We start from the raw sequence: 464,377 nt of genomic DNA on the forward strand, positions 1-464,377 counted from the left end.
CTACTTGAAGTTGCTCATTGCAGGGGGTTGGAGTAGATGCCCGTTGAAGGTCCCTTCCAACCCAAACCATTCCGTGATTCTGTGAAGGGCAAAATCCCAGCCCTCTCTGTTCATTGCCCAGGGAGGTTGTGAGTGCTCCATCCTTGGCGGTGTTCAAGGCCAGGTTGGATGAAGCCTTGGGTGGGATGGTTTAGTGTGAGGTGTCCCTGCCCATGGCAGGGGGGCTGGAACTAGATGGTCTTGAGGTCCTTTCCAACCCTAACTATTCTATGATTCTATACACCAGCACCTTTCCTTGCTGTTCCTTTCCTTGCTGTTCTTTCCCATAGCTGCTTACTCTAGCAGAAAAGGGACATTTGTTTGCTATCTGATAAGGAGCCTGAGTTTTTTTCTCTCTTTCCAAGCCTCATCTGTGTTTGAACCTGTTGGTGTGGAAGGAGAGACGACGACTTCAAATTACAGTATCAGCATTTTCTTTAATGCCTGTGTTGCCAACCTCCCGCTGTCTGTGTTAGAGCAGGTTTAACAGTTAACACACACCACTGGAAGCCGGTGTTCCTGTGCTCGGCATAAATTTCCTCTGGGAGTTTGGACATGTCTCCTAACGACGGCCCCTGTTGTCCTGCCTGTAACAGGGGTAGCGCTGCAGACAAGCAGAAATTCATTCATATTCTATGAACTACTTAAGAGATCCTCAAGAAAAAGAGCTCATGCAGATAGAGATCCATTATAATCAGATGCTCTTTCAGCTGAAATGAGCCTAAAAATGATAAATAATAAATCCCTGTGGCAAATTTACAAGTAATTATGGAAACTGGTAACTGAGCAAAATGATGGAGCGAAATATGCCCAGTACCGTTGAGGTGGGCACAGGATTTTGCTGCTTTTGGAAACGCGAGGTACCTGGACCAAAAGGGGTGGGATAAGGTGGGTCCCTGTGTAGTGGGGTTGTTGGTAAGGATGCAGGAAGGCACCTGAGCTCCTTAAGCATTCCTTCCCGGTATTTACTGAGGAGCTGCAATGTGTTCCTGTCAGATGATGCTCATTTCATTCTAACAATAACTCGAGAGGATGTTCAACAGTGACTGCTAAAATTAGATGCCTGGAAATCAGGGCTGGATAATTGTTGTGGAAGAGCTGGTATGGGGATTCTGCATCCAGGAGACAGGGAGAGGCTTTGAAACAAAGCTCCGCTGCGCTGGGAGAAAGGTAGTGCAGAGGCATGCTTTCAGAGCGAAACAAAGGTGCTCCAGGTCTTCCTGCCTACCTTCATTTCAAGGCAAAGCTATAAAATGGCTGATCCTGGGGTTCACTCGTAAGTCATTCAGAATGTTGTAATATGGTAGTTCAGACAATGGCTTTAAGCTAAAAAGGGGGGAGATTTAGATGAGACATTAGGAATAAATTCTTCCCTGTGAGGGTGGTGAGGCGCTGGCACAGGTTGCCCAGAGGAGCTGTGGCTGCCCCATCCCTGGCAGTGTTCAAGGCCAGGCTGGATGGGGCTTGGAGCAACCTGCCCTAGAGGAAGGTGTCCTTGCCCATGGCAGGGGTTGGAACTGGGTGAGCTTTAAGGTCCCTTCCAACCCAACCCATTCTGAGTCTATGATCATTGCATTGTTTAAGGTGGGTTTATCAAAAGGAGAGCTGATCAAAGGAAGCAGATACAGATTCCTTGGATGCACCGCAAGCTGGCTAAGGAAATTAACACTGCTCATTCAATGAATTCCCTTTCTGTAAACTATAAGTAATTCTAATAAATAAAAGACAAATCGCACAAGTCACAGCTGCCCGTTGCCCACCGCAGGCCACAGTGCCTGTTTCAGTGTGCAAAGGTAGCATCTACTAAGTGAGGGTCCCTCCATCACATCAGGAAGTAGCTTAGAAGAGGGTTTGCTAACAACCTGGACATGGGCCCCGGGCCGCGGGGCTCAGTGCTAGCCCAAGGTCCACCAGCATGGTTGCCGAGCAAGGATCCTTGTGCTGTGCAGCTGTGTTTGGCAGTGGCCTGGTGGGACATGGTCACTAAATGATAGTGCTTGCTGGGGAGCATTTGGATCGTATTGCAATGATTGATAAACCCAGACTGAGTTTGCAGAAGAGCTCCCGGGTGAGGTTAGTGTGACTGCTAAGGCTGTGTCTTACACTGGCACTGACAAGCTGCCCCAGGGGCTTTGAGCCCGGAAGGGGAGGAAGAAGCCCTGATTCCTGCCTCACTGGGAAGCTGCCCTCTTCTGCAGACTTTGCTGCTGGTCTGTTACCGACTATAGGAGTTTGGGGAGGGCGGCCTGAGCATCCCTCTGGATGACAGGAGAGGGAGGGAGAGATCTGCATGCTTCCTTTATGTTTTTATACAGGAAATCACAAAGTCATAGAATAATGTTGGTTGGAAGAAACCCCTGGAGGTCCAAGACATAGGTCTTGCCCAAAGGTCAGTCAAGTTCATGTAACTGTAGCATCTGCAGCATGAGCTCGCGACTGAAATCCATGCTGGAATGCCAACAACTTCAACACGTCCTGCAAGGTGAGAGGTGACCCGTAGCCTCCTGTGCTTGCCCTCAGCCCCGTTTCCTTCCCTGCACAGGCTGGGACTGGTTGTCACTTGCGGCTGTTTTCACTGGGGTATGGGGAACAAAAACTGCGATGCGCTCACTTAACGTTGATTTAAACACGATCTGCGGTTTGTGGTTGTTCTCAGTTTGCCTGAAGTGTGGTCATTTCTGTCCCAGCACATCCAGTGCTGGCTCCTGCGGCTCCGCATGAGCTGGGACCAGTTCAGCAAAGAGCTTCCGGTATGGTTCAGGGGCTGGAGTGGGGAGGGAAGAGGGATGGCAGACAGGGAAATGACTGTAAGAGCTCGTGTTTGTTGGCAAGAAGAAAGCACAACTAATCGCTTTCTAGAAGCAAGGAACAAAGATCCGACTTTCCTAAGTCTTTCCTCCCAGTCGGTGTTGTAACGCGCCCTGGTGCTTGGGAGTTGAGGCCAGGCAACCCCAGCCTTACCTGTGTGTTAAGGGACTTGCTGCAATTAGTTATTTCTGAAGCCTTCCTAAATGCCAAGTCCTGATCCAGAAGCTTCCAGTGATCCATGCTGGGCAGCCCTATTGATATAACCTCAACTGGGGTTGAGGTTGTATCAATACAAACCATCAATATAACTATTATATCAATAAGCCATTGACCGTCCTGGGTGCTCTCTGTTCTCCCTGGACTTGCACTGACCCAAACCCAAACCTGCAACCCTTGGGTGCTGCTCCCCTTCCCTCTGCTGGCTGATGGACACAGCCCAACCAACCAAGTCCTCATCCATGCGGCCAGCGCACCCTCATGGCTTCTCCCATGTGGAGCTGAAGGCTTGTCTGAGCCCCATGACTGGGGAGGCAAAGAGCACTGGAGTCAAAGCCAGAGGATTTCTGCTTATGGGAAGAGGTCATTGTCTTCTGCCGGTCTCCTGATGTGCAGTGGCCGTCACCCCATGACCAGACCCCTGGACTCAGCCTTCTTGCATGGAGAGGCCGCTCCACGTTTGGCTGCTGCTCCCAGTGCCGGGGACAGGATGCGCGGAGCCGACGCCGGGAGCAGCTGTCCCGGTTTGTGGAAACTCTCTTGCCTTTTTAAGGCCACGCCGAGTGCTGTGCTCTAACTTTAGCACAAAGGTATGGTTGACTCGGCTTCCTTTATTAATGGATGGGTATAAATATATCTGCTCCCGGTGCCTGCCTTGTTCTTCCATGTGTAAACACCGAGCTCTGTCCCAGCTCCTTCTGATGGTGAGTTCCCCATCCTCCGAACCACGAAGCACCTTTTTGTGCGTGAGGAGGAAGCGCCCAAGCCCGAAGTCACTTTGGTTTTCATAGCGCCGGGGCTCTCCAGCCAAACTCAGCTCAGAAATCACCCATTGCACAGAGCTCTGCAGCAACAGCAGGTCCGGCAGGTTTATGCTTCTATTGCAGCAGCCTCCGCACTCATCTGCAGCCTCAGAGCACTGCAGCCCTCTCCTGTTCTTGAGAGGATGTTGCCCGTCCTCCCCATTGGGAGGCTGGGAAACCTGAGAACACTGGGGCTTTACTTCTTTGGTCAGAGCATCCTGGTTCTGCTGCCTCTGCTCCAAGAGATGCTGCTCCCTTGAAACAGCTCCTGCTTTTGGCCCTGCACGGCTCACATTGGCGAGATGCTACTGGCTTCGGTCCCTGTGCTTCCACTGAGGATGGAGGCAGGTCTCCTCCCAGTGAAGGGTGGATGCAGACGCTGGTGCCCTGAGCATGAGAGGCTTGGGAGGGCTTTTGTCTCACCCCAGCACCATCATGGGCAAGGCACCAGGGGTTTGCTGCCTGCTCCCATGTCGCGCTTGGCTATGGAGAAAGGAAAAGGGAAAACAGGCGCAATCCCGTGCCGTGGTGGTAGGAGGTTTCATACCTGCATCCTGGTGGGCTGAATGGAAAGCTTGGGAGGCAAAACCAAATGTTCAGGGTTGGGGAAAAGCCAGTGGCTGCTGAGCTTGCCTTGGAGGGTGAGGAAGGGTCACGGCTGTGACCCGGGCATAATGCACTGATTTCTCCTCCACAGGCCAGCAATGGGGCTTATGGTGTAGGAGTGCAACTGACCCACGCTTTCTTGCCACTAGTGCTGTGGCATGAGTGCAACTGAGCCAAGGTCCAGAGAGACAAGTGTAACGCGCTGCTTAGGGTCAAACTGGGAGAGATTCAGCCCCGAAGGCAAGAGATGACAGCTAATGCTGCAGCCAACTCATCCCTGGTTGAGATCTAGGTCCTGCTGTGGCTGAGGGCTGTTGTGTGTGGTGGGGAGGCCAGGCAGAGCCCAGCTCTGCAGTTTGGGTCACTGAGTGGCTGTGCAAAACAGCAAATCAGCCCCGGGCTCTCGCATAGCTTTGACCTGACAGGAGCGAATACCTGGGCTAACCACAGGGGTGGTGAAACACGCCAGTCCCACAGGCTTGCCAGCGATGGTGAATACTACCTGCAACACGCAGCCAGGACCTGTCCACCCCAGCGTAAGTACCAGGGGTCTTTCTGCTGAGCAGCATGGATGCTGGCGAGTCAACAATCCCCACCGTCCTCAGCGAGCTGTGGGCTATGGTGAAACGTGTCCTCACCACCAGCCAGTGTCTTCTGGCTAAACCCCACTCGTGGGAGCGGTGCCCATCCAAGGCCCCCCCGGCGATGGCCTGGGGTGCTCAGAGCCACAGCAGGGAGGTGTCTCAGAAAACCCACTGTCCCTTGCAGGCCACGACCTGCTCCCCTGGCAGGGAACCGGCGGGTTTCTCTCGGTGGTGATGAATCCCTGTGCGGTGCGCAGGGAGCTGTGTTCGCCAGGTTTCCTTGGCCACGTGTTTAAGTGCCTCCCGTATGAAGACAGGCTGAGGGAGTTGGGGCTGTTCAGCCTGGAGAAGAGAAGGCTGCGTGGGGACCTCATAGCAGCCTTCCAGTATCTGAAGGGGGCCTATAGGGATGCTGGGGAGGGACTCTTCGTCAGGGACTGTAGTGACAGGACAAGGGGTAACGGGTTAAAACTGAAACAGGGGAAGTTTAGATTGGATATAAGGAGGAAATTCTTTCCTGTTAGGGTGGTGAGACACTGGAATGGGTTGCCTAGGGGGGTTGTGAGTGCTCCATCCCTGGCGGTGTTCAAGGCCAAGGTTGGATGAAGCCTTGTGTGGGATGGTTTAGTGTGAGGTGTCCCTGCCCATGGCAGGGGGTTGGAACTAGATGATCTTGAGGTCCTTTCCAACCCTAACTATTCTATGATCCTAAGTGTTTCCCGTTAGGGGGATTAAAAAGCATGTAGAGTGTGTTGAGTTGTGGCTGGCAGTGAGCGGCCTCCCAGCCTCCCCTGGCTTCTCATACTGGGAGAAGGCAGCCGACCCCCTTCCCTACCGGGTGGGTGATAAACCCACCTGAAGAAAACGAAATGAGTGCTCTGCAGCCTCGCCCATGGTGTGCTCTCATCCTGCTTTGCCAGTCTTCGGCAGCTGCTTTTCCTCAAGCTTCTCCGTTAGAAATGAAACACCCTGACAAAAATGGTGCGGTGCTGTGAGAAACACCCTGGCTGAGCATCCCTCTTCCCCCGGCGGCTGATGGCGCCGGGGGCATGTCTGGTGTGGCCGTGGTGCAGAGGCACGAGCCAGGCTGTTCCTGTGAGCCAACAGCCCGAGCTGGGCAGATGCGCGGTGGGTTTATACTTGGGTCTCCTTGGGAAAATGTGAGGTACTTGATGCTCTGGTGTTGGACCCTCACAGCTGAGAGGCCCCAGAGGAGCATCCCGTGGGCACTGCCATGGCGGAGATCCCGGCAAGCCGAGGTGTGCAGAAGGCATGTCTTGGAGAACAGCCCGGCCCTGAGGCGAACCCTGGAGATGGTTCTCACCAAGTGCATCCACTCCATTCCCTCCCTGCTACCGCAGCTTTGCGGGTCTCGTGGGGCCACGTGTTTCTAGATCGGTTACCAGCATTGATTCTGAACATCTGTGCCCAAAACACAGCGAGAGTTGCCAGGAGGAGAAAACCAGCGATGGGTGAATCTCTTCTGCCTTGCAAATGATCAGGTCCCAGGTGCTGAGCTCTGCTGCGCTGCTCAGGGACCGCTGCAGAGCGGGAGTTATCTTGTCCAGACCCTTCACTTCTGCCCTCTGGCAGCCAGGCATTCCCTACGGGACAAAGCCCCAACATGCCCAGAGCCGAGCCGCATGCCCAGAACTGTTTCTGGCTTCAAGCTGACTCCAGGCTTTGGGGGAAATAGGAATGCTTTTAGACACTGCCATTTCACCATCTATGTCAGAGAAACCGCATGCCATGGATGTGCCCAAAGGAATGACCCACAGGAACGGCAGGGCTGGAGCAGACAGGATGATCCAAGGCAGCAAAACCAGAAAGGCATATTCTGAGTTGTACTTCATAATCTGCTCATGCAGATAGAACTAAAATGAGGGCCCAGAGCAAATAAAGCCGGGTCTAGCCTGCCTCCCAGGACACAGAGCATCCCCTCTTGACTTGCTCTGCATGTGGGTTGCCTGGATGTGGCTACAGCAGCACCCTGAACACCCGGAGCTGTGTCTTATCCGTCGGAATAGTCAGGGCCGTGATGTACCTGGGTCTGGTACCGCCTGCTTGAAGTTGGCTTGAAGTTGCCATCGCTGCGACTTACTTACACTTTTCTGATATCAAAATGTGTGTGGGCACACATTAGACATCAGGATGGCGTCGTGGAGACACTGCGTTGCTTGGTTAATGCCTTCCCTGGATGTGGGTACACCAACTCGGTGGTATTGTGTGATTTGCCTGCTTGTGGTTTCCCATCCCAGAGCTGCTTCCTTTAGGATTTTCCTTCTATATCTAACCCTGTGAGTGCCCCGCTGGTTTCCCACGTATGGGTACCAAGGTGGGTCTGAGAGGGTCTCTCATACCACTTTTACCTCTAGACTGCATTAGGTCTTGCAGGTAGCTGTGCTTTCACATGGAGCCACACATGTGTGAGGTCAGATCCCTTTGTTCCTGTAGGGACCCAGCACAGGCTCAGGCCACTCAGAGATGGTTTCCCCATTCACGGGTGGTGTGTGGCCCTATAGCTCGTGTTTTCCAACCCCTCTCACCAAAGCTGGGGCTGTGCCTGACTCCCCTTCTGCTGCAACTGAGGGCTGCTTCGGGAGCACCAGGGTTTGAGCCAAAGCTCTTGGACTGGGCCGGCCTCCGGGCACGCATGTGGGCATGGAGCTGGTGCTGCTGCTCCTGCATCTCTGCATCCTGCATCCCTGCAGATGCGCCTCAGCATCTCCGGGGTGTGAATGCTTGGATGCGAGCTCCTCGGTGTTTTAGGGTGAAAAGGTTATTTTCCCCACACTGCTGGCTCTCACCTCTCACTTAGATGTCGCAATGATTTAGATGTGGCAGAGGCAGCAGAGCCATTTCAGGTATCTCCCAGCATGCCAAAAGCTGGATGCCAGGTCACGTGCATAAGGGGACAGGAATTTCCCTTAGGGTTTCGGGGAAGGCTGGGCCCCAGTTTGGGGTTCCAAAGCTGAGGCAGCTGGGCCAGCCCTGCCACAGGAATGTGCTGCAGTGGTGTTCACGTGGGCTTATCACAGCAGCACTGAGGACGGTGGTGATGCTGTTCCTCTGCTGCCACGCAAACCACCGGTGGCGTTTTACAGGAGCTGTTTATGCGTGTGGTGACGGCTGTGCCGAGGGTCACGTCTGGTTTTGCTGCCACGCCGTGTGTTTTTCAATTGGGTTTGACCAGCACGCACTGCCCGTGGCGCTGCTCCCGTCAGATCATGCTTCATGTCAGGAAACGGGCCTCAATACCTGCCTGCCCGTCTCAAGCTAAATAGTTATTCTTTCATCAGATCGCTTTGTTTCAAATGTCGGTAGCTTTAGAAAAAGCAGGAGCGAGAAGGCAGGGTTAGGCTGCCCCAGCGGGATGGGAATGTGCGGTTACAGAGCAGAGCTGGGGGCGGACGGGGTGTTTGGCCTTCACAAAATATCCCTCTGCTGCTTTGTTCCCTTGGGTTCATCACTGTGGAAAGCTGCTGCGTTGGTTCCTGCCCTGGGTTCAGCAGTAGCAGTCATTTTTCTCCCTCCTAGTAGCTGGTGCAGTGCTGTGTTTTGGCTTCAGTCTGAGAACAACGCTGATAACACCGATGTTTTAGTTGTTGCTAAGTAATGCTTACCCTGACCAAGGACTTTTCAGTCTCATGCTTTGCCAGGGAGGAGGGGAAGCCAGGAGGAAGCAGACAGGACACCCAACCCAAACCAGCCAAAGGGGTATTCCATACCACAGCACGTCATGCCCAGTGTATAACCTGGGGGGAGTCACCCAGAAGGGACCAGTTGCTGCTCAGGTCAGGCTGGGTATTGGTCAGTGGATGGTGAGCACTTGTGTTGTTCATCACTTGTGCTTATCGGTTTCTTTTTTCCCTGCCCTTGTCCCTTTGAAGCCAGCAATGCCCTGACCCAAGGATGCTGTCTGGGTCGCATAGTGTGGGTACAAAGCAGCACCTGTGCGCTGAGGCAGTGGTGGAGGCACCTCTGTGGCACAGTGCCCTGGTCCACAGCATCGCCTGTGTGTGCTCTGCAGGTAAGAAAAATCATGGAGAGCTGGGGCAAATATGCTTTAATGTTTTCCTGCTGCAAGAGGACTGAAGTCAGGCTCTTGTGGAGGTGAAAGGGGCTCAAAACACACACACACATGGGCAGAGACAGAAAGGAAGGAGCAAGTTTCATACCTCACTGAGGCACCTGAAAAGCATTTGCTGCTGTTGTGATTTCACTCTCAAGATGGCCAAAACCATCGCTTCTGGTTTACCAGTGAGCTCACAGAGCGGGGAGGAGAGAGAGAAAATCTTGATGTCAACCTCCCTCAGGCTCAAATTATTTCTTCTAGGTTCCTGGCAAGCCAAAAGCCTCCTGGCATCCTGGCAGTGCTTTGTATCAGGGATCTACTTGGGCTTATTTTGCTTTCAGATGAAAACATTTCACAGGAGACCTTGTTCCCAGCTCACGTACCAAGGCAGGTCTCCTTCTAACCCTTAATACCCTCCTAACTCTGACCTTCAGGTTCTTCATCAGGGCAGGGAGCAAGCCCTGAGCCCTGATCCCTGCAGGAGCATGGGAACCTGCCCCATGAACCTGGGCTCTCAGCAACACACATAGAATCACAGAACGGTTTGGGTTAGAGGGGACCTTCAAAGCTCATCCAGTCCAACCCCCTGCAATGAGCAGAGACATTTTCATCTACATCAAGCTGCCCAGAACCACATCCAGCCTGGCCTTGAATGGCCAGAGTGTGGTGTAACAGAGACACATCAAAGGGGGGTTTGCATGCTAACAAGGCAAGGCATTCCGAAATTCATGGCCGTATGGACAATAAGCTAGCAAGGAGTTAAAGGTAAGAAAAGGAGGCTAAAGATCTGAATTTAAACCTAAAATGTTGCTTCAAAGGACACAACAGCTAAGCTGCTGGGGAAAATGGTCTGAAGTGTGGGGATTTGATTTTGGGGGTGCCTACAAGTGAGAGCTTCCCCATGGACTAGAATTGAGTGCAGGGGGAACTCTGCCTCAGAGCACAACCCTTCCTGTAATTACTTCTATCTTAATCTGTGTGAAGTAACTGCATATTATTAAACGATCCTGCTCACAACACGAAGAGAACTTTGCACTAACAGCAGAGGGGTTTGGTTTTCTTAACCTGTATAAATAAGACATATATCTACCGGCTGTTTTGTAAATAACCTTGCTGTCTCAGCCCTGCCAAGGGGGTGGCCCTTCTCTTCCTTCTTCACCTTCTCATGTCTGATGGCTTCTGATTATGTTATTTCCTGTCAGCATGCCTAAAGCCAAGTTAAAACATGCTGCCTACAGTAGTTAGTCATATTTGCTAAGCTGCTGCTTACATGTTGTCTTCTTGTATCCTCTCAGGTTACCCTACAGAGGCAGGTAATGCTGAACAAGGCACTCTGAGCGACTGCAGGAGCAGGGATTAGGTGCTGGTTCCTCACGCTGTGCTTTTTTGCGCCCGCTGGATGGTGATAAGCTGCTCTAAAAGGCTTGCTGGGTGCATGAGCTCGCCCAGTCCCACAGGTGTAATTTGGAGCAGAGCAATTAAGGTTTTGGCTTACGACAAAGCTGGCACCTCTCTCCTCCCTCAGTGTTCTCTGTAGATTCGCATCCGCTGTCACGTGCAGCATCTCCCACAATGGTGTGGCTGTCCTGCAAGCCAGCTCCTGTGGGCACACTGATAAATCATCTCGCTTGGGCCATGGTAGAGCTCTCCTTGCCCTGCTTGCCCAATGCACCGAGCTGGCACTGCTGTGGCGAGCTGTTTGGCCAGTGCTCAGACCCAAGGGCTCATATGCTTGCATGTCAGTGCTTGTTTCTGGGGCAGTCTTGTATGCAGCGCCCGAAACGTTAATACCAGCATGCGCAATGTGCTTTGGGGGAAGCATCCGTAGCTTTGTTCTCAGGCTGGAAATCCCTCTCCCCAGAGGGAGCCAGCAGCCCCCCTGCTTTGTTTCCCTGGGAGAGCTGATTTTCTCCTCTGTGCTTGCAGAAGTGTCACTGGCTGCTGCTGCCACCACACCACAGCCAGCTCGGCACAAGCTGGAGGCCAGTGGTGGCCAGAGGGTGGCCAAGGTGCTGGGAGCAATGCTTGGGGTCTTTGTGGTGACCCTGGCGATGTGGTTTGTATGGATCTCCTCTGGATGTATTTCTCTAAGCTCTCGGGTTAGGAAACTCCCCCAGGAATGCTATGGGCTTCATTACAGCTTCAGCTAAATCACTGGCCAACATCATCAAAAAGTACATTGAGAACTTTTGGACCTGGTGGCTTAGGGATGCTGTTTGTGGAGCTACTGGGATGATCCCACAGGGAAAATGCCGCCGGTGCAGCATGAAGGAGCACCTTCAACCACAGAGGCTGCCGAGTGCAGAAGGTCTCACCAAAACCCTGGTGAGGGGAAAGCAGGGAAGAAAAGGGAAGAGCAAGATCAGCAAAGGCTGGCACAGAGCCCTGGCTGTCCATGGTGGAGGGCTCGCCCTGGGAAAGGCTGCATAGTGCAGGGTGTATGGATGGTGGTAAGTGAAAGGCGTGTGGACCTGCAGATGCACATGGTTGACCACTGGTCCATGCCTCCTTCTTGTGTGGATGTGAGGAAGACTGGAAGGATGTAGGGAAGAGATCAGTTGCTTCCAGAGCAGCTTGTGGTGCCCCCAACACGTCCAGGCTTGTGGAAATGAGCTGAAGCTGGGCATCTCTCTGGGGTGGGATAGCCTGGAGGAAGGTCACCGGTTTGAAGGGCTGGTGCCTCACCTGGTTCTCCGACTAATTCACTCGGAGCTCCAGACATGCCCAGAGACACCGTCATCTTAATCACAGCCCCTTTCCCATGGCACAGCATCCAGTGCCTGTATGGTGTGGCCTTTCGGCATACCCCACACAAAGATGAAATGGTGGACATCTGCAGAAAGAGGAGAAGGGAAAATTGTGTGGAAAGGGGAATCTCCAGGAGGAGGAAACATTCCTGCAGCAGGAAGCGAAGCGATGGGAACGGCTCTGCTACACTCGCCAGGCAACGAAGTGCCTTTTGCACAAAATCACTGTCGAGACTGGCGCCGACTCTCCCTCTTGTGGACAATCGCCTCTATTTTGTGTAGTGTCTCGTACCTGCCGCTAGCAGCCTTGAACCTCGGACGGTTTTGCTGTAAGCTGAAATGAGATGGTTGGACGCGATGGTTCACAATAACTCCTGTATTAAATACCCCTGTGAATTAGGCTAAGAGAGTGGGCTGATCTGCAGAGCCGGTACTTGGAGTGCCCCTGGCATCAGGCTCATCACTCAGTAGATGAGAGGCACGTAGAATCACGGAATGGTTTGGGTTGGAAGGGACCTTAAAGCTCATCCAGTTCCAGCCCCCTGCCATAGGCAGGGACACCTCCCAGTAGAGCATGTTATTCCAAGTCCTGTTCAACCTGGTTATCTCTGCCAGTAAAGCTAACCACCCGAAAACAGGATGCATAGTCCTGAGAAGGAAACAGATACTGAATCAATGACCTCCCATGCTCACTCGGGTCAGGACAGACTGGCCAGGACTTCACTTGCCTGCTTTCTTTCCTCTCATATTGCTCAAAAAAAACCCAGAAAAACCCAAAACTTGCCCATGTTCCCACCTAATTTCCTCCTGAACTCTCCCCCTGACCCCACAGACTCCCTCTAGTCCCCTGTTATGCACAGTGGGGGGGACATTTGTAATACCTTTATCCCACAAAAGGTCTACCTGCTTTTCCTGGTCTATCTGCAGTCCCATTTCTTCTCCTGACTGCTTGACCTGTGGTCCCAGTGTTATCCCTGTCCAGCAGACAACCACTGGCCTTTTGCCCAGGAGGATAACAAACCCAGTGTGATTTGGACCTTGCTGTAAACTCACGGATAGACAGAAAATTAACAACGAAACGCCAAGAAGGAGCAAGGATTCATTTAGAGCAGAGAACCACAGCATGCAGTGAGCTCGCTGCTGCAGCTGACAGGGAAGGAAATAAAGGACCTCAGGCTAAGATAAGCAATTTCCAGGCAGATGCTGCCACAGACCAGCTGGATCCAACCAGCTGAGCCACCAGCACTGAAGCACTTGGCAGAAGGAGGAAGAGCAGAAAACAAAGCCATGATGTCTGGGGAACTCACAATTAAAAGGGTGCCAGAGGTGGGAGGCCTGCATGGTACTGAGATCTCTGAGGGTGATGGAGCTTTCTTTTTATTGAGGGTTTTGGGGGGACATGCCTTGAAGCCATTTGTGAATGGTTAGAAAGCAAACTGTTGTCTTTGCACGTTGGTTAATCTGCTGCAGACTCACCAAGTCAGAGGGCTGGTTTTAACAGCCTGACCTTGTAAGGCTGCAGCCATGTCTGAAATATGTTTTGGGGAGCATGTATAAGAGGGGTAAAAAATGATAACCTCATGCAGAGCTCTGCCTTAGGCTGTTGAACACAAGCATGCAAATATAACCTTGGGAAGTCCTTTAACCTCAAGCTGCTGTGACGGAGTAGAACTGCTTCTTCTACATCTCCTGGCCATCTGCCTCTAGTGGTATTTGGGGAAGAGGCTAGATAAGCTTCTAGCTGTCCATGGATCCTGTGTATGTAAGGTACTTATGGGTGAGCTTTCCAAAGGTGCCCAGCCGGGGACATCCATATATGCAACCCCTACAGCCAAACAGCTGAGAGGGGTAGCCAGGCTGAGCACTTGGCAGGGATGCTGTGCTACAACTTTGCTCTTGTACCAGCACCAAAGCAACCACAGGACCAGGATTCTCAACACAGGCGAGATCTTCCAGTGCTTGTTTTTTGGGGGCCAGTATCTTGCAACCATTATGAAGCCCCACCAATACGGCTGTTTTGCCAGCAGGACCCTAATGTGGACTAGTGAAAAGATCTGACTGCAAGCACAGCAGTGAAAATTATATGAAATGGCAAGGATGACAATAATGGGGAAAAGATGCAGAACAGAGACCCCGTCCCAGACTGAGTGGTGGATGCCCTGCTCAGGGGCCAGGCCACCAGCACTGTGCTGAGGGTGCTCATTGCCATCCGGTGTTAATCTGCTTGAAGAAAACACTTATTCTTTTGCCAAGTGTTTTTTGCAGAGGGATCGCTTTCCCTGCAGCCGTTCCCCATGATACCAGCAGAGCTGAGAAAGCACGGCTGGATTAAGGACTGCTTAAATTGCTGCTGCTTCTCAGAAGAGAAAAAGACCCGGTTGTCCCTCTCCTCTCTTAGGGAGCGCTTGGCATTGGGACGATAATGCAAAACGAGAGAGTGAACTTTGAAAAGGGCCAACTGCAGCTGGAAGCCAGAACCTGCTGGAGCTCGTTAAAAGGCAAGTGTAAACAGCAGTACAAACAAGGGGTAGATCCTGGCTTCCCCACGGGCTCTTATCTTGCAGGAGCTCTGTGCTCTGTGGATGAGAGGCTGCTTTGCAGGCAAAGGGAGTGAAAAATGTGTCTGTTTCTTGCCTTTCACCCCCCAAAACTCAGGCAAAGGGAAACACTGATCTGTGTGTGCTGTGCCACTGCTTACGCAGCGCTGCCCTGGGTTTTGGAGGATGGCTTCATGGGTGTTTCTTTCACAAGCAATGCCTACGCAAGTAGCTCTGCCTCCCTTTTCCCCTCTGCCGCTATCTGCCAATCTGGCTGTGTGACAAACCAGAGAGCAGAACTGAGCTGGCTTCAAAATAAGTTCACCAAAAGATAAATACTTTAAACTCACCTCAGTTCCTTGATCCACTTCGTTTCACACCCTCCTAAAGAGCTGCACAAGCATCATGGGGTGGGGGAGGTTCTGCTGCCATTGCCTCCAAATCCAGCTTAAAACCACACACAGCCTCCAGTGCTGGTACCTTGAAGGGCTACTTGCCTGCCCACTGGGGCTGGGCAAGGCAATTTGCAGCTGTATCACCCAATTTCATCACGAAGCAATGTGCTCTCCCAACCCTTTTTGGGAGCCTGAGAGCACACAGCTGAGCTGAGCACTGTGCCTGGTTAATTTCTGGTTGTGTTTGGTTCATTCCTTTTCCTTGAGGAGCAGCTCAGGGCATGTGAGTCCCAAGGAAGGGTGGGCTGTTGGGTGCTTGCTTGCACAGTGGCTCAGCTTCCTCACCTCTGATGCTGCTCTTGCTCTCATCTTGGCTGTGCTGAAGTTGCTGCTGCCTTCTCAGGCATGTATATGCCTCCCCAGCAGCACCCAGCCATGCCCAGAGCACACCCCACTCTCTTACAGGGCAAAGCACCTTGCAAGGTGCCCCTTGCACCTGTATTCCCAAGGCATCGCGAGCAGGGCGATGAGGACCCTCTGTGGCATAAGGCATGGTGTGGGAACAGCCGGCCCTTCCAACTGCCTGGATTTCAGTCTAACCTGATTTCGAAACCCCAGCCTCAGCCACACCGCAAGCATCTCTGTTACAGCTTCCTATGTGTAGCTCTGAGCTACAGAGTTCAGGGTGTCAGGCAGACACATAATACTGCATGGATGCTGATTGCCTGGCTTTTTTTGCCCATATGTGTTTTTACGGCCCTTGCCTTTTCCAGCTGTCCCCTGGCAGGCTCTAGTTACAGTAATTTGTTGGTTGTGAGGGATGAGGGAGGAATTGTCCTCTTGCTTTATTATTTCAGTAAGTAGTGCACAAATCCCTGTGTGCCATTATGGAGTCACGAAGTTTAATCTACCTGAAGGGACTGCTGTATGCCACGGTTCCTTCATGCCTTCCCACTGACTCCTAGACAAATCCAGGGTCTCACAGGTATAATCTATGTTCTTACCTCCATAAAGAGAATCTCTTCCCTTTGCCCCTGGGATGGGCAAGCCTTTAAAATCTGCCCATTGTTTTCTAATCGTACTCCCCCTTCTTTTAACTGCACTCATAGTTCCCCTCAGAAATCTTCAGCTCTTTTGTGCTCTCATTTCCCAGCCCTTCCAAGGAGGTTTGCATCCCCAGAGAGAGCTCACGCAGCCTCGGAAACAGCCTCAGCTTCTGTACTGGAGCCTAAATATTCTGGTCCTAGGCTGCCCTGCTGCTTTCCTGCTTGTTCTCACCCTGAAGCCAAGTACTGGCCTGCAGTAAGTGCCCTGCTTAGCCCAGATACACATCCAGGTGTTGTGCAGTGTCCCATATACCATGAGATGCCTGGATGACTGAACAGGAGCTGTGGGTCATGCCTGCATTATGCTATGCATCTTCTGGAAAAAGAAAATGACTGAGTCATACAGTTGCCTGCCTCACAGTCACTGAAAGCTGGATCCTGTGAGCAATGAAGTGAAGGTAATGCTACCTCTGACTTTATGGCACAGGGCATGATCCATGAACAGATCCATGCCAAGATACTAGTAAGTATATACCACAGCTCGGCAAGCTCACAGCCCAAATCTTGTCCTGATGCTGAAATCTCCTCCTAATCCTTCCTCTTCCTTTTAGGCAGTCGCCTTGGGTCACCTCTCAGCTGCTGAAATCCATCAGTGTGTGGGAGCCCTGCCTGGAGGCACTGCTAAGAATAGTGTTTAAGTGCCAGGGGAAGAGTTGAGCCTGGAGTGGATTTGGCCACTGCCACCACCAGTTCTCCACCTTGTTTCCTACAGGCAGTGGAGGCTGAGCAATGCATGCGGCTTCATATAATGGTGCTCTTTTGCGACAGTCCTCTGATCCTCTGAATACTGAAATCAATGGCAAAGCTGCACAAAACTCAATGCTCTTGCCTTGCTATGCATATAAGATCCTGTTACTATTGCCCTTACCTGTCTTGCTAATGCTGCTGGAAGCACAGGTTCTCACCTGCACGGACTGAGCTGCAGGCTCCCGAAACAGAGTGCAAATGAATCCCTCAGAAGCAGTCACGTTATCAGCTAAATGCCATAGAAACCACAGCTGCGTTACGGAGGGCCCTTTCCCTGGCATTATGCAATAGGTAATTATGTAAGTTCTCATTACATAATAACATTCCCAGCTTTTTTCAGAGTGCCGGCCTCCCCCGACAGCTCCCCTGGCAGAGTGGCATGTACCATGTTTACGTCATGTCATGTCACGTCATGTCACGTCATGTCATGTCATGCTTTATACAACCCCAGGTCATAGCAGAGCCAGGGCCATCGCCACCACCGCTCCCAGCGCACGACCCTTGGCTGCTCTCAAGAGGTTTTGTGTTGTGGGGGAAAAGGCTCATTGAAAAGACGTTATTTGGTCAACCCCCCCCCCCCCGTTTGTCCCTCTGAGCTGTTCTGTTGTGTAAGCAGATAAGATGGCTTGGGTTGTTTCTTGAGGAAAATGGAGTGGTTTTCGGAGCATCTCTCTCCTCCTTGCTGGAAAGTTTACTTCACGAACTTACTTGAAATGAAAAGAAAAAACCTATTATTTCTGCTAGTGTCTTTCTCTTGTGTGTACATCTCCCTACTTGAAGCAGGTCTGGCTGCAGGGTAGACAGGGCTAGAAATCATTGGTGACTCGTTATATTAACTGCCAAGGCAATGCGGGGGACTGCCGGGCCCTCTGATGTTCACTTTACAGGCTGGGGTTGGACTTACCTCTTCTCTGTGGTCAAACAGACTTTGAGCTGGACCCTCCCTGTGGCTAGTGTGTGATTCCTACTGTGCATCTCTTCTCCACCTGGGTGTCTGTGCCATGTATTAATAACCACCAGACAGCTGCTGTTTCTAAAACCATACCCAAGAACCAGTCCTTGCTCTTTCACTGGTGCGTTTGTGGGCTGAAGCAAGTCTTAGAACTTCTTTGATCCTTCATAAATAGGGAAAGCAAGCATCTTTTCCGTTACTGAGATTACGGAATGGTCTAAATCCACTAATGCCTGTAGAAAGATTTGCTGCCTGTTGAGGGAGGAGCAAAGCAGAGGTGGGACTGTACCCACTGCTCTGCCAGTAATGTCTCTTCCACTGCCTGCTGCACCCATTAGGTGGGTGGTCCTTTCCTAAGCACCTTTCGGTAACATTTTTGGGTAGATCCACGAAGCCCCTAGGACAGCCTTCCTCCTTGGGAGTACTGCAAGGCTTTGCTATGGCTGTCCGACGGGATCTTCTTCTGCTCCAATCCCACCACCAGCGCTCAAGGCTGGCGGTTTAGGTGCAGCATCCTCCCCATGCCAGCAACCTGCTGCAGGGCTGGGAGCAAAGCTGCCCGGTGACTCCAAGGCCCTGCTGTGGAGGAAAAGACACCGTCTCTATGCTGCACAGAGAAAGAGCTCCTTACAAAGAGTTCTGCCATCTGCCACACAGTAGCAGAGTGACCCTGCATCGGGACTCTGCAGTCCTGCGCGTCCCAGGGTCACGCCCCTGCCTCCGAAATTTGAGGGCTACATGCTGGCCCCCTCCCCGAGCCTCCGAATCCCGGGAAGGGGCTCGGATGTGGCCTCCAGTCCCCGTGGCTTTGTCGCCCGTGGCCACTAGATGGTAGCAAGCCCTGGCCGACGGAGCGGGGCTGCTCCGGCGCCTCCTGCACGGCCAGCGGGAGCCTCAGGCGGTCCGTGCGCCGGCTGGTCCCGTCCCACCCGGAGGCTTTGCAACGAGGCAAAGACAGCGCCCGCATCACGCTGTGATGCGCCCCAAAACGTGGTCAAAAATATGGACGGTGCATCTTATGCTGCTCTAGCGAGAGTGCCTCCGGTGTGGGTGCAGACACATGGGAGGCAGCATGGCTCTGCTGTGGCCAGGGCTGTTTGAAACAGGTTATTCAGTCACCCGGCACTTTTTAAAGGGGCATCTGATCTCTTGGCTCTCTGGAGTTTACATCTATTGAGAGGATTGTGCAAGTGATAGATTTTGCCCCGAGGGAGAGAGCAGAGGCCTGTAGATACTAAAATGTTACGTCCTTTTTGCCGCTGCAGGGTTGAGGCTCAGTGTGGTGTGCCATAAAGTTTTTAGTATTTCTGTAGGCTATTTACTTAAGCTATAGGAAGGAGAGCTTATGATTTAATTTTATTGCTACTTCACCTTAATTAAAAAAAAAGCAATATGGAATCCCATACTCTTTTTAAGCCTTATGACCGTTTAACACTAATGTCCATACCCGGACTGCTGGCTTCACCAACCCTGGTTAAATCTGCAGGGAGCAGAGGGTCACTCAACTTCAAATGAAGTTATTATGGCAACTGAGTAGTTTCAGCTTGGGGAATATGACGGAGCTCGGTGCATAAGCAGCAGCCTCTCGTGTACCAGGAGCACATTTCTGTCAAGTCTGAAACGGGTGTAAAACAGTAAGGTCAGTATTCAGGATCCTGCCCAATGTCGAGCCTGGGATGGTGCTAATGCTTGTCTACTGCTGTAAGTACTTGAAGAGGGAGGCTGCAGGTATGTGATCTCTCCCATCTTAGCACTGTACTGTAGAGAACATCACGAGGAATGAGCTCTCTTCCATCTGTTTAGCTTAGTTTGGGTAATTGGCGTGGCCTTGTGTTTGCAGAGGTAAATCAGGATGAAATCTTGGCACTGGAATGTCTAGGACTTGGGTTTTTTTTGGCTGTAAAGCAAACTAGTGTGTAGAGAAGAGAGAAAAGGGGGGACTTGCAGGTTGACTCTGACAAGAGTCTTGCAACATGTAATGGCCAAAATTCCCATACCTCTAGGCTTGGATACCAGTGGACACCTCCATTTGCCTTTTACCACTCTTCTTACACAAACGATTCCCCTTAAACGTGTGTGTTTGTGAGGGGATGGTGGCTGTGGGCCTCCATCCTCCTAGCTGCTCGTTTCCCTTTGCATATGGCACTTCTTTTCCCTTGCAGGGCTGGAGCAGGGAGACTGTTCCCACATTGCAGAGTGGATGGGCGCAGAGGCAGCGATGCACCTCAGATCCTGCAGCACGGGTAGGGACAGTGGGGTTGCATGTTCTTCTTCTGGGCCCCAAGAGCAAGTGTCTTCAGTGCTCAGCTGACATTTCCCACCTGCCAAGGCCTGCAGCATGTGCCCCTTTGGACACATCCAGAGGTAGGTACGTGCTTTAGGACAGCAGCACTAGCTGGGCTTTGTTATCAGGCTGTGCTCTGACTGCGGTCACCCCCTGGAAGGGACTAATCACCCTGCTGGTGTGCCAGGCCATTATCAGTCCTGATGTGGCTAAAGGAGAAAGGCTGGGACATGTCCTGAAGCATACCCACATTGCTTGTCAGCCCGGTGGCTTTTCTTCCCAACACTGATACTTGACTTGACAGAGGTAGCCAGAGACCTTAGCTGCTGGCTGGGTGTGTGTTGAGTGAAGCCCTGCTGTGGCTTTGTATCTCTGGCCTGCCACAAACCCTCCTGGCTCAGCTATAGGTCTGTTGGCTCCAATATCCAGGCTCAGCCATCAGCTAATCCTGGATGCTCCCCAAAGAGACAGGCAGAAGGACCCCGGCAGGTAGATGCAGGGTAACTGGGTCCCATATAGCTTTTATCTACTTCCTCCCTGCTGCAGAGGCTGGGGTCACTTTGAGTATGGTTAGCGCTTAAGGACGTGTCTCTTCTAGCTCTGTGCTCTTCTCTGTAAGTAAATGGTGTGTGTTACCCCAGGGAAAAAGGAGAGTGAGATCAGCATGGGAAAGGAAAGGCCTTTGGAGCAACAGAGCCGATGCTAACAGCTGTCCTGGCCTTTTCTCCTGCTTGCCCTTGGCAGGCCAGGGGAGAGGGGGTAGGGTGGCCTTGCAGATGACAGTGCTCTACAGGAATCTCCTGCCATACAGCTTGACACTGTCTCTGGGTCCTTGTGAACCTGGGACAGGCTCCTGGCACTGTGTTTCAGCGGTGCCCTTTCTGTCTAGAGTGGGACATGTGCCAGTCCAATACGAAAAGCAGAAATGATGCCATCAGTGGCACCCACAATAGCACCTGACCCAAAATAGTTTCCTAGAAAAAAATAGGGAGGCTGATTAGGTTAGACAAGCCTGAAAGAGAGCAAGACGTCCAGCTGACGATTGACAGGTGTAGGTCTGTGAGCAGGGGCTATAAATCCCACGGGTGAGCTCTCCAGACACCCTTTGGGGAAAGGCAAACGGCTGTGGGGAGCACTTGGGACCTGACTTCAGTGAACCATGGGGCTCAGTGACCAGGAATGGCAGCATGTGCTGGCCATCTGGGGAAAGGTGGAGTCCGACGTCGCTGGCCATGGGCATGAGATCTTAATGAGGTAGGCAAGAAGCTTCGGTCTTAAGAGTAGAGCTGAGAGCTCCTGATGAGAGACCAAGGAAGGTGTATGTTTAGCACGGAGGCTTGTGTTTGGCAGTGTTTGTTTCAACCAGCTTTGTTTTCTTTGTTGTAGGGTGGTGTTTTTCCCATTGCTATGGTTTCTGGGTTAAAAACTGTACAAAGTGGCTGTGCTTCTGTCTCTCCGTCTGTCTGTGTGTGCAACAGCACACCAGTGATGCTTTCAAAAGTTGGTGGGACTTTGTCACTCTCTATTGCCTCTGCTGGCAAAGCTCTGCTTGGATCCTCATTGCTCAAGCACCATAGCAAGAAATGCTAGAGCAAATTGTGTGTCCTGGGCCTTCAGATGCTCTGCAGCAAGGATGTAGAGAGGCAGGGAAGGAGAGGAGACGAAAATCACCTGCCAATGATTTCAGTAAAATTAACTGTGAAGTACATGAATGTTTCCCTCTCCCCAACTTAGTCTGACCTGCCAGAGCCCTGCCCAACCTGTTCTTTGGCCAGAAATCTGGGTGGTAACACTTGTCCACTTCCCAATAATGCATTTGAGGTCTGGTTGTGAAGCAAATCACATCCTTCTACCCACTTCCCTCCTCCATGATTCTGGTGTCAGAGTGGGAGTGCTCAGAGGTCTACATCTCAGAGGACCCCTGCACCCATGCTGTCCTTGTGGTCCTGGCCCCCCATAAGGGGAACATTCCAGGCACCAACAACAAGTCACAGAAATGCAATCTGGAAGGGATCTCAGGGATATGGAGTTAGAAACATCACTGGGTGTCATTGGAGCCTGTCCTTAAAGACCAGCAGGAATGGAGATTTCAAGGATACTCTCTCCAGGTCTCCCCCTCAGCCTGTGCACAGTATGATGTGCTGGAAGGGTACAGGTGCTCAGGAGAGCAGTGGGGATATAGCACCCATTTGGGAGGTTTCCCAGGCTAAGCACAACTGAAGGAGCACACACTACCAGGGAAATCCACTGAAAAACTCTGAAAAGCTTTTTCAAAGTTGAGCCAGAGCAGTGGGCTGTTTTATTTACCTCCTTTATCATGGCCTAGTTTAGCTTGAAGGGAAAGGAGAGATGGGGCAGCCGGGTGGCAGTGTGATGGCTCATGAGGTCCAGAGCAGGCATGCTGCAGGGGTAGCAGGAACCTGAGCCCTCCCCACCAGTTTGTCTCTGTGAGGTGGCTACTTTGGCTCCGGAGGTGCCACAAGATAGTAAAAGCAGTTTCTAGCTGAAAAGGCTAGAATCATTTTTCTTACAGGTATTGCAGGAAAGAGCATGGCATTAAATAAACAGATGACACCCCCTTTCCCTGTGACTTTGTGCTCCCCAGCCAAACCAACCCAGATAATTTCTTATTCCTTCAAGGGGTTTCTGAAGGAAGAGAAAGGCAGCAGCTCTTAGTTTAGATCTGTGTCTGCACGTGAATTGTTAAAGGCTTCTTAGGTAGATGTCACATTCTGGGTATATGCTTAGAAAATGCCTATTGAATTAGATGTCTTCCAAAGGAAACAAAAGAATACTCCTCGGAAGAATTTTCAAGTGTCTTGGGAGTATATAATCTTTGTCAGACACAATTCAGGCATAGCCAGACACAGTGGAGGGAGATTTTTAGGAGTAACTGCATCCCATTCCAAAGTGCAAGGCTTTTTTCTCTCTCTGGGTGGCACACAACTTGTGTTATGGAAAGATACAGGAGAAAAGAGAAGGCTGATGGTGGTGTGCTCAGCACCTGGTAGAGTACAGAGGTCCTTTGAAATGAAACACCAGCAAAGACTGGTCTTTGGTCCAAAGATTGGACTCCTCTACAGAATCTTTTTGCTGCAGAACCCCCTGTGTTTTCCATGTGCTTGAGATATTTGTTGGTGTAGTTTTGCCTATACTCACATGATACAGTGGAGAATCTGGCCCTCATGGCAACTTACTTAAGAAGAATGTCCAGTTCTAGACGGGACACAAGTCACAGCACCCTCTCAAGGGCAGAGCAACCGTGCAATCACTGTAACATGAGAGGGAAGGTAGTTTCATGGCTGAGGCCCTGGGCTGGAGCTCCAGACACTGCTTCAGGTAACCTGGGCAAGCCACTTCACACATGTGAGCTGCAGGGTCCTGGCTGTAAAGACATACTGCTTTTTCTGGTGCTTCAGGTGGTTGTATTATGCCCAATCAGGGGGTGTAATACCTGAAGATAGACTTGTGCAAAGGAGCTAATGTCTCCTAACACCAAATTATTAGACTTCTCCTAATAATCAGGACAGACAGTATCCCCTTTTCACCTCAACCCTGGCAGGGAAGAGCGAAATTTCCTACTACTTTGCTTGCCAGTGGTGTCTGCATCCTGTCTCCTAGGAAATGCAACAGGGAGGAAGCACTAGGGACAACTTTAGTCTGTCTTTTAGCCACTCTTCCACCTTCTTGGTTTCATTTCCATTTTTGGATCAGAGTGCCTATGTATAGGACTGCATGGCATGGCACCAACATGCCTGAAGGTTGTACGGTCTTGTTACCCATTTACTCCCAAGGACTCTCTGAGGTGCTGTGGTTCTTGATGGACGAACTACACTGCTGGTAGCTGGGCCGAGCTGGGGGCTGGGAAAGAGGGAAAAGGAACCAAATGTCTCTGTGTCTGCAGTCATAGGGTGGGAACACAGTAAGCTGTCCCATTCACCTGATATTCAAGAATACTTTAGCTCCAGATGTGAGGGACATGAGGTTGGGAACTGCTCCCTTTTTGTGTGTGTGTGTGTACAAGAAGGCTCTAGAAGTCTCTTTTCCTGCAGAGATGGGCTGGGGCAGAATGTCCTGGTGACAGCCAGGGGTCTACGGGTTGGCTCCTCAGCAATAGTAAGTCAACAAAGACAGATGGTTTTGTTTCTCCTTCATAGGAATGCGAGAACTCACCTCTCAGTACCACAACCAACCTTGGCTCTTCTCTCTATCATAATACAGCTGACATAACTCAGGGGACTGGTGCCTAAGAGTTAGCAGAGCTATATATATATATATAAAAAATATGTTCTGTCACTCTAGCTGGACATGTTCAGGGCAGTGTCTCTCACAGCCAGAGGAAATGGAAAAAGACAACAGTGATCATGTTTAGGACATGTAAGAGGATGGGATTAAAGCAGAAACAATACTCAAAGGGAGGTATGTCAGGAGCTTCTGCTCCCTGAGCCATCATTAGCAAATGATAAAAAGCAGCCTGTATAAAATAAATAGAAATTTCTGCACATAGACTGTCATCAGGTTGTGGAACAACCTACCAGAGGAAGGATGAAAAACACTTAAACCAAGTTCCGAGTAGGGTCAGATGTTTCCCTGGCTTATATACCTGCTAAAAGGAGTGATTGCGAACGGTGGTAATTTGGAAAGGATGTGAAGTGTCAGAGTTCCCAGATTAAAGTAGCCTCTACTAACAGGGACTAGGTAAGAGGGAAGAAAGAGGGTTATCACACCTTTGTCTGAAATACCTGGAGCAGCTGGACCTCAGTTACAGCCTGGAAGACAGCTCTCTCAAGTCTCACAAGTCCCTCTACTTTTGTTCACAGACTCTTCCAGGACCACCCTGAGACCTTGGATCGCTTTGAAAAGTTCAAAGGCCTGAAGACCCCTGATCAGATGAAGGGCTCGGAAGATCTGAAGAAACATGGAGCTACTGTCCTTACCCAACTGGGCAAAATCCTGAAGCAGAAGGGTAATCACGAGGCAGAGTTGAAGCCCCTGGCTCAAACCCATGCAACCAAGCACAAAATCCCTGTCAAATACCTGGAGGTATGAAAAAGGGCAGGGAGCCTTCTTGTCTGATGTGTAGTGAATGTGTGCAAGATGGCTACGTGAGAGTTGCCCTTTATGTACTGATGGCTAGTTGGACTTCAGTGAGCTCTCCCTCAAGTCCACTGTCTCTGTGTACAGGCAAGAGGAGGAATGGAAAGGGCTCATGGTATGTGAGTGGTATGTGACTATCCAAGTTTAGATTTCCCATTCCAAACACCACATGAAGTCTGACCAACCCTTGACAATAATAAACCAGCCTATGCAGCCTCTGTATGCCTGGGAAACTACATTACATAAGAGCTGCCAGTGACTGGATACCAGGGACATACTGTTATAGGGTAAGCCCTGGGGGATCTATGGGATACCAAGACCCTCAAAAGTAAGTGTACCAACACAGGGCATGAATTTTCAGCCTTAATGGATTAGGCAAAGAGTGGGAAGGTCCATGATCTACTCAAGGTCATGAAGCAGATCAGTGTCAGAGCTAGGAATAGAGCCCAGCTCTTCTGCCCAGCCAAGCTCCTTGCATGCTAGACCTCACTGTCTCTCCAGAGACTGTGGGAAGGGCTATTGAATTAGCTTGGAGGTATTTCCAGGCTCAGCAACCTATTTCCTAGTCTGGCTTTTCTGAAAATAAACCCTGAGTGTCCCTTCAGCTTTTCTCTCTCTCTCGTTCCTTCCTCACAGTTCATTTCTGAAGTCATTATCAAGGTCCTTGCCGAAAAACATGCTGCAGACTTTGGGGCTGATTCCCAGGCTGCAATGAAGAAGGCCCTAGAGCTGTTCCGGAATGATATGGCCGCCAAGTACAAGGAGTTCGGTTTCCAGGGTTAACGCATACGCACAGAGGAACACCACGATGGAGGCGTGTCCATGCATCTTAGAGTAGCTTCCCCAGCACTGTTTTGGACATCTCACAATTGGCCATCCAAGATCTGTGGGAAAGCTTTGATGAGAGGCCAAAAGTCACTCCAGGCAGTGTAGAGGCACTCAGAATGATATTCATCATAAACCGTTGTTTCCTGGCTTCATGTATACAAGAGAAATAATCTGCTTCCTTAGGAGAAATAATGTAAGGGATTATCTGTGAGCTTCTGCCTACCCTACCCCCTTTTTCTTTCTCCCTCCTCAAAACCCAGTCTCATCTGAGAGGCAAATGGCATGGCCAGAGGTAAAGGGATGTGGAGTAACAAGGGGAGTGTTGGAAAGTGTAGTGAATGAGAGAGTGAAGGGATGACTCAAATGGCATGAAAGGGATGTCAGGATGGGAAGCAGGGGCACAGCATCCCATTCCTCCCACAGGTGAGACTGTTAGCAGGTTACTGAGAGAGCTTCCAGCACAGTATTACCTTGCATTGTGGGGGTGAATTCAGCCAGTCATTCTCCAGTGTCTGCTAGCTCGGAAACTTGTATTAGTTGTTAAACTCACGTTAGCAAAACTAGGAAGAGCAGTACTCCCTGCCATCTGTAGGTTTCTGGTAGCTGCTGCTACGCATCTGAAGTTCTGTTGCACTGGGAAGTCAAGTATGTGTTTCTCAGAAAATAAAAATTCCTGCACCAGTGTCGTGTGTTTGCTCCTGGCTTTATAGGCACACCGGTGAGAAGTGGGAGAAAGGAGAAGGCGTAAAGGCGTCTTGTATACGTACCCAGCTGCAGTGTCAGTCCATGACTTGAGTGGCACTTGGCATCTGTCTTAGCCAGGGGACTTGGGGCACTCAGATGTCACCATGGGGTCATGACCTGGTTACGGGACTTCACAACGCAAAGCAGCAGCATGGACTTGGTGCCTCAGAGCTGACTAAGGCCAGGCCACTCGTATAAGGGGGAAGGTGGCAAGGAAAGGCCCTTTGCTTATTTATGGGGAGGTAACATGCGCAAGTGGCCTTGGGTCCCAGGAGAGCACAGTGTGTTGTTCCCCCCAGGCAATGGAAAGCAGGGCCAATTAGCCCAGGAGGAAGGCTGCAATGGCAGTGTATGCTCTTAAGATCCAAGCTTTAGCCTCTGTGCCATTTTGCATTTTTGCTGAGGTGGGTTTACAGATGTATACCCACGTCCTGTAGGGGAGCTTAAGGAACAGACATGGCGCCAAGGCACCTACGTTTGCCTGCTGCCCTCTCCCCATCTTGGTACCAGAATGAGGTTCAAGTAACTTAATTTTACTGGGGTAGGAGAGGCTAAGGGCCATGTTGTGCTAAGGCTGCCCAAGGGTCAGCCAGAATTGGTTGGAGTCTGAAAAGGGATTTAACTGCAAAGTCTCGACCTGACACTCAGGTTCACAGTGGACTAGCTCAGTCTTTGTGAACCATGCAGTTTCTCTGGCTAGACATAGCTGGAGGGGCAATTATACACCACAGTGAGCACTGGGGTCCTTCTTCGCTTCCTCCATGCACAACATCCATCTCAGGGCCTCAGCAGTACGCTGCTGCAGTCTCTTCTAGCATATGCACTCAAGTTGTCTCCATGCAGAAAGCAAGGTGGATGAGCAACGTGCTGTCTTTCTGTGTATTTGCACAGGATTGAGAGCATTCATGGCAGGGTTGCATCTTGGCACAGCAGCAGGAAGCTACAGAGGCAAGCAGCTGGGTTGTGGCCAGGGGAAATGTGTGGAGTAGACATGGCTGCTCTATTCTGGTAGGGAGAAAGTAATGCACCTTATCTCACAGAGATAATGCAAAGGGCAAGCACGAGAAAGAAAAATGAGGTGCTCAGTACTGGGAGCTACTAGGAGGGTCTGGTTCACAGCACTCCTTGCTACACTGTGTGCAGCAGAGACAGAGGTGGAGCCACCAGCTCCCCTAAATTCTGAACCAGCGTGATCTGCTATGTCTTGGATCAGGGCAAAGGCCACAAAATTTCAGACTCTGAAAGGAGAAGGAATAAATTCCTTCCCAGAAGGGAGCATCTCTGATTTCTTGCTCTTTACAAATCCTCACTTTACCTCTGGGAGCTTGTTTGGGGTTTCAACCTTTCAGAGAGGGTCACAAAAGCATACGCTGTCACCTAGATGAAGTTACAGCCAGGTGGTCACTGGCTAAAGCAACTTGCTTCATCTGACTCCAGTCTAGTCTGTCTGCCTTTGAGGGCAGGGCAACCTATTTAATTAAGGTCTAGGATTGCCTGTCCAACACAATAAGATTTCCTGCCAGTGACAACACGCTCTGCTTTAGGATTAACATCTCTGCTATAGCAGCTGCCTCTGTCAGTCTGAGTGGGACTGGAGTCGTGTCCTGATATTTTTATATAGGGTGGTGTGGTGGAGGAGAGAGGGTTTGCATGTATGTTTTGTCTAGCTACTGGTTATTAGGTGTCTGGAATAAATGTTGGTCCATTGGGAGCACTAAGCCTTTACTCTGCTAGCCTTACCCCACTGTGTCAGTGCACTAAGGACCATCCTTAAATCTGTGCTGGTCAGATGAGGGCCCTGGTACAGGTTTTCTAGTTGTACCTACAGCCCAGTGAAGATGGGCGAACTGAGACGAACCAGCAGGTTCAGATACCAGGAACTGTGGAGGTATCTCCAGCAGGCTCAGTGGGTTGGCATGTCTGTGGTGAAATCCATGTTTCTGCACCTTTGCTACTCTGGGTACCGAGTATGCCCTTGGCTGCAGTCCTGACATAGAGTAGCAATATATGTAATTCCTGCACAGTGAGTGTTTAAATCTCTAGGAACAGCCCCTCGTAGGATAGGGGTAGTTTCCTAGAGGAAAGGGGATGGTGGGGAAAGGGTTTTTCAGGTCAAGTATGTATTGATTCAGCATTTTTGTTGGAGTCACCCTCTCCACTGTGCTATTAGTACATGTAGATTTTCTGGTTCATGTATGGGACAAAGTCCCCTAGTAGAGATAAATCATATCAGCGTTTTCCTGCCTCCTTTCCAGGAACAGCTTTACATAAGGAGGATGGGTCCCAGGGGCTTTTGCCCAGCCCCCCTCAGTTAGCACCATTTGGTGTCACATACACGCTCCTGGTTATACAGTGGGACATGGATTGTGCGGCTGCCAGCCTCGTCGCTCCAGTACGTACACAACTACAGCCAGGTCAGGCTCATGGCTGTCATATGCTTTCTATGCACTCCTGCAATTTCTTTTATGCTAATAATGCTGTTTCTGGCTGCAAATGGGTTATGCACCTGCATCCGCCCTTAGGTTGAAAAACATCCTTGTTGCTTTGCACTTGACATAGTATTCTGCTCCCACTGCGTCCGTTTCCATTGCATGGCAGGGCTCCCTATGGCACTGAGCCAGTGACCTGTTTATGCTCTCTTGAGCTTCAGTGTCAGATGCCAGCAACTCATCAGGATCTCAGATGTGGGGAGCAGGCCCTCACTTTCCAGGCGCTGTGCAAGTCAGCCCAAGCCACAGTGCAAAAACACTGCAGACTGTGCTGCCTGATGCTTTGTCTTTACTTCTGACTGCTGATCCTGCCTCACTCCGGTATCTGTCAGTGGCAAGTGGCATCAAGGAGCAAATGCTGGGGACCTGACTAATAGTCTTGTGATCTGTCTCTTGGTCACCTTAGTGGGAAAAAGGAATGGGGCTCCAATGAGTAATTATGTTAAATATTTAGCACATTATCATGAAGCTTGTGACATTTTTCATGTTTGCATCTCCCGGCAGGGCTAACATGAGGAAAGGGCAGGGAAGTTTCCAGTCCACGTCATAGTCACTGATCAGATAGGTCTGGTTTCTGAGCATTGAAGCACAGTTGTCTAAAGAATGTATTGTCTACATGACACTGTAATTTAATAAGGAGACTCAAATGCTCACCTATACCACAAGCTTTCAGAAGAAGATTATTTTTGTCATGATCCCTATGTTTTCTACCACCTGCTCAAAACCTGTCCTGTATATTATCCTGTATGTATGAGAAAAAGAAATCCATGGTGGAGCCACCAGAGGTGTTTCTTTGCAGTAGACTTGCTCACTCGTGACAGTTTTTTCATAAGGTACATGGTGTCAGGGCTTGTCCTTCTTCCTGGACTCAGTCCTCTCAGGTTTGTTGAAGGCTGCATCTCTGCATGTTTGTTAAGGTTTCTTAAGGTTTTAACCTGTTAAGGTTTGTTAAGGTTTGCATAGGGCCTAACAATCAGTCTGTGCTGCTTCTATGACTAAGCACATGCACACACACGGATATCTATACCCATGTACCAGCTTCACAACACGCATCATTAGCAAAGACCAAGTCCTTCAGATTTCACTGTGCTTGCGTGCTGGTTCTTCATTTAAGAGGCTGATACGTGTTAGTTCTCACATTATGCTTAAATGAAGTAAGGCCCTGAAACCAGGTTTTGCTAAGGTCTAACCAATTAAAAAGACAGACTGTGCAAGGACATGGCACCTCAAGAGTACTGGTAAGTAGGGGGCTGTTAAATTTCATGAAGGTGTACTGGCAGAATTGAGGAAGCCACCTGGAACTACAGTAAGTGAAAACAGAAATCCCAATCAGGCTCTTTTATCCAACAGGCTGATAAATGAGTATTTATGAACATGAAAGAGTCACAACAATGCAGCCTTCTTGACCAGCACATAAATCCCTCCCTCCTCTGTGATCATAAGCATAACAAGCCCATCTCCCAGTCCTGTGACTTCTATAAAATCCTGATCCAAATGTCAGTAAAGGTGACCTTGTGGCTTTTTAAAGCAGTACTTTAGAGTCACTTGGCTGCACTGTACCAAAGTCCTTTCCCTATTTGGCTTTCATCCCCTCTAAATATACAAACAGAACAGGCTGCCTCCACCTTACCCTGCAGCCCTATAGAGACCACCCATGGTAAGCTATGTCAGACAGAAGGTCTGGGGCTCTGCTGGGCAAGGCAAGGCAAGCCCTGGCACAGGGCATGCCAATGTAGCTGGTAGATGGATGGACAAAGCAATGTATATTTGGGATGGGGTGGGTATTGGAGTCTCTGTCCCTCCCTCAGTATACCAAAAAAATTATCTCACGCTGAAATAAACACCAGTTCAGTGGCCCTGAGCTGACCAAATGGTTACTTGGGTTATGCCCATGTAAATGCAAGTGTCATGAGGTCAATGGGGATAGCTTGGACATGAGGCTGTTCCACTTCATTTAAGGCATGTCATGGCACTTAGGGGCTGGCTTACTGGATTTGCCCAGAGCTGGTGAGAGGATGCTCTTGGTGGTGTGGCTACCCTGCAAACCAGCAGTAGACATGATCCCAAAGCAGTTTTCCAGTCAACTACGTCAGATATTAAAAATTAGTATGACACCGATACCCTTGTATAGGAATTTGTGAATTTCCCCAAGTTGTAGGGCTGTATGGGCTGTAGCTATGCTGTTATTGGTACCCAAGAAGGCTGCTTTAAAGCTAATACTGGCATGTATATCTTAGTTGCAGCCTTATGTCTAGAGTAGAACTTAAATAAAATTATGCTCGTTTCCCATTTCTCCTCTCCAAGGAAAGCTTGGTATGAATGCAGCTGCTGGGTGTCTTAATCTTATTTTAGATTGCCCTTAAAGCAGGTTCAAATGTTCCAGTGACAGAATAGCTTTGGGTGGAAGACCTTCTGGATTATTAACACTAATTCTCTATGTCTCCATGCTTAACTTGAGGATCTCCTGTTGCTTCCCAGTGGGTATAAGTAACGATGCTTTTATTCATTCAAGTTTTAATATGTTCTGTCTTCCCCCAACATGTCTGTTTCCTTCTTCAACCTAAACTCCAGCATTAACGCTGTCACCAAAGGGGTGGAAAATTCCTGGAGCTGATACCCTCCCTAAGATCTGGGATTGCTCTGTCCAGGGCTTGCACGACAGCAGGCAGCTTCTTTTGGCTCTTGGTGAGCTTTTGGGTTATCTGAAGAGTTAGCTGATATGGTGTCAGAGTGGGTCTGTGTTTTTTCACTCACCTCTCAGCTGGATGAACAGTCTGGCACCCTTTGAGGGATGTAGTATGTCATGGATTAACTGTAATTTGGCTGGGGAGAAAGGATAAAAAAAAACCCAACAGCAGACTTTTGCCTAAACCAGCCATCCTGTGTTCCTGCAGTCTGTGGGAGAGCCTGCGCTGAGCAAAGGGTTTTTACCAGACATGCTCAGACAAGCTGTACAGAGATGGAGGAAAAGCAGGCAGAGCAAGCCATGTGCCACGCTTGCAGTTATCCCCCTCTGAGGGCATATGGATCTGTGTGGTCAGTAAGGAAGAATGAAAAATGAAATACAGGTGGGAAATGGAGGCACAACTGCCTCCCCCAGAGCCTATTTACTGCTATAAGTGCCTTCTGAAGAGCAACGGCATCATTCTGACAATCACTCTGCTGTAACGTGATGGCGGGAGTTTCCTAACACCAGCTGGTAATCTGTGTGCTTTTGTATGGGAAGCAAGCTGGACTTGAAGTTTTCTCATGGTGCTAGCACTGTGGATGTGACGCTTTCACAAAGCTGGCCCATAAATCATGAGAAAGAAACTTTTTGTACATTTTGCTTTTGCACTGATAATGGCACGTATTGCTAACCAGCTAACCCCCAATGGATTTCAGTATGTCACGTTTAAGCTGCTGTCCCTATGTCTTTTGTTATGTTCCCCCTACAGCTGAAATGATCCCTTAGCGCATAAAGTCATCAATCTTTTCCTTTCCAGTCAAAATTCTCTGTCCCAAAATGGAGTTCTTTGTAACAGTCACAAACTGCTAGCTCATAACAACAAGAATGATTAGAGAATAATCTTTAACATATTTCCAACTGTGTTTTTTTCTAGTTCAGCTGTGCCGTAGCTTCCTTGTCTGTTTTAGATCAGAAACTTGTTGACTATGCGTGTCATCTGGGAGAAGCTCTGTTCTGATGTTTAATGGTAATTAAGAACTTGGATTCATCCAGTTTTAAGCTCTCAGTCTACAAAATGCATCATCTGAAACAACACCCTTCTTACAATATGCCTGAGGTATTTGCTGTACTGTTTTTAACCTAGACCTTAGTTAGAGACCTATCTGTGCTTTTACAGATGGTACACTGAAGCAGAGCCAGGCATCAGCGCATTCATTGTTTCGTGCTTTGGTCATTCAGTTGTCCACTAGGCCAGGCTGCCGACTGCATGGCAGCGGATGTTGCTGAGCTTCTTGTGTAGGAAGACGTGAAGTTGTGCCATCTGCTAGTAAGCAGTTCTTGCTTTGATGTGGTTGAGTTTCAGCAGTTGTCAAAGGACATCCTGTATGTAGACATTCAGTTGAAACAGTGGTGTGGTGTAAATACCCAGATAGATTACAGATACTGTGTACAAAGCAAAGCAGCGTAAAGACCTTTAGGCTGAACTTGGATGAAGTGCTTTAGATACTAATGAACTATGGTATCACTTGGGGCACTGCTAATCTTCTCACTCCCAACGAAAAAGGCCCTGGACTGAGATAATAGAGGATGCAAATATCTAAAACATGTTACTAGCAAAAGGGAGGTCCTTAAAGCCAAGTGTATGAACCTCAGATCCTCCTATGTAATTCTTCACATGCTTGCATTTCCATCTGTAACCCCTCCTTGATTTCTAACATTCTGCCTCTGCTATGACCTGATCTTCAACCAGCTTGGGTGGGTCTAAGTCAACCAGTGTTGGCTAAATTCATTTATAATCCTCATACGTGACCTTCCTCTGCCTAATCTGGCAGAAACCAGACATATTTTACTTACACCTGACCTCCAAAAACTGCAGTTCCAGCTGCTTCCATCCAACAGTATGGTTGGTGAACACGGTTCAGGTGCATGCCTGTTACCACACAGATCACTTCGCTCATACTCCTCTGGTCTTTTAAAAATGAGCTGTGCCTTGCAGTCCATTTTGGAAAAGGCTTGCCTTCACAAAACCAGGTTTGGTTGATGAATCACTGCTTGACAGGGGTGCCTAGGCTCTAAAAGAGTAGGCTTTAAAAAAAAGGGGGGGGAAAAAACGCAGAGCTGGGTTTCATACTGGCTGTACTTTGGAAACCCTTCCCACTCAGCACATGGCTGTCTGAATCCTTTTTGAACAACCAAACTCTCTAGCAGTATGCTGGAGTCCTGGGCAAGTAGCTCAGCCTTGCTATTCTATTCCAGCAGGAGTAGAACAGGTCTGTCTAAAACTTCCATGCAACTTCAAGGTTGTTACTGCCTTGATGGGACCACTCCTCCCCAAGGGGAGTCTCTTTGAAAAGTAAAATGAAGAGAGGAGGGAGAAAAGATTTCAATGCCTAGCATTAAGGAATATACTGCAAAGCATGAAGAATCTGTTTGGGAACAACGGGCTATGTGAGAGCCTGCTATATGGTGCTTGGACAGTTTGTTTTGGTTTTATTTTTTCTCCCTGAAAGCTATGGTTGAATTTCCTCTCCCACATCATTGACAGTAACATCTGGACTGTCCCGCACTCTCAATTCTCTATGGAAGAGAGCTAGTGCAACAGGAGAAAGCAGGTTTTTTTTCCGCATAGCTCTGGTTTGAGGATAGCTTGCAGCTGTGCCTGACTGGAAGGAATTTACAGATCTCATGTATGATGGTCAAGAAACATTTCCTCTCCTAACTTCATCGTTTTTGTGTTCATACACATAGTGGCTAATAACTGGGAAATCTTCAGTTCCAATCCTCCTGGCAACATACAGTGGGAAAAAAATAGATAGAAATGGAAGCAATGCCTTTTCTTTCCTTCTACAGTCAGGCTGGGAATGGGCAACACTACATCCACCTCAGTAAAAGGGTTAATTATATCTGTGAAGAAAACTGTATTGGAGACTTTCAATGTCAGAAATAGACCAAAACTGAATAAGAAAGTGCTGCAGAGTATATCATCCTTTCAAGTACTGGTGATGGTGAGATAAGAGATAATACAGAGGGGGTGGGAAGGTGGGGAAAAGCAGGGGGAGAGAGAGAGAGAACATACATCACTTGTATCTTGAGGGCAGAGCATCTTAGAAATAAATTTAAGGAATAACCTTTCTTTGAGCATTTAATTTCACTCCTGGTGGGAGTGCTCAGCTTACAATTAAGTCTGTGATGAGAGAGTGTGTGGGTGGTTGTGTGTATGTATGTACAGCACAAAGCCTATAGTTAGTACATAGAACTAAATGTTTTGTTCTGGAGTCCCAAAGGTACACAGCCTCTCAACACGCATTAATTTCAGTGGGTGTGACACCTTCTAAAGACCTGGATTCATACAGCAAAATTTTTCACCACAGGCTTCGGACCTCTTTTTATTCTGCTCATGATGCAGTAGAAACTTGGAAAGCAGCTCTGCATCAATTCATCAGCTGCAGTACGAGTCCCTTTATTAGTGTCTTTTGTGGTAATAGCTGCTATCTATTTGAAGTGCTAAGCCTTCAAACTGCAGTTTCCTGCAGCAGATGTAGTAGAAGCAGATATCCGCAGAAGCAAGTCAAAATGAACTCGTGTTGCTGCTCAAAGGCCAGGCTCCATCCCAGTCACTGGGAGTTACTGAATTCCTGCCACATGAAGATGGGCTTTGGCTCCTTCTTTGGTGGTTTGGGGCTTGGAGGGAGGCTAGGTTTCCTGGCAAAGTCATGCTGTAATTTATATTCCCTGCTTCATATTCCCTCTCTTTCATTTCTCCCCCTTAGAGGGCATTCAAGGAGAGGAGACATTGCTGTTCTTGTGGCCTAGCTCTGCATCCTCAAAAGATGGTACTGCCAAATTCAGGTGGCATGCATGGCGCAAATGGAGAAAAGAGCAAAATGACACCAGGTATGAACTCTGGAGACAGAGTGATGTCCTTCTGTGTGTGTCCTGACCATGTAACAAGTGGTGTCCCTCAAGGGTCCATGCTGGAACCAATGCTATTTAATATTAATGGCATTTAATGTTAATGGTATAGATAGAGGGATGGGGTGCATCCTCAGCAACTTTGCAGATGACACCAAGCTCAGTGACGCAGCTGATAAACTAGCGGGAAGGGATGACATCTGAACGGACCTTGACACACTTGAGAAATGAGCCCATGTGAACCTCATGAAGTTCAGCAAGGCCAAGAACCAGATCCTGTACCTGAGTTGGGGCAATCCCCAATGTCAGTACAGGCTGAGTGATGAATTGATTGAGAGCTGCACTGCAGAGAAAGATACTGGTGGATGAAAAATTGGATGTGAGCCAGCAAAGCTGGCTTGCAGCCCAGAAAGCCAGCTGTATCCTGGCTGCATTAAAAGAAGCATGCCCAGCAGGTTGAAGGAGGTGATCCTGCCCTTCTACTCAGCATTCATGAGACTCCACCTGAAGGACTGTGTCCAGCTCTAGGTCCCCAGTACAACAAAGACATAGATTTGTCAGAATGGGTCCAGAGGAGGGCCAGAAAAATTAGCGGAGGACTGGAGCACCTCTCTTATGAAGACAGGATGAGAGCTGAGATTGTTCAGCCTAGAGAAGAGAAGGCTCTGGGGAGACCTTAATGCAACCTTTCAATATATAAAGGGGGCTTATAAGAAAGGTGGAGGAAGGCTTTTTGCCGGAGTCTGTAGTGACAAGGGGCAGCATTTTTAAACTGAAGCAGGGTAGATGTAGATTAGATACAAGGAAGAAAATCTTTCCAATGAGGGCAGTGAGACACACAAACAGCTTTGCCAGGGAAGTTTTGGGTGCCCCATCCCTTGGAAGTGTTCAAGGCCAGGTTGGGTGGAGCTTTGAGCAACCTGGTCTAGTAGAAGACCTACCCTGTCCATAGCAGGAGGGTAGGACTAGAGGGTCTTTAAGGGTCCCTTCCAACCCGAACCAGTCTGTGATTGTATTTCTCATTTACCTACTGGCTTATCACTCTGCTTTTCCATTCTGTTCCTCTCATCAGTGCCTGTATGAATGAAATGATCTCACCCTCAAACAGAAAGCAAGAAATAAAGTATTTAAGTACCATACACAGTACTATAAAGTACTGTAGCGTCATGGCTGCAGCCTTGTTCCTGTAGGGCACACACTGACATGGAAGTTATACGAACAAATGCAATTTATGCTTCCTCAGAAGAAGTTCCTGGAAGGCACAACCACCTCATGAAGTTAAAAATAAATGTGGCTAAGAATAAAAATTTTAAGTCCCTAGTTTACGCACAGCAATAGCAGGGTATTTTTGTTTGGAAGAGATGTGGGCTGCAGGGAAGAGAATAGCCACTTTTTCTCCAAAAGTAGGTTCTGTATCTGGGTTTTCCTAGTCTCAAATGGCTTCTGATATGTTTTACTAAGCTTTGCAAGGCTAATCTAAGAGACAGGAGCTACAGTTAGTATGATATAACCAGACTAAAGAGCCGCCTAGACTAACCAGGGACACTTGTCCCCTTGCAGCCATGGTGTGTATCATGCTCAGCTAGCTGGTGGCAGAAGAGACCATGCAGTTCATAAACAAATGGTGAACATTATGGAGGGCTTGGAAGGGAAGGCTGAGATCACATGATACCAAGCTTTCCTCCACTCCTGAGTTATAAAATAATTTTTATGGAGTCACTAATGAAAATCTCCAGTACAGTGTAAACCAGTTGTCTTGACATTGGTTCGTTGGTCATTTTTTTCCTGAAATACATCTGAATAACTGGGACTTGGCCTGTGACAGAGACAGGAATGGGAAACATATCTGCCCACCCAGGCTGCAGAGAAAGATTCTCAATTATGTAGCAAACATTAGTCAAGTAGCAGTTTGAGTTACAGGTGGTTCCACAGCACAACTGTCTCAAGAAGTAGTCCTCTGAGGAATGAGGAATGGAGCAAGGAAAAAGAGCAGGGGGAAACAACAAAGAAAACTAGCAGTGACTAGTCCTAGTTCTTCTTTCTTGTCCTGGGTTTACCAGGAGCCGTTTTGCTCCTTCTTAGTAACTGCTCTTAATTGCTTTGAAATGTTGTCACCTGCATTACTGGAGGAGTTATTGTTTGGCCCAAGTACAAGTACTTATTTCTCCCACCCCCCAAGTAAATCCTAAAGTTCTTTTCAAACCAAGACAGCTATTAAGCTGGGACTCCTGGTTCAGACTCTTTTTGTCATTCAGATAACTGTTACTGCCCAATACCGCAGGTGTGAGAAAGCTGCTCACACAGCAACATCAAGCAGATGTTGGACATCTGGTTAGATCCTGGAATAAGGACTGGGACTAGCTTCATAATTTCTTTATACAGCATCTTTCCTAGACTTCCACAATACATCATTTATCTGAAAATGAAAGAAAAAATGTCCTTTCTCAATTAAGAGCTTTCGATCTGTCTGAGGTATTACCTTTATTATAATTGGTGGAGGGCTGACATTGTGTTTGGACAAAGCACAGGACACCAAAGTGAACAGTCTTTGCTCCACCAGAGACTTAGACAACCTTGCTGAAGCTGGCTTGTTCTTGCTAGTGAGGGCTGCACCATGACTATTTCCCAATGAGGTGAAAGCAGTCAGCTTCACCCCACATGAATGTGAAAAACTAAGATGAGCACAACTATAATTCCCTAAGGTATCTGCCTGTTTTCTGCTGGAGGTTCACCTTTGCATTGACACAACCATTACAGAAGATAACATGCAGTTTTGTAGAGTAACTTTCAATGTTCCTCAAGAAAAGCTGTGTGGAAGCACAGCCTGCCTGAAATGCAGTTGTTGACTCCTGCTGTTTTTCTTCTAGGCATAACCTGCTCCAGAAAAGGCATTCACTTCAACAAAAGACAGACTTTGGCTCATTGGTTCCAAACACTACATCCTGTGGCAGAAGGTAATGTGACGTTATCTCATTACATGACCTCATACACACAACACAGCTTTAAACTATACAGAAACAACACCATTCAGACACAAAATACACTCCAATGGATCTACTTGTTCTCCACACAACTCCTCTGAGTGGTAATGAAAGACAATGCACAGAATCTGTAGGAATAGGCACCATGACACAAAAGATAGCAGAGTGATTCAGAGTGTCAGAGTAAGAGGCAGCTTGTCTTGGTTACAGAGCAGCCAGGGAAAAAAGATGAAGACTGCAACGAAACTGAATTCAGTTACAGATAAAAAAAGAAAGGTATGACACACTGAACATTAGCTTAATTATGAGCTCAACTCAAAGTTTATGGAGGGAAATTATTTAACCCTGCTGTATTGAAGGACAGCCAAAATGATCTCAGATGTTACAAAAGATCTTTTCTACTTTCTAAACAAAAGAAAAAATAATTCTCGTTTAAGATCAGAAGGGCCACTATAGCACTTCTGGTGACTGTCGTTAATCTGGGGAGCACTGTATGAAAACAAAGCAGGAGATGTGGAACAGCTCCTTATGTTTTCAAAACACCTGCATGACTATGTGATGTGATAATTTCAAGGTATAGGAAAAGAAACAGAGATGTGATATTCCGGTACATGAGGTTCATACCTGGCTCTGACAGAAGGTATATGTATGTCTGTGTATCACTATGCCGCACACAGTGTTCCTATAAAGGATCTTACCAGGACTTATCCGGGGCACATTTGCACTTATGTCATAAAGACCAGAAACAGAAAGTTCAAAGGCTTCTTCTATGGGGAATTTTGCAGAAAACATTGCTGTTCCTTTCTATGTCTCAGATTTTAAGAAAAGGTTTTTATGTGAATTTGTGATGGGGAAGGAGAGGCAAAGAAGGGCAGATAGATACTTTCTTTAGAGTACCACACCTGTTGCCATGCCATATGGTAGCCCATACTACAACATTGGGCTAGAAGAATTCTAACCTCTCAGAGGACCTCAAACCCAGGAGGAATTTGCCTTCCCAGAGAATGTGAGACAAAGTCATAAAGAGATCAGATGAAAGAAAACTGCATGCAAGAGCTTATTTTCCATAGGTCTTTATTTCTCTGATATTTATTTCAGAGTAAACAAGCAATTCTGCTGCCAAATCAGACTTAACTACATTGTTACCGTCCTAGAAAAGAACCAGAAAGAAAAATCCATAGAAGATAACTGCACTTGTAAGGTTCACCAGCGATGCCGGAGCAAACATGAATGTCATGGGAGGGGTGCTGAGTTATACACGTGATGCTTTGGTTGACACTGTCGGAACAGACTTCCCTCTACTTTTCTGGCTTGGATTGCTACATTTGGGTTAAGCCGAGCAGCATGAAACCATTCTCTAGGAAGAGAAACTTTCACATGAAGGTGCTTGATTCAGGCTTGATTCACTGCACCGAGCCCAGTGACTACAAAGGTCAAAACCTCATCATTCAGAAATGCAGGTACCAGACCTTTCTTTCAGTTCTACTGTGGCACTGGAGGCCTATGGAACAAATCCTGAGAACTCATTTTCACCATCTCCTCTTCCCAAGCTTTGGGTCATCATCATCTCTGCGGATGTCAGCTGAGCACTCGGAGGTGAGCACAGAGGACAGTATCTGCATGCAAGCTGCTCACAGGGACTTTTATTTGGCCTTCCCTCTTGCCTAGACAAGGATTTCCATGCTGGGCCATGGAAACCTTCCTGCAACACTGCCAAGACGAGCTGCCCTTAGACCTCACCGCTATCTCATTTCCCAGTTGAGGATTTGCCTACCTGGCATATGCAGCGAAGGAGCAGGTTTGTAGTTAGGAGCACGCCACCACGCTTCAAGGTGGTTAAAGTGGTCTCGCAACAGTGGCTAATTAGAACCACTTTTTGTCAGAGAATTCGTCCCCTGTCCCCTGGGGAAGCTGTGCTGCTGGGAGCTGCATGCATGTTTCCTGTGGGGAGAAACACAGCCCAGGTGAGGGGGCCAAACCATGTGTGCGTGGTGAACCGCTTCCGACACAGTTGCAATGGCGCCATGACACCTTTATGTGCCGCTAAAATAACGAAAAGCCCTTCCCTACAATTTCAACAGGCATTTGCACTGTTAACACCTTGAGGAGAGGATGGCGCTGAGGCCCGGCCTTTGCCGCCTTCCTCGCACCGAGCCGGCAGCCGCCGGACGGGCAGGGAAGACGAGGCGCCGGCATCGGTGCCACAAGATGGCGCCCTGGCGCCTCACGCCCCCTGCCACAGCCGCCCCGGCAAGAAGGGATGGCGGCGGCATGCACCAACCAGGGCCAGCTGCCACTGCTCATTTTTGTGGGTTTTTTATGTATTCTCCCCTCTTCCTCCTTTTTTTTTTTTTTAAGCCTCTGTCTTGGTTTTTTTTTTCTTATTTCTTTTCTTTTCCCAACGGCAGTCTGCGGAGCGATGCAACAGTGTCTGGGCGAGGGAGGAGGGGGCTGCGCAGTGCTGCAGTGCGATCCCGGCTGCCAGCAGTGGCGGAGGTGTGTGAGAGACATGAGAGACGCTCTCCGGGGAGCACCCGGCGGGGAAACCGTGGTGCTGCATCCCTGTGCGGCCCACACATGCCCGCTGGAGCCGCTCTCCCGCACACCAACACGTGCAGAGCGGCTCTGGTGAAACAAGCCCAGCAAGGATTTTAGGAGGCTGGTTGATTTTAGGGTAATGGTTTCCCCACTGGTTTTTCAGACTCCTAAATATCTCTGAGGTTACTGGCAGTGTGCTTTTCCCTTATCGCAGTAAGTACAAGGTGGCCCCCAGACAGCCAAAGGGAGAGCATCCACAGTGAGGGTCAGCAAGTCCCGGCCTCACACCAGAGTGCTCAAATCCGTATTGAGTGTGATGAAGGTGAATTGAATCTTCCTTCTCCTCCTTCCCATCCGCTGGCCTCTCGTCTGTTTGTGATTACCCTGTGCCTGCACTGGGGATACAAAACAGGGTTGAAATCCCAGTGAAACCTGGTGCCAAAAGAGCTGTACAACTCCAGCCCAGCACTCCTGCAAAGCACACTGATTCGGGAGGCTTTTCAGGTCCTGCCGGAGGTCTGGGAAGGACAGGGAGCCTCACATCCATCCGTCCCCAACACTCGCTGGAGAATGGCAATCCTGAGACACTGAAGATGAACAAGCCCAGAAGATGTGGCACCCAAACACCCCAAGCAGCCAGACCTACCTAGCATGCACCTGCTCCAAGCAGCTTCCCCTTCCTCTCTCCATGTGTCCTGTTGTCTTCACCACCTCCAGGGAATGGTTGATTACATGTGAGGGTATAGGGAAGAAGGATCTGCTTTGTGAGCTCTCAGCTTTCTGTCCTTGTTAAGGTAATTTATTTGATGCCAGGACTGTTGGATGTGCTTTCTCAGGAGTGTAAACTAGACCATGACACTAATCTCATCTTAAAACTTTGCACTTCTGTCATCCTTAAGAGCACTTAAGAGCAAACACAGCCTAATTTTGGGCCTTCTGAACCTCTGCAGCTTCCCTTACAAAGAAATTTAGATCCACTGTATTACCATGGCATGAAAGGCTTTGGCGCAAAAGGTGGAGTGGAAAATCTGGTAGCTGTTCGGCAATTAAAAAAAACCCCAAACCAAATAGCAGACTGTTCCTGCCTCATCGTGGGGTTGGTGTATAGGAATTTGCTAATTCAGTTAAAAATAAACCAATTCCAAACTGACTGACATGAAAAGCCAGTTAAAAAAACCCATAAGCAATAATAAACAAAAAATAAATGGTAGGAAACAAAATTATTATTGGAAACATATTTTGCCTTAATTGGACATCTCTTTCTAAATGGAGTAATTTGTGTGTGGAATCCAGCTGTATGACTATTGTTTGACAGCAAAACGATCAGTTCCCCAAAGTGTGAACATCATGTGGAGAACCCCGTCGCTGCCTTAGAAAGGGCTCTTGCCCTAGTAGGGCTTTGTTAGCAATGGCGGAGGGTGCAGAACCAAGCTGTGTTGTAATCCCTAATTGTATGTCACCACACAATGGCCTTTTAATGGTAGTGATGGCTTTGTGGGCTGCAGATGGATCCCCAAGAAGGGGATGGATTCCCTTGTGCTAGGTGCTACAAAGGGCTGGTACAGCACAGTGTGTGTTGCTTTTAAAGGCCTTACAGGAAAGCTGAGTCGAGGTGGATCTGGATCTTCCCTTCCCACCACAAAATTAATCTAGGCTCCTCATGCCATAGATGTTAAAGCTCATGAGACTCTATGATATGGCTCTTTTAAAAGCTGAGTCCAGCCATATCAAAAGCCTTCCCCATCCCCTTTCTCTGCTCTGATGTGATTGCCATCACTGGAAGCGGTAAGTGCTCAGCACCAGGCATGCCTGCTGTTTTTTGACTTTCAGGTATCTCTTGGGATGGGTATTTGGGCTCCCCTGTACTCTTTTGCAAGACTTCCTAAGCCTCACAGTGTCTATCTCAGCAATATTAACAGTCTAGTTTTGCAGAAGGTGATACAATTGGTATGTATGTATGGTGATACCATACAGTTAAGTCTCTGTCCCACTGCAGACAGAACTTTCCTTCTTTTTGTTCCAAAACTCCTGACTCCAAATGCACTGAATAGCCACTAAGCAACACAGATATTTCTGTCACACCCCAGCCTGAGGTGTAAATTCCTGTTCTCATCTTTAACCAGATTTAATTTGAGACCCTCCAGCCTCCCTCCCAACTCCCTAACATCCATATTAACCCTTCTCAGAATGTTGACCGTAGCTCCAATTCCCAGCACACTCAAGCCATGGAGAGATTCCAGTTTAGCTCTTTACTGCTCAGCACTGTTTCTAGCTACCGAATGTCATCTCTTTCTAGACAATCTTTGGCAAAGCCCTTGTGCATTGAGCTTCCAAGATGTTAGCTGTCACCATGCAGACATGAAAACCAGCCTCCCACCTCCCTCCCACTTTCTTCCCTACCTCTGTATCACACTGTAGAGTCTCTTGGGCTCCCGCCATGTGGAGCTGATCCTATAAAGACAATCTAACTATCTCTGGCAGATGGATATTGATCACCTGCCTTCAGCAGGAACCCTCCACAAGTAGCATAGTTTCCCACTATATTCCTTCACTCCCTAACCCTGATCAGTTTCCAGGCCAAAACATCACACAGTGCTTCTAAAATCAACCTACCTTTTCTCTTCCCCTCTAGCAAACTAGATAATTTCTTTTTTGTTTTTTTACAAGAAATAAAAGAAGCCATGAGTCCTGCCAGGGATCTAGGGAAAGATGTTTTCCTCTTTTCCCCCTTCCCCCCCTCCACCTACATGGCATGAATCTTAGATTGTATTTCACGGGTTTGATTTGAAGTAATTTTCTTACTGCTATAGACTCTGCCTCTGCGCCCCCTCCGCTCATTCGGTGAGTGACACTAATCAGTGGTGTGGGAGGTAGGGACAATATGGAGCACCAGGGTGATTGGCAAGCCTCACTCAATGTACGTGTACCCCAGTAGGTATGTGAGGGTAAAGCAGACTGGATCTATCAATCTCTTTGTATCATTGCCCATATCTGGCGCAGTTCTTCATTGAAATTAATAGTTCACTAAGTGGAGAAGAATAAACAAAGCAAGATTTCCCCCCAGAAGCCCAATTTGGTGAAGGTTTTAGCGTTTGGGTTTTTCCCCTGTTAGATAAGCAAATGGCCTCCATGTTAATCACAATATGTAATCGACACGAAAAATCAGGCCCTGCTGGGTAGGGAAAGATACCTGAATTATCTCAGCAGGAGAGCTGGCACTAATTTACTGCTGTTGTGCTCCAGGTACTTCTGATGCAAAAGATGAATGGAGCTGAAGGTTTGTAACTTGACTTGCAACTGCGTTCAGGCTTTTTGCATAGCCTCCACAGGGTAATGTGAATTGGTATGAGATGAGACCTTTGAAGCATGGTTAGAATCAGTAGCCTTCTCCTGTGTCAGCTGCCCTCATGCCTCCTTTTCTTTCTGAGCAGCCTTCCTTCCCTCCTCCCTACCGTGTTTGGGGTTTATTTTTACCATTCCAGAGACATGGATGTAGAAATGTACTGCTGTTCTCCGTGTTATCTTTCAAATGGGTGAGTTTCATGCCTGTTCTAGTTTATTTCCGTAAGTTTGCCAGTGGGACATTTTGTAAACTGCGATAGAGCTGAAGGAAGCAGCCACAGTTCTGTTTATTGAAAAGATGTGAAAGGTGACATTTTACATCAGAGATATTTTCAAACCTTGTAACCTTTTCTACCCTGCTCCTTGAACGGTACTATAGGCTACAGTTGTACTAGAAAATAAATGTAAGATCTTTCTCTGGCAATGAAACCAACTGGAATAGAAAGGTCTGCATTGACTTCATGAAACCTTATTACCCTCCAGAAGTAAGCAGCTTCCTGCAGACTCCTTATGAAGAATTATCCCTGGCCTGAGATAAATCACAGACTGCTTGAAGGGATTGCCTGGGAGGACCCCTCCTTGGTCTGGTTCAAAACTGTGACAGGGGATGTACAATTAACAATGGGTGATTCAGTTCTGGAGTCCACGAACATGCTCTAACACCATTTAATTGATTGAATATAGTCATTGTCAAGATGCCTCTTGCATTTGAGCATCTGATTTTGTAAGCCTTCTAACACAACTGCTGCTTCAAATCCCTTTCTTCTGTGCTGGGGTGAGAGGTAATGGGGTTGATTTAGATTAGACATTAAGAAAAAATTCTTCCCTTTGAGGGTGGTGAGGCGCTGGCACAGGGTGCCCAGAGAAGCTGTGGCTGCCCCATCCCTGGCAGTGCTCAAGGCCAGGTTGGACACAGGGTCTTGGAGCAACCTGCTCTAGTGGAAGGTGTCCCTACCTGTGGCAGGGGTTGGAACTGGATGAACTTTAAGGTCCCTTCCAACCCAAACCACTCTATGATTCTATGAAGGTAGCATGAGCCCTGCAGGAGGGGAGCAAAAACTAGCAGCGGGCAGGAATCTCCCTGGCAGGATCTCCCTCTCTGTAGGTGGAGGTTTGTGTCACTCCACCTGTACCAGGAGAACACCAGAGACTGTAATTGTCCTAGTGGAAAACCCTTCCAGCTTTCTTGGTGGCTTCGGTTTCTTAGTGTCACCCTCATTGAATGTGCATTTGCTGTTTTTGTGAGGAGGCAGGAGCTGGGAAGCTGTGCTCCCCATGCTGGGGGAAGAAGTCAGTACTTGTATTCAAGGATGATACATGTTCTTCCAACAGGTAAGTTGCCACTTCAACCACTGTTCAGCTTCTCGAGTTTTCCGATTGGAAATAAAAGAGCAAGTCTTTGGGATATTAGTTTCCAGTGTCTTTGGTTAACACTCCAGATCAACACCTTAAGTTTTTTGGGTTTGCATCAGATTACATGCGAGTATGAGCTCACGCTGGCAGCATGTTCTCACAGCTAAATTGGAGGTAGACATTTGTGATACCTTGTATGGGCTAGTGTTTTCATGTCAACCCAACAGGTCGTACACCATTGGTGCTCAACTGCTATTGCTGGCCTGATGTCAAACCCCAAACTCCAGGAGCAGCACTACAGGCCAGTTACTTAAAGGGAATGCATGACATACTCATATCCTTAGTTGTGTTTTTTTTGTTTCATCTGAGTTTGCTTCCTGAAGTCTGCTGTTTTAATCAGAATTACTTCTGTTTGAATTGAAACTAAAGGCACTTTTTTTCCCTTTCTTTTCCTGTCTCCTCCTGAGATAGTGAAGCCTGCAGACGGCCAGAGCTTGAGCTCAGGAGCGCAGTGATGGAATGCCTCTCCTGGGTCAGGGTGTCCATTTCCTGACTGCAACAGCCTATCATGTCACACAAGCTCCTTCATAATGCGTCAAACTTATCTTTATAAATAGTCAGGCTTCTTGTCTCTGGCCTCTGGAGCAGAGGCAGAAAATTAAACTTTTTAAACTATCCCAAGGAAATATTTCCTGTCCACAGGACAACCTCACCCAGTGACTACTATGTCTACTTAATTTTTCCCAGTTCCTGAACACTGTTTTGTACATTCTCTTCTTCTGCCCCTTCCAGGCTCTGAAAAGTAAATTGATTCTAGTTGCTTTGGGGAAACCTGAAGATTGACTCTTGCCACCTCTTGGCCTGACCTTTTGAGATATACTCAGCTGCTCCCCCTCTGACCCTCTGGGCAAACAGGCAGCAGAACTTCCCACCACAGAGTAGTTTTTGGCTAAATGCCCATATTCAGCTGGAGTCTTTTCAAGACATGGGGCCACATTGATATTTCCTGTCACAACAGACAACTGTTGGACCAGTTATCATGCATCAGGCCTTTGTGAGATTGTTGCCTTCCTGGCGTGGTGTTAAGGACTGATGTGTCCTTAAAGTTACCCTGCCAGCTTGTTAGGGTGGTGCCAACATACTCTGGTCCCTCTAAGGCTACTGACCCCAAGCTCTGGGCTCAGCTGTGCTTTTCTGTAAATACCCCAGGATCAAACTGTTTGAATGTGGCACAGTTTATTCAGTGACTGGCCTTGCAAAGCTTCCACACCACTCTCTTTTTGACTTCTCACTTCTGAAGTTAAAGTAATTTTGGTCTGTGGTTGTGCCCCACAAAAGACTTTTTGGAGCATTCCACAAGTCCCTTTTTAAGGTATTCACCCAGGTTTCATTTCTGTGCAGACTAAGTGTGTCATTTTGGTTTTGGGACACAGATAGAATAAGGACTGTTGCATGGAAATTCTGAAAGACTCCTGTAATCTAGGCTTTCTCTTTACAGTACAGTTCCTAATGCTTTGCCTGGCACCAGTGCTCATATGAAGGACAGGCCAGGGGAAGACCCTCTGTTCTGGCAGTGGTTTGTCACTCTCTGCTTTTTTGCCATGGCGTGAAATGACATCTGATGGCTTTGTGAGATGGGACACAAGAGAAGAGTCACTGTGTATGAAAAGCCCTTGTCTCCTCAGCCAGCTCCTTAGAAGTGCCAGAAGGGTACTGGAAACTGCGTCTGTGGAGACTCCTGAAATAGGCTTCAGCATATACGCAAGTTCATGGATTAAAAGCCATCCAGCAGGCACAAACTTGTCACTGCAGTACTCAACAACATGCAGGTGGTGAGGATAGTCAGAGTACAAGGACTGACATGAAAAGTGGGGAATACCTGGCAATACAGACACAGCTCAGCAGAGCCATTTGGTTTCTTCTTAATTCTGGCAAAGCAGAAAAAAGATGAAGCTTTCACCTGAATTTTAGAAATAGCAGGTGCTAACTTTCCCTGTCTGGACTTTCTGTGAAAAGCTGGAGGGGAACAGAAGAGGACAGGAACTTTCTGGAGAAGAATGACAGCTGACACTAGACATAGAGCTAATTTGGAGATAATTTTCCCACTTGCTTGGTAATGCTGTTTTTCCTACTGCCTTGAAGTCTTAGAGCATCCCACATACCTCTAGGCAAAAAACCCCACAAATCAAACAACTGTCTCTTTTATGTGTTCTTGCTTCATATTTTCCATTACCAGCAAGGGAAAAGATAGAGGTAGGGAGCACAGACCCAGCCAAACCGAGGTGGGGCACACATGACAGATTATGTTTGGGCCTCCAGCATCTCTTTTGCTTTAATTCCTGGCTGATATAAAGATATCTTGGGAAGAAAATGCAAACCCAACATTTCATTCTGGAATACATTCATTTTCTCAATTCTCTCAAGAAACAGCAAACTTCTCTTTTTTTCCTAATGTAAATCAGTTGGAAAGCAGAAGGGACTCTCAGACAGTTCTTGTTTTACTAAGAAAACCTTCACTACTCAAGCACCTGTTATGCAAAATCACTTGTCTTTCCAGTTTTCTCTTTCAGTGCAAATTTGGTTCAGAACAGCATTTCCTCCTGATAAATCTCAGTCCTTAAATGCTCCCTCTTCATGCAGCCAATTTGCGTAAAGTTGAGAAAGTGCTTAAGTAAGCCTAAGCTCATCTTATTTTCAAAAGTCAATTCAGAGTCTGAAGTCTCATCAAAAATCAGCAAAACTCAAGGCCCCTTAATTAATGAAGTGTTTTCAGACATTTTTCTCTGGCAGAATTCTTGTCTGAAAAGGGAAAATGCATTGGGGAGGATGTGTCAAGTCCCAGGAAGAAGGGATAGAAATGATCCCTAAGCTCTCCCTTGCACCAAGAGTGTTCTCTTATGCGTCTGCTCACTGTCTATCACAGTGAAATGACCTTTTGCTGCTGGGGTGCTCTCCCTCAGCTTGGTTTTGTATCATCTGGAAGGGTTTCACCACCAATCTCTGACAATCATGCTGTGGAGGGAGGAAACGAAGTTTTAGGATAGTGTGAACTGTTTTGCTAAAGTCTGTGCTAGAGGTATTCCTCCTCTCTGGGAGATCAAGGGTGAATTAACAGGTCTTTCAGTAGCTGCAGAGAGGAGAATCCCAGTTGTCTCCTTGTTTTTTCATTGCTTTAAATGTTAAATTCTATGGGTGGCTTAAAATGTCTTCAGTTCCATCAATTTGTATTTCAGAGGTGAGTAGACACCCTACTCCTAGCAGTATGTGGTCCATTTCTTTCCCTTGAGAGCTATGGGATGTCTTGGCATGCCAGGCAGGAGATAAGCAGATATCTCTTGAGGCATCAGCTGGTCACTAAAGGGCAACCACCAGGCCTTTGCCATTACTTGGCTATGCCAGCACGGCTGCCTTACTTCCTCATCCCGCCCAGATTCAGGTTTCATGGTGGCCATATAGAAGGCAGCTCTGCTGCCTGTCACAGGACACAGTTCAGAGTTAGTTCTGAACTACCACGACGTGCAGCTGCCTTGGGGCTTGCACAACCACAAGGCCACCAACACAGCACAAAGATGCTCTGTCTACCTAAGAGATTTCTCCTAGGCAAAACTGCTAGGAACCTGTCCAAGGAAACAGTGCAGAATTTACCCAACCCATGAGCATTTTGGAAACAGTGCATAACCCTTATATCTGCTTTGCCTGTTTCAGTAAGTCCAGGGGAAAGAACAGCGCTACTAAATTATATTAGACCTTGGTGCTACTACTACCACCACAGTGTAGTAGCTACAAGTTCTCTATGGAAATAATTAGCTCTCAGATGTTAATCAGGAAAATGGATTAATAGCAGCTTCTTCTCACTTTAGGTTACAGATAGGATGTTGGTACGAAACAGGTGGCTAGCCTTCATAAGATAAGACAGGTGCTGTGAGGCACAAGGTGGATGTGGCAGATGTAGTTAATGATTAAGATGCCTTGGCCTTTGTGTACATTGGGACTTTCTATTTGTTGTGTGTATATTTATTGTTTGTATATTTTCTGGTATAATTGGGTCCTGGTCTGTGGGCAGGGCTCCATAATACAAATAAATACCACCATGACTAATAGCAGACCTTGTAAGACTGCCCCAAACTCAACAAAAGTTGTAAGCAGACTGAGTCAGTGCTATTGTGTAAGGGGATGATTTTTGCTTTGGCAGTGTTGTGGCCAGCTGGAATTGTTCTCTCTAATAATTGCCAATCTGGATTTCTCCCAGATGGCAGCATCTCATAAAGAATATCTGAGAAGAGCTCCGGTCTGCCCTCTAATAAGGCTCCATGAGAGAGCTGTTCATCCCTGTCATCCCTTCTCCATGGCCTCAGGCAAGTCTCCTGTCAATTTGCAGAAAAAGTCATAGCTCTGTATTTATTTTTCCTTTTTATCTTATTTCTTTTTAGAAACTTCTATTTATTACTTTGGCAATGAGCCACCCAGCAAGGAACAAACTGTTTTGTGACAGAAAAGATGAGACATTCTGCCCTGGACCATCCAAAAGTGATGCCAGTGGTCTTCCTTCTCTGTGCTGTCCTCCAACCTCTCAGGTTGTGTTTAACAAGGCTGTGTTTCCCTGAGGCACTCATTTCTCCAGCAGAGAGAGGGTGAAAGAGGAGGTTATGCTGTGCATCCACTCAAGGGTCCCTGAGCAAAAACCTTTCTGCAGTGCAGTGCTTGTTTAGCACACAGGTATGCAGTGATTGAAGAGCAGGGGGTAGCCAGTGTGTAATTTTAATCCTGAGGCTCCTGGGACTTGCCAGATGAGCATGTGCTGAGGAAATTAGGACTGTAGGTAGTCAGAAATCAGGGGTTATGCAAAATAATTGCTCTCCTGTGTAGCTGGCACTGCAGCAGCTGAGCTCCTGATTGAGGTGATATTTGTTTCCGGTCTGCCTCTTCACCTTTTAACGTGTTTATCCATCACTGCGGTACCCAAGTGCCTCGCAATCTAGAAGGTGTTTATCCTCTCTCAGCTCTCCTCTGAGTGCTGTTGGCCCTCTTTCAGGGATGGGAAACCAAGATGCTGATTTATGTAGAGTTTGGAAACTTGAGGGGCTGTCCCTAGGGGATGTTAGATCTCTGACCTGAAGAGTAAGACAGAAACCCATGGTACCTAACAACAGTTATTTTAGCATCTTTAACTTACTCTAACTCTGAAGCTCCTGTGAGCTTTGCAAAGACATTCGGGAACTAGGTGGGATCTATCATAGTCCTGATGTTAGTGGGGTCTGAAATGCAAGATCTGGTTTTGCTGCTGTGAGCTTGTTTTTGTGTTGCTTTGGTTCTCAGTGTAACACCGAAAGACCACTAGTCCCAGTTTAATATAGTTGTGCAGTGTTCCAGAAAATGTCTCAGAAGGAATTGTTTCGTGAAGCCAGAAATTATCTGCTTGTCCCCTTTCATTCAGCACAACTGTAGAGATTATTTTCCTTTCCTCCATATTTTCCAAAATACGGATTCAAGACATATTGCTAAAAACAATCATCTAAAATATTCAGCGCTCTCATGTGTGAGTTGGTGTTATAACTGCTGCAAGTCAAATGCTTTTGAGAGGAGACTTGCATAAATACAGTCCATCTATCTGAAATCCCTCCTGCAAGAGCCTGGAGCGCAGGGGGCAGGAGTGGGCTGGAAAGGACGATTTTGCTTCGCTCTAGGTCAGAGTAATGTAGGGACACATATTCAAGTTGGATTTTTTTTTTCATTTATGTTCTTTTAGTTTGCTATAAGATGTTCTGAAATACAGCGGCCTCATCCCTCCTTTTCTTGATGTTTAATCTGAACTAAACTTAGCTATCCATCCCGTCCAAAGCACAGGACACGTTATATAAATCACTCATCGAATACTTCTGAACAAGAAACAAATGCACAAGAAACAGTTCATAGACAGTTCACTGAAGGAGCTGCTTGCTGCAGACAGTCCAGGGATCTTTGTGGAAGTGCTCTGGAAAGCATGGTCTGACGTAAGAAGTCCTGTCTCTATTATTCATGTTCTGACTGTAAAGGACCAGTGAACTACCAACCCTCCACTTGGGGTGTTGAGAGCATGCAATGAGGACAGGCAGTCTGAGGAAATTTCTTTGAAGCAGACTTGGGATCAGGCTTCATCACAGGAACAAGTGTGAGGATCAAAATAACCTACAGGTTCAGTCAGGGTCACCCACTGCCAGCACCAAGTTACCGCCATTGGCTGTGTAGATGTTGATGTTTTTCCAAGTCTTTTCCTAATGGGACTTTCATGACATTTCTTAGAAAATTTCCCAATAGATTCCACTGCCCCAAAGTCTGCTCTACTCTTCTGCCTACGATTTCCTGCTTAATAATCTTGTTCCCACTGAGATATCCCACTGTCCAACTCTAAATAAAGTGCTGTCACAGTTGTCATCTCTACCTTCCAAACATATCTAGGGTTTTCAGCCAGCCTCTCTCAGACTTTGTTTACCTACACGGCACAGAATTATCCTTTTCAGAGTTTTCTTAAGGCTTACTGAAGTCAATTCCCCTAGGCTTATGAAATGCTTTTCTTGCTAGTTCTTGGCCTCCTTCCAAGCTGCCAATAACTTTCTAGGAACATGATGTGTGGGATTTAGGGCAGTTCTGCATGCTAAGGATGGCCAGTGATGCTAGGGGCAAGGAAAGGTCTTTGGCTGATGTTGTCATGAGAGCAAAAGGAAATGTTTCTCTGGGAAGTCTCAGGCACTGACTGTACCAGATGGTGGCCTATAAAGAGAGAAGAGAGAAGTTGGGTGAGACTTATAGCAAGCTCTAATCAAACTTGAGTACAGAAGTTTGGTTTATAGCAGTTTATGATGTATATTCCCCACGTCAGGTACTGTGCCAGGAGCAATGCCCCAGTTTACAATCACATCATGGAAATGACTTGCTTATTTATGGTAGCATATAAATCCTACAGCTTTGCCAGACATATTGATTGGTCTGTGAGGTGGGTCTGGCTGGTCTTTGTTTTTCCACATAACAGATACTGAAGGGAGAAGAACTTCCCAAGAGCTCAGAGGTGAACGATCTAGGGCAGAGCCACTGCTATTCATCTCCCCCCTGCAAATTCTCTGCTCTTTCTGAGTGCAGAGAAAAGGCTGTTGCTATAGAAACCAGTGGGGAAATGTACATTATATCTTGTTTTATATATATTTCAAAGGAGACCCTTTGAGCCTGCCATCATGTAATTTCACAGAAACAATAATGCTAATAAACCCCGTAAGAGTAATAGTGATTTCAAATCAAACCAAATAATCATCATTTACTTCAAAAACACCTCTGACTACAACTTTCTACCCTAGCCAAGACATGGGGACAGGGCTTTCAAGGCAGCCTACAATGTGGTACATGACAGGTAAATCTAAGGCAGCAAAAGGTGTGATGGGGGGGGGGGGGGGGGGGCGGTCCTACATAGCACTAATGACAATTAACATTTGAGGAAAGACAAATCTAAATAGAATGTCTTCAGATTTATAGATGTGTAGAGAAGGATGAAATAAAGTGAAAGGTGTATTTTATAGTATATAGTCTAGTTTATTTTTTCTGTTGTTTACCACCCAATCTCGTATTGCCATCCTATCTTTGTGAGCCCTCTTCTGAAGCTCTTTTCTCTTTTGCTGCCCTTTTAAAAATTATCCCACGATTTCCTACTTGCCTTCGTGATAATAATGAGCCCTTTGCCCTCCCAGACAATGAGACCTATTGCGCCCTGGTTTTTCAAGGAGACAGTGTTCTTTGTGAGGCTGCACCATGAGCCTCTCTCTAGCATCAGGCTGGCCTGGTGGCAGCAGTTCTCCTGGGAATCCTTCAGAACAGAAGCCTAATTTAGCCCTTTGGATGTCAAAACAGGCTTTCACTCTGCCCTTCCCACCCTCTATTTGTTTTTGACTTAATTCACCATGACCATTATTTCCTTCCTGATTTGTACTGACCCTGTGGCTTAATTAGATTTTTGTCATTATTTATAGTAGCTCCTATGATGTGTTGGCTCGTAATTTCTTCAGGACAAGGACTTTCTTGCTGTGTAGAGCGATGTACAAAATAAATCTCAGCCCTGTCTTGTTCCAGGGCTGTGATTGATCCTCAGTCAGGTGTATGTCCCTGCTTCTTGTCCTGAAAGTAGGTACATGAAAAACATCAGTGAGGCTTTGTATCATTAATGTTAGGTTTTATATACTGCAATGTAGGACAAGGTAGCTATTGGAATAAAGCAACTTAATTATACTACGTAAGGCCAAGTAAGGGTCCATCTGCTCACAGGATCTTTGCAAGACGTATCCCTTCCTCCAGTCCTGTGCATTTTCATGACCTATTGGGTTAGAGTAAGTTCTGTGCAGATCCCCTGAATCCCAAGGTGATTGATTAAAAAATGTTGCTTCTCATTCCATTGCCTCCAAGGCCTGACTGTAGATCTACTCTTCTTTCGGGGTCTCACAGTTTCTGCACGCATGTACTAGAAGGCCCTTAAAGCTCTTCTTTATGTCTTACAGTCAGCCACATTCAGCAGTTAGCAGGGAAGAAACAATTTTCCTATCCTCTTCTTGCCTTATCTTATGCCCCTTCTGCAGACGTGTAGCCTTGCTCTGTTTTCCAGCCCCAGCCATTTTTGCAGAACATAATGGCTGCTGTGAATAAAAAACTGATATACATACTGTCTGGTTTAAGGGGCTGTAAGCACTTCTAGGGCCCAAATATATGAATATTAATAGAATTACTTTAATGATATAATAAAAGCAAAAAAAATAAATATCCTTAGGGGCATGATAACCTAACTTCAAAAGCAATTACCATCAGTAACAAAATGCAGAGAGAAGACTAGGATTACTTTAATAAGATTACCTGCTTATTGCCATTTGTTTCTGTGGGTGCCTGTAATGCTGCTTCACCTTCATTCCCAGCTACTTTCCCAGATGTGCTTTTCACCCTGAGCATTGTAAGGCCAAGCTGGACTACGGTGAAGCTGGGGCTCACTGGCCTTCCCCTGGGATCCAGAATATCTCTGTGAGCACCTGCCCCTTGGTCTTCAGCCTCCCCTACTCTTTCACCCTTGTCACTGCAATGCTGTGGCTTCATATCCATGGGGAAAAGGCAGGAATGGGAGGACGTGGAAGGGTAAGGAAAGCTGGTGTCTTAGTGGAAATGGAAGGACAGTAGAGAAAATAATTGTAAGGTCAGTGTTGTAAGACGAAGGCAGAGATTGGGTGATTATGAAGGCTCTTTAAAAATTCAGCTTTATCCAGTAGGCCAAGAGGAGAGGACATTAGGCTGAGTAGGGGCAGCACATGGTCTACAGTGCAAGGATTTCTGATTTAGATTCCTGAAGCCCCTGAACCCAACCAATGGCCACTGCCCATGCTCTTCTGACTCCATTTTCAACCTCACCATGTCCCTGTGGCATGCGAGTCCCAGAGCTTGATCGCTGGTACATTCAGCATTCATGCACTTGGGTGGAGAATCTGTAGGGAGGTGGGCATATGCTTAGGGGGACCAAGACTCACAAGGTTGAGAGGTGCAGATGGTAAGATGAAGAGACTGCTGAGAGCAACAGTGATGTCTCTGCAGAGACCACATTAAATCACATCAGGAATAAGCATGCCAACTGTGTGCATGAAGGACAGAGTTGTTCTCTTGCATTGGAGGCAGCATGGGGAAAAGTAACTGTCTGCTTCTGCTTGTGAGGATATTTATATATATATATAAGCTAATGTGCAAATAGATATATACATATGTACGTATATATATACATAGATACATAGAAAGAAATATGTAGATAGTGACACAGTTCTGCTCCAAACAGATGAATGTGTAGCCCCTGGTGTCTGGAGGACATAAAAGGGTCTTCCAGAACTTACTGGAAGTCTCATCAAAGCCCTCAACCCACAACTCACTTGCCTACTTGCACCTGCACAACAGGAAAATAGAACTTTGATCATTATTCTTGAAGAAAGTAAAAATGACCAGGACACAGCTAATAAATAAACTAAGTTTAATCATAAACCATGTACATATTTATTGATAGGGAGGGGGGTGTGATCCGAAAGGTGCTGCCTTGGCAACTGGAACAGTGTATTTTACCAGTCAATATATAGTACCAGCGAAAGGTGGAGCTGATAAATGAATATGGGATTTTGAGTCCCAGAGGCTAATTTTTACAGACAACCATCATTCTTGATTTCCTGTCAGTTTATAGCATGAACTAGCTCACAGCTTTGCTCAGGACACAGCAAGGCAGATACAGCCAAGAACAGAATTTGAGGGTGAGGGAAGGACAAGATATCTGAAGGTCGTTCTGAGGTATATGTAATGTATATACTCTTCTGTTGTGTGCAGTCTTGGGGCAATGCTTTGCCTACAGTTATGTGTGCACACATCTCATTCCAGTCAGTGAGAGTGGAAAGCTCACATTTGAGAGAATATATTGGGCTTTGAGGGCATACAGGAGCATATCGAACAACAAAGCCAGAAGCAGAACAGGGAGAGAGCAGAGGACAAAGAAGCCTGGACTGGGCTGAGAAAGAGAAGAAGTGAATGGACAACCCCAGATTTATCTGGCCATGGCCAGACACATCAGCCCTGTTTGAACTGCCAGTACAGATTTTCTGTTCTGAAGGCCTTCTACAGTGCAAAGGTTTCCATCAAGGCAACTTAACAGGCAAAACCATGAACAAAATTACTAGAGGCATGTTAGTGGAAGAAATACGATGGAGATGGCTCTACAGCTGTTCAGTTCTTAATTTTGAAGGAAAATCCAGTCTTGCCTCTGCAGTGGTCTAAGCCTACATATGAATCTGGTAAATCTCAGCTCCTACAGACAGAGGATGGAACCATTGCTCTGGTTGCCAGCGTGGCAAAAGGTGGCATTTATACTACATTATTCTAAGTCAGTGTGGCTTTGAGAGACAATATCACACCAGGCTTGCAAAGCAGTCAAATGTATTGGCTTTTTGCAGAACAATTTCACTTTCAATCAATGCACATACATTGATTTTACAGATGACCTTTCACTGCTAGAAAGCAGACACTGTTTTGATGTCAAACACACTTGACATCTGATTTTGCTAAGAACCCACCCCGAGACAATAAAAAAACAACAACAAAACAACAAAGCAAACAAATAAAATCTGTAATACAAAACAACATTCATATCAACATCAAATGATAACTGTCCCAGCAAACACAAAATCAAGATCTTCTTAATGCAGGTCTTCTCAGAAATCAGTTAGTCATGCATCCGTATATAGAGTCCACTCCCAATCTGGGAAACCTCAGTTAAGACTGCTGCCCTTGGAAATGATAGTCCCATTTTTTTAAAGGAGTGCTCCACACATGCATGCACACATACATACAGGCACACAGGGATATGCACACACACCCCCACACACCTATAACCTCCTCTCCCTTAGCAAGAGCTGCATGCTGGATAACTGTTAATGCCTTCTGTGCATTTTTTACCTATTTTCTTTCTAAGGATGAAGTTCAAATGTCTATACTTCTCAGGTCTATTTTTTAAACAAACCAGGGAACAACGAGGAACTACATTACGGACAGAGGAATAGACTCGTATTTCAGGCCTTGATTTTTCCCAGTCATATGCAAGAACGATGTTATTTACATTCATGACTCAGCAGAATCCACAGGAAGTTACCCTTTCTCCATGTTGGGTTCTCTTGAGCCCCGTAAGCCCATTCTGTGCTTCCGCAAATCATTTTTCTTTAAGGCACTGCATATGGATGATGACTTCAGACAGAAGTGCAAGCTCCCTTCACTGGATTGTACATTTCTCCCTCTCCCTGGACTGACCTTCCCTGAGAACTTTCGATTTGATATACTTCAGGTCACTGTTGACGCTTGGCCGGCGAGCAAAGGGAGAGATCATACCATAGGCGTCCATGTCCTTGACTCGGCGCATGCGAAAGGGTTTCGTTTGGAAGGGGTCACCATACTGGATGGAGATTTTCCTGTGAAGGGAAGGGCTCATCTCATGAGGTAGCTTGGCCATGCTGAAGAGGACATAGAACATCTCATCCACATTGGTGTTCTTCTTGGCTGAAACTTCGAAATAAGCACAATTATCATCGCTGGAGACAAGGTTCTCCCCTTCATCTGAACGTACCTTGCGGAAGATTTCACTGTGGTCACTTTTGTTGCCACAGATCACCATGGGGAGGTCAGCTGATTCCTTGGTCTTGTTCTTCAGGCAGGATTTGACCTCAAGGATCTGTTTCTGGAGCCTCTTGACCTCATCAAAGGATTCTCTGTTGTCCAGGCTGAATACCAGGATGAAAACATCCCCTGCAATTACAAAAAGATACCATAAAGGCTTGTTGCTTACAGCACATGTAAGAAGAGCTAATTTTTAAAAAGCAGAAGGTTTCTTTGCCATCTCCTCCCCATATTTTTTGTTTAGTCCTTTTGAATCTATTCACTCAGCTCTACTTTAATTCCAGTTCTCCTAATTCAACTCCTCACACCTTCCTGTAGTACTATGGAAAACACTTTTGGCAATGACGTTACTTCATCCGTATCTGATTGTGTTCCTACCTCACTCTGGACTTGCAATTTATTTCCCATTTTAATCTCTTTTGTAAACATGTTTCTATCTCAGCTCTGCTGCGCTGCTTTTCTTTCTTCCTTTCATCTGTATCTCTGCATAAAATACAGCCTGTTCTGACACCAGGGTGAGTGGAGAGTTAATAGCCACTCAACCTTGCCCTTTTGATTGTACAATACATGAAGCAACACCTGAACTGAAGATTTACACCTAGTCGGTTCTGAACACCTAACTCAGGAATGAGAGGTTTTACAAAGTGCAGTGCTCTGCTGTCATTTCGTTTGCTCCAGAGAAACAGACCATGGGAAAAAAAAAAAAAAGAAATACATTAATTACACAGATCCCCTGGCATTTCCTTTTTGACATTTCCTGACTTACAATTCCTTTTGCAAATATGAAGTAATGTAAATCATTGCCTTTTGAATGACATTCATGTGGAACATGCTAAGAGAGCTTTCATGGACAAGAGCTCACATCTGTATCCCAGAAACTGGCCCTAGGACCTCACTGAATGTGGACACTGGCCTAGTCAGATGCAAACATCATGTTTCTCTGGCTAGCTAGAAGGGTAGACAGCAAATCCAGAAAGTGGGTTTGTTTTTCCTGTGGCTGAATATATCTCCACTGTCACTTTCACAATTAAAGAATACATCTTAGCTCATCACAACAGGAACTGCTTGACAATAAGAACATTCAAAATGAGCCCATGATTTTCCCTTTTTTCCCTTTAGTGCTTTTGATTAACCACAGATTAAGGAGAAAGGGTAAAACTAGAGCTACCCTTTTACTGGAATATCAAGGAATCAGACTGGAAATTTTAGGAAAAAAAAATAAATCTTTGAGATTATTTTTGTTTGTGAGGATCCTTTTCTGTGCATTTTACATTTGTTTTTCACTGCTTATGTGTTGTAACAACATGTTTATTTTGTCCCTTGCTGCTTTTTATGCCCACAAGATTTTATCCAGCCATTTATTTATTTTTTTTTTTTTTACTACAATAAAAAGATATGGAGCAGAAAGGGAAGGTAGAAGGAAAATACACTTGGGGGAAATCTCAATTTCAGACCTTCACCCAGTGGGCTTCTCCTCTGTGGCTAATGCACTCCCTATAGTGCCTGGAATATCCCAGCCAGGAAATACCTCTCTAGAGAAGCGCATGGAGCAACAAAATCAAGCAGTCCTTTTAGCTACCTCCCAGGAAAGACTCATCTCCAGGCTGCAGTTTTTCAAGGTAATGTCTATCCTCATGATTTTTCACCCACCGTTCCCCATCTGCAAACTTTCCCCGCTTTCTTCTCACCTGTCAGGATGGAAAGCCTTCTCATAGCAGGGAAAGGGTGATTCCCAGAGGTGTCCAGGATATCCAGCTGATACATGTCTCCCCGGATGTTGTAGACCTTGCGATGGAAATCCTCAATGGTGGGAGTGTACTGGTCCTCAAACCGGCCATTGAGAAAGCGTGAGACAATGGAGCTTTTCCCCACCCTGGAGGCTCCCAGCACTACCATGCGGTATGAGTTCTTAGCTGGCACATTCAGAGTGCAGTTTCCACCGGACATAGTCTTCATCATTGCTTGGTCCTGAAAGAAGAAATAGTGGAGTTGGAGGGAAGACCAGAAACTAAACAGAGGATGTAATAGGGCAACGAAGACCAGAAACTAAACAGAGGATGAAATAGGGCAGCTCCTTACCAGAGGCTTGTCAAACAGTGCTCTGGAGCACAGTAGTTAGTAGATCAATGGTCCATACAGAAATCTTTTCTCTGGAAATGCGTAATTTTTTCAGTCTCATTTCCAGGGAGTGAGGTTCATTGTTGGTGGTGCATTTTTTCTTTTCTTTTAAAGTCATATAAGAATGAAGTAATTTACACTGAAAATAGCATGGTTTTGAACTGTATTTGCTATTTCATTTAAACATTAAGGGCTAATTTTATCATCTGTGCTTCAACTTGGATACCAAGTTCCTTCCCACCATCTGCGTCACTTCGACATTACCAGATTTTTCAGAAGAGCTTGATTCTCGTTTAAATACATACACACAGAGGTCAAATTTCCCAATATACTGCATCTACTGCAGCTGCCATCAGGGCCTTGATAACTTTGTTTGATTGCCTAAATAGCAGCTGCAAATAATACTCATTTTCTGAGATCAACCAAAAGTCAGAGAGAAACAAGAATCAGGCTCGACATCAATGGAAGCTAGACATCTCAGTAACTTTAAATAGCTGGTCCCATACAACCTTCATTGCTGATACAGGGAGTCTGAGCCAAAAAATAGCACTGGCCGAGGGTAAATTCAATGATCTCTGCCTTCGGTGACCTTTTAGAAAGCAGATTTTAATCATGCCGTTTGGACTGGTAGTGTGGGAACTCCCTATAACAAACTATCAGCATTTCAGCAGGATATCTGGCAATGGATGGAACTACAAAAACATAGATTTCATGGGATTTTCAGTCTTTATACATACACAGCTGTTGTGGGTGTCACAGTCTGTGCGGGTGCGAAGTACAAGAAGGATTAAAAATAAAGGACAGCCATCTTACATAGCTACAAGACAAGATTCCCAACCCCTGACAAATAAAATGAGTCTTGAGACTTTGGAGATCATATTTTGACATAGCACTCAGCTGCAGAAAACTTTGCTAGGAAGAAAAGAGTGCTGCTCCGACATTTTTCATGTACCAGTTCAAATGTGGGCTGAAGGGAAAAATACAACCCCTGTGTGGGGAAAGGTACGTGTAGAGCAAAGAAGGCACATTTCTGACAGAGTTTATTTTGGTTACTAGGATCTTATTAAAGAATAATCAAGTTCCCACTGTGCTATTTGTTTAACTTAAGTGTTGTTTATTTAATATTACAATGCAAGTACTTTATGTACGCTGGAAGATCATATCTGGGTCCAGATCTGGATTCCTATCTTTCCCTTGAGTGAATTTTATCTCCCAAGCTTTTATCTAGCTGACACTTCTCTCAGTCAAACGCTTAGAATCTTTTACTTTGTTTAGCATGTGCTAAGCGCCAAAGCAGCAGCAAAGATACAGTCACTGCTAAATAAAGAAGTCTGTGAAATTCTGATCCAGCATCATTGCTGTGCTATAGCCCAAGGCAACAGCAAAACACTACTGTTTATTATTATTATTGCTATAATTTGCTGCCAGCAGCACATTCAGCCCTATCTAAAGCACAGAAGAAAATGCAGTGCTTTCTTCAGAGTAGCTTACACTCTGAATTACATTCAGCGGGCAGGACAGCGTGATATTAGAGCCAGCCAGTAATGGCAGAACATAAATTTGGTTGGACACAAATGTGCAGAGTTACGGTACTGTTGGGATTGCTGTGGTTGGAATGACAGTAAGGAGCACACCTGGTATTTGAACTGGACTCTGTGTTTTGTTTAGAACAGGACCTATCTCCAACTGTACAGAAACGATATATTCACTCTCTGAAATAGCACTGCCATGTATGCTATCTCTGCCCTTTCCTACGTAGCCAGTCCAATACTGTCTTGTATTCACGGGCAGACAAATGGTGACAGAGCTGCTTTAGGATGCTTCCTTTTACCCTCTCAGGTTTTATTTAGCTGTCAGAGAAGCCAGGGAGATAGATTTTGAGGGAAAACCAAGAAACTTCTCTACAGCCCAGGATCAGTATTTAGAAATAAGTCAACTCTTCAGTCTGGGATGGACCAGTGTAGCTGCAGTGTAGCAAGTGGATTGTGCTGGTTCACACATGCCAAACATCAGGTTTGTATAACTTGGTGCGGCAGCATCTGTGAGTGAGCACAGTTGTGCTTTTTAAGCAAATGCCTTATATGTCCTGCACAGAACACGCATGCTGAGGGACCTGATCCTGGCCAGCAGCTTTACAAGCCAAAGTCCCACAGATTATACTGCTGATGAGCAGGTAACCACTGAGCTGTTAGTGACTGGAAAAACTCCCATCATACAGCAAAGGAGGTGGACTGTGTCACTGCGGCTGTTTGGAGGGTTAATTTTGCACCTTTAGTGCAAAAGACACTTCTGTCCTCCACTTCTTTGAAATTAATTCCACTGCTTTGGACCTCAGTTAATGTCACAGTACACTGAACAGCTTGGAGAAGGAATTGGCACCATAGCTACCTGTAGACATGGAAGATTAAGGCATGAGGAATCTGAGTGACTACCCAAGGTGCAACAAATGAGAAATGTGAACAGACTTTGGGACCCTGCATTTCAAATTCTTTCTCCATTCCACCTTTCCTCACCCTTGCATCTCTGGTCATTAAATCGCATTGCCTCCCACCACCATCAAAGGCAAAATCCTATATGCAGACATGCTCATTAGGATGCTTTGCCCCAACGATGAAAGCGAAGGAGGGGTATAAGAGCATGCAGACTTTCAGGTATTAAATAGTCACCTTATGATGTCCCTGTTCCATCCCTCAAGGCATTCATTCAACGGGGCTATTGTGCTTTCCTGACTGTGTTTCATTTTACACAAAGTCAAAAGATGCTTTCCAGCACTTTGATTCATGGAGTTGCTACTCATCACCTCTGCTGCAAATCTGACTCAGAGCATGCTGCTGAACCAGGAGGTTTTATTTGTGGTTTGTGCTTTCTTCTTATCCCCCTACTCCAGTTTCTCTCCAGTTCAATATAATCTGCCTTCTTTCCTCCTCAGAAAAGGAATGAAACTTCAGCCTTCACACCCAGGGGTGAGTGGGGGGGAGCACAGGGATATGTACATTGAAAAAGATTAAAGGCAGAAGAAAGGAAACAGAGAGAGACCACATGTTCATATACTAAGTAAAGCAAAATCAATCAGAAAAGAATGAGGAGACAAACAACATCCAGCTGGCTTTAATCTACTTCTTTTCCGTCCAGTTTATTAAATGCTTAAGCATAGATTAATTCCCAATGGTACCTTCTGCTTTATGCACTGGCTTGATGCTAGAAACTTTGCATTAGTATTGTATATTGGTGCAGCGCAGAGATTCCAAAATGTCATAGAAATGTAGGCAATGGATGTTATCTCCACTTAATAAAAGAAAATGCTCATACACCTAGAGAGAGCTGAAAAAAGCTGCCCAAAATCAACATTAAATGCTATTTCTTTCGACTCCCTATGTCATCTTCTACCTGCTAACCACCACTGCTTGTTTCATAGGCAGACATAAGATTTAATGACAGTGAATCTGCTTTTGTATGCTCTGAGGAGCGCTTGTCTGATTCCAGTGAGGGGCTGACAAATTTGATCCTGAGCACCTGTAGAGATACCTAAGGAAGATGTTCTTCATTCAACCTGCCCAGAGCTTTTACACCTTCGCTTTCAATCCTCCCATCAGAGGTATGCTCCCCACCACACCCCACCCTTACACAGACTTCTGAACTACCTCACTTGCACTCCTGGGTCCTCAGCTACTGTTTGTGTCTCTGCTTGCTATCCCAATGTAATTCAGTGCACCCAGCTAAAAAGGACATAAGCAGACACAGACTGAATCATACATAACAGACCCAACAGTTGTCAGTCACTACTAGCACCCCTGTAATCTTCATACACACCAGAATCACTCCTGTGGGATGTTTGTTTCATGCTTTTATCCCAGACTCCATGCTGTTTTCTTACCTCTCTCCTTGGAGGAGCGGTCCTGGGTCTTGGTACAGTCTGGTGAAGCTGATAATTTTAATCAGAGGTGGCTGCTGCTGTAAGAGGCTGTTGTTCTCTGGATCCCACGTTGCTTGCTCTGGGCTCAGTTCTTCACCAGTATTTTCCAGGAACTTAGCAGGATTTGGAAGGACTGCAGGGCTCCAGAGCAGTTTCCCCCATGGATGGCAGGTACTGAATCAGGTGACTGACAAGGGCTGAAGAAGGGTCTAAGAACCAGTGGTAGCTTTCCCTTTGGTGAGAGGAGCTCTTCTTACAGCCTCAGTTCAAGACAAGGAGAGGCAGAATCTCTTCCACTCCCACTGGCTTTTCTTGCAAGTTGTGCTTCGTGGGCTGTGCTGTGGGGAGGTGATCTCTGGAGCGTCACCTAGTTGAGCAGGGTTGTGGGTGCATCTGGCTGGCCCACCCTGCTTCTATGCCACCTCAGACCCTATGGACAAAAACCAGTGGGGGCATGGAAGCTGTCTGTGGTGAACCTACACTTACCCAGGTCTTTCCTGGCACACCTTCCCCCGAGCTTCTCTTCTTCTGGTCTGAAATTTGCTTTAAAATATTCTGTTTCGAAGACAGAAGGGGCTTTTCTTTACATTCGCCAATTAAGTCTTTCTGCTTCCCTCCCTGCCTTTCTCCCTCTCACTCTCACAACTACTGGCAAATTGCAGATTTTCCTTCTGTAGGACTCACAGATAATTGGCTCAACTCCTCCCTTGAAGTCAGTGTCAGACACAGGGGAAGGAGGGCTGCTGAGGGGGTGGGATTTTGTGCCTATTGAAAAAAATCTTTTCTTTTCTCCTCTAAACAGAAAGTTCATATGCATTGCAGACTGCACATTCCCGTCTTTCCAGCAGAGACCTCTATGTATGCGTATGTGGGAACTGAGTTAGTGTATGTGGACGAGAGACACAGAGACTTCATTTACTTTGCAAGCTGTAAACTCGTAAGCTGTTCCTAAGAGCTCTACACTTCTGTGCCGATCTTTTCTGCTAGACTGAAGCAGACTGACTCATTTCCCAAGTAGGGGCTTTCTGTCCATAATTCCTGTAATTCTTTTGCCATATGGAATACTTTCTCCTGATCCCTCAACCTTGAAGACAATATGTTAGGATTGCTGGTTGGTTTCATTAAGAAATAAGAATAATGTGTAACTGCTGTTCTTACATTAATATTTAAATAAATTAAAAATTAAAAGCAGGGATGGGTAATAAAAATGGTAAAAAAAAAAGGTTAAACAGTGTGGGGGACTGAGGGTCAGAAAAAAAAAGAATAGAAACAAAGAAAAATTTGTGTGAATTCAAGGTGTTTGTTGAATATGAAGTGAAAAATCATGTTTGTGGTGTATTTCACTGTTTATTCACTCTCATTTTTTCTCCTTTTTGACCTGAAATAATAGTTTAGATCTGCAAGTCTATTTTAAAAGATGTCAAAAAGATAGATTTTGAAAGATTCAAGGCAAAATATTTCAGTATTTCCCACTCTAAAACTCCTCATCAGAGAGGGACTGGGGGGGGGGGGGGGGGGAAGGAAGAAAGATTTTAAATATACATTGACAATAAAAAAATGGAAGGGAAGCACAATCTCCCAAATCCAAATACAGTTTCAGGTCTACCCACAATACTTTCTCTTTTTTTGAGCAGTTTTATTCTTCATTGATCATAAAGATTCCTCCAACTACCTTGTCTGTTTCATCCAACAATTCCTGCAGCTTTGGAGGAATTCCTGAGATGCTTTGCTCTCTCTTCTGCTTCTCCTCAGAGCACAAGGAGGTTTCTGTTGTCACCCTCAGAACAATGCTTCCCTCCTTCGTGCCATGCACACCAGCCATCAGCACATGGTCTGACACATCTGTACATCTCTCTGTGCTAACAGACTTTGAAAGCCACAGCACAGGCAATGGGATGAGTCTTGCTGCAACCATCTGCGAGAGGCTGCAGCTCCCATTAAGGTCAGGCCTAAGCAGAAGGTGGATTTGGGGCTCCCAGGCTAACACAAAGGCAAAACACCAGTGACTGAATTTGGGAAGCAACACCTCCAGCAGACAGCTTTAGATCTGGGGAGGAAGGGCATGTCTTGACACAGCAGCATTGAAACACTGCAGTAGTAGTGAACTGCTAATGGGTCATGACCTGACCACAGTACCAGGAATCCTTTGTCAGCTTCTGAAACCTTTCACGCTGGCAAATGTAGAGGAGTATTTTTATGGCTCAGACATTTTTTTTTTTTTAAAGTCAGGTATAATGCTTTCCATTCATAAGTCATGGGTTAAGATCAAGCCTGAACCAAAAGCTGCCATCTTTGGTGTCTGGTCAACTACTTGTGTAGCTTAGATCTAAACAGAGCAGCATCCTGGTATGATTGCCATGGAAGCAATTGTTGCAAAAATACAGCAAAGTCAAGTCCTGCAGAGCTACAGAGAATAAACTCCTCTTTCATCGCTATAGCTTCAATGTTGAGGGTACAAGTTCTCTGCCAAAAGAGAATTGTAGTCATCCTGGAGACCATCTCATCAGCCTGGAATCTCAGCCTACTCAAGCTCTTTTGTAAACCAAATGCAAAACTCTTGCCTAGCTGGCTTCGCCCAGCCCAAACTCCTACTCAGCTGTCTTCTCCAGCATTTAAAGTAGCAAATTGGGTTCCTCAAATGATATCAAAATAAAATAGGAACATACTCGACTAGGCACCTTTGCTTTATTTGATCTCTTAGTGATCAGCTAATAAAATAATAAATTACTTTTGAAGGAAGCCTTTGAAAGATAATTGGTATCTCTGAGCCTTCAGAGGGTTGAGAGTTTTTGCTGTAGCTTGTTGGGCTGTTTGTTTTTTTTTTCTTTCACTTTGTTCTGGTGTGCTCCCAGTTCAGAAGCAGAGGAAAAGCCATGCTTTCATGCCTTCCTATAGGGCTCAGGAGTGCAGAGCTCAACCAATCCACTCTTTCAAAGATATCCTGAGGGGCTCTTATGGAGAAGTCATCTTATATCTGCCCCCATCTGAGAAGCAGAAATGACAGCACCTCCTTGCTTTTAGGGTTACTAAGGGAATAAGTGGATCAGAGAGACAAAGCCACTGCCAAAACTACAGAAAAAGTTCAGAGTCTCAGCAGTTTTCTCTGGTTGGTCAGAGACTATCAGCCTTTCTTAGAGCTTACAGATATTTACCAATTTAAAAGCCAGGCTTACAATGAATTACTCTCTGGAGGTATTTCTGCCTCCTATTCCTCCAGTCTCTAAGGAAAGCCTGATTGAGGTTTTTATCTGGCTAAGGCTGTCTTAGAGGATGATAAAGCTGTGACTGCAGAGAACCACGACAGTTACAAAGGCCTGTGTCTACCTCACTGGGTGACACTGGCTATGGCTTGTGGTGCAGTCCTTGAGCCTGAGTGTCCAGTGTGAGGCAAGAGAAACAGAACGTGTGGCAGATGAGTTATATCGACCGAACAACACAGTTTATATGGGATTCACTGAAAGCAAATGACCAAGAGCCCTGGTGAAAAGGGCTTTAAGCTAAAGCTGCCAGGAGAGGGGAACCTCAATCCATCCCACTTCTACCACTTTGGTGTCAGTGCTAGCAAGAGATGCCCAGAGCCTAGAGAGGAATCACAGGTCAGCAGGAGAGCACCTGAATGTCAGGTTTGAGACCATCAATGGAACCTGAAGGTGCAGAAGTCAATCGGGCCTGGTGAGATGCATCTGCAGTTCCTGAGGAAACTAGTGGTTAAAGTTGATAAGCCTCTGCCCATCACATTTGAGATGTCACCTACCTGGACTTGTGCAAAGCACTTGACATACAGGTCCTGCTGGCTCATCCATGGGGCTGCAGGTGGTGCAGCTATGGCTGGTCAACAGGACAGATGTGCTTTTGGCACTGCCTAGACCTTGAGTGAGCAGAGAGGGAGGGCTTGAGAGTCAAGGGAAGGGGAAGAGAAATGTTGCAGGGAGAGGCTGGGTAGAAATATGTACAAAGGAATCGGGAAAGACAAGGGGAAAATACTGCTGACCACTTGGTTCTGAATGGTGAAGACCTAAAGTGAAGTGACTTGCTCTATGGTGGGACACAAATGCTTCTCAGACTCCTCAGAGGAGCTTCCTCCTCTCTGCTCCCAGGCTGCACACACACTGACCACACCAGCACTAGGAGCTAGACAAAATCAGCTCATGTGGCAGAAGCTTCACTGTCATAAGTAATTTATACCTTCTGCAGCTCCAGGTACAGGCTGCAGCTGGAAGCAGAGACACCTGTGATGGGCTGATGCATCTGGACCAATTTGTTTCTCTCCTCCTTAAAGCAAATGAAAGAAGTGACAATCACAAGCCCTTCATCTCTGGTCAGAATTAGTTCAAGACAAAAGATGTTCCAAGGCTTTTGTCTCCTTTTCAAAAGCAAATGCAACAGAGATTAAATATTTAAACCAGCTTTTCTCTCTTTCCCCATTCGTTTTCACTCCCCTCATTATTCAGTAAAGCAGGCTCATTTTCCACCCCCTCACCTTCTCTCCCTCCCTCCCACATTCATTTCTCCTTCTCTGTGCCTTCCCTTCAAGCAATGCTGAAAAACTGGTATTCAGGAGTCAGTAAACTTCAGGCATATTCTGAACATCAAGTAGATGAGCAGTCATAAGTATTACTGCCCCTCCATTACCTGTGCACACCCCCCAGTATTCAAACTCAGTCAAGAGCTCTCCATGGGTGTTACAGTGACTGGGAAAGTAAGTAATGATCATCAGATACAAGTGAGAACAGTAATAGTAAGGAGAATACAGCTGGGGAAGGCATCCATTTGAGAAAGTGGTGGTCTGACTTGGTCCTGTCGCAGAGTTTGTGTATGACTGTAATTTCTCAGCATCCCAGGGTGCAAAATGGGATGTAAAATGTGATATTTACTGAGATCCCTGCAAAATGGAAAAGCATTACCTTGTTGTGAAAAGCATCCAGGTCAACTCTTACTTGATGCGTTTGCTGTGAATAATTATTTTAATTAGATTTTAATGAAATATTTTGGAGAAAAGACTGCATTTCCAGTCCCCCTCCTTTCCTTTTGCCACTGCCACAGCATGTCCAGATTTCCTCAGCAGACACGCATGCACCCTTTCATTTTCATCCCACTGTTGGAATTCTTTAAAACTTTCCCCATCTTTGAAAAATCACTAAGCAGCAAAATTGAGGCTTAAAAAAACCTCCATTATTCAAAAAAGCTTCAGGGTAGAACACAAAGGAAAAATATCCCTGAAGTGTATGATTCATTTCTTTACCTTCAGTGAATACCAATGGTTTATAGTCTCCCAGGCCCTGATGAAGCAAAAGTGACCCCCACCACATCCAACTGTGTAGCTTATGAGCCTGCTGGAGTGGAAGGACAAGTCACGCCCTCACCTGACAGTGACTACAGAGTGCTGTGTCAGCCTTTCAGGAAGGAGCGTAGGTACACGTCACGACTCACAGTCTCTATTCAGCATCCCAATTCCCTAGCTGCTCCCAGGCTCTGTGTCCAGACAGATAGCTGCATACCTGGGAGCGAGCCAACGCATGTCTCTTCTGCTGAATGATGCTGGTAGGAGGGGGTTCATTCAAAAGGCCCCCAAAGCTCTCCTCTGGCTGACACCATCCCAGTGCCTCCAAAAAACAGAGAGAAATGATCCCTCTGGGGCCATTTCTATAGCTGTGTTTCCACTGCTGTTACTTGGTTCCTTGAGATGCACCCTTGATTGTCCTCCTTTATCATCTGTTTTGACAGATGATGATTTACCAGGGCTGATGATTGTCTCTAGAAGATTTTTACCTGCAATGGGAATATGAACAACTGAAGAGAGCAGAGGGGAAGGAGGAGTTGGGAAAAGATGAAGAGAACTGGGAAGGAGAGCTCTGTAAGTCTTTGCAGAAAAATCTCTGATCAAAAAAGCACAGTGAAGGCTCATTAGATACAGCTCAAAACAAAGACAAAACAAATGGTACAAGAGGAGATGCATGAAAAATGCATGAAACAGAGACTGACAAGCCAGAACCCTCTGCAGCACACATGATTCTGTCTGAGACCAGCTGTTCTATTTTGGTCTCCATTAAGAAGTGGCAATTACAAATCTGGGTCTGGCCACTATATGTGGGATCAGCTGGTTCCATGTAAACATTCCCATTCAGAAGCCCTCCTTGCCTTGCAAGCTGTCGAGTGAAAAATATTGCTTCTCTAAGGATCTGGTTTCTCACATTCATTCATACTCTACCAACACCTTCCATTTACAGCTCTGCCTCCAGAAAACAGGGGCTAATTCACCTGTAAAACCTGATGGTCTTTACAGATGTGTCCTAGCACAACTCTGCTAACACTGTTATCTTTTCATGCCTAAGTGACAGGCTGTGCCCTGAAGCCATGTGGGTGGACTGCCTAACCTGGAGCTCAAAGCTGAAGTGATTCCCTTAGTTGCCTTCCTGGAGCTAGAGCCTGAGCAATGAAGCTGTCTGGTACTAAATCATCTTCTTGGATGCTTCTTGGTGGCTCTGGCCCTATGTCTGCATGATCCTGCACAGGTTTATTTGGCACTTGGTTTCACTGTAATTACTTACAAGAGCAACAGCAACATGATGATGGTCAGTGTGAATTAGGGTACTGTGTCCTCATACCAGGTTAATTGCTTCTGTACTTTCCTCTATGTAAAGGTCCGGTCCTATGCTACAACCTGGGCAATTACAGCACTTGTTCTTTCTTTACTGTTCCTTTCATTAAGAAAATAATAAAGTTTTGGGCATTGAAAAATGCCTCATTTCTTTGATTTGAGAAATTATACACCTTTATTTATAATTAAAGGAAGACAGTGAATGGGAGTCATTCCAGAGGGAAGAACAGGTAAGAATGACAGATTGTTCTTTTATATTTCTTTTTGTTCTTGTTCTGTTTCCCCCTCTCAGAGGACTGTAATCATGTACTCAAGAACCAAAGTGAAATCCATTATCATAATAATGGCAATACTGTGTACTGTTAGTGTAACTTTTTTGCTAATATCTCCACACGTTCTGCAAATATCCAGGAAGTTATGCTCAGTCCTTCCGCTGGAGCAGGAGCACAGATATTTTAGCAGTTTACAAATAGAAAAGCTGAATGTGCATACAGGTTCTTACTCCCAGGTGACTCAGGGTGAGCGTCCCCAGACATGAGCTCCCGCTGCCTATACTACAAACTAACTGAAAACTGAGCAGCCATTGCTAATGAGCTGTTGAGTGTGAGTTAATCGGTCCTGTTGAGAGATTACATAGCTTTTGGCCAGTGCAGAGTGTGAGCAGAATGAGTTCTATCTGTCTGCAAAGGGCCATGCAAATAACAGCCTCCAGGCTGCGGGACTGGAAATAGAGTGCTCATCTCCTTGTCCCCAGTCCCAGGTGCTGGCTGTATGGCCAGAAGGTGACACAGCACATAGAGATGTGTGTATAACAAATGCTCGCTACAGAGTACCAAAGCCTTCCAGGGAAGTATAGTTAATGATATGTCAATAATCTCATCTACATCCTTCAAAGGAATCATAAAACAAAACCATTTTAGCCCTGTTCTTCAGAGGCAGCATTGCCTGCTACAGTCTCTCCATAGATGTATAAGAGGGAAGTCCATAGATGTATAAGAGGGAAGAAGCTCTCAAGGTGCTGAAGGGTCAGTTTTTTCTCTGCAGGAGAAATAACTAGCATCTTAATTTTTATCTAAAAGAAAAACAGAGCTCTGACTAAAGCTGTCAGGGGCCAATGTTGAATGGGTCCGTTTAGTTAATGTGAAATTGGAGAATATTCCTGAACCAGTCTGGTTCCTTTGCCTGCAAATCTTTCTGATGAACTGGAACCAAGAAAATTCAGATTTTTTGGTGATGGCCTACAAGCACCTCTTGTTTGTATGGAGTCAGCAGTGCTGCTGCTTGCCTCCTCAAAACAAGATTTCAAGCCTGCTTCCTCTGCTCAGGCTGCAGGCTATGCTAGCCTGGCACCCCAGTTTTAGCAGCGCACAAAGCTATCATTCTGCCATGAAAGACTATCAGAGTGTCTTTTATTCTGGTGTAAATGACTAAGCAAGCTGCCAAGTCAAAGGAAATCAGATCTAAGACGTTTCCTATATGTTTGCTCTGGCTGAAGGCTCAAAGGGCGTGTACAGGAGTATAAATTTACCCATTACCTTCTCCATCACTCTGCATGCTCCCAGTTTCCCTCTGTCCAGAGGAGATTGTTCCTCTTTAAATAATCTCACAACAATCCAGTTACCAAGAAAACTGTCTGTCTTTAATGCCAGATGAGACTACAGATTATTAAAGGCTCCCGTTGGCTCTGACCTGTACTTTGCTTCAAAGCAGAGGGCAACTGCATGTGTGAAATGAACAAAGGGACAAATTTAGTTACTGGCAAACTAAAACATCAGGATTTCCACTCTTGATAGTGCTGGAGTGTATAGAAAAGGGGCTGGGATTGATTTATATGGCAGGCCAAACAAAGAAAAGGAAGGAATAACCATAAGAATTTGAGCTGGAAATTCCTGATAATTAGGATAGGATGCAAAAAACTTGTAGCTGCTTCATCTGCCAGCCTCTTCCATTTGGTATAGACCTAAGCCACATTGCATTTTGTTCTGACTTCAGGATGTGATCCCTTTACCATACAACCTAATTCTATATAGTGCCCTTCTTAAAAGAAGGGTTACAGGAAGAACATAAGGAGTTCAATTTTTTCCACTCTGGTCTTGAAGACAGTTTATGTAAGTACCCGGAAATAGCAACTCCTCCTTCTCAGTGTCTTTGAAAGGCACTTTACGCTATTTTAATACTACAGAAAGGAAAACAGGAGCACAGATTCCTACGGCACTTGCGATTCCTTTGATGAGTGACAGCACATGCTCAGCGCTGCCAGTGAGGACTTGAAACCAAATTCATCCGCAAAGGTAAAACACTCAGGATAATGAAGCAGAGGTGCTGGAAACCAGTTGCTCTGGTGCAGTCATTCGTCAGTGGCACATGGGTACACACACAGTGAATCTTTCAGCCTGTTCCACTGATGGAGCAAAGCCTTTGCAGCTGGTGGATCATTCTGGGGTGGGCTCCTGCTCCTTCAGGCCTATGGCATTGTTCAGACTCAGACAGGGAAATGGATGGAAGGAATAAGGGACACAAGTTGTCATAGCAACCTCAGGCTCTGTGCTTTCAGGCTTATGCAACCACAAGCAGGTTGGGAAGGTGCGAAAGGGCACTTCCCTCCTCTTGCACATGCAAAGCCTCTTCGAGCAGTACTTCGCATCCTTGGCAGTTAAGCAGAAATCAGCAGTCTGGCAGAGCTTTGTCCTTCCTGCAAAGCTTCCCCCTTGCCTTGTACTTCCTTCCGGAGCCTTCATAAGGTTTAGGGCAAGAGCAGGATTCTCCAAAGCACACTTCAACCCATCCATCACCCATCAGAACATGCCCTGGGAAAGGTTACTGGCCTAGTGCTTTTGCCCAGCACCAGCAGCCAACCAAGGGTGCTTTGGGTACATGGTGCAATACTAATACTAATATTACTTATACTGTAGCCCTTGGTGGACCTTACAAAACCCTGTGCTCAAGTCCTGCACCACAGAAACGCAATCCTGCAGCTCCAAGGACAAGATGTTGAGGGCCTATGACAGCTTTTTGCTCTAATTGCCAATAGGGAGCATGAAGGCTTTAGGCACCAAGCATTTGCAGGTAAGTAGCTGAACAGTTCTATCATCCTGCTATAAAAAAAGGGGAAAGGTGAATGGAAACCAGGGGTTTTTGTTTGCAGCATGAATGTCCAAGAGGCTCTTCCCTCATGCAAACAGTCCACAGGGCTGGTTCATTGGAGTTCTGCTTTCATCTTGGCTCATTGCATCCCCAGTTATGAGTTTTTTAGACACCACTAGCAACTGAATCTATCATGCTAGACAAATTTTATGTGCAAATACTGAAAAGGGCAAATAGAGAATAAATCTGATGTCCTCGCTCTATCTGGGTTAATGTAAACTCTTGCCAGCAGGGAGAGCTTTATGTGGACAGAGCGGCAGCTTGGTCAGTGATACAAAAGGGCGCTGCTCTGAGCCAAGCATATGGCTGCTCAATAACGAATGAAAATCCCTGTGGTTTTACAGTAAATCGCCTAACAGCTGATGAGATTCAAGCCCTCCTGGATTTAGATATGTGCTGTGTGATGTGAGAGAGAAAAGCCACAGTTTTATTTTTATTTGAAGCAAGGAAAGCCACACAAAGGCAACAAACCAGAGTTTTCACGTGAGCAGAGAAAATTCAGTAAGCATCGTTTGAGTTAACCCTACAGATTCAAAGGTTTGGAATTAAGGCAGGTTATTCCTATTTTCAGCCAGAAAATAAATGTTCAGAACTTGCAGTCTCATGATTTGGGAAGAGATGACTTCAAACATTGCTACAAACACCTTCAGTGTCCCGTTAGCACCTAGTTGGAGGTGCTAGGACTTCCTACATAGCCACCACATAAGCAAAAAGCCCTGGCTGCCCGGATATTAATGTTTTGATACCTCTTAGTGCCTTGGCCTGCCAAACATGCTCTGCTGTGTTTCTCAGTGAACTTAGAATAGAATCATAGAATCATAGAACTTGGCCAAGCTTCTTTAAGCACGGATGATCAGAGGGGGTCAAGCATGTTTGGCTGGGCAAAGTTATGGTCTCTTCAGCAGCACCTGGGCAAGCTAACCCTTGCATGCAAGGCAGACTGCCCTGAGAGGTGCTCACATTTAGTGGCTTCAGTCTGTAAGCTCCCTTCAGGCTACCTATCTAATCAACCCCAGGTGATGACACTAAGATGAAAACTATGGGTAGCCATAAGAATGAAATGACACCTCCCCTCTGGTTATTGCCAAAGTAAGCTAAGCAGACGTAAGGCTGCAACATGTCAGTCCTGACTCCACTGAGATCACGCAGTCATAAATAGCCAAGAAATACGTTACAGCACACCTTTTAACTCTTACTGAAGCTGGAGTTTTTGTATTCCCTAACTGTTCAATAGCTGCAGTGCAGTGAAGTCCTGGAATATCCCTTACATGTTGTGATGGAGACATCCCTCAGCTTTCTTCAAACTGTGAGACCTTGCTACTACACACAGCATCCACCTTCCTCACTGCTGTCTGTCCAAGAAACAGCGTGACAAAGTTATATAGAAGGTGTATTGCCTTTTGAGGTCATGACAGAGGCCAGTGAATAACATAGGCCAAGCTTACATGTCACTTTCTGGCCAGCATACATGGACCGCACAGCCTAGCATGATTTGCTGCTGTTATTTCTTTCAAGTGCCTCTATAGCCGTGGCTGCTTTGCATTTCTCCTCACCATGGCACCAGCAGCAAGCCTAACCCCAGTGTACAGACATGAGTAGGAAGCCAAATTGCTGGTGTTGGAGGGAGTTGTGGGAGACATCGTAAGCGCCTTTCACAGCGCTTTGCTGCAGGAGGAAAGAGCCAGCTCTGAGAAGGAAGTCGACAGGGGATAAATATAAGAATGGGCTGTGTGACTCTTGGAGGGGTCTCCTTGCTGGGGAATGCAGAGGGACTGTGGAGAACTGCTCATTGTTCTCCTCCTCAGCGGCTGCCCTCCTCAATCTCTGTGCTTGCACAGGGATTTACGAGCACTCCATACCAGCCATTTTCTTGCTTTTGGCCTGATGACCAAAGTCACCCCCAAATGAGAGGACAGCCAAATTCTTTCACATCTGTGCTGCTTTATGCTGTCTGTCATTGCCAGGGAGAGTAAAAGACTATCATGGATACAGCACCCAAGCATGATGGAGCTGGAGTCATTGTCTGTGGTGAATGGCTCTCTGTTGCCGTGAGACCTTTAAGGACCTCTGTAAGACACGCAGATCCCAGTTTGTGGGCAGTGCAGTGCTTGTGCTCTGCAAAACCTCCCTTTGTGGTCCCTCTTTGACCAGCAAGATACAAGTGAGCATGCATTTAACAGAGTATTGTTAGTGCACCCCAAGGGTACCACAATACCGTTGTAGGCTTTGTCTCTAGTGGGATTTGGGGATGGGAGACCATTACAAATACTTCCCCTTCTTCATGCTCTTCTCCCTCTTTCTTGCACCCAAAACTTTCTTCTCACTCTCCAGCATTGACTCTGGCCAGTCCCATTCACAGCTAGGTACTGGTCCACCTGCTGTAAAGCTCCCCCCTTCTCCCAACACTCATTGTACCAAGTCAGGCACCGCAGACAGCAAGCACCAGAAGGAAAACAACCTTGTTAACAGAAATGGATTTTTCTCTCCACACAGATGGGCAGCAAATATTTTTAAACACAGACTCAACAAGATGTGCTGATTGGTACCACTGTAACCCCACAATCCTTTCTCATAAGCAAACTAAAGGACAGATGGATATTATTATGAAACTCCGGGGAGATGGATTGTTGGATAGTGGACACGCTTGGCTCTTCTCCAGTTCTCAGAAAGGATCCCCACAAAGCACTTACTTAATTTCTGAAACCCAGCCTGCAGTAACAAGTAATCGTGAGATATGCACACCAGTCCAGCTTCAAAAGCATCAGCCATGGTTGATAGAAGCTTAAAGACAGAAGGCATATGTAGAGAAGACAGTAAGAGCAAGTTGTGTAAAATGCTAGCTGTTGAAAACAGCAGAAAGCACAAATGCTCCCTGGGAGGGAGAAACACAAAGCAACAGTGGCTGAAGAGACACTTGAGAGACACAGTGGGCAGCAAATTGATCTTGGCTACACAGACCATGTATGTCAGCCAGAAAACCAAACACAAGCAGTTTGGTCTGCATCGGTTTCTGTCACAGCCTTGAAAGGCAATAGCTAGCTATTTACGTGATTCTGACCAGCCATCTTTTGGGATAATGAGCTCGAGTGTGGTCCTTTACCCGAAAGATCCTGGAGAATGGTGGAGTGTCCTGTGACTCCTTGACTGGAGTCCAGTTTTGATCACCCTCTTCTCCCAGCGGGCCTGTCCTCTCAGTCACAGCCTGCCAAAATCCACCACAGAAATCTGTAAAGGGAGAAACCTGCTTTTGTCATTGTTATTTAGCCTTATTTAGAGCTTGGACTAAACCCAAACTGTCACATCCCTGATAGTTCAAGAGTTGAGGATGCGAAGTTCTGCTGGGGCTACTCGTCCTTGCAAGAGGGGATGGCCATGGTGCTCTCCCATGGACCCTGGAACAATGCCTTTCACTCCTCTCTGGCTTCTTCATATGCTCATGTTGATACAATGATGATCTTTGTGATACCTCAGCAAATCAAGGAATTATGCAGCTTTATGTATGAGATACCCATAAAGCCTTCCCTACAAGACAGTAGATAAGCTCCTTTGTGAAATAACTAAATCAAGAGCATCTGCTACCTAAAATATAGATAGGGTTTGCTGCCCAAATTAAAGGCAGATGAAAGGCTTTTGCCTGTTACTGTGCTGTGGAGTTCTGGATGCCTGTGAAAAACAGGCAGCAACGTTTGGAAAAGGAAATGCATGAGAGAATGACCCTGAAGAGAGCTGGAGAAAGAGGCTTTTATGCTATACGCACTTTAAAAGATGTTAGGACCCAAGAGGAAAGAAGATCTCCCTAAACATTTGTTGCCTGCTGTGTGCACAGAAGCAGGATTCAATACCTCCTTTGTAAAGGACTATGTCAAAAATCCCCAACTGCATTAACAATTCATTTGCCTGATGAAAATTACTCTTTGGTAGAAAGAGAGAGCAGCTGTATAACTATCCTTCTGTAAGTGGTAAGACGTTTGCACGTGGGAGATGCCTTACACAGGGAGATTAATACAGGATATAACCATAGTCCACAAACACTCCAAGGATGTAGACATCAAGGAAAAGAGAGAACTGTTTGGCATGAGCCAAGGAACAGAACATTTAGTCTGATGCCATGAGAGTCTCTGAATGCTGGGATATGGCTGGCTTTGGACTAATCTCCAGAGGAAATGGTGAAAGCTGTGTTGCTTTTTGTTGTTTGTAAAACTCACCCTGGGGAGTGCCCCATAAGGAGCAGTCGCCTTCTGGCAAGAAGCTACCACCTCAGATCCTCTTCCATCTCTGCAAGAAGACACCATCACAATGAATGCCAGCCTTTCTTACCTCTAAATGACCCAAGCAGCATGCACAGCCCTGCCTTTCATGAACAACCCTGTGACGAGAGTCCCAGAGGCCTCCCAGCACAGGCTGCAGCACATCTCAGCCTTCAGGCACAGCACTGCAGGGAACTCTTGCAAGCAGAAATCTATGTCTAGTCTGCCATTATGAAGGTGGCTGGGACGCAGTGCAGATAAATAAATAAGGAATGCACAACTTTTAAATTGGGAGCTGCCCGTCTGACTGTCTCTTGGAAAAGAATTTTCTTTGCTTCTAAAACCTGACCCTGGGCAGATACCTCCCTGTCTCAAGGTCTGCAGCTATTCTTGTTGGTGTCACTGGATGAATATTGCAGGAGGATGAGAGATGATGTAAGATGTGTCAGATGTGGAAAAAGAGGAGAATGCCATCTCCCAAGGAAGGAGACAGCAGTGCAGTGAGGGTGGGAAGATAGAATCATAGAATAGTTAGGGTTGGAAAGGACCTTCAGATCATCTAGTTCCAACCCCCCTGCCATGGGCAGGGACACCTCACACTAAGTCATCTCACCCAAGGCTCTGTCCAACCTGGCCTTGAACACCACCAGGGAGGGAGCATTCACAACCTCCCTGGGCAACCGATTCCAGTGCCTCACCACCCTCACAGTAAAGAACTTCTTCCTTATATACAATCTAAACTTCCCTGTTTAAGTTTTAACCCGTTACCCCTTGTCCTGTCACTACAGTCCCTGATGAAGAGTCCCTCCCCAGCATCCCTATAGGCCCCCTTCAGATACTGGAAGGCTGCTATGAGGTCCCCACGCAGCCTTCTCTTCTCCAGGCTGAACAGCCCCAACTTCCTCAGCCTGTCTTCATACGGGAGGTGCTCCAGTCCCCTGATCATCCTCGTGGCCCTCCTCTGGACTTGTTCCAACAGTTCCATGTCCTTTTTATGTTGAGGACACCAGAACTGCACACAATACTCCAGGTGAGGTCTCACAAGAGCAGAGTAGAGGGGCAGGATCACCTCCTTTGACCTGTTGGTCACGCTCCTTTTGATGCAGCCCAGGATACGGTTGGCTTTATGGGCTGCGAGCGCACACTGAAGCCGGCTCATGTTCATTTTCTCATCGACCAGCACCCCCAAGTCCTTCTCTGCAGGGCCGCTCTGAATCTCTTCTTTGCCCAGTCTGTAGCTGTGCCTGGGATTGCTCCGACCCAGGTGTAGGACCTTGCACTTGTCATGGTTGAACTTCATGAGGTTGGCATCAGCCCACCTCACACGTGTGTCGAGGTCCCTCTGGATGGCATCCCTTCCCTCCAGTGTATCAACCGGACCACACAGCTTGGTGTCATCAGCAAACTTGCTGAGGGCGCACTCAATCCCACTGTCCATGTAAGCTACGAAAATGTTAAACAAGACCAGTCCCAACACTGATCCCTGAGGGACACCACTCATTACCGGTCTCCAGCCGGACATCGAGCCATTGACCACAACTCTTTGTGTGCGGCCATCCAGCCAGTTCTTTATCCACCGAGTGGTCCATCCATCAGATTGATGTCTCTCCAATTTAGAGACAAGGATGTCGTGTGGGACAGTGTCAAACGCTTTGCACAAGTCCAGGTAGATGACATCAACTGCCCTACCCCTGTCCATCAGTTCTGTAGCCCCATCATAGAAGGCCACCAAATTGGTCAGGCAGGATTTCCCCTTAGTGAAGCCATGCTGGCTGTCACCAAGCACCTTGTTGTTTTTCATGTGCCTTAGCATGCCACCCAGGAGAATGTGCTCCAAGATTTTGCCAGGCACAGAGGTGAGACTGACTGCTCTGTAATTCCTGGTCTTCCATTTTCCCCTTCTTGAAAATGGGGGTTATATTTCCCTTTTTCCAGTCGTCGGGAACTTCACCTGACTGCCATGATTTTTCAAATACGATGGCCAGTGCCTTAGCAACTTCATTCGCCAGCTCCTTCAGGACCCGCGGATGGATTCCATCAGGTCCCACGGACTTGTGCACATTCAGGTTCTTAAGATGGTTTCGAACCAGATCCACTCCTACAGTGGGCCCAAGGTCTTCATTCTCACAGTCCCTGCGTCTACCTTCTAAGTGGTGTGGTCAGAGCCTTTGCCAGTGAAGACCGAGGCAAAGAAGTCATTCAGAACCTCAGCCTTCTCCAAATCCTGCGTAGCCAGTTCTCCCGAAAGCTTCCTCAGGGGGCCTATGTTGTCCCTAGTCTGTTTTTTGTTTGCTACGTACCTGCAGAATCCCTTCCTGTTATCCTTAACATCCCTGACTAGGTTTAATTCTAACTGGGCCTTAGCCTTCCTAACCTGGTCCCTAGCTTCCCGGACAACATCCCTGTACTCTACCCAGGCCGCCTGTCCTTGCTTACACTTTTTATAAGCCTCTGTTTTCGTTTGAATTTTCCCCACCAGCTCCTTATCCATCCAAGGAGGTCTCCTGGCCCTCCTGCTGCACTTCCTTCTAGTTGGGATGTCAATCAACATTTGCCTCCTTCGGTGAGGCAAGACTCACGCTCTTCCAGCAGCAAGAATGGTAATCATCCAGGTGAGCTGGTTGTTCTGCTGCTGCTGCTGCTCCCAGGCTGATTGATAGCAGTAATTAAAACTGCCTTTCTTTATGGGGCGACTTGGTGTGGCTGCTGCATCTTAGGAGCTCGGGCATTTTGGATGCAGAATTTGGAGAAGACTTATCTGGGGGGGTTCTGGAGAGGCCATGTTGTCAATGAAGTGGAAACAGTTAACAGCTATGTAGTGCAGACCTTCCTTCTATGCGAACTCAGTAAGGGTTCTTTTGCCATGTTTTGTGTTTTTATGCTGCAGATCAACTAATTTTCTTGGAGTTACAGCTGTTAAAGCCTAGAGCATGACTGGCTGATTAGGTTTTGAAGAATGTGACATTTTGCAGCTTAAAGCTTTATCAAGAGTAAGCAGCCTTCAGTTCTTTTCTTGGTTCTTTTAATTCCTTTAACATAAGCGACTGACGTTTGCTCTCTCCAGATGGATCTCCTGCTCATACCAGGCTCTGGGCAGCCTACAGTAAATGACTGCTTTCCCCTGGCTTTGCAGCCCAGTCTTCCCAGATCATCTGGCGAGTGCCCCAGCCTATTGCAAGGGAAGTTAGATCCTTCTCGTTAAATCATACCCCCGATGTGAAACAGTCTCTGTGCAAACACAGAGACCCCCCCTAAATGCTATGTCCCAGGTGGGCTGGGTCCCCCTTTTGCTTTAGTAAAAGGGTGACAGCCCTCTCCTGCCCACTCATCCCACCTCCCCAGAGTGCGTTATTGCTACATATGGGTATATTGTTCTCTGCTTCTCTCCTCTCAGTCTTACTCACCACGCCGCACCTACGTATGCATCTATCTGCACACTTACAGGAAACCCTCAGCAAACTGAGGGTTAAGGGGACATCACCTTAATAAACAGTTTCAATCAAAGCCTCCAACATTGCCAGAACAGCCCCAAGCCCCTCTCTGATGTGTCTCTGCACAGGCCACGCGTGCATGGCTGACTGAGCCATGGCCTCTCCAGCTTCTTCAAAGTGAAGAGCCATAGTGCAGAGAAACAGGCATCCTCATCAGAGAGCTAATCCAAGTCACCCTCTTTGTGATTCATCAGAGGAATAACGTCTTGCAAAGCTTTTGATTATGGATCCATTTCCAAAACGGCAACATCCCTTCGCACTCTGCCACCCACTGAAGGGCTTTCCTCCTCTCATCCCGCCCAGGTGGGTTTCCATTTTGCTAACAAGCCATAGATAAATGCTTGGTAGCAGGCAGATGTAACTTAACCACTGAGTGTGCAACTCCTCATCAGCACTGTGTAGGCTTGTGCCTCTTCCATATTTTTTGCCATAATGACCAGCAAGAGGGAACGTTATTACATCTACTGGTAAGTATCTTTCCTTAGCAAGTCAGTCTGGTTTGTAACTCTGCTGCTAGTCCTGGGTACATATTTAGAGAGATAGGCGATAAAATTCCCCAGCAAGCTCCTCTGAACTTTCCCCACTCTTTTTTTGGACCTTGAGACAGAGGCTGCTCCTTACCTTAGCTGGTGTGGGTCATAGTACTCCCTAAGCCAAAGAAAAGGCTAATAGGTCCCCACAAACAGTATCTTTCTATAGATACAGGCTCACAGCAGAAGCTTGACTTATAGAAGGGAAAGGAAATCAAATACTTCAAAATGTGTCTGCTTTGAAGATTAAATCATATTTAGTTCAGCTTATTTGTATATTTAGCACATTTTCTTGGCACAGATATAGATGCAATTCTCATTTCGTTTACACAGCTGCAAATCCCCATCTGAGTTAAAAGAAAAGGGTAGAGTCAGAGCCTGTTAATCCACCCTGGAAGAGATATTAGATCTTGTAATTCAGAGTTTATACTAGACCTTTACTGAAAGAGATTAAGAGGTTGTCATTCTATTGTTAGAGTCAGGATGCAGGTCTTACAGACCAACTAACACAGCTTACTTATAAAAGCTAATTCTGCCCTCATCTGTACCTGCAAAGTGTCCCAACACATTATGGGTAATAAGCTGCTCAGTGATGAAAGATTGCTGTGGTTTCTGTCAGGATAAACCATGTCCACAGCCTAAGTCTTGATGGCAGCCTGACAACACTGTCAGAGCCTGGCTCATGACCGATCTGTGCATCAGAACAGCTGGCAATCCACAAAAACTACAATGCCCTATTCTTCAAAAGAGAGGGTTTAAAGAAAAAAAGCTGTGAGGGAAAGGGCTATGGATACACAGAACCATTGGCAACACTGACTGGAGTCAGTTTCAGAGGGTGCCTTTACACTTGCTCAGGGATAATTTGAAAGTGATTACAACCTGCCACTAAAAGCCCAGTCCTAAATAGGACATGGGGATCTGGCAGTCCTCCCATTCCCATCTCCTCCTTACGTGATAAAGCCTGTTAGAAGTAATTTCCCCTTCTGTGTTATTTACTGGTAGACCAGACTATTCTTTCAAGAAGGTTTTTTTTTTACTGAAATGTGGCAGTTTTCTGATGTCATATTTTTGACTCCAGGACTAAAATATGGCACCTCCATATGGCTGCAAAACATATCAGCAAGCCTGAATGTGAACATGGATGCAGAGTTGAACATTAGAGGTAAAGATCTGCTGTATATTTGATAATTCTGTCTTCCTTATAGTGTTTTCCACATGCATGAAACTGTACACGTTAATATAAACACCTGTGACTTTTACTCCTTCTGTTCAAAGCCTGGATCTGGAATCCAGGATCTTCCTGGAAGACTTCAGGCTTGGATTTGGTTTTTGACAGTTGAAAATAAATACCAGAGGCTGACGGATGGAATAGCTCAGCTCAGTGCTGGCGTAGTTCAGAAGACTGTGCATGATGTGACTCAACATATCCCTGTGTGTGCAGTACATTAGCTTTGTGCAGAGGGTGCTTTAGCATACAGCTTACTTAGGGCAGCATTACGTTGCAGTTACCACCTGGGCGGTAGAATGATGTTCACTTAATCAGTCTGCACTGGTGTAAGTGCTAATAGCCATCCTGTGCTTCGAACAGACTGAAGCCCTGTTCTGACAGCACCCAAGACAACATCAGAGGCAGGGTTGAAAAAAAACCCAGTTTTTACTATTAAGAGGCATTTCAAGATACCCCAAGACCTGAACAGGGGAATAGTCTGTTGCTTTGGCTGTGAACTCTGTGTGTCCTATGCACTAGCTGTGGGACAGGGCTCTTGTGATTCTGGATCTTGAGTCCTGGTCATGGGATCATCCACACTGCACGTACATTAGCTCACTCCTGTCCTCTCTTAGAATGGATAAACCAGCTGCTACTGAAGCAAAAGCTGAATGTCCATGACATTTAGCTCTGCCCTTCAGGCAGCAAGGTGGTGCAGCCGGCGCCTGGCTTGGTTTCTTCAGCCCTGTACACCCTGCCAGTATTGTGCCCCCAGGCACTGCACGCTTACACGTCCCTTCTTATACTACTTTTCAAGGCATGCAACATATGAACCCAGAATGGAGCTATAAAAAACACTGGTGAGCTGCAACACAGCCCTCATAATTTCAGGCTCCAAAGTGCAGGGGTGTAGTGGAAGAGTAAACACAAGAGGAGTAATACATGTCTTTGGTGCACATGAGTGCCTGAAAAAGGCTCATTGCACTGCAATGGAGGTGCAGCCAGTCTCCTGTGGGCAGCTCTTAGCAAGACAGGTATAACACACTGTACTGTGTTGCTACAGGATGGAGAGCTGGAGTTGGTAACTTCACAGTGTAGCCATAGCCACCTTCTTCCATGGGCACTTTTCTGTCTCTTCCTTTGGCCCAGGGCAATGATTGTCTGGTGTGAGCCTTGGGGTGATCCCTGAGCACTCTCCCCAGCAACCACCCCAGCAGTTTATGCACCTGTGGGAACTGCTTTTGAGATGATATCCTCAAAATCAGTGAGGATTTTGAGGACAGTGCTCCGCCAGCATCTGAGACTTGTTGATGAGACACCATGTAACTTCCATCCAAGACTTAGTTGACAGAGGAAATTGCAGAGATGGGGAGTTTCCAGGTCAAACTTCCCGCTTTGGGAGTCTAATAATGTCTGTGAAGATATGAAATAGCCTTTGATTAGGACTTCCTAACTGCTACTTATTTCCCTGTAGAATTTGGTTGTTTACAGCTTTGCTCATTCTTCTGTACTCTCACTCCCAACCAACTGGAGGTTGTTATTTTGGGGCTGCATTCAAAACCACCCATATGTGAAGAACAGAAGTTGCTTTCAGAACAAAAATAAGTCATGGTTACGTACATGCTCTAAAATGCAGTCAGTCCCTATCTGCTTCTTGCAGTGGTATTTGAACACCTTGATATTTTGCGGTATTTGCCAAGGAACTCAGACAGCAAAGTACCTGAGAAGGATGGGGTAGAGCCATTAGGGTTTTCAGACACATATTGGCTAGTTTAGGCACTATCTTAGTCTACAAGGAAAGCAATTGCAAACCCTAATTCTTCCAACCAATTGCTTAGGCATCTAATTCAGAGGGGACAGCTAGGTAGCTATCTCCTCCCTTCCTCTAGCATCTGCCTGTAGCATCTTCTGCTTCTTTCCCCTTCCTTCTCCCCATGCAAGAGAGCTGTACCTGGCTGTTTGCTAGCCAGCTGCCTCCGCAGCCTGGTGGGGAGCAGGAGGACACAGATGGGACGGGCTGCAGAGGCTGCTATTAGCCTTAAAGTTCTGGCCTGTTTCCTCTGGGGGATACAAAAGGTGGAGGACGGAGGTTTCAAAACAACAGTTGTCACGAGAGATGAGTTTAAGTTTCAAAAACTGGCTGCACTGGCTAATTGCCAGGAGTGAGAGTTTACCAAAGTGGTGGATCGCTTTGACAACTGAGATCCCTCTGGCAGCTGCCTTTGTTTCCAGTTTATATCAGTCCAACAGTTAACCCACTTAAAGCTAAGGAATAGAACAGACATTGGAAAAGGGAAGTTTGCTTTGCTCTTTGAAGTCAGGACTAACAATTAGGCTGAAATCTACTGGTCTTACAATCCTGATGGGCTCCAAAAGGAAAATAACTTCCATTAGCATGCTTTCTTTGGACAAAACCCCATATGTTTTAGTGTAAAATACTTTGATAAGTGACTTCTATCTAGCACATGAAATATTGCCTGGCTTAGCTAATAACATCAGTTTAAATGTTAGTTTTCTGGATTCTCAGCTGTTACCTCATCTTTCTCTAAAATGATCTTTACAGAGATTGGGAATTTTATAAATGTAACTAGGGAATTGTGAATGGCACTTCCAATAGCTTAAGCATGTGTTATTCTCTTGATTAGCAAAACCAAATACCTTATTTATTCTTCAGGTTGTTGCTAGTTGCAAATATGACTGTCAAATAGCCAGAGAGAAGCCACTTGTCTTTCTCCAGAGAAGCAATCTAAAAGCAAAAATGCAAAAATCCCCAAACATGAATAACAATAATAAATTAAGCTTGCTTGCTTGCTAGATTTAATAATCACAGCTAATGTGGTGATTTTAAGGTCACGTTCATTTCAGCCAGCTGCCCTTGCAATGGTGACCTGACATTTCTGAGAGGGGCAATCAAATATGATCCTGTTATTTGGTTGTCCACCTGTTACAAAGCAGGGATTGAGACTGAGTTCCCATGTCCTCTGGCTCAGCCATCTCTAACCTTGTGTGCACCACGCTGTCTGTGCTCTGTGGGAGAGACATTCAGATGTGCTTCATTGCCTGGATACCTGGGGCCTGATTAAAGGACTGTAAATGTTGTATAGCTCATGTATAGCTCATGATCTTTATGTGTGGTCCTTCCTTGCTACACTGAGGAGTTAGCTGTCTTTGTAAGAATCAATCAGTAACCTCCCATCCAGCCTTGCTCAGTACGCTCTGGTTCAGTACACTGTGGACTCAAAATACCTTTCCAAGTACAGCAACCTTATGATGGCACAGCTTAATGTTCCTCTCTCATGTAGCCAAGTAAGTTAGAAAGATTGATTGTCGTGTCTCTTCATGTTGCTACAGCTCTGGCTTGAGTGATGGGTGATTACTGGCCCTCCTGGGTCAGCTTCACTCTAGCAGCCTCTCCGCCAGCCCTTTGCTGCCTCCTCCAGCTTTTGCCACTGGTGGGTCTGCCTGCACAGTCAGTTCACAGGCTCCTAAAGAGGCTTTGGCTGCAAGTCGCAGGGTCTGTCCCAGACACAGAGCTTTTTCAATCTGAGAAAGTCACTGCTGAGTTGACTTCTGCTGTCCCTGAGGGCTTTGCAACCATAGCTCCTTATCTTAGATGCGAGCAGTGTTTTTATCTAACTCCCAGCAACTGTGTCTCAGCAGCAGTGTGAATGTGGGGACCCCATGCCCCCTCGGTAAGGATGCTTCCTTAGAGCTACTTTGCAGATGAACACTGACCTGGACATATACTCTGAGACACTGTAAGGGGAATTTCAAGAGGAGAATTTACACCTACTCAAGAACTCTCTACTCACCTTCTACATAAACTGTGCCCATATTTCAACTAAGAATCAGACTCAGTTAAATCAAACCAGTATTTTAGGATTTATGGTGCAAACATCCATAGAGAGAAGTGGTGGTACCCGTCAGCCACCATTGCAAGCAGAGGTAGGGAGCCCTGGGAGGCAGGTATGGGGCAGGGGAGGTAAACAGTTTCCAATCTTGAAGGAGCACAGGGAGCGAAATTCCCAGGTCGCTGTGAAGTCTTCGGGTTCCTCAGAAAGGGGAGCTGCAGAAATCCCTCAGGAAGATGGATAAGTGCTTTCCCAAATTACTCAGCATCTAAATATAGTGGCTCAGCCCTTTCTGAATGACATTTAATCAGACCTCTACCTTAATGCTGTCTTACATTGTTATGCTGCATTATCAAGAATAATCATCGCATATGTGTGATTAACATACCAATACCAATGCAATGTATTATAATGTCTTTTTCTTCCAAGAGGCAACAGATACGGATGTATATGGCAGTGAAAATATCCTTTAAAGGCAGGCTTCAAATTTCTTGAAAAATGAATCATCTTGAAGGGGGTCAAAAGATCACTATAAATATGTCTGTTACGAACTCTAGGATAACTGCAGTTCACTGGCTTGCTTTTCATATGGGGATAGTTGTTCTTTCAGTTGCCTGCATTTTGGGGGGAGCTTGGGTCATTTTGACTAAAAAGATTCAGGTTTTAGAATCATCATTCTTAAAACTGTGAACAGTCCAGCTGAATAAAAATGAATCTAAATGAGTCAATGACCACAAGAGCCTCTCCAAGACGCTGTCAGACATTCCCATATTTCTAAAATATGTCATGAAGTTACAATAGGAAAGAGGCTTCACAAGGTTTCTGAGGAAAGCAGAGCTTTTTAAAATATACATCGCTCTTTTCTTGCAAAGTATCTTTGCAAGAACAGCAGTGTCTTCTTAGGAACAAAGGCCTGGGAGGATCAGTTTACTCCATCCACTTTTCTGTAGGGAAGCGCATTGCAATATCCAGTTCACAAGCTGTCATAGCTCCATTTTAAAAGCGCCACTAGTTTTTACCTCACTAGTCCTGTCAGCCAGGGTTGCTCTAAGGTTAAAAGCGTCTGTGGAAAACTTTTGCTCAGTTGCTGTTTTTAAACATTGTAGAATCATAGAACAGTTAGGGTTGGAAAGGACCTTAAGACCATCAAGTTTCAACCCCACTGCCATGGGCAGGGACACCTCACACTAAACCATCCCACACAAGGCTCTGTCCAACCTGGCCTTGAACACCACCAGGGATGGAGCATTCACAGCTTCCTTGGGCAACCCATTTCAGTGCCTCACCACCCTTACAGCAAAGAATTTCCTCCTTAGATCCAATCCAAACTTCCCCTGTTTAAGTTTGAACCCGTTACCCCTTGTCCTGTCACTACAGTCCCTGATGAAGAGTCCCTCCCCAGCATCCCTATAGGCCCCCTTCAGATACTGGAAGGCTGCTATGAGGTCTCCATGCAGCCTTCTCTTCTCCAGGCTGAACAGCCCCAACTTCCTCAGCCTGTCTTCATACGGGAGGTGCTCCAGTCCCCTGATCATCCTCGTGGCCCTCCTCTGGACTTGTTCCAGCAGTTCCATGTCCTTTTTATGTTGAGGACACCAGAACTGCACACAATACTCCAGGTGAGGTCTCCCGAGAGCAGAGTAGAGGGGCAGGAGCACCTCCTTCGACCTGCTGGTCACGCTCCTTTTGATGCAGCCCAGGATACGGTTGGCTTTCTGGGCTGCGAGCGCACACTGCAGCCGGCTCATGTTCATTTTCTCATCGACCAACACCCCCAAGTCCTTCTCTGCAGGGCTGCTCTGAATCTCTTCTCTGCCCAACCTGTAGCCGTGCCTGGGATTGCTCCGACCCAGGTGTAGGACCTTGCACTTGTCATGGTTAAACTTCATGAGGTTGGCATCAGCCCACCTCACACATGTGTTGAGGTCCCTCTGGATGGCATTCCTTCCCTCCAGCATATCAACCGAACCACACATCATCCTTTAACAGCTGCCTTTCCAACCTTGTATTTTCCTCCTGCTGTGTTTAGCTGGAGCCAGACTCAACAGACAGATAGGCTCTCATATGTCAGTGTTTCCCTAATCTCCCCAAGAAACTCCTCTCTCTGTTGAATTCACCTGTTCTGAATACGGTTTGACTGGGGTTGAATGCAGCCAGCCTAAGTTTCTCTGCAACCGATACCCACTGTTCTTCAGATGTCTGAGCATCTGCAGAGCAGTTTTTAATTCCCTGAAAAGGTGCCCACAATGTGTCCTATCTAGGAAGATCTAGACTCAATCCCTGCTCCCTTAGGAATGGCTCTTTCTATCCTTCATTCCAAAAGGCTTTTCATTTCAGAGGTGAAAGCAGAGCAGGTAATTAAGCTTTGAGATTTACTTTATCACAGCTGCTGTAATTTCCTTCCCTATTTCCACCTGAGTAAAGTCTCATCGAGATGAGATTCCTTTACGCAAAATGTGAATCCCTGTGGGAGGCAGCTTTGGGGGATATTTTGCTGAAGCAGGTAGCACATTAGGACCCAACCTTTTGTTTTTAGCTCTGATGCTGATTTGACATTAAGGGTTAAGCAGACCATTTATTCTCTGTGCCCCCTCCAACCATATGTCTGTTTTGTCTGTTTACACATTTAGAGTCCTCAGGGCAATGCCTGTGTATTATGATGTATGGAATAAAGCCTAGCACAATGTGGCTTCTATTCAGTGACTCCAGTTGCTGCTGTTTTGAATACCAACAATTGCAATTCAACAAAAAAAAAAATGGTTTTGAAGTAGGAATTCTCCTCCCATCCCAGCAGTTGATTGCTCTGACGTTATCAGCACACAATTCTAGCTTAGCTTTACCATTTCGGTCCAAAGCTGAAATACTGCATCATGGGAGCTCAGGGCTTTAAGAATAGCATCTTTCCTATTCACATCAGATCATTTAGCATGTAATCTTTTTATCTCCTGCTGCAATTGCTTCTTGTGGCGAGTCCAATCTTCTATTGCAACGTTATTTGAAGTGATTAGCTCTGACAGATTCTTAAATTCTGACTCCCAAGGTTGATTTTTTGAGGTATCAAGCCACAGTGCTTTATTATACAGTTCCCCCCAGACTGTGATCAGAAATGGAGCCGTGGCTGTTGTTTGTTTGAAGTTGAATCTTATTTCCCTTTAGGCATCTGAATAAGGCAGTTTCCTGGAGCTTGATACCCACAGAGGAAACACAAGATTAAGAGCTTAATCAAACTGAGAAACAATGCCTGGCAGGAATCAAATATCTCCAAGTCTCCTTCTCAGTAGCAGCTTCTGTTTAGAACTGTCTGTAACAAAATTCCCAATCAGGAATTTTCCAAAAGGAGCATTTTTTAACATGTCATGACTATCCACTGAAACAAAGAATTTTTTTTTTCAGGGATACATCATCTGGGATGAAACTGTCCTTGGGGAAATATAGCCATTATTCAGCACCTTGCTGTGTAGTTTTTGCCTTTGTTGAAACTGGAGAGAGACCCCCTAGCAGATTTCATATCAGTGCAGGCATAGAAGAATATTTACCATTCCAAAAACTTTTAATGATGGAAAAATACACTTACTATCCCTATTTTGGCTGAAATATATCTTCTTTTGAAGAAAGCAGGCAGAGTCCCATCTTAAATGAATCACAGACTTTTCTACTGGCGTGTAGAAGCATCTATGGTTCTGCATCTATGTGGTCTTCTGATCCCAAAGAACTTGCAAATATCTTTATAGCCCATACATATGTGATCCAAAGTCGACAGCAGGTCTTACTGCTTACTTCAAAGGCTTTAGATTAGTCCTCTCTATATACGGCAGGAATTACTTTGGAAAATTAACATCTGGCATGAAATGCGGCATATGTTTAACAGCCTGCAGAAAGCTTTAGGGTTGAGAGTGAAAGAATGTTCCAGCCCAAACTGCAACTGAAGTTTGCCAGACTGGGATCTGTCCAGGACATGAGCAGTCTGACTGCAGCTCTTTGAGAAGGTGCTTTTTGTTTGCAAAAGACCGTAAGTGGTGAGTAGCCTGGGTTTTTGTCTCCTCAGAATTTAGAGCATCTTTTGATATCAGGATGTCAGTCTCCTATTAAAGACATCATTACATTTCTGAGAACAGAAAATTGTACAGTTACGCCATGTAACAGGAAAAGAAACGTCTATTTTGTGAATAAAAGCTAGGCTAAAACTGATCACTAACTTGCATTAGTACTGTGAGCAGAGGTGCTGGAAAAAGCCAACATGCTAAAATAAAATGCCAGGGGTAATACAAAAAAAAGTCAAGTTGTTTCTTTAAATGGGAAACAAGAATTGTAATAAATCAATATCTATTTCTAACACTTTGAAAGCTATCCTGTTCCATCTTTTGGACTACAAGAGGTGGGAGTTGTCTCTATTCTTGCCTGAAATGTCTGGTAGTTCCTTTTGCAAAAGGCAGGACAAAAGGCTGTACTTTATTTTAATCACCTCTCTGGTTCTAGCTGGTAGTGAAAGCCACCTAATTGGCAGCCCAGAAGAGTGAAATCTTCCACTTATCCACAAAAAAGCGACAGCTGTGATAGCAGTAAGGCAAACTACTCACGACCAGGAGAGGAATGTGGAGGAAAATACGGAAACTGACTGAAAAAGGTGTTCTTCATAATTCATTTGATCCATTCAATTCTATTGAAAACAGTATCAGGGGGCTGTGATGTTGGCATCTGGCCATTGCATAAAGGGTCTTCTCCATTGCACCTCTTTTTTATGTAGCATAATGCAATATCCAGCAGGCAGGAACCACTCCAGTTAGTAATGACCAAGGCTGGGCTTCAATGAGTGGCTGGCACTCCTTAATTTCAGTTCTTTTTTGTAAGGGCTTTTAAACCTGTAATCTTTCGCATTGTTGAGGATTTGATTATTACTCTTTTCTAAAGACAAAACTTCAGTTTTAATGTGACTATTTTTAGTGAATACCTATAGTGAGGGAATAAATATGTGAGGGATGCTCAGCAGTTTTAGTCAAATGGAGGGTACTAGAAGTTCAGCATCCAAGCCAGCATCAAGGTCCTTGGGCAGCCTTCTCTGTCCACTGGACCAATATGGTCCCATATGTTTGGTTTCGGATCCAATGACCATCCGTCTCTGGCAAGCTTGTCCTGCATCCTGTTCCCAGACAGGTGCCTTTGTCCCTTCCCTTGCCCTGACATTGGTGATCCTCTGTCCCCAGAGTTACCCACAGCACAGGGCTAGGTCACAGAAATGATAAAAGTATTAGTTCTTCACCTTTTTTGGTCTCTAAACCAGCATACTGAACAGTCAAATGAGCCCCAGTCCCATTGGGAAGGAGGGGAGATGGTAGCTATCAGAAAGGAGGAAAATAGAAACATCCCTTATAGCGTGGTACCCTCAGATGGCACTGGGGAAACATCAGATTGTGACCAGGAAAATGACTGCAATTCCCTCCTTTCCTAACCTGCTCCCACTCACCATTCTCCTGATGTAGGAGCTGAAAAATACACACACAGATGGAATAAACAAAACTAACAGATGCATTTCTAATGGATTAATTGTTGGGTTGTGAATGAAAACCTCCATGGTGACAAACAGCACAGGATGTCCTTGGAGCCCTTTCAGTATGGAAAGGTGGTCCTTGGATTTTAAAAGCTTGTGAAACTGCTCCAAGGGCATTTCTGATTGATAAGTTTAGCTCTAGTGGCTCTGCACAGTAAGTCAGGAAGAGGCATCTTTTTGTTACTCTAGAGAATGTGAGACTGTTAAGGAGATGCCTGGGTAAGAGGGGTGGAAAGCACTGTGTCCAGGTCTTGAGTCAACAACAACCATTCAGTCTGGGGCTCAGAAAAATCCCTCCAATCTGCCACTGAAAAGAGGGCTTAATACTCACTGATAACACAATTGGCGGAGATATCCCAGCATGACACGGGATAGTTCCAGCGGGTATGACCAAATCAGGCAGAATAGCCTGAAGCCATGTGCTATAGCCAGAGGGGCAAGGCAGGTGTGAAGGACAGCAGAAGACTCCTGTGAAGATGGAAAGGGGACCTTGAACGTATGTCCTTCATGTACAAGAAGGTTTTGGGTAGATTCATTCGGGTGGAATCAAACCTCTTGTACAATGTGCTTTTGTACATTAGACCTCTGAATCACTTATCCTCCCACAAAGCCATGTGTCCCAGAGGTTGCTGTGCTCCTTAGTGCCCTTGTCCCATCCTCTTCTGAAGCAAAACCCAGGCCACTGGCAAGCCTTTATCCTTCCCATGGTAGAGCTCAGTTCCCCTCAGTAGTTTAGCAGCAGACTAACCACTTCTATTTTGTGGTTGAGCTAATTCTCTGTCAACTTAGCAAGTCAAATAAGCAAACCAAGGAGTCCAGCGCATACCAGAAGTGTGTATGAAAGGCAACAGGGGGATATGACTTCCCCCTTCAGCAAAAGGGGTACCCCAGATCCACTGCATAGCAGTGCTGGTCTTGTGTGCCTTCAGCTGCTCTCATGACAGAAGGTGCTCTTTTGAATTTAAACAGAGGGATTAGGCTAAGGAATCAGCTAACCTAGCTTGCAGCATTGCTTTTTTAGAATTAAAACTTTCCTACCTTTTCCACCAGATCTTTGTGCTTTGTTTACAAATGCGTTGCTCAGGTATTTCATTTTGACCTTGACATGTTTCGATCTTTCTATCATACGTATTTTGTCTTTCCTAGAATCCCCTGCTTGTAAATTCAGACTGCAGTGCTATTTAATCCTTCTTCAATTCTACATTTCCAAGAAACTGTAGGTCATGTTGGTGTCCCCTTCTCCTACCGAGTTGATTGTGTTCTGTGATCATCCTAAGCCAAGAAATCTGGCCAGGCGCTGCTTCCTCCTCTGTAAGAGATCAGCCTTGTACAACACCTCCTACTTCAACCTCTGCACAGCCTGGCTCCTTGTTCCAGCTGGGGCTTGTGAGAGGCTCCCAGAATAGTTTTCTGTATCTGCATGTGAGGCACCATGCAAGCAGGAAGAAGGGAAATATAACCCCCATTTTCAAGAAGGGGAAAATGGAAGACCCGGGGAATTACAGACCAGTCAGTCTCACCTCTGTGCCTGGTAAAATCTTGGAGCACATTCTCCTGGAAGGCATGCTAAGGGACATGAAAAACAACAAGGTGGTTGGTGACAGCCAGCATGGCTTCACTAAGGGGAAATCCTGCCTGACCAATTTGGTGGCCTTCTATGATGGGGCTACAGAATTGATGGACAAGGGTAGAGCAGTTGATGTCATCTACCTGGACTTGTGCAAAGCATTTGACACTGTCCCACATGACATCCTTGTCTCTAAATTGGAGAGACATCAATCTGATGGATGGACCACTCGGTGGATAAAGAGCTGGCTGGATGGCCGCACGCAAAGAGTTGTGGTCAATGGCTCAATGTGCGGCTGGAGACCAGTAACGAGTGGTGTCCCTCAGGGATCAGTGTTGGGACCGGTCTTGTTCAACATCTTCATCGCTGACATGGACAGTGGGATTGAGTGCGCCCTCAGCAAGTTTGCCGATGACACCAAGCTGTGTGGTCCGGTTGATACGCTGGAGGGAAGGGATGCCATCCAGAGGGACCTTGACACGCTTGTGAGGTGGGCTGATGCCAACCTCATGAAGTTCAACCATGACAAGTGCAAGGTCCTACACCTGAGTCGGAGCAACCCCAGGCACAGCTACAGATTGGGCAGAGAAGAGATTCAGAGCAGCCCTGCAGAGAAGGACTTGGGGGTGTTGGTTGATGAGAAAATGAACATGAGCCGGCTTCAGTGTGCGCTCACAGCCCAGAAAGCCAACCGTATCCTGGGCATCAAAAGGAGCGTGACCAACAGGTCGAAGGAGGTGATCCTGCCCCTCTACACTGCTCTTGTGAGACCTCACCTGGAGTATTGTGTGCAGTTCTGGTGTCCTCAACATAAAAAGGACATGGAACTGCTGGAACAAGTCCAGAGGAGGGCCACGAGGATGATCAGGGGACTGGAGCACCTCCCGTATGAAGACAGGCTGAGGGAGTTGGGGCTGTTCAGCCTGGAGAAGAGAAGGCTGCGTGGAGACCTCATAGCAGCCTTCCAGTATCTGAAGGGGGCCTCTAGGGATGCTGGGGAGGGACTCTTCGTCAGGGCCTGTAGTGACAGGACAAGGTGTAATGGGTTCAAACTTAAACAGGGGAAGTTTAAATTGGATCTAAGGAGGAAGTTCTTTGCTGTAAGGGTGGTGAGGCACTGGAATTGGTTGCCCAGTGAGGTTGTGAGTGCTCCATCCCTGACAGTGTTCAAGGCCAGGTTGGACAAAGCCTTGTGTGGGATGGTTTAGAGTGAGGTGTCCCTGCCCATGGCAGGGGGGTTGGAACTAGATGATCTGAAGGTCCTTTCCAACCCTAACTATTCTATGATTCTATGATACTCGTAGGATGAGGTGGAAACTGAATGAAGAAATTGAAACTCTCCAACATCCCATAGAAGTGGGCTTTTATGCTTCCAGCTGCTGTTTTTACAGAAGGTTTATTGTCCTGAGTTAAAAACTAGGGGACTTGCCTGGGGACCCTAGAGCAAAGTCATGACCATGGTGTGGCCAAGCTGTAGCCTTCACTGTGGAGTCATTCTTCCATTCTGAGCATACCGAGGAGCTCTCTGTTTACCTGTTTTGTTATTTTCACTGGAAAACCTTCCATAAAATAAAAAGTGATCTGTGAGAAACAGGGAACTAAAGGAAAAGAATTTAGGACTTAGCCAGAGCCAGAGAGAGCTGCAGGAGCAATGGCACCATCAGAGATTTTAAGATTTTAATCTGTGTTGAACTGAGAAGGAGGCTTTTGATTTACTGGCAGAGGAGACTGTGTAAGAACAACTTGCTATGCCTGTGAAGGGATGCTCTTTTTGGCTGTGCAGCAAATTTGCTTCAGCTGAGAATCTACCCCGTTATTCCTTTATGCAGAGAAGAAACTAGAGCTTGCAATAACTCTCTCCAATTAACCCTGGAGAGGTGAATACCATTCTCCCCACCCCATTCTGTAAAAAGGCCCTATCTTGCTTACCCAGATCTCTCAAGCATCCTCCTATGTAATGCTTGAGCGGTCACGTTATGTGATGAGAGATGTAGCCAGCATGCCAGGGAGGATGGGAAGAGCCTGCATCAGGAAGCAGCAGCCGTGGAGCCTGGTGTACTCCCTAGAGCAGTGCGGTACTGCAGTGCCTCTCCCACATAGGCACTGTGGACCAGAAGACACCCAGGATGCGCAGCTCCCTCTGGCTCAGAGGCTGTGGCAAAGGAAAAAGCCAGAGTATTATGTCCTAAACACAAGACGTATGATACCTGGCCTGCAGCAAGGGAAAGTGAGGCAATTATGAATTTCACATTTCAATCACCAGGCTCTATTATTTATCCTGCCTCTCTCCACCACTGCTTGCACAAGTCTGAAGCTGCCAGGCTTCCTTTATCTCTAGCTATCTTCTGTATCCTTGAGGAATACTTAAAACTGGGGGCTTCCCCTCGTGCTGTGAGTGAATCCTCTTTCCCATGGCTGTCTCTTCTACTTAAATATCACAGAACAACACAGACATGAACAGAAAAAGATCTACAGTCGTTTATCATGGAAGCCAGCCCAATGCATAAATAATAGGATGGAGGACAGGTCCCCACGGGCCCTGAGGATCTGCTTGGCTCTAACTCCTATGACATCTCAGTGCTGCATAGCCCCACCAGACGCTCCCATCCCAAGCCAGCATAGAGGGATGGGGTGACAGTCCAAAAAGGAAGCAGGGAAAACTGCCTGCCAGTTTTTAAGTTGCCATTTTCTGGAGCTCTTTCCTGGATTTCCTGATGTTTATGTGTAAGTGTGCTCCGGCCTCTGCTTCACTTTGCTGCCTGCAGTGGCAGACCCTATTGTCTCCCACAGGTCTCCTCTGCTGTGTGCCATGTGTCTGACGCTAGCTCAGCCCCAGGCTGTGAAAGGAAACCAGCCACTGTCTGAATGCAGAAACTTTACCTTCAAGGAGCATGGCATTATCCAAGTGGGGGTGGATTTGGGGGTTTTCAGTGTGTCATTCACCTGGCGTCATACAGAGAACACAGCACCTCTCCTCATCCACTCCAGGGTGCATCTGGGCAATGGGGGCTTGACTTCTGCAGCCAGCATAAGGATAGGGATGCAAACAGAGCTCGGCTTATTGTAAGTGAGCAAGAGAACTCACAGACTTAAGACTGGCAGGCTAATGGGCAACAAGTCTGCCTGACAGCTTTGCTCCCTACCTGTGAAGCATTCCTGAGCTGCAGCTGGGACTTTATCCTCTTTCCATACCCTTTTGGGCCAGCGCAGACAAAGATACATTGCTCAGCTGGCTGAGCTTAACCCTCTGCGCAACCCTCTTAATAGACTCTGAGTCTGCTTTAAGTCAGTTTTGTTGCTTTCAGTTCGTTACTGAGATGGGATGAATTAATGCAATTTTACTGTCTCCAGAGAATACACTCGAGGTTTATTTTGGGTTTTTTTCCAGTTAACTCTCTCACTGTTTCCCCTCTGTTCTTCTGCTGGTGCCTTCTGCACTCCAGGTTTCCTCCTACTTGTGCCCCAAGCGGTGCCCATGTTGTAATGACCTGTTTGCTGAACTTAAGCATCTCTAGTGAGGACAGTGGCTAGGATACCTAGCAGCTGTGCCCCTGCACAACCATCCACATCCCTGCCCTTCCATCCCTTCCTCCCACAGCCCATGTTGCTGCAGCCCATGTCTTCTGGCTTCTCACTCCAGCACAACTAGATCATCTGGAAAAGTTTTTGACAAACACTTGCAAAATTAGGTCAAAAGTAGCAAATAATTTTGGCTGGCAAAGAAAAAATGTGATGAGAAGAAGGAATTTTGAAAATGCCGTGTGATGTCACTTAGACATGTGAAAAACGAGATGTTCCGTTTTGGAGAAGCCAAAGTTGCATCAAAGTTTTTCAGAGTGGCTTCAGACTTCCAAACTGCATTCCAACCTCTGAATTTCAAAACAGTGGGTTTTGATTGAAGAGTTAACCAGCGTTTCTGTTTAAAGAACAAGAAAAGGAGAGAAGAGAGAGAAGTGACAAGGAGAGGAGAAGAGAGAATAAAGAAAAAAGTAAGATTTGTGGAAAATTCGCAAGATAACAGTGCAGTGTTTTCTCCTGGCCAGAGAAAAAAGGCCTCAGGATTATCTGAACATTGGCTTTCATGGTTCGACATTTTTTTGTGGAGAAAAATATACATAAAACTTTCTCCTTCAGCCTGACCCAATCACCTCTACCTTCCCCACTACGAGGCACACTAAGATGGAGCCTCTTTTCACCCAGTCCCAGTCAGGGCCTTCATTCCACCATTTAAAACAGGCTTTTGACCAGCCTCTTTCACCTTTGGCTACAGGGGCAGTTCCAAGAGAGAGATTGGCTTTACTGGGCTAACAGTAGCCTCTGCAAATCCAGTCAGTAGGCACACCTAGAGTTTAGTTATAATGTAAAGAGATCTGAAATTAGTGTAATACACTTCTTAATGCAGCCCAGTCCAGAGATAACAGCTTTCAGCACATGGTGACTCAATCAGAGAACAAAGCGAGTGACCCACTCCATTGCAGTTTAAAATGAAAATGGAAATTAACTTTCCCATTCATCCATCGTGACATTTGTACCTTATAAAAAGCTGAGGCTAGCAAGAAAAAAGAGATAATGCATTTTTTAATCCTATTTCTATTATTCTGTCAGTTAGGTTTCACAGAAATTCTGAGAAAGCACTTGGGAGAGAGCCCAGAAAAAGAAGGAGAAAAAAAGAGGACAATTTCTGTGAATTTTATGGCAACATGCAAGAGAAGACTTTGTGATTCATTTCTGAAGCAAGGTGCCATTTCCTTCATCCAGCAGCAGACCTATCAGCCTCCCGGCATTCCCAGCAATCAGGTTTTCAACCGGGACCTGCTGCGCAGAGCATGTGCCTAGCCTGGCTTGCCCAAGGACATCCTTGCTCGAACTGAGCCCGTCGCCAGCCTGCTGCAGGGTTTGCAGGCTGTGCTCAGCTCAGCTCTGCCACAGGACTAATTTGTACTACCCATCTGTATCTGCTTCTGCATATCAGGGACTGCAGCATGGGCACACAAAGGTGTCAAAAGACAATGTGACTTCAAAGGCTAGAAATGTCACCCCACCAAGCCAGGAGACTGACTGCAGTATCTGAGTTTGGATGAGAGCCGCAATGCCTGATCCTGTGAATGACTTGTGGCATTTATTCCCCCAACATCTCTTTGGTGTCTCTCATCAGCGCCACTTGCTAATTAGCATCTCATTGTGGGCTGCTTGCTTCTTTTGAAATGTGCTAAGAGACACAGTTCTGGGAAAAGCAAACTGATGAACTTCCAACACCTGTAATTATCTGTGGTAATAGCTAAAGCTTGGGACCAATGACAGCAAGCCACGCTATCACATTGCATCTTGTGCCTATGAGCAATCAGACATCCTCTGCCTCCTAAAGCAACTTCTCCACAACCAAGCTGCAGTGAAGGAGTACCATCCCAACCAGGCAGCAGCGGCGTTTCCACCCCACGCTCAGAAGCCTGTCTTGCTATGGGGGACTTCTGAGTACAGCTGCCAAGTATCACCAGGGAATCCATAAATGCCACAGTTAAAACTGCCTTCTTTATCATTTCAGTTTTGTATTTAAATCTGCTGTTCTTGTAGGAGGTAGTCAAGATCCACCCCATCTTTCTCACCAGCACACGCCTGGCACACACGGCTGAAATCAAATGTGAACCTAGATCATTGTGTGTCTCCTGAAGCAGATCACAAACCTGGGGGCACAGGCAGTATGAAGCAGAGAAGCCATTACTCCTGGAGAAACCAGACATGGTGTTTTAATCAGCACCTACCTCCCTGCCTGACGAGAAGGACATCCGTTGGCAGGTTCTTCCATTTTCTTCCTACCTACGCTCAGCCCCTGCATCCTCGCTCAGATCATTCAGCCTCTGCATGATCTGAATCACACAGCCAGGGTTTATTCATTGTCACATGGCTGGAGCAAACCCACACTTGTCATTCAACAGATCTGCAGATTAACCCAGGACAGAGGAGAGACCTCCACATTAACCAACAGTTGGAAGCTCCTTGTCCTGAGGCTGCTGTGGGATATGGGGACCTGTTAAAGCTGGGCAGGCCTCCAGTCAACTCTGCAACAAGGAGCCAGCATGAAAACAAGTGTCTGCAACATCACACAGAAGAGGAACAGGACAGCTGAACCCAAAGAACAAAACGTTTTCTGTTCACTTTGCAACGCTCTCTGATTAGTCTAAAGGAGCTCCATCTCTGCCTTAAAAGACTAGCCAGCCTGCCTGCTCACCCCTAGAAGTGTACCCCTAGACCCTCTCTGCTGCTTAGCTGGATCCGAACTGCAATGTTAGCTGGGGTTAGGTTCTTGGCCTGATTCTTGTCATCTTGTCTACTCACTGCTTTAAAAATATCCGTATGTGCTGTTACTCTTTGCTAGGTGCGACTTTCAGTGATGCCATGGATCACCATGCGGCATGATGATTGATTGCACAGCTCAGGTCACACGTCATGACGACACAGAAGCGCAAGATAGGGGGGCAGGTGAGGTGGGAGTTTAACACTGCAGATTTGCAGGTGCCCACCAATAAAGCACAGTGATCCGGAAAGGAATGGCAGCATTCCGTCATAATTTCTTTCAACCGGTGACGATTTCTCGCATTCTCCTTCGTGCTCTGTGCCAGTTTCTAACCCGGGAATTTGCCTGGGAGCAAATCATCCTGCGTGGTTGCACACCACTGCCCTTGGTGCTACTGGACACCAGTCTGAACCTCAACACTAAGACTTTGGCCACAATGTAATACCCATCCTTTAAGCTGAAAGTGTTTTGGAACATGTATGTTTAAGCACCTTGCTAAAACCAGCTCAAGAAAGGACCACATCATGTCAGCTGTCCTCTTAATATAATTATATATATACTGTGCATAAGTGAAATAGCCCAAACTCTCTCAGATTCACCAAAATAAACAGAAACAGCAGACATTTGACAGCTGTTTCTACAGATGGTGCAACTAAATTTTATTACTCTTTCAAGTTTGACTTCAATGAGGAAAAGTGATTTAACTGCACCAGTATTTGCAAGGCAGCTTTAATTCATTTTATAAAATAAGCAGAATAAAATTCCTTTACCTAAATTCTATGTGTGGATTGCTTTTGATTTTTCATCTTCTATTGCTCCTCAATTTCTTGTTCCCTAGTTTCTTTCTCCTCTCACGTTGGCGTAAAATGTAATTTTCCTTTGTTCCCCACATTTCTCCCTCCCTCCTTCTTTTCTTGATCATTTTTTCTTTAGTTGATTGAAATAAAAAGACAAAAAAAAGTGGATTTATTTGGTTTTATATTTTTTATTATCTGTCTGTCCTAAATAAAAAAGCCTTAAGACAACACTCTCTGGCCGTCGGTCTCCCTAGTTTCTACAGTGGAAGTCACGAAGATAATACGTTCTTACACATCGCATGAGAATCAATGACCAAGTGAAGATATCCAAGCTAGGAACTTGCTGAGGGAAAGGCTCCAGTGCACATTTAACAGTTATTGTTCCAGTTTGGTATGCTGTCAAGCCAGCCGAACAGCAGATGGGTATCAGCCAGATGATCACTGTCTATGTAGTGAACATAGGTGACCGTAGACAGAGGGCCAGTGGGTACAAATTTATAGGAACTCCCACTGCAGTCTTTCTGCTGCTCATTGCGCCAGCTTGCTTTCTAAATTTCCTAGAACACATTTTATTAAAGTAAAAATAAACAAAACCCCTACATACATCTGGTTTATGGAAAAAGAGCAAAAAAGCTAGCGCTGGGAAAGGGAATGAAAGAACACAGAGAAAAAGATTTTGTGCCTAAACGCTGGCTCAGAATTGTGAACAAAGGAACTGCTTCCTGCTGTTTCATTCCTGTTTGGTCCAAGAAAAGAGGGTTTCGTGTACCTTCTTGTAAATAAAGCAGGGCTGCAGTAAGGAAATACAGGGCTCCATTATTAGCTTTTTTTTGCCTCCTAAATGAAACAGTCCTCAGAACATTTAAATTTGGCTAACCATGCAAGTCAGAAAGGGATAATAGCTTTGTGAAGTGAACCAAAATGATCCCGACATTGCACAGACCTGGTGTGTGTGCATTATCTTAACACTCCACTTGTGTTTATTTTATACATGTTGTCACATCAGAGCTCTGACAAAGCTGGAGCTGAGTTTCCATTCCCCTGGAAACACTTAACCCTCCCAAGACTGACAGCTTTGTCCAAATGAAAAGAGATGAGCCTAAACATCCTCCCATCCTCTCAACCTTTCCCTATGCCTGCTGTCTCCTCCCACCCCACATTACAACTTTAGCTCTCTTATCTTCCACTGGCACCCAAACTGCAGTACTGATGGCTCCAGAGCATTAAATTGGGGTCTAGGAGATTCCCAATTACATTTTCAACTGTGAAATGTTAATGGCTGGAAAACTTTGGGTTCATTGACTTTCCCTTCTGATTTTGAACTTCCAAGGAAACAGATTTGTCTCTCGAACATATAAAGTCTGCTCTCCCCCCGCCCCCTTTTGGTCTTGGTTTGTTTTTTTATCAACTGAAGTTAAAACAGTCATCTAGCTGATGGTTTCTGGGGTCTGGGCCTTAGAAAAGCAGCATCCCAGATGAGAGATAGATGTTGTGATAAGATTGAGTAAGACTGGCATCCTCTTTAGTACCCCGACTCTGAGATTTCTGCTCTTGTCTCACTGTCTTCCCTAGTTGCCCAAGAAATTTTTTGACTCCCAGCGTAGGATTCTTCACCCTCACCGTGATGAAGAAGATTTCTGATGCTGAGAAAGAAAATCAGATGTATCGAGTGCATCATGACACAGTCCAAAAAGGAGTCACAGATTGGTTTGTTTTCTAAGTTCTCAATAACCTCACCCAAATTTCCAACTCCAAAACGCTGATAACCTCATCTCAGATTTCAGATGTGCTTTGCCTGATTGATGCACTGGACACTGCCTGGTGACTTAAGTGTTAAGGAAGTTTCCTTTATTGAATTATATTTTCATTCTGTCCCTATCATTGTTCCCTGCCCCACACCCCCTCAGGATTTTATAACCTCCATGCTCTATTTTGGCTGGTGATGTCAGAGGCAGAGCAGTTACCATGGAGAAGAAAGGGACAGACTCCACTGAGATGGACACAAACATAGCCTAAATCTACAGCAAGCTTGTGATTCATCAGCCAAATTGCGTGTCATCATTAACGGCTTGCAAAAGGGGTCATCGGTAATTGTTCATTTTAATGTATGTGGTGTTGGAGAAGCTTATTGAAAACTTCGTGAAAGCCTGGCTGATGTTTACATCAGAAGAAGCCACAACACATGTTATTAATGAATAAGTGGAACAATATCAGGCACCATCTCAAGAATGGTTACAAGAACATGGCTTTAGAAAGCAAGCTGGGGGGCTGGAGCTTTTCACTGAAAGCAAACACAATTACTCATTGCATACTAAGATCAATGTTGTAATGATGCACAGATAATGCAAGAAGCTCCTTAAATGGTGAGTAGAGAGCAAACCCAATGGCACTAGGTTGTATAAAGGCCATCTCCATGAGGATGCACTGATGCATTTTTAAATATTTCTGCTTTTCTTTCTGCTGTTACGTTCATTTCTAATGCTTCGCTTACTTTTCTAATATTGCTTGTAATGTGAAACATTTCACTCCTGCATAACCCTCTTTTCTCAACAGCTCTTTAAACTTCTTCCTCATCCATTGCTCTAGGCACATTTTCATAAGGTGAAAGCTCCACAGTAGTCTTTTCTTGCGTGAAGGGGTAAGCTCAGTACCATGCAAAGCTATAGAAATATCAATTGGCTCCAGAACTCTGACATCCCATAAACTCACTGGCCAAGTAAGTGTTTAAGATCACTGGAAAATCCTATGTGTTACCTGGATTTGGGAAAAGCAGCTCAGAAACACCAAGAAACCCTTTTTTGGTCATAGAATTCAACACTGAGATGCTCTGCAAGAATGCTCTATGAAAATAACCTTGCACGTTATTTCTTAGGAATAGGAAATATTCTCAGCTTATGAATACTGAATAATAATAACAACAGCGTTCAGAGTTATTTGTTTTCTCTGTTTCCTTTACGGTTGGGAGGTTTTTATCCTCATCACAAGGCTGCTGGGAGTATTTCTCTCTCTAGCATGCTAGTAAAGAAGCTAAATTGAAACACCAAATTCAGTCCACAATCCAACACATGCAGAACAGCAACCAGTTCACTCTCCTATAATTTTTCAATGTTCTGAAAACTGTCAAGTATAAAAATGTAGTTAAAATGACAGCAGTAACAACTCCCTGAATCTTGGCAAAAAATGATCATTACTGCAGAGTCAAACTTCTCATTGAGGTGTTGCAGTAACTATAACTGGGTTCTGCAGTGCTTATTAAACATAATCACCCAGAAGCATCTCCCAGCTCAGGAATTTCTATAACCATTGATTTTTGGAAGGGTCCTCATGAGGCAAGACTACTCAGGATTTACCCTGCATACTGTACTCTTCCTTATGCATGCAGAACTCTGCTGGAAGAGGCAAAGGGAAGACGGGTCTTGGGCTGTTTTTACCTTAGTTCCACCACACAAATCGTATGAACCTAACCTGGAAATCATGACTCTTGTCTCTGTCACCACATTGAATGCACACAGGGAGAGGTATGGCTCTGCTAACAGGTATCCTTTTCATCTTGCCGCTCACTGCTGTGAGTGCAACTGCTCTTTAACAGCTTATGTAGTTGTAATTGCGGTCGTGCCTTCAGGATCCCGGATCCCAGAGAGCATTCTTCCATGAATATGGCTGTGCTGAGACAAGGATTACTGCTGTTCCTAAAGCCAGAGCAAACACAGTGCGGCAATGAAAAGGGCTGAGAATCGTTGTCTGGAAACTGCTACAACACTAGCATTAATATTATGATTATTTTTAGAGTTTCACTCCATTTAATATTCAATACCAGCATCTTTTAAAGTCTGTGAGATTTGTATTTGAGAACATTCATTTACAGGGTCAGTTGTGATGGTAATCATCCCTCTGCTAAATCTGCAGTTCTGCAATGTGGTAACACTTCCTTTTCCCTAAAGGTGCTGATCGCTCTCAACTACACTTGTCCTCCACCATGAAACAGCAAGTCGTGCTCAGGCAAGAAAGCATCATAGTATCCTTCAGAAACACATCCCACCCTGATAAGGTAGGGAAAGGCAAAAGAACGCCTTAATGAAATAATGAAAGACTCCCAATTGTGCTGTAGTACAAAGGAATATCTTGTTCTTTCTGAGATCCATGTGGGAAGCTTCAAATAAATTAGTTTGTTTTATGGATTTTTAACTTCAAAGTCAAACAACCCCATGTATAACAAATTATGAGAATGGGGGATCCTGCCACAAATCTGCAGTTCAAAGAGAAGAAATACATCTTTTTCCCCATTTATTTCCTTTTCTGACCCCCCCATCTTCCAGCTAAGGGAGCACTCCTTCAGAGTGCTTTTCATTAAGCAAAACCCATTTGTTCTGATGGCTGGAACTCAGGGAAGCAGGAGTAAACATTCCCAATAAAGCACCAATGTAAATCTATTTAACGACGTGAGTTTGCAATGACCAAACCACATCTTGTACTCAAAAGCCACTCATATAACCAGACTGAGAGTGCCCAGAGACTGTCTGAGAGCTGTTTTCAGAAGAAATGTTCTGTTCTGTTATCGGGGATGTCCCAGGAATATCCTGCCGAGAGGATGTTGTTTCTAAAGGGCGTCCTAAGTGCATGCTTACGGAATGACTCTGTGCAAACTGCGAGAGACCTGGGATGCAGTATGGCAAAACACTTGGGGAAAGCCATCTGAGTTTTCCTTTAGCATGTTTAAAGAAGGTCTGTTTTCTTCCTCCCAAGATGAACGTCATCACCAATTTTTCATTCCTGGCTTTGATGGAAAATGGGAAATCAAAAAGGATTTATTTTCTTTCTGAAATCCCAACATTTTTCTTTTCTCTGTGACAAAGAAAACGTTTGGAAGATGAAGGTCTGGAAAGAAAACCCCTGTTTTTAGTTTGCTGACCAAGTTTGCCTAGCAACAATTCAAAGACCCTTGCCTGTGCCCCCTTCATCCCATTTCTGCTGAAATCCACTCTCCTCAGGGTTAGATGTCACTGCCTGAAGGCTCTCAGAGCAATGGCTCCCAAGATGATAGATTTACGGTTGGCTCAAAACGAATCATCTGAAGACGGTCGCTGCTGCATGTCACAGCCTGCAGGCTCACCACAAATTGCCTTTGGCAAATCAAGTATAACCAGCCTTTTTCTGAGTCATTTATTTCAGTGTACCTGTCGTTGCTTGTTCCACTCTGCGGTACTGCAGGTCCATCCTGATGGCCTCAGTACTTAGAGATAATGTTTCCCTCCTCCTCTCTGATTCAAGGTATTAATCAACATGCTTGCGTCTCTTTCTGCTGCATTCTGCACGTTCCCCTGGACATGGGAGCTATTCTGCCACTGTCTCTGCACAGCGATAGTGCTTTGGGGCTCAGGGCTGGACGAAAAACAGTCCCAAGAGGAGGTGCTGACCCTCCTTTTGTTCGGGATGGGAGGTATGTTGAAACACTTCTGGGTAACCCGTTTTGCCATTGAACCTTACACTGGCTGTTAGAAAACAGTCACATGTGAAACCCAGATGAGTGCAGGGCCAAACTAGAGGTCCTCAGGGATGCACACAAGGAGCAGGAGTGTAGCCCGCATTCTCCTGGGGCCCAAAAAAGGCTCTGCCCTAGTTGCAAGGAGATGGGCTGTATCTGGTCCTACTGCCTCTACCTGTGGATATCCTACCAGGGATACCACAGCACGCCTTACTGGAGAACAGATAGGTACAGCTTTTAGGTGGAGAGCACATGTTCAGGAGTAGCCCGTATCTCCTGGTAACCAATGTCCTTGTGTCTGAGAACTGGAGGTCCCTTTGGTGTAGAGGAGGCCAGAGAGAAAGCATGTTCTTCAATGGTGGGATGTGCTTATCTTGGTGGATGCTGCCACTTTTTCCAACTTGGCCAAGCATGTGGCTGGCCAGCAACCGGCATCTGCTTACTGTGAGCATGCTGCCTCACTGGTGTCTCCTCTGCTTCCTCCCACAACAACCCCACTCTTCTGCCCTTAGCTACTGTCTTTTCCTCTGGCATCTCTGCAATGTCCCATCCCTGATCTCCCTCCTTGATGTAGGTTCCCCATGACCTCTCTCGTATTTCCGTCTGTGTAATCTGTGGCACCAAACACCTAATCTCTCATCTGCCCTTCCTCCTTCTTTCTTGAACTGTCATCGATACTGCCTTCCTCTCTGTCCCACGGGTGCCAAAATCCAGTCTGACCTTCAACTCCCTTGTCCCTCTCCTCCTTCCCTGGCCTGATCATTAATTCCCACAGCTTCAGTTCAGCAGTCCAGGGGTGGCAGGAACCTGTGGATTGGGGCTGGTTCTGCCCATGTGTACACACACTCTAAACAGAGATTTGTGCCAGCTGCTGGGACCAGAAAGTAGGGATTCATCCAGCCATGATCCTGCTTTTACAAAATAGATGAATAAAGTATGGTGAGAAATTGCAGCCATTTTCCTATTTTGGGATGCGGCAAATTGCAAGTCGCTGGTTATTTATGCTGGTAGTGTTTTCAGCTGGCAGTTCTCAGGGGTCTTTGGAAACAAGACGCTACAGTTTCCTTCGGCTGAGGGGCATAATGATTTATAACTTATAGATGACTCCACACACACAAGCTCTTGCATGTACCAAACGTGGCAAAACCCAAGCAACGCACCAAAACAGCAGGCAGTCACATAGTCTCACAACACTTCCCACCTGCAGAAACCTCACTTAGAGTAGGATAGTGAGGAACTGTCAGAGGTAATGGCATGTGGCCATCTCCACAAATCCACATCATCAGGCTCCGTCCTGCAAGGCAAATTCTGCCACTGGCAATCAGGTCCCCTCTGGACAGAGTGAGTCAACTCTGAGCAATACATTATTAGGAAAACAACCACCATGGATCCACTGGGACTTCTCTAAAAAATCACTTCTGCTTCATTCCCACCGATCCAGCTTTACTCATCCCTACTAATGCAAACTACACCCCCCGGGAAACACAGCATGAAACCAACCTTCACTCCTTATCTGAACACCCAACACACACCCCACTCCCTGAAAGCCGCTGGGGAAGGGTGACTGGTGGAGGCTGGGGTACACACCATCTATTTTCCATGCCCTGTCCATCCTATGGTAACTGTGATACTCTTGAGCCATGCACAATAACAAAAATAACAAAACAAAATCATGGGCAGGGCCATACTTTAATTCCTGTAAATGGTGCTTGCCAGAAATAGGTTTTTCCTTTTAAATTCTAGAGAATTGTATTGAGAAGAGGCTTCTGTCCCTCTAAGTCTATTAAGTATGGGTGTCAGAGACATATTTAGTCTTCAGGGGGCAAAATAAAGCTCCTGAATGGGATTGCTGTAGGCCTGAGCACAAGCAAGTGCTCTTCTGGTAAACTGGAACAATCCCAAAGGTACTGATGATTATGGATTTTATAGTTTCTAAATCGTGTAATTGTGGGATTAGTCTCCAGGAAAACTGCCATGTTCAGATCAAAGTCTCCGTTTCAAGTAAATATTTAAAGTAACCTCATATCCTTTCCATTTCTCCTTGCAGCCTTCTCCAGATCCCATGTTCATCTGCTGGTAAGTACTGTAACTTTCCATGCATTGGCATGGCTCTGCACAAACAGTAGGTAAGAAGCAGAAATTAGGCAGAGTAGCAGAGGACACTCCTACGAGGGACAAAGCTCATAGCCCTGTGGTCCCAAATAGCATTGGGAGGGCACTGCTGCAAAGAGGAACCTGGCACCGGGCATGGAGCTGGTCCTCTCCCTTGAGCCTGTTGCAGATGTCAAGGCCAAGAGAAGAATAGTCAGGTAGGGGACTGAAGGCTGGGGAGCTGTGGCTGAGCAGAGTGTGTCCTTATGAAACAGTCACTGCATCTCTCTGCTTGCCTCCTTGGAGCCAGCTGTGTGTTTTGTCCAAAGCCAATGTCTCATTTGAGCTGCTTGAGAAGAGGCACTGAGGAGCCCCTGTTGTAAAAGCCATAGAGAAACACAAAGGAGAGAGCCCAGAGTAAAAAATATTTCCATAATAAAACTGTCAAGGGGAAATGAGAGACTAGAAAACCTTTGCAACGCCAAGTAATTAAGTTAAGAACAGTGACGCCCTCCCCGGAGCACTTGGGATAAACCGTCTCCTTCATATTCTAATTGGAGACGAGCAGTTCAGGGTGAGATGTACATGCGGGGTATGTATCACCAGGGGAGTAGGTGACCCAGGGAAGAGAGCCCAGGAGCTGCAGGGGTTGGGTACGTGGCTTGAGCTCCTGCCAAGGAGCACAGAAATCTCTGCTCCCCTGTGGGCTTCCCGATGCTCCTTCCACAGTCTCTCCAAATTAGGTCACTCCCACACAGCCTGCAAGTAACAGCAGCCAACACTGGACCACCCAGGGCAACGGGGAGGAGGCTAACGAAGATGCAGCAGAACCACAGACGACATGATGCAAGGGTGGCTTGGGCAATAGAAGCATACACTCCAGTGGATGAGGGAAAACAAAAGGTCTTCACGGATGACGGTAGAACATGATTTCTGAGCTGTGGCCCAGCCTAGCATGTGCAGCCCTCACGGCATGATGATCTGTGCAGGTACCCAGACCAGACATGGGGGTCCATCGGTGGCTTCGCGGCACCCACAGCATGGTGGGTCCCCAGCTGGTGTTCTCCTGCCAACAGAGGAGAGCTGACTCTGCCAAAGGCTTTGGTTGGCTCTGCCCAGCTGAGAAAGCTGCCCCCCATGCTCAGCTCTCAGTAAGGGTTCACTGGCAAGGTATGAAATGCGGTGTCAGGGCCCCAGATTATTTCTTGGTTAAATACTAAGAATACCCCTCCTCCTATGAGCCATGTGGGACTTAATCTTCTCAGGACTGGACCAGCGGTTGCTTTCCATCTCACAGCCCTTTTCCTACCCATACTGCTTTTACCAGAGGGCTGGCTGCCTGAGGCAGTGAAGAATAGCAGCAACAGACCACTGAAACACAGTTTTCCTCTCTCCTCCTGCTCTTCCCAGCTTCCCATTCCACAGGGAATCCTACCAAGTAGATGCCATATGAGAATAAAGGGCTTTCTAGAGGAAATGGTGAGGAGCTCAATATCTGTATGTTCTTACAGACTCTTACAGGATCTTGGTTCACCTTTGGGTTTGCAAAGACAGTCTGTCCAACAGGCACGGGTTTACCCTTGGGCTGGCTATTCCTCTTCCTCACTATAATTAGGAGAAAATGGAGAAAAATCCCAGTGGAGAAAAACCATATTTGGTTCAGCTCGCAGAGCTAAACAAAACAGGCTGCGGCCCCTGGGAGCCACTCACACACCTTAGGGCTCAAAGGAAAGGTGTGGGTTACTGTGGGACTAGGAAAAAGGTTCATGTTTTTGAACAAATCACCTGCTGCCTCCAGCCCAGACACTGTGGAATGAAAGCGCACCAAATGAAATAGCGGATAAAATGCAGATGGGGAAACCAAGACAACCAAGAACCGATGGACTTTGTAACCCCAACAGATCAATACCAGACCGGGCAGCCCAGAAAACCCTGCGGTCTCAAATAGTCCTCTGTTGGATTGAGAGCAGAAGCTACTTCCACTTCAGAAGTGCCGGAGTCGCTCACACGCCAGGTACAAAACATAAACACCAGACACTTGGCGCTGTGCAGCTGCCTGACAAAGGCATTAAGTTGGTTGGACTCACTTGAAGCACAGTCTTTTTACATTTTCAAACCACCAAGTTCCGTGCAAGTATTCCGGTTGCCGTGGCAACGTGGTACATTTGTTCCCGGTGTCATTTCCCATCACAATTAGTTGGGCTTTTTCTTTTTTTCACCCTAGAACTTTGCCCAACTTCAAAACTTTGGTTGCTGAGGCAACGTCTCCCTTTAAAGGGAAGCGATCGGCTGTGCCCATCTGTGGTGAGGCAAGGGCTTGTCTTTGAAGACCGGCATGCTATGGCAAGGGAGGAGGTGTGAGGGAGGCTAAAAAGATACCCAGGGAAGCAGGGGGAGAGGAAGGAACTGTGCTGCAGAGGGGCAACACACGCCCTCGCATGAGGCAGGTGGGACAGGCTCCGAGTGGGAGGCTCCAGGCTTAGCATCAGTGAGCGAATGTGCCACATTACATCACCGGGCATATTAAACGCGGTCTCGGTGAGAAAACGCGCTGCCTTCGATGTGTCCTGTGAGGATCACATGGAGATGCATAGTCCTCACAAGACCTCTGCAGGAAAGGAATTTGTCACTGGGCTTGTTTGACACAAGAAGTGACCGAGGTAGAGAGAGCTTGAATGAAATACTGAAGGTCACGTAGTAAATTAGTGGCTGATACAGGACTAAGCCCCCGGAGGTGTTGTGTTTCATTCGTAAGATCATCATTCCTCTGATGTTTAATTCACACTCAAACAGAAACCCATTTACCTTCTGCAGGGAAGCACTGCAATCACTTTTTCTCTCGCTAACATATTACAGTCCTCACCTCTGCTATTTGTCAATGTATTTGGCTGAAACACACTGAAGCAGAGACTCCTTTCTTTCCAGTGAGGCTCAGATCCACATTCTTCCTGAAACCCTGCTGCAATAAACGTGATCGCCACCAACAATCATAACAGCTCTGAGCTACTCTTTAATTGGGGTCATTCCCACTTTCCTCTTGACTGAAAGCATGGAAGGGACACAGCACCACCATCACTTGCCTGTCTATGGGTTCTAGCCAACTCATACACACAGTGAGCAGCTTTGGGAGGCAATAGAGTGTAGCATCCAGCAGAAAGAGCAGATGGGCTGTGGAGGGGGCCCTGGAGGGGGCCCCAGAGGGGTGGCTGGGTGAGCACTGAGCAGGAGCTGAGGAAATGCACAGGATGAGGCCATGCACGCACCACAGGAAATGGGCACAGCGCAAGGAGCACAAGACAGGATGAGAACAGGCAAGGGGCAGGGAGGGGACACTAGCATGGAGGTTAGCATGGCACACTGCTGCTGCTAGTGCAGGGGCTGAGAGTGGAACCTGGGAAATCAGCGCTAGGAAGACTATCCTGCCACAAATTAGTATTAATTGCATGAAGAGGGAAATTAGCTTTCATTTCATTAAAGTTGCTGAGGAGACATAATTGAAGCAGCAGCAAATATAGATCAGCCAGGCAAAACTCTTCAGGGTGGATGTACTCACCGTGGAGCAAGGGTATTCCACACAAAGGGCTGGGATTCAGCCCACCAGGAGAGGAAGGACTGAGGCAGAAGAAAGGTGGGAAAACAAAAAAAGCTAACAACGGAAGGAAGGGGGCATCACGGAGGTGAAAAGTCATGGCACACGTTTCTCTGCCTTTTAAAGAGCAGGGAAGAGTTCAGGAGGATTAAAACATGCTGTGGATGCGGCATTTGTAAGATGAAGGAAATCCTCATGAGCAGAGCCCGGGACTGAAGAAGCTGGATTTCATTCACCCTTCTTCACTGTTAACTCTTGGGCACCTTGGGCTGAGACATGCTCTTCTCCTGTGCCCCAGATCCCTCCTCTGCAGGAGGGATGACCAGACTCACCAAAGGATCTGAAAGGGTAGATGTGTTACTGATTGCAAGGTGCCAAGTCACTGCTGGGACTAGGAACCAGTTTAGGGCTGAGGAATGAAATCGCACAGGCATGGGTTACACAAAATCTCTCTCCTCCTACCTCTCAAGCAGCCCCTTTTAGCCTTGTTTTCCTGTTGCCTCCACCAGCACCCACTGATAGTCTCACATGGACTGCCTGCACGTCACTTGCACATGAGGGAGCCCACAAAAGTGACCACAAAAATCAGAGAAGCTAGCTTATTTAGAGCAATTTGGGCTTTACAGATTCCACCTACCTCTTGCTGCTCACTGTGGGACCCACAACAGAACCATTCGCATCCTTTCTTATGTAATAAGCAGGTGGCAAACCTGCTCAAAACAGGTCAAAACAAATGCTTAAAACAAATTACCACTTCAGTAGGGGTTCTTCAAAGCCCTAGGTTATTGCAGTGCCCATGAGCCAGCGTCCTTCCCAGCCTGGAGATGTGCACAGTAGGTGCTACTGAAAAGCAATGCTAATGAGTAGATACAGGGCTGGTACCAGGTATTGCTTGAGTAGGGGGCATGACTGATTCATTAAGCCAGCTCACCATGTCTCCACTTCACAGCCTGTGTCTCAGTGCCCCAGTTCCAGAGCGATGGCGACTCTGATGCCTGCGTATGGGTCACTGGCTATTAGACTTTGATTTCTTTCCATTTCAGCAGTTCATAGCTGACTGCATAAGCAGTCAGATACAAACCCATTGCCTGGATCACCACCTGCCTGTTCCAAATCTGGGTCACTGTGGCATTTAAAAACACAAACAGCCAACATAGCCCTGCCAGGCAGAGGTAAAGAAGGAAAGCAAACATGTGGGGTGCTCTTGATGTCGAAAGAGAAACAGACAGACACAGGAGGCAGCAGGCTTTGTCTTTCTCCTGCATTTGATTGTCCTTGATGCTTTCTTCCCAAGGGCGTTGAATTTTAGCTGTCTCTTCTATATTGATAGAAAAATGTCTTATGGTGATTGCATATCTGGCAGGGAATCCACCAGTGACTGCATCCTCTGCATCCCTGGACACTATTCTGCCCAAGCGACCACAAAAGCAGCCTGAGGAGCGGCTCCCATGGTGCTAGTATTCCTCTGGTGATTTCCAGGGATTGCCCAAGTCCCTGGACTTCCCTCGCCTGGGCACTGACTACATTGAGGATTTTCCCTCAGTGGTCCAGGATGTCCAATAGCTTTGGCAACCCAACCTCATGTCAAGCAGTACCTGCTGAGGTTATGAGACCCCAAGACACTCTCCCCTGAGCGATGCCGAATGTCCCTGGTGCACAGGTGAACCAGATGAAGGAGGCCCTACAGCTCCTGATACACTCCAGCAGACAGCACAGTTTGAAGAAACTCTCAGGACCATCTTCCTGCTTGCTGATCCCAGTGTGAGGAGAGCAAGTCCTCTCCCATGCTCAGGCATCTGAGAATTGCCTGGGAGACTCCTATTCCCAAAGACAGGACGTTCAGCAGCTGCCGGACGGCCCGGCAAACAAACAAGCAGCTTCTGCAAAGCGTATCTGGACATCAGCCATATTAACCATGAGTGTTGCTCTCCCCTGTGGATACAACAGCTGCCCATTGGAATAAACAGGAAACCATTTTATCCTCTGAGGAGCAAGAAAGGTTAAGGGGTCATGACTGTGAATTGTGCGTCTCTGGGTTTGGGGCATGCAGCGTGAGCCACAAACAAATAGGTCTTCTGCTTTTTCTCATAGAGTAGGGGCTCAAATGCTGGGCTTCTCCTTCTGAGCTGCTTCTCTGAACTAATGCTACCCTTTTCCCAGTGCAAGAGACAAAAGAGGAGAAGTCCTGGTTTCTCCACGGAAGTTTTGGAAAGCTGGACCCACAAGGATGGCAAACCTGCCAGTCTGCTGACAGTCTCTGCACTCCTGGTCAGACCACCAAATACCTCCTCATTGCAAAACCCAGCTAGAAGATAACGGATAATGTATGTGCACCTTATACTGGTGCAAGGGTCTGGGATGTATGCTAGAAGACTTGTCAACTGTCACTCTAACAATCTTATAAATATCATGAGCACTGTGTTCAACACCTAGTGATATACTGAAGCTCATCTTTACGATCATTTGTGACAGAGTCCACACAGTACCAGGTGCAGTTTGAGACCTGACAGATCCCATCAAGTGAAGGCTTTCCAGAAAGGAAAGATGCCTACGTCCCTATTTATAGATGCCTATTTATACCACAGAGGTGCTGGATGCTGATGAGCACACAGCATGTGGCCAGCTGTGGATAGACCTGCTTTCCACTCAGCAAGCATTTCATGGGTACATTGATTGAGGCAGGCAGAATAATGCTTTCATTCTGAAGAAGGCCAACAGCATCCTGGCCTGTACCAACAATAGTCTGGCAGCAGGGCCAGGGCAGCAATCATCCTCCTGTGCTGGCCACTGGTGAGGCTGCACCTCAAATCCTTCAGTTCTGGGCTCCTCACTACAAGAGAGACATTGAGGTGCTGGAGCAGGTCCGGAGAAGGGCAGCAAAGCTGGTGAAGGGTCTGGAGCACAAGTGTGATGGGGAACGGCTGGGGGAACTGGGAAGGGGGGGTTAGTCTGGAGAAGAGAAGGCTCAGGGGGACCTTGTCGCTCTCTACAACTGCCTGAAAGGAGGATGGAGAGAGCTGGGGTCGGTCTCTCCTCCCTGTTCTGCCAAATAAGACAAGAGGAAACGGCCTCAAGCTGTGCAAGGGGAGGTTCAAATTGGGTATTAGGACCAATTTCTTCACAGAGAGGGTGCTCAGGCACTGGAACTGGCATTGGAACACCCAGAGAATGGTGGAATCATTATCCCTGGAAGTGTTCACAAACTGTGTAGATGAGGCCCTCCGTAACATGGGGTAGTGGTGGCCTTGGCAGTGCTGCGATAATGGTTGGACTTGATGATCTTAAAGGTCTTTTCCAAGCTGGCTGATTCTATGAGGGTTCAAAAGTCTGTGGTGCAAAGGGCATATAAATCAGTGTTGCCTGGCATTTCTGGCCAAAGGCTTGTGTGCTTTCTGGCCAGATTTCCCAAACAGGAAATTGGGATACAGGCAGTTAGTCAGACTTTCTAAAGGACTAGAAACTCGGTGCGAGACACCCCTGCTCAGCAGACCACATCACAGGCACGCAGACCCACGACACGGTCACCGTTCTGCAGGGTGATGTTATGGCAGTGTGGCATTGCTGCACGATGGTCTTCCCACCCCAGACTTCTCCCTTCATCTCTTGGCACTGTCCAGAGCAGAGCACAAGGATTTCTTTGCATCTGAAAGATCACTTCTCAGTCTGGCAAGGGCTGGCGAGACCCTAGAACATGTTAGTGTCAGTTGTATCAGCAGGTTAACTCTAACACTGAGATTGGGCTGCTGTTGTGTCAGGTACTACACAAAATGGTGGTAAGAGGCTATCTGTGCTCCAAAAAGGTTATTATCCAGAGCAGGCAAGAGGAAGTCACCTGCTCAACTGGTCCAGTAAGTCAGTAGCAGAGAGGGGAAAGGAGCTGAGGCTTCCTTCGTCTGGGGTTGGCGCTTGCTGGATCAGCTCAGATCGTTTCTCACGTTGCCCTTATCAGCTTATTCTACTAGCCCGTGTTTATCTCACATCCTTGAGCAACAGCCCTCAGGACTCTGCAGTTCGGCTTTGTTTGATTTTATGGGGGAAGTGACACAACACGCTCAGAGGTTAGGTTGCTGCATTGCAACAGCTCTCATCCTACATGGAGGTGGAAGAGATCCAAGCAGTGCAGATGTGATGACTCAGTTTTGCTGGATTTTACAATAGTGGAGCTCCGGTGACATTCCCACAGAGGCATTCTGATGAGCTTGGTGTACAAGGAGAGCATCAAACCTAGTGAAGCTGCCCCAAAATTAGCACCTAAAGCAAGCCTTCACCAAAGCCCTCCTCCTCCGATGCAGCACTGCAGCACACGAGGAAGGACGTGCACATCTCCCCAGTTTGAGACACCTTTGATGCAAAATACCTCTTGATCTGGATGTCCTGACCCATTTTTGTAGTCAACAGAGAGAAAACAAATGCAATCAGGGCACAGCTTGCCTGGTTTCTTTTGAACTTTTACTTCGGATGAAACAAAAGTGCTCACTCACCTGTGCAAGACACAGAGAGTACCTTTCTCAAGACACAGCTCTTGATGCCTGGTCAGATGAACTCCAACCCAGGTCTCTCGTGGAGAACCAAAAAGGCTGGGAAGAGCCCAGTGCACTGAATCTCTTTTGAGTGAGAAGCTCCCCTCCTCTCACAGAGATGAGCACATCTCATGCAGAATTACATGTAATCTGCAAGTTCTCTGGGGGACAATTCATTGTGGCAAGAGGTGGGTGGCTCCTGCACCAGCCCAAGCTTTGAATCGAAGTCACCTGAGCATCCCTGGCAGCTGCCTGGTTTGGGGTGGTTACTCTTCTCCAATGGTACTTCCCAGGAGGACAAGCCAAGGTTAAGGAATGGGCTTCCTGTGCTGGTGACACAGCACTAGGGCAAGGGACAAGGTCAGGTGGTAGGCTAGGTAAGGGAATACTGTGCTGCTCAGATGTGAAGTGGCTAAGTCTGGCTGGTTTTGCTCCCTCTGTTAGCATTAGATTTGAGAACAGTGGTTTTGGTCATCTAAGGAGACTCTCTCCCAAGTCTCAGCAAGCAAGAATCTCAGGAATGGCAAAAAAGACACCTTCACCAGGAGGATGACCAGTCCTTTACCTAGTATCTATCATTTGAGGAAAGATCTGGTCACCTTCACCAGGAGGACCACCAGTCCCTTATCAAGTAGATATCGCCAAGCATCCACCCAACTGAGAGCTGCTCTTCCTCACGAAGTTTCCACCTGCAGTGCAAGATTCAAAACAAGCTATTAGTAATCAATGATCTCGAGTTCCAAGATAGTACGAGTTACGCACATCAACACATTTCTTCTGATAAAGCTGCATACATTAGCTGCTAAACAATGTTGTTTGAAACCATACATACGCTTACATAACCTTGTACCATATAATCAACACATTTCATAACACGAAGAGATCAATCATTCTGATCCCTGTCACAGAATTATACCTCTGCTCTCTTTCATACTATGAAAACAACAAAAAAGAACCCAACAGAAAGGATTTCCAACCTCCACACCTGCCAACGCCCAGCACAGCTCCATGTACCTTGAGATGCTGGCTCTTTTCAAACCTGCGAGCACCACATCACCACCACTGGCAGACAGGAACTGACATCCAGCCATGAGCTGCTGCTGCAGCACAGAGCAAAGATCATGGAGAAAGGTCTGTGGAGGGAAGGGCAGGGAACAAGAAGGGTGATGGAAACAGCCCTTTGCACTGTGTTTCCCTCCCCAGGACGCTCTCTCCCTATCCAGCCCCTCTCCATTGCTGGGTGCTCTTTCCGAGCCTGGGAACAGAGCTCATAGACTCCTCCAGAAGCAGCATTAAGAGCAGGCTATGGGTACTGATTCCGTATCTCACGTCCCTGTTTGCTTTGCTATTGCTGCACCTCTGGAAGAAGGACCACAGATAGCTAAGTACTGTCAGCGTCTCCAAAGCAAGGCCAGAGGTACTGTGGAAAGGTGGCAGGGGCTGAGAGACCTGTAGGACCAGTTGCTACCATGCTACATGGGATGTGGCATGACACCATGCTGCTGCTTTGGGGCTGTGTTGACACTGCTCTAATGGGCCACATCCTGATGCTGCAATATCAAGTGCTTGATCAGGGGCACAGAAGCTTGCAAGAGGGGCGGGATGCTTTCAAACAGACGTTGGCAGCTGTGGAATTTCAGTCTCCAGGTGAGAATGTTGCCCTATTATTCCCACATTCACTTATTCCTCCTCCATGGAGCTGATCCTCTCCACGAAGCAGCAGCTGACGGCAGCTGCATCCTTCTCTTATTCCATCCCTGCCTCCCAATCAGGGAACAGTTTGGGGAGAGACAGCGTCTCATTTTCTTTACAAAGTGAAAAGGGTGCCTGCTTTTGCCCCACTATCGCTTGCTCTAAGAAGTGCTGTGAGGTGCTTGGCACCTAGAAAAATACAGGGCAATAAAATCACTGGGGTGAGCTTTCTGGAGACCTATCCCTGCCTATCCTATGCAATGCTTTGTGCCAGCCTCCTCTCCCCTCCAGCCCTCCACAAAGGTCAGCTCCTCTTGAAAAAACCGGAGGATGAAGAGCAGGAGGCTGCCTCTCCAATGTGAAATCAGTCTTACCAGGGCCACCACTGCACCAGCCCCTCCAGACAGACCCCAAACCCTATAACCACCTCCAGCCACGTCAGCTCACTGTGCACCTCTCAGAACACCCAGACCAAAGCAAAGAGGGATGCTGTTGAACCCCAGAGGGGTTGCAGTGGAGCACAACCCTTGTGTGACATCTGCCAGGCTGGGTGCACCCTTCATCCCACCACCCAGCCCAAAGGGACCCCTTGGTTTCTCCTCTCCAAGTGGAAGGGAGCTCTGCGCGCAGCCACAGCCCAGCATCCTCAGTGCTCTGGTACCCTCTGCTGGCCCTGAGCGTTTCTTTGCTAATGAAGCCTCTCCTGGGATGTTTCTCAGCCTGAAGGTCACTTGCAGACAGGGAGTTTTCACTTGCCTGCAGTGCCGCACACTGCACTGTCTTCAGAGTGCCCCACCAGTGCTCTCCCACATGCAAGCTGGCCCCGAGAGGACAAGAAAGGGACCTACCCACACCTTACCGCTTCAGAGCCAACACTTCTTTGCTAGTAGTGATAAAAACTTGCAGCCTGACAAGTGCAAGGTCATGCAGCAAACAGAAGGGCGAGTGGCTGCAAAAGTCCACCCCCGGGGTTGACAGCCCAGAGAGGTTCCTAGCAAGTGAGAAAACACTCCCTATGGCTGTTGGCATAAGCAGGTGATAGAGCCTAGCTGGAGGAGGGTACACAGCTCTTGGGCATCACTCCATATCCCCATCAATACCTGAAGGGGGCCTATAGGGATGCTGGGGAGGGACTCTGTCAGGGACTGTAGTGACAGGACAAGGGGTAATGGGTTAAAACTTAAACAGGGGAAGTTTAGATTGGATATAAGGAGGAAATTCTTTCCTGTTAGGGTGGCGAGGCACTGGAATCGGTTGCCCAGGGAGGTTGTGAGTGCTCCATCACTGGCGGTGTTCAAGGCCAGGTTGGATGAAGCCTTGTGTGGGATGGTTTAGTGAGAGGTGTCCCTGCCCATGGCAGGGGGGTTGGAACTAGATGATCTTGAGGTCCTTTCCAACCCTAACTATTCTATGATTCTATGATCCTCACTGGGGCAATCAGTGGGCTCTGCTGATGCCTCCAGCAAGGCTTTCATGCAGCCCTTATACTGCAGGGTAAAGCATTTGCTGCTGTAGCCCTTGGAGAGAAGGAGGGATAAGCTAAAAGCAGCTCTGAAGCAGGGAACCGCAGGGCATTTCCTTCACTGCTGCTGGCAGATAGGGAAGATGGCAGCAGCCTGCACGCAGTGATCGGGTAAGTGCCTCTGAACTGCTGAGGCCAACAGGGTGGCCAGCACCAACAGCATTTATGCCTTCACGGACAGATCAAACACTGAATTAGAAATCAGCGTCTGCCTTCCAGGCTGCTGGTGCTGCCCATGAGGCTATGCCCTGCCTCAAGGGGAGTCCCCAGGGGGGGCACTGGCCAACACAGGGTGAGTAGGAGGGATGCCTTTGCAACCAAAATCTTGCACCACCTTTGAAGGTGAAAGGGAACATACCCTGGGCTACAAAGGAGTTTTTATTTTAATACAAACTAAAAGCTTCTGGAGTTCAAAGAAACATCAATGTGTACTGGGACAGGGGAACCCTGATCACCCCAGACCCGGCTTCAAGTGGGACAGGCTGTTTGGCTCCCCCAGGAAAAGCTTCTTCCAGGAGCCCCACGAGGCACCATGCCTGCACTTGGGCAGGCGGCAGGCACCAGCGCTTCCCTCCCTGCACGTGTGACGGGGAGGTCACTTGATGCGGTACAGGACTTTGCGTTGCATGCGGTGCTGGATCTCCCCTCGCCGCATCATCAGCTGCAGCACCTTGTAGATGGCGTGCTCTGGGTATTTCTGGAAAAGGAGAGAGCAGGGGAAGATGAGCCAGCAGGGAAAGCTCACCAGCACGCACAGGATGCTGCAGCCAGGCTATGCCTCCCTGGAGGGATGCAGGGCCCAGCAGCACCATGTGCTGATGCTCCCTTTTCACTATTCCAGTCTGACCACAGCCAGTGCCACAAATCAAACAGTTCTGGTTTCAAGGGTAGGATCTCAGCCCTGGGGAATGGACTTCACTCCCTTGAGCAGCAGCCTGGGATCCCAGGTTTCACAGCCCGACCAGGCAGTCCCTGGCCTACCTGCCGTATGAAGTCCTGGACAATGCTGTGTTCTGACACCTGAGAGCCGATGGCGAAGCGGCGTTTGAGCTGCTTCTCAATGCGGGACAGCATCTCTTGGTCCTCCTGTGTCGTGAAGCCTTCTGCCCCTGGAGGGAAAGGCTGCGTAAGCTCTCTGTGGCACCCAGGCATCACTCTCAAAGCCAGGGTGGCCATCTCCTGTGTCTCCCAGCACACCTGCATGTTTCTGAGACTTTAGAGAACCCAGGAGCAAATCCACCATCAACGGTGGTGAAGCTCCAAAGACACAGATGAATGTGGACCAGACTGCTGGAGCTCCTTTCAAACCCTTTGTGCCACACAGCCTCTCAAGGAAACACTGCCTCCAGCCCCACAGGGAAAGATGTTAGAGGACAAATAGTTTGGAGGATCACCTCCAGCAGCAGACTATATATGGACCATCCCTCCCTTGCTCATCACAGGTGGAAACCCTTGGTGTCATTTGCCATTGTGACCCACTGCCTCTTGGCCATGATGGTGCCTTTTTGCCACAAGCATTCACAGAATCATAGAATAACAGGTTGGAAGGGGCCTTAAGGATCACCTGGCCCAGCCTTTCTTTGGAAAAGCACAAATCGCTTTGCCTTTGCTCAAAACACAGGTCCAGCATGTGACTGGGGGTGGCTGGTAGCACTCCCTGCCCCTGCTCCCTGGTCCTGGCGGGGGGAGCTCATCTCTCCTTGTCCTCAACAGCCAGGCCCAACACGTCCCTCCAGCATGGCGCATCTCCCCCTCACCTGACAGGCTGCCTGACATGGCTGCATCAAGCGTGGACACCTGGAAGAGTCTCAAGGCCTCCTCAACATCTGCCTCCGTGGCGAAGGGCTGAAGCTTCATCTTTGCCAGGGACTCAGCAATGCGCACGACAGCCTCCAGTTGCCTACAGCCAAAGATGTTCCCTGTTTTCTACGGCAGCTCCGAGGGGTCTCCTCCTTCCTCCTGACACCCTGCCCACCACACCACCAGCTCCCTGGGCAGCACCACAGTGTTGCCTTGTTCAGAGAGCTCCCCGCAGCACCCAGCACCCCACTAATCCGCTTTCCATGATACCCAAGGCGAGTCCCAGCGATACAACCCCAACCCTGAGGGTCCTGGTAGGACAAGGAGGGCAGTGCTGCTCACCGCACAGTGATGGGGATGCTGGAGCGGCGGTCGCTCTCCTGCTCGTGCTGGCGAGTGCCACTCCGCATCAGGATGTAGCGGTTCTTCAGCTTCTCTGCCGCTGCTGCTGACAGCCGAGGGCCACATTTCCTGCAGGGAGGGATGGGAGCTGAAAGGCAGCAGCACCACAGAGGGTGTCCCCCCCTGTGCACAGGGGTCCCCGGGCACCCCTTGCTTCCTTGGTCCACCCTGTGGCACTGTTGTGAGCTGCTCTTGCTTCTCTTTTCTCAAGGTAGGCATTAACTAAGGTCATGCAGATAAGAGCGCTTGCAAGCATCAGCTGCACAGTTTGCTTCTCACCACTGCCTCCCACCGTGCAGCCCGAGCACTGCCAAGAAGTCACTCACATCCGGCAGAAGGAGATGAGCTTCTTCAGCTTGTTCAGCTCGATCTCACCCTCCACGACCTGGGTCTGCGTCAAGGCGCTCACATGTAAGGACATCACGTGCTTGGCCAGTGTCTACAAGAGCAGAAGTCAGGCAGGCAGCAGGAACCACAATACCTCCCCCTCCCAAAAAAGCAGTGCACCACGAGACCCAGCTGCACCCATACAGCCTGACGCACCATGTCTCGCTCTTCATTGTGCACATCCTTGAGGATGAAGATCATGTCAAATCGGGACAGGATGGTGGGCATAAAATCAATGTTCTCCTCGCCCTTGGTCTCATCCCAGCGACCAAAGACAGAGTTGGCAGCTGCCAGCACTGAGCAGCGGGAGTTGAGTGTGGTTGTGATTCCTGCCTGCAGGCGGAAGGAGAAACGGATGGGGTCAAGAGCACAGCCATCTCGCAGCAGGGCTAGGCGGCTATTAAATCATAGCGAAAAGGCCAAAGCAGTCTGCAAGGACTCATCTTGAATCACTTGCATTTAAATAAAACCCAATTGCTCTGTAATAGCTCCTCCTTGGAGAGGGGTCAGCACAGGAACTACATCGGGCTGGACCCACACGGATTTCTGGAGGACTGGCTTCAGCTGACCGCTTGAGCACTGGCTAGTTTCACTTAAAACCTCATGTCAAGGGCAAGGACACACAAGACCCTACCCCAAGTTTGCAGTCTGAGCCAGAAACTGAGTGGCCAGGGCTGAGCCTCCTTGGGCAGCCTTGGTGGCAAAGCACTCGGTATGCAGGCAGCAGAGGCAAGAGGGACAGCAGTGGTGGGTGCTGTTACCAGGGACTCGATAGCTAAGGGGTGAAACAGAGGAACCGGGAGGGAGCAGACATGCTACCAAAAGAGCTTTTGCAGTAAGTTAAGAGAAACTGTGATTTGAGAGATCAGGCACCAGGATGTCAGGCAGCCTCTGTAGAAGGGGTGGAGGAAAAGGAGGAAAAGAAGTGACTTTAGGCTCTGACCTCAGCAGAACTACTACATCTAGAGCAGAGGACAGGCAGAGCAGAGGGAGCTCGTTTCAGTCCTTCTGAGGCTGAAAGAAGACAACCCAAAGCCTACAGGTAGGGCTGAGCAGTCTCAGATCAAAGCGACCATCAAAAACACTGCCTGGACTCTGAAATGGCAGAAGTTTGGCAAAAGATGCGTGACCGCTGTCTCTCAGAAACCCACTCACAGCTCACCTTAGCAATGGAGATGGTCTGCTGCTCCATGGCCTCGTGAATGGCCACGCGGTCATCCTCCCGCATCTTCCCATCCAAAGAGGGAGAAATGAGGTGAGGAGAAAAAAAAGAAGTCATCATCGGTCACCTCCACCAGACCCCAGATACACACCCACTGATGCTGCCCCACGAGGGGAAGCTCTGTGAGGACTTCTGCCCAAGAGCTCAGGATGTAACCACAATTCCCTTGCAGCCCCATCCCCTGGCCTTCCCCTGCGGCTCTGGGCTCTCCCAGGAGAAGCTGTCAGCCCAAGGACTCTTGCTCACAGGCAGCGCCATGGGTACCTTGTCGAACTCATCAATGCAGACCACTCCTCCATCCGCCAGCACCATGGCTCCCCCCTCCATGAAGAAATTCCTGGAGGAAGGGTCCCGGATCACCGAGGCCGTCAAACCAGCAGCGCTGCTGCCCTTCCCAGAGGTGTACACCTGGTGGCATGCGGGACAAGGAAAGGGACAGCACATCAGCTGCTGCGGGACCCAGGAGCCCGCTGCTCCAGCTACAGGACAAAGCACCCCCAGCACCACAAAATCCAGAGGAAACATAAGGATCTCCAGGAAAACCCCTCAGCACATACAGGAAGCAGACCAGCAGCGTACGGAGCCAGACTATTGCCTAGCCCCAGGCCTTGGAACAGGCAGCTGTGACGCACCGGAGGGCTTGCAGACACACAAACACAAGTATTAAGCACAGAACAGGGAGTGATTCATTGTTTGGTGGTCTGCTGTATTAGGTTTGTTTCCCTCCGGAGGCAACAATGCAGTCAGAGGCTGAGTTTAATAGAGACTACAAGAAAACACAGCTGAAAATATAATTTCACGCCTGGGCTCAGCCTGGAGGTCCGTGCCTGAGATGCAGTCAACTTCATTTGTCCTGACCAGCCAGCATCTCCACTGATCAAATCTCAACAATAAACAACAGCACCGGTCACGTCTTTGGACGTCTGCAAATAGTCTGGCTCAGATCGTAATGAAAGGCATCACCTGCTTCCCCTTCCCTCCTTTGTCCTGCATCCTGCACCCCATCTCTTCCAAGCCAGCACCAGAATTAACAGTTCACACCCCTGCCAGCCAGCTGTGGATGTATGGGCAGGTATCTGCTGTGACCATGGTTTGGTCTTCCACGCTATGCAAGGAGCAGAAGGAAGAAACAAGCTGCACTACAAGAGGGTCGGTCTCTCAAACCACTTACCCCAATGGGCGAACACTTCTCAACAAACTTCAGCAGCTGGGACTTGGCCGTGCCGGGGTCACCCAGCATCAGTAAGTTGATGTCTCCTCTGCGGGTCAGCCCATCTGGGAGCCTGGAGTGACAGGATTGGAGGAAGAGAGGGAGGAGAGATGGTGAGCCTTGATTCTGATAACCAAGCACTGCTGATAACCAAGTGCCAGAAGACCATACGAGGGCGTTGTGCCATGAATGACACCCCTGCCACCACTCTCTCCACCAGGCTGACTTCTCCCCACCTCTTGCGGGAGCCTCCAAACAAGAGGCAGGCAATGGCCTTCTTGATGTCGGTGCTGCCATAGATGGAGGGTGCGATGCTTTTGGTGATGGTCTCGTAGATGTTGGGCATGGCAGCAAGGTGACGAAGTTCCTCCTCCTCCTGAGGGGTTACTGAGCCAGCAATGCTGTGTCCTGCCCACAATGTTTGTGTGATAAAACATTGAACAAATGGATGTTCTTTAAAGTAAATTATATTACTCCCCCCAAACACCCACTACCACCAAAACCCCTTTTTGAGATCATGCCAGTAGGGAAGGGTGGAGAGGGCAGGCAGCTGCTATCGCAGCAAAGCAGGCTGTGTCCTTAGAGGCTGGTAGGAAAAAACAAGGATCTTGGGCAAAGCAGCTCTGGAGGAACCAGAGGGAGAATTACAGTCAGGACAATGTTTTCAATACATAGCTCAAATTTAACTGTTGGCTGCAGCCTGGATCCTCAGGGATGGCTTAGCAGATTCCCACTAAGATCAATAAGATAAAAGCAACTTAAATACCCTGAAGGACTCAGGCTGAAGCCTCCTCATTTAATATCACTGAGAAGAAGTGATACAGGATATGACTATAGAGCATCCAGGGCAACTTAAACCCTTGAATCGGCTTGAACCTTCTGCTATATAAGCATCAGAGAAGGACCCAGTTTGTGACTGCATGCAGTGTATGGTGAGGGACCACTGTGCTCAGAAAGGGGGCTCTCCCAGCACCACACAGACCAGATGGGCACTAAAAGCAGCCCTCACCTGATCCCTCCGTGTCCACCTGGATGCCCACCACACGGATGTAGGCGCTTCGGATGCCCACACCCACGTGGTCACGGCCTTTGTTCTTGCTATGGGCAGATTTCTTGATGGAGTAGATGCCCATGATAGTGACCCTGTTCCCTGGGACAACTTTGTCACAGAGGTACCTAAGAGGAGGATGGGGAAAGCAGAGAAGACGGTAGTAGGGGAAAGGATGGCCCCAGCAGGGTGAGGGTGGGGAGACTGCACTGGTACCTGTCACAGTAGAGTTGCAAGTGCCGCGGCATCTCCCCGTGTGGCACAGCATCCGGAGACTCCTGCAGCTTCAGCACCTGGAAGTCCACACACTTGCACTTATCCGGCATGATGAAATATGGGTCCAGTGGGCACTTTGGGCGGCCAGCTTGTTCTCTGTGCAGAGACACCAATGAGGAGAGGCTGCTGGCACTCCACAACCACCCTATGAGCACCCCCAAAGAGGTGACAGAGCCCAGAGCAGCCACCCCTCCAAGCGGTGCCCACCAGGTGAAAAGGACAGTCACGTAAGGCTGAACCAAAGGCTCACCAAGCCCTCTGCGTTGCCTTCAACAGCTGCCAAAAGCATGCACAACAAGAAGCCAAAGACAGGCTGATACTTGTCTGAGTGCTTCCCCTGTCTCGCCCCCGTCCCCTGCTAGCTAAAAGCAGGGAGGAAGGTAATTCATTAATTACACAGAAGGTAACAGTTTAGATTCAGCGACACAGCAGGGCATTTTTCTTTATAACCTCATGCACGAAACAAATGTTAAGTGGTTTCTGGTGAGAGAGCAATTAGCAATGTGACAAGGCTGCCATCAACCTTCCAGTCTCTCGAGACGTATCTGCTTTGCTAAACTACAAGCTCTTTGAGACAAAAAGAACCTCCACGTCCTGCTGCCATCTCAGTACATCACTACTGATGCCTGACCCCATGCAGGGCTTTCAGGGAGGGTAACAGGAGAGTGCAGATGCTCTTGTGCAGTCAAGGATGAGCAGCGAGGTGCTGTACAGACCACGCACAAGAACAATCCCTATTCCAAAGGTCTCTCAAGCTGCATTAGAGTTAAGGGGCAGAAAATAAATACCAGCAGGCATGAGCTTTAAGACACAATCCACCAGGACTGGCTGGTATGAGAGCGGCAGCACAGCAGCAGCTCAACGCTCGTGGGTCACTTGGACATCAAGAGCTATAAAGCAGGCTTTGAAGGTTAGTAGCAAAGCCTTACTACAGAAGGTAACGTGAGTCCCGAGAAGGGGGAACGTGGAAGCAAGAAGTTTGTTTGAAAAAGATAAGAACTTAACAGGAAGTTAGGCCAGCAGCTCAGCACAACATTATGGGGCAGCTGTAAGCAGGAATGAACCTTTAGGTACAACAGGCAAAATGCACTAAAGATAAAAAGAACTCTTGGGACAACTTGCAGCACTGGTCATGTAGTGTCAGCACCAGCATGACCATAGACAGCTGCTGGAGTTAAAACTTGCCAGTTTTAACTCCAGCAACTGGTTACAGCAAATGCCACAGGCACAAGGTCAATACAAAGGGAGGAGGCAGACAGCAGTGCAGATGCTCCTGCATTATGCATCACAGAGCTGACTATGCAGCACACGTGAGATGGAAAGGAAGCGGGAGGAAGGGATGCAGCCTTTTTTTCCCCCCACTAGCCTGCCACATGTATCCCCACGTCGGTCCTTACATGTTGCATTTCCTGGGGAGAGCATAGCCCTCCAGGCCCGGGCGCACCGCAATGTTGGTGATGGTGTTGCGGCAGCTGCGGCACTGGATGGCTATTCTGGTGGCCTTGGCTCTCACAGGGGTTGCCGCAATTACAATCCCAGGGATCTTCACAAGGTGGGACATCTGGTCAGACTGAAAGGGAAAAGGTGAAGGGAAGGTGAGAAAGCCACCACTGGAGGATGGATGGGAAATCAAAGAAGTTAAAGAAACACAGTTCTTAGCTACAATTCCTACATTTATAGGACTATGGTACCAGGACAAAAATGCCTGCACAATGTCAGTCTTCTGCTCTACAGCAGTAAAGGAACGCTGCATGACTTAAGCCTGCGGATTTCAAAGCAGTACAGACTAAGGACAAAACACTGTGCAGAACATCACTAACAGCAATAATGTCCCTGCAACAGAAGCCAGCAGTAAGTCCTTTGTAGTCACATTTAAGTTGCAGAGCATCCCTGCTTGTAAATTAGCGTACAACCCACGTCCTGAACTATGTGCTCAAGTATCAAGAGCTTCCCTGCAATCACATCCCCACATAAGCAAGCTTTGCCACTCACTGTTCAGTGTGGCAGCCCATTCCCCTCACCTTCAGGCTGCGGATGCTGGCTGCGTTGGCATCCGATTTCAGCATTACTTGGATGTCTTGGAGGGTTTCCTCCCCTGAAGGACGAGGACGAGTGACTTCATCTGCGACTTCTTTTGCTGCTTCTTCAAACTATAAAGGGAATAACTAGGCTGCTATAGGTGTACTACAGTGTATCGTCAGGGCTGCTCTCATGATGTGACAATGTCAGCACACCAGGTGGCCCATCTCCTCCCTCCTTACCAGCTGCAGGTGCTCTGCTGGCTGCTTGTACAGATAGTCAGAAAGATCTTCATCAAAGCTGGCCAAGTCTTCCATCTCCACCTCCACCCAGTACTGACTCAGGTTATAGTGCCGTTTAAGCTCATCCCTGGAAGGCAGTAAACGGTAAAGGTTGGCAGGGCAGAAAGCAACAGTTAGCCACAGCAACCTTATGACAAGCAGGCAGCAGAGAAGGCAGGTTCTGCAGGGAGTCCTTGGTTTGGAAAGCAAACAGGAACAACCAGAGAGTGTAGGGGGACCTGGGTAAATCTTTCATGCAAAAAACACTTTGAAATGTGACATAAGACAGGGACGCCAGTGCTTACAGCGACTAATTGTTCACTAGAGTTACATGACCAGATAGGCAACTAGAAAATTTCCACACAGGATAACCTATTATACCTAAAATATGCCTTTAAAGAATGAAGTAATAGCACAGCAGGCAATAATCTCTAAAAAACCCAGGGTCCATGAAATTCAGAGATGAAAGGCCTGTCCCAATCCTTGCATGACACATCTCCATGTCCTCTCACAGTTGTGTCTCCAAACTGCATAGGCAAAGGGATGGCCAAGGCACCTTTGTAGCCTCCAGCAGAGCACATGGACGGCGCTGCACTGATTTGAATGGATACAGACAATGGATACTAGACCAGCAAGCGCTAGAACTTGAAGACAGACCTTGAATTTCATAGCTACGTGCAAGCTTGGCAGTGCAGCTCCCTCTATTGCTACCTGTGCCACTTGCTGGCTGCCTAACAATGTGGCGGAACACCAGACCTCAGTTTTCCTATAAGACTAAATGGGAACATTTCTTATACTGACCAAGAGCTATTTATGGTCTACGGGAAGAGAAAAGCTGACACATGCTATTGTGTATCTGAGGTGCACATAGCAGGAGGGAAGTTAACAGCAGGCTGGGTGTCCGAAGAGAAGTGTCACCAAAGGAGAAAAGGGGTCAGCGCAGCACCTGTATTTGAAGGTGAAGCCCGTCCGGTCCGTGCCCACCCGGTACTGCCGCAGGAACTCCTTGAACCGCTTCTGCAGCTGCGACTTCCGAATCTGCCCCTCCTCCACAGACCCATCGCCCCCTAAACTGTCGCTGTAGTAAATGCCGGGCTCGTCAAAGCCGGACATGGCGACGGCTGCTGCTCTGAGGGGGGCGAGAGCGCAGGGTCAGCACCAAATACCCCCTTCTTCTTCTTCCCCACCTCCGCCTCCTCCCTCCCCTCCCCGCACCAAATGCCCCGGGGCCACCCTCTTCCCGACCCCACTGCCCTCTCCCCCCGCCTCGCCACCCCTTCTCCTCCCACCCCGTCCTCCCCATGACCCCCGTGGCCCCCGACCCGCACCCCGCTGCCCCACACGAACCCACACCGACTCCTTCGCGGCAAAAGTGAAGCGCGGCGGAAACCAACCGCCAGCCCCGCCGCTGTCGCAGCGCACTCCGATTGGCCCGCCCGCAGCGCGCCCCCGCGGATTGGGCCCCGCCCGTTCTCCCGCCCCGCCCCAAGGGGAAGCGGGCCGGCTTGCCTCTGCCGCTGATTGGCCGAAACGCTCGGCCCTCCGCCTGCCTCGAGCAGTTTGGCGCGAAATCTGGGGGAGAAGGGCGGGGAGAGGAGAAATGGCGGGTGGGTGGGACCATCGTGGGGGGAAGCGGAGGGGGGGAACGGGTGAAACCATTGCGGGCCGAGGGAGCACTTCGGGGGCCCCCAGGGGGCCGGTGCGGCCGTGGTCAAGGGGACAGGGCAGAGGGGAAAGCTGCAGTGTGCGGTGGGACGCACCGTGAGGGAACCACAGAGGCACAGGCTGGTTTGGGTTGGAATGGACTTTAAAGCTCACCCAGTTCCAACCCCCTGCCACGGGCAGGGACACCTTCCATTAGGGCAGGTTGCTCCAAGCCCCATCCAGCCTGGCCTTGAACACTGCCAGGGATGGGGCAGCCACAGCTTCTCTGGGCAACCTGTGCCAGGGCCTCAACACCCTCATAGTGAAGAATTTCTTCCCTATATCTAATGTAAAACTCCCCTCTGTCAGGTTAAAGCCATTCCCCCTTGTCCTATCCCTACCTGCCCTTGTAACAAGCCCCTCTCCAGATTTCTTGTAGACCCCCCCTCCGGCACTGGAAGCTGCTCTAAAGTCTCCCTGGAGCCTTCCCTTCTCCAGGTTGAACAAGCCCAGCTCTCTCAGCCTGCCTTCGTAGGAGAAAGCATCTTCATGGCCCACCTCTGGACTCTAGCAGGTCCATGTCCTTTATCTATTCATAAAGATCACAGGCAAGTACAAGCAAAGCTTTAGTCTTTGCCTCTGAAGACTTCTTTAGGCTCAGTGTGGAGTCCTTCAGCACAACGACAGTGATGTACTCAAAGCACCATACCTCTTCTGCCACGAGCAGGGAGGGGATGATATCAGTCTGAACCCAGATTTCCTAACTTCGAGGTCACAGCTGCAATCCCTTTGGTTAGTGGAGAGAAGCTGAGTGTGGTAGAGTGCATTTCTGAGCTCATGGCCATTTGTTCACATGTTCGGGATGCTTAGTTATTCAGCAGGGTTGAACATAATGACTTAGTTGGGGTTGGTTAAAGGGGCCGGATAGGCTGATTAATAGAAGTTTGAACAAGTTCTTACATTTGAATAGCTATCAAGCCACATATGCCTGCTTTTCAAACATCTGACTACCTTTTTAAGGACTATTTTTTCTACCAGGGGTTTCAGATGGGCTCAAATAGAGATGTATGAGAGGGGACTCTGAAGGAATATAGCGCCTGAGAATAATCACCTGAATCAGCCCCTCTTTCCCACTGCTTATTCTCAGTACGACCTGTGTTCCAATGCTTGCTGTCTGAGCAGGTTCAGTGCTGGTCATTAAAACAGATCGTTAAGAATGTATGTCTTTGGGATTAAGGTCACAGCCAGAACAGGCAGCATCATGGAGACTGGTTGATCATGGAGGCTTTCTGGTAGAAAAAGTGGGAAGGCCTCTGAGGTGATAGATAATGGCCTTGTGGGTGCCTACTGTTCCGTACCTGAACTGCAACCTCTCCTGCAGTGACTCCTGTGTTAGAAGACCCGCCAAAGCACATAGGGCCTATGGCTGTAAGAGTGGCTGGCCACAAAGCCATCCATCCAGAGCTGCCTCAGCAAAAGGGGAGGGAAAAAAAGCTGTGTTCGTGGGCTGCTCCAGCAGTGCTGTGTGTTTGGAGTGCCTTTAGCAATGCCATGTGTGTGTGCTGAGTCCTGGGAGGAAGTTGGGTTGGTTTATTACCTAGGTGAGGGCATACGGTTGTGTACTTGATGCGTCCCATTTAGCTGTCTCATAGGATCAAAGCCTAGTGCGTATTTCATTTCTGGGTGGTGAAAGCACACTTGCTTTTCTGATTCTTGCAAAGGCAGTCTGGGAATGGAGCCCTTAGCTGGTAGTGGTCAGGGAGATCTGTCCTGGTTAAGACTGGCTGAGGGTCCCATCACCTATTGCTTTTAATAGCTTTTACATACACCTTCCACCCCTTAAAAATCCTTTGTACGCTCACAGACTTTTGTGCCATTTCTAGAAACAGAGAGCAGCGTGTAGGAGCTGCAGAAACCTGCCCCAGCTTCTAACAGGTTATTGATAGCACCAAGTGGGAGAAGAGTCAGATTCTGATGATAGCTCCCACTTTTGTCTACTGTCATGGCTGTGGAGGCAGCAGCCCCGAAAAACTTGGAGGACAAAAGACACTTCCTTTCTCCCCAGGTAAGGCTTAAATAATAGGGAATACCAGGCCTGAAGAGTTTAAATTGAAGTTTATTATGTGTATAAATTACATCACCAGACAAGATAATGAGAGTGTATCTTCAACAACCGCATTCTGCTTCTCTCTTAAAACCCAGAAATGATTGGAAAAAGGAATTAACAGAAAACCTATTTGTGTCATATAAAACAGTCTATAACCCATGGGAGCCATGCGGCTCCGCAGGAAAAGTGATCACAGTGTTATCTAACAGTATAAAACATCGAGCAAACAGAGCTCCAGGGAGCTTCGTGTTTCTGAGGAGAGACAGATGTCAAAGCTGCGTTTCTGATCCTGTAGAAGTTTTTGCAGGCAGTCTGTAAAGCAACGACAGTTCTTGGCCATTGTTTTTGGCCCTTTCTACCCTTTGGTGATAAAGTTAGTCTCTGAGAAGAGCTTACACCAAGCACGAGGGAGACTTTGACTGAACCCCCCTTACAGCACTCTGGTTCTGGGGAGAAAAAGTCTCCTAATATTAGTGGCAGAGCCAAGATCACAGTACCCAGTGGGGAAATTTCTTTCACAAAGACTGGGGAAGGTGGATTAGTTCAGGATGAGGGAAGGCACGAAGAGAAGGTGAAGCTCCTGCTCCATCACATGGCAAATAAGCCCACGGCAACCGTCATGGCTAGGAAGCCGAGTGCCAGGATCCACCGCACCAGGGGAGTGCTGGGCATCATATCTGTGTGCCTCCTGTTTGTCCTCTCGCTTTCTTTCCCAGGTGCTGCACCTAGATCAAATAGGGAGGGAAAAGAAAGGCACGTGAGAAGAGGTTGAGGCAAGACACTGCTGGTATGCCATGCTTGCTGTCCCAGTGCTGGAGCTGCCAAGGAGAAGAGGAGGAAGCCTAGAGCCCGGTTGGGCTGGGGGCAACAGCAGCAGCGGGTTCTGCTTTCCTGGGGTAGGGGAAGAAGGGAAGCAAGAGACCTGATGCAGAAACCACAAAGGCTCACAACTGCTCTGCATGTACATGAGTACCAACTTGTCTCCTTACAGCCATATAAATGCACTGCCCAGCTCCATCAAACCCCTGGTGTGTGCAGATGGTCAAATACTTAAGCCAGAATTTTAAAAGGTGGTTTCTGTCCTACTTCTCACCAATTTAATTGGTTAGGCAGCTAATGGCCTTAAACAGTCCTCAGCACTCCAGATGTTTTTCCCAGGATGGGATACCTCATCCAACACCAAACTTTTCAGAAAACTCCTACTTTTATGAGTGTGTGGGGAAAGGAGCAGCAAAGTTTCACAGCGAACTTTTACTGCCTTTCCCAAAGAAGTTGCTTTAAGCTTCGTTGCCTAGAGATGCGCAGGATGAGGTTTGCTTCTCATTCTTTGCCATGGGAAAACGATGGCTCAGTCCAGCGTGCACTGAAAGATTTCCCTTTTGGTTTCAGAGTGGGTAGGTCATAAGGGCTTCTTTATTTGAATCACATGTTATCAGGGAAACTGCTCTCCTCTGTAACCATCTGAGCCAGCTCCTCACTTGGTAACAAGTCTGACTGTGTAAAGGGATTGCTTTGCTTGCAGCTGCTGCTCAGGCTTTGCCCAGTTTGGGACTGACCCTCGCCAGGAGTGGAGCTTTCTCAGCTTTGCAAAACGGGTGGGCAGCCCCACTTCCCAGCTGGCTGCGTTTCACCACCTGGATATAACCGCAGCACACTTTCAGGAGAGTTTTTAGTGAATACTTGTAGAAGGTAGAGAAATCACAAGACGGAGATTTAGTCTGAAAGGACAGGCCACCAGGTAGGGCTGTGTGTCCGGAAGAACATTTTGTGAGCATCACAGCACCACGGCTGATCTGCTGGGTCCAAAATTGCTGCCTTTGCTCCTGTGAAGTCAAGGCTGGTTTTGACTGTGGTCAAAAGTCACCTTAAGCTTGTTAAAACCTAACAGGAGGAGAGGAAACCTCTTCTTGTCAGGTTTCCTTATTAACTGGTTTTCTGGAGAGCCCACATGTGTCATCCTTGTCCTGACATGTCCAGAAGCAGCTTTGCACACACAGTGCCTATCCTTGCACTACCTACTGCTGGCTGGGGAAGAGACGGGGCAAGCACTTCATGCTCCTTTCTCAGTGACTTTTACAAACAAGAACAGAGGAAGGGAGGAGAACAAAACCACAAGGGGCGATGTTAAACCCCTGCCCTTAGCAGTGTCTTACCGTGCTCATATGATTTGTTAACGTTCCTTGTGCGAAGTTCTGCCTTCAGCTGCGGAGGGTGACCATTTTCCTGGCCCTTAGACACCAGCTCCTGCAGTGCCTCAAACACCTGAGAAGAAGGAACACTGTCACATTATGTGGCCTCCTCTTTGTCTGCCCCTTTGCCCCTTGCTCCTGCCCTAGCCACTTTAGGAGCTAGAAGAAGACACAACTCAGTCCAACTCTTCTGGCGCTTTTTGCACAGCACATAATTTGCCTGTGGGGTTAAGAGTATATCTTTCACGCTCCTCGTTCATTTTACAGGTTCTCCCTGAAGCTTCTAGCTCCTTCCTTCTGATGGGGAGGAAAGCAAGGTACCTGTGCATCTGGTCAGCATTCACAGGGGACCTGTGGATCTGTACTACAGAGGTAGGACAGATAGGTGGTGATCCCCGCTCCAAGTATAAGCCCTTGATGGCACATGGAAAAGGCTAAGTTCAAAGTTTAAGGGAGAGAGAACAGCTTTTCAGATACTAGGCTCCCAGGCTGGACAAGTGCAGCCATCCAACCCTGACTAGCCTGCTGTAATCCACAACTTCCCATAAGCTCCACAGCAGAAATACCAGCTTTGCCTTTCCCCTGTGGCTATTATCTTATTTCACAGAGGGTGTGGGCAGGCAGGGCTGGCTGTTTGTTACTCACTCGTATATTTAGCAAGAATGCTTTCTTGGCCTCCTCCAAGACTCTCTTCTTAGTGGCAAGATCCATCTCGAGGGCATTCATGCGGGAGCGATAGAGCTGCTTGAACTTGGTGGCGTTGGAGACGCCATCGAAGGTGAAGAAAGCCAGCCCTTCCCCAGTGCTGGGCAGCTGGAGGGCCTTTTGGGCAATTTTCTTCAGCACTTGCCCCCCAGAGAGGTCTCCCAAATAGCGAGTGTAGGCATGGGCCACCAGGAGCTCTGGGTGGTTCTTGCCTACGTAGTGGAGCCTCTCGACGTATTTCCGAGTAGCCTCAGGACACGGGATCTCATCCCTCCAGTTGCTGCCATAGAAGTACTTCAGGTCTTGCTCCAGGGCAGCTTTCCGGTGCAGCTCCGCTGGAAAGTACACGGGGGCATAAACTGGGTTGTCCTTGTTCCGTTCAATCTCTTCCTCCAGAGCAGAGTAGATGAAATACAAGGACGCCGTAACCAGCTGAAAGAGAATGAAGAGGTGAGCTGTGGGTGTATATATATGTCTTCTTCAGGTTTTGGGGACAAATCTTGCTAATGAGAAAGTTACTTATGAGCACACCCAGTCTGAGCATGCACCTCTGTGACTTATAGGTTTCCTATGTGGAAAACAGAGTTGCAAGGTGCAGTAAGACACAATTTAGCCCTTCCCCTCCTGCTTGAGGCACGATCAGGTAAGACCTAAGTCCTTTCCAGCAGTTGTTGGTCTTACCTGCTCTTAAAAGGTAACTTTGCCATCAAGTTAAAGGCAGCTTGATGTAACGGAAACAGGAGCCCTGTTAAATCATGCCTGAGCTATTCTCCTCATCCCCTTGTTCAATAGAAAGGGTATTCCCAAAGGTATATTTTCTGCTTCATTGTTCAAATCTGAATGCTTTAGGATGTGGCTTCCCTTTGCACGGCCTCGTAAGATGATGACACACCCTATTTGTTTTTCAACATACTTGTCCTGTTGGCATCCCACCATCCTGGGAGCTGAGGCACCACGCTCTCCTCATTCACACTTGAAGAGGGGTTGCCCCAAGGAGACCAGATAAAAGGGGGCTGGAAGCACAGCTGCCTCTGAAAGATGCCTTTGTGGAGGAGCACTGTCAGCCTGTGTGTTCTCCCTTCTATTTTGAAACCATTGTTGTTGTTGTTTTCCCCAGCTTACGCGATGCTTTCTTCCATCTGCCAGCTTTTCCACGTGGTGTAAGACAATCTAGCTGTGTACTTTCCTGCTCCGCGCATTCTGTTTTCAGGGCCTGTGTTCATATTTATACCTACACCACCCCTTCCTGACACTGGAATTCCCTATCAGCCGCAAAGGGTGAAACACTGACGTCTTGCAGTGAGTCGGGTTTGAGCAGGGGTGGGTTACATGGATGACAGGAGAGAAAGCAGGTCACTCTCCCACAAAGCAATCAGTGCTGCAGTAAAAGAGTTATCGTTTCAACTTTTCCCCACTGTGACAGCAAATAGGACTTTGATAGGCACATGGGCAGTGGCTTGGTTGGATATTTGGAAACAAGTATTCAGATTCTGAGTCACGTATCAGGGCAGATACATGCGTGTGCCAAGAGAGTCAACAAAAATAGAGGATTTTAAACAATAACCTGGTAGCCAGCTTACTGGGAAAGAAACAAACTACGGGAACATTGCCTAATAAATGGAGAACATACAACTTGCGTGGCTGCTTTCAGAGGCAGGTAGAGTTCTAATGGGAAACATGGCTTCGGAAAGCTGTTTTGACTTTTTCAAACCCACGTCACATCTCACTCCCCTGACAGCATGTAAATGTCTGCTACGAAATGGAGCTGTATTCCTGAGGGCCTGGTGTTTTATGTTCTTGCCAGCCTGTCTCAAAGTTCACTGCCTAACCAGCAGCGCATTCCGAACAGCAGGAAGTCAGCACCTTAGATTAAGTTTGTGCCTGACCAAGTATCCTGAATGTGACCTCTCAGAAAAAAAGTCATCTGTTTCCTACTCTGGTGGATTTATTTGCCAAGGAACAATTCAAACAACAAAGTAATTAAGACACAGGTTGGATCGCTAGCTGTTACTTCCAAGACCATGCATCACATCCTATAGCCTCGCAGGAATTTCTGGCCGAGGTGTGTGCTTTGTTTTTGCTCATGGCTTTGTTATGTGGCTCAGATGCCAGGAGTCACGTATCTAGCCAGGTTAGGAGCAGACTAATATCTGCAAATGTTTTATCTGAGGAATAGCAACAGGCTCCTACCTGTTAGTGTCAGACATGGCTTGCTCATGTTCAGTCTGCCTTTGAGTTGTTATTGTTCATGAGCTCAGCTCTGGTATAACCCAGGTGACAGCTGAAACATCACAAAGTTCAGTGCCAGAGATGATCCCACATCCTCACATTCTTGCCGTTCCGCTATTATTTCTTGCTGTGGCTGCTTAGAGGGTTGTAAATTTAATATTCTCCCTCTTTTTGGCATTTCAGCCACTCAAGTATCTGCACACAGTCATATCTCCATTAAGTACCAGTGCCAGTAATTAACATGCAGGCTTTTATGAAGAAAGAGAAAAGCAATTGCATCAATCTCATCAACCTCTTTGTCTTTCCATCCTGCCTCAGCTTGGCTGCCCATCCTGATCTGCACTGTCCTGCCCCGCCTCCTGCAAGAGAGATCTCAGGGTGCTGGAGAAGGAGGTTTTGCACAGGAGATACTGATACCAGCCAGCTGTAATGCACAGGACCTCCTTCCTTGTGCCATCCCCATCCTCCCCCTTTTAGTCCCTGCGCACTCTGTGTGATCTAACAGTGTATTTCCCGGCAAGGAAATCCCATTCCCAAGCAATGCTGCTATAAAATACCTTAAACTCGTGGAGAGACACCTGCCCCTTCTGAAAGTTCTTCATGAACGGCGTGTTCTCTGCCTGCTCGTGCACCTCCTTGGTAGCTTCCTTCAACAGTTCTGACAGGTCCTTGGACATGCTGGGGAAGAGCAGCAAAACTAATGTCAGTGCTGTTGCTCTCCTCTGCCTAAACAGATCTTAGCTCTTTATGAGAGAAAAGAGTGGATAAGAGGATGGCAGGAACAGGAGCAGAGCATTCCCGAGAGCCACGGATGGAAACCAGCATCCCAAACACTCTCCGGAGCAAGGAAAACTGACAGACTCCATCCAGAGGTGGAAGCAGGAGCATGCCATTCGCCACAGAGCAGAAACAAGAACAGCATGTCTAAAAGCAAGGGAGAAACATAATACTCTTCTGGCAAAGAATTCCCTCTCACTCCCATCCGCTCTCACCTTTCAGAGCCGTGCGTCCAGGAAGTTTCCATGTTTATCCAAGTCGTTTTGCTCCTCCGCTTCCCTGCTGTTTTTTCTCGCTTGTGCTTTCCTCCTTCCTTCCTTTCTGCTCCCAGGACAGTGAAGCTCTGAGCTGGGCAGCCCAGCTCCTGCATCCAGCTTTATACTGGCAAACCACGTGAGCAGCCAAACCACTGACCTCAGCGTGAGTACAAACTTCTTGCAACACAACTGCACTTCCCTTCCCAGCGTGGCTGGCAGCCTCCCCGAGCCTGCAAGCCCAAGGGACCAGAAGGAAGTCACCTGATTCGCCTTGATAACTAAGCACAAACACAAGAGGATGTCCAGCAACTTCTCCTTCAAGGGTGCCTGGCTCTGTAACCCTTTCAGCACAGTGCCCATGGCAGGCAGAGCCCCAGTGCTGCAAGAAGTGCTTATTGTGCCGAGGGCAGATGCGTTGGGCAAATAGGGGTGGATTTCCAGGGCTAGTGCCTGAGGCAGGGAGGGTGTCCTCTTCTCCCTGTGCTCAGCTTCAGTCCCATGGGACTCCACCCTGCCTGGGTAGCTAATGCAGCACAGCTTGGGTATAAACATCTTATTCCCCATGACTGTGCCTATCTATATTCAGAGAGTCAGGTAGCCCGGTACTTGTGGGTCATGGGATGGGGAGCAGTACAGGTTAGAAACATAGCCCCTGCATGACAGGGAGCACAAGAAAGACCCTGGGGCATGTACCTGTTGTGGGCACCGAGGGTAATGTGGCTGCAGTGCCACATACATGCACCAGCTCTGGTCTGCAAGCACCACGACTGCCCTTGCACAGTGCTGAGCACTGGGGAATAAACCCTGTCACATCACACAGAGACAGCACTGATGCACAGCAAAAGACTTCCCAAACTCTCTTCCACATGGGCATAAATACCATCTGATTCGTGTGGCCTGTGACCTGTGTGTTACCTCTGCTGTGTGCAGGGTCATTTAGGAGAATAGCACGCCATCTCCTAGACACCCACAAGGCTGGGGTAACTGGTGCACTGAAAAGGTATCATACAAGGCTTGGGGGACACTGAGGAAGTCTGCAGAGACTTTTAAGGGTAAATAATTTCTTTGATATGGGAGCTGGACAAGGTACTTCTGCCCACAGCTGGCTGCTCTGCTGTTTTGTCTGGTGGTCCACAAGGCAGCCAGCGGATGAAGTGGGACCCTTCTTTTCCAGCTGTAGCTGTCCTGGGAGCAGCTGTACTTGGGAAAAGCACACATTTTGTGCTCAACCCAAAGAGCTGGGCACTTAAAGCCGTCATTCCCTTGATGCTGTGGGTGTCAGAAAGCCCTGTGCAGCAGCTGTGCAGGGGGTGGTGGGGAAGCACAGCCTGGGGAGGAGGGAGAAGGACTGGGGGCATCTTCTGTCCATCTGTCCCCACGCTCCTTGCACGTCTCCCTGTGACTGCACCTACATGTGAACATAACTGGGTTAAGCACTGCAGGATAGAAAGCTGTCCTGGAGGAAATACGCTTCCACACTTGTTTTGCAGCTCTGGCAGACATCTGGCATGCAGTGCAGCGCTCAGGAAGGATTACTCAGCGCTTCCAGCCTGACTCAGCCACACTTTTCCTGTCTTGCTTTGTCTTTTAAAGCACCAGTGCACGCTAGCAAAAGCTGTCACCTTCCACTCTTACCCCCATTTCATTGCAGACAACTTGCTGCTGGCTTGCTTGCTTTTCTGTAAGGTGAAATAAATATACCAGGGCTGCATAGCAAGTTCCTCTGGAAAACACTGATGCCATTTTTGGCCGCAGGGATGGCTCCAAAATGAGCGTTTCCCCTCTGGCATTGCTACTTAAAGCTCACGTTTTCTGTTCTTTTCAGTGAGTCCTATTCTGACATGGGAAGCTGGAGCACAGATTGAACCTGTCGCTCTGCTGGAGGGAAGTAGGAGATAGATAAGAATATGAAAATGAATAATATTATTCATTGTATGAGATAATATGAAAATAAACCCAACCCTCAAGTCCTGTCTTTCACCTTTGTTATGCAGCTCTGGTAACACACCCAGTTCCTCCCCAAGGACTTTCTGGTTGCTTTCAGGCCACTGCTTTTGTCCTCTGCCTGCCTCATTCCAAGAGGCTGCGTGCTTGGAGGCCTTGTAAAGGATGCATCCAAAAGGTCCTCCCCATTCCTTCCCATCCAGGGTTGTAGTAGATGGGGTTGTAAGACTGGAGGAAGAGAGTGATGGTGTGCAGTCATTTCACTGCCATTCCAGGTAAGATAATCATTCCCAGGAAGAAGCCCTGTCTTGTAACCACACTGCCCCAGGACATGGAGCCAATTTACCCAGTTCTGGATCTTGTTGGGGCTTTACCTTCGCCTGGGCTGCTCACAAGAGATGAGGTCCCCATGGAGCTCACCTCTGCTGTAAGCTTTTCCATAGGCACAGGCAAGCAAGCTGTTCTCCATCACTGATTTATGCTGCCTCATCTCAGGTGATCAGGGTCACTTGGGATGGAGCGGCTGTGAGATGGGACCCAGCTCTCCTAAAAGGCCCAAATGCCCTGCAGCAGGATGGAAGGAGAACTGAAAGTGGGGTGTCATCATCTTTGCAGTTGCTGGCTTGGGGCGTTTCTGGTTCCATCCAGTGCTTTGCAGAGAGGACTTGGATTGCTTCTGCTGTGCTGTTGCTATGTGCCGTGGGGAAGGTTAATGACACTGAGTGTACCAGCGTGCAGGCAGAGATTTGTGAGGACCTGTCTCTTCCATGAAGAGAACTTGGGAAGCTGGCACCAGAGAGTGATGTGCGGGGAAGGAGGTGTGTGCTTTTAGTGGAGGGAGCACGCTGGCTCAGGGAGCAGCTCACTCCATGGAAAGCAGAGGCCAGCCCGCATCCAGGGGCTGGGGATTCTTCTGGAATCTCACCCAAGTGTCAGACCTGTGGTCTCCACCATACCTGCCAGAAGTCCTGTCACCTGCTACTCTTGCAGTGAGCTGTGGCTGTGTGGTGCCAGAAGTATTCACTGTGAGGGTGATGTGCCTGGGCATTTTCCTGGGGTACTTCTAGCAAAACTGAATGAAGTAGCCTCAGGTGGGATACTTGTCATTGTTCCTGCTGAGCTTTAAAGCCTCTGTCTGCACTACCACAACTGAGGAAATACTTCATCAAGAAATGGTGTAAATCAACGGTTAACAACAACAGAAAGTTATTGAGGAGTTGGTTGGGATAGGAAAGTGGGGGATTTTCTCCGCTTTACACAGTTAACAGCCTGTTCTGCCAATAGATCCATGGTGACGCAGGCAGTAAGGGAGTGCAAAGTCAGCTCTCCTGAGCCCGCCTGGAAAGCACTGACTGTTCCATGCTGGGCTCCAGCAGGCAGCTCCCTCGCTTCCTTTGGAATGCACCACCCCCCGAAACCAGCCTTAACCAGCAGGCTGGGATGGGTTAATGCCTGTCTCGAACTATGACACAGCAAAACGCTGCTGCCCGCATTGCACACGGAAAGCTGACTCAGTAACCAGGGATTGCTGTGTAATCGCAGGGAAGGGGAAGAAAAGAAGTTGCAACAACTGCTTTAATAACTTGCTGAAGAAGGGCATCGGTGCTGGAGTATCCGGGGATACTCGGTGGGTTAATTCATGTTTACCAAAGGGAGATTGCCCGGCCCTAGCAGAACTGACTGTGCTCACTGTGGTCAGCATCAAACAATCCATGTCTAGATCAAGGGTAGAGGTGGAAAAAGGAAGGTCAGGAGCGCAGTGCGCTGGAAGACCTAACAGGAAGGGTCCTCCAGGCTGGCACTGCTGGTGCCGTGGCTGTGCTGGGCAAACCTCATACACGGGAACCTGGAGACAGCGTGGTGGGAGGTGGAGGTGCCGGGAGATTCCTCAGGCATAAATGAGTCACCTTGGCAAAAATAGGAGACGCAAATTACCATACATGTTTCTATGGAGGTATGGATATATGTATGCTGCAGCACATGGGAGATTTACATTAGACATTAGGAAGAAGTTCTTGCTTGTGAGGGTGGTGGCAGGGATCAACCAGTGCCCTGCTGAGAATTGGCTTTGGGAGCAAAGTGGGGGGGGTGAGGAAGATGTGTTTTATTTTAGTGAACAAAACCCGCATTTGTGCAGATGTTTCAGCCTGTGCCTCTTTGTGTCGGTGGTGCAGCCGTGTAAAACCAAGTCCTGACTAAGAGACAGGACGGACTGTGAAAACTTGGGTTTGAAAATCACATGTAGGCAGTAAGGAGGACTTTGTACCACAGCTCACAGGGAAGGGGAAGAGATGGAGCTGGACACCAGGGTTTGCAAAGGGAGTGAGGCCCCCAAACCCCCCCTTCAAGGCTCCCAAACCACCCCTGCGTGCTTCCCTGCCCCTGGGGTATGGAGTCACTCTCCTCCTCCTCCTCCTGCATGGGGCTGTTTCTGGAGATTTCTCCCATTGTCCCAAGAAGTGGGACCGGATCCAAGAGCAGCAGCTGCAACCTCAGCGCGCAGGAAACCGCCCCTTAATAAACAGCCTCATGTGGACCTTGCTCTGCCGTGACTCAGCAAAACAGCCTCCGACGCAGCACAGAACCTTTACTCAGCACTTTGGGGCGGCCCGCGCTGACCCTGACTCAGCAGGATGCCCACGCTGGGGAAGGGGTGAGTCAGCGTTAGTGGGGTCTGGGGCTTCACGCAAGAGTGGGGATGCTATGCAGGACGTGCAGCATCTCCAGCAGCAGTAAAAACCACTGCCAGCCCCCTGTAGCTGCACCCAGCAGGCTGGGAAAGGCTGGGAAAGCTGGTGTTCCAGGCTGGGAAAGCTGTGCTCCTCACTGACATGGGGACACGGAGGGAGCTGTGCTTATCTGCCCTGGAACCGGGACAGTCACTCCTCCATAGAGGGGATCAAGGGAGGGGAACACTGCTCTCTGGGTGCTGTGTGGGCACCTGGCTTTGCCTGTCGTATCTCCAAATCCAGACGATAAGAGGGTGTGGGAATGAGTTTATTTTAGAGGCTGGCATGCAGGGAGTGCCGCATTAAAGAGGTTTACCCAAGGCCACATAGGGCGTCTGTGGCACAGCCTGTGACCTTCCCTTCTCACTCCCTTTATCATCGGCAAAGATAGCTGCTGGCAGGCGGCACTGTATATACCCCCCCGCTGCTGTTCTGCACGGGTGATGGCTACATGCTACCAAGAAGACCTAAGCCAAAGAAAGGTTAGCAAGAGCAGGTATTTCTTCATTTAGGGTCAGAGTGGGCTCAGTGTTGGAGAGCCTCGTGCAACACAGTGACTGCAGCCACTAGTGCACAAGAGCAAGAACATCCTCCCCCCTTTTTGGGAAGGCTTTCCCTGGCATTCCAGACACAGAGGAGCCAGGGCTGTCAGCAATGTGTGGCACAGATCCCCTACCCCTGCACACTGCCTAACACAGTGGGACATTGAGGCTGTGGCTGTGGCTCTTAAATTGAATAATCCCAGACTGGTTTGGGTTGGAAGGGACCTTAAAGCCCATCCAGTTCCAATCCCCTGCCATGGGCAGGGACACCTTCCGCTAGAGCAGATTGCTCCAGACCCCATCCAGCCTGGCCTTGAACACTGCCAGGGATGGGGCAGCCACAGCTTCTCTGGGCAACCTGTGCCAGGGCCTCACCACTGATGTCTTATAGTGAAGAATTTCTTCCTAATGTCTAATCTAAATCTACCCTCTTTGAGCTTAAAGCCATTCCCCCTTGTCCTATCCCTACCTGGCCTTGTAAAAAGCCCCTCTCCAGATTTCTTGGAGGCCCCCTTTAGGCACTAGAAGCTGCTCTAAGGTCTCTCTGGAGCCTTCTCTTCTCCAGGCTGAACAAGCTCACTTCTCTTAGCCTGTCTCCAGAGCAGAGCTGCTCCAGCCCTCTGAGCATCCCTATGGCCTCCTCCACACTCACTAATAATCACTAACAAGAGCGTCTGGGCAACATGGGATTGGAATTAAAGCCTTCATCTGCCTGCTGGGAGCAGTCTGGCAGAGGTGAGAGGGACTGAAGGTGCTTGGCATGGGGTGAGCACCCCCTTATCTCTGCTGGTGACTGATGGTGTGCAATGCTGCACTGAAGACAGCGGGGATGGCAGAGGCACTGCAGGCAGGGGATCACCCACACCCTGTGGACTGAAATCATGTGAAGGAGCTCAAAGAAACTGGCATCTCCCTCCATCTGAGACTGTTCTGGTATTTAAGGCCTGGGGTTTTTTTCTGGTCAAGGAGCTAAAAATACCACTGAAGTGCCTCACAGCAGCTTTTATAAACACAGATTTTCCTGCCGCTCAGTGCTGCTGAAAGAGCCTCCCCTAAAGCCACAGGAAAGCTGTGTCCTTGCCTCACCCCACCATCAAAAACACCTAGTGCCTGATCCATGATTTGCTGCCAGCATTGTCCAGGAGAACACAGTGCCCGGAGATGGCAACATGCAGCTTCCCTGTGCTGGTGGGATTACTGATCCCGAGCCCTTCTCCCTGGTTCTGTCCTTGCCAGGGCTCAGGAAACACTCCTGCATCCCCCAGCCAGGGGCTCTCAGCAAAGACCATGGCCCAGCCCTGCAGAAACAGGGCTGGAGGCAGCACAGAATCAACTTCTGCTCCTATGGAGTGATCCTGTTCCCCTTCACGCATCTCCATCCCTCTGACCGCTGGTGACCCCATTGGGATGGGGAAGCGAATCTGCTCACTCATGCAGTGCGAACCTGCTGCGGTTCCTGTGCACCCTCGCACACACGGGATGTTGCAAGGACAACGGCAGATTGGGAAGGGGAAGCTTTTGATTCTGAGCACGTGTCTTTGAGTCTCCATCACTGACACAAAGCAACAGGGACACTTGTTCGCACAACACGTGGCAGAGCTGCCGTGGGGGATGCTGTGGGTGCCTTAAAAGTGAGGTGGAAGCAGCCAAGTTAACAAAAGTGGAATCTCCTCAGAGCTACCAACCACCTTGGCATCACCCTGGTACAAGAGGTCACCTCTGTCTGCATGGTCTGGAAGTGTCTTCAGGAGGAGCAATACAAAACCCAGACTGGCTGTCCACAGCTCCTGGTTGTGACCACTGGCCACCTCCATTTCCTTGCTTCCAAGCACTGGGGTATCCACTTTTCCTGTCATGTGTTTGCACATTTTCCTATCCTTCCTTTTTTTGTTTCTTTCCTCTCTTCTTGTGCTTCCATTTGCTTATGCCCCCACAAGGGTAAACACGAATTACCTACAGGAATGGTTTCCTTCCTCATGACCCCTCTCCCTGCTGCCCACTGGATCCCCACCATACATCCCTTCACAGCATCTCTATCTGCCCTAAGCAGAACCACTAACAGTGATCTGAAGGGAAGTGGAAGTGGCTTTAATCTCATTTAGTGAAGGAAGGGAGAATTTTATTACCCATATTAAGCTCTGAGGGAGTTTTGACATGGCAGAGCAACATAAAAGTCCTGTGGGATGGAGAAAAGCCTTCCCAGACACTTCTGTGCTGATTTGTGAGATGATGCTGTGGGAAATCGGGAGGTATTTTTGTTAACTGCTCTTTAAAGCAAATAAAATCATATACTGTTTGGAGGCTGGTAGTAGGTAAAAGAGAAACTTGCATATTTTTGCCTCTAAGAACGCTGGTGTGCCAAAAACCACAGAACCCAAACATCATGGAAATTCACATTAACTTTCAGCTTATATTTGATCTTTAGAGACGTGGAGCAACTCTGACCCAGTCCACAGAAGTTACGCCTTCCTTCAGCTTACATAGAAACGACTATTCTGGGTCATGCAAAAGAGCTGCTCGGGTCAGGATCCTTTTCCCAGCGTGGTTGTTAATGGATGTTTGCAGGCAGCGCAAGCGCTCCTTCCCCTCTGTGCAGTCCCAGTGCATGAATCCGTGCTCTGGAGCGGTCGCTGTGTGAGCCCACACTGCACTGGGATAATGGTCTCAGCATAGCACTTGGAATAAGGAAAAGCTTTGTTTTGCTTTGTTTTGCTTTGTTTCCAGTGGTTGCACAGCCCGCTGAGCGGGTCATCGCGATGCCAGGGGCTGTGCGCTGCCGCGGCGCTGGGGCTGAGTGTGTGAGGGACCGCGGCCATCTGGTGGTCAGAAGCCAGCACGCAGCGTTTGTTCTAAACCAGCAAGGTTAGAAAACGCCTTATAAAGGGAAAAGTGTTTAAAGGAGTTCTTTATAGTGGTGTCATATTTTCGCAGTCATAAAGCAGCTTTTGCCAGTGCCAAACCCCTGGCCTCTGCTTACAATAATCCCTTGCAGAGCTGGCAGGTTGGTTGTTTATCCGCCAAGTTCCTCCTCAAAAGAAACCTTGCAATATGATCCAAGCTGTCACCAGTATAACCTGTAACAAGTGTGCCAGTACTAATTTGGGCATGGAAAGATTCCATGCCCTCGTCCCCATTTTTCATGTTTTCAGGTACATCATCCCTGTAGGATAAATCTCTGCCTGGGAGTCCCGCAGGCTGGCTGCGTGGTGGGGAGGGCATGGGCTCGCTTGGAGGGACATGGGTTTTCACCCGCTCGTCATCTCTTAGACTGACCCCACTTGGCAGCCACCAAAAACACTTCCCACATGTTCTCCCATGACAGAAATAGCGGTGAGCCCCTTCCCCTGTGCTCAGGTCTTCCTCAGAGACTGTCCCCTCTTGGCTTTGCTGGCTGTTTGGGGAGGAAGGAAACAAGGTGAGGGTGGAGAAAGGGTCCTTACCCTGAGAGGGGCTCAAGACATCCTGGAGTGGGGGGGGGCAAGGAGGAGCTTGATCTCCAGAGCCATCCATTTGGGGATGGATTTGTTTGACTTTCAGAGGCAGCCGCAGACAATGCACAGAGGGAGCTGAAGACACCGAGAACTTGAAGTGCTCTCTGAGGCATGAAGTGGTGTTCAAAACATGGTGTGAATAGGCTGGTGACCTTAGCAAATGCTGACTGGGCACCAGAAGCCCTCCCTTCTCAGCAGAGCCAGGCAGCCCGAGTCCAGGCACTGACAAAGTTTGCTCCAGAGGCCACAGTTGCAAACCCCTCCAGCCTGGGCACCATCATGCCTCTGCTCTTGCTGCTTCTCTTGCAGGAAGTCCAGGAGGGAAAAGCATTTGGCCCCTTTGCCTTTCCTTCTTTGTTCTGTTTGTTGAGACTGGAAAGAGGGAAGCTGCAGAGGAAGCCCTCAGACCCTCGTGTCTCAGCCCACAGTCCCATCTCACCGGAGGGACCAGCCCTGGAGGGATGCTGTGCTGCCTGTAGCTCGTCGGTCCTCATGGTCCCCTGACTTCGAGTGTCCTCATGCAGGCCACATTCCCAGCACAGAGCCTCTGATGCAAGCCCTGCATGCTCTGGCTGGGGCAGGGGGGGACCTGTTCTCCAGGGAGCTGAGTTCTGCCCTGGGCTTGCTGCAGGGGTGGCAGCAGAGGCCAGAGCCAGTGCTGTGTGTGCGAATCCAGCCTCTGCACCCAGGTTTCACTTCAGCATCTGCTGGGACAGGGATGCTTTGGAGGTTAAAAACAAAGATGATATTTCGGGAAGCTGTGAGTGTGGTAAAAATGGACTTGTGATAGAGGTCTGCTGCTGTGCCAACCCCAGCATTTATCTGTGCTTGCTGCGTGAAACCCTCACAGAATCATAGAATCGTTTGGGTTGGAAAGGACCTTAAAATCATTTAGTTCCAATCCCCCTGCCATGGGCAGGGACACCTCACACAGCTGGTAAGGCAGGAACTTGTGGCTCTTAGGCTGTTCTGCTCAGAAAGTGCTTTGCATGCTTCATTCCATCTAAGCCCTTCTTGGGTGAGGAACATGGGGTTCCGGGGTGCAGTGAAGCCCTGCTGCAGAGCTGGCTGTGGGAGTAGCTCAGACATGAAGCCACGACTGTTCAGCTTCAGGTAACCTCCAGCAGAGGCCTCTGCTGGGGCAGGACACACGGCTTTTAAGCTCATTAGGCTGGGCTTTCCCCTTAGCACCACCTCCAGAAGATAGCACGCACACGGTGCTTTGAGGAGCGCTGCTCAAAGAGGGCTATATTAAACACACAATACCACCTGGTTCAGAAAGGAGGAGGGATCTCCCCTGGTTCCTCACAGGGGCATTGGGAATGCAATAGAATTGGAAATGGTGATTCATTTTTCCAAAGGACAGATTGTCCAAGGACAGTATGTGCTGTCCAGCTGGGAAAGCTGAAGTCACAAAGCCGTATCCCCCCCCCCAACTGCTTATGAAGGAGGAAACCGAGCACCATGCTCTTTCCAGCACTGCTGCCACCAGCTGCAGACCAGCTTTGCTAACAGCTCTTATCCTCAGGCATCTGCCAGGCTGAGCTTGGTGCAGCTGAGTACAGGCCTAGGGGAGAGGGCGGTGGTGATGTTTGAACAGAGAAGCTGTGGCTGCCCCATCCCTGGCAGGGTTCATGGCCAGGCCGGACACAGCTTGGAGCAACCTGCCCTAGTGGAAGGTGTCCCTGCCCATGGCAGGGGTTGGAACTGGGTGAGCTTTAAGGTCCTTTGCAACCCAAACCTTTCTACCATTCTGTGATAATGTAACTCCTTCCTACAAGCCTAGGGTTCAGATGACACTTTCAAGCTGTCCAACCTCCTTTTAAGAATCCTTCCCCCAGCTCCCACTCAGCTGGACAAGGAGGGATGGCATGGGGACAACTGAGGACACCCTGTGGATACCACGAAGCCCTTTCATAGCAACTGTATTTCTTGCATGTCTTTAAGTGACTTATGGGCTGCAGGGTGGGTATTTGGATCTGGTCACAAGGCAGAAAGGAGAGGAGGTAGGTCGCCCTCTTGCTATTTTGAGATGGGCTGTAGTCACCACCCCAGTGAGCACCTGCCTTGGCTCGCAGCACCCTTGGGCCCCACACCATGCCTCATCTCAGCACCACAGCGCCCCGGCCTTCTCATGGAGCGCAAACATGGGTGCACAGTTGCACCCCTCCTCTCCCACACCAGGTCCTCCTGTCCCCATCCCCAGCACTGAGAGCACACAAAGATCTTCAAGGGAGGCTCAAGACTTTGCTCCTTTAATGTGCAATAAAAAATGCAACCCTCCTGAGCTCGACAAGAAACCCCACAAGCAGGAGCCCTGTGCCTGGCATCCTCCTCCCTGGCTGCCTTTATCATGGGGCAGCATGTGCGGGTTACTCAGAAAGGTTCTCCTCCCCACGAGCAAAGGAGCTCCTGGCTGCTGCAGGGCTGCTTTGCTGGCATGAGATGACTGATGTCTCACTTCACCTTTGTGCCCACCAGCTGAACAAGCGATCCCAGCAACAACATGGTGTAACAGTGTCGATGGAAGGGCCTCCTGCTTTAGGGAGCAGCACACACAGCTACCCTAAGAGAGTCTATAGCGCTGGCCAGATCAGAGGCTCAGTGAGGCTCCCCACACCATAGCATGATGTGGTGGAAGGCATCAGTGAATGTGAGAGAGGGACATGGAATCTCACTGGGGAAAGAGGGGAGAAAAGTATAATAATGGGAGAATTAAATTAACTGCAAAGAGTTTGCTGAAGGCACATCCTACCCCATAGTGGACAGCCCCTTCAGACAGCTGACAGCTTGGGGTACCACTCGTAGCTCAAGCCCTGTGTGCAGTGAGGGCTTTGGTAAGTGGCTGTCACGCAACTGAAACATTTGGGCAGTGGGCAGGATTATGGATAAAATAATGGAGAGGAGGAGGAGAGGAAGAGAAAGGGTTGTGAGTGGGAAGGTGTTGCATACCACAAGCACTTGTGCAAGAGAGACTAGAGCGACAGGGCCCCTCTAACATTAGTGTTCCTCCTCTGCCACCTGTAACGCTTTGCATCCCCATGCTTTCTTGTTCTGACACTGTCAGGCAGGAGGGCGGAGGGATGGGGTGAGGAAAGAGGCAGGCAGGAATGATTTCAGCCTCTCCTGCTTCTTGGGCAAGAGCTCTATCTACCCCACTGGAGAGGAGGATGGGCAGCTTCTTCGGCTTTGCCCACACTGTACCAAAAGAAAAGCCCACTGACCTCCCACACTCTCTAGCAGCTTTGAAAACCCCCTTCACAAGTATATCGTGTGACATCCCTAAACACAATAAAGATGATCTGAAATCTTAAAGCAGCTTAAAAATAAAAACAACTCAAAGAGAAAACAGGAAGAGAGTGGAGGAAGGAGACAGAATCCTTCCCCTGCTGGCCCCTGGTCAGAGGCAACCGAAACAGCACACACAGCCTCTTGCTCCACAGCACACAAGTCCATAGCATTCACAAGGCAAACATAGCATCATCTTCCTTTGCTTGCTTCCGATGATGGCTGGCAGCAGGAGGGGAGACGGATGTCCCTGCTGAGGAGCTGGACAAGGTGGGCAGCCGGTCCGCAACCTTTGCTCGCTCTTCCAGGAACTTGTCAAACTCTGGGCAAGAGAAGAGCAGAGCATTAGAAAGGAGGGAAGTTTGTAGAAGAACCAAGGTGCTGCCAGGAATAGCTGGAGAAAGGGGTTGGCTTGTAAGTCTTACCTTCGCTGGTGACACCTTTTGCATCCTCTGACTCTCCCTAGGGAAGGAGGAGAAGGACACGGTTAGCAGCAAGGTAGACAAAGTCATCTCCATGTCTGCATGGAGAGAGACAGGACGGTGATCCCCCTACTTCTGCAGTACAGACATGTTAGAGTGGCCTTGAGCCTCATTCACTAGCTATACCTCCCAGAAGGCTAACTATACTGGTGTGGTATCCCAAACCCTATGTCACTGGCCTTTCCTCCCCTGCTCCCTCTGAGCCGATTCAGCAGTGCCAGCGCTGTTGTGCAGTGCCTAAAATCCAGCCCTGCAGACAACTCTGGCAAGACTGCTGGCTCCAGGGCAGCAGCCCCTCACTTACCACATCAGTGGAGAGCCACTTTTCTATGTCTTCCATGAAATTGGCTTGGGGAACCGGCACCTAGGACAGAAGGAAAAAGAGCTATGAGCCCAAGAAAAGAGGGGACGTTCCAGGAAACCCACCCTGCAAAAAGAAAGCCCAACCCAAAAGCTAACCTTATTCCACTGTTCAGTCTGCTGAGGCCCTTCCCATTCCAGCCAGCACCACTGCAAAGCTCTCTCAGCTACCAGTGCCACCGCTCACCTGCTTCCTCTGCCCCATCCACACCCAAACACAGCTTTCAGAATACAGGCCAGGAAAAGCATCTGGGGTTTGGTGGGTGGCTCTGGGGTATTAGGACTGGACCAGGCTTCCCATTTTGGTGAGGACCCATTAGGTGGAAGTCAGCTACTTGTGTTAGGCAGCCAGAGAATACGAGATGTGCTTTTATCCCACACCTCTTCCCTTCTACAAACCAGTGACAGGCTGGTATCAAAGTCTGTGAAGCTGAAGATATTGGATGTGCCAGGTCTGGCACACATGATGGGGGAAAGACATCTGCCAAGAAGTGATTCCCATGGAGCACAGCAAAGAGACACCTTCCCAGTGGACAGAGATAACCTTGGAAGAAATCAAGTCTGATTCCAAACCCCAGATCCTTTGTCCAGCCACAAGCTTCTGAACAAAGCTGAGCAAGGAGCAGCCCTTGATAGAGGCTCCACAAACAGAAGCGTGAGAGAGTGTCTGTGGGTAGTTATTTATTAGTGTTCCAGTATGTATAGCTCCCTTGATCTCAGCAGAACAGCAAGACCAAGAAAGAGGGCAATGCCTTCTTACCAAGGACAGGCACTTTTCCCCAAACCAGGGAGCAGATAATTACCACAGCTGGCAGATGGATGAATGGGGATAGAAGAGGATGTGGGAGATTAGGGAAGTTTTGAAGGAAACTGGCTTTTTTTCTACCCAGAAAGGAAGTCTTTGAGGTAGAAGTACATTCAAGCCAACTGGACAGCATGTGTGGAAACTTCGTAAAGCAGACATCAGTTTGGGCAGTGCCCATTTCAGGAAGACAGGCTAACAAGTTTCAGAACTGGGAGTGTGTCACATGACTGCAGGAATTCCTGCTGCCGAAAGACCGAATTCAACAGCCTGAAGGCTCTAACAATTTAGAGGAGGAGGCCTCAAACAGAGTAAAAGCCAGAATGTTTTCCTCCAAATGGGGCAGCTCATGCTGAGCAGGAGAGGATGCAAGGGGAATGAATGGCAGCATGATGCCACCAGCTACTGCCTCTGCCCCAGACACCCGCCTCAAAACAGGCCATCCTCTAACTCAGAGTGGCACACACTCTCTTGGCCTTAGAGCTCCTATGCTTTTTTCTTACAGTCATGTTTCCGTGAGGAAGGACTGAAACTCTGCCTGCTTCCTTCCCAACCCTGGTCTCCATTACTGGCCCAGACCAGGGTTGCTCCATTTCAGTATGCAGCCTCTGCTGATGTTTGCTGTGCATCCTCATGTGCTGTGCCAATGCCACTTCTAGCTGAGCAGCCCCAGCTTCCTTCCTCCTTCCTCCCTGCTGGCACTTCATGATCTCACCATTCCTTGCCGCATCATCCACTTAGTCAGCTGGGCTCCATCACTAGAGGCACCAGACTCCCCCTGCTTGAGAGACAGTCTGCACTGAAAGCTGCTATTGCAGAAGGTGAGGGAGAGGGAAGGCAGTGGGTTTAGGGTAGGGAAAAGAACACACTAGTGCTGGTGGCCTACTTCTCTGTTTGCAGAGAGAAGGCAACTGGACTTGGAAACCTGCTGAAGTGGGGTAAAACATACATTTCCTGGTGGAAATTTCCCTGCAGATATAAGGAGGCCATCCTGTTACTGGCTAAGTCAACCCCAGACTTTCCATAGTTCTCCATGTCTGGGGTTTAAAGAATGAGGCATATAGCCCAGGTAGGAAATGCAGGTTGGTATAGACTGGGATTCAGTTCTAGTATCAGTCAGTATAACATCAGTCAAGGTAAACACTTGAAGTTTTCCAAATGGACCGCACATTTATTGCATTGGTGAGCAAGGAGAATACTTTTATTTCCAGTGGTGCACTAAAAGCTCTGTGACTACTTACCGTTCCTGTGTTCTGCTGCCGGGCATCCAGGGCACCAGCGAGTCCTTTGGAGGCTTGGGGATCTTCGTACTTCACCCTGAAAGCATGAAGTTAGATAACACACAGGCTGATAAGATGCCTGAGACTGAAGAGCAGGAACTCCTAAACATGTATTCTGTGCTCCTGACTGCACAACCTTTCATCTCTCATCATTCTGCTCCCAAGAGCTTCTAGAAAGGTATGCAAAACCCCTACCAGAGTTGTAGCCCATCACAAAACAGACTAAGCTACTCACTGTAATATCACAGTGGGATACCACAGGACAGCCCTGGCACATGACAGGAGGACAAGGCAACATATGAAAACAACCATCCAACAGACTAAACCACAGACTTGCAGAGCTAGGTGCATCAGTCATGACACTCATCTTCTCTGGGGCTGACTACAGAAGAGAGATAACTAACACAGACTGACCAGAATATTACAGCTACTTTAGAAAGGATTAGAGCAACAAGCCCCTGCATACTTGCCTACCTTCACAGACACAAACACAGCTCAAAAACATTTCTTTAACTGATACTACTCAAGAACTCAGTGGTCTATGCTACCTATATAGGAAGTGAGACTGGATGATCAGAAGAGCCTAGTGCTGCTCCAGTCTCCAAATGTACTGTTGCAGCAACCCTCTTCCACACACAGGCATAATCTCCCTCATCCCATTTCTATGTCCCCTCTAGGCTCTATCGCACATGCTAATGCCACACGTCACCATTTGATCCAAGCAGAGTGGAGAAAACAGTCTGTCCATGCTGGGAGAATGAAGCTTCTCCCAGAAGCTCTCCGCAAGTCTCCTCTGCAGCTGCTCCCCGGACCCTTTCTGCAGATCCAGCAGAGCATCAAGTGGAGCTGTTTCTGTTGGGAGCCAGGGGCTTGGGCCACCGGCGCTCAAACTTCTCAAAGAAGCGCTCATCAGTGAAGGGGCCACTGTGGACAATGGCATCAAGGATGAAGTACAACGCTGCTATCATGCCACTGATGAGGAAGAATGGCAGGAAAGGCTTGAGGTGCTTCAAGCACTGTTTTGCTGAGACACACATGAAGCACAGGGTGGGTCAGGAACAAACCCCAGCGGCCCTGCCTGTGTCTTCTGCCAGCACGTCCCGTTTGGGAGCAGCAGGGCAATGTTCAGATGCACTGAGAGCAGAGGCTGGGGAGTGAAATGTGAAGCCTGAGCCAGTCAGAGTAGAGGCTACCTGGCAGGAGTGCAAGTGCAGGCAGATGGAGGGCAGTGAGGAATAAATAGAAGATGTCTCGTTACTTGTGCAGAGATCATAAGCCTCAGTCTGTTAGGGATTGCGCCACATCAGAGAGGATACGATTCCAGCCATGTCCAGATCTCCCCCAGGCTCTAGCACTGAGCACATACTAGTGGCTCAGATTTCAGGCCCAGACGGGGTACTGTTGCGACCACTGATTTTGTCCTAGACTTTCTCTGTCCTCAGGCAGCACACCCCACAGTAAAAGTGGTGGGGAAACCCATGGGCAAAACACATGAAGATGTGTGTCAGACAGGACCTTCCCCACCACTTTTACCAGAAACAGCCTGACGAAGGGGAATGAAAGGAGACATCCTTAAGAGACCTTAACTTGCTACTGTCCAGCTGCAGAACAAGGCACTCCTGTGGACAGAGATCAGGAGCACAGGTCTTTGGGAGCTGGGGGGCAGAGGTGTGCCTGTGGGCTTTACTGCTTGGAAACTGAAAGAGAACAGCAGGTGACTCTGACAGGCAAAACAGCACAAGATCAGTCAGTCTCTCAAGCCAGAGACCAGACAGCACAACCCTTGTTGGTTCCTCCCAGAACAAGGATTCAGGAATCCACTCTTTGCAGCAGAGACCTCTTCAGTCATGAATCTCCGGTTCAACAGTACTATGGAGACCCAGATCTGAGTGCTTTACACTAGGTCTAAAACATGTTATGGAGGAAGAAACGTCAGTCCCACTTACCAACAGGGAAGCTGAGGCACAGAGCAGTGCCCTGCCTTGCAAGCCACAACTGGCTGCATACTTCCTGCTCTCCAGTTCAACAATCTGTCTATTAGGCTGCACTGGTATTCAGCAATTCCCAAATTCAACATCAACCCAGTCAGAGCACATGAGTTCAGAGACAGACAAGAAAACTCAGCCAGTCCCGCTCTACACCTTCATCACCAGCCACTGAGTCTCCCTAGCATACGTCTCCACACACAGAGAACCATTTTGTTCCCCGTGTGCCCAGGAAAAGGGGAGATGATGGCAGCATGCAGGACTGGGAACACAGAGGTCATCCTACAAACCCTGTGCATCAGAAGAATGCATTTCTATTGCATCCTGCTGTCTCCCAGGAGCTGGGTCACAGCCCAGTTGCCAGAAGGCAGGACAGGCCCAAGTGGGCTGCTACACTCACTCTCTGCGCTGCTCAGCCAGCGAGCTGCCGCGGGTCAGGGCAAACATGTCAAACTCTTCTTCCAGCTTGCCAGAGGTGTCGAGGGAGTGCAGCCCTGCGCTTACGCTGCTCGAGCCCAGGTCTGTGGGAGAGAGAGCAGGGTGAGCAGGCAGCACAGAGCACTAAACAGGGGCCTGTGGGCTTGGAGGGTACTGGGTGGAAAGCAAGCATCAGAACTGGCTACACTGCTCTAGGCCCACTCTTCTGTATGCGTATGTGTAGTGCTGTAGAAGCAGTTTCTTCGCCTGCTGAGCAGATATTTTTAGCTTAATCTCACGCAGCAGCAATTTTCTGTACTGATGCTGAAGGCCAGATATCCCTGACCATTTAAGACAACTCAGAGGGAATTGCTCCATAACCTGTGGAAGAGAATAACCTGTGCTTCTGGGCAAGCATCTTTGAGACAGGTGAGTGGATTTTCATGACTCAGGCATCATCTGAAAAACCCTGACTTCAAAAATATCTCAACTGGCTTTGTAGAAAGTCCTGCCAATTTTCTGTAGCTGCATCCAAAGCTGTACTGAATGTGTTCACAGCTAGCAAGAGCTTCAGGCAGTGCTGTGTAGGCTGTTGGTATGTCTTGAAGAACCCGCAGGATTTCTCAGGCTTTCTAAGTAAACAACCTGTCACATCCTGGGTCCTGAGCCCAAGATGCTCATGGCTGCCTTTTCCACACAACTTAGCTGCTTTTCTTCTCCCAGACCTCAGTGGTCAGCCTGACACAACACAGCAAGAGAGGCAACTACACTGCTGCTTGGCACTGCAGAGGGAGCAACTTTTCCCCTTCTCTCCTGGAAGGCCCAATACTTAGCCACAGCCTAACACTGTGTCATGACCTGCACAGCATCAAGTGGATGCTGAGACATATGCTTGTGTGCCTTGGGGCATATACAAGTTTCTTCATGAGTTTATTAGAATGGTAGAATCATAGAATTAGTTGACAATATATCCTGTTTCTCTAGGTTATTTTGTGAATGTGGCTAAATAATCTGGGGAGGTGATTCAAGGGCATGCAAGGATCCCCACAGCAGCACAGGAGGACTGGGGGGAAAACTGCATGGTAACTTACTCATTCCAGCCAGCTGAGAAGAGAGGTTGTTGGTGACTTCAGGCTGCCTCACTGCAGAAGGAGTACTGGGTCCCAGGTCAATCAAGCTGTTCTCTGCCTCATTTGGTGCCTTTGGAGGGAAAAGAAAGCAAGATGACAGTCTCTGAAGTTTGGACACCCTGACTCTTCAGTCCTAGCTCATTGACACTGCAGAAGGAAGCCATTCTCTACCCATCAGAAGATATCAGTTTTGAAGCCTCTCCTTGTGAAAAGGGGAACAGTGATCAGAGAGAATGGCCTAGGAATAGTGTCCCAGGGCAGAGTATGCCATGGTAGCCAGCCTCCCAGCTCTGCTGGATTCCAGAAAGTGGGGTAGATGATTGCTGATTCAAAGGACAGGACAATGCTCAGAGGACAAAGGGAGGTTCATATGGGAATTGGTCTTCTCAATGTTCAACACCAGAAAATCATAACTGCTGTTGATCTGCTCTTGCTGTTCGGGTGAGAGGAAGGCTCCCAGTGTTAGGGAGGGAGAGGCCTGAAGTGGGAATGGGAGCATCCTGCACACCAGCATGACCTGGTACAGCTGGGCTGGGAGAGAACAAGGGCAGACTGAACTTTCCTCCAACTCAGCAGGGCACTGCCCGACCTGCAAGATGCAAACTGAGCTGCACAGAGGGGCAGTTGCTCCAAGTTACCTTTACTGGCTGTCCTGTCCGGAGGCGCTCGAACCTGCAAGAAAGATGACAGGATGTGTTTCAGTAGCATCTGCTTATTCACCCCCAACCAAAGAGATTTCTCATAAAGGCTTGGCACAGCCTGCCCTTTCCTACATACTAGGAAAGGGGGACCATGGCTTAGGGCTGAATTCTCCCCCAAGACCAAAGACAGCATAACAAGGCCCTCGGAGTTGGTATCTCCTAAGAAACGGTGTGAGGAAACTTCTGTGATCCTCCAGGGCTCCTTTCAACCAAAATGGCTGAAACCCAGCTCTCCATCCAGACACAGGGACTAACTTCTCCAGACTCCATCCTAGCTTAACAGATGGGTTTGATGAAATGGAAATAAAAAAAAAGGAGTGCTGATCCTCACCTGGAAAAGTCCTGTCTGTCCCTGTCTGCCTCAGAGCTAGAAACCCAGCTCTTTCCATGCAGTTCCTTCCTTCTTCTGGGTTATGCTACAAGGACATCTTTATATTCCACCAGTAACTTACACAGCAGTTTTGAAGGGATAGGAATAAATAAGCAAAAACTGGCTTTGTTCTCAAAGATGGATGATACAGACTGATACATCTTGAATATTATACTCATGGGCAGATGAAAAGGGTGCAATAGAAGGCCATCAGAGGGGAGTAAACTCTTGTGGAAGATCAAAGCAGAGAAAGGAAGAGAGGTACCTTTCATGACGTAGAAACATGTTGTTGAGGTTGTCGTTGATGAGGAGCAGCTCCTCAGTGAGTTGTTCATGGAGGACACGGGGAATCAGCTCCAGAACACGCAGCTGCATGGCTCTGCATGTCCGATTCAGCTCCTGCTCACAGCAAGGGGAAGTTACCACAAAGGTCAAGCTAAGGCTGAACACTCACAGGTTTGGAAGTCTGGGACAGAGCCCAAAAGCTACTGGGGTCTATCAGCAAGTGTTGATGGGCAACAGGTACTGGTGTGAGACGTAAACTGATTTTAAGCTTTACAGACCATAAGTGTATGCTTCTTGTGTAACACTTCGCCCAGAAAGAAAGGCCGTTAGGAACTACAAATCCCCATATGAGATTATTCTAGCCTCAATAGTGCGACTTCCCTTGGCTGTTAGAACTCCACCTTCCCCATTTCTCCCTTATCCCATCATTCCCTGATAAGCCCCACACTAACTCTCCAATTATTCCCCACGCCTACCATGTGTCACGCCTCAGTCCATCCAGTCATTGCTAAATCAAGCTGCATGTGCCAGCCCTCCACCCTGCCAGTGTTCCTTACTTGCAGCAGCTCCAGGTCAGAAGGCTCAGCCTGGGTGGGCACCAGCTCCGTCAACATCTCTGACATGACCTTCATGTTCCCATTCACTACTTCCAGCTCACTGCGCAGCTTCCCAACCTGCAAAAGGGAGGGCAAATGACAGCTCTGCCTGAGGAGACAAGGAAGATAGCTAAGGAAGCTCTGAATGGCAGTGCACCGCTTTTGTGCATGTGTTCACAGAGCCGAGCAGCCACTGGAGAGCTCTTTTGTTACTATTAAGTTTAGCTCTCAGGAGCTCCTGGCAGAAGGAAGCTCCATTACTTACCATCAAGTTCATTTGCTGGTTACAGATGTCAAGCCCTCACTGGGATCTTTGGGCACTAGCCTAACCTTGATTTTTAATAACCATCCAGGCTGCTGTTATGATTCATATTTCTCCCCAGCTAGCACCTCCTGTGTGGCAGGCACTCAAATAATTTCATTTCCAAAGCAGCATAAAAGGTGGAAGGGAGAAATGAATTCCCATTCAAAAGACAAGCCTTGGCCAAGTGTGCAGGTGAAGCTTTATCCCTCTGGTTTCACAAGCTACTAATGAGTGTCTTGAGAATGGTTTCTACCCTCTGTTCTGCAACGTACCAACAGCTGGAGGTTTGAAGTCATATGAAGTCAGGGTGAGGAAGAAGAAGAGAGGATGGGAAACAAGTGAGAAAGCCCTGACCTTTGGAAACCACATAGCCAGATAGGGTTCATTCATATCAAGTCAGCAGTGAGGCAAGATAAAGATGATAAGGAGGCATCTAATGAACAAGCTTTCGCTATACAGCACTACAAAGACCTCACTCAAAACCTCTGTGTCTCAATTCCTCACTTCCCTGTAGCCAGATCTTCCCTCTACCTGCCAGCAACCCTGTCTTAGGAAAATATAATCACTCAGTGTTTGTGGCATCCCAGCTCATCACTGTGGCCACAACAGAGCTCTGGGGAGCTCTCGAGGGACTATGCTTTAGAGAATGGCTCCTTGAGGACAGAGGCTGAGGAAGGGCCAAGACAGCAGTCCCAGAACAGTGTTTATGAAACAGCCCCCAAATGCAGGGAGGGTCAACAACACCATGGGGATCGTGTCCAACTCACCTGCTCTGGTGTGGGTGTGATGGGCGCATCACTGGATGTGCTTCTCCCGGCGGGCAGGGTGACAGGATGGAGGATGGAGTCTATCTGCTGAGGGGAGTTGACCACAGGGGAGTTCTGCCCGGACTGGGAGTCAGAGCTATACACAGTCTACACACAGAGGTGGGAAAAGCCACAGGGAGATTTTAGACACTCACAGCTGATAGGACAATGGAATTAGCAGAGAAATGTTGATGGCAACTCCCCATCTGCTTTCAAAAGGTCTTTCAACAAAGAGGCTGTCCTGAAGCTTCTCACTCCCCAGAAGCCCTCTAAATGCAAGTTATAGTTCCTGAAGTCCCCCTCATAGCTCCAGAATAACAGCTGCCCTACACCCTTCTCTTCAGCAATGTTCCCATACCCTCTGTGGTGTGTGGATGGGTGACAGCATGTCCAGATCAGTCATGGGAAACTCCAGGCCTTTCCGTCTCAGGTCTTCATACACAGCAACGACACCAGTCAAGTCCGGTGAGCTGCGGAAGGCATCTGCCCAGGACTAGGGAGAAGGAGACAGTACAGCCCAATATGGTTTATAGGAGTCTTCTGTACAAACACCTAAAGACAAACACTGCCTGAACTGGCACAGATACTCATGCTTCTTGTCTCACCTGGATGAGGGTCAGCACCTTGTCATGCACTATGGCAGGTGGATTGTTCTTCGGCAGGATTGTTCTTACCAGGACACCTTCTACAAAGTCCTGGCTGGACACAAGGACGTGGAAGCGATGGCCACAGTTTTTGACGCATGTCTCCAGGACCTTCAAAAGCAATGAAGCATTAACTACAGACTTCCCTATATGTATGCGTGTTTGCCTTGGTTTTAAGTACCTGTGTCTTTTCCAGCAGCATATCAGAGAGCTGAGAAAGAGCCCTGACCACTCACCGTCAATGCCAGCATAACTTCATGGAAGTTCTTATTCCCTACAATTCTCTTCTTAATGGCTCGGAAGGCATCTTTGGGCCTGAAGGAGAAATCAAAGAAAGATCGTCAGAAGGCTGAGACCCACCTACAGAGAGGCAAAGCAAAACAGCCACTGGCTCTGGATGACCCATACTCAGGAGGTGACCTTCCCCACCATGTTTTCAGGACAGCCTGAAGCAATGGCTGGCAAAGCAGCTTCTACCTGTGGTTCTGCAAGAGGGGGTCCTGCTAATGAGTGCTGTTACTGAAATTGGAGGCCTCTGTGCTGATGTCTGCAACAACTCAGGGTGTTGAGGAGGCCAGGAGTGTATTGGCCTGTGGGACAGCATGGTTGCTATGGATGGGCACTAGCAAGCCAATGGGAGAGCCGTGATGCCAAGAGAGTAAAGCTGTGTTATCAGGTACTCAAAACTGAAACACTAAGTGGCCACAGCTTGGGACTGAGAACTGTGGACAGAGTCAGGTGTGTCTGCACTATAAGGACAGCATGGAAAAGAACGGAGCAGAGATGTTTGGCTTTGTTTTCATACAACTGTGAAACTGAAAACCAGGCTTGCTAACTAGCAAGGAAATCTGCTAGTTTCCTCCTGGGCAAGGGTGAACCCTACATTTTTTATTCCACGTAGCACCTCCCTTTTTCAATGCTGCTCTTTACATCTCCACTGTGACAAGGAGCAGGCCCCCTTGAATTCACTGGCAAATCCACACCTAATGAGTCCGGCAGATTTCTGAGTATCTTCCCATAGGGAAAGGGAGACAAGGCCTCCCTCACCCACTTTGCGTATGTCTGAGTGACTGTACATGGAAGTACCTGAGAAGTGAACCCCAGCAGGACTTGCACACTCAGAAGACTGAATAGCAGCCTGAGATTTTCCTCTCTCCTCAGTCACCAGCCTGCAGATTTTTACATTCCCACAGGAAAGAAAGAGAGGGGTATGAAGGAGGAATAAACTGAAGTGGAAGAATTGCACATATGCCTTTGGAAGATGCGAGGCAGCCTGGCTTGAACTGGTTTTCCTGGGGACCCTGATGGACTGTTTGAATGGCTCCCTGCTCTCACAAAGGTAATGGGCAAGTATCTGCTGTGACACCTTTGCTGTCTCTCTGGGTCTCCCAGCAGAATCTTGTCTAAGGAACTGTTGGGAAAGGGAGCTTATTATCTCCACCAGTGCATGCTGCCACTGCAGTCTAGGGATGCAATGTTACAGGGTGTGCTGGGACCTGCTGCTGGATGTGCACCAGCTCCCTTACCCTTCTTCAGTCTCGTTAATGATGTCGCAGATCTCCATGTTGAGAGCCCAGTCCTCACTCCGCAGGGACCCATCGGTAGCTCTCTCTGGAAAACAGAAACCAAGACAGAGCAAGGCTGAGAGCAGCCCTGGCACTCACAGGCTGCTCTTCAGCTGTCGGAATACCCCAGAGCACAGCCTCCCTCTCCCTGGCTTCCATCACAAGAGGCTAGGAGGTGGAGGCAGCTGCAAAGTCCGGGTCACTAAGAGCTCCCCACTAGGTGTCACCACCGCAAAGCACATCCTGGCCCGCGTTGGCAAGGGTGGTTGCTCAAATTTGCCCATGCCACTCATGCTACCAAAACACAGACACACACTGTGTGATCGCTGGTGTCCCACACGTGAAGGGAAGGGGCTCAGCATGGCTTCAGCCCCACAACTGGAGAAAAGAGGGCTTATTTGTTTTGTTGCTGCAGGGCCAGAAATTGTGAGTTTAGTTGGCTTACGCTGGCACAGATCTAATGCCATTGGCACCACTCTTGCTTTGCACCAAATTAGGGAGACAAAAGAAATCAACCCCCTTATTTGTACATGGGCCCTACAAAACCAAACAAGCAAACATAAACAGCCAAAGCAGGGCTCTCACATTTATACCTTTCCCCTGAACTTCTGGCCTCTGGGGATTATGGACACAAGTGGACTGCAGGCTGATGTTGGAGCAATACTGTTTCAGCTTTGATCGTGTTCCCTTTAATTAGGAATTCCTCAGTCAGCCCTGATGTTATTCAAGGCAGAGATTTGGGAAATGAGCACCTATTACTGAGAGCACCAGCGTCTCCACCCTATAATCAGCCATGCCTTGGCCCCAGCCGCACTGACTGACTGATGCCTTCAGGGGCACCACCAGAGGCTGGGGGAAAGAGAACCGCCAGTGGAGGAGGCAGGCCCCAGGCACTCTCCAGACCACCGGAAAACACAGACATGCAGCAGATGGCAAACGGAGGACAAGAACCATCCTTCACAGCTCTCCCATCCTACAAAACGCCTGACCTAGCACTGGGGTAAGAGAATCAGAACTAGCCAGACCGGTTTAGCACCTACCAGGTGCTCTTCCAAAGAGCTCAGGCTCAACAAGGTACTTAGAGAAGTGCCTGCATTTCCAAAACTGCTCTCCCTGCAAAACCTGGAGCTGGCCCTGGCTGCTGTGGGTCTTCTGCCCTTTCGGAGAGGCCCTTCCTCTGCAGAGCTGCCTTTTTCTGCTTTTGACCACATAGCTAATGATCCCTTTGTGGGGATGAAATGAAATGCCCATTCACACAGTGATGGGATAGGACCAAAACACAGGAAGATTTTTTTTAACTCCTGCCTGGCTAAGCACATCCATCATGTTTGGGGATGTCCTGTTTTTAAGGGTCAGGCAGAGAGCTCTTCACAGCACTGTGCAGTACAGCCTCTTATACACGTGTCCCTCCAACAGATTACACATCACAGTGTAAAGTTACGTATCTGTCCCTTATCACAATCCAACCGCCACCTTTTCTGTTGGCTGCACAATGTATTGACTACACTGTGATTACACTGATTACATTGTGGCCACAGCCAGATGCAAGAGGGCAAACAAGGGAAAGAGAGAGGCAGAATGTTCTTGAGGCTCTTTCACCTTTCTCAAGGTCTGGCTACTACTGTGATATCCTGAAGGCCCCTTAACTCAGCTGACCTTTTCTCACTTTGAGTATTAATTTTATATAGGAACCCTGGCCTCTTGCAGAGCTGAGCTTGAGGCATAGGAGGTAGCATCACATTGGGTGATGTGGTGGAGAACATATCCAGGGCAGTGGGCTATAGGGGAGCATATTTGAAGGAGGCCTACAAGGATGCCAGAGAGGGACTTTCTATCAGGGACTGTAGCGATAGGACAAGGGGTAAAGGGTTTAAACTTAAACAGGGGAAGTTTTGACTGGATATAAGGAAGAAGTTCTTTACTGTGAGGGTGGTGGGGCACTGGAATGGGTTGCCCAAGGAAGTTGTGAATGCTCCATCCCTGGCAGTGTTCAAGGCCAGGTTGGGCAGAGCCTTGGGAGGCATGGTTTAGTGTGAGAGGTCCCTGCCCATGGCAGGGGGTTGGAAGTGGATGTTCTCAAGGTCCTTTCCAACCCAAACTATTCTAAGTTTCTATTCTATGCCTAGAAGAATGAATGTGTGAAGCTGTTGCAAAGCATGGGGTTAAATATTTTCTGTCTGGGCTCCTTTGGGATCAGGACTCGATACAGTAGCAGAGTTCCAGGTTCCCTCCTGCTCTGGGACACCACATGGCTAGGGGAGGCTGATGCAGGTCAGGCTGGTCTGATGTATTTGTGATGATCACAAAGCCGCCCTTCACTTGTGCTCTCCTCCGGCATCCCCTGATCATGACACACGTTGGTTTGAACCCCAGCCTAGCCAGAGCCTCTGTACTGTTTGCTGCCTCTGGCAGTCAAGCACACAAATCAATCACACAGGGAATGCTCTATTGAAAGGAAGTCCGCATCCACTCTTCTCCCCCCCCGAAGAAAAACACTGCATGTTAAAGGAAAAACCCCACAATGCAGGAACGGGGGTGAGCCTGCTGGGAAGCTCTGAGCTACAGGACAAACCAAGGATGAAACAAACCCTGCCTTTAACCATCAAGTCCTTGCTGTTCAAGTCTCCCCAACCCTCCCTGTGCTCATTTTCACCATACACAAACATGAACTGAGTCTGCAAACACCCTTCTCACTTCCCTGTGTTCGGTGGCACTCTGTAACCTGCTCCCCACTACTCCCCCTTGTCCTCCAAACATACCAGTCCTGCCGAGGTCAGACCACACGTTTGCATTTCAGGCAGGAATGCAAATAAACTGTGCATGCTCTTCACCTGGTGGCCACTTAGGGGAAAATGGGGCTTCCTCAGAGGTGACACACACTGCCCTGCTGTTACCCTACAGCGCTGTGCTCATCCTGTTACCATCAGCCCTGTTCACATGCTGGTCAATTAGGAACTGCAGGAAAGCAGCAAACCCGCACAGCAGAGACTCAAAAATACAAGCTAGAAGAGTAGTATTAGGGCACATGGAAAGCAGGAGCATGTTTCAAGGACCATGAGGCATTTTCAAGGACAAAGCGCTTGAGTTTACCCAGTACAGATTAAGACCTGGCCTAGCTAGCCTTGGGAGAGCTGGAGCTAATGCCCCTTAAATCCTCCTTCCTTGCTTGCTGTCCAAGCCTGGTAAGATACGTTGGCGTTTTCTCTGAAATCCTGAACTTTACCCTTACTAACGCCTGCAGAAGGAAGGAAACAAAGTCTATTCATTGATCACATGAAGGATCAGGGCGGCTGGCCCCATTTCATCAGCTGTAATTAGCACATGAGCTCTCTGCCCCTCATGAAATCTGAGCCTGGAATGGCTGGGGACAGCAGCAAAGCCCTAAAAACAGCGAGCACAGGAGGCAGGGCACGGCTGCCCGCCCAGTGCTTTGCCTTGTGGGGCTCATCGGGCAGCCTCTACTTATGTGTGCAAACGAGAACTCCCCGGGGGAGGAGGTTATCAGAGAGCTTATGAATGCCATCTCCCTCCAAGCCTGAAACCAAGTGGCTGTTGAATGTACAGGAGGCCCTTCCTGGGGCCACTTCAAAGCCACGTTGTTTTGGCAGCCAGTGTGGCTCTCCGGGTGTGACAGCACTGGGGTTTGTCTGATTCCAGCCTGCTGCCTCACAAATTGCTCGGATCGACCCAGGACCGCTGGGGACTGTGGTACGGGTTGAACCAGAGCATCAACTCTTTCCCCGTCTGGCATTTGATGTGCTCCTACTGACTGTAACTGGGTTATAAAAGTGAGGTGGAATCGTAAGATAAGAACTCTGAGCTGGGCACAACTGACACAGCAGGGCTGTACACTGCTTTGTGCTCAGTGAATTTCACAGCTTTGCTTCTTCTTGAGTTTATCGTCTCTGCCCTCGTGGCAAGAGCGAGCTCACTGTGGGACTGGCAACCCCACCCAGCCGTGCCTGCAGCAGCACACCGGCACTACAGTCAATAGCCTGGAGAAGTACAGGAGCTGGGAACAGAAGATCCTGTTCCCTTTGCTCCCCATCACAGATCTGAAGCATGGATAACCAGCCAGGCGCCGTTCAGATGCCTGTGACGTGCTCTGCCATAGCTTATCAGAGACTGCCTGTCCCTTATCCAGCATTCCCTATAGTGCTCTGTCTCACCGGCTTTCCATTCCTCAGCAAAGCATCAAGCACCTTCTCACCCATTTCAGGTGTTTGAGGGCACAAGCATTTTATTGCACGAGACAGTATAGGTTCAGCACAAAGCAACACAATAGTCCTTTCTCCCAACCTTCATTTAGTTCATACTCTTCCTGGTCCAAATCAGCATCCTGTACAAAGAAGTCTGCTTCCTAAGCCTTTTGCTTCTGCTTCCCTTGAGGAAACAGCACCAGCTCAGTGAGGACTCCACCATTTAGCTGTCTTGCTCCCCCAAAGACAGGTGACAACATGCTTTCTAGACAGAACAGAGATATGGCTCCAGACCTAATTAGAGGATGTTGATGAACACAGACTTGTGCTGCTGACGTAGTGCTGTGGGTATTTGGGTCTCTGAACTTCTCCTGCTCCTTTCCTGTGACTCAGCTCATACTCTTGAGTATCAAAACAACCCTTCAGTTGCTGCCTTTGCCCCTTATCCTCCAAATGGAGTGGTGACAGCAGACAAGGCAGTACCCTTTTGAGAAGCAGTACCTTGTAGGGACACTTCTGGCTGCAGTGAGAGCAGAGCGTTACTGACAACAGTTGCTGCCCATCAGCTCCCAAGGTCCAACTCACAGAGGGGTGCAAGGACACCTGCAAGCTGGGATCCAAATGGCTACCGGGATTTTTCTGGCATGTTGTGCTGTATGTGCCCCTCTTCCTCACCCGTGACCCTCTCTACAGTCTCAACTTTTCCTGGTTCTCATGCTTAAAGCAAACCCCAACCATAAAAAAATCCTCTTCATCTCTGTGCTTACATCGTTACTTCTCTCTCTTGCTTGCCCTCACTTACTGAAATAACCCGTCTCTGTCCCTTTTGGTATTGCTGTAATTGCTAGTTATTCCAGACTTCCAGGGTCAGGAGAGAGCTTTGGTGGTTTCCTCTCCATTCTCTCACTCAGAGCACCACCTTGAAATTAGACTTTCCATTCTGAAGTTTCTTTTGGCTCCTGCATGGAGACGGAGGATGGAGTAGATTTCCCTTGGGGGGGGGAATCCAAACAATGATGCTTCAGCACTCTTTGGAAAACTTCCCACTGGCCAGAAGTACTGTGTTTTAAAAAGCCCCACATACACAAAAACAAATACCAAAAATTCTCCAAACAAACAAATCTGTATTCATCTTACTTGGGAAGAGACATCACAGCCCAAAACCAGGACAGAGGCAGCTTTTGTGACTAAATCTCAGTACTGGGTGTAAGAAGTTAGAAAACCTACTCTGTAACTGACTCATTATTCTGTGACTGATCACTGAGATTACCTGAGCATCGGTTTCCTTGTCAGCAAAATAAATGGGACTTACTAGATTAACACTGATGAAGGAATTTGAGACCATCGCTGCAGTGTGCCACAGAGGACTGCATTTTTTGTTCCTCAGCCTTCACCTAAAGCTATTTTAGACTTCATATGCTCTATTCAGGCATACATGACTTTGTCAAAGTGATTTACAAGGACACAGACAGCCCAAAGCAGAAGTGCTGTGCAGGTTTGGTGATCAGGCTCATGGGTTCAACATGCAGATGTCACAGACCTACCGAACAAGTCTGGATAAGTCATCTTCGCGTCCCAAATTAAACAGGGAAGATAGCGTTTATCCATGTCCCCAGGATGTTGATAGGTGACGTTCAAAGGGAGAAAAACATTCATATTTTCAGTCTCCAGCTCTTTCAAGTCTCCATACTGAGTTCCATTCTCATGCGCTGCACTTCCTCCACCCCTTTGGACTCCCATAACCTAAAGTAACCCAAATCATCAACATCTCTCTACTGTCGTACCTCTGATACTAACGACTCAAAAATGCTCTCTGACAAAACTCTTGAAATACTTTTTTCTTCTTCTTTTCTGTTGTTTTTCTGTTGTTGTTGTTGCTTGAAAATCCCTTCCTTAACTGAAGCAAAGCCCAGAGGGAACCCACTTGCCATCTGTATTGATCAGAAGATTCAGAGGACAAGAAGGGATCTGTGACAACTAAAGACAACTTCAGATTGCCTCTACCCAAACAAAAACGTATCTGATACAGTCCCTGAGGGAATCAAAGAGCGTTCATTCTGGAAAGGGAGAGACGGCTTGGCCTGGAAAGCGTGATGAAACATGTGACATTCATCTGGGGAGATGTTAAAGATCGTCTGAGGTTTTTGTTACAGAAAACCTTCCCTGGGGATCCTTCCCCCACTTTGCTATGGTGCATCTCACCCACCTCTCCCAACACTAGAGAGTGGCACACCACAGTGTCCCTGGCCCATCATTTGGACAGAGCTCTTGGGGAGCCTCTAGAATAATTGACACTTATAGAAGCTTTACCTAAAGCAGCTGCTTGCTCCCTTCCCACCCCGGCGCAGCAGCCTGTTCACCAATGCAGGCACACCAGAACCCAATCAGGGACAGGACGTTCACAGTGAGGAACAGAGGTCTGCACAAGCGACAAGGAGCAAGATTAAGCAAGTGCATACATTTACAGATGGCTGTTGCATGACCCGGAGAGTTTAAATGGGCAACACCAAAACACCCTTCAAGCACAACTTGCACGCACTCAGACAATGGAAGAAAGATTCTGAGTATTTTAAGCGCTGCATCTCTATTTTGAGACCTGTGTAGCTGTTGACGCTCTTGTGCTTTCTAACTATAGCATCTCTTTGCTCCACTTTCTCAGGCTGCGTCCTTCTCCTGTGTTCATCTAGCTGACCTGAGCGCAGGGACTAAGACCGACCCAGGCTGAACTCCTGACGCTGATCCCATTGCTGGAGCCGGGCCTCCATGAGAATGCCCATGGCACAGGGGAGGTGCGCTCCGCAGAGCCAGCGTTACGCACCCCCTTGTCCCGGACCTCCATGCTGGGAGGTTCAAGGTGGGCAGCCCACTCCGGGGTGCCCGCAGAGCTCATCCTTCAGGTGACGAACACCGTCTGGGTGAGCTGCAGTGCTCCGGGCAGCCTCCAGCTCGGTGATGGCCACCACCGACCACCCCGTCACCTCAGGGAGACCGAACCCTGCTGCAACAGCAGCCCCCGCCCCGCCCCCCGGTAGGATCCGCTGCCTCCCGCGAAGCCCCCGGGCGACAACGGACCCGAGCCAATCGCAGGCCTCGGCTCTACCGGGGGGGGGCGTGGTTCCAACAACGGGGCCGCGGCCCCTTTAAGTGCGGAAACTTCACCTCGCCACCTCAAGACCCCCTCGCGCCCGGATTGGCTGGCGGGGCCGCCGGCGGCACCGCCTCGGGCTGCACATCCCCTATTGGTCAGCAGCACGCGTCAGTCAAAGCGAAACTCTCTCCTGATTGGTCCACTCTCCCCTCCGTCCCGCCGCGAAGGCGGGTGCCGACGCTTCCCAGAGGAAGGGGTCCAGCGGGCGAGCGCCCCCGGGGGCAAGGGCGAGGGAGTGCGGGGAGCAGGCGCGGGGGCCGCGGGCGCTGGGCTCACCGATGCGCTGCCCCACGGGCGAGCTGAAGGGGTTCCCCAGGAGAAAGTCCATCGCCGCCGCGCCGCGATCAGCTGACGCCGCCGCCGCCGCCGCTGCTGCTCACGTGACCCGCGCGCCAGGCCGGGGAGGGCCCCCGAGTGGGCCCCGCAGTGACGCCAGCGGCCGCCGCCCGGGAGGGGCTGAGGCGTGGAGCGATGCCGGGTCCCGCACCGCCGAGGCACGCCCCGGTGCGGAGGGCCTGTGCTGCTGGGAGTTAGCTTCCGTAACGCTGCGCTGGGGCGTACCGCCGCAACGGGTACGGGCTGGCAAGCGGGGCACCGCCTTCCGCGACGCCCTCCCTCCGGAACCACCGCCCCGCCCAAGTTGAAGCTGCAGCCGAGCGACGCCCGGCCCCGGGAAAGGGACGGGGGTGCTGGTACCGGCGCACACCACCACACACCCGCACATTCGCTTCGGGTACCCTGTAGTGTCCTCGCTTTAACGCCGCGAACGCGAGCTGCGGGACGGCAGCACGGGAGGGAGAAGCCGCGGTGGTGTGTGCAGTGTTTGGTGCCGGGTCTACCCTTCGGCAAGGTCCCCATACAGCAGCAGTCCTGGAGCAGTGTTCTGACTGACCGGTGCTCCTGGAAATGGAACAGCTTGCCTGCAAACTGAGTGTAAAGAGTTTAATTGGGATGCGTTTTGCTGAGGAACAGTAAATAGTAGTAGTAACAACAGCTGCCGAAAACACAGTGAATGCCAGAAATGAACGACAATACTCCAAATGTTACAAAAGAAAATTATATTGTAAGTACAGTACCAAAAAAACCCCAAACCAAAGTGTCTTTGTACAAGTGTAATCTGGATCAAACAGCAAGGAAATAACAAAAATATAAAAACTAAGTTTTGCCAAAGTTTCCCTCTAGTACCAAATACCACAAGATACAGATTATACAAAGTGTACAAATTTTGATAAAAATACAATACGCCAGGGTTGTGTGTATGTGTTTCATTCGTCAAAGAGGTTTGTTGTACAGATGACACAGCTAAAGCTGATCCCTTCTGTTCCTTATAGAACAGGTCTGCACCTTCACCACAATGCTCTGTTGTGAAGGGCTGGAAACAGCCAGTGATTTTGTGTTGCTCCCAACAGCAGATGCTTTAGGACAGGCCTGGATCCGCAGTAGGACTGGGACTGGCTCCTTCCTGGGCCCTTCCCAGTTCCAGGCTCACTGCAATTAGTCATACATTGTTAAAACATGTACGCTCTGGTGTGAAGTTTGAATTGAGAACGTGTACGGTGGTCTGAGAACCTTCTGCCTCCTCCACTGACTGAGAAAACCTAACACTGCACTGAGAAAAGCTCTGTAAGAGACAGACTACCTTGCACAGGCACAGCTGGGGAACACGTGGCAAAGAGGAATGGCAGGAAAAACCCTTCTGCACACCTGAGGATTTAATTTAAACATGATTTGGGGCTTAGCCACAATGAGGAACAGCTTACTTTTAACTGCCTTGAAAAACAGAAGCTAGACTTCAGGCTGAAAGTAAAAAAGTGTTCTTCTCATTTAGAAACTTCTATAAGGCTGAACGGCTACGGTTTCAGTTGTTCTACCTGCCTTCACAAGATAGCCTGTTTCTGTAAATGCTTTAAAACCTTCCTGGTGTTTCCCCTTACAATGACAATGCTTACTACTACACATATAGCTGATTCCTGCAGAAAGTGGGGTGAGGCAAACTTGATTTGTATTTTCCACACACTGTTGGTGGAGGGATGGATTTTGGCTTTTAAATTATGTGCATATATATATACACACATTATATAGAGAGAAATATACAGGATAAATTAAAATCTGTTACAGATATTGGTAAAAGTTAAATACATATGATGTGAACACCACATACATGTACACACAAACACACAAAAGCCTACATGAGAATCAAATGCTCTCCTGCAGGTCCTCTTCCAGAGGAGCAGAAAACCAAACACCAAGTATGTGGCTGGAAGGAAGGGGAGTTGGTCCATTCAACCCACATGTGCCTTACTCAGCCATAACTGCTTCAAACTGGTCACTACTCGCTGCCTCACAGCACCACCATGGCTCTGTCAATACTGCTGGTGAAAGGGCCGAGCGATCTTGGAAACCAAAGTTGTCTGTTCACAAAAGAGGTGCAAGATGGGCAGAAGCAATCCAAGTTTTTCCCATCTGCTTCCACGCTCTTCTCCATCAAAGCAGGCTGACCATGTCCTGGAAAAATCAGCAGGAGGTTCATTCTTCCAGGCCAATGCAGTTGGTTGGTATACCGTGCTAATGACAATTTGGATGCAAGTCCACAAGAAGAGATTGAATTTTTTGTCATTTTCCACTGTACTTCAAATGCCAGCTGACGCTGACAACTTTCAGTTACTGCTGACTGAAGAGGGGGTTAGAAGTGATAAAGAAGCAAAGACCTCTGTATCTCTGATCAGCTATCCAGCTTTCCCCTCAAGTGGCAGATTTTAAACTGAAAAACATTTAGAAATAGGGCTGGTGAAGAGTTCAGTTCTATTCCTTGGTCCAAAATATATTACCATCTCTACCTGCCCAAAGAATAGCACAATACTTTAAGGTGGAAGGGCTATCAGGAGGTCATCTAGTCCATCCCCCTGCATCGAAAAAGTCCAGCTACAGCAGGCTGCTCATTCAGTTTCTGAATATCATCAAAGATGGAGAGTCAACAACCAACCTGGGCCATCTGTTTCAATGGCCCCTTCTCATGGTGACCTTTTTCTTCAGACCAAGAAGTCCATTCTCTGTCTGCTTCCCCCATTAAACAGTCTGAATTTAAGGCGAGTATCTCAAAAGCTTTCTGAATTCTTTGTACAAAATACTTGGAGATTGAAGGACATTTCACCCACCAACACAAAAGGATTTTCTCAGCTTAACTTCACAACTTTTCATAAAACAGAAATCAAATAGTTACAATCCTATGTATATACTATACAGATACAAAACTTTAAAATCCTACACACGGAGCCCTTCAGGAGTGCCGGTGTAGTGCATATGTACACAAGTCAGTTATGTAGAGGTTGAGTACATCCCAGGATCCTTTCCCATCAAAGTCCAGGCATGATGTAGGCGATGTTGTCTAGTGTGTTTGACTGGGAAAAGAAGGTCAGTGTATTTTAGTGTCAGGTAATGACTCAAAATCCTTACAAAATGACACAGACAAGGGTATTAAGCATGTTCACTTGCCTTACAAGTTATCATATGATGAGAAAACCCTATTTGTCTGGTCATCACTTCCACTGCTAGGCTTACGTTCACTTTTTGCAAATGTAAGTTAACTAAACATAAAGGCAGCCTCAGTATTTGCAAGCACTTGGAAACAATGAAAATGCTTGAGGCTTTCCCTGAGTGACTTCTTCCTTACAAACCCTGTACTCTGTCTCTGAATCTGAAACAAACCACATCGACCTTTTATCACATCAACCACAGGGAAGATCAGTGATAAGGATATAAGCAAAGTGAGAAAAGTTTAGCACATAAAAAACCCCAACATTACTTTACACTCACAAATTCTGTATGAAATTCTGTAGCATAAAAAAGAAAACCCTTAAACACACCCACTAATAGGGTGTCAGACATGAAAAAGAAGTGCCCTCCAGTTTTTCTTGCAAAACATGATAGAATTCTGAGAAGAATAGTCCTGCCTATGCACATCAGAAAACAAGACCCAACAGTATATTATCTCTATGTCCTTCAAATGCAGTATTGCAGTTAGCTCAAGCCTGTGGCTGGATGGCTGAAAAAGGCCTTAGAAATACCAACTTTTAATTGCCGAAGACAAGAGGAGCTAGAGCTGAACCAGTTGTGACTTTGGAATTCAACAATGCCACCTACTGACCGAAAAGATAAATAACATTCTGCATGCAACAGGACCACTGGCAATTTTACCCGGCTTAAAACACCGTTGTCAGTATGTATCTCATGGCGAAAATCAGAATACTTCCATTTATTATCAAGCCTGAATGCCAGTTTTCAGAAGTGAAGGGTGAGTGCCTTAATCCACCTAAAGCGCCATTGCTCCTTGTAACAATAAGATGATCAAATTTCCAATACAGGCACCATTAGTCATGTGGTGTCTGCTCTGAATGCATTTGGTAAGCAAGAAGGGAAAAAAGCATAGGATGTTTTTCCATGGTTTAGGATGGGAACACCCCACTGACTCAGCTTTTGTGCACACAGCCAGTTTGTGGGAGCTCACAGCCTATCAACTCTTTTGCTGTTGCTAATAGTCATTCTCAAATGAATCAATGTTTTGGCTGCTCCGTTATAATATGCCAATTTATATCCCATTTTTTGTTGTTCTCTGCAAGATTTGTTTTTAACCTCTTAACTTTTTCAGACTACGTATTTATTTTTCATTTCTGCTCCTTTCCTTCACTGCTTTATTGCTGTCTCGGAGGTATGACTCCTAATTCCTTTTACGCTGCTGCCATCTTCATCTATGTCCACATCATGCTACATAGATGCCACAAGCTGTTGCTAAACCAAGGCTCAATGTTATATGTAGTTTAAAGTGGGAAAGAACCTCTAGTTATGCAGTTCCTTAAAAGAGAGGCTGCTTTTTTTCCTTGGAGAACGTTACAGCCACATGTAAAAGGCCCTACTCAATCACACTAGGAATCCTGAGATCACAAGTTATTTCTTGTGCTACTAAAGGAAAAACAGATAGTGTCATACAAAGCAACTAGAAGGTGAGTTTTACTTTTAGGAAAAATAAGAGCTTTCATAAATAGTTATATTTGTACAGATGCTTTTATTTGATTCGGATGGCTTGGTTCAGTCACTAAAAAATGACCTACACACATTGCAATCAATGCTACAAATACTAGGCCAGCTGCCACTGGGAGAAAAAAAGTTGCACAGTATCATGTAACAGTAACCCCTGAGAAAATTTAAAGAAACATCCCTCTATAAAAGCGTACGACCAAGACAATTTCTTATTGCTCTGGAATCATAATCACATCATAAGACTGATGCATAAAAAGCTAGCTGGACTACTGAAATTACCAGTGCTAGAACGGAAATAACCACAAGGAACTCACCAAAATATGCTTAGGGCAGCCATTCAGCTCAGGTAGTTGTGTGGTCAGACACGTTAATGGGCCCAAAGCACAGATGATTGAATCTAGAAGTACTGACAAACTTCCTGAAACAGCCACCATTCCCTATAATGAGAGAAGAGACAGACAACTAGTGGAAATTATGGTTCCTTCACAACTGTTATCACTTCTCATGCAGATACAGTATCTTCACTCCTGAGCAACTGGCCTAGGAAAAAGGCAACTGAAAGGGTCAGAAAGTTGTCAGTTGCATAAACCACTTTAATTCCAGATTTTTTTGTAATGTCATTTCTTTGCCATTTCATACCATCTATTTTGTTAACTACACAAGTCCTAAAGACAATGGTTGGTTTATTATTAAATCTAAAGAAATGCTAAGTCTTTAACAAATGCTTTAGTCATTGATACACTTTCAGGAAAGGGAATTTGCTTGTGTGCCTTTCTGTAAAGGGAGAGATTTTCCTTCAGTTGTTTCTTTGAAGAACGACCTTAATCATTCACACCAAAACCGAAATGCAAGAACATTTATTTCACTGCTGATAAAACAAGCAAGCATAGTGGCATGAGATGATCGTACTAGCCATGAGATTAAATTACATTATTTGAGCCAAATGTGTGTTCTCCTGCTGGACTGAGTACTGGAAATGCACGTCTGTGTGTGTGCATGCACTGAATCGCTATCATCTAACAGTAGGTAAACGTTAAATATGACAGCTTCTACATTACCAGGTAAGTTGAAACAATAGTAGCCCCTATCAAAGCACTGGCAATATGATACTGTCAGAAAACAATAGGACATGCAAAAACCATCTTGGTAAAGGCTGATAGTTTTCTAAGAAGCCTTGACACTGTAACAGAAACTGGACCAGAGACTGGCAAAGACAGCAAGGAAGTACCAGACCCAAGGTGAACATATAGTAAGAAAACACTGATGAGTATTCTGAATTGCCTTCAGAGACCTAGAGCTGCAAAGGACCTGTCTGTCTTTGATGCCTAAGAAACACGGTGCTTTGTTTCATGGAAATCAAAGAGCAATGCATCAGAGAAACAGGGCACGCCATCTCTAATTTCTCTTCCTAACACAGAAGCATTGGTTAAACTTGCAAGTAAAATAAAACAGTAATCCCCACCCCAATCCTGTGTGTAGATTATACACGATATCACTGTGACATTGCTGGTTACAGACTCACCTCTGTTTCCTGCAGTCTGTGCCCAATAAGGCTCAGAGATTCACCCAGCAACTGTAAGTGTGCAGCTACATCAATAGGTTCTGTCTCAGGGGCTTTGGCTGGTGAGGAAGGCACCACCACAGTGCTGGTGGGGGACTTCTTCTGAGGGGAAATCACTCCTGTTGGAGAAGCTGGATACAGACAAATTCAAATTCTGTATTTTCTTCTTTAATTCTTTTACTTACAAGCCTATTTACTTAGTAAAGTTCAAATCTCACAGGCAACATTATCTTCCATGCCCAAGAAAAAAGACCAGAGCAAATGAAGTGCAACAATTACCTTTTATTTTTGGTGCACCATCTGAAGATGATGCCTTTCTCTTCACAGTAGTAGCCTCTGCTTTATTCTGCTTGTGTTGGAGATACTGAGCTTTCTGTTTCCAGATCTGCAGTTACCATGGTACAAAAGACATATTCATAACATTAGGCAATTCTGCTACCTGATGCCAAGACCTGGAGGCAGAATGACGTTAAGTAGCTAACTGGTGAAGTAATATCATGAGAAGAAAATGGATGACTTTATGATCACAAAGACAGTATTTCCATACTTTGGGGACATAGATAGTATTTTTCTAGGTATGGTGGCAATGCTGCCAGCATGCTTGGACCTCAGCACCTAGTTTACAGAAATTGGTTTACAAAAACATCTCACATACGCTCACCAATTTATCCTTCTCAGGTAGCTGCTTCCACACTTCTGCCAGTTTTTTACTTAACTCTCCAAAATCTGGTAGAAGGAAAGAAGAAAACTGTTCAAAACAAATGTTTAAATCAACTTAAATAATAGTATCATGAAGAGAACATAGGAAATTTCCTGGCCCATGCATACACATTTAGGAAGCAACCCATTCCACATCTAGAACTCTCCACACTGACCAGAAAACGACTGCCAGTGTGGAATCCCAGTACTTTTTAAAATGAAAACAAGCTGATATTAGGAATATGAAGTCACACGTGTATATACAGAAAGGTGACACAATGAAAGTAACTCTCTAAGTAAAGAAAGAGCGAGCTAGCAATTTCTTCATCCAGATTCACAGCTTGGTTAAAATGCAACGAAATCAAGTAACGAAATCCACTCCTGTCCCCTTTGCCACCTCTTACTCAAAGAAAACTGGCTGATTCTTCACATGCTGCAAAATTAAAGAGGTCGGTATGAAACAGAGATGATATATTCTGCTAATTAATCCAACTGGTGTATGATCAAGAGAAGGCTGGATTATTGTCTTACCTATTCCAGGGTGCTCAGACACAATATTTGTACGATATTCCTTACAGAACACTTGATAGGCAGACATGTTTTTCTTCTTTGGCTAGTCAGAAGAAGAAAAAGAAACAAAGATTTTTAACTATCATGAGACCTACTTAAATTAATTCAGAATTTGGCATTTATTGAAGAATTAAGGAAAGACATGGTGCTTAGATCAGGAACCTAAAAAAGAAGTGTTTTACATGTTCTGGCTGAATGTGGTGTTTATGTAAGCACAGGAACCAGCCAGAACCAGTCTTAGCACAAGGCTTATCTGGCAACAATTCTGATCAATGTGTTTCATTCATAATTTTCAACAACCTGATATTCTAAATTCAGGATCAATACACATCTCTGTTAATGTACTGCAGTTCTAAAACTTAAAAATAATGAAAAAAAAAATCTGTCCCTCTATTCATAGTACCTATTACAGGTCTGTCAAAACAATTCAGTTGTCATCATGTTTTGTTCCATCCTTACAAAACACTTCAAATTGGCAGGAAAACAAACAATATAAGTATACTGACAGGAGAAGCATAAGCAGTTGCTGAGCTATGATCAGGGAAAACTTAACTGAATAGAATAATGGCTGAACAGCCTTAGGCCCATTTCCGGACACAAAGCAGCTCTTGTCTACCTGAATAAACTGCTTTTCCCCATATATATATTTACACAATTACAGTTTTATCACCTGTAATCTCATTCATATGCTAACTATAATTTCTCCTAGTCACATTTTGATACACTATGGAAAACTGAATTTATGGGAACAGAACAAAACTGGGAATGTGGCAGTCTGTAAGAATTAGAATTCCATTTGATGCAAGAGTGAATGGGTAAATGTCTTCACCTGCCAGGCTAGAGCTCAATTCCTTTTTATAGGAACTGTGATGATGGACCAGATCAGTAGTCAAAAATACTGCCTGGCAACAGGTAGAACCAGTTACCTTAGAAAATGGTGCAATTGTGCTTTGTGCATAACCTGTACCAAGCAAATGAAGTATAACTTCTTTAAAGAACCTCTATCACCTACAGACTGCCTGTGCCACAAAACCAGAATGTTTTACGTTCCTTTCACTACAAAGAGAAATCACAGTGGCTGGTACATTTTTCCCAACATGCTTCAGTGAAACCATAGAACCTAGTATTAGTTATCCTTCTATTTCAATTTAACATGCGTTTGTAATGGAGTGCCTAATTCACTATTACCCACCACCCAATTTCTATTTTTCCTTACTTTGTCTCTTTCTCTTTCTTTTTCCTTTTCTCTTTCTCTTTCTTTTTCTCTTTCTCTTTCCTTTTCTCTTTCTCTTTCTTTTTCTCTTTCTTTTTCTCTTTCTCTTTCCTTTTCTCTTTCTCTTTCTTTTTCTCTTTCTCTTTCTTTTTCTCTTTCTCTTTCCTTTTCTCTTTCTTTTTCTCTTTCCTTTTCTCTTTCTCTTTCTTTTTCTCTTTCTCTTTCCTTTTCTCTCTCCTTTTCCCATTTCTCAGCTTTGTCCTTCTCCTTGTCTTCTTTTTTCCTTCTCTTCTCACTTTGACCATCTGAGTGGAAAACAGCAGGAGGAGGTGGAGGAAGAACATAGTGGGTACTGGGAGGAGGTGGTGGTGACACTGTTACTTCAGAACTGTGCCCAGAACTCTTTTTAGACTTAGAGTGCTTCTTCTCTCTGTGTTTCTCCTTGTCTTTTTTTTTTTTACTTTTTTTTGACTTCTTTTTCTTCTTGATTTCCCGGTAGGAGTCATCTATCACAAGCTCCCCAGCCTCCAACTCCCCACCAGAAGAGGAGCCAGATTCTGGTGGAGCCTCTACACCTGAAACCTCATACTCGCTCCCATGGCCCTCTGAATAAACAGAGGTGTCAGCACCAAAACTCTCAGAAGGTGGATGTGAGTCTGGAGGTGACTTGTGCTTCTTCCGGGATGACTTCAGAAAGCTCTGCAGTTCATGACCTAGCAGGAACGAGCCTTGCTCATCTCGAGCTGATTTCTTTGAAGATTTCTTTGAAGCTGCTGGTGCTGAAGAGTAAGAAAAAGAATCGTCATCTGCTGCACTACTTTTCTCTTTTGGTGAAAGGATGAGCTTCATCTTCAAGCCATCAGGTTCACGAAGAGTAAGTGTCTCTGTGTTCACATAAAGAGGTTTCATTTTTTTAGATTTGTGGAAGCTACCATCATCCACTGAGTGCTCCCCACTGCTCCCACTCAGCTTCTTCTTGGGATGCTCCTTTTTGCTTTCAGAATGGCCAGAGGAAGAATAAGATGATTTTTCAGAGGTCTTCTTTGAAGACTTTGAGCTTGTGGCCAAAGGTGAGGTGACAGCCTTGAGTAAATCCACGGTTGTATCAGCTGAGGATGGGCTAGAAACTGCTTTTTTCTTCTTCTTTGATGGTAGGTCCAGAGGTGTAACACCTGAAAAAATGTCAAGAGAAATGTACATAAAGATGATTCCCTTAAAGACAGTATTACACTAGCGTGAAGAACTGAAGCAGGAATAAGCAAGACATAATTGTAGTTGACAGATTTACACCCTGTCTTAAAAGGAAGATCTCTGAAGCTTATAACGAGCTGTATTTTATATATTCAGCAAAAGTAATACTATCTGCAAGTAAAATTAAATTTTGTATTGCAATAGGGGAAAAAAAAAAAAAAAGCAAATGTCAAAAGGGAAGGAATAGGTTAGAAAACTGTAATTTTTCAATTAAAAGGGGGTGGAAGATCTCCACTCCTAACAGTGGAAAAGCGTTAAGCTAGACTCTGAAAATTTCACTGCCCAGTCTTCTGCTGTCTGACACTGATCAGCATCAGGTTTCTGATTACTTCCCCTAAGAGAGGTTGATGTACCCTCCCCCCACAAATTGCTAACCACAAAGTTTGATGACATTGGTTTAACAGCATCCTTTCCTCAAAATCATGATCTGTTAGCCCATTCTCCTGCTTGATTACTATCTTACCTCTGTAGCAGAACTCATCAGATGAGTGCTTTTTCTTCTTTTTGTGAGGTTCTGTCCCTGGAGAACGCTCACTGTCCTAGGATAAGAAGAATAAAGTTGCTGACAAACAAGAGGGAAATAATAAGAGATTCACATGGACTACTGAGACAGATAATAACTTGTAGGAGATATCAAGAGTTATTTGTACTATGGTAATATCAAGGAACCCTAGGTACAAACCAGGATTATTATTCTAGGTGCTAAAACAAGCACTAAGAGCCCTCATTATAGGTTTAAGGTTAAGAGACAAAAACCACGGTCATAAAAAATTGTATTAGTCAGGATTCATTTCAGCACATCAGCCACCTAACCAGCATCAAGCTTTCTGTAGGCATTGCAGCACAACGGGGCTATAAGGAAATGGAAAGAAAGATCTCTATATGGAGCTCTCACCAAGTGCAAGGAGCAATACACCAGAAAACTTGAAAAAGCACATTTGTAAGTGTTAAGAAACGGACAATAAAAGCCTGCACTTGGAGTTAAGCTGGGAAGTTGACAAACTACAGATATTGACCTCTTAACAAAGCTAAGAAATAACTAAGCACGCACAGGCTGTCAAACCCTGAAAATGAAGGTGAGCAGTTCATGTTTAATGTGCTGAAAAAGACAGAATAAGTGAAAGGAGGAAAGTGAAAATTAAAATGATGGGCCAAAAACCTGTCCTTAATATGCCAGGTCACCCAATTATTATTTGCCTCTTGACCAATTTAAGGTCTGAAAATGAAGCCCCTCTGCAGAATTCCATCTAGAACTTCTTTTCCAGATGAAAAGAAAAATAATACAAAAACTACCAGGTAGTCACCTTTGCATAACAGCAGAAATTTTAACTCAAAGAGGAAGGTTTTGAAGTAACTTAAGCCGTCACTGTGTGATTTCAGAGTTAAGGCCCCTAAAAAGTCAATAGGGCAAGTTCATACCTCTCAAGAGCTACCACTTCAGCCTGTCTGCAGAATCAGGAAGACAACAGAGCATCAGTTAACATTATATTCATCCTTTGCTATTTATACAATGATAAAGTCTAAAATCATGGGGTGTTTTTTACTGTGTAAAAGCTTATTCATGCTGTCTTACAACTTCATAGTTGTACCTCAAGGCTAGGACAGCATCCTACCATCCTATTTTCTGAGGCCTGAAAAATCAGAATCAGTTGTAATTTGGCTTGACTCCCTCCTTTTCCCCAGGAAAGTTACTGAACAACACAGGACATGATTAGCTGTTCTTGCTGTCTTCGACATGCATTTCTATGTGAAAAAGAACAAGAAACTCATCTGTCCCATTCCATCACTAGCTTTATATATATCCTTACACCTTCAACCTGTTCTGTGAGGGCTTCCTGACCTGAGTTGCTATGTCATCTTCCTCTTGCCGCAGATCCTTGTAAGAGCGCTTCTTCTCTCGCTGTATCCTGCCAGTTGCCAGCCCATCATCAACGCTTCGGTCGCTCTCTAGGAACTCTTGAGATTTACATGAAACGGGAAACAACAACAAAAAAAAAAAAAAAAAAAGGAAGAAATTAAATACCCCATTAAGAAATGACAGACATATGGACTATGCACAAAATAGGAGAACAGTGGACACTGCACAAAACCCAACAAGCACAGATGCCTAAAAGATTACAATCTGTACCCTCTGACCACAGCGATGGGGCTCAGTGAGTGCTTTAACACTGTAACAGTAGTCACTCAGTATTTCACTTCTAACCCTTGTATATTTCCTCCTAAAGAGGACTGGACCTAGAAATGTTATCATGACTAAACATATCCTTATCCCTGGTCTCCCATTCCATTGACGTGGCAGGGAGAAGAATGGCTGCAGTGGCAGAATTCCCTGTAAACATCAAGGTGTTTGCATTAGGAAATACCACCTATTTCTTTCAAATTCTTATGCCAGTACTTTACACCCGGAAGTCCAGGGCTTGCGATCCTCCAACAATTTGGCTAGATTAAATTTAAGGGCTCCACAGCACACTAGGTTCCTTTCCCACTCTAACTGCATGGCCCGGCAAGGACTGCAGAAAGTACCCCCTTTTTTATCAACTCCCTCTGAGATGATAAAGCAGTCATACCTTCTTTCTTCTTGGAGTCATCATAAGCCATGGTCGTCCTGCAGGAGCTTGAGAATGTATTGTCACGTCTGGGCTCCTTCCCCCGTTCCCATGCACAGGAAAAGGTCTGAGAAACAGAGAATGAAAATAACCCTCCCATAAAGAATCATGATGTAAAATGGGAAACTTCCTCTGAACCAAGTGACAATTCTCCGGAAGGCACTGGGAAAAGAAAGGAGTCTACCTTCTGGTTGGCTGATGTTCACTCTTCAGGCTTGACAGAATATTTTTCTAAAATTAAATCAGAGGCTCTTCTTCTGCTATTTTAAAGATATAAAATACCACCTCTTCCTTGGAAAATCTTCAAATCACTGAAGTAGTTTATTTACAAAACCAGGAAGAGGGTGAGAAGACAGCTGAGTTTGATTTTCATGACACACAAAATTGAACCCAAACTTGTGTCAAACCGATTTTTTTGTCAGGAGCCACTGTAGCAAAGAGTGGGATGTTTAAAGTGAGATTTCAAACCCCTTAATCTCAGATGAAGTGAAGGGAAAGAAGAAAACAGTTTAGAAATCATTGTACTACAAAAGAATTGTTTCAAATCTAAGTGAAGAATTGCACGTTCTGTAGTGAAGGTGTGCATCTTTCTGCTGTGTTTCCCAACACTACCACTGCAGCCATTCTGAGTGCCAGCTTGGGAGAGGGAACAGAAGAAAGCACTCCTTTCACTTAGGCCTTCACAGCATTGCAATCCCAGGTTTCAGGCCTCCTAGAACTATGTAATTCTGTTCCATAGTTGCTAGCATACAGCAGGACAGTGTCCTTATGGCACAGCTGCACTCGGTCTCTCCCAGAGTAAACAGCCACAGCTCTTCAGTCAGTGACTGGCTTAACATGAAAAGATCAACCTGCTCAGAAGTGACTAAACCTTAATTGCACATAAGTAATTTTGTATATTTGTGTGCATGTGCACACACAAAATCACAGACTGGTTTGGGTTGGAAGGGACCTTAAGGTTCATCCAGTTCCAACCCTCTGCCATGGGCAGGGACACCTTCCACTTGGAGACCAGGTTGCTCCAAGCCCTGTCCAGCTTGGCCTTGAACACTTCTATGTGTAAGCATTCAGGCACAAAGACCTTGTGGCTTGTTCAATCTTGCCAGTTACATTTGAATACCTCTATAGCAGGAAACTCTTGTACATCCCTGTGCTTATAAATCTCTGTATGTATCCCGATTTTATAAATAACTGTCTCAGGCTGAGAATGTACAACATATTAATCCTGTAGTGGTTACTCAAGTGAAACAACAAAGTCCCAACTAAATCAAGCTTGCAGTTACATGGGAGGTACTTCTGTTTAAATTCATAGGAATACATGTCATTTCTTCAGGCGTTGGGAAACCATCTGCCACAAAGCATTTTAACAGTATTCTGACTATATATTATTGGTAGTTAGCACAACAATTTGTAGGCAGAAATTTATGTATATACATGAGAGCACTGCAATATGTATACACAACAGAGCACTGCACTTTGGAATAAAAAAGAGCATTTTGCCACTTGCAGGCTCACAATCTTGAGCCAGATCTTGTCAACATTTCACGATGTTGAGATGTGACAGGGACTTCAGTGGGAATACACCTGATACTAAAGCACTGTGTTCAACAGGATAAGGACTTCATCTAGATACGGCGCAGCAAAACAAAGATGAAGTCAGTCGTTCATGAATGGATGATATGGAGAAACTAAGATCGGTTTTTAGCTACTAACTTTTACTCTCTTTTTAAATCTTATCTGCTTGGTAAGTATAAAGGTTGGTAGATAACACCCAAAGGAGCTTATAACCTAAGCCTCTAACCCTGCAAAGACAAAACTTAACTAGCATCATCTATAAATCCTAATTAGGTTCCCCTGCTTCGATTTCTTCGGTTTCAGCAGAAATCACACAGGTTCAGTGCAGACATTCCCTCTCCACATCTCCCCCTGCTTCACGCTCCCGCTAGCGGGATGAAGGCCAAGCACTGCTATTCCTCAGCCCCCCCGAACCCACAAAGACTCCGGTCCCCGAAGGAGTCTGCACCCCCACTGGCGACCGGCAGCGGTGGGTGGAAACAGAGGGGCGGCGGTTCGAGCCGGGTTCCCTCGCCCTGTTTCCCGTCAGCTCTCCGGGGCCCTGGAGGAGCCGAGGGGGCAGGCAGATCCCGCCGGGAATTCCGAGCGCAGCCAAGAGGACAAACGCTAACACCCAGCCCCTCGCAGACCCGGGCACCGATCTACCCCGCACGCCACGGCACAGCCCCGCGCATGCGCGTCACCACGCTCAGGGTCCGGCCCAGCCACCGCCCGCGCCCCTCCCGCCGCCTCTGTTTAAAGCGGGCTCGGCCACCCCAGTGCCGCTCGCCCGCGTGTCGTCTCACCTGAGCCGGCTCGGGCCTCACTCCGGCTTGCGGCTCCGCCCCTGCAGCAGGCCCGAGCGGGTCCAGGCGGCGGGGCCGCCAGCGGCGACAGGGCCGGCCGGTGCCGAGCCGCGGCCGCAGGGCGGGGAGGCGACACAACCGCCTCACTTGGCACTGCCGCTTCCCGCCGCGCCGCCGCCGCCGCCTGCGGCCGCCATCTTGGGCAGGAAAACAAGGGACACCCACCCGGCACCGCGGCCAGGGGGAGCCAACCGAGCGCCGACAGCCTTCAACGTGGCACCCGCGGGGCGGGGGAGAAGACGGTGTAAGGGATTGCCGAGCGCATCGATGGTCAGTCCGGGCAGGGAGCGCAGGTCCGTGGGGTGTGAGTCGTACGGGCTGCCTTAAGGTCACCCAGTTCCAACCCCCTGCCATGGGCAGGAACGCCTCACACTAGACCAGGTTGCTCCGAGCCCCATCCAACCTGGCCTTGAGCACTGCCAGGGATGGTGCATTCGCAGGTTCCTTGGACAGCCTGTTCCAGTCCTCAGCACCCTCACAGTGGATGCAGCGCGCAGTGGAGAGTCAGGACAAGCCAGGGCTGAGGTAGATAAGCACGTCTGAAGAGCACATTTGAGGCTACTGCACGTGAAGGCATCATGTCACCCTCATGCCTATTCTGATCAACTGTCCAAAGGTAGCAGGCAAGAGAAAGGTAAAGTACCCCAAGCATCTTATGAAGTGCTCATTCATTACTGCAAATGACTTAGAAAGGGTGAAAAAGCTCAAGAAATGGCTTAGTCAGAAAAGGCAAGTCTTTATTTTTCTTTCCCACCAGGCTAGTCTTTCTTAACTCTTGACTGCTCAGGAAGTCCCTGTTCAACAAACCCAATTTAATTCTTGCCTTAAATGCCATCATCTCCACTGATGCAGGAGTTTTCTTTTCATTTAGATGCAGGCAGACACTCACTCGACTCTGTCAGAGACTGCTCACAGTCACATGCAGTGTGCAGACTACAATTCCCAGCCATGCCTGAGCCAAACCTGGCCCATCACAGACATGCTGGTTTCCCAGCACTTACAGATTTGCCTTCTGGTCCTGATGATGCTTTTGTGTCCTAAGAAGTACATAATAATGGCAATAATTACGTGCAGTACAGTAGGCCCTGGGGGAGTTAGAAGAGGATAGAAGCCTGTGCCTGTTATGCTGTATGAATATATAGTTTGATCCAAAGAGGGGTATATCCTCCCTGCACAGATCAGTATTTGTAAGTGCAACAGCTATTAACACATCAGAGTAAAATCCCACCAGCCTTTAGGTTGAGCCATTATCATGATTAGGAGAAGCCAGGTGCACCGTGAAGGAACAGGGATACAAATTGCTTTGAAAATTGAAAGCCTAAATTAGCCTGGTATTTGATGACGGCAAGCATTCAATAATGATAGCTAGTAAATGTGTAGAGATGGTGTGTTCAATATTCTGCACCCTGGAATAAGAAAGGATTCTAGCTGCTCTGCAGTTCGATGGTTTTAGTGCTGGATGGTTTGTAGGTATTAGACTGTGTCAGTGTGTGTGGAGGAGGGAGAATGAATTTGCAGGTGTATTTGCAAAAATGAGCATGACACTTGCGCATAAAGCCACAATCATTCAGACTTCCCCTGGTGGGATCTATTTGTGATCCTTTCCTCCCTATAATAATAATAATAATAATAATAATAATAATGGTAACTGTAATAGTAACACCATATAGCCTCTCCAACTGCATTTTTCATCAGTGCAGGAATGCTCGGAAAATCTAATTTCAATCATTTCTATTCTTCAGAACTAGTAAAGGGAACCAGCCAGCACAAACCACTGGCATTTACTGGATGCTTTCAAACAGCTTAGCCTTTCCATTTTCTAGAAAATCCAGGAATCCTTTTAGAGTGTACACCTGGATTACATAGGTCAGGTGGGGAAAATGTCAGGATGCTGATAGGAAATTTAAGAGAGTCAGAACCCCTTCATATCCATAACACCTGACAGAATTGTTTCCCCATAGTTTTAAAAATGAGAGGTCACAGTGAGGAAACAGGAAAAATCAATCATTCTCCATAGTTTTAAGACCTGAAGTGCAGCTTAAGTCAGTTGCAGAGTATTGTGAGGATATTGCATGTTCCTTTTGTTAAGAGCATCTTGCATTCTTTGCCTATATGCAGGGAGAGAAACTGTGGAAGGGTACATGATATGTTCCCTCAGGTGTCTTCTTGGCAGTGAGATACATATTGTATGAAATGCTCTTGCCAGTACAGAGCATTTTAGAATGTGTGTATACTTTTAATGCTTAATGCAAGATTGGTTGTGTACTGAGGACGTTCGCACTTTGGTGTCTGGTTTCTGGGACACCTCAGAGTGCTGCCCAAAGAGGCAGTACGCAGATGGAGTTTTACGTGGCTGAGAAAGGATGGATTGCCTTGGTGGTGGTACCATGCCAGTGAGCAGCTTGTGTGGGTAATGCCTAGCACCAGGTTTCTATCCTGGCACTTTAGGCTTAGGCTCTGGATGTTTGCACTTTGGGAGCTGGTTTAACAATAAGGCTCTGAGAGCCTGCCTTGAGCCGTGTGTCTGCTGGGGTCTGACGGGGTCCGTGTGAGCCCCCTGAAGCTGGACAGGGTACACGAGGAGGCTGGAGCCGCACAGCGGTTCCTGAGGTTCACTGGTGTTTATGTGACCTGGGGAGATGCGGGTGATGTGATGGGGGAGCGAGCAGGGAGCGCTCCGAGTCCTCCCCAGGGGATGGAACCGGCCCCGGTCCTTCCGCCCCGGGGACCTGCGGGCGGCTCGGGCAAGGGCGCAGCGCTCCGATCCTCCGGGCTTTATTCCCCGGGACTCGACGGCCTCGCCGCCGAGGTCTACGCCAGAACCGGCTGCCCCGGGAGCGACAACGCGACGAAGGAGCCGCATCCCGCCCCCTCGCCTGCTCCTTGTATGAATATTACCCGCCCTGCAGGCCCCGGCCCCTCCTATTATAGACGTCGCCTTGCCCTACCGGTCCTCTTATAGATGTAACCCCCCTCCCCGCTTCCTTCAGCAGCGCTCCATCCTTCAGGGCCACCCTGGGTCTCGCCGCCTGCACAAACCCCTGGCCCATGGCGTCTCTGTATTTCCGTCAGCCGCAGCCCCGAACCCCGTTCCCCGGGAGAGCCACAGCGGCTTCCCCACGCACAGTACGGCCCCGGGACCCATCACGCACACTCGCGTCGGCCGGAGCCCCACGGGGCCGGTTCTAGGCAATGACTCCTGTACGGAGCGCCCCTAGCAGCAAAGCCGGAGGCGATCCCATCCCCGGCACCGACAAACGCCCCGAGGCTCCCGGTTCCCGGCGGGGCTTTGTGTGGCCGGCGCTGATGCCGCTGCAGAACGGACCTGGCTGCGCGTGGACAGCCTAGAAACGCGATCCCTGCTCCATCCCCTGGGGAGGGCATCGTTCTACCGCTGGCTGCCACTGTACAGGGGAAAAAGACTTTGCATTCTTGCTGAGGTGAGGGAACAAACTGCACTAAACACTCATGTTCAAGTGGGCAGTGAACATGAGTCTGCTGGTCGCTTTTTGTCTGATGACAGCAGTGCTGTTGTTCAATTGCCATCACCAGCACGACCAGCAGATGTCTGCATTGGACAGAAATGAAGTGCAGCTTGAGATAAACCCTTTCCTAAATGAAAGCAGAGCAGAGTGGCAGGGAGGGAAGCTGAAGAGTATGGTGGGGAGGCTGTTGTCCCAGGGATGACTTGTAGAAGTTTCTTGGCAATCTCTAGATTCACAGTCCAGGACCAGGTTCATGTTACCTGAGCTGGATGCTGAAGTGAGGAGGGCTTGGAGAGTGAGAAGTGTTCTTCCTGTTTCATATGTCCCTGGTGTAGAACTTGGTAGGCTGTCCAGTTTGGTGTTTGCATTACGGGTTTATGGCAATTTAATTCCTAGGTGGCAAGGTGTCCTGAGTTTGATACTGGAGGACAAAGGGGAGTGACGGATTAGACATTTGCCTTTGGATGTTTGGTCATGATTAGCAATTAGTAGCTGGACCAGAACAAAAGCAAAGAAAACAAAAGGCAACTTACTTCCAGGTAGTGATTGGAACAATTGCCTTAAGTTAGGTTAGTTTGTGTATGTGAGAAATTTGGTTTAGATTGGAGAGAGATTGTTAAGGAACAAAGAATGGAGTAAGTCTGCTCCATGACTTTGTAATGCCTCTGGGAGAAGAATCAGTGCTGGTCATATTAAGCAACCAGCTTGTAACCCAGTAATATTTACTTGTTGGACACTGGGCTCTGAGAGCATAAGGGCTATAGGGATATTTTTAGGAGTGATTTTCTAGTGTTAACTATGGACTTGTGCTTTATCAGATCTACCTAGATCAATGGCTTTATCCCTGACTGGGTCTATAGGTATGTGAAGGTGTTGGATATACAGCAGCATTGGTGATGCATTGGAGGGACTGACACTCCAAATGTGTTGAGAAGATTTACAGCTTATTTTTCTCTTAATTTTTAATTTTCCTAGTGAAGCTTTTTTTCCCCGAGAGGGTCACAATCACAGGGAAGTGGCAAGAGCCTGAACAGCCAACTATGGGATGTCTCATGTGCTCAATTGTAGGTGTAAGCAAGAGCTGCAAAAGCAAAAAATAAATCTTGTAAAGGTCCGAAAATAAACCTATTGTATAAAGCCAAGAGGAGAAGCAATAATAAAGTTGTGCAGTAAGGACTGTGTAGCATGAAAGGGGATATTTATAAAACTACATAAATATTTTGCCCAAATTTGCTGTGTTGCAGTGGTGTTGGCAGTTGGGTTTGGTCTAGGTCTGTCAGTATTTGCCAAGAAACCCCCCACCAAGTCCCCAAAATGTAAATGGATGTCTCAAACCCTTCAACAGCAAACCAAGTCACTAATTCCTTTTAAAAAAGAGGAAATCATTAGTATTTTTTTATGATACATAGTCCATTTCCTCTGTCTTTATCAACAAGAAAGTGTTTTAATGCAGAACAGTTGAGTCAACTTATAATGGGAGCTATTAAGAAGAAGAGTCTGTGGTAGAATAACTCCTGTCTGGCTTTATTCTGGTTTAGCAGGTTGATATTCTGCCCTTTACTTTCAAAATCTTGCTGCTGTCTTTACTGTGGTCTTCAATGAATAGTCCTGCTTCAGCTATGGTCAGAGAGAGATAAGTGATATTACTTTCAATATCTTGAATCTTTCCAAACAAAAATGGGCCATTGTCTTGCTTCTCCCAGTAATCTCTCAAGGCCTGTGTGAGTAGCTCATCGCTGGCTTGGTTCTCTGAATAATAACAGTGTTTGAGAGACCCAAGTATTGATAACAACTCTATTGTCACTTGATTGCATAGATTCAGTCCTACTTGGGAGGAAAGAAAGGAACAGAAGCTGACTGAGGAAGGAAGAAAATAAATACCCTGAAACAGCGAGAGGAGATGTGCAGCCAGACACAAGATTGCAGATCTCACTCATATCAACATCACCCTCTGCCTCCCACCAGTCTCTTGGTGCTGCTATTCTGCTTGTGATTTTGCCACCTGCTTCCTTTCAGCAGGAAAACCAATTTCCTCTCCCTGTCTTCTGGAGGTTGTGAAGGGAAGGAAGGAGTTCTCACTAGTTTGGCTGCTTCTCCGCTTCCCCTGATTTTGTGACCATCGTGCTCCCACACCAAAGTGTTTGGAAATTACTCGGGGAGCTTTAGCCATGTCTAGTTTCATGGCATCAGTCCAGTAGTTAATTCAGTCCAGTCAGCAGGGCTCTGAAGCACCTACGGGTTTGTTAATGCTTCTGAAATTGTGAAGTCTGAAGAAGAAACCTGGGGAAATGTCCTGTGGATTCTTTGGACAAAGCTTCTTTCTTCCTTTTCTCCTGCTTGACTCCAAGATGAGCATTTGTTTGCAGGTTCCAGTGCAATTTCTGCTCTACTTGCGCTTAGAAAAATAGCAATAGGACACTGTGTGGAAAAGATGGCTCATTTAGTGCCTGTCTCTGGTGCACTCCCAGGCACAGGAACAGCTCCAAGGCTTGCAGGGCTATATAACTTGAGAATTTATTGTCAAAGATTTAAGGAATTAAATCTACATCTGGGGCAACAAGAAAATCCTCATTTCTCCAACTGTCCTGGCTCTCTTATATGCAACATGGTGTCACTAGTAGAGAACTACTGTTATTCTCATGTTCACAATGCGTATTTTTTTCTATTTTCAGGCAAGCCACTAATTGCCTTGTTATTCGTTGTGCAGTCTTTTGTGTTGTACGGTTTACTGTCAAGAGTCTTTTGTTAATACATTCTTGTTTTGTTTTCAGGCTGCCTTTGTCATATCCCTCAGGTGGCAGGCTAAGAAATCTGTTTCTGACCAAAACCTCTCCCAATATCTGCTACTTTGTGGTTTGTTGCACTTGTTCGTTGAAGTAGCATCAAAATAAGGGAGGGGATGGGATGAGATCTGGTGCTGTGCATGGCTAATGGCTGTGGTCAGAGTGCAGATAGGGAGGCCTAAAGAGCAGTCATTTCTTAACACATCAATTATGGCAGTAGAAAGGAGAGACAGTAATGCCAGATTCATTGCAAGCTTTACTGAAGGCAAGGGGGTTAGTGTTGAAATAGAGTAAGGAAAGAGAAGGTGAGCTGATGGAGTAAGTATCAGAACAAGTGGCTGATTACTGATGGGGATGGGGATTTGGGAATGCCAGTCTCTCTTCTTTGCTGCACTTGGGAAGCTTCGGGACTCTGAAGAATTTGTTCTCAGCAATGGTTCTCATTAATGATAGGAAAGAATAGTCATCTTGGGGTTTGGTGTATTTGTGCTCCCCATAGGCTGCTGAGGAGGCCAAGGGATAGTGGGACTGGAAGGTTTGGTTGGAAAGACTGTCACCCTTCAGTAAAGGCTGGTCCCCACAGGTCTCTGGCTCACAGCAGAATCTGACCTCTCCCTGTATCTCCAGACTCTACAGAAAACATAGGGGTAGATTTAGTCAAACCAACAAGTGAAGATCTCTCTTTACCGGTGCGTCTCATAATGCCTGTAGTGCTAGGAGGAGTTCTGGGCCATGCCAGAGGCCCGTCTACTCTGCCACCACTGGTTCTTGGTTTAGGACTAGAATTAGCTCCTGCAAGTCCTGAAGCCTGGGAGCCCTCCCTTCTGGTACCTCTTGCAGAGTCTGTGTCACTATGAGTGCCTTTGTGCTGACACATTACAGGGGACGTATATATTGCTAATGTTGGTAGAGATTTAGATTTAGGATTAGAATTTGGGGCTGTCCATTGTGAAGCCTAAAGGCTTGGAGTTATGACTGCTCTCAGCAAAGGTTATTCATTAATATTAGGCCAGATTTTCCTGCATCTGTGGCCAGGAAAGGCAAGGCTTTGGGCTAGGAACCATGAAAGCAAGGTGTGTATGACCATTTATTTATTTGGGAGCATGTACCTAAGGATTTCATGACTGGGATAAGGGCTCTTGCAGCTACCAAGCTGTAAGTGGAGTTGTTGCAATTATGAGCCATTTTGTTGTTTTAAAGGTTTGATTACAGAAAATTTTGGAGGATACTTCAAGAGCTCCATCTGTAGCTGGATCTCACTCAAATTGCAGCAATCAGGTGAGGGTTCTTCCTAGTGAAACCTAATGCCTTCTGGTCAGCCTAGCTGCATCTATACCTGTCGCCTATCATGGCTGGGAAAGGTTTTCCAGGGAAGCAGAGGAAACTAATGGCTGGTGTTAGAATCACAGAACAATTTAGGTGGGAAGGGACCTGTGTTCCGGAAATAGGAACCATGCAGTTACTACCTCTTGCAAAGCTGAGCTGAAGGCTTGTGAAAGCAGCACAAAGTGATTGTCCTTGTGCATTTTGCTGAGTATGTGTTTGTCATCATGGTGGATGTGCAGCAAGGTTGTTTCCAGCTTTGCTGTGAGCATTTTGGCACTGTTCTCATTCAGATTCAATTCTAGTATCACACTTTGGGTCAGAACTTGGTTTCAAGGTAAGAGGGACTGAAGAGCTGTATTCCTAAATTTTGCACAATGCATGTGATTAAAATGAAGTAGTAGCCACAGAGGCTGATGGTTTGTAGTATTTTTTCCCAGTTATAAACAGCTTATTGCCAATACAGGGTTTAAATTGAGAGATTTGTTCCGGTTTCAGGCTTTATGTGCTAAAGCTCCTTGGTTGTTGAAGTCCATAACGTCTACAAAGAAAAGGATATAGCACTTACCCAAGTGGTCTTTACTGCCTTCTGATTACACTGGACTGTCTTTAGGATCAGAATTAAGACTGTAATTATGGTTAAGGATTGGTTTGTTCCATTTTTCCTCTTTCTGGATTGTCAGAGAACCAAGTGGTTTCCGGTGGGCTGTGTGCAGACTGGCCGGCTTTTCAGTCCGGGCTTAGTTTAAGGGGTATGTTTTGGTTTTACTCCAGCAGGAATTGAGGTACCATGTTTAGGCATGTGAAGACTTCCTAATGCTGGTACTAGATAAATATAGGCTCTCAAGGGTTTTGTGCTTCTATATTAGTAAAGGTTTGTGATGGGGGAAGTGACTGTGCCCAACATGAGATTTCCTCCTAGTATATCACTGTTGTGGAGGATCATGTTTGCATCAAAGTGAAGGGAAGGCAGACCTGGACATTGCATGGACATTGGTGGTGTGTTTATCTCATTTTGCTATCTGTGGGCAAGTTGCTCATGAAAAAGATGGCAGAAGTACTGCTGAAAAATAAAGACGCTAAAAACAGCTATTGAAAGAAATGACACTATGTATTGTAGAGGAAAACCAAACCAGTCTGAAATAAAGAAAATTCATTCCCCTGTACAGAAATCTTTAATGTGGTGCATCAACACGAGAGGCCAATTTCAGGTGGGTCTGTGTTAAAGAGGATCGGGAAGAAGTGTTGGCTGTCAGATTACAAAGTCTCCTTTACAAAACAAGGGGTTTCAGCAACTTTCTCAGCATTCAAATCTTCCTCCAAATGCAGTTCCAAATTGCAGTTTCCAGCCCCAGCACACAAACTCACGTCTTTGGGCATTTTATGGAAAACACAAGAGTCAGCAATACAGTTGAAGTTTAGCTTCTAGCAAACAGCAGCTTAGCAGGGAAGTTGTACTTCCTGATTGTGAGCTGGGGTCATTGATGATGGGCTCTTACGCAAAACAAAATGCCCTAGGAAGAGTCTGTATCTTTTCCTATCTGTCATTCCTCCAGAGGAAAAGCTCCTAGTAAAATTCTACAGGAGATGAAGAGAACAGATCTCTTCTTTCTGTCTTCCCATTGCACGAAAAGAGGAGCAATTTTAAGTTTCCTCTACCAACAAATTGGGTACTTTGGGATTTCCAATTGTCACACTCAGCATCCAGGTGTGTCAGTTTGCTTTAAACAAGCCTTTGAAACCCTAGAAAAAGCTGTGGGAACAGCAGAGCTTTATTATGCAAAAGAGAAGTGGAAGGTAGCACATTCCCAAGTATTTTGAGATGTGCTTTTAGCTCTCACCAGCTGGATGGGTTTAAACAATAAGAACTGAATTTGGGGGTTGGAACTAGGTAATCTTTAAGGTCCTTTCTAACCCAAACTGTTCTGTGTTCTAGATTCTGTGCAGTAGCATTAAGTTAAACACACTGGGAAATCCAGGCACTGACTTCTGTTCATGTTCCAGGAGAGAAACCTCTGCACATGAGACTAGTTAGTAAGGAAGTAATGAATGTTGAGAGGTAGTTGTGGCAGGGCAAAAGGGACAAGCTAGTATTGGTAAATGTGATAGACCTGTGTGTATTGAGTTGCTTTGGTCAGTGTTAAGCAGCAACATGTGCTTTTATCCCACAAGGAAAATACTCTTTTGTAGTGGAAGGTGCTAGCAATGATAGTACAGATGCTTTGAATCACTCTATTTTTCCCTTACATCTTTGGGCAAGTAAAGAGGAAAGTATTTGTAGTCTGAAAGCTGCCAGGTTCTTCTTAGCTGTCATCTTGGAAATCAAGTGTCTGCTCTGTGGGAGTGAGTGCAGTAGATAGAGTGGCAATTACTGTGTCAGCTGAGGCTACCAAAACCAAGCTGTTTTTTTGAGAATTAACAGTTTTTCTCAGGGTATCTTTCAAGATACGACATTAAAGACTCGGTGCAATTACTTTCAGCGAACCATTTATAAGTTTCTTGCGCATATGGATGTCTGTAAGCACAAGAACCTAATGCTGCCTCTGCTAAAATCAAATGTCAACAGAGAAAGTCTTAACAGAAAAAAAGATGCTAAGTCTGAGTGAGAAAGCAACTTACAGGAGAAAAATCCCAAATGGTTTTTTCCTAATATCTATTTAGATGAGCTCTTAGGCAGAAGTTCTTCCCTATGGGGGGGGGAAGCCACAAATCACACAGAGAAGCTGTGGCTGCCCCATCCCTGGCAGTGTTCAAGGCCAGGTTGAACGGGGCTTGGAGCAACCTGATCTAGTGGAAGGTGTCCCTGCCTGTGGCAGGGGGATGGAACTGGATGGGCTTTAGGGTCTCTTCCAACCCAAACCAGTCTGTGACTCTATGTATAGCTCAGGGGAGACCATGCAGGGTTGTTAGAGGTTGACTTTGCTCTTGTCACCTCCCTGGTTTTTCTCAGTATGCTTCCAACAAAAAGGGGAAGAACCATCTGTGCACTGAATGCTGGTTAGGTAGGAGGAAATGAAAGCTTTTGCCTGTTGTGCAGGGTCATAAATGTGCTTAGGTGCACCCTACAACAGTTTTGACTACAAATTGCGACGGCTCTTGCCATCCTATCATAACAGACACCTCCAGAAATGACTCTGTTCCTGCTCTCTACTGTCCTAGCTGTTTGTTGCTAATGCTGCGCTGCTTCCTAGCACTGCAATGGGTACAGCACCAGTTCCTGCCTGCACGGCTCCCCTCCTAAGGCTCAGACTGCTGAAGAGTGCACTGGTAAAAGCTGAGACGAGAACCAGTTTTAGAGCTTCTTCTTTTACTTCAGAAGAAGAATCTCGTGCTCTATCTTCTCTATATTCCTGTCTTTCTCCTTTTTTTTTTTTCCAGGTTGTTTGGCTGGCAGCACAGGATGACGCATGAGCTGCCATTGGGAACAATACACAGTTTATCCAACATATTGGTGTGAGAGCGGGGAAAAGGGAAGAAACCAGATTTTCTCCATGTATTAAGTTCTTTTTTCTGTATTGTAAACTTTAAAACTGTGTGTTGTGTCCTATAATCCTGTCTGCTCTTGGTCTGTAGCAGTAAGATCTGTAAATGCAGAGGAAATGAGCACTGCAGCTTTTATCAGAGAAATCTCTTTGGATTAGTTAAGTAATATGAGGAAGAGGTGTCTGTGAGACAGATAAATAAAGACCTATTCCAAAGCCCCAAGGGAGGCAGCGGGAAGGCTCAGCTGTTACTTCAGAGGCTTAGCATATGCTGCTAATCCTGCAGAGCAGTGAAATGCATTGCATTTTGTGGCTTTTTGCCGTTAATGTATCAAGGCGCTTGGACTTGAATGCATGATTATCTGTGTATTTGGAAAGTGCCAAAATACCCTGGTTGATCTGCGGCCCGTGGCCAGCTCGCGTCCAGGAGTTGCATGAGTCTTGATTTAATTGAGTTGCTAACTCCTTGTAAAATAAGGCTGGAAAACGTAGAATCACAGATCGGTTTGAGTTGGAAGGGACCTTAGAGATCAAAGCCTCCAACCACCCTGCCCATACCACTTAAAAATCTGGCCTGGTTGGAATCTTGTCAAGTACTTTGTCTTCAGACATCTTCATGACTGATTATTTAGCCTATATTATTTTTATTGTAGGAGATAGCAAGGTTTTTCAGTTGAGAAGGAAGAATTAAACTTTTGGGTGCAAAAGCTCACAGTGAAAGATTGTATATTTGGGGTTTTTAAATCAGCCTTCACAAATCATGTGAGGCTTCCAGAAGCCTCCTCCAAGGCAAAGCTTCTTTTGCCATCTCTGTTCTATGTCCTTATGGGACAAAAGGTAAAATAGAATGAGCCATATTGATACGTACCTGCTTCATGACTCTACATACAGTCAAATATTCTATTGATTTCAAGTGTGCATTCCTAAACAGCTGGAGTGTATATAAATAATAAGCTTGCTGCATCCAAAAGAGAGCTGACCTGCTGTGCAATTACTATCTTTAACAGATAAATTGTGGCTTTTAACTTAAGAGATGAGATGGACTCGATATTAGGCTTCAGGATAACCTTAGCAACAAGGTATTCTGCTGTTCAGGAGCCCACGCGGAACAAATTTCATCTCTGACAGGATTTCCCTGATTTCTGTAGATTTAAAGCAGGAATTAGTTGGCCTCCCTGTGTTTCAAACCAGATAGGAGGTCAGCAGCCCAATGATAAATTGGATAATGTGGTAATGCACATTAAAATATATACAGAGTTCCAATGCCTTGATGTAATATTTCCTTTTCCACCTACGAGAGTTTGAGCTCAAGAAGTCGACAGGTTAATCATCATACTCAACTCTCAAGGACTGAGTGTACTGTGTACGCAGTCGCTCAGCTCATTGCTCACACAGAGATATAAAAAGTGAAGGCCATACTGTGTATTATATCTAAATTAAAGCCTTTCTCATTGCTCATACCAGAGTGAAGCTTCAGTTTTATATCACACTCCCACTTATTCTTAAGGTTTTATCTACTGTTCTGCTGGCAAAACATTTATTAGACACATACAACCTTTTATTTCACAAGGAAGAGAAGTGCATCGGTCTAACTTGATTATTGCATCCGTTGCCCATTTAGTCTGCTGAAAAAGGGTGATTTTCTATTCACAGCTCTGGCAATGGTTATTTTGAAGGGTAGCAAAACAGTCCCTGATGTTGCCCTTCTGGCCTGGAATTGGCATTCTCTCTTTGTAAGCATGACATTTAAGGCCACGCAAAACAGAAATGCTCTGTGTGCTTTGCTCATGCTGCTTAATGCTTTCTCTTCCTCAGGGCCAAGATGAGCTGCTGCCACCGCAAAGGCCACCTCACCTGGGGAGTTGTGTACTGCGTGCAGTGATTTACAGCCTCAAACACAACCACAAGCCTCTGTTTGTACCTTCTCTATGGGCTGTAAGTGCTTTCTGGAAATAGCTTTAAATGCACCATCACTGGGAGCATTCTTATTGCTCCAGGCCAGCAGGATGGAGCATCATTGGAAGTTCAGGCTTGTCAGTTTAAAAGCTTGATTTGAAAAGTCACCAGAAAAATAAAGAAGTTTGTTGCAGTGGTGCTTTCATACACCACTGGACAGTCTTTGTGTTCCACTTGAGGTTCTCATGTTTGTAGTGCCGATAATTCAGCCTTCTAAATCCAGCCCAGCAGATCGCAAAAGCTATTCAATGAATATTTATTCTTCCCTTTGTGAGAGCTTAATCTCCAAACTGCCACAAGCAGTTTCTTAATTTATCTGTGAAAAAACCAAAGTCCCAGGACAGTTTGAAATGGAGACTAATTCTGTTTAGAGAAGATGTTGCTGATAGATTAGTCTGCCTGTGCACCCTAAGTATTGCAATGCCCACATAGCCTAAGAGAAGACTTGTCAAATAGTGTTAGATTAAATGAAATTAATTAATTGAAGAGCTTTTCTGATTTGCAAATCAGTCACCAAATATCAGGGGTCTGCTTAAAATGTTTTTGCAGTTTTCTGATGATTGTTTGCATTATTTTGAAAGTATGAATAGCTTCTTCTAACTGGTGGTGTACATTTTTATAGAGTGACAAGTGGGAAGATGGGGGCAAAAAAACATTAGCATTATCGTCATCGAATGCTTTTCGATCAGTAACATACCCATGGATCAGGCTATTTTCAGTCTGTATTTTCTACCTGCTAGCACCTTCTCTTTTTGTTTTTTAACCTCTTTTGAATTTCATCAGAATGAAAATGTTATTTTCAGTGCTACATGAAAAGAAATGTCAAAATGTACAACTTTCATTTGCAAGTGAAGGTAACCTTATACAGCTGTATGCACGTGTTTATGCCTTCAGACCAAATAGCTGTGATTGCTGATGCATGTGGCAGTTTAACCCCAGAGTGTAAAACTAGTTTAACTTAGCAGTTAGAGGCTGCTGTAACTTGGGGCTGTTAGTTACAGCATCTCCCTTGCATACACAGTTATTTCTGCTCACTTTGTGTCAGAGAGAGGCGCAATGGACAGGTTAACACAGAAACTGGGCTGGTTTTGGGTGCAGAGCCAGCTCAGCCACCTCCTCACCGCTGGAAAAAAGCATAAATCACCTCAAAGACACACTACTTTGTAATGTGTTACTGAGCAGCATTCCTTGCAATTCAGAGAGCTTCATCTCCTCTAAAACTCACTAGTATAGATTAGTTGGATCTTAAAGTAAAGCCTTAATAGCTGCCAGTTAGTATTTTTCCTACTGGGGAGATTGAAAATAATTCTTCATTAGATTGCAGAAATGCTGTTTGAAAACTTTCCCTTTTCTTGCCTTTCTGCTAGCATATCTTGTGTTTCTGCCTTTGGATTTACAGGTATGCCCTGTGTCATTCCACCTGCTGCATGAATTCCCTACAGCTACGAGCTTATGGTTGGTATTGAGATGGGCTTTCCTTCTATTTCTATCTATTTCTCTTCTATTTCTATTTCCAGACTGACTTTCTTTCTGGAAAATGGACTTGTGCTGTTGGATACCTAATCCCCTGTTTGTAAGCAAGTCTTAATTATCTACTTCTTTTCTGTTTGCTTTTTGAAATAGGTATAATAAAACCAGTAACCTCTCCAGTATGTGTCTGGACTTCAGTACATGATGCTCATGAGCGTTTTGTCATCTACACAAAGGTCACCCAGGGTGAGAAACATTTTCTGTACAAATACTGTTTTTTTTCCTCGCATGTGTTAGATGTTTACTGAGGCTGTAATTCTGCTCCCGGTGCAGTGTCTGTTGGGTATCACCTAGCGCTCCCGTCTGGCACGGGCCGAGTCAGGTTGTTGATCCACGGACTTCCAGCCTGTTTAGCAATGAAAGAGCAGAGATGTGCAAACAGGTAAAGCTCTTTCTCACCCCAGAACTGGGGTGGTCAGGGTAGCAATGTTATTCAGTGTGTAAAGAGCTGAGCAAGATTCAAAGGGCTTCAAATTTTTAACAAAAACTTCCCAAATGGTAATTTTCCGTTGGAAAATGTCCCGTGGCATGTCAGGAGAGCTGCAACAGAGGACTCTGGGAGCAATCACTGGTGGCTGCACATGGGGTGTTGTGAGCAATTTCTGCAAAATGAAGTTGGCTTTTACATAGCAAATACTCTACCAAAACTCTCTTCTGCTATGGAAATGGTCCTTGCTGAGTACTTTCAGTCTATTCCCTCCCACTGCTGTTGGCATTCCCAGCTCGCACCGATAGTGGGAGCCTTCACCAGGATGAGCTGAAAGCTGACAACCCTTTTTCCACGCCCAGTGGAGACTTTGTTGAGGCCTCTCTGGCCTCTAAAATGCAGTGTTTGCAGAGATGAGGAGTGTCAGTGAGTTTTATTCCCAGAGAGGAGGAGTAATTTTGCATCCATGCGCAGCTATTTGCATCCATATGCACACACAAGAGCCTTTTCTAGCAGGACCTACGGACATGGGTGTGCTAATGTGTTGTGATGTTGGTAACTGACTGCAATGAGTGACTGCTTTGTGGTTTTAATAAATGATTGCAATGGCAGATGACTGCAGGAGAGCTAGAAATGCTTTAACACCACAGAGCTTATTATCAACCCTGCTCCAGGGACTTGACTTGAGGGGTTCCAAGCTAGGACAAAGCTGCTGTTTGTTCTCCTTCTGCCAGTGTAAATTTAACTGTTAGAGGTTCCTCTAGCATTAAAGGAACTAGAGAAATACACAGATGTCCTCTCTCCTGAATGCTTCTGCAGGGAGGATGGCAGATTGTGATGTCTCCCTCAGAGGAGGTGTTGGTGCAGGTAGAGCTGGATCTTGACAGAGGGGTTAGAGCTGTCATAACACTGATCTTCATTTGGCTAGAAAAGGGGCTAAATTTTTTCAAAAAGTCATATTTTTTCAGTGAAAATTACATCCCCCTTCTGACTAAACCTCCACCCCCAAAAAGAGAACGCATTAAATTTATAGGTAACATGTGTTGATTGTAAGGGAGAAACTTAAATTTATCCTAAAGCACAGATTTCCCCTCCACCAGGTGAAGTTCAAGCAATTAACTGCAATCAGCACCTCCATTCTTCACAGGCTGCTCATTGCTGCTCTCCCCCAAGCATTACCTGGGTACCTTCAGCAGGCATGGCTGGTGTTTGATATCTCTCGTCTTTTCTAGAGGAATTGCTTGACAGTTGCACACAATGTTGGCTTTGAAGGCTTTTTGCTGGGGTTTTTTTTTGATTGAGCAAGGAATTGAAATAATTGCAAGCTCTCAATAAGAGCAGCTTGCAAAGCCAGGCTTCAGCGGAATGTTTTTCTTTTGAAGTTAAAAGCATGCGAAGGAATTGATGTTGTCTAATAGTACGTTAGAGGAAAACTTCTTTATTTTAATTTGGGAAAGAAAAGCAAGCAATGGAAAAGCAAACAGAACACAGTCATCACTGCAGAGGATTTTGACATATTGCAGAATTCGCTTTGCTCCCTTGATACTCTGCTGGCTTTGTATCACTTCTTTTTAATGACCTGTTTTTTCTGTAGCCAGTGACAAAGTTACTTTCCCTCTCAGTTCAATTCTAGCAATTAGCATCTGTTTGGTTTTGTTGGCTTACATTAGTTTAATGTTTATAACATTTTCTTTACCTTATGGCAGAAGTTTTAGCCATTTGCTTTTTAGTTTGAGCAGAATGCGGGAGCAATAAGTGTCTAGAGGAAGGACCATGAATTTCTTGCAAAGATTTCCAGATTTGCAGGATGTTTGCTAAGTGCTTTTGGAATCATTTCAGTATCAATGCCTATGACAGGCTCTGTTTATTTTTCCAAGAAGACAGGCAATGAAATGCTCAGTTTCTGGGAGATGGCAAAATTGTCCCTTAATTCTTAGCAGTAAAGTGATGAGTTGTTGATATCAGCACTTAGGCCTACAGATGCCACGTGTGAAAGAGGTGCCTAATGAGAAATGGTCCTTGGCTGCCAAAGCTCACTCCAGGCAGCTCATTTCTGTAGTAAAGAGAGATGGCTCAGTCCTAGAACTTTCCAGTGGTGGGACAGCAGGGTAAGCCAAAGGCGGTATCTGTAGTGAGAGGGTCCTGGGAGTCACTGCTAATAGTGGTATCCCCAGATCCTGAACAAGCAATCAGGAACAGGGTGCGTAACTCTGAAATTCCAGTCTTGGACTTGGTGCAGGAGGGATGTTTGCTAATAAGCAGCAGAAAACAGAGAAAGGAAAGCAGCTTTCTGGCAGTGTTGAAATGCTGCAGCAAGAGGCAGGGCCTTTGTCAGTGTGGTTTTGCTTTGCCATCGCTTTGTGGAGACATTTTAGCTTTGTTACCAGCTGTGTTTGCTGCAATCTGTGCTTCTGTTGCAAGTGACACTTTATAAGCAACTGTCCTGAGCCTGGAGCTCCAGCACAGCACAGGAAGTTGTGGTTCAGTGAATGGATACCTGGAGTAGTGTTTTCCACCGCTTGGACAGAGCAAGCCTTACAATGGATTGGAAGCAAGTTATCTTCTCCAAATGTTGTGTTCATTCCGTGAGTCTTCCTCTTGTATCTTTCTTGCCTGTTAGAGTAGAGCAGCAGCAGCAGTGCCACAGAACAAACACAGGCACAGGCCAAACGAGTGGCAAAGTGCATGATTTACCATCTGTGGTGTCTGCTGATGTCTGGTGCTCCTGCAGTCCCTTGAGCAAACGAAATGAAAGCCATTCTCAGCAAGACTCGGCTGTCAGTCTGACACCGGTGCACCTCGGGAGCTAAAGGAGGCAGGCAGTGCTGGCTCTGGGGGCATCTTTGCCATAACTGCCTTTCTAGACTGTTTATGGAAGGTCCGGAGCATAGGATGGAAGAATATTTCTATTACTACATCAGTTTCTTAGACATGAGGATGGAAGTACAGGGCCAAAAATGTTGTCTGAGCACTTGGATGAGTTATGGGGCAGATTTGTCCTTCTCTTCATGGAGTCAGAGTGCTGATGGCTTCAGAGGCACAATTCCAGGGAGGTGAAACATCCATTATTTCCTCTGTGGATGGGAGAATTACTTCTCTGTGGCATTTCTTTGCTAGTCTGGCACGTGAGGCTGGAAACTTGATTTCTTGTTAATCGGATTGCCAGGAGTGACTGATAGCATTTACCAGGTTTTCTATATCCACAAGCATCGCCTACCAATTTAGAGCAAAGAGACTTGTCTGGAGGCTTTTCCTCTGTCCTCAGAAAGGGCAAGTCTCTCCCAGCTCTTCTAAATGTCTATCTTGACCATGTCAGTCTGTGTTGTAAAGTCTGGAAGCTCCCTGTTGTACAGCAGCACTTTGGGAGAGAAGGATGGTGAGGAAGCACTGGGTACTGCTCCATCTCTGCTGGGCCCTACCACAGCATCCCAGAGCATGGGAGCTGTTGATTAAACCAAAGCTCAGGGGGAGCTGCCAGCAAATGTGAATTACGTCAAGGCAGTACTAAGAGAGGGCTGTGTATCACACATCACTGGATGTTTGGTCACACTCACATGAATTCATACTTTTGGGAGGTGGTGGCTGTTGCTGCAGTCCCCAGAACAGCCAATGATTCTACCTTGGGATCCCGACTGCTGTCAGAAAGCTCAGTATTTGCAAATACTGAGAGTGTTTATTAAACCCCAGCACAGGAAGTTTTACAGCGCGTGTAAACCACATATGCTCCCTGGCTGCCCAGAATTCCTTTATTACAACTGTGAAGAGGTAGCATTAGCTGTGGGGAATTTTTCTTCCTCCTCCTTCCTTTAATTCTCTCCTTTCGTAGAAAACATGTCTGTGGTCACCTTTGACATTGAAGACTCTAAGAAAGCTCCTTGCCCATAGTGGGGCACAGAGTTTTTATAGTTTTCAGGCAGTTCTTTCTGGTTCTCAACTGCTGCTGCAAATTCAGACCAGAGTGAGATATGTATATACATACATATATATATGTATATATATATATAATGTCAGCACGTCTATAGTGTTTAGTTCTGTTTAGTCCAAGCTGAGATGAGAAACATACTGATTCATCCCTGGAAACTGAAGCTTAATGATTAATTATTACTGTTATCATCAGCCTTTCTTTCCGCAACACCATCACAGTTAGGATGTTTTCACTGCTCTCCAGTTATCCCACCAAAGCCCCCAGATCTATTTTTGCACTAGTGTTACACAGTGTAACCCCATTTTGTGTTTCACATTTTGTTTGGCCACACTCCATGCAACACTTAGTCCTTGCTGATTTTGGCCATGTCCTGGGTTTACCAGGAGCCGTTTTGCTCCTCCTTAGTAACTGGTGCAAGCTCTGTGTTTTGACTTCCAGCCTTGGCGGAGAGCTGATAACACCTCGGCTTTTGGAGTCGGGGGTACAAAGGATCTGAGGCCAGCTATACCCCAACTGAGAATGAGATACTGGCAGCCTATGAAGGGGTTCGAGCTGCTTCGGAAGTGATTGGCACTGAAGCACAGCTCCTCCTGGCAGCCCAGTTGCCCGTACTGGGCTGGATGTTCGAAGGCAGGGTCTCCTCTACACATCATGCAACTGATGCTATATGGAGTAAATGGGCTGCACTAATTACACAGCGAGCTCGAATAGGAAATCCCAGTTGTCCAGGCATTCTAGAAGTCATCATGGACTGGCCAGAGGGCAAAGATTTTGGAATGTCACCAGAGGAGGAGGTGATGCGTGCTGAAGAGGCCCCACCATATAACAAACTGTCAGAAAGTGAACAGCAGTATGCTTTGTTTACTGATGGGTCCTGCCGTATTGTGAGAAAGCATCGGAGATGGAAGGCAGCCGTATGGAGTCCTCGACGACAAGTTGCAGAAACTGCTGAAGGAGAGGGCGAATCGAGTCAGTTTGCCGAGGTGAAAGCCATCCAGCTGGCCCTGGACATTGCTGAACGAGAAAAGAGGCCAGTACTTTATTTCTACACTGACTCATGGATAGTGGCAAATGCCCTGTGGGGGTGGTTGCAGCAATGGAAGTGAAGCAACTGGCAACGCAGAGGTAAGCCCATCTGGGCTGCTGCACTGTGGCAAGATATCGCTGTCTGGGCGCAGAACCTGGTGGTGAAGGTACGCCATGTAGATGCACATGTACCCAAGAGTCGGGCCACTGAGGAACACCAGAACAACCAACAAGTGGATAAAGGTGCTAAGACTGAAATGGCTCAGATGGACTTAGATAGGCAACATAAAGGTGAATTACATTTGGCCCGATGGGCCCATGACACTTCAGGCCATCAGGGCAGAGATGCAACATACAGATGGGCCCGGGACCGAGGGGTGGGCTTAACAATGGACACTATTGCCCAGGTTATTCATGACTGTGAAACATGTGCTACAATTAAACAAGCCAAACGGTTAAAGCCTCTTTGGTATGGAGGACGATGGCTGAAGTACAAATATGGGGAGGCCTGGCAGATTGACTATATCACACTCCCACCAACCCGCCAAGGCAAGCGCCATGTGCTTACCATGGTGGAAGCAACCACCCGATGGCTGGAAACATGCGCTGTGCCCCACACCACTGCCCGGAACACTGTCCTGGGCCTTGAGAAACAGATTTTGTGGCGACACGGCACCCCAGAGAGAACTGAGTCAGACAATGGGACTCATTTCCGGAATAACCTTATAGACACAAAGAGCATGGCATTGAGTGGGTATATCACATCCCATACCATGCACCAGCCGCTGGGAAAATCGAACGGTACAACGGGCTGTTAAAAACCACACTGAGAGCAATGGGTGATGGGACTTCCAACCCTAATTATTCTATGATTCTATGACTTTCAAACATTGGGATACACATTTACCAAAAGCCACCTGGTTGGTCAACAACAGGGGATCTGCCAACAGGGCTGGCGCAGCCCAGTCAGAACTTTTACATACTGTAGAGGGGGACAAAGTTCCTGTGGTGCACATGAAGAATGTGCTGGGGAAGACCGTCTGGGTTGTTCCTGCTTCAGGTAAAGGCAAACCCACTCGTGGGATTGCTTTTGCTCAGGGACCCGGATATACTTGGTGGGTAATGCGGGAAGATGGGGAAGTCTGATGTATACCTCAGAGGGATTTGATTTTAGGGGAAAACAGTCAATGAACTTAATTGTGTGCTGTTGCCTGCTGTGTAATACTTTTATAGCCCATCAATTAGATGTCTTCAGGTCACCAGCGACTGGCCCTGACTTCCCTCCAACCATCATCCCAACAGAGAATGAATTCTGATAGAACCAGACAAGTTCTGCAGTGAAGGAACAATCAGCATCAGCAGTATCAGGATCAGTATGGAATAAGGTGTGGATACTGTCCTGGGTTTACCAGGAGCCGTTTTGCTCCTTCTTAGTAACTGGTGCAAGCTCTGCGTTTTGACTTCCAGCCTGGGCAGAGAGCTGATAACACCGATTGTTTTTAATTGTTGTTAAGTAATGTTTATTCTGGCCAAGGACTCTGTGAGTCTCATGCTCTGCTGGGGACGAGGGGAGGCCGGGAGGAAGCAGAGACAGGACACCTGACCCAAACTAGCCAAAGAGGTATTCCATACCACAGCACGTCATGCCCAGGGAGGTAACTGGGAGCTACCCGGAAGGGCACTCTCTCTCTTCGGGGGGGTCGAACTTGTTTGGCGGTGGTATCGTATTCTCTTGTTATTTTCTCTTATCAATATTATCATTGGTGGTAGCAGCAGTGATTTGTGTTACACCTTAGTTACTGGGCTGCTCTTATCTCAACCCATGGGAGTTACATTCTCTCGATTCTCCTCCCCATCCCTCTGGGAGCAGGGAGGGTTGGGGGGTGGGGGGGGTGAGTAGACTGTGCGGATCAGTTTAAATCACGACAGTACAATTTCTATCTTTGAGCACGGGTATTGAGCCATCTCCTAAAGCTTGTGTTGTCTAAAGTAATTTTCATTACTTGCTCTTATAAGCTGTCAAATGATTTCAGGACTGAATCACTTATATAGTGAAGAGGATCATTTTCGTGATCAACATAACTTGAATCACAAGAAAAGAAAAAGCAGTACAGGCAATAATTATTTACTGGTAGGGTTGTCAGGGATCCAGAGGATCAGCTGCTTTCACTGGTGCTGGGCTATGAATGTGCCTTTCGTGTGGGGAAAGTGGGCAAATGTTGGTAGCCGCGGGTCCAACTAGAAAGCTCACATCTGCGCTGAGCACAAGCCGGTGTCTCGTGCAGGCAAACCACTTGATGGCCTTTACTTCAGCACCCTTGTTCTCCAGTGGAATAAGAAGTACCAGCCTGAGCCAAACACTTCAGGGCATTTTTGTGTCTTCTTGCAGTCAGTTTGTGCAGGCTTTGGGAGTTTTTTGAGTGTTTTGCTGAACTGGGATGAACATAAGCATACAGTTACACTTTAAAACATTCCCAAAACGTTGCTGAATCATTGGGAAGTACAAACTACACTTGAAGGACAAAGCTCTGGATGGAAGGGGTTCAGGAGGGGTGGGAAACAGCTGTGGTGGGGTTTTCAAGCAAAGCGCAGCAGGATCAGGCATCTATTTCATAGACTCATAGAATGTTTTGGGTTGGGAGAGACCTTTAAGATCATCTCGTTTGACAATCTCAGCCTAGATAAAATGCAGTGAGGAAACCACTGGTGAAATCAGAGCTGCTCTGGTAGCTCTTCCTCTCGTTACTGCCCACATGTTTTCCTTATTTTCTGATCGTCAGAAAGGAACATAGTTTGGGATGACACAGCTGGAAGAGTTGTCAGTTTTCCTGAATTGTGGAAATATGTCATGATCTGAAAAGTGCTCCAGTTAACCTGAAAAAGGACTGTGCTGGGGAATGACCTTCCCTGGTGCTTGGTCCCTACAGACCCTTATGGGATGAGACATGGCAACGCTCTAATCCTGTAGCAAATCTGTGTAGACACTACCCTGTTCTCCTCACCTATTTCAGGATCCTCCCTGAGACGCTTCCAAGGTTGCTGTCTATATGTGCTGGGTTCTATCAGACTGAATAGGCCCTAAAGGTGCTCTCTCTGGCTAGTACTGAAATTTCATGGTGACTTATATCCTCCATCCCCCCTGCCTCCCTGCCCTCCCCCCCCCCCCTCCCCAAATAGAATTGAGTTCCCAAAAAAAATGTATCACAAAGGCCATTTTTCATCCTTTATTTCTCATCTTTTCACACCTATTTATTTTTCTAGCTACAACAATAATTGATATCACAGAATGAACAGGACGGGCAACCAGAAAGGGGAATAAATAGAAAGTGGCTGAGGATGCTTTCTGGTCACTTGGGTCGGAGCTGGTTGGCATTCCAAACATCCAGGCAGAAGCAACACAAGTTCAATCACAAGAAGACCCATGAGCCAGTGAGTTCAGTTCAAGTATTCAGACTGTACCTCCAATATTTCAGATTCACGGAAGAAAATGAATTAATGTTCTCCTCTTCATCAGTGAGTATCCACAGTAATTGTATCCAAGTCAATAATCTCAGTTCTCTTTTATGTCACAGAACGTGGAAGGCTTTCCCATTTGAATGAGGTCCTTTCTCCAGCTTGGTTCAAGAGCAGTCAGTCAGCACCCGCTGCAGGGGAGCTGCCACTGGTTTAAACTGGTGACACAAAGGGCTGAATTCAGTTTCCCACTGATGTCAGACATTCAGATGTGCTGCAAGTTATCTGTCTCTTCCAAACATTCATCTATCTCCTTCTTGACATTGTTGTCAGAAAGGGCTGCTTACAGAGCACAAGCTTCACAAGATAAATAAACTCTGCCAGGCATATATCATTTAGGACTTCACAGCACGTTTCACTTGAGCCCATCACTGCAGGGCTCTTCTAAATCCTCCATTACCAAATCCTGCTGGTTATTCACCCAATTTCCTTTCCTGACTGTCTTCCCAGCCTCCTCCTCCGCATTTTGACAAGCTTGATCTTGGGGCATTTGGTCATTAGCAGCTGGCAGAACGGCATTGCCTTGGCCTTGCTGAGAGCAGAGCTCCCTGTGATCCATCTCCCTGGAGCAGAGCTGGAGTTTGGAGGCTGCCTGAAAGCCACGGCGGAAGTTTTCATTAAAGAACCCGTAGATGATGGGGTTGACGCTGCTGTTGAAAAAGGCCAACCAGTGAGCAAAGGGGTAGATGTAAATGTTGATGATCTGCAGCTGCATGTCGGAAAGGTTGGCATAGTCTGTGAGCATCATCAGAGTCCACAGGGGAAGCCAGGACAGGGCGAAGAGCAGAGCCACAATAATGAGCATTTTGATGACTTTTTGCTTCTTCTTGGATCTGCTGTGCCGCTGCTCCTGGCTGTCTTTGCCCCCCACGGGCACTGCTGTGTTGCAGAGAGCCATGCTTATCCTGGCATACATGAGAACAAGGAGCGATAGGGGAGCCAGGTAGATGCTGGCAAACAGAACTGTTGTATAGATCTTTCTCATTCCCGGGTCAGGCCAGTCCTCCCGGCACCAGTACACAGGGCGGGTTTCATTGCCATAGCCAAGGATGACCCTGAAACGCTTCTCTTCTTGTACCTGTAGCATGACCACAGAAGGACACATGATGGCAACAGCCAGAATCCAGATAAGCACAATACTGGCGACTGCAGTTGCACTGGTCAGCTTCTGCTTGAATGGGTCAACGACGCGCTGGAACCTGCAGCAAAGGTAGACGTGAAAAAGCCGTTTAAGGAATGCTGAGTCTTAACATGCAAGCCTACACATGCACTGAAATTGTATGGCTTCTAAAAACATAGATGGAATTATCTCTTCATACCAGTGGAACTGCATTGAGTTGCTCCTTTCAAGAGCTGTGTGGCAAAAACAATATTAAAAAGGGGCATATTTACTATGAAAATTTCCTCATTTTAATCTCCATATCATAGAATCACAGAATGGTTTCGGTTGGAAGGGACTTTAAAGATCATCCAGTTCCAACCCCCCTGCCACGGGCAGGGATGCCTTCTGCTGGTCCATGTTGCCCAAGCCCCTGTCCAACCTGACCTTGAACACTGTCAGGGATGGAGCATTTACCACTTCTTTGGGCAGCCTGTTCCAGTGCCTCACCACCCTCACAGTAAAGAACTTCTTCCTTGTATCTAACCTGAACTTCCCCTGTTTCAGTTTAAACCTGTTACCCCTTGTCCTGTCACTACAGTCCCTGATGAAGAGTCCCTGTCCAGCACCTTTGAAGGGCCCCTTCAGATATGGGACAGCTGCTATGTATCAGCCTCCTGCTACTGCTATTTCACTGAACCAAAGCAGGTACTAGTGCCTCTGCTATATATCTTCATAGCTAAGGAACAGCCTAATTCTAGGCAGCCAGGCATAGCCCATATCTAGCGTCTTTAAGAGATACCAGGGGAGGAGCAAATTGCCATGGCTGCTCTTTAGACCCAGCCACATTTTGATTTGCTTAATAGCCTTAGCAGTAAAATGTATCCAGTTCATTGCATTCTTGTGTGGATTAATGAATCAGCCTCAGCCTGGTCAAGTGGCCAGAGGGAGATGGAAGGGGCAGTTTGCAGTCTCTTCACCGTCTTACCTGTCTACAGCAATTGCAACTAGAGTGAAGACAGAGGCAGAAACAGAGACTCCTTGGACCATCCCGCTCATCTTGCAAATCAGGCTCCCAAATGGCCATCCTGGAAGGAAATAGCAATTGACATTTCCACCAGCTCACTGCAGCATTGTGCTTATACAAGTAACAGGAAATTTCCATCCCAGTGCTAAGAAGTTTCTTCGGCTGTGTCAGGCCATAGCAAGGGTCAGGGAAGCAGAGGCTTTCTAAACAAACGCTTTGCCAAATGCCTTGGGTGAGTTTCTGATGATCCAAAAACCAGAAAAGCAGCATTTCATAGAGTCATAGAATCCCAGGTTGGAAGGGACCTCAAGGATCATCTGGTCCAACCTTTCTAGAAAAGCATGACCTAGACTAGATGTCCCAGCACCCGGTGCAGCCAAATCTTAGAAGTGTCCAGTGTTGGGGAATCCACCACGACCCCAGTGGATTTTCACTATAAGAACAATGGCTGTTCCCATTGTGAAAAATTTTCCTCATGTCCAGAAACATCCCATTTAACATCCCATTAAAAGGAGATCTCGAGACAAGGAAGAGAACTGACCAGCACAGTTCCTGCATCTGGCCCATGGCACCCTCTTTCTAAACATGTAATCTGGCAGTGGGAGAATCCCTTTTGAAAGACAAGGGATGTGGAAGTCAGTGAAGACAGCCCCAGTCAGGAGGTGGGTTAGATGTTTGTCTTTCTCATCTCTGACTTCCACTGACGTGAACCTGGCCTGGCAGTGTTCAAGGCCAGGTTGGACAGGGCTTGGAGCAACCTGTTCTAGTGGAAGGTGTCCCTGCCCTTGGCAGGGGGTTGGAACTGGATGAGCTTTAAGGTCCCTTCTAACCCATTCTGTGAACTCCCTTCATAGCCCACTCAGAAACATGCACCCGGCTCTCAGGACCTCAAGGTGAGGCACCCCTTGAGGTCTTTCCACCACGGGGTGTGAACCAGCCTACCTGCAATGATGTTGTCCAGGAGCGTGGTCGGCATGCAGAAGATTCCCACCAGCAAATCGCTGACAGCCAGGTTTAAGATGAAAATGTTTGTGACTGTGCGCATACGTTTGCTCTTCAGCACAATAAAACAAACCACTCCGTTGCCAAACATGCAGAGCAGGAAGATCAGGAGGTAAGAAATGATGAAGACAGCTGCCACTAAAGGCTGATGAAGGTAGAAGTCTACGTAGGAGACATTGCCTTCTAAGTAGAGGTACTTGTAAGTCCCATTATAATTCAGCGTGTGAGGCCATTCGAATGCAGAGTTTGAGTCCATTTTCTTGCTCGTGCTTTAATGTGCTTTAAAAGACATTTTAAAGAGGTCATTTTAGTGTGCTTGGAATTGATCTGAAGAAATATGACTAGTTTGGACATACTGTGTGCTGAAAAACATGCAGAACTTATGTAGACTCATCCCTCTGTGGCTTTTTAACAGGCCATGTTCTGAGCCTCCCTAGATAGGAGAAACAGTGACTAAAGGAAATCTTTGCAAAGGGGCTCAAACCTTCTGCCTGAATGCACCCAAATGCAATCCCCTTTGATTGAAAATGAAATATTTTTGTGTACGGTCGGTATGAGACCATGGTTGATCTCACTGCCCTGCCCACAAGCTGCATAGATCAGGAGATGAGTCCGCAAACACCAAGGACCACGCTGTGTTTAAAACACAGTGAGGTACAGGGTATCTGGATTCATTTCCTGGCTCTGCTACTGGATTCCCATGGGATACTGGGGGACTGGTAATTTCTCCATGTTGCGATTTTCCTGCTATGAAATGTAAGTAATACTTTTCCCACAAGGTTTATTTACACTGTCAAGTAAGTTCCTGTACATTATTAGATGACCGTTGTCAAACACTACAAGGCTTTTCTAGGAAAGACTTGAAAAAGTCTGAACTTTCTTGATATTGAATCATCTGGGCTGGTGTGATGGCTTGAACATAAGGGATGTGAGACTTCTTGTTCGCCTGGAGCTGAAAGAATCCATTTAAGGCAGGTACAGAATTTGTATGCCCCACACCGAGTTACTTCCAAATTTAACTGTTTGAGATTAACTTCATAGACCACAATCTGTTTTCTTGTCCTGAAGAAACACCAGATGCTGCACCAAAGTTCTAAATCAAATCTTCGCGTGGCAAAATTCCAACATACGTATTATACAACTCACATAGAGATGGTTTCAGTCTACATAACAGGCCAACATGGGCATCTGGACATTTACAGCTGATACCAGATAACTTGGAAACAGCATTCGAAAGGTTTTCCCACATTGATTTATTTTACCTACCAGATGGAGATGCCCAAAGAGGCAGGGGGATGGCAGAGTTCCTAACTTAAAAGAACAGCAAAATTAATTGGTGGCAGAAGGCATAAGATTAATGTATGGATGCAGGTACTTTTAGGACACTTAGAAATTCCTTAGAATAAATGGGATTTAAATTAAAGTACAAGTATCCAAATCCTGGTGAGCTTGTATGTGAGGGAAGTGCTGGCTACATCTCTTTCCTTATGAAAAGGAAGCTGGAGCAGGCCCTGCTTTGTGCTGCTCAGTTTTCCGCTGCCCCCAGGTACCTGATGACCAGGCGTGTGCTGTTTCTTTCCCTGTCTGTGGAGTAATGATAGAAGGTGACATTCTGTTGTCACTCAGTGTAGGGCAGCCCTTTCCTCAGGAAAAGAAAATGAGTGTTCGGTGCCAGTGATTGAGAATATTTCTATTCCAATGTATTAAGTGCCAAACACTTTAAATGGCCAAAGATCAGAGTGAGCTGCGATGGGAAGTGTTTTAATGGCAGTTACCATTCACTTTGCACACTGATGTGGTTTAAACCCAACCACAAACCTCGTTCACTCACTCCCCCCCTTCTTGCCCTCCCCCTGCTCCTGGAGGGACAGAGAGGATAATCGAAAGAATGCAACTCCCACGGGTTGAGATAAGAACAGTTTAGTAACTAAGGTATAACACAAATCACTGCTGCTACCACCAATAATGATAATGCTAAAGGAAATAACAAGAGGAAAGAATACAACACCTCAACACCCGCCGACCAATAACTCACCCCAATCCCCCCCAGCCGAGCACCGACCAATACCTTGTCCAACCCTGCAGTCCTGCAGGGAGGTAACTCTCCGTTACCTCCCTGGGCATGACGTGCTGTGGTATGGAATACCTCTTTGGTCAGTTTGGGTCAGGTGTCCTGTCTCTGCTTCCTCCCGGCCTCCCCTCCTCCCTGGCAGAGCATGAGGCTCAGAAAGTCCTTGGCCAGACCAAACATTCGAGCAGCAACTGAAAACATCGGCGTTATCAGCACTGTTCCCAGGCCAAAAAATGAAAACACAGCACTGCACCAGCTCCTAAGAAGGAGAAAAATGACTGCTGCTGCTGAACCCAGGACAACACACACAGGATGAAGAGTATTGGGAGAATTCACAGGTAGATATTTGACATTAGTAGCTTACTCTGTTTCTTTAATCACAGCCCTGGATCTGCTTTATCAGTCCCAGGAGATGCTGTGTCACTCAAACTCCATTTGAAGCTCAGCATCTCTCTGACAGAGCAACCAGTCCCAAGAATCTGGATAAAGTCAGGCCCTCTGCCCCTTCTCAGCCTCTACAAAACTAAATGTGTATTTGCTTCTTTTGTTTTGGCTTCTCTGAGGTTCCACCTAAGTTCATGTTCTCAATGTTTGTCTGCAAATAGAACACCCATAAATGCATTCAATCTTACTATTATTGTAAATTAATACTAATTTTCTTCTGTAATCCTTTGCTTGAAGAAGGACACTCCAGCAGATGAGACAGAGGTGGCTTTTTCCTTCCTTGCCTTCTGTAGATTGGCTTTTTGAGGGCTTTGGGCCCAGGAGCACAAACCCTCGTGGGTCAGTCTGTGCAATGGCAGTTCTCTAGCAAATTAATTACTTGCAGTTCTGTTCATTAAGACAACTGAAATGATGCCTTAACACACTAAAAGCAGGATCAATCATTTTTAAAATTGCTTTTTTGGATACAGCTCTTGGATTTTCTCTCTTTGTGTGCCAATGTATCAGAAAGCAACAGCTTTCAATCTCTTCAGTAATGAACTCTGGACTAGTTTTTGTTCCTAACTGATAAACAAGGAGCTGTAAACAGCCTCAGAGCAAATCAGGAGCTGTGTCTGTCTTATATGGTCTGACCCCAGCTGCATTAACAAAATCTAGTGTCGCTGTAGCAAACGCAGTGAATTTGCTGTACGAATACCATAGCTTACAGGGAATGGAAAAAGGTATCTGTATTTTTATTATATTGAAGATGAGGGGGGAAAAGATTGGCTGGAAGGAGAAATGAAAGCAGTGCCTTGTGTTTTCACAATGTACTTGCCAGCTAACACAGGGATACATAATCGAGAGAGGAACAGAAGACAGAACCAGAAGTCATCTAAGACAAGGGACAAAATAATGCAATGCATAAAGAAAACAAGATGATGAAGTAATTTGCTTCCATGTGGCAATCTGATAAGGGCATGGCCTCCCCACTTCATTTAATGTACCAGGAGAAAATCTGAAAAGTAGTAAAGCAAGAGCCTGCACTAGTGAAAAGCTGCCCAGACCCACACGCTGGGATTTTAAACACAAGGCTGATACACTGGTGAAATCTCAGTAACAGCACCCAGATACAAACAGTCAATATAAAGCCTCACAGCGTGACCAGGACAATCCCATGCCACTGGGTATGGAAAATCAGTTTTTTATTCAGCAAAACCAGTTCAAGGTAATTGTGAAGTGAATGCGATTATTCTTAAGTTGGGCACATGGAAGAAATCCAGTAACCGCTGGAGCCAGGTTCATCTGTTGTTACAACCAACCATCTGTTTTTATCTTGATCTTTGTGTGCCTGAAATCTCATCACAGAATCCTTTAGAAGCTGAAACAGAGACAAGGAACCTTCGGAGACATGAAGAACAGAGGCATGTTGTAGCAGAAAAAGAGAATGTCAGTGTGCTAAGTGCTAAAAATACCTGTTCTTCCCTTGCCCTGAGCTCTGTGCTCAGTAATGGGTCAGCTACAGCCATTTCCTGGAGACCTTGGAAAACGTTCTCTGGTCTGCTGAAACATTAGAAAATCCTGCTTGCAAAATGCAGCTGCTGAGGGATGGCAAAGATAGCACGAGCTCATTCTGTAAGTGTCTTAGAGATACACAGGAGACCACTGCATGGATTACCCTATGCCTCAATGGATCAGAAGACGCTATTGACCAAAACAAACTAATTATTCTCACCTAAAAAAAAACCCAACCCCATAAAAAGCTCAACTGTGACCATTCCCACCTGTGTGAAGTGCTATTAGCAGCTATTTCTAACAATTAAGTAGGGCATATAAAGTAGCAGGAGACCAGAAAGTTGTCACAAGGGACCTCTGTCTTAAATAAATGTGACGTTTTCAGAGGAAGCAATAGCTTGTCATAGATGTGATTGCTTGTTTAACTCGATACAGGCTTCGATCAAGTATGGAAAGCCTATAAGAGCGAGCAGAGGGCTCAGAAGTATGACATACAGGGAAGTACTGTAAGATAAGGGGCCATTTAATCCAAAAGGTAACATGTGGCAATATGTTCTCCCATTTTGCTGTATATTTTAGAAATACTTTATCATAACTTCACACATTCTATAGGTTGGACATGAAGGATGGATGTCTGCAGTTCAGTGCAAGTGGGGCTCATCTTTGCTTTCTCTTCCAGACAGGAAGTGAGACTTCAGTGTCAGCCAAACACCAGGATCCAGGCTGAGGCTCAAGTAAATGATGTGCAGAGACTGTCACTAACACACTGCAGAACCCGGGCTCAACAAGATACAGGCCACAGGCCAGACAGCCTTTTCCCCAGGTCTGGATGGCATGAGGATACCACTGACTGCTTGGAAATTGCTTTAAGGTACGTTTTAACTTCATTTTGCACTTAATGTCAGCTTCCCACCTACACAGAAGTTCTCAGGCTGTAGAATACAAGGCTTAACCTGCAAAGTACAAACTGAGGATACTTACGAATTAAGGTAGAGCTTTCTTTTATTCACTTTTTCATACAAAATATGATGGAAATTCTGATGTATGAAATAACTTGCAGTGTCTAACCTCAAAACAGTATACTTTTTGCTAGGAAAAAGGAGCTGTGAAAGGAAAGTCACACTAAAACCAGTAAGTTGCCATAAAAATACGCTTTCTTACTGACATCAACTTCCATGAGGAAAACCAAGTATCCAATGAGAATGAAATGTCTCATTTTTAACTGGGCAATGCCAGGGAGAGGCACCACTCTAAGGCACACACAGAGCTCTTGTGAATGGACTTCAACTGTTTCTCCTCCCCTAACAGCCATTTATCTGGGGAGTCTGATCTGGGCCCAAAGAAGGGGTATTGTCCAAGTACTATTTTTTTAAAGATCTTGAACTTTTCCTATCTTGTCTAGAACTCCAACCCCTACCCCCAGGGCAATGGTAGTGGTAATATTGCTATAATAAATACACCAAGACTTCATTGCCAATTACTCACTCACTTGAGCTAAGAACCTGAAAATTTTCATCCAAAAGCCAAATCTCAAATGTAAATGCCTTCCCTGCCATCTTCTGATTTACAACAAGTGTATGTTTCTCTAGAAGACAGAATTTTTTCCATCCTCCTTCATTTTTCTGACTTTCAAATAATGACACAGTTTTCATGTCCAACATTAATTTTTATCACCACACTCAAGGCGAGTAAAGCTGAAAATGTTCCATAGCAAACCTTTGCTCTAGCTAAAGGTTTTCTGCCATTTGCTATTAGTTGACCTTAAGCTGCCAGTGTATGAATTTTATCCTTTCAAGCACTGAATCATAGAATCATCTAAGGCCACCACTAAATCAGGTCTTTCAGTGCCACATCTGCATGTGTTTTAAATACCTCCAGGGTTGGTGACTCTACCACTTCCTTACACAACTGCAGAGCAAAAGAGGATGGTTTTTAATGGGGATGTGGATGTTAATTTTCTGGAATTAACCCTTTCCAGAAGTCCCACTCGTGCAACACCATTGCTTAATCATTTCCATGAGGTCCTCACTTCCCTTCTGTATATATGAATGGCAGGAAAAAACTATATGGGTTTGAGAAATTATTTTATGAGTTTAGAATGTCTGAATTGTTGACAAATTGCTCCCCTATTGCTTATCATTATGCACCTATTTTTTTTGCTTAGTCAGCATTTAAGCGTCTGAATTTACAGTTTTTCTAGTTGCATCATCACAAGCTGCTTTGAATTTTGACTCAGACCTCAGCCAACTGTTCCCTGAAATCAGGTTAAAGTGAGATTTCCACACAGAGGCACACTTGCCCAGCCACTCATTGAGAAGCCTGGCAAGTCATAAGAGTTTAGCTCCCTTAGACATGGAAATGGCTTTTTGTCATTGTCACAAGAATTCCCTCAAGATTACTCACAACCTAAACATCATAATTTTGCATCTTAGTGGTTTTATTACAACCAGAATCTAAGGAGTCTTTTTAGCCTTAGACTCCTGGCTACCAGCAGAGCAAGAAATAAGAACAGTACTACCACTAATAGCAGCAACACAAGGGAAAATAATCCTAAAGCACTCAGCTGAGTAGGGAACAGTGAAATTACATACACACTCCAGTGAGCACTTAGCCCTAAGTGGTGTGGATTAAGCCCTAGGAACAGCTGAATGATCACTGCTGAGCTGCTTTCAGCACTGAAGTCCTCACTAATGGGAGATGAGCCTCCTCAATTGCCACCTTCCAGCACAAGAGCTGATTTTTACCATCCCCAGTCCTTCAATATTGGCTGGGTGGTAGGCACTAAGCCGATTCATCTAATTTTATAGGCAGATTCAGGCTCTGCACATGAGGCCAGTCCCTGGCAGAGCACACCAGTAGAGAAAACAGCTATGTCATTTGGAGTATTGAAAGCCAACCAAATAATTGGAGAAGCAGGTAGAAGGTGGAAGCAAGTGTAATCATAGTTTAGGCAGAAGCTGCAAAGTGGGACAACCATCCCACAGGAAGCAACTACAGAAGCTCCTATTCTGTGATGTGGGAAGATGCTGTTGAGCCTAATAATGAAGTAAGGGTCCTAAGTAAATAATTACTCAACTTGCCCTGCTGTCAGCTGCTCCAGGAGCCAGCATCGCCATACAAGCCAACCCCAGACAGAGCTGGGAGCAGCGCAAGTCATTCAGGTCCCAGAACAGAACCATTTGCTCAGGCTGCCAGAGCACTCCTTGGATCAGATACATCTGAAACATGACTTGGACAGCAACACTAAAAGAAGAACAAAACATGGCTATTAGGGATATAGAAACGGTTTCATCTGCATAATGCCATCTCTCTAGGAAGAGCTAGTAGTTTGTAGGAGGACTGTAGAATTATGGAGTGAACTTCTCCCATTGCTTCCTGCTTTCTGACTGTTCACATTTACCAACTTGGTACACTATCATCTACACAGCTACACACTCACAGATTGATCCACCAATTCTTTCTGTGAATTGCTCTAACTATTTGAATCCATTTAGTACTCTCAAACTCGTATTTACTGCCTCAGCGACTTTATTGTCATTACGCATTGAGCCATTAAAACCACTCCAATTTCAGCCCACACCTTGATAACGCTGATAGGTACCTCTAGAAAAGGTCAGAATTTTTACATGCTCTTACCATACTGTGATGTAACGTGTGGAGTTCAAGCTGTCAATGTACAAGTGGTGTTCTGTCCAAACATAGGCTGTTCCAGAGTCATCCATGTCCCCTTCACTCTGTTCTTTCCATGTACATTGCATCTTGTCAGGGATGAAGGAGAGAGCAACATGCAGAACTAGTGACAGGGATGAACCCAGCTGCGTCAGTGACACTGTAAGCTGGTCCTGCTTTGTCATCTCTCCTTTCTGAGGATCCCTTTTGTCACTTATTAACATTAACCATCATTTCACCAGGTTACCAGCACCGCAGACCCCAGTGAAGATAGCTACTGGAAACTACCCTTGCATTGCACCTATGGTAAGTTACCCACGTATCTGCATTTTAGCTCTAAAGATGGATTCTATTTTGCCCCTGCTAGAGGTCTCCATTTCAATGGACCTGAGCTCACATACAGAACTCTGCTCCCTTTACTCCCCTGAAGCCAACAGTGTTCAACAAGTGCTAGCTGAATCTCAAGCTTGCCACAATCGCTCCAAACAGCATTTGACTCTGTACTCAAAGCAGCTGATGCTGAAGAGTGTAGTGTATTTAATGGGTCATTAAGCTGTGCTTGTCTTTCAGTTTAATGTTATTCAGTTACATAAGGTCTGCCAGCTGTATCATAACACTGCTACCAGCAGGTTGCTCAAACATCCTGGGTTTATCAGCTGGAAGGCAACAGCAGAAAAAGCACCCTCTGCCCATCTTTACCAGGGTCACATCATGGCTTGTGGCATTTTAGTGAAACCTTCAGCCTCAGGATTTGAGTCTTCAGTCTCAGTGGCACTCGCAAACCAGCAGTACAGTAACTCTTCCCTTCTAAAGGCAGAGTTAATCATTACCTTCCTGAGTGACAACTGATTTTCTGTACTCTTGAGAGCTTTCACTTACCATGGCAGAAAGCTGGCATGCAAAACAGATGACCCTGCTCCCAGGAGAGGTCAGGCCAAAAGCTTCAGAACATCTTGTCTTTAGATTTAAATGTCATGGGGGAAGTTACTTATGTTGTCTATAAAGCCATCTATCACTATAGCATTGATTAATCACTTCTTGTTTAAGGGCACAAACACATCAAATACTGGCATCAGCTACTACCAACTATTAAACTTCTACTTTTAATTAGCGCCGTTCTCACCGAGTACAAATGAAGTGCTGCCTTCTGTTTGCAGGAGTTCAGGGTGTTCAGCAGGTCAGTGGCTCAGGGCACAGATATCCCTGTTAGGCTCATCCTGCCTTCAGTTTACCCTTGAGATACCCCGCTCACACCAGCAGCAACAAGCCAGGGCAGACAGTCCCATTCTATTTCTTGCATGGCAATAGCTGCACCATACATCCTCATCTAATAAGCAACTGCAAGCTGAGGGTCAGTTTTCTCATGCACTATGATTCATATAGAAACTACCCATTACTATAGGTTGAGGAGCCCAGACCACAGCTCACAAGATGACTAGAGCAATGCCATGGAAGCAGTCGACCCAGCTCAATCAACTTGCATTTCTGTACCCATTTTGTCCCCATTTTCTTTCTCCATTATAGAGCCCTACAAGCTCGTACAGCAGTAACAGCCACACCACCCCAGGCAGTTTGCCACCTGCTTGTTTCTCCACACCTTGGCCTTTGGCATTGCTGTACAGAGCCACACCATCAGCCCCACCAGGTTCAGCAAAAGAGCAAGGCCACAGGAATGCAAAAATCCATGAGAGTGGCTGAAGGTCACCACATGAGGCTTGGCAGGATGTGGGCTGTAGCAATTGGACTGCTTGCCAAAGCACATGGTACATAAACTCAGCTTTTACCCTTCAAGGGACAGATTTCTGAGGAGCAAATAAGCTTCCCAGAGATGCTCATTAAAACCACTATCAATACCAACACAACCCAGAATTTATGGTGTGCAACAGGCATCAGGTAAACTAAGCCAGGATTTGGGACAGGCAATAGCCAGATGGGCAAACAGCCATGCTGCAACTCTGCCTCAAGCAGTAAGGACTGGAATTAGGTCTTCCTTACTAAGATTGCCCTTCTGAGAGAGGCAGCAGCCCAGGCCTGTTCCTCTGGTTTGAGGTGACATCTCACATTCCCTCATTGCAAGGGAGAGCCATTTTTGAGGTTTGCACAGAGTTGCTTTGAATTAATTACCCTTTCTCCAGCAAACTACTTGAAACTTCTCCCACTGCATTTCATCCTCTGCAGCCCCCAAACACAGTTCAGGTTTAAAGAACAAGGTACTGCTCCTCTGCACATACAGTTAGATAACAAAAGGTACTTCAAGCTCCAGATACTTTTATTCTACTGGTAATTGTCTGCTATTGATCTAAAGGCAAAGTAAGAGCATGTAAAAGTAAAAATTACAGAGTTGCCCCTTGGAGAGGTGTTCTGATTGATTGACAAGAGGTTGTCCTTGACCTAAACCATCCATTGAAATACATCTTCAATGAGACTCTTCATGTTGATTCCCTCCATAATAACACTGAAATTGAGGTAGAATTGTCCGCTGTCTCCCTGTGCATATTTGCCGTTTGATCTGGATCCAGTTACACTGCTAGCATGGACTTGTAGAGGTGGAGCCAACATAAAACTCGCTCTAAAACACCGCACCTTCCTGCACAGCAAAATTAACATCACTCTGGTCCCTGGCATAGAAGTCCCCAGGAATCAGCAGGGGGACAGAGTTAACTGGCAGCATTTGACAACTGATATTTACAACATCATTTCAGCCCTTTTAAATTGACAGCTCTTTGTAGAGTCAATCAGGAAAAATCAAATCCTGTGACACCAGTGGCTCTACTCACCCCTCTTCCGCAGGAGGGCTTGTAGTGGCAGCAGGCTTTCCGCTACGAAACCCTGGAGCTCTGTACAGGGCTTCAGCAGCCAGCCCATGTAGAATGGCATCTCCAGTAGCAGCAGCACCACAGATGCTTCCTCCCTTCACACACAGTCATCCCTACTGGCACAGGGAAGTTTTGTCCTTTGTATACCCAGCTTTTGAACAACAAAGCCATTTGGGTCCACAGCATTTACAGCCGCCCCTTATCCACCCCCCAGCGCATGAAGTGGTCAGGATTGCAGCCTCTCACCTCCCTAGCACCAACCTAAGCAGCACACAGGGCTCTGGCTACCAAAAGGCATCACTCAGAGCCCCACACAGGCAATGTTATGTCCCCAAGTCAATTGGGGCACCCCCAGCCCCACCTCAGAGCAGCAGGATCAGCATCCCACCTCACCCGCACACAAAACCTGTTGCTAACAAAGCACCCGCAGTTTTACCTCAGCTCCCAGCTACAGCAGGAAGGGAGAAATAGTCCAACCCAGGTTAAGAGCAGCCCCCCACCCCACTCAAATCAGAGACCCCCACTTACAGGTGCAAGAGCTCCACAGCAGCCCCTTCTTCAGTGCAGCAAGGAGGAAGGATGCAGCCCCAAGTGCAGCAGAGAGGGAAGAGAGACACCTTGCAGCTCCTGCCTGATGCAGGGAGGAGGCAGAGGAGGAAGGAGGGACCGGGCAGGACAGCCCAAAGCCCAGCTCCCAATCCCTGGGGCAACAAGGTTGTCACCTGCAGCCACCAGCATCATGCACTGGAGGGGGACAACTGGTTGCACATCTGGGCTGGGTTTCTCAAATGTTTTCCTCTGCAAACCCTCTTACTTCTGCTTTTTAAGGCATCCCTTGGCCTTAGAAAACTTGTTCGCAGGGTCAGGGACTAACTTACCAGCTCCCTGACATCCCTTCAGCCATTAGAGCTGGGGTACAACCCTTTAGAACCATCCCCAACATACTAAGCTCTCCCCAGCACAGCATGTAGCTCTCAGGCTCTCACCCTGCATGCTGAGCCACAGCATTTAGAGAAGGGGAGCTTTTTAGTCAGCAGCAGGAGCCAGGGGGCTGAAGAACAGACTGTATGGTCCAAATTAAACTAGGTGGCCTTTGTACATGGGATGACAGGTTTTGCCTTTCGTGTTCCTGCCTCCCTCCCCAAAATCCAGACCCATAGCAGAACTGGTAATAGTCATCCCACCATTATCACAGCAAGCCTTCTCCCTCCTCATACAGATTGAGGATAGAGGAAAGGAATCTCAGGAATGACAATGAGTGCTTCAGACCTTACTGAAGTCTCCAAATCCAGGTCAAGAACAGAAGATCCAGAGCTCTAACTTGAAATGGAAAAAGTGTCCTTAGTTTTAGCAGGTCCCTTATAGTCCCCCTCCATAGGTACATGTCACCAGAAGAGTCCCTCTAATCTGAACTAGGCTTAAAAAGATAAGCAGCAGCTTGCCAGAGATCAGGATAACAAGAAGCTTAACCGTTACACTGTGAGCAGACTGAGCATTTCTATGTGTAATCAATAGGACAAAAGCTAACAAGCACACTTTAAAAAGGACATGTTCCAGCCTTCTTGTATTAATCAATAGAAGCAAAATCCCCATGAAGTCACATACTGGTACCAGCTCAGAAAACGAAGGCAAATGACAACAAAACCAGAAGACAAACAAACCTAAACCTAAGAACAGCAGGAAACAAGAGATCACCCCCGCAGTACCTAAACAGGAGTCAAAGGCAGTCCAATAACGCTACTGTGTTAAAGACAAAAAGTAAATAGAGCCATAAAATATAAAAGCTAATAGAAAATGAAAGATCCATAATATACCTCTTAGAGAAAGAAAAAGTCCCTGACCTGAGCTTAAGTACAGAGCTGGGGCCAATGGGGAAGGGCCTGTGGCTGGGGAGGGTCCGGGTGAGGCCGTCAGGGTGATGGGGACCTGCTGGGCACCCTGAAAACCTTGCTCAGCTACAGATGGAGCTGAGCAGCTCTGACATCTCGAGGGCCGTCTCCAGGTCAGGCTCCCCAGCCAGGCCCTCAGCACCTTGGCGTGACGGGGGAGCAGGAACAGCAGCTCAGAGTGTTTTCTCAGCAGTGGCACAGAGGGAGGGTAAGTGGTGAGACACGGCTGTGGGGTGCCAAGAGTCACCCTACACACCGTGGTCACTGGGACCTGTGGCACTAAATCTGATTGTGTAGGGCGTCCACTCCGTTGTTTTCTCATTAGAACAGGCAAATGATGGGCACAGACTATGAGCTGGATGCCTACTGCCCTTCACATCAATCCACAGCAGCTGAAATCAGAAAGACCCATTTAAAACAATACCTATGGGAACAAGGGAGAACCATCTCCGGCTTTCCCAGATCCCAGACCCATCCCAAGCACATCAAGGGCAGTACCAGGCTGTCACCATTTGTGGCCAGCAGCATGAAAGAAGCCAGGAGGTCTCTGTGGATTCTGTACAGGGACAGAAGCATCAATCTCAATCTTGGATCAGGCCAAGTTTGTGTCCTGGGTGAGTTGCCTGTGGGTGTGATGGGCTGAATGGCTCACAAAGTGTTGATGCATTGCAGGGCTATCTTGTGCTCTGATTTCTTCTCCTAATTTGACAGTCTTTTAGTGGTGAGAGGAGAAGTTGCTGTGTAGGAGGTGAATTATGCTTGCAGGTGTAGACTTGGTTTTGTTCTTGCAGGGCCTGTGACATTGCTGTTGTGTGGAGCATCACTGTAGACGCTTGTGATCCCTCAGAGGAAAACGAGTCCTTCTGCTTTGTGTTCTGGAGCAATCCTTCCCAAAATACATCCACCTCAGGGTGAGTGATTTTGGGCTCTGTGTGCATGTGTGAGTTGCGGCTTGCCTGCTCTCTGCACTGCTCCAGCACAGTGTCATGGGCACGCGTGCCATCACGACACAGGGGAGGACTGGCTGAGAGGGTAGTGGCAGCCTGGGCAGGTCAGAGAGTAAAACCAGTACCAAACTTTGTCCTGAGCATAAGGCCAGGATTTGTGTCACAGCAAGGATTTCTGGCTCTGCATTCTGGGAGCTCATCCACCAGCAACACCATGGAAGAAGGAAGCTCAGGGTTTGTTCCCCCAAGGAACTTTGGAGCGCTAGAAAAGCACCTGAGCACTGGAGCACTAGAAAGCCTTCACCTGGAGTAGTCTGTGTCAGTCACAGCCCACGTGTTGAGGCAAGGTCAGTTCAAAATGAATTCACAAAGATGCTGCTGAGAGACTGGGGGAATGTGCCCTTTGGAGGAGAGGAACTGCAAACAGGTCCCCAGTGGGTAGCCCACAGGGCACGTGCCGAGGCAGGATCTCGTTCTGGGATCTCATTTGTCACTGTTCTGGGATCTCAGAGGTAAACACCAGAACACAGAACCAACACGTTTAGCTCCAGGAAAGTACTGAAAGGGCACGCAGCGGGTACAAGGTGGCACTTTGTGCTCTCCTTTGTCCTGTGTGGCTCAAATGCCCGTTCTCGATCATGTATTAGATGAGAATTTGGCAGAAAACGGGTTTTGGCCATGGTAATTTTCTGCAGCCAGTGACAAAGCTGTAACTGGAGTTGGAGTCAGGCAGGTCACTCAGGGCTGGGAGGGAAATGGGCCCGGGGTGAGTTTGCTGGTGTCTGTGGGGCAGGGACCATTCTCAGGGCAGAGACACCAGGGCAGCATTACTTCTAGAACCCGAGCACAGGGGCTCAGGCGGGCTCAGCAGCACAGGCTGGGATGTAAGATGCAGTGTGAGTGCAGAGTGGCAGAGGAGTTCAATCTGAGACACCCAGGACCTTTGGCATTGCAGTTCAGCACACCTGAATGTGGTGTTAGTACCACGTTGCGGCCATAGGGCTGCAGGGAGGCTGCAACAGAGGTGCAAGGTGAGTCCTGGACACCTCTAAGCTCATCTTTAAAGATCCTGCCTTACAACAGCAGTCAGGATCCAGTCTGGGCAGTGCCCAAATCCCACTCCAGACACATTTCCAGCAGCAACAGCTCTCGTGGCTCTGAAGGGTTCAAGTTAAGGTTTATTGGGGTGAGGGTTAGTTTCCAGCTTCTGGAAATCCATCTGGAGAGGGTTTGGATGTGTGTTCATTCCTGCCTTGATGTCCCACTGTGTTCCTCAAGATGCTTTACTGACTGACCATGGCTAGGAAGGGATTGACCACGTACAACATTGCTGAGGCAATGAACAAGTGATGGTTTTGTCAAACTGGAGTTTAGAATTCCACGGAGCAAGGAATTCCTTCAGGCTCCCAGAGCTTGAGAAGTAGAAGGCTGATCAGGGAACCTTCTGGATAAGAGGAAGGGTAACAGCAAACTTCAGACAGAGGAGGAAGGCAGGTGTGATTTTGACAAGACCAGCAACCCAGACGACAGCCGTGTTCCTACAGGAACTCGGTTCATGATAATACTAAAATCACCCCTCAGACACAAGACCCGTGCCCACAGAGACTCATGGGACGTGTCATTCCCCCGGGGGAACACGCACCTTGCTCTCCCCTATTCCACACGACAGGGCCCCCCTGTGCCTGGAATGCTGTGGCTGATGTTCCCGCAGCACCTCCCTTGTGCTGCCCTTCCTCCGCCGGAGGGCGGCACCGCACCGCTCCACCACCCTCGCCGCCGGCAGCCGCGCCCGGTCGGCTCCGTGCCGAGCGCCGCCGAGGTACCGCTCGCAGGCGCCAGGGGGCACGGCGGCCCCGCATGGGCCGAGGGCTCCGTGTGGAACAGCGGAGTGCCGCCGTGCCCGGGCAGCGCCGCAGCTCGCAGGGGGTGCCCGGGCCCGGTGCGTCTGAGCGGCGAGGGCCGCGGAGAGGGGCGGTGCAGCCGCTGGGGTTAGGGGTGGCCGGACCCCCGGCGCTGAGGGCGGGCGGCTCTGCCCGCGGGCGGGCCGGCGCTGGCAGTGCAGACGCTGGAGACAGGGCCTGTGTTCGGTCGGTCCCTGAGGACACGACGTTCCACGCGGTGTGCTTGGGGTCGGTACCGTGCCCTCGGGGGGTGGGTGGGCAGTGTTCGGGGGCCCCTGTGGTGCAATTACTGCTTTTTTGGTGCCGGTTTGTGATTTAAATCCAGCGAGCGCGGCTGCATCCGCCGCATCCCGCAGTGAGACACGTTCTCTGGGCTGCGCCCGGAGCGGTTCCGACCCGACAAGCCACGACGGTTCGGGCTGGACATCCCCGCACACCTGGGCACGACCCTGGAACAGCCAGCCTGGGTGAGTGCGGCGTCTCCAAGCGGGGGACAGAGAGCAGAGGAGTTAGTGCGCTACTGCCGGTGAGTACCCAACGGTGCTGAGCTGGCGCCACCTGCCTGCTGCGGCTGGGTTTGTCCGCGGCTGCCCCTGGTTCCCGGCTCTGGCTGCGGGCTCCCTCCTCCCGGTGCAGGCCCTGGTTTCTGCTGCCCAGCTCTTGGAGCAATGCCCCCGGGACAGACGCCTCCAGGCTGGCGCTGGCTCTGCTGGAGCCGGGGAGAGGTCGGAGCGGAGAGTGTGGGAGAGGCTGATGGGGGAAACTGGTTCCGACTGGCGGCGAGGACACCCTGATGAGGGTGCACAGGGAGCGGTCGGTCGGCGCCGCTGGTGCCGCACGGGCCCGGAGGGGTTTCAGCCAGATCCTGGCTCTCGCCTGCCCTTCTGGGACAAAGCAGGGTATCCCTGGGGTCCTGGCCCCACTTCTCCCTCCCAGGTTGTGGGGCTGGGGTTGCCCGGGGAGCAGCTCTGGGCTCTTAGTGCTGGGCTGTGCTGCCAGGATCTGACCGTGCCGTGTCTGTGCCTGCACAGGGTTGGACACAGCGATGGGCTGCCTGTGCTGAGGCTGGCGCTGCCGCCTGCCCTGCCTGTGCCCACCCGGGACAGCGTGAGGAGTGCATGGCTCCAGTGGGCACACAGCCACAGGTTTGGGGTTTGGGCCCCATCTTGCTTTTGGGTTAGGCTTGGTTGGTGTGGGGTTGGGGTTTTTTTGCTTGTTTTGGTGCTGCACATTTGATTTGGGTTGGTTGGTGTCGGTTCAGGTCCCCATTTCTTTCAGGGCCAGCTCCTCTTCATTTGAAGCTCCTGCTGGTTTCTGCTCTGGGTTTGGCTCCAGCTCACAGACAGCTCTGACCAGTTTCAGCTCCCACTCGCTGACTGTGCCATAGGGCTGGACAGAGGAGCCACAGCCGCAGCGTGTGGGGTGTGAAGCCCCAAGAAGCAGCCGGGCTGCAGTCCTGGGGTTGTTTTGAGGCTGGGTTTGCTTGTTTGATTGTGGGTTTTGATTTGGTCATTTTGTGTGTTGGTTCAGGTTCCCGTTTCTTTCAGCCACAGCTCCTGGACATTCCCAGTTCAGTTTTGGCTCCAGCTCCTTGGTGTCTGCTATGGGTTCAGGTCCAGCTTACGGATGGCTTCGGCTCCTGGTTGTCATGGCTCGGGCTCATTTACAGCTTCAGGTCAGTGGTTTCCGTCCCCATAGCAGTTCTGTTCTTTTCACAGCTCCAGGTCTGTTTGTGCCCCCTTTGATGGCTCCAGTACCATGGTGTCTGCAGCTCATGTCCATCTCCAGCCCATCTTCGCCTCTGGCTCCTTGATGCCCTCCCCAGCTCCAGCTCCAGCCAGTTACAGCCTGTGCTTGTTGAACTGAGCCTGGGTTGTGGCCAGGTTGTAAATCAGTCACTGTCATGATGCGGAGATGAGTGTGACCAGCTGTAATTGCTCACTGTCCAGCCCTGGGCTAACGAGCGCCCAGGACTCATGTATAATGACTGGTTGTACATGCAATATACATCATGTACAGTGGCGGTTGTACATGCAATGAAGTAAAGAAAGCGGCGCAGCCCAAACCCAGTGTGAGAAGCATCTTTTGCCCCAACGACTCAGCTGTTGAGCTCGGGCTAGTGCATGTCAGCGTCCTGGCAGTCAGGGACCAACCTGACTGGATCCCCCCCCTTCTAGAGGGGCTTCACGCACCAGCCCATCACCCACAAGCGCACCCAGCCAGGGCCCGGCTTTGACCCCAGAACCACCAGACTGGGGATCGTTTCTGAGCCCAAAGGTGCAGAACTCGGGCTCTGGCTCAGTCCAGGAGCCGGGCCCCGTTCCGCAGCCAGGAAATGCCGGGCTGGGTCCATCCTGCAGAGCCCCGGCCCCGCGTCCTGAGCACCCAAACACCTCCTGAAAGCCCAGCACCCCCCTGAAGGTGCCAAGGAACGCGGCAAAGACGGGGAGCGGTGCCGCCGACAACAGCGGCCGCCGGCTCTCAAACCTCTTCGACGCTGCTCCCTGCGCTCCACCCCTTTCCGCGCATCTTCCGCCGGCCCGGGCGGGGCGGACGCGAGTGCCGGGGCGCTGGGTGGGACTTGTCACTTGGGACGCGGGGATAGAGCCTCAGCTGGGCGGGGGGCGCTGCCAGGGCTCCGCGGAACCCGCGCCGGGGAGGCGGCCCCGGGTCCAGGGCCGGGCCTCGCCGTGCCGGTGCCCTGCCGGTGTCCGCCGCTTCCCAGGCTTTGTGCGGGGCGGCCGGCGGGGCTTTGTGTGGCCGACGCCGGTGCCGCTGCAGAGCGGACCCGGCTGTGCGGGGACAGCCTGGAAACGCGATCCCTACTCCCACGAAGGACCGGGCCGGGCCCCATCCCTTGGGCAGGGCTCAGAGCGCTCCGGGCTCGCTCCACCATCACATCACCCGCATCTCCCCAGACGCAGGTCAAATAAACACCAGTGAACCTCAGGAACCGCTGTGGGGCTCCAGCTCCTCGTGTACCCTGTCCCGCAGCCCCTTGGCGAGGTGCCGGGGGTCCCTCAGCACGCTCCTGGAGCGCCGTGTGCCGAACCCGCGTCCCCGGGCCCGGCACAGCTCACGGCGGCTCCTTGGGGATGGTGGGCACGGGGCAACGCTTCCCATGGCCGACCCCAGCAGCGAGAAGCCGGCTCGGCCCAGGCTGCTCCCTCAGCCCTGGCACCAATCCCGGCACCAGCCCATCCCCGGGGGTCTCACCTGGACCCCAGGGTCAGGGCAGGCTCTCAGAGCCCACAAACCAGGTCCCAAAGTGCAAACATCCAGAGCCTGCTCCTGAGGTGCCAGGACAGAAACCTGGTGCTGGGCGTCACCTACACATGGTGAGCTCAGGAACAGTGCACCAGCATGGATATCTACCCTTTGCCACTTAAAACTCCATCTGTGTGAAGACTCTCTGAACAGCACTCTCAGGTGACCGAGAAGCCAGCTCCCTAATCACAGCATCTACTCCCTACAAGCCAACAGAAGGAAGACTACATTTTTATCTTATTACTGTTTAAAAGCAAAGGGACATTAGGAGTGACTGTGAAGGTCCTCATCTTCCCCTTCCTTACGTTTGTAATCAACATCAGTGGAAATCACCAGATGACCCTGAGGAAAGAAGAACATATAAAATTACCTTATGTTCCAAACAGACATAGTGTCAGTACTCTGGGACTAGATCCCCTGGTAAGATCCTCAGCAGGACGGGAGACAAGAGTGCCTGTATGCCTTTTGAACCTCAGTTAACTTTAAGGTAGGAATGGGCTCTGATGTAAGTTAATACAGACCTCCAAAAGGCTAACACCACAGAGACACTCAGGTTGCCTATAAGCACAGGTCATAGAATGGTCAGAGTAGTGAGGGAGCAGTTAGGACCCACACACTCAGTGCTCCTAAGTCCTGCTGGGAATAGTGGAACTGTCCTTGTGGCATCCCCATGCTGGCATACCCCAAAGGGCTAGTGGACACTTTGCAACCTACAACTGCTAGGGGTGGGGAGGATGGAGGGCTCATTTTTGATCCAGAGTTTGGGTTTTATAGCTAGTGTATATTTAAAGCTTTTACTATTAGCAACATTTAGACTTACTCAGCACAGGAACACATAAAAATGCACAGGCCTGACAAAGAACAAGTATTCTTTAACAAGACATTGGGCTTCTCACCGGATTCATTTTTATTACAGGTCCAGTCAAGGTAGTGTGGGCCAAGTTAAGGAGAGGAAATCCTTTTTCTAGTTTATCTTTGGAAAGAAGAAATATAAATCCATTTGAATGTAATTACGAAATCCACATCAGACACATCTTTCTCAAGGAACTCTGTTTTGCAATTTCCCTTTAACCAGCTGCCCTTGTGCTTCTCAAGGGAGCTATTGTTCATACGTCCTAAAGAGCAAAAAATCCTATGGAAAAATTGCATACAAACCTCTTACAATCTCTTGGCTGTCTGACACTGGGACCTGCCTTTGCTCCTCTTCAGGATCTGCCACACAAGATCTGGTTCCTGATTTTTCCCATTCAGACTTGTTCTCCACCTTCTTTTCATTTTCTTCTCTATCTGACTCTCTAATCCTGTGTGTCTCTCTTATTCTCATGTATCCCTAAATCTCTGGATCAAGCCCAAATCTATTTCTATTTGCTTCTCTTTTTCTTTTGCATCCCTCCCTTTCATTCTAGGATGAGACATCCCTACCCATGGCAGGGGGTTGAAACTAGATGATCTTAAGGTCCTTTCCAACCCCAACCATTCTATAATTCTATGATTCTATCTCCTTTCTCCTCATCAAAGGAGGAAAACTCGCTTCTTCAGCAGTCTCCTCACCTCTGTTTACCTCATAGGCACCTTCTTGTACTCTTCCACCTGCTTCTTTCCACCTTCACTTCGTCATCCCTCACTCTCTGCATCCCACTAAGCTGATTTTCTATTTTGTCCTGTCTGTGGCAGCCAAGTGAAGACAAATGCAGAGGGAGGTGATAAAGTTAGAGATGCTACCCTGAAGCCCCAAGATGCAACTGTGCTTCTGTGCTTCCCCACTCCGGGCCATTCTCTGGTCATGGCTTGACTGTCAGGACAAGACTCAAGCACACCTCAGCTCTGCTGCCATGCTGCATCCAGTGAAAAGGAAACCCAGGCCCAGTGTTTGGAAGAGAGCCATGACTTAACTCTGTCCTAGCCCCTGATCCGGGTGACTGAAGTCCAGCACAGAGCAGACTGTAGCTCTCTCCAGATGTAGCCGAATGGACAGAAAACCTGCCATAACATAGTGTTTAAAGCTACGCACTCCCTTTTACGGTTTCAGTCTTGCTTTCCCACCAACTGTGCTCAGGAACTGGCCACAGTCCTTACCATTGATTACTGGGATCACTGCACTCCGCAAAGCGTAAGACAGAAAATTCTCTGCCAAGGACATCTGCTGTGAGGGGGAAAACACATTTGGTGATTATTGCCTGATGCCTATGGTATTGCAGCTTGACAGGGGAGATGGGAAGGTTAGAACTGGAGTGACATGCAAAAAGGTCAGAACAGAGCTTGACAATCTCAGGTAAAAAATACCTTTTTTAATTTCTGGGTGGCAAAACCTGCCCTGTCCTGGTGGTCTGTATTATGTCACTGTGATTAGTGCCCTCCTTTCACTGCAGAGTCACCCTGACCACTTCTCAGTCCACAGTGGATGATATAACAAATGGCATGGGTTTTCTTTTATGCCCCCTTTTTGAATCCCCTTTCTATGATATTACATTGAAGTGATTTAAGATAAGTCCTGAAACTGAGCTTAAGCCTGACTTTGTATCACTCCAACTGCTATGTCTACTCAATCCAGATACAAATTCAGGTTGGCTGTCAGAAACAGCTAGAAGAGGTGCTAATCCCATGCCTGTCTTAGTGCTGTTGGACGCTGAAGTGAGCAGAATCAACTTTGATGGCTTGCTATGTCATGCAGGCCCAGGCAGACATTTCTGATTGTTTCAATTAATGTTATATGGCAATAACTCTGTAATATTTGGAGCCCTTGATGAGAAAACAAAAACCAAACCCAACCAACCAAAACAAACAGACAAAACCCCAAACCAAATCAAGCCCCAAAACAAAACCCCAAACCCGAACAAAAACTTTAAGAGGTATTTCCTCTTACTGGAAAGAAAAAGAACAGAGAATATACTATTTTAAAGCAGAAAGAGCAGTGGCATGGTATCCCCAAGACAGACCAAGAATTGTCCAGCAACAAATTCAGATGAATTTCTGTTAACTCTGAAGGGCTCAGCTACCTTTCCTAGGCACTGAAAACATCAACTAACCTCCGAGAAACCACGAATGGAGTGCAGCAGGGAGAAGTGGAGCCTGAGGAAAAGAAGTAAAATAAGACAATTCACTAAACAGGATGAAAGCACAAGTTACACACACTGCTTGAAGCTTCATTTGTGGAATTTCACACTGATTTCATGCTGATGCACGCATTTAACTTTGCCAAAGACTGTTTGATTCCCAACAGCTGTTGATCAAAACTGGCAAAACTACAACTGAGTTCTAGAACCACTGGGATCTTTCTGATACTAATCTCTTCCTACAGTCATTTGTAGTACCAGGCTACGATTGTAAGACTTGGGAAAACAAATTTTTCTGGAACTGCCAGACACACATGCCTGCCATTTATCTTCAGATCACTGTACATACAATCATGGGGAAAACCAACATGTTGTTGCTTCCTGAATTTTCCTTAGTTACCTCTTCAGAAGTAATGAGATAATCAGCTTCTGTTTGGTTACTGTCAAATAGACTCTGGTACTGGCTGTCTGCAGGGAAAAAAAACAGAAACAGTCTGTGACTGTATACACAGACAGATACTGTCTTAGATACAGGCACAGATACAATTGCTTTTGTGACTGGAAACACAATGTCTAAAAGTTTTATTTGGTCAATATATGTAGATAGTGAAATGATTTGTGAATTTGCCACTTTCTGCCCGCAACCGAGATTGTGTGAGCAAAGTGGTAATACTGCCCTGATTGCCTCCTTATCATTAGGATCATTTAAGTCCTTGCATGGCTGATATAACTGGCTCAGTTTCAACCTAATGAAAAGATGTCTGGGGACACACTGAACTATTTTATAACAATCAGGTTAGAAAGAGTGGGCATCAGCTAATCACATTTTTATATATTACAGTTTATTCTGCAATGATGACTCAACCTCCCACATGGAAAAAAATGGCTTTCATAAGTAGCTCTTGCACCTGCCTATTAAATTCTACAATATGTGGTGCACATTTCCTCCCTGTGGAATACAACAGAGCAGTATGTATATTTGTGGCAGGCCACTATATGCTATTTTATGCTGATTTTCAAAGGATTTGGAAGATTACTGTGTGATTTGTTCAGCCCCAGCACTGAATGTTACCTCATATTACTTACTAGATTCCCTGCAAAGATGTACTGGGTGGTTGAATATGGCAGAACAGCAAACACTTCCACACAGCCAGTGATATGTAGGATGCATCTGTCTGCATTTAAACTGACCACAGGGGGTGAGGTAGCCATCAGCTTCAGCAGCATTGGGCATGCTGTTAAGTAACTCAGGGCAATCTGTGGAATTTTGAAGAGGAAAAAGATGTTGAACACAGAGTTAAGCTTTTCTTACGCCACAGTTTCTGTGGCTGAATAATAACCACCTGCTATATACTGATCCTCTTGTTCATTAACCTATATTAAAAACATACCATTTTAACTGCACCAACTGCAATGATGAAATTACCATTGCATATACTCTGAGTTTCAGAAACCATAAAACAAATGATGAAGTTTTAGACCCACTGATGTTGAACGTATATAGAGAAGCAATTTAAAGGTTGTTCGTGATAAAAGGATTTCAAGATTTGGGGATTAGCACTGCATGTTAAAGAAATGAGGGAAATGAGTGATTCCAGAAAAAAAGAAGAAAAAAATTACAATATAAAGAATTTGCATAAAAGGCAGCCTTCCAAAAGAGCCAATCTTTTAAAAACCAGAAACTCCTAGAGAAGGTTGGAACTAGATGATCTTTAAGGTCCCTTCCAAACCTAACCATTCTATGATTCTTTGACAAAACTTTAGCTTGCAGCACTACAGATTGCAAATGTCGTAATTTTATAGTAAATGCTGCTATATTAGGAAGGCATCTCATAATATCTCAGTTTCTTCTATCACATTTATAAACTTAGCTACTCATGACTATTACTGCCCATTGTATATAATCACCACGTATCTGTGCATAAGAGATCAGGCTACCAGTAGCAGAGATACCATCACTTTTAACAGGAATGAAGCAGACTGATCTCACAGATGTCTACCATTTAGTCTTTACAACTGTTTCAAACACTGAAAGCAAATCCCGCACTTAGAGAGGTAGAGAACTACTAAAGAGTAGTGTGATACAGTTATGATGGGGTAGACATGTATCTTTGAATCTTATACTAATCATAGACCAGCTCAATTTCTTTCTCTTCCAGACTTTTGCGGACAAGCTACTAGACAGTAATATCCATAAGAAACATTAGGTACTGCTCTTTCTTAAAAGGTTTGTACAAGTAAAAGTACCCACCTCCGGAACAAAATCTTTGAATAGGGCCGTATTTAGGTTAAAAGTTGTAGCAAGCTGTAAACAAATGAAATAAATTAGATCATTGTATCAGCTTGGAAATGAGTTGTTTTTTTAAAAGAACAAAACAAACCACAACATATCCTGTTTAGTTTAGTTTTAGATAATCCAAGTTCTGATTAAGTATTACCTTGCCCCAGAGTGATTCCTAGGGAGCCCACAGTGCTCTGTGGGACAGAAGAGTGACAGATTTCTCATGGACATGTTTCAGAAGGAGCTACCAGTGAATAAGCATTATTCCTTGAAAGAACAGATGTGGCATCCTGCTTACTTCCTGCCTTTGGGACTTTCTTGGATGAAATACACTAAATCTGTCAGAGGCAGTCAAAAATCTCAATTGGTCTCTTGCTACTGACTTTTGATGATGTTTGTCAGTGCCACTTGTTTTTAACAAGACCCTCTTAGCACCATTTCAGTTAGCAAAACTTCTTGGAAACTCTTGACTGTTAATGCCAGTATGGAAACAGCATTTGTGAAAGAAGTCTTGTATGCTGTTCACCCACAGCTGAAAGCTTAGCTTCCTTGCACCTATTTCTTACCTCAATCTGCTGCTCTGTTAAGTCTGAGGGTTTGTTTTAGCTCTCAGCATAACCAATACTTTTGTTGTGAGCCTCTGTGCAGCAGACTTTGGCTTCAGTACACTTTTTCCTGTTTTGCCTTTTCCTATGTGGAATACATGCAGAGAAAAGCTTTTTGTTTTGTTCTTTCTGCCACTTCTTGCACATCAACTCTGTGATGTTCTTATCTGTCATTCCTTGCTTAGAGGTGACAAGAATTTCAGATTTTGACTATTTAAAATGATGGCATACAGAATGAACGCCATGAATTCCTCCTACAAGTGGTAGAAGTGTGACCCAAATCTGTGCGCAATGACAAATATAATGCGTTACTCTCCTTTGCTGCCTATCCATACTGCTGATACATGTAATTCTATTATATGCAAACTATACTCACCTCTTTGGACATGGTGATGTTAAAGGCCCCTGCTCTGTAGTAAGCCAGTGAAGCAGACTTAAGAAAGTAACTGGAAACTCCCAGGTATAGCATGGAATCATCCTTGTTTGGGAGAGAGAATGGAGCTGGCACAAAGGGAGGGTCTGTGCGATTTCCTACTGGATAGACTGTGCCCTGCAAAGAATCATTGTCAAGTATTTCTAGTTATAAACATTTGTAGCTGTCAGAATACATTTACAGTGGTTAAACAGAAAGAAATCTTCCTAATCTGAAGAAAAGCATGACATTTAAGAAAACCTGAAGTAAGCAAAGAAGTTTTTGATATGCTCTAGAAATCAGCTCTTTTGAAAAAATATAGGAATCACAGAGAAAGTTTGAGTTTGAACATTCATGTGACTATTCTGAACTGCAGCTATGTATGAGACACACACCAAAACCATCCTCTGGGTCACAGTTTTCTTTCTCTTGTGGCAAAGACACATTTGTTAATTTAATTTAATTCTAATAGTGGCTTTTAAAGAAAACCTTTGAGCACACCCAAAAGCACTGGAAGTTGCTTAGGACAGGGACACAAAGGAGTCTTTTATACCTCCAAAGTCTTAGCCCTGGTCCAGCTGACTCAGTTTGGGTGCTGCACAGGTGTGGACCTTGGTTCAATCAGTAATTCAGAAAATTACCTTGGTTCAGAAAATAGTTCTTAAAATTGGAGAAGGTATGTGAGCTCAGACCATGTAGGACAAGAAAAGTGAGAACAGGCAGTAAGTAGCGTATTTATTGACACTGTAATGCTTAGCAGCTGAAAGATTCAACAGGAAAAATACTGACATGGAAAGATATAAAGCTCTAAGAAAAAGAGTTGAGAGTTGGAAGATGGTAACTTATAATCATCAAGAAGCAGCCTGTTCCAAGGAACACTGAAGAACAGTAACTTCCTTAACCAATAACTGACTTACAAAGACTCATCTGGTATCCCACTGGGGTGTCAGCATGTTAAAGCTTAGCCTGTAAGTTCTAGTCAGCTATAGTACCTGATAAATGACTGCTTAGTACATTTAAGCTACGTATATCCTGCTTGCAGTGGGTTTTGTGGGTGGCAAAAGTTACTTGAACAAAATAACTAAGAAAGAGAGTTCCAACCGTAGCTCTAGCACATCTTTTTTATCTGAAGTCAGTTTTGAGAGCCATGGGGATGCTCTGAATTACAAGGACTGTTGAAGTTGCTAGAAAAGCTGAGTGTTGCTGAGATATCTCTTGCTAAAAAAGGTGAAAAACAGATAAAAAAGGAACTGCTGTCTGCTGCTCAAGTCTTATTTTTCTGGATGTGACCTGTACATATACAAGATGTTGAGTCATCCCAAAACAAATGCTTTGGATTGCAATAAAATTGGTAGCCATCATGGATTATGTATCACGAGTAACAGGCAAAGACCAAGTAGAAGTGGAAGAGCCATGTATCTGAAGAACATCTTTATGCTGTTTCTAAAGCACCTCTGAAGGGTTTCAACTCTAAAATAGCTTTGGTTATTTAACAAATGCAGTTAATTTATTAAATGAACAATTGTGTCTGGTTTCCAAAATAGCTCTTGACCAAAATGTCCAACTGTCTTACTGCTTTTCTAATTAAATACTGGAGAGGCTGAGTAAGACTGTAGTAAAAGAAAATGAATCAACACAAAAGAGAATTAAAAAAATCTCAGAAAGCATGATGGTATTAAAGACAAATTACCTTCAAATCCAAGTTCATGTGTGATTTGAAGACTGCAGGAGAACTAACTAGGGAATAGTCTATTTGTGCAAAGGCATCAATCTGGCTTAAGACTAGAAGGATGGATAAAACCAAAACATCTGTTATTACAAAAGCACATCACAAGCAGTTACTGTTTAGCTAAAGGAAAAGACATGATAGAAGTTATGAATCTGAAGAAGAATAATGGTGGGAAAAGGAAAATGAAAATAAAAACATGTTATAAGGGAAAAAGAGTATTCCCTCTGGAAAAGTCAGATTGGCTAAAACTAACTCACATACCATGTAGATTAATACACGTGCTTACTACCGTTTTTAAGATTTTCACTTCCTTATTCTTCTGAGGAGGTGCTATACCTGGGATAAGTGGTCTATGAGTTGGTGATCGCAATCTCCCCCTGCCAGAATTACCTTTCCCCTAGTTTCATCTGGTTTCTGCAACTCTATACAGTACCTGATGGACTGTTGCCCTAACAAACCATGATTCACTTCTATGGTCACCATCTGAGACAGATATAAAGTGCTACCCACTGTTAACATTTGAACAAGTCCACCAAACAATTCAGCAAAGCTAACGTTAAGCTTTAAGCTCTGACACCAACAGTCCCCTCTCCAGTCTGTCCAACAAATAGTACTGGGAAAAAAACTCACCACAACCACCAAAAAGAAAAAGAAGAAAAAGAGGAAAAAAAGCAAAAAAGCTGTGGCATTGATTATAGTAGTGAAAATCTTATTTGTGGTTTTGGACATGGACTTGTATTGTCTTCATGTCTTTGCAATACACAGGCATTGTAACTGGTGGGAAGAGAAACCTGGTTGGAAGAGAAACCGGGTTACTGTGATAGTCTTTCTGCACCATCTTGTTATCTCATTGAACCCTAGTTCAAAACAAGATGTGTTATGTTTATAAGATCTTACAGGACTGCAGTGCAGGATGGGATATTTGTGAGGTCTTTAGTAGATTACTGCTAACTCAGTTTTTCTGAGTCCAGGTTTTCTAATGTTCACAGTACCAAGAGCATAAAGGATCAGCATGAAAATGTTCATCTTGAAAATCTAAGGAAATAACACAAGTCAGCTACAGCAGACTGAAAACTTACAGGTGACTTGCTACAGGCACAGAAGAAATCTGAATATTATACATAAGGTGCATGCAAGAGATTTCTAGAGTGGGGTATGGAATAGGTTACAGAACAATGGCTGTATTTTTCTTCCCTTCTTTTTTTTTTTTTTTTTGTACTGTGAATGCAGAAAAAGTTTGGTGTCTAATAAAAAAGGCTACAATTTGCCCACTATGAACAACTCACCCTTATGCTTTCTAAGCTGCGCATCCATCATCTGGATTTTGTATTTGATATTTAGGCATAGCTATATGAAAAGAGAGACAAGTCAGTAACGACAGACCTTTTTATCAATTCTCCCTTCACTAGCTGAAACCATCTTTGAAAACTTACATTTTTATTCAATTTGGTGTGAATGGGCTTCTCAAGGTAACCAGATAGAAAGCTGTAGATCCAGCTGGAGGAAAGGACATTAACACAATGACTTTTTACCATGGATTGATATCCTTGAAAGATAAAATCTGACAGACTGGGACATCAATGTACTTTACAATAATGAAAAGCCACTGCAGCTATATTGGTAGAGTGAACAGTTGACTGTTTCTATTAATTTGTGAGTCTCAGATAAATGCTAGGGGTTCTCAGTCTCTATTTAAGAGCTATTTAGAAGGAAACCTGTGAAGTTGTGAATGTTCATGTTAGCATCTCGGTAAACAACGCTCACTTAGCCACATTTTGAGTATGACAAACAGGTTTCTAGAAAATCACAATGAGAACTGCAAGCATTGTTTTATTCTTAAATTGTAGATCAGCTTGTCAAAAGGCATAATCAGCCCAGACCACCTTCATACCTGCAAACCTCCATTTGGAAACTTGTACTCTTTAATATGCTCAAATGGCCATTTTTCATATGCAGTATGTCTAGTCAGCTTATTTGCTGGCACATGCACAAAGAAGTGTGGATTAACCACATTTCACATGCTCAGCAAAGGATCCTGGTTTTGAAAACAGACCTTTAAAAATCTATTTACACACCTTCAATTATTAATTGCATTCTGTAACTGGATCCCTAAAAATAAAAATTTGAATATACTACAAACCCTGCTGCTTCCCACAAAGTAATTTGAAAATTTACCTACCTAGATTCACCACTTAACTTGACTTTTACACTGTTAATGCTCGTCTGGCAATTGTGTGGCAACATGGACAAGTGGCCTGTGCTATCCCGTGACACTTTGATGATAACTGCAATAAACAGTCCTGAGACTGACACCGTAATTCCTCCTTGGTCTTTGCTGCTCGGAGAAAAGAAACAAACTCAGTCAAGGAAACATCTGCTTTAAGGGAACAATGTAAGAAACTATCTATAAATCAAGTTGGAAAGGACTTCTTGCTTCTATCATCTAGAATGAAGAATGGGTTTTCTAGGGATTAAAGTAGATTAGGGACATGCACGGTATTCAAAAAACAGATTTTATGCGTGAGTTTCCAGGATGTGAATTTCCCAGTGTTGTGCAGGATTTGACAAGTTTGTAAAAATGTCACAATTTCACAGCAACACAAGACATTCCAGTCCTTCGAACAGATTACCCCGAAGGCCTTCAGGACTGCAGCAGCAGAAGCCAGGTTGTTAATAATATATAACCCAGTGGTTCTCAACTTTGTAATTGTTATACATTCCTCTTTACTGTAATGATTTTCAGTAACCCTTTAAAATGTATAATTACTCCATTCTTTGTTCAGCCCCAAACCCACTAATCTTCCTTTCTGTAAAAATCCCTACTAAGACCCCAACAAAAATATCTTTATATCTAAATCCTTATATCTAATTCCATTTAATTTAGGTATTGGGACTACAATTAGGAGTTGCGGAAGCTGTAGAGCATACAAAGAACTGAACAGATGTTAGAGCAGCCTTGTAAAAACCTTATTAACCATAACAGACTGTCGCTGAAAGTATCAGTTTTCATACCTTCATCCTGATTACTTAGGTTTTCTTTCCCCAGGCATTACTAAAGTAGCTGCACCGTACTACAGAGAAAGAGCCCATGCCAATACGAAGCTCAGACCACGAGTCTTTCTGCTTTCCTCTATATTTTTCGAGCTAAGCAAGTCCTGGGGAAAGAAGATGTAATCCTAAAAGATTAATCTCAACCCAGCCCCAAACCACAGACTACCCCTGACCAAAGCGGTGAGTAGTACTGCCAGTCAGAAAGTCCCTCCTACCACCACTACCATTTTAAAATGCAACTTTCAGTCCATATATGTGCATTAGGTGGCTATCTGGAGAAAGCACCATTCTTCAGACCCTCATTTTCCAGTCCCTAACCAAACCTCCATATCACAAGTCATTAGGGAAAAACATTTTCCCAAGGAGGGTTGTGCAACACTGGAACGGGTGCATTGGAGAGGTTGTGTCATCACCATCCTTGGATAAATAAAATCACTGGACAGCTGACCTGATCTAGTCTGGTGACTTCTCCGTTTTGAGAAGAAGGCTGGATAAAATGATTTCCAGAGATACTTTCTACTTTCATCCTTGAGTAACAGGGACCACTGCAAAAGGATCTCAGCCCTCCTCCCTTTCTGGGCTGTTTGGGAGATGGGGAGAAACCCAGGTTCTTAGGTCCTCTGTTCCTGCATCCTTATATCTGCTCTTCTTCAGGAGGAATCCTGAATCACTGGGGCAAGGTCTCAGCTCCATGCCTCCAGAAGCAAAGTGTGCCAAGAGATTTTAGAACTGGCAGAGTGCTCTGGGACAGTGAAGAGGAGGGCTACAGTGAGAGCTGGAAATACAGGGATAACACTATCACAACTAAAAAGCTGTGGTAAGACCCATCTTACTGACCCTGGAAACAGCCCAGGAGGGGCAGGTGGTTAACAGTCTCCCTTGGAAATCTCATTTTCATCTGGCTCCTCTTGGTCAGCTATGCAGTAAGCAACATGTAGAGAGCTAGGGGGTGAGGAGTGGGCATATTCTGGATCTGTCTAAACATACAACCATTTACAAAACTTAACATTGAACAGAGCAGTCCTTCAAAAAGGTAAGAAAATCCCTTCACTCCCTGAACTCCACCAAAGCTGGCTCTGACCACCTCCACCATGATCTGCTTCACCTAATCCTGCACACCAGCTTCCTGCCTCCTTCACTTAGAGTCTTTGCTTTGAAGTCTTCAGAGTTTTACGTATCTGGGGTCTCTCCAGATTATGCCCACGTCCTTATCCTCTAGCAAGACAGAAGGTGACTTCGTGTTTGGGAACAGCTGATTTACTCTGCTGAACACGGTATCCTTTTCCTCACAATACTGGTATATCGGAAGGAACAAAAGACAGGTTGGGGACATGGTGACAGCAATTTCCAGCCATCAGTACTGAGACTGAATGCAGAACTTCATGTCCATACTCCTTTAAAATTGGGACATGCTGTGAAACTTGCAGCCTGGCGATGTATCTTGTACTATCTGGCTCACGAATAGAGCAATACCTACTGCTGTTGCCAGTTCCTCCATTAACCCAAACTTGTAGCGATAAGCACCTTGTCAACTTTTCTGATATCCCAGAAGCCTTAGCCCTCTCCCTGCCCACAAGAAAATCTAGAATATTTTTATGTTCTAGAAAATTCTAGAACAAAAATGCTGAGGTAAAAAAGTGGAAAAATCAGTATCCAATCATGTCATTAAAAAAAATCTCATACGGCACAGGCACATGAAGCTAGGTCACTTTTCCATAGTGACTTTAATTCTGGAGTTTCCAAAGTTCTGAAGTGGTTGGCATTGTGACAGTGCCCTTCCTTTTACAGAAGCACTTTGAACGAGAATATACACTACAGCAGCAAATAGATAATTAGCTATAAAGTCAACCTTCTGGTTATACTGTACAATGAAAGTAACAAACATGGCCTTTGTGGTCCTGAATATTCCTGTAATATCATGTAATATACAGTCTGGAAAACCTGAGCAAAGTAACAGATGTCTGACCTGATACTTCCCAAAGAGACAATCTGAGGGATGGAATAATTTAAAGCAAACAAACAAAAAAGCATTAGTTGGCAGGGGATGTGTTTCCTTAAGAAGTTTATTCTAATTGACTGTTATTAAATGATAGAGTGTATCTGACCTGAAAAATAATTACCAAGGACATTTCTTAATCTCATTTGCAATCATTCTCCCATATCCACTCCCTCCCACCTGCATCTCTTTGTACAATACTTACAGCAGCCATGCATCCATTTTCCAGTCTGCACTGATCATAGCAGAAGCATGTGCCACTGACAGACTAATGCCAGTGCCAGGAATAAAGGAAGCAGAAGATTCTGGGAAATCTACAGCATTAATTCTCAGCCTACAGAACACAGAAAGCAGGGTATTAGACTTCATGTCAAAAGAGTAAGAACAACTTCTGATCACTGAAAACCCTTCAACTATAAAAGGCAAAGTTTGTGCTTTGGTGAAAGAATTCCTCAGAAATGACTGACCCTTGTATATTTTAGGGAAAAAAAGACACTTGCACCATTACACTTAATAGCATCCTTGGAAAAAAAAGCCTTGATATCTGGCCAGGCAAAAAAGTATGTCTGGCTAAAACAAAAACCTCCCCTTGGGAGAAAAAAAAAAACTCCTCAAAGCAAATGTGTTCACTGGGGTAAAATAAGTCTGTGTGTTAAACCCAGATGCTACATGTATAAATATATCCAGGTTGCCTGAAAGCTAGCATTTGCTGAAAAACACCAAAGTTTCTCTTTCCCTAGTCCATTCCCTTTCCCCAGCAAAGGGTTCTGGAGAGGATCCATTTTTCTTAACAAAATCTTACTTTAAGATTTCCCTGTCAAAACAAATGTTTCTGATACTCAAGCATATTGTCTGCAAATGGCTGTGTTGAATTAAACTGAACAATGCAAAGATAGCAGCTGTAATCTTACCATGTAGCATACATTCCTCATTGTTTCCTGATATCTGTCAGAGATCTCAGAAACAATTGTCTTTAATCTACTTTTCCCTGGGCAGAAGGCACCAGCTTCTTTTGGTTAAAATTACCATAATTTTCCAATAACATGTTGGGCAGCAGTAAGGATGCCTTTAGTAATCTTGTTTGCTTGCAGTGAGCTAAAGTCAGATTATCCACTGGGAAGATGGCCAATTTTGAGAACTATGGTTGGGAGAATGAACCGGGGTTTTGAAGACCATGTAATGATTTAGGCTGGAATGGGACCTCAGGAGATTTTATGGTTCAACCCCCTACTCAAAGCTGGGCCAACTCAGGGGCCCCGCTCACTTGAGTCTTGAATGCCTCCAAGGATGGAGATTCCCCAACCTCTTTGAGCCCCTTCTCTGGTGCTCCCTAGCATTTTTTGGTAACTTCTAATTGGAACTTTTCTTGATGTAACTTTTGTCTGTTGCCCATCGTCCTTCCACTGTATACCACTAGGGAGAATCTGGCTCCATATTCTCTATAATTACCACCCAGCAGACAGTGGAAGACATGCAATAATACACATGCACCTCTACCCCCATAGCCTCTTCTTCTCCAGCCTGTCTAAACACAGATTTCTCAAATGTGCAGGGATTAAGGTCACAAGGATGGTATAATGGAATGAATCTGTCTGGAAAGCAGGCTGTTAGAATAGAATGAATCCTGCCGGCAGGGAGGCTATTAGGAAAATAGCAGGTATAGGTAAAAGATGCAGCAGAAAGTACATGAAATTTCACAGACTGGTATTTCTTGCCAGGGTAATATGTAAGGAAAAGGAAGTAAAATGCTACTGACCAGCACAGCTTAGCTTGATAATAATATTAAAAGACCAGAAGTTTCTGTTTTTCTGAAACAGAAAAACAGCCTATTGGAAGACGGGATTGAAGGCTGTAGAAAACCCTGCTTTTCTGTTAGTCTTATTTGGAGAAATTGTAGGAAACTCTACAAAACTTTTTCCACTGGCTGCTCCTGGTACAATGATTTTCCTCAGCAGGAAATAGGTGTCGAGCCCTGTTCAATCAAAATCCTGATTTACCATTGTAAATCCATACAAAAAGATTCTGTAAAAGTCATCTTCCCACTATGTCAGCCCAGATGATACTAGCCCCTGCACACATTTTTATCTTAGCCCTTTGTCGGCTTTTTCTCATCAAACACAAACAAACAATCTTCACTGCTAAAGGTCCTTTCTAGTATCAGATTATTAGTAACACCAATTCCACCATCTTTCCCATCCATTTCCCCTGCTCTGTCATAGTCATGCATGTGTCTTACCCCAAACGCTGATAAAAAAACCCTAAAATAATATCAAGGTGGTCCTGCAGAAGCTTTCTAAAACTCATCTTCAAGTGTGGTAGCAGGAAGGACTTAAAAAGCAAATCAGAACAACAACAACAAAAAGGCTGCATAATTATTACTATGTGGTAATAATAAGCTGTTTCATCCTAAAACATTGAAATGTATTACCTTGAAATGACATAGTTGACCTTAAAAACTGAGAAACTCTCCTGCCCACTCCAGGTTGGGAAAGTCTCTTTCAGTACTTCTTGCTTCAGGAGCTCCATCCCAATCCTCCTGCCTACAAGGGGACAGAGAAAAGCATATGCCTTGCAGGTTGGATTCAGGCACCCAAAGGTCCAGATACACTGTCAAATAATTTAATTATCACTTTTAACACAGTTCTTGAAATGCTCTGATTCTATGATCCTTACCTAGACCTCCTTCCAGCTACTTATACACCCATTTATAACTTCTATTAGCCTCAAGAACAAATCATTTAACCCAAGATCAAGATCATCTGTTAGGATCACCTTGTCCCTGAGTTGTATTTTGTATTCTACAGCTTTTGTCAGGTTTCTGAAACTGTTATACTTCCTTCACTTCAATAGCCTTGGGAAACACTTGGTCATCACCTTTACCTCAAATTGTCTCACAGCTTTTGGATGAAAAAGACAGTTAAGAAGGAGCAGGATGACTTCTATATGTAGTGTTTACTTAAGAAAAAAGTGTAATATACGCATCTGAAGTGCTGGCATGTCAAATGCGGAACTATGTGGATTGTTGCATGTGTACAGGAAGTTGTTTGAGGTTTAAAAACAATCCTTTCAACTGTTTTCTTCACATGTGTTTTGGAGTACATTTGTTTTGCCACTACACCTTATACATTACAGTATGCTGCAGATTTCTGACTTATTTCCTTACTTTCCCTCCTTGCTTTAAGGAAGCCCTACTCTTTTGAATACTTCAGTGCTACTTGTGCATTGCTAATACACCTATAACCAACAAACAGAACATCTTTAAATCCCAAACTCCTCATGTTTTCCTTCTTTTTGCTCATCCGTGATAAAGATACTGCTAAAACTTTAATATAGGAATGATGTTCTGCTTTCAGATATATTTAGCATCAGTTTCTTTAGCTTTTGGCCATACAGTTGCCAAATTCAAAATATGTATTTTTTTTTTCTCCCCCAGGCTTCAGCATATTAAAAAAGCAAAGAACTGAAATCAATAACTCATCATTGGAATACCTTTTTATAAAATGCATCTTTTATGAAGGAGAGGTAACTTACGATTCCCTCAGAATTCCTACCTCCAAAGCAAAATATGGGCTCCCACTGAAATAATTCAAAGCTCTCTTACGGCTGTCAGTGAAGGCAGCCAGTGATCCTGGTGGAATTTCTCTGAGTGTTCTTGCAGCAGGAAAGGAGCACGCAGGCAGGATCTATCGGCTCAGGCTTCAAATCTCATATTACGAGAAGATACATGAAAGGCACCATGCTCTTGAAATACAAGAAATACCTTTGGGAGGCACACTTAATGCCTGTTCTTGCTACTAATGGAAGGGTGTTGGCTCAGCACTTGGAGGCCAGGCTGAATGTCACAAAACGTGCTGGGCTCACACTAAGAAATACCAGCCTGAATTCTCATTTCTAAGGACATGAGAAATCCCTAGGGAGCAACTTCTCCTGTATATCATAAAAAGGTATGAAGATCAGTCTGTCTTGGGTGACTGATGTTTGCCCTGCACTTCTCAACTCCTCAAAAGCCTTGAAAACAATGCTCATACAGAGAAATAAGTGTACCTGATCCTTTCTTTCATCTCGAAGGCATAAACACTGAGCTTCTACTTTTCATTACACAAGTCTATTGTTTGCCTGTCAGCATGTTCAGAACATAAATGACAATTAATCCTTAGCATGACCCAGCCTTTGTTGAATTTGTACCTTGTTAACCTTGATTATTAATTCTGTAAACAGCTGAAATTATACTATGTGCCCTTCACACCCATGGACTAGGTCTTAGGTAAGAGACAGTGGAAGTTAGCATGAATAGAAAGAATAAGGAAAATATATTGTGGAAATTGCTGATATTCTATTAAGGGGCAGAATTATGGCAGGCAGTTATTAGATTTTTTACTGATTATCAGATGCTATCCCATGCCAAATAGATGAACGGGAGTAAAGGTGTGCTGCTACTTGGGCTGTCCCAAAATGATAAGCTTTTTTTCCAAATTATGTCTTATTATCTTCAATAAAATATTGCAATTCCAATTAGGTTTTTGACACTTAAAAAAAAAGAGCAATTATATGGCCATCTCATTCTAGTTCTAAGAAAGTAGATTGATATGAGGAATATAGTAGAAACACTGCTGGAGTGTAAGAGAATCACCAATGGAAGAATAAATTCACACTCAGGGTGCACAAAAAAGAAGGAAATAAGTGAGAGAAGAGACAAAGGGTGCTCCTAGTGTGAGGTGACAAAAGGAATTTATTCTATTTCAGTATTTAAGGAGCTTGTTTCTACACTGCACCTTTATTAAGGAACTGTATTCTGTGCATAATGTATTTATCATGTATTAACTTCAGGCAATGTCTGACATACCATAGTCCAGCCCCTTCTGAGTAATCTTCACTTTAAGACCAGGATTAGCCTCAAGCTGCAAGGACAGCCAACACAGCAGGAAAGAATACCATGTCTTTAGCATCTTCCCACCTTTGTGTCAGGACCTGTTAACAACATTCATGATACAAACATGATCATAAACAATGCATACCATAAGTGGCAAAAAATCTGTATCCATCACTTCCCTCAAGAAAAATCTCCTCTGTTTCAATTTGTGTACCTGTCTCACCCTAGTGAAGTACTCTACTTACCAGTCTATAGATACCACCCACATTTGGTTCCTCCTTCGTGAACAGTCTGCAAAAACTTTAAATAAAACTTGCAATAAAGATTACAGCTGAAATCTGCCCAAGAAAGCTTCTGAGGAAAAAAATCACTAGCATTGTCTTGTACAGGTTTATCACAGCCATAAAACCACACAAACTGATACTCTACCACTTAAAAGAGTATCTCTGAGGAAGAACTGTATCCTTGTTTCACCTTAGTCCTGCACTAAACTCTCCAGTTGTGGCCCACAGAGGAATTTCTTTCATTTCCAAATATTCAGAAAAGAAACCTCAACAGGTAACAAACACAACACAAACAGTTCTGAAACGTGATAGCAAATACAGTGTCTCCCAACCTGAAGTCCAGAAAGAGCACTTTAGTTTCACTAGTATCTCTGCTGTTACCACAGAACTGGGACTGGATTTTTCAGTTTCTCTCTTGGTCCATTGTTTCTAGTTACTCTGCAGCATGCTCAAATATAGGTACGTTTTCTACAGCTCACTCAACAATGCCAAGTCAAAAAGGACTCAATAGCTTCAAGACTTTAACCCTTCCTGCACACTGGTATTCCATATGGAAAACCACCTCTGAGGGGAAAGGAATACAAAATCTATGTTTGACAGGAGAGGTATATTGGTGGGAATACTTAAAGAAAGCAGCAAATAACAAAGACACAAGTTTGATAAATGACATAAAAGCATGTGATCTCCACCTCTCCACAACTACTGGAAATACCCACAGAAAAACTCCAGTAAATTCTTGTCTGTGGTTTCCTCCATTTAGTGTGGAAAGCAATGCTATCCACTTCCCAACTCCTGAGGCAGCAGTCACTCCAGCACAATGAAATCTTCAAATAGAATCCATAGGAAGAAAACGCTGCCCTTACCCCACAGGTGATATTTGTGAGGTCTGGGACCTCCCTAATCTTCTGAAAGCTTTGCAAAAGCACTGCATTAGCACAGCTCTTCCTGATTGTGGCTTGCCTACTGATGCCCTTCATACAGTCTTTCAAAGCCTTGGAGTAGAGTTGCCAGAGAACTATTAACCTGTGCCAGTCTGCAAAACAAATAACATAGCTCGAGAGCCTAAATAGAATCCATTAACAATGAATAACTCTGTTGGGAGGCAGTTGTCTGATGAACTGATGGAAAAAAACCCACTTTCCACTATTTGGATCCACTGAGTTCATGCTGCTGACCTCTGTAACTGCCCTATCAGAGCACCTGAGCCAGGACTACTATATTCATTTTTACCAAAGTCCATTTAGCAAAAAAATAACCAGTGTTCTTCTAGCTTTGCACTGCACACTGCCCTCATGATCAAGAATAGAAGGGTGCTCTTAAGCTGGTCCCCAAGAGACACGGGAAGACTTAAGAAATATCAAGACCTTGGGCAGGAATGCAGCACATATTACTTGCCTGGGATCTACACAGATTCAGACCTGAGTCCATCATTTGTGTATATCTATTCTAAGCTTTCCTCTCTGCTTCCAGCTGTTTGGCTCACTCATTAGTCACTTGTACAACTGAATGTATGCATTCAGCTACTTTCATGGAGGTGGCAGCAGCATGAGGCAGCCTCTCAACCTATGTAACTCCTATCCTGGTCTTACATAAATTGCAGTCCTGTAAGAAGTCAACACAGATTCTTAGAAGGTGGATGCAGTAATCGCACTAAGAAAATCCTCTTGACCAATTTCGTTCATCACAAGATATAGGAAATCTTCCTCTGAGAATCTTCCTCCACGGGTGGAGCCTCTTTTTACTACACAGAGAAATTTGATTTCATGCTACTAATGCAAAGGTATCAAACTCTGTCTCTGATATGTCACTTCAAAGACTTTTGCTCTGCACACAACTCAGCAATTACTGTAAAGAAACATGTAAATCAAAGAAAACATGGTAGTAGCTAAAAAGGTCTGAAGCAGTCTGGCAAACCCTAGAAAAAACCCTGAAAGGTCCTTTGCTCCATATGACTCTCAAGGTTTTCATCAGAAACAGAGATGTGAAAAGCCAGGTTAGCAAACTTCAGACACCACTTAAGGGTCATCTTTAGACAACCAACCTGAGATGGTGTAAAGCAGAGTTCCACTAAATATGTTAGCCACAGAGCACTAGCATAATGGGCTTTAAAATGCCTTTTAGGAATAAAGTGGACCACCATCAAGCTGCAAGAAGTTAGGAGGTTCTTTCCACTGCGATTGATTTGAAACTCCTCCCCCACTGGCACATTTAAAATGGTACTTCAGATTTTCACAGATCTCCTGATGATGCTCCAGCCTTCTCATTCCACTACCTCTCGCATCTTCCAGTGTGACCCTAGTCATTCGTAGTATGAGTATCCTAAAGGTTAATATATACACGTATGTATTTATTTAGATGTATGATAAAATACACTCTTTATAGTGGCAAATACAGAAAGAAAAAGAATGGAAAAGGTCCACACTCAGTTTTCAGGGAAAAAAAAGGAAATAATTCCATGAGGCATATAACTGAAGCAGAGACCTTTACTTTTTATAGTTCTCTACCATGGGAAGTTGACTGCAGGTCAACAGGACTCCAACTATATTGAGTTCCAAATTTCTCAAGAGAAACCACCAGGGCTATCAATAGGGTTTTCCTTCTTTGGTGGAACAGACCCTATTACTTGTGTTTTACATTGACCATGTAGGGGAGAAAAACCCTTAATAAAGTACTTTTGAGTCTTTAACTCAACCAATTGTCTTTAACAACCATTCTGAGCTACTTATAGCCAGCTTTCCTCAGTTATCATACTGTATATTATCTTAATGAATTAGACTTAAAAATAATTCACTATTTCTGATGAGGGTGAACTATGCTGAAAGTCAAAATTCTTCTGAATAGAACCATTTCTTCAAGCTTGTAAGCACACAGGTTTCCTGTACTATTTTGACACAGTGCTCTTCCCAGCCTGAGGTCAAATTTATCCATCGCCATTGGAAGTCTCCTGCCTGCAGACTGAAACAAAAACGAAAAAGGTGGAGAAAATCAAATTGCTCATCAAGTAACAGCCCTTTAAGAAAGATGTGTGAGGAAATATGTAATAATACCAACTTATTTGAAATGTGTACAAACTTAAAAGCCGTGGAAAATGTTTTAGCCTGTCATCATGACTATTTCACAGATGTTCTCCTATTTAATACTGTTGTGTAGAGAATATGTCTAAACCTTACACTGAAGCATGATTCATAAAATTCAAAGGGACAATTGGCAGAATGCCATCAGAAATGCTCACTTGTAAACGGTGTAGCTGGTTACCTAATAATAACTACTACAGCAGCTCCTGGGAAACTGAACTATTTTGTTTCAGGCAATTGCTTTAGCTTGTGCAAGATACTGAAATAATGTTTCAGCTGGAAATATCACAAGTGTACCCAGGAACATTTCTCATACTAGGGAAGCCTTCTCCACCCTTCCTAGAGTGCAGACTACGCTGCCCTGGTGACAGTGAGAACGCTGAAAGGTGACTGGGACAGGGGCGACACTGAAGGACAAAATGGAGTGAGGCATCCATGGCTACTGGATAATGGTCATGATGTTGAAGCAGCAGCATGACTCACTGGACTCAACCTTCTTCAAGAGAGAGGGGAGCAATTTCTCACAAGACACAATGTTCTTGATGCCTTCTCATGTGTTCTCCTCCTTTCTAACCTCTTTATCCCTGCTTTTCCCACTCTCACCCCCCCTGCAACAGCAGCCTACTCTTCCAGATTTATCCAGGATGTGGCCCCATTTGATGAAGACTGCATAAGCACTTCTTAAAAGGGGTAGTGGCAAATGTCACAGCAAACTTCTTGGGAAATCATTTGGTTAAATGCTCACAGCTGAGGGCCTGGTACCTAACACCAAGCTGATTGTAATGAGCATCAGCTCTTCCATTGCTCAAAGAGTGTTATTCCATCTCAGTAGTCCCTTTTCCTTTCCTTTCCTTACCTTCATCAATACTAGTCTTTGTCTTTCATTCATTTGAAGTGTGGAAACCAGACGATGGTTGCCCTTCAGTATGAGACTTATCTGACAGCAAACCAGTGCTGTCGAAGTGAACTGAAGTTTAGCAACCACACTTAGGTGGGTTGGATGACCATGTTCAGGTGACATTAACGGGATTTCACCTGTAGCCCAGAACATAATTTTGTCGTTTCAGTCTCCTTTTTCTGACTGGCCCTGTAAGTGCTGAAGGGATGCAGATAGGGCTGTTCTTACAAATGTAGGTTTAAACAATGTGAATAGTGCAATAATAAGCAGTTATACCTGGTGGTAGCTGTGTAAGACAGGTCTTTCAAGTTCACTATACATGTTGTTTTAGTGCTATATTTCTAGAAAGTATCCCAGTTTTCCTGCACTTCTTGTTTCTTCTACTATTCCTTGTATGAAGTAAATTGTATGATTAGAAAGTAAACCAAGATGAACTGAGAATAACCATTGCTCTGAAGTTACATCCGGATTCACTGCTCTCTAAAATTTAACAGCATTCATTAAGTGAGAACTTTAATAAATCACACCTTTTACATTTCCTCCCCAACGGACATGACATGTCTGCAAAGTGTGTCTTTCTAGATGAAGGTGAATAAAGATCTAAGATGTGGAGAGAGGCTTTTTTTCCCCCAAGTGTGACAGATGAAGGGGAACTAATGCCAGTCATCTTGACTGTGCCACTTTGTATTTTTGGCGAGACTATTTAACTGCACGCACTAAAACATTACCTCATGATGCCACTTCAGTCATCTGCCTTAAAAAAAAAAAACCCACTCCTTTGCAAAACTAAACGCTTTTGAGGGCAGCATCCTTCATCCCTTCCCCTAGCACGTTTCCATAAACTTCGCCAACAGTTTAAAGCCCAGCCAGCAGAACGCTCCCTCAGCACGTTTTAGAATGAGGGAACAGGGAAGAACAGCCAAACCGAACCCCTCCACACCACACGGCGGCAGGCAAACAGCGCGCAGAAACCACTCCCGCCAGTGTCCATCCCCTTCCAAGCCCGGTGGGGGTGAACTACTGAGGGGAACAGACCACTGCTGAGCTACGGCAGCAAAACCACCTCAGCAACGGAGGCGAAACGGAGCAACAACCACCGAACGGCACGCATGAGGGAAGGTAAGCGGAAGACAGCGACCAAACCACCCGCAGCCCAGCGCATGCGCGGCACAGCGAGAGCGCCCAATCATCGATCGTCGCTGGGCAGGGCCGCCGCGCAGTGCAGGACGCGGCACGCCGAGGCAGCGCTCGGCCGGCGGGACAGCCGCCGATGGGAGGCGGTGCCGGTCGGGGGCGGTGCCGCGCCAACCAAAACACCGGCACGCCCCGGCAGCCCTTGCGCCGCCACCGCCGCCACCACCGCCACCGCCTTCCGGTGGGGCCTGGTTTAAGGGAGTGAGGCGCGCGACCCGCTGTTAGCGCCGCTGCCGCCGCCATGAAGCTTCGTGTGCGAATGCAGAGGCAAACGGCGCCGCTGGAGGTGGAGGGGGCGGAGCCAACGCTGGGGGAGCTGCGCGCGCAGCTGCGCCGGACCCTGCTGCCTGCCTGGGGGTACAGGTAACGTGCGGAGCGAACCAGATCGGCGCGGCGCAGGGGGGGAAGTGTCTGGGGACGGCGGTGGCCGTGCGTACGCGGGGCTTGGCCTGGCGGGGCCGTACCACGCGTTGGGCGGGGGGGGGTGGGGTGGTGGCGGCGGTGCTGCCCCCTGCAGGGCGGGTGCTGGAGGTGGGGCCCGTGTGCGGTGTACCCGCCGAGGGGCGCCGGGGCCGTGCCCGGGTTATGGGCAGCCCATTACGGGGGTTATAAACAAGCCCAGCTGGAGGCTTTGCCCTGTTCTTGGGGTTGCCGACCCGGTCTCCACTGCCTGAGGTGGGGCTTGCGTCACGGCCGGTCGCTGCAGGGATAGAAAGTGAAAGTTGTGGGTGCAATGTGCTAATGCTTCGCTATTGAAACACATTGGTAGCACCGCACTGTGCCGCACAACGGCGTGGACAGGGGAGAGCTGAAGTGAGCTGCTTGTTTTGCCATAGTGGGTGTGTTACATAGCTGATACTGGATAGCTGCTTCTGTTCTAACCAGTTTTGTTGTGATTGGTTTTATTGTGCTTACTCTGAAGCATCTTATTATTCTCAATTGTAACTAGCATTCTGGCCCTTCGTAATGAATGTTGGGCTTAATGAGAAAGCAAGGTGGTGGAGTCTGCAGCCCTCTTGTTTTTAAATAATCTCAGCCAGTAGTTTATTTAAAGCTTGTTTTGCTAGGTGTGATACCTTCTAATTTGGAGGTGTTTGCTTTCCTTTGTAACTGTTTTATGAGCAGTTGCTATAAGTGAAGTTATACCTACCAAGCAGCTACAGCTACTTAAAATGTGCTTGGAGAAAACATAATTAAATACCATATTTTTTTCTTCACTCTTCCTTTAATATATCGGTGATTATTAATGGATTAAAACTCATGGCATAATACTGTTGTAGTATGCAGTATGCATTTCTAACTAAACCTCTGTGTGCAGTTACCCAGGTGCAGTCCTTATGTTTCCTTACCTTTTCATTTTGCAGTCCTGATACCAGGTTTTCAATAACATTGAACAGAAAAGATGCTCTCACAGAAAATGAGAAAACATTAGCTTCGTATGGGATTGTTTCTGGTGATTTGATATGCTTACTGCTAGAAGAAGCAGATGGACAACCCAATCTACCTCCTTCATCTACTTCCCGCCCACTTCAGAATGGTCATGAGCAATCCAACCAAAGTCGGGCCAGCAGGCCAAAAGAAGGGCAGAATGAGCAGTCTGATCACCAGAAAGCTCAGGTGGAAGTTCAAAAGAGTGCTGAGAGGGTAAGTACATAAGAATTGCACTGTCAACACAAGGCAAAAAAAAAAGGAGTTATCTCTGTGTCAGTTGCCGTTCTATACAGTAGAGAATATTTTCAGAGTATTGGCTCCTTATACTTGTCTGATACATAGCCAGTTATTTGGCTATGTATGCTGTGTATATATAGCCAGTTATTTGACTATATATGTTCCCTATTGATTTAGCTGAAAGATTCTGACATCTTACTTCAAAATTATGGTTGAAGATAGCAAGTAAGTTTCAAAGCAACTGTCATTGTAGGAGAGCTCTGGAAGTCTGAAAATCTGTTTAACTGGGGCTGTGTGCTTTGGTGTTAATGAGAAAGGAAGTTCCATGGGTGGATGGCCATGCCAGCCTTGTAAGAGTGTCTTGTGCCACTGGGAGTGGATATGGGGTAGAAATAGCTATAGTTCCTTTAGACAATTTTTTTCATGACCCTTCCCTTAGGTAAATCTACTTACATTTTTCATTCACCGCTTCTTTTTGTGTCTGTGGGTGGTTTTATCAGTTAATGTGATAATATGGTATGATTTAGGACAGAAGGAAGCCACAATAAAATCACTCCTGTGGTTACTTTTTTCCCCAGCTATTTAGGCCTATTGTGTTTCTAAGCAGCCCAAGTTGTTATTTTGGTTACTTGCTGTACGTGTTGGCTAAATTTAAATAAATGATACTGTATTAAGTAAATCGCTCCTGTGTGTGTTGTAAAAATTCTAATGAAGGTTTAATACATTATTATCACTTTGTCTTCAAGTAGTATAGTCAATAACATGACAGACGCTTTTATGGAGGGCTTGCATTATAAATATTAGAAATCAGAGAGGCTATTCGTATCATCCCGGTCTTCAGCTAGAATATGAGAAAATGAAGGTGTAATGAATCTGTCCAATATGTGTGGGAAATCAGTACAGGAGACTTGGTGCCTGTGAGGACTGGAATAAGCAGACTAGTAATGTTGATGTATATAGATGTAACTTTCTGAACAGAGGTATGTTTTTCTTTCCCTTGAAGGCAGGATCCAGCCTAGAATTTCCTTCAGGGTTAGTCCCAGAAGATGTTGACCTGGAAGAAGGCACAGGTGCCTATCCCTCCGAACCCATGCTGTGCAGTGAAGCTGCTGATGGTGAAATACCACACTCCTTAGAGATGCTCTATCTTTCTGCTGAGTGTACCAGTGCCACTGATGCCTTGATCGTTCTACTACACCTTCTCATGATGGAGACAGGCTATGTACCTCAGGTAGGTGCAGAACCAAACAGGAAGTTTCTTGGTCAGTATATGAAAGTTGTGAAATACCATGGGAATGTGTGATACAAGATGCATCTGAAGATCTGCTTCTGCCTTTATGTGATGTCACAGAACCATAAGAATGGTTTAGGTTGGAAGGGACCTTAGAGATCATTTAGTTCCAACACCACTACCTGTGTTAACTTGGGCTTTGGTTCCACTAACCTGCAGAGGTGCTGTATTTGAGCATCTGTGGCAGTACTTCTGTTACCATGTATGAATTCATCTTCTCCCCTTAAGTTTTCAGATTTGAATTGTATGTTTACTGATGTGTACCTGAATATCATAGAATTGTAGCAAAAAAAGACTTTGTCTCAGGGAAGATGTTTAAATTCTTGTGTACTTTCTTGCAGTGCGGGTAATTAAGCACATGTGGGGGTCACTTTAGGTGTCTGGTTGACCAATAGCAGTTTAATAAATCTGCTACGTTAATTGCATTCACATAACCTGAAACACTATCTGAAGAATACATTTGCACTGGGAAGAATGTTACTGTCAATGAGTAGGCTTGGCAGTAGGAAAAATGCTTGCTTTGCAGATTTCAGAGGGAAGAGCAAGTCTGTTTGTACTTGTGATTTTGTTATTGCTCTCTGTGATTCCATCTGAGCCTTTTCATACTGAAATTGAAAGGAAAAACTGTTAGTCTGCTCAGATGTTCAAATTGATTTCAAGTTCTGGTTCTTCAAGTCCTGTCAGACATCTAAGCTTCACAGTAAAGGTGCAACAACATGTGTTTTATTCAGCAAACTAATGTGCATGCAGAAATTGTCAGAGTGCTGGAATGTATGACAGAAAATAAATAGGTATGAGTGCTCATAGAGCAACCTTTCCTGTCAGAAACTGGGACAGGACAGAAAATTTCTGAACTTCACCGGTCACTTCAGGCAAAACAGTATGTAATCATAGATGGCTTGGAAGGGACCTTAAAGCACATCCAGTTCCAGCCCCCTGCCTCAGGCAGGGACACCTTCCACTAGAGCAGGTTGCTCCAAGCCCTGTCCAACCTGGCCTTGAACACTATCAGGGATGGGGCAGCCACAGCTTCTCTGGGCACCCTGTGCCAGCGCCTCAGCACCCTCACAGGGAAGAATTTTTTCCTAATGTCTAATTAAAACCTACTCGCTTTCAGCTTAAAGCCATTCCCCCTTGTCCTGTCACTACATGTGCTTACATCTTGTAATTATAGTCTGTGTCATAATGTGCACAGGGACTAAACTAAGAGTTCAATTGCAAGCATAATTCTGGCATTTCCTAACTTTTAATCCTCTTTTTTTTTTTTTTTCCTCATGGCTAAAAGTATGTGGCTAAAGTGTGTCAGTGTTATCTCTTTGCATTTTTAGGGGACAGAAGCCAAGGCAGTATCTATGCCAGAGAAGTGGAGAGGGAATGGTGTCTATAAACTACAGTACACACATCCTCTTTGTGAAGAAGGTTCTGCTGGTTTGACTTGTGTGCCTTTGGGAGATCTTGTTGCTGTTAATGGTAAGATAGTTGAGTTTTAACCTGGATACACATTGAATATCACCAGTGTTTAGTGAGCGTAAACTTAAATGTGCTTCTGTGCACTCTGTTTAAACTGCAACTTGATTATTGGTGTTGCTGAGGTCAAGAGCTGGCACTTCCTAATGCTGATAGCATTTCCTGTATCAGTGTTAACTGTTTCTCCCTTTCTAATCGTAACAGATCAGCCCTTAGGGGATTCAGCTGTCCTTTTCATTGCAGTGTTATAGAAATCTGTTTGTTGTCTCATTTCATAGGAACTTCGGTGTACATTGCCAAATATTAAAAGAAGTAGCTTTGTTTCAGCTACAGTGTATTGTCTTTTCTTATGTTCTTTGTGAGACTTATAAACAACTTCCAAACTATTTGTTCTTTAGCTTTAATGGGGTGTTTTTTTGTCATTTTCCCCATTTTCATATTTTATTGAGCATTAGAAAAATTCCATGTTTCTGCAGAACCAATATTAAACTGGGACTTGATTTGAATTTCAAGGTATCCTAAATTAAATTCTTTGTTTGTAAAATCTGTGACTGGTTGTACCAATTTGTATGAGCACATATGTTTTTTCTCAGAACATATATACATCCTGGTCAAATGTTTTTAACCAAGTCAGGTTAAGGTTAGATTTAGGACAGTTTTTATAGCTACCATGCATATAGTGTTCATATACTAAGTTTGTTGAGTCTATAGTTAATATTTCTTTAACGACTGGCTTATAATAATGGCTTTCTGTATAGCTTCTATAGCTGTGTTACATCTCTTCCCATGTGGTAGAATTGTGCTTATTTTCTGTCACCAAGGTCCTTGTTTATTCCCTGCTATTTTATGTTCCATTTTGTTTTTCTGAAATTATTTGTCTAACTGCTTGCTATTAGTTGGGTATTTTCCTTGAGGGGATATGGTAAGGAGCAAAGTCGAACACCTCCAAAGAGTACGGCACTAATGAAGTGGTCTTTGTCATCTCTCAATGTGTTTTATGTTTTGAAATGTCTTTTTTTTTTTTCTTGTATTTGCAGCAACATTAAAGATCAACAAACAGATTAAAGGTGTTAAGAGAATACAGCTATTGCCAGCATCCTTTGTTTGCTTTCAGGAACCAGGTATGATTGAGCTATGATACTTGTAGTAAGTAAACTGGAAAGTAAAGAAGTGACACGGTGGGTAAGAATATATTTCAGCAGAGGAACAAAATCAGTATAGAATAGCAAAAAAAAAAGTATGGTTACCATTTAGCTTAATTACAGCTTTGTAATAAAAGGAATTCAGATTGTATCCATTTACATTTGTTGTTACAACAATTTAAATTTCTTAGATTAAGTGTGAGGAAAGAGCCTCACAAAGCCTGAGTCATCCTTTGGCCCACATGCTTTTTATTTATGAGGTATTAGGCACATACGTGAATCTCTGGGGCAGCAGTGCTGTATTATACCCCCTTTAAGCCTGGCAGCTCAGGACTTCAGAGGCTGATAGTACCTACACTCTTGTTATGGCACCATAACTGTCATGTACTTCTGTCAGAAAAACATGTGCTGACCGCATAACGCTCTCCAGAATGCCAGAATTAGAGGGAAAACTAAGGTGGGGAAGGAGAGAAGGGCAGATAGATGTTGGTCCTTGTGAGCATAGACTTGAATAGCCTTTTGTTCTCTGAAGTATGTGAACAGCTTTATGGCAGTCGAGGCTGACTCAGGGTGCTACACTGTGTCCTGGGTATCCCCAGTTGCTGATGTACAAGTCTAGCTGAAAGGCTTTAGAAGAATTAACTGATCACTGAAATGTGTCTGGTACAACGATGGAGTCTTCTGGCTTCTGTTTCTTCAGAGAACAGAGTGGAAAACCATTCCTGTCATAAAACTGAATATTTGGGGCATTTACAACATAGGCACGTGTTACACGTGAGCTTTGAAATCTGACAAAGGAAGCTCTGACAGCTTAAAAGTTGGTTTGTTTCTGAAGAACTCAAGTATTTCTTCTAGTGGTGCTTTTTAAGGCCAAAGGAAAGCCTCACCTGACTGTCAAACTCATCTAGGTTGTCACTGAATTGCTTACTGCATGATAGTTATGTTCTAACTGCATAGCTGTTATCTTCAAGATTACAAGCAGGTTACAGTTTTGCTTCTAAGAAAACCATTCTTCTTCTCTTACATCATTTTTGCATTACAACCTCCTGAAGTTAAGCTTTTTACCTCTCTTCTTTGACAGAAAAGGTTGCAGGTGTTTACAAAGACCTTCAGAAATTATCCCGTCTCTTTAAAGACCAGTTGGTTTACTCTCTTCTGGCGGCTGCCCGGCAAGGTGAGAGAACATATTTACAGTTTGGGATGGTACTTAAGTTTTGAGGATGGAAGGAAGGGCTTCTATCTGAAGCCTTGAGGGAAGAGTGTTAGAAACTGCTGTTCAGTGATATAAATAGTAAGCATAAAGTAATCTATACATTCTAAAGAAATTATATTAATCTTTGTATCTTAGAAAATGTTAATATAGTGGTAATTTCCTGGCTTTAATTTTTGATTGCTCTAGTCTCACTGGAGAGACTGAAGTGGAGTGGCTGTTTTCCACACTTAGCAGTGAGAAAATCACATCACAGTAACTTCGTGGCAGTAGTTTTGTAGTTTTGATCCATTTCTTTGGCAAAGCAGGAAGATTTATATTGTGTCATATTTGGAATGATCTTCTCGGTAACCGGTCATTGAGGGTTTGGAAAGGATGGCAGGAAGTAACCCAGGCTGGTGTTTGTGTAGCAGTAGGAAGCCAGGCTTTCTCTGCATAGGTATTGCTATTAAAGTTCTCAGCTTTAAAGGTTACTCAGCAGAATTCCCTCTAGACTTCAGTGCGGGAAGGTTTTATGTGAAGTATGTGCTCTGTATTTAATGTGTTCTTTGTGGGCTCATGAAATTGGGCAGGTCTTCTCTTTTTTTTGTGAGCTATCCCTTTGTTCTGTAGCCCGTAAACATAGTTAGATGTGTGGAATGTTTCTGAGGCTTAGTGGCCAATAGCAGTCAGTATGAAGTGCCATCTGCCCTATTTTGTGCACTCTGTAAATGCACTTAGAAAATGTGAGAGATCTGTGCTACAGGAATTCACATCAGTACTTTGAGAAAGTTGGTGTAACTTGGGCATCAAAGGGAAATGATTTAAGGGAAAGATTATAATGCCCTTTCTTTTAGGTCCTTTAGAAACAAACTCTGCCCTGCTTATGTAATGCTTCTGTTTTCTCCACTTTGTAGCGCTGAACTTGCCAGATGTGTTTGGATTAGTCGTCCTTCCTCTTGAGCTCAAGCTTCGGATTTTCAGGCTTCTGGATGTCCGTTCACTCATTGCTCTCTCTGCTGTTTGCCATGATCTTTACACAGCTACAAATGACCAGCTTCTGTGGAGGTTCCTGTATCTGCGAGATTTCCGAGGTAATGCTGAGACACGTTTGTGTCGTTACATTCTCATGTGAACAGAGGGGTTATGTCTGACAGATTTTGATAAGATGCTCCTCAGGCAACCACTTCTTATTAAACCCTCTGACTAAACACAGTCATTTGTGCTGCTAACCATACAGATGGTTAGATGTAATTCAGGTGGATGCACAAGTTTTGTGCCAAGAAAACCACTGACAATCTGCTGAGCCATTACTGATGTAACACATAGTTCTTCCTGTTGTGTGGTGCAGACTCGTTTTTATCTGTTTTGCTGGCTATCTTGGTGTACCAGCTGTTGCAGATACTAGGAAGTAAAGAGATATTTCTGCTATAATTTCTCGCAGTAGATTGAAGAAATAAGGTGATTGGTGTGTTAATAAAAGTGCTGTCAGAAATCAAAGATGGGACAGTGTTTGTGGGATTTCTCTGCTTAGTAACTTTTGGAGGTGATGCTTTATGTAGAATAGCTGTGCAAGTAGATTACCTATTGAATGGTCCTGGAGCTTTTATATTTTTTAAGATGCTTTTATCTTTATGAAAAATGTATTGACTATACATTTTTTAATCTCTTAATTCTTTGAATTCTGACAAGACTGTGGACATCTGTACCATGAATGCTGCTTAAAACTAAAATAGATTGCTCTTCTTAATTTTTCACTTCTCATTGTAGATCCTATTGCAAGGCCTCGTGACACAGACTGGAAAGAAGTAAGTGCCTTTTTTTATATAATCTCTTGGAGATTAGTGTCCATGGGCTAACTTGAGAATAAAGCAAAGGCTTTGGGAGGCAGAACTTTTGAGTTAATTTTTAGTTTAAACTGTTGTTCTGTGTACACATGTTGAGTTTGGTCAGAGTAGAGCACAGCATCATGTTATATGATGCATGTCCAAATTGTGAGTTACATGTCCTCCAGAGATGCTGTGTTTGGCCTTTGTCAGGTGGGGGAGTTGCTGTTCTGGGTTTTCAGACTGGTGAGGAGTGCTTTTCTGCTGTAGAACTGAATGCTGTTGCTGAAGCTGGAATGCAAAGCAGTTTCAGAGCTTTAAGATGCCTTTGTTTTCTGTCTGCAGCTATACAAGAAAAAGTTGAAACAGAAGAAGGAGGCCCTCAGATGGAGGCACATGATGTTTCTGCCCCCTACACCACATCCAATCCCCTTTCATCCCAACCCATTTTATCCTAATCCCTTTCCTCCAAACCCATTCCCATCAAACCCAATCTATCCCCCAATGATCATTGGTGGAGAATATGATGAAAGACCAACACTTCCATATGTTGGAGACCCAATTAACTCACTCATTCCTGGCCCAGGAGAAGCACCAGCCCAGTTTCCTCCATTCAGACCACATTTTGACCCAATTGGTTCCTTGCCAGGAGCAAACCACACTCTTCCAGGACGAGCTGGTCCCAGTGACAGGTTTCCACCTAGACCCAGCCGAGGCCGCCCCATGGACATTCGCCGTGCATTCATTTGATTGCTGCATTTTTCTTCAGTGAGTTTTCTAGTGTCTGAGCTTGCTTTTTAACTGCAGGAGATTGCAAATCGCAGGCACTAACATCTGCCTTCTTTTCTGATCGTAGCAAGAACATGTGTGCATGGTAATGTTTCAGCAACTAAGGCTGGGTTTGTTTTATGCTCTGGTAGTACTGTACCACCTGGCACTAAGCTCTGTTTTGCAGAGCTACAACGTAGGACAGTTTGTTTTGCTCTCCCCTGCCTTTGCCCGTAATAGTCTGTGAAGTGCTACTTAGAGACCAGAAGGATACCAGCCAAGTAATTTGCTGCATCAGATAAAGAGCACTTTAAATACAAACCCTATACTTGTCTGTCTTATTTGCAGAGTTTTATTAAATTGCCAGGAAAAATGATGTTGTTTTAAAGTCAGCCTGGCTAATAATCTTTATTAACAAAGAAATGTACAGAGTTTCATGTAGAACAGGATACTGCCACTGTTATGGTAGATGTGGGTTTGTGGAAATTTATAAAGATGTTTTCCTTTTTTCTTTAATGTTTTATTAGGTAAAAAGCATTTTTGTATTGTTAATACACAAAGAATACAGGGAAGGGGTTTTCTTTACAATGGAAATAGTAGAACACAAATCAATTTGTTTTACAAACAACTGAGTAAAGTCATGCTACAGTGCAACTCAGAAGTCTGAACAGAAGCAGAGCAATTTTACAAAGAGCCATCAGCAAAACTTTTGTCTTCTTCCTTGACTTTACAAATAAGGAGCTGTAATACATGGCTGCACTTACTGTATGTGAACTGAAACTGGTGCAAAAATCAATCTTTTCTCCTGCCTAATTTAAGGAATTGAATAGGTTGACCCGGTTGCAGTGGAAATGGGAACCCAGCAAAAGTGGAATCAATTCTGACTTTACTGCAGTAAATGCCATTTAATTCCGTTGCTTCAGTATCAAAATATATCTTGCCAAGAGGAAATGTGTTGTAGGAATTTATGAGCACCTTTCAAGTGTTACCTTACTAACTAATGAGCAGATGACAAGACCACTGTTAAAGCTGTCTGATCAGACCTGCAGGCTGATGATGGAGCTCAATTAAAGGAGGACTGGAATGACTAAACTCTGCTAGAACTTCTTATTTCTTACATATTTTTTTAAGATGGATTGACCTCAGTGTTCCTGTAAATGTACTGATGACTGTTGTGACAGCTGATACTGTTTTCTAAAATATTTTTGGAATTCTAATAGTGAAAATGGAATGACACTTCCTGTTAAATACAAGCTATTTAATGGGTAATACTTACGTGCTTTTTCAGGTGATATTTTAGTGATTCATCATCTTGTTTTGTATAAAATCAGCTGACTTCAGTAGAGCCAGGAAGTTTTGCTGTTAACTCCAGTGGAAGTAAAATACAATACCTTATTTTGCTGTCAAAAGTTGTATTGCTTCTTTCTTCCCTTTAGTATTTCACAGCAATGGCATGTGCAAATCCTGCCGTAATTAAGCACCTAAGAATCTGGGGACACTGGTTTCCCTTCAATACCAAGATTAGCTTTAATTTTTAACATCTTCCTGCAGTGGTTGAATTGCCTCGTTCCAATGAGTGTGCCCCCTGCTGCTCTGTAGTTGAGCCCTCCCTGCCATGAAAACAGCATCATCATACTTCTGTCAGGCTGATGCCACAGGTTCTGTTTATCCTGGATTTTGTCATCTGAATGTTAGTTTTTGAAGAAGTCTGCTCAGCCTTTTTTACAGATACGCTACTAAGTGACCTGAAGATACTCCTTCCTGTTCTTCATTGTTGCTTCACATTATAGTAAGGATATTGTGAGCTAAAGGTAAAGGGATGTGACTTAGTCTGAACTGTCAAGTTCCCTAAAGAGGTGTCCCCTTCATTCCTGAAACAGGATATGAAATATCAAGTGAATATCTTGGGACCAACAGTGTAAAATTAGATGACAAAATACAGGAAATGCTTGAAAACTAGCTCAACAGCTCTGAAGTCAGGTATGCATGTCATTACTGTTTTAGAAATCACAAAAGGAGACATGCCTAAAGGTGAGTATTTGTTACCTGTACTGTTCACCTGTATACAGCACTGCTAAAGTTGTTTAACAGTGCTGGATATGCGTGGATATGCTTGGAAATAAGGATCTATAGTCCTTGGCTTTTCTATTTATTGTTTTAGCTTATTCATGAAACTTAAACCAACTAGATGGTATAACTGGGTCTTATGTGGGGTGTAAGGCCTTGTATACCTGCCTGTTGATAGTGAAAGGGGAAAATAGCATTGCAGTTACGAGCAGGACTGCTATTCTGAACCTTGGCTTTATACAAGACTTGTAGTCACATGGGAATATGTGACATTCCTCTTGAAATACCACACCTAGGTATTACAAGAAAGTTGTGTCTCAAGCTGTATCTAAACAGCAAAATAGAAACTGATTTTTCAGGTGGATCCAGCTCCTTGGGCTAGATCCAAACAAATTATTCTTGTTTCCTGGCTCCCAGGTGAAGAAAATTGAGGCATGCAGGACAAAAGGGAAGCTCTGACCAGATGCTCCATTTTCACAGCTGTGTGAGATCCCAAGGCATGTTCTGGGGCATTGACTGCCCTGCTATTTAAATGCAGCTTCTATTCACTGACTTTCCTGTTGCCTTCTTACTGCCCCTAACCCCAGCTGTTCTATTTAAGTGCCTGAAATACCTCTTGGGTAGACTTTAGTTCCCCATTCATATAAAATATACCCTTTTTATTCCTCCCTCTCTTGCTTTGTTAGACTGTAGGGGTTTTAGAATAGGAACCCTGCCTTAAAGGGGATAACACAAATACGTGATGATGTATTTGTGAATCTCCTGCTAGCCACAAAATCTAGTTGTAGATTGAAGTGTGCTGTTGGAACACTTACAGAACGCGGTATAGAATTTCATCATTTTGACTTGGGAAATTGCCTCAATGCTTTCATCAGAGCGCTTTCTGTGGCTAGAACTGAAGTTGCTTTTCAGGATCTATAAGAGTAACCAACCTAACTGAGAGAGCATGTTGCTCTCACGGGTTTTTGCTAGGAGGAGGGGGGGTGCCATTCTGTTTGCTTCTCCCTAGAAAGGTGACGGCTGGAAGCTGAAGGCAAATTAAGAGATTTGAGCTACTGCTGGGTATGAAGTCAACAGTGCTATCCTGTAACTGTGGTCTGTTGGAGGACACTGCTGCTTTGTTGAAATGCAGCATCAGCAAATGATCCAACTGTTGTGGTTTTGGTGATGAACTAGGGTCAATTTATGGGGCTGTGCCATACTAGTCACTGGTTACTTATTTTTTTTGTCTAGGTAGTGTTGGTGAGAGAGACATAAAAAGATCCAGGGGATAGAGCAGTTGAGGATTCTGGCAGTAAACTTTTTATTTCTGTCTTTATCTCTGGTGACTGTTTAGTAGGAAAAGGCATAAATCATGCTGAGGGAAGTGTTACAGAAGGAAATCCTCTCCCATCAGGCTTGTATTACCTCCTCTGCATATAGTGGAGCCTGTTAATCTGCTATTGTTTTTGCCAGTGGGACAGTGCCTGCTCAAGGCCATTTGTCACTCTTTTATTGCTCCTGGAGACTGCAAAACAGCAGGGTCTGTTTTTTTTTCTCAATGACATGTATTTATGATGCTATACTGTAAGATGCTTAGCAAACCTGGAAGGACAACACAGAACTGGGGGGAAAATGAAACAACCAGGGAATAGGGTGGTTCTGTAATGCTGAACTTGAGGTATAAATCATTGATCCAGATGAGTCTCTTGAGAGCCTTCCAACCTGGAAAAGCTATGCTGTTACTAGCCTGGAAGTGGTCACAGGTCACAAAAGCCATTATATGTGTGAAGGCCTGCTCAGGGGTAGGTCATACAAGTTCCAGATGACTGTATTGGATTTAGATGTTAGTTACAGGTGCTATGCATGAAGGAACTGCTTGTTTGGCTTTATTCGCACCAGTGAATCATAAGATCCAAGATGGTAAACGCTGCTGTTGCTCTTGCTGCTTTGGGAATCTCCCTGTTTCAGTGACAGCAAAGATCTGTGCCATTGGCTGAAATGTTTTTAACTTACTGACATCCCTGCCTCCTGGAGCATCCCGAAGTGTCATCAAAGTGAAGTTGCTAAGGGAAGCACAAAGCCTAATGTCTGGCCTTCAAGCTGTATGTGTGGTTTGTGACTATACACTTGACAAAACTTGAAGAAAATTTGAGGAGGTGGGATGGGGACTGTGTCTGCACTAGGTGTCTTCTAAATAGAGCACCATGCAAGGGGTGGGTTCTCAGCTGGTAGAAGTTGCCACAGGTATGTTGTTTTACCTAGGGTGGCTTTTTCTATCATGCTTGTGTCCTTCCTAGGCTTTTTGCCTGGTTCTAGTATACTTCGTAGTCCTGGAGTAAAGATTGGACTTTATTGGTCTTTTCCAACCTAGTTGATTCTGTGATTCTATATGTTCATATATAGCTTCATTTGTGTAAAAGCACACCAAAAGATCCATCTCTGCCTCCTCTGGAAGATTAAGTCTTAGAGGTGGTCAGGGAGGACTAATCGTTTTCATTACCTGCTTGGGACAATCGCAACATGCCCTCCCATGGCTTGGTGTTTTTGGATGAACTCCAGCTTATCTTATTTGGAAAGGATAGTTTGCCTGTTCTGTTGCAGGTTTGTCACCTTGCACTCATTTTTGCAATATCCCCAGCCAGTCAATGGGAGTTCAGGGAGGGAGACAGGATTTCACTCCATCTCTCTGTGCATTTGGTATTATGGAACACTCAGCACACAAGTATGTGCACTTCATCAGCTCTGCTATTAATTAAGCATCTTCCTGGGGGACATACTTAGCCAGATGTGACCAAGTCACCAAAGTGCTTGGAGTTTAGCTGGGTTTTGTCTAGAATTTGTGTGAACTGTGAATTCCGGTGTTTCTAGGGGCAGGGGAAAAAGTTGGTTTTTTTTGTGTCGAAGGCCCATTTCTCAGGTTATTTTGAGCTAGGGCTACAAGGTTAGAACGTGACATTTTTATCTCAGAACTCAGCCATCACGTGCAGAGGACATGAATGCAAGGCATGAAACAGAGATGTTTTATCTGTTATGAGCAGAATGATCTGGAACAAACCAGCAGTCCATCTGGATGACCTGCTCATGTGATCTTTGGTGCTTAATGATGCCTGGTTCTGTATTTAACTTGAAATGTTGTTTTGCTCTGAAAAGTGACTCTTTATAAAATTGGTATAATGAAGTTTCACAGGTCACTGTCTCCATGCTCAAGCACGCTTACTTTATCAGTCAATGAATACTTATTCTTGACTCCATCTTTGCACATCTGTTGCTGAAGTAGACCTATATTTTTTCAGTTATTGGGAGTTACCAAATTGTACTATCTACAAATCGAAGTAAAATCTACTTTGCACTGTTACAACTGTGGTGATGCCAGAGGGGTTAGCAAGAGTAAAATTTGCTTTATGACTTGGTCATTTGAACAGATGTGATTCTGATTATGCACAAAACCCCCCCGTGAAATAGTGCCGTTTTTATACAGTCACTTTTCAGACCATTATTATTGGAATATTTTCTTTGTATCAAAACAGATACAGTTTTCCAAATTCCATTTACCCAGACATTAGTTGTAAGTTGCTGGGTACCATTGAGTGTATTGCAGGGTGACATCAGGTACGCTGATATGAAGAGTGAGGGCGGGCAGAAGCACGGATCAGCTGCAGGGCTGTTAATCAGAAAACAGGCTAGCAAATGATTTCCTCAGGTTTCGGATGGTCTCAGCTTTTGCTTCATCTTCATTGGCGTTTCCCCGCTGAGATGATTCAGGTATGCTGAAGGTGTTTGTCAGGGACTGCGATTTGCTGAAATGGAAAACAGAGTTCTGACTCAAGAGAAGGTGGTAGTTCAAAGCTGGTTACTGATGCTTTGTGTTCCATCACACAAATTCAAGGATGAAAGGAAAGGTTGGCAAGGAGAATCTCTATATGCAAAGACATCCAGGAACGGGGGAGGTGGGGGGGTGTGTGTGGCTGAGGATGGGACATGGGCAAGTAGCTCCAATATCAGAGGCCACATTAGTGTTTATGACAACAACTGACTAAGAGTATTCAGTTAGCACTGTGCAACTGTTGTGAGGGTCACTTAAGTAATTTTGCTACTAATACAGAAGAATGGATTCATACTGAAGGTCACCTGTGTATCAGCCGTACCATGATTGATGGTCCTGTCTTTTCAGATGTGAGGATGTGAGAGGTTTGACAAGTTGTTAGGCATACCACCTGCAATATGTTCCCCCCAGCATGTCTGCTCTGTCAGCTAAGTTATGTACATCTTTTGGTTGGCCATGCTGCTCCTGCTGGGTGTTTATATGCTAGTGTTTAAATTCAGATCAGGCCTGCGCTTTTGAAGTAAATCTCCCAATTTTCCCTATTACCACGCTTTGTCACTGAGTGGCTTCTCCTGGTCAGTAGTAGGCATTCAGCATAAGACCAGACCCTAAATTAAGGTACCTGGGATATGTATAGTGTGGTGATTACATCCTTAGCACCAACATTTTCATCCTTAAGTGCACTGCTGTTGGTTTATCTTGCTAATGTAGACATCATCAGTGAGAGCCTGTTCCAGAACATCACTCTTCTGCTGCCTAGAAACAGTCTTCTGATTCCTAGCTTATATTTTGGTCTGGCCTGATCATGCCAATATGCTCATATCTACTTGTTAGATTTTTGTCAACACCAAACCTTTTTTTGCCCATCTTTCCTGCTGTGGTACCAGCCAGATACGTTCCATGAAAGGTGGCATCAAAGGCTGCTACCAAAGATCCACAATAATTCCGTGGTATGCTTTGCTTCGGAAAAGCTTCTAAGCATACAGTCACCATCTGGAATTCTTTGTACCATAGAATCATAGAGTAACTATGCTAAGGGTTGGAAAGGACCTTAAGATCATTCAGTTCCAACCCCCTGCCATGGGCAGGGACACCTTCCACTAGATGAGGCTGCCCAAGGCTCTGTCCAGCCTGGCCTTGAGCACTGCCAGGGATGGAGCAACTTCTTTGGGCAACCATTCCAGTGCCTCACCACCCCCACAGTAAAGAACTTCCTCCTTATATCTAACCTGAACTTCCCCTGTTTAAGCTTAAACCCATCACCCCTTATTGCTACAGTCCCTGCTGAAGAGTTGCTCTCCAGCATCCTTGTACCAGCTCAGAGTGCTTTTTGACAGCCTTATTCTAATATCCACAGATATTACCAGTTTAACAGAGTACCTACTTCAGATGTGGGTGAGGGGTGGGTTGCTGCTTGGATGTTTCAGTGGGGCTTGGCTGGCTAGGAGCACGGCCTTGAGCAGGAGGTCTAGGCTGCTGCGGAGGGAACACGCCTGCCTTGGGAGCCTGGACTGGAGAGGACCCAGTTGCTGATCGGACTTGCTGTGGAGATCCAGGTGACCTTTGCTGCTGAGGGGAAGTGGACTGGGGGCTCTGGGGCTGCTGTCCTTGAGGGGAGAGCCGCTGCTGTGGAGGTGCATTTGTCCGTGGAGGCTGAGATCCCTGCGGCTGGCGGGGGCCACCTGGAAGGCATGTGTAGACATGAGGAATTGCACATGGTGGGCAACAAACAAAGAGCATCTGTATGCAAAAATGGGTTCTGATAAGGGGGAGGCTCTTCAGAGCAGCTTCTTGCAGAAGGATAATGGAAAACCTCTGTTACAGGACTAAAACTGATATACCTTTGTCTCTAGAGTTGTCCATTCCTCTGCCTCCTTCAGTGCTAAAGGAGCTCTGCCATTCTCCCCAGGTGTGCTGTACTCACTCAATGTGCACTCAATGTGCTGTACTCTTCCATTAACTAATATTTCTTAGCCTTGGCAGGTGCTTCCTGCACTGGGAAAGAAGAATCACTGCAGAGCCAACTCTGTGCAGGAAATGAAAGCTGTATGTGCTGGTTTGTGTCAGCAGTCCCTTCATGGGCCCTGCAGTTTGACATGAGACTGCACACCCTATCGCTATCCGTACATCTGTTCCAGCATTACCATCAGGTGGCTTCAGCCGTACTGATAGCAGACTCTCAAAGCTGAAGAGGATGCGGAAAACAACTGGATGTGACATGAGGAATTGCTGGACGTGACAGGTAACAATGTGAGAAACTGACAGAAGTTACAGAGAGCATTGTGAGGGCTGGCTGGATTTCATGGGTGGTCAAGGGGAACTTATGTGAGAGAAACACTTTACAGGGAGTATTGGAGACAGACTGCAAGGCCAATGGTTCCTACAAGTAACACTAGGCAATGCCAGGATTACATCGGTGCATTTGGTATCTGAAATACTAAATTTTGGAGACAGCAAAACTGTGACCAATGAGGAAAAGATTATTAGAGGTGGGTGTTAATTTGGTAGGAGATTGGAGTGAAGAAAGGAAAGGTATAAAGGTGACAAAAAAGGAAGGGCTAATTGGTTATGTGAAGGGACTGGTTGGTGTGGTCTGGATACCCATGGGGCATCCCTGTGCTTCATTACCTCAGCATAAATCAAGACAGTAAATCACACCTATTGTTGTGACTAAGACACATGAGTCAAACCAGCTCCTTCTGTCAGGGGGAGCTAGGGGTGTGCTCTTGCTGACAGGGGAATACCTAGGCATCACCACACTGGTGCCTGTGCCAGGCCTGGCAGCACTAGCATGTTCCCATCCCTTCTTAACACTTGCAGCTCCTCCAGCTTTGTGCAAACACAAATATACTCTGTGCCCAGAATCCGGCTCCAGTGCCAGTTCAAGTGGCCTTGTTTGCCCGAGTCAAGTCCTACCAGCAGTATCAACTGGATCCTTATCAAGTTTTCATCCACTTTCTGAGCTGCTGTGGAATATGACAGCAGCTGCTTTAAGAGGACACTGAATTTGCTGCCTGCTTGTCGGTGAATTGGAACAGCGAGTGAAACCTTTATCCTGATAGCTTCTATTTAGAAGGCAAACTGGTCTCACAGTCTGCACTGTCATGGGACTCAAAGAACGGTACCTTGAGGAGGAGGCCGTGGTTGGGACAGTTGTCCAAGCTGAGGTCCAGTTTGAGATTTCATTGCTGCAGGCTGAACTTGTGGAGGCTAGAGGAGGAAAAAAGCCATCCCAGTTAATACAGAGTCCCCAAAGAGAAGCCCTGAGGTAATACAGGAACTGCAGAGTCATGAAGTGTTCCTTAAATACACACACACACACGCAGCATCTGGCTGGTAAAATCTTGTGGGACTGAAATGGAGAGCTGAGTAATGAAGAGCACAGAAGTTGTTTGCTCACAGGGAATAACAATGAAGTTACAGTTTAGAATGTTTTTTTGGCAACTGGGAATTACCCAATGTATCAGGCCTGAGGGGATCTCCTAGTCCCATCTCCCATTCTGGGCTGTTGCCAGCACCAGATGTTCCAAAGGAAGGTGGGATGAACCGTGGAAACATCTATGGAGTAATCATCTCTTTACCCTAAGGGGTCTCCTCTTGATTGCTAATAAGCAGGGGCCAGCTTCAACCATGAAACATGAAGCATATTATCTGCTCCACAAAATCTCTGCAAACGTTCCAGATACCTTGTTTTGATATTTACACCCAGACCCTTTGAGTCTTGCTCAGCAGTCAGCCTCACTGCCTTTCCCATTTCTTAACTCCGTTGCTTTGTTCTGAGTTTTGAGAATACTTCTCACAACCTGCCCTTCCTAGGCCATTCATTATTCTGCAGACCTTTACTGCCTTCTCTCTCATTCACCTCCTTTCTAAAGCCAAGAGACTGAATCCCTTCAGTCCTTCCATGGGAATGTTTCCAGGTCCCTAATTGTTTTCATCACCCACTTCTCTTTCCCAGCTTTGTGATTTCTTTCTGCAGATGCCAGAGGCAGGTCTGGTTACGTTATTCCAGATGAAGCAGTATCTGGGTTCTCTGTAAACATCACTGGCTCATTTCTCCTGCATCCTAATTTCCTGCTTTTCCCTTGTCAACACAACCATAGGCTGAGCAATGGTTTTCGTTAGCTTGTATGTGACAAAGTCTTTCTCAAGGGGAAGGGCTAGTGCCACTTGCAAGGTCCACAGGTTTTTTATGTCCTCCCTCTCTCTACCCCTAGCTTACCTTACCTTTCAGTCTTCCGTATGGAGTTTCATTTGCTGTTGTGGTGACTGAACATATATATAGCTCTGTCAGATGCTCTTCACAGGCCTCCCTGGTCCTGACTAATGCAAATAAGTAGGTGCCATCTGCACTTTCTTCTCTCTCACTCTTGCTCTTTTTGACAGATATTTTAGTAAACAGATTAAGCAACACAAAACTGTTGCACAAAAGGCCGGTCCGATCTTAACAAAAGTCTGAGTAAGCCTATTGCACAAAGTTGTTTACGAGAGCAGGGGAAGCTGGAGACGGATAGGCTGGTATGTGCCAGATTATTTACATGGAGAACACAATGATAAAAGAGTCTTCAAAGCTCCTGGAAGGTCAGGAGAGTGAGCTAAATGATTCTGGAAATGGGAAGAAATGCTTCATAGTTGGAAGCATTGGAATGAGTTTTAACTAACATGAATGTGATGAGGTTGCCAGGCCGTCTTTTATGCTTTATCTGGAACTTGCAAATGGACAAGGAGGAAAACCTGGGAATTTTCCATTTGTGGCTTCTAGTCCTACATAGCTTGGGAAAATAAACCTTGCCTTGGTGTTGGTGGAAATTTACTGTCCTAATGCTGTGAGACATGCTGATGAGATCAGCCAAAGAAAGGGCATCAGAGCTCATATTCACCTCTGCTGTTTTTGTCTACAGCCAACCAAGGCTTCTCAGAGATGAAGGGGCAAGGGCCAGCCCAAGATCGTCTGCCTTTGGAAGGGATACAGTGAGGGGAAAGAATGGAGGGGGGACAGAGAGGCAGGGGGAGGACTGCAGCTGTAACCATGAAACCAGGTTTCATGTTGTAGGCATGAAAACGTGTTTGTTATTAACATCCTGTCGTGGTCTCCACCTGAGTATCAACATGACCCAGTTTAGCCTTTTAAGTTAAAATATATTAAAAGGTGATACTTTTAAGTATCAACTCTGATAACTGTTTGCTAGAGTTAAAATCTCTCGCATCCATATCTTTACCTCAGGCCAGCTTCTGCTCTCAAATTAAACTTTGCCTTTTAGTCTCTCTCTGCTTGCTTTAATAGGTCTTGTCTATTACCTTGCCTAAGGCTTTCTGACAGCCTAGATACGTTTTGACTGTTTGCCTGTTATCTACTGCTTTATGAAAGAATCCTCATAGAAAAGGGTAAAAGAATCAAAAGGAAAATAATGGGACATTTTTCTTCAAGTGATAGGTGCTCTTGAACTGTGGTTCTGTCAGTTTATTAGTCTGTGTTGTTCTTTAAATTGTCTGAGGTAATTCATAAGGTCCGTGACTTGTCTACATTTTCCTACATTACTCTTTCAACTTTTTGAACACATATTTTGTATTCACTGTACACCAATCCTCTGGAGCAATAACTGCTTCTAATGAAATTGTACGGGTTTTTTTCCTGGCAACTTAGTCACTTCCTAAATTCAGTTCATTGGATGAAGCCATCTGGGTTGGGGGGCTTAATATATTTAAAAATATAAGTTATCACTGATTCAATCACTGTTTTTGTTCTCTCCCCTGTCTTTCTTATTAGGAAAGCCTGTATCTTGTTTAATAAGTTCCCCACTTTCAGCAGTTAAATTTAGTAGAATCTCAATACTGCCTCTTTTGTCTTCCTTTTTTCCCTTAACTTTGGATGATCCACGAAGCCCACCAATTCTTTGGTAGGGTTCCATCTTCAGATGAACTCAAAGAATCTGCTTCATTCTTTCTTCTACCTGCTCTTCAAAATCAGTTTCTATCCTTTTTACATTTCCTTTTATTACTTGCATGATGGTGCTTAAAGGTCTTAAATAGCAGATTTCCAAATTTGGAAGATACTTTTTCTGGTTTGTCTGGAATGTTTGCCACTTAACTCTATAGGTTTATTTCTTGCATTTGTGGTTCAGGAGAAGATCAGAAATGTATATATGTGTTCTGGAAACAATGGTCTCTCAAATAACATCCATACAGTTTTACTTCTAATGCCATGGAGTTGATTAATTTTCTATCTGCTTGCATCATACTGTTACTTTTTGATATCTGCCCCTTGGACATCAAACCTAATGGTACCTATTCACTTTCTGAATTTGTACCTGGGTGTTTCTTAAGGCTAGGTCAGGTTGCTGTTTCCTGTTGTGCTTGGATTTTGCAGTTACAGGAAGCAGGCACCTACAGAGATGGAGAACCCTCTCTGAATTGCTGCTGTGTGATTTGACTTGCTGCTTGATAGCTGTAGTCTCATGTTATTATGACTTGTTGCTTTTTCCATCTCTGTCAGTGCTGTGTACTCAGGTTCATAATTTATCAGCTTTTCTTGATGTAGAGACTAGTACAGACAGCTCCAATAACGTGCATTAATATTCTGTGCATACTCATTAGATATCCAAGAGTTCACATTTTTGTGTGTTCAGTACTGTTGTCCTTGTATTCAGAATTGCCATATTTCTTGGTTCTGTCAGTCTTCACCTGTAGCTCTAGTTCCACATCTCACCAGCCTCACGTCATTTCTTTGCGCATTTGTAGCTTTGTGTTATAGCATTATGCTAGTATTTGTAGCTTGTGCAGTCCTTGCAATGTTTGTTGTACCAAGATCTTTGTCTATAGCAAAATACTCTAGTTAACATGTTTGTGGTTTTAATTTTCTTGGGTTTGTATACAGATATTTGTAGGTTGTATTCTTCACGAAGACCCTTCTCTTATTTAACTCTATTTAACGTGCTATCCCTCTAAGACTGTTTTGTTTTGTTCTTATTTCTGCCATATTTTAGGTCTGTTGTAATCCAATCCAACCCTGTACCAGTATATTACAGACATAGAAAGCAGATGCATCATCCATGTTCTCAGTTTCTGTTGGCTTCTCCTTTGCTCTTAGTTTATACACTCTCTATCTTGGCTATTTCAGATGGCAGTTGTTGATTCCACTTTGCTCAGTAAATCCTATCCCCTCTGTAACACTTTCCCTGCCTCAAAGCATTTTTAGTGTCTGTTAAATGTTTACCTGTTCACTCTAGCTAAAACTTGGAGTTTACCATGAACACCTTTCATGCTGGGCATCTGGTTTAGCCGGAGTATCATATGACAAAGGCAGAAAGCTATAAAGCGCTTTTTCCCATTTTTTGGTCTCAAGTGGAAGTGGAAACTGTTCAGTTCATTGCAGTCAACATTATCCCTCAGCCTGTTTACTCTCCTTTCTTTTGTATAGATTTGTTGCCCTCAAACCTTTGTTCTTGGCTCCCTGCTAGATACTGCAAGAGGTGCAGCACATACACCCGGAGACACAGATTATGTTCTGGTGTGTTTCATTTATACAGAACTGCCACTGGAAAATTAACTAAGGTTGAGTGCATTTGATACTCAAAATAAATATACATGAGACGCACTAAGGGGGCAGTTTAAATGCAAAAATTACAGGTTCTTACATGAGTTTAACATTAGTCAAGCCCCCTCCTGATGAAGAGGGTGAAGGAAACCTCCAAAGAAGAAAGGCTGCATTAAGGAATGGAACAATTCTTGGTGGATACTGTCACTTCCTGTTCTGGGAAGCACAGATTTTCATTAGGGATGCAAAAACTGGAATGAAACCTACTCTGAGGCATGGTGTTAGATGGAGATGAAGTTGGGTGTTACAAGAACCTCTAAAAATGGCTGTCTTTGGTATGAATCTATGAATTCAGCAAGCCAGAATATCTAGATACATGGACCACACGGCTGGGGTGATGTCACAATTATATGGAAGGAGAGGAAGGGAGAAAGAGGTGTTTCTTAGACTTCAGAGTTTATAATAGACTTCTTTGGAAGAGCAGGAGTCAGTCTATCCAGTACAGTCCCATATGGGACTGTTTGGTCACTGAGATGTCTGACTGCCTGATACCCGAGGGGAGCAAAGGGAGAATAAAAAGTTCAGGAAAACAACTTGGCCGTAAGGTCTCTCTTCAGTCATACCCAAGGCCTCAGCGGTGATGGCGTAGATCCAGCAGTGGTGACAAGCTGAGTCATTTTGGAAACAACCAGATCAGCTATAAGTTGTCTGTCCTCTTCCACATGCTCCCCTATCAGGGGCATCGAGCTGTCCATCACCTGCCACAGGAGGGAAGAACAACACTTAGTAAGGAGGTTTTCAGGTGACAGATGCCTGTTTCAACTCACCTCTCATGTTAACTTGTTTTGTGTCTCCAAATCCTTGCCAAAACCTGTAGTCACCACTCCCCTCCATGCCGAAACATGCTCGACTTTCTGAGGCGTGGGATTTTGCTTAGGATTTTTTGGAAATGGCATGTACTTCCTCTCCACTCCTCATCTTCCTTCCATCCATGACTTGGAAGCCAAACCAAGACTTCTGGGGGCTGGAGGCTTTCTAGATCAACTAAACACAAACCTCCTTCTTCACACATCCTGAGGAGATGCCTCTGGATTGAGGTCTCTCTAGCATTGTCCCACAGTATCTGGGGGGGACATTGCAGCAGAAAGGGCCACAGGAGAAGGGAAACAGTATGTATCAAAGCCTGAGGAGATGGGAGTAACAACTGGAGGAAACCAGGAAACATTTGGAATTAATCAGAAAGCACTGCGCCCTTAGAGGGGAAATAAACGCTGCAGATGTGTAATGAAAAGGATGTCACCAAACCAACAGCACCCAATGCAGGAAAGTAAACTTATTCTCTGCTTGTCTTCCTGATATGGTTGTGATATGACTGCCAGACAGGTACTACAAGTGTGCTGGGTAAAGCTGGGAAGCAAGACTTAAGCGCATAGGGGAAGGAGAACTGTCAAAGGGTCTTTGAGGTAAGAAATGGTGTGAAAACAGCAGTAATAAGTAAAGCACAGCAGACCCTCAGCTGTATAGCAGCCCTAAACATGGTTTTCAACAGTTCATAATAAATCAAGTGCTTTGCAAACATTAGCTAAGTCCCACAGGAAGAACTGCACCGTGCTGAAGTTAAGATTCAGCTGGAGTAAATAGAATTGTACAAAAATACCAGGGTTGGAAGAGTTTATTTTATTTTGCTTGTATTTTTAAACCAAACATTAAGAGCCCTGGAAATGCAGAGTTGAAGGCTGCATTGCTCAAGAAAGGCACTGACTCACGCTCAGATAACAATCACAAGTGCACTCCACCCTGGCAAGGCTGCAAGAGTCCACTCTTGGGGTGAAATGGAAAGTTTTGCACCCTTTTTTAAGTTTTAAAGTATGGGAAATCAGTGAGATGAGTTCACTGAGTTTGCATTCTAGTCTTTTCTTGCAAATATTAATTTGGATTTATTTCTATAGGTGTCCTTTACGAACACTAGGGAAGCTCCCTAGCAAGTTTTAAGTGGGGTTCACATGAGAAGTGATGTGGTGTTTGCTATTCATGGCCTACTTGGCCCAGGGGGTGAAAAGAGGAGGTTGGAAAATGAGGTGGCAGTGCTTGGCTAAATACACAAGGTGGCTTTTCATTCCACTGTCCACTTTACTGTTTCTGTGTTAAAAAATAAAGCAGGGCAAGGAGATGTTTGTAGCAGTGTCAGGGAATGGCCAGTTCCTGACTGTGTCTCACTAGCCAGGGGTTCCTGAGGGGGTCCTCCAGCAGGTTTCTGTGCAGGTTTCCTATCCCTCTGCTCCGGCTTTAAAAGCACTTCCAATTCCAGTTCATGGTGAGAAAAGTGGCCTCCCAGCAAGGCACCGTGCGAGGGATGTGTATGACCACTAGATGATGCCATTACTCTGCCATTACTAACAGGCTGGCCAGCTAAGCCTAGCTCCTGACTCCCTAACCCTTCCTCTGACTAATTGACATACAGCTCGGGGCAAAACACTTCGAGCCCCTCATTTCCCCATCCTAAGGACTTCTTTTCCCCTATTTCTGTGGCAGCAGTGGCTGGAGGGGAAAGGGAAGATGCTGTTTGATAAAACGAAGGCACCAGTGGGAATGAGCCCTGGCATGGGTCCCACCTGAACCAGTGAAGGTGCATGAGCAGTGATAGTATCTGCTGCCCTGCTGTGTAGTGTCTGGCAGGGGAACACAAGTGGTGGGAGATTACAAATATGGGAATGAACAACAGCATAGGTAGGGGAAGGTCTTTGAAAATGGCAGTGATTTCTCTGGGCAAAATTGCGCAGCTGGTTGCCACTGAACTGAAAAGGATCACGAGATATCACCTTGTCTGTTCTCCAGGAAAGGGGAATTTCTCTGGAACTAGGCAGATGCAAATGCCAATGCTGAAATAAATCAAATGGCTGAGAGGAATATGTGAATCACAGACAGACTGCACTCGTCTCATCCTAGGGAGATCCCAGGGTAGCTGGGCAAAACAAGATGTTGGCACATATGGACCCGGCCTTTGTAGCCACCCAAGGTCAGTGCCTGCTCCTGATGCAGCTGCTGTTGCCTGGTGAGGTGTACAAGCAGGGAGCAGAAAGCAGCCGGGTGGAGAAGAGACTCAGGAAAACCCCATCCTAGTCCTATCTGACAATGAGGCCCGAAGGCTGGACTTGTTATGCCATGCTCTGATGTGCAAGAGCAGAGTGTTAGGTGATTTTTAGGGAAGGAAGGAAACAAACAAATCATTAGACATATCAAAAGAACTGATACGGCAGTGCTGAAGGGATGGACAGGGCTTCTTGCAGGGCAGCAAGGAACATGTTTAGTAATACAGCTTAGCTGTATGGCAGGTAGGGCTTAGCTGATCCAGGAGGAAGAATAAATGACATGGATGATATTATTTGCCCTCCATACTCATTCCATATTTGTCAGCATAGTAGAGATGTGGAAAAGGGCTAGATTACCCCTTCCCTCACATAAAAAGGGAGGTGGGAAGGTTATTAAGCTCTACAAGATGCTGAGCTCTTTTGAGAATTTGGCTACTACCAGTGGTACTGAACTTGCACTGTTTCAGGGACCTGGCCTTCTGATCCAGTGCTGACTATTCATGCTGAATATTCCATTAAAGTTCTTTGAAGCAGGGGTAAAAGAAGTGCAGCATTAACCGTTAAATTCACAGCTGTTTTAGTAGAATGAAACTTTAAAGAAATCAGTGGATTTCGACAAAGTTTTCAATGAGCCATGAAAAGGGTTTGTAAGTGTGCTAGTGCTTGGAAGGGCAGAAATATACGGGGTTCTGCTGTTTGCCATGGGAAAAGAAGGTGAAGTTCAAGTACCAGCAAATACCATGGGTGCAGTATTACACTTATGCTGCTCATGTGTCTTAATCTGATTCTGTTTGCGACAAACCACTGTGATAAATCTCAGTTCTTAGAACTGCCCATCACTCCCTCTGCAAATCTTTCCTGGAGAACTGCTCTGGACTGTGAAAATTAATTACTGCCTGCAATTGCATTGTGCAAATTCCTTATTTGTTCAGCCCGTTTAGGCGTGCTTTCTTGTAAAATGTCACCGCACGCTGCTCCTTCTCACCAAGAAAAATACAACTGTCGCACTGTCAAATAACTTCTTTCTCCAATGAGCAAAAGAAGAAAGCAAACTAAAGGATCAGTTTCAGACCAAGAAAAGTACCCCAGGAAGTAGGCTGGAGGCAATTAATTACTTGTCAGCATCTCCCTCAGATATGCATAAAGTAGAAAAGGTGCCCATTTGGCTTTGTTCTGCTCTTTGTATTGCACTACTCTACTCCTTTCCCAACAGCATCCATCAGCCTGGCATCTGAATGCGTGCTAGATGTTGGTACATCAGGCCTGCTCAATCAAATCCACAGGGATGACCCATCTGTAGCTGTTGTGTTTCTTCTGATCTCTGTTGTATTAGATCCATTGCTTTTTACCTTGGCCTTGGGGAGAGGAGTATTAGTGTGCTTTTCTCTCTGTGTGCAGGCTGATGATGGCTGTTAGCATATGGATGTGCTTTCCATCCAGTCAGTCACACATGGGGGCAGATGTGAAAACCCAGAGGTATACCCAGACAGAGGCATATAATCCTTGAGTGCAGAATTAGCCATGTGTGCACGTAAGTAGGCTTATATGCAAGAATAGATGCAGGGATATGAAAACCACATCTCGCATCTGACCATGTATGGACACAGTCCTTACAGTTATCTCTAGCAAGACTGCTTTCTTCCTCTTCCTTTCTCAGCTACGTGTGCATATAAAAGTGCATGGCAGGGAGACAGAGTGCTCTGGGGGATGCTCCCCTAGGTGCTGATGAGTTGCATACAGGAGCAAAGCCATCAGCCACAGCTCCATCACTTCAGGAAAGATGGAGTGTTTGGTTGCTGGCAGCACGCTTATATCATATGGCCTCTGACAGGTCACTGCTCCCTGGAGAGCAGATACATAATGCAGGAATGCACAGTCGCTGGAGGGCTCATGTGGTTCTCATCAGCATCCCAACCCTCAGCGGGTGGGACTGCTCTCCCACACATAGCTTTCCAGTGTGTCAGCACCCCTGCATGAAGCCATAGGCTGCCTCTGCTCATCTTCCTCAGCTGGCCTGTGTTGGTGGAGTTTAAAGCAGGTCAGATGCTGTGCCTCCTTGAGTCACATAGTGACAGAGGCTCTTGCTTACTTGCCAGATTTTCTCTCCCCCAGTGCGTCTCTTAAGTTTCCCCTTTGATTTTCTGGCCAGCTTTCCCTTCTTTGCCCTGTTAGGATGACCCTATTTACCCCACTCCCCCATCTGCCCCCTGGCCTGGCTCCTTGCACGTTGAACTTTAGCTCTCAGAGCCACAGTCTGCTCAGCTCTGAACACACAAGTTTGTAGCCCACACTGCCCAGAGTAACCCTGCGGTGCTTTGTCCTGCTGGTCTGTTATTTCAGTGAATGCTGTTGGGATAAAGATATTAGAAAATCCATCCTTTTTTGAAATTAACTTTTTCCTGCTGCTTATGGACCTTTTTGCTACACTCTCACCATTTATTTTACTCTTTTGAATTAGACGCAGCTAGGGGTTTTGTTATTGAGGTTCTCTTGAAAGTGATTAGAGAAAGACAGGTTCATTCAGAGAGAAATTAGATTCTTATTGGACCTATTCACCTGCTGGCCCTCTGGGTAATGAGGGAAGGTTAACATGACTAATGCGCTAGCATCACCTGGCACCTGAATTCAGGTTTGGCTGGATATGAGCATGTCTATTCATGATGCTGTTGGTCCCTATTATTAGCAACTATAGCAGATGCGCTGGCTTTGCAAGTACCTAGCCTAGGAAGGATGGGACTGGGGTACTGGTGCACTGAGACACACAAAACTTTGGATGCCATCAGCAACACCTGCAGTTTTGTAAGAAGGTAAATTTCACATCTGGCCCATGCTTGTAAGGTTGTGGGGATTGATCAGCTGGAGAGCTGTGGTGGCCAAGCACTCTGTGGCTCTCCGTTTACTTTCAAAGTCCACATTGAAAAATGGAGGCACTTCAACTCTGACACCTTGCTGCTTATCTGCCAGTTTAGCTGGGTCTCTAAACTAGTTTCTTGCATATTGGTGGGCCACAGCTTGGAGGATACAGGTGGGCACAGAGGAGCAGGGTCTATTGAACCATGAACACAGGAGTTAGAGTGCTTGTGGATTCTGAGGAAGCACATTTGCAGATATCCTTCCCAAAGGAGGCTTGCATTCAGGTTCCCCATGCTCTCACCTCAATGATATAGTCTTTTCCATCTTTGCTGTGGACAGCTTTGACAGCACAGATGTCAAGACCTCCAAACATTTCCGCACAGGCGTCTGCCCAGAGTCTGTACCTGCAGAAACCACAGAAGCACAGTTTAGCTGTCACTGGATAGTCCATCAAATACAGCCACCCATCCTGCTGCCCCTAGGAGCACAAAGAGATTCAGGAGCCCCTTTAATCACAAGGCATACTTCATATGCTTTGCTGGGTCATTGCTTCCCCCTCTTGCACATGGGATGGAGCAAAAAAACCCAAGAATCTTGCTTAAAGTTTTCGTTCATTTCAGATTGTTTCAATTCAGCCCTCAAAGCCACCTTAAAATATTCTTTCCCTCCTTGCTGCTTACATCAGATCTCCAGTTGGTTGTCATTTAGCCAAGCTATAAATATTTAGCTCATTTAATCTCCTGGTAGTGTTGGCCCCTTAGCGTTTGTATTGGCTTTGCCTGAAAGCCCTCCATTATGCAGGCAGCTTTCTCCTGATAAGATGTCCTGCACATTGGGGCTGGAATAGGATCGGAAAGTAAGTGCAGAATTTAGCAAGGAGTGGCCGTTCCCCCCCAGCCTGTAACCCAGCAGCTCCTACAACTTACAACTTACTCTTTCAATTTCATTCTTTTACAGTCTCCTGCCTCCTTTCCATCCCCTGGCATTGCTCCTAGCCGGGCAGTCCCATCACATGGACCAAGCACTGTTCTGTTGGAGGGAAAGCTATAGGCTGCAGCCCTTGTCTCTAGCTGTCCCAGGATGTGAATGTGGTGCCCCTTTACCTATCCTGGTGTCAGAGGAGGAGAGAGCATGACAAGAGGCATATTATGGGGGCTCTGCATCCCCGTGCTGTGGAAATGAGGAGGGAACATGTTGGCCTGGTTTTATTTCCTGTGCAGCTGTGCCACAGTCCTGACCATTTCAATGCAAACAGTAATCTCAGAACAGCAGATCTGTAAGCAGGACCACGACAAGATGCAAAGAGAGGAGGGAAGGCCACAGCCTCATGAAAACATTGACATTTTGCAGACCCTACAGGGACTGGGAAACGAGCTGTTCTGGCCAAAGTACAAGTTTATGTCCTTGAAGCCAGCCAGAGTCCCCATAGCTCGACAACATAGTGACCAACTTGTGTGAACACAGCATCTGAGGGAAGCAGCAAAAACACACTACCAGTGCTCTCTTATCCCTAATGAGGAGCATGTTCACCCCAGCCCCTGTGAAGAAGGCAGCACCTGAGGAAGAGTCAGTAGGATAAGGAGAACTACGGACCCCTTGAGCCAGGCAGGAGGCACAGTGAGCCTCACTCGGGCACTGCTGTGGCTCCACAACCAAGGACACAATCGTGAACCACTTCTCTTTCCAAAGGGTGCCTCAGCAGCCAGGCTTAGGGAATTGTTGCCTGTGCCAGAGACCCTGATAGCCACATGTCTTCAATGTTGCTGCCCCTAGGTGAGCACTGGGAGGGGTCAGGCTGCTGGGTGTAATAACAGTGCTGTGGAACAGAAAAACATGTTTATGCATATGCATTGGGGTAGCATTTACTGACATTTTGCCTAGTATTACCTGAACGTGTCTATCCTTTGGGCTACTGTTCAGTACACTTCAGTACTGAGCAGTACTTCAGTTTGCTCCTACTCATCAGAGCACTTCAGCACACTCCTGCCTTGCTGCATGCAGCGAATACTCAGAGATTTCAACGGGATTTGTTGCATTTATGTCTGGGTAAGGCTGGAGTGGTGAATTGTGGTACTACATCTACACAATGAACCTTCAAAATGCAGTGCAGCAGGTTGGCCGGAATCTGGGTTATAGTCCTACAACACTGCAATGAGGGAATGCCTACCCTTCATCTCTCCAGCTTCAGCTGTGTTATAAACAACCAGGATGCACAATAATATCCAGGTCCCACAGTCCTATTAAGGTCTTGCAGAGTGACTTTCAGCATCTGATTTAGGGTTTGGCTTCCCTGTTTCACAGAACTAAAGGTGCAGAAGAGACTTTAGGTGAGCACCTGCACAGCTCTTGTAGCCCAAATAGGAGACATTTCTTTAACTTGGTCTGAAAGAGTACAGATGTTCCCCATCTCATCTAGGCAATCCATTTCTGTGCTATGCCATCCTTATTGTTAGGAAATATGGGAAATATTCAGAAGAACCTTTTCTGCTGTAATTTAAGTTTATTAACTCTTACAGCGATGTACTAGTAATATAAAGGGTGAGTAATGCCTATTATTAGCAGCATAATTAATCATGATTCTGATGAACTGGAGGTATAATCTACAAAAATCTTAGATTCACTAGGGATGAGTGCCTACACATAATCTGTGGATTCTATAAATCTATAAATAATCTACTTAAATAGTACGGAGAACAAGTGACATGATAGCACTTCTGCAGAATAGGGCTTGGGAGTTACAGCAAGGCATGAGTTACCATGGGTCAACGCTGTCATGCAGTTGCAATATTAACACATATCACAGTGATTTGAATATATGGAATTACCATCTGCAAATTTCAGTCTGTAAGATGCACGAGGCAATTCCTTCTGCTCTGTTCAGCAGTGCGAAGCCCTTAGCAAAAAGAAGGTCCAATTTTGGGAGACTAAAGCTTTCAACACTTCAGCTGACAGATTTTTCCCTCTGTTGAGCAGGAGAACACTTTTCTGTGTCTGCCTCTCATTAGTAATGAACTTAGAATAACTTCTTGTTACTTCTTGTTTCGTGCTGTGACCTTTCTGATTTTATCCCTACATGTTTGTGTTGGTGTGCTTGACCTTAGCATGCTGGTCTTGTTTCCTGTGGCTACATTCACTAAAGTTCTAATGGTTTAGCAACGTTGGTTTCCAGTTGTACTTCCAGTCCATTCTCCAAAATAGGACAGTTTGCTTTTGTGCCCTTAGTGTTTTTATAAGGAAACACTTGGTCTTTTAAACTCCTTTATCCCACCTCCCAGGAGACCTCACTTACCAGTTCTCTCAATTAGCCAGAGTCCGAAATACAGTTCCTCCCTTCTAACCCGAGAATAGCTAGCACTGTCTTGAAACCCTCTTCCTTACCTCTCTGTCATTGCAATCTGTTCTAGCATTGCAGACCCTGTGTTTGCTTTCCAGTTTCCAGAGATGGATGTCCTCCTAGGAAAACAAACCAGAAACATAATCCAAACATGAAAATACACTCCTGCCCCATCCTCCCTTGTACTGTAGTCCTCCTCACCCTTGACTCAGTGCTTGTACAAGAGGGGATGAGGTGAGGTTCTTCCTGACAGAAGCATTCATAAATCTTGCCTCAACAACACTCCATACAGGATATGTTGTTCAGGCTAATAAAAAAACTGAATGAGGAGTTAGACAGGGAGAACTCCAAGGAATCTTGAGCACACATCAGCTCTGTGACTACTTTCTTTCTTTGTACATCAGAGCTGAAATGTCTGTAGATTGCTCGGATAATCACCCTTGTGTTCTGCAGTGGGTAGCATCATCCATCTGCGGAAGAGCAGTTCTCCAGGCAAACATCTGCCTGAGCAGTTCACAAATGTCAGCTCCGACATTCTGGGTCTCCCTTACTTTGATTTCGACTGTACTGGTGTCATAGAATATATGATTATACTTTCTTGTCATTGACTTTGTGTTGACCTGTCCATAGCTCACTGTGTCTGGACTTGGAGAACTGCAAAATTGCTAGAGTCTCATCAGCTGCTGCGGTGGTTAATTTCCAGAAAACAAGGTACTGTTGCTGGTGAATCGTGAGTTTCAGCATCCTCCATCAAGGGGTGAACACTTTCTTCTTCTTGACCTGAGGCACAAGGCAAACCTTGGCCAGACTGCTGTGGTAACACTGTTCAGATAACCATGGCATAGTGAACAAGCTAGGACAGGTCAACAAGCTGACAGGATGCTCCTAGGAGCATCTCCAAGCTGAAGAAGATTAAGGTAGAGGTTTATGTAGGGGGACGGATGTGTAATCCAACACTTTAACATAAGGTTGTGGAAACCCTCACTGGCAGTTCTCTTACCTGATGTAGAAGAGACTCTGAACTTGCAAAAGTATGTGGAGCCCTGGTAAAGCTGATGTCCTGCTGGACTATAAACCTGGATCATTATAGCTGACTGCCTAAGATTCCTCTTTACTCTGGTGAGGGACAGTCCAGAGTTTTTTTCATTTCTCCTCTCAAGTGGTATGCATATTTGCTGTGGGATTTGAATGGTCTTTGTAGCCATATTTAAAGGGGTATGGGGAGCGGTGGGGGGGAAGTGGGGCAAATGATCCTGGTTACTGTGTTGAATAACTGTGTTTCCATATAGTTTACTCTTGTCCCTTTCTGTTTTCACCCAACATCCATTTTCCTGCCCTACTTTCTAAGCAAAAGAATGTATTTCTCCTCAGGCTTTGACTGTTACAAGCCCTTTGATGGCCTGTAAGGTCAGTGTTCAACCGTCAGCCTCTCTTTCGACATGGGATTCTTAGGATTACATTTTTCAGTTCTGCAATGGGAAGAACCACTCTTTATTAAGATTTAGGTTCAGAAAATTGCCCCACAGTGGCAGATGGCATCCAGAATCCCATTAATACTGATGAGAACTCCTGCAGTCTGCTTAGTGACAAGATGATTGGATATCAGTGTTTAGAAGATGTACCTGGCATACCAAATGTAAGCAGACTTTTAGGGATCAAGCAGATCTGTGACCAAGACACCTGCAGTATCGCTTAGGGTAAATGAATAGACTAGCAGATCATGGGCTGTTGGTGTATTACATTCACCATCTCCAAGCTGGGCCATATCAGTCTAAAAGTAGCACTAGTTTAAATACAGTTGATGTTGTATCCCCTGCAGAACACATTGAACTGCCTTTGAGGTGACAAGATCAGACGTCACACTTATGAAACTGGAAAGGAAAGGATATTACCCTCTTACTAAGAGCTGGTGGCAAGGAATATCTCGCCCTAAAAGTCAACACAGCTGCTGGCTTCATTCAAAGCGAACATTTAATGAGTCTTAAGTGGAAATAATACCCCTGTTAGCCCCCAGTTAGGGTAAGGGTAGAAGCATAATTTCTGCCCCACTTTTCCTGGCCACATGCGAAGTGTTTGTGTTTTCTCTTTGCCGGTATTACAATGACAGTCAAATACTTTTGGTGGAATTTTAGGCATGTATCACATGCTGCTTATCTGCTGTTTTGAGACTGGCCCAAGGCATGGGCTAAGTAGGTGTTTGTTAGTAGTGTAAATCTGGAGTCACTGAACTGAAATCAATGGGAAACTGAACTCAAGCCTTGGGTCATGGGCTGGAAGGAAGTGCATTGAACATCTGGGGCGGGGAGGAATGCATGAGTCACTCTGCAGCATCCTCCCTCTGGCAGATGCTTGGTGCAAAGTAAACATATTCTGGAGAATTTCAGTACAGAGCCTTTTCTCAGAAGGAAGGGGGCTTTTAAAGTCTATATGTGTGGGTGAAGGTATAAAAATATTGGGTAGGTTCCATGGCTCACAGATCAAAGCAATTCACTCAGTATGACGCTACTGCAGATGCTGTAATTGCTTTTAAGGCTGAGATTTGCTAGCATGACTAATGACTTTGAGTCTTCTATTTGAGAGACCAGTGAGAACGCTGATATTTTGGGTGCTTTAACCTCTGTCTTTGGATATAGTAGGGACTTATTTATATCATAGAAATAACTTTATATTCTGTCTGATGCTGGGACAGAAGGAACAGCTCCCGATGGGACTGACTGTATGGCTCTCCCAAGCTCACTTCTGTAAATGGCTCTCAATATAAATCAGTCTTGTTGGTTAGCAAGTTGCTGGGTGAATTTTGCCATTTGCTTTCTTTGCTAATAAGCTTCATTGCTCATTAAGGTGTTTCCAGTTCATGGCTGTTTTGATGTGAAAGCATTTTTCATTTAGGAAACTATTGTTTGCGCAGTTATATTCCCAAGTGGGATTAGCTGTTGGTGTGACCGCTTTCTTTCCTCAATCATCTGGTATTATTTCTGATCCCTTTCTGGATGAGTGCGTGGTGAGTGTGAATAATAAACAAGGAGAGGATATGGTCAGGCTAACTGGACCTTTGTTTCACTTAGAGGCAGGCTGGGAGCAGGCTTTGGAGCCAAGGCTGGGGAGGTTGGCAGGAACAGGGAATTTTAATTGATATTTTAAACCTTCCTTCCTTTGGCCAATTTGCGCCAGACTCCCTGAGATGTTAATGTAATATTAGGCATCTGTGCTATTGTTGACCTGATAAGACTTAAAACAAATTTTCTCTCACTGAGTTCTCATGAAGTAGCCAAGTGTCCCACAGGTCCTTCCCATGAAGAATGCGACTCAGTCATTATCTAGTTTACTTAAACACCTCTGTGCTAGGAATACAACTGGGAATCTTAGGCAGCTCTAGCTGAAAAATATGTGACCATGTACATTTGGTTGTCTCATTTAACTATGTTTCATCAGAATTATGGCCTAGGGGTTTGTAAACATGGACTGAAAACTCACAGTATTATGGCTGTTAGGCAACATATGAAATTTATCTGGCGACCTAAAGAATGTACTGCTGGAGCTGTCTACTTGTCCAGAGTTTTGTGGCTGGATAAGGAGCTTCTGGAGAAGCTGTGTTATTTGGCTTTTCTCATCTACTGGTTTGCAGTAAGGAGAAACAGGTGTCTTACTGACTCTTGTGGTTTCATCTTTAACTGAGCTTGAGGACTGCTGAAGTTTGGCTGCATGCTTTCTAATATTTTAAAACATATTAGTGCTGTGGGTTGCCTTCATGCCACCTCCTTCACATCCCAAAAGGCAGGGTATGTCCCTCCTTCTCCTTTCCTTTCTTTGTATGCTTCAAGGAGCACAGATGCAAAAAGCCCAGAGGAACCCTGCAAGCTAGCCAGGCTGAGGCCATTTTTACCTGGCCATTTGTGTGCTCTTCATGTGATTGTGGTGCCATCATCTCCAGCTGGGGGAGGATGGGCTGTTGCTGCGGGTTGGACACTGTAGGACTCCATGAGTTGCAGCTGGCTCAATCTGCTTTATTGTTTTCCCCCATGTGCGGAAGGGAGTGAGTTTGGTTCCCACTAAAGGGTATGGGGAGGATTTTGCTGGGAAAGATGAGCCCTTTGACAGCAGGAGGGAGAGGTCACAGGTGATGGCAGAGCACAGTTGTTATAATGAGAACTAACTGAATATCAGAAACAGGTAGCGAGATTTGCATTCCAGACATAGTGAGCTGACGGTGAGTCATGGAGAACATGATCGGTGGATGAGGGATCTGGGTTCGGAGGTGGGAGGAGAACAGAAGGGCTATTCTTCAAGGAAATTAATCAACGTCCTACTCCTGCCCAGAGCAGACATCGACTCAGTCAAATCCACAGCACTGTCTCTCCCGTCTCTCTCTAGTATAGCCATACACTCACATGTAAGCCTTGTAGTTACTGCCGATTTTCTGGATTCGGATGTCATACTTGGAGTCAATGAACGGCTCAGTGGTGGCGTAGGTTCTTGCCATGGCTACTATGCTGGCCATGTCCCGGAAGTCGTGCTGGTTCTCAACTTTGACCTTGATCACCAAAATACAGGGAAAAGTGACAAAGAGCAAAAAGAACAGGAATACTTTGTGAGCAGAAGTCATCTCTGTGCCTGAACAGCACCATGTCAGTTGAAACCCGCACAGTTGGAGCTGAGGACAGAGCAGGGATTGATTGTGTGATTTAAAGAGAGAAGCTCCCTAGACCAACCCAACCCAGAGCAAATCAACCCCTTTCTCCTTCCTTATGCACAAGCCCTGGTAAACCTGGCACCAAAGAGGCAGATGGCTCTTGCTAATGCTCATTGCTTTTATGATACTTCAGAAAAATACTTGATCTCTTCAGGAGCATTACTTCACTCAGACACGGGAACTGCTATTTCCCATGTTGGGATGGATGAAACAGGGTATTTTGGGTGGTCAGGAAATATAAACCAATGCCAGGAAATAAACAAGAGAGCTGGTTGTCTGCCACCTCTAGGCTTTAGTTCCCTGGCATTTCACATTACCCCAGCTCCAGACTTTCTTTGAGGAGCTATGCAGGTGTCCTGGCTGGAAGCAAGCTCTGCAGGAAAAGGGCGTCACTGGGGGAGCCTGTGATTCTCGGTGAGATTTGTGTGAGTGCAATGCCACAGGCATATGCGTGGGACAACCGGTTGGGTGTTAGACTTGAGTCGCACTTGGAAATGAGAGGGCAGTGGCCTATGAGCTGGAGTTTTTCTGAGAAGCTGGATTTCACAGTTTTGTATTCAGCTATGAGAAATGCTCTGTATCTTATCTAAAAACCAAACAACCAAAGGAAGGACCAAACCAGTGAGTGGGAGCTCTAACGATATGATCGAATCTCTACAAAAGCTCATTAATTTGGGAGAGAAAAACTGCACATCAGGTAACGAGGACATAGTGGACAGTTTCACGTCATTCACACCATCAGCCCTGGCCTTTAGTCTGTTGGCAAAAACATGTTTGGTGCATCTGAGAAACATGTGGGAGCCTTGCTGCTTAGAGTCGGATGGATGCAGGAAGGGTGGCTTAATAGGTGAAAAAAGACCAACAGTGTGTGAAAATGATGAGCAAGTGAGCCGTTTTCTTTATGTATTACTTACACTTTGTAGTTCAGTAACACTTGGAGGCCACAGTTGGGGATTGCAAACTGTCTACTTGCTCATGACAACCCGTCAGTCTCTGCCGCAGAAGAGTTTTCTAGTTGTGTCAGTTTGTGTGTTAAAGGAGGGTGATGCCAGACTATATGGAGCCAGCTGAAGGAAATGTGTGCAGTGGTATTTGGTGTTTCCTTGCAAAGAGCAAACAAAGTGGTTTTACATATCTGCCTTCAACCATTAGAGGGCAGAAGCCATCTTCACTAGAGAACACAGGACAAGCTTGTTGCTAACCTGTTTTATTCTATTTAGATAGTTTTGTGCAAGCGCCAGCTGTAACATAAGCCAAAGATGCAGCCACATCCTGGTGCAGAAAAGCTCTTGAGAACCGGACAGGTTGTGGGGAAGGTGAAAAGTGCAATTAGTTTGACCTGTGACCATCTAGATGCCTGAATAAGAAGGAAAAAAGACCTGGTCTTTACTTCTCCTTTTGCTGAATGCCAAATACCACTAGTCCTCCTCCCTTTTGCTGCGGTGAGAACTGTGCTTTCACTATTCAGGGACCACTGAGAAAAGCAGCAGAGGAAGAAGACAGTCGTCTGTGGGGGTGGGAGGGAAGGAAAAAAAAAAGGAAATAACAAACACAAAGGGGAAATGTAAAAGCAACCATTGCACATCATCCAGGAGGAGCAGCCTTGCTCTGGGCTGTGCTGTCCCCCTCTACGTCTGTCTGGGGCTGCGTGCAGTGCTGGTGTGGCAGGGCAGGGTGAGGTGGTAGGAATGCCCTGGAGGCAGCAGGAGGAGCAGGAGAGGGGAGCACCTCATATGGAGGGAGCCTCCAACCTGGGTGCAACTTGCAAAATCCCAGGGGCAACAATGCAAGCTATGTAGGGGCTGGGTATTTTGGGTATTTTTGTTGCACAGATAAGAGCTGCGCTGGGCTGAGTGAGATCAAGCGAGAGAGCCCACCCTGATGAGATGATCACAGGGGGGACTGCACAGGCAGGCAATGCATGGTGTTACAACATATTCTACCAGACCCTTTTGGCAATGGGAAAGACAAAAGCCATTATATAATGACCTACTTGGAATAAGGACATTTGTGGGATCTGAAACAAAGTGCTATGCTTGTGCAGCAGTCTTTGGGCCCGGGCTGAAACATTCGCATTCGCATCCCAGGAACATTTATCCCAAAGGCAGAGGAAAAGATGCTGCTTCCCCCTCCAGATTGGAATTAGATCGTATTGTTATTGCTAGCTGTATACTCATCTTAATAATTTATTTTAATTTATTTAAATTTATTTAAATACAGCATGCTATGGAAAGGAAGGGTCCATTTCTTCCTCCTCTCCATCACCCTCTCCCTATGGGGAGAGAGGGAAAGCACTTGAACGTGCTTTCTCCTATGCACCTGAGGATTTTTGGCCAGACAAATAAAGAGAGGGAGACTCACCAGGGACACAAAGAAAGGAAAACAAAGAAGATGACTCCCACAGTGCTACACCACTGCACAGTCTTCAGTCCTCAGTCCTCTGCCATCTATCTCTGGCCTGTACCAGAGCCCTTCCCATGGACTTTTCAGAGAAAGCACCTCACAGAGGTCCCCTTTAAGGAGATCATGGCCTTATTCCCCACCAGGCATCAAACTAATCACCACACCAAAGCTGGAATATGATCCACTATTTGTTAATTGTTAGAGTTGGCCAAATTTGACAAAATAACAGCCGTGCCCTGGGTTAGCACTGGTTTAGTCCAGGGTATGGTTATTACTTCATGAACAGGAAGCACTTGAGTTACGGTCAAATTAGATTTATTTTCCTGCCTTATCTATCAAGTCCACCATTTTATTAGGTTTCTGCTTTTAAATTTTGTATAATTCATTTCCTCCTGCTTTGTAGCCCTTTTACGTGTCAATAAAATATCCATTCTCCTAACAGGAGAAAAATCCCTAGAGATAACCAAAGCCAGGGTGGATGTAGTGTGACACCAGAGGGCATTATTTAAAAAGGGACTATTAAAAACAATTTGAAAGCAAACAGTTCCAATTCACCTAATAAGGGATAAATCTGCCTTCTAAAATGGCAGGTTAGCCACTGCATGAAACTGAGGAAAGAAGCTGGAAAAAGATCAACAGGAAGCCATTTTTTTTCCTCTCTGTTTTTTTGTAACCTTCTTAGGATAAATGCAATATCCCATTAGCTGCATAGAGGAGTGCAAACAGTGAGTGCAAACACAGCCCCTGCCCTGGTGGCCTGTTTGCTTAGCTGTGCTGGCTGTTTGAGCAGCAATAGACTCATTCTGGAGCCATCAGCTGCTGTTTGCAATAGCGTTTTAGTGACCTGTTGTGGAGAGTTTGGGCCAGTGTGTTGACAAATGCCTTTTCTAAGTAATAAAGCTCCCTGGGATAGTCTCTGCTTCCCTTCTGCCTCTCTTCTCTAACCCAGGCACTGGCTGCGCCCTAGCATGCTCCCCATTGATGCATTAGAGAGGGGAGTCCAGCTGGATCCCTGGAGACATGCGCATGCAGATGTGACTATCCTTTTGCCCTGTTGTGGCATCTTGGAGGCTGATGTTATTGGTCTGCTACGTGATCTGGAACTGGTACCCATTTCTATCCTCAGCCTGCCCAAGAAGCACTGATATCCCTGCCCCTAGCAGTCTGAGGGACTGATCAGAAAGAAACACCTCTCTACTAGGGACCTTCTTTTGAGGCCTTCCTGCAAGACATGATTTTGGAGAGTGGGTCCTGGCACTGTTAAAAACCCACCATGGGTATTTCCTGTGTAGTCTGAGCCACAGCTTCGATCTGTGTGAGTGCAGGTTCCTGGGTAGAAAATTTGCTTCCTGTCTTGTATTTCCTGAACCTACCCTCTCTAGTATACCCTAGATATTCCTGGACACCAGGGTGCCAGGGCTACGGCACTCCTCTCTCATCTTTAGCATAAGTACTTTATTGCTTACAGTCCCCTTTTGCTTTCATTAGTTAAGTGGCCACATGAAAGAATAGTCAGTCAGCCAAAGTGGCATAATTATAGCCTGCTAGGGCAGCCCTAGCCTTGCCTTTTTGAGTGTCATCCAGAGGTAACTTTGCCTTTCAGGTTAAACCCACATCACTTTGGAGATGGCTTGCAGAAGCAGTTTCTGTGTCCAAACTGGGCTTAGAGGCAGGTTCAGCTGGAAGGTAAGTGTTCAAGGCTGAGCCAAGGCCTGGCTTGGCAACATGATGTTTGATGTGAAAAGGCACAGTCTGAGTGCTTTCCTCCAGAGTAACTGGCATGGGCAAGTAAAATTTGTGATTTTTTGTCCATCTCAACCTGCAGTTAACCTTTCTGTAGTTACTTTACCATTCTGGGACAACAGGTATGGCTCTGCAGGCATGGCTCTGCAGAGAGGGGTTCCTGAGTCTTTCTTTCACTCTGCCTTCTACTACTCACCTTCTCAGAAGATACCTGATCCAACCAACACACGCAGAGTGTAGGACTGACTTTGACTCACCTCAAAACGATAGAGGCACAACAGAATCTGCATTTCCTTATTATCTTCATGATGAAGTTCTCCATATGTTATGCTGCCTTTAATGCATTGAACCTTATAATCCCTACTAACTTCCTAACTAAGAGCGTCTCAGCCCCAGATCTTGACAGCTTTGGTCCCCAGTGCCCTGGATCAGTCACCATTTTTGGTGTCCATAAAATGCTTCCAGACTGAGGTGCAAGAAATGGGGATGCTATTTTCAAGACGGGTGGGACCTCCTTGCTCATGAGTCAGTGGGAACGCAGTGATTGGGCTGCTCTGTTGTGAATGTTACATGTCAAGACATTATTTGTCCTCTGTAAAAGAAAATATTTGTTCCTTGACAAACCAAGGTAGCCCTTTCCCCTTCCTTTCCTCTTTAGCACGCTGGATTTTCAAAGCTCTCACTTTTGGAACATTCTATTTCCAGTCCCGAGAGAGACAAGGTGACGAGCTGTCCTTCCTGATAAAAAGCTTGCAGTATTTTTACATTACAGAGTGGCTCTGTTTAGTTTGTGCTATATTTATACAAGAGGGAAAAAAAAAAAAAAAGAAAGAAAAAAAGTAGAGAAGTCTTTCCCATCCAGTAAGAGAGAAAATAACTCTGACCACGTTATTATGAACAAGTTTTTCTTCTACAACGTAATGAATTCATCTGAGCCAGGATTTGTACTGAGGAGGTGTTTTCATAATTATGGGGCAGGAGGGGACAGGAGGTGACTCTTAAACTAGCCAAATTAGAGAGGTCTAAAACTAAAGTAAGAGAACCAATATATATATATTTATTAAATTAATATAAATAGCTATAAGGCCACATGAACTGATACTGTTTTTCCTCTTTGCAGATCTGGCAGTTGTTTCCTTCTCATGATCTGATCAGGAAGAGGTGAAGAGACTCTTTGAGTGAATTTGCAGTGCTGAGCTCTGTTCCCAGGGCACTTTAGGGTCATGTTAGCACACAACTGGCAGATAGCAACACACTCAGAGCTTTATTCTTTTCCATGGGCTCTGGCATTATGAGATCCGGAGTCAGGAACAAGTGTTAGTCCCTTCTCACTGTAGTGCTCACCCTATTCAGCAGAGATGCCCAATCACTTCTGGGGTAGATGGGCTCAAAATGCACAATGCTTCAAAGTGTCTTGACCAATTAGGAGCTGTTGTGTGAACAATAGCTCTGCACAGTGAAGGGCATCTCCTCTCTGTGTCCATCCACAGTTTCCCTGGAAAAGTCCTTGACTACTATTGACCCCATGAGCCCGGGCAACTTAAATACAACATCAGAAAGATCTCTCCTGACTCCATTGTAAATCACTGTCTAAGCAGAATTTCTACAGATACCTTATTTGTACTGATACTGTTCTGAACCAGCAGAGAACACATATTATGATTTTCCAGTGCCAGCAACATATGAATTAGCTCCAAATTTGAAAAGAGATATAATGATGGTCATGGGTGAGGCTGAAGGACGTGTGTCCTGTTTTGAGATGAGACTATCTGGGGCCCCTTTGTCTGTCCAGGTGAAGGCTATTCCTGGTGTCCCTGTTCAAGTCAATAGAGAGGCTGTTGTTTCTGGATTTCTCAATGGAGATTTCTGAAGATGCCTTTTATTGCAAAGTTGCTTTATTTATCTCCACCTGCACCTTACATCCACTTGGCAAGAACATTTCTATCACTAATGGTATACTGCCACCCCTTTTGGTTCTGAGCTTGAGTACTAACTGTTACTCTTCCAAACTAAAGACAGTAGAGCCTGTTTGTTACAAGTCCTAACATGGTTATTTTAGCTTTGAGGATTCCCTTTTCAACCCTTTGATTAAAAAATGTGGTGAGTGAATTCTGTGATAATGTTGTGAAAACAAACGATACGTGACAATGAAAGTCTGGCCCTTATAATTATACTCTTTCCAGCCATTATTGCAAAATAATAAACATGTGGCACTTCTTATAGTGCCAAGAGCCTAAGGAACATGAATTAGCGAAAGAATAAGGTAATCGTTTTAATCCTTCTGCTCTGTAACACAGAGAAACTGGAGAACTGTGAAATGACACAGATCTCCCTTGAAAGTCAATGGTGGATCTCTCTGGGGAAGGGGCCTTTCCTGTGTCCAAAGCTTTTCTGGCTCGTGGCCACTGCCTCAGTGCAAATAAAGAATAACAGTGGGCTTCCCATCTCTGCTCATTTTTCTAAGTTTTGGTGCCTCTCATTAAGTGTGATTTTATCATTAATAACAAGAAAAATGTAAGTACTTCCTTGACAATTTCTGCTGGTGATGACACTCTAATCTGAATGCTCCCATCCTTTTAAGCACCCACTACAGGTACAAATACAGGGCTCACTATCTTGGCATCGTTTGTTGCTGTAAGTACTATTTTTAATATTCACATGTGGACTTTGGCTAATAGGTTGGTTATTTTATCCTTTGTTTCTTCAGTCACTGCTTTTATAGAAAACATGATGATGCAGGTGCTTTATTAACATTTACTTTCTTACACTCTTCTAGACCAAAAGCAAATCTCTCTCTTTCATATTACTTACATTTTCCAGATAAAGGCCCGCTATTTCTTGCTATCATTTCCACTTCTGAAGACCAAGGCAAAGAAATCCTTTATCTCTCTGTAATCTCCTTATCATCACTGGTTATTGCTTTTATATTATGATGGTTAAAACCACCCTATTGTCTCCTGGAAACTTTCCTTCTCTGAACTACTTAATTGGAGGTTTGATTGTGCTTACCTATAAATGTTATTTTTCTAGTATACCCATAGTTCTCCTTATCTGTATTCCTCCTGACATCTTCTATGGCTTCTTTCTGTCAGTTCCACTTGGGCTTGAACCCTGTTGTCTTAAAACCAACATGAAATAAATTCCTGTAATTTGTCTTTTAAGCCAACAAACTTGTTCTTTATTTTATTTTTGCTTTCTCTCTTCTCTTTTTGTTCTCTGCAAGGAAATGCAGTGAGACTTCAAGAAGACTAATTTAATCAGTCTCAACTTTCCTTTAGGCTGCTAGTGGCTGGAGAAGGGCCCAAACTAAAACCATAAGGTCAACAAAGCTTCCTTCCCATTCCTTCCTCATCTACCAGAGTGATGTTGAAACTCTGTGCCCAAATCCGCATCAGAATTTGCTTGTAGTTCTTAATTTCATAATGGACAAAAGTAAACTTGGCCTCAGACCAATACTTTCTTCTAAGATGCTGGATGTCAGCCTATCTTCATCTGGAATGACTTCCTACGCATCCCCCTTGTACCTCTGCGTACAACTATCCCTGAAGTTTGAATAGAAATGCTTTTCTCTTGTGACAGCAAAAACCAACATCACTAAAGAATGAAGTAAGAGGGAAAGTGAGAGGTGGAAGAAGATCTAGTGTCTGGTGCAGAAGACAATAGGTAAATATTCTGCCGAGCATTTTGTCTGGAAATACTGTTCAAATTGGGGTACTTTTCTGTGATTCTGCACTTACTTCCGCAGTCACTGACGGTCCTTTATGCACAAGAGAGACACATGAAACACTACCCACACTACAGGTCAAACTGCAGAGCAGAGAGATCCAGGATTGCAGGATCTCAAGGAACTTGAAACCATTCCTCAGCAAGCCTTCTTCCTCATGGTGTTCCAGCTAGGATTTTGCTAATGAAATCCTTCCTAGGGACATGTTCAGTGGCTCACGTTACAAGCAGCTCTAGGCTGTCTCCATGTACTCTAATTCAATGACACCTCTGTCTGTTTAACACACACAGTACCGTATTTTAACAAACATTTCCTGCTTATTTAAATGTTTGTTCTTTGATGCTGAAAGTCAACTTCACCACTGGCCCAGGGATCTGAGCCCGCTTCCTCTCCAGCAGCTACCATCCAGACAGGGGAACACTGTCACCAAAGCAAGAAAGATTATGAGAGCTTCCACTGCAACCCAGGAAGCCAGAATGAGCTCCTATTTCCAGAGCACAAGCAAACAGGCTGGACCAGGTTTAAGTTTGGTGTACCTATATATAATTTCCAGGTGAAGTGTGAGGCTGGGAGAAGGTCTGTCTGCTCTAGGGAAGCCCTGTGACAGGGGTACAAAGTTCATGGACCTCCCATTTGGATTCAGAGGTGATAAGTCAGAATTTCCTATGTGTGAACAAACCAAGCTTTAGGCAGATAGGGGATGCTTTTTTACAAGGTATATACAAGAGAGTGGAGGCTAAAGTGCAGCAAGAATGTGCTGGCGATGCCTCAGTGTAAGGGGAGCCCAGTCACCCCAAGAAACAGGGGCTGCTAATTCACTGGGGGAATAAAGATCCCAGAGAGCCTGGGAAAAACAAACAGGTCCTTCTGGGGAGTGAAATGTTTTTCAGGATTCCTTGGCAGGCAACCAGCCATTCTGCTTTGTAAGGTCTTGTTCTTCCTTGCAAGGAGGAAAAAAATAACTGAAGGGCTCCCGTTTTATTGAATCAGGTCATCATAATGCTCTCAAAAAGACCACTGCTCCTCATTGTGAGAGCTATGGGGTGTAGCTGTGCATTACAGGTGCTTGAATAAACAGCATTACCACTTTCAGGAGAGAAGAAAATATATAAAAGACGAGCCTAATGACTTCAGCCCAGCCAGCTTTTCCCCACTCTTCACAACCCCCCTTCCCGCATCCCAGGCAGCCTCCAACCCAATACCACTGCCTGTCCCCAAGTGCGTGACAGCAGAAAAAGGCCTTTTCTCCCACAGGAACAGCCAGTGCAACCCAGATAGGCTGCAGGGTGGTTTAACCCCTTCTCTGGCTGTCCACACACGTGTACGATCACAGGTATGCCGTGCCATATATAGAGCTGTTTCCTGAGCTATAAGCGCTTTTTCTGTAACTTACCTTTCCCATTCCAGCATGAGCATGTCCCAGCTTGACCACTACAGGGAAGTTTGGAGTTGTGAGCTGAAAGACAAAAGAAGGAGCTTCTCGTTAGTTATTTCATTCCACCCACTGTATTTGAAATAATTTACTTTTATTTAGTAGCTTTTATCCCATTCCTGTATGCTGATGGAAGAGTAAAATGGTCAAATAAAGATTGTCCAGGTGGTAGCACAACAAGTAAATAGCTAACATGGATCACTGGACCCGTATGATTGAAAATGGAGGCCAGGCAGAATTCCTCAAATCTCACCTACCTTTTCTGCCTGATAGCATTAACCTCTAAAACCTTATTTTTAACCAGTGCTTTTCCCACACTGTACATATGGATGTGTGTATACCCATATGCATGTAAAAGAAGCTGCGCGCGCAAGTGTGAGCCAGTGAACACTTTCAGATGCTGAGGATATCTGAATTGTGAGAAAAACAAGGGTTTGTTGTTTTTAGTTTTCCACACAGACTACTTTGGCCTTTAACGTGAGTGTAAGCAGTCCTGCAGCAGCTCCCATTCCCCTCCCCTCAGCAGCTGTAGGGGCCAGGAGAGAAGGAACAGGGGCCAACCCTTGGGTACAACTCACAGAGTCCGTCTATTCATAAAGCCTCTTTGCCTCTTCTCTAACTTCAGGGGTTGGTATAGGGAATAAAGGAAAACAGAGAAGGGCTGGAATCAGCAATAAGAATAGGAAAAAATGTGTCATGTCTTCTCCCTGGCTTGTGTGGTGTTTACAGTGGGCAGGGTCCTGTCATCCAAGCCACGCAACTGCATCTTAGTGCACATGTGGGATTTTACTTTGAGACCTGCAAGTGTCCTCTCTGTCTTCTATTTCATGCTCACACAAGGATTTACTTGGAGCAGAGAGCAGGGTGGATGGACTGATAGAAACTAGCCGGGAGTGACCAGGGTAACATATACACCATACCTCACCTACATACAGGTTAGTGCATTTCTGTGCCTCTGCTTGACACTGCTGTGATCTTCACCTTGATCTGCTCTCCTGATTCTTGTGATCTTAATGCCATCCCTTCAGTGCGTAACCTGTTGTTATTGTATATTCATTTTCTTTAATGGGAATTCTTTTACAAGATACTTTCGTCTTTACCTAAATGCCTGAAGCAATGAGCTCTATTCATTAAGCAGTTAACATGGAGATCTGGCAATGGGAGGGAGTTGAAGTTTGACAGATAAATGGCTGTCCTATTTATTTAAGTTTAAGAATGGATAAACAAATTGTTCTTGTGCTAATTACCAATTGTCTGTATGGACAGGCAGGCGCTACGTCCTAAAGATAGAATGGTGCTGCAGTCTCCATCTGGGGCGGCTCACTATAAATAACAAAACTAGCAATGAGCACTAATATGTTTTGCTCTTCAGCTGCTTGTGTAAAGGAATGTCACAGGAGAGCAGAGCAGGGAGTGCATCATGCTCTCCAACAACCTGTGTCACTTGTAAGGACCTTCTTCAAGCAGAAAGTTGGAAGATCCTCTTCAGACCACAGAATGGCCACAGCTGCAGTAAATCATGGTCCTGGCACAGGCAGGGACCAGCACGCACTCTTTCAGCAAACAACTGTGATAGGTTCCCATCTTGAAGCCCCATAGTTAAGCATATGTCCAGGCACGTGTGTTTGTGCTCTATTTCCCCTTTGCCTCTCTAATGCATTGTAAGAGCCTGAAACTTAATTTGCAGCTGACATAAATGACTGAGTGGAGGACTGCACCTGAGGCTCACTGAAGACAGGGCTATGGATGGACCATGCCAGGCCTTTAATGCTGGAAGATGAAAGGTAACCTAGCAGTTAGGGTACCCAGCTGCTCAGGCTCTGGGAGACCTGGCTTGCTTCCCAGCACTGTCATCCGTGCCCCATGCTCACTGTTAAAGCCAAAGCGCTGGCAAGCCCTGGCCTCTGTTCCCTGTTTGTGAGCAGAGGCTGCAGTGTTCTTACAGCACAGGAAAAGCAAAGTGCGTGCTGTGAGCTGGCCTGATACTCTGCCAGGGAGGCCAAAGAAGTGTGCGGGATAGATAATGTCCTATCACTAGCTCAGAGCAGCCAGAGGCAGGAAGCAATGTGTCTGCCGCCCCGTTTGTGTACCCTACCTGTGGGTTTTGCTGAGGGAGCATGGCTCAAGCATGGGGCCTGGGAGTGGGAAGCATCTGTTTTCCTGTGTACGTGCAAAGAAAGCTGGGATACAATAAACAACACGGGTTTACTGCTAGCCTTAAATAAACCACCAGTAGTGACAGCTCTCTCTGTTCAAACCTCTCCCTTTCTCTTTGCTTTTTGGAGATGTGAGCTCAGCTTCCTTGTAAGGCATGGTCTTGTCCCACGTAAGGGTGACCAGCGGGTGCCAGAGCATGGCACGTACACTTAGCTGCGTTTTTTAATGGGTTTATCTAGTGACAATGGAGTGACCTTACTCTGTGCTGAAGTTAAGTGGAATCAAAAGCTCTCAACAGCCCACAGGACTAAAGCAACCAGAGTCCACAACGACCCAATAATGGAGCTGGGAAGCCTTTGCTGAAGTGGTGGAAGCCAGCCGAACTCCACAGCAGTCAGTGTGGATACTTCCAGCTTCCACTGGGGTCTTGTTGGGACTCAAGTCCCATTTCTGTTGCTAACAGATAGCCAGCCAGCATACTTGGCAAGCAACCAGGTGGATAGGGGAGCCAAAAGAAGGGAGAATGTATCATACACGCGACTATGAGGCAATTCACACAGATACATAGTGAGAAGTTTCGGGGGTGGCCACAGCCACCATAGGGGTAGACCCCTGAGATGAGTATTTACACATACTTAGTCATAGATTTACTGGAAAAGAAGACGCTTATAATGAAAGGATAGCACCAGAGTTTAATAAGAAAAGCATGTTTTTGCTGAAATTATGCAAAGAAATATGCCTGTGTTTTTCTATGTGTTTGTTTATGTGTTCTAAGGGCAGTATTTTCTTGGAAATTGGGGAAAAACATTTTGATGCTTTCAAAGTGTGCATGAACTGTTGACAGCCTGGTATAGATGATGTCTGCAGTTTTTGGGATGGGACTGTAGCCCTGCAGCTAGCTCGGTGATCAGACTCAGGGTGTTAGTTCATATGCATAACTCATCCCTTTGAATTAACATCCCATAAATGTATTCCCAGATGTTGTCACACAAAAGCCTTCAGATGGCAAAGCTTACATATGTGTCTAGAACTTGGTGTATGAACATGCCTGTTCAGAGTCAAGCAGGAGTTTGAAGCCTGAACTTGGAACTCAGCAAAGCCATCTTTGGTAGGAGTGAAGGGAGAGTCATGAAGTTATTTCCAGCTTATAACACTGGTGGCCCAAAGTCTGTCATTTTAGCCCCTGATCTTAAGGGCTCTGCTTTGTGTGAAGTGTTACTGCAAAGATCACTTTGCAGTTCATCAGTATTTTGGCACTGGTATGTAAAAGTGAGTGCCAGTATGCATGCATTAGCCTATATTTGAAAACACATAGCTGTAAACTATGACACTTTCCCCTTTACCCTCTGCCCCTCCTTTCCAACAAATACTGATGTTTTCAATACTTTTTGTAAATACATGAACTGTTTCTGTATTTATCGCTGGTGGAGCAGTAGAACAGTGCTGGATCTAAATTGATCTGAAAGGAGGAATCTCAGATGAAACCTGATTCGCCCCATAAATACATTGCTTTCCACTCTTTTGTTTCACTGAGGCCCTCAAGATCCAAGGCCTCTGGTTTTGTGTACTGTCCTGGAGTGCATAAGCAATGCAGAATGTCTCTTTTGATTTCCTTCTGACGTGTTTAGTTTTGTGCATTTGTTCACATTATCTATCTCATCTCATACGGTGTGCTTCCAATTTCCAGTGTAATTCTTTCTTCTGCAAAGCCTTTTCAGTCAATGCTAAAATGAATAGTCCAGGGTGCAATGACATCATGGATAATATTAGGAAGGACCTGGGGAGATGGAGACATTAAAACTTTGGTCTCTTGGCACCAGTGTCATGTTACCTGGTGTTTTCAATCAGGACAGAAGCCCCCATAGCACAACCTACTGTAATTTTTGGTTTACCCTTTCCCCAGAAGTAATACTGTGATTTTTTTCAAGCTTTTATAGTCTAAAACTGACCTTTCTGTTTATTTAGCTGCCTTTAGTTTTATGATGACAAAGTCTGTTCTGGGTGGGTACTTAATGGATTATGTTGTTCATGCACTTGAGAGCTAAATGTTGAAAGCAATTGTGTGTGGGACTTCCCTGATGTCAAGTTGGAGGAGCAGTGAATATATATAATTTCCTGTAAAAGCAAGCAAGCTGATTCAAACCTACAGGAAAGTAATGATGTCATGACAAGATGTCATTGTGTTTAATGGAACTATCTTCCTGAAAATCTGAGCTGAAGATCAGCACTGCTTGCATGCCGGCCTTGCCAGGCATGGCAAAGTCAGAGCTGTATAGTGAAATACAGAGGGGAAGCAGCACTCCCTGCTGCTCAGTTAATTACTCATGAGTTTGTGTAATGAACAACTGCATGCAGCATGGATCACTCAGTGGATTAATACTGTAGCCCCATGGAGGTTTGTGGTAGACAGTGACTATGACAGACAAGTCCTTCCCCTCTGCTGTTTACCAGATCAGAAATACAATCAGCAATGGTGGGAGAACATGTCAAATAATACAAATTAACATCTCTTCTCTATTAAAGACACGTGATACGGATTCCTTTACAACACACACATGACTGTAAAACACACATTTAAAACACATTCATGACTGTATTATAATTATAGCACAATGAAGAAAACATCATTTGCTGGGGAAAGAGGGCCTATGCTCATATAAAGTAAATCCTGAGAAAGACTAGGTATTCTCGAGGAAGGTCTCTGAAGGAAGAAGGACATAGGCGTTATGATGAGAAAAATGATGGGATACTTGTGATAGGAGGAGTTCAGCAACAGCTGGATCAAGACAGCATTGTACGAAGTAGGACCGGAAGCAGTATGGTGACTGATAGATGGGATGTCAGCTAGAACACAACAGTGCTCCTTCCAGCAAAAGAGAAAACAGCATATAATTTTAGGATGAGTTAAGTTTTACCGAGCTTTATTGAGCTGGGTGATGAAATCAGTGCTCAGGATGAGGTGGATGATTTAGTCCATGGTAGTTTTAGGAGTCTGTAAGGAAAGCTTGTAATATAAAATGGGAATAAGCTAACACAATTTATGCAAAACACTGTGAGGGCTGAGACCAAGCAAGCAAGCAAGCAAGCTCTAGAGGTGGCATAAAGAAGAGGCAAGAATGAGGCTGCTGATTCATTCAAGGTTTTGTGGGGAGAGAAAACATTCAGTACTTTGAAGGGGACCTCACTGCTGCAGGCCTGGATATCTGTGAGAGCAATGGGAGGACAGGAATGAGAGCAAAGCAAAGGGTAAGATTTAAGATGCTTTAGATGGCTGGACTTTTCATTTTTTTTAACACTGGAGCTGAGACCTCCAGCTTCAGATAGGAATGAACATAGTGAATAACTAAATGTGGATATGGCATAAATCAATTGTGCTACTAAAAAATGTCAGCAGTGCCTTAGGGTGCGAAGATCCTTGAGGGTGGCGAAAAAATATCCTTTGGTTCCATCATTGCTTTTAAAAAGCACAACACAGACACAAAAAGGAAAGCCAACAACAACATGACTTAGTCCCCACATCCCTGGGTAAACAAACCACAAACCAATGTTTCAGGGCTCCTAACACTTGCTGTGGTTAGAACAGGTCATGGAAGTGAGTGGAAAGGGTTAAGCACAAAATGGAGCTTTTTGTCATTAATTCCACCTCTAATGTTACTTATTCTCCTTTATTTGAGACAGGATGTTTTTGGGTTCCTAGAAGTCCCCCTCAGCATTTGGAGGATAAGAGTGTGAGCATTTGGTATTATTCTCATTCCCTTGGAGCTTCAAGTGTGAGAATTCTATGAACTTATCCAGACAACCAGATGCTCAGCAAAAAAGAAAATAATATAGTGTGTGCGTGTATGCCTGTGCACATGGTTGTATTCACACACATATCTAGCAGTCCTGGTCAATAAATCCTCATCACCACACCTTAAAATACAGGCAAGTTTTTTTAAAGGTTGTTATGAGTACATAGAAAAGTTCAATTTCTCCATGCATGGCGCTTGCTTAGCCAGTATTTTGCAGTGTTGCCTTCAGGAAGCCTGTTGTCTCTTCTTGTTCGTTGGGAGAACGAATACATTCTCCCAACTCCTTATGTTGAATCGTAGAATGGTTTGGGTTGGAAGGGACCCTAAAGCTCACCCAGTTCCAACCCCCTGCCATAGGCAGGGACACCTTCCACTAGAGCAGGTTGCTCCAAGCCCTGTCCAACCTGGCCTTGAACACTGCCAGGGAGGGGGCATTGAAAACAGTTTAAATATATTTTTGCAGGGTACAATGGAAGAGAAGAAGAAACTCTGGAGTTTCCTCTTCCCCTGATGTGGATTGGGTACTTTTTGCTATGTTTTTCTCTAATTTGAAAACTTATTTCCTCATGTAAACACATGACAGAGAGGAAGATGGTGAACAACAGCTCTTGACAGGGTGTGGAACTCTAGAAATTTTGTTTTGACGGGTTACCTTTAGAAAACTGTAGTGCCTAAGCTGTGGTAGAAGATACAGGACAGAGACGGAGGGGGAAAAATGCTTTATGCTGGATTGCCAAAGCAATCTTTCTTCCAGGAACCCCTAACACTCACAAGGTGCTGGCCGACAGAACTCTCTCTTCACTCTCAAGGCATCCCTGTCTCTTTTTTGGGCAAACTCTGAATGTTCACTGGTTTCAAAATGAGCAGCATGGGGTTTCTTTGGAGGGAACAGAACTTCCCTGAACTTCACAGTGGAAAACAACCTTCAGAAACGGGCACCACAGGAGTAATTAGGTCTCATGGAAGCCAATCATTCCCTTGTTACTGCTGGTCTCTAACCTCACCATGCAGCCTGCTGCAGGTGCTTTTCTGTCTCCAAAGGGCAAAGTGAATACTGTTTTTCACCCCAGCTTTTACACAAAGTGAAGCCGTGGGCCCGACTGCAAAGCTCGGGTGAGATTCACACACGACTCCAAGGGCTTGGTTGTGATTTCACACCCTTCTGTAGCATATTTGAGAGTGGTGCAGTCAGTGTAAAATGGGAAGTGGGCTCTGGGCTTATTAGTATATTCATTGAGAAACGTCTCTGATGTCTTATTGTAAGTTTCATGCTACTGTAATTGTGCCAATGGCTCCGAGCGGCCTTGGCTGACATTGCCTTGTCAGATGCTGGCAGGAAGAGGGCAACAAGCAATGAGCCATGGATGTTGCCTGGTACAGGGAACAGGATACCACGGGCCACTGGCACATTTGAAATACCCTCTGGGCTCCCAAAAGCTGTTGGGCAATGGGTCACCATCCCCTTCCTTCTTGCTACTCTTCAGCACTCAGAGCTATAGAAATAGTAGCACAGAAAACCAGGCAGTCACAGTAGGACTTTTTTGAAAGATCTGTGTTTTATTTTTATACCTTTTTTAAAAGCACAACTGGTAATCTTGATTAATGCTCCAGAGCATAAGGAACTTTGGACATAAAGAAGTAAGGGGAGTACGGGAAGCATCACCCCGCAGCTGGCATCTCAGGCTACGTCTATACTGGTAAACAGAGCAATGACATAGCAAGGAAAACAGCCCTGAGTTGAATATCCTATTAAACTGTTAGATTGATCTCTGGCATATTCTATCTCAAGCCAAATAGCCTTCTCCCAAATTATTCCAAAGCACAATATGGAAATCAACATAAGTCTGCAGCTGTACCCTATAGCACAGTCTGGAAGCTAGAAGAGTTTGATAGCACAGCTGGGATTGCTCCATGCCTCATTTGCCAGAGAACTGGCACCGTATGCTTTGCTGCTGTTAATGCAGCCTCAGTCAGTCGTACAGGCTTGAGCAGAAGAGTAGTTTCTATCTTGCATTATGCCCTATGTTTGTGTGCTCTTACGTTAGTGTTTTATTTCAGTTGTAGAGACGGATGGACTGTCACATGCTGCCATACATCACACCATTCCCTTATAATAATTTCTACTGACTGTCTTTTTCAGACTGAATTCATAGTAGGTGTATTCTTCACCTTACAGCCACAGACACTTCCACCGCATTTCTTTTGTCCACTGACTTGGGAAGTGGTATTACCTCACATGAGAAATGTTTATGCTGTGGGCCCAGTTTGTCCTGTTTTACAGGCAGATCCTATTTTCAGCATTTTGAGTCCTTGGGCTCATGCAGGAGTTCAAATATTTCACTAATGTGGCCTGTCAGTGAGATGGACATACCCTACTTCTTGTGCTCTGGGACATAAATGTGGGGAGTGTCTCCAAAGCCCTGTTCCATGGACCTACCTCCTCCATAGACTGTACATGGAGCTGAACGCAGGCAGCAGCTCTTCTGAACCCTGAAGTTGCTGTGGCATCTTTTGTATGCAGCTAGAGCAGGTGGGGGCCAAGTATGAGCCTTGTTTTTCTTATGTCCTCATTCTTGTGCTTCAGTTTTTAGTTTCTTTCTCCAGATAAAAATCTTCTGTGCGTTTCCAGACTAATTTTTGACCCATGTCAAAGAGACTGAGGACATGAAAGGCAGCAATTGTATCCTATGATTGAATTAGCTCTGTGTCTCTTGAGATTTCTTAGGAACTTCCAAATTACATGTTCTTGGTAGGAGCAAAAAACTGTAGGAAGGGCTCTATTTCACCATCTTGCTGAATTCAGCAGTTGCTTGGGGAAGAAAATGAGGTTCCAAAGACTTCATATTTTGAAAGCTGAAAGTGTCATGTTTCAATGAGTCTGTGAATGAGCCACAATTATCTTCTCTTTTTTAATCCAAAAAGGAAATTAAACACTTTCAGACTGCAAAGGGGAAGTTTTCCTGACATGTATTTTATTTCTCTACGCTTCATTCTTGAGGCTTTTCGAGATTTTGACTGTAGGTTAGGGAAAGAATCTGAAACCTTGAAAGCTCTCAAAAGCTCAGAAAACCTTTTCCTACTCAAGCATTAAGGGCATGAGCCCCCAGTGGCACCACATGGGTATCTGTCTCCCTCTTGTGGTTTATTCCATGAGATAAGATGCAATCCTGCTCCACCTGTTTGCTAAAGCCATTCAAGCTTCCAGTGAAGTGGAATAAATGTGTACAGTGGGTGTCCTGTGCAACTATCCTATATGCAAACTTCAACTAGTAACAGCCTCGTTTGTCATTAGGAGTCCAACCCAGCAGGAGAGTCAAGCAGGCTCCATACAGGACATAAGCAGGGTTATTTTCAGCACGGATTGGTTTCTGTTTACATCTTTTCCGGCTCTAATGAGAAAGGGGCTCCTGAAGTGAACACATTTAGAGGAAGACAGAAGAAACCACTGTGTGGATCAGCCTTTTTCATCTCTCAACCACCACCTCGGTCAGTGGCATTTTTTCCCTGCTGAGCATACACACTGATGTATCGCATGCAGGCTGAAGCGGCCAGGAATGGCAAGCGGCAGGAAGCAGAGAAATTCCTTTTGGAGTAACACATAGACCCTCTTCTTTAGCTTGGGCAAGCCTGGAGGAGCAAAGGATGCTGTGGTCTCCGCGAGCCCACTCCTTCTGTTTTGTCTAGAGAGAAAGGGTTCACCCTTTACTGGAAAAAGAGGTGGAGACCTGAGCTGATTTCATCTGTGAGGCAATATCTCCACTTCTCTGGGATAAATGAGATAAATGTGAATGAGCTGGTCCACGCCCAGTAGAGGAAGGTATTTGCTTCTTTCCCAGGCACATTACTGAGGCTGTCATGGGATCCAGGCAGGATTTTGGAACATGGGCAGAAAGCCATATGGAGGTAAATGGGCAGATGCCCGAAAGAAGGGTATTGGGCTCACCAGGGGAGCTCAAGCTTGGCACTCTGGCTGGAGGCAGTATTGGGCACAGAGGATGAGGCAAGAGAAGTGGAGGCACCAGTTGCCAATGCTATCTAGTTGTCACCCAACACGTTGCCCTTCCATTGCTGCATGAGCACTGGGCTCGCTCAGAGGCAAAGTCTGAAACTAGTCTATGAAGACTGGTACTTGTTCCCTTATTAATTCTACTTCTTTTCTTCCTATCCAACTTTATGCCATTAAGTTACTTTCCAAAACTGGTTGCTGCAGTCTTTTAGAGAGGTCCTGGATTTAACCTTTATATCAGATGTAACCTTTCCGATAGTGCCCGCACCTCAGAAACGCAACACCTGAACATCTCTAGAAGCTCAGGACTTCTGTGCTGCACAAACAGTTGTTATCAAAATATATAGAGCAAGCTTCAGTGAAGTAGGAGCCCCTTTCAAACAACAACAACAGAAGTCTTTGCACCGACAAAGAAAAAACGTTTGCTCTCTCAAAGCAGCTAAATCACACCTTAACCTGCTTAGGGCTACTCAAACCCGTGAGATAAAACCTAGGCTCAAGCGGGAGAAGCCAACTGAGCTTTTCACTTTTTCTTGGCTTTGTTTCTTAAACTCTGAACTCAAAGAGAGTTTTGTTTACACTTCTCCTTGCGGGCTTCTCGGCTGATGGGGTTTCACACATGAGCTGTGGGTGGACAATGAAGAAAATGTTCAACACTTGCCATGCAGAGGTGGCTCAGCTAATTCCACGCTCAGACAGTAGCAGGTGTCCAGGCTGCGTGTCTCTACACTTGTGGGCTGCAGTAGCAGGAATCTCTGATACTGGACTTCAGGACAGAGTACTAGTTCATATGCGCCTTGTAGACAGCCCTAATTAGCTAAATTAGTTTGTCTGCATCATAAATGTAAAGCAGCGCACACTGGATTTGTCTCTAATTGTGCCATTGCTGTGGTGATGGGTTGCAGACTTTTCCTTTTTTTTTTTTTATGAAACTTTCTCATTAGTACTTAGCTTTAGGCATTTGTGAGAAACCACAGCCTCCAGACGCTCCCACTCCTGTCCTCTTAATTTTGACTCACAAGGTTTTAATGGATGAACAGAAAGCAAAGAAAGCCTTTGGTTCTCATACCATTCAGCAAACCTCCGGCTGGCACTGGCATTGTTTGGGAACCCTTGTGGGGATGAAAGCAAACTCTGTACAGATGTGGCCTCTTCTGAGGCTGCTCTTTGAGGCCTGTTGATTCTCAGAACAAAAAGCACGTGAGGAGGGTGACTGGCAGGGGATTTCCATGGGGCGCTCAAAGCGAAGTTATTTTAAACTGATCCTGCACCACACAGGGCTAGCGCTAGTCCTTGGTGGGAAGGGATCCCAATAGCACAAACTCTGCTGTGACCCTTTGTATGCAGTGGATTTTTCCATAACTCCAGTGGGACTGGGGCTGACATGTCCATTGCGTGGCGGGACAGGGACATTGCATGGAGATACTTTGGGCTCATAGGCTCACAAAGCACATCACGATGCAGGCTCACCTGTTTGGAGCTGTGAAATGTAGAGCTGAATGAAATGGCTTTTACAGGGACAGCTTGGGTGTTTCTGTTCCCAGACCTTTCTAGGGAGGAAAAGGGAGATTAGCACACATGGATCTGGCTGCTGTGTATTTTTGGACCTTTGTCTCCACCTGTGAGAAGTTAATGGGGTGAAGCCATCTGGTTGGCTATCTCTGTGCCTGCTGTGAAGACACGCTCATGGAGTACTTATGACAAATCCCATCCTTTCTTCCTAAATCCTCATGCAGGGGTTTTATGAGGCATGATATACGAACCCTGCCCCATGAAAGGATTAACCAGCTCACAGAAACTAGGAGTGGAAAATGGGGTCCCTCCTGAAACAAATCCCACTATTAGCATGACCGCTGAATAAATTGAGGCTTTGGATGGTAAAACTGTAACCGAGGCAGGAAATTTGATTACAACCATCAATCCAGCTGTCTGACTTCATGCAACGAAAGCTATCCTGGACTCATCACTACAGCAGCATGGCATCCCACACGTAAAGACTGAAGGTGATGGGAGTTAGCTCATTCATTCTGATGAGGCTATGGTTTCTTTTGCAATGTCTGGTAAAGAACATTTATCTCAAATTCCTCTCCTGCCCTGAGGTATTTTCACTGGTTTATTGCTTGATGATGTAACTTTTAAGCAATCCTATGAGGACAGCCTTTTGTGCCTGAAGTTGAGGCTGACCAAAAGTAGGAGAGCAGCTGAGAGGCCACAGTCAGTCACCCAGTTTATGATGCAAGCTCCCAGAGGTAGATGGACCAAAGGCTACCTCAGGGCATCCCCGGGGCTGGGAAAAGCAGCTCTTCCGGGAACTTGGAGCAGTGCTGGGAGAGCTCAGAGAGAGGGGAAGTGACTGACCCCTTCCTCCCTCTCATCTCTTCTCCCACATCTGCAAGCTCTCATATGAGACCATTAAGGAAAGGCTGGAACTCTTCCTCCTCGGGTGGCACAACTGCCTACCACACCAGAGCTGGCCTGGGACCATGGGTCTCCTGTGCCCCAAAGTTTCCAGTTTGCCAAAGTGATGCTAGGGGACCCAAATAATTTCTATATGTGATTTCATTCTTCTAAGCCATAGGCTAATTGCTTCCTTGCGCCACAATGTGTTCCAGCTGTTGGCCTTTATCTGTTTCTGGGTTTCTTCTGTCACTCTCCTGAATGGGTAATTTAGAAATAGTTCCCACATTTCCTCCTTTACTTCAAAAGCAGCAAGAAAACAAAAACACTCACAGGCGAAATGTGCTTGCTCCTAATGTATTTCTCCATGTGAGAGGCTCCAAGATCAAATTCCCTAAATATTACTTATCAAAAGGGTTACTTTGCATCCACTGATGCACAGGAGAGCTGCTTCTTTGGTGACACTGCACATATAGAAACCCAGAGAAAACTGTGACAAGCTGAGCTGTGCAGTATGTGTCAAACCCAGCTTTAATCTTCAAAGTGGTGAGATTTTTTGCCCAGGCTCACAAAGACTGCCCCGGCTTGGGAGTGAGGGAGAATGAGGACCCTTTAGTTTGCTTGTAAAATTCGCTGTGGTCCTTCTGTGACCCCACCAATAGATGACAATAATTAGATTGAATTCACCTCTTCAGACCCACCAGGCTGCTTGGAGAGGTGGTTTGGTGGTACACAGCTCTAGACAGACAGTCAGAGATCAGATTTTCAGAGTGCAAGCCGTCCGTTTGAGAGGCGGATTAAAGAGGTCTTTCTTCTCCAAGCCCAGCCTCAAAACATTTCCCAACACCCAAAAGCGAGATTACAGCTAATGTGCTTTCAAGATGTAAAGTAGCATACCAGTTTTAATTATTTTCAATCGCAAATATGTTATGTAGGCAAGAGAAGAGGTATAAAGAGCTGCCCAGAGAGATGGGTGAACTTGGCAGTGAGATTTAAAGCTGACCTTTTCAAGGTATTAATCACCATCTAAGTTAACATCTGACTTTTAACTTCAACAGAAACAAGTGGCTGAGTTTACAGAAAGAGGAAGGAAGAATTTTTCAGTGAATCGGGCAGAAGAAATGAAAACGGAAATGTCTGTACGGGATAGGTGTGAATTGCAAGTGAGCTGGCTAAATGGGGTGAAGCAGAGGCTATTTGTTTTAATTCAATGTGAGTGTTATGGGAGGCAGACGCCCAAGAACACTCTGATCCTTGGTTCCTACTGCTCTCCTTTGCTTATAGCTCATTGATGGGAACCAGAGACGTGAAGAATTAAATACCCAGGTGCAAAGTGAACCAGCTCTGAACTTCAGTGACCTCTGTTTCAGGCTCATTAGTCTGATCTGTCTCAGGAGTGTTAGCTGGTGGCCACAACTTTTCTCCCAAGGGATAGCCAGCAAGAGAGGTCTATTGCATGATTATGTTGCTCATGAGCAGGGTGAGTTGCATCATGCAGCCTACAATGTCGTTGGGCAAAGGTATCCAGCAATGAGAAGGGCAGACCAAAACTGTGCATGAAATTTTTATAATGAGTGGGGTTTTTACTGACTCCAGATGACATTGAGAAAGCTTACTGCTGCTGCTATTCTCACCAATACATCTCCGTGAACATGATCAGACAAGCCACAGGAGAACGGCTACTTTGGTCCTTTGGGTCATGCTTGGGGCGTGGGCCTCGCTGTCAGGTTGGCTACAGAAAGTGTATAATTTAGTTGAAGTCCATTTGGAGTATGGGCCCTGAAACTCGTGTGTGTTTTGGCAGCAGTGTTAGGCTGGGACTCTTCTGTGACATGACAGCCTGAGCTCATATGGTGAACCTTGTGTTAGACGTGTCTCATTTGCATTTGCAAAGGAAGGTACGATGTACGCCAAGAGAAGAAAGGAATTGTAGGATGGTAGAAGTGTGCCTACATTGGGACTTTGTGCATGTAGGAAAGCTGTAGGGCTGACCTAGCCTTTACACTGCTCTGGGGCAGGAAGGAAGGAAACCCTGCACATACTGTGGTCTTTTGTATGGGTCTTAGTCTGACCACAGATATCTTTGAAAAAGCACTCTGCCTGAGTGCTGTCAGGTAATAAAGTAACAGTGTAATCCCACCATGCATTAGCTCCCACTCACCCTCTTTACTGCAAATATAGCCTGATATCCCAGATATGAAGAAATAAGGGCTTAGATCTAGGGTTTAGTAGAGCTGATCAGTTTAAGAACACGATTCAGCTGTAGCCAGCAATGACTGAAAACAGAGGCCATCTCCTCTGGTATCTGCTTCTCCAGGGCTGCCAGCTTGAGGTTGAGGTCTTCAGTGTTCTGGGCACTGTACAAAACCATAAGTCAAACATCCGGGCAAACACGACTGTTGAATAAACAGGAAAGCAGACATACGCGGGTGTAATGGGAAGATGGTCAGCAGAAATGAGTTCACGTCAAGTTGCGATAGGAAATCATCACTGCTCCTAAGTAGTTACCTGGTTCATCAGGGGTAGATCGTGTTAGCAGGGTGTAGCCTATTCTGAGACTGATTATTTCACAGATGGAGATGTGAGGAGCCATCACAGTGAAGTACGTCCTTCAGCCATTCACATGTGGTTGAGTTTTCCCAGGCGTGCTGGCCAAGTGTGCTCAAGCTGGAGTTTCTGTCTTACCTAACCCACAGGCCTGGACGTGATCTGTAGTAAAACTCCTGATGAGATTCCACACGCTCCTTAGCCTAGGCGAAGTTTAAGAACACAATGAAAGAACTGAGCTCTTCTTGAAGGTGAGTTCTCGACTTCCAGAATAAAAGCCTAGGGTTTGGAAACCCGAGATCAGCAGATTCCCATTGATGAAAACTTGGTTATGAGCACGATCTGGCAGACCTCTGACTTTCTGCCTGTCTGGCTGTGGTGGAAAGTATATTTGTTTGCAAACCCATGCAGTGGGAAGGACTGGCAGTGGTGGTTTTTTCTTGGAGACGAAATGACTTGATCAATATGTACAATTATAAATTAAATTTAGAATATACTATGCTGAATGGTGTGCAAAATGTACCCTGCTTCAAGCCTTTACAGTCAAAGCAGACAAGATGAAGGAGAATCATCTTCATTTTGGGAATGAAGAACTGAAAAACTGCGAGATTAAGCGACTTGCCATGAATCAAACAGGCATCTGTGGCAGAGCCAAGAATACGATCCAGATCCCACTGGAGCAACCTAACCAGGAACATCCTTCCCATTGAATAGTTTAATTAACATAAATTAAGCAGCAAGTTGACTCAAGATGTTTTTAATTTCACATGTGTACTTCAGAGAACATGATAATTGCATTTTATAACCTAAAAATAAACAAACACATATGTCTGTCAAAAAACAACAGACACACAGGAAAAATAGTTCATCCCTTTATTATCTTCGGTGTGAAGTCCTTCGTTAGGATTAAAATTGTGATGTGATGTGAAGGGAGAAGGCAAAGAACTCTCTCCTTCTGTGCTTATTGGAATTAAAAATAACCCTTCTTTCAGGTCTGTGCTGCCTGAGTGCCAGGGCTCTGTGTAAACAGAAGAGCCAGATGACAGATTCTTTAAGCACAGATCCCATCAAATCCACTGCATTCACAGTCAGCTCAGTGACGTTCAGTGCAAGAGGTGGAGCACTGAGTAAGTGCATTTGAAAGGGTCCAAAAATGGAAGGAGTCTGGAAAGCACCTGAGGCCTCTCATGCCCTGAAAGGGAAGGTGAGAGCAAAAGAGATACAATAGCAAATCCTAGTAAAGGGGAAGATGTCTTCTAAGCTCAACAACAAATCTGTGTAGTCTTTGAAGTTGGCTACACCAGGCTTCATTCACAGAGAGCAGGGTGAGCATTCCTCTCTAAAACTAAGCCCCAAGCAATTGCTTCCCCCAGGAATAGGCATGCACTGAGTGTAGGAAAGCTACATATGAGTGACAATAGGATTTAAAGAGAAAGAGAGACAGAGGAACTGATTTAGACCTCATGGGAACATTGATGGAGCCTTTTCTACATGCAAAACACTTGCATTGAATTAAACAAAATCAATAGAAGCCAGCTGGAAACTGATCAATGGGGATGGTGTTCACGGGCAAACAAGAGATTATTTTGCAAGGCCTGCTTACCAGCCAAGGGCCATGTAGCTCTGGTCAGCACAGACTCACAGGGAAGGTCAAAAGGCAACAGCTTTTGTGGTAACCACTCTTGGCAATGCATGATGCAAGCGCAGCCGCATGTCTGCACGCTACACCCCTCCCAAATCACAGTAACATCACCACCCCTGACAGCAGAGTACTAAGCCTGAGGCGACTACCTCTGCAGATGAGAATACACCAGCTGGAGCTCGGTGCTATGCTAGGATCATGTATAACCTGGTCAGCCCTGAGCACATGGTGAACAACTGCAAGTCTGCTCGGTGCACATTTTGTATGTAGATCAGCCTTTACTATCTTGGGGTCTCTTCTGCATCTCTTTTCCCACAGTTACAGTAAAACTAGAAAATCTGGCAGACCCTTACTTTGTTTACAGAACTGAAAAGGCACAACACTCTCTTCCTGTGACATTGCTACCAGTATGACACAAACCCTGCTTTGTTTTTCACTGGGCAATTTCATACACTGTTTTTGTCTGTGAGGAAAATGTCAGTATTTGATGCACCCAGCATTATGTCCAAGATGGCACTTTGAGCAGAAACTTAGCAAACTGGAACCTGGCGGCTGCATCTCTCCAGCCACTGCATCCTTTTCCAGGAGAAACTACTTTTCTTCCATGATCAAAGCTTGAAGACCCTCATAAGGTCTAGATGGATCCCATTCCTGTGCCCAGGTTTATGTTACTCGCTGCTGAAGAGTTGGCAATGAGAGACTGAATAAAGCAGACCTTTGTCACACTCCTTCAGTGAGCTACTTCTCACCTAATATTAGACTCCTGTGAATCTCACTTTTACATCTGCAGCAGCCAGTCTGGACAAACCTTAAAATCAGTGGAGAGCAACTGGAGGTTTCAGAGCCTGATTTATCCAGACACATACCTCAGGCTGAGAATAGCTACTCACCAGTAATGCCTGTATTTCTCCCCACTGATGACAAAGACTGATGCTGGTGACCAGGTAAAATATATACACCTACAAAACATCCATCTACAGAATATATGTCTACATTTAGTTAGGTGAATCCTAGCCCTTGAATTAAATTGATTCTGAGCAACGCCGTGATGTCCATAGGTAAAAAACTACAAGAAAATTCTCTGACTGGAAGAATGTGGTCACTGAAGTCCTCACCTCACAGGAGCTGGTGCCCTCTGGGAGTATGGAGAGCAATTGGAGACAGTTTAAGTAGGGCTTTGTCTACCAACAGATAGGGGGGTCCAAGGAAAAGAAGGAAACTGGTTTGCTCTAAGGTGCTGGGCAGTAATCTGTGGTGATTTTATGGAAGTGTGGATGCTCTGTGTCTTTCTGGCCTCCACTGCTAGAATGTGGGCCTCTGTGGGAAATCATGCAAAGGGACTCTTCAGCTTAATGCTTCTACAACAGTCGGAGGTGGCTTTATTTTTGATAATAGCTGATGCTGAAGTACTGGATGCTTCTAATAGTTTTGAATTAAGCCAGACATCTGAGGCTCACCAGGATGCTGTATCACAGGAATCTGAAGAATACTGGCTTTCACATAAAAATGAAACATGTGAACCATATGCCATCAAACAGTACAATAACCAGGCAAAAATGCAGCGGAATTAGGGGCTGTTAGGGGGTTGGAGAGCCAAGCTCCTTCATTTTGAGGAGCTGAGCCTCTAGGAAGAGAGCAAACATGCCTGGAACCTGAGAAACAGCCGTCAAAATCTATTGGAGGAAAATTTGTCAGCCAAAGGAAGTTACCTAATTCAGACTAAAACCTCCGTAAGACAGTGCTATCATGCAACAGAGGATGTAGGCTGTTACAAGACAGGACAGTGGCAGCAGAATGGTATACTGAGCGTCCTCATAAAGCAGCACACGGATCTGCAAACAACACAAGTGAGGACAATGGCTGGTATTTGGAAAAACCTTCAGGAACCACAGTAATTTCTATCACTTTCCAAGCGATTCCCCAACATGGACAAAGACGACAATAGCACCATGTCCTCAGATGACTTTTCATGGGACCGGTGAGCAGTGCTGCAGAGGATTAAAGCACTGTCATCCTGAAAGCAAATGAAATGCCTGTGCCTTCAACACAGATGTTGGTGCAAGCTGAAGTGTTGCCAGGACTGAGCATGTTAGCATTGAAAGCAAAACCATAGGCAATTGACCATAAGCAGGTGAAGCTCAGGACTTACTGTAGCGAGCTAATTCCTGTTAGAGTTGTGACTAAACTCATGGGCAATTAGCAAATTGGAAGAAGTACAGTTTATAATCACACCAAGGGAAAAAAATTATCCATGACTAAAAACACGCCACTCCCTTCATCTCATTAAAGAGGTAACTCAACAAAGAGGCAGAAGATCAAAACAGTTGAAAAAGGGTTTGAGGATATCTTCCAAGGGAAGAGAACCTGTTAAGGCTTGTCACATATACTGAAAGTACAGGCCAGTCAAGTGAAAACTCCCATGGTATGGGAACAGTTGGTCAGCTGATTTCGTTATGTTGGAGAAATGAGGTATTTATTTCAGAGGCAGCCTTATTAGACAGTCATAAAGGTGATCACCTCCGTTTTTGCTAGCTCAAGTTGTCTGACATAGCTAATGGCTAACACAGTTTAATGGTTAACACACTAAATCACAGTTTAGCGGCTGTGAGTTTAAGCAGTCTGTGGTGAACACAGTAGGAGACATTTTATTACCAGCCCAAATTTGCACTCAGTATAACAGGTTGGTAGAAAGCAATATCAAAATTAGAAACCACGCACTGAAAAGACTGAGGAGGCTAACCAAGACCTGCATTTAGCATTGTTAAGTTAGAGGATTGTACAGAATATGCGTGGTTTGCCAGCTACAAAAGTCTCTTTCAGCAAAAATCTGAAGAAGTAAGAATGCCTACAGTGTTAGAAACTGATGACACCAAAGGCAGACACATCTACAAACGAAACAGATGGCATAAACCAAACCTTTAAGAACTAAGGTCCTGGAACCATCCACTCTTACAGCCGCAAACAGTAGTGAGATCTGAAATGGTAGTCTTGAATTCATGAGGTTGTAACAAATGGACATTCAGTCTCTAAAAACATAGGCAACTTCTCCAGTTTTGGGAAGTGACAGACAGACGAAGATCACAAGGCCAGTTATTTTGCTCAGGAATATCTCAGGCAGTGGATGAGCTGGCTGGGGCAGCTGGATCCCAGATTATGGCAATAGAAATAACAAACTCAGAAGTGCCCATCAGTAACCTTGCTGGTGTTTTTGCACTGATGGGGATCTTGGGAAGGTCCATGCAATGCTGCTGTACCCTGCAGTGTTACATACAGGGTACAGAAACAGACAATGTTAGTGTGCTGTAACTGTACATGTGTATCTGGCATTCTATATTACTTTTTGCTGGCAAAGATGCATATGGAGAACTGTACATTTAAGGGGCTTTCTAAAAGCAAGAGGCAGCAGCAACTACCTTAATCATAAGCCCATGTTATGCATTGATGGACAGGAGGAAATCAGGCCCCAGTGAAGCACACCTCCTTCAGATATGATCGCTCTAAATGATTTCTGAACAACAGGCACAGCTCATTCAGGAATACTGTTTACTGCTGTTAAGTGAGAAAGTACTGCATCAGCTGGCATTCAGGATAAGCATCTCTTGAAGTCAAAATAATTTTGCAATTACTCAGAAACTGATTGTACTTTCATCACAATAGAGATTTGCCAAAAGATCATGTATCAGTCCAGTATAGCTTGGGAAAAACAAACCAAAAAGCACTTGAAATGCAAGGTTTCTGCAATTCACAATGGCTTATCTTTTTGTGGAAAAAATGTCATCGAGACAGCTTTTTCTAGTGGAAATGTCAAATGAAAGCAGGAGCATTTTAAATAGTAGGAGAATACTTCATTTCCCTTAAACACAGATGTTTTTCTCCACGAAAATGCATTGAAAAGGTCTATTGACATGACTTTTTATGTAGAGCGGTACTATTGGGAAATTCCAAATCACACAAGACTTTTCATTTTGTAATGGTCTACCTGCTATCTTCTGATAGGATTGCAGTCTCCTGCGTTATCAGAATACCAACAAATGAACAGCGCAGCAGATCTACCAGAAGCACCTGCGAACATCCCAGGAATCTCAATGCAGCTAGTTACAAGCATTAATAATTATAAAGTTAACGAGGCCTCAGACGGACTTGCATATCTACTGACCATTTCTGTGATCTGGGCCTTAACACTTTTGGGGCAGAGAAAAAGCATTGCAATTGTATTAAAAATAGCCGAAGCATCCTTTATTTTATCACAGGACAGCTTCTAACTTCCAAACCCCTGCCCTGACCCAAACCCTATAAACCTCAAAATGCTAACAGCAAAAATTAAATCAAAGCAAAACTAAAGGGATATCCTTAAAATAAAACATATAATTAAATTTCCTTCTGGAGTCCCCATAGGGTTGTCCCATCCCAGTAAGGGAATAGGGACAGCGGTTCAAGGTGTCATCCCCTCTCTGAGTCATTCAGCCACACAGAAAGGAAGGGAAAGGGAAAGTATTTAGAATGGGTCTCGAGGGTTTTAGCCCACTGAATTCCTCCCCAGCATACAATCTCTGGAAGAAGTGGAGGAACCCCTCGAGCAGGAAGTGATTCAGAAACATACGATGGTCTGTTTGCAGTGACTCACAACACATCAATAGCAGAATTGTCCAGAGACCTATAGAATGTCAGGACTCTTTTTATACCATTGTGCAACCACAAGTACCAAGAAACATATGTTTCCTATCACTCAGCCCAGCTTTATGCTAGGCTAATATATATTAGTCTGTCTAACTGCATGCTTGAAAGCAGTCCTGGGCTTGCATCATATATGCAGAATGTTTCATACTCAGGCATGTTGTTGTTGTTGTTATTAAGATCACAAGTGTTTCTGTTAGTGACTTTATGGATGCAGTTACTATTTGTTGTTTCCAGCAGACCCCACTACCTACATATATGTATGTATATACACACACACTTTGAATGATACATATGTTTAACAACATCTCCTGGGAGCTGGTTCCATTTCCATGCAGACATGCTATCAGGTCTCTGGGCTGATCACAGTGGTTTCTAACACTGCAGCATTGTCAGAGGAATGGTGATATTCGGGCTGCCTACAGCTTAAAACATACTGGTTTACCTTTTGACAAATTTCCTTTCCAGTGACCATTCAAGGCTGGAATATTCCACTCTGAGTGCCTCCCTTGAGAAGAATATATGGAGAACTACAGGTAAACCAGGAGGCTAAATAATCTTTGCGCATATGCTTTCACACACACAGCAAAGGAAGAGTTGTTGGTTTGCTCATGGTGAAGAGTACCTCTAACTGCTTCTTTAGGAAACTGACAGCTCCAGCTATGAAAAAAGCCAGTGAAATGCACCAACCCTTTGACTTCTTCATCCTAATGAAAATTTGGCCAAATCTGGTCAAGTTTCAAAGTTCTGGTACCTGCAGTTAGCACTTGCTAAGCGCAGTGTTGCCAAAGATCTACCCCAAACCTATCAAAGCATCAGCCTGCACTGAGCAGGTTGCTGAAGTGCAGAGGCTCACCAAGATCTTCCCCTGCAATTGCAAGTCTCAGGTTCTATAGGCACTGAACTGAAACAAGGGAGTCTGTGGGTGTGGAAGCCTGAACAAACAAATACAGGGAAGCAAATGACTTTGTGCGAACTGATATGTAGCAATTATTCCTATTCATTCTTACTCTGCAAAAATGGGGGGAGGAGTAATTCATGGCAATTTAATCTTCAATAGAAGGCAAATAAACTACCTTATGTTTACAACGTGGTATGTGTTGTCATGCAGACAAATACCTGTTTATGGTCATTAAAAGCTGAGGGGATGTGGTCCTGCATGGTGATGTTTTTGCATATCTGTCCCTTTCTGTGAGCATATTACACTCTCTGTGCTGGGCCAGTGTCAGGAATACAGCGCTGCATGTGAAAGCCATGGTTCAAACAGAAAAAAAGGAAGAGCCAGCCATGGGAAGGAGGACTGGATTTAGACAGGGAGCAATGGAAAGTCAGGCAATGACACTGGGATTGAAGACTGCTGTGGAAGAGAGAAACTAGAAGTAAAGGTCTGAAGCCAAAAGCAGAATATATGGGGACAAAAAGTCTGTGTGGAGAGACAGCACAGATGTAATCTGATGTGCAGCAATGAGGAAGGTAAGGAGTGGCTGGGCAAGGAGCTATGGACCAAGGAAGAGCAGGGTGTGGAGAAGTATCATATGGAAGGCAGATATCTCGCAGGGATCAAGGTGCAAACAGAACTGGGACAGGCTGGATGGAGAATCTGAACTAAAGGGGTACATTGTGAATGTACCTAGTGTCTGGGAGGGGATTTTGAAAGAAGAAGTAAGCAGAAAGGCAGAGTATTGGCAGGGAGGGGAGAGAGCAAGGACAGAGAGCCAGGGATAAAAGCACCGGACAGCCAAGCCCAGTGGCACTGGTGACAAACACTGGGACTCAGTGGGCAAAATGTTTAGGACAGGGAAGAATATGACAGATATTAAAACCAACGACAAGAGGAGAATGGGACTTGCCTAATGAGCCAGGACAGGACAGGATCAGCATGAAGATAGATGAACTGGAAGGAAGGGGGAAGGAAAGCCTGTCTCCACTGTGACCTTTTCCTTTCAGAGCCCAGCATGGATTTTAAATGTGCTGAGTGTTATCAGTTCTCTCCTAATAGGAAATATTTGGGAAGACATCCGTATGGCCACAAGTGATGAATGCAAACACATGCCTGCTCTTCATGAAGTGCAGGTCAAAGTGCCAACCTTGGTGAGTCATGTGTGTGTCAATATACAGCTGCCAGAGGGATTTTTTTCCAGTTTAGTTTGTGGTAAGCCTAGGAACCACCATGCCCATATAGCATCTAAAAAGAACCTTATTAAGGTCAAAAAGTTAAGCACCCAAACTTTAGGAAACAGCCTCCATTTTCCTTCCTTGTACATAAGCATTATGAATCAGACTTTAATTACGTGACTGTGAGTTATTTTTTCCACTGTTCCCCTTCAGAAGGGTCCACCAGGTAGATCTGCTCTGAGGCTAAATCTGGACTTCAGGAGGAGGTTGTTTTCAGGACCCCTGCTTCATTTCTTCCAAAAGTTGGAAAATGCATAAATTATGACTCAGGGTGTAGCGGAAAAGGAAAGGGCACTTTGATGATTAAGGCAGCTGAAAGGCATCTTAGTGAACTGGATTCTCTCTCTAACTGTGCTAAAAAGTCCAAGTGAAATTCTGAGAACATCCTTGAAATCACACTTCTCTGTAGGAATTAATGTTGTGTTCCCCAATTTTTGGCACTCTCAGTTTCAAGCACTGGAAACTGACTTGAAAATTCTGCTGCAATTAGTTCCTGAGAATGACATCTTGGGCTGGGGTTCACATATATAAAAGAAGAAGAAAGACTTCAAAATTGGCATGGAAAAGAGCAACTGAAATTATTTAAGAGCTGAACAAAATGTCTATCAGTGAGCTGCCTGCAAACTTCTTGACATGTGTCTTGAATACAGGTTACAAATATGTTCCTGAGGAGTAAACAGCAGCTGTGGAAAGAATATTTAATCCAGTGTAGAAAAGCAAAGTAAGAACCTATGTCTGTGAGCAGAAACTAGGCAGATTCATACAAGGAATTTGGCATAAAGATTAAACAGTAAGAGTAATTAATCACCCCTCAGAAATGAACCCAAGCAAATCACCAGCCCATTATCTTCTGAGGTCTTCAAATTGAGATTAGCTGCCTTCCTACACTACTTGCTTTACATTTTGGATAATCCTGAATTATTGGACTAATTACAGGGATAACTGAGTGAGATGTATATATAGGTCTGTAAAGTACAGGATGTCAGACTCTGTGACCTAACAGCCCTTATCTTTACTAGTCCAAGTGCCAGGCAGTCATAGCTGCAGCTGGAGTCAGTGGAAACTTCTCTATGATTATATAAAATGCTAAATAGGGCTACACAGACAGAAATAACAAGGTCTAAGGTATCTCACTTAAGACACTCAAATGTAGTACATACTTTTGAACTTAATCTCTTACTAGCTCAACTTTCCATCTACAAAATGGGGCTGGTAATATCCCTTTAGCTGGAAATGATGTTTTGGATGTATACTGATTATCATTTGTGAATCTTCAGTGATGAGAACCACTGAAACACCCAGGGGTAAAAGAATAATTCTCACCTCAGGACAGCATCCGGATACTGTGAGAAAATTGTGAGGAGGTTAACAGCTCATTCAGTCAGAACTGGGTATTAAATGATGCAGAAATCTTGTGAGAAAACAAAACCAACCCCAAACCCAACAGTATGTGGTCCAGTAACCAAGGATTGACACATACGCATAAGGAAAGCAAATAAAGTTGCACAATTAACCCTTATTCTAGCATTTCTAAAGAAACCTGGAATTTTCAGCCTGATCATGATCCTCAGTTTATTAGCTGATACATCCTGCGTAGGAGACACACACACAAAAATGTAATGTAGTAAAATATGCAACTGCATTATGACATAAATTCAGGTGTATCTCCTTTGAGCCTACACTAGGGAGAAACCTGTCTCAGTTACACAAACCAGCAACTTAGTCCTGAACATTTGCAAATCTAATGAGAGTCACAAAGACAGGAAAATCATGGAGAGTGAAGCCAATGGGATCTCTGCAGCTGGATTTGGAGGCAAAATAATCCTCCCAGTGCAGGACAGACAGAGGTATGATTAGAAGAAGGGTGTACCATGTTGAAGGAGAGATGTCAGTTACCATGTGGGTAAGGAGTCAGCACCTAGAAGGCATCGTGTAAATACCAAATGTGCCCAGACTACATGGAGCATCTAGTTTTGTCAAAGCACTGAGCTCAGTAACAGCCCTAATGACCCTGATGCCTCACCTGTGGCTCACACCCATGGGCCCAGGAGCTCCATTTAAGCTCAGTCCTGGGCATTCACTTCTTTCATGAGTTATAGTGGAGGAGTGCAGGTCTCCTACTCCTGCCTGGCTATGAGTCCCATTGAGGTGGACCTCAACCTATGGATTGGCTTCCTGCCTTGATTTTTGTCACTATGGACCTGCCTGATGATTGCTGGACTTGATCCTATTCCTGACCTACTGACTGATTTCCTGGCTTGACCTCAGACCTGTCTTATGACCATTATACTGCATTCTGACCTGAACTTTTGGTTGGACCTTGCCATCATCTCTGGGTCTGTCCTGCTCACCTTGCTCTGGCACTGTGGGACTGAGATATGGCTCACAAGGTTCCCCCTTGGCTCCTGGCTCACCTTCCTTTAAGGAGCAGCCTAGTTCTTGCTGCTCCCTAACAGATTTATCCTGGTTTGAATGTTGGGTGCTCTAGAAGGAGAGGCTGCCTTGCCAGATAGAGCCAGAAAGCAATGTAGTGAGTCTGGGAGGGAGGGAAGGAGAACTCTGCAGCCAAAAATAACTAATTAATATTTTGAGCCATAACAAAAGTTTGGTGACTGTGTGTATGTGTGACTAAGTGTATGCACCCCGTGCTCTAGTCAGCCTGTAAGATGACATCAGCCAAAGGAGCATGCCAGCAGCCTCTCAGTCATCTCTTTCCTCTTGCTTGCCAAGAGCTGTTGATGCTTCCCGAAACATGTGGCAAAAGAAACCTCATGCATGTTTACATTCAAGGCAGGATGAGGGCCTGCCCCTGACCAGGCTGCTACAGTGTACTTCAGAGTCCAAGTCAGAACAATACAGCTTTGACAGAGGCTAATTTCTGATGCCTGCTCATGGGTGAGGCTGGTTCCCTGTTTTGGTCCCATACTGTATTGTTTATCTTCTACGACATTCTGATATCTGAGAAATCACACTTAAAATCAAGAGGGGAACAAAAATGGTCAGCTTAGGAATAACAGGAGTAAGGTCTCATACTTGAAGCCAGCCTTGGTAAGTGGTTTCCAAAAGCTAGTACATTATTTTCATGATGGAGATTAACAGGAAGAAGTTTACTTTGTTTTACAGACGTTGTAAGTAATACCAGCAACAGCCAGCTTTTGACTGCTGAAGCGGGTTACCATTTGTGAACTGGATAGGTGAAGTTTGAAGGGGATGGGGACTCTACCTGCTGAGGAGAGAGGAATCTGGCAGGGGCAGTGTCCCCTCATCATCTTGGGAAGCAACTGAAAGGGACTGATTGGTAGCCGTAAGTCTGTTCAGTTGGCGTGTTAGGTTTTATCATGAGAGCAGTTAAAAAGAAAAAGGTTCTAATATAAAGATAAGGGGTATTATAGCTTTTAATTATGTAACATAAGCGGGGCAAAACAGTGGTACCTAAATGTGCACAGGAAGAGTCAGAACTCTCTCATTTTAGGCAATAGCTGGCATTCTCGGGTGGTGAAAAACCAGTCTAAAAGATGGATTAGAATATGTTGTTTAAAACGCCTTTTTTTGGACAGAAAGGAGTATGTATGTGTCTCTAAGCTGGGCATGCTCCTGTTAAAGCACAGTGACACTGAAGGACAGAAGTAGCTGTTGAAGTTGGTGTGGGTAGCCAGCTGCTGTAAAGCAGTAGCAGTAGGCATGGTTAATGGGCTAAGAGTGACTGGTGGAAGTGGCTTGGATGTGCTGTGACAGTCTCAGGCCAGCAGAAACTGCAGACAGTTGTATCCACAGCAGCACTAGCAGCTGCTTCACCAAAACCTGAGAGGGCCTGAAGTGATGGCTGTGTTATAGGAAAGGGCTAACGGATTAATCTAGCCCTTACATTACATTGTTCTTATAGTACACTATTCTGTTTGTTTTTATTGTCTTCCCTTTCTTCAACAATGTGCTGTTTGTAAATCATTAGATTCACCATATGGCAGCAAGGAGGCTGAGCTCTCAGACAAGGCCATCAGCTCTTGTTTTCCCATGTTCTGAGGTAGAAGATTCGCCTGGTGTTTGTTAGAGCCTTAGAAATCCACCTATACCATTTTCCTGCCAGCCTAGAATCATGCAGGAAGGTTATACAACTTTAGCTTTTCTTTACACTAATTCTTTGCTCTGAGAATCTGCTTCATTTTTTGAATATAATTAAACAAAGGGAAAAAGAGTGAAGTGTTCAAAAACTGTGTAGATAAGGCCCTCAGTGACATGATTTAGTGATGGTCTTGGCAGTCCTGGGGTAACAGCCTGAGGCTCCATAAACTTTCCTCAACCCTCTACAGCAAGTTTTAAGAAACTCATTGAGTCCATCACTTCCTACCACCAATTTTGACAAACCTCCCTATGGCTTGCTCATTTGTCCCTCAGGATTTGTGGTTTATAACTACACAGCCAGAGCTACATGTAAAGCAGATTCCTGAATGCGGTAGCAGTACTGCATTCAGAGTCAAATATAACAAGGAGACACAATTTGCTGGGCACAGTGACCAGTGTTGTTTGCAGTGTTGCAGGAAGAGCTAAAGCATATATAACTATTTGTTATAAAGTTATTATCTTCTGTAGAGGGAGAAACTTCGCTGGTTTCTCTGGTCCTGCTGTCTGCTAGTACTGCTCAAGACCTTTCCAGGTCATACTGTTTCCCAGAACAGACACTGTCCCACTAACTCCATCCTATGGCTTCACCCAGTTAAGAATGAAAGATGCTTGGCTTGCACAATGACTGTTTTCAGTGAGGGGAAAAAGCAGGTTCACTTGACTGCATTGCTGGATGTAGCGGACATCCAGCTTAGTGTGAAAGCTCATATGCCCTGTATCACGGATTTTACCCTGATTATAGCATTTCTGATAGGAAACCAGAAGCTTTTTTGTCAGTCTTTTTCGCTTGGCATCTTTGTACACACTTCTGTAGACATTCTCTCTTCACCCATATGAGTCTGGCATTATTTACAAGTTAAATCTCCCTTGTGTAGTTATACTGGTGTTTTACTTTTTGAGGACAGTTTTACAGGATGTAAAACTCTTCTGGTATAATAAAAAATGATTTATAAATAAAAAATGTTGGTTTTTTTTTAATAATTTTTTAGTTCTAATACCCTGGGATCCGTATTTCCAGTCTCTGATCCAAAGAACCAAGAGAATACAGCGTTACCTGCTTATATTTGATTTTATTTCTTTCAACTAGACCTACCGGTGCCAAGAAAGGTCTTCTGAAATTAGGCAGTCAGATAGAGATAATGATGTCCGCATTTTTTGGGGGTCTCCTCTTGACATTTCAATTAATCTCAGAAAAAAATCAGGCTAGAAAACAACCTAATCACCAGGAAGCTCAATTTTAGAACTATGTTCTATGTTGAAAGATGGAGGCATGAGCCCTGGGAGACATCAACGATAAGCAGTTGGATGTTGCAATTTGTAAAGAATATTTTTAAATGTGAAACATAAAATGCCTGTTTGGTGGTCAGGAAAAAACACAAATATGTGAGGTTTTTTTGCTACGGTGCCCATAATGTAAATACCAATGGAAACCCACACCATCACTTTAAATGGGTTTGCATGAAACAGTAGTAAAGATGCCTGTGCTGGTGCTGGTTTCGATGGTAATAGTAGCAGCTGGCATTTAACGGAATTCATTATAGGTAATTACTTTTGAAGGTAGTCTCTGTGTTTGCTAACCATTCACTTGTCCAGGCTAGTTTCTTCAAACATACGTTTGTTAGCTGGGTGAAGTGAATGTATCCAGGCTTTAGGCAGTTTTAGAGACACTTGCAGCTCAAAGTACAATCTGTTACATCATACGTGTTGCTCAGTACTTTCCTGGATGTCAGAAACTACAGAAATACTTCAGAACTAAAACAGCTCAGACAGCCAGAAAGTCAAAGAAAGGAAAAAAAGTATAGACAAGGAACTGAGGATGAGAGGTTAAGCAGCCTGCCAATGCTTACAAAGGAAAATCTATGCTAGGTTTGGAATTGGACGCAGACATCCTGAATGTCAGTCCAGCCTTAACCACAAGGCTGTCCCTCTTCTGATTCACACATATTATTACAAATTAACTAGTGGTTCTCTGAGCCCTTGTGATTCATTAGTCATAAACAGTGGAGTAAAACCATTGCATTCTTTGCAGAAATGCAACATTTTGGGTTTTTCCTTGGTACCATTCAGCCTTTTCAGCTAAAGAATCACTAACTGAAATGTGGGCTGTGATCTGGCTGTTACAAGATTTGGAGATGGCTATTTGTCATCATTCTATCTGTGTACCCAGGCAGGATTCTCACAGGACACTACTCTGTGATAGAGTCTAGACTGGTAAAAAGAGGACATAGCATTAGCTTTTTAGCTGTTAGAGCAAAGGAATGATTCTTGTATTCCTGCTACCTGAATAAGATCTTTTTTTTTTCCTCATAGGTATGGTACATGTATCTTGGATATAGGCATGGGCTTCCAGAGATGTTTTAGATGACAAAATGTTATTTGAAGCCTATTGGCCTTTTGCTTCAGCATATTTTGGGGCAACATCTCTTAATTGTGGCTGGATACCCCTGAAAATGTCTTTGTATCTTCTCAGGACCAAGGAGAAAATCCAAAAAGTATCTCTGACCATCACGGACAGATCCGAGCTTGCTCTGAAGACCAGGATAAAAGCATAAGCTTTTAAAATCTGCTTGGTGAGGTGCTCTCTGACTGAAGACCAATTCAAGAAAAGAGGTTGATTGTACAGCCGATCACAGTGTTGCTCCCAGTGGGCACACATCTCAAACTCAGGCTGTACCTAGGCATGATCAGTAGTCAACCCATAGCCCACAGAATAAATTAGGATCATGTTGCTGGGCATGAGGAAATCTAACTGTAATGCTACTCACCATAATTCAGAGAAAAACCGTCTGTCAGGCATGCAATGATGCAAATCTGTGCTAGGATATGAATCTATCTGGGCAGTGAACTTTGGGAAATACCCTTGTCAAATCCACTGACTACTGACTGTAAATAATCACAGAACAATAGATATCGTGACTGAAGCAGCTGTAGAAGTCATCTAGTCTACCCACTTACTCACAGAAGTACTGCCAGCACATCATTAAGTCAGCCTTAACTTTGAATATCTGAGTCCTGAAAACTACCTAAATCGGCTATTCATCTGTTCCGATGCTGCACTACCTTTATAGGAAATCTCGTCTTAATGTCCAGATCAATGTCCCAGGCGACAGTTTGTGGCTGTTTTTCCAGTACAACAGTATAATCTGATGCTTCTGAAGAGAATGTGGATCTGTTATGTTTGTAATTATCCTTCAGGCAGTTGTAGACTATTAATTCTCTTAATTTCCTAAACAAGCCAAGATGCCTCAATATACCCTTGATGATTCTGTGCTCCAAGGTCTCTGAGCACTGTGGTAGCCTTCTGCTGAACACTGTTCCGGTTCCTTTCACATCCATCTGCAATGGAAGTGCTTCAGACCTTTACCTTTCCATTCTTTACTTAATTCCTTACCTACAGAAAATGAAATTTAGGTTGATTGCACTGTTTAAGGAGAAGGGCTGATGCCTGTGGTAGAGAAACAGCAAAGCTCATAGTGGTAGCTAGTGTCTAGACCCGAAAAAACTGTAGTGGGAAAAGGCTACTTTAACCTTATGTTGTCCAAATCTGTTAACTCAAAACATCCTCTTTTCAGAAAAATTACTTGGCATTCTGTCATAATGTCCAGCTGGAGACCGGTAACGAGTGGTGTCCCTCAGGGATCGGTGTTGGGACTGGTCTTGTTTAACATCTTCATCGCTGACATGGACAGTGGGATTGAGTGCGCCCTCAGCAAGTTTGCCAATGACACCAAGCTGTGTGGTTCGGTTGATACGCTGGAGGGAAGGGATGCCATCCAGAGGGACCTCGACACACGTGTGATGTGGGCTGATGCCAACCTTATGAAGTTCAACCATGACAAGTGCAAGGTCCTACGCCTGGGTCAGAGCAATCCCAGGCACAGCTACAGGTTGGGCAGAGAAGAGATTCAGAGCGGTCCTGCAAAGAAGGACTTTGGGGTGCTGGTTGATAAGAAAATGAACATGAGCCGGCTTCAGTGTGCACTCGCAGCCCAGAAAGCCAACCGTATCCTGGGCTGCATCAAAAGGAGCGTGACCAGCAGGTTGAAGTAGGTGCTCCTGCCCCTCTACTCTGCTCTTGTGAGACCTCACCTGGAGTATTGTGTGCAGTTCTGGTGTCCTCAACATAAAAAGGACATGGAACTGCTGGAACAAGTCCAGAGGAGGCCACGAGGATGATCAGGGGACTGGAGCACCTCCCGTATGAAGACAGGCTGAGGAAGTTGGGGCTGTTCAGCCTGGAGAAGAGAAGGCTGCGTGGAGACCTCATAGCAGCCTTCCAGTATCTGAAGGGGCCCTATAGGGATGCTGGGGAAGGACTCTTCATCAGGAACTGTAGTGACAGGACAAGGGGTAACGGGTTCAAACTTAAACAGGGGAAGTTTAGATTGGATATAAGGAAGAAGTTCCTTACCGTAAGGGTGGTGAGGCACTGGAATGGGTTGTCCAGGGAAGTGGTAAATGCTCCACCCCTGGCAGTGTTCAAGGCCAGGTTGGACAGAGCCTTGGGTGGGATGGTTTAGTGCGAGGAGTCCCTGCCCATGGCAGGGGTGTTGGAACTAGATGATCTTAAGGTCCTTTCCAACCCTAACTATTCTATGATTCTATAATATCTAAGTACAACAGCCTTCTCCCACCACCTCCAATAGACTGGAAGAGTTTCAAAAGGCGAACAAATTAAATTGATCTATCTTTAATTTTGCTCTGGCTGCAAGTCCTTCTTATTGGTTTGAAATATGGGGCCAAATCAAAGACATTCCAAAAGTGCTTGGTTCTGTATTCAGATATTTCATATATGAACTCTATGCCTGTAGTCTATGTCTGTTAGCAGGAGGTCAGAGCTGGAAACCACCTCACACATCTGTGTTAGAGCTTTTATAAGGGGGCCTTTTATTCATTCATCTCTTCCTTACCACTCCTCTCCTGGGTTCAATTCCTTTTTGGTTCCTGTTGGGTTAAGGGGAATTAAACATCCGTATGGTAAGGAGAGAATGGATTCGTTCTTCCTCTATGAACAGCAAGGAAAACTAGAGGAAGCATCAATTTGTAACCTAAGATGACCAAAGAAATCCTTAGCAATATTTACATCACAACTATGTAATTATGATGATACAGTTTCCGCTCACACCTGAGAAACTGCAGGGTTGAGCTACAACCCGTATGTGTGCAGTGTGTCTGAATAGTGCCAGAAGTACGTTCTAACAGAGAAGTTCATCTGGTTGCTAAGCTGTCTGGATGACCTACTTGTACTGTCACTGGATACTGAGCAACCTTGTTTGAGCACAAAGTTCTATTATTGCTGATGCTCAGACTTACGAGTTATTTCTCTCTGCCATCCCTGATAGGATTTAATCTCAAGTAATCTGAGGTAGAAATGAAACATGCTGCAAAGCAACTTAAAGGGCTTTTTACTTCAGACAGGTTTATTTACTTTCCCTTTTATGGCATAGTTTACTTGAATACTAAATCAGAAACTTAATGGTAAAGCAGTAACTCTTCTTAGTTTAGTAAGAGAAGCCTCTCCTACAACACACCAGTGCTATAGTGCTAATACTGCAAATGTTACTGATCACAGTATTCATTTCCTAGAGCCATGTATAAGAGAGAGGAACTAGTCAAGGCTGCCTTTTATACACACAATGTACTTATACTATTTTCTGTTAATTAATCCTGGTCTATAAGTATCTTTCATTAAGTCAAAGCCCTGATCTGAAAAAGACATGCTCTTCTGGTCCTAAATCTAGTCCTGCTGTATCTGTGGGTTTCATTTCTAACCTTAAGTGCTTGCCCCTCAGGAAATGCTTGGGCAGTGCTGCTCTGTTTGAGGCCATCTTGTGTGGCCTACACAGATCTACATAGAATCATAGTTAGTGTTGGAAAGAACCTTAAGATCATCTAGTTCCAACACCCCTGCCATGGGCAGGGACTCCTCGCACTAAACCATGTCACCCAAGGTTCTGTCCAACCTGGCCTTGAACGCTGCCAGGGGTGGAGCATTCACAACTTCCCTGGGGAACCCATTCCAGTGCCTCATCACCCTTACAGTAAAGAACTTCCTCCTAATATCTAACCTGAACTTCCCCTGTTTAAGTATGAACCCATTACCTCTTGTCCTATCACTACAGTCCCTAATGAAGAGTCCCTCTCTGGCATCCCTGTAGGCCCCCTTCAGGTACTGGAAGGCTGCTATGAGGTTTCCATGCAGCCTTCTCTTCTCCAGGCTGAACAGCCCCAACTTTCTCAGCCTGTCTTCATACGGGAGGTGCTCCAGTCCCCTGATCATCCTCGTGGCCCTCCTCTGGACTTGTTCCAGCAGTTCCATGTCCTTTTTATGTTGAGGACACCAGAACTGCACACAATACTCCAGGTGAGGTCTCACAAGAGCAGAGTAGAGGGGCAGGATCACCTACTTCAACCTGCTGGTCACGCTCCTTTTGATGCAGCCCAGGATACGGTTGGCTTTCTGGGCTGCGAGCGCACACTGAAGCCGGCTCATGTTCAGTTTCTCATCGACCAGCACCCCCAAGTCCTTCTCCGCAGGGCCGCTCTGAATCTCTTCTTTGCCCAGTCTGTAGCTGTGCCTGGGATTGCTCTGACCCAGGTGTAGGACCTTGCACTTGGCATGGTTGAACTTCATAAGGTTGGCATCAGCCCACCTTACAAACGTGTCAAGGTCCCTCTGGATGGCATCCCTTCCCTCCAGCATATCAACCGAACCACACAGCTTGGTGTCATCGGCAAACTTGCTGAGGGCGCACTCAATCCCACTGTCCATGTCACCGACAAAGATGTTGAACAAGATCATAAGCGATCATAAGGCATTAGTGTGCACCTCACAGTACTCATACCCACTAGTCTGTCTTGATATAACTTCTTGTGCTACATACATCCAGTAGCTCTCTGGAAGGATTCTCCTGAGTTTGAGGGCCTTTTTCCTCCATATTCCGCCACTCATCTTCACAAGTTTCTTCCTCTGTACAGAGCATGTTTTCCCTGGATGAGCTACCAAGTGTTGCCACTGTCAAGCTGGTGGTAGCCAAAGTTGCTTCCTCAGCCCCTATCTCTGCTTACAAAGCTGCCTTGTACTGGATATTATCCTCTATATACCCTTACAATAACTTGCTGTAGCGAAGGAAGCTGCCCTACCTTTGCTGCTCTCCAATCTCCGCAGACCTTGCTTTTTGTTCCTCTCTGATGGCGAATTCAAAGGCACAAAATAACCCTCCAACAAAAAGGTGAAGGAACTGGACCCCAGAGGCAATTTCCAGCAGTCAGGTATCTCTCTCCTCTAATGTAAGTCCCTCCATGGAGATGGATGTGAACAGAGCTTGATAACTGGGTTCCCACCACACACCCCATGGAGGGCCTTCCTCTGGCCTTGGGATTGAAGGGACGGAAATTTCCCTTCAGCTCAGTAAACTGCTGCAATGGAATTACTTTGATTCGTCCATCTTTTGGTTACTTATTCTCTTGGCATTTTCGTGAGAGCCAAAGAATCTGTTTTCCATTTGCTGTACTTTTGCAGGAGACTGTAATTGCTCTTTGAACCTTCAGGAGCAGGAAACCCATTAAAGGCCCAAGAGGACAAGGATTCAGTGCCAGCCAGCACATTCCTCAGCTCCTTTCATCCTGCAAGAGTAGAGTGCTTCTGGCTTCTCCAGAAGGAATATTACTACATTTTGTTCAAATTTAAGGCTGATTTCAAGAGTAATTCTACCACTCACCTTACAGTTATCATTACTCCTGCTATTTGCATTCTTAGTTTTATGGTCATTATTATCACTAACATAGAAATATCTATGGAGAGGTCACTACAGAAAGCCCAAGTACCAAGCCTGCCTTTCAGTGTGTTGCAGACTGCAATGATAGATATAATATGTTGGCTGTGGCTGGGTCTGTCCCATGGATTCTGGAGTGTGAGAGGGGCAAGCAGCGCAGCAAAAAGTGTAAGCCTTGGAACGGCTCTTCTAAGAAAACAAAGGTAGACTGGGGTAGTACTGAGAACAGGAAGACAGATATTCTGAGTCTAAAATCTGAGAAAGAGGAGCTTGGATCTGATGCAATGAAAGAAGGAAGTCAAAAAAGATGATTTTTTTGAGTTTGAGCCTGTTATTTTAGTGAACTTCACAACAGCTTGTCTTTCTGTGCGAGGTTTTAGCCCCTCCAAATAGTTGGCTCTGTGCCACTCTAGTTATACAAATTCACTAAAGCTGATATAATGAGCTGGTGAACAGTTATCTCTGTGCACAGAAATATAAGCAAAATGAATGACACTGCTGTCTCTTCCTGCTGACATGGTCTCAGGTAAGGAAACAGGAGACACAAGAATACTTTATGTATCATGCAGCTGTCAGAAAGGCCTTGAGACTCTTCCCTCTGTCTTACTGGAGGGAGCTAGTCAGACCCGTGAAGAGGTCAGTAATGGCATCTCCCAGACCATCCCAGTGATGGCAATCCTTGAAGAGGAATCTCTCATGTATTTCTACTTACAGGAGAGGAGACAAGGGATTTTGCTAGGCAGTGATATGGAGCAGAGCCTGCCATGCATGCTCTGTGTGTCCAACAGAACCACTAATTCCCATATTCATTGGGGTTGTGGGTTAGGAAGAAGGTTGTGCTGAACATCACAATCAAATGCTTAAAAAGATAGGAAATCCAGGATTAAAGTTACCCAGGCAACATTTGTGCAGATGATGCTGCCTTCATTTCAAAGCGCATAGACTGTTGTTTCTCTGGACATTCCCTTGCTCCATGGGCAGGAGGAAACTGCTCTTAGGGCTACTGGTGGTTCTGAAAGCCTTGTAGCAGTTTCTCTGCAGTACCCCCTGCCTTATGCATTGTGGTGGTGGTCACTGGAAGAGGCAGGAGATTGCAGGAGTTGCAAGAGCATCAGGGATGGAAGCAATGGACTGCTGCCCTGCAGAACTGGCTGGTTTCCCTGACGCTGCCACACAGCTCCAGTGTGATGCTGGGCGAGTCACTTGGTACCAGTTCCATGGGTGACTGTGACATGGCTATCCCTTGCTTTCTGGATGCCTGGCATGCCCTCCAGTCCCAGGCTGCTCTCTGAGGCCCAGAAAGATTACTTTTAATATGAACTGATTCCCTGCTCTTATTTGCAGACAGGCCCACAAACAGCTCTGTGTGTGTGTTGCGAGGGGTTGATTTGCTGTAGGACAAGAGTGGGAAAGCATGAGCTCTGGTGACTGGGGTACAAGCTCTTGAAGCTGGCATTGCAGCCAGAGCCCCTTAATGGCTGAACCAAGCCCCTTAATGGCTGAACCACAGCCGACTTGTAAAAGGGACTGAACATTTGTAACTGCATCTGGGCTTTGTGCTTTGAATACAAAGTGCTGCAGCATGCTAGAAACTGTGAAAATCCAAGTCCTTGTCATTCCATATCAGGTACACAAAATCTTTCGACTCGGCTTTCAGCAGGCACCCTCTCATCTACAAAATACATAATATCCACTGTAGTGCTATGAAAACAAATTTGTTGATGTTTCTGGAGCAGTTAGATATGATATCTTGCTGAATGCCATGAACTCAAAAGGGGTTTTAGTCATACCGCTCTCAGCACATGGTTTAAATCCTGTGTATTAGAGAAGATCTAAGTCCATCCACTAAGCAGAAAGATAAAAATCAGTATGAAATAGAATTTTTTTAATTACAGAAATTCTGTGGCAGGAATCATGTGAAAGAAATGATCTATATCGCAGGGCTCAGAGAATAGCAACCTTCAGTGGCAACCCTTGCAAGGGCAATTCCTATAGGCACTTCACTGGCTTTGCAGCTGCAGTAGTAATTGAGTTTTTGTGCTCACCCTATATATTTACAGTCATCTTCTTTTGTAGGCTATGAGTCCCTGGTGATCTAAAACTTTCTTGACAGCCTCAATTAAACCAGAGCAAATCTTTCATACAAAAAGCTTGTTTTGGAATAAGTGGTTTATTTGATTTGGCCTTCTTTGGTTTGTTTGTACAGGAAAAACATTATGAAATATGTGAACATCTCTCACCAGTTTATATTCTACAGACCCTTCTGGATGGGCTTACTAGCACATCCCTGAAAAGACAGCAGGTATGTGTGGGAGCTGGAGTATGTCTGAGATGTGGCTGATGACCTGTTGTCAGATCTTTTTCTGAAGCTCAGTTCAGCAACTCTTCTGATGTGGCAGCCTTTCAGCACAGGAAATGCAAAAATACTTTTTGATCGGAAAAGTAAAGAGGATGCAATAAAAAATGATACTTTAAAACTTTTTCTTTCTCTGCCTTCTCTTCAGTTTCTGCTCCTTGTTTACAGCTTGGAAGAAAAGGAACCAGATTCCTTCACCCCGTGAAAGGTTTAACACAGGTTAAAGCAGCAGCTTAGGATTTCTCTTTAGTAATAGCCAGCAAACAAAGCTAAATCCTTTTGCAAAACAACAAATTTAATCGGACGGGCAGCTTTGCACCAGCTTCCGCCAATCTACTGCCCAGTGTAGAGGCACAGGAACCTAGGGGGGCCACAGCTGGTCTCCAACAGAGACTGGCGGCTCTCCAGCCTGAGCCTGTCCAGCAGATAAAGGTTCCAGCCTGTTGGGAACATGCAGCGAAGTGTGTGACTGTCCCACTGGTACTCAGCGTTGGGAAACTATTGCAGGAATGTGTAGCTCAACAAGCCTCTACACACAAGGCTCTGTTTTTCTCCCTTGAGATAAGATTTTGTGCTATGAATTCTCAGGGCTTCCCCTGTTTTCCTGAGCAGAGGAATCCTGGCTTAACCCAGCAAATGATGAAAGGGTTCCATAATACAGGACACAGGCAGGCTTTGTTACCTGAGGTGCCCACAAGCCACTTGGCAATACATGAGGGAAGGGCTTTATGAAGCAGGGAGCTGTCACCCTTGGCACACCTATCCATGCAGGAAGTGGAGAGTAGTTCATGTAGTCCCATCTGTGTTCAGTTCTAGCTGTGCTGGGTGCTATCGGCTGCTGCAGCAGGCTGCAGAGCCTGCCCAGTTCCCCGGGGCAGTATGCTTGCTAATAGCTTTACCGTGAACTCCGTGGCTACAGTCATCAGCACACACACGAGCCAGTTTAGAGCTAGTACGGGCTTGTCTGCATGAGCCGCTGGCTGGCCTCTTATTACAATGTCGCTGCATGCTTAGCCTCTGTGCCCCCTCCTGCACTGCCTCCTTTAACAGGCCACTAAGTACATATAACACATTTCTGAAAGGAAAGAACAACCCCCCACCCTCCACTCAGAGGCTAGTGGAGAAAAGCCTTGTTCAAATACAAGTGCATGAAAAGCTTCAAAGTCATTTTCTTGAATATGCCTGGGAATAATTTCTTTCTTTGCCTCAGAGCTTTTTCTTGCTCTTGTTTTTTTATGTAAATACTTGCAACAATGGCTAATTGTCAGAAAAATGTAAGCTATTTCTTAGTGGGATTCTTGTCTGCCCGTTTCTACATTCCAAACTTCTGTCTTTATAGCTGAGGTCTTGACTGAATTATATAGCTCAACGCTGAGCTAGGTACTACCTCTCCAGAACTAGCCTGTTGGGAGTGAGAAGTATTCTTGTTAAAAGGCTGAAATAAAATAATCTGTTCCAAATGACTTGTTCTTGGCTCTGTCAACTAATTGTGTATATATGCCCTAAGTTACATTAATGTGGAAATAATAGATCACAGAGAGCTTGTAGTGTTGTATACATTACTTACACATTAAGCCTGTGGCCATGACATCATTGCCCTTGTTCTGGGCTCCAGCCATGGCATAGCCATAAAGAATAACTGAGAACACAGCGCATTGTTCTCCTCAGCTGCTAGGGCCGTATTGACTTTGTGAGTCACGCTCAGCATGCAGGGGTGATGCACCCAGTCATTAGTGTTACTAATTCCTTGGTTTAGAAAGGAATATTGCCCACTCTAAGAAAACAGGGAAGGGGTGGAAAAGCATTAGAACAGGTCACAAATTTATTAGCGCCTCTCAGCTCATGTGTCTGCAGCACAGATATAACAGTAGGATCTTAAATTGTTATGAATAGAGGATTGTCTTGAGGCTTAGATAGGACAACTATTATTTTTTGGTGAATCCTGACAAGATGTTCATGCTGACCACAAGACACAAAGAACTAACCTGGACACCATATCTTTCTTTGTGCTTTTTTGGCCTGCCAGCAAAGAGGCCCAAAGGTATGGAGAGCTAGAAGGGTACAACTGCTTTGCTGGCTTCAGCTGCAGAGAAAAGGAACTGAAAAAGCCTAGAGGCAGGCCTAATACCTATATGTTCTGATTCTTATAAGCTAGCACATGTGGGAAGATTTGCATAAGAAAACAACATTAATCTCATCATAAAAAGGAGAATAAAATGAATTTCAGTGTGTGTGAAAAGCTGAGATTAGCTGTACCCATAGTAGATGACCACCCTTAGCTTCATTTGCAATCTTGGGAGGTAAAAATACAGCAAACTAGAGGGCCAGGAAAGTTTGTTTAAGAAGCTGTCTTTGAGCAACAAAAATCTAGGACGCACTGAGGACTAGAAGTGGTTAGTAGGAATTGCAGGTGATGGGGGATGCTTAGCTTAGCATCAAGGAAGCCTCTAAAAGAGTTAGATTGGCTACAAGAAGCAGCAAGCCAAAGGGACTGGTCAGGGGTTCCCCCCCATCTCAGCTCCAACTCTGAAGAAGCCTTTGCTACCCAGCAGGTGAGTGGCATCGCCTCTGAACTGCCACCTGTGTGTGGAGTGTTCCTAGAGCACAGAGAAGCAATGGTCTGTTTTAGCACCTACATCACCAAGCAACGAGAGACGACTGTGGCAAGCATCACTGGTGGAGTTGGTGGATGAGTATCATCTTGTTTATGTTCCTACGTCCTTTTCTTCTTTACCTCTGAAAGAGTGCTGTTCTGCTAAGCCATTGATGATTTGTGAGCAAGGAAGCAGAACTCTCTGAACACTCAGTTCATTTAATTTTCTCAGGTTGGGAGTGGGAACACCAAATTGTTTGTTAGTGACCCGTAGGAACTGAACTGTGCTTGCAGTTATCAATCAGGGTGGCAGAAAGGGTACTTTTATTGCATCCTTCATTTTTTATTTTTCACCTCTCATATACTGGAGGCAGGAATGAGGAAAGCAGCTTATTGCTTGTGTTTGAGTTCCTTGCAGACTTGGCAAGCCTCTAGGGAAAGTCTGAATGAGGAGCCATTGGGAGCTAGGTACCACAAAACTGGGGTTTCAGTTTACGTAGAGGAAAAAGGTAGATAAAGGCCCTAACATTTATTAAAAGGCCTGACAGCTTAGTATTGTTTTACACCTCTGCTAAGCAAAGCCTGAGTTCTTCACTGTGTCTTGAGAAATGCTCACTATGTGAGGCTGCAGTATGCAGAGGTGTGTAGGAACCAGATATAAAATAACTCATGTGAGTGGTAGCACAAGTCTAAACACAACAGCCTGGACTTTGAGACAGGTCAAGCAAGCCCGGGCAAGATCCTGGATAAATATCCAACAAGGGAAGCACATGCCAGCGATGCACTATGCTTCAGTACCTGTGGTAGCTAGAGGAACACTAGGTAGGTATGTTCCCCAAACTGTCATGTCTCTGAAGGATGATGTCAGGGCGTTCTGAGTTTCACCTGGGAAGACTAGGAGAGAATTGAAGTGGCTTTGGTTACGTCCCCACTGTAAGTAGGACCAGAGATACTCTGTGATTGTGCCATCAGCATTGCCTAGAGCCATCAGGAAGGCTTTTTACAGACTGCCCACAGACATCTGTGAAACAGCTTCTGTTCTGATGGCCACTCTGGCGACTGTGCTTTCAGAGCAGTATAAACAGTATAAGCAGTATGAAAATATTTGTTATATCTGCAGCCTTTTGAGCCTAAGACTGCTTTTAACTCTTATAACGGTGAGAACAGCCTGGAGTGATCTCCAACATACCAGGCTGCTCTCAAGTCTGAGAGACTCTTTCAATAGTAGTCAGGACTAGCAGAAGCCAACTGAATCAGGGAGAAGAGAATGGAGCTACAGTCTGGCCTGAAGCTGCCAATACAGCCCTTCAGGGAAAGGATTATGTGGGGAGATAGATCGAAATCTTATGGTACTTGTTCACTGGCACAGGACTGAGAAGAGGCTGTTGCCAGCCTAAGAACAGCAGTCCCCTTACGGGTAACTCTCTCTGAAAGACACCTTTGTCTATTTTGCCATCATCCTCCCTGGTATTTGTACATGCTGTCTGCTCCCATGGAAGCTGACCCCTGTGTGCCGTTTGAGCAGCTCCATTCTGTCTACCGGGCAGAATTCCCTTGCCAGGGAGAGAATCCTCCCTGGTATAAAAATTGCCTGTTCTCACAGTAAGTGGTGTGTTGGCACCACGGCAGGGACAAGCCAGATAAACTCCAGGAGTTTCAGATTCCTTACCAACAACATGAGTAAGAGAAGGCTGCAGGGCATTTGGAGCTGCGGGGGTACTGGTGCTGCAGCCAAGGCTGACCAGGTTCCATGGTAAGCAGACAGCAGCCCTTTCTCCAATGCTGCCCTGCCCTGCCTCGCCCTGGCTGAGGGCTGGATGCAGCACTGTGTCCAGCCCACAATTTGACTCTCATTTTATTCACATGGACTTGAATCTGTTCCCATGCTATTCCATTCACATGGACTTGATTATTCCCATGCTCCTCTATCCCTGCAAGAGGAACATGTTTCCTTAAAGCTTAGCCCAAACCACCTTCGCCATTACATGCCCTTTCATATTGGTGCTCTTCTTGGATCCCCTCAAATGAGATTATAAGGTGGCTAATGTACTACCTCTTTTTTTCTGATTTTCTGAATTCCCTCTTCAGAATGGTGTGTTCTGCTTATTTCACACAAATGGGAAGGCTCCATGCATAAGATGCTGCAGAGAGCCTTTGCCCCCACCCAAAGTCTTGTTTTTCAGAGTGACGCACACCCTGCTCTGCTATTACTTAATAAAAAGTGAAGTCACTGCTTTCCTCCCCTTCAAACTGCTCCACCCTCAATCAGGAGGTCTGCTTCTCCACCCTTTGGCAAAACAGCTGTTTGGGGTGGAGGTGGGTTTAGGGGTGGTGATGACCAGCCTCTCATCTGGGAAAGAAAAAAGAAGAAAGAAAGAAGACCAGTCCTGTCAAAGGGCTGTTTTACAGCTGGGCACAGCCCTGAGAGCCTTCCCTCCTTCAGTGCTTGTGTGTACTGCATGTGAGCACAAGTAAGGTTATTCATGTCAGTCTGTGGGTTTAGTTTAGGATGCAAGGAAAAGTGAGAACTTTTCTACCTTTCTCCCCACTCTGGAGGGGTGGTTTCACTGAAACATCCACACTCCTTTGACAGATGGGAAAAGGCAGGAAAGTCAGTGTGTGTAAGGGGCTAGGTTCTCTGCTCTGTTCAGAGCTCACAAGCTCTGGGAAGAAGGAGAGCCCCTAGGAGCTGGCTGCAGCTGCATCACTTTGCCTTACCTCTATCAGTGTGAACGCAAGTAGTCCAGAAGCTGGCCTAAACATATGCCAGCACCTGATAGTCCCTTAGGGACCATCTGCGAATTAAACATGCCTGGAACACAATGTGGTGCATGCATTCTTCCTTCCCACCCCTGACATGCCCTTCCCAGCATGCTGGTGGCTATTCCGGCTGGCTGCTTGCTGGAGTCACCACAGGCAGGGGAGGGAGGCCTGGATTGCCTGATTGCCTGATTCTCCATCCTTGGAGGGAAGAGCGTTGACAATTGGGGCCACATATCATGGGGAAGGCTTTTGGGGAATGCATTTGCTACAAGAGGTGTTACATCCCTCCAGAACCCCTGCATTTAAAAGAGGAAGCCTGCACATGTTCAGAGAAGACATTGCATCATGCAAGGAAGCACAAAAATGTGCAGGAATCTTGTCACAGCAGGGAAGCCAAACTTTTCAACTGGTTCATGAGGGGGGTGACAACTGGTAGGCAGCACTCCCATAGAATGGGCAAACAGATGGTGAGGGATAGAGGCCTGGCAAGCAAGGAGGCAGCTGGAAGGCCCTGTGGTCAGAGTGGCCAGCTGTCCTGGGTTTGAAGGATGGTACCTTCACCTGCCTTGGAGCAAATGGAGCTTTCTTCCACATTTGTTGAGACCAGCTGAGGAGTCCTGCTATCTACTGCTTCGGCCACTCCATACCAGTTGGTGGCTTCTGCTCCGCTGCGCGACAGCAATTCATACACCCGTCTCCGTTTTCCTGGCTGAAGCAGCCGTTAGCTCTGCTGTGCTAACTCAGATACATTACAATTATTCACTCCAAAATAATCAACTCAAAAACAAAGCAGTAAACAGAGAAACAAGGAGTCCCATTCATTTTTCATTTGTTTATATGGAGATAGCACCCCACTCAAACACTAGCATCCCCATCGTGTCAGGCGCAAAGCAGAAATGGCACAAAAAGAGTGTCTGTCTCCCAGAGGGACAATGGTTTTCATATTAGATGAGACAGACGGCGAGCAAAGAAGTAATGAGCTAATACTAGTTAATGCCAATGGTCTAGGACTTCAGCTTTGCCATTGTTACAGAGCTCACATTCCTGAGTCAGAAAAACCATATTTTTGGGAAGGTTCAGTGGAAATGGTTTTGGGATTGTACCAAGGTCCTCCCAGGATTCCAGTTTTCTTAGTCTTAGCCTCAAAGGAATTTACAGCTGGCTCAGGCAGAGCTGGAAGTCCCCACAGGAAGGATTTTGTTGATACTCAGTCTTTGGAGGACAGTAAGCTTCTCTGTGAAGGGCAACACATATATCTGGCCATGTTCACAGCACCACACCCGCTACTCCTCCAATGCAGACAGGGTTTCAAGAACTCACATAACTGTGTCCATCTGTCCAGGGATTATTAGGAAAACCTGTAGATGGTGTGTGTGGGAGGTTTCCCCCATCCATCCCTTCAGTTTGGACAGGTCTTATCTCTGTATGAAAGTGAAACAAGCAGCCAACACTGCTCTTAAAAATGGGGGGAGATCTTCAGCAATCAGCAGAACTCCCAGGAATCTGTGGGAAGCCAGAGGCAACACGAGATAGCCCCTGTGCTCCCACTGCTGGGCTTCTTCCTACTGCAAGCAGCCTGTCTATGCTTCTGCTAACAGTAATGCTGACTACAGAGTCTTGGCTGGGTCTCTGTAGAGTGGAAAACGGCTCCTTGTGCAGCATAGCCTCACCTGGCAAATACCTGCTGGGCACAAAGAATAGGGATGGGCAGCTCATTAGGTCTGTTTTATAAGCAAACTGACAGCTTCTTGCCAGCCAGAGCAGAGTGCTACAGGCAGTCTTGTCCAAGATATCCTGGTCAGTCTTTTATTTCCGGTCCAATACAAAACCAGGGATCTCTGCCCAATTAAAAACATAAATCTGGCCTCCTTCAGCTCAAGTAATAGTGCTCCCCTGTCCTTGAGGGACATAATAACTACCTTTTCCTCCTAAACAGCTTCCCAGGATTCCACATGTGACTCAAAGCCTTCTTAAATCTGTCAAGTGAAAATAAGGTTACTGATCTGATTCCCAGACACTGGATTTAGTTTTCTTACAAAATGGAGCCAGCATCTTTTGCAGATCCCTCAAGGGTCCACATGCCTTTTTACTGTTGCCAGTCCCACATATATGTAACTCCGAGCGTATCATACACTTTGGGCCTCCACAGCACCCTCTACAGATTTGTATGTGGAAAGAAGGGGAGATACAGAGAGAGAATCCACAAGAAATTTAGGTGAAGAAAAAGTGCCACCTTTTGCTCATCTATCTGGGAAAATTTCGTTGAAATAGGAGGAGTTGTCCTAAATCTTTAACCTTCATTTTGTAGCCTGTGGTGCCTCTGGACATCATAGAATCATAGAATCAGCCAGGTAGGGGAAGACCTTTAAGACATCAAGTCCAACTGTTACCCTAGGACTGCCAAGGCCACCACTAAATCATGTCACTGAGGGCCTCATCCATGCAGTTTTTGAACACTTCCAAAACCCTATAGCAAATTTTGTGGAAGAAAGAGCATTGACATCAAATCACCACAGGAGCGTAAAGCAGGTAAGACTCAGACTCCCATGAACATGGCATCTGCAGTATGAATGCCACTTGTTTCAAGTTTCTTCTCTCCTAGCTTTGTGTCTTAATTGCCACTGTGTTAATTTTGAACCCTCCCTAGCATGTTCTCTGTGCCCTTTGGCAGGGACTTGCTCTGTCTGTTTTATATCAGTACAGTGTTTGGGACAATGTGGTTTTGGTTTTCCTACAGAAGAGCAGTGCCAATAAATAATGAAAGCACGTCAGTCATAGTCTTTATAGGAAAGGCAGTGTCCATGGGATGATAACATCTTTGGTGGATACCATAAAATTTTCAAGGATAAGTCATTCTCCTCATATACTTTAAGAAAAAACCAACAAACCACTAACTTGGTATCTAAGAACTTCTAATATGAATATATCTCCCTTATTTGGAAAAAAGCAAATTGTGCTTCCTGTTCCGTGATCCCACTTAATTTTTGATAGTTGACCTGCAGATTAGAGGTTTTCACGTCATCTGTCAGCCCACAGAGAGTATCCCAAGGTTCAGTGTGTGTGAGAGATAGGAAAGGGACATTAGGAACAGGCCAACCACAAACAGCTAAAATTAGCTCTGAGAACTGGAGTGCTGATGTCTCTGAGGAACACTAGTCAAAGAAAGAAAATGGTTGTTTGCTAAACTCCCACTTATTCTACTGCCTCTTAGGACTCTTGGCACACATCCCTGCCCAGACATCCTACAAAGCTGTTTAAGAGGATTTCCCCCACCCCTTCCCCCTCCACTGGCTAGCATTTTCCTCTTTTGTAGCTGCAGTACAGAACAATTTGGGATTCCTTCTCCAGCAGCAAGATGCTGACTGGAAACAGGAAGCAGAGGGGCTCTGCAGAGCTCAGCCTCTGTGACAACATGAACGTCACACCATGTGCAGGCAGAGATGTTTCTCACATATGGCAATGATCAGCAGCTCCCCCTTTTTCTCCCTTTCCCTCTTCCCCAGAAGGGCTTACAAAGCCCTAGAGGGGCCATCTATTGAGTTAGAAGCAGTCTTCAGAAAACACGGCTGTGTGAGGCCTCAGTTATTATGGAACATGATTTCTTGCATAATTCTGTCAGATTCTCTGAGGCCAGTAAATTTGAGACTGTAAATCTTCACATGACCAGAGCATATGGCCTTAGAATAAGACATGGAGTGAATTACGGAGAGACAGCCTATCTTCTGCAGAATCTGATTAAGGGAATCCTTTGAGAACTATCCCTTACATTCAGCCATAGGCATAGCTTTAACTGCTGCCCTCCCTCCTCTTTCCCAGAAATGCCAGATAGAATAAGGTTGGAATAACAAGAATAAGGGGTGTGGGGGAGAAGTTGTTTAAAGTAATCACATTGATACTTGTGGAAACACCTTAGGGGAGTTGGAGTCATTGTCTGTGTTAAGGAGCTAGGTTCTGCCTCCACAAGGAGAATGAAATGCTCTCGTAGTCACTGGGAATAAGTTTTTGCTTCCTCCAGCCAGCTCTCTGTGGTGCTATTTCCTTACAGCCATGCACAGCGAATGCTCTACTAGCCCCTCTAGACTAAGTTGCCATTATACATAATGTTCAGAGGAGAAGGCTTATTCTGGATGGGGAAACCAATTTTAAATGAGGTAAAAAATTCCCTTCCAAGCCTGCTCCTTAATCCTTCCATGAGGCAGGCTGTGCTCTTCCTGATGATCCTTCTTCTTTGGCACAATAAATTCTTTTAAACAAAAGTGAAGTTTTGTAAGTATCAGTGGAAAAAGGTTTTCCTGAGCATTAGATCATTTAATCTGAACAGTGGGAGAGAGAATTGCAATGCCTTCAGAAGGTATACCCATAGCTATCCTATGAGATAAGGGAGGTGAGATTAGTGCCTTCTATTCTAGCTGCAGTAAGGGTTTGCCTGCATTGAGCAGACCTTCCCTCCCTTCCCTTTCTACTCACTGGGGTTATGGTGGTTCTACTGAACTTGAACTGAGAGAATGGGAAGCAAGATTTTGCTTAAGAAAAAAAAAAAAGATCCACAGAACACAAAGTCACATCTCAAGTGAAAATACAGAAAATGCTTGTCAAACTACTGTCTTTCATGCTGTTGGTGATGGAGAACCACTTCTCTGTTGGTAGAAACTGCTGTTGCTCAGACCCGTTTTTGTTTGTTTCCCAGTAATCATCAAGTGAGCAAACTGTAGATCCCTCCTGTGCATTGCAAAACTTTTGCACTGAGGGCACTTTCCTCACCGACCTCAGCTAGGTGTCTAGGGAGAGGCCTAGCCTGTGTGGTGAGAGCTCTATCTCTTCTTGCAGTTAGCTTTAAGCATTGCTTACAATCAGTGCTGCAGATGCTGGGAGATGGCAAGAATGGGAGCTATGCTGTGGAGCAGCCTCTCTGCCAACTGTCAGCCCTAGGCACAACAGTCACCAATGGAGAGGAAAGGAGAGGAGAATGTACTGTATTAAGATAGTGTTGGACATCTGTTACCACTAAAAATGTTCAGTACCTCTCCAGCTGCTTAGCCTTTTGTTATGAACCACTGCACTGAAGCAGTCCAGGCTCTCACATCAGGGCACTAGGGCTGCCAACCCCTGGCCAACACTCTCTGCGAGATTTGATGGCACTGTTACTAAGGGCAGAGCTACAGAGAGGTGTTCTCTTGCTCAGGGAACATGTTCATGCTTTGGTAATTTCATAGCTCAGCTCCTGGTACATGATCTTTGCATACATTCACAGAATCATAGAATCATGGAATAACTTAGGTTGGAAGGGACCTTTAAGATCATTTAGTTCCGATCCCCCCACCATGGGCAGGGACAGTTTCCAATAGAAAAGGTTGCTCAAAGTCCCTTCCCGCTTCGTGGTAGCTCTGAGTAGTTCTCATTGCTGCCTCTGCTATGCACTGTAAGTCCTTCTTTCTGGGTAGTACCAGGAGGGTGCAAGTACCCTCACTCAAACTGTGTGTCTCTCCCTCAGAAGAGCACTCCCACTATGAACTAGTATACGTTTCTTGCTACAGACTGAGTTAAAATCAGAAGGAGCTGAACTCTGTCAGTATAGGACACTGTTTCTTTTAAGCTTCTGCTAATAAAGGATGTGATCATAATCCTAACCCTACAGTCCCTGGTAAAGATACTTTTATTCATTGCAAAGGAAAACCAGGAAGTTTGTTCTGTATCTGGTTACAGATTAACTCTTGCTGCACAATACCTGTTATCACTCACAATGAAATGGAAACCAAGGCTACTTTGCTAAATGGACAGAAAGGTTTTATAATTACACTGTGATGTCTTTGCATACTTCTGCATCCCCCACTGAAACACCCCTCAGAAGCACACAGAAAGGGATAACTAAGTTGTAGAGGCAGTCCGATTAAAGGAAAGGGGAGGAGGAGCTGTAGATTGTTACCTCTGTCTTCAGTGGAGAAAGAATACTATTTTCACACATCTGTGCTAAATCAAACACTGATCTTTTCACTCCTGACATTAATACATTAGGTGTGCAACTCACACTGCTGACGTGAAAAGGTCCTTTGAGGAATATATTGTTCTTCACTCAAGGAAAAGCAATACAATAAACAAACGAAAGAGCCCTTACTCCAGGCTGCAGATCTACCATCTCCTCATCTTGTGTCTCGCACTGTATGCCAAGATTTATGGAGAAAAATTCCAGCAGAGTGAGGAAACAGAAATGCTGCCTTTTGCTCCAGAGAAGAAAGAGATTCGTCCTTGAAATCTCAGCTCAAAAATCCCATAGCTTCTACTGGCTGGGACCATGAATCTGTGCAGGAAGGCCCTAGTGTAAGTGAGCAGTCAGCTACTGTTTAGAATACAGCACTGATCTGGGAACACAGGAACAAAAGCACTGAAAAAGTCAATTTCGATTTAAAAAGAAAAAAAAATCCTGTGCCAAGGCAACAATCTCTGTTGGGATCTCCCCACAGAGGAACGGCTGCTCACTTTTGACACCTATGTGCTGACATGCATGATAGGAATCACCGAGTTCATTTCCTCCTGGACCACTATCTTCATCATTAGAGTCCATTTTTGTAACTAACAAACACCTTTACTTGCAGTTTCAGAGGTGAAACTAGTAATACCTGGACTATGGGGATGAATTGAGTGGCTTATTCTTGCAGGAAGTTTTTGCAGGTTTTGCACAGAGAGGCAAGAGACAGCAAGTTTTTTTGCAGCTGCACATGTTCTGCAGGTAAAGAGAAGAGCCTTCCTACAGGCCTGACAGCCTGACACTGTCTTCAGGCTCATTAATGTAACAAAAAGAGCAAGAGCAACCCCCTGGTGCTGCTCTTTCTGCTTTTCACAAGTATGGTGATTTCAGAAGGCTCCAACATGCTTTAAAATCAGTGCTATATCCTAGGGCCTGGGTGGCCTACTACCTAGAGAGACTGCAGCTCTGCTAGCCACAGGATGGTCTAAGAGATACAGGATTATTGGCTCCTGCCTGGGATCTTTCTCTACCTCCTTACAACTCGGATGGGTTTGTGGAAAGCACTGTATCCTGACAGTGCCCTCTGATGTGTGGGAGAAGGATTGTGCTGGGAGGTGAGTGGGCTCAGTTCGTGTCCTCAGAAGGCTGGTGAGAGGCAGAGAAACGAGGGGAGAAGGATCTGGTTGCTCAACATGCCAAAAAGGTCATATCATCAGGCCAGTCATCTTCCCTCCCAAGAGAGGCTGAATTCAGCTCCTGCTCCTCTGTGGCCATTCACCACTGTGAGAAGCCAGGCCAGCTGTTGACAGAAGACTAGGGATGCAGTGACCAGCCACCTTAAATGATAAAAGTGGAAAATAGAAAGATGAAATTCTGTGCTGTGCCAGGAGGACTTGAAAGCAGCAAGATACTGCCTTACCACTGCCAAGCAGAGTAAACCTCATCACGGGGAGAGCAACCTGTTGTGAGTAGAGACACTTGCCAGTCTGCTGGGCTGTCTGCCTGCTAAACGTCAGGGAGTTGTTTGGACCCCCACAAGTACTCCCAGTAACTGCAGTGGCCAGTACTCAAATGCAAACCCTCCCTCAGGGAAAGAGACATATCCTGTACAATGCCTAGGAGGAAGCACTATGAGTAAATGATATAGTGAGAGATAGAGAAGCTATAAGTGCTGTCCCACACTTGAATTTGGGCAGGAAGTGAAGGCTACAGTGAAAGAAAGCAATGAGATCTCTGATGACCACATCAGCCTTTAGACTCTCATCTCATCAAAAGGAAGGCTGCCCCATAGCTCCTCATGGAGCTGATGTAGGGAGCAGATGTTACTGCTTTACTGTGTCTACCCATTCTTCCTCAACTCCCCTCCATTGTCTTCTTCAAGTTATGCTTACGGAAACGTCAAACCTCGATTGCAGACATGAATCTGCTCATGAACTCTGCTGGCCACAATGCCACAGAGCTGCCTTAAAGCTCTCTTAAAAATGTGAGGCATTCCAGTCATTTTAATTACTGTGCATTGCATAAGCCAGAAACCAGTTCATACAAAGGAACAACAGAAAAGTGATTTTCAATCGCTCTCACTCTCTTCTTAGTGCGAGCCTCCAAAGCTCTGGGAACACCAGCCCTTATTACCATTTGAAGCACTTCATCTATCTGAAATCTCTTTGTTCAGTCACTTAAAGCTATTGATGCAGTTTAGAAGGGTTTAAAAAGGAAAAACAAAACTTCAATTTGGAAATGGCTACAGCAGCATGAAAGAAAAGCAAGGGAAATGGAAAAACTATTATAAACAAAACTGAGGGAAAATTAATTGCTTGGAATGAGGCACAGGCAGGTAGAACCAAGCAAATCATGTTGTGTCCTTCCCCCCCCTCCTCACCCCCGACCCTGTCAGGCCATCTAATCATGGCCTCCTGGCTTGAACCCTGCATGGTACTGAGCCCTTTGGCCCTGATCCAGGAATGCACTTAAGCTTATATTTAACTTCGTGCATGTAAATGGTCCTGTTGACTTCAGTAGAGCATCGTGTGTGCTTAAAGTTGAACATGTGCCTTAGTGTTTTGCTGGACTGGGGCCAAAGAGCAGAGTCATGTGCAGGAAACATTTTCAGCTTGATAAGGCTGTTAAAAGATATTTCCTGGTTGCCCTTCTGCAGCTGATGCCACATCACAGCCTGATTGGAAATCCCCCCACTACTGAGAGGGTGTTTTCATATTCTACAATCCTTTCTAAAGTGATAGTCCTGCAACACATGGTGCCTATGTTCTGATCCTGGGCTGGGCGCTTTCAGGAAGCACAATCTGTAAAGTTTCCTTGAAGTCTGAACATACAGTATAGAACCGTTAGAGCTGATGAAGGTTTAATGGCGTACCTCTAATTAAAAGCTTGGGAATGGGATAGAGTGCTACCTATATCTGGCTTGCAGACAGGAAGGTGACATAATTCCTTTGCAACCTCAGAGAAAGAGATCAAATGTTTGGGTTTTTTTTTTTTTAATACGTATTTATAGAATCAAAGACATTTGTGAAGAAAGAGACTTCTTATTTTAAGTAGCATGTTAAGTTCACTGATACAATGGAGGAAATGAACGAGGATTTTTTTCAACCTTTGTCACACTTATGAATCATATAAAATCCAAACATTTTGAACAAAACAGTCTTCTCAGATGATATTGTCAAGAAAAGAACAGACATTCTGAAAAAGAAATAGATAATAATGAAATACGAGAATCTTTTTCTAATGCAATGCATGATCACTCTCTACTACCATATGAGATGGCACTGAGTGTGCTGTAAAAAAGGACATCAGATGGCTCTGAAAGCACCTATCCTTTCCTCCCCATAAAAGCAGAAAAACAGTGACATCTCTTAGAGGATGTGATGTGAGCTGGTGTAGGAGATATGAGGATCATCAGCTTGAAGTTCTTTGGACAAGAGGAGGCCTTTGAGTAAGTTGGCAGCTGGACAGCTTAGAATGCTAACAGCAGGACTCCACACTCATGAATCAAGTGAAGTTACTGAGGAAAAGTTAAAATGGAAAAATGCCCATACTCCTAAGCTTTTAAAATTAATATATTGTTAAGGTGGTGACAGTATTGTTTGGATGGTAAGCTGAAGACTCCTGACTTCATTCATGCCATGCCCAGTTTAAACCAGCTGAGGTCTGCTGATGAGCGGGAGTGTTTTCAGCCACTACATGTGTCAGGGTTATTTTTCTCTAGTGGTGGTGATAGTGGGGGGTATTTTTTGTTCTCACTCCCTCTTTCTTCCTGCCTTTCTTTCCTCTCTCTCTCTTTCTGGTTTGTTTTGTTTTTGGGGTGTTTTTTTTTGGCCAGCAGTTCCTGCAGTTTGACGAAGCCCTTCTGTACTACTTACATTCAAATGCTTTTGTCAGTTCTGAGGCAGCCGGCATCCCTCACAATAAAATGTGAATAGAAGGGAATATGCCTTTAGCTCATTTACAGCAACACCTTATGCCTCTGGAAGGAATATCCCAAAGTGCTTTTATCGCAGTGTCTGCAGCTAACTCCAGGTTGGTCCTTCCCAGCCACAAGCAGGACTTGTGGAAGGAAATGATATTGTTAATATGCTCCTGATGTAATCTTCAGTGAATATCTATGATATCAGAAGGTAGGGCTCTCTCCTGAATTTTAACTAAGACACCCGGCTCAACGTATTTCCTTCTCCAGATTCGGTTCTTCAGATATTGCAAGGAACCTAGCTTGAGCTGCAGAAATGCAACCATCTCTTGCAGCGCAGTGCCCCCTAGCACTGTCTCTACACATTTGTGCAGGACGGAGGGAGGGAAGAAGGCCACTTTGCTCAGTCAACAACACCTGCAGGACATGGCTTTTCCTGGGAATTTTCACACCAACTATTGACCCAGCCCGGTCATGCTTAGCTTGTGGGATCCGAGAAGATCACAGCATGAAGTGGTGCAGTTGCCCAGTAAAGCAGAGAGATCCTTAATTGTGTTCAACAGTGAGTTCTTGGTGAAGGACTGGAATAACATTGAGTTTTTTCATTTGGTGACATTAACCAAATGTGAACTCTAATTTTCTCATATGAAGGTCAAGGTCTCTGTTTCCTCCTTCTTTCTCTGCTACATTTTGGTGGCCATATAAGGCTTAAAGTTTTATCTAGTCAAAGGAGAGGAATGCTAGGTTTTACTCTATTTTTTTTTTCCTTTGCAGTTTCTCCCATGCAGCATAGAACAAGAATTCAGACAGAGCTCTTCTTTCAGTTCCTTTACTGACTTTCTGTGGTATTTTGACACCATTATCAAATTTTCTCATATAAATAAACACTCAGACCCCCTGCTTGGCTCTTCCAGAGTGAGAGAGGCTAATATCGAACATCTAGTAGATATTATCAGAGGATAACACAAAAGATTCTATTCACTGATAACAAAACAAATGTACAGGCAGATGAAATTATTTAACCAAGGCCTGCCAGCAGGCCAATAGTCAGAATGAGCTTTTCTCAGTATTATTTACCCATGACTTACAAAAATAAAGCACTCTGGTTTCTGTGCATGAAATGTACCCTTTAAATGGCAAATAAATATTGTTATTATTGTACAGTATCCAGTCCTGGTTGAAAACCTGCATCCCTACTACTAACAGAGAAGTTAATCTCTCTGTAAAAGCATATCTAAGTGTCCAAAAAGCAGGTGAATCAGCTAAGTCTTTACTAAGAGGACACAGGTATTACCTGTCCAGGCAATGCTAATACATGCATTAAAAAAATTCTGGATTGCCTCTCAAATAATGGTGTGGAAGCCTTGCCACAAAGGCAGCCTGAACACTGTCCCTTCCACACAGATGTGCCCTGCCACTGGATCAAGTGGTGGCACCCCTTTTCATCCTGAAAAGTAATGGCAGATTGCTTCTCAGCTTGAGCTAGTTCCTCTAAACAGCACAGACTTGGTGTTACTTTAACAAGCTTGGTCAATCTCACTGAAAATGATCTAATTCCATGCCTTGGAGGGCCCCATATAACTGCAGCAATTTCTAGCCCCTTTCCTCTCCCTTTTTCCCTTTGAGAAGATGACTGAAGGGTTTGTTTTTCAGCCTCCTCTGAGTATGTCCTGCATCTCTGCATTACAGACACTCAGCATTTACACAGTACCCAATTTAAAGCTTATTACAAAGCATGCAGCTTGTTAGAACTCAGAACATGCAGGAAAGGTGTTATTATAGAAGTGAAGAAACATACTCAGAGGAGTTACTTGGCCTGAGAGTGAAGGGAGGTGGTGCTGGAGCTGTGATTATAATCTAGTTGTGTGTGGGCCAAACTCTCTCTTATTTACACCAGTGTCAAGTTATGGAATAACTCCACTTCCCTCAGATATTGATCTGAGATGCTGATGGACCAGGTGTATCATGATGTTTGTGATACCCAGCCTTTTACAACAACAAAAGAAAAATGAAAGTGCCAGACACACCTAATTTTTCTCCCATGTTACTCTGCTGAGATCAGTGAAGTTGTTGCGTGTTTACACTCAGTGAGATTGAAATGACAGTCCAATCTGCTGGATTCAACTTCAGCTGCAGTACCTTCACCAGACAGTCCAAGTACCTAAAGAGGTTTTTTTTTTGCACAGAGTTTCTCATACAGCAATTTGGAACCCAACAATTCGAACACTGACGTGACTAAATCAAATGTCCTGTTTAATACCCTGCTTTGTGATCCGTTAGCACCCCAACACCGCCTAATTTTTTCAGTGTGTTCATTAATATACATTCCTGAGAAGCTCCCATCACTATTATCCCCATTACACAGACTGGGATTTGAAGCATAGTGAGGCAAATCTGTCACTCAGGTTGTCTGTGTCACAGCAAGGGTAGGAACCTGCATTTCCCACTGTTAGCATTGTAACCTTGATTTCTACTAGCAACACCCATAGTGGAGCTTTTGTGTTTGCTCCAAATAAAAGCCTATGTTTCCATAAGACTGGAGGTTTTAATTTTATGTGGACAGTATGATTAAACAAAAGGTGTAGGCAGGCTGTGCTTCACCCAGATGGAGCAGAATTGTAAATCTAAAGACTTAGCTGACTATTTAGAAATTTAGGACAGCTGGTCCCTGGCCTTTAATACCAGCATAATTTATAACTAGACATGCTTAAGTCTTGTAAACCCCATGGAAAGTACTCTGACATTATACACACTGGTTTGATACTGTGATTAATCACCCCTCGGTCCCCTTTGCAGGATAATAAGGCTGTCTGTATCTTGCAGCTGGCAATCCCCTTCCTTACAGTCCCAGCTCTTCTATAACATTTACATTTCTACAGCTGATACAAATTTATGGTTCCAAAAGGGGATAAGGGAAAACAAAACAAACAGGACTTTTCTATAAATTCCAGCAAAGCTGCTCTGCTAAAATATACTTTGAGATTAAACGTTGGGATTGCCCGGGTAGATACGACATTGCTTTTGCCAGCTTGGTTTTAGCAGTTTATGACCCCTTTCTGACAGAGAGCCGTGAGAAGGGGAAGCAGTGGGTAATGATGTGACAGGAGAAGGAGCATTTGAGCAAGATTATACCCCCATGGCAGGCGGGTTGGAACTCGATGATCTTAAGGTCCTTCCCAACCCAAACCATCCTACGATTCTATTAAAACCCGCAGGATGCCGTCCTGCTTTCTAGTCCAGCTAGCTCTCCACCTTATTTTCCTCCCAGGACAATAGCAAACCCCTCACGTGCTTTCCAGGTGCCTCGTCGCACCCTGAGGTGCGGAGCGGGCGGCCACAGGAAGGCCGAGCGTCCTGACTGAAGGGGGACACACGGCCTCCCCAGGGCCAGACCCTTCTGGGCACTGACGGCCGCGGGACGGATACTCGCCGGTACAACTAGTTGTGAGGGTGCGGCGCGCACGCCCCCCTCGGTGGCACCGTGACGGGATTCGGGCCGGGGCCGGGCACTTCTCCTCAGAGCCCCGGCTACCTGCGGCACGGACCGCAGGCGCCCGCCCGCCGTCCGCGCTCAGCCAAGCGGCGCTCCCCGCACTATTCCGTATAAGGCGCTGAAGCCGCGGCCCCGCCCCGTCCCGCTGACCGCTCCCGCCGATGAGGTAATGCGGGGCTCCCATTGGTCCGGGCCGGCGGCGCCCCCGGAGTCCGAGAGGGCGCGATCGAGGCTATAACTCCGCTCACCGGCGCTCCGGGGTGCAGTGTAGCTCTGCACGGCTCGGTGCTGCACGGTTCTGCCGACGTGCCCTCCCGTCAGCCCTGCACCGTCCCGCCGAGCTAAGGCTGTGCTGCTGAGGCCAGCGAGGCAGAGGAGTAGTGTGAGAAGGCAGGCAGGCAGGCGGTCGCAGCGCACAGGCTGTTAGGAGGTGAGGGTAAAGTGAGGCGAAGAGAAGCGCGGCTGCCCTCCTGCTCCGCACAAGTGAGGAGGCACCCCGGGGGGCAACATGACGGCGTGGCTGAGCTTCCTCATCGTGTTCCTCTGCAGCTGGAGCCTGCGGGACTTGGTGGTGGAGGCTTGCACTTGCGTCCCCATCCACCCGCAGGACGCGTTCTGCAACTCCGACATCGGTAAGTACCGCGGGTGGTGACTGCCGGCCCTCAGCCTCCTCTGAGCCTGATGCGGCTCCCCGGGGCACTCGGCACTTGCCCTGTTGCTCGGAACTAGAAAGTTCCGCGGGACCCTGAGGGGTGCGGGCAGCAGTCGAGCCGTCACCACAAGCGAGCCTTCGTCCTGCAGGTCACCCAGTGGAAATGGAGGTGAGGAGGGTTAAACCTGTGAGGGTTGACCTGCCGTTTCAAGACGGGTAACGACTCCGTAGCTCCTGCATATGCCTGGGTGGAGAGGTGTGTGCTGGCGGACCCCCTTATCTCTCCTGAGGCAGCGGGTCCTGTCCCCTGGCAGTGGTGCCAGCCCCTCCAAGAAATACTTGGAAGAAATCAGTAATTGTGAGAGTAGCTTGTTTCCTACAGCAAAACAAAAATGCAATTCGAGGTGTGGGCAGGCAAAATTTGCTCCACAGCCTGGTGACAATTAGTAGGAGGTAGGATTAGGACAAGTTCTCTCAAGCTGGGAAACTGCCTGTGGTGGTTTGGTGTGGAAGGTGCAGCTCATATAGACTGGTGGTGCTGCACCAGTCGCTTTGGGGAGGGCTGGAGAAGCAGGCAGCAAGTGTCTTTCTGCATGCTCTTTTGTGATCTTTGCAGCTGTGGGAGGTGTGCAAACGTGCATGCTTTTTGGAAAGTTGAAACACTTTCATTGGCTCCCTGCTGATGTTCTCTGCTGTGGATTTTAGCATCCTTAGGGGTCTTTACTACACTATCTTTAGGGGACAAGAGTTCTCAGAATCTCTGAGGAGGAGGTAGTGGAGAGTCTGGTTTCAGATTGCTTGGGTTGTTTGTAGCCAAGGGTGGTTAACCAAATATGGTTGCTGCTTGGTAAGTGTCCAGTAGGAAAACGTCTGAAATTAATTAGTGGTGTCTTTTGAGTTAATACTGACACATGTCTACATAACATAACTCCTGTCACTTCAGGAGTTGTGAGCGGGCTGCATGAGTGAAGTCTTCTCACACCTCTCTGGACTGTCTTGGTAGCGCAGTGTAAAAGGGGTTGGGGGACTTTGCATTGCTGGTACTTACACAGTACTGATTCCTAGCAGAGTCTGCAAAGAAATCCTTCTGGCAACTGCTGTGGAAGTCAACTAGAAAATAATTCTCACAGCAGCAGAACACCCATTGCTATGAGCCCTGCCAGTGGCTCTTTCAAGTTAGCCAAGCTTACTGGCAAAAAAAAAAAAATCTCCCTCTTGCCTTTAACTCTTGTACAGAAACTGCAGTCATGCCTGGGTATTCATGTCTAGCTTTTAGAGTGTATCAGCTCTTAAATGATAAGAAAAACATTACATGTTAAAAGTGCTGGGAAGGCTACCGTTTGCTTCAGTGATGATACCCTGGAAAATGTTTATAAAATATACTGGGGAATTCTCCCAGGAAACTGCAGTATTCCAAGTTCTGTTACTGTTTTCATAGTTTGGATCAATAAGTGTGCCACCAAAGTCGCAACTGCTGCGGAGATTGTCTTTTCTGTGAAAGTCAGGCTGGGAAACTGTGTTTTCCACAGCTGAAGCTGATGACAGCATGTGGCCTTCATTAGATGTATTTTGGTCAAAGGTCTATTTTCTTGCTTTAATTAGGTCGTGTTATACTAGATTAAGGGTAGTTTTTTGTTTAATTCAACTTCTTAAACCGGTGTTAAATATGTAATGAGTGCATACTAACAATATATTTTTGCTAGACACAAGTAACCAGGAGTGTGGTAAATTATGATGTTTCATGTAACGGTGCTCTTAAACTTCAAAGTTTTTTTTTGGTTTTCTACTCTGATTTCTGGTTGAGTTCAAAGTCATCACCTTCATCTCTTCTTTTTCTCTTCTGGACACTTCATTATATCTCATACCTTGGCTTTCCCCTGGGACATAGTAGTTCAAAAAGTTGATGCCAGTGGGGCTGTCATACCTTCAGTCATCACGGCAAAGGAGGAGGAGGGTGAGGGGAAAGAGCGACTCATTCTAGTAGATGACTGAAATGCAAGTTTGGTTAAGGCCACAGCTGTGTGATAGGTTGAAGCAAAAGTAAATGCTTACATTTGCTAGAACTGTCTGGAAAATGTGATGTTTCTGCAGGCTGATTTTAGTAGATGCTGTCATGTCCCTCATGTGCTGAAAGGGCAAAAAGCATGCTAAAGCATTCTGGCTCTGGAGGAGTTAATCATCTCCATGGAAACTGATGGCAGTGTACTAATGCAGTGTTTAGACAGACTAAACTACACGCTGGGTTATAAAACACATTGTGGGGAAGAAAGGGACTTGGCAGCAAGTTTTTATCGCTCTTGAAACTCCTGACAAAATACCAGCTCAAAAGGGAGGAGTCAGTGCAGTAAGGGCTGGAGCAAAAGAGCTTTTTTAAAATAGCTCCTAAAACAATACAAGAAATTAACTAGCTAGGTGGCAGTCTACGAGTGGCTTTTCATCTTCAGAAGCACTGTATTTTGAAGAAGGAGAAAACTTTTAGGAGTGTAAGACAAATTCTTATGTTGGTCTTTCATGCCTAGCTGGTGAAGAAGTCCTACTCTCAAGTTTATTCTCTTCTCCTTTAATCTCATCCCACTAGACAGTTAATTTTTGATCTTTGTGTGGCTTATTTCTGGTATGACCTCCCACCTCTGCAGTCATTAGAAGATTTTAATCTTTACAGAAACAGATGGTCAAATAACCCATTGGAAAGAGGAGGATTTCAAAATGTACATCCTTTGAAAGTGAAGGTTGTCTTCTAAAGGAAGCTGGGACTCCATATGCAACAATATCTTTTTATTATTATTAACCAAGGGGGGTGGGGGGAAGAGTAGCAACTGCCAGATTGGTCACAAGGGGTCTTTTTACTCAGTCTGAGCATTCCAGCATGATGAATGGAGCAAAAGTGAAGAGGTGTGTCTCATCTGGCTGTCTGAGGTCAATCAATAATAAAATTGCTGTTTTAACTCTTGGCTCGCTTTCTTTAACTGGATCAATAAGTGCCAGAAGAGGCAGTACAATAATCGGACAAATAGCAAAACAAACAGCAACTGCTATGAGTTGCGATTTGAACTTCGCTTCCTCCACTCCCACCCCCTGCCTACGACCCCTTCCAGATGTGAATATTTTTCTTTTGTTTGAATTAAGAGACCTTTTGAAAGAACAGACACCAGGCATGCTTTGTTCCATTGTGACAAAGCTGTGACATTTCCAGTTGGACATAGCTGACATGAAAAGGGCTTGTTTGTCCTTTTTTTTGCAGGAGCAGCAGGAACTTTTGAGCTGGCCCCCTCTCCCTTACCTCCCCTTTAAAAACGAAACAAAAAAATGAAACAAACAAAAAAAAAAATAAAGAGGAAAAATACATGAAATTACTGGACTTTTGTCAAACCAGTCTGCAAGTGATAAAGAAGTACTTTGTCTCTTCCACACCTATCTTCCTATCTTGCTTTCATCTCGTGCATGTACTTCAGGAAAGAGCTATGGCACTGCTAGCCGTCTTTTTCCTAAGTTCAAAGGAGCTCAAAATAACATTCCCTTGTAGAGTTTGTGTTGGGGGAAGAAGTATCTGTTTCAATAAGGACGATGGTGGGTATTGCCCCTTGCTGTTCCAAGTAACCTGACTCTTGGTGAACTAGAGTTGGCAAGCTCTGAGGAGGTGAAGATAAGCCAAGAGATCCTTGGTGTCAAGGAAGCCGGCCATTCCTCCATCCTGCTGTACCTGTAGCACTAAGATCAGAACACCTGCAGCGGCCTCCTTTGAACTGAGAATGTGATACAAGAAGAGCAAAAAATAGTGGAGAGGGAGGAAGCTCATGAATTTGTTTGGCCCAAAGTCTAAGCACCTAATTGAAAGTCTGCCCTTTGTCTTTCACTGATTTTCTTGCATTGATCATTCCACCTTCTCACTAGTTAAGCATATTTCTTTCAGCTTACAGCTTGATCATACATGAGATTTTTGGCATGCATCCTTTGCCTTGACATGGACTCTGTAGTGAGGTCACATTGGTTGCTTTATCCTTTAAGGCAGACAAATAAGGTCTGCCAAATTAATTTAAAAGCTACAGTAAACCAGCTTCCATTAATTATTATGCCAATCTTTTTAGCTGAGATGAATTTGAAACAAATTTTTGGGCTGCATGTCATAGTAATGGTTGCAAAAGCGTTGTATCCACTTTGGAATCTGACTTTTATTGAGGAAGTAATGTGGTTTCATTTTTAGACTGGACTTCCCTTTGAGGCATTTTAGAAGCAGGAAATCTGAGAAGTATCCTATAAAGCTTTCAAAAATAAAAGGGTACTGTGAATTCCATTTTACATGGGAAGAAACTGGGGAGATTTGTTAAACTTTTAACTTCAAATGTCCATGGTAAAAGCTGTGGTGAAAGAGCATGTTCCTTGTGCCTGGTCATGTCTTCTGTCAGGAAGATGGCCATTCTGAACTGAATTTCTCTATTTAATAGAAGTGGAAATAGAAGTTGCTTATTTATCGGTTTCGTTGGTTATTTGCAATTGAAGTGCACAGCAGAGAAGAGAGATCACCTTGTGGGATTTGGAATTTGCCACTTTTTCAAATGTATGTATTAATAAAAAATATGGTGGAAAATACTGTTTGGAAGATGTAGTGCAGAATGTTGCATAAAGCTCCTTTGTTATCTTGCTACGTTGCATATGCTTACCCCAGATTTCCTGGAGGAAGTAACTCCAGCAAGACCTCTGAGCCAGCAGAGAGCCAGATGTTCTAACCTTGAGCTTTAAAGCTCCTTGCTTTGTGTAGACATTTTTGTTCTCGTTTTCGCTGATTTTCCACCTGTACTTGAGAATTCTCTACCTGCCAACTGCTCCCCTAATGTTTCTGGGAAGAAGCGGGCTGCAGAGAACATATTTATGTACAGCTATATACAGTAATAGCATTTTAAGTTTTCATTCGGGGTTGGGAAGGGCCTGCTTTGTTAATGTCTGTTTTTCAGGATGAGCAGATTTGGTTGTTTTACCATAGGAGAGGTCATTAGTGGACTCAGATTTTCCAAGACACTAAATACAGTTAATCCTGCCCTTTCAGAGTCTCTTAGATATGGCAACTAGATTGGCATCTGATGAAATGGATCTCTCTACTCATGCGTGACCCACTGACAGTCATGGTGGGTGGGACTGAGAATATTTAGTAGGAGTGCTCAGTGAGTCACCTTGGTTGTAATACTTAAGCCATTAAGATGAACACTTAGTTTTTTGATGTCATGATGTTGTCTGAAGTCGTATTTCTTTTCCCTCACAGCTCCAGTACCATGTGGTGCTCTAATGTAGCCCAACCAAGCAAGCATTACGGAAGAAAGGAGCCCATTTGGTCTGGGCAGGAGGTCTTGTCATTAAATGAAACTTCCTCTGGATGCTCTCTGGCAGTTCTTAAGAGCTAGTAAACCTGAGAGGACAGCTTGGTTTGAGTTGGCAAGGAAGGCTGTGCTTGCCAGTTCTGAACCAAATGAAACTGAGACTCATTTAAATCCTAATAATGTCTGCAGTAAATGTGGTTGAGTCTCCTTTTAATTATGAGGCTTGTGTTTGGGGTTTTTTTTGATTCAGGATGAAGAGGGTTTTGCTCTGATGCACTATTTACATCTCTAGACTTTCAAGGTATGATTCTGTCTTTCATATGATGTTATAAATTGGAAGCAACTCAAATGATACTGTTGAAATGATGGAAGCATAAAAGATGAGAAGAAATTTGGCCTTCAAGTACCAATTCGTTAATCAAGTGCAGAGTTCATTAAACTTAAATGCCTACTGTACCTCAGCTCAACCTCTTAAGAACCTCCAAGTGACACTTCAGATTTTACTAATGTAACTTTATTGGACTGTTACTGCTCTTAAAAGTTAACTGTACCTTACATAGATTTCTCTGAGACAAGGTTGAGCAAAGCACTGACTATATTTGCAACTATCCTGACTTTTCCTCAGCTTTGTGGCACTGAACACTCATTGTGAATCGAACTGAAGATCAACTTCTTTGATAACCCTCTATGTCTAAGTATTTGGGGCACAGAGAAGGGAGGCATACTGCTGGGGCTATATTAAAACCCAGAGCTCTTCCTCTAGAGCAGGTACCTGAAAGAGCATGCCAAAATTATCAGTGCTCTGCCCACCAGTGACCCTGCTACCGATGTTATTTGCCCAAAGTGGGCTAGATCCTTGTTTGAAGCTAGGGTTAAACTTAATTTGCTTTGGAATAGCTTGAGAAAAGAACGTTTACTGGTGAATTTAGAATTTCTGCTATTTGAAAGTATTAGGCTGGTGCTGGGCCTGAGGTAAATTGGACCAAGGTGGGTTCAATGGATTTACACCCTCTTACATTAGATCTAAAATCTGTCCCAGTTATCAATATGGAACAGAAATACGGGACCGGCCTCATTAACTTGTGTAAAGCAGGTGCAGTGCATCTGCTCTTAACAGTATTTCACCCTCTTTTATCAGAGTTGGATTTGACTTGATGGTTTTGGGTTTCTAAAAGGACTGTTACAAACACTAGAAAACCTAAAACTATTGTTAAAAAAAGTTAACCTTCTACTGTAATGTGAAATAGTTCCCTTGAGTGACCACAGTGAAGATTTAGTCCATTAACTGACAGTGTCTAATAGCATAAAAATGCAAGTAGTTTTACACAACCCTGATTATTTTATTTATTCAGTGCTGCTGCCAGCTAGAAAAGATTCTGGGAGTCTTTTGGAAACAAGATAGAAGTCTCTTGAGTTGTGTGCTGCTAAAATAAATGTTGACTATGAATAGTCCAAATTCCTGCTAGTGTTTATATAAGACCTTTCCAAAGGGCAACTTCAGCCCTTAGAAACAGTGTATACAGGCAATAAAACTCAAGTTAAATAACAGAGGCATGCATATGCAAAAAATAACATCAACCCTCATCAAATACCTGCTACGGTTTGCCTCAGATGTAGAATCTCATTTTTATTTTAGGAAGAAAGGAGGTGATTTGTGGTGGTTCTCCAGGGACTGCAATGCAACAAGAACCAGCAGAAAGCACTGCTTGGTGAAAATGTCAGGGAGGCCATTGTCAACTTGGGGATAAGGTCTTTGGGCAGTTCTAGTGGGGAGCTAGTATTCTGTGTCTGTGGGCTCAGCTGTGAAAACTTAAGTAAGCAATTTAGTGGGAAACTTGTCATGGGAGAAGGTGTTTAGGAGCTATAGAAGTGATAAAGGCCCTTCAAAGGCTAGTCTTAGAATATGAGGAGAGAAGGTTTACTGAAGAAGGAAGAGATGCTGTATGGAAGCACTGATAAACAGCTAGATATAAGTGGTTAGGCTAAGAAGAATCATTAGCTGTGACGTGTGATAAGCTGTACCATCTGAAACAATGGGGGCATGCATAAGGTGCATCTTATTCATCCAGGAAAGTGAATGGGTATTGTGGCTTCAGGGAGCATGTAAGTAGGAGAACCTGCATTAAACTGTATGATGTTCTACTGATTGATCTCTAACAGCCTGTAGAATGCTTATTTATGACTGGCAATCGACGCTTAGGCTTGGAAAAAACATGGCTGGGTGGACTGGCCATAGACAGAGCACATGCACTTTACTCCATCTGGACACTAGCCAAGTTGTTGCCTTCCTTCTTTCAGATGAATGCAAAGTTCCTTCAAATAGCCCTTCAAGAAGTGCAGGTTGCATGCGTATGTGAGCAGGGCTTGGGCTCCTTTTATTTCTGCCAGGTGAGTTAAAGGGAGTTACATCTTCCTTAGTTACCCACCTGTTGTTAAAGCGTCATAGCACTGGAATCTTGCTGGTTCTTAAGAGGTTAGAACTAATTTATTGGGGGGGGGGGGGAAGAAAGGTACGTGAAAGGGTCTAAGGGTGAAAAAAAGACCTCATAGATTTTTTCTCCCTTCTTAATTCCTTAAATTTGACATGAAAAGGCCCAGGTTTCTGCTGGCCTGCATGATCACTGGTACTTCAGCAAAACAGTAATTGCACCAGATTTGCACAGTGCTTGCACAGATAGTAATGGTTACACCGGCTGCAACAGCATTGCACATTATTACTTCTTGCTTCCTGGTGGTTCATTAAAAAAAAATACTAAAAAAATCCCACAGCAGCACATAGGAAACAGGAGTACTTTTGTTTGAAAGGGCCATGTTCTAAAGGGCCATGTTCAAACCCAAGTTCCTGCTGGCCTGGACTGAAGGACATGAATTTTAACACCTTCATGCTCTATTGTAATTACAGTATGGGGACTTCAACATCTGTTTCCTTTTCTCCATGTTTCCCTCAGTATTGGGCGTTACTGCAGTGCAGCTTGCAGGGAGGCCTCCAGGCATTATGTTAATTATCTATAGAAGAGCACTGGAGCATTTGTTCAGACAACAAGTTCACTCTCTCATGCTCACTGAATACATGAACAAGCAAAGATCTTGCTCCTCTGACTTGTAATCAGCCCTCTCAAATTTCTTGAATCAGTGGTAGATAGAAAGCTCTCCCCCTAGTGAGCAGGTTTTGTTGTCGTCTCCAAACAGTTAAAATACAAGGGAAAAAAATGTGCTTGCTTGTACCAAGACAGGAAAACCACAAAATGGAAAACTTCCACTTGACTTTGAAAGACAGGAAAGGGCTGGTGTTGGAAAGGCAGCAGGTAGAGGAGGAGAGAGCCAGAGGATATCTGTAGAAAGCCAGCTATTCTCCAGACACTTCTCCTTCGGCTCCAGGTTCTTTTGGGGGAAGGAGTTCCAGGATGCCACCTCTGTTCCAAGCCCTTTATATGCTTTCCAAACACCCATCCCAGTTTCCTACTTCCTGCCTTTTCCTGCTATAAATATCCTGCCTGCTTTTCATAGATCTAGAGAAATGGACATTACAGATTAAAGGAGATTGAGGTGACACTGTGAAGCAGCCTTTAGAGCAGCTCTTCTGAAGTGCACAATTCCTCTGCTTTAACTTGTGAAATGTGAGGTTGCTGGGTCCCCTGCTTTAAATTTCCCTGGGAAAATGGAGGGAGTCCTTTAAGAATGAAACAGTCTCCCTGTTTATCATACCTCTGGACTGGGATACATGGGCCTGTTTCTAAGTGAACAGTTTCCTTCAATAAATAATATGCTACATATGGTGCAGAGCTAAAAACTGAAAAGTCTCTGGTATTTGGGAGATGGGAGGATGAGGAAAAGAGGTTTAAGAAGGAACTGGAGACACTAGTTGAGGGACCACACTGCAGGCAAAAGTGTAGCACTTGCAATAATGAATACATTAAATGCATTGGTGATGAGGATCAGACCAAAAGGAAAAAAACAGCAAAGTGACCCCTGGGGCACTTAAGTAGCCATCGTGTACGTACTGTACAATGTAAAAAAGCACAGGGCTCTTCCCTTAGCATCCTGCAGGGCAAAAATTGCAACCCAGAGAAGCGTGGGAAGACAAGAACAGCAGTTCCTGTGCAAGAGCCTCAGTATTGCTGAGGATTATGCTGGGGGAAAGGGCAGGATGAATTCTTAAGCCCTTTGTTTTACTTCTCTAAATATGAGGAGCAGCACCTGACCCTTGTTCTGATTTTCCTTTTTTTTTTTTCCCCCTTTTATTTTTTCCAAGGGGGTGGGGGATTAAGGATTTAGTTGGTTATTTAGAGGATCAAGCTAAAAAGGAGACTTCAATAAGTCTGTTTCCATCTTCTCTACAGACAGTATATTTCAATAGAATTAAGCAGCTGTCCTGCTTTTCCCCCACTATGCAACAATTTGCAGCTTTACAGAGGCACAGAAATAGAGGAGTCTACAATATCAAACTGAATTCCTAGGTGGCATTTCAAGAGACCCCAAATTATCACAGGAAGGTTTTAATGGAATATTACCCATTCAGAAAGGACCTTGACTAGATGTGGCAAATAGCCAATGACCCTTAGAAGTATGTTGCCTTTAACACCTTTGCTTTGGAACAAGCAACCTGCAGCAGAACTTGTGATTGTTAGTCATATGCATCATCCAGCTAGGCTGGAGTTCCGATGCTGATGCTTCCAGAAGCCTGATGTGGGATAGTCTAACTTTCCCTTAGCCCTGTTTTGTTGCTGTCATCCTAATTCCTCATAGTTAGAGATTGATTCAAACCCTGCAGTTTTAAGTTCCTTCCAAAGCTCTTTAAAGGGACTTGTTACTTTAGAGTCTTTTTTTATCAGTAGCAATGTCTAATGTGCAGCTCTCTCTTGAATTTCCCAGTGTATTCTGGTTTGCTCTTCTGTCTGTTTGGGAGGCCAACAGGATAGGAATCATGTATTTACTTGTACTTTATTCTGAGGATTCTCCTGAGGCCAAATAATTGCAGGACTATAAAGCTAGGACTAATAAATTCTTGTATTACAGAGCCCTGCGTCCCTCTGTGTTGCGTGATTTAGTAGGACCCTGCTGGAATAGCACTTCCAGCTCGATCCTAAGGAGACTTGTGCCTTCCAGTAGCCTGACACTTAGAGAAAATAGCAAACTAACTGGGAAGCCGGCCTTTACACACCTTTATTCCAATGCCATGTTTAAACTGGTTGAAGAAATAGTGTAGGTTGAAAGAAGCATACAGCACCTGTGTATTTGGCTGGATGGGAAACAAAGCTTTCACTAGTACCGGAAAGTTTTCAAGCCAATAGGTTCCTTCCTGTCAGTGCAAGATCTCATGTTTGTTTCTGAATGCCCTTCTCTCATACTGATTTCCTCCAGTACTAATGGCTGTTGGAAGAGGTAGGGCAAAGGAAAGCACTGGGTCTTTCTTTCCCTCCTGTCTCAGAAACTGTTTTCCTGTTTGTCTTTTATGCAGTATGGCAGCTTGGGCCATTGACGTAAACTTTGCCCTTTTGTGCTGTTCAAAGCTCCCCTCTTCTGAATTTGACAACATTGCCTACACGCATCCTGGCTAGGCTGGACAGGAGAGCGAGCAGAACAGGATCTTAGGGTGATAGTTGCCTTGGCACACTTGGGCGTTCATGTTCTTATTCAGGCTCCGTATTTGTTCATCAAGCCATCATGAGGTCAGCACATGGCAGGGTTCCTTCCAGTGTATATATCTCAATATATATGTGGACCAAGGAAAGATTGACCAAAACTGTCATTGTGGTGGTGTTTTGAGGCAGCAGCGCCAGGTTATACCATAGAAAAATAGGGAAAAGGCAGGTTTTGTTAAAAAAATTACCCAGAGTCCTGAGTGGGAGAGAAAAAAAAATGGAGAGGAGTTGTTAAAGAGGAGCTGCTTTAGCCCACTTGGATGTCCTTCTCTGATGAAATCTATCAGAGCTCACAGCAGCCATCATCACTTGGGAAATCAGAATGAAAGTGCTGATACATGTTGTTTTTTGGACTATATCTCTTTTTCCTTTTGAGGCCATCCCTGCTACAGTTGTTGCAACAGCTATATTGTCATAAATGTATTTAAATTTAGTAATTTGGATAACGAGTGTGTGCTGGAATCAACAGAGCTATAATGGCTAAAATAGTAATAAGAAGTAACCTTGTTTCTGTATTCCCAGAGAAATTTCCCTTGGCAAAGACCAAGCACTGAACTTACACACTTACAAGGTAGCTACATATTTGCCTGCCAATTTAATAGCAAAGGCAAGCAAAATCTGAGTTCCTTTTGCAGAAACTATATTTTGGTGAAATTTCACTACGATGACAGTGGTTTCAGCCCCATTTTGGTTTTAGAATGTGTTGCCAGCAAAGCTGCAGCTGACAGGACCAGGCAATGCTAGTTTGCTTTCTGTAGAAGCAGTAATGCTACAGGTATACAAGGTTGTATTTCTTCCCTGCCCTGTTTGAAAGGTGGCAGGGGAATCCTTACTTGTTGTGGTGCATTTTCAGTAAAATCCCTTGCCAGAAAATGTTCCTGCAAGCTGTGGCAATGAGAATGTAATCTGTGGCTGTTTTGCATAGTTGGATAGTTCATTGGTTTTGTTTCTAAGCCAACTTGTGAGGCTAGTGCGGCTCCAAAACTTATTAATAGCAGTCCTCGTCATTTTTGAGGTTTTATCTTTTCATTGTTAGTCACACATGCTCATTTCTGTATTTGCTAATATGCACTTGCACTTCCTCAGCTTCCTTGCTTGTGGAAGGAAGCAGTGGAAGAAAACTGTGCACTAATAGCCTGGTTTTGTTAACTGGGGTTCTGCTTATCCCACAGAATGTTAGAAGTGGACATGAAACTATTGGTAAGCCACACCTCTGATTTTTCTCAGGAGAAATAAAGCTGTGTAACTGTTCTTAGTTGGTGTATTAAGTGTGAAATTAAGCAGTTCCAAGGGGAGGAACAACTGCTATTCAGAGGGAGTGTCTTTGTGCTTCTGTCTTCTCCACAGAGCTAGTTCAGTGTTCTTGACTCCAAGTGTTTCCCTTGGGGTGGTGGAAAAATCAGAGTCCAACAAGGCTGTTAAAAATGCAGGCTTAGACGTGTGCCTCGTGTGTGCGTGTGTGTACATCTTGCAGTTCAGTGATGACCCTGCTGACTTCTTGAACTTTTAATGACAATGCAGCTGCCTGTTCATGGTGCTAATTAACCCTAAAGCTGATTCCCCCCTCCCCCTCGTTATCCATTCTGTGAATGAGATGTGAAAACAAGAAGATGACTTTTCCCGTGCCCTTAGGGCTGTCTGAGCCTGGCAGCAGTGACCCTGCTTGAGTAGAACTGAAAGAGCTGCTGCGCAATGGCCCATGCTCCTTTTTTAATAGGTTATTAAAATTCCACCTTCTCTCCCTCCCTCCAGTCCTGTTACAGTTTGGAGCAATGGCACTTCGGGGAAAACAGCTGCAAGAGTAACTTTTCTTTTGGCAAGGCAGAGACAGCTGTTCAGTTCGTAAGTCTGGGGATTCCACCACTACGTTTTTAGGGCCTGATCCCGCTCCAGTTAAAATCAGTGGAAAGATTCCCACTGGGTTCAACAGGCAGTTGAAGGAAGCAGCTTCAGGAAGCAGCCTGCAATCGAACAATACTGCTTCAAAATGTTGGAAACGGCTAAAAAGGAAAAAGCGAGTAGGAAGGCATTTGTCATAGAGTTGACTTGCTGACTTGCCTGCAGTCTCAAAGTACAAGTGCCCAGCAGGCCAATGTTTTACTTGAGGAACAGGTTAAATTAGTGTGTTTGCGGTATCGTAAGTCACTTTTTAAAGATACCTGTAGTATGTCTGTGTTCATTTACAGTCTGCGATGTTGACAGACTTTTATTGGCACAGTAAGTTAAAGGACTGATCTCTGATGCTGAATGCTTAGTTCAGATACTCTTTGAGATAATAGGGAATAATGGCTTACTTTTTGATGTTATGCCAGTTCTCAGCACCTGCAGTTCTCATTGAATTTACTCACTGCTTCTGAAAAATGAGGGGAAAAATGGATTTTACTCTTGCTTCTGTCATTAGAGCTTCTTGTTGTCACTTCTGATTTATACAGTGAAAAAGAAGTCTAGAAACTTTCTGGGAGAGGGTCAGAATTTCTGTTCCGTAGAGAATTTTGAGATGCTGGAAATCTATCCAATCTGAAATGTGAGGGGAAATCCAAAAATCACATCAACATTTAGACTTCAAGTGCAGTTGAAGCAAAATGCTGATTCAGGATGAAAATAGGTCTCAGTTTTTCTGAGAAGAGAAATAAAACCTAATTTTGATGCAGTTAATGCTTTCCTTAGAAATTTGTGACTTAAATAAAATCATGTATTTCACGAAACTTTTCTACCAGTGCTATCCCTGATGGTTTAACAGTAACAGCCTCTCCTTGTGGAGGTGCTGATTTTGATCTGGTTATGAGCTACCTTTCAAGGTGGGAGAGAATGCAGTTCACGAGTCCTCTGGGATTTATAGTTAGCTTTTTTTGAATGCTGAGAATTCCATTTAAAACACAAATCCACATATCGTTCACTTGCTCCAGTCCTTGGCAATGGGCAGTTCTCTTTGGCTTTGCTACATTAGTGAACAAACAAGTTTGTGGTTGTAGTACTGCTGCCACTGGACTGAGACAAAGTATTTCCCCTTGTGTTTCTGTTACTTCCCTCTGTGTCAATATTTAAACCTGTGTTCCAGGTGTGAGCTGAACTGGAGCCCTGAAAAGTTGTCTCTTGGGAGGGTGGTTCCTAACTTTGCCAGAACAGTCCTGTTAAAGCAATGTCTCAGGAGACCTAGCCAGGCGGGAAGCAGTCAGGTTTAGCGTATACCCTGGATTACCCTTATCTGTAAACATTCAGCAGTGCAGTGTCCAGACAACTTCTGCATCCCAAACAGTTAATGGGCCTTAGAGCATTCAGAAATAGACATCAGTGTGCCAGGGCGGCTGTGAAATGGCTATCCAACCATATCTTGTGACCTCTTGTGTTTGTGGTTTGTTTTTTTTTCCTAAAGTTACAAGGACATCTAAGAAGTCATACCAGAATGCAGGCTTACCTTCCCCAAACTGGAATTTTAGAGAAATTTTTGCTAAGAGTACATGACAAAGCTCTCAAACTCTAATAGCACAGATGAGCTAACTGACAGGTAGGTACCCGTTAAGTGAATCTCTGTCAGATTCATATGGTCAGACTTGGGAATTACAATATAAAACCCACTAATTAGCAATACTGACTAGGAATAAATTGGTTGGTCTTGGATTTATAAAAGTACCTGTTGTGCAAAAAGACAAACAAAAAAAGTCAACAGCTGTTGGTAGACAGGCGCTGTTAACCATTCTGTGTATTCTCTGCGCTTACAGAAGTCTAGCTGAGAGTCCTATCTCATTAATATTTCATTGGGAACACGAGGATGCATATGAGCATCCAAGTAATGCCACAAAACTGGAAATCTATGCTGATGATGGCTCTTCTGTAGCCTATCAGAACAGCCCTATTCTGATAGACTGTTTATGAACATGAAATTGTAATGAAAAGTTTGTGAGAAGGAAGCTTGGTTAATAAGAGAACAAGATAGAATCATAGAATAGTTAGGGTTGGAAAGGACCTTAAGATCATCTAGTTCCAACACTCCTGCCATGGGCAGGGACTCCTCGCACTAAACCATGTCACCCAAGGCTCTGTCCAGCCTAGCCTTGAACACTGCCAGAGGTGGAGCATTTACCACTTCCCTGGTCAACCCATTCCAGTGCTCACCACCCTTGCAGTAAGGAACTTCTTCCTTATATCCAATCTAAACTTCCTCTGTTTTAAGTTTGAACCCATTACCCCTTGTCCTACCCCTACAGTCCCTAATGAAGAGTCCCTCCCCAGCATCCCTATAGGCCCCCTTCAGGTACTGGAAGGCTGCTATGAGGTCTCCACGCAGCCTTTTCTTCTCCAGGCTGAACGGCCCCAACTTTCTCAGCCTGTCTTCATACGGGAGGTGCTCCAGTCCCCTGATCATCCTCGTGGCCCTCCTCTGGACTTGTTCCAGCAGTTCCATGTCCTTTTTATGTTGAGGACACCAGAACTGCACACAATACTCCAGGTGAGGTCTCACGAGAGCAGAGTAGAGGGGCAGGATCATCTCCTTCGACCTGCTGGTCATGCTCCTTTTGATGCAGCCCAGGATACGGTTGGCTTTCTGGGCTGTGAGCGCACACTGCCAGCTCATGTTCATTTTCTCATCAACCAACACCCCCAAGTCCTTCTCGGCAGGGCTGCTCTGAATCTCTTCTCTGCCCAACTTGTAGCTGTGCTTGGGATTGCTCCGACCCAGGTGTAGGACCTTGCACTGATGATGGTTGCAGTTTCTCTACTGCAGTTCCTACCGAACAATTTTGGCCAAGTCTGTCAGCAGAATAGTCAAGGAGCTTCTGAGAACTGAAATAACTGGTCAGTGCCTGCCTACCTTTGCTGCTGCCAGTGCCCTGTGTCATTGCACAGGGAAAATCTGTGTCTTCAGAGCTAGAGTATATGCAGTATTTCTGTTACTCATGTAAAGAGTTGTTGCTTATAGATGTTCTTAGACTTCCAGGTCATTACCTCTTTCATGAGACATCTCATATCTCTCTCCTGGAAAGTAGGAAACTTGTCAGTGTGAAGTTTGCCCTGATACTATCATGATCTTGACCTGTAGTGTGACTGGGAATCATGGTACATGAGGCTGATTTAGGATCCAGGAAGGTTTTTCGCTTGCTTTAATGAACACTCTATCAGAATGTGAGTGCTATACCTAAATCTTTACATAGTGCTCAGACTCTAGGATAAAATTCTCCATGTAGCTAAGCTCAGCTATATGGTATTGACTGTCATTGCATAATAGACATTAATAAAATGGGCAATTAGTACATTCCTTAAGCATTATGATAAACCAGAACTGTGTCATGGACACATCCAGTGTATGCGAAGAGTCTGCAGAGGCTGTCAGCTTCTGAACTATTTATAATGGCTCAAGAATGGTGGGCAATGCTACTGTCTTCTCACAGGAAAAAAATGTTTGAATACAGGTTCAATTCCAGGATCCAGCAGGCATAATACTAGGTCAGGTCCAGTGCATATAGGAACAGCAGGGCAGCACATACAGGCCTGATCTGGTTAAATGCATATACTTCTTTGGTGTGGACAGCTGCTCAGCCTATCAGTTTAATGCAAGTTTTCTGATGCAGGAAGGAATTTGCAGGCCCACCCAGTACCCTTGAAATCTATATATGTTCCCAAATGGTTCTTCCTCCTTAGCTCCTACGTGCAAAATTGAGCATAAACCATGTGATCAGTGGAGTGCAGCCTTCTTGTAGAATGCTGGCACCCATCCCAGCTGGGCAAGGTGCTGAAGCAAGAGTCCTCTGAAGCTGCTGAAGCAGGGAGTGTCCAGGCCTGTAGCTTTTGATACTCCCTGTTTTGAAAGGTTTACATGGGTTGTCAGAGCTGCCCTAGTTCTAATGTGCAGGAGAAAACTGCCTTCAGTTGTTCTCTTTAGCTGGGCTCTCCTTCCTCCTCCTGCTGTTGGACCATTTGAATGTGCGCTCCCAGTGTGTTCATGAATTGCATGGTGGGATAAGGAAGACTAAGAAATAAGCAGGTTTGGCTCAAGAATTTCCTCTTGTCTCTTTAAAAAAGACAGTGGTGATTTTATTACACTCGTTAAATCTGGATATCCAACAGAGGAAGCCTAGCACCAAGGAGCAAGGACATGCCAGTTCTGTGTATCTGGCTTTGCAGATGTCTCACTATTAAATGACATGCAAAGTAGCATCTACTGATTTCAAGCCCTGGACATTCACTGTATGTATATGGTTGAGTGCTGGATCAGAGCATCTTCCCCCCCCCCCCATCTTGGGATGTATGGGAGCAGTCTCTAGGCTGCTTTGTGAAGATAGTGGTTTTGCTCTGAGAACCAGATATCAAGCTGCCACACAACAGATTGCAGACAGAATGACCATATCCTGGTAGAGCAACTTATCTACAGCTTTGCAGGCTAAGGACTTTCCTTTCTCAGCAGAACTAAAACTTCCTGGGAAATATGCAGTCAAAAGAAAAAAATGGAAAAAAAAGAGTGTATCTACACTGCCTCTTCAGCGTTTAAGTTTCCTTGCTTTTGATGTATGTGTGAAAGCAACTTTATTTGAATACTTGCAGCAAAGGACATCACACTTGAGGACTGTATTTATTCTTTAAGCAGTGCCCGTAACTTCAAGGCAGTAAAAGTCTGCCCCATGTGAATCAGAATCAGATTTCTATGATTGTAGTAGGTTCTTTAAAATACCACTTGATCCATTTTAATCACTCTAGCACTCGTTCTTGTAGTTTATTATCATGGTCCATAGAAATGGAGGATCAGGCTCACTTGCAACTGTTATCACTAAATCAGAGGGTGTGTTTTCTCCTTTGAGAGGCTGCTCCCCTAACTACGCTTCCTTAGGCAATTCATCTCTCATCATATGCTGCAATTTGCTTTCCATGTTACTGCTCACTTGATGGGTTGGGAAATGATCGATGCCAGATGCACATTCTTTTTGGGCAGTAAATGCTGCTGCAGCGGTAAGTCATGTGCACCAGCTCCTCGTTTCATTAAAATCACATACGGTTTCCATTTGTCCCTAATTGGTCTCACTTCAGTTCTGCCATGTTCTCTGAGTGGAACACTTAGACCTGTGTCTCCTTTGAGCAATTCCAAAGAGCTATGAGAAACCAGAGCCTTGTCTGTTTCAGCCTGGCTTGCCTTTATCCAGTATTTACTCTGTCTAGAAGTACTTGATCTGGAAGTGAGGACTGAGTTAAATCTTACTGCACAGATCTTATGGAGACCAAAAGAAAATGGAAAAGGTGTTCTGAGCTGCACATTGCCTGACCTGCTTTGAGTCACATGCTTGTTATTTTTATCCACTGTTGTAAGCTGGGCTTGGAAGTACTTTTGTGCGTTGGTTTTGACAACCAACTTTCCAACACTAACCTTGGCTGCAAGCAGTTCTTTCTTTGGCAGTGGCACAATATGAGGCAAAACACACTCTGCTGAAAACATCCCTAGGAGAGAGGTGCATGGTGTCTCTCTACTGCAGTCTGTCCCTTGCTACTCCTTCCCTCTGCTTGCATCACTTTTCCTTCTTTTATCCGATACTTGCCTATTGCCTTTTGCCTGAATTCATCTTTTAGTAACTAGTTAAATATTTAGGTGGGAAGTTAAAAAAACGCCTGCCAAAAAGAAGACAGAGAAGTGACTAGTTGTCAGGAATGACATTGATTCCTCTTTTTCTTTTACCAGAGGTTTCTCAAGGCTGTAGGCATGCTCATTATGTAGTCTGCAGTGTGTCTTGTCTGCTTACAGCCATATCAAACCTAGAATATTTTATTGATGTAAGCTGATACTAACTTAGCGATGCCTGTAACTCCTGTGATTCACCTGTTCTAGATAACCTGTTGGGTCTACCTGGCTTCCCTGAGTTTAGTAGGTGTAATAGCTGGCAACAACAGACATGGTATTATTTTTCTTTTATTTCCTTTAGCTTCTCTGTGTTTATCACAAGGTATTTCCTGAAGCTATTTTCCCTTGGCATGAAACATACCATCTACATCTAAAAGATCCAAAAGATTCTACTTATAGCTGGATATAAATGCATTTTATATCCTTCCTTTCTTTCTCCTTCCTTCAAGTCTTTCCTCCATCCTCCCAACAGACTATCTGTGTATGATGGGAAAGCAAGGGAGCTAACATCAGGAGTTAAGTGTGGTGGCAGTTATGGCAATCTGAAGAGTCTTCAGCCTAATTGCATATAGGAATCTGAATGAAATGCCTAGAAGAAAATCTGCAGTTTCTTGTTTAACAGGGACCTCTCCTTTCTGATTCTAATGCATTTCAAAGGGAGCTTGGGCTTCCATAGAGTGAGATGCACCATACAGGGAGTGACACAAATGCTTTCTACTGTTGCCATCAGAAAAATTGTATCCAGGCTACGGGTGAAATACCAAGCGTGAACCAAGTTCTGCCTGTTTTATGCAACCTTGCATTTTCAATCTGTGGTCTTGTTGGGAGGATTCACTTTCTCCCAAGTAAAGCCCTTCTAGAGCAGTTTATATATTTTGAAGCGATGGAAAGTCTGATGCACTCATGGACTTGTATGCAAGAGTTGTATCACTCCGTATTTTGTAGTGTTGGAAATACAGCGGTACAGCATGTTGTTCAAACAGACCCCCAGTGGCAAGGAAATCTGCAGGGATGGGGAACCTCGTTAATATTTAGCAAAAACAGCTGTGATCAGTTGTTTTAGGCTAAGCTTGGGCCTGGGTGAAGCCATTTAATTGTCTTCCAATTTTTTGGGTGGCCTTCAAACAGCCTTGCTGTGCACAGACAGGGAGAGTTTTCTGGATATGTAAAGCAAAGGTCAAAAGTAAATGCCATAGTTATGGTTAGAATATCGGAAGAGATCTGGGTGTCTAGCCTTCCTGGTTTTATTTAGACTTTTATTGCTAGTTCAAATGCTCCAACATGCTTGCTGAAGTAAGCACAAATCCTCTCCAGTGCAATAGTTATGTGGCAACTGTCTGGCCAGTAGGGGTGATTGGTGTCAAGAAGGTATTCTTTCTCAGTCAGTGTTCCTCACAGCTCTTTGAAAAAGCAAGAGGTCAAGGACTGCCAGTAACGAGAAGCAGTTTGTTGTTGAGGGGTATGAGAGGAAAACAGTCAGCAGTGAATCTTTTGCTTCAGTATCTTTTTTGGCTTTCTTGATGAGGTTCTCTGGTGATGCTGTGTGTCAACACAACTGGGTTTGGCTTCTTCCAAGACAAAGCAAAAGAGGTTTGATTTGCCTTTGTGGATTTGGTTGGATTTCGTGATGGAACAAGGCAAGAGGAAGCTCCTCTCGTGTTGCAGGAAACCTTCAAATTCAATACTCTTGATTTGTAAAATAATGTGACTTAGAGTACAGACAGATCATCAAACAGACTGGAGACTTATATCTGTTGTTTTTTACCCTCTTCATGACTCCCCTGCTGTCCTCAGTTTTTCTCTCTCTGTTCTGCTTTGATGTGGAGGAATGGTGAGAGGCTGCTTTCTTGTCCCCCTTCCAAAGCAGGCCCCACACACTTACTGCTCATACAAGCCTATAGCCACCAGGCAATTTAATAGTTTCCCAAGAGGCTGCATATAGCTGGGCCAGACTTCCAGTCCAAAGGACATAATCCACTTGTAGTTATGGTCCTCTGTTTTTAGGGAGGTCAAGAGTGTTGGTTATAATTGCTAACAGATCAGCCAGGGTAGTGGGAAAAGGAATGCAGCTAGTAAGAGTAAGCAAGACAGACACAGTGATTCTGTCTTTTGAGCAGTACCACCAGCATCAGTGCTAGAAAATCTGTGTGTAAAAGCACCCTGCTTTGACCAGCTTAGGAGACACCCCAGTAAATGGCAGAATGAACCAATACCTCAGTAGTGTTTCAGGTATACTTAGAAGTCTTAAACATAACTGGCTACCTTAACCTTGCATGATGTGAGCCTTCCAGCATGTACCAGGGCAGTAAGGAGGTTTTGTGAGACAGACTGAATAAGACACCTGCTAGTAAAGTTGGTAGAAAGTTCTCAGTAAATTGCTCTTGGAAGTGAGCCCTTGTACAGTCTTTGGATGAATAAAATGGCAACCATCCTCCTTGGTATGTCCCGTGTCTAGTGTTAAGGCAGCATTTCCAAGTGTACCATTCTAATGGGGGTTGTTTTTGCTGTCCATTTTCTGGTGTAGTCAGTGGCCTCGGGATAGAAGGAGCCTTTCTTCAGCCTCTTGGTCATGTTGCTGCTCCCCATGTATTTCATATTGCCACTGTTTGGATATTGAAGAATAGGCTTGTGAATAACTTGTCCCCTGTGTCTCCGTTAGTAAACAACATGAATCCTCCACATCCTTTACTTAAGTGCAGTGAGCGTGCATCTCAGCCAAACCTCTCACTTGAAAATACTCATATTGCACACCAATAAAATAAATCCTTGAAACAATAATGAGAAGTGTAGCATTTGTTGCTCTCCTGAGCCATTCCTGGTAACTGGTCACAAGGGAAATGGGTTTGGAGCAAATCCTGGTCTCTAAAGGGTGTGTGCCTCCATTTAAAATGCTGTTAATGGTTGACAGCCAGCCCACTTGCGCTGAAAGCATCTAGTTGTCATGGTGCGTTTGAACTTTCAAGTGGGATTTGTGGTGTTGGATTGTGCCTGTACCACTGCCTCTCAGTAACAAAGGTGAGATTTGTGATAGTGTCACCATCTAGTGGCTGGATCCGATAAAGGTCACAGGCTGGGTTGAACTAGAATAGCTGATGCCTTTACTTTTCGGTGGGAAAAAGAGCTACTACACGTGTACCTGGATGAAATGATGTGGTAATTACAAGTCTTTTCACCATGTTGTTCTTCAGCTTGGCAAATGCTTGTCTTAATCTCACCTGTCTACTTCCTCATGTCAGGCATTGCCTGTTTGTCTACTTTAGGAGAAGATGTAAGCCAGTTTTGTGGGTATACATACATATGCAGACAGCTTGTACCATGCTAGAGATGTCTGTGAAATACAAACCATTAGCTGCTTGAAGTATATGATATGAGGAAGAAGTTCTTTACTGTGAGGGTGGTGAGGCACTGGAATGGGTTGCCTAGGGAAGTCATGAATGCTCCATCCCTGGTGGTGTTCAAGGCCAGGTTGGACAGAGCCTTGGGTGGCATGGTTTAGTGGGAGGTGTCCCTGCCCATGGCACAGTAGGGTTGGAACTACATGATCTTAAGGTCCTTTCCTACCTTGACTGTTCTATGATTCTATACTAGTCCAGCAGAAAATCTGAGCCATCTCTGTTTTTATAAGCACTAAGCCAGCTTACATTAAAAAAAGGCAAAGGGAAAGAGATAAATACGTTAAACGTTTGTGATTGTTAGATGTATTTCCTGAATTCTCAAATGCAGCAGGTTATTTTCTTAATATAGTTTTTGAATATCAACTAAATATCCATTTTTCTTTTTCTCTGTTCTCTCATTTTTTTTAATCATGTCAGATGTTGAGAAGCAGTGCGTGTGTTTTCTCCTTTTTGAATCATGCTAAGGCTGCCATGCTTATCAAGATTTATATCCTCATCTAATTTAACTTTTTATAAATAATTACAAATCACTCATGAGGCCTTGCCAACTGCTGCAGTCCCATAAAGTGACCCGACCCGAAACCCCAAAGTACTGAGAAACATTCATCTCAGAGTATTTTCATAGGCAGTACTTCAAAGGAATTGTGGTTTAAAAATATGCAGCTATTTTGGTGACCACTTGTGTGGGATAAAGTTTCCCATTAGTAATAGCAAGACTGTAATAGAGCTTCAGGGAGAAGGGAAGAGTTCAGGGGAGCAGTCACAGCACCTTTTGCCTCATTCAGCTTAAGCACTAAGAGTACCCAGAAGTAAACAGTTGACTTTGTTAACATAACATGGACTGAATTTGCAGCAGAAATACTGTACACTTCTGATAATTTGTAGAGCATGAAGAATTCCTCTGGCAAGTATGCATGGCCCCCACTCAGTTAGAACAGTGTTCTTTATCTTCAGGTGGTCCAGTAGCATAACCACTGAGCAGTGGTTTGAAGGAGCCAAAATAGGACCAAGGAAATGTATGGCTGTAGATCTGCAGCTTGGAGCTGTGTTCTGGGCAGATTTACAGACAGTTCTCATACATGGAGGTTTAGGGTTAGGATGAAGCTGGACATGCAAGAGCAACCTCTGAGAAGTCCTGTCAAACCAGCATTTCTCTCCAGTTACACAGATGCATCTGATCCTCGGGGGGTGAGAATTTAGCATCATAAAATACAGGAGATAGACTTAAGTTTGAGTATCCTCTTCTCCTTGGCTAACTCATGACTTTTCCTTTAATATGGGAAAAATGAGGCACGATGGGTTCTTTGTTCATGTCTAGCTTCTTGATAAAGAAAGGAACTTACCTAGAAAAGTTACCAGTTGGGTTGTAAAGGCAATTTCTCTGAGATACAAAGGGCTTGCCCATTTACAAAAGGTCTGAAGTGATGGTCCACACCAAAGTTTTTCATGGTTTGTAGGATGGTTGTTCTTCTCTACTTTATTGGGGAACAGTAATATGAAAATACAGATCCTTCCACCTAGTTGAAAGGGTAGCGTTAGTTGAAATGGGGATGCTGTTACATGCTAGTGTAGATACACATTTTGGATCTTTGGTCCTGTGGTGAGGCTGTTGATTAGTCCATAAATCAAAGTTGGTTTCTTTCTGAAGTGGCTGTGCTGCTTAGCTAGAAGTAGAGGGCTGCCAAGCTAGCAGTGAAGCACATGAAGAAAATGGGGGTTTAGATATTTTGTCAGCAATTGGGAATGTGCCTGTCATCTTTTATGCTAACCATGTTCTGTTTTGGAAACCCTAGCATTTTGCAATATTGCCGCTTAGTATAGTTCTTATCGTTGTCAATAAGATAAAAGATTGGATTGTTGATTTCAGATGTGTTGGGCAAACACCAGGTTTTTAAATTGCAATGTATCAGTTATGCAATAGATGAAGATAAGACTTCAGACACGCTTTGGTGTAGATTCCAGCATTAGTGAAGTGCCCTGGAATCACAAAGCCTTAAAGAAATAGTGTTCTTTCTCATTGACCCTCAAGCAGTCTGTTTTTTTTGTAGCTTCAGTAGTGGTTGTGGTGGCTGGAGGCAGCAAATAGAATCATAGAATCACAGAATAGTTAGGGTTGGAAAGGACCTTAATGGAAGGTCTTAATGGAAGAACCTTAATGGAAGAACTTAATTCTTTCAAGATATTTGCAGTCCTCAAAGACATGCTTCAGTATAACCACTAAATTGTGAAGAAGAGAGCAAATTGAAGTCTGAACAACTTGTTAAATAGAAGAATCAATAAAATTGTACAGGTTTTTACTGCCATTGGATAATAGAAATAAAAAAAATAATGAAGAATAAAGTTTTACACTCAATGAATGAAGGTTTTGTTGGTCCTTTGAATCAAAGCCAACAGGACTGTCTTACCTACTTTAGAATTTATTTGACAAGTCTGGCTGAAGCACAGGGTATAAATCAGAGCAGAGTGAGTTTGCCTTGATTTCACACCATCCTCATGGAATAAGTTCCAGGAATTGGTGTGTATAAACCAGATCTATCTCTTCCTTTAAATCTGTTCTTCAGATTATTCAGAAAGCTGGGACAAGCTTTTTGCTTCATTTATTTGGCCTAGCCTCCTCTTTTTCCCATTTCTTCCAGGGGACTTCTGCAGCTGTTTGGAACATAAATGAGCTATGAAGCAACAAGGTGCTTGTTTAATGTCTTTTATACACAGCAGAATGGATCCCTGAGCTTTGTTGCTTCTTTTAGGTAGTGTTGCAATGCAAACAATGACTCGTTGGGTTTTCCTGCTAGCAAGGGAGTACCTCTACCTCTTTGTCTCCCTTCCATGCCTTCCTGCTTTTTTAAATGAATTATTATCTGTGAGGCACTAGTATGATGCATTTCAGCAGGACACAGGTGGAATGTCGCACATGATTGCTGTGAAAGCAGTACCTCTGTCCTGCGCAGGAAGTTACAATCAGGACCTTCATAGGCTCAGAGGAAATATATGTGGTCCATTTTAGTTGCTGGATTTCAGTAGTGTGGAGCCATTGGGCTACATATTCAGCAGAGGTGTGTTGTTTGTAATGATGATAAGCTTTAGGCAAAGGCAGCTGATACCTCTTTTTCAACAAAAAAAAGGTTTCTGGGAAATTTATTATAGGATCATAGAATGGTTTGGGTTAGAAAGGACCTCAAGATCATCTAGTTCCAATCCCCCTGCCATGGGCAGGGACACCTCACCCTACTATGTATAGCTATTAATTTTCAGTTGTGTTATGAGTGTGTTGCATTCTTCGGAACAATTTTCATAGCCCTTGTAATGAGAAGGTTGATGTGTAAGATTTTAGGTGTGATTTGCATGGCTATATTATAGTTTTCATTTTTCTCTTAATTGGTGGAATCTTGAGTTCCTTGGTTTATTTTATATTTTGTCCTGTTGTTCGTATGAGTCGTGTTTGGGATATAGCATTTTCTAACGGTGATCCTTATTCTTTCCATGATTGGTCTTCTCCATCTCATTTTCTTGTAAAAATTAAGCCACTTCTAGTGCTTGTATAATGTCAGATGATTGTTCTGGGGTAGTGAACTTTAGCTAAATAATGCCTGCCCAGTCACTAAGCTTGAGATGAGCAGGTGGTTGAAGAACTTGATCAAAAAGGGTCAATGGAACAGTAGTTTTTTTTTTGTGGAATGCAGCAAAAAAAGATGAGCAGGAAAACTCTTCATTAAGCTTTGATTGTAAATTACCCACTAGATCCATCTGAGGGACCACAAAATCCTTAATCTGTGGTAACTTGGGCTCAGTAGGCGTTGCTGTAGCTCATCTGTGGGTACAGGGAAGGTATCTGTGGCAGGCTGGGTGCTGCGTTGGTGCATGCACACACACTGCCCCTTAGTATCCATGAAGAAATGTAGTGCAGTGTATGTAAGGTCAGATGGATCAGCTTTACTTTGTCTTCCAGGTGGCTTCTGGCTGGCCTGGCAGCTTTCATTGTGGACTTGGTGGTTGCTGAACAATCTGCTTTTGCACAGTAGTCATTTTTCAAGGGAGCCATTTGTTTAAAGTTTTGCAGTATCTGAAAGGTGGTAGCTGTAGTGAAATCCCCAGATACTCCAGTGTGCTGTATTGTATTGTTGTGGCTATTGTGAAAGAGAAGCTGCACTGGGGACCGAAAGAATAATTTAAAAGTAGCGCCTTGCTGGACATCATCCTGTATGTTGACAGTTAAAACATTAAATGCAAACTTCATCCCAGTGGCTTGGTGCAAAGATTTTAACCTGTCTTGGTCCCAGTTATAGTCTGCTTTGCAGATTGCTGTCAGATTTCAACATAAATAATGCTTCTTCTAATTTTTCACACAGAACTGAATTTCCTCTAAATACTTACTTTGGCATCCCATTTTACATGCCTTCACTGTGTGTGGGACTTAGATAAATTATTCTGTAAAATAAAACAGAACTCCAGGCCAACCTTCCTCTCAATTTATTCTAAGTGTCTTTTTTGAATTGGAGGGTCTAGCCTGAATGTTGTGTGAAGTTGTTTATAATTTGTTGTTTTTTTCCTCTCTTATGACAGTGATCCGAGCTAAAGTTGTGGGGAAGAAGCTTATGAAAGATGGACCATTTGGAACAATGCGATACACAGTCAAGCAGATGAAGGTATGTTTGCAAACGTTTCACGTAGGCTTGTAGATAAATTACAGTAGCATGTAATAATGAACAAAGTTGCATACTGAAAATAATAGCATTTCAGCTTTTCATATTGGTCGACCAGATTAGAAGGTTACTGGCAACTAGTAGAAATATGCCTGGGGAGGGCAAAGAAGAGGTCATTCCTGACCTACAATGCTGAATACCTAATTCTTCCTTTATTTTTAAAATTTCTGGTAGTAAAAGATGCCAGATGGGCTTCTCTGGATGTTGGAGTCCTGTTTGTGTTAGACTGGGGAAATGCAAGCTTTTCCATCTAGCACTTTCATTAAATTCAATATGTGGTGGTGGCAGGGGGCCTGCTGCCCTAGGGAGAATGGTCTTTCATCTCTTCTTTCCTTGCATTCTCTGTGACCACCAGTTAGAGTAATGGCATTTTTTTCCACATATAGAACAAATGGAAATTGTATAGTGAAGTCTTTGTATAAAAAAAACTAAACCAAACACTGTAGCTGTCAAATATCAGCTCAGAAGAACTGCAAAGTATTGACTCAAAGTTGAAAACAAGTAGATGAATTAGCGACACCAAGCAACTGATGTACCTCTCTTCCGAGCTCTACTTCTTTGCTGCACAAACTGCACTCAACCTGCTGCTTTGGACTTCAGTGTTTTTTCTTAAACTGACCCCCTTGTTATGTAATGCTAAAAATCAGCCTTAGATTGTTTTTCTTGGCTATGCCATTCCAGTCATAAGACTGGTTTATGTCTTTAGGAAAAAAAAAAAAAAGAGAAAAAAAGGGGGAATGGAAAAGCTTGGCAGAGACTGGAGAAATCTGAAACATATTAGACAAAGTAAAGGTTCAGAAAAAAACAGTCACTTGCCTGCCTTGTAACAGTAACTCTCTTTATAAGGCAGTTTATAGCTCAGCACGAAAGCTGGGAGGAGGAGGAGATGCAAAGCCTGTTTCATAAGCTGTCGCAAAACCGCACACGTAGCCAAATCTGGTCCTGGCAGGGCTCTTCCACTAGAGTGGAATGCTTGTGCTTTGAGTAAGAGGGTATGAGGTGCTGGGCTTGCTAATTTCCTTAATCTTCAAAATGTCTTTTTAAGATTCAAAAGGAAATACATGTTTGTTGATTAACTTTTTTTGTGAAAAAGGCACCTGGTTATGTTGGCAAGAGCAAGACAGTGCTGCCACTCTCTTTTTGGGGTTTTCTCTTGGGTTTTTTTTGGTGGCTGCCCCTGCCCTCATCAGGCTCACAGCATTGTATGCTGTTCTTGTCCAGTTTTGTCAGTCTCCATCTCAGCAAGTGTAACCCGCTTCACAAAACAACTTGATGTTCACATGCTGCAGTGGCTTCATCAACTTTTCTTTCTCTGACTTCATCCTAGTCTGTCCAGGGCCCCTACTTTCCCTCCTAGTTGGTTGGAAGAGGTTGGTACTTCCTATCAGACATATGACCATGAACAGGGTCCAGTGGTGAATCTAGAATAACTGTAGTCCCCAGAATGAATTACTGCCCTTCATGAACCATAATGCTAGCCTCCCTCGTAACTAATGATAGTCTGCCCCATTGTCAGCCAGTGAGCTGTAGCGGAAGAGATCTCTGGAACAGCATTAAGCATTTCTCTTCTGACCTAGGAGCCTGCAGCAGTGTCCCTGCTATGAACTGGAAAGGTTTCCATGTGTCTGGTGGCATGGGGAGGGGCATAAACCCAGGCAAGCATATTGAGTGAAGCAGCAGCCACTCTGCTTTCAGTAGAGACCATCATATCAATGTTTAAATAAGATGCCTGAGCCTGTCCTGGCTGTTTTAATTGAGTTATTCTGCAGCACAGGGCCAGGGTGTTTACAGCAGGTACTGCAGTAATATCCGATGCCCTTCTGCTGGGACCACAAGAGAACAATTGCCCTTTTGCAGGAGCAGTTCCACAGTGTTTTGTTAGGTAGTTATGTGCCTGACAAAAGCAGGAGTGGTTTTAAAGGGGAACTCATGAGTTGATCAAACTGGCTCTGTGCCTGCTACATAGATGGTGGGCTGGTGAGATGTTATATCGCACATTTAACTGTGACCTTTGGCAGGAAGGAACCTGAAGCAGTCAGAGTGCTCAGTAGAACTGGAATGTCCGGGGAACATAGTTCTTGATAAACAAACAAGCCAAGTGTCTTCTTTGAAACCCTGCTGTCTTTCTGCTGGGCTTAGAGACTTCAGTATAAAGAGGGATTCAGCTCCTTACAGTGGGGGAGCTCAGAATGACACAGCAAATCTCTGCCTTACTTGCCCAATGAAAGCTAACTGTCCTGCTGAAAAGAAAACTAAGGAGGCCTGTAGCTCTGCACAGCTGCATGGGAACAACTCTGAAGATAAAATTAACATGTCAGTGAGTTTTTGGCCACCTATGAACCCATCTGCACCTGCAGATGAAAAATAAACAAGCCATTTAGTCTATCAATGTGTACTGAATTTCATGTGAAAAGCATTAAGAGCCTTAAAAGGCAACAAACAATCTTTGTATTTCTTTCATGGGTTCCTTGGAGTTTGCTGTGGCTGATTCTTGTTCTTGCTAACGCTCCTGAATTCACTGCTGAATTTCACAACTCAACCAGCTTGGGACCTGGGCTGGAGCACAAGGTCAGCCCCCAGGCACAGAATAGTGCCAGGCTTCGTAGCCTTCAGGTTGGTTGTCTGAAAAGGTCTTGTGCTTTTTCAAACAATCTCTGCCTACCCCCACTGCTTTCTCAAATAAGTTAAGAATATTTCAAGATCACGTGTCAGGTATCTGCACAGGATTGATCTAACCTCTGCGTGTTCTGTGATGCTTCAGTGCATTCTGAGAATGGTCCAAGCCTATTTCAGGGAACTGCAAAGGAAACAAGGAGATAAGATATTTCTACTGCATGTACACAAACAGTTCTGGTTGACCATGGCAGCACTTAGCACAGGCTGCCAGGAGGCTTTCCTTGGTTTGTTGCTAATCTGTAAAGTGAGTCTAAGGGGTGAAACATGATAGTTCCAAGAGGAAAGAAGTGGAGTAGGATTACTTTAGTTTAATTTTAGACAGACTAAAATAAGGTGTTGAGACTTTCTCATTCTCTTGATTGTCAATAGAGAGAGACAAGAACCCCCGAAGTGTAATTCAGCCCACCAGTTGTAGACAGCTATTTTAGGATGAGCTGAGTTGTTCTGGAGGTGCCTGTTCTTGACTAGAGAGGATGTCTAATTCACATGAAGGTAATTTCAGGTAGCTAAAGGTTAGGCAGGATGATTCCAAGCCTTGATATCCCTCACAGAGGAGGGATAATGGGAGGAACATCATATCACAGGTGAAGTTAATATTGTAGGAATCACCACAGAATTTGCATGCCCATTTCTGAGGCAGTATGGGGGCTGCTGAGGAAAATGCTGACACAGCTGGAAATAGAGCAGCACTAGCAGACACCACTATGTGATGCTTGCTAATATGTTCCCTGTCATTATGCTTCCGAAAATATACATCTCTGGCGACAGGAGGACTCTGAGGGTAGCAGTTGGGAGAGCCGATAGCTTTATGGTTGGTTTTCTTCTGACTGGTCTAGTAGCACTTCCAGGATATTTTGTGTATCCAAAAATAATGCTTAAGGTATTGGTTTTTGGGGTTTTTTTTGTTTTTTTTTTTTTTTTTTTAGTTTTGAAAGAGGACATCTGTAAAAGATTCCCTTTTGCCTAATTTTCTTCCCCTGAGAACCAAGATCATGGTGAATTTTCTTTAGTCATCAGAGGATGGGGTATGCCATGTCTGCCCCTAGCAATGGGTCAATTAGTGTGACAGTTGCTAGCATTGATGAGGGTCACTGAAGGGTGACATGAACTGCTTTCTGAGAGGCTGAGCACAGTTCCTTCAGCATCCCTGACAGTGGTGTCCCTGATGGTAACGTAAGTAGGAAATTACTAGGTCAAGGAATTGAAAACCAAACCCCAATTCAGCATCACTGTTTACCTCATAGGCAGTCATGTTGAGCTTGATGGAGCAGAACATGCAAGGAGTGAAGACTGTAAAGGTCGTGTAGGAGGGGCCTGAGCAGCTTCTCAGAGAATTTAGTCTAGCTTGTAGCCTTTTCTGCGAGGGGGAGAATTGGCTTAAAGCGTGCCTGTGCATGTGTGGACTTTATAGCACAGATAAGATAGACTTAATTAGCCCAACACTACTTGGAGCTTAACACTTGGAATGATGTATCATTTGTACTGCACATGCACAGCATACAGCTCTCTGCAGTGAAGGTAATGCACTTCCTGGAGAGACCTGGCAGCCCCAGTTGTTAGCTAGTCTTACCTGCTTAGGTACTGTTACCATAGCTTCTTGGTGGGACGCCTACTAGAACAGCATCTGAACATTCTATGTGCCTTTCCTTGGCAAGCAAGGCAGAGATTTCTGCAGATGAGGAATAAAAGTGTACTGAGGGCTAGCTCATCCAAGGACAGGCAGGATGCTTGTGCCAGAGCCTAGATGTCCAGCTGTCTTGAGCATAATTGGAAAATCTGTGTTTCCCATACCACGAAAATTGCAGGGATAAAACAGATATTAGTCAAGGCTCAGTTCTTCCATACTCATTGAAAGATTTTGCTCACTCATGGGCACTATGGTGTATTCCAGACACGATCTATGAGCTTGTAGGTGGAGTATAATTAATTAAAAAAACAGTTATTTTCTTAAGTATTTGCTGGGTCTAGAATGTCTTTTGCTATACACAGCAGTGCTGTTACTGAGTTGTGGTACTGTTAAAAAGATTATGCTGATTTGGGTAATATAACTAAGGAAAAAAAACAGCCAACTGGTAGACATTCTGTGGATGCCCAGAAGTTAGTTCGACTTCTCAGCATAGCAGAATTAGTAGTAGTTTCTTTATATTTTTAGATGCAGCATCTGGGCCTGGCATAAGATCTGTTAAATCAATGTTTTTTCCATCAGAAAGAAAAAAGTTTGTTGGAATTTTAATTTGAAAGAAATACCCTGTGATAATAATGGAGTTCAAAAAATGGAATACAGGCTGGCGAAAAACAACACAGCTTAGGTGGCACAGCAGCAAGGATCTATAGCTCCGGGATTGCTTGGGATTCTTTTTCCCTCTTTTGCCTCACTTTAACATTAACAGTTAAACTCAGTATGAATGTGCACTCTATAAATAAAGCTGACAGAGAAAGGAATAGGCCGGGAAACACTATGAAACTGTGATTCTCCCTGACTCTAAATTGTTGTAACTTTTAAACACTGGCCATTCATAGAGCTGATGGGGGGGGAAAAGAGACTGAGTGTTTTGAAAAGATACCCAAATTTTAAAGCTGAAATTTTCAGGAAATCATCCTCAGTGTTTCAGAAATAGGGTGTGTTTTGTTTGGTCCAGTGTACATATGCAATGGTTGTTTCATTGCTATGCACAGACTTCATTATGCTGCTAACAGGTGGGCTTTCCTGAATTGTAGCAGTAAGCTCAGGTCAGATAGGGACACATGCTAATTTCTGACTGTATCCAACTGCCAGTATATCTGTGGGTTCATATTTCAATTAAACTGTGTTGTAAGAAAGATTATGAAAAAGGAGAAGGAGTGTAGAGGAATTATGTATGCATGATATTTTCTTTATGGCGCCCATCAGTGCTGTGGGCTAATTTTAGGAGGTGGGGTAGAATTCTATTTCTGCATTCATTTAGTTAGACAAACATGAAATCCTTGCTGAGGTCAGCAGGAGTTGCATATGCTGGGCGCTTGAGGAGGTGTCTGGCTTGATAACTTAGAACAAGTGCCAGAAGTTTGAAACTCTTACAGCAGCGACGCTGAAAAATAGGGTTGCTGTCTAAAACAAAAATCCTTTGGTTCAGGAGAAATTGTTTGAATCACATGAAGAAGTAAGATTCTAAACTTGAACTAATTTAATTTCTTCCTAATTACGCACTATATAAGGGAAAAATTGTTCAGGATGTTGGCAGAGCTTGCAGTGTTGGCACTTTGCTCACTCAGTGCCACTGGAACTAATGTGAGTGGGAAAAAGTGGTCCCTGTGCTGAACTGCAATAGCTTGTTAGCAGGTGGGTATTCTACCTTACCGGCAGATTAGGTGGGACAACTTCCATCAGGGTCTAGCTAGTGCCATTAGTCCTTCATCCTTGCAAGCACTAAAAGTTCATTGCTTGCCACTCCACAGTCTAGGAACATAGATTGTAAAGAAGTGAAAAGTTGTTTCTTAAGATGACTTAGAGCATTTTATTCTTTCTCTAGATGTACAGGGGCTTTCAGATAATGCCACATGTTCAGTACATCTACACAGAAGCCTCTGAGAGTCTTTGTGGAGTCAAGCTGGAGGTCAACAAGTACCAGTATCTGATTACAGGTAAAGGACAGTGAACTTCTTCATACACAAAACGTCTTCTGTTCTATACTTACATCTGCTAAGGGTGGACATGGGCATGGGCAGCTGTGTAGACAGCTCTATATGCAGCTTCCCAAGTGTTAAGATGTTCAACAGTATGTTAGTGTTCAGTATTCTTTAATTCTGAGAGTCATTTCACTCTCTAGATTTCCCTCTCTTTTCTAAAGTATGTCATACACCCAGTCTTGTCATGACAAATATGCTGTATGACAGTCCACAGCTGTCAATTTGTACCTGAGCTGGCATGTCTGTCCCATACAACTGGTTGCTACTCAGCTGTGCCAGAAATGGAAGATACCTTTTGGAATGAGCTGGAGAAATGCAGGCTGCTGAGATGGAGGGATGCAAGGAGATAAAGGTGTAGCAGTTGCCAAGTTTTCTTTCTAGTGAAGGTATTAATTCACTTTGCTCTGTTGTTAAGAGGAGCTTGACAGCATTACTCACCTGCATGTTGTTGGTGCTTACAGCTGGCACAACAGTCCTATAACATACAGAAGGTGCTGTAATCTTGCTGGCCAGAGATGCCTGAACCAGTTAATAAAAAGAAAGCAGTTGCTGAGCAGTGACTGAAGCCAAACATATTGAGAGCATTAGCAATGTCAGGAAACGAGAAAAGTGCTTGAGCTGAGAAGTGCTAACTTGTGATCATGCCTCTGTTTTCAAGGCCGTGTGTATGAAGGGAAGGTTTACACTGGCCTGTGCAACTGGTATGAAAAATGGGACCGGCTGACTCTGTCCCAGCGTAAAGGACTGAATCATCGTTATCATCTGGGCTGTGGATGCAAGGTATGTGTGTCTAATTAGGTGGCATTAAGACATTCAAACCCTAGAATTCTGTTTCCCCTGGCTGGTAATATCAATGATGCTGGTGAACAGCCAGGAAGAGAAATGGAGCACAAGTTTTACAGGGAGAAAGTAAAGCTCAGCTGTAGTGTTGAGACCAGAGAAGAAACAATCCAGTAAAAGTGCAGAGTCTATGCCTTTTTGATGCCTTGTTGGAGTTAATTGGGGTTGTGGAAGGCTTTCAGAATCCATGCAGAATCATTTGCAGGTGAATGATATCACGTACCAGAGACTTGGCAAGATATGTCCAGCTTTTTCCTGTGCAAACATTTTGAGTGCTTAAAACCTCACAGCCTGGCACTGGCACTAAGATTTTTGCTCATGGCCCCAGGCCTACAAAAACATAAGACACAAGCTCAACTTTTCTACACCTGAAAAGCCCTTTTGACTCTGGAATTACCTGTGTATGTGAAGCTAAGCACATGCTTATGTGCTAGCTGAACTGAGGCTGAATTTTGGGTTAGAATGCAAGGTTTATGGGTGTGGAATTTTTAGTCCCTTGACTCTGATTGAAAAGGCATTTTATGATGTTTTATCATGTACCCTTACCTGATTGCTTCTTACAATTCCAGATAAGGCCCTGCTACTATTTGCCCTGCTTTGCAACCTCCAAGAATGAGTGCATTTGGACAGACATGCTCTCCAACTTCGGCCACTCGGGATACCAAGCAAAGCACTATGCCTGCATCCAGAGGGTGGAAGGTTACTGCAGCTGGTACAGAGGATGGGCGCCTCCAGATAAAACGATAATCAATGCCACAGATCCCTGAGCACGCTATCCCTTCCTTATCTCCCCTCTCCCTTACTTGTGGCTGATCCTCCTTTGGACACTAACTCTTACCAGATCATGATGATTGCAATGAAATTAGTGCCTGTTTTCATGCAAATTTTAGCACTTCGAACACTTAAAAAAAAAAAAAAGAAAAGAAAAAAAGAAAAGAAAAAATGTCTGTGCTACCTTACTGAATTTGTAATCACCCTTTCCATTTTTTGATACCACTCATTTTGATTAGACGACATTTGGGAGCTTACTTTTGCACACCAGAGGGAAAACGGGAGGGGAAATAAAAAGGAAAAAAAGAAAAAAAAAAAAAAGAAAAAAGCTGGAGCTCTTGCTCTCTTACACGTATCATTAGCTGTAGCAATATAATCTCTATTTTTGTAGGAAAACAAAAATCTAAAAACTATGCCAGTTAGGCACTGTATTCTTCTATGCGCTGGCTTCCCGTCACCCCTCCTCATGTGCTAAGTGCTGAAAATATGTAGACAAATCTATTTGAAGGAAAACAGGTTTCATTAATCAGATTGGCAAATGAAGCAAACTGAAAAGAAACCCAGCCTAAACTGTGGAAAAAATGACATCCAGAAAAATCCTCCTCTGTGGGAGAGATTGGCAATGTGATTGACTCCAGCAGTGGGAGAATTCACCTGGTGTCTGACCGCATCATCTGGTAAAAGCATTGTTGACTGATTGTTCTAGCTAATTCAGTCACAGTGTGGATGCAACAGCACATTTAAAGTTCTGGCTTTCTCCAGAACAAAAGAAAGAGTATTTTGTATTTTTGTTGTTGTTTAAAAAACAAAAGCCCCATCCCCTATTTTCAGGGAGGTAAATCTGCCTACCGCAGAACAGATGAAGTGCTGTGCCATTCTGTTTTGAGCAGCATTGGCCCCTGAATTTTTTGCAGCTTAGCTTCTACAGCAAAACCAGCTTGTGAACACCTTCAACCAAACAGATGCAAAATGCCAACTGTAAATCAATCACGTAGAAGAGGGAAAAGGGAGACTTGCTAGAGCTCTTACTATTAAAAACAAAAAATGTCTATTGCCAAAATAGTGTTTTGCTGAACTAAGATGTATATACACATAATGACATAAGCTATTTTTGACAGGACGTGGAATTTTTTTGGCGTTGTAAACAAAAGAATGGTTTGATTGTGTTTTAAAGACAGAAATATTGACATTCCGAGTCAGTGAGTTGTTTTTAAGATACTGAAGCTCCAGTGTATCTGCAGTAGTGGCTACAGTCATTGTTTCCTCTGTACCTCCCTGCGCCACACTTCTTCCCCTGCAGCTACACTAGCTGCATCTGTTTATATAGTGAAAGGAAGTGGGGGGAGGCGCTAGGCAAGGAAAAGTGGTCTCCTAATGAGTGCTGGCTGGGATCATAAAATCTCAGCTGCCCAGAGGATTCCTTCTGTGTCAAGTGCTGTGTTTCCCTCTAGGCACTGTTAAGCATAGCTCTCTGCATGTGCTCATACCATGTCCTGCAGTGATGTGGGAGGAGGAGCCTTACTGTCTTGTGCTTTGCTGTTGACTGGAGAAGTTTTTTTTCGTTCTATTTTGTTTTTTATTAAGAAAACTATAATATAATTTTTCTTATCAAATAAAAGTATTTTAAGTTTTAATGATGGTGAAGAAGAAGGGGTGCTGACGAAATGGGTGACTGAGTTTTGGATGGGGAGGGCTTGGGCAGGGAGAAGATTATGCTTAACTTCATTTTTGTATTATTATGATTATTTATCTTAAGTTTCCATATATCTTCAATTCATTCCACTTAGAAAGCAGAGCTGCCACCAGCAGGAAAAAGTGTTGCAGTGATTCCAGCTCAAGGCAATACAGCATTTTACAGTCAGTGACCTCAATTACTGGGGAGTTGTTTGGGACCTCTTTGCCAGAGGGAAAGGAAGGGGTGTCTGAGATGGGCCCTGATGCATTTTAATGTTCCTACATCCTCTGAAATGCCCCATTTACTATATGATTGTTGCAGGAAAAAGCATGTAGCTTCATGTTTGACATGAACTTTAAAGGGCATTTTCAAAGAGTTGATGTAAGAGGTGCCTAGGTCTGCTGTGTGTTTTTTGTTTCAAGCTGCTTAGTGGCAACACAGCACCATACGCGTTGAAAGTCTGTTGGATTTTCCTGTGATTCAGGCTTGGAACGCTTTTCAGAAGTCCTCTTCCCAGTGACTACTCCTAAATTGCGTAGGATCAGGTTGTGGATCAGAATGTCACCTCTTTTGGCAGAGTACAAGCCTGGGCTTTGGGCATAGTGGAGCAGTCTCTGTTCAAGCTGTGTACAGCTGACAAAATCTCTGAGAGTCACTGAGGACGGAGTGGAGTCACCCTCACTGTTTGCATCGTGTGGAGTCGGCATCGCCGGAGATGGCCATCCTCAAGCTCAAGACGATATCGCAAAGCTGACGTCTCTTTGAGCTGCAGCCACCTTTCATGGCTTTGGAAGGCTAAATGAAAATGGCCCTCGATGCAGTGAAGTGTTGATTTGAATTTTCGTTATACTGCAGCTCTGCATATTTTACCTGTCACTGATCCATTTAGCTAGCTGAGACATCACAGTATTGCACTCAAATTATTGTGAAAATATTTGCATTCTAGTACTAAGAGGACCTGTGTCCCTAAGTAGGATATAATGTAGCTATGTGCTTTGTAAACAACAAACCAGCAGATGCATTACCAGAAGATGAAGTGTATTCCCATTTTATATTGCAGACGGTAAAATATTTCTGAGATGCAGACAGCTAGAACAGCAGGGGTAGGGATTTGGTAGCAAATCTTTCCCCTTGCTGTGTAAAGAAACAGTTGTTAAGGCTTTTAAAAATGTGGAGCCAAAAGGAGGGAGAAGAATCCAGTAAAAATACATTTCTTTTGGGAGGCTTCTTGATTTTGTTTCTGTGCATGCTATCAGGGACATGGGTTTCTTGCACTAAGCTTTAGATTGTGCTTGTGTTAAGAATCTGAATGAAGGCTCCCTTGAAATGGGATGGAGCCTTTAAATGGATTGAAGAGGCTCTAAATCAGGCTCAAAGACTTCTTCCTTTGTATCTGCTCTCCTTTCTTCTGTCTTGCTAAGTCACTTTTTCCTGCCAATGGACAAAACTCTGTCCCTCCTTACAGCAGGCCATGCAATATGTGGGAACATGAGGCATGGCGATGTTGAGGAGGCAGGTGTGAAGTTCTCCCCAAACTGTTATGCTGTGGAGCATACAATGCTTTGCAGCAGCACAGGTATCTTCCTGTCACCTCTGACACGCTCCTCACTTCGCCCCATAGCCTAAGGTCAGGCTCAGTGGCATAGCTCATGTGAGCACGACCTTTGGACGCATACAGAATTAGGGCTTCGCCCCTCCATGGTTTAGATATACCAACATTATTAAAAGTACTTTTTAAAATGCATAGCTCATTTCTAGACTTGCTGTTGGCTTTCTGATTTACAGGTATTTCCTTTGGAGTGTTTTTCCCTTTAGATTTACAAAAAGCTATCAAAAAATATATTGACTATTTGGGAAAGATTGGATTTGATTTGCCTTTTCCAAAATGGAGGCAGTAAGGAGCAAAAGGAGACTTGTGTGTGGAGTACCTTGAATACAGTTCTCCTGTGGGAGGCTTCTGCCTGCCCTGCATAGGACAGATTTGCCATTTAGGTCTAACTTTCCCATGTTTTGAAGAGTTATGTGGCCCTTCAGGCAGGACTGTTTTAAAACCTGAATCTATGAGGCTGTATCCCATTCATACTTGGCTGAAGTGAAATGCTACCTCACATTGAAGGGCAGCATACTGTTGTGTTTTTTACAGTAAAGACTGTTTGAAGTAAAGGCCTCCATGGGAACAAGTTTCTACTCTTTCAGATGTCTCTGAAAGTATATCTCACTTGCTATGTATTTTATAGCTTAGAAGGGCAGAACAAAATTTAGGGAACTGCAAAACTTTTGTCTTTTTTAGAACAAGTGGCTTTTGGGGCTACCAGTCTTCAGAACAATCTTTGCAATCCACTAAACATTTGCTGCTGCTTTGCCTGTACTGGCTTTTCCTTCTCTCTGTCACTGTCCTTCTTTCATAGAGCCGCTCTGCTGTTCCTGATAGTCATGGAAACTTGGGGAGGGAACCAAACCCGTGTGAAAAATCTTGTCCAGAAGGAATGTATTTGTTGCTAAATTTTCTAGCACTGTTTACAGTTTTCCTCCATGTTATTTATAAATTTTATATTCAGTGAATGTATATTGTCTTTTAAGGTAATGTTGCATAATGTTCACTTTTTATAGTGTCCTTTTATTCTAAACAGTAAAGTGGTTTTATTTCTATCACAGACATTCTGTCTCTGCTTCACTTATGTTAGTTTCTGTCCACTTCAAGTGTACACAAACGGATTTGCAAGTGGATTTATTCATTTCCTTCCCTTTTGTGATGCCGTTTTATTGGGCCCAGAGCAGATATTCCACCTCTGGCAACTCTTGCGCTTTGGTAAAGATCCTTCCAGCAGTCCCTCCCTCTTTTTAAGAGCTTGATTTAAGAATTGTTATTGGGGTCATAAGCCCAGGAGAGGTGAAATATCCCTTTTGAAGTTAATGTATCCCACTTGTTGACTGGCCATAGGGGGTCACTACAGAGCAAGGCAGTCATTACGGCTGTCATGTAGCACCAGTAGGGCCTTGGAAGAACAGTTGCCAGATTGCTGTTAATTCCAGTAAACAGATCGCTGGGGGGAAGGATAAATGGTGTGTGCCCATGGCAAAGGAAAGAAAGATTCAGCTTTCAGATCTTTTCTGCTGTGCAATGTCAAAGCCTTGTGTGCTCCTTTTGGGCTTGCTGTTTTAAGGCTGGTTAAAAACGCCCTGTTGTCTTGAGTTGGAAGGTTCAGAAAAAAACGTTTTCAACTAAATTAAAATGCTTACAAAAAGGGTCCTACTCTTAGAAATTTCCTTTATCTCGCTTTTACTATAGGAAAATCTCTACAGGGCTGAAAGAATGAAACAGATTTTTGATATGTTCTATGTTTAATCTAAAGGTTTAGAAAGTAAGATTTGGAAAGTTTTGGCCATAGAAGGATGAGGATGTCTTACGTGAGACCTCCGTTGCTTAAAGTTTATCACATTGCAAAGAGGTAAAACCATAACACCTAGTCATAAACACTTCCAGGGGGTCAGCCAGCAAAGGACCACAGTGTATTTTATGAGTGCTAACTGGTACAGCTTGAAAAATCCTCCAGGAAAGGGAAGAAAGAGAGTGGGAAAGAGGGATCATTATATTCCTATTTGATACATGGAGAAGCTGATGCGCAGCAGGCAAGCAGCTTTTAGAGGTGCTTGGTGGAGGATGACTGCAGCAGAGTTTACTTGGTGTAAGCATTTGCCCTCTCAGCCTCTCGCAGCCTGAGATGCTGTGAAGGTGCCCCCAGCTAAGATCTAGAGAAGTTGTGTAGATTCAGTCTGTGATGTAAACACCCCCAACCTGGAAAGGGCTGGCCTGAATTTGCTCAAGTGGATTGTTGCTTGTGTAAATGTTTGGAAAGTGATTGGTTTAAACAAGATTACTCAAACTTGCTTGTCCACGGTAGTGTTTGCATTCAGATGAGATTATCTACAGTTTCAAAACATTCCTGTATTCTTTTGGAAGTAAGCAATAGCATCTGCAGGTAGATGATCAGTAATAAAGATCATAAATATACGAAGTTAAGATCAATACTCTGATAAACCAAACTACTAGGCTGGTAACAAATGTGTTTATATGCCAAGGAGTAAAGAACAGTATTCCCAGACAAGAAAATGATGCTAGAAGTGCTGGGTAATATATTTGCAACAAAAACCTTAATCAACTCTTTCAAAATTACCATTCCCAAAGTAATGGTCCCACAAAATCATAACTGTCCTGAAGCATCACATGCCACAAACCCCTCTTCATAAATCAGCAGGAATATGCAACAGGATTTATCAACTATTTTGTCTTAAATGTTTGCAACAAACTGTCACACAGTGTTGAAGGACCATCCATATCTTGAGTAACACAGCTGGTACCACTGCATTACTTGCAGTGTACGTACATGACTGCACTTACCTTTGTGATGTGCCTGTGAAATATGGAAGCGCTGCTGTCCACACAGCATGGGTAGAGAACAGGGCATTGGAGCAGGGAGATGGACTGTTACTTCAAGGTATTCAGGTACCTAGCGAGCACCAGTGGGATTTTCCCCAAGTTGGAAGTGAAAATTCAGTAAGGATTAGTCATCCTTTTAACCCAGGGAAAACAAGAGGCAGGAACAGTTTTAAACAAAGCCACTGGCTTTGCCACATTGCCCAGGACTAAAGGCACCTATGCAGATCTCTTTGCAAGGGTTTGGTACAGTGCCCAGCAGGCACACAGGGCACTAAGTGTTTAGATGTTGACAGGAAGAACAGACCCCAGAGCCACTGTGCAAAGGAATATTACAAGCTGAAACAAACTGTTTTTCAAGAGCTCCCATTTACTTTGAGTACCTAGTCAGGCTGATAAATGTCTCATGGATGGCAACCATGTGACAGATAGACCAAGCAAACTGACACTGTGAAAGAAACACCTCATATGGCCCATGTCCCGAATCGTCAACATATTTTAAACAATTCCAGGAGGGGAAAAAGTCCATTTTATCTGAATGAAGTGATTTCTTGCTCTAAGGGATGAGCTTTTGTTGACTAGATTTTATGAGCAATTTTTGCTTTGGTTTCAAGCCTGTTCTCATTTTTCACTTTTTCAGGGTTCATACATGACCTTGGGAGGGCTGGGCAAGAAAGGAAAGAGGTTTCACAGCAGTGATTTTTGCATACTGCTTTTTAGCTAGTAATTCCCTGTAAGTAAAAATGAGACTCTTCCCATCATTCCCACTGCCACCTCTCGTGCCCAGCTCGTATTTGTTGCTTCTCCCCCATCAGAAGAAAGCAAAGGTACTCACCATCTGCTTATGGCTTGGGAAGAACGTTTGGTCCACAAGGGGAAACTTCTCAGGACCCAATGAGTTGAAGATTTTGATGAGCTGAGAGAACTTGGGGTGAGGGAGGAGGAACAAAAAAACAAATACAGGGGGTGTCAGTGACTTACTGTGTAACAAGGAAGTGCTTGCAAACTGTTCTGATACTGATGGGGGAGTTGAGAGTGAGTGAAACATATTGTTGTGCCTTTCCTGCCTTGCTTTCTTGGCCTGAGAAAATATAAAGTTGCTGTATTTACCCAGGGCCAAGCCAGCCTGTGTACACAAACCTTGAACTGAGAGAGTAAAAAAGGGGTTCAAGAGCCAGAAAGGATCAGCTTGGATTTAGTTACAGATCTGGTATGAACAAGCTGTGCTTTCCAAGTGTGGCTGGGGAGAGAGTGGGGGCCCTTTTTGGTAGAGGAAAGGGCTCAGAGGAGTGACCAGGCAGGAAATCAGTGCCACCACTCATAAGCACAGGCAAAATCAAAGCTCTTCTCTGGATCTCTGCCCCACAACCAAATCAAGGCAAGGCACTTTTCTTCATTGTACTGAAGGGAAGGAGAATTGCTAAGGCACAGAGATGTCTAGAGGGCATTGACAGTGCTACCTGGATTGGCTATTAAACCAAGGAAGTGTGAGCCCACTATCAATCATAATTGGCGTTTATTATGAACCAAGGGTCTCCCAACAACCCCCAGTGCATGGCAGGAGAAAGAGGTCATCATCTGCTAGCCCTGTCCCAGTGAGATCTGAGGGAGGTACCAGTCTGTGAGGGTGGTATCTAGAGAAAGCAGTATGTAACATTGATAGGGAAAGAAACAGTGCTGGTATTTCATGTAAAAGGTGAACATTTGCCGTTGTCCCCACCTGTCAGCTTGAACTTCACTATTATCATTGCTATTATAAACTGTTTATTGTTCGGGGTTGTTCCCAGCCAGACACAAAGCTCCCCATGGCAGGACTGAGTTTTGATTTCTTTCCAGGTTCCAAAGCTCCAGCAGAAGTGCAGCACAACAAATTCTTGCTCAGCATCAGCCATCTGTGAAGTGAGCAGACTATTCTGTACGTTGTATTCAGCCTCCCTGTTCAATCTATCGTTGATCAGCTGGAGAAAACCCCAGAACTCTGAAAGGAACTTAACGACCACGACATAAAATGTTGCTGAAGCAGGGTTGATTTACCAAAGAGAATAAGAGGTAATCTATCCCAGAAACCTTTTGGATCACAGGAGCAACTTAGATTCTTTACAATCATGTATCTAACCATCCTACTTTCTCTCTGAAGAGGTACAGCCCCATTACCTTGGACAATGCTGAACTGGCAGTGCTGCTGGTGAAGTGGTTGGACTGGCAGCCTTGCAGAAGGGGGAATCATAGAATAGTTAGGATTCGAAAGGACCTTAAGATCCTCTAGTTGCAATGCCCTAAAGCTGAATAAGGTAGCTTGATTATTTTCATGGATATTAAGAAAAAAAAATGATTGAGGATTGCTCCATGAATAAGAATTTTGGTTCCCGCTTGCACTGGTAGATGTGACTATTCCCCACTGATGTCCTATTTGCAAAGTAACTCACAAACTGAATTTAGTTTCAAAGACATCCCAGAATTTGATAAAATCAAATTAAATTAATAGAAGTCTCCAGTCTGGGCCAAGAGTCACTGTTGCACAAGTTCCTTCAAGTTTCTCATCGAAGGGATGCATCTGTCTTGAAGGAAATCTTTGTGTCACCTGAGGGAGGGAGGTAACACACAAATTAAGGGAAGGAGACAAGGGAGAAAGGGAAAGGCAAGAAAGCCTTTTTTCCTCCCAATAGCATCAGCTGCTTCATCTTACATATTCTGAGCACTTCTGAACAATGGCTGAAGCCAGTATATGTACCCCCAAGATTACATTGCAGATAAAGAGGGAGTTATGAAAACGTTTTCTGCTGAGTTGCTACCTTAAGGGTTCCTGTCGTGGTCAGTGGGCCAGTTAAGCAAAGCATTTCTATATAAGAAGTTGAAACTTCACTTGGTGGTGGTGAAGAAATACCCCTTTGAGAGTTAAAGGGTGGTATGGGTGTGAAAAACAAGATGCAGCCAGTGTGCAAGAGCTGCGGCTGCAAGGTGTCTGCCAGAGCTGAAGGGGCAGCTGCCAGCAGATTTGCAAACAAATGTGAAGCATTCCTTCCCTAATCTCATAGGTTAAAACGTGGCATTTAAAAAACCCCAGAAAACATCAAGAGGTGGCATATCCCATCACTGACACCGCTCCCACCCTGCATCAGCAGATAAGTGGAAAACTCCCCATGTAGAATGATTATCGTTGGCAAAGAGGGTATTGATGTTGGGGAGGGAGGACAGCTTGCTCCTCTTAACTACTTGCACTAGATCTGCATATCCTAGAGAAGAAAAATAAAGGCCTGTTTTGACTAGGAAAGTGAGCAAACAGGGCTTAAAAATTAAACAGAATGAAACAGAGACAGGGAGAGGAGGAAAAACACCCTGGCTGCGAGCAGCACGTGCCCCTTGGTGCCCATGAACGCAGCACTGGTGAACCATGGACATACATTTATCCTAGGAAAACAGCTCTGACAAAATAACTGGAATAACTGTGCAGCTGACAGAGAGCGTCCTGGCTTGTTCCTTGGGGTTCCTTTTGAAGCATACAGCTCTTGGCTGTTGCTGAAATAGCAAGTTTCATAGGGACAGATGAGAGGCTCAGCCATCTGGAAGCCTCCTCCATCAGCCAAGCGTGCGAAAAGGTCTGACCTTGGTATTGACCCTCATGGGAAAATTCCCTCCTTTTTGCTATCTTTTCTCTGCCAGTTGTTAGGGACAGGATTTTGGCAAAAAGATACCCATGTTACACGGTGCAGCAGCCTCTCAGATACCTGATAGCAAGGCTCAAGTAGCACCTCCCAGTGCATTTTAGGTGGATCGGAATGCTGCTATCAGCAGCTCAGCGAGATGTAACTGCCTCTTCCACATTTCGGTATCAGTTCTTACTTGCTGAGGTTTCACTTACTTTAGTGAGATTGTGGCCAGACTGCAGAGCAAGACATGGGGCAAGGCAATGTGGGACAGTCAGGTCTTAAGTACCCAGAACAGGTACAGAAGTGAAATGCCTTGCGTGGCTGGTAGGACACCAGGGTTACTTACGGGAAGTCTTTATAGAGAAATAAAAAGGTCCATTTGGAGGATCTACTTTGCTCTTGTAAGGCCCCACCTGGAATACTGTGTACAGTTCTGGTGTCCTTAACGTAAGAAGGACATGGAGCTGCTGGAGCAAATCCAGAGGAGGCCATGAGGATGACCAGGGGACTGGAGCAGCTCCTGTATGAGGATAGGGTAAGCAAGTTGGCGCTGTTCAGCCTGGAGAAGAGAAGGCTGCGTGGAGACCTCATAGCAGCCTTCCAGTACCTGAAGGGGGCCTATAGGGATGCTGGGGAGGGACTCTTCATCAGGGACTGTAGTGACAGGACAAGGGGTAACGGGTTAAAACTTAAACCGGGGAAGTTTATGTTAGATGTAAGGAAGAAGTTCCTTACTGTAAGGGTGGTGGGGCACTGGAATAGGTTGCCCAGAGAAGTGGTAAATTCTTCATCTATGGTGGTGTTCAAGGCCAGGTTGGACAGAGCCTTGAGTGGCATGGTTTAGTGCCATGTGTGTGAGACCCCCTGAATACTCTTTTTATCTCAGAAACGCCTATTGCAAACTGTGCCCGCGTTTAATGCAAATTTTAACCTTTGAAGAAATTTGTGTATTTCAGTACTGGAAACCGGGCAAATGTCATTAAGAAATGGGGCAGCATGTTTGAGTAAAGTCAAACCCCAAACTCAGCTGATTGTAATTAGAGTTGCTGAAAAAAAACATCGTTGCAAATTGCCAAGGAAAAACAGTCTCACTTCCATCCCCCCTCCAGAAAATCATAAACATTTCTATGAAATGGAACCATTTTTGGAAAGAATAAAAAGGGAGAGTGAAAAGCACATTTCCCAGGGGTATTTAGTTTCGTTTCTTCATGTATCTGAACTGTTTTCTAGGTCCAGAAAGTTTCCAGTAATCCGTGTTAAGCAGATCCCTTATTTTGAGATGCCTGTTTTGCAATCAGAGTGGAATATGCACCGGAGTCTCTGTCCCTATCTCTAAATGAGATACCACAAAATCAGTTTTCTCATTCTGCTGCCATTGAAGCTTTCTGCCCTCAAATGCTGCATCACAATCTCCACCTGAGCTTCAGCCTCATAAAATGTCCAGGGTGCCGAATACCAGCTCAGGTCCCATCTGAGCTCTTAGATTACCCTATGCACTACAGTCGTGTTTGGAGGTGATGTGTGTGCAGGGGCAGAAGGGAAAGGAGGCATTTTGCAAATGTATTTTAAGTGTTTACAAGCGGTTTGCCTGACTCCTCTGGGAAGGTTGTCCAAGCCAGCTGTATTCCCCATGAGGAAAGCATGGCACAACTGCACCCAGAATGGCTACAGCCAAGTTACTGGCAGAGCCAATTTCTCCCACACTGCCTTGCCAGCTCTGCTTTTTCTTTTCTTTTCTTTCTTTTCTTTTTTTTTTTCTTTTTTAACCCAATGTGCTGAGTTTGTTTGTTTTCTTTTATTTTAGGCTCCTAAAAATAGGCCTGTCACATCTTGAGTCCCCTGTACACCATCAGAAACGTAATTACAAGGCATGAGTTGAAAAATGCCAACTAAATCCTGACTGACTCAACCCCAAAATCAGATAGGATAAACCACATGGCTGTCTTCCTCAGCAGAAGCCTGTGTAAAGGCGGAAGCTCTTGGTCTGGTCACTAGGGTCATAGAATCATAGAATGAACTCAGTTGGAAAAGACCTTTAAGATCACCAAGTCCAACTGTTCCCCCAGGACTGCCAAGGCCGCCACTAAACACCGTGTCACCGAGGGCCTCATCTACACGCTTTGTCAACACTTGCAGGGATGGGGATTCCACCACTGCCCAGGGCAGCCTGTTCCAATGCCTGAGCATCCTCTTGGTGAAGAAATTGCTCCTAATGTCCAATCTAAACCTCCCCTGGCACAACTTGAGGCCGTTTCCTCTTGTCCTGGCACTTGTTACTTGGGAGAAGAGACCAACCCCACCTCACTACAGCCTCCTTTCAGGTAGCTGCAGAGAAAGATAAGGTCCCCCCTGAGCCTTCTCCAGACTAAATCCCCCCAGTTCCCTCATCTGTTCCCCATCACACTTGTGCTCCAGACCCTTCACCAGCTCTGTTGCCCTTCTCTGGACACACTGCAGTGCCTGAAGCACCTCTTCCCCTCCATCTTCACCAACCTTGGGGCCTGCAGAGCTGTTTCACGTGTTTTAATTTCTCCTTTCTGGCTGTTCCATAGCAGTTTTCCCCCCTTTATAAATACATTATCCCAGAGGTGCTACCACCATTGCTGATGGGCTCAGCCAGCACTGAGACAGTTGGCATTGGCTCCATCTGACATGAGGGAAGCTTCTAGCAGCTTCCCATAGAAGTCACCCTGTCAGCCCCCTGGCTACCAAAACCTTGCCACACAAACCCAGTATGACATGCTTCCGCTTTCCTTCTGCCTTTTTGCCATATTTCTGTCATTCTAAATTCCTTTTTTTTCCTAGACCTAGTGGCTGAAGAAATCATTTCTACCTTTCTTGCCTTTCTTTTAGTACAATTTCCTCACGACAAAGCACTAGCCAGAAAAAGTAGGAAGAGAAGACAAGTGCAATTTTCACTTTTGCAAGAAATGGATAATCTTAGGCTGAGGCACCTGGTTACCACAAGTGTGCATCTAACAAAGGATGCTAGAAATAGCATAATTCAGATACCTTGTAAAAAAGTGAATGTTAATGTTTGTTTTAAGGTATTTTTATTGTGTTTTGGTCAGGACAGAGATGTGCTGCTATTGAGCTGATATTACCAATCTATTACCACTCATCTACTCTGCCTTACAAGAAAACTAAGTCCTGCTGTATTGTTAGCTGTTTGTGACACATTAGAGTGTGGGACAGGTGAAGCATCTTACTCAGGGTGAGGAAAGAACACCATGACATAATGCAACAGGGCTGGCAAAGGATCACTATTGCTAGTTTTTCCCCCAAGAATTCCCAGCAGGATTCCTAAGGTATTTAGATGGTGGTTTTAACCTAAAGAGATGAATTCCCATGACTGGAAGCTGAGTTTAGTGCTTTATTGGTACCAGATCGACTTTGCAGTGTTGGCATGCAGTAGAGGTGGCTTGGCACTTACCACCCAGGGCTTGCTGCAGAAGTTATAGATGGAGTAGAGGGAGTTGACCGTGTGGATGCCACCGTACTGGAGGCCAATAATGAGGCTGCGGAAGTCTTCTCCCAGTGCCATGCTATAGGCATGCTGCCGAATCAGGACAAAGTCCGGCTTGAAGGACCTGCAAGAGACAAGGGGGATGACGTTTTGTTTTCAAATGCTCAGCCTCCCCTTGTTCCTTTTCCATCCTTCCCTTTCTTTTCATTAACACGTTGCTCTCTTTTGGGCTGTTCGTCATGGGCCACTTGCATTTGGAGGTAACAAGCCAAACAAAAAAATCTAGTCATCTAAAAGGGGAAAAATCCAACATAGCTGCAAGTGTGAGAGCACAGAAACAAGCCAAACAGATTCGCTGCAGTTTCCATGTCACTCAGGCATGCACAGGAACAAGCCACAAGCGGAGCCAAGGGTCATAAATTCACTGGTGGGGGGATTCTCTTTTCTTTCTAAAAGCTTGGCCATATTTGGCAAGCTTATTGCAATGTGCGACGCAGATGGGGGAGCAAGTTTATTTCCTGATGATTGAACTGGATATTGAAGCAATGCCCAGTGGGTGGGAAGATCATAAGGGATTTCAAAAAGCTATTGTACACATCCATACATTGACACACATTACCCCTTTAGTCAGTTTACTACATACGCAGCACATCCCAGGCTCTTACGGCTGTGAGTCAACAAGTAAAGGGCAGGCATGGCAATGTAATTAGTCAAATGAGCAGAGTCCCTCATCCAGTGCTGTGACTCATGGCATGGACATCCAGAATATCATTTAGTAAGACTAGAGCTGGGACTCCTATGGCTCCACAGCAGCAAACACACAGAAAAGCGAGGTCCTTTTCTAGCTCAGCCAACAGGCAATGGGTTGTCTTTCAAACAGCCAGATTTCATTCCTTGCTGATGCTGTGTCTTTGGAGCCATTCAGGAATCTCTGGGAACAGCAGCTGGAAAACAAACTGCTCCCAAAATGGAGCTCAGCAGTTCGTTCTTGAAAGCATGGAGGGGGCTTTTCCACTGAAAGAGGGGATTATTTTATACTCTAATGGAGGTTGCATCAAGGACATAGGAAAAATTTCCATACTGTGTTAAAGTTTTTCACAGAAATGAGCTCTGTAACCAGGTCCCATTACCTCACTACCCTCGAACAGTTTCCTTACTAAGAGACTATAATTTCTATCCTTTGGATGTATGATCTGGAAATACTTTGGGTTTATAGCCCCTATTTATATTTCCGTCATTCTGGCAGGGAAATCCGAGATGGTGACTCTGGGACAGATTGTGGCAACAAACACTGCGTACAAAATCCAGTGACAGCTTTGTTGTTTTAAAGCTGTTCATTTTGGGTTTTGGCCTTGGACTTTTGTTATCGCCAGAGACATGGTGAGGAGCATGCTCTGCTTTTGTGATGCAAGAGGCCAAGCTTTGGAAATGTTGTGATTCCCTCCCATGGAGAATTTTTAAACCCAGGCATGTTCCCTAATGTACTTGGCACCAAAGTTGGTGCTTTCCTCCAGCAGCGAGATGCATAATGAGCATTGGGAGGGCTGCGCTATCACTGTGCAGTTGATTTATGGACCTCCCTGATGTCAATGGGGGTGAAGCAAGTGGTGCACCCCTGCTGAGAAACAGCAAGTGAATGAAAATCTTGGAAAGCTTGAGTGGCTCCATTCTGCTGGATTTGCCATGCAGAAAGTACCCCAGAGGCAGGCACAGGTCCTCAGGAAGGATTAATCAGCTTCCTAGGACTAGGACCTGGTATGTGCGCTGAGTTACTAAACAGTGGTTGTGCCTGGTGGGGCAGGAGGTTCAGGCACGTCCCTCTTCATCCAGCTTTCTGAGTGTATGAAGAAGAAAATGATCCCAAGTCTTTCCCCAGATTTGACTTAGGGAAAAGCACTTACTGGAGCTGCAGGGTAATGGTTCAGACCATTGTTCCAGTCTCCCCAGAAGAAGCAGCAGTATTTGTCCTTGAACATTTCCCCAAACACCCCACTGTGGGGACGTGGTGCTGTGGTGTGGAGGAAACAAATGTGAATGATCATGGCCAGCTCTGGGGTGGCAGGGAGTACACACAGCAGCTGAGAAACTGCCTTCAATGGCTTTACTTCTGCCAGCCAAAGGCTTAGGGAAAAAAGCTCTTGTCTGTACATATCCTGGCAAAGGAAGAGTTTCTCAACTTAGAAGATGGACACAAGAATACAGAATTGATGTAGAAAAGCCTATTCTCAAACTCTGCATCATGTAGGAAGGCAGAACACTCTCTCATGCAGACGATGAGGAGTGAATCTCTAAAGGGAAGGTGGACACTGAATCCCTGTTTTGAGCTGTGGGACAATGAGGATGTTCCCATGGATACTGAGAACAAGGCAGAGGAGTGCAGGGCCTGGAACTAGCTGGGAATAAACATCAGCTGGAGAGCCTTGGAGTCTGTGAGAGGTCTGTAACAGAGACACAGGGACCTGTGGCAATATGTGAGAAAAGGGGTTAGGAAGGATAGCAGGTAGTAAAAGGGAAATGAATAGTGAGGGTAGGAGTGGCAGTATGAAAACTGAATAACTGGGCATAGCAGTGATCTGGGGAGAAAAGCGTTCGATTGCTTCACACAAGAATTCTTGCTTTTTTTGGTAGGCAATTACTTTTGCAAGCTCCTGCTCATTCTCAGAGTGTAAAGCTTAAGCTAACATAGCAAGCCTTGGATTTGGAATAGCTAGTAGCATAACTGTTTTCTTTGCTATTTCAACCCAACCCAATAACATCTCCCATGACAGGAACCTGAAATCCTTGGCAGACAGGTTAGGCAGAAGTCCCACATTTGAAACATGGCGGCCAAAACTTTTTTGTGAGCCAAACTCAGTAGCACCTACTGTTGCTGAGGTCCTTAGCACCCGAGTCCAGCAGGCATAGGACGGCTACGGCAGGAGCATGTACCTTTCCTCTTCACTAGATCTGTCAAGCCAGTGGTTGGATGACCATGAGTGGTCTTGAGTACAACTGTACCTAGGCCCCTGCTAAAGCCAGGTCATGGAAATGGGTTTGGTCACATATAGAATGCAGGAGAGCTCCTTTGAACATCTAATGGACAGGAAGATGGGACAGGTAAGTGGAACTAAATGTAAAGCAGATTTAAAGCATGTGGCTAATAAGCTGTGCTCTGCCTGTGGGTGTACTGCACTTCCTGGGCTGTGTGGCAGACACCTACCTGAAGTTGCGAATCTTCCTTAGCATGATAGCCAGATGAATGAAGCTTCCAAGAGAAAGCTGGAGCCCGTCTTTGGCCACAGCCCTTTTATAGAAGCTTTTTCTCAGACCCCAAGAGCTCAGTTCTCATGTAGAATTCGGCCCTGGCAAAATCAAGGCCACTGAAATGCATGCAACACATTCCCAGAGTGGCGTAGAGATTAAAGAATCCTTTGTTTAAAAAAATAATAACCTGGGAGACTGGAAAACTTTCATTTTCAGATTGGAATAGCTGGTGAAATTTACTTTGCCTCTGGAATGGAAAGGTGCTTTCTTTTCAGCTTGTGTTGCCATACACAACATGAGCCTTTCAGCACTCCAAATGGTGTACAACCGGACAGGTTGTACACCCCCTACAGTGAAGCAGCCTCCCCCAGGTCCCTTTGCTTTTCTCCTTTTGCATTTGCTTTCTTGTCCCAGACGATAGGCAAGGCACATGGCAGCCCCTCAGCCTATCTCTCCCCTTGGCAATAGAGATAGGCCAGTGAGTCAGTCACCCCCTGGCAACAGTGAGTATCTGGCTACGTGGCTGCTAGTGCTGCCAGTCCTGAGCCTGGACTCTGGTTCTGTGGTGCAAGATGCTTACCTGCATTTAACTAACTCTTTTCCAACTTGTTCTAATGCATTTTAGCAGTCTTTTTCTTTCCTAACAGTAAAACTATACTTTAGAGATAAACCTAAGTATAAAGGCTGGATGCCAAATACCTCATAGGAAGAGGTCTGACAGCAGAACATAATTTCTTAGGTTGGACCCATCCACCCTCAAATCTGTGACAGTATTAGCTGTCATGGAAATAGTTTTGTCAGAATGACAAAAAAACTATAGAAGAGATTCCTGATGTAAAATATGGAAATTAAACATCTCAGGAACTGCAGTAGCTATTCTGGTGCCCATACGTCTAACTTCTCTAATTATGAGAAGAGGATCAGCTCTGAAAAGATCATCAATAACATTTCTTTGCAGAAAGCAGGTCCCCAGTGTGCTTTGGGATAGAGAAGATGATGACAGCAAATCCTCCTGGGAGGTTTCATGCTTTACACTTCTGCGTATAATCCATAACTCTGGCTTTCTTCCTGGTCCTTCAGCTTTTCTTATTGAAGCACAGAGAGATTTATGGACATGAAGAAAGAACACACAATAATAGCTTATGTTGTCAAAATACATTCCAATGATCCCTTCTACCGTGAATAATCACCTGCAGCCAAAGGGTAGACCTGCTTTATACTTTAGCACCAAGATGGGTTTAGAGAGCTTTTCTCCTGTGCTGTAAGACGGGCTCTTCTGCTCTCTCCCTGAAAGAGTGCCAGTCTTACGAGACACTTCATCCCTTACATCAATAGAAAAAGATCTTCCCTGAGCACTGAAGATGCACATCTTCACTTCGGGTTCTGCCTAACCACCATTATTCAAGGAGTTTTTTAGTTCAGTTTTCTGACACTTCCCAGTGATCAGCACGTTTTGACTAAGTTCTCTTCTAAAGCCTTTCCTATCTGCTTGGCACAACACGGACAGGAAGAAAAATGAATAATTAAACGATATGATACAAGCTTTGCATTACTGGCAATTGATGGAGCCTTCAGGCAAGATTCTGAGACACAACTCCAAGCTGTTAGTAGCTGCAACTACCTGAGAAGTTCAATAATCCTTCCAACTATGCAGTGCCTCCAGTGTCTGAGAGCTAATAAAAAGTGGCATATACAAATAGGAACATGTCCCTTTTGTCCTTCATTTCGGTGTTATTAATATTGCTCTTACATTACTGACAATAGGAAATCTATGACATTCTCACCTATCACAATGTTAAATTTAATGTTATGTTGGATGCCATAGCAAAATGGGATATTTGTTAAGAAAAAAAACTCATTTCAGTCAAAACCTCATGTCATATTTTTCCACAGAAAGAAGTGAATATGCTGAAGTTATTCAAAGAAAGAATGAATGTGGTTGTTTATATGAATAAGGTAACACAGAGCTGGTTTTAGAGAAAAAAGGAATCAACATAGAATAAAGAATGACCTTTCTTGACCAGGCTGGAGGAGAGGAGCACAGAGTACTTTGGGATGCTGTAAAAGAGAATGGCTGGGTTAAAACCATAGGGCGGGGAGTGGGGGGGAGATCAGTTTTGCAAAAGCAGCAGGAATCATGGTTGCAGCAGAACCAGTACCACTATAAGCAGACGAGGACACCCTGGAAGATGCCCTGATTTGCTTCTCAGCCACAGGCCAATGACCAATGAGCCATAAAATTGCATGTCACGCACTCTCTGAACTGTACCTTGGCAGTTTCCTAGGTCTGCCATATATGTTACTTGTAAACTGATCAGCCTTGACAAGGAAAAGCATGTGGACCCAGATAATGCCTCAAGTAGTACCAACCACACCTGCCACCAGCGACTTGCTTTCAGAATGCTTGTGCACAAAGCTTTTACAGAAGGTGATCCAAATACTTTCCAGCATCATAGAATAAAGCCATAGAGTAATTAAGGTGAGACAGGACTTTTGGAAATCATCTGGCCCATTTGCTCATTTCAGGGCTAACTTTAAAGTGACATTAGGTAGATCGGTGTCTTGTCCCAGCCAAAGTTTGAATATCCCCAAGGATGAAGATCTGCTAGCATCTCTGGGCGCTTGTTCCAGTATTTGACCACCCTCACGGTGGAATATTTTGTATTTTTTAATTAGAATTTCACCTGCTGCAACTTGTATCTTTTTTGGGTTTGTTTTTTTTTTTTATTTCTTCCATTGCACACCTTCAACAAGAGTCCAGCTCTGTACCCTCCTCTTAGTTGCCTGATGACTGCAGATGGATCCCCCTCAGCCTCCTCTTACAGACTGAACAAAGCCATTTCTCACTCTCTCCTTGGGTGTCTTCAGACCAGTTCAATGAGTTTGGTGGCCTTCCACTCAACTCGTTCCAGTCTGTCAGTGTCTTTTTTGTACTAGGCAGCTCAAAGCAGCACTCAGTACTCGAGATGTGAGTAGTGTCTCGTTAGCTACATGCTTGCTAACAACTCGCAGTGAACCACAGGGCTTGTTCCCCTCCAGGTCTTTTTGTGAAGAGCTGTTTTCTCTCCAGCTGCCCCCCAGCAATACTGGCGTTATTCCTCCTTCACCACAAGACTCTGCAATTGTCCTTATTGAACTCCATGAGGCTCCTGTTGGACCATTTCCCCAGTTGTTGAGGCAGTTCTGCCCTCTGGCATATCTATCGCTCTCCACCCTCCAGCTTGTTGCCACCCACGACCTTGTTGAGGCTGCACTCTATCTCACTATCAGGTCATTAACGAAGATCTACCTTGACCAATACAGTGCAGGTGCAGCAGGACTTGGCCCTTCATTTCTCTGTTAGCCGTTCCCTGGAAGAAGCCTTAGTAAAAACCCACGCATAAAGGAGACAAATTAAAGCAGGACTGAGGAAAAGAAAATAAAGCTGATCAAGACTGAAACAATCTACATCAGTCTTTAATCATTCTTGCATTCAGCCCAGGATTAACTAATTAATAAGTGCTCTAGGCCCGGGAAGCACATTTCTTATTGGAAAGGATTACTGTAAATGTGAAAGGGGCCAGGGAGTAGCTTAGTCTCTGAGATGCTCCCCACCCAGGTCTGCTCAGAGTGACTTTTGCTTTCTGGCAGCTGCCTGCAAGCCAAATGTTTTCCCAGTAACTGTCAGCATCCTGCCTGCACATCGGCTGGGCGCCAGCTGCTGGGGAGGTGAAGGGGGACATTATTCATCTGGGAGATCTGTCAACCCCGAAGGGAGAAGTAGGTCTCCAAGCAGATGTTTAGCAGCAGGAGCTGAGGTGGAAGCAACTGAGAATAAATTCCTAAATAAGCACACTCCAACTCCTCTTTTTTTTGAGCTCCTGCTTAAAAAAGAAAAGAAAAAGAGGTCTGGGAAAGGCAGGTGAGGAGGAGGAAGAATACTAGTGAGGGGTGATGGTAAATCATCCCCCATGTGGAAATAACTTCTTGGTTTATAACTGCTTACTCAAGGCGATACATTGCTTTATGTGTGATTGCAACTTGCCCAGGTACACCCTATTTGACACCTTGTCCCAGCCCATTGTCTCTGCCAGATATTTCAATAAGAGAAGTGGTCATTTGGCATGTTGGTGTTTTGCTTAAAGAGCACTTTTGAAAGCTTACTTGCTGTTACATATACTTCTCTGTTACATGTACAGATTGTCATGCCATCAATACAAAAATATTGCCCAAATGTTGCTCAATGTTAACTATATAGCACATATTGTACCGTACCATGTGGCACATACTGTGAATTTTGGGAGAACCAGGCACTCAACATATTTTTCCATCTGGCTTCTAGAAACCTAAACTCTCCCAATCAGTTTCTCCCTTTTTTTTTTTCTCCCATTGGCATCTTTGCAGAAATTTTCAGAATTTTAGGTTGGAAGCAACAAAAAAATAGAAAAAGATATTCTAAAAAATTAGACCAATTAGATCAAGAGTTAAATTAAAAGATAGGGGCTATGCAGAGCCTAAGGTTCCTCTTTGACACAAGCTTCCTGGAAAATGAGAAGCTGGAAAGTTGCCTACTTCTTACCAATATGTCCTATACCACTGTTCAGGGACAGTATCTACCCCCATGACATCCCTGGCTATTCTTGTATAGGAACTGCAAGAAACCACCACCACCACCACCAATGAATAGCCCCTGAGAGACAAGAAAACATCCATCTCCTAGCAGTGTGAAGCTACTGTGTGGTGAGAAAACCCATATGCCTCTTTCAGGGAGCAGCTTGTCGATGGCCCTGTGGGAGGGGTGAACCTACTGCGGAAGGAAAATGTGCAGTGCGCAAAGGACAGTGTCCTCACTGGACTTTAAAGAGTCTTGCATCCTGGAGCAGGCAGACCTTTTTTAGCCAGAGTACACATCTCCTGGGATCTGCAAGCTCTGAATAGCAGGAAAACACCTGCTACTGGGCTGGCCAGTTTCTTCCCTGTTCCTCCCATGTAGAAGGATTTGCTTCCTCATGATGTGATTGTACTGCAGCTTGCAGTGCAAAAATACGCTCTGGGAAAAAAAGCACTCTCAGGTCCTAGTCTATTCGGGATGGTGATTCAACAGGCTGCTGTCCTGTTATCAAAGTACAGAGCATAGTGGAAACACTGAATCAGCTGGAACCAACGGGAAAGTCAGTGTTAATTAAAGGAATGAATGGGCTTATATAGAGGAATTAGAGCATTCACCGACTTCACCACAGCTGTGAGTGACAAAGGCATATCTTCCAGGGGGAGCTGTGTGACACATGCACCTTCTTATACAGACAGGCCCAATTCAGGCAAGGCCTATAGGACTAAACACCAGTTTATAAACTGGAAGAGATCCTTCCCCACAGCAAGGCTTTGTCCTCAATGCTCAGCTCCTGCCAGAGACATTGCTCCATGCAGGGTCCTCCCCATTTCAGACCCTGGGCATCATGGTCTATCAGGTATTGTCTGTACTGTGGCATTGCAGTGAGCCTGCATAAGCACACTCTAAGTGGTATGACCACCACTGTGGTAGGTCCCATGCAGACACACAAAAATGTGCTTTCTCCCCTAGATGATCAGCCTCAATGGCAGAAGAACCAGCTCCGCAGGGAGACAGGAGATGAGAGCAGTCTGGTGCATGATTAATTCATATCCTTAAAAGTCTGAAATGCTCCCAAACACATTAGTATTCCCCATGTAAAAAAGCTGTCCAGATTTTCAACATATCCCTGTCTTATTCCCACATCTACTGGAATTAATAGCTGAAGGCTTGTAAAGCCCAAAAGGCAAACACAGGACTGCATTTAATCTAACAGAGGCTGAGATCATAGTTTGGGAGTCTAAGTGTTGTTGTCAGAAGCAGAGACAGCCCAAATTCTCATTTATACTAAGACACTTTTATAATATCCTGAAAGCATAAATGTACCTCAGAGTGGGTGCTGTGCCAGCACTGACAGCCTCTTTGTGCTGCGGAAACACTGGTAGGAAGGGCCCTACAGAGAAATGAAGACAAGTGGAAATGAAAATCCTATTCCTTATGTCTAATCCCAGTAGAGGTGACACAGCCCAAGAGCTTTCTATGGTAAATTAGACTCCAGACAGTTCACTCTGTGTGTGTAGACCTGTGCAAAAGGAAGTTGTGCATGCACTAGAAGGAGGATGAAGAATCCACCCAAGTGTTTTAAAAGCTGGCATAAGCCCATGCTTGTTTTTTCACACTGCTTAGTAGTCCAGCCATCGCACCTAGAAATTACTCCATTTCTCTCTTGTGAAAGGGTCACTGTGTCTAAGCTGGTGAGGAATCCTCTGAGATTAATAAGTACCACTTCCTGCTTCCCATATTCAACTTTTCATTGGGAAGATCTGGTGCCAATTTTACCCAAAGAAGTGTTGGGGAAACAAGAACCAACATTTTGGAGGTTCTGCCCCTGCCAGCCCTGGCTGAGCCCAATGCTTCTCCTGGGCCCCAGCTCATACCCCTGCACTGTCCTCAATCAAGGCATGTGTTACAAGCCAATGAAACAGGAAAGTGCTTGCTAGGGACTGGGCGAGATACTCCATGGCCAGTTCTTTTTCTTCTATCTCTGAAGAAAATGTACTGGATGGGCTGATGGAGCCATCATACCATGGTCGGACTGGAGCTGAAAAGACACACGCAGCTTGTCAGATGATGGTCTTTCTCTCCAGTAGCACACTTCACTGCGGCTACCAAATCCCTCACCCCATCCTGCAGATGTGCAGAACTTTGTAGTTGAAAAAGAGGAGGTGGAGACCCAGAATCTCGTTACTGTAAGATTACATTTGGGAGCTTCACTTGTTTTAAATCCAGATAATGCCTGGCTTAAGTTGTTGTTTGATAGCTTGCTTGAAGCTACTTGTTTCAACATAGACAGTCTAATAGTCATGGAGATCTGTATACATCCAGTTCCTTGTTCTCTTTAATTCTCTCTAATTGACAATAATGCTTCTAAAGCTCATTTTAATGTACTTTTTCCTTAAATTTGCCTGAGGCAAGCCTAGGGCTTCAAGGATCATTTTATTTTCTTATTAGGGGATTTATCTCACAGGTAAAAGAACGTCAATTCCTTCCTGGTGATATTCAAGTCAGTTGGCACGGGGACTAAAAGAATGCCTTAGCTCCAAGGTGTCAGAAAGGATCAAGGGATTAGCAAAGAAAAAGCTTTGAATTAAATGTGCAAGAGGATGTCTCCAGTTTGACGAAAGATCTAGAAGACCTGCTGCAAAATGACAGAATTTAATAGGCTAATAGTTTGTTAGATAGTTTATTAGTCAGCATGATTTCAAACTGGAGAGAATAGCCCCATGGTTGCTTTATTATTATTGTTGTTGTTCTTGTTATAAACTTTTGTTATTTTATTGACTTAAAGTTTACAGGTCTGCAGTACATTCACTGTCTTTTGACTACGCCAAGAGTCACTCTCTGTTGCCTTTGCTTTGAAGAAGAGTATGAAGAAGGCAGGGTTCCTGCAGGGGGGGATCCCAAATGTGCCTGTAAGTAAGATGTCATATTTCCTTCCTGTAACTTGTCAGTTTGATTTCCAAGGGCTTTGAGTATTCAAAAACCATAATGAGTGTTATATCTCACTGTCTAGAAACATTCTGACTTGTGACTGTTTTGCTTAATAATTACCAGAGGTCTAATAAGTGATGGAAAAAGATGTCATCAGCAGCAGGGCTGGTGCACACATGTCAGTTGAAGGTGTCCTGTGTGATGTCTCCCTACAGCTCGGCATCCTGAGGGGTGTCTGTGGTCAGGCAGGACGAAGCTGTGGGGATGGGAAACTTGCTCTGAGAAGCAAGCTGCACCCATGAGGGTGGGTGAAAGGCCTCCACACAGCTCAGTGATTCCCCTTTGAAAGTGAAGAAGAGTTTTTATTTCTATAGGTTCTAGGAATGGCTGTGGAAGTTGCTTGGCTTGAGCTCTTAACCCCTCTGAGCTGGGCAGGACAGGGGCACAGCGGCGCAGGCTGTAAACAAATGGCTAGTGCTTGTAGGGACTTTTAATAAACCATGGACAACACATACCATATAAATTGGGTATCGAGACAAGCATATATTTGCCAAATCCATTTCCTACCACACAAATGCATGTGTCCTTAAGCATGCATACACAAACCCCAAAAAACTGAACTAAAGCCATTCACAAAGACATGCATTTTCAAATATAAATACCCACACAAAAAGGCTAGCTGTGATACCTGTGTATTTACTGTGAGCAGAAACATGAACACCATGTCCCAGACACACTTGTGAAATAAATTTTGTCTTCAGTTTCAGTTTAATAGCTCAAGATCTTTCTGCCAGATGTATGAATGGCTTTGGGAGGAAAGATGTATGAATGGCTTTGGGAGGCAAGGGAGGGAAAATGAAGATGTGATCAACCTAGGAAATGGTTTTCGGAAACCTTCCAGCATCGTGAGCAAGCGAACACAAGAGCACATTAGCATGGCGCACTGTCTGATGGATGCGCCAGAGGCTGGTTCGTGGGACATACGCTTTGTTTCACTGAGAAGCAGACATTTGTGGGACGAGAAAAAGCAAATGGATGTAACAGACTCAACCTTGAAAAAATTTAGCAGAGGCTTGTGAAATTGCACTTAAGAATGTATGGAGATTAAGAGCCGTCAAGACCTGAAATAAATTGATGGACCACAGTCAGCTAATTGACAGTGACAAGTGTTGCTTTGCACTGTTTGGACTGGAAATGACATCTTGAAAAATTAAACGGAGGCCAGCACACTCAGAAACACTGTTTTTCAGCTGTTCTAATAATCTCTTTCAAAAATATCCCTGCATGCTATATTACGTGTCTATAGCTCTACTTCTGAACTAGAAGCTAACAGACAAAAGCATTGGTTACATGTGTGAACAATATTAAATTTGGAGACACTGAATACACCAAAAAGCACAAAAGATTTGTGCAAAAGAAGTAGGGAGGCTAGAAAAATGGATTGGGAATAGCAATGAGATTTCAACATGAGCAGAGAAAAGCTGTTGTTATCAAAGATGAAATGTAGAGCTAGAAGTTGTAATGACAGAAACTCATTAAGATGTAGGCCTGGGAATAAAGGGGTGAGAGGTAATATCAGGGCTATGTAAACAGAGGCATTTTACCATCATACACAGATGTAACAGCTCATGCTGCTCTTCACAGAGTACCAATAATAACGCATCTAACATTAACTCCAAATTGCAGGCACTCTGGTGTCAGAATGAAGCAAGCAATGTTTTTGGAAAGTGAATAGGGTGCGTGATTGGGGAAGCATTGCTCAGAAAAAGAGTCTGTTTGCAATGACTGCAATTATGAAGTAATGCTAGTAGGGACAGAAATCCCCATCAGATACATAACCTCTGAGATATATCACAGTGCAAGTCTAGAGTTTTGGGAGTCTCTGACAAAAAATAAGGTGGTATTTCAGGAGCAAATCAGGCTGAAAAGATCAGGATACTGGAAAGGCTTTGTGGATACTGCAAGGGTAATCCACTGGAATCAGGACTAACATTACTAACACAGGTAGGCTAATGAATGCAAGCCACTGTTTACAATGAAGGTTAGTTGACGCAGAAAGGGAAAGGAAAATTCATTGTCCCTTTTACTGGGAGGCCTGAGGCTAAAAAGAACCAGAAAAGGAGGCATTTGTAGTTGCATGAAGGGTCTAGACTGGAAACAATGACTGTATGGCAGAATGTGCATCTGAGACCTGATACAAAACCATCAGTCAGGTCAGTCTTTCCATTGCTTCCAGGAAACCTTGAAGTCTTCAGGACTGCGCTGCCCTAGTTCAGGTACCAATCAGACCCTGAAGTCATCCTGCTCACCCCAGCATTGCTCCAACAAGCCTGATTTTCAAGACAAGCTGGTATTCCTCACCTTACCACCTTGGTCCCGTTCCTCATGACCTGCATGTCCACCATGCAGCCGCCTGTGACATAAGCAGCCAGGTTCAGCTCGGAGAACTCAGCCTAGAGCAGAGCAAAAGGACAGAGTGTTACTCGAGGGCACAAACACACAGACACAGACATAGAATTGTCTTTGGCTGGAATGCGCCTTTCCTTATTTTTCTTTCCCTTTTTTTTTTTTTTCTGTGAGGCAATGGGAGATCCAATTACAGCTGATTTGCCCTGGAGAGGCTGCAGAAGTATTTATGGCTCCCACTCTTGGGGTGTACAAGTATAAAGGATTAGGCTTATTGCAGTAATAAGTACTGCAGGAATTAAGACTGAGCAAGCTGAAAAACGCATACAGGAAAGAATAATAATAATAATAAAGAAGTAAGGTCATTTGAATTCAAATTCCAAGTTTCCACTTGGAAACATCAATTGTAGAATTATGTCTGAGTTGGCTGTCGTGCCACTGGCCAGCTATAAACCTAATACAAAAGATTTAAACTTAATAGCTAAATAGCTGAAAAGCCTCATTAAGCTGCAGGAAGGTGATAAGCAGAGAAACCCACCTGATCTGGTTTATTTATTAAGATTTTAACTATCAGAGGGTTAGCAAAGCTGGGCAGACTATTAACAATACTGCTCGATTATTCAAACATTTTATATTTTCAAAGAGGTGTGACTTACACCGTTGGGAATGTTGGCCAGGAATATTTAAGCTATGGGGAGCAAAAGGCAATGTACGTGAGGGCGATTATGACTGCAGTAGGTGTCAGTGAAGGTTAAGACACAAATCAGAACGATTAACTTGGGCCAGAGGTGTGATAATCCTCCTGCATGGCCACTGGCTCTGCTGCCCCTCAGAAGGAGTGCCAGCAAGACTCAATGGTCTCAGTTCACTCTCTGTAGGAGGAGAATGGCAGGAGTAGCTGATCAGTGCTCATCTTGGTCTCTAAATCCTGATTCTGTTCTTTATGAGCAAATGAGTAGACCTTAAACTAGAATAGTTTCTTACTGTGCCATGCAAGTTGTCCCTTTCCAGCTTGATGCAAACATACCTGTATAGATTCAGAATCCTATATGAAATTAGTGCCTCTGTATACAAATACAACTCATTAGGTTTTGTTGGGTTTTTTTTTTTGAGACAGAAAATTTAGCTGTCTCCCTTTAAACAGCTTTTTCTTTCCTTTTCCTGTTGTGTGTTTCTTTCAGACTTAGCATGATAGAGACTAGGCAGCAGTAAACTCCTCTTCTAACCACTGCCTATGTAATACCAGAGCACACAGATGGTGTTGCTAATGCTTGTAATTTTATTGAGATCCTTGTACTATTTAATGTTCTTTTGATACTTCTACTAGCTGGAACCAAAACATAGTGCCAGGAACAACTTTTATACAGGCACTCCCCCCAGATTGAAAGAAGTATGTTTTGTCCTCATGAATGCATGGAAAAAACTTGCCAATGGAGAGCCAGTGCACCTGTAAATGCTCAGAGGCCAGACGACAAATGAAAAAATCACTTCCAACTTTCCGTTTTTTTTTTTTTAAATCCACCTAATTTTAAAGCAATGACCGTGGACTGGTGACCCGATGATGTAATGAGATTTCATGTCTGCTGCCCTGTATAAACTTTTCAAAGCAACACCCTTACATGATCTTACATCACTGTAACTCCCAATTGCAATGAAAGGAGGGGGAAAATTCGTGTTGCCAGGAAATAAATCCTGCTTCAAGGACGGACACACACACATATGAACAGAAGGAATGACAGTAGTTCAGGTGACTGGCTGGACTTTCTTATGAGATTGCTCAGTGTTGTCTTGGCCACAGCCATGCTTCCTCAGTGATCATATTGGATAAGAGATAAGAAAATATGTACCTCTACAGGGCACCTGCATTATATATATTTAAAAAATCTCAACAGAGGTAGGGAGGGGGGAGTCCTCCTTGAGGAATTTCAGCCAAGAGCGGATGCTCTGTGTACCATCAGTGAGCTCCCTAGTGGGTCAAGGCAAGCTTACCAGCTTACGCATCAGCTCAAGAGGCTCTATGGACTGGGGAGATGAAACGACAGTTTTCCCACATCTGTATCTGCATATGCCTCAGGTGCCTCAGAGATGTTCCACTCTGAAGGCAGAGGCATACTGAGCTGCATCTTCAGCTTCTGCAGCTGAGGGATGCGATCATTTGATGTGAACACCAGAGCAAGAAGAGAAGTTTTAGGTCTGTGTTTTCACGTTTTTATGTTTTCATTCTGCAACTTTTTTCCACAGTGATTTTGTACTAAAAAGCTTAGCACTCTGCTTTGCTGGGGGTAGAAATGGTCAATCTTCATCTGACGGCTGGTACTTACGATCTAAGTAAGTTGGTCTGACAGGCATTGCCCTGAGTCAGACCAAACAAAAATGTGTTCAGACACCTAATGTCCAACAGGCCTGGGAATCCTCCGAAATGGTAAGTACTTCATACCAAACTGCCAGGACCAATTTCAGGCCTGCTAATGTCAAGAGCCAAAAGAAAAGGAGAAATCCCCTTTGGCAACCATTGTCCAGGGGACCCTGACAAGGAGGGAGGAGAGAAGAGAGGGTCTGGGGAACTCAACTACCTTGCCCTCAAAACATCTAGATATACCGTCACAGCTGAGGGACAACCTTAATCTTTTCACGACATTTGCTCATGCTTTAATGTACCAAGTTAAGGGCCGCTGCTGCTTTCATGTAGCTGCTTTGTCCCACCCGACAGGCCGCTGGTAGCTGGCGTTTAGAAGAAGACTGAAAACTTCAGTCAGCAGAAATTGTTTCCTGTTGATTTTCCAGTGCTCCCTGTATTTTTAACTTTGTGGGTTTTGTAGCCTGATGACTTCCCTTGGCTGGGATTTCAAGTCTGAGATCATCTCCAGCCTGAGTTTACCTTGCAGACAAAGAGGTCTTTGAAAGCCGTCTGTGCAGACAGAGTGACAGGTAACTATGAATAAGACAGGAGACCCCAGAGCCCCGTGGTCTTGCAGAGTCTTTTGTATCAGGACTCATCAAATAGAAAGTGGCACTATATTAGCCTGATGGTGTTTTATACTTGCTTTGCAATGGTGCCAATGTCTGCAAAAACATTCAGGGCAAGACAGAACCATGTGTGACAAACGTGACACAATCTGTCTTGAATAATAACGTAATACAGACTGTGGGAGTAGAAGTATTTCATACTTCTGTGAGGCCCAGACCTGGAGGATGCCCACAGATATTCTTAGGACAGTTCTGTTAATGCCTATTTCAGGTATTCAGACTCAGAAATCTCTCCAGATCATTTGAACTAAAGCTTAAGCTATTCTCATTTTCTCCCTTCAGTGTTCTCTAGGTGCTGGAGATCTTTTTGGTGAGCTATTTTAGAGTTTTTCTGTTTGCTGATAATACAACAAGGAGGATTTTGTCTTTCTAAATCGTGCAGTATTGGAAACACCTGGCTTGGTAGCTATACCTATTAATGATTTGTGGGAAGCATGTGTTCAAGGTGGATTTTACTCACTTTTCATAGAATAACAGAAAGCTGTCCGGGAAAGACCTCAAGACATATCTTTCTCTCATTCCTAAGTCAGGATCAGGTCTACCTCTGCCATTGTGCGCAGATACTATAGTCTTCTTACATCTTCCACAGGTGAGGAACCTCTTTAGGCAATCTGTGCCTTAACAACCTTGGAAAGTTTTCCCAATATCCAGCCTAAATCTCTCCCCTTAGATTTTAAGACTGTATTTTTCTTTTTGTCCATTACTTTCTCTTGCAGAACCTGAAAGCTAACCCTTCCCTCTTCCTTTTTTTTTTTCCCAGACAAAACCAACCTCATTCCTGAAACATTTCCACGTAGGTGATGTTTTTCAGCACATTGATTAACGTTGTTGCTGTCACTGGGATCCTCTCTAACAGGCCTGCAACTTCCTTGAGTTGTAATGGCCCAAACTCCCCCTGATCCTTCTGCAGAGGCCTGGACATTGTTCAGTAAAAAGTAAGGCCACTCACCTTACATAAAATACTGCCGTCCATGTGTTCCAGCATGGATTTGTCATATGTGCAGCGAAGTGACTGTTTTTTAACTCAGATTCTGTCTGAGAGCCACAGCAATCCTTGCATTGCTTTGTCTCAGCTACTGAGTTGCCTTCCGTTTCCTGTCTTGTGAATCTGCCATTGATGATTGATGCATAAAAGGGGGAGATTTGTCAATGTCTGTAAAAACTTCATGGGCGGTAGTAAAGAAGATGGCGCCATACTCTTTCCAGTGTTGCCCAGGGAAAAGGCAAGGGGAAATGGGCACAAAATGAGAAACACTACATTCCATGTAAAAACAAGAAAACTCCCTTTCTATCGCCATGATTGTCAAACACTGGAACAGGTTGCCCAGAGAGGCTGTGGAGTCTGCATCCCTGGAGACCATGAACCTTTTATTCGCCATGGCCTTGGGAAGCCTGCTTTATGTGCCCTTGCTCAGAGCAAGATATTGGACTATGAGATATCCAGATGTGCCTCCCAGCCTCAACCATCCTGTGATAAGTTTGGCATCTGGCAGACATCCTTAATAAACTTCTCCGTGTATGTCAAAGGGGAAGCCCAGGAAAACATTCCATTTTGCTGCTTGAGCAGATGCTGAGGGTCAGTTCATCTTCATTGTGGCAGAGGAATGCAGAAGTAGGGATATAAGACAGGTTTTCAGATTTATGTTTTGGGGTCATGGTGACTGATTTATACTTTTTTTTTAAAGCAAGCAGGCTTGTCCAAGCAGTGACAACCACATTGGGGTTTTTTGAGGTACTGAACTTTCTAAACCCTCCTCAGTACGTAACTAGTTAAAAACTGCTCTGGCTGGTTATTGCTTAGAAGAGAGACACAAGGTTGTATTAGATTTCTGTGTGAATATTTGCATTTATTCATGCATTTGCATATATACTGCACATACACAAAAATAAGAGCAGGTTTTAGCTCTACTAGGGAACCTTCATGCTTTCCTCAGTGCAACATGCTATATGCTATAACACATACACTGGGTTTTGGGGCAATGCAGAGTACCCGCATCAGGATCCCATCTGGTAGTTACTTAGACCAGCCCTTCTCACCTGCATGGTCATGGAAGAAGGTGGGTTGACCTGTGGCATTGGAGCCACAAAGCTTGCAGGGCACTGGGTCTTTTGCATATCTGGAGCTCCCCAGTCTCTACGTATCCTTTGGCTTTTCCCTACCCACTGACTGTGCTCTGACCAAGGCTCTCCACTCTCACAGTTCTGCTCCTGAAACTCCTCACCAGCTGTCGCTACAATCTGTTTTGATCCCCTTGCCCTGTGACACAAAATGCAGTCAGGATAACAGGCTGGTCCATGTCATGGCTTAAGCACTTGGAATGAGAAATTACTACTGTCTACTCAAATCACTTACATTCCTCAGTGGATTTTATGCTTTACTTTTTGGTGGATCTTCCAATATGTATAAGGAAAGAAAGACTTCGGCAGACACCAGACTGCATTCCTGTAGCAGAGTGTTTCACTACAACCATCACAAGCATTTCAGGGGCAAAGTAAGCAATCCCTAAATCCTGCACAGGCAGAAGGTGCAGACCAAATGGATGTGAACACGGGGGAGAGCTGGGGCTGTGCGGCCTTGGTGTGCACATGCATGCAGAATTAGAGATTACACACCCTCATTCCCTATGTCTCGTTCCTGAGACATCATCCCTTTGGGAGGCATCTTGCTTCCCACCCACAGTGTTGGGATTGCTCTCTGGGAGAAAAGCATGGAGAAGGGCCAACTGGGAAGGGGATGCTGCTGTGTGGCTCTAAGGGGAGTTTCCACAACTGCTTTTCGTAAGTCCTGAAGATAGGATGCACACTCATAGGTTGCAGACAGTGCTGATGCTGAAGGTCCACATACCTTGACCTGTGTGAGTGCCTTTTGGTGCATCAGCTCTGATGGCATTTGGAACCGTGTATTGAATTATCTTTTCAGAAGTGGTGTGACTACCCAAAAATCAGAGCTTTAGCAAAAGTACATTTCTGAATTTTTGATCCCAGGAAAAAATAGCTCAAAACCATGAACTCTGTAAGCCTCCAAAAACCAAAGGAAGGAAAAACCCATAATAAACCAAGAAAATACTATGTATGTAAGAAATTATTTTTCAAGTCATTCTTGCTGCTTCTCCAGGTCTCTTTACTCATAGTTTTTGAATGCTCGTGTGTGGCAAAGCTATGAGAGCTGCTGTTGCTGTTCTTGAACTGCTTTTTGGCTTTCACTTGAAAAAAAACAAGCCAACCCCCAAACCTAAACATATACTGAATAAAAAATATGTGGTTATTTGATGAGAGACTAACTTTACCTCTCATCACACATGGGCCTATCAGACTCTGCCTTTTGAAAGGACCACTTTGTGCCGCACATGAAAATACATCTTTAGGACGGGAAGTACAATGGAGCTGGAATTCATGATTTGTATTACAATTATCTTCTGCGAGCGCCAAGTACAACTTTTTTCCTGACAATGCTGCCAACGGAGTCATAATCTATACCACAAGACTTTTCCAGAAGAATGTACATAGGAGTTCACTGAATAATCATTCCATGAAAATAAACCAGGCAGCGGGAACAAGTGGATGAGCTGTGTGAGAAGAATGTGTATCAGGCGGACAGACGGACCCACCTCGTCACAGCAGGAAATGGTGGGAAGGAGACGGGTGGACAAACAACAGGAATAAAAGTTTAGATGAACCTTTTGGCCTCATCACTCCCCCTGTACTTTTTCCACCCCCCTCCACCATCAGTAAGTCAATGCCATGAAAGATGCCTCTGCATATATTAAAATGTCTTTGGGAAATATCTGAAGGAAAGGTACCCCAAAGGTGGCAGGCTCTGTCTAAGAACTGCTGTTTGCTTTGCCTGCTAGGTCTGTGCTCTCCTCTCTCCCTCCTAGGCTCCTGTTGGTCAACACAGTGCAAGGGACTGGTAAAGCCCACCAGAGCCATAGGGTCTAACCCCTTGCTACTGCAGGCATCCTATCACAAAACTCTTTCTTAAACCAGTATTTATTAAAAGCAGCCATGTCTCCTTCAGCCTCTGTTTTGGCAGGATAAACAAACTCAACTCTTTCAGCCTCCTTTCATAAATCAGGTCTCCATGGTCATCCCACTGACCCTGCTCTGCACATACTACCTTATGGGCACCTTTCTTCCAGGCAGACGGTGAGTGTCCACTCATGTGGCCACCACCCACAATGTCACAGTCTATCTGATGGGCCTGGATTGTCCAGGTCTCAGCCTCTGCTTTCTTGCCCTCTTCTGTTTGTACCTGGATGTGCTAGGGATACATGCCCATGTGGCGTCCACGTTATACACGTGGCACACCTAGCGCCCAAGGAGCCCTTCACCTTCGGTATGTTATCATCCATATGGGAAACTGCGGAGTCATAGGAAATCCTTAGAGCATGCAAAGCTTAATTTTCTCTGGGACAGGGCAGATTGGGTGCGGAAAGCTGCTGAGTTACTACCAGTTGCCTCTGGTGATGAAAGACATTTGACAGAACATAAGGCTTACGGTCTAATTCCTCCCCTTCCTGAAGATACTGTGATTCCTGATGCTCTTCTGGCCAGTGAAGGACTGAGAAAAGTCAAATTAATTCTGGGAAAGACTAAAAGCGTGTGGTCAGCTCCGGTGGCACTTCAAGATTCTTTAAACTCAGCTTTAGAGCCATTTAATCAAACATACACTTTTCATATGTAAAGGAATTTTTCTAGCATTTGTATTTCTAGAGAAAAGAACTGACTATGTATATACAGCAGTTCTCAAAACTAGAAATCATAAGACAAGTAAAGGCAACAATATGGATCAAAATCTAAGAACCTTATTTTTAGCATACAATAGCAATAGTATTTTTAGACTCAGCTGCTTCTTAAAGCTTAGGGGTTTACCCACACTAAGTAAAGCTTAAACCATCAGGATTTTAACGGGAACAGGTCAAACAGATTTCGCTTTTTGATCCGTGTTTCATTCAGTCTGAAAGAATGTGACCAGCAGGTCAACTGAGATGATTCCCCACCTCTACTCTGCTTTCATGAGACCCTGCCTGGAGTACAGGGCTCAGCTCTGGGGCCCACAGCACAAGAAGGACGTGGACCTGTTGGAGCGAGCCTTGATGAGGGCCATGAAAATGATCAGAGGGATGGAGCACCTCTCTTATGAACACAGGTTGAGAGCTGGGGTAGTTCAGCCTGGAGAAGAGAAGGTTTTGGGATGACCTTAGAGCAGCTTCCAGTGCATAAAGGGACCTGGGAAATCTGGAGAGGGTTTTTTTACAAGGCCATGTAGTGACAGGACAAGCGGGAATGCTTTAAACTGACAGAGGGGAGACTTAGATTAATTAGGAAGAGCTTTGCTGTGAGGGTGCTGAGGCACTGCACAGGTTGCTCAGAGAAGCTGTGGCTGCCCCATCCCTGGCAGTGCTCAAGGCCAGGTTGGAAGGGACTTGGAGCAACCTGGGGTTGGAACTGGGTGAGCTTTAAGGTCCTTTCCAACCTCAACCATTCTATGATTTTATGGATAACTATCATTGCTATGGAAGGAGTTGCAGTGAAAAATTATCCAAATAATCAAAATGCAATCCAAACTGCCTTCAAAGAAAAACGTGGCCTGATTCACTTGCACTTGGTTCTCAACTCTCCAGCCCTCAATCATAGAATCATAGAATCATAGAATCATAGAATCATAGAATCATAGAATCATAGAATCATAGAATCATAGAATAGTTAGGGTTGGAAAGGACCTCAAGATCATCCAGTTCCAACCCCCTGCCATGGGCAGGGACACCTCACACTACACCATTTCACCCAAGGCTTCGTCCAACCTGGCCTTGAACACTGCCAGGGATGGAGCACTCACAACCTCCCTGGGCAACCGATTCCAGTGCCTCACCACCCTAACAAGAAAGATTTTCCTCCTTATATCCAATCTAAACTTCCCCTGTTTACGTTTTAACCCGTTACCCCTTGTCCTGTCACTACAGTCCCTGACGAAGAGTCCCTCCCCAGCATCCCTATAGGCCCCCTTCAGGTACTGGACAATCAACCCCGCATCTCTCCCCTTGCAGTCAACAGGAAGAAGGCAATGCTGTGCATGCCTGGGTTTCAGTCTAGGGCAAGCAATAATAAATGCGGCAGCCTCTAAAGCACCTTAATAAATACGTTTTGGCTGTTACACTGAAGATCAGAATTAAAAAATGTGGAAACAAAGTCGGAAACAAAATCAGGCTTCATGTTCTCTTTAAGGTGTGACAGGAAACAGCAGAGGCTGGAAAGAGTGTGCCCACCTTTACCCCTTACAACTCTCACCCCTATTTACAGGCGGCAGACGGTGCCCACAGCATTTCTTGTCCATTGCTTTTCACTATTGGTAATGGACATAGCTGAACACCAAGGACCTTGGGGTGGCACTAAGGTCATGCAATTCATTTCTGTCTTACTAACTATAAAACCTTCTTTGAGAGTCCATAAAACCTATTTTCATACAAACTGAGATTTACAGAAGCAGCTCCCTGAGCAGCAGGATGGCATTTAATAGTCTCTTCCCTGTGGGTTACCCAGTATCTGAACTGAATTCACCTCTGGTAGTAACTCAATATCTTGAAACTCTGCCTGTTTCTCCAATTTGGCTGAAATCAGCCAATGCCTTCGACAGTGTTGGGTGTGGGGGATAGATGGAGCGAGACAGCATGATCACATATGTCTTGCATTCCTCGGATGACAGCCAAGGGGGAGAGGCAGCTCTGAGAGCTGGTAGGGGTGTAGAACCAGATTAGATAAGTGACTTCCCACTGCTGAGAGAGGGAGAGGCAGCGCTGCTTTCAGCACTCCTGCTTCATTACAAATAACTGATGTCATGACTTAAAGAAAAAATCACCTACTATCCTGCTCTGCTTGCCCCCCAAAGACTTCTGAAATGGCTTGCTAAGAAAGAATGAAAATGTAATAGAGATGGAGATGAAAAAGGAAGAGAAAAAGCAACAAGGCAAACTCTCCCTTCAGTTTAAACCAACCACAGAGCATCCTGGAAGAATGGCAAAAAAATTAGCACTGTCAGAAAAACAGGGCAGTTGCTTTTTCCCAATGTGGTTTTTCAAGAGTATTTAACATTTGGATATTTCCTTTCACTGTTTTCTGCCATTCAAACTTTTTTTGTTGTTCAGCTTTTCAGATTAAAAGTGTTTTTTTTTCCTATAAAATATAAAAAACTTTCCAAAGGCAAACTGTATTCCTGTCTGAGTCAATAATGTGTGGTTATCTGAAGCAGGATCAAATGGAAAACTGAAAAACTAAATGAACTTACTGAGCACACCAAGTGGCTTAAGAGGTGCTGGAGAGTCAAACCTTGATCTGATGCAGATATTACTCAGACCTGAACAGGGCTTGAGCATGATGGCAGAGTCTATGTACCATTCATGGGCCAGTTATAGTAGTGAAGACTGGTGAGCTGGGCACTTAAAGACAAGGGTGCGGACCAGTCTGGTAAACAGGGCTATTCCCTGCTTTTTTTCCCCATAATGGATGAACATTCATTTTTCAGGTTGGGTGGGTCTGTGTTCAGCCACTGGGGACCTGTTCCACAGCACTTTAGGCTCCTGGATATGCTCTTGAGGAAGAAGAGAGTAAGGCTCCAGGTAGTTAGGGTGGGAGCAAGGCAAGAAAATTGATTTTCAAGAAATACCAAGCAAGGGTAGATTGGCAAGAAAAAACAAGGTGACAAAAAAACAGAGTCTGAAGAAAGAAGAGCCACTCTCTTGGCCTCAGTGATATGGAGAGGTCAGATTCAGGAACTGCCCGTGATAATACAGCTTCTGTGTTTCTCTTGACAGACAGTGGTCCAGCTGGGGAAAGTGATCATCCCTTCTGCTTTTGCTGTCTGGGCGAGTCAAGAGCAGTTCAGTGCCCACTACTTGGAGGCTTGGCTGCCTGGTCTAAGGGGCAGGAGGGGTTCAAGGGAAGCAGGCAGGACCTCTGTTTGTTGTTCCTCATCTCTCTTACCCACTGCACTTTTCATTCCCTTGGGCAGAGCTGCAGACACTATGCTCAGCAAGGAAAGCTGTGAGGGTCCTGGCAATGGTCCTCACCAGCAGGATTATACACCAGCCTTACAGTCTTGGAGCACTTTAGTGCCTCATCTCAAGCATGGACATCAGCCTATGTGAAGGATTTCGAGTGACAGACCAGGAAAGTCTCCCTCAAAGAGTTCTTGGGAAAATGCGATAAGCTGCCCAGTGACGATGACAAGGGTCATTACTGGGTTTAACCCATCAGGGATCAAGAGTCCACTTCGATCCTTCTCCACTCACCAGCCATTTGAAGATAGTTTCTTTATGAGGACTTCAAGTGCAGTAACATCTGAGAAGAAGGACTATAAGGGGAAAGGCAGAGGCTGGAGGTTTAGGAAGGAATTAACAGGTCATTTTGAAGAGTGCCAGGTCTAGCTTTGAAGCTCACGCTGCTTTGAGCAGTGTAGTGGCTCAGACCAGAGGTTTGAAGGAAAACTGAATTATTATTTGATTTCATGCTTCTGTGTGAAAGGTGTGAATTTTTTTTCTTTTCCAATAGTCTTTTAGAACATTTAGTGAAGGAGACAGTAAAATAAAGTCTTTGATAAGGAAGTGCAAGTGAGAATTGTTCTTCCTAATACCACCCAGTGGTGGCAAGTATGATACCAATAAAAAGGAAAATTAAGTGTTCATAGTATCACAGTTGCAAAAAAACCCAACAAAAACCAAACTTGTTAACTTTTCTGTTCCAGACACAGCCTTTGGTCAGAATATGTGTGCTCATGTATAGTCGTAGGCAACGGGACAGCACCCCTTTGAAAGGAGAAGGAGCACTTTATCAAGGACAATGGGTCCTGAGAAAGTCTTCAAAATCACTGCATTAATAATTCTATACACACACATATGCACATGTGCACACACAAACGATGCAGAATCAAAAGCTTTATGAAGACAGAAAAAATCAGGTCATTCAAACAACATTCACCAAATTTCTTTATCCATCCAAGTAATTTTATAACCCTAATGAGTGTAAAGCAACCATGATTCCTTCAGGATCACCAGCTCATCTCTACATCTCTCCTTATGGCTGCTTTCAAGTTAGGTGTCTGCAAATGACTATTAATAATCATTTCTATTTTGACAACAGCATCCAAAGTTCCAGTCAATCCTGGGACTTCATTTTGACAGACTGTACCAACACAGAGAGAAGGGGACAGACCCAACATCAAGAGTTTTCAACTGAAACGAATGGCTGGTGAAGGCTAAAAGAGAAACAGGTAATTTGCCCAATGTCCTGCACAGCACATCAGAAACAGGCATTGAACTTCCTTACTGGTTATGGACTTGCAATAGATTTAAAGATTTTGCCGTATGTAGTGGATTTGCATACTTCAGCCAAAGGTTTTAGGCTTAAATCAGGGTAAATCAGAAGACTTGTATAGATCTCATGTGGAACATAACATCACCATGAACTGTTGTATACTGGCTTTACACTTTTTCAGGCATAGATACAGAGCTGTGAGGTAGTCTTCTCATGGAAGAAATTATAACCCCATCACCATAATAGAAAATTGTATTTTAAGGTGAAATAGCAACTGATTCTGCAAAGGTAGGGAGGACGAAGGGGTGACCAATAGGATATTTTTGTTTATGACTTCCACAATTCTATAAAATGGACATATCTTAAGACTCTTTAGTTCCTTTCTTCAAGACAAGAAATATCCACAGATTATCTGTGATCAAAACCTCAGCCCTGTCCACACACATTTCTTGGAGCCAAATTCAGTTGTTACTGACCTGTTCCACTCGGATATCAAATTCTCCATTCACTTTCTTCCCTTGGAAATATTTGGCCCTGCAGAAGAAATGAGAGAGACAAACATGGTTAAAGAAGATTTTTGGCTTTCATTACATACTGTTTTGCTTCTGCATTTCCCTTTTTGCTGAATAATTTCTATCCGGGTCACAGCATGCTTTCCTAATTCCTATCTTCTTTCAGCTTTCTGTTCTCCAAAAGAAACCTGCCAAGCCAGATGAAAACCACATTGGAAAGTTCCTTCAAGGCTTGCGACTTTTTCATTTTATTTTCAAACTGAAAACCAAATGCTCTCCTAATCTTTTCCAGAGCAAAGACTCTAACAGATTATTCCTTGCTGTGTCTCATTTAATACTCAATCTTTATTCTGTAAAAGAAGGAGAGCAACATATGGCACAACGTTAGAAACTACTTCGGACTTTGAGCAAGGATCTTTATCATCATAGCTGAACAACTTGTGAAGCCTATTCTCTTGCTTTATCACTACAGGGCTGCTTTTTGCTTCTGTTTGTTTTTCCACTACTGATTTAGAAAAACAGTATCTGCATCTACAGGGTTACTAATGAAGGATCTCTGTGTTTGCTTTGGAGCTGAAGAGTGTCATGAGAAGGACATATACCTTCCACCACTCTGCTCCTATCTGCCTACGCTATGCAGACAACAAAGTGCTTTCAGAAGGATTGGTTGTTTATGATAGGGAAAGGCTGACAGTAGTGCTGGAGAAGAAAACATAGGAAAAGGACAGTCAGCTTTAGCTTTTTCATTGATATTTGTGTATAATTCTCATTATATTGGATAGTCAGCAGGGAACTTGCCAATATAATTTCCACCGTGAATATGTCTCCCCAGTTCTTCTCCTCACCAAACAAGCTCGACAGAAGAAAATACGAATTTATTTTCTCAAATCTCCCCCCTAAAACTTCAGGAAGACCACGTAGGTTCCAAAAAGCTGTTCTATTTGGAAACCCTTGAAAACACAGTTCAGCCGTGCAAGCGCTGTTTCCAGAGACAAAGTAACTCTCTGCATTCTGTTTCCAATTGGCAAAGAGAGGACAGAATAAAGAAGTAAGGGAAAATGAGGGGAAGCCGGCTTTGCTCCCTATTTTATAGTATTAGAGAAAAAAAAGAAGCTGGCTCACATTTTTACTATGTGTCTGTTTGTTCCAATAAAAAAAAAAAGAGGAGAGGCAGTAGGAAGGCAATTTTCCCCATGGCTGAAACACACCAGTTTTCAGCTGCTTGCTCCCCTCCCCCAGAAATGTGATGAGTAAATAAAAACCCGTTTTGTCATTCTGGCTCAAAACCAAGTCAGAACTTTACATTTTATTAAAAACCAACCAAACCAAAGCAAACCTATGCAAAATAATTCCAAAAGTTTTCTGCTTCATTCTTATTAGGATATCTGAAGGCTGCATCAGGCTTCCCTTCCCAGACAGCCCATCCATCAGCATGGTGGTGATAAGACCTCTGCACAGAGATCAGTGGGGGACAGTGTAGCAGCCAGGTGTGACCACGACCAAATGACTCAAACAACCCTGACCGGTATAAAAAGCAGAGCTGTGGCCATTTTTTATCTCTTCCTTGAATTTATGAGTGTTGCCTGAAAAAAAGGAGCTCAGCAGACAAGCGGAGACATCATGCCTCTAACAATAAACAGGAACGCTAAATGCACTTAATAATTCCATCGTATTTCTGGAGACATGGCTCTAGAGGGCCTGGCAACATTCTTCTCTCCTAAACACTGGGGATATTGCTGGAAGCAGTGACTTCTCGAAAACTGGAATAAGCTTTAAGTGGGCCCACAGGAACTGGTCTGAAATTTGAGGCACACTATTCACTGGTACAAGCTTGTTTTTATTCCCAGCACACTCATAATGTATACTGCTTACCCCTATTTATGAAACACACTTCCTCCCTCTATGGCCTTTCCTCCTTGCTGACCAGCTGGTTGCAAACTCTTTGGTGCTGTTTTGCTTCAGCTTGTAATGAAGTGTGATTAACCGCAGTCTTTAGCCCAATACAGATGGAGCAAAGAGGCTTCCACTGCCTAGTGCATGAAATGAGCCTTCACATGGTTAAAAAAGTCCTCTCTCCCATCTCTACAGTACTGGCTCTACTCATGGGTAATCACACAGAGAGGATATCCAGAGGAAGGAGTCATTGGAATAGAGCAAGGGATCTCAACTCAGGCACTATATGACCTTCTTGCCCTCTTCCCACACAGGTTGTCTCATCCCATGTCTCAGATAACTTCCTGTTAACAGCACAATATATCACTTTCTTCCGAAGAAAGCCCCCCAGGAGGGTTAACCTGCTCCGAGTGTCTCTGAAGACTACAGGTTCTAAGCAATTTGCAACCAAATATTTTGGTCTGCCCATCATTTTGACATGGCCCAGGGTAGGAATGAACCATTTCTTACTGAAGCATCTCTGGAGTGAGGTTTTCAATTCACACCTGGGGTTTTGGAGCCCCTGGGCAATAGAGGCTATCATGTTGAAATGAAAAATGGCTTTAGCCTCACCCTGGAGCCCTGAAATTTCAAGCAAGTTGGAATCATTGCTGATGCTGTGGAAACATCGTGATGCCTCTGTTGCAAGAGGGAGTCTTTCAGTCAGTAGTGTGCAATGCGTGAAATGGCTTCTGGTTCCTACAGTGGACATGAGATGGAGGAAAAGGAAGATTATGTTGCTCCGGTCGGGATGCAAGAACAAGGTAGATTGATGTGCTCAAGGCCAGGTTGGATGAAGCCTTGGGTGGGATGGTTTAGTGTGAGGTGTCCCTGCCCATGGCAGGGGGTTGGAACTCGATGATCTTGAGGTCCTTCCCAACCCTAACTATTCTATGATTCTATGTTTCTGGTAGGTGAGACAGTGCAAGACATATGTAAGATGCTCTCTGCCCCAAAACCACCTGTGCAAGGCTCTTCCAGACCTCTGCCTAGGAAGTGACATGCTCCAGGGCTATCTAGGCATCCTGCAGTGCAGCAGGGGAGTGGCACCCAGAAGACCAGTCAAAAGCCTTTCTGGGGAGCCTCAGAAGTGTCCCCATTCACCTCTAGCATAGCCAATTGCTAGGGACCGGAGGAGCAGCTCATTGCCCTGGGATGGGGGCTGTTTGTCTCCCCAGCCTGGGACGCTGGGCAAGGCAGTGGCCATACAAACCTACCCCCTCTCCTGGGCAGCCTGCAGCACTGACCACTGGCTTGGCTGGCCATCCCTTTATTATCAAGCATGTCAGCTGTTCAAACCTGCCAGAACACAGAGTTATGATTTGCTAGGCAGGGTGCAGATGGGATGGTGTGGTTGCTGTGATCTCAGTAAATTAGCATGTAAACATGTTTTGACTGAAGAAAACTGCACAGCCATACTCAAGAGCACTTCCTGGGTAGGATTTACAGTGCTAGGCAATGCATTTAAATGTGGCTGCACTGGCTGGGAGAGAGGAAGCACCACAATAAACAGCAAAAGGCTGTTTCTTTTCCAGAGAGAAAGCTTGCCTTGAATCCTTCTCTCTTTGTGATGGAAGAAGCCGCATGCTCTGGAAAAGGACATATTTTCTGGGTTCAAGAGCATCAAACAAACTTCTGCTTTCTGCCTCAGCCCTGACATGATTACAGGGCCACAAGAAACCCGATGACTCTTCTTATGAAGTAATTTGGAAAGAATAAAAGCTTATTTTCCAGAGCTGCCATGAAACAGTCCCCATCTGCCTCAGCAACTGTGGCATATACACAATTCTCTGTCACATACAGAGTGCAGCCTTAATAGCAGCAAGGAAAAATAAATGATCAATTTATCTCTGGTTACTTCATAAGAGATAATTCACACAAAGCCCATGTATAACATTAGTGCCATTAGGTGCTTGCAATGCATCTGTCTGAGTAAGGGATGCCATCACTGACCCAACACTGCAAACACATTTGTAAGACACTTGAATACCAGAGTTTATCCCTCTGGGTGTCACTGACAGCTGGGACAACGTGTACCGTGCCTGTGTGAGGGGTGCCCAAATCAGCATGTTCCCCTGCTCCTTCCTACTAATGCTCTTATCTGCAAACACAGGGATTCACTCCTCATGGGTGCGAATTTTCCTGTCAAAGCCTCGTGTCACAAGGCCCAGGGGAAGTAAAGGTGGGCCAGAGGGCTACAGGTACAGGAGCTGGGGCCAGCCTGCATTGCTGTGCTGCTCCTGTGTCATGGGGGAACATGCACAAGAGACGCAATTCCCACATGTGGAGTAAGGGCTGCCCAGGATCAGCAGCAAAGGGCCAAAACTCACAAGCTACATCTGTTGGGTGAACACAGATCATCTTGCAGTTTCTCTCTGTATGATAGATAACCGGTTATGTCTGCCTTGTGCTTTTTCTGCTTTAAAACAAAAGCTGGTGCAATGGGTGCTCAACCCATCAGCCAATAAAGATGTTCAGCACAGGAATCCAGGAGAAGCTATTTCCGCAGAGATTTTACTGTCTCTCCTGGAGTTCTTTCTTCTCTCTTCCCTCTGCATTTTGACTCTTGGTGCAAAGCAGCATATCCAAGGTGTTTAAGAGGACTGCTTCAGTGTTTTCCTCTGTATCTGTGGGTAAGAGAGGCAACAGGGGTGCAGCAGGGAACTGCACAACTTCTACCATACTGGAAAATGCTATGCACAGGTGATGAATAGGAGAAGATGCAGGTACAATTACAGCAGGTATTACACCTTGTTACCTTATTGCAGCAGGTATCAAGCATCAGCTAAAGAAAGTGCCCAGGGAGCTCTTCCTCAGATACAGCAGCCCATGTAAGAGGTACAGAACACTGGCCTCAACATTGGGAAGGGAGTAGCCAGGAAGGACAAGAGATTTGAAGTGATCGTGATGGCCTGGAGGAGTGCTGTGATTCATTAGCTGGGTGAAGCAGAAGTTATGACAGATAACACAGCTTTGAAGACAGGCTGGTATTTTGTATTAAATTCATGGTATTTCTTCAGGTATCCTGTAAAATGGTTTCTGTATAAAGCATTTTCTAGGATAGGAAGAGATCAAAGAAATCAAAGAAGCATAGCTCAAATCTTCTTGTAGGAGGCCTTGGTGGAGCTGATGTAGCTAATGTCATTGCAGCTGCTTGTAGTATGTCTTGATAACTGGGAAGCCATCCTTTAGATGAACAAACAAACCTGAGCCCAAATCTCCTGCGGTGTGAATGAACACAGGCACTTTTTAGGGCATCACTGTCCAACAGAGGCCTTCAGCTACAAACTTAGGAGCAGGCTTGTAGCTTCACCCCAGAAATGGGCTCAGTATCACTGCAAGTGTGCCAAAGAGGGTCACTGGGATATTGTAATAGCTAATTCCTCCAAATCCTCTGACTGAGCTTGTGCCTTTGGAGCAAGACATAACAAACAAAGAAAGCCAAGCCACACTTTGGATGGAGACCACTTCTCACCTAGAGTGAGAAGCAGCCTTTTCCACCCTATGAAGGCGCCAGAGCAAAAGACACTGAGGAGAAGAGGGGAAACATGCAGGACTCTTGGGGAGAGATGGGCAAGGGAGTGGGTTGAAAAAAGAGTGAAAGAAATGGGAAAAAAGAGACCTGGGTAAATAAACCAAAAAGGACCCATGGGTGAATTCTGGAATTATCTGGATTATTTCCCTGGAATCACATTACACATCTTTCTCTCAAGCTACTTGGGAAAATAAAGTATGTAATTTCTTTCTGGATCAGCCTGGAAAAGGCGAGGTTGAAGGCCCCTGGATTGGGTGTGGGGGACCTCGGGGCAGGAGGGGAGGGGGTTAGCCACTGTACGAAATCCCCGTGTCAAAGGGCCTGGGGGCCCAAGTGATGCACAAGGCACTCACTGTATGTCCGCATTGTCTCCTTCGTAAAAGGGGCTGGGACTGGGAAAAAGGAGACAGTTTCCAGGATACTGGCCAGCAGCCGCTGGAATGCCCTGACCCCCCCAGCCCCTACGCTCTATAAAGGCAGTGGGGAGGGGAGGGGAAGAGGGAGGAGAGATGTGTTTGTGCCCTTTTTCCTTCAGGGGTGAAAACAAGGAAGGTTTTCCTTTCAGGAGCCAGCCCTCAACCCCTTCACCACTTTCCTCTAGTTTAGCAATTCTCAGCAAATATTAAGGGCTTCTGAGATGGTAAAGTCCTGACTGTCAAGGACATAGGGAAAACTGACTCCACAAATACTAAGGTCTGCAGCCTACCGGAGCTTTTGTCCACATCTGCCTCAGCCCAGAGACCCTTATGCACTGTTCAGCTGTGGGATGGACTGGTTGGTAGTTAGTATTTATTCTGTAGGATTACCTTGGGCCAGGGGTTGGGAGGTGTCAGGATTCTAAAGATGGTGTATAGGCATGATGGATGTGTGATTCGACACCTCAGAAAGCGAGGTCTGAATTGTAGGTTAAATGGACCAGAGGCAAGTGCAGAAAGAAGGAAAGGGTACCTGCATTCTACAGACAGACAGTGAGGGACAAAGAGGTAAATCTAAGATTTAGGTTGCTTAAAAACTAACTACACTGATACGTTTCTAGGAGCTCCACAGAAGTTTCATCTCCAGCCTTGGGGTGCAGTATTGCTGCACTCATCCGTGTGTTCAGATCATCTTGCTCTCAATGCTGTCTTGCTGGAGCCACCAATGGAGAGCCAGCTCAGCTGTACTGCAGGTAGGTCTTCGGTGTCCAAGGTCACGCCATTGGAACAGACACCCCCTTGTTGCCTTCTGGGAAAAAGCACAAGACCCATCCTGCTCTTGTTACCGTAAAATACCCCTGAGGCATTATTAGCTGTGGGATCACATAAAGGGAAGAAACGCCTCTTCTGAATAGGCCTGTATTTGTCTGTGGTATGGTGGTTGGGTTTTTTTGATAGAGGAAGTCCTCATGGTGAGGTCCTTGATGAGGTCTGAGGTTCCGCCCTCTGAGGCTGTAAGGATTTTCCTGGCTTGAACGCACACAGAAAGGGAAGCTTTGGGGTGGGAAGGGAGAAGGGTTTTTTAAATTGTCTTTTGTGAGTCCTCCCTTTCTCTAAGGGAACTGAAGGGTTGTTTTCGAGGGAGACCTGAGCTGGCAAACCACCAGCACTTTAGTTATCACAGACAACAACCATTCAGGCTGCACTTCCTATTCAAGGAACTATGGAGTTCCACATAATACCGGCCTCCCAGCATCTTCCTGTGCCACCTCCTGCTTATGAAATGGGGCTACTCAAAGCCATCCCTCCCCAAGAGAAGAAGCACTAGTTAGTGCAGTGCTACTGATTTTGGGCACAGCTTTTTGTGCTTCCCTGAGCTGTTAGGATAGGAAGGACACTTTGCTGTGGGTCTAGTCCCCCACCTCTGGCTACACTGCAGTCACATTCCTCCTGGCCACAAAGATCTGGTTTGGGTGGGGAGTGGAGGTGGGAGTTTGCTTTAACTACAACATGAGGCAGCAATTTTATTTTGCGTAATATCAAAATAGTACATTGCTGGAACATTTCCACATTGCTATATCTAGATGGTATGGCCTGGAGCTGCTCGCAAGGGGTATCATTTTGTTCAGGGTTGTGCAATGTTTTATTCCAACCCACTTCTGCCCTCCATGAACTTGAGGAGCAGGGGAACGGGGCTAACTTGAACCAAGAGTGAGGCAGGGCTGCTGGCTTTTGAGCAGAAGAAATCTGGCTCACAAACCTTGAGAAATACATCTGAAGGATTATTATTATTTCATTTTTTTAGTATGTACAAGACTAGTCAGGACATTCTGAGGTTAAATTCTGTGCATTTATAGGAACTCTGGTAAAGCAATTAAGGTCCCAGATTTGACTTGCATTAGCATATTTATAACCTGGTGGGGAATGTTTTCCATATTCCTTGTGTCTATTTTTGTAACGATACTAATCCTTTACATTTCTGTATCACCTTTCATTTAGGAGGACTAGATCCCAAGCTGCTTTACATACGCAGGACGAAAATACAGGCAGACATGATGGTGACATACCTAAGACAGATTGGAAAGCGACGTGATATATACAACATATTGATTATTTTTGACAGCCTTACCTGCTTTTCACTCTTACGCCTATGTGCTAGGCAATACAGAAACCCTCCATGTTGCTTCCAAACACACACATATAACATACACATACACACACATATACGTTTAACACAAACTTGCCTCCTCTTTCCCCAAAGTGGAATTTTTACCCTCATGTTGCACTTGGTACGAATCATTTAGTCTTGGATAGATATGGCTAAATGATGAATATGTAAGCAAGTTTTTTTAGCCAGATTTGTGAAAATGTAAATTTTACCTATACATTGACAATTTTTACTATAATTTTTCAAAGTACTGTAGCACAGTTGTACAGAAGCTGTGGAACCTTAAAAGGTACCCCCTGGATAATAGAAGCTAATTCATAATCATTTATTGTCAGTTACCACCATGTTAAATTATTTTTGGCTTTTTATCAGGAGATACAGACAAAACTGCAAATTTAAACTGCAAATGCCTGAGGTTAAGCTTGGAGAATTGATCCTGAATAATAATAATATCAACAACAATAATAATAATAATAATAGCAAATTATAATGAAGTCTGAAGCAAAAAGCTGGTCCAAAACTTCCCATTGTATTTAAATGAGTTAGGGACAGAAATAATTCTCAGAGCGGGAGCCTTAGTACATCATCTTCAGTCTAGCAAAAGCATGAAATTATACTTATTGAATATTATTGAGAAGGAATTCCTTCCAAAAATTTAGGATTTAGGAAGTCACATGTCACCAAAGTTCAGTATTAGACTGCTATTATTTGGCCAATTATGTTTTTGGACAAATGCTATTTAAGGCTTAATATTGTCATGTACTATAGGAATAAAAATAGTTTTATTTTAATGAAAAAATGATTAATAATTTCCTCTGATCAGTAAAAAACAGTAATCCTGATGAGTCAGTCCATAATTAGACCTGAATCATGACATTACTATTATACAAAGAACTATTTCAGATGTATTAAGAGGATTCCATTCATCAATCACAATTTTTCTCCTCCTTCATCTTTAGATTTTTGGAGACAGTATGTTCAGGCAGTTTTGGCTGTAAAATAAATGGGAAAACAACAATACAATTCTGTGTCTCCTAAAATATCCCCTGGCTTTTTTTCCTATGAAACATGACACAATCCTCGCGTGCAGAACGGCTGCACACAGTGCACATGTATTTTGTACAAGACGGCATGTAACACCGTTAGCACTTGAAATGGCATGAAGTCTGGACAAAACACACCAGTGGCTTGGAAAAGCAACATGAGGTATTTCACAAACGCAACCAAGATACCTAACAAATACAACAAGAACAACATTGTTATGCTGTCTGGTCCAGAAAGCAATGCTTTTAGCATATGTTGTTAATAAGAGCCTTAGCTGTGCTTGATCACTTCCCAAATAAGCTGTTTAAACATGAAGCATTAGACTAGAATGCTGAGCAGTGTCGCAGAGGAAGGGGGTTAACAATTCAGAGTATTAAATCCTGTTTGATCCACTGAGAAATTCAATGCAGCAAGAGCATGATTTTGCTTTATAGTGTGTCGGGAGAGGAGGTTGCCAGAGGTAGGATGTTTTCCTCCTGGCTGAGGTTAGGCTGCCGGAGCTGGCCCATCTGCCATTACATGGAGTCCTGCCATTCCCCTTCCCCATGGTCCTACTCCCTTTTGCTGTGCTTTTGCACATGTGTGTGTGTATTCACATCTGAGCTCCCTATTTTTTTTCTGGCAGCTGCTGTAGGTGTGTTGTAGATGCATTTTTGGAAGCCTCACAAGGCACAGATACTCCTGGCCCACAAGAAGGTGCCTCATTCTCCAGGTGGAGGCCTCCCAGCTCAGACAGGTACCAGTAATTACTGAAGAGAAGCAGAGTTTTTCCCTAGTGTGCTCATGCACAAACACATTCACTGCTGTGGGTATCTCTGAGGGCCAGCTGTTGAAAACACGAGTACAAGGGAGCCATAAAGGCAGTGTTTTCCTTTTGTGCATACTCTGAATGTCACAGATTCACTTTGTGCCTCCTTGCAACGCGCTAGAGACATGCCTTGGAGAAGAACCATAGAATAGTTAGGATTTGGAAGGACCTTGAGATCATCCAGTTCCAACCCCCTGCCATGGGCAGGGACTCCTCACATTAGACAATGTCACCGAAGACTCCATCCAACCCAGCCTTGAACACTGTCAGGGATGGAGCATTCACCACTTCTTTGGGCAGCCTGTTCCAGTGCCTCACCACCCTCACAGTAAAGAACTTCTTCTTTATATCTAACCTGAACTTCCCCTGTTTAAGTTTTAACCCGTTACCCCTTGTCCTGTCACTACAGTTCCCATTATCCAGTCCATCCCCAGTATCCCTATAGCCCCCCCTTCAGATACTGGAAGGCTGCTATGAGGTCCCCACGCAGCCTTCTCTTCTCCAGGCTGAACAGCCCCAACTCCCTCAGCCTGTCTTCATACGGGAGGTGCTCCAGTCCCCTGATCATCCTCGTGGCCCTCCTCTGGACTTGTTCCAGCAGTTCCATGTCCTTTTTATGTTGAGGACACCAGAACTGCACACAATACTCCAGGTGGGGTCTCACAAGAGCAGAGTAGAGGGGCAGGATCACCTCCTTCGACCTGCTGGTCACGCTCCTTTTGATGCAGCCCAGGATACGGTTGGCTTTCTGGGCTGCGAACGCACACTGAAGCTGGCTTGTGTTCAGTTTCTCATTGACCAACACCCCCAAGTCCTTCTCCTGAGGGCTGCTCTGAGGAGGATGGAAAATTTGTCAAAATGTTGCCACTTTAACAGAAAGCTGGTCGAGTTCCATTACTTTTAATAGAATGTGCCTTTCTTTTACTGCTGCTAATGCAGAAAGCAGCTGATCATATTCTGTGGGGCTCACATTATTTTTCTAATACTTTGGAACAAACCAGAGCATAAGTGCATATTGCATGTCAAAAATGGTAAAGATTTTATGGAGGAAGACAAGCCATGGATTCCCATGGATTCTTTTCGATTCCTCCAGACCTCTGAGAGAAGTTGAGTGCTATACTGTACCAGCAGACACATAGGTGCTTCTTAAAAATACAAAGGATTGTCATTTGTCCCTTTAAAGTGCATTCAATATGCACTTTGGGTTGTTAGACCATTTCATCATGCACTTGTGCAACACCTCATCCTAATCCACAGTTGCAGCTCTTCGCTGTAATACAAACAGTGATGATGAATTAATGTCTGTCTTGGCAATATTGCTACAGTATCCAATTATGAGAAAGTGCTTTCATTTAGAGAAAAGAAATTAAAAGGCAGATTCCACTGTCTCTCACCCTTCCTGTCTGTGAACAATCTAGTCCTTGTTGTAAACCTCATATAATGACACTGTGGAAGCCCCCACCCTTAAAATAAAGGTAGCGCTTCAGTAGTTATTTCTTGGGATCTTTTCTAGTAGAGTTAACTATTTAAAAAGTAGTAGAAAAAGGTTCCTAGAAAACCAAATCAGTAATTTCACAAGTAGCAAGAACCTGAGCAGGCAGAGGTGAAATGCATTGCAAACATGATTCTTCTTCTGAACCCAAAATTGCCAGCACAGAAGTAACTATATGTTGTTGTTTACCTTCTGAAGTCTGGGACTGCTTCCCTATGTGATACAGAGTAGACAGGCAGAATCCCTGGATAACCAGCTTCTATAGCTGTGCTCTCACAAGGCAAACACTGCTGCCGCGGGCTGATCAGCTTGAGCTCACATAACACTCTGGCTGAGAGCAAGGAGATGACTGGCATTGCTCAGAAGTACCTTACCAAGAATAAACATCCATGGAGCCACTGCTCTCCAGAGCTGCTCTCAAGGACTCACTGAGTTTCCTGGAGACACAAAAACTGACTGCCAAGTAGCACTCTTGGCATCCAGGAGTGGTTGCATTGGTACTCTCACTCAGAGAAGACCACGTGCTACCTTTAGGCTGGCAAAGCTCCTAGGCATGTGTTTCTGCCCATGCTACAGAAAGCCATGGAAATCTGTGGCTGGCAAAGGTTAATAATGTTGCTTCATTTGTTTTCATGTCATATATGTGTCAGGATATGGTCATGAATGCACACACTGATTTTGTTCAGTGCCTGTACAACCTCAGAGAGACTGAAGCAGGGAGCCTTTGCAAGAAGCATTATTTGACATCTGCAAGCCTGTGGGATAGAGGCAGAGAGCTGAGAGAAATTAAAGGTGTCCCACATAATGTGTAGAAACTGCTAAGTTATAGACAGCAAAGGGATAGCCAAGACAGCAGGATGCGTGGAGTGCTTACACACGAGTGGAGGAGTGAAGACAGCATGGGTAGCCATACTTCCTCTTTATATCTCCCAGCTGCTGCTCCTTGGGCAAGCTCAGCCCACAGACCATGAAGTCTGCATGACAGAACAGCAGTTGTGAGATAAAGGCAGGGATTTGAATGCAGTGTGTATTTTAAAACATGAAAAGACTGCACGAGTCCAATCCCTCCTTGTCCTTTCCCAGACTACCTTCAGGTCCATTAATCTCAAGGAAAAACTAAATTGGTCTTTGAGCGAGGGCTTTCCTCTCTGGTTACCCCGCTTGGACTAAGCAGTGCAGGCTAAGACCCAGACGCTGGAGCTGTGCATTAAAGGCACTCCCATCCTCAGCTGGAGGATGTTATGTTAAGGGACTGCCACCTGGCAGCACCTTCAAGGAACTGCAAAGAAGAGACCGAGGCTGATGAGCATCAGCCTCCTGTGAGGCTTGTGGGTGTTACACCTTATCAAGGAGTTTCCCACTCAGTTAAAAACTTGCTTTTCCTTTGAGAATAATCCCACCCGCTCTTACTTCAAATTGGTTGAGGAAGCCTGAGCTGGTCGTGCTCTGTCATTGCCCCTCTTTAGTGAAAAGCTAAGCTCTTGCTTTGTGAAGATACACCCAGGGAGGAAGGTCCCACCTTGTCCCCACCCTCCTGGACAGCAGAGAAAATCAAAGGTGAAAACTTCACCAAAGAGTGCTATGAGATGAAAAGAACAATAAAATAATCTCCCTTGGCCGAGGCCTGGTAACCCAAATTCTTTCACTTTGAAGTCTTCAGTACAGTCCCCTTGCCTGTGCTATCCTTTCCTTTTTTCTGTGTTTTGACAGGCTGGCAGATAAAACAATAGCACCTCCTTAAACACATGCTCTGGATTTTCCCCCAGAAAAGTTTTCTTTAGCCCGTTTGCCTCATGCTTTCTAAACTAGCCAACTTTGAAAAGGAGCACACAGCAAGTGGCAATTTCCGCAGCATTTCAGTGCACTTCAGCTGTCCTACCCTTTGGGAAGTGTCCTCTGCTGCCCAATATCACAGGTAACAAACTTCCAAACTTTTATTTGTAAAGAGAGACCTGCCAGGTACAAGACAAATCTGAGGTTTACCTGAGCCTGAGAGCCTTTTGCCAATAGCCGCTCTGTCTAGCAGTTTTCATTGGCCCTTGGCCAGTGAATGAACTCTGATCATTACTATTAGTAGTAGTAAGCTTGGCTTTATCTCTTCATAATTTATGTACAAATTTGCATACATAGAAAAGCCCAAGAGAGATTGAAAGCTGGAGAGATTGAGCTCCTTTTCGTTTTTCAGAGCCAACACAAACAGTAGGCTAAAGTCCTGACCCACATCACTAACACACCTTCAGCGGTGACCTCTTAGGACCATTGCTGGATGTGACAGTTCAACTAAGCTTGCTCATATATTGAGGCTATGAAGAAGTTTGCCAGTAAGTATCAAATGAACATTTTTTTCAAGAAAGATATGGGAAAAGCCTACTCTGCCATTTATGCAAGTCACCAGACAGACACTGACCTGGGGCCAGAGTTGGTGACCCAGATGTGAAAACATCTACCCTGCATATTCCCTGTGCTTCCCAGATTCCTCTTATCCCCCAACCCCGTGGAGCTGAATTCAGCAGGGGGGACCGTGATAACTCACCACTCTGTGTGCGCATCATCAATCACTAGGAGGACCTTGGGTTTCTGGGCCACAGGAGGTGTGGGGCTGGCTGAGTGATCAATCAGTCCTGCAGCCGCTTGCGTGGTTTGCTTCATGGCACTGGAGATGGAGCTGAAGATGCTGGCACCAGTAGAGGAGGAGTGCGCAGGCTGCGGTGGCTGAGGGTGCTTTCTCTCCATGGCAGGAGAAACTGGGGAGCTCGTGGAGCTGTCGGGGCGCTGCAAGTCCATCATGTACCCATTGGGCAGATTTGCCACAAAACTACTGTCCGAGAGACGCCGCCGGAGGAAATTCATTGTTGCAGCGTTGTGTGGAAACCTCAGCAAGAGTAGGGCTGAAGAACAGTATTGCCAGTCCTGGGGAATGCTTCTGTGTGCGTGTAGGTGCCTCCTTGCAGTCCAGCCAGGCAGGCTTTCCCCCTTGAAATCCTGGTGGAGAGATACACCTTACTTTTTCAGCTGTATTTTCTTTCTCTCCTGTGGGAAGAGAATAAAAAACGTGTATGTGAGATACACACTGTCAGCATGAAATACAAAAAAAAACCTCTTTTGGCTTTTAAATGGGTACCTAAGTCAACAATGAGACAAAAAAGGACTACTGGTTTCTATCCAGTATGCTACACTGATACAGCCAAACAGCTAAGTATGTTTCATGTCTGTCTCTCATCCCAAAATTTTCCTGGTTGGGGCTGCTTAGGGGCTAGCAATTTTATAACTGCTCACTATGGACAAAGAAAAAATACTCACTGTAAATGTTAATCTTCAAAAGAGAGCTTATTTGTGGTATTTTGCGTGTTGGAAATAGCACATGCTTGTTACAGCATAACCAGCAAACGACCAAAAGGATAAAAAGTTGTATAATCTTTAGGAGGTTTGTAAGCAAGGCCCTGAACTTAAGAAAGGTCCTAAATTCAAATAAAATGTAGAAAATACATAGCAGAAAAATACAGGTCTTGATCAATTTCAGTGGCACCTGCCCAAAGAAGTTGTGAGTGCTCCATCCTTGGCAGTGCTCAAGGCCAGGTTGGACAGAGCCTTGGGTGGTATGGTCTCATGTGAGGTGTCCCTGAGGGTTGGAACTGGAGGATCTTAAGGTCCTTTCCAACCCAAAACTTTCTGTGATTGTATGATTCTACTTGTTACTGTCCCGCTACTCTCTGCACTCAATTAGACTTGGAGTGAAGTGCCTGTTGCTGGTTGCTAACACAGCAGACTAGCTGATTTTACAAGTTCACTTGTAGGATTTTTGCAGGTACACGAAACCAGGAGTTTTTCCAATCCTCACGTACTTTTTCTTCTGTTGAGTTTTTTGTTTTGTGTTAAAAAGAAAGGTCTCTTACTTGCTCATATTTTCCAGTGAACAAATGAGCAGTGTGAAACAACTAGCTGGCTCTATTCCCTTGACCATAGTATGATGACTTTGTTTTCACACAGAACTCTAAGCTTTTCAGCAGTTAAATAGTCTCACAGAGGCAGGAGTTACTTTTAAATTTTTTTCACTTGAAGGCACGGCCCAGAAATGACATTTCCACAGTAATTCCTCAAGACCTTTTATCTGCTGAGACAACCTTTGAGTCTTGACCAAGGGCTGGTTAGTGAGATTGAAGGGAAAAAGCCCACAACATGTATTGCTGGTAAAACATCCATGTTTTTCAGGACATATCTGCAGCAACAAAAGTGAGAGTTATCGCATGCATCAAGTAGGATGAGTCACATGAATTCCTAGCATCATCGTCAAATCATGCTATGACCCCCTTCAAGTCGTTTTGAAGGAGGCCCCTACAAACACTGGAGCTCCTTGCCTTCATCTGCCTGCTTTGGCCTCCCTCGCTGCTCACACTCATGTCCTAGTGTCCGATTGCCTCCCGATGTTTTTTCCCAGTTGGTCCAACAGAGCTTGGCATCTGTAAATCCCCCGGAGCTGTGGCTGAGAGCTCATGGTGCAACCAAACAGCCTTCTTAAAATAACCTGTGATTTATTCTCACCCATAAGGATTTACAAAGCTTTAAAGTATTCAGACTTGTCTATGTCCATACCTCTCTTAGCCCCCAGAGCCTTAGGGAAGCTTGGATGAGCCTGCTGGGAGTCAGTGAGCTACAAAGAGCTCTTTGGCACATGTTCACCTAATCATCCATCACCACCCTGACCCCATAGGCACCAGATCTCTCTGAAGCAGAGGGCTCCCTGCTGAAGCTGCTGACATTGTATTATTAGAGCAATTTTCTTTTGATTTCTCAGCCCTGGCAATGCAAGTCCTCTGACTTTGCCAGAGCCTGGAGGTAGTCTTTTCCCAGGGAATAGCTCAGGAAATCTTTAATGACTTCCTGCCACATTTACAGTTGATAACATATCTCAAGGCATTGTGCTGACTTCCCGCCTGGTCCTGGCTCGCCCTGTGGCTGCACAACATCAGCAAACGCATGCAGTGGGGAAGACTTCAGCAGCGCAGACTGTTTACGCAGCAGTTGTTCCAAAAAGCAAGTAACATGAACTATGAGCTAGCTACTTAGCTCACGTATACACCCACCCAGCACTTGGCCTGCTCATGTCCTGCCTCAGTGACTGTGAGTGCCAGCATAGAACCACCCACTGTTACCTGTCTGGGTTGAACAGAGTGGTAGAGCCTACAAAGACTCTGGGGGATTTATGTGCTACAGGCTGTATAAATATGCACTGGGATGTCCTCTGCTCAGGAAACTGTATTTCCTACCCCGTATGCTACAAATAAGAAAATTCCCCATTCTTTAATGACAGTCCACTCAAGTCCAGTCCTGGTTAAGAGAAGCATCCCAGAGATCTGTCTACTGCTAGAGGGGCTTCGAATGAGTATCCCGTTACCGAGCTTCTCCTGAGGGACCTTGGCGTTAACTGTCAAGAGGTGGGATGTAATTTTGACACCAGCCTCAGGATAATCTGTTTTAGGACGAGACACCTGCCCTTTGCATGCTTTGCACAGTATCGCAGAGCTGCCGGTTCCTGCTGTGGCAGCTCTCAGCCACGGGAGGGAACCTGGCCTCAGCCATACAAGCTGGTCAAGGCTCTTTTCAAACCAACATCCTCGGGATAGAGTCCACCAGGAGCTGCATTCACTTAAAAGTGTTTCTCTCCCACTGCCAGGCACTTGCATTGCTGCTTCCTCCTGTGCGAGATTTGCACTTTCCAAAAGCACATGGGCTCCTTGTAAAGCATCAGCAAGTACAGCAACAGGCTAATGCTCTGCCCTGCACTGAACGAAGAAGGGCATGGAGGCATCTGCATTAGCATGTCCCAGGGCTGGGAAGGTTCAGGGTACCCTGTGAAGTGTACACAGGTATTTCACAACACAGGTTTCTTTACAATAAACAATTTATCATAATTATTGCAAGGCCATGGTCACTTGCCTCCTGGACAACTGTATTTACAATGATCCATCATTTTTTACCACCAGGGGTTTGGTAGTGGAAGGTGTTGCCCAGGAAACACTAGGAGCTGGCAAAATTCTCCTGTCCAAAGTTTGGGATGCTGCACTGAGGCTGGCCTTTCCCTCTGCCGGCTGGCACTGCCCCTGCTTGCTGCGAAGACTGGGCTGGGTGCCGCTGGCTTGTGAAAGAAGAAGATAAAATCTAAGCAGCTGATGTCATGGGGAAATCTCTCTGCAGCAAAGCATTCAGAGGCTAAATTCAAACAGGATGGCACTGCTGCAGCAGAGCGTAATGACTGGTTCCACTCTGGGATGGGGGATGGCAAACCAACCAGGAGCGTTGACTTTGGATCTGTCAAAGTGGTGACAGAGATTGTCCTCCTCTTGTTATTTACATTTTTCTGACGAGCTGGGTAATGTAATTAAAATAGACTTTCCGTTTTTGAGTGAAGTTATTGGTAGCTTCACTGTATTGATTTATTGATAGCCATTAGTGCTGCCACAGAGACATTCTCCACAATGGGAGCAGTGTAAACTGCCAGCGGGTTCCTCTGCTTACTGAAAAAAACTTACGTTCTCTTTCTGCATCATGCACACTTGCTGTTATTTAACTTTCAGCAGTAGGCATTTTCGCATAGGTACAGGCTGAGTAGGTACCTGATTTTCCTGCTGCTTGAAACTCCCCGTGGATATCCTGAGTGCTCAGCATGTCAGGCCAAATCTGGCCCTGTGCAGCTTTCATGGCATGCAGCTCTCACACAGCACAACATCCACCTGGTGGATTTACAGATCCTATGCTAGCAGGCAATTGGGGCTGTAACTTCAATAAAGACAGGACCTAACACTTCCTTCAGAAGCAAGACAAATCAGCTAAGTGGTATTTTGTCACTCCAGAGCCAACAGGTATGGGAGCAGCTGGCTATACAACATCAAATTCCATCTTGCCTCTGTGTACAGTAGTGTCTTCCTATGGCTCACATGGAGACAAGTTGCCAACTTAATGCTGTGCCAGGCATGAACCCACCCGTAGGAAGGCCTATAGCCCTCCACATCTGAATACAGCACACAGGCTACTTCCAGGTGAAGCAGCGGATGCTGTTGTGTTCCTCAAGCTGCAATACAGCAGCTGCCTCCCACCAGGCAGGAGTAAGCTGCTGCTGTGTCAAACATCTGCTCATGAAAGCCAGCTGGGAAATGGGGCATCTGGGCCATGGAGCTACAGGTCAAGGAACTGGGCTATATTTCAGGCTGGGGAAATAATAAATGAGGCATAGGAGAATGAGTAAGTCCTGAGGAAAGAAAGAAGGCAGGAGAGAGGGAGAGAGGAGGAGGAGGAGGAGAAGGTACAAGCAGAAAGGCAGGAAGTAAGCAGGAGTCAGCTTAACCAAAAGATGATGTAGGAACAGGCAGAAATGCCAACAGTGAGAGCACAGTCAGGGACTCAGAAGGAAACAATGTGAGCAACTAAGTGAAGCAAGCGGAAGGTCAATTAGATCTGACCTTGAAAACAACAGCAAAGAGGCTGGCACCAGCAGCCCCTCACTATCACGCGGTTAAACTTCCTGGCTGATATTTTTGGAGGGGCAATGGAGGGTAAGCAATCTGCTCCCTCAGCACGTTGACAGCAGCCAGGCACCTACCTGCTTTTTCTCAAGGATGTACTCCACAGAGATGCAAGTTATCTCAGAAAGCCTGTTGACATGTGTTAGAAAACAAGAACAAAACGTTCACTTAAACCTCTTGTGGGGCTGCTTTCTAATGTGCGGTAGCATCTACAGGGAACCAAACTCAATTGGCTGATGTCTGTTAACCATGCTTAGATTTCCCTGGAGCTTGTTATCTATGCTGTCAGGTAATGAAGTGACATGACCATGCCAGCCTGCATCTGATTCCTCCTCTTAGCAGCCTCAATGGAGCAAAGCTGGAGGTGGCAACATGGAAAACCAATGCAGAGATTATCCTCCCACCTCACCATAAGGGACTGCACACTTACTTCTGCCCCCATGGTGGATGGGAAGATGAGGAGGCTTTCACTTGGTAACAGCCACTTACTGATAACCCTCACCTACATTTTGCAGATAGCCTTCAGCATACATTCAAGTTTTAAGGTATTTCCACGGGTCCTTTTCTGACTTCAGGCATATTGACACAATGTGGGAGTGGACTTCTATGAAGGGTACAGCCACTTAGGGAGCTCCAAATCCAGTCGAATGGCTTTCCACATGTATTTTCAAAAAGAGGAAAGCAAGAGATTATTTATTATTGGCAAGCTTTCAGTGTTTCACCCTGAATGGCTTCAGCGTTCCCAAGCTTGGCATAGCTTGGCATTTCTTGTGAGGAATTGAAAGCAGAATGAAAACAATTAGTTCTGAAATTAATTGGAACTTTTGTTGCATTTTTACCTTGCTTGCCACAGTTTTAGACTCAAGGGGCTCATGTGTTCAAACATTTCTTGGTATTTTTCAGTGCAAGCTGAAATTCCAAAAATCAGGAAATTGAAACAATAGCAGTTAGGAAAAGAAAAGGAAAAGGATATACCCCACCAAACTCCCCACGTTCTGTAAACCTGAAGCATATACAAAAAGCACAAGGGTTGTAAAGACTGTATGCTGCCCCAAAGAATAGAGGAAAGCAGAGTTTCCTTGCTGGTGTTCAGTTTGCAGAGAGCTTTCCCAAGCATAACCAATGCAATGCAGCTCTAATGTAAACACTGGTGGAAATTTTCCAAAGCATGTGAAACTGCAGCATGAATCCCACCTAAAATCAGAAGGGTTTGTGCACTGTGGTGCCACAGACACCTCTAGAAATTGTGTATCTGCTATGACTGACACCACCAGAGCTGTGCTGCCTCTCCAAGGCAGTCTTAAAACATCAGGACCCTGCAGCTATAGAGGGTGGTAGGGCAGGAGAGCAGAAGCAGGAGGCCATCAGGACAGTGGTGCTATCCAGAGCCCAAGTTCCGTGCTGTGTATTAGTTGCTTCCCAGAATTCCACTTGCTTCCCAAATTCTTCACTACCTTTCACAGCAGCAGCTATTTATTTCATTTGGAAATACGCTCTTTAACAGTTTTAGCAAGAAACCAGTGTCCTGTGCATCCAGTTTCTCTGTTTATAGAGAACCCCAGGGATGCCAGGAGGTCTCTATCAGAAACTAATCACCTTACAATGTTCAACATGCTTTCAGGACTGATACACATGAAGGTGCTGCATTCTTGTAGACAAGAAATCCCATCTATTCTGTTGGGTGGCTGTTTAACTGCAAAAGTCTGGGCTTCACAAATCTTACTTGTATTTTCAGTTTGCAAAGATGTCAGTGCTTTCTATATAGCAGTTTCACCATAGGGGGTTTGCCTCATCCTGAAGATAATGGGTGTGCACGTACCAAACTGAGTGCCAATGGGACCATTTCCCAAGAGCTACACTCAGCACAGAAAATGAGTTAGTCTGTTTCCTCTTCTGCCTGCTACTTCATAATGGCAGGTGAGGAAAAGAAGAAGGGAAAAAAAATAGAGTCTTTAAAATGACAAAATGTCATTGTAAGACCATCGGGCTTTCAGGTAGATTTCAAAGGAACATGACTAAAGCCATGAACAGTCAAAAATTTTCTAGTAAAAATAAATCTGAATATTATGATAATACTCCATGGCTCTAATATCCACAAGAACAAATTATGATGTGCTGCTTCTTAGAAACAATATATTATTTCCTGATTTTATTCTCACTGTGGAAATCCTGTTGGCACCTAAACGCCACAGTGTTGTCTCACTGGTAATGTCCCCTTGTCAACGAGCTTAGGGAGACCTTTTGTGGCCTGTCTCTGTTCAACATCAATACTTGCTTATCAGCAAAGCCAGATGCAGCTCAACTGGAGCAGGCAGTATGGGGCAAAGAAATCCTGTGCTTATCCTTGAATACTACAGAGCCCTCTCCATCTGAAAGTCAGTTGAGTTTGCATAATGTCTCCATTTCTTATTTCCCTAGAGTATTGTGGTCATTCCCACTGTGAGCAATACCAACTCTAATGATTCCATTAAGGCTAATACACACATGCCAAAGTAGCTCCTCATGATTCTGTTAAAGAAAAGCAGGAGGCAGCAGTACAAACCAGAGAACCTGTAGAGATAAATGCTCTGCATATTAAGTAGATGAAATTGTAAGAAGGAAGCAAGCAGGACTCTGAAGCCCTCATCTTTTTCCTTCCCAGTCTTGGATCTGACACAGTTCATGTTGTGTGCTTGTGAGACATGCTGTAAGTTCCCTGCAGTAACCATACAAGTCCTGATTTCATGATGATAAGAGCGAAAGCGGCACCAGACACGCTGTTAATAGAGCAGGGATTTCCTTCAGCTAAGAGACCCTTTGCTTTGAAGAGTGCTGATCTGAATAAAATCAAGAAGCTGGATGTATTTAATATGTAGGGCCTGCCAATATGCATTAGGGCTCATCCAGATAAAAGTTGCCTAAGGGACTGACAACTCACAGGTTCTCAGAGGAAACTGCAGCAGCCTGCCCAGTGTTAATGGGGCTCCTGTTTTGATTATCATCACACACTCTTCCTCATTCCTATGCCTTTTTCTTTCTACTGTATTTCAACTCTTGCCACAATAGATTAGTTATTCAAAATGCAGATAAATGGAATATTTTGTAACCATAGATTTAAATAGATACGTTGGTGGGAAAAAAAAAGTGCTATGTCTTATGAAAGGGAAGAAACAATTCACTAAGATTTCTTAATAGACATCAAATATGTTATTATTAATTAACTGATAATGATCAAAGGAATTTTCTTTGGAGCACAAATTGTATTATTTTTCATATGCTCAAGATAAAAATGGATGGGATATTTCCAAATAACAGCTTCAAACACAATTCTTCAAACAATTCTTGCATCACTGCTTCCAACTCACTTAAAAATACTGCAAAAATCTGATTTCTTTCTTAAATGTTCTATGCTTCTGGGGTTTGAAAGTTTTCCTTCAAACACATGAAGCCTTCTAAGACATCTGTAGTGCTAGTGCATTCCATCTAAGTTTTACTGCTGTTTGCACCCACCCCTTTTCTCCCACTTGAACCATTCCAAACACCACCATATCCCAATTTCCCAGATTTTTTTCCCATGTGGCAAGGAACTGCTTATAATACTTGAGATTTACTTAACCTGATTGTGTGAACAGCGGATAGCTGGAGAAATAAAGACTGTAATTCGCCTTTGTGCAGGAAGGTGTTCATTTGTTTTCTAACCATATGTGCCCATCTCATGTAATAGCACTTACTACAAAGAGAAGAACAGCTGAGAATCTGAGCACATTTACTGATTTTGATGATGGAGGAGAAAGACAATGTTTTACTGTACTCTGGTGAAGATTTCTGACACGATGGTAAAACAGTTTGATGCCAAATTCTTCCATGTGATGTAGAAGTGGAAGGAGATTGAATGGCTAGACTATTCTCCCCAAAGACGCAGAGAAAATGGGGCTGGTAGACCTCCATCTGGAGAAATGTAGGGATCTAGCTGGCTATGTCTGTCTCAAGCTCTGTGATGACCAGCCCAAACTGTGCTGATTATTTGTAGGAGGCATTTTTCTTCACTTTTTTTTTGCATCATTACTATTGATTACATGGAGACACATGAAAAGCTGTGTGGGTTTGTGTAATACATTCCTTTTGCTTGCACTTCTCACCCCAGCAAGGGCTGCAATCTCTTCTCCTAGAGATAGACTGAGCATCCCAGTCTTTGCACCATTGCCAGTGCCTGCTTCCCAGCTGCAACCTCAAAAGTGTCTATGAGATCCTGCTCCAGCATGGTGGCAGGTTGGAGCTGCAAGGCAGATATTTTTGTGGTTCCAGCAGGAGGCTGTGCAGGACAATCAGAGGTTAGGTGTTTTGCTTCCTTAATAAAGCACCTGGCCACATTTCAAATGCCATTTAAGAATATCTGTCAGCACTGTAGGGATGCTGACAAAGACAAAGAATTGCATCCCTAGAGGTACACTGCTATAACTAGGAAGTATGTTTTAAAAGCCTAATCATAAATTATTTCCCTATTTTATTTCACTAACTGTCCTTTACCAAGTTGTCTTCTCTCCTGGTTCCTGTCTGCTTGCTTATCCAGACTTTGCATTCATGCTGCACAGTGTAGGAGCCCTCCAGAATTGGACACAAACACCAAAACCTATGTTTAGGCAGAAAGCATCAGATAATATTATACATGAGTGTGGGAACTGGAACAGATTCTTGACCCAGACAGAGTCCTGAGAGAGTAGACTGGTGGGCTACGCCTAGGCACAGAAATGAAGCACAGTGTGATTTTAACAGAGTCCTCTGCCATCAGCCTGGGGAAAGGTCAGTCAATGTCAGTGCTTGGTCTCCTCATTTAAGAAGACAAACTTTATTTTGTACAGTGCAAAGCTATCATAGCGTTTAGCTTGCATGCCTCCATGCTGCAGTACTGAACCAAGCATGAGAAGATGCCAAAGCTCTGGTTCTGTTGCTGATCCATAACTGAATTACAAAGCTTTTAAGGATTACAAAATTGGCCAGCCTTTTTCAGGAACCAAACCACCAAGCCTTTCAAGGGCTGTAGCCTCCATGAGTGGAGGGGAAAAAAAGACTTTGTTGGAGGAATGAATGTGATATTTGGAACAATTTTGTAACTTGGAATGTAAAGGGTTGATCTGCACAGCTATTTTAGTTTCTCTTACTCCCATACTCACAGAACTTCTTTCCCAAACGAGAGAAGAAAGGGGAAGAGGAGCAGGGAGAGCGTTTAAGAGCTCTGCAGCTGGACAGCACAAGCAAGGCACAGTGGAACTCAAGCAGGAGATGGCTTGAGCTCTTCCTGGGTACACACAAAAGTACAGTCTGACTAACTGGTTACAGAGCATGGGCATTGCAGCAGGCGGAAGAGGAATAGGGACATCCTACAAATGTCAAACAGAAGTTACCTGAACACCACACTGTCGCCTCCCTTTCAGGTATCTGTGTCCTGACCAGAAGGACAGGTAGGCAGCTGTTATTTATGTATAATTACATGATGAGTTAGCTAATGGTTGAAGCAGCATTGCTAAGTATTCCTGTTCCTCTGTGGGACAATGTGTATTTGATCAGAGCTAAAGTGATGAGGCCCATGTGACTGAAGAAAATAAAGATGTGCCTAAGGGTGGACTGTAAGATCAGCTGAAGCCCAAAACAAACTCAACAGAGCTCTGAGTAATAGCTTGAGAGCTGCCTTGCTCTGCTGGGTTTATTTTCAGCTCTTGCCCAGACCAAGTGCCTGAACCCCCAGGTTCGTAAAGGCCAATGGGTTTAAAATTTCACATGTTGAAACTGGCCACCACATCACTTTTGTCATCTCTATGCAATCACAGAACCGGTTAAAAAACGCAACCCAGCCAACCAACCTCAGGGCACAATTTCTTAGCTTCAAGATTTCAGAGGTGGCATGAATGGCAAGGTGTTAACTACAGCAGGCTGAGGAGTTAGGTTTATTCCCTGCAGCTTTCACAGAGCTATGCACTCAAGGAAGCCTGGCCTCCCCCTGTTAAGATGGCAAGCTGAGTTCTGCCTGTGCTTACACTTGTATATTCAGTGTTTTCCACTGAAATCAGCAGAGCTGATATTCCTGCGAGTTGCAGTATGGCAGTCAGTGCATTAAAATACACAAAACGTTATTCTCTATTTCAAGACTACACACAAAAGGAAACCAGTGTTACTTTGTGGATAGGAAGAGCGGCTCCTTTCTGTGTGTTTTTTCATTACAGCTTTTGTACTTGGAGCACATCATTTAACTACTTTGTGGCTTAGCATGCCTGACTGTATAATGATATTTCCTTTAAATAAAGCATGGAAAGGTTAAACTGGGTCAAGTTTGAGAGAGGCTGAGATGCATGGTAATATAAATACAGATTGTAGAGGTGCTCTATAATATGCAAAGTAAGTAGACAGGCTGAGAAAGTTGGGGCTGTTCAGCCTGGAGAAGAGAAGGCTGCGTGGGGACCTCATAGCTGCCTTCCAGTATCTGAAGGGGGCTTAGAAGGATGCTGGGGAGGGACTCTTCATTAGGGACTGTAGTGACAGGACAAGGGGTAACGGGTTCAAACTTCAAAAGGGAAAGTTTAGATTGGATACAAGGAAGAAGTTCTTTACTGTGAGGGTGGTGAGACACTGGAATGGGTTGCCCAGGGAAGTTGTGAGTGCTCCATCCCTGGCAGGGTTCAAGGCCAGGCTGGACAGAGCCTTGGGTGACATGGTTTAGTGTGAGGTGTCCCTGCCCATGGCAGGGGGATTTGAACTTGATGATCTTAAGGTCCTTTCCAAGCGTAACTATTTTATGATTCTATAGAAGCTGTTTAAAATTAAATCTACCTGAAAATTGTATTACTTTTTAGCATGGGAGAATATACAGAGTTCTCAGCTCAAATGAGAGCTTCTGAAGTCACCAGAGTCAAGTTTCAGAGCTGATCACTGCAAAAACTGTCGTGGATGGCTGGAAGGTGTTATTTATGTAAGAAAGTAGGTTTTGGGTAGTCTTTTATAAATAAGCCAGGTTAGACAGAAAGCTGTCTGTCCCCTTTCTTATCTACTGCAATTCAAACCAGTATCCAACCATGGCCCAGTGATAGGTTATGAAAATCTGATATCATCACTAGATTCTATCAAAGCAGTGGATCAACTGCACATCCACATGTATTTTCTTAAGATCTGCAGGAAGAACCTGCTTGAATCACTTCATATGGGAATTCACATGTAAAACTAGGGCAAGAGAGGGTTATATTGTGAGCACTAATAATAATGCATCATAACAAAGATATAAATATCTTTCATTATTACCAGTTTAAACACTTCCTCACTTCTTGCTTCATCTCTTCATTGTTTGTATCTCATTTCTGAAAGAGGATAATTGCTTTGGATCTCTTCAATTACTACTAAAGCACTGCAGAGCACTTGTAAAAAATCAAATAGGTTTGAAGCCTGGGATCATTGAGCTTGGCCTCCCACGCAGTGCAGCTTGTGTAGTTTCTCCCAACAGCTCCTGCCATGAGTTTCTCATTCCTGATTGAAAAACCAGGGCCAAGGCTTGTTTGCAGATACTCATTGGTATGGCCCAAACCAGGCTTATACAATCAGTGCATCCCCACTGCAGCAAGAGCAAAGCAGCAGCACCCTGAGTGAAAAAACAGCATTTGGTCTGGCTATGACCAACCCTCAACCTCAGCAGGGACTGCATGACCATATGATACCCCAACACAAAGACACTTGCTTAAGAAGAGCTCAGATGTTCACTCTGTAAAGCAGCCTCTGTCTCCTGGGCAGCTAGATCATGAGCATCAGCTGCTGCCAGTGCATCATCTGCAGGGCTAGTCAGTGCCTGGCAGTGTTCCTGAGCTGATGTAAAATCACCTGAGCTGTTTCTACACTTCGTGCTACCCTGAAGGTTGAACAAGAAACATCGCCAAGTGGTGCAGGAGATGGCAGCTTGTTTGACAGCCTTGGCCCTGCCCTTCCTCTGCCTGTTTGTCCCTGAGCCTCACAGCAGAGCGCATCCCCTGGGGCTGCTGCCAGCCATGGCCCACCAAGCTTTCTTTGAAAGCAAGCAGCAGTGAGGCTGCAGACTTCAGTCAAATTGATGGCCTTTTCTGGCATATCTGTGCAATCACAGCACCTGCCTGATGCTCCTTAATAAGAGTGCTTAAAAGCATGCTTAGGAGGTTAGAGAACTAAAGAGTGCATTCATTCATCACCACCTACTCTGCTCTGGGAAAATATACTGGTCTCAACAGCATCACATGAAGCCAACCAGCTACTGCTTCTATTAGTCCAAGGTGTGGGAGGCTCTGGAGAAAGTTGCAGTTGTAGATGCCTCACTAAGAATTAAACCCTGTAGGTGTCCTCTCTGTTTTCAAGCCAGAGGACAACTACCTCAGAACTACCTCAGGGTCCTCAGAGGATCACAACCATCTAATGACCAGATGGAAAGGAAAATAGACTGACAGAGGCAGAGCTGAAGGTGTAGGTTCTTCTGAACAGAAGCACTAAGGTCTTTTCAGCCATGGCTGTATGGGAGGAATTACAGCTCAGGGAAACATAGAGCTGGGCTAAGAATGGTCCAGTTGAAAATATTTTACTCGTAGGAGTAGGTTGGAAACTGGTCTGCTCATTTCAAAGAAATTTTGCCACTTCAATAAATTTTTTCTCCAAAACAGCACAACAAATATTCCGAAACTTCTTGTAACATTCATGTGTTACATCTAATATCAAATATCCCATTCATTCATAGGCTTCCTTTTCCAAACAGATTTTCAAAGACAGCATTCCCAGAACCTGTCTCATAGCTGATGAACTGTGGTCTTTCAAGGGAGAGATACACTGAAATGTGGCTGGCTGACTGTTTCTAATAGTGGGATTGAAGGAGCATCATATATCACAGGTTAGCAGCATACCACTGTTCTTTATTTATTCCAGGCAACCAAAGCCAGTCACAAAACTTTTCTCTGCAAAAGATGAAATGCCATAGCAATGCAGTAGCTCATGTCTTATATCTTCCTCTAATTATTGCATTACCTTTACTGGAACATTTACCAAAGTCCTATAGTGTGTGCAAGTTAGCAGAAACAGAAAAACTGCTATTTATTTAAGTGGCAACTATCTCAGAAAGCAGAGAGTCAATTCCTTCCCTTCCAGCTCAAGCAAAATTCCCATTAACTTCAAAGGGATTCTCACTGAAATAAACAAAGTTTGGGGCTTGGATCCGATCCCTCTCTCTTGCTGACTGCAATGGAAGGGAGATGATTTTGCACAGCTGGCATGATGTTTGTGGAAGATGCCAGCTAGTGACTTCAGAAGGTCTGTGACTGCCCTGGGTGATGAAGGCACTACCCTGCTCTTCCTGTGTGTTGCTCCTAAGAAGGGGACAATAATTATGCAGTCTGACAGTGGGGCTCAGCAAAAGAGGTGTCACTTTCTTTCAAGACAGAGGCATGACACGTAAAGCCAGAGGCCTGTGACCTGTGACCAAGAGTCAGAGACATCAAAGAATCTTCTGGGAAAAGCCTCCCTTCTCATTAATAGGGATTGCCAGTTCTAGCTCTTAACAGGCTTCTCCTTTTGTTTCTTAGGAGCTGGCGCGCTGAATGGCCTGAAGAAACTCTCGTACATGAAACTGCCCCTGTGGGGAACAGCAGGGGAAGCCCTGACTGAAAGGCTCTGTTGAATTATTAAGATTGCCCAGAGTAAACCAAGGTAACCTTCATGTTAATTCCTGTCAGCCTCTTCCAGTTTTATTATGAAACAGTCCCCCCGCCCCTCACCTCGCCTACTCTTCTCTCTCCTGTTAAAAGACACTTCACATGGCTGCTGAAGTAAGAAAGCCTGCCCGCAAGATTAACTAAATACACACAGGCCTATTTTAGATAGATGCATCGAGCTAAATACAGCAGCCTTGAGCTGCTGGAGGGAATGCAGCATTTCATCCAATCCCTCTCACCAAAGCGCATTAATGCTTCAGCAACCAGAAGGGAAATACAGGCACTAAGTCTCATCTTCAAGCAACAAGCCTCAAAACTTCAGGGCTAAATAAAGAATAAATGCTTCCTAACTTGTCACGTTCTTTGGTTTTGTCAAGCCCACTTCAGAAACAGACGGGCTGAGTGTGTTTCCCTGCCCACGTGTATGTCCACCGCCCCTGGCAGCTGCCTGTGACGGGCACAGTGCCTCAGAGGTGCATGCAGTGACTCAGAAACACCCACTCCATCACCTCTGGGACCTTGTGATCATTCTTTATCCCAAACCTCCATTTTTTTTTTGTTCACTGCACTACAGCAGTGGCTATGAACAACTGTGCTGTGCTGATAAACTGAATACTCCTGATAAGCTGAGAATACTCCTGATCTTCTTGACTTCTTTCTCTGAGAAGGATCTGTATTTTCTAGCATCTTCCTCTAGAGTTTATCAGCTTGTTCTGTAGAGTCAAGCAAATGTGTTTCTGCGGCTAAGAAAGTCTTTTGACATATTCCTAGGCTGCAATGTTCTATAGGGCTGTTCAGCCTTACTCTAAACCGAGCAAATCAGATTAAAGTGGAGGAGGAAGATAACAGTGTAACGGATATATTCACTGTATTATTCAAAAGAAGGCAACCACACAGGGCCAAGATACCCTATATTAAAAATAATACATTTTCTCTAAAGAAGGAGTGTTACTATATTTTAAACAACAGATTTTAAAGGTCTGAATCATCTTGGAGCTCAATGTTCTGCTGCTATTGGTTTTGCTTTTCTAATGGTCCTATGTAAATATACTTGTGTTTGCTTATGAAGTTAATTTAGTGCTGGTGAAAGTCTATCAGTCTTTTTAGATTAAAAATGGTTTACGTTCCCTATATAAGAGGTATGGCACAAACATTCCTGGCTGGGTTTTTTCCACCAAGCTTGGAAGTCCCAAGTCCCAGTGGAGTGGGACTTTCTCCATTCACTTGGAATGATGCACCAATTAACCTCTTACTCTGTTCCAGGTAATGTGAATGGCTTTAGCTATCACCTTTACCAAAAGTGGCTTATTAGTATCTTTTCTTAAACAACCTTGTGGTTTTAAAGGCCTAGACCCAGCAAGTTAAAACAATATTTCATTCTGTGTTTCTGCCATTGTCAATAAAATGTAAAATTAAATCATGTAGAGCTTGAGGGAACAAACATTTTAGACTCCAGGGAGCTGAACAAACAGCCATTTCAAACCATGAAGAGCTGGCTAAAGACACTGGTTGATGACACTGGTTGGCATCTTTTAAAAGGAGTTAATATGTGTGTATTTGTTCCTGTGTATGAGAAGAAACAGGGAAGCCCATGCTTTTACATGCTTCCTTCCCTGTTGAAGTGATCTGACGGCAATACTCCCAGTTTCAGGAAGCCTGGAAAAGGGGCTTACCTCCCCCATCCAATCTCCTTTGTTTCCCACTCATGATAGCCCACCACAGACTCGTTCTCCTTCTTTTCCAAGGTCATCTCAGTATATTTTTTCCCCTTTATGAGCAGAGTCTGAATTACAAGCATGTGCCCCGGGCTACCTTTCCTGTGGCCGGTGTAGTCTGCTAGTGGCAGCAAACTCATACTGCAAACTTGCTTTAGTGTTTGATCTGCCCAGACCCAGTAGGATGATTTGTCATTAAACAGACAATGGATGAGTGTCTGGAATCTGACAGCCACTAATACAGACGTAGTTAGTTCTGCATAATCACTTAATTTTCTTTAATAACCATATTATAAATATATATAAATTGACAGTACTGAACTGGTAACAAATCTGCTACAATTGCTACTCAGATCTCTGCTGTTTGTCAGCATTCAAGAAAAATTCCATTACATTTGCTATCCCTAGATAAGATAGGAGAATACCATAACAAACCATGAAAGATGGGAAGAAGTGAAAAACTACCCAGAATGGATAGCAGGTCTTCCTTACTGCTTCAATAGATAGGAAACCATTTTATCCCACAAATAACAGGCATGTCTAGAAATTTGAAGGTTTCTATTTGGTCTTAGAAAGTTTGTTTGAAGACTTATGATCCAGTGCTTTGTATACCCCTAGGGACAGAAGCCAGTCAAAAATATGGATGCCTGAGGGGAGAAGAGAAACACTGTAATGAGCAAGGGGGGAAGAATAAAGGAAGCAGAGCAGTGACGTTGTTTGAAAGCAAATGCTCTTACAACAGCTCTGAAAACGTCCTGGGTGTTTAGTTTGACATTTGAAGCTAGCAGTTTAACCTACACATAGATTATCAGATCAAGTCACTGCACCTTTATCAGATACTAACTGTATCTGGGACAGGGCAGCTCCTTGTTATCTCCATCTGGGAATTCTGGGCTTATTTGCTTAGCTATTAAGGTGTCAAGAAGGGGATTTTTAGCCTAAAAAGAAAATAATAAAATAATAAACTATCCTAGAGTGAGGCATTCTGAAGAGTTTCCAGTCTGACTAAAAAGTGATCCTACACCCTTATAGACAGCAGCATCCTCTGAGGGGAGAATTCCACAATACAATATACCAGTCACTGTGCAATAAGAACCAAAATAACTTTTTTCCCCCTCTTTTTCTTCTCTTTTTTTTTTTTCCTTCAAAAAATGAGGATAATTGTTTTCTATTCTTGCCAGAAAGTGCAACATAAATGACATAAATACAAGGAATGTTTGAAAGGCAGTATGAGATTTGCAAGGCGAAAGAAGCCTGAATTAAATGTTAAAATTAAAGCACCTGCCTTTATTACAGAGGAGCTGTGAAAGTTAAGGGCATTATGTTTCAGTCCTCTAGGGTAGAATTCATATTACAAATCTCAGAAGAGCTCTTGCACACACATCAACAGGGGAGAGCCAGTGCCATTTCTGCCCTTTCTGGGGGAGGAAAGATGATGCAGAGAACACTGTGCCTAGTTTGCTGTTATTAGCATTAACATCAATAAAGAGCACAATTTTTGCCACCCATCATGCCCCTCATTACTAGAGTACACAACCTCCCAGCCCCCACCCAAGAAAATTATATCATTGCATGAATTAATCATCTGGGCAATTAACAGCAAAAGAGACCTCAGGTTTCCAGCACAGTCTCTGGCACCAGTGAATTGGCAATGACGTAAGCTTCCCTGGGACTACGCTGGCGTTTTGCCTGTTCCTGAGCCTTGGTGTTGACTCTGAGGGCAGAAGCAAACAATGTAGTCACCCAACCGGTGATAAAAGCTGCAAGCCAATGCCAGGTTACTGCTGCTGCAGCATCAGAGGGATGCTCCTCCTGCCAAACCCTGCCATGTGCCTATCCCAATGAAGATGAGTATCCCAAAACAGGCAAGTGTAAATGGCTTCCTCTGAATGGATGGACTCTCCAGGTGGGCTGAGTATCTACCTCCTTTTTAGTAAGGACAGGCTCCTGCTCTGCATCTGGAGATTATGCAGACTTTTGCAGTATGTGTATAAACAGGTTATTTAGTTATTCCTCTGTTCCTAGGGCAGAAATGAGAAAGAAGTTAATTTTGAGATGGCCAGGCTTGCTTTGCATCATTTGTTAGCACACTGTTGCTGTGAGCACTTTGAAAGTTGGAGTCAAATTCAACTATGACCATGCTTTTTCTAAGAGAAGCTGAAGGACAGGAAAGGCATGAGAAATCAAGCCCTGTCTTAGACCTGTATTTCAGTCAGCTGTTTCAGGTGAGATGAGGAGAGCATGACTCCTTCCTACAGGAATCTGCAACCATTCCCTTTGAGTTTTCCATCACCAAACAAGTGGAGCCTTTTTGTACCTGTGCCAGGTGAGTGCCCCTTTGGTCTCACTTGGGGCACCTGAACAAACTGTGAGACAAAAGGGGTCAGACTCAGCCCACTACCCCCAGCAGCACACCCCAGAGACTTCAGAAGAGCATGGAGGTGGTCTCTGACAGGAATACCAGTTGGGTTTGTATTTCCCCATCTTCAGGGCATGTGAGAAAACCACAATAAAAAAAAAACCAGAATTAAGGTGGGGGAAAGTGGACCCTTGATCAATGAAATTTGGTGTCAGGGAGGCAGGAGAACTTATTTGGCAAACAGGTTTGGTTAATCTAAGACAAACCATTTTCTAGCTTTTCCCTATGAGGCTTTCTGCCTTACTGCTCTTTTCAGAGGTAGCCTCTGGCTATTGCTTTCTGAGATCACAGAATAAGCATATCTCCCTCAGCACTCATCATGAGAGTAAGTTTCCAACCGAGATGAGATATCCACAGGTGAGCAACATTGTCTCAACACCACTTTCCTCTGGATTGTAGCTTAAAAAGAATTCAAGTAGGGGAAAGCATATGAGAAGCAGACAGACCTGTTAATGCCTTACAGCAAGCTGTGATCCCACTCAGGTTAGTGACTTATGTTATCCAGCATGGGACAGCCTTGTCTTAAAGGCTTGCAAAGATGTAAGCTGCAGAAGGGCAATTACAGCATCATCACTGCTAACAACATTCCCTGTCTACACAGCTTAGTACCACTTGTCACATTTGTAATCCAGCTTCCCCTACCTGCCTTGTCTGTTTAGCAGTCACTTGTTACCAAAGCAAACCCAGTGAAACAAAAGAAAGGGCAGAGGCTAATTTGCTTCATGTGCTCCTGCTCTTCCAGATAACATTAATCTATGGGCTTTAACCTGATCCTCAGTGATGCTCACCCTTTCTTAGCATCATTAAAAGGGGGATAAGAAATCTGTGAAAGCAACTCTATAGGTTATCAGTTAAGCAGCATGAAAACAGGAGGGTTTGATCCTCAGTTCTTCTGGGCAGTCACATAACCTGTCCCGATTCCCCTGCCTTGCTTTCCAGGTGTAGCTGGCTCTGCAGGCAGGATTAATTCACTTTCCTACTCACTTGCACTCTCCATGTTAGAGAATCTGATTACGCAGATTGCTTGCAATTTATCTCCA

General features: G+C 45.4%; 12 protein-coding genes and 1 long non-coding RNA gene across 22 annotated transcripts; 5 read left to right on the forward strand and 8 right to left on the reverse strand.

The window, feature by feature from the left end:
• The first annotated feature begins 20,973 nt into the window (after window positions 1-20,973).
• On the forward strand, window positions 20,974-26,507 carry MB (myoglobin). Its single transcript, XM_065665123.1, has 3 exons — window positions 20,974-21,153; window positions 24,720-24,942; window positions 25,633-26,507. The coding sequence occupies exons 1-3, from the start codon at window positions 21,059-21,061 to the stop codon at window positions 25,777-25,779; spliced, it is 465 nt and encodes a 154-aa protein (XP_065521195.1). The 5' UTR covers window positions 20,974-21,058; the 3' UTR covers window positions 25,780-26,507.
• A 29,336-nt stretch (window positions 26,508-55,843) lies between these two features.
• Window positions 55,844-64,706, reverse strand: RASD2 (RASD family member 2). The gene is made up of 3 exons (XM_065665125.1): window positions 64,030-64,706; window positions 59,726-60,005; window positions 55,844-58,166 (listed from the first exon to the last, which is right to left on the reverse strand). The coding sequence occupies exons 2-3, from the start codon at window positions 59,994-59,996 to the stop codon at window positions 57,637-57,639; spliced, it is 801 nt and encodes a 266-aa protein (XP_065521197.1). The 5' UTR covers window positions 59,997-60,005; window positions 64,030-64,706; the 3' UTR covers window positions 55,844-57,636.
• Window positions 64,707-120,598: 55,892 nt separating this feature from the next.
• On the reverse strand, window positions 120,599-130,427 carry MCM5 (minichromosome maintenance complex component 5). Of its 4 annotated transcripts, none has more exons than XM_065679245.1 (17): window positions 130,388-130,427; window positions 129,825-130,007; window positions 128,840-128,966; window positions 128,600-128,728; window positions 127,976-128,148; window positions 126,519-126,674; window positions 126,264-126,430; window positions 125,491-125,662; window positions 125,216-125,327; window positions 124,309-124,452; window positions 123,985-124,050; window positions 122,979-123,155; window positions 122,762-122,874; window positions 122,376-122,504; window positions 121,991-122,133; window positions 121,215-121,342; window positions 120,599-120,930 (listed from the first exon to the last, which is right to left on the reverse strand). In XM_065679245.1, exons 2-17 carry the CDS (start codon window positions 129,989-129,991, stop codon window positions 120,829-120,831), a joined length of 2,205 nt encoding a protein of 734 aa, XP_065535317.1. In that variant the 5' UTR covers window positions 129,992-130,007; window positions 130,388-130,427; the 3' UTR covers window positions 120,599-120,828. The 4 variants fall into 4 exon arrangements, with proteins under 4 accessions (XP_065535317.1, XP_065535300.1, XP_065535323.1 ...); XM_065679228.1 differs by lacking the exon at window positions 130,388-130,427 and adding an exon at window positions 130,226-130,316; XM_065679251.1 differs by lacking the exon at window positions 130,388-130,427 and adding an exon at window positions 130,226-130,280 and having other exon boundaries at window positions 129,825-130,002.
• Window positions 130,428-132,618: 2,191 nt separating this feature from the next.
• HMOX1 (heme oxygenase 1) lies at window positions 132,619-138,889 on the reverse strand. The gene is made up of 5 exons (XM_065679255.1): window positions 138,745-138,889; window positions 138,310-138,430; window positions 135,464-135,955; window positions 134,783-134,891; window positions 132,619-133,354 (listed from the first exon to the last, which is right to left on the reverse strand). Exons 1-5 carry the CDS (start codon window positions 138,774-138,776, stop codon window positions 133,218-133,220), a joined length of 891 nt encoding a protein of 296 aa, XP_065535327.1. The 5' UTR covers window positions 138,777-138,889; the 3' UTR covers window positions 132,619-133,217.
• A 10,830-nt stretch (window positions 138,890-149,719) lies between these two features.
• Window positions 149,720-170,453, reverse strand: TOM1 (target of myb1 membrane trafficking protein). Of its 3 annotated transcripts, none has more exons than XM_065679275.1 (16): window positions 170,131-170,453; window positions 162,469-162,553; window positions 161,179-161,257; window positions 160,904-161,053; window positions 160,657-160,791; window positions 160,260-160,406; window positions 159,150-159,266; window positions 158,573-158,706; window positions 157,875-157,908; window positions 157,198-157,306; window positions 156,090-156,210; window positions 153,666-153,741; window positions 153,140-153,202; window positions 151,567-151,626; window positions 151,206-151,242; window positions 149,720-151,102 (listed from the first exon to the last, which is right to left on the reverse strand). In XM_065679275.1, exons 1-16 carry the CDS (start codon window positions 170,180-170,182, stop codon window positions 150,954-150,956), a joined length of 1,548 nt encoding a protein of 515 aa, XP_065535347.1. In that variant the 5' UTR covers window positions 170,183-170,453; the 3' UTR covers window positions 149,720-150,953. The 3 variants fall into 3 exon arrangements, with proteins under 3 accessions (XP_065535347.1, XP_065535343.1, XP_065535354.1); XM_065679271.1 differs by having other exon boundaries at window positions 153,140-153,205; XM_065679282.1 differs by lacking the exon at window positions 153,140-153,202 and having other exon boundaries at window positions 170,131-170,451.
• Window positions 170,454-170,895: 442 nt separating this feature from the next.
• HMGXB4 (HMG-box containing 4) lies at window positions 170,896-185,352 on the reverse strand. The gene is made up of 11 exons (XM_065679266.1): window positions 185,149-185,352; window positions 182,750-182,855; window positions 182,023-182,138; window positions 180,646-180,721; window positions 178,935-180,103; window positions 177,680-177,761; window positions 177,111-177,175; window positions 176,729-176,834; window positions 176,411-176,580; window positions 175,203-175,325; window positions 170,896-173,252 (listed from the first exon to the last, which is right to left on the reverse strand). Exons 2-11 carry the CDS (start codon window positions 182,778-182,780, stop codon window positions 173,208-173,210), a joined length of 1,983 nt encoding a protein of 660 aa, XP_065535338.1. The 5' UTR covers window positions 182,781-182,855; window positions 185,149-185,352; the 3' UTR covers window positions 170,896-173,207.
• LOC136006107 (nascent polypeptide-associated complex subunit alpha, muscle-specific form-like) lies at window positions 182,779-210,450 on the forward strand. Its single transcript, XM_065664132.1, has 8 exons — window positions 182,779-182,853; window positions 184,735-185,478; window positions 198,097-198,216; window positions 199,637-199,692; window positions 199,861-199,953; window positions 208,407-208,658; window positions 209,743-209,868; window positions 210,325-210,450. Exons 1-5 carry the CDS (start codon window positions 182,779-182,781, stop codon window positions 199,910-199,912), a joined length of 1,047 nt encoding a protein of 348 aa, XP_065520204.1. The 3' UTR covers window positions 199,913-199,953; window positions 208,407-208,658; window positions 209,743-209,868; window positions 210,325-210,450.
• NPFFR2 (neuropeptide FF receptor 2) lies at window positions 208,417-224,082 on the reverse strand. The gene is made up of 6 exons (XM_065679295.1): window positions 223,987-224,082; window positions 222,809-222,836; window positions 222,242-222,393; window positions 211,727-212,065; window positions 210,746-210,845; window positions 208,417-209,857 (listed from the first exon to the last, which is right to left on the reverse strand). Exons 4-6 carry the CDS (start codon window positions 212,040-212,042, stop codon window positions 209,014-209,016), a joined length of 1,260 nt encoding a protein of 419 aa, XP_065535367.1. The 5' UTR covers window positions 212,043-212,065; window positions 222,242-222,393; window positions 222,809-222,836; window positions 223,987-224,082; the 3' UTR covers window positions 208,417-209,013.
• Window positions 224,083-226,942: 2,860 nt separating this feature from the next.
• LOC136014549 (uncharacterized) lies at window positions 226,943-229,082 on the forward strand. Of its 2 annotated transcripts, none has more exons than XR_010612767.1 (3): window positions 226,943-227,245; window positions 227,343-227,484; window positions 228,736-229,082. It is a non-coding gene; the product is annotated as an uncharacterized LOC136014549 (long non-coding RNA). The 2 variants fall into 2 exon arrangements; XR_010612769.1 differs by having other exon boundaries at window positions 226,943-227,234.
• A 1,104-nt stretch (window positions 229,083-230,186) lies between these two features.
• BPIFC (BPI fold containing family C) lies at window positions 230,187-250,652 on the reverse strand. Of its 3 annotated transcripts, none has more exons than XM_065679329.1 (16): window positions 250,607-250,652; window positions 248,255-248,379; window positions 245,840-245,951; window positions 243,617-243,745; window positions 240,544-240,699; window positions 239,798-239,861; window positions 239,651-239,711; window positions 238,326-238,417; window positions 236,600-236,773; window positions 235,589-235,642; window positions 234,424-234,594; window positions 233,738-233,805; window positions 233,311-233,353; window positions 232,361-232,427; window positions 231,181-231,257; window positions 230,187-230,626 (listed from the first exon to the last, which is right to left on the reverse strand). In XM_065679329.1, the coding sequence occupies exons 2-16, from the start codon at window positions 248,355-248,357 to the stop codon at window positions 230,549-230,551; spliced, it is 1,449 nt and encodes a 482-aa protein (XP_065535401.1). In that variant the 5' UTR covers window positions 248,358-248,379; window positions 250,607-250,652; the 3' UTR covers window positions 230,187-230,548. The 3 variants fall into 3 exon arrangements, with proteins under 3 accessions (XP_065535401.1, XP_065535412.1, XP_065535390.1); XM_065679340.1 differs by lacking the exon at window positions 250,607-250,652 and adding an exon at window positions 249,282-249,353 and having other exon boundaries at window positions 232,361-232,424; XM_065679318.1 differs by lacking the exon at window positions 250,607-250,652 and adding an exon at window positions 249,282-249,353.
• Window positions 250,653-253,755: 3,103 nt separating this feature from the next.
• FBXO7 (F-box protein 7) lies at window positions 253,756-264,491 on the forward strand. The gene is made up of 9 exons (XM_065679355.1): window positions 253,756-254,094; window positions 255,096-255,375; window positions 256,403-256,630; window positions 258,019-258,160; window positions 259,195-259,278; window positions 260,381-260,473; window positions 261,406-261,582; window positions 262,259-262,296; window positions 262,660-264,491. The coding sequence occupies exons 1-9, from the start codon at window positions 253,973-253,975 to the stop codon at window positions 263,062-263,064; spliced, it is 1,569 nt and encodes a 522-aa protein (XP_065535427.1). The 5' UTR covers window positions 253,756-253,972; the 3' UTR covers window positions 263,065-264,491.
• Window positions 264,492-266,428: 1,937 nt separating this feature from the next.
• Window positions 266,429-444,888, reverse strand: SYN3 (synapsin III). 2 transcript variants are annotated; one of them, XM_065679384.1, is made up of 14 exons: window positions 444,540-444,888; window positions 430,577-430,634; window positions 417,723-417,814; window positions 415,066-415,068; window positions 404,567-404,723; window positions 398,322-398,411; window positions 299,718-299,780; window positions 290,153-290,295; window positions 285,809-285,883; window positions 282,732-282,834; window positions 277,112-277,246; window positions 272,080-272,164; window positions 270,339-270,636; window positions 266,429-268,928 (listed from the first exon to the last, which is right to left on the reverse strand). In XM_065679384.1, the coding sequence occupies exons 1-14, from the start codon at window positions 444,854-444,856 to the stop codon at window positions 268,796-268,798; spliced, it is 1,752 nt and encodes a 583-aa protein (XP_065535456.1). In that variant the 5' UTR covers window positions 444,857-444,888; the 3' UTR covers window positions 266,429-268,795. The 2 variants fall into 2 exon arrangements, with proteins under 2 accessions (XP_065535456.1, XP_065535448.1); XM_065679376.1 differs by lacking the exon at window positions 415,066-415,068.
• TIMP3 (TIMP metallopeptidase inhibitor 3) lies at window positions 356,356-395,709 on the forward strand. The gene is made up of 5 exons (XM_065679364.1): window positions 356,356-356,757; window positions 383,284-383,366; window positions 389,609-389,720; window positions 390,424-390,545; window positions 391,175-395,709. The coding sequence occupies exons 1-5, from the start codon at window positions 356,634-356,636 to the stop codon at window positions 391,370-391,372; spliced, it is 639 nt and encodes a 212-aa protein (XP_065535436.1). The 5' UTR covers window positions 356,356-356,633; the 3' UTR covers window positions 391,373-395,709.
• Window positions 444,889-464,377: the final 19,489 nt, after the last annotated feature.

This window comes from Lathamus discolor, chromosome 1 (assembly GCF_037157495.1).
Source record: "Lathamus discolor isolate bLatDis1 chromosome 1, bLatDis1.hap1, whole genome shotgun sequence".
NCBI lineage: Eukaryota > Metazoa > Chordata > Aves > Psittaciformes > Psittacidae > Lathamus > Lathamus discolor.

Bases quoted from the DNA above. Each gene is read 5' to 3' on its own strand.
- MB (XM_065665123.1), top strand. From the start codon at position 21,059: ATGGGGCTCAGTGACCAGGAATGGCAGCATGTGCTGGCCATCTGGGGA. The intron at 21,154-24,719 runs GTAGGCAAGAAG...TTTTGTTCACAG, and splicing joins GGGCATGAGATCTTAATGAG to ACTCTTCCAGGACCACCCTG. The intron at 24,943-25,632 runs GTATGAAAAAGG...CCTTCCTCACAG, and splicing joins TCCCTGTCAAATACCTGGAG to TTCATTTCTGAAGTCATTAT.
- RASD2 (XM_065665125.1), bottom strand. From the start codon at position 59,996: ATGATGAAGACTATGTCCGGTGGAAACTGCACTCTGAATGTGCCAGCT. The intron at 58,167-59,725 runs GTGAGAAGAAAG...TTGTAATTGCAG, and splicing joins AAGGCTTTCCATCCTGACAG to GGGATGTTTTCATCCTGGTA.
- MCM5 (XM_065679245.1), bottom strand. From the start codon at position 129,991: ATGTCCGGCTTTGACGAGCCCGGCATTTACTACAGCGACAGTTTAGGG. The intron at 124,453-125,215 runs GTAAGTGGTTTG...GCATGCCACCAG, and splicing joins AGAAGTGTTCGCCCATTGGG to GTGTACACCTCTGGGAAGGG. The intron at 122,875-122,978 runs GTGCGTCAGGCT...CTGCTCTTGTAG, and splicing joins ACAATGAAGAGCGAGACATG to ACACTGGCCAAGCACGTGAT.
- HMOX1 (XM_065679255.1), bottom strand. From the start codon at position 138,776: ATGGAAACTTCCTGGACGCACGGCTCTGAAAG. The intron at 138,431-138,744 runs GTGAGAGCGGAT...GCTCTTCCCCAG, and splicing joins TGGACGCACGGCTCTGAAAG to CATGTCCAAGGACCTGTCAG. The intron at 135,956-138,309 runs GTATTTTATAGC...ATTCTCTTTCAG, and splicing joins TGTCTCTCCACGAGTTTAAG to CTGGTTACGGCGTCCTTGTA.
- TOM1 (XM_065679271.1), bottom strand. From the start codon at position 170,182: ATGGACTTTCTCCTGGGGAACCCCTTCAGCTCGCCCGTGGGGCAGCGC. The intron at 159,267-160,259 runs GTGAGTTGGACA...TCCCTTTTGCAG, and splicing joins TCACACCCACACCAGAGCAG to GTTGGGAAGCTGCGCAGTGA. The intron at 153,206-153,665 runs GTAAGTAGTCAC...CTGTCTCTCAAG, and splicing joins GGCAGCAGAACACAGGAACG to CAGGGGGAGTCTGGTGCCTC.
- LOC136006107 (XM_065664132.1), top strand. From the start codon at position 182,779: ATGGTCGTCCTGCAGGAGCTTGAGAATGTATTGTCACGTCTGGGCTCC. The intron at 182,854-184,734 runs GTCTGAGAAACA...CGCTCCCGCTAG, and splicing joins GTTCCCATGCACAGGAAAAG to CGGGATGAAGGCCAAGCACT. The intron at 198,217-199,636 runs GTAAGTGCTTTC...TTGGATTTACAG, and splicing joins TTGTACCTTCTCTATGGGCT to GTATGCCCTGTGTCATTCCA.
- HMGXB4 (XM_065679266.1), bottom strand. From the start codon at position 182,780: ATGGCTTATGATGACTCCAAGAAGAAAGAAG. The intron at 177,762-178,934 runs GTAAGGAAAAAT...TCTTCTGACTAG, and splicing joins AAGAAAGAGAAAGAGACAAA to CCAAAGAAGAAAAACATGTC. The intron at 173,253-175,202 runs GTGAGTTCCTTG...TTCTTTTCCCAG, and splicing joins GCTGCCCTAAGCATATTTTG to TCAAACACACTAGACAACAT.
- NPFFR2 (XM_065679295.1), bottom strand. From the start codon at position 212,042: ATGGACTCAAACTCTGCATTCGAATGGCCTCACACGCTGAATTATAAT. The intron at 210,846-211,726 runs GTAGGCTGGTTC...ATTTCCTTCCAG, and splicing joins CCTGGACAACATCATTGCAG to GATGGCCATTTGGGAGCCTG. The intron at 209,858-210,745 runs GTAAGACGGTGA...CCTTTGCTGCAG, and splicing joins GTTGCAATTGCTGTAGACAG to GTTCCAGCGCGTCGTTGACC.
- BPIFC (XM_065679329.1), bottom strand. From the start codon at position 248,357: ATGCTAAAGACATGGTATTCTTTCCTGCTGTGTTGGCTGTCCTTGCAG. The intron at 239,712-239,797 runs GTAAGTTTTCAA...CTTTTCATATAG, and splicing joins ACACCAAATTGAATAAAAAT to CTATGCCTAAATATCAAATA. The intron at 230,627-231,180 runs GTGAGAAGCCCA...TTCTTTCCTCAG, and splicing joins CTGTAATAAAAATGAATCCG to GGTCATCTGGTGATTTCCAC.
- FBXO7 (XM_065679355.1), top strand. From the start codon at position 253,973: ATGAAGCTTCGTGTGCGAATGCAGAGGCAAACGGCGCCGCTGGAGGTG. The intron at 256,631-258,018 runs GTAGGTGCAGAA...TTGCATTTTTAG, and splicing joins AGACAGGCTATGTACCTCAG to GGGACAGAAGCCAAGGCAGT. The intron at 260,474-261,405 runs GTGAGAGAACAT...TCCACTTTGTAG, and splicing joins TCTGGCGGCTGCCCGGCAAG to CGCTGAACTTGCCAGATGTG.
- TIMP3 (XM_065679364.1), top strand. From the start codon at position 356,634: ATGACGGCGTGGCTGAGCTTCCTCATCGTGTTCCTCTGCAGCTGGAGC. The intron at 383,367-389,608 runs GTATGTTTGCAA...TTCTTTCTCTAG, and splicing joins ACACAGTCAAGCAGATGAAG to ATGTACAGGGGCTTTCAGAT. The intron at 389,721-390,423 runs GTAAAGGACAGT...TCTGTTTTCAAG, and splicing joins GTACCAGTATCTGATTACAG to GCCGTGTGTATGAAGGGAAG.
- SYN3 (XM_065679384.1), bottom strand. From the start codon at position 444,856: ATGAATTTCCTCCGGCGGCGTCTCTCGGACAGTAGTTTTGTGGCAAAT. The intron at 398,412-404,566 runs GTAAGTGCCAAG...CCTCACCCCAAG, and splicing joins TCTGCAGCAAGCCCTGGGTG to TTCTCTCAGCTCATCAAAAT. The intron at 272,165-277,111 runs GTATGACTGAAG...TTCCTCCTCTAG, and splicing joins CATCACCGCTGAGGCCTTGG to CCTCCACAAGTTCAGCCTGC.